Genomic DNA, 448474 nt, shown 5'->3' on the forward strand with positions numbered 1-448474 from the left:
TATGCTCAGGATACACCATGACCCAGTCTTATGCATTGCAGTTGTTGGGATTTCCCATATTATTTTATTAGTAAATAATGTTTGTGGTGTGTTTCCCCATTGCTCTCTGTGCTTTTCCTATGTCAATTGTGAGAAAACATTCCCAGTCTTGGGATCAATTCCCACTTTTCTAATCTATTTTCATGGAGTTATGCATGGACCTACGCTATTGAGACAGTCTTGTCTACATAACCATGCTTGTGGTTTGCCCTGTGGATTTAGATATTATCTGGAGAAACCTCAGATTCCTCAGAGCTTATTGATGATCCTCAATGCCAGGTCAATGATTCATAAGACCACTGCCATCCATGACTTGATCATGGATGGAGGACTTGACCTGGCATGTGTAACAGAGACTTGGTTGGATGAAGCAGATGGGCCTGTCCTTGCCACTGCTTGTCCACCAGGTTTCTCTTACGCACAGCAACCCAGGTCATGTGGGCGGGGAGGGGGGATTGCAGTGATTTTTAGGAAGTCATTAGTTTGCACCAGGCGTCCTATTGGGAAGACCCAGTTTTCCGAGTGCATGTTCTGGACGTTGGGCAATAGGGGCAGTACAGGATTCCTTTTGGTGTACCGACCTCCCCGCTGCACCAAGGATTCTCTGCCCGAGCTGCTTCAGGTCGTGGCGGATGTGATGTTCTCCTGGAGACACCTAGCTTGGTCGTCCTAGGGGATTTTAACATCCATGCTGACACAACCTTACAAGGGGCCGCTCGGGACTTCGTGGAAAGCATGGCCTCCATGGGGCTGTCCCTGAATAAATCTGGCCCAACCCATAGCCACGGACATGCCTTGGACCTGGTGTTTACCTCTATGGATGTTGGTGATCTGACACTAAGTAAAAGCGAAACGAAAGAAGTGCCATGGTCAGATCACTTCCTGGTGCAACTGGACTTCTCTGTGACCCATCCCCTCTGCAGGGAGATGGGACCAATTCGGATGGTCCGCCCCCGCCACTTAATGGATCCAAATGGTTTCCAGAGAGTGGTAGGGGATGCTTTATCCCATGTTGATGGCCTTTCAGCTGATTCCCTGGTGGCCCGCTGGAATGTGGAGTTAACCAGGGCTATCGACTGTCTGGCTCCGAAGCGCCCTCTCCGATTGCATGGAGCCCGGACAGCCCCGTGGTTTTCCGCGGATCTGAGGGCAATGAAACAATCGTTGAGACGGCTAGAGCGCCAGTGGCGGATAACTCATTCCAAATCTGACCGGACACAGGTTAGAGCTCAACGTCAAGCCTACCAAGTGGCGATAGCGACGGCGAAGAAGAATTTCTTCACCGCCTCTATTGCATCTGCAGAAAACAGCAGCAGGAGACTTTTTCAGGTGGTTCACAATTTAGCGGAACCACCTGCAACATCGGGGCCCAGTACGGGCCACATGTTCTCCTGCAATGATTTTGCAAAGTTTTTGCAGATAAAATCGCTCAGATTCGGGAAGAAGTAGACTCCACCGTGGGAGCAGGGCCGGGGCGGGAGAGTGCTAGAGTTCTGTCTAGTCAAGTTGAGTGGGATCAATTCCAATCTGTTACCTCCGAGGATGTGGACAGGCTGCTTGGACGAGTGAAACCAACCTCCTGTCTCCTGGATCCTTGCCCATCCTGGCTTATAAAAGCTAGCCGGGAAGGACTGGGCGATGGGCTTCGTGGGGTGGTGAATGCTTCCCTCCGTGAGGGAGCCTTCCCAGACCCGCTGAAAGAGGCAGTTATTAAACCGCTTCTTAAAAAACCATCTTTAGATGCGGCCACGATGGCCAACTATCGCCCAGTCTCAAATCTTCCATTCTTGGGCAAGGTGATTGAGCGAGCGGTTGCCGAACAACTCCAGGCACGCCTGGAAGAAGCGGACCATTTGGATCCCTTCCAGTCGGGATTCAGGCCTCATCATGGGACTGAAACTGCCTTGGTCGCACTGGTTGATGATCTCCGGCGGGCTAGGGACAAAGGTGAGAGCTGTTTCCTAGTTCTGCTGGATCTCTCAGCGGCGTTTGATACCATCGACCATAACATCCTTCTGGGACGTCTTGAGGGGCTGGGAGCTGGGGGCACTGTCATACAGTGGTTCCGCTCCTTCCTCCTGGGCCGTGTTCAGAAAGTGGGGGGGGGGATGAGTGTTCAGACCCCTGGGCTCTCACTTGTGGGGTGCCTCAGGGTTCTGTCCTCTCCCCCATGCTTTTCAACATTTACATGCAGCCGCTGGGAGAGATCATCAGGAGGTTTGGGCTGGGTGTTCATCAGTATGCGGATGATACCCAGCTCTACCTCTCTTTTAAATCAGAACCAGTGAAGGCGGTGAAGGTCCTGTGTGAGTGTCTGGAGGCGGTTGGAGGATGGATGGCGGCTAACAGATTGAGGTTGAATCCTGACAAGACAGAAGTACTGTTTTTGAGGGACAGGAGGTGGGCAGGTGTGGAGGATTCCCTGGTCCTGAATGGGGTAACTGTGCCCCTGAAGGACCAGGTGCGCAGCCTGGGAGTCATTTTGGACTCACAGCTGTCCATGGAGGCACAGGTCAAATCTGTGTCCAGGGCAGCTGTTTACCAGCTCCATCTGGTACATAGGCTGAGACCCTATCTGCCTGCGGACTGTCTCGCCAGAGTGGTGCATGCTCTGGTTATCTCCCGCTTGGACTACTGCAGTGCACTCTACGTGGGGCTACCTTTGAAGGTGACTCGGAAACTACAACTAATCCAGAATGTGGCAGCTAGACTGGTGACTGGGGGCGGCCGCCGAGACCATATAACACCGGTCTTGAAAGACCTACATTGGCTCCCAGTATGTTTCCGAGCACAATTCAAAGTGTTGGTGCTGACCTTTAAAGCCCTAAACGGCCTCGGTCCAGTACACCTGAAGGAGCGTCTCCACCCCCATCATTCTGCCCGGACACTGAGGTCCAGCGCCGAGGGCCTTCTGGCGGTTCCCTCATTGCGAGAAGCAAAGCTACAGGGAACCAGGCAGAGGGCCTTCTCGGTAGTGGCGCCCGCCCTGTGGAACGCCCTTCCAGCAGATGTCAAAGCAATAAACAACTACCTGACATTCAGAAGACATCTTAAGGCAGCCCTGTTCAGGGAAGTTTTTAACGTGTGATATTTTACTGTATTTTTGGTTTCTATGGAAGCCGCCCAGAGTGACTGGGGAGGCCCAGCCAGATGGGCGGGGTATAAATAATAAATTATTATTATTATTATTGTTATTATTATTATTATTATTATTATCAATGAGAAGATCCAAAATGGCAAAGAGTAATCATTCAAAAAATAAAAAGTTCTCACCACTATTCCACTCCCTCTGCAGTCAGTAGGGGAGTATCGCATGTGTTCAAGGGTATAAACTCAAGTGTGGCCAAAGCCCTCCTTGAGCTGAATTTCCTAGACTAGACACAGGTGGTGCTGTGGTCTAAACCACTGAACTTCTTGAGCTTGCCAGTCATAAGGTCGATGGTTTGAATCCCCATGACGGGGTGAGCTCCCGTTGCTCTGTCCCAGCTCCTGCCAACCTAGCAGTTCGAAAGCACGCCAGTGCAAGTAGATAAATAGGTACCCTGTGGCGGGAAGGTAAACGGCATTTCCATGTGCTCTAGTTTCCGTCACAGTGTTCTGTTGCACCAGAAGTGGTTTAGTAATGCTGGTCACATGACCCGGAAACTGTTTGTGGACAAATGCCAGCTCCCTTGGCCTGAAAGCGAATTGAGTGCCACAACCCCATAGTTGCCTTTGACTGGACTTAACCATCCAGGGGTCCTTTACCTTTTATCTTACCTAGACTAGAATAACACGTCCAGAACCTTCTTCAACATAATCAGGCTCCTCGTACACACCATCTTCAGTTGAACGGAAGGCATATGAGAGCATATGTCCTGTAGGTACATTTGAGGAGTTTGATCTTGGGGGGAAGTGGTTGGACTGAATTTCATATAAAGCATACAAATTCAACACAAATCACATATTGATTTGAACTAATTAGTCAGGTTTTGGGGGGGCTGCAGCCTTCTGGTATGGATTAAAAGCATGCCCCATATTTAATTAAATGTGATTTTTCAAAATGCAGCTTGGACATATGCTTGATGGTGAATGAAAGATGCATTATTCAAAATACACATTCCAAAGAAGTATCTTTGGAAAGCGATGGCACTACTCCTTACACAGTGAGCTGTCTGAGCTGTAATGTCAACTCTCTTGCTCCAGAGACATCAGAGCAAGTCTAGAAAAGATTTTATAGCCCTGGTCTAACTGAGGCACCCTCTGGCTGCCCTGTCAAAGGGGCTTCAGCAATGAAAAGCTCGCACATCATAACATTTGCTGCTAGTCACATGCCTAATGTTGGCGGATTGCATTTCTCTTCTCTGACTCAGTTACACACTGAGAACAAAATACTTGAAACAAATAAGACTTCCAGCTCCTCATTTTGTGCATATGGCGTACAGCTTTGCTTCCTTATATGGCTTGCTTTTTGTTACAGATCAAGCTTTGCAGGGAAAGTGCAATTGAAGCTTCCATTATGTTCAAAAAAATCAAGACTTTCAGTTATGAAACATAGAACATATAATTAACTTTATTGAGCAGAACAAAGCATTTTATAAAAACTCACTCAAACTGAATTAATATAAGGATACTTAGCATAATGTGTATAGTTTAAATTACTGCCTACTAATCATCAGGCAGTTGAGTGGTAAAGTTGTTAGACTTTCAATTTGCAAACAGTATCAAAGAAAAGCCCTGCTTTACTTGTTGATGATTTAATAGCAGATAGCACTGACTGGTCTGTCTGGCATCATTTTTGACCGAATGATATGCTTCTCTATCCTGTAGAATCACAGAATCATAGATCCAGTCCGGTATTCTGAGTGCAAACAAACATCCAAACCCAGGGTGAACATGCAGCAGCTTTGCCAAAATCCTAACAGTGCTGGATTCAATTTTCACTAATTTTTGTAATCTATGCCCTTAGGCCCAGGTTTCTGCCTGTGCTGTGTTATCAGAAACTACCAAGGCTATTTTTGTGAGTGCAGCAGCAGTGTGTCAATGGTTAGTGGATCACTCTACTACTTTGGAGAGGCCTGGATTCAAATCCCACTGACAGCAGTTAATTGGTTTCTCTTACTACCTCTACATTTTTCCATTTAAAGTGTTAAGTACTTAATTCAATTAACCCTTTAATTAATTCTTGTTACTTCTGACAGGAAAATGCATTGTAAAAGGCAGGCCAAGCTGAAGGGAGAGGGAATGACAATTTTTTTACAATTTGTCAGGATCAGAATTTGAGTACAGACCATACATTCATAATGCTATACTCCAGACTACTGACCTATTAGGACGGTGTTACAGAGGCCTATTGGCCATGGTCTGGAGGCAATGCAGGTGAACAAGGATAATTATTGATGCAACCCTACACCTACTCACTTGTAAGTAACTTCCATCAAAATTAATTGGACTTACAGTGGTACCTCGGGTTAAGAACTTAATTCATTCTGGAGGTCCGTTCTTAACCTGAAACTGTTCTTAACCTGAGGTACCACTTTAGCTAATGAGGCCTCCTGCTGCCGCCGCACTGCCAGTGCACGATTTCTGTTCTCATCCTGAAGCAAAGTTCTTAACCCAAGGTACTATTTCTGGGTTAGCAGAGTCTGTAACCTGAAGCGTCTGTAACCTGAAGTGTCTGTAACCCGAGGTACCACTGTGCTACCAAATAGACATGTATCGGATTGTGCTGGAAGTGTTGTGAGCAGCACTGCAGATGATTTAGATTCAAGAGACTATTGATCCATTTTACTGAAACTGCAACTGGAATCAACACTGGTAGTGACACATGCTGATTTTTTTCCTCGTGAGGTTATTTGGAAAAGTTGCACTTCTGCTACATAGCCTTTTGCATGAGTGCATCGCTAGTACTTTTTGCATTGTTGATGGAGCGCCATTAAAAAGAAGATTATTATGAGTTATTTGCATTGGGGCAAAACGAGGTTGAGTAGTGATGGATCACCCAATTGTAGTGATGGATCGCAGATGGATCACCCCGTTGGACTTCTGCAATTAGTTTCAGTTCCAAACTATCTGGAAGATATGTCTATGTTATTGGATTTTTTGGCCTTTAAAAATAAATAATGTATATGTACACACACACCCTAAAAAAATCCCATACAACGTTCACAGCATTGTTTAACTTTAAAGCATGGCTTTAAAAATTATGGAGTCAAGGCTGTCTGTTGTGATGTGCTGCTTACACATTTTAAGCAGCAGACAATGAGCACAGTTGCAATTCTTTTGTTGCTGTGGCAGTCATGGGGCAATGAATGTTCCATGTTATTTTGCTTGTTACATTTATGTAAGGAGCAATTTACATGGAGAACATTACTGTATCTGTCATGTTCCATCCAGAGGCACTGATGCAGAACCGCTTGGAGACAGGCCGCAAAGCACTATTGATGCCCATGGCAGAAGAGAATCAGATACCATGAAACGCTAATGGCGTTAACGACAGAATTCCTCACTTTACCTCAGTAAGAAGAGAGCGTTTAGAAGGATGACTTGTTAATAATGGGAGAGAGATTTCAGTGCTCTGAAATGGTGAGAGTGGTTATGGTAGCAATCATGACCTGTCTTTAGAAAGGTCTAAAGGTTTAGACCAAAGGTCAAATGGTTTAGACTACCGGAGGGTTAGGGTAGACAACATGGTGCCCTCCAGACATTGCCCTCCAGTGCAGCTAATGGTGAATGTAGGTGGGAGATGGACAGCTGGAGGACACCATGTTGACTACCCCTGGGCTAGACTGTCAAGGAGAAGGGCTCTATTATTATTATTATTATTATTATTATTATTATTATTATTTATTAAATTTGTATACCACTCTACATCCTTAGAACACAGGGCAGTTCACAACATAAAGATTCAAAATGAGAACACAAAATACATGATAAAGAACAAGAAGAACAAAACAAACCAACAACAAACCCTCTACTCCCACAAACACATATAAAAGGCCATAGAATGTTAATCAGCCAAAGGCCTGGTTATAGGGAAATGTTTTCACCTGACGCTTAAAGAGATGTAATGAAGGTGTCAGGTGAGCCTCCCTGGGAAGAGCATGCCACAAATGGGGAGCCACTGCAGAAAAGGCCTATTCTCGTCTTGCCACCTTCCGGACCTCTCATGAAGGGGGCACATGAAGAAGGGCCTCAGAGGATGATCACAGGATCTGGTTTGGTTCATATGGGGAGAGGCGGTCCTTGAGGTATTGTGTTTGTGAGCCATATAAGGCTTTATAGGTCAAAACCAGCACTTTTAATTGGGTCCAGAAGCTAATTGGCAGACAGTACATTCGGGCCAGGATCAGGGTAATATGCTCAAACCATCTTGCCCCAAGGAGCAAATTGGCTGCCAAATTCTGCACCACCTGAAGCTTCCAAACCGTCTTCACAGGCAGCCACACATAGAACGTGTTGAGGTAATCTAACCTAGAGGTTACCAGAGCATAGACAACAGAAGTTAGCCTATCCCTGTCCAGATACGGGTGCAGCTGGGCCACCAGCTGAAGCTGATGGAAGGCACTCTGTGCCATTGAGGGCAGCAGAACCTCAAGTGACAGCAACGGATCCAGAAGGTTCCCCAAGCTACACACCCACTCCTTCAGAGGGAGCGTAACCCTCTTCTGAAAGTTTCTGAGCTATGAATTCCTTACTGATATGTGCTACAGAAACTGCACCCCCCCCCGAAGAGGTTGGGTTACATGGAAAAATACACTTCCCTGCGAAATGGCTCTTGAGAAACCAGAACTTGAACAGCCCTTTCTCGATAATATAGGCGAGACAAGGAGCTTGTGCCAAGAACCTGACTGATTACTTTAAATCCATGCTATTAGTCACTATGGCTATGCTCTGCCTGTATAGTCAGAGGCAGTAATGTTTATGAATACCAGTTGTTAGAAACAGGAGGGGAGAGGGCTCTTGTTTCTGGGTCCTGTTTGAGAGTTTCCTACAGGCATCTGGGCGGCCACTGTGAGAACAGGGGAGAGCATTGTTTTGTCTATGTGTCATATATTTTTGTGTTTTGATATTGTCAACTGCCCTGTGAACCTTAGATGAAGCATAGTATAGACATTTAATTAATAATAAATTAATAAAGAATGATAATGCTGGGCTTGATGAGCCATTGGCTTGATCCCTCAGACTCTAATGTTACTATGTGGCCTTCCAGATGTTTCTGTGCTGCAGCTGCCATCATTGGCCACAGCCACATTTTGGTTCTGAAGCTGGAATGCTGCCTCAATGAAACAGCCTTGAGAAAAACTATTGTTTTGCATGTCTGGCCTTCTGTTTTGGGTTTTGTGGTTGTTTTTTTTTAGGTTTTACTTTACTTTTTCGAACGGGCAAGTTTTGATGGCAAAATCCAAACCCATGAAGCTTCTGCTCAGTCAAGATCCAAACGGCCTCTGGCAATTTGTGAAAACCCTAAAGCTCAGCATTGCTTTTTTTTTTTACTAGGCATGAGACAATAATTCTTCAGTGTCTTTCATTTGGTTATCAATCAACGCTATGTAGGGAGACTGATGTAATAATTAGCTCAACATAAACAGCGCTCGGTGGTGGTTGTTTTTTTGCTAGTCTTTGACTAACATTTTATATTTTATTACATTTGTTCAACGGCTAGCTCATGGGGGCCTGATCCCCCAGCTGAGACCTCTAGACACTAATGCAATTAAAGCAGAGTAGAGGAAGGAGGGGGGCTTTAATGTTTACACATCAAAGGGAAAATGAACTTCCAAGCCTGAACTGAATCAGAAAAGACAACTGTTCTATGGATCCTGTCCTTTCAGGTAATTGCCTCCTGCACTCCACAAAGACTTTGAATAAAATAAACATTTCTGCATTTAATATCAACATCTGTCTGAATATTTGTGACAAATCAGTATGTTGTAAACTTATGTCTTTTCTGGCATACGTTCTCAGCTGATTACCATATTTCCATGTTATTTCTGTGAGGATTTCAGTTCCTCTTTTACATTCTCTCGCATCGTATTTCTCACTGTAAACATATATTTTGATCTATTTAATTAGTCCATTATCAAATATCATATACAGTAGCTGCCCCTTGTAAACTTAGGGGATTGTGCTTAACCCATGTATATTTTCAAGAAGAGACCACTATAGCTTGGATATATATTCCTTTTCCTCTGAAAAAAGAAATTGTGGTTTTAACCACTAATCACCACTAATGGAAGATGCACTTTGCTATTCCTGACTACAATGACATGAAAAATTTCCAAGGGAAGTCAATATTAGATCAATTTAAGAAAGGCACTCAGGAGGGTGTAAAAGGCACCCAACAGGGTTTTATTGTGTAGTACTTTAAGTACCATGGTTGACCAGGGAGCATTTAAAGCTATTTTCCTTTGACCTATGAAGACTTTTAAGTGGAGAAAGAGAACTTTGCAACAGGTACAGTCTTTCTACATTAATTTTCTGATGCATCGTATCATTCCAGAGGACATCAGGACAAATGTTTAAAGTTAATGGAGGGCATGCTGTGGTGATGTGTATCACACTGGAAAGAAGCAGCCGAGGGATGGCACTTCCTAGAAATTACAGCAGTTAGGCAGATATATTCCACCTAGGTCTTATACAACCATAGAACATCCACAAGGGTGTGCAGAAATAGTCAGGGCAAACTTCAGGGACTAGCATCTATACAGAAGATAGGCCCTTTCATCTAATTGCAAAGTTTCCCTTCACTAAAAACAACTCTTTAAATATTTGCTTTGATGAACTCTTGAAAGACACAGTGCACGAGAAATGTGTATTTCTGTCTCCTCTTACTTATTTTGTATCTGACTTCACATTATATCATATGGAATGTGGGAAGGTGACTGGTCCTGACAGTTTTTCGTCTGGCTTGGAAAACTGTTTGGTGGGAAAATATAAAACCCCTTTCCAGTAGTGACCGGGGTGGTCAGGCAGAGCTGCCTTCCCAACACTGGCAGTGCTGCAGTTTGCCTAGCCAAGGCTGGGCTGGGAGAAGGCGGTTGTGTGGTTAGGGCATCACAGATGAACTCAGGCCAGTGTGTCTGCACGGCCCCAACCCTGGGACCACTCTTCACTGCCCCATTCAAATGCGCAGCACACTGGTCTCAGGAAAATGGCTGCTACTGCCCTCTCCAAGTGTGCTTGATGCAAGTTAAGTAACTATGTGAGGGAGGAAAGTGGGGACAAGTGCCCCACCTCCACACCCACCCTGTGACTCTTCTGGCCATGCTCCACATGTTGGCTGGGCAAACTTCTGAACCAGAGTGTCTGCTGTACTCATGGAAGCTTCCTATACATTTTAGGTCCTGGATTTTCCACTTCACAAGTTAAGACAGTGATAGGAGACAAACATGCTGGTCCATGCTACCCTCCCTAAGTCTTATTAAAAGAACTATAAAGTGCTGACAGTTCGTTCAACAACTTCAATCCTAAAACAAAGCTCAACAACTTTGCATGCATGTTCACTTCATCAAATCTGGAGCTCTTTGAAAAAAGTTTGGGTACCCTGGTTTAGCCTGTTGGAAGGAAACAGAGAGACAGAGCCTCAAGCACAAGAATGAAGGTCTCTTGTCCCAGTGCATTTCAAAAATTACTTCTTCCTCAGGGGCGCTTAGATGCCTCCAGGTTTAGTGCTACATGAACACCCCCTGGAATATATGATTCACCCATCGTCCCTTTCCTCATCTCTTCTGGAGAATCTCCAAGGAGAATAATGGAAGCATTTACTTCGCTTTGCAAATAGCTACAACATTTTTGCAATAGTAGTGTTTTGCAGTGTGATCATATGCGTGTCTATTCAGAAACAAGCCCAACCAGTTAAATAGTACAGTCGTACCTTGGAAGTCGAACAGAATCTGTTCCAGAAGTCCATTCAAGTTCCAAAACATTCAGAAACCAAAGTGCGGCTTCTGATTGGCCGCAGGAAGCTCCTGCAGCCAACTGGAAGCTGCGGAAGCTCTGCTGGACATTCGGGTTCCAAAGAACGTTCGCCAGCTGGAACACTCACTTCCAGGTTTGCGACATTCAGGAGCCAAAATGGCCGAGTACCAAGGCTTTCAGGATCCAAGGTACAATTGTACTTGCATGTAAATGTGTATGAGATTATAGCCTAAGAATGTTCATGGTCTTTGCAGTATTATTCCCACACAGTAGATGTAGAGCTATCCTCATTGCTAATCGTGACTTTTCTTTCTTCCTCAAAACAGGACTTGTAAGACACCTTTAAAGAGGATTTTTGTTCAGATTTTGCCTTGCCCTACAAACCCTATTTAAATCAAACAAATATTGTTTCTTTATATTGATTTTCCTCTTATAATAATTCTGCCCTGCTATGCTATTCTGGCTGCTTCTGAGTAGGTGCCATAAGCTCCACAGGTTTGCAGACAATATTAATTTCTCCCTCGGGGACGTTTGATTTGCATTAAGAGGAACAATGCTTACGTAGCTTTCTCTGGGGCTCTAAGTAAATGGGAGCATTTATGGCAGTGCATAGGATTGAAGAACAAACAAATGATGCCATCAGCTCAGTCTTTAAGTAGATCCACCTGTGCAGCAATGTTCACATAAGGGACAATGGCCTGTTAACAGCAGCAATAAGCCCATTCATTCACGCAGGCTGTGCGGAATGGAACTGTTGGCCGAGTGCATTCAGAAGAACATATTTTAAATAGGAGCAATATCAATAATTGCAGGTCAGGCATCACAAATCTGGTGTGGCAACAGGGCTCCCTCCATTAGCATGTCAGCACAGGTTGTTATTCATTAGCATATTTCATCGAGGGAAACAAGGAAGGGATGTAGACTGGCTCCATTGATTCTATGTGTTGCTGCTGGGGGTAAATTATTTCATTGGATAAATAATTGAAGGCTTTGTTCCTTGGGAGTTAAGTTCCATTGAGCTCCTTGGGACTGGATTCTGAGCCGATAGGCATAGGATGGTGCTATCTATGTCTGATAAATCCATGATATTTAACAGTAAACAAATACCCCAGCCAGTATAGTTTTTAAACAGAACAACCTGCTATATTGAAAAGAATGTGTTCCTTGCAGTCACTCTCACTGAAACCCAATGGATGGGCAAATGATTTAGCTGCAGCCAGAGAAATTGTGGGCCTCTGAGTTGACTGTGAAGAAGTGCAGGCCTTATTTTGCCCACAAGACAACAAGGTTATTTTTGAAATACCCCCTGCTGTATTATGACCTCTTAAAATGTCAGCAATGAACAGCAATTCTCTGACATCTGTTTTGATGAGGCATTTCTTCCTTTTAGGCAATGTGTATATGGCCACCTTATGCTTAGGTAAATTTCTCAAATAACTGAGAAGGAGCACGCCTAGAGCTCTTGGGGTGTTGGGGATGATAAGGTAAAGAAGATGAGTCAGAAATTAGAAGGAAGATGCTGCTGAGCACATTTCTAGGCCTGGGCGTGTATACTGGTTGCAAATGCACAGAAGGCTTGGGAAAGTTGAAGGCGTCTCTCACATTGCAATGAGCTTTGGATTCAGCAGAAATAGACCTTATCTAACCTGCATTGTGGGGTAAGATAACACCCCACCAAACCAATTCTGGGTCCTCTTGCTTATGCAGAGGATTTGGGAGTGGGTAAATGGTGACTACAAATAATTTCTGGCTCATAGATCCAAGTCAGTATTTGTGTATCCCGGTACATTTCAATTTGCATCTAGTTCTGAAATTGAATCAATGAAGATCCCCCCCCCCTTTTACAAACACCTTCTTGCTGTTTTTAGAAGTTAAGCTATTTTTTGCATGGCTTGAGTGTGAAGGATTTCCAGCTAACATATGGCAGCATAGCATTCCAGAGATATTTGTTATTCCCTTAATGCTCCAACAGAAAATCTCTTTTAAAGGCCTACACTAAGCACATGACATAACTATCACATGTTTAATGCAGGCAAAAGGCTTGAAGAGTACTATTGGGGAAAACCTACAACTCTCCATTTTATGTACATATTTCCATTTAAAGGAAATCTTATTATACACTCAAGGAGGCTAGACAAGCAATGAAAATGCACCAGCCGACATTACGCATCAATCGTACAAATTATTAAATTTTTTATTTAAAATCATCTCCTCCAACAACCTCAGGAGGGACTAAGCTTTCAGTGGTAAGTGTTTGATTTTGGATTTTTTTTTTCTCCCTTCAAAATATTATTCCTATTCAAACTAACTTCCGAATTTTTTTCTTCTAAAAATTGTAAGGAAAAGTATGATCCAAATAATGTGAGACAAACTGAGGGACTCTCTCACCTGAATGCAGTCGAGAGGTCAAACCAAAGCTGAAGAAGAACCAAGAAACGGTCTGAATTTTTATATTTTCATGAACTTGGAAAAAAACCTGAACAATCTTTGTTGATCCTGAACTTGAAACTTCTGGTCCATGGGAGTGGGGACTACTTGTTGTGTTCCCCAAGGTGATCTCAGTGATTGGCTGGAGACTTATGGAGTAAGGTAGTCCTTAAGGTGTCTTGGGCCTAAGTTGCTCAGGACTTTGTAAACTAATGGAATCTTGAACCTGGCCTAGCAGTAGATGGGAAGCAATTTCTTCAGTCTTCTGCTGCCTTCCTGACTGCCCACCTGGGAACACAGGGCGCTGCCCCTAAACTGACTCAGACCATTGGCCCATCTTCTTTTCCAGATCTACCTGGAGATGTCAGAGATTTTATCTGGGATCTTCTGCATGCAAAGCAGATGCTCTACCACTAAGCTATAACCCTTCCTCCTTTCCTGACTGGAAATATTCCTCATGGAAGGAGTTACCTGATGATGCCTTCCCCCTGGGTTTTCACTGAAGTGCAGGTACCCAGGAAGGATACAGCATGCAAACCACAGGTGATTTATAGAATGAAAGGAAACTCACAAATGCCCCATGACCTCCTTAAAAGCCAGTTGTGTAAGTGCAACTGAAACCCTGTGCCTATGAACATTTCATCATAACCCTTTGCCCTGCCAATAAACATTTCACCAATTTCCTCTTTCTCATTTGAAAGGTTTTGAATGCAATTTTTTTCTCTCAATGCTTTTCTCTTTCTACAGTCCTACAGAATCAGTGCAAGTTCACCCTGATTTGTACCTGCATTCATTTGCAAAAATATTGGGGGCTTCCACCGATTTGTCGAATCTTTAGTGAGTTCAGCGAGAGCAGCCAGATAGGATACATAAATGACAGGAATGAAGCTAGCTGTTACAGGCTTGCTGACAACTACGGTTGTTGAAAAAACTAAATAATTCAGAATGATCCCTATCATGTATTGATTGAGCATAAAAATTATTGCGAGCAAAAAGTGTTTTGTGAGGGGAGGGAGTATAATATGCATGGAGCAAAAAAAACAAAACCCAAAAGTTCTTTGTCATTCATTTTTTCCTCACCTCTAGCCCAAAGCTTTGTCTTCAGGCTTAGAGTGAGATTCATTCTCCTGCAGGTAAGTCTGCTGAAAATTCTAGCCTGGGGGTATACTTTTTTGCTTTGTATTTAATGCTGTTTGAAGCTACTTGAGTGAAACTTGTGAAATCCCTAGTATCACAGGAGAGGTTTGTGTTTTCCACTTAACCCCTGAGTTCTAACTGGTGTTCACAAATTGTCTGAAAGACCTGCTGTATGTATCTGTTCCCACATGCTAGGGAAGATCACTTCACCCACTGTAGACCTGAGGTACTCTCAGTTGCAAGCCGTCCTTCACTCTGAATATCTCTTTGGCCATATATAGAAAACTCAAAACTATGACCGACTTTTGTGGAAATTAAAGTCTGTTCAAGGAACTATTTTTTTCACACTTACTGTCAGGAAGGAAAGAAAGAAACAAGCTAACTGTGAATCAGCTATTAATGTCAAAGAGAAGAGTAAAAATTGCAAGGCAGGTTGCATTTTTAGCAGAGGGGCTTTTGGGCATGGGGAAGGGCCTTATTTACACAGACAAGACTAAGAGAGGGTCATCAACAATCAAGAAACGAACGTGATAGCTACATTCACCAAACGCTAAACCTGGAAGTTAATATATATTTTAGCACTCATAAAACAAATGTAATTTCCAAGATTACTCCGCACGCTGAATCTACTTGGCATTCTCTACAGCTTCTTTGCTGCTGTAAGATTCGCATCGTATAGCTTTTGGCAGTCCCAGCAGAGTAAGCTCTTTCCACTAACAAAATACAAAATGCAAAATTAATAAAAGGACCCTTTGAAACTGACAAATGTGCCTGAGGCAAACTATCTGCCCAGCAGCTGGTTAAATTTTAATCAGTTATTTTTTTTCTTCCCCCTAGTCCTGTATATCTTTTGTATAGAGCTCCCTCGCTTGAGTGTGGCCAAAGTTTGTTTTTAAAAAAACATTGGTGGGTGAATCCCAATGTCTCTCTCCCACACTCCTTTCTGTTATCTCTCCCTCCACTACGTACATGAGCTGAGAGCTATTATGATTATGATTCAAAATTAAACTATGACTTCAGACTACACAGAAGCAGTACAATTACTTATTACTTACAGTGGTACCTCGGGTTACAGACACTTCAGGTTACAGACTCCGCTAACCCAGAATTAGTACCTCGGGTTAAGAACTTTGCTTCAGGATGAGAACAGAAATTGTGTGGTGGCAGCGCGGCAGCAGCAGGAGGCCCCATTAGCTAAAGTGGTGCTTCAGGGTAAGAACAGTTTCAGGTTAAGAACAGACCTCAGAACGAATTAAGTTCTTAACCCGAGGTACGACTCTATTTGTTTTAACTTGAAGAAGGGGGCAAGTCCTTTTGTCCTGGCAGAGCCTGCTGGTGCCTGCTTGGCCCTCCCTGTCACCTGTTCTCCCACAAACAGGTTTACCTGGCAGCAGCATATGAAACTGGAAAACTGATCGCCATATTAGAATTCCAGATCCAGGCACCACCTTGGAGCATCCAGTGTCATTATGTCAGACTTTCTGGTTCATTTGTGGGCAATGCAACACGGCAGGAAAGTTTCCAGACCCAAACACTGCTACCAGGTAAACCTGTCAGTCAAGGAGGGCCCAGTCAGTGGTAGCACCCTCAAATATAGTGCTCTTGGAGAGGGGCCCTAAACTTGAAAAGGCAGGACTTTACAGATAAAGTAGAAAGGTAGGGGATAAATAAGAAGGCATGTAAGAAAGAATTGTTTTCCATTCCACCCTGTATTTGTCACACGCAGCATTGTTTCCATTCTGCTGCAGTTCATTTCCCACCAAGAACTGTGAAATTTGTCTAGCTTTTCACTGTGACTTAATTACGAAAGTTACATGGTCATTATGTTATTCTACCCCATTCATTTCCTGTGCAAAGGAAACACAAGGCAAATGGGGTAAGTAATCAATTACATATCGTTTTCAGACTGAAAGCAAGGGTGAATACCGAATCACTGCATTGATTTCTGTTTGTCATGGGACAAATAAGCAAACATTGGCAACTTCTGCTCCCATTTCTGTTTTTGTTGAAATTCTCTGACATCCCTAGGTATAATTATTTAAAGTAAAACAAAAAGTGTCACACCTTCTTTGTTCTTTGCACTTGTTCCTGTGTTTCTACTGGGCTTCTTTGGAAGAAAGGGCAGGTTAGAAATTTAATAAATAAAATAAATAATTATGACATGACTTCCTTATTACATAAAGGTACCAGAAACTTTTTAACATCAGCATCACCCTCTTATAACATGCTCTGTCTCACAGTTTAGACACATAAGAGCATTCATAAAGACATAAAATAGTACCTCAGGTTACAGATGCTTCAGTTTACAGACACTTCAGGTTACAGACACCGCTAACCCAGAAATAGTACCTCGGGTTGAGAACTTTGCTTCAGGATGAGAACAGAAATCGTGCGGCGGCGCGGCAGCAGCGGGAGGCCCCATTAGCTAAAGTGGTGCTTCAGGTTTCAGGTTAAGAACGGACCTCCAGAACGAATTAAGTTCTTAACCCGAGGTACCACAATACTTGAAATGTGAACACTTTCCGAATGAGCAATAGAACCTAATCTATAAGAAGAAGAAAAGCATTTTCTACGTGTCATTTCTTTGTTGCAATGAAATAGAATTTTTTTATTCTTATCAAGTCAGTATAACACAGTATTCTAATGATAAAAAGGAAGAAAACGCAAGGTATTTCAACATCTTCTTAAAAGTAGATTTTCTGTTGCCTTCCTAAGATGGTGGGGGGAGGGGGCGACATGTCAAGTTTAGAGTTCAATTGTACACATCATTACTCAGAAATAAACCTAATTCAGTTCAGTGGGGCTTACTCTCATGTAGGGATGAATGAATCAGTTTTTCTTAGTTTCCATTTTTCCCCCATATTAAGTTCAGCACGTCCCATTTCTGCATTAGTTTGTGATTTTTTTTAAAGTTCACATGAAAAATCATATACATTTATTTCTGCAAGCAAATTATTCATACCTAATGCATTTTTGTGCTATTTGCACTACTACCTGTATATACAATTTGTGATCACTTTCCCCCTATGGGCCTTTGCACTGGAGTCCTGCATCGCAAAATTCAGAGAAGAGTAAATAATGAACGATAGCTTCATTTCAGTTTGTGTACTGGTTACGGAAGAACAAATTAAGTAGGTTCGTATTAAAGTGTGAACCAAATGAATTTCTCCCCAGTCAGTATTCTCAGCTAAGTATGCAGGAGTGCCTTATAGTGTGATCATATGCAGCTTGGCTGAGAAGGAAGTCCCATTAACTTCAATGCTGTCTATTCCAAGGTAAGTGTGGTTAGATACCAAGTTTTTCTGACCCCACTTTCGAAGCTGAATGACAGTGTCTGAAGGAGAGGGGGCTGCATGCCATTGCTCCTAGGCCTATGTTGTATAGGACAAAAAAGCTAATAGTTCCTATGAACTTTGGTGTGTCAAATCTGAATTGCCCCAGGAACAGGTCCTTGAATCACCCAGACAAAAGTGTTTGACAGGGAGAAAGAGTAACTACCACCACCAACCTTTGTGACTTTAACCAATAATGCCAACACTTGCAAAGAGTGGATCCAGGTGGTGGAAGACATGGATGAAGTCATGTCTAGAGCAGAACTTTTGATCAGGAACAGGATACATCTGAAATTAGGAAAGCAAGCGAGAATTCCAATAAGTGAACACAAGCTGAAAGGTTTCACAAAAACTTGAACCCCACCTGGCCAGCACAAATGGTCCTATCTTTTTGCAGCAATCAGGAGCAGCCAAAGGGTACACCCAAACTGATCAAAACTACAAATTTAACCATGTTCACTGCTCTCACGTTGCTCACTGTCTGCTACTTTCTTGCAATTACGCATGGTATATTATTGTTGTTTCATTGGTTATGTGCCAACTACAAAAAAGTCTTGCAGCAACTTGCATTATAAAATTACTTTACATTTCAGGAATATGCAAGAGCTTTAAAACAAGCACTAAAACAACCACAGTCTAATTCTAATAGCAACAGACAGAAACCCCACCAACTTCCGGTCACAGTAACCAATAAATTTTATTTATTTACATTTATAAACCGTTTAATATTTTTTTAAAAATAAATAAATCTCTAAGACGTGTACAACATAAAAACAGTAAACAATATATCTGAAACAAAAATATAATATAAAACCAATGAAGCATCACTATAAAGGCATAGAGAACCCAAATAAGAACAGGAATTTGGGCATTTCCTGCAAATGACAATAGGGTCCAGCTAAAACACACATGGAGATAATGAAAGGTTCTAACAATCCAATGCTTGGGAGAAGGGGAAAGTCTTTGGCACTGAAAAGCAGTCAATGTCATGTGTACTAATAATTAATAATACACACAGAAACTAATTTATTTCCTCCTTGGGGTTGGGGGCAGGCCTGGCCCCTCAATCTGCTCCTAGGAGCTGTAGAGTCTGATGCTAGCAAAAAGGGTATTTTGTCTAACTTGATGAGGTACATTAAATTAACTGTGGCAGGGCCAGCTCTAGATTTAAGGACATACACAAACACATGGCAAAGTGCCATCTAATGCATCTATTTGCACGCCTCCTTTTTGCAGCACTCCAGGGTAAACTTAAAATGGTGGGCAATTCACAGCCACCTGTTGCAAGGTAAAGCTGAGCTGAGTGAATGGGCATGTAGGCCCAGTCCACAAGCACCACTAGCCCCTTGCACCTGCCTGAAGATGACCTGACCTGACCCCCTGGCATGCAGATCTAGGTTGGGGCAGGGCCAGATTTAGATTTGATGAGGCCCTTAAGCTACTGAAGGTAATGGGGCCCTTTAGATGTCCGGCTGTCCTTTGTCAACAACAAATTGTCACTTTTTTGTGTTGCATATATGCTATATGGTAATTTATGGACCTAATGGGCATCTAAGGCCATTTGCACATAACAAAATATGTCTTTTATCAAAGTAATTGTTGAACTGAAATACAATTAAGAAGAAGTATATTAATAGTGAACTTTTTGGAGGGGCCCCAAGAGAGTGGAGCCCTGAGCTACAGCTTGTTTAGCTTATACGTAAATCCAGCACTGGGTTGAGGGAGTTGTTGGTACATGCATTTTAGAATAAATAAAAGGATTGTCCTTTCTAAAAGCAACATATCTTTAAGTCTTTTTTATAATAATGAGTTTTATTAAGGTTTATAAAGAAAAATACAAAGCTTAATATCAAATATCTTTTTTATCCAAACTAAAACTAAACCAAACTAAAAATTAATCTAAATAAAACAAAAACAGAGAAGAGAGAGAGAGAGAGAGAGAGAGAGAGAGAGAGAGAGAAGATATTAAAAGAGAGGGGGGAAAGTTCAGGAACTAAAGAACTAAAGAACATCTCTCTAAGTCCTGAAGAATACCATCTTCTGAGTTCAGAAGAAGAATCGAGATGCTGTTGATCTATTATCTCCCTTTCCCATCCATGTGCTGGTTCAATTCTGTATCCAAGGAAGGAATGGTAAACCTGTAAGGATGGCAGTTTAGTGCAGGCTCCCTTTTTTTGTCTCAGAACAGTCACTTTGAAAGACAGATAGTATCTGGAATTACCCTGGTCATGGTATTTGTTCAGGCTCTGCTTACTGAAAATGTCCCATTTCCTTTGCTGTCTTATTCTACCACCCATTCATTCTCAAGAAGTTTTCTTATGGTATGATCATCTTATTAGTTGAGACCTCATGTCCCCTTGGAACTGGAGTGATATCGGTGCAGTTCCTTGCGATTCCGAGGGGTCATGAAGGTGTGCCATCTTTACTAGAGCAAAGGCTGCCTTTGCTTAATGTAATGACTTCATTATCCGAAAACCACATTTTGATTAGGAAGGGAGATATATCTGCAAGGATTCCGGAGCTGCCAATTTAGCTGAGCAGCCCCCAGCCCAATACAACAAATTCATGAGGAGACTTGGTACTGGTAATTGGTTTATTAGACTTGGCTGCCTTGTGTATGTTTACCCTAATGTTTTCACAGCAGCAATGAGCAAGCTTGTTTCAAAATAGGATATTTCTATATAATGCTGTGCCTGAGGCGTTACAATAAGCCCAGAACGCCCCAGGCAGGACACAACTACACCTCCACATATACACACATCCAGCTTCAGGTGGAAATACTTACTACTATTCGCCTTGAGTAATCACACGTCTTTGTCTAAATTACCCTAATAAGATGGCCCATAAAATCTCACTGTATAGTTTATTCACCAAGAAGAATGTTCTTAATGTCTGATCTTTATAGCTATAGTTCTGGGCTCACTTTCAATAAAAATTTTTATTAATTACAGATTGTAAACATCAACAATTAATTCCTTTAAGCTAGAGATTCAGGGAAATATGACTAATTCTTATTCACCATAATTACAATAGTAGAATGAGAATAAATCTAACCGATAAACTTTAGTGCTACGCCAAAAATGTCTTCCACACACTTTTTGTTATCATTCTCCATCAATTAATGATAAAAGGAACTGTATTATCAAAGAGAAGAGCAGATTATGGTGGAAATGTCATGGCCAAGGGGTTTTATGAGTAGGGATATTAGATAATTTAAATGGGAGTGGGAATTACCATTGTTCGCTTATTCATAATGGAAATCAGTCTCAAATTTCTCAAATTTGGGGTGGGGATGGCTTATGGCCTCAGTGGCACCCAGCCTTCAAACTTCTGCAAAGAGAACCTTAATTATGTGTCCCTGCTTCAATCTTGCCTTGCCGATTTGTGATCCTTAGGTTTTCTTGTCCAGTGCCCCCTGTGAGTGTTTCAGCAAAGCCTTCTGTTCAACCCAAATTCCCAGTTACAGTATTTTATGATTGCTTGCCTCCTGTCTTTCTGTCCTGTTTTTCCTGGCTTTTCCAAGACTTTGACCCTTAATCATGTAAATTTTGTAAATAGTACTTTTGTCCAGGCTGGTCCTGGCAGTGAGTAACTAGCCATCTGAATACTGCCATGCAATCAAGCACTTATCGCTCAACTCAACTATCTCCCCTCCCCAGAAAGGTGTTGGTTGCCATTTGTTCTGCACCTTGAAATGCTGATGGCTTTTGAAGAGCACTAATCCTTATGTCAAATGAATGGGAGCTTGTTTCAAAGGAATTAAATAATTTCAGAGAAGGGGATTGAAACGGCTTGAAAAGTATAATGATAGGCTTGATGGCTATGCGAATTATCCTGTATTATAACCAGAGGTTGAACAGCTACACACCAGACATCCCCTATGAGATCTGGAAGTTTTGTGATCAGATAATTATGCAAAAGATGGTTAGGTTAATGCATTCACTTAACCTAACTGATGATTTATCTGAGGCGTGTGGTGATCCTGAACACACACACAGGTGAATACAATAAATGAGTGTCTTGATTAAGCAAATGTATAAAAGGTAAAATTATAGAGAAAGTAAATACAGAGGTGCTGATAGGAGTGATCCCATGAGGGATCTATCAAGATGTTTTATGCTGCAAATCACAATAATTGTTTCTGAGCAAGTTCCTGGGGTGGGGGTGGGGAGTGGGGAGGGGGAAGCAAAGTGTCTCCTGGACTTCACAGACCCAGTACATGCTGCTTCTCTCATTTGCGAGTGAAAATTCGGCCAATTGCAGAAGTTGCTTTAATATCTTCATAAAAGGTGTCAGTATGAGAATCATTCTTATAGAGAAAGGAGTTTGTAGAAAATGATAACCTTGACTATAAACCTAAACTTGTAGAGGCCATAGTTAAATGGCAGGAGTCACAGGTATTACCCGTTAAAAGGCTATCGGGTAGCATATTCTGGCTAGTTTGGGCCTCCGCCTAGACACTGGATCCAAAAATCGACTTGGGGCACACCTGGCTTGCTTGGATGTGCTAAGTGGAATATTTTGCTTTCATTAATGGCACACACACACACACACACACCCCACCCATACCATGTTACAAATAGCTTTTGAAGCATAAAAATAGTGTCCATGGGCAGCAAGAGGCAAATCTGATATTCAAGAAATATAAACCCATAACAAGTCATTGGGAATATGGAATTAGTCACATAGTTCTTTGAGCATATCCCAGAATGCACTTACTGCATTTGAAAATATATACTGAATTGGCACCACACTGGATATATATGGTGGATTTTAGTACTTGTACTAACTGTGCCTTGAATAATGGGAGCCTTGTTGTATCTTAGCTTAGATTTGTTCTTAATTGTGTATGCATGGATAAGGCCTTGGTCTATCTAGCCCAGTGATGGCTCCTTAGAATGGCTCCATTGTTGTGGGTCGAGGTTGTTCCCAGGATTGCTGGCTTAGATTCTGTGGTCTTTGGGCTGAAGCACTGTCTGGTATTCAACTAAATCATTATGTGAACAGAATGACTCCTACTTATGCCATGGGACTTCCTCTCCACCACATACCCTGAGTTATCCCCAAATCAGCTCTAGAGCATTGGGGGGATGGACCCAGAACATATTTAGCAGGTGTGCAAAGTGAGGAGAGGGAGGGGAGTCTGGTTGTGCAAGCAGAAGTCATTCTGCTTGTGCATGGAGCTGGTTAGCGCTATGTTGAATACAACCCATTGTTTCTGAGATTAAATGCCTCAGAAGACCAGGACAGGCACAATTTGACCTTAAGTTACAATTGTGTTATAGCGAATTAAATGAAGTATCTGCTTTGACTCACCACACAAGACAAAGTAGGACAGCTTAACTGCCTATTTCTCCATATTTAATATTTTCCAAACTTAAATCCTCACTACAGTAATGCTGTTGTGTTTTTTTTAGCCTCATTACTCCCACCCCCACCCCCAAAATTACTCTACTCAATATTTTACTTTGCTTGCCTTTTACATCTTGTGTGTAAATAGTTCAGGCATAAATACCAATAGCAGATAAAATTAGTAATATAGTAATTTAAATGCAGGGAGCATTAAAAATGAAAATCAAAGAATACAGCACAGCCTTAATCTTTACACTGTAGTGGTTTTTATCCAAGTTTGCCTCTGTAGGCGCCGCGACAGTGCCTAAGAGATGTATATATTCACATTCAGCAAAGTACTGGAGGTTTTTAAATATATATATAATTTTGCCAGAAACCATAGACATTTATTTTTATTAGCATATCTGAGGTATACATCCCTTTAGTCACCAACTTTTGCCTGTAATGCAAAAGAGACAGGTATTTAAGGAACAATCTAAAAGTATAATTACGGAAAATTTGCATCCCTTTCATGCTTTTTCTTTTGTAAAATAAGGCAGCAACTGCCATGGCATGAATGACTGCCAGGAACCCAACTCTGCCCTGTCTCTCATTATATATATCTCAAGACTTGCATTCCAATACAGAGTGTAGCATGCTGAAGCCCACCAAACTCAATAGACTTCAGATGCTGAGTTCTGTGCTGGATTGTGGCCGGGCTGTGAGGTCAATTATAGCCCATGCTGTGAGTGTCTCCTAAGGGAGTTTTGTCTCCTGAGTTGCTGAAGAAAGATACAAGTGTGTGAAATTTACAACTAATCCAGAATGCGGCAGCGAGACTGGTGACTGGGAGTGGTCACCGAGACCATATAACACCGGTCCTGAAAGACCTACATAGGCTCCCAGTACGTTTCTGAGCACAATTCAAAGTGTTGGTGCTGATCTTCAAAGCCCTAAACAGCCTCAGCCCAGTATACCTAAAGGAGCATCTCCACCCCCATTGTTCAGCCCAGACACTGAGGTCCAGCTCTGAGGGCCTTCTGGCGCTTCCCTCCCTGCAAGAAGTAAAGCTACAGGGAACCAGTCAGAGGGCCTTTTTTGTAGTGGCACCCACCCTGTGGAACACCCTCCCATCAGATGTCAAGGAAATAAACAACTATCTGACTTTTAGAAGACGTCTGAATGGAGCCCTGATTCAGGAAGCTTTTAATGTTCCATGTTGTTGTTCTTTTTCCTGTATTTTTGTTGGAAGCCACCCAGAGTGGCTGGGAAAACCCAGTTAGATGGCTGGGGTATAAATTATTATAAATTATTATTATTATTATTATTATTATTATTATTATTATTATTATTAAAGCAGCAGCATTGTAGGGATCATTGGGGGAGTGTTTCATGGGTTATCCATCTAAGCCTCACCTCTGCTACACATATAAAGCAGAATCACACCACTTTTTAAAAAGTCATGGTTTTCCCCTAGAACCTTTAGGGTGCAGCTCTGTGAGGAGAAGATGGGCCTCAAAACAAGTCTCAGCACCCTTAATATGCTAAAGTTTCCAGGATACACAGGGCTTGAAATACTAAATGAAAATACAAACAAGTGTGAAAGAATAGCAGCCACCCTAACACATTTTCCAGAGTCCTAGATTTATGACAGGGTCGCTGCATCAGGGACACGTGACGTCCAAAAATATATATATAACCTCATTTCTCCCAATTAAAACAAGTGTACATTTTATCCCTTATATATACATACTTACAATATTAAAAATATAAATATATTTATATTAAAGGGGGCACTTTACAAAATGTAAGCATCGTTTTTCGATTTGTAAACCTCTGCTGCACCACGGGTCCTTTCCTTTGGGATCGCTTGTTTTTCCTCTAGTCTTTTGAATCTTTTAAAGCTTCTCTCATTATTTTTGTTGTCTGAAGTTGGGCAATAATGTTACTGTGATTAATTAAGCAAAAAGACATGGAAAGGGGGGTGGGGTAATCATCAGATAATAAAGCCCTTTGGGTTTTGCAATGCATGAGGTGCAACCAGGACCCTTTATCCCCAGAGGTCTGATTATCTCCAGGAAAACTACACCTCCCTGTACTTGCTGTACAGTTATTATGGAATATCTTTACACTTTATAAAGTAAATTACTTTAATCACTGAAAATTGCCAGTGTTGTGAGGTTTCAGCTGTGAGGTTCACAGAGCTTAATCTGCCCATTTCAAGTCTGAAATAACCAATAATTGTTCAAATAAAAGCAGGGATAAACCATTATTTAAATGGTGGGATCATCCCTTCAGAGTGGCAAGGACACCTTTTGAACATCTGGTGACATGGGACTCTGATTTAACAATAACTCCCAGAGTTACAAACCATACTGTTACCCTTCCAGGAAATCCTTTTCATGTTCATTTTTTATTAAGGCAACTCAACTCATGTTCATTCACCAATATTTGTTTAAGAGGACAATGAAGCATTTTTGATAGCTTGTAAGTAGAGGTGTGAAAACAATTTTAACTGGCAGAAAACGAAACATAGACTTCTGTGGACTGGGTCTGTCTTCCAACTGCACAATACATTAGCTATGTATGTGAATCAGGTTTGTGTGATGGAAAGGTTGACCTGATGGACTGATTCACAAATGCATGAAGATCCCTTCAGCTCTTGCTATTTGATGCCTGAACATTGGATTACTCTTAGCCAGATGTTCAGGTATCTCTATCAAAAAGTGTAGTGTCTCAGATGACCTCCAGTTATATGATAGCTCTATCTCTGGTGATTAATTCTGATGGATGATTCACCCATGCAAGCCTATAGTCTTTAAATTATGTACAGGCATACCAGGAATGGGTATATGTCTTTTAGATAAGAGGTCTGTTATGACATCTGTGGCTTGTGCTGTGCCCAGGGCTTTTTTCAGCTGGAACCTGCCGGAACTCAGTTCCGGCACCTTTCAGGTGGGCACCATTGCCATGATAAAAGAACAAGGGAGGAATTCATGGTCAGTTCTGGCTCCTCATTTCCTGACATGTTGTTTTTGTTTAGTCATGTCCGACTCTTCATGACCCCATGGACCAGAGCACACCAGGCACTCCTGTCTTCCACTGCCTCCCACAGTTTAGTCAAACTCATGCTGGTAGCTTCGAGAACACTGTCCAACCATCTCATCCTCTGTCGTCCCCTCCTTCTTGTGCCCTCCATCTTTCCCAACATCAGGGTCTTTTCCAGGGAGTCTTCTCTTCTCATGAGGTGGCCAAATATTTGAGCCTCAGCTTCACGATTTGTCCTTCCAGTGAGCACTCAGGGCTGATTTCCTTAAGAATCGATAGGTTTGATCTTCTTGCAGTCCATGGGACTCTTAAGAGTCTCCTCCAGCACCATAATTCAAAAGCATCAATTCTTCTATGATCAGCCTTCCTTATGGTCCAGCTCTCACTTCCATACATCACTACTGGGAAAACCATAACTTTAGCTATACGGGCCTTTGTTGGCAAGGTGAAACATTAAATAGGAAGAGGAGCGAGATCCAATATTTTCTCACCACGTCAGTTCATGGAGGAGCAAAGGGGATCAACCCCACCACCACCTTTGTTCAAGTCCAAAGTATTGGAAAGATCCATGTTGACGTGCTGGATGAGCTCTGTTCCCTCCAAGGACAGTACTTTGACCCAGAGTTGCCCTTCCACAAAGAGAATGGCTTCTTCCATTCATGGCAGTCCAGCAAAGACTCCCACAGGCTTTGTGTTGATTCTCCTTTCCTTTTAAAGCCCCTAGCACTACTTCTGGTGCTGTTCCAGAGAGGACACCAACCTTACAGAGCAGTTTTTCAGGGGGCTTTTCTGACATTGGGCTGGTTCAAAATGACCTGAAAATAGTTTGGGTCCAAAGTCCTTTCAGCCACTTAACATTTCTGCAGCCCAATGCCTGCACATGTGCGAAACAATATACCTGCATCTGACAGACAAGAAGAAAAATATGTGGGCCAGAATTTCTCCTGTGGCACAGTTCTAAAGCACTTCAGTTGGCTTAGACATCCTCTGGAACAGCTGTCTGGAAATTGTTGAACACTGCTTTCCTCACTTAAGCTTGTGCTCCTCAGGCAGGAGGGAAGCCCAAGCAAAAATAGCACACTGCAACCTTAGGAGGAAGCAATGAAACTTCCTCCGACCGCCAGCAGTAACTCTTTGTGCAGCTGCTACACCAACCCACCACACAAAGGGCATTGAAGCCACTCAATGCACATTCAAATTGGATAGAAATTTAGACCACCTCAAGAACTGGCCTAAATCCTTCCCAGTAATTTCCCTCTGATGGTTCCAAATGAGACAGAAACTATTTTAAAAGGGGTGTGAGGAGGGAAAAGGAAGGAGCAATGCAATACCTCTGCCCTGCTCTGCCAGGAAGACAACCTTTACAGCAGATACAATGAAGAGTTCAATAGAGAAAAGGGACTTGCACTTGGTTTAACTTGAACTTTAAGCAGGAGATTGGTTCAGGAGAGGTACAAGAACTCTGAATTGTGAAGATTTGGGAGAAAGGGAGGAGTGATGCACTTCACGTCACATCTCACAGAAGAAAAGAAAATGTGTGTATTTGGTTTGCATCACTGTAGTAACCATGTGAGCAAAGCCCATTAAGGGACTAATTGAGGGCCAAATGAGTTGTGATGTTAATGTGCAATTTTTAAAAAAGGTAAATACACCAGCTGGGGTGTGTGATAATCATCAGGATCACAGCAGAAACCCACCTACCCACCCCAAAAGCAAATAGCAACAGGGAAAGAAGGGGTTAATCCTCCATCCACAATGGCTGCCAGCACAGCAATGATGATCACACCCCTCAGCTAATGCTATTTGCAATTTTCAAAACTTGCATGTTAGATGTGAATATGCATTAATGTAGCATGTAGTTTGGCCCTGAATCAGTCACTCATGCCTCATATGCACCAGGAAAGAAATTGAAGTATAGAGGGTCAAAGGTAAGCTGGTTCTTTCTTATAAGAATGGAAGGCTGCTTTCTACACACACACACACACACACACACACACACACACACACGTGTACATCTGGAAATTAAACTCCTATAGCTCCACATGCGAGATGCAGTACTAAGATGCACAAAAGATTAGAACAAGATCCCCAAGACGGAAAATTAATAGCTTCATTTGAAAGGACAGTATTTAATGTATGTACCATTTTAACTGACATGTCAAAGTAGGAGAGTCCACTTAGTGACAGAAAAATTATACCCTGCAGAGAGGTGAAAAGCCAAATCTACTAGGAGGAGAAACATGGCGTGGGATGCCATCAATCCTACTTTTAAAAGAAATGTTTAAAATTGTTGCACCTTGCTTGAAGGATAAACTCTAAATATGGTTTTAGATAGAGTGTGCTATCAACAGTTCTCAGGAGAAATCTGAGTTATTGTGCCAGAGGCAATTAACCCTGAGTAATGTGAATTTGTAGCAACCTGAAATGACAACCTGATAGAGGAGGCGATGCTATTTTTCGGGAGGGGGGGGGGAGAAAAAGAAGATATCGTTTGCTACTGCTCAGGCTTTCAACCAAAGCTTGAAAGCTCCCCGCAGTAATTTGTTTACCAAGTTGACTAATGAGAAGAGTTAATCAAAAGAGTTTTCTTAGGAGAAATATGACCAGTAGCCTAAGCTCGAATAGTACTACATAGATCAGCCACAGCATATGTTTCTGGAAGGATTCCAAGCAGAAATATTGAATTTGATTACAAGGCAAAGGGTAACGATGTTCAGGGGCATTTTGTAGGAAGGTAAACATAGATTCTTCTTTTTAAAAAAGCAAATTATAAAAGTATTCTGTGGCATCCTTTCCAAACAAAATGAAAGATTAAATGAATCTTAGAAGGGTTGGACTCGGGCACTTCTGTTGATGTTATGTGGCACACAACTGAAAGAAATGAAAAAAACACCTGGGAAGTCGGGCTCTCAGGTGGAAGAGGGAAGGTGTCTTTTGATACGCAGCAAACAAATGCTTTTCAAAAGCTAATGGCATGATCTTACACATGTTTTGTGAGTCAAGGACCCACCACCCGCATAGGATTATAATAAGACACAAAGACACATTATTTTAGGTTAATGTGCAAAATTAGGCCACAACTTTATTGGTTACAGCATGTGAGTAGCATTGGCTTAGGCATTGGATAAAACAGTAATACAGTGGTACCTCGGGTTAAGAACTTAATTCGTTCTGGAGGTCCGCTCTTAACCTGAAGCACCACTTTAGCTAATGGGGCCTCCCACTGCTACTGCACCGCCACCGCCTGATTTTTGTTCTCATCCTGAAGCAAAGTTCTTAACCCGAGATACTATTTCTGGGTTAGTGGAGTCTGTAACCTGAAGCGTCTGTAACCTGAAGTGTCTGTAACCCAAGGTACCACTGTACATGACTCCACCCCGCTCAGCAGGGAGTCCTTTCAGGGTTAACAACCACTGGGAGGAGCTTGTTGGTGCAAATACAACTGGATGCTTCCCCATGATGTCACCAGGGGTCGTGCCATGGCCCTAGCCACCAGCAGGGCATCGGACAGGATCCACAACTGCCGGATTCCTTTAACGGAATACCAAAAGAGGAGGGGTAGTTGATGGCCCATACCCAATCCTCCAACACAGCACACATATTCCAATGGGGGACAAAGCGCTGCCGCGGCTGCTTAAATGCAGCTAACCCTGCCCACCAGCCGGCCCTATTGACTGGCTGAAAGGCTTGGCCGCGGCAGCAGAGGCAATCAGAAGCAGGGAGCCGAATATGCCTCCCTGCCGCTGCGGGAAGCTGCTCCCACTCACTACTTCTCTCCTCTGGGACGAGGAGAGGCCTTCTCAGACATAAATCCCTGTGTTTAGTGGGGCTTACTCACAGGTAAGTAGGATTAGGATTGCAGCCTAAATGACAAACAACACTAATAGCACAATCCTATATATGTCTACTCAGAAGAAAACCCCATAGAGTTCAATGGTACTTACTGCCATGGAAGTGAGCACAGGAATGAAGCCTTAGAAGGAAAAGTTCATAATTTTTTTGGTGAAGAGCTCAGATGAATTGGAGCTAAATCATATAAAGTAAGACTGGATCACAGAGAAAGGTGATCCCTGGTCCTAAATCATGTTACTTAATGTCATGCTAGAAAATAAGTTAAATGTATTACAGTGGTACCTTGGTTCTCGAACTTAATCCATTCCGGTAGTCTGTTCGATTCCTGAAACCGCTTGAAAACCAAGGCATGGCTTCCAATTGGCTGCAGGAGCTTCCTGCACTCAATCGGAAGCCGTGTCGGATGTTCAGCTTCCGAAAAACGTTCGCAGACTGGAACACGTACTTCTAGGTTTGTGGCATTCGGGAGCCGATTTGTTCGACAACTAAGGTACCACTGTAGTGGGAACAGGGAAGATTAGCCCTCCCGACGGGCAGCTCTTTTAAGAAGACATAAACACAGCCATTTCACATGTGCTCTGTCATTTTAGGAACAATTGATTGGATCCAGTGTCCATTCTGTGAACAGATGCAAAAGTGAGATGGAGAAGAGGCGCCCACTGGAGGGAGACAGCTTTTGCTGATTCCCCTTTCAGCTCCTCCTCTCAGAGTGTCCTTCCCCAGCCATCCAGAGCAGTTTTTTGGGGAGCCCTGGGGCTTGCAGGGGAAAGAAGGAATCTGCAAAAATCACCTTCCCACCCAATTCCTCTAGCAAAAGCATCCCATAAGCAGAACTCTGCTCACAGGAACTCTGGAACCAAGCCATGTGTCATGCTCAGAAGCAAGTATTCCAATATATTAAATTATGTGTGTGTGGGGGGGGAATGACTAATTAATATTACCGCTGAACAACCCCATAGCATGTTCTAAGGATGGCACAGAGAGAAGATAGTTAGTGACTTGGCAATAGCTACCAGGAAGACAGATTGATTAAACCATGATTTATATTTCTTATAGGAAATGACACATGTACTTTCTAGATATCAAATGAGCGGCACATCTGATGAAGAAACTGAACTCATATATCATTCATGCAGAGATATCTTAAACAGCTACAGTAAATATGATCAAAGTATTTAATTGTAAATTAGGTTAAATATCTTATGAAAGGGTTTGGGAGATAAGCAAAATCTATAAGCTAAATCTGTAGTTACCTAAAACGATGGAGATCTTTTGAGGTACCAAACTTTTAAAACCTCTTGTGCTTCAAAACCTACCATTTTCAAAAACGAAGCAGAGAGCTTTGAAGGCATAAAAATCTCGAGGCTTTCAGCATATTTTATTTCACGAAAGAATAAATTGCCTAAAATTATGAAAAGCGCAATGAACGGAATTACAGAACATAGGGCAAAATGCATCCATGTGTTTGTCCAGATATTGTAATAATTAATAATAATGGTGGATTTTATAGTTTTTGTTATTTCATTTTCTTAGTTTGTTCACTTTTGAAACAATAATCAGAAACAGAGACAATATTCCCATTTTGAAGTTTGGGAACTAAAGGGTGAAAAAGTAACTGAATATGCAGCCATTCGCATGCAGGGCTGGTATGAATGTTTTCCACTGAACATGTCCCCAAAAGGAGATGGAGGAATCTTCCTCAGACATTGAAAGGTAGTGTGGTGTAGCAGTTAGAGCATTGGACTAGCACTTGGGAGATGAGAGTTCAAACCCCCAACCTGCCATAAAGCTCAGTACTGTCCACATTCAACTGAGCTTGTATGGCTAATGAAGGCTTTGTTGTTTAGTCGTTTAGTTGTGTACGACTCTTTGTGACCCCGTGGACCAGAGCACGCCAGGCACTCCTGTCTTCCACTGCCTCCCGCAGTTTGGTCAAACTCATGCTGGTAGCTTCAAGAACACTTTTCAACCGTCTCGTCCTCTGTCGTCCCCTTCTCCTTGTGTCCTCCATCTTTCCCAACATCAGGGTCTTTTCCAGGGAGTCTTCTCTTCTCCTGAGGTGGCCAAAGTATTGGAGCCTCAGCTTCAGGATCTGTTCTTCCAGTGAGCACTCAGGGCTGATTTCCTTAAGAATGGATAGGTTTGATCTTCTTGCAGTTTATGGGACTCTCAAGAGTCTCCTCCAGCACCATAATTCAAAAGCATCAATTCTTCAGCTATCAGCCTTCTTTATGGTCCAGCTCTCGCTTCCATACATCACTACTGGGAAAACCATAGTTTTAACTATACAGACCTTTGTCAACCACGTCATTCCCATCATCCCATGGACCCTCCTTACAGATGTTCCTACAGGAAGTGGGCTCAGGGTAGAGACAGCTTGCTACCCAAAATGACACCAGAGCTAAAGCATATGAATGAACTTCAGTGGACTCCCTTGAGCCAGGAGGCAATTCGGCGATGATTTCCATTCTAGCCTGTGTTCATCAAACGCAGCACTGTCTCCATTCCTCTGCAGTTCAGCTTCCAACAAAAACTATGTTATTTGGCTCACTGTGGTAGAAATTTAAGTAATTAATTATCATTCTGCTATTTGCACCATTCATTTCAATGCAAAGGAAGTGCAATACAAAGTTTAAGAGTGTGTGTGTGTTTGTGTGTGTGTGTGTGTGTGTGTAATATCAATTACATATCATTTGCGGACTGAAAACACCACCACCAGTGATCATATTTTCTGGACTGATTTCTGTTCTGGACATGCAACAAATAAGCAAACAGCTGCGGTTTCATTCCCATTGCTTTTGGAATTCTCTGACAGTCTTATCCCCAAGGCAAGTTTACAACACCTGATAACATTCTTTCATAATGTTTTATCTATATCTCAGAGGGTTATTTTTCAATCCTGTTCCATTTCATAAAAACAAACTGTTCTTCCTTTATTTACTTATATGTTTTTAACCTGTTTTCAGAAAGGATTAACAGGGGAAATATATAGAAACCCCATTCCAACTGCTGGTGACCTCGGTCAGAATCTTTGCACTGATAATATCCGCTCACCTGGGACTTCAGGGGAGTGGGGGGTGGCCGTTGCTGCATGGCGCAGCTGTGGTGGGTTCAGGGAGGCTGCCATCTTTCCATGCACAGCCAGGGGAGGGGTGACTGGCACTGCCCACCTTGGGCCATGTCAGACCCACAGGTGAGGGCGGGCAGTGCCTGCTCAGCCAATCAGAGTCTGGGTCTTGGGGCTGTGAACAGCCCACACCCCAGCTTATTTAAGGGGGTGGCCAGGTGTCGGCTACCCTCTTAGACAATCATTGTGGGATTTTTCACCCAACCACTCAGTCTTCAGGGACCCATCCAGAGAGGGGAAGTGAGCATGTTGCTAATGGACCTTGCTATGATTAATTTGGTCACCGTATTTTCAGAGCTAGGGAGGAATTTTCTCCTCCAAGCAAAGTGGCCAGTTTGTACGTTTTTGCTCACCTCGTAGCAACTGTCACAACTTTGGCGGGTTAAGCATTGGGCTGTATCCTTCGTCACAGGGGTACCCCATTGGAGGGGTCCCAAAGAGGTGACTCTGTCCAGGAGTCCACTGGTGGACTAACGGGTGACTACATCTCTCCCAATGGCAGCCGTGTGTGTGGTTGTGGCATCTAATCCATTGTGGGGGCGACTCTCCAGCACAAGTTTGACCCCCACCAGGTTCCTATCAGGTAGCAGGCAAGCTGCTTGGTGCAGGCTGCATGCCCAATGCCTTAGCCAAAACCTACTCTTTCCTGTAATCAATAAAGTTGTGGCCTAATACAACCCAATACCAGTCTCCTGTGTCATTCTTGTGGCACTGCCTTCAGCTACCAAGGCCATTAAGCACCTGTGCCAGCAACAGTGGCGTAGCGTTGGTTGTCAGCACCCGGGGCAAGGCAAGTAATTTGCGCCCCCTAACCCATGGATTTGCGCCCCTAACCCTAACCCCCAGATGTTGCGCCCGGTGCGGCCGGCCCCCCCTGCACCCCCACGCTACGCCACTGGCCAGCAATCAGCTTTTTCAGTAAGGCCAGTAGCTGAAACATAGAGTGAAAAATGCAGTCCTACATGGGCTCATTATACATTTCACCATTCTGTTGTGGTCATATGTGGTGACATGACACATAACACAGGTTATGACACTTCTGAATACAGCCTACTTACCCACTCCTATTTCTGAGGAGTCATTATTGGAAAAGCGATTGATATAAATATCTGAAAATAAATTATAATTCAGGTTCCCCTGCTTGTAATTAATATTTTCACTACCAAAGCTTTTATAAATTGAAAGGCCATGGAACAAGAATTATTTTACATCTGTGGCTTATAAATGTTACTACCAATACATTATGTATATCATTCTTTAAATGCCATATCCAAATGCATTTTTGTGACTGATCTTAATTTTGCATATGCTTTTAAAGTAGCATTCATTAAAAAATAATCTTGGTAAATTGATGGCAGGACCATCTTTCATTTCATCAATCAACTATCCAAAACCTTTTGTGACAATTTCTTGCACATCACTTAACTACAGTGAGGAAATTATTGTTTTATTCTCTGTTGGAAACTACCCTAAAATACGAAAAACATTAAAAACTTATAAAATGGGATTTGCTGCGATGTCTCCCAAGCTGCCATTTAAAGTCACTGGAACAAAGTTTGAGAGGGAGTTTATTGTGGGAATTCAGTGGCTCTTCCCTTATGGTACAAGCATCATTTCTGATTTGAGCAGGATCTGGAAACTGAGAGTACAATGGATGAGATCAAATGCTACCATTCCCATCACATGACAGCTCTTGAAGCAGCAGATGCTTTAACTAATGGAAGAGGGGGGCATCCCCTTTCCCTTGAAGCCCTCTGAACCATAGCACTCCCAGAGCATTGTGGGAAAGGGGGAAACAGAGGAAGTTTGTGGAGGCATTATCAGTGGAACAATTGTGCATGTGGAATGGCAACACTGGGTTTTACTTTTTTAACAAAAAGGTTTTGTGGATAAGATGGCCTATACATATAAGAATAATACAAGGTTGTTATCATGCTGTAGTTCACATGGTTGCAGACAGATGGCGCTGTGAACTACAGCATGACAACAAGCAATGAATGGGCAGTCTAGGCGAGTCATGGAGAGATATTCAAAACAGGTCAGGACAACTTCATCGCAGCCCTCCCCACCAACCCCCCCCCCTTGCTGGCTTCTCTTTCTACCAGCCCTCAGGGCTCTGCTCTCAGGATCCAGATCCCCAGGCCAGCCATCACTGCTTATGGCTGTCTTCCTCTTTCCCACACTGCTTTTCCTTGCACCACCTTCCACAAACCAACTCTTCATCATTCTTTTAACTATTATATCAAATTAGTTAATCACTAATGGTTATATCTTTTAACTATTATATCAAATCAAATCAAAGTTGTCACTAACAAGACCAATTGTCCAAATACCTCCAACACTATTATCTGAGTAACCCAAGAATAGGATTTATTAATGGGTTCCCGAGTAGAGGCCTGCCCTTGAGGTGGGTGATAACACAATACATAAAAATGACAATCACTTTTGTTTACATGCCAAAAGAATGGAGACATTTCTACAAGGGCATTAATTTAGTTACAAACTAGTCTTGTTTCCATTATAAATTTCTGTTTGCCAAACCTGGTACACGAAGAACATGGTCTTTACACAGAACAAAGCTTTGTAGCTAGGAACATTGTTTTATGTTCTACTGGACAGAATGTATAAAGTGTACATGTTTAACAGACAATGTTCTCTACCTTTTGTTTAGCTGAAAATGTTGGATGAAATGCACTTTTTTTCTTAGCTTACAGCAACTATTACTTTATAGGCCAGTTCTTCCATACTGAAAGAAAATGCATTAGTGAAGCCGAATGATTTAATGCAAAACAGCAAATGTCCCATAACCTTTCACTTTCAAATGTGAATTAAGCTGAAATTCTATCATGCCACATAACTTACATTGTTTTATTGTCTAGTTTAGATATGAATTCTTGGATTTATAGCCTAAAAAAGGTTTCAGCTGCCAACTGCATGAAATATACAACACGCACACACACACACACACACACACACTTTTGCTTTTCAGTATTCAATGGATATGTGAACAATATTCCATATTCCAAGAATTTGCTAGTGCATCTAGAGCAGTGGCACCTTATACAAAGTTTTGGTTGGCTTTGCTTGTGACTTTATCAGACACATTTGTAGCCCTCTCCATTCCAACAACATTCATGATTTGTGCTCCTGTGGTTTGAGAACAATAAATCTTAATATAATGGAGTCAACTATATTACTTCTAATTGAAGACAATCTTGATTGCAGCCGAAGGGCACCATTAATACTCCGAAGAAATGACTAAGATTTTGGCATTTGAAAATTGTAACAGAAAATAGAACTAATTAGCACTAATTTGACTCGAAGATTAAAGACGATTCCTTTTTTAATTTTTAATTGAAGATAAACTCTCAGAACAAAGAAAGAATAATAAGTACTTTTTCCATCTGAAAGGCATTTAAAAAAACTTTTGCATTATCACATTAATATGGGACTATGGGAATCCTGACCCCATTAAAGATCAAATAATAAGCATTTAATTATTGACAGCAAATACATTTTTAATCATGATACATGGGTTTTGCTGTATAAAGAGACAGACAACAAAGTACCTCTGACCCAGAATTTCTTTCAGGAGCCCACGCCACTGTATAATCTATAGCCTAATTTTAAATGGAAAGGTTCACAAAGGGACATGTCATTTTTCTTTCTTCTGTACTACAGATTGAGATACCGTAAGTATAGTGTCTGTGAAAATGCTCCCAAGAAGTACCCCAGTTCTTTCTTAATCATGCACTTAAACTAAATAATACATTGAATGTGTCATAACCAGGAGGACAGTCATGATAAAAAGTGATTTAACCCCTTTTTACTCTACAAAATAATACTTTCTTTTCTTTACCTTGGGACTAGTTGTCATTTATAATTTCTGACCCAGGAAGACATAATGGATTTACAATGAAACCCTGATGCTTTTCCAAGGAACATGGAGATGCAGAAAATAAGCACCCATTACATTAGTAGACAAAAAAAGAAGTACTTTCCTCAGAACTCTGGAGCGTCATTCTGATGTTGGCAAATAAATGCAATGTTTGTATGGGTTCTGAAAGCATTTTGGGGAGGGGGAGGGCTAATCACAGTGATTGAAGATAAAAGAAGAAGAACTTATTCTGAACCTTCTGCTCGGTGACATGAAGACAATGGGGGGTGTTGTTGTTTATCCCAGAGAGAGAGAATTTTTCTGCCCTGTAGGGTGATGGACGGAACCACACAACTGTTAAATTCAGCAGTCACGACTAGACACAAGACTGGTCGAAAACATTTTGCTGCCTGAGACAAAATTCCATGTATAAAATCCAGCTGGACTGGCAGCTGACAGGACAGCATGCTCCAGCACACCTGAGCGTTATAGACTAACTTATGGGGTACACAATAAGTCACATGCCGTGCCCAGCTTTGTCCTTCAACACTTCACCACCATGCCCCCATCCTTAGTGTTTGCTGCCTGAGGCAGCTGCCTCACTCTGCCTAATAATCATGCTGGCCCTGTAGCCAAATAACTACTTTGTCCAGTGAATCAACAACTTCTGTTAGTGAAACCAACTTGGACCAACAGATCTTGGACCAACAAATCTCCCACAAGCTTTGAATTTAGGCTGAAAGAGGCAGAATGAGTGATATGCTTTGTGTTTCCTGCCCATACACTACCACATGATTCTCTGTTTCTCAGAACTACTACTTTTTAATGTATCCAATACTTTGGCCACCTGATGAGAAGAGAAGACTCCCTGGAAAAGACCCTGATGTTGGGAAAGATGGAGGGCACAAGGAGAAGGGGACAGCAGAGGACGAGATGGTTGGACACTGTTCTCGAAGCTACTAACATGAGTTTGACCAAACTGCGGGAGGCAGTGGAAGACAGGAGTGCCTGGCGTGCTCTGGTCCATGGGGTCACGAAGAGTCGGACATGACTAAACAACTAAACAACAACAATATATTAATGGGCTGCTTTTTTTAATAAAGGAGATCCCCTGTACCAAATATTAGATCCTACACAGTAAACATTCTCAAGTTATGGGAACAGGCAGAACTTAGCCTCAGACAAAACTCAGCAGTCCTGCAACCTGATTTCATTAGGGTTGGGGAAAAGTGGCCTCCCAAAATCCCACAAGCATTTTGTGGGGGAGGAATTTTGCCAAATATTTGGAGTGGAGGTCAAATTCTCCAACAGTCCCCCCTCCCAATAAATTATTGTTCTTCTTTGTCTTCTTCTTTTTAATTAGGAAACTTATCTTCTGAGAATTTCTCACTTAAGTTGAAGGGAAACCTGCTGTTCATTCATATTGGTAGATGAAGGAACAATGAGCTACAACAGGAAGATTAGGCCAAGGCCATATCTTCCTTTAATGTTGTTAAAATATTTAGCATTAAATAAAAATAAAACTGGATCCACAGTTTGGTCCAAAATTCATGGGTGGTGAAATTGTGGAGGCCATTACATCAAATATCTTTACGAAGAATGGAGGTTTTCTAGCAGGAAGAGCTCAAAAACGGAAAGATGGCCAGAAATTATATTTTCTGAGGAATTTTGGCTCAGCCCTTGTTTTCGTCATTTGAGTCCCTGCAACAATTAATAGTGCTAAGTCCAAATCCCTTCATCCAAACAATCCATTCCTCTTTGCTAGAATTCATCATTACATGAGCACAATTTGTTCATACAGTTTGTATACGATTTGGGTATACACAATTTGTGTATGCAGCTGTCAGAGTTATATTGCTGACAGTATGCTGAATTGCTATGGTACATGTCTGTTTCATCAGGTCATATTTCAACAGCAAACATGTGCAGTGTTTATAACATGAAAATTACTATTTTGATGTGCGCACACATATGCAAACCATGTGTTTTTAAAGCAGCACTGCATCATGGACTTCATCACAGAAATGCAAAATCAGCTTTGCTATAGCAAGAAAACAAAACTCCTCAGATAATCATGAAGCAGAAGCAACAAAAGAATGCAGATTTTGTATAGACTACTAAAATTTTCAAAGTAATGTTCAGGGGTGGGGGGTTATCCAGAAACAGAACTGCAATATTTGACCTAATTTCTGCTGTTGTCATATTTTGGTGAATGCAAAAGGCATAAATGCCTTTGCATAAAGATTCCTCCTAGTCCTATCTGTTCAAGCTGCTTCTACCCTTAGGGCATTTTTGTACAGATATTTTGTTTTGTTTTGTAGTTATGAAGTGCTGATTCAATACATTCAGTCCTTGCAAACCACACAGAAGTAGGCTTGAATTTCAGATTCTAGCCTCATAGAACTGGGTCTGGAGCTGGGAGGAGACTTACAAGGATCTTTGGCAGGTTTGGACTGGTTTTGTCAGCTTTCTCCAACCTAAAGCTAAACATCCTGGACTGGGATCTATGGGTAATAACAACATCAAACTGATAAAACCATATGCCCTTCCAGTATCCCCATAGGCTCCATAGTAATATTCTGTTGTCTGCAGGGTAATCCAGAAGGACATGCAAGGTCAGCGTGGATTGTAGAGGACAGATGGGAAAGATCAGGCAAAACCATGCACAACTTCTTCCCACACTGATCAAGGCAAGTCCCCCCATATGCTTAGGGTAAAGCTCAGAGAACCCTAAGGGCATAATATAACTCTTAAGTATATAGCACAAATGATCAAATCAATGTAAAAATTGTTTGCATTTTTTTCTGCCAGTGAAATAGAAGGCATCGCACTGTGTAAATGGCAGGAGTATTGTAAAGTCTGTCATATATTACAAAACACAATAAACATACATTGAAACTCTATAGACTTTCATTCAGGGTGACAGATGACATGAGCTAACCGAGTCCCTGTGGTAACTGACAAAATATTTTGACTTGACTTGCAGCCAGTATAAAAGTTTGTTCTACTACTGTGGAGAAGCTGCAGAAGGAATCATTTCTAAGAGAATATTGGAAAGAATTTTTCACTGTAGTGTAAAACTTGCACACAAAGCGAGAGAGAGAAAGAGAGAGAGATCTCAAATCGCACCTGGATTCTCATTTTGAAGCCCGTATTTGGTCCTAAATATCTTAGTTAAGGCATGAGTAAGTGCTCTAAAACCACACTAACTGTCTAAAGTGGTTCTCTCCTTGAATACTCGAAAATGAGGAAGCAGCCTTATTCTGAGTAAGACCTTTAGTCTATCTATCTCAGTCTTGTCTACAATGACTGGCAATGGTTCTCCCAGATTTCTGATGGTAGTTTGTCCCAGCTCTACCGGGAGATGTAGAGAACAGATATGTCTGGGTAGGTGAGTCATGGGCTGGCTCAAAACATGCCAGAGGCAAAGGGCTTTCCCCCACCCCATGTACAAAAGCCAATCAGACAAGGGTCTGGCCATATTTGGAGAGCACTAGACCTTCCAAGTATCCCTATTTCCATGGGACAGTCCTAGATTTTCTTTCTGGTTTCTGCTTTTCCTTGTTGTTGTTTAATCGTTTAGTCGTGTCCGACTCTTCGTGACCCCACACCAGAGCACACCAGGCACTTCTGTCTTCCACTGCCTCCCACAGCTTGGTCAAACTCATGTTCGTAGCTTCGAGAACACTGTCCAACCATCTCGTCCTCTGTCGTCCCCTTCTCCTTGTGCCCTCCATCTTTCCCAACATTAGGGTCTTTTCCAGGCAGTCTTCTCTTCTCTTCTCATGAGGTGGCCATAGTATTGGAGCCTCAGCTTCACAATCTGTCCTTCAAGTGAGCACTCAGTGCTGATTTCCTTAAGAATGGATAGGTTTGATCTTCTTGCAGCACCATAATTCAAAAGCATCAATTCTTCAGCGATCAGCCTTCTTTATGGCCCAGCTCTCACTTTTCCTGGTCCTGCTTTTCCTTAGGCCATCACTATTTTTATCGGTTGTTGGAGGGTATGGAATAGGGCATCCCTATTTTTATCAGAGAAATGTTGGAGGATGTGTCAGGTTGAGAAAGGCTGCTATACAATAAACCTGAGGGATATAGTCTATCTCTACTTTGCTTTGTGTAAAGCACCAAGCAGCAGACGTTAAGGAAAGCAGCAACAGTAACTGAGTGAGTTTGTTTAACTAAATAATCCCTTTTGACAGTGGTTTTCAGTAAGCAGTTTAGGAATCCATTTCCAGACATCCTCATACTGTATATTAAAGCACAAGTCTTTTTATATATACACTTCTGATTTCATGTATTCCAAGTAAATCAGTATTAATTTAAAGCATTTCAAGTAAATCAGAATTAAATTTAACATATAACCTGCCCATACCACCTCCATGGAAAGCCCAGTGGAATTAGAAAGTAGACTTTCATTTGGCCTATACTAAATAAAAGCCTTCACAGTGAGGTCTCCTCTTAGTTTGCTGTGCATTATCCTATCTCTGCTCTGTGTTTGGTGATGCCCTCTATTATTAAATGAGCAGAACCACCATTTTCTTCTGGTTAGTTAAAAGATTCACAGAAAGAGTTTCTTTGAGAAAACAAAGGAATAATTATTTAAGAATGTTCATTTAATAACACACTGCACCCTTTACTTCTGCCTGATGGTTTAATTATTACTAACTCAGTGCAGTTCATTAGGGACCTATTGTACTGCTGTTGGCAAAACAGTAATGTCACTGCATGTTAAATAATTTAAAAGAGTAAAAACAAACATTTTGTTTTGCACCCTGAATTTATAAATTGCTGCAGCTTGTGCATCCCTTTAATCAATAAGTGCTCATCTACTTTGTTTTGCAAAGACTACGTACAAACTATCATCTTCATATTTTTAAAAAATGTGGGTAGGTTTTACTTTTTTATGTAATTGCACTAGAAAGGGTTGCATTTTTGTTTTTTCTGTATATTTTTGTAAAATGAAAAACGATAGAAGGCTAAAGAAGCTGAAATAGGCTCTTCTATATTGGTGTTCCCCATCAGATCTAGAAGGGTAGAAGACAAATCTGGGTTTAGACCAACCTGATATTGAACCAAATCAAATAATACTTTCCACCCTCCCCTAGGGAAATGGTGTAGGGAGAGGTCAAATAGAAGGAAGAAGTACGGACAATACTGCATCCTAAAACTTGCTAAAAAATAATGTCTAAGCCTGCCCTTGGTGGTAGTCGTGGAATTCTACAGCACCCTACCTAAGGAGGAAGGTGTTTCTGTTGGTCCACTTAGCTCAGAGTACAGAGAGTCTCACTCAGTAAACAATAAAAGAGGCTGCAACTTGATCCGTTGGGATTCAGTTCAGTAGCTTTTTGATTTGAGGTATGTGGCCCTTAGTGATGAACCACTCCTGGTTACGATGGAAGAAGATTAGGTCAATTTTTCATAGCTTCATTATCCATTGAGGGATAATTACGCCTGGGACTGGTCATATTCTACCTTTGGACAATCTACCTCAACTGCTCCTGAAGTCAGCTCCAGTTCTCTTCTTTGGCAGGCTGCCTGCCCTGTTCTGCTCCAAACCTTTGCTTGTAACGACCTCTGTCTTGTAATGACTTCCTGTGAATTTGCACCAAAGCCCTCTCTTCTTGGTTCATGTTTCAGACCATTTGTTCTCAGTTCTCAATGACCCAGAGAGGCGAAGAAATGCTAAGCAAATACACTGAACAGCCCAACAAGTATTGAAAGTAACTTCAGAATTTCAGATTCAACGTTCCCCAAAGCTGCTGGATTTGGGCTCACCTGAACCCTCAATCCCACAGCGCCACTAAGCAGATATTTTTCTTTCTTTCTAGTTTCTTCTAGTTGAAGAAGGAAAGTAGTATAAATCATGGTCAGGGACCCTTAGGCCCAGGGGACATTACTCAGGTTACATTTTCTCCTCAGCCATACCCTTCTTTTCAGGCCACACCCCTCATTGGTCCTTACTTTGCACTCTCTTTGAGTGTTTTTGACGGGTTGAAATCTGTTGTTGAGCTCTGAAAATTATGTTTGTTTGCCTGGATACAGAGGGTGTGTGAACACTTGGGAACAAACCTGCTGAGCAACGGTACAACTTGCATTTCTTGATCCGACTACTTTTCCCTTTGGGCTCACACATCACTGGCATGTGGTCCTTGGGAGGATAGCTGAAAGGGAATGCCACCCTCAGATGAAAAAAGTTACGAGCGTGTGCTTAAACTTTTCCCATGGAAAAAATAAGCACATAAACACTGAAAGCACACAAACAATTCTTTACCTTGATTGGATGGCCATTCAGGGGCTTGGAAGAAGTCCCTTCAGTCAGCTACATTGGGAGGGGAGAAGGGAGATAAATGCAGTAACTGGTATCTGAATACGGTAACAAAACTTTTTAAAGTGTTGGCTCTAGAAGTGGCAGTGCCATTCAGGCTCTGCTTCAGGTGGCAATCTCTTGCTTCTTCAGCATATCTTTGCCGATTCACTCCTCCCGCCCCGCCCCCCGCCCCCAAAAAGAAAATGAGATGCTTTTGGAATTTTGATCAGTAATGCAGCTTATCACTAAAGTCAACACCAACACTCCTAACAGAGGCAAAATATAGCCTTTGATGTGCCCAGCCTATAACATGGTTATATAACACAGAGTAATTATGCAGTTGTACGGATGCTGTGCACAGAAGCTCACAGCTTGACCTGCATCTGGCAATTATTTTGCAAAGTTTTCCAACTCTACTGCATCATCTAAAGCAACATTAACACTCTTAAAAGAGAGAGAGATTTTGAAAGCCATCTGTTTTTTGCTAATGTGGCCTTAAGTCTTAATTTTGCTGCTGCAAAGTGGAGTTATGTCAGAAGTGTTTTATTAAAAGCCGTGGCTTGCTAAATCCTGCCCCTTGCTAATTAAAAGCATGAGTCTGAAGCATTCCTCTCATGTGCTGCCCACTGCAGAAGCAGCAAGCACTAACTTTGCAATTGTATGATACTGAGCGGATCTTTCATCTACAAAGGAATGAAGATTATTTTGTGGACACTGTTTTCCTTCTTTTTCTTTTTTCTTTTCAAATCCCATCTAGCCAGGAACATTGAAAAGGAATTTAAAAGTTCAGAAACGTCTGTTTATTCAGAAGTCAAAATGAGGCATCTAGAAGAATCCCTCCAAAGGCTGCAGAGGTCAGGCAAGTAATAATAACAATAATTTATTATTTATACCCCACCCATCTGGCTGGGTTTCCCCAGCCACTCTGGGCAGCTTTCAACAAAATATTAAAATACAGTAGTCCATCAAACATTAAAAGCTTCCCTAAACAGGGCTGCCTTCAGATGCCTTCTAAAAGTCTGGTAGTTGTTGTTCTCTTTGACATCTGGTGAGAGGGCGTTCCCCAGGATGGGTGCCACTACCGAGAAGGCCCTCTGCCTGGTTCCCTGTAACCTTACTTCTCGCAGTGAGGGAACCGCCAGAAGGCCCTCGGAGGTGGACCTCAGTGTCCAGGCAGAACGGTGGGGGTGGAGATGCTCCTTCAGGTATACTGGGCTGAGGCCATTTAGGGCTTTAAATGTCAGCACCGACACTTTGAATTGTGCTCGGAAACATACATAGTAACCAAAATGGGTAGGTGGAAGGAAGATGTTGAAACTTTCTTCCATCCAGACTTAGAGCAAACCTTTCTTCCAAGGAACCAAGAGAGGTTCCTCCACTGATTTTCATCATCATAGGAAGCCTTGGATGAAGGTTAGGCAGAGAGGTATCTGGCCCCAGGGCACCCAGTAAGATGCATGGCTGAGTCAACATTTAAGTCTTAACCGCCAAACCCCACAGGCTTTGTATTTTTTTCAGGATAGAATCCAAAATCAGAAGTGAGTGGCTTGGGAGTGGAGATAACAGCCTGGGGGAAAGGGCTGTAGATAGAAAGTAATGGGCAGAGGAAGACTAGGGCACAAGGGAAAGACAAAGCTGGAGATGGAGTGCAGACCTGTCAATCTGTTAGTGAAGAACTTCAAATTTTTGTTCTGCCTCCACTGACAGAAGACTCAGCTGTTTTGAAGGACTTCCATTTCCTGAGTAAAAGATTGCTCTCCCTTTGCTGTTGTGTTAAGATCTCTGTATATATACAGTATATAGGTTTTAATTGTGCTTTGCTGCTTATCTGACTGTTTAAGTTCACTATTAGTTGTTTTTAACTGTTGCTGGTCATTTTAACATTATGAGCTCCCCTGAGGGTGCATTTATTTTATTAAAGTAATTAATAATTTGAAGACACAGGCCACCATCATGCATACATCTGTGACACATATTCAGACAGTGGTAGACACTATAGACAATATTTAAAACCTAGCCTGCAATCCTAAAACAATTTAATCCTGAAAAATGTATTTGAACTAAAGAGTCCTGCTTGGAGAATTCCTCCAGCACATTTAGAAACTCTTTCACCTCTGAAAGTAGGATGATATGTCTATGTAGAGCAGACAGCAATTTATGGAGAACAATAGAAGTACGTTCAATTAGCAGTGATTTAAGATGTTTCAGAACCAGATTAAGAGTGTGAGACCTTTCATCACTATGATAAATTAAAACAATATTTCACTGCATGATAGTTAAAAGGCAATGTGTACAAATTTTTCACTGATTTCTAACTTCCAGTTCACGTGCACACATATTTCTGCCATTGATTTTCTCCATCAAGATAATCCTTGGGCACATATGTGTCTGCAACCACATGGCAAAAGTACACTTTTCTCAAGAATAGATTTTGCAGGATAAGGCACGGCAGTGCTTTTGGTGCAGCTGAAATTGCTGGTCATCACTGTAGAGCTTATCCGCTTTCCTCCTCTGTAATTGTGTACATACCATGAATTCAAACCACATAGCTTCCCCCAGAAGAATCCTGCGAACTGTAGTTTGGTAAGGGTGCTGGGAGTTATAGATCTGTGGGGGTTAAACTACAGTTCCTAAGAATCTTTGGGAACTTTAAATGTGCTTTCAATGAATGGTGGCCACACAGCCTCAATCCTATGGTATGTGGGTAGGTCCAGTTTACAAGGTGGCATTCTCTGTGTCATGGTGTGCTCAGGTAAGGTGTGCGTGTATGGGGTCCAAAACAACTGCATGAACTGGTCCTTTTTGAACAATAGTACAGTGGTATCTCAGGTGGCGCTGTGGTCTAAACCACAAAGCCTAGGGCTTGCCAATCAGAAGGTTGGTGGTTCGAATCCCCGCAACGGGGTGTGCTCCCGTTGCTCAGTCCCAGCTCCTGCCAACCTAGCAGTTCGAAAGCACGTCAAAGTGCTAGTAGATAAATATGTACTGCTTCGGAAGGAAGGTAAACGGCATTTCTGTGCACTGCTCTGGTTTGCCAGAAGCGGCTTAGTCATGCTGGCCACATGACCTGGAAAAACTGTCTGCAGACAAACGTTGGCTCCCTCGGCCAGTAAAGCGAGATGAGCGCCGCAACCCCAGAGTCGTCCGTGACTGGACTTAACTGTCAGGTGTCCTTTACCTTTACCTTTTTACCTTGGGTTACGAAGTTAATTCATTCCGGAGGTCCATTCTTAACCTGAAACTGTTCTTAACCTGAGCTATCAGGTACTCCTTAACCCGAGTTACTATTTCTGGGTTAGCAGAAGTGTTTGTAAGCCGAGGTGTTTGCAACCCGAGGTACCACTGTATATGCATAATACTTGCAACATTTTCACAGGTATCAGAAAAAAAGAGAGGGAAAGCATAAATTGAAGACATGCCAAAGTTTTAAAATAAAGCAATAATACTGATAAAGCAATCCCCTTTATTTGAAGTTAAAGAGCAGCAGCACCAATTTTTAAATGGTTGCATTTCCTGCTTCAGCTCATGTGTGAATAGATCAGCCTGAGCAGGTAAAAAGAGGTTTAAATCTGGCCTGATGAAGTAAAAGCAAGTTAAATGTCAATGAAGTCAAACTAGCCATAAGTATAAACATTGAACCCTTTAGCAAGGCATAGATCTTCTTTAGTTTATATTTATCATTCACAGGAGTGTTTTATAGTCCTGCATAGAGGTTGCCATAAAACAACGTTTTAAGGATCTCTCTCCCATATTTCAGCCATAAATGTCTTACCGATCTGAGAGGTAAAACTACCAAGGTTCAATATTAACAAGTTTATTACAGATGACCTCACCATTGTGTTCCCTATAAAGAAAAAATATTACAAAGCATTAACATATTTTGAGCCTTATATTAATGGAGATCATATCTGGATGTAAATTTCTTTACTTGCGCGTAATTATTTTTCTATGATAATTTGGTTGACAACGCCATTAGCGGACATCAGACCAAAAAAAATCGTCAATGACATGTAATGCCAAGAGAGTGAATTTTCCAGTCGGGCATGCTGTTTGCAAATATAAATCCATCTACTGCCAAGTTTGCAACCAGAAATTTTGCAGTGAATTTAGTATGTCCAGGAACTGGGAAATAAAGTAACACTTGTCAATGTGCAAAAAGCACAACACAATAAATCCCTCTAGTCCCAAAGGCCCTTTCTTATTATTAAATGGAAATCTTAAATTTAACCTGCATATCTGCGGGCCTATAAAAAAACCTTTTATTATGCAGATTTAGCATTAGTCTTAAAATTTTAAAGCTAATGCTAAATTTGCATATTTTTTTTCACTTTAGGAATTTTCTTAATGATTTCAAATTAAAAGAACTATTTTGTTTTTATCATGAGCATCGGCTGTCTTGAGCACCTGTTCTGACAGATAGAGCATCAAATTTAAAATTAAATGCAATCCATCAGCTCTAAGAGCTGCATCCAGATGCTGACCAGGGCTAGTCATAGGTAGCATGCAACTCCCTTGTTACAGCTCTGCTGGCTACTGGACTGTTTCCGGGCACAATTCAAAGTGCTGGCTATGACTTACCAAGCCTTACACAGCTTAGCTTCAAGCTATCTGAAAGACCATATTCCCTCATATGAACCTGCCTGGGTTTTGCAATCTTTGGGGGAAGATTTCCTCTCGGTTCTGCCAGCCTCACAGTCATGCTTGGTAGGGACATGGGAGAAGACCTTCTCAGTGGCTGCTCCCGGACTTTGGAACTCCTTCCCTAGAGAAGCTAGACTGTCTCCCTCCTTGATGCCCTTCTTTGGGCAGATGAAGACTTCCTTGTTCCAACCGGCTTCTGGGAACTGACTGCTTTCCAGGGTTGCCACTGTGCTGTTTTTATTGAACTTATTGATATGGCTTTAATAGATTTTGTATACGTACATAGTTTTAATAGTTGTTTTTTCTATGTTTTTAGCAGGTCTTATTTTTATCTGTATGCCACCTGAAGTCCTGTCAGGGGAATAGGTGGGGCATAAATATGTAAATGTATAAATATGTCTGTGCATATCTCTAGGTTAGATTACTGCAATCCGTTATACGTGGGGCTGTCTCTGAAGATGGTTCGGAAACTTCACCTGGTGCAGAATTCAGTGACCAGGTTGCTCAGTGGGGCAAGACTGTTTGAGCATATTACACCCATCCTGGCCCAACTGCACTGGCTGCCTATTAGTTTCTGGGCCGAATTCAGAGTGCTGGTTTTGACCTATAAGGCCTTAAATGGCTCAGGATCACAGCAGTGGCGTAGCGTGGGTTGTCAGCACCCGGGGCAAGGCAAGTAATTTGCGCCCCCTAACCCGTGGATTTGCGCCCCCTAACCCGTGGATTTGCCCTAACCCCAGATGTTGCGCCCGGTGCGGCCGGCCCCCCCTGCACCCCCCACGCTACGCCACTGGATCACAGTACCTCAAGGACCGCCTCTCCCCATATAAACCAACTTGGACCTTGCAATCATCATTTCAGGCCCTTCCTCGTGTGCCTCCTCCACAAGAAGTCCAGAGGTTGGCCACACAAGAACAGTCCTTTTCTCCCAATGAGGCTCGCATGATACATCTTTAGGCACCAGGCAAAAATGCTCCTCTTCAAACAGGTCTTGGGCTGATTAACATTCCACGTCCGTTTAAATATGTTTATGAGAGAGGGAGTTATGGGTTCATTTTGTTTTGTTTTTTCTTACTATGTATTTGGTGTTTTTATATTGAATTTTTATGCTATACAAAATAAATAATCAATCAATCAATGAGGACCTGAGTGCAGCAGCAGTCTCCCCACTTGTGCTTCCTAGCCTCCAACAATGGAATCGTTCTTTCCTTAGCAGGTAAATGGACCATTGGACACTAGGAATAGCTCAGAAACCTTTCCCCAGCCAACAAAGAATACAACCAAATCAACCTGTGTCCTGCTAAGCCCCCACATTTCATTAAGAACAGCCTCTCTCCTGGTAACATTTTCCACAGGGTCTCTCCCCCCCCCAAACAAGAGCTGACAGAAAGGCATTATTGGTCATTGCTTTGCCACTTGAGAACTCTAAAGAGCCTCTCCCAACCCCAACAAGCCAACACATTTCCCTAAAGCAGGAAATAGAAACTGCTATTTAATCCGATGTCAGGTTTCCCACCCAGCCATCCCCCTTCTCAAATATTCTAGGCCCTGTTTGCACAGATGAGGCAGGCCTCACAAGGTAAAAATTATGCTGTTCCCCCTTTTAGTCATTACTATAATTCAAACGAGGAATGCAGAAAATCATGTTTCAAGATGTTACATTTTTATGCTTGCGTGCATGAAAGACGTCCTGAAAAGATAGGCACGATACGGCGATGCTAGGCTCTTATTATTCACCTTCATAGAGGCTTCTTCTTCTTTTTTTCTTTTTGGGTACATTGTGCTCATCACAGCTCAATAGTACCTGACAAACATAATGCTAGTTTTCAGCGAGCACAAGCTTGTGATGTTAATAAGGAACTATGTGTGGATGTGCTTTTTAAACACTACCATGCAAAGAATGAGCTGTTTTCAGCTAACATTGAGCTGCTAATGATTTTAATGAGAGTGCCTTCTGGATTCATATTTTTTTCATAAAATACATCACACTAAAACAAAAATCAATGAGAAACATTAATTAGGGCCTTTTTAGACGCCTTCTGTGGCGTTGTTTCTCTTTTGAGAAGCACCAGATGAAGAATGCTGTGCTTTATTTAAGCTAAGTTGTTTGACATTTAGATGAGAGAGGAAAAAAAGGGGGGGAGAAATACTAACAAACACAGGAACAATTTTTGACAGCTCTTTGTCATGCAAGAAAGAAAAAAGGAGGCCGACTGCGAGATGCTACTTTGAAGCCCTGGAAATTTGTAATGAAAAATTTAAGATACAAGAGAGGAAGAAAGATGAGCTATTCATTTGGTTCTGCATATATTAACACTTGTAATTCAAACTAAAGGTTTGCTATGTGTTTTTGTAATTTTGACTCTAATAAATATCTTGGAGAATTGCTTTGATATTCCAAGTTCACGCATGTAGCTTGCATCCATTAAGAAAACGGGTAACAATCATCATCAGGCCTCTTAGTACTAATGAGAAGGTCATTGCTCTTTAATTATCACAGACATGAAGCTGAAATATTTCAAAGGCTTTGCGGATTACTCTGGCTATGGCAAGGCTGTGTATCTGTTTATAAGGCTCCCTCCTCCCTCCCTTGTGCCCTCCCTCTCTCAACTAACCTCCTCCTCTTCCCCAACACACAGAGTTCTTCCATTCCAAAGCCCTCTGCTCCTATGTACATTTCATTTTCAGGTTAAGTCTGTTGTTCCTTGCACGCTGGATTCATCGGGGAAATTTAGACGAGTGGTTGTTAGCAGGGGGCAGCACAGAGTGGAAGAAGGGTGAAAGGACAGAGAGGTAGAGGGGATGTGAGAATGGCAAAATGCTCCTCATCAGTGGGCGCTGGGAAATAAATATCACAAGGTTATGTGGTCTTATTTCCCTCAGCAGGAGTGTTATCCGAGAAACAGAGCGATGGTGTCTTGTAGGGAAATGCTTGCAAATTAAAATGTGGGTTCTCTTGCATCTAATCCCAATGTTTACAGCTCCATTAGGAGGAAGGGGGTTAATGCAGGCAGCGGGGAGAGGAGCTGGAAGTAGTAAGAGATGCTGCAAAACTCCTGGCTGATTTACCACACAGAAGCATGGAAATGTGTGGGGTGTTATATCGCAGGGAGCAAACTTTTTCTGGAAGTTACATGTTGCAAGTGGCAGGTTTAAATAATGTAGATTGCCTTTGTAGGCAAAAGGCCATTAAAAGTTTCACATCCAGACAGGTAGTGCTCCCCGCCCCCTGCAAAGCTGTAACAGTCACCATAACTTCTTCATGATATACCTAATTTGAGACAGAATTCAGAACATGGCTTTACTTTGAGTTTCAGTCTTGACCACTGGCCATGCTGATGAGGAATGATGGGAATTGTAGTCCAATAATATCTAGGAACCCTAGGTTGAGAATGGCTGGTCTATGTCATTGTGGTACTGACTTTTATCTTCCACAACGTAATGATTTCCAGCATTCATTCTGGGTGACTGTCTCTGTCAGCAGTTGGACTGTGAAAGCTCAGCATTTTCCAGCTTTCCTACTCTGCCACACTCCATGCTGCAGTCACAACAGATCAAGTCAGGGTTTTTTCCTTAATGCCTTTTGTAAAGGACATAGAATCATAGAATCTTAGAGTTGGAAGGGACCCCAAGGGTTATCTAGTCCAACCCCTGCAATGCAGGGATCTCAGCTAAAGCATCCATGACAAATGGCCATCTAACCTCTGTTTAAAGACTTCCAAGGAACGAGAGTCCAACACCTCCCATAGGAGTCTGTTCCACTGCTGAACAGCTCTTATTGACAGAAAGTTTTTCTGAATATTTAGTCAGTCTCCTTTCTTGCAACTTAAAGCCATTGGTTCAAGTCCTACCCTCCAGAGCAGGAGAAAATAAGCATGCTCCTTCCTCCATGTGACAGCTCTTAAGATATTTGAAGATGGCTATCATATCTCCTCTCAGTCTCCTCTTTTCCAAACTAAACATACCCAGCTCCTTCAAGCGCTTCTTCAAGCGCTTCAAGACCCTTGATCATCTTGGTTGTCCTCTTCTGCACTCATTCTAGCTTGTCAACATACTTCTTAAATTGTGGTGCCCAGAATCGGACACAGCATTCCAAGTGTGGTCTAAGGCAGAATAGAGTAGTACTATTACTTCCCTTGATCTGGACACTATACTTCTGTAGATGCAGCTTAAGATAGCATTAGCTTTTTTTTTTTTTTTTTTTTTTTTTGCTGCTGCTACTGCTGCATCACACTGTTGACTCATGTTAAGCTTGTGGTCCACCAAGACCCCTAGATCCTTTTAACATGTACTGCTAGTAAGCCAGGTGTCCCCCATCCTATATTTGTCCATCTGGTTCTTCCTGCCTAAGTGCAGAACCTTACATGTGTCCCTATTCATTTTGTTAGCTTGTACCCAGTTCTCCAATCCGTTAAGGTCATTTTGAATTCTGATTCTGTCTTCTGCGGCATTAGCTACCCCTCCCAGTTTGGTGTCATCTGCAAATTTGATGAGGATCCCCTCTATTCCTTCATCCAAGTCATTTACAAAGACATTGAACAACAACGTGGCAGAACCCTGCGTCACCCCTCTTGTCAATTTTTTCCAGGATGACAAGGAACCATTAATGAGTACTCTTTGGGTTTGGTCAGTCAACCAGCTACAAATCCACCTAACAGTTACCTCATTCAGCCCACATTTTGCCAGCTTCCTCACGAGAATGTCATGGGGGACTTTGTCAAAAGCCTTACTGAAATCAAGATACACTATTTCCACAGCATTTCCCTGATCCACCAAGTTTATAATTCCATCAAAAATAGAAATAAGATTGGTCTGGCATGACTTGTTTTTGAGAAACCCATGCTGGGTCTTAGTAATCACAGCATCCTTTTCTAAATGCTCACAGACCGACTGTTGAATTATCTGTTCTAGGACCTTCCCTGGTATCGGTGTCAAGCTCCTTCAGCTTTCTGAAATTGTCCTTCTTAAAGTCCAGAGTGTGTGTCCAACTACACTCAGTTTTCCCTTGCCTCTGTTATCCTGAAACCCAGGAGAACATGATCACGTCCTCTCAAGTTTTTGAACACTTCCACTTAGTCGATCAGTTCCTCCCTATTGGTAAGGACCAGGTCCAAGATAGGTGATCCCCTTGTTGGTTCTTCCACCTTCTGGGAAATGAAATTGTCAGCAATACAATGGAGGAATTTGTCAGATCTTACACTCTTGGCAGAGTTTGAGTCCCAACAGATGTCGGGGAAGTTGAAGTCCCCCATGATTACTATTTCACTCCTTTTTGAATGTTTGGTAATCTGCTCTAGTAAGGCATCATCCAAGTCTTCCATCTGGCTTGGAAGTTTATAGCAGACACCCACAATAAGGTCACTGTTGTTTCTGTCTCCTACAATTTTTACCCATATACTCTCAATCTGCTTTTCTTTTCTTTTTTTTAAAAACATATTTATTAACAGTTTAAAGACTACAAAAGAGAGAAAAAGAATTAAACAAAACAATACAATACAATACAAAAACAAAAACACTATATAACACTAACACTAAAACATTGAATTAACAAAACAAAACAAACACAATTTAAAACACATCCAATAATTTCAGTATCTTATCTTTCATTCACTTGTTTCCACGACCTCCTCACTCTCAATCTGCTTTTCATGCTCCAGGTAATGGATTTCTTCACAAGTGTACACATCCTTTATACACAATGCTACTCCTCCTCCCTTCCTGTTTGGCCTATTCCTTTTGAACATGTTATACTCCTCAGTTGCTACATTCTAGTCATGAGTCTTATCCCACCAGGTTTCATTAATGCATACCAGGTCATATTTGTCATCCTGTATTAAAAGCTCCAGTTCATCTTGTTTGTTTCCCATACTCTGTGCATTTGTGTAGAGACATGTCTATGCATGATGTACTCTTAGAAGATAATAATAATAATAATAATAATAATAATAATAATAATAATAATTTATACCCCGCCCATCTCGCTGGCCCATCCCCGCCCATCCTAACAGAATATTAAAAACACGATAAAACATCAGACATTAAAAACTTCCCTAAATGATCTTAATCTAGGTAATCTATTCCATCCATTTAGAATGGGGACTCCCTTCTTTGAACAGAGATTTTTATTTGATTGGCCAAAAACTAGAGCAGTTTCAGCTAACTGAAATGTGAATGAATAATTGCTTCCTTTGACATTGACATACTACGGGGGTGGGTGGGTAAAATAGAGTGATTATTATTATAAATAGGGTATTCCAATGTAACTAATAATTGAGAAAGATTCCCCTCTTATTAGGATTAAATAAATTACATAGAACCATCAGCACATTCCTGCCTGACACTTTTGCTCATAATACTCTGGCAAAGTTAATTGCTCTAAAGTAAACTTGCCTCTTTCTCACATTTTACATGTTCTTCATTGCCACCTCTTCTACCTAAAATATTCTCCTAGAACAAGCACCATCTTTCTTATTTCAAATCCTTATCAAATCATATTTTCTCCTCACACGAGTCTCTTACAGCTTCTTCCTGTAGACCTTCTACCCAAAAACATGTAGCTTTCTAGGAAGGAAGGGCAGGGGTTGTGAACTCAATGGGTTTTATGTAGGGCTGCCATTCAAAAATGTCTGGACACTGCAGATTGACCACTGACTGGAACCATTTATTAGGAGGTGACTCACTTGTTGCAACATCTTCAACAGCCTCCCAGTCTGTTTCTGGGCCCAATCCCAAGCCCTGTGAAGCCCCATACAGTTTGGGACTGGGATGCTCTCCCTTCTCACAAATGAATGTGACCATGTATTAAGAACTTTAACTGTGATTCCTGCATCACAAGGGGTGGGACTACAGTTCTATGACTCTATGAATCTCTCCCCTACAGAGGTTTTCTTATGTGTCTGTCCTGCAAACAAATGTGTTATGTTTGGGATGCATGGATATTTTTGCATGGCATGCTAAAAAATCTGATGGCCCTCCATTCCTGTATGAATCTTTTCTTTCCTTGCAGGCATTTGTCCTGCAGAATAGTTAATTCCAACCTCCCAGATGTGTTTGTTTAAAATGTGTAGTTTTAAAAGTTTTTTAAAAAAATAAAAAATTAATAATAATAATCCGGTGCTTCTGCCTCTTTTCTTTGATTTTAGATATTATTTTTAATTGCATGCTATTTCTTTACTGATTTATTGCATGCTATCTCTCACCCTCATCTTCCTTACAGAAGATGAAGATAAAATGAAGGGGGGAACTGTGTGTATCACATTGAACAACTTGGCAGAAAGCTGGGATATAAATGCAAAAACAAATAAATATTAAAGGGCAGCAGGGTTTTATTTTTTCTTTAATCCTCAAGCATTACATTGTAAGCAAAGACCAAATTTCTTGCCCAACTCTAATTCAGGGATGGCAAACATCTCTCAGCCCAAGGGCTGTAGGTTAAATAACAGTCACACAAAAGTCAAAGGGTTCTACAAACATTCACTCTCTCCATCTTCCATCCAGGAGAGCAAGAAGCATTACCCATCATAAGGACACACATCAATCAAGCAAATGCCCTCGGGGAGGGTACAGAACAGGGACAGTGAGAGGTGTGTTACAGGTGAGTCCTGAGGGCCAAATGGAGGGATCTAAGGGGTGCATTTGCTCTCTAGGCCCCAGGCTTCCCACATCTGCTGCAATTAATGCTATGAATCACTGAAATATTTGAGCGCTCTGTTGTTTTTCTAATTGAGCAGAGCCTGGGACTGAAGAAGCCATGCATTCTATGCAAACTAAAATATAGTTATATACCAAAAGAACAGCAAGAGGCAGCTAAGCAGATATTATGCTAAAACCTTTAGCATAAGGTTACCAGATTTTTTTCAATGAATCTGAGGACACTTTTCAACTTCAATGGATTTTGTATGGGGACTGATTTGTAAATCCGGGGACAGTCCCCAGGTAACGGGGACGTCTGGTAACCTTACTTTAGCATGACTAGAAATCATTATTAGTCTTCATACTCCATACTTATCGGACCCTTTTCTGCTGAAAGCCCTCAAAACAGTGTACAAAAGTAAAACACAAATCACGACAAATACTATGTAAAAAACCAATTAAAGAGCAACTGAGCTCAGGCTGTAACTCTTGGAGTTACGACTGACATGGAATAAAAATTTACTCCCATTTCCAGCAATTCTATGTGCGTCTCCAGTGGTGCTATTTAGAGAACTGCTGCTACTGCGTTTCTGTGTGTTTTTCCTTCTGTGGTGTTTTTTTTTCTTCTTTTCTTTACAAACTTTGGGGAAAAGATACAATGGGAGATAGTCTTCATTGCCTTGGACAGTTATTTACATATGCCTGTGCAAAGCTAAACACACAGAGAATGTGTCCAGTCTGTTCAAGGGAGTATAGGATAGTAATGAGGATAAAGAAATATTGTTCCACCCAGGAGATTAAGCTAACATATAAGAAAAATATCAATAAAGGCCGCATATTAAAGGAAGTGGTCTTAAAGTAGAGAGCTGCATCAAGAGATTCCAAAGGCTGCATTCACACAGCAGTTTTTATCTCCATTTCCCCAACATTTCTGAGCTTTCGGATGATGTAAAAACCACTTACATGGTACAATATAACAGAAGTTTAGCACTCATTTCTGTGTTACTTGCTTCCAGAAAAGAAAAAAAAATGCTTGCAAATAACAGGCATAAGCACTAAAACTCATGCTATTTTCCACTATATTTCTGGAAGTGGTTTCTTACATTTTGTGAAAGTTCAGATATAATGCAGAAATTAACAGGGAAACATCAGGGAAACAGTATAAAACTGCAGTGTGAATTCAGCCTAAGGCACCTAAGGACAAATCTGTGACCTTTGATTTGCCAGACTCAATTGGTTATCTTCTCTATTATTCACTATCCTCCTTCATTTGCTCAGTGTTGGCTGAATTTATGTGCTCCAGCTGGATATACTTGACAAACAAGATTACATGTGCATAAAACTGTTGCTGTGCATGTTCCTTAAGCTCATATTGGTTTTTAGCTGGAGGAATATGGACTTAAGCTGTTGTATATCAGGCCCTCCACCCCACCTCTGCCTTGTCCTTTTCAAGCTTAAAAATAAGTGGTTGGGCCGCTTGCCTTGGCATATCATTCTCAGCCAATTAGGTAGCACGTTCCTATAGGTGACATTGTGAATCAATAAATATTCATGGGGAAGACCAAGCAATGATAGGCACACTTACTTGTGAATAAAGTTCCAATGAACTCAGTGGGGCTTACTTTAGAGTAGACATGGAAGGTCTGGGGTTGCATGGAATGGCAACTGTAGCATGGTTTTCGCTTGAGAAATTAGTAGCAATTAGTATCATAAGATATATGTATCGGACATGTTTAAAATTCGAGATATGGTAGCCTTTATGAAGAATCTTGTTAAAATGTTTTCCTTTTCTCTTCAGCCCCTCATTGAAGTGTATTTTTAATTATGCATCATCACCCATACATAAATTCATTTACGTATATTAATTTTTGCTCCACTTAGCAGAGTGGTCACTTAATTAAATGTCTTCAGTTGTTTTAATGAAATGGGCTGGGCGGGGGAGAGGGAGGGAGGAAAGCTGAGTTTAAACAGACTCTTCTAATGTTGTACATTTAAGCATACTATTTGTTGCCTTTATTTCAGCCCATTTGTAACACTGATACCAGGACATTTGTGAGTGTGAAATTAAAAAGTAATATCCTTTTCTAAAGGCTCTAGACTGTTTAGCAGATTTTTAAATGAAATCAAAATTATACAGATTTTTCATTCTGATAATTTTACCAATTCACTAATTCTTTAATCTTTACAGGTCATTGAACACTTTCCCATTAATGAGAAGTAGTTAAGAAGGAATTTTACAGTTTTTCTTTCCCCCCCTTCTTCCCTTCTCTTATCCCCCCCTTCCTTTTTTGAAAAATGTTGCATATCATTTGCAAATTAGAAAGAACTTGTTCCATTTATGGTACATTTATTTAAAATAATCGAAAGCATGAGATCTGGCTGAACACTATGTGCAATGACGCTTTAAAACAAATTACCATTTATTTATAAGCAAGAAATAGAGTTTTTAAAAGCACACAGACTGCGTTTCATTATTAATGGTATTCTCCATGCAAAACTGATCTCTTTCACTGTGGTGACGCTAAGAAGAAAAATAAAAACATGTAGAAAGAGGAGGAAAGGCTGCCTTGGAGTGAGCAGGTTCTCCTTATAGAAAAAGTAACTAGAAGAAACCACAAGGATAACTTTCTGCACCTCCAAATGACAAAGTAAAGGGTTGGAAGCAGATGTTCCCTTACTCTGAAGAAAGAGTCCCGGCACTGATAGAATGTTCTACCACCGGAAGGTAAAATATCCATTCTATCAGGAAACTTTGAATCCAACTCAGTATGTATTTATTTAAAAACTACTCTTCAAAATTAATTCTAAAGTTGAATATATCAATGATAAGGCATAGTATTCAACAAAGTTTTCATTAGCATGACTAAGTTAGGGCCATTCGGTAACAAGGCTAAAACAGATTTGAAAAGGCTGTAACAATTTTTAAAGATCTGGAGAAGTATAATAGGTCTTCCCTTGTTCACCAAAAATTCTGAAAGAAAATTTTAGGCTGCCACGCAGAAAATAGAAAAACAGGACAGCCACTGTAACTTTCTTTACAATGCTACCAGTTCCACATGCAAGGCCAGCTAAACAGGCCTAGCTGAGAGGTCTCACATACATGGATAGACCTGATCCAGTAGACATCCTGTAACTGGACTTTGAAAGAACTCTTTACAGAGTCTCTCACCAAAGGCTCCTAAGAAAATGTAGGTGTCATAGGATTAAAGATTGTTTGAGTTAGTATGTTGCTTTTCCACAATGAGATTTGCCCAGAGTGGCTTACAATAAACATTGACTTATCAAAAGTAAAAAGCATTATAGAGGGTGAGGAAAATCAGTTTACAAAATATATCAATAGGTTCAAATAGCACAAAAAAGTAGCACAAAAAATTAGCAAGCATAGGATAAATTCAATATGGCAAAGAAGCAATCTATATTCATGAATACAAATAAAAAAGGAAATGAACACACAATACGGTTCTTCTTATGAATGGGCACCAGATTAAACATCAGGAAGCAGGGAGTAAGAATAATAATAATAATAATTTATTTCTTATACCCTGCCCATCTGACTGCCACTCTGGGCAGCTTCCAACAAAAATACAGGAAAAAGAACAACAACATGAAACATGAAAAGCTTCCTGAAGCAGGACTGCCTTCATATGTCTTCCAAAGGTTATATATTTACTCATCTCCTTGACATCTGATGGGAGGGCATGCCGCAAGGTCAGTGCCACTACTGAGAAGGCCTGGTTCCCGAGGGGCCACTAGGCTGACAATAACATCTCTCTGACCCACACGAGGTAATTTGGAGGCTGTGATGTGAGTAAATAGCCTCCCTACCCCCCCCAGGATTGTGGGGGGGACTGCCCTTGCCTGCTGTGCCCTATACCACCCCCGAATTTGTGGGGATGGGGGCACTAGGCACAATGCCCTCCTGTGGGATTTCGGCGCTCCTGGACGCCGTCTCTGATCCGCGCCACTAGCTGCAAGAACTTCAAAAGAAACAATTTGGATGAAGCGAATGCACATATTTCAAGGAAAGAGGGGGAGTAAAGATTGCTAACAGAAGAGATCTCTGATAAAACAAGACGAGTCGGAGGAACAAGTATAAATCATGAGAAGATACGCCAAGACTCGGTATGGCAAAGGGACTGATGGGGGAGGGGGGGAAACTTTCCTTTCTTTCCTTTATGTGATTAAACAAGAATCCCCCCTCCCTCACAAGTCAGAAATGTCGTTTTAAGGACTTAAGCTGTGGATTTAAGGCTGTGTGGAGATAAACTTTCGAACCAAAGCATGTTTTAAGAAGAGCGTGGAATGTATAAGGGCTTTGGAATGACGCAGTTAAAAATACCGTCGCCATATTGGGAAGTTCTGTCAGAGGACTTAAGTCTGGGAGGAGAAATAGAGAAATAGAGCTGTTTTTATATTGTGGGTGAAACTCCTCAGAGGGACTTAAGAACGACAGTTCTGTAATTAATGATGGAAAGAGCGATGTTATCTATGAAGGCGATGATATATGGAAACCATCTCGATTTGAGGATTGGAAGAACGGAAAAATTCACACAGGATTATTATTGGTGTTTATCGGCTTAAGGAGACTATCAGAAGAGATCATAAAGAAAAAAGAGAAAATATATGAACAAGATGTGATGTGGAAACAGCAAGATAAGACTGGATAGAATTATGAACTTTGTTTGGACTGATTTGGACATTAACGCAGTAGCAAGAAGATGATCAGAATTCCCCTTCGGATCTTGAAATATGGGTCCCCTCAACAAAATTTAAAATTCGGCTTTGTAATTCGGAATTTATGTGATGTGATTCGATTTGATTTGATTGGCCGGTTAATAAAAATTATTTAAAAGAGAAGGCCTGGTTCCCTGTAGTTTCATTTCTCGCAGTGAGGGAACCACCAGAAGGCCCTCCGAACTGGACCTCAGTGTCCAAGCTGAATGATAGGGATGGAAACACTCCTTCAAATATACAGGACCAAAGCCATGTAGGGCTTTAAAGGTCGGCACCAACACTTTGAATTGTGCTCAGAAACATTTACTGGGAGCCAATGTAAATGGACAGTTCTCATGAGGCAGGGATGAAAGAAGTGGTGTCTCCCAAGGATTTGTATTGCGACTGGAACTTGTTAACTTGTTCATGAATGATCCGGAGTTCAGGGTGAACAGTGAGTTGATCAGATCCACTGACACCAAACTATTCAGGGAAGTAGAAACAAAAAGATATTTCATTAAGCTCCAAAAGGATGTCTCTAAAGTGGATCATTGGGCAAATGCAATATAAGTGTAAAGGGATACACAGTGAGGTAAATAATGTTCTTAATTTCACATCGATGGTGATGGGGGTCTGAACTGGCAGTCACTGACAGGGAAAAATATTCTGAGGTTATGGGGAATAGCTCATTCAAAACGTCAAGCGTGCAGCAGATATAGAATGAGGTGAATCCCATGTTAGAGGTAATTAGGAAAAGGATCAAAAATAAAAGTGCCAATATCATAAGGTTGCCATAGAAATCAATGGTGTGACTACACTGGAATAGTTCTGTACAATTCTGGTTGCCATATCTCAAAAATGATATTTTAGATCCAGAAAATGGCAACCCAGACTGACCAAAGGGTTGGAGCAACTCCCCTATGCAGAAAGCTCACACTACCTGAGGCTTTTTACTTTAGAAAGGGGCAGCTACAGAGGTGTGCATGGTGTAGAACAAGGAGATGAGAAGCTTCACTCCCTCCCACATAAAACTAAAACCCAGTATAGACCCATTGGACCTGACCTAGTCATGTTCATTAATCTCAGTGGGTTACTTTAATTGAATGTGAGCTGGATGTAAATAAATAAATTAGAGAGGTGTCATGGGTTCCATGTTCTTGGTTCCAGGGTTGCACTCCCCTGCAGCTTGCAGGGTACTTCTGGACCCAACATTGGCACTTGAAGCCCAGGTGGCCTCAGTGGCCAGGAGTGCCTAATTCCAATTGCAGATGGTTTTCTAGCTTTTGGACAAAGATGACTTTGCCACACCACTCCATGCTCTGGTAACTTCCAGATTGGATGATCGTAATGTGCTCTACATGGGACTGTCCTTGAAGAGGACTCAAAAACTCCAACTGGTCCAAAATGCAGCGGCCATATATTACTGGCTGTCATTGCCTTTAGAGCTCATAAAACCCCTGTTCTAAAACAGCTGCATTGGTTGCCGATTTGTTTCCAGGCCCATTTCAAGGTGCTCACATTAGTGTTTAAAGCTCTCAATTACTTAAGCTCCAGATATCTGAGAGACTGCCTCCTTGCTTACAGAGCCTCTTGGATGCTAAGATCAGTAGAGGGAGGACTTTGGTAGTTCTGCTGCCCTCCAAAGTTTGGAGGGGTTGCCCAAGAGAGGACATTATCTGTGGTAGCCTTTACATTGCAGAATTCTCTCCCCACAGATATATGCCTTATACTTTCACTTTACAGTTTGTGGTGAATGCTGAAGATGCTCATGTTTAGCCTGACCTTGGGCACTTGAGATATATATATTTTAGGACACACAATACTTTTGTGATTGTAAGTTGTTTTAAATTGTTTTAATGCTCCTTTTAAACTGTGGTAATCCACCCTGGGATCTGCTTGTGAGGGGGATAATTAATTTATTAACATTAATAATAATAATCTTTATAAAGGACTCCAGCACCCAGGATAACTGTTTCCAGGATTCCTGATTGGTAGGCTCCTACTGTTGCCATATTCAAGCTGGCAGACGGGGGGAAGGAATCGGGGCATTACAAAACAACTTCCCAATTCTCCATTCTCACTCCCACCATCACCAAGTATCTTTTATGGGAAGAGGTAACTGTGATAGCAGGTGATAGCAGTGTGAAGCACACTAGCTGGACCCTAATATTCGGCTGAATTTGGGCTCAAGTAATAAAAAGTTGGAGATGGAGCTAAACCAGTTTGCCATTGTGAGCCCCTGCCGCTGCTGCCACCAATTATGAAGTTCAACACCTTCATTAGCATGCAGTCCCCTGGTGTTCACATCTGGTAAGTTGTGCCCTAGTTTTCATCATTTGCTAAGGTTTTGACCTTGGTTCACATCTCTTTGGCATTTGAAAATATCAAGATTTCATTTGAAGAATGTTGGAGCCACCTCTTTGTTGTATATACTTGCTGCTGTTTTACCTGCCATATAGGCTTATCCTTTTTAGCAAAGAAATATCTGTTGAACAGAAAAGACACAGATACAATGTGATTCTTTAGTTCATTTTAAAGTTAGCTCACGGCATTTGTAAAATAATAATATCAACAACAACAACACCATTTCTTTGAGGCATTTAAGGATCTTGTCATAACAGCTTCTGAAGGGTTTAGTCCAAAGCTTGTAGGTAGCATGCAAACTAAAGTCTCAGGAGTTCATACCAAATGTATCAGCTGAAATGGAAAGAACAAGGCAGTTGCTTTCTCTGTCCCAGTGAGCATGTTATCTGGAGGCCCTGTGAATATTATGTGTTCAACATTCTATGAAAGAATGAACAGGAAAAGCTTTCAAAATGAAGTCAGTTGTAAATGCATACCATTTCTCAAACTTAAACTGAACATTCCCATAAACTGAGCTTCTCCCTTACAAAAAGAAAATAATGCAGGAGAACTACAACTTTTCAAATACCAGGTGTGCACTTGTATTTGAATTGTTTTAAAGATGTATTACATTTTTGCTTTGTTTTGTTTTATCACTTGTTTGTCACCCTGGGCTCATTTGGGAGGAAGGACTAGATATAAATTTAATAAATAAATAGAGAGCTGTGTTAAAATCTAGAGTTGTGAAATGCACATTAAGGGGCATATCTATACCCCGACGCGGCGATTTGAACCGCCAACCTTCTGATTGGCAAGTCCTAGGCTCTGTGGTTTAACTAGTCTATTTCTTTGGCGATCACTCATAGCTGAGTAAGATTGTCTTCCATGAACATGGTCTTAATGGTGAGTCCATAAGTGACTGTGGAGACCAATTCTGCATCCACACACCCTTTCACAGTGGGGTTTTCAGGTGGGAGTTGATCATGGTGAGGGTTTGCCAAACATGCCTTCCTCTTAGCTCGTTTCTCCTTTTTGCCCTGAGTTCATGCTTCTTCAAAATCCATGACACCTTTGGTAAAGCCTGTTCTTTAGTTGGAGTGCTTGCAGGCCAGTGTTTCCCATTTGTCAGTGTTTATACTACATTTTTTAAGATTTGCCTTGAGAGAATTTTTAAACCTCTCTCTCTCTCTTTTTTTTTTTTACCACCGACATTATGCTTTCCATTTTTAAGTTGGGAATAGAGTAGTTGGTATGGAAGTTGACAATCAGATATCTGAACAACATGACCTGTCCATCAATATAGATATAGCACAACAGGCTTGTGAAGAGCTACTTGCTCAGTAACCTATGGTGAGCAAGAATTTTGCCTAGGAGACCATGTGTGGAAGTTATCAGGGGAGAGTTGGCTCCTTGTTCTTTGAGGCCATTAGTGTGTCACATGTAACTAGCACAGGTATGTGCAGGAAGACAGATGGCTAACTCTTCTGAACTTTTTTGCAAAATGATAGCCTGGACATTTCATCTTCTACCTAAAAGCTTCTAACTTTCAACCACAGGTAAATAATGAGTGAAAGGTGAGTTGTATGTCCCATACAATGCTGTAGTATTCCAAATAGCACCACGGTTTCACAAAGTGACAATAAAGCATCATACTCCAGCATACTTGCTGGTGGAGGAGAGAATATAAAAAACAAACATTACGCACATTCTTGCCCACATGGCCAACCATAAAGGCCAATTCAATGAACAAATAAATAAACAACTATCTGACTTTTAGAAGACATCTGAAGGCAGCCCTGTTTAGGGAAGTTTTTAATGTTTGATGTAAAGTTGTTTTTAATATTCTGTTGGGAGCCACCCAGAGTGGCTGGGGAAACTCAGTCAGATGGGCAGGGTAATAATAATAATAATAATAATAATAATAACAATAAGTAGTAGTAGTAGTAGTAGTAGTAGTAGTAGTAGTAAATTTTAGTCAATCAATCCTGCAAATATTTACTCAGCTGCTTCATTAAATTTCCATGTGAACAAAAACAATGCTAGCATTAAAATAAAGGCCATCATTATCTGTAAAATAAAGAAGTGTTGCAGCATTTAGCACGTATCCTGCAACCAGAATTTCCAGAGTCCTGTGTAGGGATCCTGAATACTATATTTATCAAGAAAGGACAGCACAATGCCCAGCACCTGCCCTCCTAATAGTAGCGTTGCTACCACTCCTTGAAGAGTGAGATGGTGGGGAGGTGGGTGCTGCTTGGATGTCCTCACAAGAGGGCTGGATTAGCTCCACTGGTGTGCCTGCACAGCGACAACCTTCCCACTGCCTCCCTCTCCTGATAAGCAGTAGTGATGTCACAGCCCACGGGGGGGGGGGGAGGCAGATGCACAGTGATGACCCTTCCCACCTGCTGCTTTTGGATGTCAGTTGTTTCCCAGGCAGTCTGTGCTTCCTAGTACAACTTCCTGCCCCTTCATTTGAGTATTTTGTCAGGAGAAAGTTCATAGTGAGGGTTAAAAGCGGAGGTTTCAGCTGGAAAAATTTAATTTATGTAACTCATTGCCACATTGACAGCCATGGGGCTTTAAAAAAAAAAGGTAAAGGACCCCAGTCATGAATGACTCTACGGTTGCGGCGCTCATCTCGCTTTACTGGCCGAGGGAATCGCCGCTTGTCCGCAGACAGTTTTTCCGGGTCATGTGGCCAGCATGACTAAGCCACTTCTGGTGAAAGCAGAGCAGCGCACGGAATCACCGTTTACCTTCCCGCCGGAGTGGTACCTATTTATCTACTTGCACTTTGACGGGCTTTCGAACTGCTAAGTTGGCAGGAGCAGGGACTGAGCAACGGGAGCTCACCCTGTCATGGGGATTCAAACCGCCGACCTTCTGATTGGCAAGCCACAGCACCAACCGTGTCCCCACCATGGGCCTTAGATGGTTCCAAAATGGCATTATAGAGGTTCATGGAGAACCAAGCCTGTACAACAGTGGTGCCTCGAAAACTGGACACATTATTGCCTTGAATACCATGCAGTGGAGAGAATGCTGTTGCCTCCGTGCCTCTTCCTGTGAGCTTTCCAAAAGCATCTGTATAGATACTGTTGTGGATAGAATGCTGGACTCTTGGTCTATTGATCATCCCGCAGGGCTCTTCTTAAGAAGATCAATGAAGAAAAACTGAATTGGATGGGAGGATGAGGCAACATTGGCTTTGACCCTGATGGTGATGTCAACAAGCCATGGAGAAGGAAATCTGTTTCATCACTCAGGTAGCAACAGGTGTCGTTTTAAAATCAAACTAGATGTGGCATTCAACATGCATGTTTAGGGTTCTGCTCTTTTTAAAAACGAACAGCAGCTGTGGGTGGACCAGATCTAGACCAGGGCTTCTGTATACAGGAAGTGAGTTAGCCCTTTCTCTCAGACCATTTCCCTCCCACCCCTCAGGCTGTTATTCTGCTCCTGAGGTGGCAATTTGCAGCATGGTATGGAGTCTCTGCTTTCAAAATTCTTCCTCAGAATAAGAGCTAAGTTTTTAAAAATGCACATGCTGTTTATGGCGTAAGATCCAGGTTTTCAGGGGACCTGCTATAGCTGAATTGTTTGAAAAGACATATGGTATCCCAAGTGTAACAGATAGTTGAATCTCAAGGGGGAACAATTGTTCATTCATCTGGACCAAGTGACATTCTTTATGCAAGAATAATTCCTGATTAAAGGGTGAGTTTTAATGGAAACTAATTAGGCAACCTCTTTAGCCTGGGCATAATGATCAAATGAGCTGTCACCCAGTACCTGATACAATGATCTCACTTGGTACAAGATTTTATTCCTTAGCAATTACACTCCCACATTGCACTCCATGTGTTTATTGCCTGGAGCACACATGTCAAATTAAAGAGCAGCTTATGCACCTGATATTTAATTATTGCCTAGCACTACAGACAACCGGGAAATGTCAAAGCGAGCAGTCCTCCATAGGAGCTTATAAAACTGATATCTTCTTTGGCAAATTAAAAAAAGAAACAGAGAGATAAAATATGTATAGGGCAATTCAGTTGTTGCACAATTTTGCCGTTACAAAATATGGCTCCCTAAATCTTAAATAATTTACTATTGCGATAAATACAGAAGGTTCTGTCGTGGCAGAGGAGCATGGCAAAATGAGCTCATCTATTTCTATTAAAAGGCAGCCATGCCTAGTTAAAGGCTTTTACAAAACACGGTCACATCCGAGTTATTTGTGTCTCGTTCATGAGACTAAAGAACAAGTAGGATCTGGGTTATTCGAACAGGTACAGAGTCATACGCAAGTGTTACAAGGAGCAGCTGCATGCCAGACAAAATACTTTGGCACTTCCGTTATGCTGCATTACCTTAAAAGCATCCTTAGCTAATTGGAAGTGGTCCTAAATTCCATCAAAATCAAATCACTGCTTTAATTCCAGTTATAATACACCTAAAATGAAAACCTACAGGGATTTTTTTTTTTAAAAAAAAAAAGCAATTCCAGAAAATGAAGGCATATTAATGGGAAAAGAAAGTTTTATAGCTAGGCAGAAATCGGAAAAAGTTGAGAAGGTGAGAAAAAAATCTTAAGCTAGCCAGTTTTGGAATGTCATCTGATTTTATTTTATTTTCATTTCTAAAAATGCATTCAGTGAAAGCATTCCTTTAAACTTACTGCTCAGCAAAAGAACACCCAAAGAGGAATCTGCTGGTGTCCTGAAAAAGGAAAAGTTGTGCGAGTGCATCTTGGACAAATCCTATTCCAAATAAAGGAATTTAATTACCCGTCATCTTAATTGCACAGTCTAATACTAAAAAGGCTTAATAAGAGTGCTTTTGTATTTACAAAACTGCACAGCTTGTGAAAGAACCCTCAAAACATTTGGCAGGAATCCCAGTCGAGGTATGACTGACTAGAACCTCTAATGACTACAACATGTAAACAAGTGTTTTGTTTCAACTGATAATCATTAACTTCCAGTGTCAGACTTATCCCACAAGGTTTTGTTCACTGTTTCACCAGACTGCTTTACAAAGGCATCTGGGGCTAGGGGAGAAAGCGGGGGGGGGGGGGCAGAGTGTCTCTCTCTCTCTCTCTCTCTCTCTCTCTCTCTCTCTCTCTCACACACACACACACACACACACACCTGCAGAGTGCTATGAAGTGTTGTCACCCTTAAACTAAAATGGCAGTAGGAAAAACGAAAAGGGTCATGAGGTAAAATTATTGTAACAAGGAACAAGATGCCTTGATGATTCCTGCAATTCTCCGATGGGTCCACTCGCTGCTTGATGTAGGCGATTGTGTAAATATACTAGCTCCCCTATACTAGCATTTTTTAAAACAGCAGCAGCAGCAAAACTGGTTTTTAGACACCCAGCCTTATGCGCATTTGTTGTTGAGCAATAGAAAGAGCCTGAAAAGCAAATTGTTTTCCCCAAAGTGGCAAGCACGTTGAAACAACTGACAGCTATGAAGACTATAAGAAGTCTCTAAACACTGCATTTAAAAAAGGAAAGGGACAGTCAGGGGCTATGAGAATGAGAGTGATACCGTAACAGCTTGTTAAGATGTTACTGACACACACACACACACACACACACACACACTATTTGTATGGTGTCTGACTAAAGGCATAAATTGAGCTACACTAATTTGTTATGATTGAGGATTGGGCCCAGAATTTAAAAACAGGGAGAGGGAGAATGGACATGAATTAAACACTAAAGAAAGAAAGAAAGAAAGAAAGAAAGAAAGAAAGAAAGAAAGAAGGAAGGAAGGAAGGAAGGAAGGAAGGAAGGAAGGAAGGAAGGAAATGCGGGTGAATTCACCATCATTGTAACAAGGGATAATACTCAAGGCATTTTCACAAAACAGGCTTAAAGCAGATTTTGCTTTAATCCAGTTTGTAATGTCAGCTGAATAACTTCATTGGCCAGAATGCTGATTAGACCTTAAGAGCCTGCAGAAACAGGCCAATGGCCCATTGAGTCCAGCATCCTGTTCTCACAGTGGCCCCCAGATACCAGTGGGAAGCACACAAGCAGAACCAGGGTGCAACAGCACTCTGCCCACCTGCCATTCCCAGCAGCCAGCATCCAGAGGCATTTTGACTCTGACAGTGGAGGTAGAATACAGCCGGTGTAGCTAGCAGCCATTGATTTGTATTACAGACCCCTCTCATCTGCTTTCTCTTCCACATGGCCAGATGTAAACATAAATATCACAAAAGTGGTTTGAAGACACACGATTTAAGGCTTGTGCATGGAAACATCCTAGTGGTAGATTCTTCCCCACAATCTAAAAATATTTCTCACTAAACCATCATTAAGGCTGTAACCTAAACATGCTTAATACTGTACTGTACTGTGAAAAAAACCCAATAGAACTTGCATCTGAGGAAACATGCAAATGATTACTCAGCAAGAAAATACATTTCCCCAGAATTATTGTTTTCTTTTCTATTGGTATGTAAATAGATGTTTCTCCAACAATGGCTCTTAGAAGTTCATCATTTCACTGAATTAGCCTCTTTCACGATCTGCAGCAGGTTGGATAATACATTTCGATACAGACAGATTTTAGTTGCACAGTAGCTAGCAACGAAGTTCAAAAAATCCCCAACTTTGTTAAACTATTCTGGGTCAGCTCTGACTTGGCTGAAGCACTGCTTTGAATTCTTACGTATAGAAAGGAGGTTTTGAAATAGGATAAATAAATAAGTAATGTGGCTTGTCCAATTTAATGGAATTGGCATTTCATCCCTACATAATAAGGTCAGTAATAAACTCAGCATGTTTACTTGTTAATGAAGTACACCAGATTTTAGTACCCAGTGTAAAAATCTATTTCATGCTTGGTGAGATTTGGTTGCTAAAATAAGTTGTTTTTTTTCCAGGTACCCAAATCAGGAAGATGAGTTCTAAAAGAATTCTCTGCAGTGACTTTTCTATTGCATGAAAGGGTTTATTCATGCTACTCATACTCTTTGATATAACTCCTTGGGACCGGGATAGCAGAGGAATGAAGAATGCTGGATCCATCATTTAAAATGCCTTTAAAAAAATTAAACAACTGATCTAACAAGTCTTCGATTGTTTAGTTTTATTTTAAGCAACTGCCACACTTTAGTAATTTCCGCCCAACTGTGCTGCATGTAAAATGGCATTTGTGTCTTTATGCAACATATAGGAAAGGTCAACAACTGACCACTATGCTGCACATAAATATCATGCTCTAACATTGTTCATAATCATTGACCATAAACATGGTCAATGATTATTAACAATGTTCCAACATGATGTAACACTGAGACATTTGCATGAAATAGTCAGATTGTAATTACACGGCGAAAAGGAAAATTCACTGAAAGAGTTCTACAGTGGCAAAATGCAAAGGGGAGGCAATTAAATTACTAAAGTTTTGTTTTCTTTTTTTAAGAGGAAGCAGGAGGAGGTTAGCTGTTTCTCGATGTTAGTAGCCTGGCTTCTGGTGACATCAGAGTATAAAGAGACAGGATAGATCTTGAAGAAAAAGCTTTTACCTTGCCGGCTGTCCTTGTAACAGAAGTTCTTATATTTGTATTAAATGTTTGGTTGCATGGTCTTGCTGGTTTTCAGTGTTCTGGAATGCATTGGAAGAGTATCCTTTGAATAAAAATGTGTAGATAGGCATGTTGGAATTATTTGTATCATGCAAAACAAAAACAAAAAAACACCACTTCAGCTGCAGTTCTAACCACACTTACTTAGGAGCAAGTCCCAATGAATTCAATGGGACTTGCATCTGAGGAAACCTGTTTAGGACTGCAGCTTTAAAATCAAAGTACAGTGGGTGGCAGAAGGCTAGACAGCAATCACTACCTGTATTGCTACAAATATTTATGTAGTTCTTGGCAAAGGTGCATCATTTTAGCTGCATAGGACTGGTCTGATCAAATTCAGTGGAAATGAGTAAGATGAGAAGTGTGAATTCACACTGTTTGGATGTGGTGAATCCCTTCATTTTCTGTCTTCTTTTTCACTTTTTTAAAAGGACTTGCGTATTTAGAGAAAAATCTTTACACGATGAATTTATTTAAAGCTGTAAAATTGCTTTAAAGGATCAGATAGAGAAGAAGGACCAAACGGCTAGACAGCATTTGACAGTTAAATAATTGCACCGAGGCAGGGCAAGAGGTAGCAAACCCAAACAAGTATGGCAAAAGTTTTCTTTGTATTAAACATTATCCATCGGTAGTCAGAATACACTTTGGTGGGGTTATTCCTATGAAGAACAAAAACTGGTGGCTATCTTTGTCTCTTTGTGATTAAAGTAATGATGTATATTCATTTTCTTAGATAACACATTTGTCCCAAAAGAAAATGTTATTCACACGGGTGCTGTTCCATACTTAGAATCAAAGTCTTTTAAATTATTTCAAGCTGTCAATATGCAATCAGAGCTGTTAGGACACATTTTTAATCCTCTTCTAACAGCATTATACAGATGACAAAATGGAGCATACATCCATCTCTCCCTCTTCCCTCTGAATTCCCTACAATTGGCTTTTCCAAGCAAGTAAATTTCGTAACTCCAATTTACAGCACTAGGACTGTCAGATTATTTCGAAAGATTTGTTTGATTAACAAAACATAATATATCAACAGATGATTCAGAGATGGTTTTAACTTTAAACTTTAAAATGTTGTCTTTCAACCTCTTTGCAGACTCATGAAAAAGTAACTGAATTTTAAAAGGATGCATTATTTCCTCTTAAATGTATCTGAGCTATTATTATTATTATTATTACTCAAAGCGGTAGCTGATTTTCAGTAAGCTTTGGCATTTAATGCATATACGTATACAATAAAAACCTACAGAACAAAAGTCCCTTTAACATTAGCACGGATGTTAAGTGGCCCAATTAATTAAGCTACTGTAGCACAACTTGATTTTATATATATATATTTTAAAGAGAGCCGTATCCTAGGGGCACAAAAACATTTTGGGTCAGGCTAATCACATTTAAAAAATAAGCCAAAATGAGACAGAGCCATTCTTTATCATAAGCACTACAAAATTATTTTTATATATAAAAAAGAATCACACAACTATTTGAACTAGTTACTGGGTCTATTTGCACTGCAAATTATTTCAGAACACATTAGAAATCTTATTTCATTCCCTATATAGAAAATGAAACCGTTATCTTCTGCTGAATACTCTGATTGCCTGGCACCACCCAATGGCAATAATCAGAAATGCAGATAGAAAGTGTTGCAAAACTAGAAAATTTATCTAACAAACTGGTAAGTAATGGCCTTTGAATCTGGAAGCATAATTCCTAATCTATATCAGTCAAGACCAACCACTTTTGGTTAGCTTTGTTTTTTCAGGTGACTTCGCACAGATTTCAGGGATCAGATAACAGATTATGACTGTGGCCCCAAGCAACTAGAAACTAATGTACATGTGGTCTGTGGTATGTCTGCAAAGATACAGTTAAAAATCGTACAATATCTAGCATAGTGCATTACAATTTCTGTAACTGGCGGAAAAATAATTAACAGGACTCTCAGCAATTTTCAAGTGGTCCATGGAAGAAAAAAGGCCAGAGAACCACTGTCCTATATGGGAAGAAGACCTGGTTTCCAAGACCATTGCAAGGAGAAAAAAAAAGCATGCGTATTACATCTCTTTACCCTAAGCAGCAATCACAAATTAATTAATAAGAATTACCTGGATATAAGGAGTGACTATGAAATCACTCATTTGGCAGTTTGCATTAGTATGCCTAAGAAGTGGATGGAAGGTAGAATTAAGGGTGGTGGGAAAACGAGACCATCTTATATTGCTCTGTGTACTTTTTACAAGGATGGTTCCCAAGGATAAGAACAGCACAAACAACCCAAGGGAGGGAATTGTAATGTATCCAGGGTTTTTGTTAATGTTAATGAAACTTGCCGCTCTGCAGTCTTAGCAACCAAGTCCTACAAAACCCCTTATACAGCACGCAACACTTCCTACCGAAGAACTGAGTGCATCCACTCGCATCACGTCGTGGTCCACACTGTGAATAAGACATTCTTTTTTCTTTTAATCTTTATTTCAATATGAGACTAATCTAACTCTACTGAGTAAAGCAGGGCACTGGGATACAAACCCTCAGTTGCTTTATTGAATGAACGGAAAGCAAAGCACATCTCAGTTCCCTTTAGCAGTGATCTCGAGAGGCATCTACGACCAATGTGAGTGCTTTTCTTGAAAGGGCACTAGCTAAGAGACGCAAATCAGTCACTGAACCTAACAAATTTAGCATGAACTAGGTCTGCATATATATATATGTATATATATATACGGTATATATACACGGTGTGTATATATATATATATATATATATATATATATATATATATATATATATGATGGATGAGTTGATCAGTGGCAGCAGATCCAGGTGAATCACAGAAACTGTGAGGGTGTGCTGCACTCAAGGCCATCTTTGCCATTCCTGCCCATACTTAGGTGTTGCCAAACTGTGTTTTTTTCCTGAGCAGGCAATGATTGTGTTTGCATAATAATAATAATAATAATAATAATAATAATAATAATAATAATAATAAATAATAATAATAATAATAATAATAATAATAATAATAATAATAATAATAATTTATTATTTATAACCCACCCATCTGGCTGGGTCTCCCCAGCCATTCTGGGCGGCTCCCAACAGAACTCAAAGCACAATAAAACATCAAACATTAAAAACGTCCCTAAACAGGGCTGCCTTCAGATATCTTCTAAAAGTCAGATAGTTGTTTACTGCCTTGACATCTGATGGGAGGACGTTCCACAGGGCGGGCACCACTACTGAGAAGGCCCTCTGCCTGGTTCCCTGCAACCTCACTTCTCGCAGGAAGGGAACCAGCAGAAGGCCCTCGGAGCTGGACCTCAGTGTCTGAGCTGAACGATGGAGGTGGAGACACTCCTTCAATTTTAGTGAGCTCCAGGCCCCACCCCTATCCTATCCTCTCTCTTCTATCCTCTCTGTTCTCTATTGTGGCTCCAAAGAGGAGCTTGGAAGTCATGGCTTCCGGTCTTTGCTTAACTTCAGTTTGTTGTGGCATCCGAACTAACAAAGTGTACTTAATGTTAACTATGGTTTGCTTACAACAAGCCACCTTGAACAAGCCATTGTCCCCTCCATATACTTTCTCCATGCCATGTATGATTTTATACATCTCTAACATACATTTCTGTTATACATCATTTGAACATCTTTGCTCCGGAGAGTAGGACTCAAACCAATGGATTCAAGTTACAAGAAAGGAGATGCCAACTAACTATCAGAAAGATTGTAAGAGCTGTTCAGTAGTGGAAAGGACTCCCTCAGGAAGTTGTGGACACTCCTTCACTGGAGGTTTTTAAGCAGAGGTTGAATAGCCATCTGTCATGGATGCTTTAGTTGAGACTCCTGCATTGCAGGGCCTTGAACTAGATGGCCATCCGGGTCCCTTGCAGCTCTACAATTCTATGATCTTATCATGTTCCCTTCATGTCTCCTTTTCCAAACTAAAAAGCCCCAAACATTGCGACTTCCCATCACAGGGGAATTTCTCCAATATGGTGCCAGTATGGTGTAGTGATTAAGAGCCGTAGTCTCGTAATCTGGTGAACTGGGTTCAATTCCCTGCTCCTCCACATGCAGCTGCTGGGTGACCTTGGGGTAGTCACACTTCTCTGAAGTCTCTCAGCCCCACTCACCTCACAGAGTGTTTGTTGTGGGGGAGGAAGGGAAAGGAGAACGTTAGCCGCTTTGAGACTCCTTCGGGTAGTGATAAAGCGGGATATCAAATCCAAACCCTTCTTCTTCTCCAGTCCAATGATGATGACAATGATGTTTAATCAATTTTAATTCCCACCATATATTACATACATTCATTAAATATACAAAGCAAGTAGTAGATTTAAAGAATACAGCGCATGTCATGTAAACAATTCATTAGTAACTAAAAATAAATCGTATTGGCATCTAATGAAGATGCTGATTTTCATAACTTTATCCTTCTTTCTAGTTCCTGTCACAGCTAGCATATTTCTAGTTATTTAAAATATTGTCTAACTGTTTGCTCATCAAAACATATCAAAGTTATACTGAGCATTAGGGAGATCATGGCTTCTTGAGCAATGTGATATAAAAGGACACCATATTTCCATGAATTTGTTCTGTTCAATACCTGTTTCTCTTGACCTTACCTAAAATGTTACATCTGAAATTAATGTTAGTTCCCAGAGCTTATTTATCCAGTCATTGGAGACTTGGGGAGTTTCAGTTTTTGAGCATAAAGCAATCGTGTTGCTGCTTTCATGCAAAATGTTAGTTCTGTATGGTCATTACTTGTTAAGTGAGACATATCATTCCATAACAAATTTCACTTCTATATCCTCTTGTACTATTTCAGATAGTGCTTTTGTGATTATATTCCAATATTGTTGTGCTAAAAGAACATGTTCACCACATATGGAAGTAAGTACCTCAATCCTTCCTGTATTGCCAGCACATTGCTGAGTAATTTTTCTTAATAGCATTAATTATATAACACCTTGGCATAACTTTATAACTGCTTTTGCTTATTGCTTGACTTTAAAATATATTATGCGCTGTCTCCCACAAATTCTCCCAGACTTCCATAGAAATATTGCTACCAATATTGTGAGCCAACTTTATCATATAATCTTTAACTTGTTCAGATTCACAGTTGCATTTTAATAGCAGGTGATACATTCTAAATAATCAGTACTTTCCTTTTTTATTATTACTTCTTTTATTTGGTTAATTTTCTTACACTTCTGTTTTCATTTAAATATTTAAAAGCCTCAAATAGCTGAAATATGATCTCTTATCTGAAAATATTCAAAGCAATTTACATTTTCCAGATATAACGTGTTCCTTAATGTTGCATTATTAAGCATTTTTCCATTTTCTGATGAATAAGTTACGGTTTCTTTGGTCAGTAATTAATAAATTGTACATAATTCAGGGGGGATGTTGATGGACTTAATAACCTTTATTGTGGCCCCATTTTTAAGACATTTGGGTACTTGAAAAATTGCTTTTTCATTGTTGCTTTTCTAAACCTCCTGTCTGCTCACAACATTTTGTGTACTGTTAGTTTGATAATTTAATTTCGATTTGTGAAATAGACAATGAGACTTCATCTAGGATCCATTCAACCAGAGGATTTGTGTACCTTGTTGCTCAGAATTATTTTAGATTAGGAGCAGAGAGACAACCTTTTACACTCTTGTTGTATAAAATGTTTGCTGTAATCCTTGTTTTTTATTATTTATTTTTATTTATTTATTAAATTTCTATACTGCCCTTCATTCGAGGATCACAATGTGCTTTACAATATAGCAGCACAAAAATGCATGGCATAGTAACAAACAAAAAACAACACACACAGTTGAACCAAATTTGCCATTTCCTTCCCTGCTTACTCATTTTGGGAACATGGTTCTGGAGAACTTCACAATCTCTTTTTGTTTTCACTACCCTGAGTAATTTTGCATTATCACCAACATACATGGCCATTTCATTGCTAATCCCCACATCCAGACTATTTATGGGCATCTTAAATAGGAAAGGTCCTGATACAGAACCTTCAGCTGCTCCCCTACTCTCTGCTTTCTTCTCTTTAACCACTCATGAGAGGAATTGCTCTCATTTCCTATGATTGCCAAACATATTCAGAAGTCCTGTTCAGAAGCCTTTTGAAATCCTAGTTCCACAATTGCACCACCTCTATTCACGAGTTCTTTGATACTCTCAAAGAACTCTAAAAGCTTAGTTAGATAGGACTTTCTTTAGTGGGAGCCATGCTGCATCTTCTGTATGCTTGTTCTCAGTGCTGGATTTACGTATAAGTTAAACAAGCTATAGTTTAGGGCCCCACTCTGTTGGGAGCCGTAAAAAAATGTAAAGGAAAAAACCAACTGGATGTACATTTCCAAAATATAAAAACAAATAAAATAGAACCTACATACAGCAACGGTGTTTTGTGTTGTGTAGGCCCCTATGATGTAAGTAATGGTAGCCTGCTCCCTAAAATATCACTGGTTTGCTCATTTCTATATATAGAGTGCCTACATCCTGCATGAACTGGTTGCATGGCAACATGTGCAAATGGCTTTAGATGTCTATTAGGTCCATAACTTACCATATAGCATATATTCAACACAAAAAACAGCAACAATTTGTTGTTCACAAAAGACAGCTGGACATATCAAGGGCCCCATTACCTTCAGAAGCTTAGGGCCTCATCAAACCTAAATCCAGCCCTGCTACTTCTCCTATATGCTTGGTAATTTTATGTTTAATAATATTTAATAATGGGAAACCCAACCAGATGGGTGGGGTATAAATTTATTATTATTATTATTATTATTATTATTATTATTATTATTATTCCCACCCATTTCCCCAGAACAGACGTTAAGCTGACCAGCCTGTAATTTACTAGATCTCCTCTAGATCGCTTAAAAAAAATTAGTGTTACGCTGGCCACTTTCCAGTCCTCAGTTATAGATGCTGATCGGAAACAAACATATTTTTCTCAGAATATGAACAATTCCACTCTTGGAGAGGTGGGTGCCAGCTGGACCTAGTAATTTTGTTTGCTTTTAATTTGCTCTTATCTTCAATAACGCTTTCCACCCATTTTCTCAGAGCAGATGACCTGGATTGTCCACCCCTATCCCTTTTAAAATATTGTACGTAGTTAGACTCTCAACTTTTCGATCCTCTTCTTGTTGTTGTTGTTTAGTCATTTAGTCGTGTCCGACTCTTCGTGACCCCATGGACCAGAGCACGCCAGGCACTCCTGTATTCCACTGGCTTCCGCAGTTTGGTCAAACTCATGTTAGTAGCTTCAAGAACACTGTCCAACCATCTTGTCCTCTGTCATCCCCTTCTCCTTGTGCCCTCAGTCTTTCCCAACATCAGGGTCTTTTCCAGGGAGTCTTCTCTTCTCATGAGGTGGCCAAAGTATTGGAGCCTCAGCTTCAGGATCTGTCTTTCCAGTGAGCACTCAGGGCTGATTTAGGGAGGCTCATATTAAAAATGACAGTGTAAGCATAGGTGAAAATATCTCTGAGCAGGTGCAGGGTGCACTTCACACGCCACCCTTGACTAACTACATATTCCCACACATCAGGGATTAGGGGGAAAGTCTGCCAGGCGAGTAGTTGTTTCAGATATGTTTGAGCTGTCATGTATCACAACTCATGTATTAAAAGAAGAAGAAGAAGAAGAAGAAGAAGAAGAAGAAGGAGAAGGAGAAGGAGAAGGAGAAGAAGAAGAAGCATCTTGTTTCCATTCAGTTATCACCGTATACAGGAGGGGTTGGCAGGGAGGCACAGCCATCCTAACCTGGCTTCCTGACACCACAGTCACTGTGGGAGGGTGAGGGATGAGACAGGGAGGTATATGCTGCTCAAGCGCACCAGCAGGCGCACCAGATGAGCTTAGTTGGTGCCTCCATGCTGCACCAACCTCTCTGCCACCTTGCACCTCTCTCTCTCTCTCTCTCTCTCTCTCTCTCTCTAATCTGCAGCCACACCAACACCAAGATTTCTGGTTGCCTTCTGTTGACACCATCCATACCTGTTTCTTTCCCAGTATATTCATAATGGGACATACCAGTACAGTGGTACCTTGGTTCTCAAACTTAATCCTATTGCGGAAGTCCTTTCCAAAAGCAAAGCGTTCCAAAACCAAGGTGCGCTTTCCCATGGAAAGTAATGCAGAATGGATTAATCCATTCCAGACTTTTAAAAACAACCCCTAAAACAGCAATTCAACATGAATTTTACTATCTAACAAGACCATTGATCCATAAAATGAAAGCAATAAACAATGTACTTCAGTCACACAATCAATCTATCTATCAGTAGCTGAACTGGGTTCCACACAGTCACAAAAACAAAACAAAAAAGAGCCACAAAAAAGCAAAACAAATATCAAAAACAAACAGACGTCAGTGTAACACTCAGAACGAAGCACATTCAGCTTCCAAAAAAAAGTTTGCAAACCAGAACACTTACTTCTGGGTTTACAGTGTTTGGGTTCCAAGTTGTTTGAGTTCCAAGACTTTTGAGAACCAAGGTACCACCGTAGTTTTCAAACTTAGTACTGCAGACTCTGATTTCCGATTAGTCACAAGCCACACCTTTCCTTTGCCTCTTTAAAGGCCTCCTTCTCCTTATGTCACATTGTTCCCTGTTTAGCCATGCAAACTACCCACAACCCACCAGTGAGATTTCATGCAACATCTGGAAGCCACTAAATGTATGAGGAAGATCATGTTACAATATGGGTTCCATTAATTCAACTAATTTCTTATTTAAGCATTCAGTTTCCAGCTACTGCAAAAACCTTTCAACTCTACATGTCTCCGAATGACTATTTAAAAGCTTTTTATTTACCCTCTATGGTGTGTTTTTTAAAAAATGTGTTAATTAAAGTAATCTCTTTTATACTTATTAAAAATAAATTACTGCACATTTTAACATTTTCCTCCCTGCAAATTTTCTTCTTAATTAGTTATTTAAACTGTGCTGAAAGTCCCAAGCCAATACATTTCAATATTCATTTTTCCATTTCAATTTTTTGAACAAGGGAACAGTTCCCCTCTTTTAGCCTGAAATTTTTATTTTGAAAAAAAGAAGAAGCAAATACCCACTATAAATGATGGAGGATGCACCAGAGTACCAATGAGTATCTGTGGTTGTTATTTTTTTACTTTCCCACTTTAGCTTTTAATGCAGGACAAAGCAAAGTTACAAATCAATGCAGAAAATGCCATTAGTCTGGGGAAAGAACATAACATTTTTTGATTTCCCCAAGCTACAGATTGTAATCACAGTTCAGAGGTATGGGCATCTATCCAGACATAAGTCACACTGAACTCAATAGGGCTTACTCCCAGGTAAGTATTATTAGTTTACTTTACTGACTTTTGTAAATCTCCATTTATAAAAAAAGAAAAAGAAAACTTTAGGCATATAACAGCAGATTTAAAAAAACACATTTTAAACAAGATAATGCTATGAAATAGTATTAAAATTTATTATTGTTATTGATTTGTTATTGTTATTATTTACCCACTCTTCACCCTAAGGTCCCAGCGTGCGTAAGTTAAAACTCAGTTACAAAAAATGCAACTGCAAAAAGAACATGCAACAAAAAGTAATAAAATTCAAAGAATTGCTGATATTATATTTAAATTTCCAGTCGTTCTCCATTAGAAATCTCCAAGGCCGCTTTCTAAAAAGAAATTTCCCATATAAAACTATACCGAACATGGGACAAAACATTAGGGTCAATCAACTTTTAAAAAGATATAGAAATGACCATCTCATCCTATCAAATGTCTGGAACTGCATCTTGACCTGGTGGTGAAAAGATGACAAAATTGACACCACACGAGCCCCACTGGGGGTGGAGGGGGGGGGACTACTGAAAAGGCCCTCTCCTTTGTCACCACCATCCAAATCTCACAACTCTGTTGTGCAAGCAGGATGCCAAACTGGATACCAACTTGTGAGTACGCAGGTACAAAATGTTTGCCTTGATATTACTCAAGATTATTGGAGAAAGAAGGAAGGTGTCATGAGGGGGGGGGGTGTACTGTTTTTAGCAGCAGTCACACATCTTCTATAATCTTTTGTTCAAGTGATGATGAATGTGATGATGACCTGTGATTTAGCCTTGTATATCCCAACAGGGAAAGATGAAGAGGTCTCACAAGACAGAAAGCTGGAATTAGAATCACAAAGAGAGCATAGAAATTGCTTTATACTGAGTTAGACTCATAGTCCATTGAGCTCAGCACTGCCTTCAATGACTAGCAGGGCTTCTCTGGGTTTTAAGCATAAGTTTTCTTTTCCAACCCTAGCTGGAAATACCAGGGATTGAACCTCAAACTTTTTGTATGCAAAGCACATGCTCTTCCATTGAGCACCAATAAGCCACAATCCGTTCCCCCTAGAGTCCCCTCCCCTGGCAATCACCCTCATCACATCTTACATCAACACAATTTATCCCGATTCACATTGTTTGGTTATTGGTCTGAATATGATACCTATGTCATAAGAATAGGATCATTATCAACTGTGTTGAATTAGGGGGTGATGTGCGACCCCTAATAATTGGAATCTAAGGCCTCTGTGCTGGAAATATGCTACGTGTGCATCCCAGAACCGAAAAGATGAAATGGGAAATCCCACGTTTATTTTAACTAATCCCCAATAGCTTGTTCTCAGATGTGATCTACTTTCTCATAATGTTACATGCTGATGTTGCATGCAAAAATTAGTATTAATTATTATACCCCCAGGATTCCCAAACATGGATATGGTCCCTCTTGCATGAGAGAAAGTACAAACAAATACAAAGTGCATACATTAAAGTATGCAAAGAGAAAAGGATTCATACACTATATACTCTATATGCAAATCCTCCGATTGCAGCTAATTATAGTGCTGGAAAGCAGGACCAAGAAATCTCTACAATCCTGCCCCTTCCCGGCGGGAATATGGAATAAAAAAAGGCATTTCTTTGTCAAAAGAATAAAAGTTTGAATTAATATTTTTGTGTAAATGAGCTTCACTTTTCATGTGTTATGTGTCTCTCCTTGGAATGAATATACACACATAACACCATATTTTATACGTCTCTGATTAAAATTAGATGACAGGCTGGGATGCACTTCCAAACATGTCACCCACGTACAAAAGAACAAAAGTTATCGCATGCTTTCCCTGTTCGTCTTCTCCTCCAGCAACTTTTGCAATAACAAAAGTGTTAATAAATTCAGTTCATTTTGTAAGAACTTCCAGGGCATTCAGAAACCGTCATAATTCAGGAGGCAGCTGCATAGAAACAAAGCCTTGACAATATTTAATTGAGGCTTTTTTAAACAAAAACAAAAACTGCTAATAATGGCGACTGTATTGTTGGGATACTGTACTATCTGTATGTATTTCATGGCTGAGATCCAAACAGTTCCGTGCACAAGCGGAAAACACTTCTCTGCATGCTCTGTGGGAGGAAGAATGCCAATTTTCTTCTCCAGCTGCATCCCCTCACCCTGTATTGAATGCTGCTCAGGAGAGTCCTACAACCTTAAGGAACAGCTGGGGGGGGGGACAAATGAGAGGCTGTGATGGGAATGGGTGGTAAAGCCATAGCATACATCCATGCGATGAATTGTGCCCTTTAGGTCCCATTCCTTGCTTTGAGGCTGCAGTGCTAGACATGCTTATACAAGAGCAAAATGGGACTTACTTCTGAGGAAAGATGCTTCAAATTGCTCTGTATTACCAAACACACCTGCTTGTTTCCATTTTCAATATACATATTTTTCTAAGTACTGTCTGCCCCAGCTGCAAAATAATGTCTCTCCCATATCAGTCTCTAGAGCCCCAGCAGGTGCGATAACTCTCCAACAGTTTGACTTTCCCCCCAAAGCTGCATTCCTCCATTGTCTCCCCAGACAGATGGGTGCCAACAAAGTGTACATCCCATGGATTTTAATCTAACTTTCTGGTAGCCCGTTATGTTTCTGTGATTGGGTGTGTTATAGAAGCCTAACTCATCTTATGGAATGATGTAAAACATTTTTATGTATAGTGGTACCTTAGTTTTTGAACGTAATTCGTTCTGGAAGACGGTTTGAATTCTGAAACTTTCAAAAACCGAAAACTCAATACGAAAAACTCAAAACGGAAACCACCTCGGGTTTCCGACATTCCAATTTCTGAAACATTCGTCAACAGAGACGTTCAAAAACCAAGGTACCACTGTACAGTAAATTAGTGATAAAACTAAAAGGACAGGGGGATCCTTAACCAAAGGGAGATAGTTGGAACCTTGGGTTACAAGGTAGTCAAAGATGCTCTAAAGGAGGATAAGGAGACTGTAGAGAAGCTGAATGAATTCTACACACCTGTCTTCACTAGGGTAGGTGAAGGCCAGATCCTTGTAACTGAACTAATGTTGCAGAACTTAGGCAAATGATGGTGACGGGAGACAAAGTTCTATGACTCAATGACAAATTAGCAATGAACAAAACTCCGGGTCCTGATTTTATCCACTGGCTAGTGCTGAAATGAACTCATATGTGAAATTGCTCGTCTTCTAACAAAAACACTTTAACTTGTTCCTAAGAACAGCCTCCATAAGGGAGGACTGGGAACTGGCCAAAGTAGCACACTTTTATTTAAAAAGGGATCCAGAAAGATTCCAGGAAATTACAGGGCAGTTAATATCTGTTCCAAAAAAAAAAAGTGGTGGGAAGCTTTATTAAAGATAGAGTTAACAAGGATATGGAAGAACAAGTCTTGCTGAAGAAGAAGCATGGCTCTGCAAATGTAAGTCCTATCTCACTTACCCTTTGAGAGTGTCAATCTGCATGTGGATAGGGGAGATGACATAGGCACTTTGTGTTTAGACATTCAAAAAGCTCTCAATAAAGTTTTTTCAGATTAAATTTAGCAGTCATGGGATGAGAGATAGTTCTTTAACCACCAATTGCTGAAGGTCAGAGATTAGGAATAAATGGATAGCTATCACAAGTGGGTCCCCCGAGCATCTGTTTGGGGACTAGGGATGGAGGAGAAATTTGATTCCATTCATATTTAAAGACAGACTTACTTAATGTGTACAAAAATGCTAATATAAATTGTGCATATAAAGGCATATATTAGTGAAGATAACATACAAAATGTTATATTAGGGGTAATTGCTTGCCAAAATACATATACTAATCAAACTGCATGAGGATTATTTAAACTAAAATTTGCAAATTGCTGCAGAAATATGGAGAGCTAAATTTAAAATTAGAAACTGAGGGAACTGAAATTTTGTTGTATCCCAGTAAATTCCAATCACAATAGATACCCTACATTTAACAGTCCTAAAGTCATCGTGTCCATTAGCTTCAACAGGACTACACGTAGAATGACTAAAATTGGTTCCAACTCCATTTATTTAAAAGATTTGGGATTGAATTGAATCGTGGCCTACCATTTGCAGGAGACCTTTGGATCCAGAAGATGCCTCTAATAAAGGAAAAGGAGAAGAGACAATGTCATTGGCACCCCTTTCCACTGTTGCCACCCAGAATCTCCACTATATTAGACTCTTCCATGACTACAAGAACTTCTTTTCATAGAAGGGGACCATTCAGTGGCAGTTGTTCGGGGCAGTGCAAGCAGGATACCGTTGCTCATTTGCCTGACAAACATTAAGTATTGTTGCCAGTTCCTGAGAAAGGGGAGAGCATGGAGATTGGTGTGGTGCGAGCATGGCAGCAGGACCATCGGATTGGTGTTGCTGGCAACTTTGCACCTGTCCTTCTCAGGGACCAGCAGTGATACCCCCTGCAGTGGCACAACAACTGCTACTGGGACCATTGCACATAATCTTTCATCCTTATAGTGGTCTAATCAAGATATAATAGTCTAACCTCTTTCAAAAGGAATGTTTTAACACATTTTTCTGGGTATGGATGAAATTTGGGAATGAAAACTTCACTGCTACTCTAAAATTCACAAACTCTTATTTTCTCCATCAGAATAAACTATAGCATTGGACATTACAATAATACACTGAACTGCCACCCAGAATTTTGAACTGAATTGCTCCAGAGCTTGTGAAATATGGCTACAGACAGCAGTAACAAATGTACAGGTTAGCATCCTCCTATATTGCTCGCGCCCAGAGTCTATGGCCAGACATGCTGGATATGAAAATGGATGTCCCATATAATTGGCAACATAATGCCCGTGGCATTCAATTCCATTTAGCCTGCAGGCTTCTAAAAGTATGGGGCAATGCTAGCTGATTATGGAAGACAGTATTAAGATATGAATTGCCAAAGAGAGAAAGGTTTTGACATGTATATTAGGTTTATTTTATGTGAACAAACTGATTTACTGGTCACAACATCACCTTGTGCCCAACAGACTGATTCATTAATGTTACTTTGGGTAACTATAGCTTAAAGTACCTTGTATGTCAGAGCTATGACAAGGGGCTGCATTCTAAAGGTCAGCTATTGTGCTGTGAAGAGGCTGGAGTACTAATTGGAAAGATGCCCTCCCTTTCTTCACCACTGGCTAAGATTCATTCCTGGAGTTTGTAACATGTTGCAAGCCTCTAGAAGCATCCTGGATTTCTTGGATAATTAAACCTGGAAGAAATAATGCACCCTAAAGTTGTTTTGAGAAACGGTCTTGTGTTTTAAAGCATCTCTGTTTTCTTTAGAGAGAACTCTACATTTCTATGATTCTATGTTCTCTAGTCTCTAGAGTAGATTCTATCCATATCTTCAGTTAAAGAGGTTTCACAATTAGCTTTCCTTACTTCTGGGTCACATTCTTTGGCATTTTAAAACCCTCATATCCATCAGACATATAATTTGCAAGCTCCTTATATTTTAAAGGTGAATTGCTGATACTGAAAAAAATATCTACTTTAAGCTGCTTTGAATCAGACTGTAAACATTGATTCGAACCATTTCTTGCATGCTTTTTTGGGTCCATTATTAAACCCAACCTTCACTCCAGCTTGGACCCAAGAAAAGGTGGGAGTTGGGGGAGGTTCTCCTTATATTCCAGTTTTCTTTTTTCACAGTGTCAATCTGAATCTGACTTAGACTAACAACCTTCTCTTGAGGCTGCTTGCATCAAGCTACTTGCCCCTTTGCTCTTGCCCTTCTTCTCATGCCTCCTGCAAGCTGTGGGGCTGAGACAGTGGCATAGCGTGAGTTGCTAGTGCCCGGGGTTGAATGGAGGGAGTGGGTGGGTGGGAGGGAATTGGATACAGTATGTATGCACATCCAACTGCCTAATGGTGTCAGCATCACCCAGGAGATCACAGCTGTAGAGATAAGCAAGGAAGAATCATTCCGTTCTCTGGAGAGGCCACTTCCTGGTTTGCATGGAGAAGCTGTATTCAACAGAGAAGCTGGGTGTTGACATTTCCTGCATCTAACAATTTTGTGCCTGGGCAATCGCCCTTGTGCCCCCTGCACACTACACCACTGGGCTGAGATACCTGTGAGAAACTGTACACTGTGTGAATAAGTACTTCCCTTTGTCTATCCTGCATCTGACAATTTTCATCAGATGACCCCAGAATCTAGTAATATAGAAAAGATCCTAAAAATGAGAAATCAAACTAGTCCCAAAGGTATGTAGTAGCTGGGGTGTAAGCCAAGTCAGAAAAGTGGAGGCTGTAAGATCACTAAAGTGAGGATTAATGAAAGCAAATGAATTATTTCTGACAGAATGGTTTGATGTTCAGAGTTTGGGGAAGAACTTATACAACTGATGCATGTGGTTTTCACTGCATGGATGCTCAGCTGGATTTGGGAGCAGATTTCTGTGGGTTCCATTTTTAGACATCCCTCCACTCTGCACAGGAACATCTGATCCTGGTTTATTTTTTGCTAGGAATCAGCCTCACACAACTCAACATTAGGCCCTATAGGAAACAGAGGCAAACAGCAAAGAAAGGCATATAGTGACAGAATGTCAGAATGTAGGACCAGAATGGCAAGATGCAAGTACCAGAACATAGTATCTATTTATGAAAAATAATAATATATTTAATAAAATCATTTATGTGTACCCTTTCTGCTTACAAAAACACCCGAGAAAGTTTACAAAGGGTTGGGGTGGGGAACCCTAGAAATGCAAACTTGTACTTAGGGATGCCTATTGAAAGTGAGACTATCAAGGTGTTTTTCTTCTGGTCCATGTAAGCCCCATCACAGACTCTTTCTATAAATGCTTTATAAATAGTGCTTCAGGTTAAGCACTTTGCTTCAGAATGAGAACAGAAATCGTGCTCGGGCGGCGCGGCAGCAGCAGGAGGCCCTATTAGCTAAAGTGGTGCTTCAGGTTAAGAACAGTTTCAGGTTAAGTACAGAACTCCGGAACGAATTAAGTACTTAACCTGAGGTACCACTGTACTATACTTTTGCAAGAAAAATGGTTGGCACACTGTAGTTTGCATGACTGCTGATAGATGGTCAATGCCAACTGCAGCAGATGATAACAGGAGGTGGGCAAGCAAGCAAATGGAGCAGTGTTGGGCAGCCCAGGTGAGCTGTTGACAATGGACTGATGTTTAAAGGAGATGGTTAAAAGGGATTTTAGAGACCAGTTTGGCACCCCACTCTCAGAAGCAACCCCCCTCCACTAAACATTGCTGGAGCAGTGTATAGAGGAGCACTTTGGCAAACCTGCTTTCTAAAGCTCCTCCTCCAAAAATCACTGGAGCAAGGTCAGGAAGCCGCTCTCTAAAGCACTCAGCCCTCCTGTTAAACATCTTCCTGGTAGGAAAGGGTCTGGGTGAGATGTGAGGAACACGGGGGGGGGGGGCAGAGCTGTGAAGGAAGCAGATTGGGGTTTGGTTGAGCTGAGGAAGGAGTTTGAGGCAGGCTGAGGGGAGAGGGTTGGGCCAAGCTGGGTAGGGTGGGGTAGGGATGGGGGTTTCATCAGATGTAAAGGAAGGGGTGGGGGTTTGGTGAGGTTGGTGAGCAGAACAAGCAGGTGCAGCAGCCCCTAGTACATTATAGATTTTTAACATGCACACATTATGCATAAATGGATATATCAATTGCTCTGCAGTGTATGTTATTTCCATATTCATTAATTCTCTAATTTCCTCTGCTCCAATAGGTGCCTTGTTGCTTTTCTTTTTTTCTGAAGTGTTGTTTGTTGATTTTGTAAAAGTTTTCTTATATAAGTTTTATAAGAGAGCCAGTGCAGTGTAATGGTTGAGCAGTGGATGCGTAATCTGGTGAACCAGGTTCGATTCCCTACTCCTCCACATGCAGCTGCTGGGTGACTTTGGGCCAGTCACACTTCTCTGAAGTCTCTCAGCCCCACTCACCTCACAGAGTGTTTGTTGTGGGGGAGGAAGGGAAAGGAGATTGTTAGCCGCTTTGAGACTCCCTAGGGTAGTGAAAAAGCGGGATATCAAATCCAAACTCCTCCTCCTTTTCCTCCTCTTTTTCTTTTTCTTGTTTTTCTGCAAAAGGCACGGGGGGGGGGGATCTACACACATATAAAAACTGTTTTGAAAATGCTTTTTTTAAAAAAACATTTTAAAAAATACATTGAATTTTCCGTAAGGCTCACCATCGCTATCTAGTGTCATATTGTATATTGAATTTAAAACACACTAAAAAAAGTTTTATTTGCAGCTGTATAGCTGAGTCTGGGGGCTGGAATCCTAACTATTTCCACTCAGAAGTATGTCCCATTTAATTCAAATAGGTTTATTCTGAAGTAAGTGGGATAGAATTGCAACCTTACTTCACTTCTTACAGTGAAATGTATAAACAAACCGAACGTATTGTTTAGTATTGTTCTTTTCACATGTAAAACAATGCAAAGAACCAATAACCAAAACTGCGAAACTGAACATTAGATCAAAATTACTGTAGATCATAGCATTAGCTCTCCTGATTTTTTTAAAAAAGAGAAGTATCTGCACTATCCAAATTTATCCATGAGTGGGTAAACCAAATATCTCTAGCTTGTGTGATCGGGCTAGGAAGACAAACTAGGGTGTGTGGGGGGTTTTTTGGGGGGGTGGAAATAGTGGAAAATGGAAAACAAAGTAAATGTTACATGAAATGAACAGCTATCCACAAAGAAAAGGCAAGCAACCACACTACCAAAAGTGCAGAGCAAATCAAGAGCACCAAATTATGGTACAAAAAATATCACCCTCATGGATTCAGTTCAAATGATCAAAGACCCTGTACAGATGTTACTTTCCATCGAGAAATTAAAAACCCTGTAACTGCCAGTTGCTTTCCTGAAAATTCTCAATGTTCTATGTGGTGTCTAAGTTTACAATAGAGGAGAGACCCTGAAAATTATTGAGGGCAGTGGCATGGGTCCCTGTGCCATCAAAGAACCATTAGTTTCATTTTGATATTGTAGTCAATCTTTGAATCAATCTCCAGACATTGAGACTCACATCCATGATTCATGATCTTGTGGAACTTATAGTTTGGTTTCTATAAATCATCGAGACTTTTTGCTCCGTGGGTATTTTTACCCAGCGAACCCCCTCTCGTTTTGTAAATCATTGTGGTCTGGATTGTATAAATTGATCTGAAGTGGGGATTGCGGGTACATGGATGTCTTGCAGCAAGCCACTTGTCTTGGTATCCTTTGTTCATTCAACCTAAATGATCCTATAGATATTATAGGTAAATGACTGTAGCACAATGATACAGCATGTGTCAGGGACCGTGCTGCGGAGGGCTGCACTGAGGAGGAATGGTGGGAGCCACCCCCTCCACTCCCCCTGCTCCTGCTCCTGAATCTTCCCAGGAGCAGGAGGACAGTATAGATTTGGAACAGTGGTTTGCAGAGGGACATAGTTCAGAAGGCAGAAGCTGGGATATATTGAATGGTGAACAGCTAGGAGAAGAAACACTGGAAGGAAGAAGGTCAACAGATTCACAATCTCTAGACAGCATTCCTCCACCGCCCTCCCCAAAGTCGAGAAGGGCTCAGAAAGTGGCAGAACAGAAAGCACAGAGGGGACAAGCTCAGAGTATGAAACGTAGAAGTGGCGTAGGTTCATAGGGACCGAAGGGGGTAGGGTCTTTAATTGGGATCACCACCATTACTAGGAGATGTGTTCTCTCTCTGTGATTATTAAAGTTTCTAACCGGTAAGAAGACTCCTTTTCCTTTGTTCTGCTTATCTACGGCCACGGGGGAGGAAGCCGATTCCCCAAAGCCTGACAACATGCTTTGTATCATTATCATCATCATTTGTTAGTCACTTGTTACATTTGTTCCTCCAAGCAGCTTACAACTTACCGGTATTTAAAAACATACACATAGATAAAATGCATTATAATATCGACCCATTCATACAAAAAGGCATGCAATTTATTTATTTATTTATTTATTTATTTATTAAAAATAATCCAAACACCCTTCCTCCCTAACATTCCCAGAAAACTTTGGCAGCACACTAACTGCAAAAACAACATCATCACACAGTCTACCCAAAGCTTAGAAAAAGATGTATGTTTTTACCTGGCACCGCAAAGGTGTCAGAAAAGGTGCCAGGTGGACCTCACTAGAGAGAGGACTCCACAGATGGGTAGCCACAACTGAATGCTGCTCTCCATGCAAAAAAAAAAAAAAAAATCCCAGGTTCAGTCCTCAGCATTTGCAGTTAGGCTGGGAAGATTCCTGCATCAATGTAGACAATCCTGAGCTACAAGGACTGGCGGTCTGACTAACTCACTTCCCTGTGTTCCTCTGCCCTGTGGGTACAAATTGAAATGCCACATACTTGTAATTTGAAGGGTGATGGAATAAAATCAAGGCGTCTTGAGGAAATACACTATGCTTTTTTAAAGTGGCAAATAAAGCAGAAATTTTCATTAAGATGCATAATGTAGTACATTCTGTAAATTAGAAAAATTAAGACTGGTGTATGGCTGGAGGCTTTAGAAAATGTACACCATTAATATTTTAAATTATGCAGTCGCTTCAAGGTCTTTCTCCATCTTTTCCTCTGTAAGCCTGATACAAAACTTTCATTAAAAATAAACTTCAACCAACATCTTTGCAAATAACTTGCAAGCTAGCTTTGTACAACACATGTCCCCCCCCCCTCCGAAAAGCTGCTCTGTTTGCTAACCAGATGAAGAGAAGTTTGGATATGACTAGCACTATAATGAGCTTGAATGAGCTTCCTTTCCAAAGGTGCAACTACTGGGTAAGACAGAAGAGAGCCATGATTGGATCACCTATTGTTCGTTTGTTTTTAAAATTATAAGCAGCCTCAGGAGATCCAGGTTGGATCAGGGCCACAGTACTGGGGGAAGGGGCTTAGCCCTTCTGTTGCACCATTTTCCCAACAGAAATTTCCGCCAAAGCTTCTGCTTCTGTTGTTGACTGCATGTGTAAATGCTGAAGAGACAAAAGAAAAGGTGGAAGTCCTTTATCCAACCAACGCATCCCTTGAACCAATCTGGTCTGAGGGTCCTGAAGGACATGTGGACACCCACCTACACCTACTATCAACAGGTCTGATAGAAGAAGAAGAGGAGGAGGAGGAGGAGTTTGGATTTGATATCCCACTTTATCACTACCCAAAGGAGTCTCAAAGTGGCTAACATTCTCCTTTCCCTTCCTCCCCCACAACAAATACTCTGTGAGGTGAGTGGGGCTGAGAGACTTCAGAGAAGTGTGACTGGTCCAAGGTCACCCAGCAGCTGCATGTGGAGGAGCGGAGACGCGAACCCAGTTCACCAGATTACGAGTCTACCGCTCTTAACAACTACACCACACTGGCTGGATTCTACATCACATTGGGAGCCCCTGCCAGTAGATCAGGCTCCCTGATGCAGAGGTTACCACTGCAATATCAGCAATGGCATGCATGGAGTGGGGTGGAACTGCCCTCCTGACACCAGCATCACTGCTGCTTTATCTACAAGCTCCACCCCAAGCTTGTTCAGGTAAGCAGCAGTGATGCTGGTGTTGGGAGTGTGATTCTGCTTCACCACATGCATTTCTGCTGTCCAACAGGTGAAGGGCAATGAAGGTGAGGGACAGGAGAATGGCAGAAGGGGTGGGGCCAATGAGTGTGACCTCACATGCCCTTCATGTGGTTCTAACTACATGGGTGAGGAGGTTAATGACTGAACAGGGCTATAATGTCAACATTATTATGAGACCAGGACCCCATCTGCACTATACATTTTAGGCTGTAAAGTACCACTTTAAACAGTCATGGCTTTTGCAATGAATCCTGAGAATGGTAGCTTATTAAGGGTGCAGAGTGACCTCCTACTCCCCTCACAGAGCTACATTTCTGAGTGGTCTAACAATCCTGCTCCCAGGGAACATTGGGAAATGTAGCTCTGTGAGGGGAAATATCAGTCTCCTAACAACTCTCAACGTACTTAACCAACTACATTTCCCAGTAGTCTTTGGATGAAACCATAACTATTTAAAGTGATATGCTAGTGCTTTAAACACATAGTACACTAGCGACTCAGCTAGACTGTTGAAGAAAAAGCCGTTTCTATGCGTTGTATATGCGATATAACATTGTGCCACAAGATGGTGACATGGAGTCCCGTTTTTCTCTACCTGTTTTCCCTGTTTAAATTTACAACCCTTTGAACAGAAACGCTTCTTTGATGTGTCTAGATCCAGCCTAGGTATGCTGTGGACTGCTAGATTTCCATAATACTTCTAAATATAGGTACAACCAGACCATGTTCTGTCAGATAACAATGTCCTTGCTAGTTGGTCACTCAAAATCTGTGCAGACAAGGCCTTAGTATTTACCTCCAGAATATGTTTCACCGCCTAGTGTTTTTGACTAAGTTACTAAAGGCTCTCTTTAAAGGAAGCCTATACTGGGCCTTTTACTTTCAGGGATATCCCTAATCTTCAATGCTTGCATTCCAAAGAGAACACCCAGAGCTACATCATGGCTATTCTTACCAAACGTTTCATTTGTAAGCCCTAATTTGCCTGGCAAACTCCCTCAGGTTTTCACTTTGTTTCTTTGCGGTGACTTTCTGAGCTATCATTTTTCAATTTTCTCTTTGGATGTTGGTTTCACTGGAGTTTTTCCTTCTCTCTGGCTTTTTTCCGGCGGAAAACATTGAGTGCTGCCATGCAAGAAATAAAAGAGAAATCACGCCCACCGTAACTATACTGGTATTGTAGCTGGATCCTGTTTTTATATTTAGACGCCACAGAATGTGACTGCCTCCTAAATCCACTTCATCAGAAGAACTCAGAACATTCTGTTCTCTTTCAGTGCCACTTAGAAAAGTCCCAGTTTGGAATAAGGTTACACTCCAGGAAAGCATTTCACCATTATGTCTGTCAACAAGAGGGTGGGGAAAACCAATTTTAAAAATCCAAGATGCATTCCTATTGTAGTTGGGTAGCATGTCCCAGAATCTCTAGGATAGGAGGGGGAGCCATGAAGAGGGGAATCTGGAAAGTTCTTTGGAAATGGACTCCACAAAGCCCTGCCTTAAAGGGGTAGTACAGAGCTGTTGCTTAGACCTTTGTGTCACCTCTGCAGGAAGGAGTTGTCCAATTCACACAACAATTTCTCAAAATGCCAAATGTGCTCATTGACCCAAAAAACTTGCTGACCCCTGTGCCAGGATATCGTTGCATTTGACTAATCTGTTGGGAGGCTGCCTTCCTGTCCAGTAGATGTGGCTGCTTTGTGTCTCTCATGGAGTTCCCACTTCCGTGCAAGGTCGCATGTAAAGTGGTCAAAAGAAAGCCTATAGCGGCTTACTTCAGAAATGTAAAATATAGATGAAATCTAATCTTATAATTTTGAAGTCCATACGGAATGCCTGAATAAGATTTTGTACTGCTCATTTTGTAGGCTGATGTCTTTACAGAGCTGGAAGTCTCCAGCCAAAGCTGCTTTTGCCCACCAAGGCCTAGAGATGGACACCAAAATTGTGGCATTCTCCCCTCCTTAAGGCTCTGCTAACTGCACACATATAGGCAAGTTGTTAAGACTTTTGTTGTCGCCCCGGCTGTGCTTAGTTCTTTGGAGACTACTGTGTTCTATTCTGCATTTCGTAGTTTTGGACTGCTTTGGTTAATGTTTTGTTTTACTATCACATACTTTCTGGTTTTAGCTAATTTATTTTATATAAACATGGGCACATTGTATAGAAATGCATTCTTTCATTTGAAAAATAAAGACAGAAAACTGCTAGAGAAGCAGGTGCATTGCAAGGCTCCTTTATGTTGCCCTGCAAATGTGGCAGGTTCATCCCTAGGGAACCCTCAGTGGGAATCAAAGGATAGTTCAATATTTATGCCCAATTAATCCCTGGATTCTTTCTTGAAATTGCCAGCAACTTAGATGAACAATTAGGAATATGTTTCCCCCTCCAGCAGGAAATGGCACCATTTAGACCCTGATCTCAGTGCTGGATCCTGCAGGGGTTTCCCATGTGAAAGTAATTCAGCAGTTCTCATTTCATCTGCATTATTATATGACAACTGCCATGTTTAGGCCACCATCAATTCTGGTAAACACCTACTTCAGCCAATGTAACCTTTTAGAGAGAAAGTTTGGACTTTTGTGTAGGTATGGATAGCTAAAATTGAGAACTAGAGCTGTAGCTCAGAGGCAGACCATCTGTTCTGCATGTGAATGGTTCTAGGTTCAATTCCAACAGAAAATTTAGTATGAGCACCAGGGATTAAATGACTGGCATACCTTTTGTGCATACCAAAAGTTGTAAAATAAACAAAATAGTGTATCTGAAAGCTTGGAAATTTAAAGTTAGTGTGGAGCTTGTTTTCTCAACAATTCAGTTTTAATCTTGTATCACAATACCATTAAAAAAAAATACAGGTTTAGAAACAGAGTAAGAATACTGAAGCTGAAAAACAGAGGAAAAGTCCAAATGTCTAACTCTAGTGCAAAACACAAAGTTATAATTTTTAACTGGTCATGTGTCATGTTGCTGTGCAGGCTGTGTTGATTTCCAGGATCACTTACACAATTGTGGGGTGACTGTGATAATTAAAAATCCACCCTCGTTCAAGGAAAGCAGACTTTCGTGGGCTTTTCCAGATGAAGCTTTTGTTGTTGTCAGCAACTATTCTGAGGAGGACTGCAGTGAGGAGGAATGGTGGGAGCCACCCGCTCCCCCGGATCCTGAATCTTCCCAGGAGCAGGAGGACAGTACAGATTTGGAACAGTGGTTTGCAGAGGGACATAGTTTAGAAGGCAGAAGCTGGGAAATACTGGATGGGGAACAGCTAGGAGAAGAAGCACTGGGAGAGAGAGAATTAACAGATTCACAGTCTCTGGACAGCATCCCCATCCCCACTCCCAAGGACATGGAGAGCTCAGTTTTAGAACAGAAAGCACAGAGGGTACAAGCTCAGATTACAAGATGTAGGAGTGATGTAGATTAATAGGGATGGAGGGAGGGTAAGCCTTAGTTAGGAGCACCTCCATTCTAGGGAGATGCTTTCTTTTGTCTCTCACTGTGTTTATTAAAGAAACTAACTGGTAAGACTTTCCTTATGTTTGATCTGCTCATTTACTGCCAAGGGGAAGGAAGTCGACCCCCCAAAGCCTGACAGTTGTGTACTTGTCCTGCATTATTCACTGGGTTTTTCAGTGGGTTGTATATTTAATTTTTTCTTGCTTTTAAAACAAGCAGTTAATCTTAAACAGGGGCTCTCATTGTCATGTCAAAAATTAAGATGACAATTTTGTTTTTGTTTTTTTAAAAAAAAATGTGGCGGATGCACCCATCTGCTGAACTTCGGCTTTTTACATTCTTGCAGGTGTACATTATTACCCAAAGAGAATCAATTATTGTTGGAATCCAGACCTGTGGTCTTAGTAATTGGTATTTTTATCTTGCAAAGATTCCATGTTTATTGCTTATGAAAGAACCCACATTTCATCTTTCTGAATGGGTTATATAGGTCAATCCATCATTTATTTATTTTTTTCAAAAAGAATTTATTAATTTTTAAAATTGTTACAAATCAAACCAAATCACTTAAATTTAATACAGTTTCTTAAAATCAGGTTTCCTGCTCCTGTTGCAAACATATATCCATCACTTCCTCCCATAGCTGCTGCATTTCTTATTTAGGGTCCAGTTGCCATCCCTCACTTGTCGCTACACCATTCTTGCAGCTAACCGCTTTTTCCTCCTTCCAAACAGAACCTATGTTACATTATCATATTTTATATTTATACATAAATATAAAATCCATTTCACGTGTGTGGTCTTTCATATACATTGTTGTTCCAGACCTGGTGTGCTGGGAGAATCAATTGCTATCTTCCATTGTTCAGTTCTTTGCTGTGTTTATCTGGATGGTACAAGGCAATCCATCATTTTTCATGTCATTGTTAACAACACTTGAAATACAGTTGCTCTCTGAACCTGCCTTGCCCTCTCACAACTTCCTCATGTTGTGCTGCATTGGAAAGGATTGTTTATGTGGAGGCTATTTGAAGCCTTTCAGAACACTGAAATGATTTTACAAATTCTATGCATCACTATGTATAATAATGCCTTGTGACATGGCAATCACCAACAGAAAGCAGCAGAAGTTTAAAGACAAATGCTTGAATACTCAGCTGATCATTGGACTTGTTTAAAACAATTTACACTAATGTAAGTGCACTGATGTCAAAGGCATATGGAGGGCATAAACCATGCATTAGCAATGTCAGCTCTACCATTACCTCAGTTGTGTGTCAAAATAAAATCCTGATATCTTAACAGTTACAGTTACAAGTGTTGCAGCTCCGAAATTTATTTGTGATATACTGGTTATATAAATTGCATTTGCACTTATGACCATCATTGTCTTTACAATAATTTGAGAGGTAAGTACCATGCATTCATTTCTAATGCACTTTACATTATCATGAAAGCACATAATGTCTGTGTTACTGAACCCTGTGACTGGATACCCTGTAGTGATTTAATGACTTCACATAAGATATAGCACATGATGGAAGAAGACATGTTTTTACCTCCCTTTCCATTATAGGTGATCTGCCTGAAGCAACTGAAAGTGTAACTCATTAACTCATGAACAACTGTAAACCAAATGGCCTTGCTCACACTAAGCAAGGCCTTGTGCAGACATAACTCTTACCATTGGGGCTGGTGGGGCAGAAGGCAAGGAGCCTAACAGAAGGTGGAGCAGAACCAACTGTGTTCAAACATATAACCTACCAATTATATGTTTTCCCCCACAACCTCCTCCTTGCTGAGCTCTACAAGGACAACCCAGTCACAAAGGAGAAGGAAGATGGCAGACAGTGCCAGCCCAAGGCTGGTTGTAACGAAGGAGGTAGACAAGTGAAAGCTGGCTGAGAGCAGATTGAGTTTGATGTGGCAATGCCCCATTTGTCCTAATGGACCAGCCTCCACTGCTCTTAGCCATTGTTAGCTCTAGCCATGGTTTAGTGCCTATACACTGGTTAAGATCCACAGTGTTCAGTGAAACCATGATTCACATTGTCAAGTAAGTTTTTGTTTCCTTGGAGGATCTGCATTAGGGATGTACATATGCCAGCTCTTTCTTGGGACTGAATAATAGAGCAAATCAGGGTAATTCAGTAGTTTCTGAACCCTGAACTGAATCATAACATCAATAATCTTCAGATAAATCAGATTGGGTCCCCTGCAAAGCTGTTTCTGGTCTTTTTAGTGCTAATATAGTTATGTGTTTTCCTATGTACTGTCTCTATGTTTCTCTAGATCCATGGGCTTTCCAAGAAGCGAAGCTGTCCAAAGGTTGCCTGCAGAGCACTGAAGAGTTATGGATTATTATTTTTTAATTAAAACACAGCAGTAGATGATTTTTTTAAAAGTTAAAAGCTTCATTTAATTTTTACCCACTCCAATGTTGCTTTGGTTTAATAACAAACAAACTCCAGTGCTCTTCAGAACTCCATGGGCAGCATTCTAGATACACTCACATTGCAAGTCCTGTCAGGTGCCTGTAAAGCCTTTGGAGCGCACAAACAGCCACCAGAAAGAAAAGCTGGTGTGAAGTTCCAAGGTTTGAAGAAATACAAGCAAAAATACACATGAATCAGCAGCCTCTGAATTATTATAAAACAAGAGACAATCTGCCACTCCCTCCCCCTTCAAAGTGAATTATAGAGGAAGGTGGATCCCTTTTACTTCCTTCACCCTGTGAAAGAAAAACCCTGGACCTATTTACCTGCAATCCGCCATGGAGCTGCTCCTGTGTCTTTAAATTTCATCCACTTTGGCCAAAAGTGGGGGGGGGGGTGGTTTTGGTTTTTTAAAAAAGTTGTTTATATATTCTGCATTACAGCGAATAGGGGAGCATGGCACTTTTGGTTTTAAACCAAGCGGATCAGGAGCCCAAATCACAGATGTAAGTGCAAAGAGCAACTCAGAAACAGATTAGAATTTTTGAAAACACACAGGTACAAAGTGATTCTTGGGGCCTGTGCACAGCTCTAGTTTTTATAGGGAGAGACCAGAGGCTCATTTCTCACTTTGCAAGCACAGAGACTGGAGAGCCTGAAAAAGTGCCTTACTCATCAAGATCAAAAGCAGAGCCAGTTGGGTCAGTCCAATGACCCATCTAGTTCAGCATCATGTTCTCATAGTGGCCAGGTAGACTGGTTTAATGTAACTATAATGCTTAACAACAGCTGGATTTAAACCCTGGATTTAAAACTCACTTCAAATCATGATTTCAGATTCTGATCTTTGGTCAATTGCTAGTCATGGTTTAGATATTTAATTCATATGTAATAATGATGTCTGCATATAGCCCAACTTGACATTTTACTTTTAGGTAAATGCTCCATTATAATGTAGTAATCAGGAGGACTTACTCCTAAGTAGCAGCATAGTCCTATGTATGTCATGCCACATTTACTCCCAGGTAAGTATGGATGGGATTACAGCCTAGCAGTGCAATTCTATACATGTCTATTCAAAAGAAAGCTTCGTTTAGTTCAATGAAGCTCTATATAGGATTGCTGCCTCAAAGTACAACTACTAGACATGGCAATATGACCAAAAAATACAGGTATAGCAGCAAGAACATAATATTATTACAGAACAATCCCACCTTTTCCATTCATATATCACCTACCCAGGTGGTATGCACCAGTAGCTATTGCCTTATCTCCTTGTTTTTGATATATTAGGCTTAGGAAGCAAACATATACCCCACACTTTCTAGAGTGTCAGGTGGGTGGAATAACCCATGGGAATCCGACAATAACTAAGTAGGGTTTTGAACATTGGTGCCAGCTGTTCCTTGCCAAAGGATGCATGCTGTGATTCTAAACAAGATGCATTTCTTCCACATCTGGCTAGGAAAAAGCTCTGTGGTGGTGGAGGGGGTTTGACATTATCAACCTTTTTAGTATGCAACAAAATATTTTAAGCATCTGACTTTTAATAAGTTAATCCATTCATTGTTTGGAGCTGTGCAAAGTGACATAAAAGCACAATGAAGCCTAATTAGACTTGTTCTGTGAAAGTTAATTTGTCAAACCCAGAAGCATAGTTCAGAGATAAATGCTAATATTTGAAAGTCAAATTAAAGTTGAAAAGGTTTGTAATAACAGTTAATTAACTCTTGTTTTGTTTTTGTCTCAAAAAACTTGAACCAACTGAAATACCGCTCGGTTCATCTTTAACATTTTGGATCACAAAGATAAAAATTCAAAGCTTTGAGAGAAGCCTTTGATGTCGGTATTCTCCACAGATTAGATATTATTTTAAGATCTCTTTGTTTAAAAATTCATTTTTATTATCCCTGCATGAAATGCATGGCAATTCCCCAAATAACTAACCATCAGGGCAATTAACATCTTCGATCGACACCATATTCCTGATAATTAATACAGACTTTGTACCTCCCCTGTGATAGCTGCAAGGGTTTGATTTTTCAGAGCAACTGTTCATTTACAGCATCAGTTTCATCCTAATGAAAATGGATTGTGAAACTTTAATGAACAAGACTTTGCTGTCATTATAATAAAGACTTTGAAACAACACGAAGACCTACATAGCAAGCATCTGACGACATGCATGCTGCTACTGTATATCAAGCCAATTAAGCCATACAATGAATATTTACACTGGTGTGCAGTCTTCTCTCACAATGTGACACAAGATAAACTCATAAAAGTGAGCATTCCATCCCACCCCGACAGTATCTGACATTAGGGTTTAATAAACTAGCGTCTGTAGAGCGATGGGACTTGATCTGCCCTTCTTTCTGAGGTAAACAATTTCCTTTCTTTTTTTAGCCAGAAAATCCAATTTACATACTGTACGTATGTTGCTTGTTATGAGAGGTTGGGGGGGGGAGCTCAACAACAATGGGGCGCTATACATCTACTGTTCAATGTCTGCCTCGAGTAGCAGGTATTTATAAAATCAAGTAATTACAAAAGACATCTGCCAAGGTTCATAAGCTTGTTACCAAAAGGGGTATTTATCCATTGGCATGGTGTAAAGTAAATAATTGATTTGTTCTGAGGCAGACAACTCCAGTGGGAAAGGCTTTGTTTTGTCAGTACTTCTGCACAAGCCGGCTGCAGAAAGTGGTTCTTTAAGCCCCGACTTCACAACGTCTTCGAGATATTTTGGTGGTGATATCATCAAAAAATAACACTCAAGAATCTCTCTCCACAATAAATGCTGCCGCACAGCCAGCTTAATTCCTTTAAAGATCTGAATCGGGGCTGCGGGGAGGACAGGACAGTGTGAAGACTCTAGGCCCGTCTCCTCTTACTTACTTTTTTGATACAAATGTCTTTAAGCCTCTCATTCACATAAAATATCGAGGCAATGTACAACAGGAATATGTACAGGTGCAACAAAACACAATAAAACCAATACAAAATCATTCTTTAAAAAAAATTTAAGCAATTGCATAGGCCTGTCAGCATAAAAACGTCTTGCTGGAAGTTAATAGTGAGGATGTCTGCTGAATCTCTGCTGGAAGATTATTGCACAGTATGGGACCAGTGATACTAAATGCCTGACTTCTTGTTGAAGGCAGTCGGGATTCTGAAACACTGAGACGGGGGAGCAAATAACAGTGATCCTCCAGATGATCTCAGTGACCAAGCTGGGATAGAAAGGGTCAGGCGATCCTTAAGATATCCTGGACCCAAGTTTTTCAGGGATCTATACAATACAATAACCTTGAACCTGGCCCAGTAGCATATGGGCAGTCAGTGCAGATGTTTTAGCAGAGGTGACACATGCTGTTGACCACCTTCCCCTATCAGCAGTCTAGCCACTGCATTCTGCACCAGTTAGACCTTCTAGACCAGGCCCAATGGCAGCCACACACAAAGCAGCAGTCCAGTCTAGAAGTGTCCAATGCATGGATTACAGTGGCCATATTCCTGATCCAAACATGGCCATTGGTGGCACACCAAACAAAGCTGGTAAAAAACAATCCATGCAGCCAGCAGGATTCTCCAACCTGTATGTTTATGTCGACATAAGGATATACCAATGAGAACTGTGAGAAATGTTAATTTACTTAACTAATTAACAAATTGTATGCTACTTAAAACATTTAAATTACTTCACTAATTTCTTCATATTAGTGGGACCTTGGGGTCCCTTTCAACTCTACAATTCTATGATTCTTTGATTCTGTGAAATGCATGTTACCCCCATATGTTTGCCTTTCAGTAAACATTATTTGGAGAACAGCATCGCAAAATTCAAATAAGTGTGAATTTTGAAAGATTGTTGTGTTTCAGTTTTTGTATTGTTTCAGAAAGGGCAAATTTGAGAGATTCAGTCTTAAACGTGAACTGGAATTCTGTCCTATCCCTGGTCTGCATATTGGAGAAGAAACAAATGCAAGTCAGGAATTGAGCTGGAAGTATTCAATTTTCCCCGGCATTTCCCCCCCCCCCCTTTTCCTTTTTGCTGAAAAATGCCCCCCTTTTCTTTAATCTGTTTTTAAAAAGAATATATATATATATATATATATATATATATATATATATATGGCACTCCTAACAAATATTTCAACCACATTGTGAATGGCACTTACTCTGTACAGATTTCAAGTTGTTTCCCTAGAAGGTCTCCACTTTAGGCAGTACATGTTAGCCTATAAGGTAAAAGGTAAAGGACCCCTGGACAGTTCAGTCCAGTCAAAGGCGACTATGGGGTTGTGGTGCTCATCTCGCTTTCAGGCTGAGGGAGCCGGCGTTTGTCCACAGACAGCTTTCTGGGTCATATGGCCAGCAGGACTAAACCACTTCTGGAGCAACGGAACGCCGTGACGGAAACCAGAGCGCACAGGAACGCTGTTTACCTTCCCGCCCACAAATTGCTAAGTTGGCGGAAGCTGGGAAAAGAGCAACAGGAGCTTACCCCATCACAGGGATTCGAACCACAAACCTTCCGATCGGCAAGCCCAAAAGTTTGGTTTAGACCACAGCGCCACCGTGTCCCCTATACACCCAATCAGTTTATACATGGTGGTAGAGCCCTACAGAAAACACCTCAGAAGGCACTACAGAAGACAATTCAATGCCCCTTTGATGTCCTGACTCTGTGGCTACTGATACTGGTACTTCTGACATGCTCTTTCTACTGCAAGCAGTTTTTCCTTCAGCATTTATTTTTATTATTAAATTTCTATACTGCCCTTCATGCAAAGATCATGGGGCAGTTTACTATGTAAAAACACAAAAATAAATTCATTCAGTAAAAGTTTGCTTGCATCATAGGCTGCAATAAGGTTATCCATGGCGTGTGAAAACACAGAACACTGAAGTTGTTATCCAGACAGATTTTGGGCTGGTTGTACTGAATAAATATATAAGCATGTTCACTCTAATCCCAGTCCCTAAACCACTGACATAAATGTTTAATAGATTTGTACCAAGGGTAGACTCTTGTACATGACTGAAGTGGCATGTATTAAGCTGCTAGGAGTCACACAGTTTGCAGTCCTCCAACTACTCACTCTTAAATAATCACATTGGCCTTATTCACAATACAGACACACCAAGTGTTAGCCAATGAGTTTACTTTGGCACCAACATTGCCCGTGAAATTTATGTTTAACAGATGCATAAAGTCCATTATACACATATTTTGGAACTGACATCAGCTTAGCCAGTGAGACTGGCTGACTCCCTGAAAATACAATTACATAATAAAAGAGTTCAGAATTTTGCTGATTGTATTTGCCATTTCTAGGAAATTACTGTGTGCCTAATAGAGTTTGTTGCCTCTGTTATTTAACATTTCATTTTGTTAATGTTATTAAAGTGTGCAAGTTAAACTATTAGAAAATGAGAACAATTTCCTTTCAGATTACAGCCAATGTTATGGCAAGCGCCATAATGGACTGGGGTGCTGTCAGATCAACACAGCTAAACATTCCACCTGCAAAAATGAGCTCATTGTCTGTGGGTTGCGATCCTCCCCACCCTTCACCAGACCAAGAAACCAGACGCCGAGGCTAGTCTTGAACCTCCTGGCCGCACTTCTGCTGCCAAGACTACAATCTTCAGTTTTGAAAAATTAAAGTGTGGGGAGTCTTTCCCTTATTTTTAGAACATATGCAGGATCAAGTCACTGAAAAATAACTGGGCCAAGAGGTCGGTGAAGCAAAAGGTGCTGGAATCAGGAGAATGAAGGAAGGAGTAACATTCACTTGCCTCTTGAGCTATAGCCCATCTTTGTGGCCTTTCCTAAAGGAGAATCGCTAGGGAATTTTGCAAATTAAAAATGCTATATGACCAGTGTTTTCAGCCTGTTTTGATTGATTGATTGACTTAATTCTGAGTTAGAGAGGCAAAGAATTGTGAGGCAGAAGGCCTGCTGAAATCAATAGGACCTTGAGCACTTTACATTGGCTACACCGTGCTCAGTGTTTCAGCACTGAGAACTACCAGGACTTTATGAAGAGCCAGCTTCTCAACATGCAAAGAGATAATGCAGAATGGAGGCGCATTGGTGTGTTGGTTTGTGATACTACAAAGGCATTCAGCTCTGCTTCCTTAGACCATATTGCTTGGGGTAGTTCTCTCTCTACATTCCTTAAGAGAAGACTTTTGGGGAGAGCTCTCTTTGAAACAAAAGGTGGGACAAGTTGCTCAGCAGATGTGCATGGAAACCAGGGCCAGCCTTCCCTGCACCAGGTAGGCTGTGAACTACCCTGCTGCCCTTAGGAACAACAGTGCAGGATGCTGTCTTACTGCCAGTGTCGAAATAAGATTCAATTGCCAGTCTGGTCAGCTTTTTATTTTACCTGGAATGAGGGTGAGGAGGCACCATCTTATCCTTTGCCTCAGGCAGTAAAATGTCTTGGGCCGGCCCTTATTGAAACATGGCTATATATGGCTATATGGCTATAAAGATGGGCCAACAAGTTCATAATAATAATAATAATAATAATAATAATAATAATAATAATAATAATTTATTATTTATACCCCACCCATCTGGCAGGGTTTCCCCAGCCACTCTGGGCGGCTTCCAACAAAGTATTAAAATACAGTGGTCTGTTAAATATTAAAAGCTTCCCTAAACAGGGCTGCCTTCAGATGCCTTCTAAAAGTCTGGTAGTTGTTGTTCTCTTTGACATCTGGTGGGAGGGCGTTCCACAGGGCGGGTCCCACTATCGAGAAGGCCCTCTGCCTGGTTCCCTGTAACTTGGCTTCTCACAGCGATGGAACCACCAGAAGGCCCTTTGTGCTGGACCTCAGTGTCTGGCAGAACGATGGGGGTGGAGATGCTCCTTCAGATATACTGGACGGAGGCTGTTTAGGGCTTTAAAGGTCAGCACCAACATTTTGAATTGTGCTTGGAAACGTACTGGGAGCCAATGTAGATATTTCTTTTCCCCTTTGGCCCTCTTGCTTCCATCTCCTCATTGTCCCCATTTCAGTATTTCTTTTCTTGGATCAATCCTTAGCTCAATCCTCTGCTTTAGGATGAGAGGGCTCAGATAGTTTGCAATGTGGGCATCGATCTGTATGAGGATGTGTGGCTCTTGGTCCACCTTTTCTGGGCTGTGAACAATCTGTGACAGCCGAAAAGAAGTTAAATGAAATTGATGGGTAGATGGAAACTGGTTAGCCCTGCCTGCAAATTTGAAACACAATGCTGCAATGGCTGGCTGGAGGAACAAAATTAGTTTGCAAGATTAAAACATATTAATACAACTCGGAAACTGTCATGTCAGAGATTCTAACTCTAATGCTGGATGACAGCCAAATAATTCCAGTTCTGAACAGAATGTAGCACATCATGCTTGCAGTCTGCTTCACATCACCCAGAATCCTCCTCTCAGGGTATAAAATACTAGAATCAGAATGGTTTTTTTTGTTTTGTTTTGCAAGACAAAAATGACTGAGTGCAAACAAAAAGGCTGGCATAAGTTATTGAACATATAAGGTAAAAGTAAAGGGACCCCTGACCATTAGGTCCAGTCGTGACCGACTCTGGGGTTGCGGCGCTCATCTCGCTTTATTGGCCGAGGGAGCCGGCGTACAGCTTCTGGGTCATGAGGCCAGCATGACTAAGCCGCTTCTGGTGAACCAGAGCAGCGCACGGAAACGCCGTTTACCTTCCCGCCAGAGCAGTACCTATTTATCTACTTGCACTTTGATGTGCTTTCAAACTGCTAGGTTGGCAGTGATATATAACTATTGTTAAGGGTTTCTGGACAATATAATATGACCAGTATGAAGAAGGACTGCAGCCCAGTCATAGGTCATGTGTTTTGCATACAGAAGATCCCAGGTACAATTCCTGCATCTCCAGGTAGGACTGGAAAACACTCCAATCTGAAGTGCTAGAAAATTGCCCCCAATCCATGTAGAGACTGTAGACAATAGTGAACTAGATGAACCAATGGTCTGACCTGGTATAAGGTAGCTTCCTATGACTGCATGGCAAGGGATTTAAATTATCCCAGAGGGCCAAACATGCAAGGAAAACAGAAGAGCACAAGATAGCATGGGAGGAGAGATGAAAACGATGATGTCCTTCCTATCCTCTTTCTGCTGAACCCTCTAAAAGTATAGAACTCCATCTTACCATAGGCTAACTAGTGTATTATGCTTGTATCAAGTATATAGATGTATACCATCGCTGTATCTTCCTCCTACCTTCTGCTCTCCCGTCCCTCCATTTAGATCAGAGGTAGTTAACCTGTGGCCTGCCAGATGTTGCTGGACTACAGCTCCCATCATGCTTGACCATGCTGGCTGGGGCTGATAAGAGTTGCCGTCCAACAACATCTGGAGTGATACAGGTTTGCCAGTCCTGATTTAATAGGCTTGCCTCTTTTACTGCACTTACCACTCCAAGTGCAAAGATTCCTCAAACTCTAGATGTCAGCCAAAAGACACTGAGCAAGCTGACTTGTAAATGCAAAGTGAAATGTTTTACATTTCCAGTAGATGTCAGCACATCTCCCTCAATGAGCACTTCCCTGCTTACATTGTGAAATTATAATTTTGGATTCTTTCTTTTTAAAAGACTGAAGCTGTGCAAATGAAAGCTTTCCTGTTTATCCAAATAAAGCCATTTTTAATAGGTGTCTTTATTGCCTAGAAAGATTTTTAAAGTCTTCATGCAGAACAGACTTCTTGAAACAAGGGAAGTGAGTGACCACGTTCTCATCTGAGCTCTTTGGAGACCCTTAAGTGGAAGACTGGAGTTAACCTGCAGTAACTTGGCTCAGCCTCACTTTACATTTGCAAAAATAGTAGGCTGAAGGAACTACAATGGTACCTTGGTTCTCAAACAACTTGGAACCCAAGCACTGAAAACTTGGAAATAAGTGTTCTGGTCTGTGAACTTTTTAAAGAAGCCGAACATGCTCTGTTTTGAGTGTTACACTTCCAATTTGAGTGCCACACTTCCGTTTTGAGTGTTACATTGAGGTCTGTCTGTTTTTGCTATTTATTTTGCGTTTTTGTTTTTGTGGCTCTTTTTTGTTTTGTTTTTGTGACAGTGTGGAACTCAGTTCAGCTATTGATTGATTGATTGATTGATTGTGTGACTGCAGTACATTGTTTATTACTTTCATTTTATGGATCAGTGGTCTCGTTAGACAGTAAAATCCACATTAAATTGTGGTTTTAGGGATTGTTTTTAAAAGTCTAAAACAGATTAATCCATTTTGCATTACTTTCTATGGGAAAGCGTGCCTTGGTTTTGGAACGCTTTGGTTTTGGAATGGACTTCCGGAATGGATTAAGTTTGAGAACCAAGGTACTATTGTATGCCACAATTAACTGGGTGCACATTAGTGCTTTTTTCCTAGACAAAAAGGGGCTGGTACTGTGTAGCGAACAGAGGCCTAGTCCGGCAATCTCTCTGGCAGGTGCACACTCCACCCAGTGGCCATTATTACCCACCAAAACTGTTTCACTACTGAGTCCTGAGTGGACAGAGCCATAACAAGACTTGGAAGGGAGAGGAGAGGAGCAGCTTATCTTCACAGCATGCCAGCTGCACCCGCCCGGGTTTGAAGTTACGAACACGGCACTAGCTGCCTTGGCAGGGTAGAAGTTGCTGCGCCATGGGACGCACCTTTGGTTTACCCAGCCAAGGTGCCCCAATGGACAGGCGAGCGCCAACCTGTCAGGGACTGGGCAGAGGAGGAATGGTGGAGACCACCTCCCTAGCCTGACCCTTCCAAAGAAAAAGACAGTTCAGAATTACAACAGGGCTTTGAGGGAGGTCACAGCTCAGAGGAAGATGAGGGGGAAAGCTGGGAGATAATGGGAGAGGCGGAAGAAGAAGCACCAGAGGGGGGACAGCTGATGGACACAGTGTCTTTAGAAAGCCTTCCAGACCCCCCTTCTTCCAGAACCCGGTGGGCATTGAAAGTAGGGCTATTGTCTGTAGGAATTGCTATGAATATTTCTCCCTCTACCATAAATTCTGTGGGTAATGGAAAGCTCCTTCATCCAGTCGAAAAATGGAAAACGAGCGAGGTCCCAATTAAAGAAGAATGGCAACTTAAGAATATGCACAACTCACAGACTTAACATATAGAATAAGAAAAAAAAAGACCATACATTTAAAGAATATTGGAAAACATTTATTGAATATATGGGAAATAATTGTGTACAGCTGAAAATGCTGGCAGCATTAAGATAAATTCAACAGTATAAACAAGTTTTGATGGAAGCAATAATGGAATACTGAATGGTATAGTTTTTATAAAATATGCAGGGATTTATGATATGGAAAATGAACCATGGAAAAAGAAGAAGGGAAGTCATTGATATCTTAAAGATGTAAAATGAGTATTTTAAATTTTAAAACAGAAAACTTAATAAAAATTATATACAAAAAAGAAAGAAAGCTCCTTCATCCAACGGACACTTCCACCAACAGAATGGGGAGGAAGTCGATTTTTGCCCGTTCCTCCTCCCTCAGCAGTCTCCTCCTACCACCTCTCATGCTGTTCTAAAACAGACCCCTAACCCTCTGGAGCAGATACAGGAAGCTGCAGAGAGTTTCTGCAGACAATCAGCAAAATCCCCTCCCTTCCTGTTCCACTGATAGAAGCCTCTCTCAGATCAGACACTTCCATCATCACAAGCGACATATTTGGATACAATCGGCAAACTCTTCCTCTAACTGTGCAGGGCTTCAGATTATTCCATGCATGTTAAGAGTGGTATTGCAACATCCAGAGCTAAAATGAGGCAGAAGATTAACCACGTTGCCTTTGAGGTATGGTGTGGATAGAGGCTCAAAGCTTGAAATGGACGGTCTAGGTTCAAATTCTTTGTCAGCCATGAAACTCGCCTGGCAGCTTGAGGTCAGTCAGTCTCTCAGATAACTTACCTCACGGGTTTGTCATGAGGTTAAAGTGTGAGGGGAACGATTGTATCCCACTTCAAAGAAGGCTAGGATAAAATGTAGCAATAAAACAGGAGGAATCAAGAACAGTTCTGATCAGGGCCACCGTGCTCAAAAGTTCACGTGAAGTAAAATAAAATTTAAAAAGCTTATATCTCAGCACCTTTAAATTAAAAATCATCTTCAAGTGCAGGTACAAAATTAAAGGTTGTTTCCTCCTTGAACTCTCCAGGCAGTTTATTAAATCAACTGAAAGGATGGCACACTAGGGAAACAATGAAAGCAGCCAGCCCTGAGAAAATTGGTTAATTATTCACCTGAAGGGTTCCCAGAGACATGCATGCAACATAGCTTTTGGTTTTGTTTTTGAAAGAAATAAGCTAATAACTCCGCTTTACCTGGAAGAGGGGGAAACCGTAATTCTTTGTCCAGCTTACCTGCTGTGCTGTGATTTTAAGTAAGGTGTCTACTATGAATAAACAGAAAGTAAAGAAGATGTCTGTCACAAAGGTCGAAGACACGATGGCTCTGAAATGGGCAAGAGCAGTAAATCGTGCAGAGGAGAAGAGGTATGCCGAGAAGATCAAAGTCCTCCAAAAAGCGGCGTGTCTAAGCTCCTACGAAATGGACCGAGAAAAAGCCACACTTCTGAAGTTTCTGGAAAAAGTTCAGATGACTACAGGGCACCTAAACAAAGACACTCCCTTATTAAATTCACACGCAGGAGCACGAAACAACCCGTCATCCAAATAACTCCAGACCTACTGGATACTGCAGCTTCTGCTGAAATTATTTCTTTGGTGATTGGAGAAGTTTCAACCAGATTATTTGCTGTGTAGAAATGCTAGACTGCATTCCTTGAAGAATATGGTTTTATTGAGATGGTGAATTCTGCCTTGGACATCAGCACCAATCTAAGTTTGAATAAACCATGGAACATCCTGGAAAAGGCGAAACATGAACTCTGCTTTAAAAGATCTGCCTGAAATTTGTAGTCTCTGCAAATCTGATGAATTATCTCAAATTCCTGAGCACATCACTAAAATCAAGGCTTTATTTCAACTAGAACTCACCGCAACTCAGTTCCAACACATCTTAGGTGGGCGCCATTACCATTATAAGAGAACAAGGGAGACTTTCATGGTGAGTTCCGGCACCTCTTTTTTCAAAAAAAAATAGCACCAACTAAAACCTTTTCAAAAGAACACTTCAAGTGCTTTGAGGGGGGAGAGATTTAAAAAGCAAAAGCAACAACAGCATTGTAAGTTTTTCTTTGCCTTTGAGAGTCATTTTGATCCTCCAAACAAGACTGCTGGTAGGATAAGCAAAAAAGTTTCCTGTTTCCAGTCACCAAAATTCAACAGAAATATTATCAGAATTCCGAATTTCTGGAAGATGACCAGGAAGAATTGGGACTATGCGAATTGCACCCATCAGGTGTTTCTCAATACAGAACTTGCTACCTTCTCAAGCTGTAACCCTATGATCGCTTACTAAGGAGTAAGGCCCATGTAACTCAATGCGACTTACTTCTGAGGATGCTCATACTATGAAGATATATCAAAGGAGTGTGACCGGGTCAGGAATTAAAAACAAAACTTCTAACTTATACTCTTCTGATTCAGCCCCCTTCTCCGGGCTGTCAATATTCTTAACTATGGATGTTTTGTGTGGGGTGGGGGTGGGGGTGGTGTGTGTGTGTGTGTGTGTGTGTGTAAGGGAAGTATCAAAGTAGAAAAACATTGCATTTGACTACAAGCTAAATCAGCAAGACCAAATGTTTGTACCAGATTATTGAAAACTCTCAAAATTCAAAAGCAGTTTTGATAAAACGAAAAACAAGTTTTAACAGTTTTCACTAGAACTGTATGTATTTTGCCAAGGCATACTAACCTGACAGAAACAGATGCTTACTGCTTTTTTTAAAGGGGGTATTATGCTGACGAAAGGGCAGAAACCTTGCCAAATTTCACCTAGATTTCGGGATAAGGGCAAATTACATTCAAATGCTAAATTATATGTAAACCTGTATCCATATCAACTCACGGTGTAGCCTTATTGGGTTTTCATGTTTTTTATCTGCAAAAAGGCAGTTTAAAGAATGATGATGATACAGTGGTACCTCAGGTTACATACGCTTCAGGTTACATATGCTTCAGGTTACACACTCCACTAACCCAGAAATAGTGCTTCAGGTTAAGAACAGAAATCGGGCTCCGGCAGCAGGAGGCCCCATTAGCTAAAGTGGTGCTTCAGGTTAAGAACAGTTTCAGGTTAAGAACGGACCTTTGGAACGAATTAAGTACTTAACCCGAGGTACCACTGTACTGATAACAAAAACAGTTTGTTAGAATGTGCATGCCACATTTCACTTAGAGAAAAAAAATACTAACGCAGTTCACAAACAACTAAAAGTCTGCAGCAGTTTAATTTTATTTATTCGGTTTAATTTCACTCTGACCCAAACTGGTATATCTGAACATATGTTTATCTGAGCCAGTTCCTTATGTGGATTCTTTTCATTTTCTTTTCACGACATGTTTCCATCTTTGGTTAATAGTTTCATTATTCCAGTTCTATATATAATCAGTTTCTTACATTTTCCTTTTCTAATCTAATAGAGTTTCCCATCAGTAGAACATAACCTTTTAGTGCCAAACACCTTGAGTGTTACAAAAAGATATAGCTAAAACTGTAGCAATTATTAAGGAGGCATTGAAATACTGAGCCAAAACACAAGGGTCTTGCCAGTAGGAGACATGATGCATCATGGAAGAGATAACTAGCTGGAAGCACAATATTCCCTGTACTGCTGTCAAAATATCTTTTAAAATCTCATGTCTTAGTGTCGTGTATACCCACACACACCAATTAATATCAAATGTAAGATGGGTGGGGACCAGAAAGAGATCATCCTTGGTTGCCCCCCCCCCCCGCCACCCACTCCATTTGTGGAATTCACTTCCCAGAGAGGCCTGTCTGGTGACTCCAGCAATATCCTTGAAGTGTAGGCAAAGATGCATTTTTGCTCTCAGACTTTTAAATATACAGTGGTACCTCGGTTTAAGAACAGCCCTGTTTATGAACTATTTGGTATAAGAACTCTGCAAAACCGGAAGTAGTGTTCCGATTAGCAAACCTCAGTCTATGAACGGAAGCCAAATGGTGGAAGGGCACTGACGGAAGGATGCTTCATTAGGGAAAGCGCACCTCAGTTTAAGAACGACTTTGGTTTAAGAACGGGCTTCCGGAACGGATTAAGTTTGTAAACCAAGGTACCACTGTATACCCACTTACCTCCATGGCTTTTTACTTCTGAGTAGACATGTATAGGATTGTGCTGCTAATGTATTTGTTTTTGTAATAGTCTATATGTCTATTTTAACTTGTGCTTATAAACCATTCGAGCAGCTTTGCTGACATCACAGAAACACGATCAGTCTCCAGTGAACCTCACCCCAAGGAAACTAAACCCAAGAGATGTGCAAGACCTGTGAAACCTCTCATTACTCAAAGACTGGAATGCGTTTAGCAATATATTCATTCCCTCTGTGTTGTGCATTAATATAATGGAAACAGCTTGGCTTGTGGAATAAAGCTCTTTTAAAACATTGAGACTTAACTCTAGACAAACCTGTTCAGGAACAAGAGAACATTTTACACTTATTTAAATCGCCGGAAGAGAGTCAGAATTGGACCACTGATGTACCATCTCCTGGATTCCACTTTGTATGTTAAAAAAGATTTACTTCATATGAGTATTTGACCAAGGATTCTCAATGCAAATAATCTTTAATAATATTGGAGACAAAAACAAATATAAATAGTAGAATTGGTGGATGCAAATACATGTCAGAGAAAATTATCATCATCATCATTTTTTGAAGTAAACGTGATTTTCCAATTCCCATATTCAGCACATAAGCCAGTGTGTGCAGAAGACTCTCTATCATACCTATAGTTTAGGCCAGGCTAGTTCAATGCTTAAATACATGCGTAAAGCATTACCCATAACCTGACAGGAAATCGCTGATATGAGAATGTTTCTGGCAAGTCTGCCACTCAGAAAACAAGAGCCTAACTAAGTGCCTGGCACTTTGCCACCAATTCTTCTAAACACTGAGGTTGCAATAGTTCTCCCACTTATGCATGCATAATTCCCACTGGCCTCAGTGATGCTGAATACAGGATAGGCATCTAAGGCCCCATCTGCACTACTTTAAAGCTGTATCGTGCCACTTGAAATGGTCATGGCTTCCCCCAAACAATCCTGGGAAGTCTAGTCGGTTAAGGATTCTGACATTTGCTGGGAGACCCCCTATTCCCTTCAAAGATCTACAACTCTCAGAGTGGTTTAACCATCAATCCCTTTCCCCAGGGAACTCTGGGAGTATAACTGTGAGGGGAATAGGAATCCTCTTAACAACTCTCAACATCCTTAAATACACTTCTCTTCTCAGGATTCTTTGCTGGAAGCCATGATTGTCTAAAGTGGTATTGCACTGCTTTAACTGTATAGCGCAGATGTGGCATTAGATTCGTAATTTAAGTCGACACACAGTTCTATACTGAAGTCAAAGTTTCTTTTCTTATTAAGTGATGGGGGAAAGGTTTAAAAGGGAAGTGGAAGAAATTTTCAGCATAGCACTTGTTCTCGCAAATAACTTTACCAGCATTTAGTCATCACTGCACTCAAAGAATCACATTTGTATACAGCATGACTGATCCTTCATTTTCTAACGAAATTTATGTTAACATTCACTTTTGGATATAAAGCTTTTCGTTTCCCATCACCACATTTTGCAACTGACTTAAATAGGAGCAGGATTGCACCCAATAGCTTACATTGTAGTCTTCTTTGTTTCCATTTCATATGTTAATATAGTTTGATAAATCAGCTAACACTGTCGATATATAAAATTGTGGTTGTTTTTTAAAAAAAGAAATGGTAAACATTTTAACCAGAAGCCACAGATTTTCTGCACAAATGTGTTATTGTGAAGATTCTACTCCAGTCTTAATATTAAAATATCATGATGAATATCTGGTCTTCTGCTTTGCGGTGTTACTCATATACAGAAACCCCAACTGACATGGTTTTAAATGAAAGGCAACTCTAGAACAGGTCACTTATGAGCAGATGCATTATTTAACCCTTTCTCCTGATGGTTTTCCCACTCCAAATCCACCCCCATACATTGCCTGTCATTGCTCACAGTCCAGTTTCCCACTTACGAGAATAAACACGCATATTGAACTGGGTGAAGGGGAATGTGGTTGGGTGGTAGAAAGAAAAACAGCTACTGTGGGGCAGTGGGGGGAGGAGAATCCTGACCTCCACTCTCAAAAGCACTCTGCTTTTCATTTCTGGAAGGTGGGAGGAAGGCTGTTGGGGCTTCCATACATGATTCTGTGCAATTAGTAGTTTGCCAGTTAGGGAAATATAAAATGGCTACTCACTACACATCAACAACTAACATAGATCACCCTGCATGTGTCTGTATACTTATCCAGCACTATGTGGTCCTCCTGTGGGCTTGCTTTCCATCCAGCCAAAGTTCAGATCATTAATAACTTGATGGCTAGGATCTCTTCTGGGAAGAGGAAACTGGCTGTGTATTGGAGGCATGCATTGACCCCCCTATTCTGTGCAATGACCTGCATACTGCTGTACAAATCAAAGGGGGGGGTGAGAAGAGCACTCTGTGCTGATCTCCTTCCCTGAGCAGAAATGGCAAAATCATGGAGGATAAGGCTAGCAGCCATGATGGCTATGTATTACCTCCGGTGTAAACTGAAAATGTGCCCGGTACAGCCCTTACTTGCCAAGGGACAATTGGGAGTGCCCTATAAGGCTGCCCCATTGCTACTTTGTGGTCATGCCTTTTCTGGTCTCATATATGACAGCAGTTGTGGGGCAGGTGAGCAATAAACTTGAGGAAAACAGGTTGGGGGGCCTAATCTGGTCCACGGCTGCTGATGTAGAAGGTGGAGAAAAGGGCAAGCAAATACCATATTTTTTGCTCTATAAGACTCACTTTTTCCCTCCTAAAAAGAAAGGGGAAATGTGTGTGCGTCTTATGGAGCGAATGCAGGCTGCGCTGCTATGACAGAAGCCAGAACAGGAAGAGGGATTGCTGCTTTCACTGCGCAGCGATCCCTCTTGCTGTTCTGGCTTCTGAGATTCAGAATATTTTTTTTTCTTGTTTTCCTCCTCCAAAAACTAGGTGTGTCTTGTGGTCTGGTGCGCCTTATAGAGCGAAAAATATGGTAATCAAGGAGCTGGAACAACTCCCCTATGACATAATTCAACATTTGGGGCCTTCTCAGTTGGGGGGGGTGAGTAAAGAGAGGCATGATAGGGGTGCGTTAAATTATGTGAGGTGTAGAGGAAGTAGATAGAGAGATGTTTCTTTTCCTCTCTCATAATACCTTGGCTTATCCAAGTAATGTGAATGGGGTAGCTAAAGTATGAAATGTGCTCCCACAAGAGGTGAGACAAATTTATGGAGCCTAAGGTTCTCAGTGGAACTTCCTCTGATATTGGAGGCAGGATGCCTTGGAATACCAGTTGACAAAGGGGGAGAGGGCTGTTGTACTTGTGTCTGCTTGCCGGCTTCTCACAGACATCTGGTTGGCCACTGCAAGAACAGGATACTGGACTAGGCAGATCTTTTGTCTGACCCAGCAGGTCTCTTTTTATGTGCCTAATGGCCTCATTTTTCCCCCTATGCTGATTTTTTAGCACTTGAAATAAATTAATCATAAATAACATTTTAGCTACATTGCCCTATGTGACACTATTTCCTATTTTGGGTTATATTTGTGGTTTGTTCATACAAAGCTTTCTTCCATGTTGGTACAGAGCAGGAAGGAATCCACAAGCCTGGGCTTGACCAACTGCTGGAAATCTGACTCTTGAAGGCCATCAGGGCTGATAACAGCAAGTCGCCGCAAGGCTGCCTGAAAGAAAAATGTGACAATATGGTTTTAGAATAAAAATCTGGCTTCATGCAATGCTAGAGAAACATCACTTATTCAGAATGACTATTGAACTGAGGTTCGGCAGACATCCCCTTGACCATTAACTGACTGACACTATCATAGTGATGTTATTGATTCAATACAGCTACTTATTTGTATACTTGAAAAGCAGTTGAGACTCATACATTGTGTGTGTGTGTGTGTGTGTGTGTGTGTGGCCACATACCTCAAATAGCAAATCAACATTCTAGAATTGATTTACATGTTTAGATATACAGGTATCAGAATGGGCAACATTATTAAACGACAGCATTCCTGTCGACAAAAGTTTCATCATTTATGTTCCCATGTTAGTTTGTGTGTGAGTAATTAAGCTGATGCTTCTGGATGCTCCCATCCTAAGGATATCTACAATCTGTAACATTTAGGTTGTGATGTCATGTACTTCTGTGGGAGTAATCCCCATCAAACTCAGAATAGGCATGTATAGGACTGTGGTATTAAAAACACATACTTTTTTCTCTTTTTTGTAAAAGCCATGCTTCTGAGATTTCAGCACAGCTGTAATATGGGTGCTTGAAAAGAAAGCTAGGTCTCTGCTAAATTTCTTATTTAAACCAAACTAAACTAAAAACTAAACTAAACCAGGAGTGGACTTTGGTAATATGGTGCCCTGAGCAAGGACAAAATTTGTCCAACCCCGCCCCCTCAAAATATTTCTTATTTTCTCAATAATTCCTTCTGGTGCAGTTGTGTTTTTTTTTAATGGATCTTCTCAATGGGCTCTCCAGTGCACTATGTCATAGTTGCGGCAACTCACTTGCCCATCTGACCGTGGCCTAACTTTGAGTAGGTGCCTATATAAATATAGGTATCAACATCATCATTTTGTGCCTGCCTCGGTTCAGTGCCCTGTGTGGGGAGACTGTCCACACGGCCCAAATACGTTGCTGAACCAACCTCGCTAACAAATTGCTTTTGGTGGTGCATGGAACAACATTAGATGAAGTCCCATTCAAGCTTCTATTGAGTGAGGTTGTGCATACTGACCCTGACCCTTTGTCCCTTGCTTTGATTTTGTGGCTTAATTTTGGTAGGGGAATCTGCTAGTTTCCACCGAATAAACTAAACTGAATCTATTCTTTAAAAGGACTGCTTAAAACAAAGCTCTCTGAAAGCATCCCTTCCTGAAGACCCTGAAATCCCTTTGCTGGCAAAAGGCACATTCATTTCTATGGGGTTTGTGCCAGTGAAGCACTTTGAGGGTCAGTCTTCATTTTGCTCTCAAGTCCTGCAGAGATTTATAGTGTGACCTCAGGCAAGCCACTTCATCTCCCTACTTAAAACTGCTCAGACTTAAAATTGACATAGGAATTGTCTCTGCCCAGTACTTAGCATACAGCTGCTTCCACCCCGATTGGTGTCTGTAAGCATTACCATTGGTTCAAAGAGTAAATCACATGATTTCCAACCATTTGGGGACAGAAATATGAGTGCAAAGCTCAGTTGCACAAAGAAATATTGTCCACTTATCAACATTAAAAAAAAATGTGCCTATTGTGGGAATTATTTTATTGTGTCATCAGATGGGAGATCACAAAATTCTGAGCATTGCTTATGGCAACATCATAATCCTTCTATAAAAAAAATTCTTATAAGCTAACTGCCCATGCAATGAAAATAAAAAATGGTTCCAGACTAACAGGCCTCAGTACATTGAAATCCCTATTTCTGGTAACATCCTGGAGGCAAATTTGTACACAACACAGTGGTATCAGGAACAGAAGAGACCTAGATCATAGTAAAGCTTGTATACACTTGCTTGTTTGCTGGCAAGAGTGTGCCTATTAGAGTGTCGTGAGTTGCAGTGGGGCAGCAGGCTGCTTACTGAGACCCTTCTAAACCCTGGGCCCAGAAAGTGTTAAAATATAGGGAGATGTTTGCCTGGGTGATGGGCCATTAAGGAGAACAATTCTTTAAAAACAATTAAACAGTTCTTTTAAAAAAGTTCCCATTGCCACTAACCTGTAAAAAGTGCATATTAACAGCATTCAAAAGAATAAATACATTGCCTAAACTTGCAGCAAATCAGTAAACAGACCCCAAAAGCACAAACCCCCATCACCATACAGTTGCCTGCCTGGTTCTTTGTTCTTGGGTTTCACAAAGTTCTCAGTTCAAGTAAATCAACAGCTACAACGGAAGGGTTCACAGCATTAACACTCCAAGAGGGTCTTGCTTCTACCATAGCCACAGCTGGTGGAGTGTTAATGTTTGCTCACTGTTTAAGCACATACTTTGCAAATTAAATAAATAATAATAATGAAGAATTTTGTACACCACCCTTTCTCCGTAGATCTCACAATCACAGGATGGTTCACAAATCTGCAAAGCCAGATTTACTTTATCTCATACAATGCTATGCAGGTTATCTACTTTAGCGGTCTTTAGTGGTAGCACCCCTTAAATAAAACTAAATAACCAAACCAGATGAACCCTTAAGGGCACAGGACCTCTGAAGGTCTCCTGCCAAAAGAGGCTTCTCCACTTCAACAAAGGAAGCAACACTTGAAAAGGAAAGTGTGTTTGGGGCAGCCTCTTTCATATAGATGAACTGGGGAAAACATAAATTTAGTATTCTATGTATATCAACTCACGAGGTGTGGATTTTGGCATGGAACAAGAGGATTTTGAAGCAATATTTCTCTAGAAATTTATACTAACCAGCAACAAAAGGAAGCTCTAATATGCTCTTTAGATATGAGAGAGACTACAAAACACATCCTACTGTGCTGAATATATTTTCAGTGTATAGAAAGCCCATGGGAAAGCTAAAGGCAAATAATTAGATGCACTTACCAAACATGCAACAAGAACAGAATCACTGTTATTTCTTTTGGTAGGAGACCTGCAAAGTTCTATGAGGCGTGGAATACCTATATATTTTGAAAAGAACATTGAAAAGTGAGTAATTTCAAATCTCCACAATTCTCAACATTGCATCAGTGTGATATACTTTCCAGATTTATCCGTTTCAGTGAAAATGATGATGAATTCAGTAAAAGTGATACTAGAAAACAAGAAAGGAACTTCTCTTGTGTGTATTATAAAGAGCTGAAATATGATCTATCAGTTTACCAGCGAACTGTAGAAGCATCACTCAAAAAGCACTCACAGTTCTGTTTTCACAACCAGGGAGTCTCTGTAATTTTGGGGATGTCCCCTTAGTTCTCTCTATCATTATTCTATTAGAAAAGGTATAGAATCACCCCCCTGCCCTCTCCATTTTCCCACATCTGGAAGACCCCACTGGTGTCACTGAATGACTGTAGAGCAAGGGTAGTAATTTCTGCCTGAGAGTCAAATGTGGCCTCCACCATCTCTATATGGCCCTCAGGACTCTGAACAGGACACACCCCTCCATAAACCACACCATTTTTGGCACCCAGCACGTTCCTCTGGTGTTTTTACCAGGCCAGAATGTGTCCTTGAACTGAGATATCTCTTGCTTTTCTGGATGGAAGATGGAGAGCGGTGTGGGCAAACCCACTTTCACAACACCCACCATTGCTATGGAGCCTCCAGAAGAAAACATGGTCCTTGGATTGAAAAAGATTTCCCATTTTCCCTGCCTCTTACTTTTTTCTGATAAATACTGTAAAAATAATCACCTGTGTTTTGAAAACTAACAAAGTCCCATAAAAGGTGTTTTGTTTGGAAAGCTGAAAATGCTTTAAAAGGAAATGCTGTCATAGTAAGAGATTCAAAAATGAAGAAAAATTGATATATGCACCAGCTGTGATCATGGATATCATTTAACAGTTGTGCACATGTCAGGTCCCTGCTCAGGGCCAATTGAAGATGTGCAACTTTCACTGTCTGCAGGATTAAGCTTTTTGAACAGTGTTGAAACCTGTTTTGTTCATTTGGGTTAGCAGGCAAAAAAAAAAACTAATTCTGCAACAGTTGTGTGAATTGCCCTTCGCACACCCATTTGTCTTCTTTTTGCCTTCACAACCAGACTTTTTTCCATGCAAACTAAACATCCATTGAAGTACAGTAGTACATTGGTTTGCATATGTCCTGGTCTGCATACGTTTTGGATTACAAACACGTCAAACCCGGAAGTGAGTGTCCCAGTTTGCAACCTTTTTTTGGATTACAACCCATTTTTTTTTTGGATTATGAACAAAAAAAATTTGGAGGCCCCATTGGTGAAAGCACCCCTTGGGTTACAACCTGTTTTGGTTTACAAACAGACCTCTAGAACGGATTCTGGTTATAAACCAAGGTACCACTGTAGTCAGGTAAACTGACCCCCGCAGTTGTAATGCAATGAGCAACATGGAAGGGGAAATCTGTACAGTACTGCTGAAGACATACAAGTGGTGTAGACTAGTTCAGAATTGAGTCCATACAGAAGGATGGAAATTCTGCATGGATGGTGGGGAAAGAAGCCTAAACAGTAGCAAATGGACTGGCCCTCTGATGTAGCACAGCTGATAAGAGGGTATACGGAGAGCAGATAAGTGAGACCACTTTGACAATCAAAGCAGCTGCTTCCTCACTTTGACGGATGCAGCATTTTGCATATTTTATACAGTGCCAGCATGTTAAGCATTAAAATTCTTACAACTAAGGTTTATGGCTGCATGTGCCACTTCGGGATCACGACTCAGCCGGGCGAGTGTAACCGCGGCTTTTTGCTGAACTCGTTCGCAAGCAGCTACTTCTGGTGAATTCCCAGACGACGATTTCTCAAACAGCATTTCCATTAAAACTTGAACACCTACAAAGGAGTGAAACACTGTTGATCAGCATCCCAGGTTATAGTGAGAATATTCAGGACAAAAAGCAGAATTAAAAAGGATGCAGCATGGTTTGCATACCATTTCCTTGGATTATTTCTGAGGCACACTGGTCCAGGACAGACATGTTTGCTAATATCGTCACAACCTAAATTAAAGAGAAACAACCACTTGAAATATTACATTTCACAATTCTTACCATCGCCATGCATTTAAGACATGTCCTTCTAAGCTGCCAATTAAGTATCAGCACCTTCGATTTTCTGAGGTATCTTTTATTGCCACCTTTTCACAGTAGCTCAAGGGAAGCCAGATCATTATTTCTGCCTCCCAACAGTGCTCTGTATTAGCTGAAGCTTCCATAGCAAACCCCACAGAGAGCACATTGTAGTAATCCAGCCTAAAGAAACCAGTGCTTGAACTGCTGTGACCAAGCACTCCAGTTCAGAAATGGTTGTAGCTGTTATACCAGTTGCAGTTGGTAAAAGATGTTTCTAGCCACTGAGACAACCTGGGCCTCCAGTAACAGAACTGCAACAGAAGCACTTCCTGGCTGCAATCCTGCTCCTTTACAGGGAGTGCAACCCCATTCAGGGTAGGCAACTGACAAGCTTCTTGGACATGTGGACCATTCTGTCTTGCCAGGATTCAAGATCAGCTTGTTTTTCCTCAACCATCTCATCATTGTGTCTAGGCACTGGTCCAAGGCCTGCACAGCCTCTCCCAATTTAAGTATTATGGAGAAACAGAGCTGAGTGTTATCAGCATACTGATAGCACCTTATACTACATTGTATAATGTAGTATAAACACTGACAACTGGGAAGCACTGGCCTGCGAGTGCTCCAATTGGAGAACAGCCTTTACCAAAGGTGTCATGGGTTTTGAAGACACTCAAACTCAGGATGAAAGGGAGAAAGCATGCTTGGCAAATCCTCACCATGATCAACTCCCCCTGTGGAAGGACGTGTGGATCCAGAATTAGCCTCCACAGTCACTTACGGACTCACTGTTAAAACCGTGTTTATGGAAGACAATCTTACTTGGCTACAAGTGATAGCCAAAGAAGAAGAAGAAGAAAGAAGAAGATAGCACCTTGCCCAAATGCCTGATGACCTGTGCATTAAATGTTAAATAGCATTGGAGATAAGATAGTGTTCTGTGGTACCCATAGTGTAACTGTCAGGGGTCTGAAAAATGCCCTCCAAATGCTACTCTGTGGACATGATCCTGGAGGTAGGACTGGGACCACTGTAATGCAGTGCCCCCGATTCCCATTCCTTGAAGCCAGTCCAAGAGGACAGCATGGTCAATGGTATCAAAAGCCAAAGAGAGATCAAGAAGCAGGAGCAAGGTTGCACTTCCCATGTCCTGCTCTCTGCAAAGGTCATTCGTCCATGCAATCAAGGTGACTCAGTCCCATGGCCACTGCTGAACCCACACTGGAATGGATCTAAATAATCGGTGTCATCCAAGACATGGCAGTCTCACCACAACTCTCTCCACCACTTCGCCCCAAAAGTATTTGTTGCTGGCTGATAGTTGCTTCAACTCAAGGGGTCCATGGCTGCACCACCACCTCTTTCAAGGCAGCAAGAACCTTCCACTAACACAATGAAACATTAACCATGCTCTGGACTTAACCATTCAGATACCCTCTGCGTGATTTGATAAGTAGGAGAGACTGGAGTCAAGATGGCATGTGGTCAGATGCGTGGCTACAAGCCTCTTGTCCACATCAGTTGATTCTGTCAGCTGATACCAATCCCACACTACACCATATTCGAGGCACTGGGCATTTTGGCTGGAGTTGTAGCAACTGCAGAGTCAATATAACTCCAAAGTTATCCTCAAAGTGTATAGGCAGCAAGTTACACCAGGTCTTCAAAAGCTCCAGAGGTTCCTAACCCATAGTGGGAGTCAGTAACCTAACTCGTGATTCCATTGCTAGCATGAGTACCATGAGTTGTGGTTGTGCAGGTCTCCAGGGGAGCAGGAGTACAACTAATGGGTAAAAATGGTAGAAAAGCTTATTTTGAAAACACCAGGGAGGAGAATCCTAATGGTAAGAGCTGTTAACCAAGGGAGGTATTGCCCCACCACCACTGGAAGATAACCTTCTGCCAGGGATGCTGCAGTTCCATCCTGCATTGCAGATCCTGTACTGAACACAGAGCTGAACCAGATGATCACTGAGGCATCTTCTATGAGTTGTATTCAAATAACTCATACTCACAGTAGACCCCTTGAGATCAATGGCTAACTATGTTCCTTGGTTTCAGTGAGTCCAGCATGAGTATGAGTTAATTGGACGCCACATCAACCGATGCCTTGCATCACAGATACAGAACTATGAACCAAACTTTGATCATCACCTCTTGACACAAAAGCCCAGCAAGAAGGAATGTGGCACTTCTGTGTTTTATGCAGTGCACTGCTGCGCTAAAAAATAAATAAATGCTAAACTAAGGAGGTGGCTTGCAAACTAGAAAGTGTGAGAATTGTACATAATGAAATGTACAGAAACACAAGAGCATTTGTTGGGGCTCAGGAGATGCTATTGTAGGGAAATGCACATGTCTGGATAACATAGCTTGAGGCCCTACCCTGTGTATTCAAACAAACAAACCTCACTGATAGAGTTAAGGAAGCCAAGTTGCCATCAATTTGGCTCTCACTAGGTCATTATAGTAACAAAGGATATTTGTTTTGGGTTGTGTGTCACAAAGGTCTCCTGCTTCCTTCAGCAGTGCCACAGTGTCATCTCTCTGAATAAACAGGCCCACTTAGGATGCAAATGACTTGATGAAATGCCAATAGTGACAGGCAGAAAAAATGGGAACTCAAGACACATCTATGTGTTGATTCAATGTTAATTATTAACAGTGTTTCAGGCATGTGTCCCTTCGTTCTAAATGATATCCTGTTAATGAAAATTACTTGCTCCATGGAGAGGCTGCACCCCATTCAGCTTTCTAAGCAAAAGATGAAGAATTCAATTAAGGACAATTTGAATACATGCCAATTATTCCACTCCTTCAAGTTATTTGATTGAATCTTAGAAGTGTGTGTGTGTGTGTGTGTGTGTGTGTGTGTGTGTGTGTTTGTATTTGTGTCTTTTGACTGATGAATTTATATCAGCTCAGTGACTCCAGTTGCCCCTTATCCAATTATCCCAAACTATTTCTTTATATGTGGAATACAAGCAGTGACTATCATGGTGCTGGGAGTTTTATTCAATACCAAAAATATTTAAATGTTAAGAAGACTACCATAATGTATAGATTGGGCAAATTACCCCTACATACATGAGACTTATTCAGTACAAAACCTCATTTAATTAAAACTACAGACCTAAGACTTAGCATATTCAATCAAACCAGTGGTCTGTAACCCCCAGAATCCCATGTCCAAACATAACAGTCATGAGTTACCAGGTTGAGGCAATCCTAGACTTGCCTAATATTCATAATGCCTGGAAATCAGTAACTTGCAACGTAGGTTCCAGCTTTACAGTCTAATAGCTCCTTAGAATTCCTTATCTGGTTGGAACATTTTAACTGCATTGTGCTTAACAACCATTAGTAGTTTTGCCAGTGACAGCAGACACAGTACATACAGTGAGAAACAGAGGCAGGCAGGCAGGGATAAGATAAGATAAAATAAGATAAGAGGCAATACAAACTGGCAGAAAAACAAATAGGCAAGTGCTTTGATTCATCTTCATGGAATGACTTGTAATAATTGCACAATAGTTGTGTGATAAACAGAAGTGCAAAAATTCCAGCAATCTGGTATCCTCAGACAACCATATTATTAAGTCCAGGGTGCGGGACAGTGAAAAGAACAAAATGTTCTTCCTTCCATGCTGCAGCATTTTTTAAACAACAGCAGCGTAGGAAGCTAGTTTCTACTGAGCCTCAGACCATCTAGATCAGTATTGTCTACACTGAGTAGCAGCAGCTCTCCAAGGGTCAGGTGGGAATCTCTGCCGGCCCCACCTGAAAATGCTGGGGACTCAACTTGAGACATTCCACATGCAGGGTAGCTGCTCAACCACTGAGCTACGGACTTTCCCTGCAAATAACCACTTCAAAGAGGTGATCTGCAAATACTACCTTTGCTTGCACTGTGCACATTTAGCTCTCTTTTGTGTTATCTTTGTTAGCATTTGCAGAAAGGGGAGGAGCAAACTGAAGGGGCGGCCCTTGGGGAATATGCTGCCCTGCGCAGAGCCAACATTTGATGCCTTCTCCCAGACCTCACAGTGCTGGCTTAAGCCAGACTTTGGGAAGGAAGCAAGAGGCTCTGCGATCCTAAATGCACACATGGGAGCAAGTCCCAATGAACTCAATGGGACTTACATTGAGTAGACACATAGAGGATTGCACTATAATACCATCTTGGAGAGTCTGGGGGAAGAAAGCTTAATTTTGTAGAGAAGAAAATTTGGCAATGACATATAATGGAATTTCCCCCCTCGCTATGCTCTCACCTTTTTAAGAATTAGTGCCCTCGTTTTCTGATGGTCAGCATCTCATACAGCAGAGCTGGGAGTCATTATGCTAATTAAATCTTTAATAGTCATAAGAAAACAGCTTTTCACAAGCTTTATTACTGTCACTAATAAGGATGGGGGGAAATGAATCTTAAAACAAAAGTTCCTGTGTTCATTTCACTAGGTGGCAAAGTACATAAATATGGAAGTGCTAAAATGAGTGGTTAATTATCATCTAGCTAAGCAAAATTGCTTCCCGCTATGTTTTATTTCACTTCAGTTCCAGTTATGCATAAAGTTCCAGTTAAGGAAGACATGCAATGTTTTGTCCAACCTTCCTATCATAGATACGAGGGTTTGGGGAGATTGGGAAAGCAGTTACTGATCTTAACATGTAAATTATAGAAAGACAAAGCGTTCCATCTGAGACAGGAAAAAGGCTTCTATGCGCTATGTGGTCCTTGACTCCAGGTGGTGACCCAATCAAGTCAGCAAAATTAGTTCAGAGGCTTCCATTATGCAATGTTGATATGCATCCTTCAAAAAACAAATAAATAGGAAAATATATCATAGATTATAAAAAACCCTTAATGCATCCTTTTTGCATCATCAACGTTTGACTTCAGTTATCATGTTTGAATATAATGCAGGATTCTGACAAGGTTTTTGATAGGTTGTGTCTTTTTTAGCAGATTCTAAAGGGAGCACACTGGAAGCAAAGTAAAACATTTACTTTACCTGAAAAATGTGTCAAAGATGAAAAACCCTATTCCAAAGCTTTCTGGTGCCCTAATCCTATAATTCACTCTGAACAACTCCAAATGTCAGCCTGTATGATTTATATTGATTGAACTGTGGTTGTAAGTTATTTTTAATGTGTTAGTGTGCAGCTACCTTTCTGGTTTCCTTTATTTCATGACAGGAGGGGAGGGCAATTGTTACTGGGACTGCAGTATGCAGGAAAGTTTATTTCTTTCTTCCCAGTTGACATCAGGATGAAAATCCCATTCCCACACCTCCAAGGGAAAGACAAAAGTGTCCCCCATACCAGTAAATTATTAAAGAAAAGTGTACGCTCTGCAGTCAGCGCAACATTTAGCTAGGTCTTGAGAGTAACACTTTTTCTATGCTGCTCCTGCACATCTGGAGTGGGTATTTGATACCATGGGATACTCAGAAGGATGCTTCCTCTGCATTGGTTGACATGCATGTTTTGCAGCTGTCTAAAGGTTCTTTCAGAAGTTACTCTCCAGGCATTCCAAGAATGAATGGGAGAAGGAGGAGAGGAGCTGCATGCTCTGGCCACGCCAGCCCTACCACCAGACTTTTGTGCACCAAGAAGAAAGTCTGGAGGGGAAATATGCACATTCACTTCACCCATCTACCAGGAATTCCAGTCGTGCAGGGTTCTGAATCCCATGGATTCATGCATCCCATCAAATCTGTGTAGCCACCACCTTTAGATCTTCTTCCCCCTATGCAAAGGTCTGGGAGTAGAAGCAACAGAGGAAGGGAAATTGGGACTGGGCCAGCATGTAGGGGGGCCTTACCCCCCCCATACCCATTCTTGGAGCACAAGAAGAATAACTTCTGCCATTTGTCTTGACTCAATTCTTATGTCCTAAAAACACTTAAATTCTTGTAAACAAAACAGGGATGTATATAGCATAGATCAACACTTTTATTTAAAATATGGAAATAAATTATTATGGATTCACAGACAAAAGTCATTAGATAGCTCCACCCTAACTATGTTGCTAGAGTTCATGAAAGCCCAGCTCCAAAACTCTGCCCTGCTCTTATTTTTATACCCATTACTGGCAATTGTGCCACTTGTTTAATTTCCTAAGTATTTTGAGAAATTTAATTATTGCAATTCATCATATTCAGCTTTGTTAAGAGAGACAAAACGATTACCTCACCTCTTGCTATATAAGCAAGGCTTCCAAAGTTGTTTTCTAAATGTGTGCTCAGTCACTTCGTAAATGACTGTGTCACACATGCCAGGATGTATTGTGCAAAAGGCTCCAGAGAAACAAAGACGACGTTAGCCAATAGATATGCTGTGATGTAGGCAGAAAAGAAAGAAAAGAAAAAAGAATCTGCTTCTGGGCCCCATTCAAGCTGCTGGTGTGTTGTCCCAGAAAGCCATAAATTGATTGAGCCCTAAATAAATATCAGGCTTGGAACCCACTTTGTAAAGGGGGGCGCTTTGGTTTGGAGCCACGGAACGGCATTGCGATACCTCACTTCATTTCTGACGCTTTGGATGCCTCCCCATTAACTATAATGGAAAACTCAACAAACAGCTATAACTTCTTTTTTTAGTTTTGGCAAGCACCAAGTGCCTATAACTTCTCCAATTTTTTCCCCCAAAACTGGATGACGTCTGGGGTAGCGGGAGATGAAGCTTGCCAAATTTCAGATAGATAGGTGCAGCAGGGTGGTTTATGCAAGGACAGCCTTTTAAAGTTTACTTTTTTCTTTTTTTTTAAAGGAACATCTTCCCTTTTACACCAGTTGCTGGGAATGACAAGAGGCCCTGCCTGTGGGCTACCCATGGGCATCTGATGGACCACTGTGAGAAGAGGATGCTGGACTAGATGGGCTTTGACTTGATGCAGCTGGTTTCTTCCTATGTTCTCCCACCCCTTGCTTTTCTGGACAATCTGTTGTGTATTTTTTGGGAGCAATGCTTGGTGCACACTTTACCTTGATGCTGGTAAAGCCCTCAGAGAACCAGTGCCCTTCTCTTTTGGGCAGAAAGGGTGTTTCACTCCTACTTGCTCTTTGTTTCAGAGAGAAACTTGGCTCAGCCCTGAGGCTTTCTTTTAAGAGCCATTGTGCTTTGAGCTATCAGCGGCAATAGGCAACAGCAGCAGTCTTCCACTGGTACAGGTGTCACCCTCCTATTCTACTCTCTGCTCCAAACTGAGGTGCCCAAAGGCACCCAAATCTGCCCTCATTAAGTACTGGTGTGCTTTCTGGTGGAACAGGTAGGAGATGTGTCCTGCATCCCTTGGCCTACAAGGGAGTCCATGGCCAGGTTTGCCCGGACAGGTCCTACATTACCTGGGAACACTTAGATTGTTGCAACCCAGTCATTACCCTATAAATAACTGTGTGTGTGTGTGTGTGTGTGTGTGTGTGTGTGTGTGTGTGTTCAACCATCATGTATTAACTGGCTCAAAATGACTGGATATAGAAGATGGGAGATCAGTCTTCAAAAATCTACCAAAAGTACTTACTTCACAATGAGCATTTCAATTCTATATAACAGAAGGCATATAGCAGTGAATGGTGTGGCAAGACCCAATGTTTTGGCATTGATGGAGTTCAAGGGATGTGAGGCTAATCAGTGCCAGGTTGGGAAATCCCAGGGAGCCTTGTGTAAGCAGCTCAGACATTGTTAAAGATATATTTATTGTTAAAATGTGTATGCCACCATATACCTATAGATCTCAGGGTGATTCACAACATAACAATATACAGCTAGGGAGGTAGAGGTGTTCTCAATGCCTTTTCCATGACTTGCAAACATTGGGACATTTTTAAAGAAGCGTTGTAATACCTTCCTTTTCAGGCAGGAGCAGCCAGGCATGGGGAAAGGATGGGGGATCACCATAGAGTCTGCCTCCCCACAGCAGAGTCATTGCTACTCATTGGGAGGGTGCAAAGCAGAGTGGTGTTGGGTTGGTGCAGGCCCACCAGCAGGCTGCAGCAGTACTGCTTAGGCCTGCTGAAGGACAACATGAAGAGGCACATGAGAAGAAAAGTGAATTGAAACGGACTTAAATCCATGTGTCCTTATTTGTGGCACAGGCTGTGAAGCACTAGACCGACTGACCTAGTCCACCCGCCACCTGGATGCCTGCTGAAGTGAACAACTTGCATGTGTCAGAGAAAATTATCTTACAACAGCCGGCAATGATGCCACAAAAAAGAAAGAAAACACAAATTGCAGTACATTTTCTATTAGGAAAATTGCTTTATTTAAATTTATCATCTTTGTAGAAGCCATCATTGCTGTGTTTGAGGAAATACTGGATAACATTTGATCTCAATTAAATTATCTCTCTTCCATTTTTGGCAAGATGACTCACTGGATAAAAACGTCATTTCTATCCATTTGCTCTTTTAATCATTCTAACTTACAATATATTTGGAGTCTGGCATGGCTAATCCATCCATTTTACTGAATGGAGCGATTTGGTATTTCAAAGAGAATGCTTATTCGTGTGGTATATATATATATATATATATATATATATATATATATATATATTTGTGGGAATAAAGAATCACATTCTTAGCAAATAGGGGTCATATAGGTGACTGAACATATTTCCTACACCATACTGGAGGACTCTACAGAGAACCCATAGAGGTGATCAAATTATTCCAGGACCAGTTCTCGTCCCAAGCTAGCTGGGTTCTTTGAAGGCCAAACCAGGCAAGATTTCTCCCATGCAATTAGCAGTTGCATGGATAGCTTTAAAAAAGCAAATAGCAGCTGCAAGACAGCAGCAGTCAAGTCAAATGCTTTAACCCTTTGGCGCCTGCTGAGGTTCCACCTTGGATAAGGTGCTGCCCCCTCAACTATTTTCATTGAAAGAAAAGCTCCCATTTGCACCAATGGAAGCAAATTGCAGGTGAGGAGGAGAATGATCTCAATCAGGCCTACAGCAAGGACAGAGAGTTAAACCCCTTCTTTCCCTCCCACCAGCATCCCAGTCTGGATTGGGGGCTCCGTGCCTGCTGTATATTTTTACAAACCATTCACATAGTTGCCACCACATATGTGGTAGAATGAGTATTTCGAGCTACCCAGGACCCGACCCTGCAAATTACCTCCTTTCTTGCAAAACACATCAGCATTACATAAGAACAAAAGGAGAGCCTGCTGGATCAGGCCAATTGCCCGTGTGAAACCTGCAAGCAAGCCTGGAACGCCAGAGAATTCTCCCCGCCTGCATTTCTCAGTAACTATTCAGAAGCATCACTACCTCTGACCGTGGAGGCAGATCAGAGATATTATGACCAGTAGCCACTGAAAGGCTTATTCTTCATGAATTCCTATAATCCTCTTTTAAAGCCATCTAAGTTGGTGGCCATCAGTGTCGTGAACCACTTGTTCTAACTCAAAATATCTCTAGATTTCTGTGGCCCTTGAGAAATTCCCAGATTCCAGCTCCCATCGGCCCCAGCCAGCATGGAAACCACAGGGTGGCAGAGTGCTCTAATGCTCAGGTCCTGCCTATGGGCTTCTCATGGGCATCTGATTGACCACTATGAGAACAGACTGGGCCTGATCCAGCAGACCCGTCTTATACTATGTTCTTCTGGCCATTGGTTGGGCATGAAGGCAGTTCCGGGCCAAAACAAGGGCCTCAGGTTCTCTATCCCTGATCTAAAGGATAGTTTGCACTGTGGAAGTGTAATATTTCACACACAGTGTCATGGAGCTTTATAGCAGCAGGGCAGACCACTGCTCAAAAGAAACATGGATGCTGTTTTACTTTATACCAGCTATACCTGGTACCTCGGGTTACATACGCTTCAGGTTACATACGCTTCAGGTTATAGACTCCGCTAATCCAGAAATAGTACCTCGGGTTAAGAACTTTGCTTCAGGATTAGAACAGAAATCGTGCTCCGGCGGCGCATCAGCAGCAGGAGGCCCCATTAGCTAAAGTGATGCTTCAGGTTAAGAACAGTTTCAGGTTAAGAACAGACCTCCGGAATGAATTAACTACTTAACCCGAGGTACCACTGTACAGCCATAATAATTTCTCTCATTCCATTTACAGTGCTTCATTTAAAAAAAGAAAGAAGTGGGGCCTTTAAGGAAGAGAATAATTCCAGAGCTGCTGGCTTGATGATTGCCAGCAGAGATTGTAAACTGCCGGCTTCTTGAGCCAGAGTGCAATGATAGTTGTTAATTAAGCTTCCGTAGCATTGACGTCAATGACAGTCATTCATTAAGCTTCAGTGGGGTTTTGAATCAGCTTTGTTCAGACTTGTGGGGTTTTGCTGGAACTCGCTGGTACTCATTTGAGCTACTCTTTAAGCCCAGATCTATATGCTCTAACACAGGCAGATGAGTTGCCAGAACCATTTGCATCAAAACTTTTAAAGGATTATAAAGACTTGCAGATAATGTATAACAGGTCAGAAAAAGAGAACTGTATACATCCTAAATATACAAGTTGGAATGGAAGCTTAGAGGAAGGTCCTATCCACTCCCAAACTATCACAGTTTTGCTAGAGCAAACCCATATCCCCATTTTTTAAAGAAAGGCTGTTTCAAGGAGTATTTTTACATGGTGTCTGAAATCTTTGCAGAGTTACAGCTGATTGTCACATGTTCTCTAAACCTGCCATGTGGGATGTTATTACACAAAAGTGGGATTTGGTGGCATCCATCAAGGAGTTGCACTATAGTAGACATATCACTTAGCCATGGCCCTGAAAACATTGCTCAGAAGAAAATGTGAACCTCGAGTTGAAAAGGGTTTCCCCACCCCTGTTCTATAGCAACATATAAATGTGTATTCACTTACCTGGTCTCGGGAATAGGGACTATCCACTCTCTGTTTGTCACCACAAGCTGCTATGAGAATATTCATTGCATCCAGCTGAAGCAACATCTCACATGCTATTGTATCAAAAAAAGTAATGTTGGCAAGTGCAGCTGAAGCCAGCAGGAAAACCTCTCCAGAGGTGGCCTCTTGGCACAGTTCTAGATATATACAAAACAAGGTGATGAAAATATTAAATGAGAACCACTGGATTATCCAAACAAACTTCTGCTAATGTTTATTAAACTAGCTAGGAGGATCAGGTCCGGATTTTCTTTTAGCTTTGCTTTGCATTCCCCTAACCTTTTAGTTTCCACCTTGCTAACCTGGTTTACCCTCTGGTGAAACCCAAAGCATCCCTATTTGTACAGCTAACCACTTCATTCAGTTTACTTTGTGTGTTTGAAATTGAAACTGGCCACTCAGCTTTCGTGCAATACTGGTAAGGGTGAAATCAAGAGAAAGTTAAATCAAAATGCACTTAAATCAGGAGTAGCCTAAGTGGTGCTTTCTAGATGTTGCTAGACTAGTGGACTACAACTCCCATCATCCCTGACTGTTGGCCATGCCGGCTGGGCTGATGGAAGTTGCAATTCAATACCACCTAGAACAGAGTTTCCCAAACTTGCATCTGCCTCTGTTGTTGGACTACAACTCCCAACATCCCTAGCTAGCAGAACCAGTGGTCAGGGATGATGGGAATTGTAGTCCAAAAACATCTGGAGCCCCAAGTTTAGAAACCCTGATCTAGAAGGTACCACATTCCCTACCCCTGCTTTAAATGGTTGTCTGTGCCTGTAAGTTGCACCGGTTTCTGTGGAACTTACCTTTACCTGTGTATTGCATCCTTACACTTCAGTCCAATGAGGGTTTCTTTTATGGCTACAGAGTTTCCCTTCAACAATTATCTTTTTCAATAGAGAGGCCTGATCTATGTCCACAAAATGTGCAAGGTGATGGAGTCCCCCAATTAAAACAAATGGAAAAGCCTGAATAGTCAGGAGCTCCATGCTTGTTATCAGAGCATGCAGCAAACTCTCAGGACACGATTAAGTCTCTTAAGTGCCACAGTCTACTTTCTCTTCCCCCATATCCATCCCTAAAATTATCATGGTCACTTGATTAAAATAAATCACATGCTTGTCCAGCGTTGAAAGCTTTTTGCTCTAAAAATCTGCCCTGCAGATTTCCTTTTGTTTAACATAACACTTATCACTAAAAGATTACAACATCACCCCAGAAATCACCCACTATTTAGCAAACACATTGCATTATCATTTTCTGAATTGCTTATTAATATTTATTCTAGAAGCATTTCTATTTGTATTGCCACAGATAGGAAGATAAATCATGAGCTAAAGTCTCTGTGAGCAGACTTCATTAGTGGCCCTGGGTTACTACACTTAGCAGCCTGCATTGGATGTTGTTCAAGATGATGTTATAATACTAAATAAAATGTGATTGTATGGGCAGATGGGTAAAACTAATTGGTCTGTAAGAGTGTAATTCTGCAATTTATCTTGCTATCACTACAGCCGTGCATTTGGGATCTAATCCTTTCCCCTACCCTCCCTGGAAGTTCTCTTAAAAATGCTGCAGACACAGCTATTATTGTTATCCTAACCTTCTAAGTGCCTTTTAATTCCTGTTGCACATTTATTTTAACTCACCCAGCAATTGGATTTAACCACAGTTTAAAGATTGAATATATGAGTAAAGTAATTTAATTGTTCAAGCTATAAATATGATAGAGAAACCAGTGATTGATTGGTAGAAATGTTTATCCACCCCACCTCCAGATAAATTGCAGCCTTTTCTGTCTATCTTGCCTCATCTGTCTAAATCAGGTGTTGCTTGGATAGGAACAGGGCTGGATTTAGGTTTGATGAGGCCCTAAGCTACTGAAGGTAATGGGGCCTTTTAGATGTCCAGCTGTCCTTTGTTAACAACAATTGTTAATTGTTAATTAACAATTGTCACTGTTTTCTGTGTTGAATATATGCTATATGGTAATTTATGGGCCTAATAGGTATATAAAGTCATTTGCACATAACAAAATATGTATTTTATCAAAGTAATTGTTGAACAGAAATACAATTAAGAAGTTGCTGTATGTAGGTTTTATTTTATTTGTTTTTTATCTTATATTTTGGAAATGTACATCCAGGTTTCTTTTCCTTTAAATTTTTTAGGGCCCCCCAAGAGAGTGGGCCCTAAGCTATAGCTTGTTTAGCTTATACGTAAATCTGACACTGGGTGGGAACAACAGAAAAATATCTAAATCTCTCCATCATAATCCTGCCTGCAATACCTCATCCTCCAGCATGGCTGCAACTGACATATTTAAACTATGTGTTCTTGATAGCCAGCAACATCTCTGGTTGGAAATTCTGAGGTTAAGGGAAACATAGGGAGTATGCCTGTTGTGCTATCTGAGCATTATATGCCCACAAATCCTCAGACACAAAACTCTACGAATTCGATGATATACAAGATGCTGCCTTATATACTTTTGACATAGTCACTACCTAATGCCCAGTTTCAAAGCGTTCAAACGTGATGAGTGCATAACACCCCCTTTTTATCTTGCACTACAATAAACCTGCTGTTGTTACTAGTGAATTTGTAATTTCTACAAAAGCACACAATACAGGGTGGGGAAAAAGAAGACGAAAAGAGTGCAGCCTAAGGAGAAAACAAACTAACAAGCAAAACGACAGTAGTTAGTTAGGGCACTACTTGAGAGAAAATGACATTAATGAGATTAACAGAGTAATTATCTATTCACAGGGAGTCTGGCTGAGGGGCCCTGGGTATCAACGTAAGTGCTGATCTGCCAGTGAAGAGGACCTTTTTTGCTGGGAAAGCACACATGGCCTGTAGACTACTGGAAAGCACTGCATGCATAGATACTGCCAGGGGGCAGGGCCCAGAATGAGTTGCATACTAGGGAGCAGGGTGGATAAAAATCAATGGAGGTTTAAAAAAAAATCAAATAAATCAGATTTTTTAAAATTTAAATCAGATTTTTTTTTAATTTAAAAATTGTTTAACCACATCAGGTAACAAACATGGATATATAGGCTTAGTGTTTGTTTTTTTTCTGGGGGGGGACGCAGGGGTACACATGCCCCTAAATATTTTGTGAATCTTTGTATTTTTGTCCATTTACTGTATTTATTTTTCCCAATTTGAACTATAAAATGGTGGTTTTCTTGAGTCAAAATGAGAGTACCCTTAAACATTTTTTTTAGAAAAAAAGCACTGTGTATACTATAATGTTATTATTTTAGGTAAATAAATTGTTTAAATTGTATTAAGGAAATATTTTTTTTTCTCCTTCCAATACAGTACAACAGATAAGTTGTCCAAATACAAACAGTTAACTACCTCACAATAATTTCATAATTATCTGTCTATGCATATCTAATAGTATAACCAAATCAGTCATTTCTGATGTAACTGTAAAAACTACTCTGAAACTTTCTTATTCCAAAAATGAAATTCATCTGGTTGTAAATATTAAGATTATACCAGCAAGAATGTAAAAAAAAATTTTAATTTGTAAAATTTGTAAAAAAAAAAAAAAGATTTAAATCACTAGTGACTAGTGATTTAAATTGTGATTTAACTCGATTTGATTTAAATCGATTTGCTTTAAATCTAATCCACCCTGCAAGGGAGTGGTGCCTTATAGGGTTTCACCACTCACCACACATTTAAAGCACACACAAGAATAATGTAGTTTACCTTTCACATAGGTACATTTCCCAGCACTCTTAACAATCTAAAGTTCTCAGGATTCCTTGGGTGGGGGTCTGCTTTAAAAGTATGGTGCGTACGCAACCATACATATCTAAGAGCGTCCTGTATACACCTAGGAGCAAGTCCCATTGGACCCAGTGAGACTTGCTTCTGAGTAGAGGTACAGAGGATTGTGCTCTTAATACAGGGCTAGCCCACCCATTAGGCAGACGGAAGCAGCCGCCTCAGGTGGCAGAATCCAATGGGGCAGCATTCTCTTGAATGCTCCACCCATCCTGCCACTGCTGCAAAATCTCGCCAGGAGATCTCTTGAGATCTCGCCGAAAGCCACCTCCAGGGACAGCAGGCAAGTGGGGGCAGCATCTTTCCATTTTGCCTCTGTTAAGAGTTTAAATTACAAACAGATAAGCCTGCCCTGCCTGGCGGAATAAGCCAGTACTTTCATTCTTTAAAATTGCAGAAGCAGCAGGCTAGAAAACAATAGTTGAGTCAAATCCAAAGGTCTCTATTTTTCTGACAGCCTGGACTTGAGGGAGCCTTGCTAGCTAGCTCCTGCTAAAGACTGGAAAATTGAAGTAGTCCACATTCCTTAGCCAAAAGTCTAGATTATCTATTTATAGGAATTTGAAACTGATACAATACCAAGCCCCAATTCAAGATACAATAGTAGGAAGGTGAAACAAAGGGCAATGTGCACCATGGCATCTTCAGGGAGTAAGACAAAAAAGAACACTGATGCCTGATAAAACTTGCACATTTATATGCATTCCCCACAATTTAACCCTTAACTGCCTAACCCTCCATGGCAGCATCATGGAATTGAATTCTGATAATCAGGTTCAAAAGCAACATCCCTTAAGTTTGCTGCTTTCTTTTCCAAAAATATTACATTTGATCTCTGACACTCGACTTACGATTGAAATTACCGAAGCAAATGGTAAAATTGCAAATAAGGTCTATGGAAGCAGGTTCCTTTTCCCTAGTTGCTCATAACCAGCTTGTACAGAGTAATGTGAAGCAGTCTGGTATACATACTAAGAAGGGCTGTGACAATCTCTTCCATGTTCTCCAGGAAACTGCTGAGATGATGAGTGATGGTGAGTTGAGGAGATGTAATCTGAGCTATTACTGCTGCCGCCTCTGCATGGGTAGCTTGGGAATGGGTATTGTCCGTAAGGATGTCAGCTAAGCATAATATTCCATCAACCTAGGAAGAGGAAAAGGTAACAAAGCTACGCACAGTATGTTTTAACAACAAAAATAAGCGCCACATTTCTTTGGGGAAAGCCTCCTTCCTTCCTGAAAGCATACGAAATGCGTCATGAGAGAAATCTGTCAGAAACAATGTTTTCAACATTAAGAGCACACCTTGAGAGGGCAAGCGGTATACAATAATTGTGAATAAAAGGTCATAACATCACTTTGGTAGCAGGCAAGTACACCAGTCAAATCTCCCATTTATCCCTCTGAACACAAACTGCACACAGCTAAGACATCAAAGGGACCAGGTGTCTGTACAGGTAAGAATCAGGTCTATCCCAACTACTATTCTGAGCTTGCTGCTTAATTGGGGCTGGAAAGAGATATATCAGACCAATACTAGCTCATTCTACTTACCCACCCAGTTCTGAGGAAGGCATTCTCTCCACACACAAACCAAAGAGAAAAGAGTAATCTTATTTACTAGCAAGAATTTTCCACATCAACCAGCAGCCAGGTTGATAAGGAAGAATCTGGCAAGATCAGGAATGCCCTTCAAGTCCTATTCAGGCATTCAACGCACATAAGGATTGCAGAGATGAGGACCACACTTCATTACACTATGCCCACTCCTACACCCCACACTGGCCCTTCTTTAACACTGCAGGTTCAGAAACAGTTTATCAAACATGAAGTCTCAGGGCAGGGCTGTCCCAGCCATTAGGACTCACAATTGCATTTCACAGGAACTGCCTATGCATGTTGGCAGGCCGCCCCTCTTCCAAACACGCTTGAGAAGGGGCCTGAATGGAATGGGACAGTGGGTGGGTGTATAAGTAAGGAGAGCCCCACTCTCCTGTTTCAGGTGCTGAACACTTGAATAGGCCTTCAGTAATACATTTAACTAAAAATGGATGAGCTCTTCAAAACGTTGCCGTGCAGTAACTTGAAAATACTTGGGATAATTTATCCTTTTTTTCCCCCCTTTCTTTCTTTTTGGAGGATCTCAGATAATTTCTGAGGCCTCTGAAAATATGTACTTATGGTGTCCATCTCCCACATTCTTGGACTTTGCCCCTATAAAAATCTCACCCCACCCTAGGGGCCATTAGAAAACTCCCAGGGTGTGGGAGGGACCTATTCCCCACCCGCCCTTAGCAAGCCATGTGCCCCCCTCCCCTTACCCTCAGGGATCCTGCAGGGCTTTCTTCCTGAAGCAAGGTAACAGAGCTGCTTCATGTATTTGAATGAAATCCAATGAGGAGTGAGTGGGAACCTACTTAGCCTTTTGCACCTGAGATTTCACCTATGCAGTCTCCACCCTACCCAAATGCAAACTAATGCCACTCCGTTAAATTTCCCTTGGAATGTGGGGAAGACATCAATTCAGATTGTATCAATTCAGATTCTAATCTAATAGCGGAGAAGAATTTGGGAGATGTCAAAGCCCATTTCACCTGTGAGGTGGCTTTAACAAGCCCTCAAAAGTTTTGAACTGGCTCAGGAGAACTTCACCTGCATCTCTATTCTCAACACTGATTTTCCCCTCCCCCACCCACCGCATCTCCATCTTCCTTTGGCACAAAGTTCCGTTATGAGCTCTTCATCACACAGCATTCAGTGCGTATGTTCAAAGTGTCTCCTCAGTCCTTGTCAATATTTAATGTTCTGTCATTCATCTCCTTAAATTGTTTGTTTAAAGCTTTTGTTGCTCTCATTTCAGTTATTTATTAATACACAATGCCAAGTTATCTTAATTAAATGTCCCTAGCCGGACATAAATTAAAGCATTCAGTTTCTGCTGTCAATAAGAACATGGTATAAGAAACACTATCAGGCTTATGAAAGGAAGTGTTTTTATCTTGGAGATAGTTATGAATACACGGAAGATAAATATATCACTGTGATATTTATTTTACAGAATACAAATAATGTTCAGCATGGGGTGTTCAGAAATGAAAAAGAAAGGATGTTTCCAGCATTCATTTTTGGAGGGACAAGATTTCAACATCCATCTACTTACCACATTTCTCTAGTCATGGCAAGACTGGAGGTCAAAGCTAGCCTTTCACATAATTCATTTTGCTCCAATGTATATTTAAAAAATTCTGACATTACAAAATATTGTGTCCTCGCAGGCTGATTTATGATCAGCAAATATACGCGCTTAGATACTATAATCATAAAAAGGGCCTGGTTTTGTCACCTTGGAGTCACCTTTGAAGTGCCAAAACCGATTCTGGGCCTAAAATGGATGCTCAAGGGCAAGTCAATAACTTGTATTTTTAAAAGGGTGCCAAATAAATTGTACTGTTTGTCAACTGGGAAAACTATAGTTGTTGGGTAGCATGCATGTTTCATTAATTGTGAATCTCCAGGCCTCGCCACTCATCCCTCGAGACTTGCCCAAGGCTGCTTCCCTCACCAGCACTGCTCCATGCTCTTCTTGCTTTTGCCTTACTAAAATGTGTCCTTTTTCCTTTCCATTTTCAAAACTTTATAATAAAGTTGAAATAACAGTCCAATAAGAACTGTGATAATGACTCTGGCTTTCCAGCTGGAGGATGGAGAAGTGTGTGTATATACTTCCAACTGGAATGTAGCCTACTGTACAAAGGTAAAAGCCATACCTATTGTCCCAGCCACTTTTATCTTGGGGCCCCTCCCCTACCCCTGACATGTGGCCTCCTATGAGGTTTGTCACAAAGGAATGTGGCCCTTGGACTGAAAAGGGTTCTCTACTCTGATGTAGACAGTGCTGAGCTAGATGGACAAATGTTGTGCCACAATATAAGGCAACTTCCTTTATTCCTAGGGAAGACATGCCATTGTGGACTAGGACAAAATACAGTTGTAGAACTAGGTCAGCCCTGTATAATTTAAGACCCAACAAACTGTAGATCAGTCCACCAGACATGCCTTGCAGCCCACTAGCAACTTGAGAATCTCCCTACTTTTGTAGTTCTAGGCAGATTGCAAATACAGGCAATCTACTGAAGCCTAGTGGACTACCATACATGCCGTATAGAGACGGATGAGTCAATCTGTTGATGATCTGGGCCACTTTTGCATGCATTCGCCTGTAGGTCCATTGTTGCATTTCATTTCTGTGTTAGAATGAACCATTTTATGAATATGTGAACCAAAATGGAGCAGAGACATAAGCAGTGGAGGTGCAGGACTAAACCAAGGCATCTTGCCTCCTGAGGCAGAGCAGCAAACAGCACGTCCTTCAAATCAAGATACCTAGTACAGGTGTGCAGTGACCAGAAGGTTCTGTTCAAACCCCAATTCAGAGTTCAGAAAATAGGCCATCTAAGTTTGAGGCACTTTATACAATTCCTAATTCAGCTCAGGGTCTGTCCAAAGACAATTAATTTCTCTTCTCCCTCCCCTACCCCATTCACTATTGCAAAACCAACTTTTTCCCTTCTGAAGCCCATATATATATATTGCTTTTGACAGAAGTGGATGAAATATGCAGACATGCTAACTCCTTGAGTGGTTAACACCTGCCAAATTAGTTCTATTAGCTTTTGTGCTGGACACTTTAAAAAAGATTCACTTTCTGAGTAAAATTATTCCCTCTGATTACAAGATTGTTCTGTCAGGAAGCGATGGAGCTTCCTCTCCCCTTCTCCACTCCCTGGTGTTTTGTGTTGTGTTGTGTTGTGAAAACATCTATAACTTTTTAATTTTGGAGCAGAAACAGATGGAATCTGTAGGGGAAGTTTTCCCTTCTAAGAGCATGATTTCTTCCACATTTCAGAAGGATCACTGCAGGGTTTTCCCTGCAAGGGCAACTGTTGCCCTTTTGGTTGAGTAAGAAAGGGGATCATTTAAGTGTTTTGTGAGCAATTAGTCTGAAAATTGCAGACATCGGGGAGCTGCCCCCAGGTAAGGGACCTGCAACTTTCATTCCCTCTAATTACAAACTTGATGTCTCAGACACGGCAGAGCTTTCCCTCTACCTTCTCACTCTACTGTTTGCTTTCCATTTCCATCCCATCCTACCCTGGTATTATGGAGTTATGATAAGCTTAGAGACATTATTTTTGCTTTCAGTACATGCTTGTCTACAATATTTTTCAAAATGTCTGGATTGCCAAAGTGCCACAAAGCACTTCAGGGATCCCTGCTTCAACATGTGCCACTCATACAGAATCCCTGCTTCAACTTGTGCCACTCATACAAATCTCATGTTGCCATTGCTAAGCAAAATGTTAGCCCACTTAGCCTTGATGTTTGTGATCTGTTGTGATCCAATGTACATTGTACTCAAGGCTAGCCAAGCTATACTGGCCCCTGAGGCAGAGAATCCCACAAGTACCAGTATCCCTCCCTACTTAAATAACTATTAAAATTACTAATAATTTCCTGCCCTTTCACAACACCAAAAACATACTGGGCAACTGCCTCACTCTGCCTAATGGTAGAGATGGTCCTGGCAAGAAGCAACAAATAGCAACAGGGGCCAACACCTCCAAAACCCTCCTGCACTCTTCAGACACAAATTCCTGCCTTTATCTAGTCTGATTGCTCCACCTCAAGATGCAGGTAGTGTCACCATTGCAGGGGCTGGCCCAGCAATAAGAAAAAGGGGAGAAATAGTAGAGAAATGACAGCACGCCCTTAGAACCAAATGGATCAGTGGCTGTTCAAATCATGGATGAATAAAGTAGTGCAAAGGCTGCCAAGAAACAAATTAGTCTCAGAATAAATGGGTTTATCCTGGATACCCAGGGGATACTGTTGAAGGCTCTGGCTCGCAGGTAAAGAGGCACACTGGGGGAAATAATCATTTAGGAGAAATGTCTATGTATTCTATGCCATTAAAAATGAAGACAAGAGAACAGTATCTTTTATGCAGGGGAAACTGATAAAACAACGATTTCACTGGTGATGTTTCAGGATTTTATTGCAGAGGCAAAACCCCTTAATACTTGCTAACGTCACCCCTGGGAAGGTCAATTTTGTGGGTAGGGGGGCTGGTCATAGCCTAGGAACCCTGACTTGAAACATGCACAATTGCTAATGTTGCTGATAGAGCAATGGCAATTCTTATGGTGCTTATTTGTATGATGTCTTATTGTGATCGACAACTGCAAGGAAACCTGATCAAGTAACAGAAGAAAATAGATTGGACCCTTCTCCTCCTCCTCTGTCACACACCCCATTTTCAACTTCTGGGTATGCTATATCGCAAGTTCAAAAAATGGGAAGTCTAATGTGGTATTACATAAGGAGGAGCATTTAAAGCATCACCAGCAACCTTACAACTAGAATACTTCACTACAGACAGAGGAGCTACTAGAATACAGTGAATACCAGAAGCAAGAGGATATATTCACATTCTGGACACTCCAGGAATTTGAGGATGGAAAACACACCTTTATTCAAGGCTGGCTCTACCATGTACTTCCATCATCCACACAGGGCAACAAGTATTGTACAAATTCTGTGTCCATCTACTGTACCTTTGGCCTCTCTATTATATGGAGAAGACCAACTACACACTCTGAACAGCTACCTCACACAGCACATAGTTAAAGTACGGCTCTCACTCCCACAGGAGGCTGTGATGGCTGCCAATTTTTATGGCTTTAAAAGAGGATTCCATGATTTCATGGAAGATCAGGCTATTGGGGCAGTATGTGTCTAAATACCAGTCACTGGAAACCACAGGAAGAGGGAACGCTCTTGTGTACAAGTCCTGCTTGCAGGTTTTCAGCAGGCATCTGGTCAGCCTCTGTGAGAACAGAATGTTGGACTAGATTGGTCCTTGGCCTGATCCAGGGGGGCACTTCTTATGTTCTTATGCCCATTTTTGCATGTGGCCCCAGGAGGATGCCCAGAAAGTCAGTCTGAAAAAGGTCCCCCATTCCTGTTATACATCAATAGTAAGATTGAAAGATACACCCCTGAACTACAATTTGGACTCATCACAATTTAGAAGTAGCTATGCCCTACTTCCCAGTGTTATAGATATCACTCCTTCACCAGTCATTTCAGATACATTTTTTATGTTCTTAGGAGTCTAGTTTATTGTAAGAATTAGATCTCTTTATTCAACATTCCTGGCTGTTTTACATATCAGTAGATATCAATAACACAGCAATCTCTTTCAATCATTCGGGGAGATCTCCTTTGAGGTGACAGATTTGCTGACATGCTGCATTTGGAAATTAGGACTTTGTTTAATAGTAAGAATGAATCTAAGAGAATGGACCTTCACTTGGCTACCCAGCAATAAATCAATGCTTCAAGTCCATCCATAACAACTTGCTTTAGGATGCTTTCCCTCTTCCTTATTACAATGATGCAATAAACTAAGGTGTACTTTATACTATTTTGGCCTGATCCTGAAGTGGTGAGGGGGGGAGGAACTCTACTAGGCCACAACCATTTATAAGTGTCCAATAATAAATTTAAAGAGGACAGGAGAACAATCTAATAAAAGCACTTTAACATCCAAAAAGAAATTGCTGTTCAAAGCATTTATATAATTAGCTTTCACACTGAAAGGGACTTTGGACCGCTGCCCTGCTTTCTGTTTAATTCTGGGGAAGTAATCAGCTAAAATGTCAAGCGTGTCCAGTGCTTTGGCAAGACGAGAGAATGGGTCAGCTGGATAATACAAACAAAAGAACTCTATGAATTCAACAGGATGGTACAGAGACTCTGCATTTGAGGAATATGATGTAGGCAAAAACCTTGACTGTAATGCTAGTAATGTTGGTGATTGGAAAATACCAAAAGCTTCCAGTTAAGAGGGCCCTCTCTGATGCAGTGGAGTGACAGGTACGAGGTTTGGAACATGATCCAACCCACATCAGCCCTGTGTGACTTTGCCTCCCCAGCATCTCTGACAGAAATGCCCCCTCCCCCCGGTAGCCACCCAACTTACACCAATGTTGCTGCAGCTAACTCAGATGAGGATGAGGCCAGGCAGAGTTGATGAGTTCAGGGCTGTTGGCATAGTGAGCCATGCAATGGGATTGTATTGTAAAGAGGACTGATGCACAGTAGGGTGGCATTGAGGTCGGGGCTGCTTGGGTACACCAGCAGAACCAATCTGTCATTCCTACCAGTGCCCCTGTTTATCTGTGACCTAAAAAGGAAGTCCTGGCCCACACCCGCCCAGCTGAGCTTCTGCATTGTCAATTTGAAAACAGGTGTCTGTCTTACATCGTTTGCAATGAAGATATATGCAAATATTTTATCTATCCTTGAGCAGGGGTGGAGGAAGGGGGTGCGGTGGGGGCGGACCACCACAGGTGTCATCACTGAGGGGAGTGACAAAATGCCAGGCGGCACTCACCGCGGGGCCTGCAGCACGCCCAAGCCACGCGTCTCTCCTGGAAGTGACATGGTGGCTTGGCTGCCCGCAGGATCCGCGCTGCCCCAAACGGTCCACCTGCCGGCTCCCTCTCAGCTGTAGGGCGGCTAAGTAGGCAGGCAGATTCCTCGGAGGCCCCATGGAGTATCCTGCCCCAGCTCGCCCCGCCCCATGGCGGCTGACCCCGCCCCTGGGCGCAGGGCACACACGCCGCCCCAGGCGCCCAATTGGCTTGCTCCGCCACTGTCACACACACACAGAGAGAGAGAGAGAGAGAGAGAGAGAGAGAGAGAGAGAGAGCTTGTGTTCCTTTTTGTTCTCTTCCTTTGGACAAGCCTTCCATTTTTCTGAAGGAAGCCTTTTTGCTTATTATAGCTTCCTTAACTCTGCTCATTAACCATGCTGACATCATCACGGCCTTGGTGGTATCCTTCCTGTTATGTGGTTTATATTCTAGCTGAGAATCTATTGTTTAGATTATGAAAAACCTACACACAGACTGGAGAGATTTGAATGCCTTTCCACTCAACCCTTTCCACTCAATTTCTGAGAAATTTCCTCTTTGGAAGAGGATTAAAATATATTCATGGAGGATAATTCAATCAATGGTAAGTAGAAATGACACCTAATGGAATCTCCAGGTTCAGAGGCATATATTCATCAATAGCAGTTGCTGGAAGGAAAGAGCAGGTCCAGTCTTTTGCCTTCATGTACTATGTATCAACTATCCAGAAGCATCTTGCTAGTAACCATAGAACCCTGGATGCTGAACATTTGATCTAGCCTAGCAAAATATACTTTTGCAGAGCTTTGTGTTGTTTTAAAACTTTGCAAATCCTGCTTAACCGAAGTCAACAAATGCACAAGTGCATATACAGAGCCACACTGGTCTTATGTCACTTTCAACTCTCTTGAGAAACCATTGTCTGACAGCCTTGTGGGTGACTGATGTACACTGCATTGTCCTGTATTAATATGACAACTTGCTCACAAATATGTCTAATAGTTAAATCTGTGAGTACCACATTTGGGGTCCTACAGGCTAGAGGGTGTGAGTCTTTTTAAATAATAAATAAGGCTTTGCTTTATATTCCACGTCTGAATTCAAAACATGATGGTACACCACAAATCAACAGAGGAAGCCGCAATCAGAAAAAAAAACCTGTCAGGTAACCCATAATAATGATGGACCTAAAACCTGGGACTCAACAAAAGTCAAACAGTAGCACTTCCCACGTAGTTCTCATTTTTATTTACCCTGAGGGATGACAGTCAGGTTAGGCTTATGTATAGCATGGTACCCTTAAAAATGAATTGTGCTCACTAAAAATATATATTCTGATCTTGTAGTTTTAAATAAATAATGTCACCAGCACTCAGTAGCATGAGGCTGTATCATCCAACACCTGGCACTTAAGTCTTTCCAAAGATGGTTATTATTTCAATGCAGGTGATTGTATTTATTTTGTGAGATTTAACTTTGAAACCCTTTGAGTAAAATACCACATTTCATACTCAATGAGTGCCTTTTGCTGTGTCCCTTGTCAAGAATGGGAAGAGGGGGGAATACACACTCAAACTAACAGAGGACTCTCTTGGCAAATTATGATTAATGAGAATAGAGAGGAAACCAACTATGCTACAACTGAAGAAGAAAACATGAATGATCAACAGGTGAAAAAGTGTTCCCATTTGGCACCTGGGGAAAGCAACTACATTTTCTCCAGAAACCCAGAACATAACTTCATCCTTCAGAAACCCAGAACATAACGGCATTCCAGATTTTGAGAGTAAAGGTATTCAATTTATGTTTAGATCTGTAACACATAATTTGACCTCTGTGAATTGTTTTCATGTACGCTGACCTGTGACAGGTGCTTCCCCAGTTGTGGGCTGCCCTATACAGTGAGGTGTGGCTGTGTCCTCATTATTAACTTTCAGAAGAGAGTTAAAAACTCTGTGAGGCATTTGATGGCAGAAATATACTATCCCTGGCAATCTGAAAATTATTAACTGTGAGGATTTTATGGATGACCCTTCCTTCTCTTCCCTCCCAACTGCAGTCAAGTAAGTGGGTGGGATGGAGAGGGAGTTGGACAAATTGTGTGCAGTTGCATGGCTAGAGAAGGGAAAAGTGAAATTCTTCTCTGGCTCAGATTTTAAAGTGAGTCAGGGGAGAATGTGGAGGTTGCCATGTTTACCATATATTGAGCTGAACATTATGAGCCTCCAAGTCTTGTATTTCCAAGCCAGAAAATATGAGCCCCAACAATCTCTCAAAAGGGAGAGACATAAGGAGCTAACTCAACTTTAAACCAGGCAGTCATAACACACTCAAAGAATCATGGAAACTGTAGTTTGTTAAAAGTGCAATAAATTATAGTTCTGTGAAGGGGAAAATACAGTTCTTTGGGGGAAATCACATGCTTTGGATGTATGTCAAATATATGGTGTGATTCTGCACAAAGTCTCTAGTTCTACATTGGTACAGTTTTCGTGCTTAATTGGGGGAGGGGGTTAATGCCACAGCATGCAATGGTTAAAGAGTGATTGGTTATTTGCTTATTTTTCACCTGTGTCACTTTTTAGTTATCAACTGCATCTCTTGACCATTATCCTACAAATACATGCATTGATCTCTGGATATGTATCCCTAACCCTCAACAGATCACTGCAGATGGTGACAGCAGCCACGAAATTAAAAGACGCCTGCTTCTTGGGAAGAAGGCAATGGCAAACCTAGACAGCGTCTTAAAAAGCAGAGACATCACCTTGCCAACAAAGGTGCGTATAGTAAAAGCTATGGTTTTCCCAGTAGTGATGTATAGAAGTGAAAGCTGGACCATAAAGAAGGCTGATCGCCGAAGAATTGATGCTTTTGAATTATGGTGCTGGAGGAGACTCTTGAGAGTCCCATGGACTGCAAGAAGATCCAACCTCTCCATTCTGAAGGAAATCAGCCCTGAGTGCTCACTGGAAGGACAGATCCTGAAGCTGAGACTCCAATACTTTGGCCACCTCATGAGAAGAGAAGACTCCCTGAAAAAGACTCTGATGTTGGGAAAGATGGAGGGCACAAGGAGAAGGGGACGACAGAGGACAAGATGGTTGGATAGTGTTCTCGAAGCTACCAGCATGAGTTTGACTAAACTGCAGGAGGCAGTGGAAGACAGAAGTGCCTGGCGTGCTCTGGTCCATGGGGTCACGAAGAGTCGGACATGACTAAACGACTAAACAACAACAACAAATCCTCAACAACTCTCAGTTTAGTCTAGTTAAAGGAATTCAGTACCCAAACATCAATTATGCAAGGTAACAAAATATTTGATAAGAATTAGTTTCAAAAGAAAACTACCTAAAGTAATTTAGGAAAACAGTTAATACAGTATACTAGACTGTATTCCTGCAACACTTAAATGGCTTGGGTAAACAATACTGGCCTATATGAACAAATAAGTCAGGCCTAGCATAAAGCAACTCCCTAACAGTCAAAGTCAGGCAGCACAACTCTGTGTAGGCCTATATATATATATATATATATATATATATATATATACACATGAAGAATAGCTGTTGAAGTCCACATATCCACTGGATGTCACTGTTACACAGTCCTGTAATTTGGATGCTACAAGAAATAATTGGCAGGCACAAGAGTCTGAATTTTAAGTTGAGGTTTTTCTACTGGATTTTCAATCACTGTTCTGAGAGCTTCATTTCATAGCCCCATCTATTAGCAAGAGTTCCTTGAATGGAATTAATGGCATTGTGAAATTTGTTGCAGAGATTTGGTTTGCAGCTTTTAGCCTCCTCTGTTCATCTTCCTCCTCCTCCTCCCAGATGTTCTGATGAGAGGGTGAAAATAATTGGATATACTAGCAGTTGCCCCAGATCCCATCTTACTAGCAGGTTGGTTTATTTCTTCAGAGACTCCAGATAAAACAGCCTCTCTCCTGGATTGAGACATGTGGAAATGTATTTTACAAATGCTTTGACCTCCCTGAACAGATTTAACAGAAAATCCTTAGAGCAATTTTGGATGTCCCATTGGTTCTCTTTGGTTCTGAAATAGGAATGCTTCTTGTAGTTATGGGAGACCATTATTTTACTTGAATCAGTGAACTAGAAGAGAGGTGGCCAACATGGTACTCCACAGATGTTGCCAGTCCCCATCAGCCACAACCAGCATGACCAAGGCTGATGGGACTTGTAGTCCAAGAGTGCAACATCGTCTTAAAGATAACACATTGGCTGCTCCTGGGAAAGAATTCTAAACATGAAAGTTTCTGCCACGTGTAAATATGATAGAAATGCATTAGAAACAGAAAAACTGCCTAATCTCTGTCTAAAGGCAGTATTCTCTGTCTACTGAAGTAGAGGCCTCCTGGCTTTGTAAAACTGTTGCTCTTGTGTCTTGCAGTCTAAACAAATTTTCTATATATTAATACTGAGGAAGGGAGGTGATGAGTGTACACGTCTTAACTTTCTTTCAAATGGACTTTTGGTTTTGAAAGCGTGGGGAGGGTGATGTGTAACAAAAGGGCAGCTAAAATTCCCCAAAGATTCCAGATCTTCCCTTACATTGACAGTGGCAGCATCCTTTATTTCTTACAATACTTTAACAACAACAACAACACCACATGGGGGCTGCTGTCTTTCCCCATAGAGGCCACCTCAGAATTAGGCTACATCACAATGTAGCAGCATTCCAGCAGCATTATGGGGCAGGGGATGGTGGCTGCAGGCCTGTAGCTACCAGCACAGGAACCTGCCTTATACTGAGTCAGACTACTGGCAATGGTTCTCTGGGATTTCAGAAGGAGTTTTTCCCAGCCCTACCTGGAGATGCTGGAAATTGAACCTGGGTCCTTCTGTTTTTTTTTTTTTTTTAATTAAATTTTTATTAAAGTTTTACAAGAGAAAAAAGTAGAGATTTACAGAATAAAAAAGAAAAACCACAGATAAAAATAAACAATACAAAAAATGTAGGCGTACAAAACACACAAAAAACAGCTAGTTAAGAAAAAAGAGAAATTAAAAAAGTAAAACAAATCCATTTTTCTCAACATCCTCAGAGTCATTTGCTTGTATCCTTGACCTCCTCACACCTCCCCCCTTTTGTATTCCCATTTACATACTTAATTCAGCAAATTCTTACCCTTTTTCAGATATCTTAACTTTGTATCATAACATATTATACCCAAATATTTTCAACCGTTTATCAATACATTTTTTACATAATCTTGTTAACTTTGGTCACTAGTTACCACTTATTGCCAATCCAAGCATAATTTTAACCTTCATTAATTTTACAGTATTTCCAAAGATAGTCTTTAAATTTCTTCCAGTCTTCTTCCACCAACTCTTCTCCCAGGTCTCGGATTCTGCCAGTCATTTCCGCCAATTCCATATAGTCCATCAACTTCATCTGCCACTCTTCCAGGGTGGGTAGCTCTTGTGTCTTCCAATACTTTGCGATGAGAATTCTTGCTGCTGTTGTTGCATACATAAAGAAAGTTCTGTCCTTCTTTGGCACCAATTGGCCGACCATGCCCAAGAGAAAGGCCTCTGGCTTCTTAAGGAATGTATATTTAAATACTTTTTTCATTTCTCTATAAATCATCTCCCAGAAAGCCTTAATCTTTGGGCACGTCCACCAAAGGTGAAAGAATGTTCCTTCATTTTCTTTACACTTCCAACATTTATTATCGGGCAAATGATAGATTTTTGCAAGCTTGACTGGTGTCATGTACCACCTGTATATCATTTTCATTATATTCTCTCTTAGGGCATTACATGCCGTAAATTTCATACCTGTGGTCCACAACTGTTCCCAGTCAGCAAACATAATGTTATGACCAACATCTTGTGCCCATTTAATCATAGCAGATTTAACTGTTTCATCCTGCGTGTTCCATTTTAGCAGCAAGTTATACATTCTTGAAAGTGTTTTGGTTTTGGGTTCTAACAATTCAGTTTCCAATTTTGATTTTTCCACCTGGAAACCTATTTTTTTATCCAGGTTATAGGCCTCTCTTATTTGAAAATAATGCAGCCAATCTCGCACCTTGTCTTTTAATTTCTCAAAACTCTGCAATTTCAATTTATCTCCTTCTTGTTCCAATATTTCCCAATATTTCGGCCATTTGGCCTCCATATTGGACTTTTTCAGTGCCTTTGCTTCCATTGGTGACAGCCACCTTGGGGAATCTGGGTCCTTCTGTATGCCAAGCAGATTGATGGTCTACCACTGAGTTCTGCTGCCGCCTTTCGCAAGCACCAGTGACTGCGTGTAGAATATGCACAGAAGCAAAACATATGAGAGAAGATCATGTGTGACCAAACTCAAGAAAGGGGATACATTTGTGTAAGCTGTTAGGTTTCAGTTGCCCCTCTGTGGCTGAAGATTTTTCTGATAAATCACCAAGTCAGCAGTATGCTTTGTAGTGAGAGACAAAGCCAGCATGTCAGCAAGTCTACTTCATTATAGTAGTGTGTTTGGCTCCAGTACAGAATATGCTTTGGCAAGGATATTTTGTGCCAACTGAGACTGCTTTTTCTTTATGAACTATTTCAATCAGTCCTGAAACACGACGACTGCTATTGGCCAGTGCCTCTAAATGTGGAGAAGCCAGATTCATAAGCCTTCACAAGCTCTGCATACCTTCCTCGTAACCCTGTGTGCAAATGCGTGCACCATTCTTGTGTGCTGCTTAAACCAGTAAAGCAGCTTTGCTAATACACTCACTGCAGCCCTTTTTGCTGCTTATTAGGCACATCCTGATCTTAAAAGAATGCACACCTGGCAGGGGTATCTGGCTAGGCCCACTCACCATATATGCATTCTGTCTCATGCGTGCAACACATAGGGTAGAAATCACCTAACAAACCCGGTCAGTGGAAACACTATGCAAAGGCTTCTGCTTGCTCAATGGAGCTTTCCACCCTCCTTTTTCTCTGAACCCCTTAAACTGGCTCAGGGGGAAAGCTCCCAGAATGATGCATGGAGAATGATGCATGGAGAAGAGAGGGCAGGTGGTTCCTTCTGGTAAGCTGATAATTCTCATGCAGATGCAATGTTTGAAATAGCATGAGGCTGAAGTTCATCTACTACATATATGAAGCCCACATATATGAAGAGGGCGCCAGTTAGGGTCATGTGTGATGTTGGGGAAGCGGGGTTGGGTGTGTGTGTAGTGCTTAGCCTTATCTTGGATACATGTTAAGTTTAAGTCATAGGTATGGATCTTTTAAGTCAGCCAAAGTTTTTTTGGTCGAGAGTGCTTTGTGTTCCAGGTTGCGGTGACTTCCAGAAGATTTTGGAAGGCTAATCCACATAGTAATCTCAGGATGGCTGCTCTGTGCTTTAAAATACAGTCGTACCTCGGAAGTCAAACGGAATCTGTTCCGGAAGTCCATTCAAATTCCAAAACGTTCAGAAACCAAAGTGCGGCTTTTGAATGGCTGCAGGAAGCATTCGGCATTCGGGAGCCAAAATGTTCAACTCGCAAGGCGTTCAGGATCCAAGGTACAACTGCAATAATGATATTATTTCAGCTCACGTATTAGAGCTGAAATCTTTCAGGCAGTTGAAGGCCATCTGGGGTGTTTTAGAGAGCCATGTTAGTGCTGCTCCACATGCAGAGAGAAAGAACCATGAGCCAAACAACATGTGTATCTGTGGAGGATTCTTCGGTACATCTATGGAAAACTTTGCTGGTGTAGATGTCCTATGGGTATGTTGGGGACAGGTGTGAATCTGCAGGATCCCAAGCTCCCTTGTTCATTAGACATGTGGACAAAAGTGGCCCCATACTATGTCTGCCCTGGGTCCAACATTGAGTCAACAGGAGACAAAAAGAAAAATTCTGCCCCCACATCTCCTGCACTGGCCACAGCAGAGCCATAGATATGGTGGTTACATTGCTACAAAATCTCTCTCCTTACCACCTTATCCCAATGACAGGAGTGTTCTGCCTATGATACATCCCCCCCTTCTTTTTTAGGGTGGCAGGATATAAATATAATAATAAAAATTGTAATTGTTTTGCTGATTACTCTTAGTTGTGATTAATATTTTTAGGGTTATATATATTTTTATTATGAAAAATGTAACAGATGTCCTGTTGAGCTGGGTCTCTCACCTAACTGGCACTAAGAAAAAGAAATGAATAGAATATTCTTAAAAATAAAAAAGATATATTTTCCTTCTTGTCTTATTCTCTCTGAGCTTCCAGCACTGTCTGTCTGAAGGGGGAAGGCAGCATTTAAGCCTTACTTTTCTAAATCTCATCACTGATTTTCATTAAGCACTGCCCTGAGTTTAAAAGCTGATCAAGCTTTTCCTCTCTCTTCAGAAAAGTCAGCTTGCTTGCCAAGTGGGTTTCCCAGAGCTATAATAAAGCAAAGTTAGTCACATTGGAGATGATTTCTCACATGCTGATTATGGACCATTGTCAGTCCTGGTTATTGCCTCAACTTACAAATCCCTAAATAAAATCAAAAGCATCATCAGGTGACCATAGACTATTTTTCATTCACAGTAGTCAGTTCTCATTGTCTTGTAATGGTGGGCTTTTCAGCCATAAATCTAGTACTAATTCCAATTCTTCAAAATGAAATATTTAGCTGAGGTCTAAATGCTAAAGTCTTTCATATAGCACCAGTGGATTTTGGATTCCTTCCCTTCACCATCACTGAAATACAGTTTCCCAAACAGGATTTAGGGAAAACACAGTTCCGCAAAAGATCACTCCTTAAGACTTTGTTTCTATTCTCTTAAACACAATAGTTCATACAAAAAAATTTTTTCCCTTCCAGTAGCACCTTAAAGACCAACTAAGTTAGTTCTTGGTATGAGCTTTCGTGTGCATGCACACTTCTTCAGATACACTGAAACAGAAGTTGCCAGATCCTTCTATATAGTGAGAAGGTGGGGAGGGGTATTACTCAGAAGGGTGGTGGGAATGGGTGATTGGCAGATAGCTGTGATGAGCCTGTTGACGACTCTTAACGACTGCAATAGGTCTTACAGGAAAAAGCAAGGGGTGAGAAGGTGAAAAATGGCTTTGTCATGTATAATGAGATAAGAATCCAATGTCTTTGTTCAGACCAGGTCTCTCCATGGTTTTAAGTTTGGTAATGAGTTGCAATTCAGCAGCTTCTCTTTCCAGTGTATTTCTGAAATTCCTTTGTAGTAATACAGCTACTTTGAGATCTTGTATAGAATGTCCTGGGAGATTGAAGTGTTCTCCTACTGGTTTCTCTGTCTTGTGATTCTTGATGTCCGATTTATGTCCGTTTATTCTTTGGCGGACACTGGCACCAGAGCCTGCAATAAACCCAGATGCCAACTTTGCTGCCACATACACCCGGACAACACCATTACTGGCCCCAACAACATCACACATACCATCTCGGGACTATTTAATTGCTCATCGTCTAACATTGTATATGCCATCAAATGCCAACAGTGTCCTTCAGCTCTCTATATTGGACAAACAGGCCAAACCTTACGCCAAAGAATAAACGGACATAAATCGGACATCAAGTTTGTCCCTTCCGCATAGGAACTTCCCGTTGGGCTCCAAAAGAACCCCCTCCCCAAAAGTAGATCCAGGTCAGGAAAACTTTATTTGTACCTCGTTCTTCAAAAAGATTATCAGCTTTCCAGCAAATTTCCATGTCAGAAACTTGTATTCAAAGTTGCAGTAGACCTGGTTTTGATCTTAACAGGCTACCTGTCGCACAGTGAATGTAGCCCTTGAGCAACATGATTCATTCAGTGGCCAACCTTGGTAATATGGCACTCTGAAAAAGTCCAAAATTTGGTCCTTCATCCATCCCTACCCCATGTCTTATTTTCACACTGATTCATAGAATCATAGAATCATAGAGTTGGAAGAGACCACAAGGGCCATCGAGTCCAACCCCCTGCCAAGCAGGAAACACCATCAGAGCACTCCTGACATATGGTTGTCAAGCCTCTGCTTAAAGACCTCCAAAGAAGGAGACTCCACCACACTCCTTGGCAGCAAATTCCACTGTTGAACAGCTCTTACTGTCAGGAAGTTCTTCCTAATGTACAGGAAGTTCTTCCTTTTGGTACAGTTGCTTTTATATGGATCTTCTCAGCAGGTGCCTGTATAAATTTAGGTATTAGTAGTAGTTGTAGTAGGAGTAATATTTTGTGTCCCCTCAGCTTGGTGCCCTATGAGGAAGAACTGTCAGCACTGCCCAAAATCTGGTGCTGATTCAGGCCCTGTGAAGAGAATGCTTGGTTTAGATTCAGTAGACAAAGTTAAACAGTACACTCCATTATCTCTTGCTGTCTTTTACTGGTGGTTGATAGATGAGTTTTAGAGAATGTGATCTTTTCAAATGGATTGATTCAGACAGGTGCACAAGCCACCAGGCTAGCAGGTAAATGCCTCAAACAAGTTCAAGTTCACCTTGGAGGTGGTACTGAAGCCTTTAGATGCTTAAGGATCTCAACATAGCCTTTCCTTTTAGAACAGAAACATAATAAAGAGCAGCAATGGTCTTGGAGCCTCACCAGGCCTCCACCTCTGCAGACTACACCTTCAGTAGCACTTTAACCAAAACTCGTATCAAAATACTGCAATCGCAAATAATACAAGCTCTGCAGTTTGGTCGATTTAGATATTATTCCAGACCTTTGTGTACCCTTGTAAATCTGTAGTGCTTTTTTGAACTCTGCTGTGTGTTCATACTGGTGATTTACAGTGAGGCCACACAAATTGTGCTGGAGCCCCAAAGCAAGAACTCACATACACTTTGATCCTCCCCAATACTTGCAGCTCACAGTGGCTTGGCAAGTAAGCCAGGGTTTAGCTTAGAATGGCATTCCTCAGGAGCCTAAACATTCATTCTGAACCCCTACTGTGGCACAGCATTATGTGCAAATGCAGCCTCTGTGTGCAGGTGGATTTGCTTTCAGGGCTCCTGGCTGCACATTTAGTTCTGCACCTTGAAAATCTGTGATGGTTTTATCAAGTCTGCTATGTGTTCTTCTTGGAAGCTCTCATTGTGCCTGGTATTTCAGTGTTTAACCATGACCTTTGCATATTTTCCGTGACATTTTAAGCCTTCCTCACCAAACCATCTCTGGTAAATTCACTTAAGCCCATATATTTGTTTTATTTAATATATTTATGGACACAGAATTAACCTGTGCTTCCATGGACAGCTGTGAGTCCAAAATGACCATAAGGCTGTGCACCTGGTCCTTCAGGAGCACAATTGCCCCATTCAGGACCAGGGAGTCCCTCACACCAGCCTGCCCCCTGTGCCCCCCCCAAAAAAAATAATACTTCTGTTTTGTCAGGATTCATCCTCAATCCATTAACTGCCATCCATTTTTTAACCACCTCCAGACACTCACACAGGACATTCACCACCCTCACTGGTTCTGATTTAATGTGCCAAAACACAGCATATTTTCCACTACTAGTTAACTGAAGAAGCCTCTGGGCCCTTTAACATTATCTGATTGTGCCACATCATCCAGTTCTGAAACAAACAGCTTTCAGAAGGAACAAAAACCATAGCCATCATCCTCAAATCTTAAATGCCTCAATATGTTTTGGTCATTTGGGATCCTTCAGTCCCATTCTTCATTTGCAGTTATCACCCACATAATACTGAACAAAGGAGACTGTGAGATTCGTTCACCAGCTGTAGATGGTAATCAGTGTCTGATGATCAACTAAGATGGCCCAGGCTTGGTTAATGATACCACCATGAAAGAAAATAATGACCTTAGTTGTAATTTAATGGCTGTTATGTCACCTCTTACTGTTATTTATAACAGCCCCAGCTTGAATATTTGATAGTGAGGAAGATCCTCAGTAATTCTATATGCAGTTATGTGTAATGACTAATGATCATCAGTACCAACTGTTCAAGCAAAAAAAACCAAACAGTCAGAGGTGACATTTTACCAAACACACAGAATTTTTAAGAATCATCTATTGATGTCTCTTTTGTCTTCAATATTTTGTATGAGTGGAAATGTTCAATATACTTGGTACAGGAGCAAATGAATTCTGTCTTTCTGACAGCCTTGTGGGAATGCAAAGAAAGAGAAATTGATTTTCCTAGTCCAGCTTTATATATTTTCCTGCTATAAAGAGAAGTTTCTTTATTAAGAAGGTTCGTCAGAATAATTCTTATGGCTTTTAGCTCTCTCACCATCACTGCATACTTTTTCCATCTTTTCTGCCTTCTCAAGAGCAATCCGTTCCCAGCTCCTCCAACCAGAAGTGCGCCCAACCAGAGTTTTTTTTTACTCTTGGCCTCCCATCCAAAATGTCTCGCCTCCTGAAAATCATTGTCATAATGCCCTCAGAAACTATCCCTACACTTAATCCATTTAAAACAAACAATAGACAGTTCCCTCCCATAACAAACTGTGTCCTACCACCCCAAAATGGCTGGACAACCTAAGAAGATTCACAGCATAAATAATTCGCTGTTCCTCTTCTCTAATCGCAGTCTGTATTAATGAACCTAGATCTGAACAGATGCAGGAGCAACTAATGCCATTATCAGCCTTTCTGCAGCACACACAATACCTCCTATCCATTTCTATACAAATTAATAGGTTCTAGCTATTTGGCTCCTCATGACATTTCAAAACAAATATGTTTTGTTCAATGGCAATACCTGCATCGCTAGCTGAATAATGATTTCCACGGTGGCATGCTGCAGCTTCTTTAATTATTGAAAAGACCATGGTCAGGGGTCAGGGTGATGGGAATTGTAGCCCCAACAACATCTGTAGGGCACCATGTTGGCCCTCCCTGGTTAAATGCATTGTCTCCTGTCCTATAAAGTATAGCTGCTAATTTATATTGCAGCAACTGGTATTCATTACTGCCTTGGTACTGCATTCCTCTTAAACTAATTAGATATTATTTCTGACTTAAGAAATTGTCAGTTAAGCCCTACTGGCACCATCCAGGCTCTGTCATGGGTCTATAATTCTCTGGAGAGTTGCCCTAATTTTAGTAATAGGCTTATTGCTTATCTTGATCTCACCTGTCAAAGAGTATTAGAAGACCACATCCTTTATTCAAAAATAGCTGCTTTCTTAGAATATGAAAAGACACGGGACAGGATTCTGTGTGGTAATCAGTTCTTAGCTAATCCATTTAGGGCTGGCCTCTGGTGCTCTCCGGTTCAGCACTAAGCTAGAAAACAGGGCAACTTTGCTCAACAGCAATGCAGACATTTGTGGCTTGCTATTCACACACAAGTTAGCCAGCGTGGTGTAATAATAATAATAATAATTTATTATTTGTACCACGCCCATCTGGCTGGGTTTCCCCAGCCACTCTGGGCGGCTTCCATAGAAAACCAAAAATACACTAAAATATCACAGATTAAAAACTTCCCTGAACAGGGCTGCCTTAAGATGTCTTCTGAATGTCAGGTAGTTATTTATCGCTTTGACATCCGATGGGAGGGCGTTCCAGAGGGCAGGCGCCACTACCGAGAAGGCCCTCTGCCTGGTTCCCTGTAGCTTTGCTTCTCGCAATGAGGGAACCGCCAGAAGGCCCTCGGCGCTGGACCTCAGCATCCGGGCAGAACGATGGGGGTGGAGACGCTCCTTCAGGTATACTGGGCCGAGGCCGTTTAGGGCTTTAAAGGTCAACACCAGCACTTTGAATTGTGCTCGGAAACGTACTGGGAGCCAATGTAGGTCTTTCAAGACCGGTGTTATGTGGTCTCGGCGGCCGCCCCCAGTCACCAGTCTAGCTGCCGCATTCTGGATTAGTTGTAGTTTCCGAGTCACCTTCAAAGGTAGCCCCACGTAGAGCGCATTGCAGTAGTCCAAGCGGGAGATAACCAGAGCATGCACCACTCTGGCAAGACAGTCCGCGGGCAGGTAGGGTCTCAGCCTGCGTACCAGGTGGAGTTGGTAGACAGCTGCCCTGGACACAGAATTGACCTGCGCCTCCATGGACAGCTGTGAGTCCAAAATGACTCCCAGGCTGCGCACCTGGTCCTTCAGGGGCACAGTTACCCTATTCAGGACCAGGGAGTCCTCCACACCAGCCCGCCCCCTGTCCCCCAAAAACAGTACTTCTGTCTTGTCAGGATTCAACCTCAATCCATTAGCCGCCATCCATCCTCCAACTGCCTCCAGGCACTCACACAGGACCTTCACCGCCTTCACTGGTTCTGATTTGAAAGAGAGGTAGAGCTGGGTATCATCTGCATATTGATGGACACCCAGTCCAGTGGTTAAAAGCAGTGGACTCATAATCTGGTGAACCAGGTTCGCTTCCCCGCTCCTCCACATGCAGCTGCTGGGTGACTTTGGGCTAGTCATACTTTTCTGAAGTCTCTCAGCCTCACTCACCTCACAGAGTGTTTGTTGTGGGGGAGGAAGGGAAAGGAGATTTTTAGCCACTTTGAGACTCCTTAGGGTAGTGATAAAGCGGGATATCAAATCCAAACTCTTCTTCTTAGGGACGTGGGTGGCACTGTGGGTTAAACCACAGAGCCTAGGACTTGCCGATCAGAAGGTCGCAGTTCGAATCCCCACAACGGGGTGAGCTCCCATTGCTCGGTCCCTGCTCCTGCCCACCTAGCAGTTTGAAAGCATGTCAAAGTGCAAGTAGATAAATAGGTATCGCTCCGGCGGGAAGGTAAACAGCGTTTCCGTGCGCTGCTCTGGTTCGCCAGAAGTGGCTGAGTCATGCTGGCCACATGACCCGGAAGCTGTACGCCGGCTCCCTCGGCCAATAAAGCGAGATGAGCGCTGCAACCCCAGAGTCGGCCACGACTGGACCTAATGGTCAGGGGTCCCTTTACCTTTACCTTTATTCACAAACAACCCAAGGCAACTAGTGGCAGCTCTGTGAGGAGTGAGCACATGGCTTAAGGCAGTCCTGAGTGTGGTGTATTAGCATACTCAAACTATGACTGAAAGAATATGTTAAGCATCTCAAGATTGGAACCACCTTTCTTATGTATCTGCTTTCTACAGGGATTAAAACAATGGGAGCTTTAGTATGGTATAGTGGATCTAATGCTGGTCGTTGACCAGAGACAGTCTTGAGGTCAGGCTCCTGTTAAACCATGTTTTAGGCACAAACTACATGTAGTGTTAACTACTGCATGTGGTTTGCCCAGGTTCTACCAATAACGGTGAAATCCTTAAGAGCAGAAGAACTAAGAGGTCGCTCTCCTGCCATTCTTCCACTTTAAGTTTCTGCTCAATAGCTAACATCCAGTGATGAATACAGGACCAGCATGAGTCCACATTGCCAGCTTTCCATGCTCAGTGCTGGGCTGTCCCAGGAAATTATGCCTGCTATTCCTAGGACAAATCTCACATTTTCATTATGGCCCACAGTGCCCAATTTGCACTGCAGGGAGTTGCAGTCTAGTTACTATCTATTACCTACAGACCAAACTCTTTCTTTCTGTTACATTTGTGCTTATTGTTAGCATATTTTCAAAGAACATTTGGAAGTTCCTCCTTGAACAGAGCATCTGAATCATAGAGGGGACACCAACAAAAAATGTTTTGACCAAACTAGTGACATTTGTCAGTCAGAGATGGGGAGGATAAGGTCTGTTAAAGTTCTCAAGGGGTGTGTGCTGACACTCCTTTTAATTTCTCTTGCTACAGGAAGTTGACGAACACTATATTTACAATAAAAAGCCCACAAAATCTTTCATTATTGGAAGCATTTCTGTTGGCTCAAGCACATTGGTGTTCTTCCACTTGAGGAACTTGCACAGGATGTTTCTGTTATCTGTTGAAATTGTAATCTCTTCAGGGAGTGTGCCACACCAAGTTACCACAGCACAGCACTAAATATTCCATTAAGTGATGCAGCCTGTTTTATCATTTTGAATGGACTTGTAGAAACATTAGTGGCTTAGAAAACCAAAAAGGTCATTTTGACCAGTGTGAGCTTAATTTCATTGCTTTGTCCCCAACTCTAATTTCACAAATCTGTTTGCCATTTAAAGTGATGTTTCTGAAGTCTAATGCACCATTAGGTTTCATATAATGTACTGGGGAACAAATTAACACAGCATAATTATACAAAGGAAAGATACAACAGCTGCCTTTTTAAAAAGTAGGAAGGGAGGTGGCTGCTAATCTCTTCCCGAAAGATGGTCACTTGTATTCAGTTTATGCTTCTGAGAATTTTCACAAGGTTGTTCTACAATGAGTGAAAATAGCAGGCAAAAGTGTATTGTATTAGGGGAAACTGCTGTATGAGAACTGCTGTATGCATATTAACAGAATTTGACATTAAGATGCTGGTAAATGTTCGTGATGACTTTAAAAAACAACAACAACCCACAAACTGATATGGAATTGAGGAGAAATGAACTTAAGGCCTGAAAAAATGAGAAATGGAGAGAAAGCAAAATTGACATATCCCCTAATACAGCACAAGACGCCATGCCTCTCTGCACCATTTGTATATTTTAACTTTTTGTCTCCTTTATGACATTGCACTTAGATGTGATTCTACACAAAGCAGACACACAACACCCCTGTTCTCCCATTTCCCTTTTTGAAAAAGAACAAGTTTGTGGAATAGCGGAAAGGGTTGTTCCGCCATTATTGCTGCAGAGAGAAAGCCAGATAGCACCAAAGGTTCATATTGGTTCACCTCAAACAACCTTTACTGTATGCAAGAATGCAGAAACTACAGCCAACCAATTGCAAAAGCACTGATAGAAACCACCTACATGGTTAACACAAGATGCATCTCCATAGGATTCGTGCCACAGATACCTGCCAACAGTATCCCCAGTATTGATAATCTGCTTTTCCAGGGAAATGCTGCTCAAGAAGATCTTATAAATTCCTTCCATTTAAAAATATTGCCATCCTAAGCTTATTACAAACGTAGCAGAGAAACACTTGGGATCTCTTTGCATGAACCCAGCTACAATATGAAAGAAAGAAAAAATATCTTCATGGACAATTGGCTTACAGTTCTCACTTACGCTGCAGATGTCCCACCATTATTTGCTTCCTTTCAGGACACTCAATTACAAGACATGTCATTGTAAAGTACAAATGAAATCATTTATCATTAAGCTGAAGAGGCGCATTATTCAAACGTGCAAGATGTGCTTTATGAAATGTGATGTATGAGGTCATGATTTAGTGACTGTAATAGTGCTCATTTTCCCAAGTTTAAAAATGGGAAGGGAGGCTATGAGCAATTCAAATCGTAAGTGGTGGCATTTTCATGTTTACTGCAAGGGTTTGTCGAATAGCTACCTTTGAGAGTTAAAATTAGCCTGTGTAGTACATTGCTGAAAACCTCTTTCAGATCTTCAGCTGTTATATTTGTCTCGGAACCGGTGCTAATTTACCCCTTATGTGTCACCATCCCTGAAGTGTTGACAGGAAAAATGACTCGAATCTATTCAGAACTCTCCACATTTCAGTGAATTGGGGGAGGTACTGGACGGAGCACAAATTTATAAACCAAGTCATATAACCAATTCAGAGAGAATTGCTTCATGTACTTCTTTCCAGGCAACTCTATATTTACTTTCCCTATGCAAAACTGTATATACTTAGGGTGGAATTCAAGGTTGCACTAATGCAATTGTCGCACAAGCATAGACATTTCTACTTGCCAAATAGAGCAATATCTTCTCTGCTCCTTCTACTGGTTCTCCTGACCGTGCTGAGTATTCATAGCAATTTTCATACATTGTGAGAGCCAGCATATGGAGTGGTTAGAACAGCCATGGAGAACCTCCAGCCTGCTAGATCTCGCCTGTCCCTGACAGTGTTAGAAACTCAGATATATAAGCTAGGTGCCATGTGGCTCCTTAAACCAGGGTTACAATCACCAAAACAGAATGTCTAGTTGTCCTTTTGGGGCCAGACAGCTCAAAAGTCATATTTTTCAATACATATTTTTCTTCCTGAAATTCATTCTGATTGTGCAGATAATATATCACAGATAGTGTGTGGAATCAAGCAAGATCCAAGGATTCACAGGCATGCACCTCGAGATGGTGGAGACGTCAGACACCATCCTGGTACATGGGCATCTTCACTTGGTCGCAAGTGGCCAAGAGCACCTGACAATTTTGAATACTGGACACGCTACACTCACTGCCTCTGTATGCTGAGAAAGGATGTAGAGATGAAATGTAGTGATCTAGACAATGGGGGGTGAGTGGATGGGCTTTGGCCCCACCCACTTTCGATATTGGCCCTGCCTGGGACATTTTCCCTTGGGGGACTGGGGACCAGGGAGATCCATGTTCAAATCTCCACTAAGCCTTGAAGCTCACCTTCGGCTAGTCATCACATGCTTATTGCAAGTGTAAAATGGGTGGAGAAAGAGCCAATTTACCACCCCTGAGCTCTTTGGAGAAAAGCCAGGAAAAATATGTGATAGGTATGTATTATCTTAGCAATTCTTGGAAGTACTCTGTAGGGTAGATCAGATTCATAATTAAGGCAAGATTTAATCCAAAAGCTTCCCAATTCATAGCCCAGTTTTGCTTAGATGCTACGCTACAGTGTTCTACTACAAACGAAAGGAAGGGAGTATCCAAAAACATCCAGCAGAGGCTGTTTGCTACTCTCAGGATTGACAGGCAAAACTGGTCACTTAATAAAAGTGCTATCTGCATCCATTAAAATAAATGGGTGCAATATTTGCAACCAGTACATCGAGCAAAAGTTCCTTTCTGGAAAGAATAAATACTTTCCCTGGCCTGGATTATACAAAGTCCTAAGAAGACTACTTTCTTTAGCACAGACAGACTGCTTAGATAATCATACCTTTTCCAGCTGTTGGATTCCTTCCTCCACACAGCAGACAGATGCCAATGTCCTGAGTGTCTGAGGATATAGGCACCTGAAGCAATCCTGACGACAGATCTTAAAAAGAGCAACAATGCCCCCTTCCTGTTGAAAAAAAATCAGGAAACCAGTTGGAATAAATTACCATGCAGTCCAATGCAGTCTTATTTCAGGACAAACTATTACTCTTTTCATAATTTCTTTTATGTACATATCAGCAGCTCAGCAGAAACAAGCTTCTGTTGAGAGCACATATCTTTTAAATTTAAATTTGTTGCACATATGGTGAGTTACCATTAGAATTTCCAATTTCAAGAGCACTATATTCTCCTGAAATATTAAAATGAAAACTGTTCGTTTTGCACTTCAACTAAAAGTAAGAACACACACACAAATTATGCATAATTATCCACATTTCTGCTTCCCTGTCTGTAATTACTATTTTCAAATAGGTGTAAATCCTACCCCCCAAGACAATGTTAGCTTTTCTGAGTGTCTTGAATTAGTTCGTTAGCAATGTGTTTGCTTTCACAGGCTCCTTGCCAGAATCCAGACCCAAGTTCAGAGGCAATTGCCCCAGGACCACAGTATCTAATGGAATAATAAAATGACAGGCCAATGCAGAAATAAACTTAGTTCTGTTTAGTCTTGCTGAAATCCTGGACACCACAAATTTCAATACTGATTCGAGTGAAAATTATCTGCAGATAAGTTTGCTTAAAATCCTCGGCTTGAGTGGTTTTGCAGTTTCATGAAATTCTTCCTTTTCCCTATTACATTTGCATTACACAGCAATAATACAATTCAGAAAGCTTTACTGGCAATAGAGCAGCCCAAGGAAAGCAAATGAAATTCCATTGATTTATGGAATGAAAATGAAAGGCAAAAGCTGCTCTTGAATAGTCCTATTATCTCCCTGGGAGCTAATGCAGAACAGTGGCCCAAGGGTTGCCATCAACCTTTTCTTTGATTCTACATAAAAAGAATATAGTCCAAGAGTTTAATTTAACGTAGGAAAATATACTTATTCGTTAAATTTGCATTCTGCCTTTTCATCAAGCGGTTCTCCAACATTGCACTTAGTAAGTAAATGGATATGAATGTGTATTTAACCTGGTGGTAAGTAGGAACTGTATCCACTTTTTCATAACAAAACCTGACTATATCTTACTCCATTTGCACACCATGGAAAATGCTAATGTTCCAGAAGTGATACAGACTTCTGCTGCATGCATTTGAATGAGCCTTGCATTCACCATCAGATGTCCTCCTTGAAGGAGGGCTCTCTCAGTGGTTGTTCACACACCTTCAGGAAGGCTAGCCTGGTGCCTGTGGTCTTCCAGGCACCAGACGAAGAACCTTTAATCACCCAAGGCCACAGGCATGTTGCTATTGCTTGATTTCACTAATAGTATTAATCTAGTCTGCTGTGTTCTGCTTACAATTGACAGGAGATACTTGAGCTTCTCCCTGACATTTCCCAGATTCTTCTTGAGGAGGGGAGACATCAGCACGCCTAGCTGCTCATCACCACTGTGGAAGGTCAGTGGGACAATCATCTGTCATCAAAATCCTGCTACACAGGCAATGTGTGCCACATCTTGCATCACACAAGGGCCATAGCATATAGGGCTGGGAAAGACTTCTGCCTGAAACCCTGGAGGACTGTTGCCATTCATTGTAGACTTTAAAAAAGAGAGCAGGTGGCATTGTGGTCACTGCTGACAATGTGCATGTGTTGCCCTCGTGCTGCTTTGAAATGTCGGCAGTAGAAAGCAGCATCCAGGGCCAAGCCTTCACCCAGCGAAGGTGGAGAGTTAGGTTGCCTCCTCTGAACACAATTTCTCCAAAATTTAATTGTCAGAGGAATTGCCGTTCCCTCAAAGACCAATTATTTCCCCACTACCGCCACTCCTCTGCAAGTTTATTTAAACTTTCCTTCGCTATTTAAATAGAGCTGGCTCGAATCATCCCTCACCACTGGCTGATGTGAGTTGCAATCAAACAACTTCCTAAGGGCCACATGTTAGCCACCCATCATTGGAAGCGAGAAAATTGGCCTCGGAATCACACTTCTTCAGAGGCCCATTCTACCACTTCATCTGTGGTATATATTTTTACCTCAGAGTGGCCCTCATTGGACATGCAATTTTGGGGCATGTCCCCTAAGCTTTTCGGCTACACTAATATCAGCTTTCCACAAGCAGGAAACCCAAGCTGTGTGTGTCTGTGTGTGAAAGCAAAGAAATGAAATATCGGAATGTGACATAGTTTTATAAATGTTTGCACACATGACTAAAAAACAATTACACTGCACTTATCCTAAATCAAAGGCAATATGTACTGTGCAGAGTTTGTCATTGCACGTTTAAAAGCCAGTGCAGTTGATCAGTTTACAGAATGGCAGCAGGACCATCAGGCTTTACTGAAGGGCTATCTTTCTTCTCTACAGCCTTATTAAGTGGGAACTTTAAATGGATGACCCTGCTAAGTCCCCACTGACACTAGTGCATTAGCTGGAAACAACTGTGTGACAAAAAGGCTGCACGGCCGCATGCTTTCATCTATCGCTGACAGAAAGTGAACTATCAGCGTACTTTCAACAAAAAGCAAAATATATTAACTGCATAATATCATTTGCAGCTTAACGCATCCACTGAGAGAGGAGATGCCAGGCTAAGCACCAAATGGCCCCAGCATCTTCAGTTGCCTTAGTCCGCAAGGGAGACCAGAATGCCTCCATGGAATAGGAAACATTTAGTTTAGAAAAAAGTAAGGGAGAACATGAGAAAGAGGTGCAAAATTATGCACAGTGCGTAAAGATAATAGACAAAGGTTTTGCTCCCTCTTTCATAATACTAGAACTCGGGGTCATCTAGTGAAGCTGAGTGAATTAAGTATTTATTCAGACAGTTCATAGTTAAACTGTAGCATCTACTGCCACATAATGAAGTGATGGCCACCAACTTGGATGGCTTTAAAAGGGGACTGGACAAATTCCTGGGGGATAACAACAACAACAACAACAACAACAACAACAACAACAACAACAACAACAACAACAACAACTTATATTCCATCCATCTGGCTGGGTTTCCCCAGCCACTCTGGGCGGCTCCCAACAGAATATTAAAAACACAATAAAACATCAAACATTAAAAACTTCCCTTAACAGGGTTGCCTTCAGATGTCAGATAGTTGTTTATTCCCTTGACATCTGATGGGAGGGTGTTCCACAGGGCAGGTGCCACTACCGAGAAGGCGCTCTGCCTGGTTCCCTGTAACCTCACTTCTCGCAGTAGAGGAACCGGCAGAAGGCCCTCGGCGCTGGATCTCAGTGTCAGGGCTGAACAATGGGGATGGAGACACTCCTTCAGGATATCAATGGCTATTAGTCATGAGAGCTACATGACATGCAGTATTAGAGGCAGAATGTCTCTGAGTAGCAGTTGATGGGTATCACAAGTGGGAGGGTGCTACTGCACTCATGTCCCACCTGAGAGCTTCCCAGAGGCATCAACTTGGCCACTGTGGGAAAGAAAATGTTGGTCTGGTCCAGTAGGGCCTTTCTTGTTCTTGTGTTTCAGGAAGAGCATGCAAGCCGATGTGATGTAGAACCTAGGATTAGAATTGACAGCTGGAGCTCTGCACTCTACAGTAACGCCTCTTTGCCTTTCGTTTATCTCTCTCTCCCTGGTAGAAGGTAAAGCCAGTTTATCATAAAACAGCTGGTTCAAAGAGAAAGCTATTTGGGTACAGTGGATTGCCATGCAGCTTGGGCAATTTTCTGCACAGGTCACACATTGCATAGGCAGCTGAAGGGGGAGACTGGAAGAGGTTCAAAGGAGCCTGGCAATGTGGTTTGTTTTTTAAAAATAAAGAAACAAATAAATGAAAAATAAAGGTTGCGGGAGGCAAAGCAGATGGTTTAACAACTTCAAGAAACTGAACATGTTTAATCTGAGAGGGAAAAGATTAAAGGAAGGAGGCTGCAGGAGCTTTTCAAACATTCTTGCTCCTGAGCGTTAAATGCTGGACTCAACCCTTTATTTACCACAGGATGAAAAACCTGGTGTGATCGAAGGGCATTCTAAATATCAGAGCTATAGGGCTGAGAAACATTTTAATGGAAATCCACTTTATTAAAACAGCATTGATTTTCATGGTGTAGCCTGTAATAATAAAAGGATGAATCTGTTCCGTGGAGGTGTGTGCAAGAAAGAGAGATGAGTAAACTGCCTAATTTAAGGTCCCCCTTCTACATCCTCCAGCCATGTGAAAACTGATGCTTTATTTTATTTTTATTTAAAAAAAACAACCCTAATAGTTATCCAGTTCTTAAGTCTTGACTCCAATGTCACTGGTATGGTGAGCAAGTCGTAAATCATGCCCTCACTGCCTCTTTGGTGGGCTCAGTAGATCCCCTTTGGAGAAAACTGTTTACAGGAATCTTAACTATGTTTCTGTGTTTGTTTATTTGTTTGTTTGTTTGTCTGTCTGTCTGTTTGGTCTTGCCTTATTCTTAACTGTGACAAACACTGAAATAATTTAGAAATAATTTGCTTTAATAGAGCCCATTTTCTACAAGTCCAACAAACCATCCTTAAGATTAATAACCCCGCTTAACTGAGGTCTTATTGTGATGGCAAAGCTTTAAAAAGACAGATTGTTTTTGCAAACGCGGTAAGATTTATGGGTCTGGAAGCTGACAGTCCAAAAGGCAGAGCCTAACAGATAAACCATGATAGAGAATTTTCTCTTCAAATCTTCTGGTCAATATGTACAATTTAATGTATTCAAGTATTATATGTATGCCCTGCTTTTCTTTTCCCACACAAAATGAGAGAAATATAAAATACAGATGGGTAAGAGGAGTCCAATGGAAGGGGCTTTGATTTCCTTTGCCATGTGGCTCTACAGATGAAAGACTAGAACTCTGGGTTATTGAGTAATGGACCAAATGAAGTACTTTGTTACACAACCCACAAGACACTTAATTGTCAGGATACCAGAATGGCCAATGACTTGCCCTCATGGGTTCCTCAGAGCATTTAGCTGCCTACATGGACAGGAGCACCTCTGGTTTGGGCAGATTATCTCCATGCCTTCATTAACTATGGCTTCTCTTGTGTGGTTATTTGCTTGGATCATACAGCTTCTGTTCACACAAGTACCAAGCTAACATGGAAAGATACCCATCAATTTTCGGATCATAATGGTAGGCACGCTTCCAAAGCAGCTTGTAATTTGGGTTTTAGGTGAATTACTTTTTTAGGGTTAGAATAACTTCAGAAAGGACTATTGTGGCCACAGTTATTAGCTGTAGTAACTTAATGGAAACTCCAGGTTTGGGGAGTAATATATCTGATGAGGAGTTTGGTGTTTCCTGCTTGGCAGGGGGTTGGACTCGATGGCCCTTGTGGTCTCTTCCAACTCTATGATTCTATGATTCTATGAGGATGATGAAGTAGTCAAACAACAAGTGATGGCTCTCAGCATTATGCTTGTGAGCCTGATCCATATCAGAGACAGAATGCTGGGCTAAATGAAATGTTGACCTAAGCCAAAGAGACCATTCTTATGCTTGTAGGCTGAGAACACAATCCTAGAGGCTAAATAGCTCTTAGCCATTTATTTGCTGCTCTTAAAGCTGCTTCTTATTTTTGACTGTTCTTGGCATTCTCTTTTATCTTATTTTGCACTGTATTGATTTTGTGTGAGCTGCCTTGTGTACTTGTTGTAGAAAAGTAGGATGTGAATTCAGCAACAATAACCAAAATAATATACAGCATTAATTCAAGGAACTCACAGTGTTATTCCATACAAATTTATTCAAATGGCAATTCCACAGTGCTCTGTGGGGCTTATTTTCACATAAATGCACATAGGATTTCAGTCTGTTTCATCTAACAGATTGGCTATGTCAAATATAGTATATTATATTTACTTCTCTTTGTTACCACTCCATGAAATCTTGTATAAGTATGAAGAACCCCAACACAATGCCTAAGCATAAAGTTCATTTTTTCATTGAAACCATTCAGTCAAGGTGACTGACAGCCTAAACAACTTCTTGTCAACTGACCTTTTGAAATCAAAAGGATGTGAAGAGGCAATCGATTGAAGTAATAGAAAGTTCAAATGATTTTTTAATTTTATTTTTATAGAAAAAACTTGTTTTGAAAGAACCTTGTATCTCTGTGAAATTAAGACCACATCTTCTGGTGACAAATGATTCTGTCATTTATTTATTTATTAATTATTCCATCACAATTTTTCCCCATCTTTCCTCTGTAGCTCAAAGCAGAATACATGGCCCATATTCCATTTTGTCTTAACAACAACCCTACAATGTAGTTGAAATATACAAAAAAAAAAAGAAGTCCAGTAGCACCTTAGAGACCAACTAAGTTTGTTCTTGGTATAAGCTTTCATGTGCATGCACATTTCTTCAGATACCTTAATGTTGGTTAGGTTGAGAGCTGGCGGTTCTTGCCTATGGAACTCTCATTCTAGTGAAGCCCATCTGAGTGCTTCACTGAGTTCATTCTGCAAAGCAGCAACTACCTTCCTCTGCAAGGCAGAATAATGGGTAGTGCCTTGGGCTCCTGCTACTGTTACATTGCTAGGCTGGCTTGCTAAACAGCTGCTTTGGTTATTGTGGTTTTAATATTGCAACTGTTTTACAATTGTTTTGACAATATTTATCTTGGCAAATATGAGAGCCCATTTGGACTGACTTGTGGACATTTTTTTTTTTTTTTAGATAGAGCATGAATAGATAGATTGAGATAGAGCTTCAGAAACACTGATTTCCTCTTAGAATACAGAATAGCTTTCCTGGTCATTTCATGTTACAATACACCTACAAAAGAACACATGTGCCAACAAAGATCCTCAGAAGTTTTCAGATTGCCTGAGTACAAGGGGGGGCTTACCTTAGCAATGATGCGGCACAGGTGAGAGCCTTCCTGGGTAAGACTGAACAAGTTGCTGGTAGCTGACTCAGCAGAATACAGATTATCTGATGTGTCTATTTCTCTCACCAGGTTCTGGGCAACAAAGACAAGCATAAATTTCATTTACTTCCACATATATGTGCAAACAGAGTGATGTCTAGGGCTTGGCTTCTTGGTTTCTTGTGAATTTAGTTAGCTTAAAGCTTTGTGTTGAAACTGCAGAGTTTTTGTTTAGGGGAAAGCGCCCTTACAGTGGTACCTTGGTTCTCAAATGCCTTGGTACTCAAACAGCTTGGAATCCAAACACTGCAAACCCGGAAGTAAGTAAGTAACCCGGTTTGCAAACTTTTTTCAGAAGCTGAATGTGCTCCGTTTCAAGTGTTATGCTTCTGTTTTGAGTGCAACACTTCCGTTTTGATGTTACACTGAGGTCTATCTGTTTTTGCTATTTATTTTGCTCTTTTTGTTTTGTTTTTGTGACTGTGTGGAACCCAGTTCAGCTATTGATTGATTGATTGATTGATTGATTGATTATTGTGTGACTGCAGTACATTGTTTATTGCTTTCATTTTATAGATCCATGGTCATGTTAGATAGTAAAATTCATGTGAAATTGCTGTTTTAGGAGTTGTTTTTAAAAGTCTGGCACCTCTTTTTCTAGAAAAATGGCCCTGGGAAAAGCCAAACTGCATTTCCAAACCCCCAAAATGAGAACATCAGTGATGAATCCCAGGAGACCTCAGAGGCTGCATGATACATTCATGGGATGAAAACCAAGCAAATATTTTAATACTTCCAAACATTTTCCTTATTGTTACATATAGTTAAGAATATTTACTAACCTTTATTTCATGTGTTAAAGCTAGTTCTATCAACTGGCCAAAATACTGTGCAACTGTGGTTAGAGCATCATTAATACAAGATTTCATAGACTTTAATATCTGCTCATCTTCAATCTGGATGCACCTGAAAGGAAAGGTAAGAAAAACAGTGCAATTGTCCCTGTGGTGCTTCAGCCATCATGTGAACAGAAGCTAAGCCTTAATCAAGATGTGAGACCAAACAGTAGCTCTTAATATTAAGGCACCAATTTAAGATGATGACCCAAAGCGCCAGTTCACTTCTGTTAAGAAATAGGCTAAAACACAGAAATGTTGAACCCCGCTATGTAGAACCGCCATTCCTCTACTAACAGAAAAAAATATTGCCTGCATCAGAGCCAACAGATTACAAGCACTAATTGAGAGTATAAAGTGATCCATTTATTTCAAACCAATTATAGCACTGGGCAAAACAAATATTTTATATTACCTTTCAGTAACTGTTGTAAGTTCAGAACATTTTTCCACTAGCATTTTTTCATACTGCAGATGAAAGAGAACAGAGATGTGTTGTTTTAGTGTTATAGTTTGTCTTTGCATTATGGGAAATGATAGAATTACATTGCTTTAAACAGAACCAAAGGATGAATTTTAATTTAAAGTATTTTTAAAGTAAATTTAATTGATTGTGGCTTAGAGGGGCAATTTAGAGCAGGAAATCAATGGGGAAAGAAGTTTTAAGGACTTTCCTCCCACCAACCCCCCGTTTCTCTGCTCTAAGCACCCTCATTTCAAATCTGTGGCTTTCTAGATGCTTCTGGAGGGCATCTTCCATCATCCCTGTCCATAGGCCATACTGGTCAAGAACGATGGGATTTGGAGTCCGACAGTATATGGAGGGCCACAGACTTCCCCTCCCCTGCTCTCAAAAAGAGGTTGTTTAAGCATGTGCATGTAACATTAGTCTGGCATTTAAAGATGCTAACTTGAGAACAATTCTAAGAGGTGGAAACTGAGCTGTACCCAATCAGCTGGGTTTTGAAGAGAGTACATAGAGTGTGTTTTGAATGCAGAAGGTTCCAGGTTCAGTCCTTGACATTGCCAAACTAAAACATTCAACTAATGAGCCCTACAAGCAGAAGCCCATGTAACGACTTCGAGCAATTGGGTTTGCCCCCTTTCTCTTCCCCCTGTGTGTCCCCTATAGCCCCCCCCCTTTGGCTCTGGGAGACTCAGGGAAACCCCTGGAACAGCAGGGAGGGGGGACAAGGAGAAGGCAGGCCATTCCATTCGGCAAACAGAAATGCTTGTGGGAGCCAGTGTGGTGTAGTGATTAAGAGTGGTAGTCTCGTAATCTGGTGAACCGGGTTCGATTCCCTGCTCCTCCACATGCAGCTGCTGGGTGACCTTGGGCTAGTCACACTTCTCTGAATTCTCTCAGCCCTGCTCACCTCACAGAGTGTTTGTTGTGGGGGAGGAAGGGAAAGGAGAATGTTAGCCGCTTAGAGACTCCTTTGGGTAGTGATAAAGAAGAAGAAGAAGAAGAAGAAGAAGAAGAAGAAGAAGAAGAAGAAGAAGAAGAAGCAGCAGCAGCAGCGGAGTTTGGATTTGATATCCCGCCTTTCACTCCCCTTCAGGAGTCTAAAGCGGTTGATATAAAGCGGTATATCAAATCCAAACTCTTCTTCTCTTCTCTTGTGCTGATGAAGCTATCTGTTCAACACTACACTGAATTCCTCCCATAGGTAGGAAGTGATGTCAAGGGCCCCTGGCTGTTACCTTGGAAAGCAAGATGCCTGTCAGAGCTATTGAGCTAGATGGGGAAACAGTCTGAGCTAGTATAGGCAGCTTGATAGGTTTCCCATTATTACATGATGTCTCTATTTCCAAAACCCAAGAGGATGAATTGGTAATATGTTTAGAATAAGTTTTATTCAAAACGAAACAAAAACATGCATGTAAAGTTTTCTATGGGGTCTTTCCTTTAAAAACAAACAACAGTTATATCAGCATTCTGGATGCTGTCATTTCACAGTAATCCTACCTGATGCATTTCTTCCCAAGAATTCCTCTTGAATGTATTGTATTCATTTATCATTGAACGGACATGGCAGTTGACTCTTACTGTCATGCTGTGGACCCTCTCCCACCTGTTCTTCTCTAGTTTTTGAACGATCCTGGTTAGCTCAGTGCTTATAATCCAAGCTCTTTTCAACAACAACTGCAAGTTATCACAAGCGCTGTGTTCCGATGACAGAGAAAATTCACTTTGGGCATCTTCTTCTAGGCTGATTGGTTTCGACTGAAGAATACACATGCATTCACAATCAGTCATGAGCTTCAAGTCTTCCATCCACCGTTGAACAGAGTCTACCTGGATTAAATGCATACTGAAAAGAAGGGTGGGGGAAGATGAAAATACTACATATTAGTATACTAGCTTCTATCTAGTAAATCTGGCGCAGAGCTTCTACATTTCAGGCACAAGATTCAGGCACAAAAAGTATACTGAAGTTCCATTGGGCATATGAAAATGAATACCGGCTGAATGCTAGACATTTTAAGGTTGATTCCATAAGCATTAATTTTCCGGATTCTATCAAATATCCACGTTTCTAACAGTGGACAGGCAGATGTATTGGCGAGTCAAAATTTAGGGTCTGATAGAGACAGCCATTTCCTGTTTTTTGTCCCCAAGATACTATATACTGCCTCCATTTAGAGATTATATTTTATCCATAATCATGGCTAATAGCCATGATTATGGATAAATAGACCATTTATCTCAGTTTGAGAAAAAGGCAACAGAATCTGCTTTGTTCCAGCTAATCCACTTTATGAACTACAGCTACACATGGTTTATAATTTGTCTGCATGCATAAACTGCACAGTAATGTCCATTCCTGCAATAGCTGACATTTGGCTGAATCATATGTGCCTGTTTAACACAAAATACCCACAAAATTCCTGAGATTATGTTACATATGCACATAAGATATGCACATTAGCCATAGATTTCCCATTCATGGTGGCATATGCAACTCTGCTTAAAGGTTTGGTCTTGAGTACCTGCTCCCCATTCCACTCCCCAGCAAGTTAGTAGCTTGTTTTCACTGTGATTATTTAACATGCCAGTCACAGTTTTATATAAGACTGGTGTCAGATTCTAAACATTTATTTGAATGTCAGTCACAATGTTTTAAGTTGCTTGCAAGTCTAAGTATTCATAACCAGCATTAGAACCCCAGAGCTATTTCATATCACGATTTCCCATGCAGCAACTCAAATTGACTTGTTCAGTAATTTGGGGGTGTTGAACTAATCTTGTGAACATTGGACACATGTCCAGACCTTATTGTTTACAGATGACACAAGAATAAGCACACTGCCAGTTATGCTCAACTGAGAGGTGCTGCATCGTCTGTCACTACAGAGGAGCCATACAGAGAAGTGTACTGACCTTGCTGTGAGGGGATTATTCGCAAATTTAATCTGAATGAACCTTTGATCTGCAGGCCAAAATTTTGACTCTAGGAGGATTCATTGAGGTATCCAGCAACTTTCCTGAGCTAGCTCCAAAAGTCACAAGAGTTACCTTAAACTCAATCTATGACCAATATTCTTCCTTATTATGGGTTGTAGTTTTCATGTGCTGTAGTCTTCAAAGCTGTAATTTGATTAGTTATGTTTTGTGCCTGTTGTATTTTCATACTGTAATAACTTCTTTCATTCATACTCTTGTTCTCAAGATTCTGATTTGTTTTAGTGGATTCACTTATTTTTCCTGGGTTGCATCCAATGGTGGTTTTGCCTTGGCAGGAAACATTTCAACTTGCACAAGTCATTTTGCCATTCCCTCTCTAACCAGTTTGACCCTGAGTTGCTCCTGAGGATTACTGGGCCTTCTAGAATAGAATGGGGTATGGCCGAGAGGGCTGCAGTAGTCTGGTGAGGTTGGCAGCATTTGGGTGCCCCGGGGTGCACAAGTAAAAACATTTCCCCCTAAAGCAAAGCCATTATTTGATGCAACCCTTTATTTGAATATATATATATATATATATATATATATATATATATATATATATATATAATCATGGAACATAAAATCCAGTCCTCATAATAGATTTCATAAATGCATTTTGTATTCAGTACTGTGGTACGTCGGGTTACTAACTTAATTCGTTCCGGAGGTCTGTTCTTAACCTCAAACCGTTCTTAACCTGAGGTACCACTTTAGCTAATGGAGCCTCCCAGTGGCACGCAATTTCTGTCCTCATCCTGAGGTAAAGTTCTTAACTCAAGGTACTACTTCCAGGTTAGCGGAGTCTGTAACCCGAAGTGTTTCTAACCCGAGGTGTTTTTAACCCAAGATACCACTGTATTAGCCTGGCTACATATAAAACAACCATACTAGGTGTATTTTATAGTCCAGAGTGGAATCTTAAGAACAGCAGCTACTTTGCCTTTCAAGGTGCACAACATCTCCAAACAAGCTGCAAATATATAGCTCTAAGCACCACTATATTACTTCTTTATTATTCTACATTTATTCCCTGGTTTCAGTTAAAATTAAAATCAATAACTGAACCAGCAGAGAGAAACCTTTACAGGCAGGGAAACAGCTTAACTGGTTTTCCTGAGATTAATAGAAGTATTAGAATGGCAATCATTCTGAGCCCCCACTAACAGCTATAGAAATGGCACTGCCTTTACCGTTCCTCTTACAGATGCTCTTGGTTCAGACCCTAATTGGATTTCAGGAATCGATGCTGGGAGTGTTGCAAAAAAAGGGGGGGGGGATATTTTCTGACCTGTACCATGAACATTCATGCTGAATGTTTTGGGTATATGTTCGGTAGTTCTAGAACTTGAATGAAAACTATAGTTACAGGCCATTTGTCTTAAGCTTGAATTGTTGCTGGGCATGCATCTTTCAGCAAATGTAATTATTGTGATCCAAACATCTAAAGGAGTCTCAGGGTTCTATAGTAAGAGTTGTGTGTGTCGGAAATAAGAACTGCCTTGTAGGGCAGGGGGCAAGAGAATTAGATTGTGAGCTTTCACCTTTCACTTACAAGGTTTAATTCATCTAATAGATTTTATCCTGCCTTTCAGTGTATCTCCACTATCCAATCGTCCAAGGCAGTTCATGAGTAGGATCCTGGGTTTGAAATACAAATGCACATTTATGCAAAAATTAGAGCACAAGCTTTGAAAGTAGAAGGTTCTGGGTTTAATGCTCAGCTTTTTCAGATAGGGATGGGAAAGACTCCTGCCTGAAGAGCAACTATATACAGTACCAAGCAACATGGGCAATTGATCGGATTCAGTATAGGACAGCTTCATAAGCTGATATGAATTCACATGTCTTCAATATTATGTTTTCCAATATTCTATAATGCTGTGGGGTTTGTGTCAAAATATTTCTCTAAAATACATGAAGAACAGCATTATAAAAAAGCTATGAGAATTATAAATATCTTAGCACTGTAAGTGTTTTGGACCTATAGATAGATGATAGATATAGATAGATGATAGATAGATGATAGATATAGATAGATGATAGATAGATAGATAGATAGATAGATAGATAGATAGATGGACATTTGTGTAACTGTCTAGAGATGAGCTGTTCGTGTGTATCAAACCCTGCACAGACCTAACAGCAGGTTGAACATGTCAATCTCTGACAAAACTGATCATCTCTTTAGTGGGAAGAAAAACTTTCAGAAGAGCAGATGGCTGGTGCTATTAAAGCTGACATTTCGTTGCTGGCAGTGTCAGAAACAATTCTGCTCATCCCCCAGTGGCAAATGCAGAGAGACATCTTCAACGTGTGCAGTTACTGGTCCAGCCAGGCACACACCATCCTTTCTAGAGACAGATGCATTGTATTGTAAAGCCTTCAAAATTTGAGAGTTTCCCGTTTATGCCAAGGAGTCCGGTCCAAAACACTTTAGATAATAAAGTAAAATACATGGCTAAACAAAGTCAGTCACATTTCAGGTGAAGTAAAGTACTATTGATTTTCAATGTGATGAGCTCCTAAGTATTGTCATTTCTTAGAATGATTTAGGCTAAGACTCTGAACTCCCATATACTTACAATATATACAGTAGAGTACAAATGAAATAACTGAGAATAATCCACGTGAATGGCTTGAGGACTTGCATTTTTCTTCTATATCGCTTTTACAGAAATTCAGAAAAATACATGAAAAACATAGACAGAGTCACTACATTTAAGGCACCCACAGAAAACCAGCTACTTTATCAAAAGCCAAACAGAACAGCTAGGATTAGATTTCAATCATTAATCCAGTTGTGTACACAGTCACATTGAAGGTGACTTGAGCAAATGTAATTAGGTACACAACATCCATCTTGGACTCATGAAGACCTGATTCATAAACCATAATGCTTGCAATTAAGCCTGATCTCTTCCATTAAAGACAGCAAGGCTTAGTTGGCTTGTGGGTAATAGCTCAGGTTTAATTGGTATGAATCTTGTGCCATAAATTACTTAGAATATGCATGTGATGCATAAGCCAAAACTGACTTCGCTTCTGTCCTTGGTTACAACCCTACAGTTATGAAAATCACTGTTCTGAAAATCTAAGATTCTACATTATTTTGAATGGATCTATGCCAGCGCTAGTCACACATTAGTTGTATTTAGATGTCACAATAAACCATGGTTATAATGAAGGTTGCAAGCATTGCCTCCCCCAGGCTTGCACTTATTTCACCTCTCCTGGCTTGTCTACAAGGAATTTGGAAGTTTGGAGTTCCATTTTTCATTAGCAAGAGCTTGTCATCTCTTTCCAGTGAAACAAACTATGTTTATTCTTAATGTGTTTGAAAGAAGCCAACTTCAAACAATGGCTTGTTTCAATGAACCAGAGTTAAGATTAACCAAAGTTTAAGGTTTGACAAACATGTGAGAAGTGAACGTTTCTGATCTCCTCACAACTTTACTAGAGGAGGGTGGGGAGCATAGTAGCCTGGGAGTGGGGGAGAGGCTAAACTAATTCCCATCACAATAAACCATAATTTATCATGATATCCAAACACAGCCATTCTGTACAGCTAAAGGTGAATCTAGGGTCCTTTCTCGGGTGTGTTCATTCTTTTCAAACCATAATGTTGGGGAATCACAGGGCTCCTATCCAGCTCATAGAAAAAAGTATGAAAACTTACGTAAAGAGAGCTCTGCATACTCTCTCTCTCTCTCTCTCTCTCTCTCTCTCTCTCTCTCTCTCTCTCTTTCTCTCTCTCTCAGCTAAATTAACTATGCAGAACCTGAGAAACACACATGGTTCAAATTGAAAAACACTCTCTACTTCCTTCATTTGGGCCTTTATATTCTTGACTTTTTTTTAAAAGCCACAAATATCTGTGACAAACATGGTTTAATCACATTTGACCATATGCCCTAACCAAAATTACATGCTTTCCCAACAGTCTAAAATAATGCTTACAGAGCGCTACAGGAGCCAGTGGGAAAGTCTTCCAAATCTGGGGTGAGTAATAGACAGCCCAAACCTACATTAATTCACAGTATGGACCCTCTTAAATGTGTCTACACATTTACCTTTCCATTTCAACTATACACACACATCAATAATTATTTGCATAGCAGGCAACTAATTAAAGAAATTGTAGTCATCCTGTCCAGCAGAAATTATAGAAAATGAATTGCCTTGAGACAGGTCGTTTAAACAAAACAAAACAAATCCCTTCTGATTATTCAATCCATTTTTTTATATATGCTACCATAACCCCATTTCAGTTGAGGACCACTTTATGCTACACATGCTCTGCTTCATTTGCCTTTTATAACCCATAAGCATCCTATACTAGAGTATTTTATGAGTAGAATTTATGCTAGCGATCAGAATTTAGCAGGTGCTCACCACCTGCATCCAAACTGTGCTCCAAAAATGTTTGTATAAGAGCATAGTTGTGCTGTCTCCTTCATGTGGTATCCTGCAATTCAGCATAGGATTCAGATAAAAGGGAGAAAGCAGCCATTTCCCACCCTAGAAAAGGGTGGAGGTCCATGGAGATGGGGCACACAGCAATTACTTGTGGGGAAAGCAAATTTCCGCCATAAGGCACTGGATCCACTTTCCTACTGCAGTTAAGAGCAGTATAAATGCCATAGTCCACAACACCTGTCAACAATGGTAGATAAGGTAGATTGGTGAGCCACAGGTGATATTTAATGCTGTTAGAAGAAGTGTGTGCTAGCTTTGAAAGAATTAGGTGCAAGATGGGTAGAAGTTATATCTGAAACACGTATTCTAAGACATTTCAGCTCATCATTACAAACTAGAAGAGAATGTGGATTCATTTCAGTGACATGTTAAATGTCATTTCAGCTGGGGTCATTTTTTACCCTCAAAAAGTCATATAAAAGAATGCATAACAAATAAATGAAAATGAGGGCTAATGGATTGTTGCTAGCATGACACAGAAAAGCAATATTTTTAGAAGGAATATGAAGGAGTAAGCACTCGCCAGAGAACATGTAGTCATTCTGATAAGTGTCCTTAGTTTTTCATGAGCATTCATCCCAATTGGTGTTTGGGGAGGTCATGTGACAAACAGCATTCATCCCAATCTGCAATGTTTATACATTTTCCTGCCAAAATAATTTCTTCATCCCACACTTTTCAGTACAGATTGGTGCAGTGTAGATCAGAGCTTTTTTTCCCAGCTGATGCTCAACGGAGCTCAACTCCAGCACCTCTCAGGTAGGCGCCATTGCCATTCCAAGAGAATAAGAGAGACGTTCATTGTGAACTCCAGCACCTCTTTTTCTAGAAAAATAGCACTGGTGTAGATGCACTAGCAAAACCAATCCAGCAGTCCAGTCAGTGCATCCGCGCCATGTCATTTTCCGCATCAACTTGCCCTTGCCCCTCTTGTCCCATAAGCAGCAGCAACAACACACCTGCCACAAAGCCAGTGTTGGGGCTCCACTCCACTTCTGGAGATATGGGGGGGAAGAGTGGGGAAGGGAAGGCAAAGCCATGGAAGGCTTTGAAGGTAAATACGAGGAGTCTGTGCTCCATTCAGGATCAGACAGAAAACTAATGTGGGGATTTCAGAAAGGATGCCGTTGTCTGCGTGATGAGAATGGTAAGGCATTAACCTTGGAGCTTTGTCAGTTTGTGCTAATTCTATTAAAAGCATAACACATTAAAGTTACCACTGTTAGAATATCAGAACATATACAACGGTATGGCATATTGACAAAAAGGCCATTTATCCCGACGTAACAATGGGGGGAAATAGCTACATATAAAAGCAGCAGTAAAAATAATTCAGGAGAAAAGCCCATATCCTTCTGCCAGCCAAAGGTATTCTAGCTTAGGTAATTGAAAAAATATATATCTGCCCTACCTATGAATAACTGTGACTGGCCACACAGTAGCTTGTGGCTGCACCCTTTGCCAAGCCAGCTTTGCAATGTGTGTTTTCTGCAATCCTGATATTAAAAATCAACTAAATATTAAGTGCATGGATGGAATAATGCCCATGAATTAATGTCACCAGCAGCAACAAATGCTAAATTGGTTGTGCTAAGTTGCATCAAAAGAGTGTTTTTCACTAACCCACTTTGTGCTCAGCCATCTGGACACAACGACAATTCCTGTGGAAGCCTACTACAACCTACAGTTTGCAGTCACAACAGCATCCTACCCACCGAGCCGGTCTGGAGCAGCGCAAGACTTAACCATCTTTTCTGACCAAGCCTCACCCACCTGCCACACACACTACAGGTGTGGTGCAGGTAAGGGTGTGGCAGTGCCAGAAAGCAAAGACATGGAGGACAGTGGTGAACATTTTGAGGGATTGCAGTTGTGAGGGGATTGTTACTCAAGCCAACCTACTCAGGTTGGTGGACTAGGGATCTCCTCTTTGGCCCTGATGGCCTAATTGCCTCTTTTCTTCTTTCCGGGGTCTGAGGTGCCCAATGGCTCTGTGGTGGTAAAAATGGCATTTGACTCCAGAAACTCACCTATATTTCCAAAAATGTTACTAGTGTGTCTGTAAATTTATGCAAAAGGTTAACTGATGGCATTGGGCAATTTTCTCAGTGTCTCGTTTTTCCAGTCTTCAGTTCAATTGTATGAATTCAAAAAAACTGAAAATTAAAATTCATCAGAATTTTAGTGCAAATTTTCCTAATATTTCACCTGATATAAACATTTTAAGCAAATATACCAAATGTAATGCACATATATATTTCACATTTACATCCATTTTTATCCACACTTTTTGGAGAACTATATCAAAAATTTCAGAGTTTTATTGGTGCCTGAAGCACATCATTGTTAGAAGAAAGTCTGTCTCACCGTGTAATTCCTTATAACTGACATAGGTGGCTATAAAAATTAAGTTTTTCAGGAAATTATTGTTGATTTCACTCCACCGGCATCGATTGTATTGATCATTATAATTGTACAGATGTAGGTTAGATGCAGCAGTACAGAGTTAATTTTTCTTGAATAAATCATCTTCATTGTCACCAGTGGTGACAAATTTATAAGTTATGAATATGCACTTATTATTACAAAGCCTGGATATCTACATGGTTAATGAAGTGTTGCAGCAACACTTCGGAGTATCTGATGATTAAGAAGTCCAGAGTTGTTGACAGAATATTTATTCAGTTGATTGGTATATATCATCTAAAAACATGGCCAAAACCAAAAAAAAGAAGCAATTAAAAGGCATGCATGAGGGGCACCAATTCCACAATGAAACCCATCTGGAAGCATCCAAAAGAGAATAAGGTTTAGACTGCATTGTGATTAAAGCAATGTTTTCACCCAATAGTTTGATCCTGTTGAGTATCTTCTACCTGCTTCCAGTACCTGTGCAATCATACAGAACCATTTCATTTATAGGAGCAATACTTTCACATACTTCCATCATGAATACTTGTGTAAATGTTGGTACAGCTGTTTTACTGGGATTTCTTTTCAAAGGAAAAGAATACAAATAGTCTTGCATGATACGCTTGTTGCAAACCAGTTTTTCTAAACATGGAGCATAGTATACAGGAATAGCCCGGAAGTCTTTTATTTATTTATTTTTAAAAGTGTGATTTTCCAAATCTGCCGTGGAGAGGCTTACGTCAGAGAGAAGCTACAAGTCAGAGTCAGCAGTTCAGCAGGTTCATCTCTGAATTCTTTCAGCACTCTTGGGTGAATGCCAAGCAGTCCTGGTGACTTATTGCTGTTTAATCTATTAGCTACACTGAAACATTTCTTCCACCGAAATGTTAATGTGTGACAGCTTTTCGGATATGCTACCACAAGACAATAAATAATTCAGGGCTGGGTATTTCTCCAGTATCCTCTGTCCAAGGAGGATAGACAGATGTGGAAAATTCATTAACCTTTTACACAGCAGTTTTCATGATCCAAGAGCTTGTCACTTATAGTGGCCCAGTTATCCTTCAGAATACCTGAGAAGCTACACTGTCCTTATACCTGAAATACTGATATTGTAGTAGCACAACTTGTCTAAACGGTTCTGCAAATAAAGCTCTGGACCCCCTCCTTTGGGAGGGTATATTTTCCCTTTACGATGTCCTTTCTTTGTTTCTTGATGTCATCATTCACAGAAATACAAGGTAGAATCCAACAGAAGACCAGAATTGGGGGGAACAGGGAACTATGGGAATGAGGAATCATGAGAAGCCCGAGACATTTTGGCACCTGAGACAAGCCACCAGTTGGTGCTCACCCCAATCTCACCCTGCCGGGGAAGAAGGGATAAGTGAATATCTACCTCAGAAACAAGAGAAGAATAAAGATCTACATTGGAATTTGCTGCCTCTGTGGATCCTGCCACCTAAGGTGGTCCTGCCCTTTTTTGCTAATGGATGCCTTTTTGTCAATGGAACAAAGACTACTAAATTCTACCTACAAGACCAATTATTCCTCTCCAACATTCACTAACCAGGTGCCTTCACTGACTGATATATCCACCTAACTACGTACGCAATGTAAGCCATATAACACCAGAGAACTAGTCTCACGAAATCCTGCAGCTTAACTTCTGCTAGCAGGATTCATTTTGCAAGTCACCTGGCTCCATAGCTGTATGAATAAGCTAATCACATAAGTTTTGAAATGCATGAATCAGCCAAAAAAACAACCACCCCACCCAAAACACCAATACTTTGCTAACCCTGATCTTACCAACACTTGCAATTTTATCCAGTCTGTGTTGACATCATGTTTTGAAAGGTTAAATCTCAAAAGGAATCAAAATTATGGAAACTCAGAGAATGAGAGGAGGTGTCTAAAGAGGTAATTAAGTGATTCAAGAATATGAAGTCACCCTACTCTTTTCTTGTCACTGAATGAGAATGGAGCTCATTCACTTCCCAGTGAATTTCTAAATGCAAATTAGGCACTCAGTATGCCAAGGCATTATTAAAAAAATGAACAATTTTTTCCAGAAAGAGAACACACAGAACAAAAATAAGCCAATTGTCCTCCGATGATTGTTGCTTTGGGCTCAAATAAAGTTCCATATTATTATACATGAAAACAACCATTGGAATTAGAAAACTGAAACAGCAGTGGATGCTATTGTCTTTGCCACAATAGCAATATCATCCTCTCAGGCTTGAGGATGTAACACCTGACACTAAATATTAACAAGCAGATAGTTTTACTTCAGGAGCCAATTTGCAATAGAAAATAAATATTAGAATAAAAATATTGTTCCAAATATATATGTCTCCCAGTTTTACTCTAAGTAAATATGCACATTTTAAATATCTAGATTTTTTTCCCCTAGAGTATAAAAATTTCTGTATTATCTTGCCCTTTTTGTAGAAACAAAGAGAGAGACTTCCTGGCCCATTTAATTGTAAATTAGAAGTTTATAGGCCTGCAGACAAATAAATAAGCAAATAAACTGGCTGGGGTTACGATTAATGTGTGAAACTCAGGAGCTTTACACCTCAGATGTGAACATAATAGCAGCAAAAATCCAGCCTTTAAAACTCAAATTATCAAACTAAAAACAGCAGCAAAACCAACAATCATCTCTTCATGCTCTGTTTCTTCCTGTGAGATATTATAGTTGGCTAATGTTTTCTAATATTGCTTCCTGTCCTGAACCCTGCGGGTAGAATGCACACACATAGCTGTATTAATGAGTAAAAAGATCTAACCATTTAAAGAGCTTGGAAGAGCTGGTTTTCACATCTAACAATCTGAAAAGTGAACTAGCCCAGCCAGCTTCCAGAAAAGAAAATGTCTGTACTGTTGTCCTTTCTGCTCTCTAGCCCCTTAAGTGAACCAGCTTCCCCTGACCAAGTGACACATTGTGCAAGATTTGCTTCCAATTTGTCTTAACACCTTAGCTTAAAATGATGGTGGGTCCAAATGTTTAGACTCAAAACCACAGAAGTACATATTCTCATTCAGTCACAACATCCTGCTATCAGAATATAATACATAGGCTGTCAGGATACGCAGAACTGATTGTTTTGCCTGGACTTCAGTGTTTCCTGACAGACTTTGTCTTGCGAGGATGTATTTTTAATGAGAGCAGGAAGCTACTTTTGAAAGGTGAGCACCTTCTGGAGAAAAGCAATAACAAGAATCCAAAAGAACCCAGGACTCCAGACACCTGCCATTTTTGGCACCCTCACTTTACAAGCAGTTTTACTTAAAGTCTGTGGAAGCAGTGAGAAAGAAGGCTGGTATGTAGAAAAACTTTGGGGCTTGACTATTGTAACAGGGATTCTCTTCAGCGGCAGAAAAAGAGCAGGAGAGGAGATCTGTAGTTTAGGGTCTTCCATAAGTTTTGTTTTGCTAATAATTAGCTCCAGTGAGCTGCTCCAAAGATGATAGAGGTGTTGGTTTGGGATACCTGTCCTCTCATGTCAATTCCCTGATGTAACGCAAGCCCCTACCCTGACATTGAGAAAAACAGCATCAGAGTGGCACACAAACTCAGATTCTGTGTGGTTATAGCAGTGGCAGGGCAGCAAGGTGGGATGGTTAGGCTAGACTCCATTATGTCTTCGTGATCAGAAGTGGAAAGGTTAAGCTTCTGACATTTCAACCTTGATCATAACAGGTAAATCCACAAATGAGTATAACTTTTTACATTGTTGAAGGAAATGTGCTGATTTGCATGCCAAGAGCCCGTGACCCGCAGTTCCCTAGTGGCTAACAAACACACAGACATGAGCATTTAGGTTTATGGGTTCAAATAGGCCACAACTTTATTGGTTACAGATGTGAGCAGTTTGGCTTAGGCATTGGGTGAAGCCAAGCTATATCTCGACTCCCACCCATCTGCAGGGAGTCCACCTAAGGGTAAACCACCAATAGGGGGAGCCCTATGATTTACATCAAATAGGGGCAACCCAAGAGGACTCCGTTGGGATTGTGGCATGGCCCTAGCCTACGCCTGGGCATAGGACAGGATCCACACCCATGGATCCCTTTAACAGAATATCCTTAATGAGGAAGGGCAGGCAGAAGTTACAGCCTCCTCTCCATCCAAACAAAGGCTTACCCAATGCTTAACCTCACAAAGTTGTGCCGATTGCTACAAGGTAGGCAAAAACCAAATGGCTGGTACCAATTTGCCATGTGGAAAAATATCCTACCTGGCCCCAACAATATGGCAGCAAACATTTGTCCACAGCAAGGTTGTGTCAGAGCAAAGCATGAAAAACAGGGCAGGTGGGTTGGGAGATCTGGCAAAAGGGCAAGAGAAGGGGGCCCTCCAGAAATATTCCTGTATGCCACAGTAGCTGCAAGAATATTAATTGCTATGAATTGGAAAGGAGAGAAAATTCTGACTAAACTGGAGTTCCAAAGTAAACTGTTAGAATACGCCGAGTTGGCAAAAATGTCAAAGAAACTGAGAGGTCATACTGATCAAACATTTATTGGAAAATGGGACATGTACAAAAAATACCTTAAGGACTATTGTAATAATATGGCATCAGTGGCAGGCCTCATATGACTTCTGTGGCATGATGGATAATTATAAGAGAATATATTACTGATGAAAATTAACAAAAAGAAAAAAGAAAACAAACTGTAAGCTAGATAGATTAAGTGGTGGATGCATGATGGGGTGACAGGAAGTCATTAGAAATGCAAGAAGAACATATTGTGATATGATGTACCAAATATTACGATTTTCTGGATAAACCTTTTGTTTGTTGTTTCCTTTTAATTTCAATGAAGCATTAATAAAAAATTAAAAAGGAGGAGGGCCCTCTGGCCACACCACAGTTTAATTTCCTGTAGCCATACCCCCTACCAGTGCTGATTGGCCATTGGGGCCACACTGGGCATGGCCCCACCCACTGCTGATGGTGCAGTCAGGATGGCCACAAGATTGCCCACTGAAAAAGGTGAACGGACATAGCAGCACCTTCAGGTGGGAAGAATCTTGCCAAAGTCCAGAGAACAGTGTGAACAGGTTTCTGTGCTAGGTGCCTTTAAAGCCAGCATTTAAGGGAGAGGGAGAGGGGGAGAGACAGAGAGACAGAGAGAGAGGGTGAAGCAGGTGTTTTGTTTCATTTTGGAAATTCGCATGAACATCGCATACAGGATCATAGCTGTCAACGTTTCCCTTTTTTTAAGGGAAATTCCCTTATTCTGAATAGTATTCCTCACAAGAAAAGGGAAAATCCTGATAGCTATCTACAGGATAGAGGAAAGTTACACACAAAATTTCAGCAAGATAATTGCAGCGGTTAGGAGTTAAGAGAATGGGGGGGGGAATAGTATCTGAGACTCCCTTTGTTTATCTTCTGCTCAAAATGGGCACTAAATTCACAGAAAGTGCAAAGCTGATTAGAACGGAAATAGGTAAAGATAAAGGTAAAGGGCCCCTGGATGGTTAAGTCCAGTCAAAGGCGACCACAGGGTGCAGCACTCATCTTGTTTCAAGCCAAGGGAGTCGTCGTTTGTCCACAGACAGCTTTCCGGGTCATGTGGCCAGCATGACTAAACCACTTCTTGCACAACGGGACACTGTGACGAGTGCCAGAGTGCACGGAAATGCCCTTTACCTAGCTTTCGAACTGCTAAATTGGCAGAAGCTGGGACAGAGCAATGGGAGCTCACCCCATCACACGGATTCAAATTGCTGACCTTCTGATCAGCAAGCCCAAGAGGCTCAGTGGTTTAGACCACGGCACCACCCATTCCTAGAACAGAAATGAATATGGCCGTGCGGCAGAGTGATTTGAGCCATCCTGTTCCATCGCAGGAGAACAGGATATTCAGTGGTTATATTTGTAAGTATATCAGTACAGGTTTCTCTGCTTAAAGGTCTACATCTATGCAAAAACAGAAGACAAAAAGCATTTCTTTGTCATTACAAAATCCTATGCATTTCTTGCTACACCACTCCTCTTCATATAGGCTAATATACACAACAGAAACGACAGTGTAATCTTGTGCCTCATTAAGTTAATAGGAGAAAACATGCATAGGATCGCAGTCTGAAAGACTTAACAGACACCAAATACTTAACAGACCTAACAGATACCAAATAATTTGCTGAGGCAAAAAAAATTGGGTCAGTAACATACTAGGCCACTAGCCTGTTTGTCAGAAGCTAAGAGCAAATTCACTGACAGAGCTGTGAAGTCGTTCTGCCAGTTCTCTTTTTATCTTGCTTGTTAGATGTGACTGAACAATTGGTTTTTAAGACCTGCTCCCCCATCTCTAGACAGCAGAGAAGCAAATTAAGGCAATTAAATGAGGAGGTAAATTGGAATGAAGGACAACAAATAAGACAGAAATCTGTGGTGACAAGCAGCTTCAGAATAAGTAATTTTCTAGGAAGAAGTTATTTGCAAAGAAAGAGTGCACACATTGAAAATATATATAATATGAACAATTTTCCACTGATTTGACAGATTAAATGGTGAAAAGAAGCTCCGTGAGCTAGCTAGGTGATGGGGAGAAGGATGTAGTCAATAATAAGGCACGGATCATGGATTAAAACGGCCCAGACATTATATTTTTCACACTTAGCTCAGATTCTGGTCAGATTCACCCTCTCTAACTAACTTTGTAAAAAAAAAAATCAAAAAACAAGATTATTATAAACATTTCAATATATTATTTATTTATTTCATAAACTCTATACACCACTTGATTGTAAAAACAACAACAACTTCAAAGTGGTTTACAAAAAATGAAAAAATGAAATTATCAATAATAATAATTAAAAACAATAACTTAAAACTTTCCAAAAATTAAAATCAACAATAAACTAAAAACAGATTAAAACTTGCCTCAGTGTTCTAAGTATCTGGGTGTGCATATCTAAACAAAACTGTATATTATTGCACACAAATAACAATATTCCACATCTGGGAACTTCTTCAATGTGACAAATGGTCAATGCTGCAGGGAGGCACGGTAGCTCATCTAAAACCATCCAGTGACATAAGCAAAAGTACAATTAGATTCCCATTAAAAAACAATTTCATCAACCCACGAGGCTACCAGGAATATGTAGCCAAGGAGTTGCTCTTCAGAGGTAAGCTTCCCATCCACAAATGGAAAAATTCTCATCTCATGACATCTAGATATCAGCTTAAAACATTTCTGGCTACCAGGACACTTAAGGACTTCAATTTGTACTTCTGTTTTAATGAGGGTGGTGGTTTTAATGTGTATCATTTTAAGCTTCCAGCATAAAGCTCTTCAAGAATCTGTACTGAAAAGCAGATATAGATCTCTTCAATAAGTCAATAAGGTACACAGGCATATAAAAATGCTTCAGGGTTTTAATAGCAAATAAGAAGATGAAGCACAATAGGAGTCTTTGCTAGAATTTGTATTCATGACCAAACAGTCCCAAACAAAGCATTTAATAGACAACAAAGCCAGAAGCATCTGTGTCAGGTAAGTGCGTCACCATCAATATTCAACACAAACCAATAATGAAAAATCCCACGCAAAGCACAACCCCATGCAAATGGGATAATAACTCAGTGGCAAAACACTGCTCTTAAAATAGCACTCAGAGGAAGAAAACAAATAAGGGTGTTCACATTTAAACACCTGTTCAACTTCCAGAGACTTCCGGAAAGATGTCAACAACCTGAAGCAGACCTGAAAGAAATTTGAAGCAAGGAGAAATTATACGCAACATAAAAATAGTTACCAGGGTCAGTTTGAAACTGATGGGGTGCTTCCAGACAAGGGCTTAATTTGTCAGTGGGTCATTGAGATATTGCAAGTGAGTTGTTGACAACGGTGTTGGGTTCGGTTGTCTTTGTATACTGCCAGATTCCCCACACACACACAAAAAGGGAAATCAAATTAAATTTGGAGAGCGGAAATACAAGCTGGCATTTTGATGCTAATGATGTTGTGCAAAAACTTGCAGGCAGGTAAAAGGTAAAGGACCCCTGGACGGCAAAGTCCAGTCAGATTCCATTATGGGGTGTGGTGCTCATCTCTGCATTCAGGCCAAGGGAGCCAGCATTTGTCCACAGACAGCTTTCCGGGTCATGTGGCCAGCATGACTAAACTGCTTCAGGCGCACAGAGGACTGTGATGAGTGCCAAAGGGCATGGAAACGCCATTTACCTTCCCATCGTACCTATGTATCTACTTATTCATATTTTTAAAGAATACAATTGTCTAAATTACAGATAAATTATTGAAGCTGAAAAACTGTTGCATTAGTCACATCTCATAAAACACAACAAAAGAAGTGTTTAAACTACCTGTGGCAATACTTTTTGGTTGTTTTTGTACGGAAGATCAATACAGTTAAAACACAAATAGTTCAATATTAATTGGAATTTAAGTAACACTAGCTAAATCATATGACGTAAATAAAACTAGTTAAAAGTATGTTGTAAAGAAGCTTACAAATGATTTAGCCCCCTTTGCTGCTCCCTTTTTGGGACTCCCCGATGACTGCTGACCCTTACTTCAATTTGTGTCCATTTAAGGAGCCAGTTCCATTGAAAAAGGCATAACTATTAATTATTTGAGGGATTTATCCCCCAGCTCTTCGATAAAAATTCCCTGGGCAGATGAAATGCACTGCAATGAAAAGGAAGGGTTAATTCAAGTTCTCGACTTGGCTTCAGTGAGTTTTAGGAACCAAATGTGCATTTGCAGGGTGAGGGGAATATGTCTTTGAAGAACTTGATCAAAAGAAATGTGGAATTATGTACATACTTGGACAGGTTGTACCAAAACACAGTAAATCATACCAAGTGTTCCATAATCGTTTGGGTATCGAGTCTGCTCTGCGCATCTGGTCTGCATCTCTCTTCCTGACAGTCCTGTGTCTGTTTTCCCACTGCATCTGCCTGCCAGCTCACTGTGTCTGTTCTGCTTAGTATGTCTACTCATTCTGTCTGTGTTCCAGTCCAGCGTCTATATCGTCTATCTACTTTTGACTGCCCTGTGTCCCCCTGCCCTGCATGTGGGTATTTGTCTTCTTGAATCTGTCCGATTCTCTGTCTCCCTGTCCAACCCGTATCCGCATGCACTACCCTCGCCTGCCCACTCACTCACTCTGTCTATCTGCCTGCACATTGGATGTCTCCAGCCGGGGTTAGACTTTGGAAAAATGGCACCCTGAGTGAGGGCAGTATTTGGAGTACATACCCCATTTCTTCCTTGCCGACAAAGGTCCGTATAGTTAAAGCTATGGTTTTCCCAGTAGTGATGTATGGGAGTGAGAGTTGGACCATAAAGAAGGCTGATCGCAGAAGAATTGATGCTTTTGAATTATGGTGCTGGAGGAGACTCTTGAGAGTCCCATGGACTGCAAGAAGATCAAACCTATCCATTCTGAAGGAAATCAGCCCTGAGTGCTCACTGGAAGGACAGATCGTGAAGCTGAGGCTCCAATACTTTGGCCACCTCATGAGATGAGAAGACTCCCTGGAAAAGACCCTGATGCTGGGAAAGATGGAGGGCACAAGGAGAAGGGGACGACAGAGGATGAGATGGCTGGACAGTGTTCTCGAAGCTACCAGCATGAGTTTGACCAAACTGCGGGAGGCAGTGGAAGACTGGTCCATGGGGTAACGAAGAGTAGGACACGACTAAACGACTAAACAACAACAACACCCCATTTCTTATTTTCACAGGAATTTCTTTTGGAACACTTGGTACTGATTACTAAATACTTCTTTCCAAGTCGTGACTTGCCATGTGCTGCCCCAAGACCCACTTATCAAATGCCCCTCAGTTCAGCGCCCTGTATGGGGGACCTTGACTGCACTGCCCTAAATCTGGCACTGATCCTGCCTGCCTGCCTGTGCATCCCACCTGCATGCTGCATTTGTCTTTCCAGTATATCTTACTGAAAATTGTCTCCTTCTTGCTGCAGTTTGGGGTGGTGCGCTGCTTGCACATTGTGGAAAATATGTCTCGATTGGAGGCCTGGAAAAACTGCCTGCACTGGCATCCTATTCACTGTGCCTGCCTGTCTTCCTTCTGTCTGCTCATTGCCTCTGTGTAAGTCTGCTAACTGTTCAACATGTCTGTCTGGCCATTGTCTGTCCTGTACACCTTCCCACTTTATGCCTGCTTGCCTGCCTGTCTTTACCATGTCTTTCCAATCTGCTCTGTGCAGCCTTCTTAGAGTATCTGTCTGCCTACAGGACTGCTCACTGTTTTTGCCTACTGCCCAAATTGTCCTGAGTCTATCCTGTGCCTGCCCTGTATCTGTCTGCCCTGTGGTCTGCCCACTCTGCCTCTGCTGGTTGTGACTGCTCTCCCACTTACTGTATATCTGCTTTCCTGCCAGCTCCTGCGTAACATGGCTGGATCTACACTGACCTGTTAAACTTTATTAGAACGATATTAACAATGGCATACTTGTAAATTAAAGCATTTCTTACCTTTTTTTTCTGTCAGAATGCTGTCTCCCTACTGCTGGTTACACCTTCTGGTGTCACATTTTAATAATGCATTATTAACGTTAAAAGTGGGGCATCATGTGTCCTTATATGTTATGAAAACCATTCCTTAACGTCAAAAACCCTGAGTGTAGATCCGCCCAATGTGTCATTGCCTGCTCTGCATCCACTGGCCCACCTCCTGGCTGGGTCTGGGTCTCTCCTCTGGGTCTGTCTGCCTCCCCCTTGCATTTGCCCATGAAGAGACACCAAATTTCAATAAGCTCAACTTTCACATTAGGATTTTCTGCACATTTAAACAGATGGGGGTGAAGGAGCAAGACTTTCTAAGTCTTGAGAGGGTTCTGGATTCTCTCCAATGCCTGATATGTGCAGAACCTATTAGTCTAAAGGCAGCCCCAGTTACAAAGCAGAAAGATTCCTTTAGAAAGAAAGGGCATTAAGTGAATTTATCAGTGCATGAAGCCATACAACTGCCAGAAAAAGGCCATACATCTTCCTCACAAACACTAAAAATGCGCAAACATGCACACATGGAAGACACATTGAATCACAAGAGAAGTTTTGTTACCTGCAACAAATACTGGGGTTTGTTTTTTTAATAAAAAAAGAACTATTTCTCTCCCTGTACTAATGAGGCTGAATACAGCTCTGGCCCACGATGACCTCCTTTGCAGTTTTATTTCATTACAGAAAGTGTTGCCATCCAGTGCATCAGAAGAGAGTGATACAAGGGGCAAGCTATTCAACCGTCTTGGTTCCTTCCTATCTCAAAAGGTCCAATTATATTCGGACCTCTGAAGAATGAAAGGAAGGAGAGCCAAGGCGTGGGAAAGAGAAAGAGCTCCTTTTGAAGAGCTTTGACTGCAGGAAGGCAACCTCCCATGTTCTTTTTATAGATCGACTGTTCCCTGCTAGTTGCAGGTCTATTGTACAGCAGTGCTCCACACCTCTGTCTGGTGGGTAAAGAACCTTAACTCGGCGCATCCTTCCTGAGTCTCTGTTATTCTGTGGTCATTGGGTAACATTTTGTAAATATCTGTAACAAGTTATGGAGAAGCTTTGAGATTCTCCATAAAGGAACAATGAAGGCCGCTATTATAGAAACCAGCCAAATATCCCTGGGCTGAAAGGGACAGAAGGGTATTGAACTCCTTTGTTGTCTGACACTATGCAGTTTGCTGCATGGAGTTCCCTCCGTATGGAATGCAGATAGGAAGGCACATCTACACACACACCATGATTCCAGATGGCCTACATGCTTGGTCCCCTTTATTCAGATGTTATGTTGCAGACAAAACACAACACACACTTCTGCATGTTCCTTGCATGAACTTCTATCTCAGTTTGAAACTCACGTCAGCATTCTGGTTACATATTAAAGTTCCTGTAACCTGCCCTACACTTGTCCTTTCTCAGGGACAGCCTTCATTCACCATTAACTATTAAACTACCATTATGTTATACTTCATCAAACAAAACTTCACACTTCCGGAAAAGCTCTGATCTGACCACCCTCAAATATCTATCCTGCTATTCAGACTCTGACCCAGAGTTATGTGCACTATGCTCTTGTGTATTTTGCTAAGTGTTCCAGTTTGAGGGCCAGCTCTACTCAAGAGACATCAACCTGCCCTCTGGAAGAACAGAGTTACTGTCAGAAAATGTTCCCTTACAACAGGAATGGGCTGTTCTCCAGAAGCTACTAGGAGCTGCCCAAGGGAGGTAACAGCAGCCATGGAGAGGCCATGGAATGCTCCCTCACTGCCACTGCTGCTCGCGACAAGCACCGGCTCATCCCCCTCCCTGAGCTCAGCGGCAGCAGCAGTGGCAGGGGAAATAGGGACATTCCGGAATCAAATCAGAAGCTGGGTTGCCTTTTGTAATTCTGGGACTCTCCCTGGAAAATCGGGGCACTTGGAGGGTATGAGCTACTGTATATGTGCTAAGCAGCCTGGTCTGCACCACTAGCCTGATGCCGTCCGGTGTAGTAGAGAACGACTCTGTTCCATTTCCAATGTTTAAAAAAGATTCAGCTTCCAGTTCAGTTAGTTCTTATATGTGGCATGGAAGAGAGGATGGTGTCATCTTGTCCTTAGCCTCAAGCAGCAAAATGTCTTTGCTTTTAGCATCAGTAAGGATAATAAAAATACTTCCAAAGTGTTGTACTCCAAAAGACCCATTACTCTTTACTCCAAGAGCCATACTACAACTGCTGTAACATCTGCCAGCAGTAATTTATGCACTTAGAGTGAACATTAACACGTTCATGTTTACAGTATAAATCTGAGGTAACAATAAAAACCTAGATGGGCACTAAAAAGAAATATTAACAGGATCAAGTACTCGTTCCTAAAAACAATGTGAAACAATACGTAGATCTTTCAGTATTAACCCAGAGAAACGAAAGCTTTCTTAAATATGGTTTTCTTAGAACCAGGGGTCAAATAGATGTTAATTTATAGGGCAAAGGGTTTAAACAGCTTCCTTACATAGATAAATTATCAGACCATTCCAAGCAGTATTCTGGAAAGCTGTACCAGGCTATAAATATGCATGAGGTGACCTTATGTGGATTGTTCCTTCTGATAACTTACGGGTTTGGTTGAAGCTAACAAAGTAAAGGAAAACAGTAGAACAAAGGGAGGAAAGGTTGCAATGTGTTTAAGGCACACGGAATCAGGAAACGAGCATTTATTTCAGGAATTGAGATAGATTTGCCCTCTGGTTTCTATCAGCTCACAAATAGCCATTGATTTTGAACTTGAAGGACTTCATTCTGGGCTGGGAGACCTATTGTCCTCCAAATATTTTAGGGACTCCAGCTTCCACCAGCCTCTGCCAGCAGGCTCATGGGAGTTGTAATCCAGCAACGTCAGGAGGGCACCACATTCCCCACCCCTTGACTGGCAGGGGTAGCTCGTTAACATTCTCTGATGAAGCCCTTCTCCAGCTTCTTTGGCTTGCTGAGATTCAGGAAGTGGGGAAGAATTGACATTTCTGTGGTGGCATCAGTTTAATGTGGTGACACCCTCCCTAGTTCTGGGTCCCTTGCACCAACACTTAATGCCACTCTGCCCCTGAGTAAAGAAACTTTTTATTTTCCCAGGCTTTTAATTAAAAATCAGTCTGTTCATATACTCATGCTTTAATGTTGCCAATCTTATTTTCTAGTGTTTATTGAAACTTTACCCGGATCTCTGTTTCTGCTACGGCTGCAGTGGTCTAGCTCCTTCTTAAGTGTGTGGTTGCCTATTGTGCATATTTTATGCTTTCTTTTTGCCTGCTATTGCCAACATTTTTTTTTTTAAAGGGTAGGCACAAATCTGTTAGATATATAAATAAGGTTAGACAGACACAACCACTGAAATAATACAAGTGATTTTGAAGAGTTTGCCGTTTCATGAAAAGTCTTCTATTTAAAAAGCAAAGGTCTGGATTCATCAAACCTGGCAAACTAGCCAAAAGCAAGGCAAGGGCTCCTGCTGGCACAACAGGGAACTCCGCCCCTCCTCCTCCATCATTGCCCACGGGCCTCCCCCAAACCTACTCTGGTGGGTCAGGAGAACCCAAAAACAGGGCAAGGTAGAGGGGAGGGAGGATTGTTCCATCTGGTGAGCAGACATGTGTGTCCTGATTGAATTATCAGAAGCGTGTAACATTGAATTCCTCCTACAATCTAGATAGGCTTGGCTCAACGAAAATGTTTTAAGCAAGTGCCAAAAAGAGTACAGTAAAGGATCCTGTCAACAGGCAGGGATTTCCAAAGCGTAGGTGTTGTCATACTACAATACCAATTTCTTACAAATGTGGAATAGGTATTATGTGGCACCTGTTAACAGTGCCACTTCCACAGATCCAAATGGTCAAGTGGAGATACACGGGGTAACGCGGTCTCATAAGTAAATGGGCCCCAAATGGTTAAGGGCTTTATCTACTTGAACTTGGCCCTCACTCCTGTCAGCCATTGTGCTGCAGCATTCTGCACTAACTGCAGTTTCTGGATCAAGCACAAGGGAAGACCCACTGAGTGCATCGAAGCAAGCCAATCTTGAAGTCAACAGTGCCTGAACTACAGTGGTCAAACTCTCCTAGAGCAAACAGAATTTTTCCATCACCATGGAGAAATCAGCAGAAGCTCTTCCTATTGCCAAATCATTCCTGCTTAAGGATGATCTGAGGTCCTCCTGTCTCAGCTTTGTTGTTCAATGTGTGCTAACCATATCAACCCGAAAGCAGGACCATATGCTATGCCTTCTAATGTTTGTGCAGCCAGATTTTCCAGAAATGTGGAGTCATGGGCAATTGAAACACAACTTCAATGCAACCATCCCATTCTACTTATTTCCCATGGTAGGGAAATATTTTTCCAAAGTCACTAATTTGATAAAGCTGCATATTAAAGTTATTCCACTACAGTACTGAGATAATGGCATCTATCCATTTTTCTTTGTTCACATAAAGGTATTTCAAGATTAAATCAGATTTTACAAGAGAGCTCTGCGATCTCATTGTTCCTTACAATCAGGTTGTACAGCGAGACACTACAAATATAATGAAATTACATGGGCTTAAGTATAGCAAAGTGAGCAGCATACATAATAGGGCTCCTGTCATTCAGACCATCCATTATCGGGAATTCCTAATTTTAATTTTAAAGCAGGGGTGGGAGAATCCTAATTTTGATAATTTATTATGTTCCTCCTGTAGTACAATGTAACTTGTGTTCACACACGTATTTATCGCTGGTACAAAAAACTTATTTCTTGATTGTGTTGTTACAAAGGAGTGCTGTGTCTCTTGTATACTGATTAACATCAACACCAACGCCCCTGCCCTGCTGTCAAACTGCAGCTCCCGTCACAGATTCCCCCCCCCCCTTTCTGGAAATTCCATAGATTTTCCATTCTGGACAAAAGCCATATTGCAAATTAATCAAGAGTAAAAATAAAGAAGGGGGGAGTTCATGTGCACTTTCATTTCAAAATGCTTATTGGCCCAGTCACATGTATCACTTGCATTGTTATAAGTCAGAAATGCAAAGTGAGGTTTTGCCACAATACGTTCTTCCCCCGACCCCACCCCTGGCTCACTCGCTTCCCCCCCCCCTTTCAGCCATATGTCAATTACAGTTCATAGGTCTGACAGTACAGTACAAAGCCAGCACTAGGCAGAAATACCCAAGGGACTCACTGCACAACAGCGTAGAGGGAAAGGGAAAACAGATCCATGATACACGATAAAAATAACAGCTATTAATTCTTATGCATGTAAACCATAGCTGTGTTGGGAGAAAGGGCCTTCATCCATTGAAGAAGGTCATCTCAGTAACAAAACACACATTTTGCAAGCAAAAGGCCCTGAGTTCAACTCCTGACATTCCCAGAAATGATCTTTGAAATCTTGGAGAGCCATTGCTAGTCAGTGAACACAACACTTCATTTTATTTTATTTCATTTCATTTCATTTTACCTTACGGTTTGCAGAATAAAGAGTTATTTCAAATGAAATAAAATAGGCCAAAGGCCAAATATAGTTTCTAGAGTGGGAGGGACATTCTTAGAATTTCTTTTTTGCAAGTTGGCAATCATTATGTGTGGGGCTTAGGGGAACAGATGCTAAGCGCCATAACGGTAATGCCTTATTTTATACTCAGTCCCTGAATCAGGAGTAACAAGCATGCTCGGATTGTATGAGGTTCAAATGATGGGGAAGGAGGGGGGGGTCATTCAGTTGGAGAGACTGGTGACCTCCAAGTCTCCAGCTATGCAAAATCTAAAGTTTCACTCAGCTTCTGTTCCTTTGTGAAGAGGATCTTCATGACAAATTGTGAAGTATGTACATAAAAAGGGTGCTTCCTGCCATGCCTAAGCCTTTTAGAAGACATAGGACTCTCCAAATTGTATGTATGTTCTGTTTTGCTAATTCAGCCTTTTCTGACTAATTTGAATAATAGGTGGACCAATCTTTGAATAAGAACAGGGTTTTCTTTTTATTCAGGAACCAACATGACCTCTTTAAAGAAAAACATTACATTTTTTTCCATCAATGCTATATGACTCTACGCAGACTGAGTAAAATTTACACCATCTGTGGTGCAAAGTGTTGGAGATGTGGACATTTGAAGGCAAATAAGGAACATATTTGGTGAACCTGTCCAATAACTAAAATGTTTTGGGAAGAGGTAGTGAAGATAATATCATTAATAACATCTTACACTTCCCCACACTTAGACCCAGAAATAAAACATGAGGAGTTAATATCAAATATAATAGTAGGTGCTCACATGCTTTTTACACAAAAACAGAAAAAATAGGCCACCACAAACTCTTGAACATATACTCCATAGAGAAGCCACCTTTCAGAAAGATAACTTTTCCATGTTTTGATGCTTGTATCAAATATATTTTTAACATGTAGTACCTGTCAGGAGGTCCTACACACGAGTAGGAGTCCAGCAGAGACACATGCCCAATTGGCATGTTCTCTCCCTCCTGGTGGGTCATTTGAGAGATTCAGAAGCTTTCTCTAGCCCAAACATCACAGCGACTAATACCAAGAGGCACCAGCACACTTCAGGATCAGCAGAGTATAGGCAGTCAGCGTATAGACTCAGTAGCGCAGCTTTTGACTATACTACATTTATTTACATATACACACTCAGAGCATCTTGACTCAGCTCCTTCCTCTTCAGCATCAGACAGCAAAGAGAGAGAGAGCAAAGGACAAAAATCCTACATCATGGAAACACAGTAATAAAAACATCCTGTCTCCATCACCTCCCACAATGTGGAATGAAAGCATACACCGTCATGTGATAAAAACAATCCCATGACTGCAACACGGGAAAAGAATCCTAACAGTACTTACCGCTGAACTGGGTAAGCTAGGAAAGCCATACTCATCTCAACTCATCTGCATGCTTCTCCACAGTCCCAAATCTAAAAAGGAAGGGAAAAAATATTTTTCAAAGAAGTTTGAAAACAGGCTAAATTTCTCCAGGAAAAAATTGCTGGATTTTATTTTAGGAATTTCTCAACAAGTTCTCAGGCCACCTTCCAAAAAATTAAAAGTAAATTAATCAAAGATACAGATGTGAATTCGAGAGTAATTTTTAAATAATGTTGGAAGAAACTCTCAGTAACCGTTTCTGGAACAGCAAAGGACACAGCCCCCCAAATCTTTATTCATTTGCAATGCTATAGGAAACCTAATCTGGAGACAAATCATCACCTCTGGAATCCAAAGCTCTACTCTAACAACTTTCTATGCCACTTTATATATTCTAACCCACAAATGCTTCTGCCCCATTAATTTGTTATCTCTCAAGGGTATCACTGGCTCTTTGCAACCGTCTATGGGACCAATTGCATGTCACAGTGGGCAAGTAAATGGGCATAAGCCACTTTGATGCCAATTTATAATCTAAAACAAAGGAGGGTAGATGGTGACTTAAAAGAAGGATGGACAGGTTGGTGGAAGAAAATCCTATCCAATTTATTTATATGGTTATAGGCTCATTATAAAATGCAACTGGAGCAATAGGCCCCAAACATGGAATTTAGAACACAGTATGAAGTATAATACAAACAAAAACATAAACAACTTTATATCCATGCAAAACTTTTTCTGAAATAATCTGAGCTCTCATCTTGACGGCTAAACTTTTAAAAAGGTCTACCATTCTAGCAATACACTCATCCTCTCCCTTCATACTGAATTCTAACAACCATAGGCACCATCTATGTGGGACCATGGGGGCCTGGACACTCACAAATTTTCAATTAACCCCCCCCCCCAGTTTTATGCTACAGGGCATGTACATGTCATGTCAAAACGCCCCCACAATGTGTGAGAGTGGTGTCAGCACACCGGGGAACCTGCCAACATCATGTGCACATGCTGCGGTGACAGTGGCATGCCCCAGGTACGGTCTGTCGTGGGGTCAAGGTGACACACCTGCTAAGACCCATCATTCTAGCAGGTGAGTGCTTTTAAAATGGGAAGATAAAGTCGTTCCTAACTTCATTATAATATCTGCAATACAGCAGGACAGGGTAAAGGTTCCTGACAGCCCTCATCAGAAAGGGCATATTCTTTCTTCCAGTTGAGTATGGCACATGATTGACCATACCCTCCAACATTTTCAGCCCCAAAAGGGGTGTGCCTTCTGGTCTGGCACTCTGGCACTCATCAGCAGGGCTGCACCAAAGCTCTGGCTCGCCCCTGCTAACTTGCGCCAGAGTGAATGTCCCAAAGGATGTACTGGGATCCAGACAGAAGCCATAGTTGGCTTCTGTGATCTGGGATGTCCCACTTAAAATGGGACACTTGGGGGGCATGGATTGACTCTGCAATCATTCTCCTGTTACACCAAGAACCCATTAGTTCGAGAGCATACCAGTGCAGGTAGATAAGTAGGCACTGCTGCAGTGGAAAGGTGAACGGCGTTTCTGTGGGCTCTGGCACTCATCACAGTGTTCTATGCACCAGAAGCTGTTTAGTCATGCTGGCCACATGACCTGGAAAGCTGTCTGTGGACAAACACCAGGTCCCTCAGCCTGAAAGCGAGATGAATGCCACACCCCATAGTCGCCTTTGACGGGACCTAACCGTCCAGGGGTCCTTTACTTTTAGCTTTATTGCACCAAGATCTCCACCACCTAGCACCTTCCCCTTTGATAACCAGCAGCAACACTTGAAGCTGGGAAACAGTTGAGCAATGCTACTCTACTAACCACTACTGTCTCTGGATTTCACTTGAAATGTCTCCTATATTGCTGTGATGGTTGCCTCTACTTAGGAAACATTGCTTAAGTCCATGTATTTCAGTGGATATACTCCAAGTAGGACTAATGTTGGATATCACACCTTATCCAGAAAAAAAGACAGAAATGTAGAGACAAGAGGAGTGTATTAATGCTTATGACTGCAGAAACAATGTCTAATTTTCTTCTGAGATGTTGAGAGAAGAGTAATGGGAGTCTTCTAACAGAAATATGCCCCCTGTACCTCTTGACATCATAATAATGGTCACTAGTTTAGACCAGTTTACATTATATAAAGTTGGCATGTAAAATTGCTCCAAATGTGGCCCCCAACACAATGACCTTGTTGTTAATATTTTCCTTCCTTTATTCCAATTCTGCATATGAGAACCCACAAATGTTCTCTAAATGTGACCATTCTACTTACTCATTTAGCCACTCATTCATATAATAACATGGTTTGTTTGGAAATGTTCTCTTTTTTCCTGGAAGCAATATGCCTACTTATAAAAGATGCATCTCTAACAAAGAAATAAACTGAAAATTGAATGTAATAGTGCCGTCTGAACAGCTCTTGTGGTTTAAAATTACATCAAGGGACACTTTGCCAGTCAGGGAGTGTCCCATTTCATAGTTCGACATTTCAGAAAGTGTTCAAGTTTTGTCCAGCTTTTTTTTTTTAAATGAATCTGTCTTCTAAAGTCATTTGTTAAGCAGGAAACTGAAATAGCTAAGACTTCTATCATTTATCACTTTGCTCCCTCCAGAATGTGTGTGTGTCAGAAACCAAATTCGTTCATCGAGGTAAGGCTCCACTGTTGGAGGGAGTACACCTGCTTGCAAGTTTCCAGTGGGCATCTAGTTGCCCAGAGTAAGAACAGGATGTTGGACTAGATCCAGCAGGGATTTTCTTATGTTCTTAAATCAGGGAGGAAAGGAAGTGCAAGGAGGGCGGCAGCTGATGGTATTATTCAATTGCATTGTGATTTAGTTGACTACTTTTTAGTATGGGTTTTTTTTTTCATTTTGATAAGCCATTGCAAATGTTTGATTGCTCTAAACTTCTTGTGTTATCAAACATGCTCTGAATTGTATACTTCAGAGAATCCAGCGTTTCTTTACACCCATCCTATTTTTTTTAATGACCAAAATGACTAGGGGGCAAAAAATCATTATGAAATTGCTAGGAGAAGTGGACATCTCATTCTGCATAATTAACCACAAAGTAGCAAATTGCCCAAGTAGCAAACAGCTTGCTTTTAAAACACAGGAACTTGCATTTTCAAAGGAGCATTTCATCTTTTTATTGGTTGTTCAATAATCACTATAAACTGCTAATGTAGTCGGTCATAAGGAAACCTGAATATGACACTTTTTTCTGCCTACACATCCATTAGACAACAGCCTAATGATTTTTCCTCTTTCTAGCAAGTTTCACATAGACTCTCTCAGTAATATGAGTTCTCAGTTTAAAAGCAGCTTCCCCTCAACCCAAATTTATTATTTTCAAATATGCTTCTATTTTGTCAAGAATGTATGTTTATCTGGGTGACCTTCATATGCAAACATTATTCTTATGGTAACAGCTGCTCCCACCTTAAGAAGGGAGAAAGACCTTGGTTCCCATGCCCATATGTGATTAATCACTTCATGAGAAAGGTGTCCTTTCCACCTTGGACCAGTAGACGTCAGTGGGACAGGGCAGGGTGATGTGGCATTGCTCACCTGGCTTGCCAAAACAGAGGTTACTGCCAGTAACCAAGAGGGAGAGAGGCAAGGAGGTTGGCACTATTCCATTGGTACCAATTAAATAAAATTCAGCTTTCGGTCAGGTTGTTTTCTGCATCTGGCATTGGGGAGAACACCATCTTTTCCTTCATCCTAGGCAGCAAAATGCTTTGGTCCAACCCAGCTTAGAATGGTACAGACCTATGAGGTCCTGACACTGAGGTCCAGTTCAGAGGGCCTTCTGGCGGTTCCCTCTCTGCGAGAAGCAAGGTTACAGGGAACCAGGCAGAGGGCCTTCTCGGTAGTGGCACCCGCCCTGTGGAACACCCTCCCATCAGATATCAAGGAAATAAACAACAATCTGACTTTTAGAAGACATCTGAAGGCAGCCCTGTTTAGGGAAGTTTTTACTGCTTGGTGTTTTGCTGTATTTTAAATATTTTGTTGGAAGCTGCCCAGAGTGGCTGGGGAAACCCAGCCAGATGGGTGGCGTACAAATAAATTTGTTGTTGTTGTTGTTGTTGTTGTTGTTGTTGTTGTTGTTGTTGTTGTTGTTGTTGTTGTTGTGAGACTACTATCAAGTGAGTTAGTTAGCATCCAAAGCTTACAACTCAACAAGCATTTTTTGTATGAATTAATCTGAAAGGTTTTCTCACAATCAAGCAGTATGTAAATTTTGTTACATAAACCATTAAGAATCATGGGATAATCAAGGCTAGTAGTACCATCATTGTGTTTTATAAACTGCAACTAAAACATGAATGTATATTAAGCATTATGGATTGACAAAAAACCTATGACTGTGTAGTAAATGAAACACATTTCCTGAATGCCACGGTCCCTCTTCCAATACATCATCACATTCTCCACATGGAGGGAGCTAAAAACCCATCTACATCCCAGGTCTCCTAATACCTGGAAGCGGTTTCCCACTTTGGCTGTCCTAATTGCATGTTAACAATGTCATCGCTTACAGCCCCCAGAACTCTGTGGTGCTGACATGCAGGCTGTCCACTTAGCTTGAGGTCAGAGCTGAGGTAAATAGATTACAAGTATCATGCGCGCACACACAAACACACACACTTTCTCAGTGCCTCCACTGGGCAATGTAATGTTTGAATCTGTAGGTGTCAGGACATACTGTTAAAAACCTGGTGGAAAGCAATAGCCGTCTGTCTCATTCACTGGCGTAGCGTGGGGGGTGCAGGGGGGGCCGGCCGCACCGGGCGCAACATCTGGGGGTTAGGGGGCGCAAATCCACGGGTTAGGGGGCGCAAATTACTTGCCTTGCCCCAGGTGCTGACAACCCACGCTACGCCACTGGTCTCATTAAAACTGGGGCTTGCAGTGATAATTTGGTATCAACCGAGCTACAGTTATATAAATGCATCACTGTCTATTTATTTATTTATTTATCTATCTATCTACACACACACACACACAAACACACACACACACACAAAACTATACTTTGTTCAACATTCTTAAAAACAAACCCCTAACTAGGCTATAGTCAGCATCCTCTAAAAATCTCATATTAAAAGGTAGTTTGTTCAGGGCTTTTCGAAAGAGGTGATAAATGCTAGTTCAGTTCAATGCACAGCTTGCAGATACTGGAAACATCGCAAAGTGTGTCCCAATAAACAATGGTGGCATTTCACATTATTTGCAAGCTGTCACTAGTATTTCTCATCCCACAGATGATTAAACCCGATTACTGCTTTTGACATTAACCTGAACATTTCAAAACCAGCACTGAAGTGATCAGAAAACATCTTCACTGCTGAAAAAAGTAGCATGGGAAAACAGACAAATAGAAAAGTCTTAGAGCAATTATCTCTCACAAAAGAGTAAACAGGATGGGGTTTATTATTATTATTCCATAATAATCTTGCATGGCCTTTGCTTTTATTTTCTCATGCTCTTTCCCCTGAAGAAGAAAGTAAGAGAACTTGGCCAACAGGCAGTACTTGTACATTAACAGGAAAAGATTTAAGCAATAGGTGGAGAAAATCACAGACCTCTGCTAACTATTCAACATCTGAGCTTAATACAAAGGAGCCACCATTTAGAGAAGCAGATTTAATGACAAATTCAGGACAGCTTTACCAAGAAGCCCCAGTGAAAGCCTGGGACTCTCTCAAAGTGAGAGGCTCACAATCTCAAAACCCTACTCCATTTCCTAGAAAGTGAAAATGACATCTCTCCTCATCAACAGTTTTCCCCATCTGCCAATCCTTTATGAGAGCTTATCACATGTTACTAAAATGTAATTAAGAGGCACAGAGGAGGGTTGTACATGATTAAGAAATCTCTTCTCTTCTCTCATATCAGGTAATCTCTGCTATGTGACACCTTAAAGCAGCCCCTGGTCTCTTGTTGATTCCTCATAAATTCTCATAAAAGCAGTCCTGGAATCTGCTGCCTTCACTTTTAGTCCCTTTTAGGGTTGTCAACCAATCAAAGTGGTCAACCAATCAAAGAACGTCTAGCTGATTAACCAATGACTGATTCATTTAAAAAAAAAAACAAGCATGGCTGTTGTGGTTGTTTAAACTCAGTACAAATGCCATCCTCAAATACTGAAGAGAACCAAAATTGCCACTGATTGTTAAAAGGAAAGCCCAACATTCGTTTTCTTTTCCACTCCTTTAAGTTTACACCTGAACTTAAATAACCTCAAATTATAAAGCAAGTGTGTTCTTAAATTGCGTTCCATCAATTAAAATTGGCAACAGCCAACTAAAATGTATTTTGTTTCTGGAATACATTTCTATTCTACCCTTCATCAAAACAGATTTCAGATTAGGGTACAATGTTATGGATTATAAATTAATTAAAACCTAATACAATGCAATAAAGTACTAAGATTAGCAATTATAACAAGAGACAGTAGACAAAATAGTAAAACAGACTAATTATACAAATTAAAATGCTTTAAGCTAAATAAAAATGTCTTAACTTTAGGTTATTGGTACAGTAAGGTCTGTATAGTTAAAGCTATGGTTTTCCCAGTAGTGATGTATGGAAGTGAGAGCCGGACCATAAAGAAGGCTGATCGCCAAAGAATTGATGCTTTTGAATTATGGTGTTGGAGGAGACTCTTGAGAGTCCCATGGATTGCAAGAAGATCAAACCTATCCATTCTTAAGGAAATCAGCCCTGAGTGCTCACTGGAAGGACAGATCCTGAAGCTGAGGCTCCAATACTTTGGCCACCACATGAGAAGAGAAGACTCCCTGAAAAAGACCATGATGCTGGGAAAGATTGAGGGCGGGGACGACAGAGGACGAGATGGTTGGACAGTGTTCTCGAAGCTACCAGCATGAGTTTGACCAAACTGCAGGAGGCAGTGGAAGACAGGAGTGCCTGGCGTGCTCTGATCCATGGGGTCACAAAGAGTTGGACACGACTAAGCAACAACAACAACAGTAATGTGTGGCAGGTAGCTTTCTTGGATAAAGTTTTGGACAAACTAAAGATCGAAAGAGTCAGTGGATTAAATCACACCTCAAAATTGCCAGATAAATGACCCTCTCTCTCAGCTGTCTAAATGTTGCTAAATAGCATATGATTCCATGCAGGTTTCTAGAGTAAAGCTATGATTATATACATCCCAGTTAACATCTGTGGCCCCATGTTTAAGCACCAGAATGAAACTTCTGGGATAGAAAAAGAAAAAGAAGCTGTGATATTAAAAAAAAAATGAGAGAAAAACACTAATCACTACTGGTACCACTAACAAGCTGCTACAACACAAAATGGATGAGTTTGGGGGGGGGACCAGTAGTTTTATTATCTATCTCTGCATAGATAACTTCATAATCTTGCTCCAAGGCATGCAGAACTCCCGGAGTCTTGTCCTGGTCAAGGTACTTGGGATGTGCATTTGTAGAGCGCCAGCTACTCAGGCAAGGCTTTTCTCAATGCAGCTACAAGTATGCTCAAAGCCTGGAGAAGGCAGGGCAGGGAAGAGGCAACACTAAGGTCCTGCACAGATGACAAATCTGTGTGTGATCAACATGGAGTGACAGACGTTCAGTGCAGGTCAAAGGCGTTTAGCTGCCTGAAGCAGAGCCCAAACAGCTCCTGCGTTCTTGCTAGGACCAACACTGTAAAATGTATTCCTGCATCATATACACACCGACTCCTGACCATATATCCTGATTGCAGTTAGGGGAGCCTTGGCCAAGTCAGTTTCACAATAACAGTTATAAATGAAAGTATCTGCTTTGCCACTTCAAACCATGCCACCTATCCTATGGTGATCCTTTCCCAACGATGCTACAAAGTTACTCTAACCAACCAAGTCATTCTAGCTACTTGGAGCCTCTCCAGCTTGATTTATAATTGGTATAAAAGCAGTCACCAGACTTTTTCTACTCCTGAAGAAGGGCAACCAAAAACTTGCATTTACTTTTTGTGTTTTAATATTAGGATTAGATCAATAGCACCCAAATTGTTGCTGTTCTCTGTGCAAAGAAATTGCATAGCATTTTATTGATTCCAGGGAGGTGGGGGGGGGAGGAAGTGATGGCTGCAAGAAAAGCAGACTGCGTCCTTACTGCAGTGATAAATATAAATCAGTTGAAATACTCAGCCACCTAGCTGTCCATTAAGACAGCAGAAAACGAGAAAATTCTTCCTTTAATTAAAATGTCCAGAGAACATAACAAAATAGTAAGCATTACTCATGGTAGAACTTCAGGATTGACTCATCCAATCAATGCAAGAGCAGCATATAAGAAGAATCTCAAAAGTTTTAAAGGACAAATAAAATTCACCCAGTCTTGAATTTCAGGGCATCTCTTGGCCATACTATATTTCATTTTCAGTCATATTGCATTTCCCTTTTGTGCATCCACAATCTTGCTACAAGTAGCCATGTATCTTATATCTAGATTTATTACCTTTCTGCATTTACTCCATTAATTCATCATTATTTTTTTTTTAAAAAAGTTCATTTTACTACTTCTGCAGAGCCTGATATTTAGTAGATGTTTCTGCGTCTCAGTGACACTAGAAATACATGAACAACTCTTCTCAATAAATTTGACATAGGAGGTTTTTCTATTAAAAATGAATCAATACCAGGGCAGTTCAGACTTCTAAGCAGCCATTTGCCTTATGGTGAGAAAAAATAATATTCAGCCAACTGAAAGCCTTTTTTCCACAAAGGCACAAAGGTAGATACAGACAACTTAACAGGTTAAGGGAGGCTACTAAAAATATTTGTAGACTTTACCTGCTGATACAGTGTGCTCCTCTTTTGGCAGATACATGAGCCTTAGCCCGACTTGTAGGAGGTGGATGGTCTAAGCCAGGAGTAGCAAATGTGGTGTCCTAAAGATGTGCTGGACTACAGATTTCATATTTATTGTCCAGTCTCCATGTTGGCTAGCGTGGATGCAACCACAGTCCACAACATCCCAAGGGACCACGTTGACTACTCCTCTTATAAGCAGTAGCCCATTATTGCCGCCTGATTGCTCAGCTGTGCCCACAGAATTCAAGCAGGGTCAAAAACATTCTCCATCTCAAGCCTCCTCTCTAGAATTACAGCTATAGGGAAGTCAACAGGAAGCCTTTGGAGAGATGTTAGCAGGTACTGAATGATGCCCTCAATGGAAAACCATTTCACACTGAGTGTCCCTTTAAATCTACTTCTGGAGGTGGTGAATGAGAAGCTTTTTATTTATTTACTTAAGCCTCGAGCTGAACTTCCAAGCAGAAGTTTCCTTGGTCCCAAACTGTGCTTGCAATTTTGAAAAGGTAAGTAAATTGGCTAGTGCTTTGCGCTGAGCTAATATATAAGCCTTCGTTAATACAAGGCAGCCTCTCTGCCATATACAAATGCAGGCCGAAATTGGGCAATTTAGCAAGGCCAGATGTCCAGGCTATTTTATTACCTGCTCATCTCCACTTTTCCCCCCAGAGAATTCAGCCAATATTACTCAGCACAAGCACTGCTTGCAGGCACTCCAGGGAGGGCTGGCTAATTAAATGAGGGGGATCCGAAACACAGCTACACCTATCAATTGTATTATTATATTCATTAAAAACAAAGCTTGGGATAGAAATGCCATATTTTATGTGAATTCTTGATTCTTTTTTCCCCCTTGCAGACTGAATATGTAATTTACAAGAAAGGGGACTTGAAGCCTTAAGTGCTTATGGGCTTTATTCAGCTTGCTGTATTGATGGTCCCATTAAGATGATTCCATTTTAGACCCTCAAACGCATTAAAGCCATGACTTACTCACATCCATTTGGCTAATGATACCCTACTCCTCTGAAAGTAAATGACAGCTATTTACAGTAAATTATTCAATTAGATAGGGAGAGAAGTGCTGTGTTCATTTTATATTGTTTGACGTGGCAAAAATAGAAGTGTGCAAGCATGTAGGTGGGGCGTTTTAATCTTACAGAATCAATTGTTTAATCTACAGCCAGAGAGTAAATAAAGATACTTCCACATGTGGCTGTCAGCATCCAATTACCATAGCAAATATTGTGTTAGATGCTGAAGTGTTATAGGGTCCGTTTGTTTGTCCTTTAATTCTAACCACACAACCCCACAACATGGTGAACAAAATAAAAGAGGTTTTCGTAGCTTTCGCCAGCTATTACTTAATTAAAAACACATTTTCGAATCCTGTAGCGCATGTCAAATGAAAAGGCCAGGGCATGTTGGAGAAAACGGTGGAAGTTTTATTTGGCTCATGAACCAGAGATCAGAGAAAGTTATTCCAAAGCCATTAGATCAAGGTAGGAAAGTCATGGAGGAGGGGGTTAGAATCAAATTACAAGAGTGATTCTTTAAACTGCGGCCTGCTGATGACCACAGGTCATGGGCTTGCTTTCAGAAAGTCTGCGAGAGAACAAATCAAGATAACGGGGAAATGCTGAAGCAATAGCTCCCCTTAGTAGGTAATATGATATTGGGTGAAATTAAAGCTTCAGAACTCAGGCCACAAAGCAAATCTATGGTGATATTATAAATACCAAGGCCACCATTAGCCATATGCTCATATGCATCAGTAATCAAGTTAAAGGTGGGGTACCAATGACTTTCTGATGAAATTACAACCATCCTAGCTACCATGGGTGTTGAGGCTCTCTGCACTAACATTCTCCACAAAGGTGGATCTCAAGCCATCAGGGATATCATGAGCCCAACAGCACATCTAGTCACAAATTTTTGTCACTTTGTACTTAACCACAAGTCATTAGGAGGTTCAATGTTACCAGTTGTGAACGCAGTTGGGACAAAGGATGTTTATGATGTTATGTGCATTAATTGGCTCACCAATGCCAGAATATCTGTATTATCATGAGCAACTGAAATGCAGTTATTAACTATCTGTACTTGCAGTATTTCATATCCCCCTGACCTCACTGCTTATAACCCCACCCAAAGAAACCGTGTGTGTGTGTGTGTGTGTGTGTGTGTGTGTGTGTGTTATTTGTGACTCAGGATAAGACTTCATGCATGCAAAAGAGTAAACTCTAGTCCATGAAAGCTTATGCTCTAATAAATTTCTTAGTCTTCAAGGTGACACAAACTCTTCATTTGTTTTGGTGAAACATAGCAACACAGCTAAACCTCTGTAAAATGATACTATTGTCACACTTGGGCCTCTCTTCATTGGCTTCACACTGGTTTAACCAGCATGCATTTCCCTAGGCAACCCTAGGAATTGTAAATTTTACAAAGGCATTGACAATTTTTAGAGCTCACACCACCACCACCTTCTCAGAACTCCCAGCTAATGTTGTCTGGACAGAAGGAAATACTTCTAAAACCAATTCAGGTCTATACTGTATGTTGTAAGCAGCTGTACCTGGTGCTGATCCTAAGGAAGGCACAGTTATAGCCTAGGAAATCCTTGTTTCTGCTATCTGGAATATGCTTCATTTAGTAGACATATGACTAAATATTGTGAAGACATATCTTTTTGTCACATCTTTCACTGAGCACCTTGTTATTTCTGATATCCCATTTTTACCTGTCCCATCTCTCTCTCTCTCTCTCTCTCTCTCTCTCTATATATATATATATATATATATATAATGATAATTGGGGGGTGTTTTTATACCACTTACAGACATTTAAATACTAAATGGTTTAGAAATGTTTTTAAATAAATAAATATCTCAATGTATTCAGCCTTGGGACACTTTCTCAATGAGTTGGAACATTTCAATGCTCCACTGCTTTCAGCTATATATATTTGCTAAGAATCTAGCCCTTTTTCTAAGAAGTTTAAGAAGTAAACTTTCTTGTTTCAAGAGTTATTTGACTAGACCTTTGTGGAATGGACTGTTTTCTTTCAGTCTCTTTAAAACAGATTTTCCCCTCAGCTTTTCTCTTCGTACAATATCTTCCTTGTTCTCTTTACCGTCATCAGATTAACCATATCCAATATCTGCTGACCTTTCTTTAGCTTAGTAGGAAGTGGCTCACTGTTAGCTTTCTGATATTTGATGATCTTCTAAAACTCCCTTCAGCTTACATTTTACATCAAGCTACCTGCCAGCAAAAATTGCATTGGCTCTGGACCAAATTAGAAAACCACTCTACATCTAGTAGCATTTTCACATCAATGAATGTGTTTGGAGTGCTATAGAGGAAACGCTAACTGGGATGGGTGGAATGACTAAATGAAATTCAGACTGGTACTCAAACTCATATTTCATTAATTTAAAATGCAGCAAACAATTGGCATCTTGTATTTAAATCATGACATTAAAATGAGAGCTACTGAGGACAACATAAGATCTACACCATAGGCTTAGAGCTCAGCCAGTGCACATTTAAGTTACGTTGCTTTCCTCAAAGAATCCTGGGAACTGTTGTTCATTAAGGGTGATGGGAACTGCAGTTTTGTGGGGAGAATACTAATTCCTAAGATTCATTGGAGGAAGTGAGTTGAATGTGCTTCAAATGTATGGCGGGGACTGGCATATAATATTTGCTTCTGCTGAAATAGGATCCTAGGGTTGGCTTTGTACATTACACACAACATGTACAAAAGAGCCTTGGCCAAACTAGCTAGATAAAAAATGGGACCAAGCTTTGATAGTTCTGTAGAAGAGGGGATTTCTGCAGATATAATCTGTCATGCAAGCTGCACCTGCTGAAATTCCCTCTTCTACACACCCATTAAAAGTGCAGACATCCTGAGTTTCTGGAACATATACTTGCTCTGTCATTCCAAAGAACACAGATGTGGCTCTGTGAAAAGGGATTAAGAGTCTGCCTTAAGCTTTGACTTTATTGAGTGTGAATCTGTTATTGTCCGTTTAAGAGAAGTCAAAGGGAACTCTGAGGAAAGGAGAGGAACACAGGTTCCAGGATATGTTAAGAGTTCAGAAAGCGTCTGGCAGATTGTGTAGGCCTTTTCTGAGTTTGATAATGTTTTTAACATTAAAAGTTCGATTCTCTCCATCTCTCTGCTCTGGTGTGTAGCGCAGACATGTACATGTTGCAGGTTTATTGGACTCTGTAAGATCCTCTGCATGCATCCATAAAAATGCAAAGTCTATAAAGCCTTAAGAAGAGTGCTTTTTCCTCAGCTAATTTAAGATCCTTCCAAGGCTAATACTTCCATTATACCTATGTTTGGCAGTTTCCACTTCTCCATGGCGAGATTAGTTTTTTCGTAATAGCTTATCAACTTCTGCATTAGGCAGTTCTAAAGTATAAATAGAAATAGAGAGATATTTTAACTAACATACTCAAAAAATGTAGAAGATGGGGGAGAAATCCTAAACACACACTTAAGTGGCATTAAACACACTGGGACTTGCATCTGAGTAAGCATGCAGATGATTTGCATTGTCACTTTCTATATCACCTTTAAAAATTTTTGAAAGGCTCTATTCCTGTTCATGATTTCTCAGAAATTGCATTGTTCCAATATCATTCTCTTCCAAGATTATCCCTGGTGGCAAGATAAAGGAATTTTCCAGCCTCATGGGATATCAATGGCATGAGGTTTCTTCCACATATTGAAACAGTATGAATCTGGTATAAGAGAGTAGACTTTACCTGTTACAATCATGGAGGTGCTTACTAAGAAGAGGAACAAAGTCATTTATTAGAGGAAGTACATAACTTAGATAGACAAGTTTCAAGTTCTAAGCTAAACTAACTAAACTAGAGATAGCAAAGGTGGTCATGCTTGTCCCTTTTGTTTTTTTGTATGTGTCTCAAGAAGACCTCACTGCTCTGAAAGAGAAGCGTGGAAGGGAGGCAGAAGTTGGAGAGAGGATGCAGCCTGGCAATCAGTTTAAGATCAAAGGATATAGAGGCAAGCACAGAGAGCAGAGGTACAGAGGTAGTCTAGGGATCCGGTGATCCCTTACTCTGTCTGTTCTAACCCCATGCAAACCCCTTTCTGCAAGCTGAGTTGCACCTAAACTTCCAAACCCACAGTGTTTCTTTTATTTAAAAAAATGCATATTTTTTTGCTGCAAGCAAGAGGTGATGTACAAAAATATAGCTTCCTCTCTTTTTTGTTACTGCATTCAAAATATTCCCAAGTAGTCAGGGTGTGTGACCTTCCCTTATTATGTTCCCTGTTACATAACATTACTTAGAATGGATCTCATCCTTGGACATTTCCACTTGGACCTTGGACATGTCCATCCTTGGACATTTCCTCTGTCCTGAATTAGTCAGGACTATGCCGCAGATAACATCACATTACTACTCTCTTACAGAAAGCTTCACACCAAGCAGCACAGGAAGAAAAATATAGATTTATAATTTCTAAACAGACTTCACTCATTGGAGCTTTAGGAGTCAAACTAATAATTACATTAGCTATGTTTCTGTGCCTTCAAGTGCAGTGGCTTTAAAAAAAAAAAAATTGCCAAGAAGGGGGAATGCTATCTGGGTTGACACACACACACACCACTGCCCCTACAATTTTCATTAGAGAAAAACTCCCTTTTGTTTCAGTGTCTCATTCCAATCTAGATTGGGACGATCACCGGGGGGAGTGTAAACACCCCTACTAAGACTAGAGTACCAATCAGGATTGGAGTCCGCACACTAGCAATTTGCGTGGGGTTTTTTAAGGCAAACACCAAAATCCTGCACTTAAAAGCAGTCAATGTAACAACTAGTTTGGCCCCAAGTCTCTTTCCTGTTGTTGAATGTAGTTAAAGTTTAAAGTTTTGTTTTTCATGAGGCATTAATAAATTGTTCCTTTGCAGTGAATTAATGGAGGAAAAAATGGCAAGGTTCCTATTTCTACATAGTGAGAGGTCCCTGAGCCCATCGCACTGACTGTCTCTACTGAGGTCATTACTCTCATTTGCAAAATAGCTCATTTTTGCTGTTCTTGGTTGCCAAATAAAATGCAGACAAAATACCATCAATGTGGGGAAGAGAGACAAGGAGGAAGAGAATCTGGATACAGAATGGACCAAAATGTAAGTAGCTCTCCTCACTGAAAAGAACGTACTTCACAGAGACTTGCTGTCCTCTACACATGTACCTGAGCCACTTTCAGAAACTGGAGTAGTGCCTACAAAGTGTCAGCCACAGCTCCTTAGTAGGCAGATGACAGCTAGTACAACTAGGCACATTTTGTTTTTTCATTTTACTCTTCTCTCAGAGTGCCTGACAAATATCCTTTCCTGATACATAAAACATAGAGCATGCATCAGTGTTTTTATATATGCTGGAAGCCACCCAGAGTGGCTGGGGCAGCCCAGTCAGATGGGCAGGGTACAAGTAAATTTTTGTTGTTGTTTGTTTGTTGTTGTTGTTGTTTTACTCACAGACATCAACACTCAGCCCGGAAGCTGCCAACAATTTCTACACACACTGAAAATTCTGGTCAGTAGGCATGAGGAAATGGCAAGGGTGTGTGTGTTTATTTTTAAAAAAATCAGTCAGAGAAGGTCTGATTATTAAGAGAGAGACTGAAATCAGGAGAGATGGAGGAAGAGACGCTATATTGTCCTGAAATTGCAAAGGTGCTGGGAAATGTTTCCTTCCTCTTCCCTACATTCTTTGCTTACTTAGTTACTTCCTGGTTTGAAGCAAGCCATAGCTTGCCAATCAATGCGTCTCAACCAACAAGTTGTGGTTTGCACTTGTCCTCTAGGATCAAACCCTAGTTTGCAATCTTGGTTTGAGGTTAAGCACCAAACATCATCTGCTGGTTGGGATGCAATAACAAACTATGGTTTAAAGGTAAAGGTAAAGGGACCCCTGACCATTAGGTCCAGTCATGGCCAACTCTGGGGCTGCGGCGCTCATCTCGTTTTATTGGCCAAGGGAGCCGGCGTACAGCTTCTGGGTCATGTGGCTAGCATGACTAAGCCACTTCTGGTGAACCAGAGCAGCACATGGAAACACCGTTTACCTTCCCACTGGAGCGGTACCTATTTATCTACTTGCACTTTGATGTGCTTTCGAACTGCTAGGTTGGCAGGAGCAGGGACCGAGCAACGGGAGCTCACCCCGTCGCGGGGATTCCAACTGCCGACCTTCTGATCGGCAAGTCCTAGGCTCTGTGGTTTAACCCACAGCGCCACCCAAATCAGGTGGGAAGGGCGGGAATCACTAATTCTCAATACACAAGGAGTCTTGGTTGACCACAAACTTGACATGAGCCAACAGTGTGACGCGGCAGCTAAAAAAGCCAATACAATTCTGGGCTGCATCAATAGGAGTATAGCATCTAGATCAAGGGAAGTAATAGTGCCACTGTATTCTGCTCTGGTCAGACCTCACCTGGAGTACTGTGTCCAGTTCTGGGCACCACAGTTCAAGAAGGACACTGACAAACTGGAACGTGTCCAGAGGAGGGCAACTAAAATGGTCAAAGGCCTGGAATCAATGCCTTATGAGGAACGGCTAAGGGAGCTGGGCATGTTTAGCCTGGAGAAGAGGAGGTTAAGGGGTGATATGATAGCCATGTTCAAATATATAAAAGGATGTCACATAGAGGAGGGAGAAAGGTTGTTTTCTGCTGCTCCAGAGAAGTGGACACAGAGCAATGGTTCCAAACTACAAGAAAGAAGATTCCACCTAAACATTAGGAAGAACTTCCTGACAGTAAGAGCTGTTTGACAGTGGAATTTGCTGCCAAGGAGTGTGGTGGAGTCTCCTTCTTTGGAGGTCTTTAAGCAGAGGCTTGACAACCATATGTCAAGAGTGCTCTGATGGTGTTTCCTGCTTGGCAGGGGGTTGGACTCGATGGCCCTTGTGGTCTCTTCCAACTCTATGATTCTATGATTCTACAAGAGAAAGGAGTATATAAGCATGAGTTTTATTCCAGGCATGTTTACACAGTGGCAAACCATAGTTTGGCACTACATCTGGACCAAGCCTGAGTGTTTTTGATCACTAGTTTCTTTAAAATAAAATACAAGAAGCAGTGTGTAAAAAAGTGTTTTTCAAAACCTTTTTAAGCCCATTAACTTATTAACATTTAAAAACCAGTAATGGAAAACATCAAGAGTTCCAAGAACTAATACTATACATTTTTTTCTGAAAATTAGTTACTTTGTTTTTAACTTATACAGTAATTTAACTCTCACTATGTACATTCTACAATCTAAGCTATTCCGACATTTCTGCCAACTCCCTAGAAAGCATCTGCTTCTACCCTTCCTTTCACTGGAACATACATCCTCAGGCTTGTGTACATCCATGAATTCAAGTACAATTGTTTGTATCAGTGACTATTTAGCCAAACAATTACTGTACTACAAAGCAGGGAAGGAAGTTATGAAGGCTTTCATATGGTTACCATTTCCAAGGAAACCACTTCCTTATACTAAATTGCTCCATGTACTTGTCTAATTTTGCACTGGGCATAGGAAACTGTTAATGGGCAGAAAGGGAATTGACTCAGACCAGGAGCAAAGCTTCCATATTTATTTATTTATTTTACATTTTTATTGACATGTTAGACGCTACTCCTAAAACTGGGTTTCAAATATATACCAGTGTTTTTTTAACACCTGTGTGGCAAAAACATTTAGAAAGTGAAGCTTCTGGGAAAAGCTTCACCTGATATAATGCTATTAAGGTTACAGAGTCCCACATCATACCACTGGAAGATACAACCTAAGGGGTATATTATAAAGAACAATTAGACAGTTTCCTTTTGTATGTCTAGCTGGCCAGTAAATAGAGGAGCACATAAGAGAGTATTACTGGAAAGAGCTGTGCATGTAAGCATCTTTGGCACATGATTTTAAGTGCCACAACAGCAGCAGGACCACAGCTGTCGTAAAAAGGGCTTCACAGCCAAAGAACATAATTATGCTGATCAATTTATTCAGAATGATTAAGGTTCTTATTAATGCAATTTTTCATGACGGGACGTTCGCTTGCCATAATGGACTGAGCAAGACTGTTCCAGACCTTAAGAAACCATTAAAGTAGGAACATCTTGTCTGCTCAAGAAATCACAAAAGCAAGTGTCCATGTGTGGGTAGGTTTCAACAGCAGTTACATTTTCTGGTAAAGTGCGGACATTTTGACGTGAGAGAAAATTTGAAACTAGGCATAAGTTCCCAAGGAAAGGAACTGAGTTTACATTACACTTGAGAGACAGTCATGAAAACAAGGACTCTGTAAAGAAGAGTTAACAAAGAGACAATGATGAAATGGAATGTGATCATCTCAAAGCAATATTGGACCATGATAATCAGTCAGCAGGTGTCACTCATTGTGTTGGGGTAAAGGATGTCCCAAACCAGGTCAGATTTATTAATATGGGACCTCAGCAAAGAAGTCAGTTTCTAGAGACATTAGACATATTGAGAGGTGACACCTTAGTCATCTGGTCCACATGTCACATTCAACCAAAACAAAGGAGAATAAAACCCAACCTCCAGAATGCAATATAAGCAATCAATTGCAACACAAGCAAACCAAGCAGAAATGGTGTGAGCCACTACTGCTAAAATATTCTGAAACAATACTATGGCACTTTAAGACAAGGACTGAATTCAGACTGTATGTCCATATACGGTACATAATGTATCAGTAAACGCATGTGACAAACAATGGTCTATACCACTTCCCACTGAAGTTTCCCAAAAAGCACAAGAGATCGGAAGGAATTCAACACCACACTCAGATGACTGTTCTGTCACATCAAGTAGTTTTACTTGCCAGATGGAACAATTCCCCTCTCCTCCCAGCACCCCCCTCAACTGTTCCAGGAGTTCTCCTGGCCCCCACCCCCCAGGTAATTTCAAGGGATGTAGGAGGGTTGAGCGTGGGCAAATCCCATTGTACAAGCAGAAGTCCTTGTGCAGGACTTCCATTCATTAGCTGAATTCTGCCCTTGTTTTATTAAGTTTTGTCTTTTTTAAAAATGCAAAGAGTATCAGTTGTGGCTGATAATTATCAATACTGCAGCAGAAAAATTGGGAAAACTTAACTCTTTCATTCCCTGCTGAGTTCCTGGGGAAAATCACTTCTTGGAAAGTGCAGTTTTTACTGGAAGGAAATTCTTCATTGGCACCAACAGAGGATTTCTCTTAAAGTGCCAGCATTCAGGATCTCAGCAGCAAAAAAAAAATGTTTAACTCCCTTCCACCACCTCCAGTTCCAATAGCACATTTTATATCCTATCTAGTTTGGCCCCAATCTCCATCTTTGGTCAAAACTGATAAGTCCCACATGCCAAAACCTTTGCTTCTAGCCTCCCTCTCTGTCATTACAGCTTTATTGTTGGCTGCCTCAAACATGACGATTTCCAAACACAACTAGTATTTCAGTGCAGTAGAATCTACGCTAGGATAATCATGGGACAATTGCAAATCACAGACATGCTTCCTCACTCCCCACTACACTGAAGTACTGCTCACTTTTCCTAAAACTTCATTCTGTCCATTTCCATATTGCATTAGGAGGGGGATGATTCATGACTACAATGAAAAGGGCAGATGCCATATCATTTGCTAAACCTCTCCAGAGTGTTCTGTGGATCTATATGGGCATTTATGCCTTCCCAGCATCCCAAAGGCAAGCATATGTCAGTCTTGTGTTACACAGCAGATTTTAATATTTCGTCCTCACAGGTCACGCGAATAACAAAGGCCTTCTGAAATATTCATTTTGTATGGTGCCTGGCATGTAGATCCCTTCTTCAATAATGTATGTCATGAGAAAAGTTTACAAAAGGAATAAAGAGTGGAGGAGTAGATTAGACAAATATGACTGGCAACTGCTGACAGGATAGAAAAGCACAGCCACATACTTTTCCTGGCACAATTATACATCCTTTATTAAGGTCTGTGGTTTGTCACAACACTCTATTTGAGTACCTATTGTTTCAAAGAAAGAGAATTGGTCGGGGGGGGGGGCATTCAATGCTAATTGCACTTTCCTTCAGCACTTGAAGTATGAAGACTGGGTTTTACAGCCAAGTTTAAAACTTGTATCTTCTGCCTCTCCAATTGACCTTAATCTTAGAACTGCTTTTCAAAATAATACTAGCTACAGCAGCAGCATAACATATATACATTGCATTTCATATTTTCTGCACAAAAAACACTTAAGCCAAAGTACCTGCATAGAGGAAATGCACATGGGGTAACATATAACGGCAACGCTAACATTAAAAAGTAGAGAGCAACACAATGTGGAGAAACAGAGCAAAGAAAAAATCAATCCCCCCACACATTGACAAATCTCAGAGGAAGGGGATATGCAATGCCTATGGCATTCAAAATAATTGAGTGCATCTGACATGTCAGAAAAAATTTCCACCACCTCAACAGGATCAACCCACAGAGAAGAGGAAATGAGATCCTGGCAAGCAAGTTGGAACTGCTTTTGGTATGTTGCATTTTTTTTGCCGGGGTTCTGTTGTTTTCACATGACATATAAAAATACCCACATATTCCCTGAACTTCTCACTAGAAGGAAACAGTTGACAGCGGAGGATTGCACAGGAGTCTATGTACAAAAGTGTCAGCGTTGTATGAAAAAGTGGGAGTGACACGACAACTAACAAACACTTGCTTGCACACTGCACTGCACAAGACATTGGGGAGAGAGGTGATTTTTTTTTTCAGTATACAAGCTGTTTGGCAAACAGGTCTCTTGACAGTTAGGCATAATAGAACTGAGCATGCAAAAAGATGCAATATGTAAAACATTTATTATATTTCTTTCTTCCTTGAGCTGTGGGAAGAGGTGGAACAGGTAACGGCATGCAAGGAATCTGTGCCATTAGTATATCCTTTAGAGGAGGGGTCGGCAACTGTTTTGGGCCTGGGGGTAAATTTGCAAATGGGAGAAGCTAGCATGGGCCCCATATGTGCATTGCAGCTCTTCCACAACCACTCCAGAATAGCTCCCACATTATAATTAGGCTTGAAAAAAAGCTTGCTATCATCTAAAGTTGGCTCCAAGCCTAATTTCAGAAGGGCGTGGGGTGGGTTTGGGACCCCCATGAGCACTAGGGAAGGCCTCTTTGAGTGTGTGTGTGTGTGCCCACCAGCACTATATTGTTGATCCATTCTTTAGTGGAAGCAGGGGAGGAAAGTATGCATTTTTCTGTGCCAAGGTCACAGATTCCCCTGAGTGGATTTGTCATTTATATGTAATAAACTGCTATAGGAGTGACAGTGGAACATAATAGCAGGTGCAAAGTTTATTGCAACTGGAATGGATGGTGGAAATATCCCATCTTCATGTCTAGTCAGCTCAGTACATCGTGGACATGGGATAAAGCCAAGCTACTCATCACTGACCAACTCACCACAGGCTGCTGGAGTTTTGAATGGGCAGTAAGTCCTAGGAGAAGCTGGAATGTGTAGCTCCACCTACATTCCAAAGGGGGAATAGTATGGAATGGCATGTTAGAGATATTGAATGGAATCTTTGATATGGAGCTTGTGTAGAAATAAATTCTCTCCATCCCAAGAATGTTTTACTGCAGAACAGTCTTAAATACTACTTCCAAAAAGATAAATGCTACAAAATAGTAAAGTAACATTTCAAGCAAGCAAATGCAATGGGGTCCAGTCCTTTATGTAGTTCAGTAAACGTTCCCCTCTCTGGTCCCAAGATCCTAGGCTTGTTTATCACTGCAGAACTTGTATGCAACTGCTGCTGCTAGCCAGCTAACTCCAACACACACACAGGCTTCTCAAGTTTCAGCTTCCTGCTGTGAGAGCTCTGCAGCTCCTTTTTCCAGAGATGAGTCATCAGGTAGCTTATCTCAGTGTAATGGGAAAATACCAGCCTTCTCTGACGCTTTTGCCAGAGTGGAACCTTTTGGCCTAAGGTAAATTTCTCATTACAATATTTTGAATACAGTGCATTTGTAGCACCCTGCTTGTGGTTAACGCTTAGCTGGAATGAAATATTCAACGAAGCAATAGAGAAATTAAAATAATAATTTATTTGTCAGACAAATAAATGTGAGGCACAGTGGTATAAGGTTACCAAGCTCTGGCCTGCCCTCCTGCCATTATGGCCAGCACTTATATTCCCTCAGCTCAGCCCCCTTGCTCCTCCTTTGGCTGCCTCTGTCCAATCAGCCTGGTTAAAATTCCTATTGGCTGTTCGCTAGAACCAATCATAAAAGATACACCCATTTCCTATTGCCTTTTATGGGAGACAAAGAGCTATATTTCCTTCTATTTATAATTGGCAAACAGCCATTAACCTCTACAAGGCACCTTAATTACCAGATAACCTTTTGCCCTAGACTAGGCGCCTTAACTAACATTTCATCTTTCCACACATTATCAATGAAAGATCTCCTTCTTTGGAGGTCATTAAGCAGAGACTTGACAACCATATGTCAGGAGTGCTCCAATGGCGTCTCTCTGTCTGGCAGGGGTCCGGACCCAATGGCCCTCGTGGTCTATTCCAACTCTTCTATGATTCTATAATTTCTTACTTTCTAAATCCTTTGCATAATTACATTTAAGCCAATATTTCATACATAACATATATAGATTTTTAGAAGCAAAGACCTTTTCTTAAGTAAAAAGGAACCCAGAGAACTTAGCTTTTACTAAGTTCTCTAAATTCTCCGAAGCTTCAAAGCAGCTTCAGAGAGAGAGAGAGGCCTCTTCCCTAGCCAGCTGCTGTTTGTATTAGCTCTTGCCTTTTTAACCTTAGGAAGATGTGGCTCAAGTTTAATGGGAGGCACAGTGTTTTTGCAACCTTGATTGATTGTATTCTATAATTTGTATGGTCAGTGTGACCTTTTGCTCCCAGCCTGTTTTATGACCGCAATAAACCAAAGGGGCCTCTGACAAAGACCTTGCCTGCGACAAAGACCTTGCCTGCTGGTTTCCCATCTCGAAAGAAACATGTGAATTTAAGCTCATTTTTGGAATACAGGAATCTGATCAAAATATAAGCCTTGATAAAAATGCAGGCTATGATCAGATGCCTCACATTCAAACACAACATTTTATGTACATATAGCTTTAACAATGTAAACCACTGCCACACGGATCACAGAAACACCACCGAAATTTTCCTAGCCCCACAAATCTTTGCGAAATCACACTGTCAACATCCTCTCTTAACTGAGTAAAACGGGAAGCCTTTTAAATGGCACCCCTGTCTGAATGTTGGCCTCTTTGTTTTTTTAAGTCAGCCGGAACTAATGACACATTTCACATTAGGCTTCAGTGGCTTTAGGACAGTAGACAAAAACAAACAATTAGCAATGAATAATTTACTTGGAGCTTATCTTTGTTTGTGTATTCCTTCCTTTCAGGTGTTGAGTACCATGGCTCTCAGTTGAGGTTTGAAGAGTGGCTTAGATTGGGGCACTCATTTATATATGGCTATTGGTGGCACTGTGGTCTCTAAACCACAGAGCCTAGGGCAGGGGTAGGCAACCTAAGGCCCGGGGGCCGGATGCGGCCCAATCGCCTTCTCAATCCGGCCCACAGACTGTCTGGGAATCAGCGTGTTTTTACATGAGTAGAATGTGTCTTTTTATTTAAAATGCATCTCTGGGTTATTTGTGGGGCCTGCCTGGTGTTTTTTACATGAGTAGAATGTGTGCTTTTATTTAAAATGCATCTCTGGGTTATTTGTGGGGCATAGGAATTTGTTCTTTTTTTCTCTCCAAAATACAGCCCGGCCCACCACATGGTCTGAGGGATGGTGGACTGGCCCACAGCTGAAAAAGGTTGCTGACCCCTGGCGTAGGGCTTGCCGATCAGAAGGTCGGCGGTTCGAATTCCCGTGACAGGGTGAGCTCCCATTGCTCGGTTCTTGCTCCTGCCAAACTAGTAGTTCGAAAGCACATCTAAGTGCAAGTAAATAAATAGGTACCACTCCTACGGGAAGGTAAACGGTGTTTCCGTGCGCTGCTCTGGTTCACCAGAAGCGGCTTAGTCATGCTGGCCACATGACCCGGAAGCTGTACACTGGCTCCCTCGGCCAGTAAAGCGAGATGAGCACCACAACCCCAGAGTCTGCCACAACTGGACCTAATGGTCAGGGGTCCCTTTACCTTTACCTTTATTGGTAAGCAAAGGCTCAGTTCTGAAGGCACAGGCCAGGATATACTGTCACCTTGACCAAGCACTTCCACATCTGCACCAGAGCATTATGTTTGAAGTCATTTTTGGAACCACTGGTTCCTTATCTCACTGCAGCTGCTCACTGAAAATTATTGAATCCTTCAAGAACATAGGAAGCTGCATGCAAAAGTATGCTGGCATGCCTCCATCATCTGAGCTGTGATTTTATTTTGGGTCTCTGTGTATTTCACCATCCATTCTGGTTTTAAAAAACCAAGCAAATCCCACATCATAGTTGGATATTTACTCTGAGAGCTGAACTAACTTGGGCACTCAGAAATAACTCCACAACTCACATTTATACCTGCTAAAATATCTCCTTTTTCTCAGTCTGACAGCTTACAATAGGATATGGTTAATACTAGTTCTCAACACAATGGGAGGCTGGGAGAGCAAGGTATTGAGAGTGAGCAGCCAAATTGCAAAGGATGGATGTTGGGAATATGATAGCACTTCGAAGTGTGTGTCTGCATGTGCAAATGAGCACACACAAAACCACCAATAACAGACCTATTGGTATATCATGAACACTAAAACATTATTGGGGGTGGGGGGATAAGAACTATTGTAGCATCCACTATGATGGAGAACATGCTGCCATTGTTGAAGCATTGGATCCCAGCCTAAAAGCAATTTAAAAGCTTGGTTATGCCCAATAGGATGTTTGTCCTTTGTTCTTTGAAAGGCACACACGCCATATAACAAACAACTTTCAAAACGTCCCTCTGTTTCAAAACGAACCAGCTGTGCAGCTTAAATTGGAGGGTTGTGGGGTTTACTGTTTGGAAAAAAAACATACACCTAATATAATACTTTTGTGGTTCTTTAAATCCAAGACATAATAAGTTTCCAGTTAACTAAAAACTTTTTCAACGCAAGCACGTATTTATGTAACTTGTTCGTGGGAAATGAGATGCTTTATCTTCCCAACAGGACAAACTATTGAGAAGATAGTCTTACTGAGAAGATACAGCACATTATCTAACACATAGAGGCAGGATCATTAGCTGCTGAAAGTCAACATCTCTCCACCCATTTGACAGGCATCAAATGAGTATCTGGTCCCTTATTATGTAATGGCCAAGTTATCATAAATGTGCAAGCATAAGTAGAATCTGTATGACTTACTATATCAGTAACACAAGGTTAATTAAGAGACGCACATGCAGGCAGTAAAAATTGAATCTAATCTAAAAATAGCTGAGCTATTGACATGAAATCACTTTAAATCATCCATTTAAAAAGAGCCTGCTGTGCAAATGCAAAACATGCTTGTATCAGAAAACAGCCAGAAATGCCCCAGATCAAGGCCCAGACTGAACACATAGTTCAAGGAAGAAACCAGATGGATGAATCCAAGCAATTATTCTGCTTATTGAAAGTGGACATGGGATCAGCCAGGGTCAGTCAGGATCAAAAGCTGGAATATTAAGTTAGAGCAGAAGAACTCAGGGGTCAAGGATCAAAGATCTAGCGCAGAGCAGCTGAGAACAATATACCCAGATGGCATACATGAATTTGCGATATAGCATACTCAATCTGTTTAGTCCAATGCAACAGAACGATCAAAACTACCGTATTTTTCACTCTATAAGACACACCCGACCATAAGACGCACCTAATTTTAGAGGAGAACAAGAAAAAAAAAATCTCTCCCTCTCTGTGCAGTGCCCCTTCAGTGAAGCGGGAGGAGAAACGGAGCCCCTTCCATTCCTCCTCCCGCTTCGCTGAAGGGGCACTGCGCAGAGAGGGAAAGCTACGCAGCACCTCTCCAGCGAAGTGAAGCCAGGAGAGCAAGAGGGATCAGTGCGCACCGATCCCCCTTGCTCTCCTGGCTTCAGCGAAAGCTGCGCAGCCTACATTCGCTCCATAAGACGCACACACATTTCCCCTTACTTTTTAGGAGGGGAAAAGTGTGTCTTATAGAGCAAAAAATAGGTAAAGAAAAAAATTATTCAACAAAGGCAATGGATACTGCCCCTAACATTGGACTCAAATAATGCATGGGTGGCTATGAAGGCCATTGAAAGTAGTTCTCTTTATGTGGACATATGCCACTCAGATGTTTGATGCAACAAGTGGATTCCGAGGGTCTCTAAGATGATTTGGAGAAAGATCCTACAGACCTGCGGGTTTTGAGGAGCACCGGGGAACAAGACCTCCAGCAAAGGATTGAAGACTTAGAGTGGAACAAAGTTTGGGGTTGTTAATGGGTTAATGTTGCTCTCCATGCATGGACAGGAAATGATGTTAAAAACTATATTGTTGGCATTCTGCTCTAGTGAAATTGTCTTGCACCTAAAAGAGCCTGTCTCTGGTTCTGCCAGAGCATGCCACAAAGCATGTTAGCACTTTTGATGGAAATGTCCTTGTGTGGTAAGCTCCTGGTAGGAAATATTCTCAGAAATTAACACTATGTAACTAAACAAGCTGTTTTGCCTAATCCCACCCTGACTTTGCTAAATATCTGAAATGAACCCAACAGAAATCTTAAAAAGTAAGGAGTTCCTTAGTGTCCTGTGGAAGGCACCAAGACTTGTAATCATGCATTTTGGAAAAAATCTTTGAAGGGGCAATGATACAGACATGGCACAATAAACTCTGATTTCTTGCCATTTCTGAAAACACAACACATGAGGTTCAGCTAGCTAGCAGGCAAACCAAATAAGACCCATTCTATGGTGAATGTATAGGTTTTACTATGCATGTAAACCACAAAGGCACAGGAAGAACAGCCCTGACAAAATATTTGAAACTTGTGAAACACTTGAAAGTCCCCTCCTCCCCTTTTCTCCCACTTGTGCATCTTTCGTACTAAAGAAACCACTTAAATGAAGCAATTGTTTTAAATGTACAGTGTACTATTGTTCTGTCATTGTAATTTGAGTTATGTTGATATTTATAGGCATGTCTACCATCCCCTGTTTTTAAAAAAATAAAATAAAATTTAGCTCCATATATTTGATTACACAAGCTCTAACCTCATTCGTCCATGTTGTAAACGCTGGTTTCAAAACACCAATATAAATGTAACCTGATCCAAGACTCAAAAATCTATTTTATCAATGCTTTTTAAGCCATCTATATTTACAAGAAATTCATTGCAAAATTTAAGCTGGAATCTTACTGCTGAAGTTAATGTATAGTCTCTAAAGGTAAAGGGACCCCTGACCATTAGGTCCAGTCGTGACCGACTCTGGGGTTGCGGCGCTCATCTCGCTTTATTGGCCGAGGGAGCCGGCGTACAGCTTCCGGGTCATGTGGCCAGCATGACTAAGCCACTTCTGGCGAACCAGAGCAGCGCACGGAAACTCCGTTTACCTTCCCGCCGGAGCGGTACCTATTTATCTACTTGCACTTTGACGTGCTTTTGAACTGCTAGGTTGGCAGGAGCAGGGACCAAGCAACGGGAGCTCACCCCGTCGTGGGGATTTGAACCGCCTACCTTCTGATCGGCAAGTCCTAGGCTCTGTGGTTTAACCCACAGCGCCACCCGTGTCTGTGTAGTCTCTACTTTGGCCTCTCTTTTTTTGTGGTATTCTGAAAGATTTTTAGGCCAAAGCATAGTCTCTACTTTGGCCTAAAAATCTTTCAGAATACCACAAAAAAACCTTTGCCTCCAGTTACTGAGAATGGAAGAGAGTTGTTGTCTGTCAAACTTATTCTTGGCTTTAAGGCATATAGCCATGAGTGTTTGAGAATCTGGAACTAGCAATAATGTTATTACCAACAGAATGGCTGAAAGACAAATACTATGTCAGCTGTTGTGAGCCTGCATAAGGTTAAGCAAACTGATGACTCGGAGGGATTGAGAATGACAAGTTATTAGCAAAGCTGTACTTTATAATCAAGAGTGGAAGAGAAAATTACTTCTAAGCACACATCATACACATAGCAGTTTGGTGGGGAGGGCTTGTTGCTAAACCATATTTAACAAAAGAGGCAACATGGCTTCAAAATCAGCCTTCCCCCTCCTCCTAATTAAATGGACCAAGCCTACATCAAAGCTCAGGAAATCTTCTTATGCCCTTCCTTGCACAACTGCCTAGTAGAGTTGGCCAGCTGTATCTTAACTAACCAGTCTCTCCTGCCACAACTTCCCTCCCCAGAGATCACAGCACTAATACGCCCACAGCGTGAACCCAAGCGACCAAGAAAATGAGAGATTTCAAGAATCAGTGAGATTGGCAAACACACACTTCAGACCCCAGGAACCAAATTAAGGCATTTTATTAAGAATAGAAGGATGAAGGCAAATGGGCAGAGCAGGTTAAGAATAAAAAGAGCTTTCTAGGCCAAGTCTATCAGCTCTTAAGCTATTTACTTACAACAAAGCATTTAAAAATAAAGCTGCAAGGATGGTCAGTTGTCAGTTTTCTGCTGGTCAGAAAAGGATGAAAGGAACCTGAGGGTGGGTGGGACAGGTAAAAAGGCTGCATACAGCAGCTCATTTTTAAGGGCTCCCTCTCCCACATTGATTTGAGTGACACCAAGCTCCTTTGGGCCAATCGAAGTCCAGAACTTGTTTGGCAGGTAAAGGAGATTGACACCTTTTGGGGAGTGGGCTGATGCTAGATGCTTTGTGGAAAACATCACTGGGAGTTTTCCAGATTGCACCTTTCCTGTGGTTTGTGGCTTCAGGCACTGACTGGGTACACGTCAGTCTCATTCAATGAAAATGGAGGGCAAGTAAACATTCTTTTTTATTTACAAGCCTTACAGTGCACGTTGAAATACACATCCACACATAACATGACCAGAAAAAAACCAACGTCCATTTTTCTGTCAACTCTTATTAAATCTACTTGGCTTGAAATCCCCATGTTTCACAGAGTCATCATCTTCCCCAGGTAGCTTCTCACAAAGATTGATGTGACTTTTGTACATTCCTTTCTAAATCTCTCAGCAAAAGGCACAGGGATTTGCAAACCCCTGGACATTTTATATGACATCTATGTTTTGTTCCAGATCTCCCACATCTAAATCCACCTGTAAATATCCCAAGTTCTCCGCCGTACAGAAACCGCTAGAAAAATAGCATGTCAAAAGCCAAAGGATGGCAAAACACCTTACTTTGTATGCTAAGCACCATATGCAGATTTCTTGCCGTTTAAGAAATTAAAGAGCAAAGTCGTGACCTAATGAAAAGGAAGGGATTATTCTTCAAATGCTTTCAGGTGCCAGCATTTTTGCAATTTTATGCTTTGCAAGTTCCCTGAAGTCACGCTGTGAGTGGAGAGGGCAGTCGTGAAACAGAACACGACACAATCATGCATCTTGTCAATATTGTGCAAAAGGAGAATTACCACAAATAAGCCCAAATTCTGTATGGGTGCATGCTGTTAAATTGAAGCAAGGGAAATGGAGATGTTTCTCTCTAAAAATGAGACTCCAATATTCTGGCAAACTCAAATTGTCTTCAAAAGAAATAAATCCAAAGTTGACCTGAAGATGAAGGGTACTTCCACACAGCAGTTTACTGTGGACTCAGTGCAGCACATGCTTGGAAGGTTTGTGCCATATCCACATAATGGGATTAACACGTCTCTCTGCTGTGAGAGGACTGCTGAAGTTGTATTGTGTTGAGGCAGGAGCCACAGGCGTCAACAACCATCTCTGTTGCTTTAGGTGCTTGGACACAGTGGCGGAACAAGCCGGTTGGGTGCTTGGAGCGGTGTGTGTGCCCTGCGCCCAGGGGTGGGGCCAGCCGGGGCAGGACGCTCCGCGGGGCCTCAAAGGAGTCTGCCTGCCTCCTCCCGCTCAGCCACTTACAGCTGAGGGGGAGGCAGTGGGCAGACTGTCTGAGGCAGTGCAGAGCCTGCCGGCACTCAAGCCACCACGTCACTCCCAGGAGAGGCATGTGGCTTGGGCGCGCTGCAGGCCCCACAGTGAGTGCCGCCCGGCATTTTGTCACCCCCCTCTGTGGTGATGCCTGGGGCAGACCACCCCCACCACCACCCTACCTCTGCCCCTGCTTTGGCGAATCCCACCCTTAGCCCAGAAACAACTGTCTTTCACATGTGCTTTCATGGGAGATCTTTTAAAATCAAAACCTAAACTAGAGTAGACTAAACTGGTAGCGGATCCAGATTTCTTTGTTCTTTGTAATTCAGAACTGAAACATAGCTGCCCTTTGAAATTCTCACTCCTCCAAATTTTGCAATGCTGTCGTCCAGCCGAGTGATGTACAACAAAATGCATATACTGAATTGTGAATAAAAATTTATAAAGTAGTGAAAATAGCAATCAAAATAAATAATGTATGGGGAAATTGCTTTACAAAGATATGTATATTAAGAGATTTACATACAAAAATGCGGAATTTCCATTACTGTTGGTTTTTTAACAAATAAAATTGCAAACAGCTGTGGAAATGTGGAGAACTGAGAGTAATATTGGAAAAATGAGTGACTGAAATTGACCTGCTTTTCCACCGGAAGGCGTTCGGAATTTGACAGACAAAACCCGGGGGCTGCAGGCGCAATCCCAGATTCCTCCCTCACACGATTAATAAATATCTTATATATATAAAAAAAACAACAGATTTCTCCCTCACACGACTGGCATCACGTAAGCATAACACATGAACAAGGCTAATGAGAAACTGAGTTCTACTTAGAAAATCTCTACTTACGGGAATGGAGAGAGGAAAAGAGAAAAAAAAATGTACCAATTACCCAGGTGGATGTATGTCTAGTGAGGAAGAGCACAGACAAAGCCCTCTTCAGCACTTGCCTTTTAACAGAATTTTCATCTAGGCTACAGATCTCACAGTTCCTCATTTGCATTGTTAAGAACGTGAGGTGGTTTTTTAAATTTTTTATTTTAGAGCCCTGAACTTTAATCTTTTCCAAAAAAATCGTATTAGGTTTGAACAGAAGAGCAGGATATCTTATTCTCACTTATTTCAATGCCTCTTTAGTCCCAGATAATTGAAGAGTGGATCTGAGGTGGAAAATAGTTTTGCAGCGTTTAAAACTAGAAAGTGTTGTGTGCTCATAGAACCCCTTTCATCTATGTGATTACATAAACGGATGCTCAAATCCACAAAGATGCAGAACAATTTATTTATATAGCGTCAATTGCTTCATCCCCCTGCCACTGCCACTGCCGCCGCCACGAATATAGATTAAAGAAATCCAGTGTTTCTATTTTCAAATGCAATTGGCTGGAGTCTACCTTTGCTAAATAGGACATCAATGCATGGGCTAATATTTACATTATTTTAACTCTGTAGGCTGTTACTTTGCCACACAGTTTATGAACCTGGCTTTTAACAAGAGATTTGTGGAGAAAGGAAAATAATCCAGAGGCATCTGATTGGCCACTGTGAGAACAGGATGCTGGACTTGATGGGCCAATCAGATGCCTCTGGATTTTTTTCCTTTCTCCACAAATTCTAGGACATTTTCACATGCCAAGCTTGTACTCTACAACTCCCATCATATTGTCATAACAATCACTTCCTCCACATAATGGATACCTGGCTCTTTAGTTAGAGTTACACATCTTACAAACCTAGAAATCAATTCTATGTTTCATTTTGCTAGAACAAGTATGATACTTAAACTTTGAATGCTAGAATCGGTAAAATATATAAACTTTGAATTTATTTCACCAGTGTTTCTATTATATTTAGTGTTTCCGAATATCTTGAAAGAAATTGCTTTGATGCTACAGTTATCAATGCAAAAGAGATCTATTGCATAGTGTATTAGGAAATGAATAAACTATCTTGCAGAGACTCGCATGAGTATTATGAATTGAGCCACTTTTTCATTTGATGTGTTCCAGAATCCATCAGAACTAGCATTCTGCTGACTCCTTTTGCCTGAAGTTAATCATCATAAAGAAGAGTTGCATCTAGATACAGTTAATGGCCAAATTAACATAATATAATCGAATCAAATTTACTAAAGCGTTCCAAAGATATGTTGACTTCCCAAGCAGCCAAGGTGAGATTGGATTCTTCTAGTTAAAAACGAAATTTAACCTTAATCCAGTACAGATTTAACCAAAGGGCTTAATTGTTGAAGAAAGGGTACAGAAAATTAATCCATAATTTTATATTGCATTCCTTATTTTTTCTCCAGATCAACAGTATCTACTTTTTTTGTATCCAGGATGGTCAACATGCATCCCATGGGCTCTTTTCAAGAGCAGCCACAGCTCAATGGTAGAGCAAACAATTTGTATGCAGAAGGGTGGACCATTGGTCCAACTCAATAAAAGGCAGCTTTCCATTTCCTAGTTGCAAAGAATCAGCTGACTCTGTTCATAGATATAATGAAGTCCCATTGATGTGCAAGACTATATTCATACTATCTCTACCATATCTCTCTAATCTAGCCTATTTGCATGGTTTGGTAGCTTATTGACAAATTCAGAAGGTGGTGCTTTATTATATTCCCATTAAATCCTTAATCAAATTTTCACAAATTTTATTTTAAATCCCGTACCAAATAAGAGAGGGTGGGTGGAAGACTACACACACACACACACACACACACACACACACACCCTTCGTGTTTTAAATCATTGTTTCTCAGAAGCACCTATGTCTCTGATTATTAAGGTATAAGGAAAGTATTGACAAGAAATGGTCTTGGTACATCCTGCCTTTTTGGCCATTTATTTTAGAATATATCACTTTGCCCCTCCTGTGCTGAAACTGACACCCTGTTTATACCATGAAAGAGCTTCCTTTTATACTTTATAATCCTGAAAAAGAACGTTTAACTAAGTGAAACCAGTGAAATGTAGTCAGATGTATGAAGCACATTAAAAAATAAGAAATAAACAGAAACCCAAACAGAAACCACTAATGTCTGCCGGCACTGTTGCCAGTTAAAAACAATGCATTCAATAGCAGTATTGAGCCCCAAACTAACAAAGAGAAGAACCGAGACCTAAATGAACAAACAGTCTGGAGTTACATGTTCTTGCATTGTTCATAACAGGCTATTTTCCCCCCAGGACTTGAATTCACAGCAAGCTTCTTATGTGCTGCAGTCAAGGTCTTATAGCTCTAAGAATTTCACAGCCTGCAACCGGCATTTCAAGTGGACCATGCAGTGTTCATCTGATCACATTTCAGTGCAAACAGCTAAATAAAGAATGAGAAGTCTTATATAAGTCAGTGTTCACCGAAGACACTTACGTCCATAGCTTTGAATCCATTTTATCTGCTCTCAGTCGCATCAAAGCAAAAAATACTTTTCTATTGTCCTCATTCTTCTGGGGGGGGGGAACATTTTCTATTTGCCAATTTAACAGATGAAACATTTATTTTCCAGTTGGTGTAAAGTAACAGCAAGCTTATTAGACCCGATACTGATCCTCCCTGGAGAGTTCCAGTGAGCCAGTCACAAAAGGTGCAGGTCAGAGAAACGAAGGAATTAAAAGACGGCAGGCAGGAAAGAGAGAGAAAGTGGTTAAACCAAGCCACACACGCTTATCCTTTTGTTTGATGGGCTTGTAAAGGGAAAATATCAGTGGTTCTTATTGATTCCTTTCCCAGTTTTTAGCTGTTTTGTACAAATTTATTATGTGCTCATCTGAAGGCACACATTGCAAACCACATAAGCTTTTGCAAGTTTACATCTTGTGGTTTTGCCCCTTCCTAAATTTTGAAAGTGGTTTATAAGAAGAAATAAGGGGTATGTGTTGTTATCTTTTGTTGAAACGGGGGTTAAACATCTTTTTTGCCATTTTTCTTTCATTCTTTCCTATTCACACAGTTTGGAGACCTTCACAGACTGCTTGGGTTTTCATCATCCTGAATACTATTATATCCCCTGCAAACTTGGGCACCCCACTCCTGATTCCAATTCATTTATGAACAGATCTTTGGGAGACCTCACTGCTTATCACCTAGCAACTATGCCATGATGGGCATATTTATAAAATTTAGGCTACAATCCTTTATCCATGACAGTATGCTTCATATCTAAGTAGACATGTAAGAACATAAGACTACAAGGTGAGCATGCTGGATCTAGCCCAGCATCCTCTTCTCACAGTGACCAACCAGATGCCTGTAAGCTGGGCATGAACCCAACAGCACTCTGCCTACCTGCAAGTCCCAGAAACTGGGATTCAGAGGTTTGATGCCTCTGATGATGGAGATAGAAAATAGCCATTGTGGCTAGTATCTACTGAATTTGTCGAATCCTTTTTTAAAGTCAACCCAAGTTGGTGGCTCTCACTGTCTCCAGTGGGAGCGAGCTTTAAAGGTAAAGGTAAAGGGACCCCTGACCATTAGGTTCAGTCGTGGCCGACTCTGCGGTTGCGGTGCTCATCTCGCTTTATTGGCCGAGGGAGCCGGAGTACAGCTTCCGGGTCATGTGGCCAGCATGACTAAGCCGCTTCTGGCAAACTAGAGCAGCACACGGAAACGCCATTTACCTTCCCGCCGGAGCGGTACCTATTTATCTACTTGCACTTTGACATGCTTTCGAACTGCTAGGTTGGCAGGAGCAGAGACCGAGCAATGGGAGCTCACCCCATCGCGGGGATTCGAACCACCAACCTTCTGATCGGCAAGTCCTAGGCTCTGTTTAACACACAGCACCACCCACGTCCCTATGGGAGCAAGCTTTAGGTTTTATTAAATTATTTTGTTACTAACATCCTTTCAGTGGTCAAGCCCAGGATACGGTACATGTTGTTCCCAGGTGGTCACTCATCGAGGCCCTAACTAGATTGTGCTATTACAGTAGAACTCCCTCCCAGGTAAGCATGGCTGGGAACGGCTCACCTTTCTATCCTCTGGCACAGCAGATCAATAATCCGCTTCCTTTCCAGTCTGTCGCAGTGTGTCTGTGCCACAGTAATTTGAGGGGAGAAGTGAAAGGGTCAACCAGAAGGGAAGGGTCAGGTCAGAAAAGGCAGCCGATGAAGGATGCTTGCTTCTTGTGGAATCTAGAGCAAAGGTCACTCAAAGCAGGCAAGCTGTAATTCACAAGCAAGTAGCTTGCTGCTGACACCAAATTGTTCAGGGTCATTAGAACAAAAAAGGAACTGTAAAAGGATCACTCCAAACTAGGTGAATGGGCTGTGAAATGGCAAAGGCAATTCAGGGCTGATCCACACTTCCTTTCGCCCTGCCACTTTCCCCTGGGAAAACCCAACGGTTTAGCACTGAATTGGAACAAACAGCAACTGGGTTTTCTGCAGATTGCCATTTGTTCTGATTTAGTGCCAAAGAGCAGATTTTCCAGGAGAAAGCAGCAGGACAAAGGCAAAACCACTCAGACCCATGCCTAGAAAGTGTGGGGCAGCATGCTCTTCTGTTGTTTAGGGAATTTAAGTGTTGCATTATGTCTACCCACAGTGTACACACCACTTACCATTCTTTATTGCTGTAGATTATCTTACATAATACTATACATTTTGAGTAAAAATTTGCCTTTAAAAGTAAGTCATTCCAAAAAATAAAATGCTTCATAGTTTTTTCACTTCATTCCACAGGTTCTTGATTTTTCTCTTAATATTTTTTTTTATTCCTTGGGGAGAAATGGAGGGAACTTTCCCCACAAACCTTCCCAAGTCCCACCTCCCTAGGCCTTCATATGTCTTCTTACCTTCAGTTCACATCAATATTCATATCTGACCTGAGGCTTCTATGTGGTGGAGAACTGGCACTCTCCAATCCAATGTACCAATATACCCTAGAAGTGAAAACATATGACCGGGGCAGAGCCAGCCCAAGACATTTTGACATCTGAGGTGAACTACAAAATGGTGCCTCCCTCCCTGCCAGGGAAGAAGGGGTGAATGAAGATCTACAATGGGGAGGGGGTCAATATCTGCATTGGCATCGGCTGCCTCTGAGGTTTTTGCCGCGTGAGGTGGTAACCCAACCTTGCCTCATAGGTGGCCCAGCCCTGACGGGTGACCTTCAGACAAGTGTCTGATAATGTGGAGGCCTGTTCATATGATATCTCTCTGAAAGAGAGGGAAGGAATTGCTAATGGGTCCTTTGTGGAACTAGCTATTCTGTGAAGACTAGCTCATACGTCATTATATCAAGGCCCGGGAACCTGTGGCCCTTCAGATGTTGCTGGACCCCAACTGCCATCAGCCCTGACCACTAGCACTGCTGGAAGCTAAAGTTCCCCATCCCTGCATTGCATCACCACTGTTCCATTACCACAGAAATTCCCTAAGTATCATACGAACAAGAGCTCTGTAAAGACATGGTCTTCACTTAGGGCAGACAGCAAGTCAAGCTCTCAATGACTTTTCTCATTTATGTATCACTCTTTGTTTCTTTCCATAATTATAAGGAATGGAGGAACAGTTTTCCTGAACAGAGGACAGGCTGTATCAATCAATGCCCATGGCTTGTTATTGTACAGGTTGCCATATGTAGCCATGGAAACATACAATGGAATGTTTTCAGCTCAAATCTCAATTTCACTTTTGTTACCAAAAACAAAACTCTCCACACAATTCAACACCAAAGACTCCATTAGGATTTTTTTGTTTACTGCCATATTTAGATTTTATACCACGACTCATTTCTATTCTTTTGCAACCTATTCTCTAGGCACTCCAAAACAATACAGTGATTATTTCTCATTTAAATTTGAGCTGTCTAGTAACAAATTAAATTATGCACTCATGATAGATGCACACTAAAGTCATGATGGTTTCTAGGTCATGACAAGTGTACGAGGCTCAGAGTTGTTAATTTCAGCATCTGGATTTTATACTGAAGTAGATGTGTTAGTACCACTCAATCTTCACTCTGAATAATAGAAAGGTGTTGAATGGAGTTCATTGCCTGCTAAATGTGCATAGGATTCTTGCACAATGCAGAGACAGAATGTATCAGTCCTGGGAATGAAAAGGTTTAAAGCAGCTGGCCCTCCAGATGTTGCTGTCCTACAACTCCCATTGTTCTGGTCACTGGGCATGTTGACTGGGGCTGATGGGAGCTGAAGTCCTGGAGTATCTGGAAAGAGGACTACACATTCCCATCCCTAGTTTAAAACACTAAAGCCCTCATGAAGTCTTTGGTGGACTCCATATAGCCTTGCGCCTTTCTGCTTTGGAAGAGAGGTCTTCAGCAAACCATCTTGTTTATGTCAGTGTCAGGGGAGCTTTACTTGAAATGTCAGCTTGGGGAACTGGTAAAAGAGCTTGAGTAGAATCCAGTGCTGTGCTAATAGGGGGCGCAGGTGGGTATGTGGGTGGGTGGGTGGGTGGTGGCCTGCAGTCGAAGGCAAAACCAGGTGAGTAGAAGACAGCAAAGGAGGTGTGTGTATACAAGTCAGGTTGGATAAGACTTGTTTTGTTGAAGAGGAGGAGCGCTTATAGGATTAAGGGCCAATGCCAAGGGAGTCCCAGTGATACACTGCATTCCCATGCCTAGATATGCATGCACAATAAGCATGGGCAAATCTGTTGGTTGTGGTTTGTCTCTGCTTCTCATTTTCCCAATCAATTATTTTTTTCCACATTTCCACATCAGCTGGCGATTATTATTTATTATTATTATTATTATTATTTTAAGCAAGTCCTCATGAAAAGTCATCAGCATTTCAGTGCAAATTTCTCCTGCTATTTATAGTCTCCTGCAATTTTGCACTTTTTCGCAGTGCAATTCTGCCTAATATCACACATGGAGTTATGGTAGATCACGGAGGAGAAGGCTAACAGTGACTATGAGTCATGATGGCTATGCTCTGCCTCCACAATTACAGGCAGTAATGCTTTGAATACCAGTTGCTGAAAACTACAGAGGTGTGTGCTCTTGTGCTTGGATCCTGCTTGTGGGTTTCCCAGAGTCATCTGGTTGGCCACTGTGAGGACAGCATGCTGGATTAGATGGGACATCAGCCTGATTCAGCAGGCTCTTATGTTCTTACATGTTTGTATGCTCTTTTTGCTAATATACATTTTATCCATGTTTCTAGATTCAGGTAGGTAGCCATGTTGGTCTGACGCAGTCAAAATATATAAAAATTTTAAAATTTTAAAAATTGTTGGTCTCTAAGGTGCTGGACATTTTTAAATTTTTCTATATATTTAGATTTTATCCATGTGTATACATTTTTGTACACATTGCCTAGCTGGAGAAATGTTCTGCAGAATTTGTGCAAATTGTGAAGGGTCTGTCTTATAATTCACACATAGGTTTGAGAAGTGTGGATTATGTAGTTTCTTGTTAAAACACAAACAAGATTGAACTCTCCTCCCCACCTCCACACACACATTCCTAATTCACATAGGTAAAAAAGGTAAGGTAGGTAAAGGATCCCTAGAAGGTTCAGTCAAAGGCGACTATGAGGTGCGGCACTCATCTCACTGAGAGACACATTTACAACTTATTCATACTGAGAAGTTATGCTATGTATAAATTATCTGAACAGCTCTAAAGAAATTGTAATAAGGAAGAGATAGAGGTTTTCGAAAGTATGGTAGTGCTTACTGATGGTCCCTAGGCAAACCAAGTAAAGTCACTGTCCCAGATCACATGCAACACTCAGTCAAACCATTACAGTGGTACCTCAGGTTAAGTACTTAATTCGTTCCGAAGGTCCGTACTTAACCTGAAACTGTTCTTAACCTGAAGCACCACTTTAGCTAATGGGGCCTCCTGCTGCTGCCGCACTGCCGGAGCCCAATTTCTGTTCTCATCCTGAAGCAAAGTTCTTAACCTGAAGCACTATTTCTGGGTTAGCGGAGTCTTTAACCTGAAGCGTATGTAACCTGAAGCGTATGTAACCTGAGGTACCACTGTACTTAACATGAATTCCCAGACATGCAGCTTCCCAGTGAGAAGATCATGGCTGTTTTGCACCTTCTCCAATCCTACTGCTGCCACATTGCTGTGAGATAAAGCCATGGTTTGGCATTACATTTGAGCCTGGAGCAAGATAAACCATGAGTTCATACATAAACCATGACTTGGATCACACCCACGTGAAGTTGTAGTAGGAGCAGAGATGGTAAAAGCAGCCACGATCTCTCCAGTGACCCGAGCATTTGTTTGCTTGCCCTAGTGTTATATCCAAACTTGGTCTAACTAACTTTTTATCTGCTAAGAATTCCTCAAAGGAATGGTAGTTATATATGGCCCACATGTAGATTCAAAGGGCTCCTCATGCCACTCTTGGCATCTGGTTTGCTGCTAAACTTGGCTAAGGAATAAAGAACTGGAAAGATATAGCACCACTGTAGATATTACAAAGAGAGCTCCACAAAAATTTATAGATGTGGGTGTTTTGTGTTATTTGTAATAACTTTTCTACACAACCATGTCTCATTTTCACACATAGCCATTCAACCGTCTTTAACACACGCACAAACTGCTCATCCCTCCCGGTCACAAACTACTGGAGCCTATTGCACGATAGGTGCTCCTCATGCATGTACACTTTTTTGCAGCATCGACACCATGTTGTCAGCATCTAAATGCCAGTCCACTTCTCCCCCACTGCCCCATTTTAATTCAGATTTACCCATTCCACAGAAAATCCAATAAGCAAAAAACACCCCACCTGTTACAAATGACCCATTTGCAATACCTGAATGACCCATCAATAGTAGTAAGGATTATTAGGCCTATTAATAGCAGTAAGACTTAGTATTAAAGTATTAACTGTACAAAAAAACAACCTGACACACACACACTCTTCACAAATATACACACCCCATACACACACGGCTTGTTTACTTCTTTAAGACCACAGAGAAAGGGGAGGGCCCTCTGAAAACTACCAGGGGTGAGAGGGAAACATGTTTGGGAGCCAGACATTTTGCCACATGAGAAGAACGGCATTCTTCTATCCAAGCAACCAAACTGGAACTTGGCTTTTTCTTCAGTACTAGCAACAACACAGTGTCCTCTGAGGACAATAGGATAACTTTAGGAGTGCAGAGCAGGCTATGTGGCAGACGTACATCTTTTCCTCAACATCTCAATTACTGCCCGCTCCCCTGGCAAGATTCTGGTGGTAGATACAGCTGCTTCACTCTGTCCTTTTCCTCTGCTCCCTTTAGGCCAGCTGTGGGGAACCTGTGAGTTTCCAGGGGTTGCTGGACTACAACTCTCATCACTCCTGATCCTTGGTCATGCCGGCTGGAGCTGCTGGAAGTTGAAGTCCAATAACATCTGGAGAGTCACAGGTAACTCATCCCAGCTCTGGGCCATAGTCACCATTCCACAATTGCAACACTGCGAAGTGGAGACACAATCTTGATTCCTATTAATACGTATAGGACTGAACTCATTATCCTTTTTCTCTTTCGCACGAATAATCAGTACTACTCTTCTGATTCATTCAAGGAATCCCCTGGCTTGTTTAAATCATAAAACACCAGCAGCTTCTGGAATATGGCATAGATACAACTTCAAAAATCTTTCCCCCTCAACAACGGAATGTGGTTGTTTTCTTTCCAGTAACATTACACCGAAATAAATGAAGAAGCAACCATATATGCAAACATCAATACTGTATAGATAAATCGCCTACAAAAGTTTTAAGAAACCTCATGACCATATATACAAGATAGACAGGACATAATGCTCAACAGCATTCAGAAATGATTGTCAGAGTTAACTCAACCTATTCAGTAAAATGAAGCAAATTTACCCGAAGGATTGATATCCTGGTGGGTATTAATGCAGTCTCACAGGCACATTAGAAGACTGTGAATGTTGATGCATCACTGTAATATTCTTTTGTTTTCATTTTTCATTCTATAACTCACCAGTGAATATCATTTTTATTTTTATTTTTGCTTTGTTATCTTCATTTACCAACTAGTTTTGTAATTCTTCTTATGCATACAATTTCTGGCTAAAACGCAGGCAGATGCAGAAAGTAAACGGAATCGCTGTAAAGTAGAAGACTCCAGGGAATGCACATTCAAAACTTTTTCATAACTATTTTCTGTGCTTCTTTCTGCTGCTTGCTTGCATATAAAGCAGAGTTATCATTGAAATGGTCTAAAGAACAATTGAGAGGTCTGTTTTTATGACAACTGTTAGAGAGTGAACAATTTTAGTGCCAAGATCAGTAGTGGTATTTGATATTCTATCCAGCTGCATATAAAATAATAACTTTAAGGAACTAGTCACTCCACTCAAAACCAAAGAAGTAAATACTCACCCGTTCATATGACAATGTGCTCCAAGAATATGGGGAAGCCAAGAAGAAAATCTGACCGAATGATGATAAGTCACAGAAAGTTAGACAAAAGTAACAGTCAACATCAGAGGCTAACCAGTATAAATCCTCTCTTCCTCCCCTTGCTTGTATACTCTTAAAAACTAAATGCAGTGCATTGAAGAAGGGAAACCTACTTTTCAGCAAAGACTACAGCCTTCTGTCAGTCAAACGCTGCATAGTTTCAACTAGGCATCTATCCAAAAAGACATGGAATTATTCTATTTTTGTCTCCCATTGCAGTAGAAACATTTTTACAGATTTGTGGCAAGGGCTTGAAGTTTTATGGTGGTCAGCTGGAGGAGGAGAAGCATAATTAAAGGCCCTGGTGAGGTTAAACTAGCCCAGAGAAAAGGAGCTGAGCACATTCAAAGAGCAAGATAAACATAGATCCTTTTTTTCCCAGGGGCCTGTAATGGAGGAAGCATCACACACAAATAAAAATGCCAGATGCACTATACAGGAAAAATCTGTAAATGCGGTTTAATCACAAAAATGTTTAAAAACTGTCAAGATTCTTTTTTTCCCCTGAAATGAAATTTTGGACTTTTTATATTTAAAAAAAAGATATAGCACAAATATATTTACCATCTGGAGAATGTCACAGGTGTTTCCTTCAAAAGCAAATCTTATTTTGCTCAATTGCTTAAGATAACTAAAGCACATCTTTCGGCACTACAGCCCTATACCCACCTGCTAAGAAGTTTCACTGAACACAATGGGACTTATTTCTGAGTAGATATGTATAGGATTGCACTTTCAATAGTCTTCTCCAAATGTATTGTTATGTGAACAAGCAGCATGCTGTCACATCCTGCTGAAAAGTTCCCAGTTCACTCTTCCCTTGCTTCTGCTCTTGACTACTGCTCATGGTTTGCTGGGAGAGCATGTCTGCATGTCACACGCAGTCAGCCTCCAGGTGCTTTCTTCCTCAGCATAGCAGCAGCAGGCTTGGCAGAGGAGTTAATTCCTAGAACCACTGAGTCGGAAAGGGACCTGAGGATCATCTAGTCCAACCCCCTGCAGTGCAGGAATATGGAGCTGTCCCATATGGGGATCAAACCTGCAACCTTGGCATTCTCAGCACCACGCTCCAACCAACTGAGCCATCCAACTGGGAGTTTTTGAAAGCAGTGTATAGATGTTGCTGGACTCCAACTCCCATCAGACCCAACCGGCATGACCAATGGTCAGTGATGGCAGGAGTTGAAGTCCAACAACATCGGCAAGACCACAGGTTCCCCATCCCTTCCTTAAAGCATGGAAGCAGGCCCTTAGGCACTTAGAAGGCGAGAAACCAGGTCACGAGCAAAGCAGGGTAACCTATCATCTAAGTTTCTCTGTTTTTCCAGGAACGGTTCCCATTTTAATAATTATTAATAATAATAATAATTTATTATTTATACCCCACCCATCTGGCTGGGTTTCCCCAGCCACTCTGGGGAGCTTCCAACAGAATATTAAAATACAATAGTCTATTAAACATTAAAAGCTTCCCTAAACAGGGCTGCCTTCTGTTCCATATCCTTCCCCCCCCCCCAAAAAAAACCCCTTTTGTTTCTACAGTGGTACCTCAGGTTAAGTACTTAGTTCGTTCTGGAGGTCCATTCTTAACCTGAAACTGTTCTTAACCTGAAGCACCACTTTAGCTAATGGGGCCTCCTGCTGCCGCTGCGCCGCCAGAGCACGATTTCTGTTCTCATCCTGAAGCAAAGTTGTTAACCTGAAGCACTATTTCTGGGTTAGCGGAGTCTGTAACCTGAAGCGTATGTAACCTGAAGCATATGTAACCCGAGGTACCACTGTATTTGGTCTTTTAAACTAGTCTCTTTTATTCTCGTTCCTCTCTGGAGTCTACTTGGTCTGCTTGGTTGCTTTTCTGCTAGGGGACGTTGCTTGCATTTTTACTCCTTAGTGCTATTCTACCTCCCTGCTGGAATAGGCCAATGGCCCATCGAGTCCAGCCCCCTGTTCTCACAGGAGCCTACCAGATAACTATGGGAAGCCTGCAAGCAAGACCTGAGTGCAACAGCATTCTCCATACTTGTGAGTATCAGCAACTAGTATTCAGAGGCTGACTACCTCTGACAGTATAGACAAAATATAGCCATTGTGGCTAGTCTTGAAAAAAGGTAAAGGTAAAGGTAAAGGACCCCTGACAGTTAAGTCCAGTCGCAAACAACTCTGGGGTTACGGCACTCATCTCGCTTTACTGGCCGAGGGAGCTGACGTTTGTCCACAGACAGTTTTTCCGGGTCATGTGGTCAGCATGACTAAGCTGCTTCTTGATAAACCAGAGCAGCACACGGAAACTCCGTTTACCTTCCCGCCAGAGCAGTACCTATTTATCTACTTGCACTTTGACGTGCTTTCGAACTGCTATGTTGGCAGGAGAAGGAACCGAGCAATAGGAGCTCACCCCGTCGTGGGGATTCGAACTGCCGACCTTTCTATTGGCAAGCCCAAGGCTCAGTGGTTTTACACCACAGCGCCACCCACGTCCCTGGCTCGCTTTATTGCCCATTAATTTGTACAATCCATCCAAGTTATTCCAGTTTCTTCGTGGACGAAATCAGGCCAGTTCTAAGTTCAGCCTAAGTGAGCAGGGAAATGTTTAAGCATCTGCAAAAACAAATGTACATACCATATTTACTCCATATTCAGTAAATACTTGGGTTATGCCACCAGGCAACCCAAAGCAAGCCATATGCAGCCACTGCTTCCACTGTTCCTTCATACTCCTCCGATATATATAGTTTAGCCCCCATTAATATCCTCTCATTGCACACCATTTGAGAAGTCTGAAAAGGCAGCCTTGGGATATGATCACAGTTTGCACTGCATGTATCTCACTAGACTAGCGGCACTGAAGAGAACATTGTCCGTTGAAAAGAATTGTCAGCAAAAGAGATCATATCTTTTTCAGACAGCAGAGTTTTCCCTCCCCAATACTTTTCCCCCTCTTTATTTCTCAGCTCAGATCTTTGCATATCTTTCTTGATGCCCAAGAAAACAGCATAATGGGAAACCCACACAGGAAATATCCCAAAAATATGCATGCGAGGAAGCCACGAGAAACTGAGATGCACATTCAACTCTCTGCGCTAGAAAGGTGTGCCTCTGTTTCTTTATCTGGAACAAGATATATTTTCAATTGGATTCAAAACTACGTTTGTTTTTTGCTGCTTTTGAAAGAAGTAAATGATCCCACATGTGGAAATTCTATGCTTCCAACATGAAATGCAGACGGGGCACACCCAATGTTGGTTTTTTCCCCCTAAAAGCAAGAAAAACCTACGCTTAAGAAAAGTGAACGGTATATATAATTAAGCAAGCCAATACGAATGCATCAAACAGCATTTTCTTTTCTTAGCTTAGTAATTGTCCCTTAAAAACTAAACTATCTCTCTACAGGATGTTAGTCTGGTAAATTACAGGTTTTGGCTGAAGTCTCTCTATTTCTCAGAGAACAGAAGGATTCGTTGCAAGATCCCAGCAAAGACAGAGTAGACTACACAGCTGACCCTGCTGCTTAAAGTTTCATCTTTTGAAAAACTCTATATACTTACAGTTTCTCACTTTCTTAGATTTCTGAAGAACAAACAGCTCAGTTATGTTTTCTCTAAACTAACCTGAGGGAATAAATCACCACTGCAATCCCTTTTGTAACCGCTTGGATCTATTCTTTGTCTCCCCCCCTCACGTGGCTTTTCCAGAAACTTCTGCTCTTTCCTGGATGGGAGCATTTACTAGAAGTTGATTTAAAGAAACAGTCCCCCTAGGCAGAAAGCAAAGGACTTCTTCTATCCACCTCCCATGCTCAGATTCATTAAAAGAGAATTGGGAGAAAGGCCTTAAGGATCAAGGCAAACAATAAGAGTGAATGAGTGAGTGAGTGAGTGAGGAGTACATGGAAGAAGAACAGGTGTCCTGACTTGAATTAAACTGATTTCAAAGAAGTCTTTTCTAGAAGCTGGAAACAGGGACTGGACCTGCAAAAAAAGGAAGGAAGGAAAGAAAGAAAGAAAGAAAGAAAGAAAGAAAGAAAGAAAGAAAGAAAGATCTGTGCAGCAACAGATTGATTCTTGATCTCTTTTTCACAGAACTATTCCCTGAAAGGATCCTACAGACAGAATGGGAAATTTCACAAGGAGGAGAGCCTACATAGTGGCCTACTTTGCTGCCTCCATTGCATCTGTTAAGTTGTGGGTGAACATATCAGACAACACAGCGATTTCTTCAAAGCAGCTCTTTATTTGTAAGCTGGAACAGAACTGAACAGAGGAGCTCAGTCAGCCTGCTTATATAGAGCTCCAGAACAACGTAACTGTAGCAACTTTCTAAAACTATCCAATCACTGAAAGTCACTTTCCATCCTTCATTTGCATACAAACTATCCAATCACTGAACATCACTTTCGATCCTTCATTTGCATAACTATCTACAGTATCCCCCTGCTGGCCCAGGGTGAGAATTTCAGTACATAACAGCATCCTTATTGTGCCATCCAGCAGAACTTTTCTGGGCAATGCAGGGTCTTTTTCCGTCTGGCCGGAAGGAGGGGCAGAACCTATAGTATCTCACTGTGACTCCACTGTTACAGCTGTTGAATCTCAAGGGGTGTCCAGAACACTGTCTAGTCTTGTTATGTTGGATGAGTTTCCGTTGGTAAGGCTTGAGGACCTAGGTGTTCCCTAACAACCTCTTTTCCTATCCTGGGCTGCAGCTCCTTCACTGCATCATTCATTCTATTATCATCAGGTTAAGCACTGTTTCCCTTTTGGGAGAAAATAGAGGCAGAGTAGGTGTTGAAGTAGTTCCACCATCTCTCTATCACTCAATAGCATGTCTCCACCTTCTCCACACAGGGGACCTACCACTTCCTGGTTCTTCCTCTTGCTTTGAACATAGCCAAAGAACCTTTTGTTATTATTTGTAACCTCTCTTGCAAGCCTCAGCTCATTCTGAGCTGGCCTTCTCCCTGCAAGTAGTGGCTGCTCATTTATACTCTCCCTTTGTGATTTGCCCGTTCTTCCATTTCTTATACATGCCCCTTTTAAATTAGAAAGCTCCTTATGCAGCCACCTCAGTTTCTTTAGATGCCTCCCACTTTCCTTCCTTTCTGGAATTGTTTGCCTTTGTGCCTTCAATATCTCTCCTTTGAGAAACTCCCATCCATCATGAAAGCCCTTCTCTTTGAGTATTTCTGGCCATGGGATCTCACCCAGTAGTTTGTTTCACTTCTCCCGCACCCAGAAACTACACTGACTGCTCTATGGTTTCAAGTGCAACAGTTGGGGGATGGGGGAATGGAAGTAGCTATAACACGAATGAGCTTTCTTTCAGGCTCTTTCCTTTGACTTGTAAAAAGAAGGCATTGTTACTGGTGATCAGGCTCATATCTATTTGTCTGAGATACTGATAATGCCTCCAAGGGCTTCTCATAAGTCTAGACATGTGTCTCAGTATGAATGTTGTGCAGAATATTAAGGTTCCGGGGTCCATCCATCTGCTCAAAGATATAATGAACTCTTCACTCAGCAAACCCTGTAATTATTCTCAGGATAGCTCTGAGGGCACCAGGCATGTATCATGAAGAAAAGGTTTCATTATCTCCTTAGCTTGTGAATAGGATCATTTTACGAGCATCCTCTGGGGAACGATTTCTTATATTGTTCATAGCCCCTTGGGGCAATTCATTTAAAAAAAAAAATTATCTAGGATTGCAAGCTGACCAAGGCTTGGCCTGCTCCAGTGACTTTTCAGCATTATCTATCAGCATTATCTAAGCTGAACTATGTGTAAAGATCAAGCTGTTGTCAAAGGCACAGCAGCAAAGGTCTGTAAAAAAGCAAGTTGCCAACCTAACCTTTTTACAAACCCTATAAAGCAGGACTGCTAATGACAGCCTCCCTCTCTGAGTACAAGAGGTGTTCCAACTGCTGCTACTACCTTTGCTGAGCCTTGGCAGAACAGGCTGGACTATATATATATTGTTTTAAAATGAAGGGTGATATCCAAAGACTTGCAAGGGGTCCGTGAAAGAGATATGCACTAACCCAGTTATTTTATCTTATGTTGTGTTTGTGCTCTTTCTGCTCTTTTTTCACACCCTGAAAGTCAGCATATAAAGTATGTGTGCAAGTGTGTCTCATCTAAAGATACATTTTAATGCTTCAGAAGCACTGTGTTATTCAAAATTATGTAGATTTGATAGATTAATTGGTCAAACAATGAAACTAGTATGTTTGATCAGTTACTGTTTCTTTAATGGCATGACAGCCCTGCTGTTCATGTGGTAATAATGATATATTATTATTTCTGAAGTGCTTCTCAAACAAAGCACATTATAATGAATAAAATTAAAGACAAGCCCTCTCAATTTCTAGTCTAATAATTGCTGCATGTAAGTGTGCTTGGGAACAGGTAGAGATCTAATGCGATCAGAATATTTTGTGTTGCATTACTGTTGCCATCAAGTGTATTCAACAGAACTTATTTCCTAGCCATTACTGCATAATTTAGAAGCAAATGAATTATTCAATAAAACAATACACTATTTAGTCTGGCATTATTTGCTGTCAACATCACACATTAGATTCTGCTGATAGCTTCTCCTTTTCTCACATAAACAATATTTGGACATCATTGCAGCAACTAAGGAGAAGGCTAGGGTTAGCAAGTGCTTCTAATATTAGAACTGAAGTTTAGAAGCTGCCTGTCACAGCTGTAGACTAGATAGAAATTCATCAGGGGAAACTTCCCTCCTCCTTGTTTTGCCATAGTGGGGAACATGTGATCCTTCAGATGTACTGAGATCCCATCAGCCTCAGCCATCACCGCTAATGGTCAGAAATAATAGGAGTTGCCATCAAAAAGCAGCATGTATCTCCAGGCCAAAGAGAAACTAACCTGTTGAATTTCTGAAAGCAGCACAGCTTTGAAGGCAGATTTCTTTTTTAAAACCTATGCAAGAGCAGTGAAAATATCCAGGCTCGTCATGGGATTCCATGTTTTTTCTGGTTTATTTCAGCAGAAAAATACTCTGCTTGTACAATTTTTTGAAACTACATCTGGGTATACATTTGCATCTTACTTGCCCAATTTGTACTATGTTTGTGAAGTAAATCTCTGTCTTGTGGGGGAAATAGTTCTTCACAGAAGAAAGCTCTGTTATCCAAGGGATAAGGAACATCAGTGCTATTTTTCTAGAAAAAGAGGTGCCGGAACACACCATGAACGCCTCCCTCGTTCTCTTAGAATGACAATGGTGCCCCCTCTGGGAGGTGCTAGAACTGAGTTCCAGTTGGAAAAAAAGCCCTGAGGAACATCAATGCCATGGGATGCATTTAGTCCTCTGGAATTCCATGACTGGTCATCAGAACTCTTCCCAGGCCACACCAATAACCACCCCTGATTTTGCACCCTCCTTGAATGCTTTTCACTGGCTGGGCTGTGTCATTGAACTCTGACAATGCTTCTGAACTGGGTGGAGGATAGCCCTTAGAACTAAACCAATGAAACATTTCCAGTGTAACAATGAAACAGACCCCCAAACGTACACTCTTGAGAAGATCAGTCTGGTCAAAAACGTTTTCCATGAATACTTCCAAGAGCAATTGCCCTCCCCTTCCAAAAATCCCAAGATCCCAGTTGGCTAGGCCGCTGCACCCTCAGTTCCCTGATGGACCTATCTGAGCATAGCTGTCAACTATTTAAAGGGAAATTCCCTTATTCCGAATAGGATTCCTCGCAAGAAAAGGGAAAAGTTGACAGCTATGTATCTGAGAAGGGCGGAAAATGTCTATTAGACCAGGTGTGGGGGAAGTTTGGCATTCCGGATGTTGCCGAATTAGAGCTCCCATCCTTGCTGGCCACTGGCCATGCTTGCTAGGACTGATGGGGGTTGTATTTCAGCAACATTCAGTGGGCCAAAGTTTCCCACCTGTATGAGACTAAGAAAAAAAACAGGTGACCTGGTGCTGCTTCTCCTTTCTAGAGTGCTTTTTTTTTAAAAAAGTCCCATGCTAAGGGGTGGGGGGGACAGATGGACTGCTGGCTGCTTCTCTCTGACTTGCAAGCCTCCTATTTGTCCCTGGACCGTTGGCTCCCCCATTCAGCCCTGAAAAAAGCTGAACAGATTGGTAGCAACTGCAACCCCCTCCATGCAAGCTATTCCCATTAAGGCAACCCACAGAGGGAGGGGCTTTGTAGGGAAGGGTCATGATGGCTCAGTGGTAGAGCAACTGCTTTGCATGTACCCATGTTCAATTCCTGGCATCTCCAGGTAGGGCTGGGGGAGACCCTGGTCTGAAATCCTGGAGAGCCGCTGCCAATCAGTGTAGACAATATTGCACTAAATGGACCAATGGGTTTGACCTAAAGCAAGCTCAGCTGTGAGGGATCCATGCTGGGGCAGAAGAAGGGCACAAGGTAGGATTTGGCATCTTCTTCCTCCAATTGCACCACTCAAACCCCACATTGTGAATAACTATATGTCTGTACTTGTAATTTAGAATCTCTATTATATTCATGGACCACATCAAAACATTGCTGCTGCCGTTACTTTCACCAATTGCATATGAAAAGCTCGTTAAGATTCTGGAAAGGATTTCAATGCCTTCTTCTATGGAAAAGGATATAATCAGTCTGAACAGTGCCCTATTGTGTTACAGCATGAATGACGTATTGTATAAGATGAGAAAACGACTGTAAACAGCCATCTCATATTTTTAAGTGGTAAATGCTGCACTCGTACATTCTATGTCTCCTATGCCCTCTAGCTTCAAAAACTTGCATTTTTCACTCCTTAACTTGAAAGTGTTTACAGTACTTCACTGCTATTTTTCAGTTTTATGGGATTGTTGTCTAGAGATACAGAGCAGGGAAATTGTCTCACTTTGCTTCCATGTACAGTTATAGAACTGCAAGTAATTCAAACATGCATCAGTTGAAGTGGTATAGCCCTCTCAGGAGATGGTTACTATTGGTCTGGAGGAAGATCTGATGCAAAGTGCCCATGTCAAAAACTCCCTCTGGATGGGAAACTTGAGCGTCAAGGAAAAAACTCCTTTGTTATAAAGAGAGAGAGAGGGTAGCTTCCAGTGTAAAATTGGACCATGTCAGCTAACACAATTTTTAATTAGCTCTATCTGTGATTTACAGTATTGTTTTTATATCTTCCAACTCTTTTTGTCAGGGAGATAAAGGTAAAGGTAAAGGGACCCCTGACCATTAGGTCCAGTCGTGACCAACTCTGGGGTTGCGGCGCTCATCTCGCTTTATTGGCCGAGGAAGCCGGCGTACAGCTTCCGGGTCATGTGGCCAGGATAACTAAGCCGCTTCTGGCAAACCAGAGCAGCGCACAGAAACACCGTTTACCTTCCCGCCGGAGCGGTACCTATTTATCTACTTGCACTTTGACATGCTTTCGAACTGCTAGGTTGGCAGGAGCAGGGACCGAGCAATGGGAGCTCACCCTGTCGTGGGGATTCGAACCGCGACCTTCTGATCGGCAAGTCCTAGGCTCTGTGACATTTTTCACAATTGGGGAGTTGCTTTGGTATTGATTATAAATCAGAATTTCTTCTATTATATTTGAATCAATGAATTGTATCTAAGGGAGTCGATGGATCTATGGTCCATTGTTAACGTATAATTCACCAACCTTCCATAGTGTAAAGATGAAGTGTGACACCAAAGTGGGGAAGTGTCTTTGATATATACACAATTTTGTTTGGCTTCTGGGATCAACAACTGTATAATGCATGTATTAGCTATTTGATTACATGTGATTGGTTTCATGAGTGTTTTGTATATTTGAGGTGTTTTTGCAGATGCATACTATTCCCTAAAATAACGACACTTGAATTTTATTTATATATTTTATTTAAAATATTTCTATCCCACCTATTAATTTATTATGTCTGACTAATCCTATTTTTTAACTGTTTTTGCATAGTCATCTCTCTAAAGCCTCCCCCCTCCCCATGAATTAATGAGGCTTAAGTGGATCTATACTGCTTTTTAATCCTATCTTCTGCACTATCTAGAAAAGAGTACATTATGAATAGTTACACTGCTCCACTAACATGAAAGTTAATGTATTAGTAAGTATTTATAAAGGATATGCATTGCAAAAGGTTTGGAAACAAAACAAAAGATCAGAACATTATTTAATTTCATTAGGATCCCAATTTCTTCAAAAGGGTTCAAGGCAGATAAGAACTGTGCAACTCTTTGGCATTAAAAAGAAACAAGATAACAATTAAATGTCAATTGCAATCAGTCTGGATTGACACAAACAATTCAATTCCCCTGTAAATTTGGTTAAAAAAGAAAGATAGGCACAGCACTATCTTCACAGAAATGGAATCTGGTCCAAAAGATTAAACAAAGGCTTAATCAATTTAAACAATTAGGAGTGTCCTTGTTTGAAAATGCTTAATAGTTACATACAATAACTTCACTGTTCGCAAACTATTTTTGTTTGATCACAGGAGATAACAGGAATCCAAATATGTTATGCTGTGGCGGGGGGATATCGTGAGGGAGGGAAACTGCTTCATGGACCATCATTCACTGAAATATTGAAAGGAAACATCAAGGTGCATGCAGAATATCTGCTGAGATGCTCAGAAGGTCCACCTCCAGGTATATGCAACATATGGAAAGAGAAGGGAAGATATGGAGGGGAAAATAGGAGCCACACACCTTCCATCTCTGGCCTCCTCACACTTCCAGGTCCCACCTCCAATGTCCACACATTCAGTGCAACATCTGAAAGGGAGAAACAGTACACACAGAGATGTGGTCTCATACCCCATAATATGATTGGGAATCCTGCACAATCAGGGTTTCCGACTGCATGGAAAACCTATACATATACAACTGCATTTGTATGCACTCCCTTTCAGACATCACACCAAATATGCAGAGATGATGATCTGAGGCAAGGCTGAGAGGCACATGTGCATTAGGGGCTGGGTCACAGGGCTACTTGCCTCTCCACACAGCGGATATGTGAGTGGTCAGAAATATTCTGAACATCCATGAAACAGTACTGACCTTGGGGTAGTGAAGCCTATGATACTGAGAGACTGAGCTGACATCACCGCATGAAACATGTCTGAACATTCCAAGTTTTCAGGAAGCAACCCCACTTTTGTGAGGGAAGGGAAAGTCGTCAGTTTGGCTGGGATTAAATTTCATACAGGTCATACAGCTTTGTAGGGCAGCCAGAAGAAAAATATCTGATGAGGGAGATAATGGGAGGGAAGATAAAATAGAATGCCAAGGGTAAGTGAATAAGGGGTGGGGGAAAGCAGTGTTTTGAGATATATCACCAGGCAAAAGGCCTTCTCAGCAGTGGCGCCTGCCGTGTAAAATGCCCTTCCATCAGATGTCAAAGAGATAAATAATTATATGACCTTCTGTAGAAATCTGATGGTAGCCCTGTATCGGGAAGCTTTTAATGTGTGATGTTCTGTTGTGTTTTTGTATATTCTGTTAGAAGCCACCCAGAATGACTGGGGTAACCCAACCAGATGGTGGGGTACAGAAAATAAACTCTTGTTGTTGTTATTGTTGTTGTTGATGATGATGATGATGATGATGATGATGATGATTTTGGCAGAAACTGTACTCCACATATGAGTTCTTTATTCTCCGGTGAGAGCCAGGACAACAGGCTTCCTTCACTTAGTGAAGAGGTGGATGGGCCACAGCTGGGCATCCTGCATTGTCAGGGCATGACTCCTTCTCAGAATCATAGAATTGTAGAGTTTGAAGGGACCCCCCAGCAATGTAGGAATATGCAGCTGTCCAATATGGGGATCAACCTGCAATCTTGGTGTTATCAACACCACACTCTAACCAACTGAGCTATCCTACTTTGCATTCCTGCTGATCCAGCCATGTCTTCTAATAAGCAGAACCCGGATAGAACTTAAGGAGTCACGGAGCAATGTGCTATGGCCAAAGCACACCTCCCTACTCTCTCTCCCACATTGTATTGCCATCAGGGCAGGATGCTGTGTTAATGCCCTCCTAACACACCAGTCGGGGCACATGCCCTCCCCTTACCCCCTCCCTCGATCTGGGCCTGGTTTTGCAGAAGTGCTACTAATACTTACAGCTCAAACAAAAATAAATGTGAGCCACTGGAGAGCTGCCTTTCTGAAATCCAGGTCAGTAATATATTCTCAGCAAAATCTGCCACCCTGTAAGTGAAACCCTGACCCCATTAAGGCAAAACATCCATGGATTTCAGAGAGCTGCAATTTTCACCTTGTGGCCATGGTAATTATCTATGTTCATGCAGGAAAGAATAAAAAGTATACATAGCCTTACATTATCTAAATAGTTTTTTTTTAAATATATATATATAAATTACCCACTCCACATGCAGACATTCCATCTGCTAATTATACATGGCCGTGTTGGATGTGATCGCTAAAACCAGAATATACTGCTGTCTGCTAAATTTTGCTTTTGGCAAGGTTCTGTGACAGAAACAATAGCATTAGCCCTGCTTAGTTCTTGCATAGAAAGCTAGGAAGGCTTTCACAAAGATAAGTTCAATTCATCCAATGAGAGATAAGCAAAGAGATGCAAATAATGAAAATTACCGGACAAAGTGGATGAAGGTGGGTCCTTGAGTTAATTATGTGAGCAGCATCATATTGCATAACAGAAGCTAGCTTCTCTCCCACATCTGCTTTACCGTCAGAGCGCTACACTAAGACCATCTGGTGTGATTCTGTGAGTCAAAACATGCTTAAATTTACATCAGTTGTCCTACATAATGAGGGGTGTTTGGGTGCTGCATATTAGAATCACCTAGAACAGCCTTCCTCAACCTGGTGCCCTAAAATATGTTGAGGGACTACAACTCCCATCAGCCCCAGCCAGCATGGCCAATAGTTAAGGATGCTGGGACAGGATATGCTGGACTAGATGGGCTGCTGGCCAGATCTGGCAGGCTTTTCTTCTGTTGTGTGAAGGTCTACTATGTGCGCACTTGTGAAGGAGCCCATGGTCTGGAGCATGGAAGGCAGGTTGAGAGTATAGGAGTAAAAATTGTAGGAGAGGAAAACAACAGTGACCTTACTGTGGGTGTCTGCCATAGGCCTCCAAGCCAGATGGAAGTCTTGGATGATGCCTTCCTAGAGCAGATTAGCAAACATTAAAAAAAAAGGAAAGATATAGTAGTCATGGGAATCTTCAACTTCCCCAATATCTGTTGGAACACAAACTCTGCCAAGAATGTAAAGTCCAACAAATTCCTCAGTTGCCTCACTGACAATTTCATTTCCCAGAAGGTGGAGGGGGGAATAAGTGGGTCATCTATCTTGGATCTGGACCTCACCAACAGGGAGGAACTGACTGATGAAGTGGGAGAACTGGGAACCTTGAGAGGAAGTTATCATGTCTTCCTGGGTTTCATGATAGAGAGGCAAGGGAAATCTGAGTGCAGTTGGACATGCACTCTGGTCTTTAAGAAGGCTGATTTCAAAAAACTTAAGGATTATGGGTGAGATCCCATGGTCAGAAATACTCAATGAGAAGTGAGTCCAAGATGGATAGGAGTTTCTGAAAGGTGAAAAGGTACAAATACAGGTGATTCCAACAAGAAAGAAAAGTAGGAGGCAAAGTGTGGCTGCATAAGTTGCTTACAGATGAGTGGAGGTTTAGGAAGGGCATGTATAAGAAATGGAAGAAAGGGGAAATCGCATTGGAGGGGTATACACAAGAAGCCAACAGCTGCAGGGAGAAGGTCAGGTGGGCCAAAGCTCAGAATGAGCTCAGACTTGCAAAAGAGGTTACAAATAATAATAAAGGTTTCTTCAGCTGTGTTCAAAGCAAGAGGACGAACAAAAAAGTAGTAGGACCTCTGAGTGGAGAAGATGGAGAAATGCTGTTGGGTGACAGAGAGAAGGCAGAACTGCTCAACATCTACTTTGCCTCTGTCTTCACCCAAAATGAAAGCAGTGTCCAACCTGGTGATAACAGAATAATAGATGTAAGGAGGGAGCTGCAGCCCAAGATAGGAAAAGAGATGGTAAGGGAACACCTAGCTACTTTAAATGAATTCAAATCTCCAGGGCCTGATGAGCTGCATCCAAGGGTTCTAAAGGAGCTCACAGGTGTAATTTCAGAGCCTTTGTCTATTATCTTTGAGAATTCTTGGAGAACAGGTGAAGTCCCTACAGACTAGAGGTGGGCAAATGTTGTCCCCATCTTCAATATGGGGGGAAAAGAAGACCCGGGTAATTACCGACTGGTGGGCTTGACATCTATACCAGGGAAGGTCCTAGAGCAGATAATTAAATGGCTGGTCTATGAGCACTAACAAAATGATTCTTTACCAAGACCCAGCATGTGTTTCTCAAAAACAAAGAAGAGTCTCATGCTGTGGACATAGTGTACAGTATCTTGATTTCAGTTGGCATTTGACAAAGTCCCCCATTACATTCTTGCAGAGAAGCTGGTAAAATGTTGGCTGGACGAGGTAACTGTTTGGTGCATTTGTAGCTGGTTGACTGACCAAACCCAAGGAGTGCTCACTAATGGTGCCTGACTATCATGGGGGGAAATGACAAGTGGGGTGCAGCAGGACTCTGTCCTGGCCCTGTTATTTTGTTCAATGTTTTTATAAATAACTTGAATTAAGGAACTGAGAGGATCCTCATCAAATTGGAGGTTGTAAGCAGAGGTTGCATGGCCATCTGTCATGGATGCTTTAGCTGAGACTCCTGCATTGCAGGAAGTTGGACTAGAGTCACTCGATGACCATTGAGGTCCCTTCCAACTCTACAGTTATATGATTCTATGATTCCATAATGGTCTGCCCTGAGTTGATGGAGCTGGCTTTAGAATCAGCTTTCATTTGCGGTGAACTACACATCATTCATCTGACATTCAGTATTTTTAAAAGCAGGGGGTTCATTTTCTTTCTATTATTATTATTATTATTATTATTATTATTTATATCCCGCCCTCCCCAGCCGAAGCTGGGCTCAGGGCAGCTAACAAAAACAAAATAGTACAACAATCTAAAATCATTTCATTGTAAAATTAATTCAACTCAAAATGATGACAACCATTAGGCTAAAGTTCTGTGAAGATTGCCAAAGGAGGGAGTCAGGCTGTGCCCTGACCAAAGGCCTGGTGGAACAGCTCTGTCTTGCAGGCCCTGCGGAAAGATGTCAAGTCCCGCAGAGCCCTAGTCTCTTGTGACACTTCGTTTTAAATATAGCTTTAGCCAAGTTTTCTGGTGATCATTTTCCCAGTTTCCCACTCCTAAGCAGAAAACCTCTTTCCAGGAAAAGACAAAGTGACAGCCTGGTCAAATTGATTTCAAAGGAGACTGGTATTTCAGAGCCTTACAGTCTGAAATAGCTTCTCTGTGTATTCAGCATCTTTGTTACACCAGATGCAGAGCTGGCCCACCTATGGGGCAAGGTGAGGTTGCTGCCTCTGGCAGCAGGATCCAAAGGGGCAATGGAATCTGGCCTACAAGGAATGTGTTACCCGCTGCTGTTGCCATGCTGGCACCAATGGTTGAGGTGAGCTCTTTAGAGGCCAGACCAGCTGCCTCCTCAGCACCTCCCCTGGATGCCACCTCTACAGCAGCCTCTCTGCAAATAGGTGGTGTTGCTGGTTTCCTCCCACCCTTACTCCCAGTGTAGATCTTTATCCCCCACCCCTTTGTTCCTGATTTAGATCTTCATTCATTCTTTCTTCCCTGGCTGGGAGGCATCATTTTGGGGTTTGCCTCAGATGCCAGCCCTGAGCAGATGGATGTCTTCTGTTTTGTGCTTCCTTATGATACCCTCGCAGCATCTTTACTCACAAATCTCTTTTGCCAAGTTCACTGTGTGCTAAGGACTGAAGTTTAAATATACTTAGAGCTCAGTCCTATACACGTCTACATGGAATTCACTGAATTGAGTGGATTTGCATCCTGGTAAGCATGCCTAGGATTGTAGCCTAAAACTACCCAACAGCTAGGAATGTATGTTTTCTGCAATCCTTGATAAGCCGGCAGGTTCTCCATCTACATCAATCAGCGTTTGTGAACCTGGTGCTGCCACCCCCAAGTTTTGGACTACAGGCTACAGCATGGAGACTGATGAGGCCTGTAATCCAAAACATCTAGAAAGCAGCTGATATACATTGTCACACTCAGTAACAAAGGGAAATACTGCGTGGAGAGAAAAACATTAATTTCTCCGTCTTATCCATAAGAAGGTACATTCTTACTTGCTGTAGCACACAATGGCCATAGCCGTGACTAGGGTTCCATTGTGCTGGGAGCAGACACGGAACCAAAAAAAAATTGGCTTTACATATGAGGGTGTCTGCAAACAAGGGATTTATTGGTTTTGAACATTCAAATTGTTGCTTTCTGTTAATATTCTATAGCATCAGACATTAGATAGAACATCCAAGTGCCGTGCTGAAATTTAGCAAAGCTCTGTTGAATCTGATATCCAACAGTGACCACTGCCAAGAGTTTCAAATATCTGCATAGTAAATTAGCAATAAAGAAAATGTTTAAATGAAAGATCAGTTTCTCAATCCATGTGTATCTAAAATACTTTTTTTAATCTTGCATAAATTCACAAATGATACAATATTGTAAGTGTATTTTTTTAAACATACTGTACAATCATGTCAGTTAACTGTTTTACATCAAGGCACAGCACACCATATCTTACAGATATACCTTGATAGGCAGCAGTTTAGTGTAATCCCCGAGATTTGGCAGTATTGCCAAGATAAATAGCATGGGTCATATTTCACAGATATGCTAGAAGATAAATAAGTAAATAAATAGATGCTGTCACATTTTATTTGAAATAGAACTGCATATAAAAAGAATATACAATAATTTAATCTGAATAATTATCTTGAGATATATATATCTCTTATATATATAACAGAAGTGCTTCAATTTAATTTCAAAACAAAAACATTTCTTCAATATTAGAAGGATGCAAAAATGAGTCTTTTATTCGGCCATCTTGATTTATGGAAGAAAGTTGCTTTCAAGAGAAATTAAAAGGCGTTTGCTGCTCAGTTTCATGGCAATCTGAAAGAAATCAAATTAGATGTTACACAAATTTGATAGAGCAATCCTATGGAGAGGAGGGTGATCTTTGATGGAGCTACCTACTCCCTACCATGTAGCTTTTCTATTCCTGCTATTTCTTGGGGGGGGGGGGTTGGGGAGAGAATGACGGGCTTCAAGGTGAAAGCCTTTCTTGGCAAACACGCCAAACACCCTGTGCCAGGCCCCAATACCAGTACAGCAACATTGGTGGTGGCACTTTTTTCCACTGCATCAGGTAGACCTCTGGCAGTGCTGGGAATTCCAGGAAAGTCCATGGCATCTTGGCCCTCTTCTCAGGGAGCATTGGGCTGCTTTCCCCAAAAATATATTTTCAGTTACCTGAACATTAGATGGAAGACAGGACAAGCTTATCCATATGTCTCAGAAATGACCCACTGAGTAATTAGGAGACTTTGGTAACTGATTGCCACGCCTCATACAAAAACCATCAAAGGTGTTTGTTTTAGGGAGCCTTTGCTGGAAGGATATTGGGGCAGTTATGATATGCCTAAGGATGACCAGATTCATTTTTCAGCATTTAAATTAGAAAAAAATACATTAAAAATGTACTATCTCACAAGTCATCTATTCAGATTGGTGAGATATTAGAACCTCAGGCAACCTAAATGATGCAGAAAACAAGGTGATCCACTTCTACAATATCTGAGCCATCTCAGGAGCAGCCTTGACAAAAGTGAGTCGAAGGACAGGAAGAAGAAGAACTCAGAAATTGTTTGGGTGGCCTGAGAGCAACACCGTATTCTTACTACTTTTCTGCACTGATGCCAACTCACCCCATGCTATTATGCTAGAGGAGAATCTTAAGCCAAGGCCAGGGATCTAGAGTGCCCATTCCTCACCCTTCAACTTGGAAGGAAAATCTGGAAGCATTCCAGGAGAAACACAGCTAGCAGGCAGTGCCAGTTCAACATCCATTTCAACCCAGTGGGAAAATCTCCATGCAGAAATATACAATGCTGTGGTAACAGCACAAGGAGGCAGCACCTTAAACACTGGTTTAGGAAAGCAAATCTAGACATACAGAAGTAACAGGTGCTTTCTCTCTTTTCTTAGCTATTGCTGATTTTAATTCCTATTTTGAATGCTTTTATAGACTTGTTTTTAACTGTTTTTAAGCAAGAATTTTAATGTTCCATATTTATATTTTTTAAACTGCTTACAGATTGTTTTAACAAACAAGTGGTATGCACTTTTTGTTAAATAAATAAAATAAAATAAGGGGAAAGTGGTGGGAGCCTGAAGCTTTCTCCCAAACCTAACTCTAACTCCAGAGGTATGTGGAAAGACTAGAGTACAGGGAAGTGAGACAAGAGTATGGAGTCTCACCACCATCTTCACCTCTAAAAGAAAATCCTACCGCTCCCATGACATTTCACACATTTCATTCACTAAACATTAAATGGCAGTAGTTGGGCAGACTAAATGCATGGCAAGTAACACAAGGATTCTAAACGCAACCCCAGAATGCCTACATTGCATGTTAAGATGTACATGTCAATAAACAAATAATTCATTCTGTTTTATGATTGGTAATTTTGGCTTCCATGAAACATCCATTACTTGGCCAAATAATTTCAGTTCTTGTAGCTAAACCATTTCAGCTCCAATCCTAACCCCCACTGTATACAGTGAGGCTTACTTTTGAATAGGAATGCATATTAATATCAAACACAACTATGAAGATCTAATTCTGCTATGTTTATTCCAACTAAATATTAAGGTGGAAAAATGACCATCTACATACTTTCTCCCTAATATCCTCCTGAATTTGTTAAAAAACAACAACCCACAAGTAATTTATTGATGAGAGGGGATGGTTTTTTTTAAGCCAAGATGGAGAACCTGTAGTCTTTCAGAAGTTGTTAAACTACAGCTTTGATCATCCCCAGCTAGCATGGCCAATAGTCAAGGGGTTACAGGAGCTGGAGACCGACAAAATTTAGAGGGACACAGGCTTCCTATCCACAGGTGAAATCCTGCTCCTGATTTGAGATTTTGCTTTTCATACTCAATGAGGTCCAGAAGTCATATGACATCCAGCCAAGCACTGAAATTTATATAAATCAGTAAGACATTGATATTGCTGAAATATGTCTGTAATGCACTTACCATATTCCAGGGGTCATTCAGCAGATTACATCTGGACATTTCTTCTTCGCCTGCCAAAACCTTTTGATCCAACGTTGGTGGGTACAAAGTTGTTCTTGCCCACTCCTCCTGACCTACTCAGGAAGTCTGCCAAACGATGGGTCACACAGGTGGCTGTGTTGCATGCCCTCTTCTGAGTTGTCACGCTGTTTTCCGAAAGAAAGAATTCAGATCTGAGAAACAGAGCACATCTTTCAACAACACCACGTTTTATAAGCAAAATCCTGGAAAATGCCTGAGAAGATAAAATTGTGCTGGTACTTCATATCCATATTTAAAAGATTTCTATATTCGGTTTGCTCAGGCTTGAAGTAATGGACTTCTGAGGTGCTATAATGACAGACTGCATTTCAAAGAGTCCTTGACATTTGCTCTATGGCTTCCCAGATATTTCTAACCATCAGAGATATTACAATCCTCAGCCTGATCGCTCAGAAGTAATGCTTTTGGATTCAACAGATGTTGTCTGTAGTCAGGCAATGCAGTGGGCAGATGACTGCCTCTGAAAATGCGGTTAGACCTGCTTAAACAGAAGTGAAGCACATTATCTCAGTGCTAACCAGGAAGCAAGTATGGCTAGCCTTGCAGTCCTTATAATGGAATCCTATGCACAACTGGTCAGAAGGAGGCCCCTCTGACTACAGTGGGTCTTATGAGTATAAGCTTGCTGCCTTGGTGCCCTGGAATTCAGCCAAAAGGCAAATCATAGCATACTGGCACAATGGCACAAATGCCATCTGTTGGGAGAGTAAGGGTGTGAGAAAGATGCCTTCACTTCCTGTTTGTGGGCTTCCCAGAGACATCTGATTGGCCACAACAGGAAACAGGATGCTAAGCTAGATGGGCTGTTCTCATGTTCTCAACCTTTCAAAACCAATCACTTTTAAATTCCGCTGGTTTCAGTGGAAAAATAAGTACTACCAGGGCTTAACTTTGTCTGGATTACACTCGGTACAATAAAAAATACTTGGGATGTTTAAATTACAAGCAGACACACCTTGTAAATCAAGGCAGTCTGTACAATGTAGCCACAAGGGATATTGAAGAAGGCCCCATTCTCCACATGTTGTTAGCCAATATAAATTACTCCTGCACCTTACATAGCTTCATGCAAGATCAATGAACAATGAAATAGAAATAAAGTATTAAAGTTCTTACCTGGATGATTTCAATCAGAATATAACTTTGGTAACTGGCTAACATTTCTAATATTTGCAAACTATGTATTGTACTGCTACAAAGAGTATAATGGGTGACTGATTATATATATATATATATATATATATATATATATATATATATATAGTCAGTGTGAAGTTTCCCACTGACTTCACTGGAGAAAAATTGTCACCCTGCGTATTCATCCTGCACTGAGCAAATACCTTGCATTTTAAAATACTTATTTAAGCATGACTCCAAAGCAGTCACCCTGAGCTGAACACCATTAAAACCATGCCTAGAAAAGCCATCTTTTTATTTTTATTTTTATTTTTAACTGATTTCCACCATTCATAATTAGAAAATAGACCTAATCCTTATAGAAAAATAGGTTTATTGAACAGTTGCATGGTCAGGCATGAAAGAAACATTTATTTATTTATTTTACAATGCGTAGCCAGAAATCAAAGGATTGTTATTTGTAAAATAAACATCTAAGAAAATCAATTGAAAATTCGAGGCAATGCTAGTCCTTACTCATTTTAATTTGGCATGTGCTATTCCCCAGTTTCAGCCAAGTCCCACCCCCCCACCCCAATATATGTGTTATATTCTTAACAGCTGCAACCCTAAGGATGTCTACTCAGAAGTCAGTCCTATTTGACTAAATGGGATTAACTCTGGGGGGGGGGTGTATGTATGTGTGTGTGTGTGTAGGATTGCAGCCTGAATTTCCTAACTTGAAGTTGTTTCACTCCACATTCTCACTCAAAAATAGATTCAAAAGAACATAGCAAAATTAGCAATCAAGGTTAGATCCACATGCATCAAAAAAAGAGGAGGAAAAAATATAAGAGGAAGAGGAGATGAGAGCCAATCTAGTTGTTTCCGAAGGCTTCCTCATAGTTTGCATAGCGTTCGTTTTCCAGGTCATTCAGCACATTCCTTTTCTTGCCAGGAGTTCCAGCCCCGACGTCAGTACGAGGGTAAGTTTGCAATTTGTGCAATTCTTGAGACAGTTTGCCCAACACACAAGTGCTCAGGTTGGCACAGCGTTTGGAAATAGGTCTATCCAAGCTGCAGGGGGGAAAAACATGCCGAACAAAGTAACAGAAAACCATGCGCAGTCATCATGCCTTGTTATATCCCATCCCCACCCCTAGCCCAGACTCAACGAAAACCACAGCAGGAGACCAAACGACCAACAAATAGGCATTTAAAAACAACACAAGACAATCTCGACGCAGTGCCGGCGCAACAAGGTCCATGCAAAAGGGCTCTGTCGGAAGGAGGATCGGGCTGTAGTAAATGGCGAGTGATTAATCGCTCGCTTGCTTGGGATGCTGACAGCGATCCCGGCGGGACGCGGGGAGGGACAGTACAAGATCATCCGGCATGCATGGTGAGTCTCATTCATCAGCATGCTTTGCAACCGGAGCTCATTAGGGAAGTGCAGGTGCAATTGCAAGACTCGGCCTGGAGAGGGAAGGGGGCGCTGCGTGCACTTGGAAGGCCGCCTCGCCTCTTCTCGACGGCATGCACTGACTCGGGCGCGCGCACAAGCTTGAGTTGTGATAAGAAGAACTCTGTGCATTTCTAACGGGGGGTGGAATAAAACCAGACGTACCTCTTGCTGCCCCACTTTACTCTAACCCCCTCTCTTTCAACTTGCAAGGCCTCTCTTTTTTACGGGAAGAAAAAGTAACTCAAGAGGAAGTAACCCAAAAGAGAGCAAGTTAAGAAAAGAGCAATCTGAAATCCCAGTTCATGGCTATCAGAGTGGGATCATCAGGATGGCGGGACCCGTCTCGCAGGAGCTGGGTCTGCACATCCCAGGGAGGAAAATAGGTCCCATCAGCTGATCTGCCAGGAAAGAGCCCGCACTCCCAGAGAGGAGAGTCTCCAGCCCCCCGCCCCGATCCCCGCTGCGACCACCCCTTCCTACCTCCCCGTCGACCTGTCGCTCTCCTTACCTGTTCCCTTCGCTCGCCCGCTCCAGCTCTTCCCCCAGGTATTCCTTCACCAGCGCGCTTAACAACCGCCGGGCTTCGTAGTCGCCAATGCTCCCTCGGTCTGTGACAGGCTCCAAGCCAGGTCTGTGGGGAGGGAGCGAGGGGGGAGAGCTCAAGGCCAGCGCCGCTCTCTCAAAGGGAGGGGTGCTCAAGGGGGAGGGGGCGGGAGGGTCCTTTTTCCAACCCAACTCATCGATCTGCTTGGGGGGGGAGGGATCAGAGCACCGCACACGTGTAACTCGTCCATACACACGAGACCACGCTCGCTGAGCTTGTTAACTGGGCGTAGATTGCCCTCCCGTTTTCTTCCTTAACGAACACAGACGAGTGCCCCTGTTTCACCACGCGCTGAAAGGCGTGGGAGGTGGGGGAAGCCTTTTTCCTTCCCTGCATCACCCCCACCCACTCCACTAGGCTAATCCGTTTCAAGGGATCTCGCCCAAGCGGGCAATCGCGCGCACTCGCGTCCCTCGGCGCCAAACCTTCTGTTGCCCGCCCCCTCTGCAGAACCGGCCGCGTTTTCTTTCCAAATGCCGCCCCAGTCGCTTTTCTGGCGATAGCCAAGCCAAAGAGGCGTTCAAGAGAAGTCTCTGCATGCAGACCCTTGTCTTCCCGCTCGCTGCCTCTTACCTTAGCGGGACTGCGCGGGAGCTGTCCATCAGGCACACCACCAAAGCATAGACAGCCAGGAAGGAGCACATCTTCACCATGGCCATAGCGTTGTATCTGCAAAATCAACAGGACTGGCGTTCAGAGAGGGGCCATTTCCCACGCTTTGCATCCCATCCATAGCTGTCAACTTTTCCCTTTTCTTGAGAGGAATCCTATTCGGAATAAGGGAATTTCCCTTTTAAAAAAGGGAAAACGTTGACAGCTATGATCCCAGCCTAACGCTGGAATCCTGCGCAAACTCACTTGGGAAGAAGCCCCCCACTGGATTACGGCCAGCTCTGCGTTAGCATGCCTAATAGGATCGAGGTTCTAAGGATGCTTTAATTTCCTAGGTTTTTTTAAAGGGGGGAGGGTCATGGGACCATCTATTTGCATCGAGGTCCCCACCCCACAATTTGGTAGGATTTGTGTGTGTTTTATTTTTGGAAGTGTGATCTACAAAGAATGTATACGTCGCCAATGCGTAGAAAATTGGGAAGTTTCGCAGAGTTGATATGTAACTGGAGGACAGAAGGCATCCAGGTCAACTTCATCAACAGATGGGGACCAGTACTATGAAATCGTTGATAATATTCACGCAATGCTGGGAATCGTGTCGAGCGCGAAAGATCAAGGGAAACGAATAAAATGCGGCCAGATCCGCATTTATAACTGCATGTAGAAATTTTGTGTATTTTGTTTTAAATTGAAAAGAAGGGTGGGGAGACATAATCCTTTGCGCTGAAATAAATGATTACTTGAAAAATGGGGGGGGGGAGTTGTCCTCATTTAAATAAATAGCCCTGTTACGGAAATGAGGATTTAAAAATTGTTTCTGAAAAACAAAATCCAGAAATTATATGGAATATAATAAGCCCGGCTCCTCACATTTGCATGGCTCTTCAGAACAGACATTTGCATATGCAATACTTTTGTTTAAAGAGCTCTGTGGCACCTTAAAGGAAACTAATATATTATGCCAGGAGTCGTGTCTCTAGTGTCCAGATGAGTTCATTACGGTGAAATCCTATATATAGCTACTCCCATTGAATTCAATGGAGACATCTTCCTAGTAAATGGGTATAGAGATGCAGCCCTACTCATTTTGTAAAACGGTTCATTTCCCCCTCCCTGCCACGCCTCTGTGTCCAACACCTTCCTGCACCTGATGGAAGCAGGCAGTTCCCTTTTATTGCTCAGACTGCAATAAAATAGTTTGAAGGTGCTACGAGATTCTTCTTTGCTGCAGCAGTTACTCTCGGGGGCGGTCACACCCAGAGGAGCATTCCCAATTACACGAAATTAGGTTTCTTGAAGGCATCTCCCACGTGCCATTTTTGCACGACTCTTATTGAACAGACGTGATAAAATACTCAGAATTAAACGGGCAGCCTCTAGTCTACACGAACGAAAGGGAGATTTTCCCCTTGCAGAATGGGAAATGGTTTTAAACTGCCGTTCTGCAACCTAGACGTTTCTCTGCGCTCACGCCTTTTCCAAAGCAAGTGACTAATAAATAATACCTGTCAAAGCATATCTGGGAAAAGTCGTTCTGCTCAAGAATCCAAGGAGAGAAGCACGAAGACGCCACAAGACCCAGCATCAGCCTAACATCCTCCAAACTTGAGGAGTTGCAAGTTCTCCGCCACTGAGAAGCCTTTTCAGCACTCCCTGGACTGGAAAGTCAATAAAAGGAGAACGCACTTACCTTCAGATGCAAAGCTTGTTGAGGAAAGCGTAGTGCAGGTGGCGGCCTCGGTGTGCGTTTCCCAGTCGTGATGGTCTTCCGTGTCCAACGACCCCCTTTTATATCTACCGCCAGGGCAAAAGTGTGTAGGCGTTCGACGAGCTGCCCGCCAGCCAATCAGCACCTCGGTTATCAACTATAAAACCAATCCACGCTTGACCACGAAACCCCAGCTCCCGAATTACGTCATCCTCCAGTCACTGAGTATTCCATTCACAAAAAAAATTGCCAGTCATTTAGGCACATCTGATAGGTTTATTTGCATTGAGGTCATCGGACGAAGAGAGAGAGAGAGAAAGGGGGGGACGCGGGGAGGGGGGAGCGGGACATATCAGACGATTAATGAAATGTAAGGGAAATCGTCTCGAGTCATTAATAATATCCAGGCCACCCCATACTCTCATCCCTACAAAATCTACCGTATCTTTTTAATGAACAAACCCAAAGGGCAGGTTATTTACTTATTAGAGGCGACATCTACTGCAAAAAATGCTGCATTGCAGAAAATGGAAGTTGGCAGCTTTCCTTTTTAAAAACTTCTTTGTATATTACAATGGCCATAGTGGTGCTAGTGGATGTGTAGAGAATTCGGCTCTTGACGTTTATTACGGAGTTGGCATCCATCCCTGAATAAGCGCAAGGCTCTCTCTTCACCAAAACCCAGCGAGCATTTCTCTGGGAAACACTTTTACAATTCACAGTCCTTTTTATTCCACACATTAAACAATGTACATCTCTATCCTATGCATGTTTACTCGGAAGTAAGTCTCTCAGTGCTCAACGGATCTCACCCCCAGCTAAGTGTACATAGGATTGCAAACCTTATTTGCAATTGCGATCCGAAGCACAGGGAGGGGATATTTAGGATTACACATAAAGGCCACACCGTTCCTATACCTGTGAACGTGACAGTGACATATCGCCTAACCTGCTTCGCAGAATACCCTAGAGAGCCTTTATAAACCCTTTATAAAGGTTGACATCCCATGTGAAGCTACTTGAGAGTAAGACCTCAACAGTGACTTACTTCCGAGGAAGCATCGGTAGAATCCTGCTGCCCCGGTATATTTCCCCGAGACACCGAATTTAACAAAGCTGCGTTTCCTGTGTAAAATGCTTAAGGTCTGGTCACTTTAGTAAGGGCGGGGGGCCCTAACGAAGAAGCCTGCGGGTCGATGGGAAGGATCAACGAAACTCCATTCAAACACCAAGTCAGGAGAGTCACTCGTGTTGCCCTCAGGTTAATTTTTGCACAAGCATCAAAGGAAGCTGAGGTGCTGAAACCTTTGAACACCCTGCCCCCGGCATCTAAATCACACTAGGCAGAAAACCAGAGGCAGCCTGATGATCCATAACCCCACTCCAACCATTGAATAAATGGGGATTGAATCAATGGGGGGGTGCCCTGGTGTAAAAGCAGACCCTTTACCTGTTTCTCACGGGGAAGATAGCGGCTATTCTCCGTATTTCTGAATAAGGATAGTGATAAGTGCATGTATTGAGTTATACAGTGGTACCTCGGGTTAAGTACTTAATTCGTTTCGGAGGTCCGTTCTTAACCTGAAACTGTTCTTAACCTAAAGCACCACTTTAGCTAATGTGGCCTCCCGCTGCTCCCACGCCGCGGGAGCACGATTTCTGTTCTCATCCTGAAGCAAAGTTCTTAACCCGAGGTACTATTTCTGGGTTAGTGGAGTCTGTAACCTGAAGCGTATGTAACCTGAAGCGTATGTAACCCGAGGTACCACTGTATATTTAAGATCTCTGCATTGTGGAGATCCGCCGCCAACACTTCGAGCGCGTTTGCCTTGCTCGCTGCAGCAGGTCCCCCTGGAGAGGGGGGTGCAGTGCGGACCGGAGGCGCCCCCGAGGGCAGCGCTGCCCCGCGCAGGGACGGGCTCAGGGCGTCCCGAGCCAGTCAGCCCGGAGTCTGCCGGAGAGGACCGACCGCCGCTCGCCTGCTCTCTCTGCCCAACGCAGAGTGCCAAGAAAGAGCCCCCGGTGGGGCATCGGGGGGGGCGCAGCTCCCCGCGCCTCTTGCTGCAGGAGGTGGCAGCGGACAGGCCGTCGGACCACACGCACGCCAACCCCCCTCCTCCCGCCCGCCGGGGTGCGTGCCTGTTCCCGGCTTGAAGTGGTCACGTTCCGCCCGGCAGGCCTCCAGCTGCTCGGCGGAGCCGCGGGCACTTGGAGCGCCAAGCGCCGCGTCCGCAGCGGAGGTGGAGGAGGAGCGGCGGGGGGCGAGGAGCGACAAGGGGCGAATCCATCACTCTCCAGGGGACTCTTAGTCATGGCCTGGCCGCCGCCGAGTCGTGCCTGGCGCGGGGACACCTGCTCCTCCCGGCAGGATGTTTGGGTTCCCGGGAGGCGCTAGACATAACAATAACAAGCCACCTTCGCGAGGAAGCCGGAGGGGGAGGGTGTGTGTACTTTTCCCCCTTCGAGGGGCGTCCTTTTTTTCTCGAGAGGGAAATCTCGTAATCCGCGGGAGATCCGTCTCTCATCGGAAGCCGGATAGTTACAGATCGCCTCGTCTCCTCTTTGCGCCTACACAGCGTGGCATCTTCACTTGAGAATCAAACTGCGTTTCCTCCCCCCGCCCCCGCTCAATCCCCTGTAGGATTAAGAGGATTCCTGGTTTATCAATCTTCCTTTGGCAACCGGAGAAGTCCCGGCTCCGTCTCGAATTTGCTACGGGCACGTGGGGGCGGGGCCAAAAGAGGGCGGGGGAGGGGAGGTTGTTGGCGAGCTTGTTTGCAATAGCTAAAGTCCAGAACACGTCCGATTTCTCTCTCCCTCGTCTTTCCTAAAAACTTAGCAGGGGCTCCCCGGTGCCCTCGGGGCCAGCGCGGGTCTCTCTCTGCTTGGCGCCTGGATGATCCCACGTGCAGGTGAACCTGGGATCGGGGAAAGGGGGGGGGGGCGCAGGCGGCTTTAGAGGCGCCAGGGAAGCGGCTGTTGCTCAAACAGCCCGGTGTCTGGTTAGATTCCTGAGCTCTAGAAACCTTTCCCTGCCTTTCAACGGTTCTCATTTGTGGCTGGGGGAGCCGATACAGGCTGGGCAGCAGCAGGTAGCTAAGGTGTGGGGGCAAGGATCGTCCCTGAGCATCATTCTAAAATAGGGTGGGGGCGGGGGGGGAGACTTTCTCCACAGCCACCCGGGCCTCCTGCCACGCTATTTCTCTCCTCCCAGTCCAGACCCAGCCAGACAATTTCTTTTCCAGAGGGTGATGACCAGAAGGACATTCAAAGAGTAATGCTGGATCCGGCCAGCGGCCCATCTAGTTCTGCATCCTGGTCTCCCAGTGGCCAAGCTCGATGCCCATGGGAAAGCCGTGTGCCGGACCCCAGAGCGCTCTCCCCTCCTGGGGGCCAAGGGATGGATGGGGAAAGGCAAATGGCGACCGCGAAAAAATCTGTGGCCGTCACAGCCCTGCCAAGGAGGATGTGGAAATGCCCTCCTGGATAAAGCGGAGGGCTGAGCGCCCGTTCCCCGCTCTGCCGCTATTCAGACGTGTTTCCAAAGCGAGTGCCACTCTTAACAGGAGAGCGGATCCTATTCTCCTGTTAATTTTATCACCGGCGGTCGATACGAAACCAGCCGTAAAAAAGCAAAGAAATTCCACTGGATATATTTTTATTTTAAAAGAAAAGAATGCTTTTAGGTTTAGAGCAAGACCAGATTGGGGGTGGGAAGGATGAAACATCACACCTGTAACGTTATGGTCCTGAACATTTCCTTCTCTGCAATGTATGGCACCGAGTAGGCGCTCAGTCCTCTGCTTGGGAACAAATTAGTGAAGCGGTTTCTAGCGGAAATTGCTAGATGTCCAGCCGTTAGAATAAAGAAGAGCGCGCTCCGTATTTACTCCTGAGTAGTCTCATTGGATAGATGGGTTATGATCGTCGAAGGCTGCGAGTACAATTTCTTGGGAGTTAAGTCCTGCTGAACCGATTACTGTGCAGTATTAGCAACTTCTGAACAAATGCACATAGGATCGCGCTGCCCATTATGTAGGCGACCGCTTGAGGCACGCTTTTTTGAGAGAAGTCTCATTGAGCAGTGAGGTCTATCTCTGAGCAAACACGCGCGTTTCCCAATTCATTGGATTTGGAAATAGGAAGGAAACAAACATTTGGCACCTGTGTGGTCAGCCTGGAAAGACTAATAAAACAGAAGTCTCCAGTTGGCAAAATGTAAACAGAGAATATTTTAAAAGCTCTGTATGAGAGCCCCCAATTTCCCCTTACCCTTTCGGGGGCTCCGGTGCCTTTAAAACTTGATTGACAAACAGAAACCCAGCAGGTTAATACCATTTCATGTGCTCAGCTTCAATATGCAAACTTCCCTGGCTGTTTCTGGCCAAAGGAAATCGGTCCTTTGATCTCTTACGTCACAGCGCAACCCTAGCCCTGTTTACTCAGAAGCGTGTCCTATTGAATCCAGTGCGGGATTACTCTCCAGGCGTGTGGGGCTAGGACTACAGCCTAAACTGGCAAAGTAAATATGGTGAAGGATCGCAGCTCAGTGGCACAGCATTTGATTGGCATGCAGAAGGTCCCGGGTTCAGCCCACAGCGGCAGCCTGAAACGCTGCTGCATGTCCGTGTAGAGAAAACTGTGCTGAATGGACCGTTGTGCTGCTGTGTGCAATCGTCTGGCAGTTCCCCCGTTGAAGGTCTGGGGGCTGCAGGCACAGCAGAATCACAGGAAACTTTAACTCACATATATCCATTTCCTCTCTTAAAGGAGATTTATTTCTTCTTCCATTCATTCATTCATCCGTCTCGTCTGAATCAACAAACACCCTCTGTTTAGACACGGGATTCGATATCCCCGGACGAAGCTCAGAGCAAGCAGAAAGTAGTCGGGTGCTGACCAATCCAGGACCTGCCTGATTTCCTATAATGTTAGTATTTGATTTTCAGGCACCGGGTCGACAGCCTGGACGTGGGTAAAGCTACTGTTTAGTACCCCACATAAAATGTCCAAAGGAGCGTCAAATTTGATCTCAAGGAGTGGTTGGGAGGTGAAGGGGTCCAGAGACAGCCCCCTAAATCTCTGACGTGCACAGGGATTGGGTCAAAGCAGTAGTAAGGAGTTGCAGTTGTCTTGGGGGGGACACAGGATTGCTGGGTCTGAAAGAAACGTTAAAGCAATCTCGCAGGAAGAGTTAGTTGCCCTTTTCACAGAACCATAAAACTGGAAGGAATTCCCCAGGGTCATCTAGTCCAACCCCCTGCAATGCAGGAATTTTGACACACACACACACACACACACACACACACACACACACTTTAAGGAAGGAGGGTGGGGAAATTGGGGAAAGAACAAATTGTGTGCTTGCTTTTGAAAGAATCTGTGGAATCTGTGAAAGAATCTGTGAAAGAATCCTCAAACCAAGATGCTCTTGAGCCACAAGGGTTGAGAACTGCTGGGTCCTTGCGAGGGTGACCAGTCCTCAGAAAGGAGCAACAATGCCTAGTGGTTTGATGGGATGGGGATGTTACAGATGCCCTGGTACTGTAGCTAGTTGTTCAGCAAGTGATGGACCTGGGGGCTGAGGTCTAGGTCCTCACAGCCCAAGGGACCACCCAGACAGTGGGATATGATGGAAGCAGCTGCAAAGAGGCCCTGCTCACCACAGCATCTTTCCTTTCCCCTTTTTCTTTTAAACTTGCAGGGAAGACATGGCCAACTGGACATGTATGTGGCCCTCCTCCAGATGTTGCTGAACTACAAAAACAAATTTAGGCAAGACTTATAAAATACATTGAAATAAACAGGGTTTGGAGTATTTCAAAACTTGGTTCAGAATGTCTCACCAAAAAATGAATTCCCCCATGATTCACAGCCATTAAGAAAATTAGTGTCACTGTGGGCTCATTCTAGCTTAATACCTCTGGGACAAGTGAACTGTTCCTTCAGCCAAGACTTTTTTTCCTAAAAACTGAAAGAGTTAAAGAAGCCAGCTGTCTTTTATAGCAACTGGCTGCTTTGCAATCAAAATGAGTCAAGGAGCATGCGAATGCTCTGGGTTAATCCCAATTTCCTGCTCAGCCGCAGCCAACAAATGTTTTGGGCCAACTCTGATGACATCAGTTAGGGCAGATCTACTCCACAAATTTAAAGCGTATCTAATGCATATTTAAAGCGTGTGCCTTATCCCAAATAAACCTGGTAACTGTAGTTTGTTAAGGGCTCTGTGAACTGTAGTTATGTGAGTTGGAAACTACAGTTCCCAAGATCCTTGGGGTGGGGGGTCATGTGCTTTAAATGTATGGTGTGGATCTGTGTTGCGTTCGCAAAGTAAAGGAAGGATTGGACCCTGATTAAAAATCAAGACACGAGGCTTTGACCAGCAAGGCTCTCAGAGAAAAGTGCGTAAACCACACTCCTCACCAGGCCATTTTATTAGCAAAAGAATCTTTTACACAGTGCTCGTAAGAACCAATCATATTTCCTCTGAGCATCTCATCAAACCCCACGTGGGGAAAAAGTAACACTACAACACTAATTAGCATGCATATATTTTGGGGTAAATATGTTGAGAACTACAAGCGGGTAGTAAATAACTTGAAAACTACAAAGGGGTAGTAAATAAGTTGAGAACTACAAAGGGGTGCATCTGGCAACCCCAGAGCTGAAAAATAAACATGATAAGAAGGATGGCCAGAAAGACCAGATCACTACCACCTTCATGTGAGATCTGTTTCCTAGCCCTAAGATTAACATCCTAAGATTAATATCAGAAAACTACAAAGACGAAACTGCCCAGTCTTTGAGGACACAGGACGCCTGCCTGTCTAAGTGTGTACATGATTCGTGAAGAGCAAGGAGAAATGGGCAGCAGAGGCAAAAGGGCATGAAAAGGGCATGAATGTTGAATCTTATGGGATTTAATCAGAAATTATCGTCAATATATCAAACCCAGTCAACACAATGTCTTCATCGTGGACACGATGGCTTGATGTATATTTTATAATTCCTCATGGTAATCCCATCTGACCCCAACAGATCTGCCCTTAGTCTGTTGAGATTAGCAACCCACAAATTGCTGGATTAAAACTCCCATTATTCCTTTCCATTGGCCATGCTGGCTGGCGTGGATGGGAATTTGAGTTCCAACAGCATCTAGAGGACCATAGGTTGACCTGATGGAAGAGTTTACATATGGACTACATCTCAAGGGGTGCCTCTGACCCAAAAGCCTTAGGGTTCCTAGACATATTCAGGTGTACAGTTTGACCCATCTCATCACTAATGTGACAACTTTTTGCTCCGAGTTATGATTTGTTGACAATGAGTTAGAGTGATAATCTACCCACATAAGTCCAGGTAAGGAGAGGAGAGTTATTTCTGATCTAGGAGTATCATCAAGGTAACAAGCCAGAGAATTCAGATGGGAGAAGTGAGAAGTTTGTTCTGTCTCCTCCCCCTCAGTCACCATGATCCCTTCTGCTATTCTGTTGGGCTCACCTGGAGCTCCCGCCACTCACCTCATTTTCTGCACCCATCTTTGTTTCCTGACTTCACCAGAGCAGGTGGAAGTGCCAGGTGGATTTGTGTTTACGAGAATAAAAAAAAAATGCATTTCTGGAAAAAATGTGTTGACTATATTATATCTGTTAAGCAATGAATTATTCTGTCTCTAAGCACAGTAACTGTAAACACAGTAATTTAGCCATAAATGTAGATAAATACAGGTAGGCATCCTTGTCCATAAGAATAAATCCAACAGTAAAAAAAGCAAAGTGCATTTTATTAGGACCAGAACACTGTCACGAAGTAGTGAGCAAGCTTCCCCAGAATCTTCTTCAGTCTGGAAAATGTAATTATAAATATAATAATGACTTATTACGACACAGTAAAATTAAGCAACATGGTTGTCTGAACTGACTCAGCTTACAGGATCATTTCCCTTTCTTTTTTTGTTTTGCTTGAAAAGGGGTGGTTGTTTTCCCTTTAGTAGTTGAGAAATTTAAGATGAGCAATTTTGGTGAGCAATATTTGTTGAATCCTCTTTCCCTCCTCTATCACTGTGGCTATAGATAGTGTATCTGTTACAATACAAAAAACAACAACCCCTAAAGTTGTGTTCTATCTGCCTCACCTAAATCACCCTGAAATCAGCTGAGATATGGCCCAGTTATCTAGTTGTCCCTTTATTTATTATTACAGTTCTATCCTGCATTTCCTCCAAGCAGCTCAGGTTTGTATACATAGTTCTCCCCTCCCTATTTTATACTCACAACAACCCTGTGAGGTAAGTAAGGTTGAAAGACTATGAATGGCCCAGGATCACCCAGTGACTTTCATGGCTGACTGGGGATTTGAACCCTCCTAGTCTCCTAGACTACCATCCAACCACTACACCAAACTGGAACTTCTCCTGCTACTTGTACAATGTTGCCTAAGCTGTCACTGTGCCATAAATGCCTTAAACCTACCAACAGCTATTTAATTTCCTACATTTTTATTCTTCACTTTGCCCAACATTTCCTCCATGGGCATGTGGACAGTGTTGTCAACACAGTCCCTGACTCATTGCCACAGGCTGTGCTTCTGGTCTTTCTGTCATTTTAATGAGGTGTTTTTTTCTATTTCTCCCCCCTTGACCTGAGCACATATAGGAAACAGTAGCCATTCTCCTGGTGTTGTGTTGAAGTACCTCCCCACTGGTAGAAGGTCGAGTATAGAATTGTTCTGTTCAAAAAGTAAACCCTCCTTGAAAGATTATCTCATTTAATGTACATTTGGCTCTTTGTTTACTTAATATAAAAGTCACACAGTTTTAAAGGATTTGAAAAAAATGCTCCCCTGGAAGGGGGTGGGCTCATGACAGCACAAGACTCTAGCCAATCAGTGCATTGGGAAGATCTATGCAATGGACTCCAACAGGTGGGTGAGACAACCTGTCAACCATCTAATGCAGGCACCCCCAAACTCAGCCCTCCAGCTGTTTTGGGACTACAACTCCCATCATCCCTAGCTAACAGGACCAGTGGTCAGGGATTATGGGAACTGTAGTCCCAAAACAGCTGGAGGGTCGAGATTGGGGATGCCTGATCTAATGTCATGCTGACACCAGGTGGCTGACAAGTGAATTGTCCCACCACCCGTCAAAGTTGACCCATGGTGGGGGGAAAGGCCAAGAAGGTCCAACAATGTTTCTTCTTTTATGCTGCTATGTAAAATGGTAGGGATGGCACTGTGGGTTAAACCAGAGCCTAGGACTTGCCAATCAGAAGGTCGGTGGTTCGAATCCCCGCAACGGGGTGAGCTCCTGTTGCTTGGTCCCTGCTCCTGCCCACCTAGCAGTTTGAAAGCACGTCAAAGTGCAAGTAGATAAATAGGTACCGCTCCGGCAGGAAGGTAAACGGCGTTTCCGTGCGCTGCTCTGGTTTGCCAGAAGCGGCTTAGTCATGCTGGCCACATGACCCGGAAGCTGTATGCCGGCTCCCTCGGCCAATAAAGCAAGATGAACACAGCAACCCCAGAGTCAGTCATGACTGGACCTAGTGGTCAGGGGTCCCTTTACCTTTTTAAAATGGTAGAAGGAGGTGATGGATCCAGCACCACAATCAGTTCCCTGGCACTGGTTGTTCCTGTATAGAACACCATGTCTGTATTTCTTCAGTAGAAATTTATAACCTCACTGAAAATGTACTAACTTTCCTAACATAAATTTAGATAAGCATCTCATGATACACCCATGAATTCATAGATGCCTTCATAATTTCTCATTTAGATTTATTTGCAGATGGAAGAGGATGTTCCCTCATTTGAACCATCTCAATTGCTTCACACTACCATGGAAATATTTTCCCATCAGTTATTTTCAAAGCATATAAAAGGAACTCGTGTTTGTAGGTTTGTGTGGGCACACAAATTTAATAGGATGTTAAATGGAGGCTGTCCTTAAATTCAGTAGAATACCCTGCCTGTCATGCAGATGTGACATGATTTGGTGAACAGACGGTCAAGCCAGTCTAAACCATACATGAAAGCTGTTCAAATTACATAGTCTTTCAAATTACAGAATCTGGAGTGGAAGCATTGTAAGTGGACTGCACTATAAATGATTTGGAAGCACAATGTTCCTGCTTTGACCATGAGGCTCAATTATCATGAGATAGATTTAGATCCCCATATCTTTTGTACACCAGCTGGAAAAGGCTGTGCTATGGAAGATAGCATGCATCTCTCTCTCTCTCTCTCTCTGTGTGTGTGTGTGTGTGTGTGTGTGTGTGTGCGCGCGCGCGCGCGTATGTGTGTGTGTATTTGTATATGGGGAAATTTTGCTCCAATATACATTACTTTACATTTGCTTGCATTGAATTGCGTTTCCCATTTTACTACTCGTTCATTTACTACCCATTTGGAGAGGTCCTTTTTTTTAATGACCCTGAAAAAATTGGTCCCATCAGGAAACTTGGGACCTCACTGCCCACCCCTAACTCCAGATCAGTTATGAACAAGTTAAAAAGCACAGGTCTCAAAAATAATATACATAAATAATAATAACAAAAAGGTTAAAAAGTAATAAAAAGAAAGTATGACAAAAACTGATTCCAAGATTTTTGCATGTACCGTTCAGAAATTTCCAAGGGGATTGCCATGTTGCAGCAAAAAGTTCTTGCCACCAAAACATTTTAATTAAGATAATAGTAAGTATTTCTGATAGTATCAACATGACTTATGATTAATCTTCCAGATAAAATCTTCTTGGCACCTCATCTACTGAAAGTCTTATGAAACAGAGTCTCATACTCCAAATGAAAAATTAGCATGCTTATTCAACATGTTTTTCCTTAAAGAGGAAAAGGGAAAGAAGTTTCTCTAAAGTTTATTTTTTTTAATTGCAGATTTATGTAATATTTTGATATGGCTGTTCTAAACTAACTAGTACTGTGCTGAAAGCTGTCCTCCAGTTTCCTGAACATTTTCTTTCACTATAAAAGAGGCATTTTAATTGATTGATTGATTTTGCCTCATTTTCAAGGCACTTGAGATTTTTTTTTTCATTATTCCTTTAGTTTTGTACTTAATTGATTTATAAAAAAAACAAAAACAAACCTGGGCAGTGGTGATGGTAGGAATGCTCTGGAGGAATTTATCTTGAAGTCAGCAAAGCTTTTCCAAAATATTTTGATTAGCAAACTGGTTAAGTGCATGCTAATGATGATATCACCTGGTGGTGGATTCATAAATGGTTAGAAAACTGTACACAAAGAGTGCACATCAAACCGGAACAAGGTAAGGAGTGAGATGCTGCAAGGCTCTGTCCAAGGACCAGTACTCTTCAACCTTTTGTATCAATAACTTTGATGAAGGGGTGGAAGGAATCCTTATCAAATTTGTTGATGATGCAAAACTGGGAGGGATAGTAAATGCCTTAGAAGACAGGAATTGTATTCAAAATTACCTGAAGAGCATGGGAAACGGGGCTGCCAATAAAATAAATTCAGCAGAAACGCCAAAGTTCTGCATTTAGGACTAAAAATAAAATGCATAGGTATAGGATGGAGGGCCGGCCCCAGATATTGGCACCTGAGGCAAATAAAAAATTGGCATTCTCCCAACTGTAGCTTGTGAAGGGTGCTTTTAAAAGTACAGCTGGGGCTCCTCACCCCCGCATCCCAATGCTGATCTTTTCTCTCCCCTTATTTCCCCTCAATGCTGATCTTCACTCCTTGCTTGTTTCTGATCCTGATCTTCACTCCTCTCTCATCTCTGAATGTCCCTCTCCCTGAGAGAGAAAAACATGCTGGCTGTGAACCAATTCCCTTGAGCGCCTTTTCCATCACCCACCTCTCTCTTGCAGCAGCACACAGTGGGGGGTGGCAGGTACAGACATGCCACCCATCACAGCTCTCCAGAGTCTGCTACCTAAGGCGGTTGCCTCACCTTGCCTCATGAGCAGGCCGGCCCTGGCTTGGCAATAGTACACGTGGAAACAAAACAAAAGCAAGCCGAACATGAGCCAAAGAAGTGTGATGTGGCTGTGAGGAAGAGGAAGAAGATATTATTTTAGGTTGTAGCAATAAAGGCTTCCAAGCTGCAGGAAACAATAGTTCCACTTTATGTTGCACTAGTCAGACGTCATCAGTACAATCTCCAATTCTGGGTAGACAAATTGGAATGAGTTCAAAAGACACCAAAGATAATTGGAGATGTGGATCATAATCCCTATGAGGTTGTAGGAACTGTGTGTGTTTAGGCTAGAGAAGACTGGAGGGAAGAACATGACAGCACTCCTCAAAGACCTGAAGAGCTGTCACTTAGGCAAAAGACATAATCTCTGATCCTCAGGGCAGTTCACAACAGTAGTGTAACTAGGGTGGTGCAAGTGATGTCTGAACACCAAGTGCAAGATGGGTGGGAGGAGATTCACCACTGCCTACAGAACGCAACTTAAAATCATTATTATAGCATGAAATCTCACACATTCAAAGATGATTTTCACATTTATTTAGTTATCTGAAAATCAAAATTACCCACATGTAATTATTAAAACCATTATAAACAGTTAAGATTAGTTTCGATCATCCCTTGTGACAAATTTAATTTTTTTATAACAAAATATGAAAACTTTATATATGAAATGTGTTCAATTATTGTTCAGTTATGGAGGGCAGGGCTAAATCTAATGAGCTTAAGTTACAGGAGGGTAGATTGATGAGTCAGCCTAAGGAGATGCTTGTTGACAGAAAGAGCAGTTGTACAATGGAAGGGCTCTCTCTATCTGCAAACATTCAGTCAGATGCTGGACAGCCTTCTGTTGGCCACAGGAAGCTGCAGGGGATCGCTCAAAATCAGACAGAGGAACCTTCATTTATCTTAGGATCCAAGCCAATGTTCTTCATTGGGGTCTGTTCACACATTCTGTTGTTTATGATCAAGCCTACAGTAAACTGAAGAAGTACATTTATATGTGAAACAGCCCTTTTCATACCAACTGGTTTTGGTGTCGATTCTACCACAAGGTAGTAGCAACCATGATTCAGGTGGTGAGCCACTACTTGCAAATAACTCACCACATACTGGGAACTGCTTATCATCATCATCATCATTTTTAATTTGTATACCGTCTTTCTATCTTACAATACTGAAGGCGGTTTACAAGCTGAAGAAACAAAAACTGTACATCTTACAATAATCTAATGCAATACAAAAATGTGATAATAAAGCATAACTTTAAAATAGGTAACCTGTATCAAAAAAGTAACATTCAACAATCATTAGGATAGTATTAAATAATAATAACATATAAAAGTTAAACAGAAATCCACTCAGCAGATACAATAAATAATTTCTAAACTATAATAAATAAAACAACAGCAAGCCACAGTACATAAAATAATACAATACAAATTGAGAAGCAGAGACTAGAGGGTGGAGCAAGGCAGATGGAAGGAGGCCTTGGCTGATGGAGTCTCTGCCCTCACAGTTCTTCCTTCAGGAACAGCTTAAAATGCTCTCCAAGTGACAGCCACTGCTTTGTTGTGGCATCAACTACACACACACTGAAAACTGAAAGAACAAGGGAGTTTCAGGTTTGACAACTGGAAATGCTACAAAATTATTTTTTAAAAAAGAGCATAGAAATGAGTTGCTCTTTTAACCTTTGCTGTGAGGATGGGGCAGCCAGCGGAAAGAGCTTAGCGCTGAAAGGACGGGCTTTTGCCGGGAATTCTCAGGCTTTCAGAAACGGGGAAATCCCTGCCTCTTTCCGAATGCCCCCCCCCCTGCTGCTGCCCCCGACCTGAATTTGCTATCAGGTGAGCCTTCCCCGCCCCTATTCAAATCAGTTTGCAGCAATTGCTGCCTGTTATGCAAGGAAGAGCCGCTGCTTGTGATGAAGCAAGCTTGTGTGGGGAGATAAACGCGAGTCTTGGCGGAGTGGGTGGGGAAGCCGCGGCGGGAGTTGCAGCTGCACCCGTGGGAACTCCCGACCCCCCAGCATCCCACTCGCGAACTGTCCCCAGGCGCAACTCCAGAACAAGCGCGGCGCGAGAGGAGGGGCCGGGGGGAAAAGAGCGCGAGGTGGCGCGGAGGCTCCACCAATCAGGCTCGGCTTCGCCTGACGAGCGCTGCCGACGTCCTATAAGAAGACGCGGCAAGCGGGCCGAGGGATGTTGTTGTTTCTGCGTGTTTGGAGAAAGAGGAGAAAGGGAGCGCGAGAGCAGAGCCGGCGACTGGCTGGCTGGCTGGGGCCGGCAGGAGCGGGAAATGTGGTCCGGAGTCCCGGGGGTGGGCTCGGTCGCCGCGGCGGCTGTGGGCGCCGGGGTCCTCGTGCTGCTGTTGCTGCCGCTGGTGGTGAGGCAGCTGCTGAAGCAGAGGCGGCCGGTGGGCTTCCCGCCCGGCCCGCCGAGGCTGCCCCTCATCGGCAACATCCACTCGCTGGCCTCGGAGCAGCCGCACGTCTACATGAAGAGGCAGAGCCAGCTCTACGGGCAGGTACTGCAGCCCCGGGGGCGGGGCGGGGGGTCCCGAGGAGAAGCTGTCCCTGGGGAGACCAAGCGCCCCTCGGTCTAATTCTGAGACATTTGCCACTTCCAAGACCCCTCCGTTAAGTTGTAAGACGAGGCTTTTGCGATTCATGTGAATAACTTCAAGCCCCGATCTGAACTCTTTCCACAGCTTCACTTTCAGATCTGGGTTCAAGTTTCGCTTCCTCTCTGCCCAAGGCTGTGCTTTTCTGCCCCTGCAAGACAACCGTATCAATGTCTACTCTAGAGTTGGAAGGGGCATGTAATCTCATGGCTGAGACCTGGAGGGTCATCTAGTCCAACCCCCTGCAGTGCAGGAATCTCAACCCCGGCCCCATCCCATTTGAAACCATACCGGACCCTGCTTAACTTTGCAAATGTATTAGTTGTTTTATTGCTAGAAGTTGAGCCCCATTCAGTTAAATGAGCTTCCTCTCGGGCAAGAGAATGCAGTTCTACACCCACTTAATTTAAGAGTAAATCCTGTTAAGCCTAAAGCCAAGTAGATGTGTATAGGATTTCACTGTTAGCCTAGTGGCCAACTTGCAAGAGCTGTTGTTGGAGGCAGACCTCAGTTAGGAAAGCACTTTACAAACAAAAGAATTATATAAGACTCACCTTGCAAGTGAGGAAGTCGTAAAGGCTTCGTTGCATTGACCAGCTTTTATGTCAGGAAGGTTTAGGAGGCTATTCTGAACTTAGTTACTTGGGATTAAGTATCGCTGAAATCAACGGGACTTTATTTTAAAGTCACTTTACGTTTTGGCTGTTGCATATTTGAACTGCAGTAACAGGATGTGGTTTATTTGCCATTTTGTATTGAGTCTTGTTGTGTTTGGCACAGAATTCTTAAAATGTATAAAGTTTGCAGTACTGTACAATCATGAAACTTGGTTGCATCACAGTTATTATTAAATACTATTTTGTAAAGGTGTGTACCCGCTTTTTTCAGAAAGCTGCCTAACTTGTCAACCAAGCATACCAGTGCAGTATGTTGCTAATACTGTCTGTTAATACGACTCCAAGTTCAACATTTTTAAAAAAACAAACTTGCTTTACATAAACCCTGTGACCCTTGTCAAAGTGGACTGCACTTTGTGTCTCAACTCTGCTAGATATTTAAGATGCCACAGGAATCTTTGTTTCTATTTTACATGTTGGATTATATACCAAACTAACTCCACCTCAAAACTGCTTAGGTTTGAGATGTGAGTTAGAGGGCTTTCTTATTTAAATTTCTAAGAGAATGTGGCAAGTTTTTAAAAACTGTTAGAGAACAGAGGAAGGAAGTCATCAGTAAAATGAACATGTCTTCCCTTTGCGGGGTAACACTGAACTTGGGGCACCCTCAATTTAAGCCTCATCCTGCATGCCATCCAGATTACTAAGCACACCGCCAACATACACCATGAAGCTGCAGCCAATGAGGACTCTTAACGTAGGTTCCTGATGCTAGGGGACTTAAGCCTGTTTGCCTTTCATATTTATCAAGCGGAGCACCGCACAGCCACAACTCAGAGTTAAATATACTTTCACAAGAAATGGCAAAGTCGTTACTTTAGTTGTCTGCTGCTGCATACTGATGACATGCTTGTCTGTATACAGAATAGCACCCCACACTGCTGCTCCATGAATGGAACTTTCTCCTCCTTTTCCTGGCAACACCCTGCATGCCCTCAAAATCAGCTTCAGAGGTTGGAAAACTCCACTGATGCTGCTTTGGAGACAACCAATAATCTCCCACCTTTTTGTCTTTAAAAATTCTCTCCAGGACAGCTAGAAAATCTTGATAAAACATTTTAATTTGTTGCAAATGTTTATCAACAGCTGCTAGAAGCATAAACTCAGTTGGAATGTTGACAGTTTACTATCCTACAGGCTCATTGCCAATTGCTGTAAAGAAAGGACATGTTTTTAATACTCTTTGGAATACAGGATGTTTTCTACTGCAGGGATGCAAAGAGGACAGTCACAGTGCCTTGAGTTTCTTGTGAAGAAATATCATTGCTCATAGGAACAGGAAAAGGAGTGACCACTAGGACATTTCTCCTTGAAAGTTTCCCTTTAATTGTTTGTTTGTTTGTTTGTTTGTTTGTTTGTTTGTTTAGTGATCACATCAATCATGAGTCACAAATAGAAACATTTGCTGACAAAAACTGGAAACCGAAATCAGAATTTTAAGCCTTATGCAATTTTTTATTGCAAAAATAATGATTCCATATTCAGCTATTTGATCAGTACAGAAAAATGATAAAATATACTTTCTTGTATGGTATACAATTAAACCATGGTTTCCCACTATGTGAATAAGCCTGCATAAGCCTTCTCCTTCACATACCACAGAACTAACCACAGTTCCCTGTGGCGTCTTAAATGTGGCTTGTCTGGACCAGCCAAGTATTTAACAACTTGCCTGGTAACCTTAAGTGAGCAGGAATTCCAAGCAAGCTAGAGGTTTGGCTCACTGTTAATCTCAGGGTCGTGGGTTTGAGCCTCACATTGAACAGAAGATTCCTGCACTGCAGCGTGTTGGACTAGATGACCCTTGTGGTCCCTTCTTACTCTAGATCTGTGATTTTATGATTCTAAGTCTGACAGAGGCAGGACAGATTGCTCCATGCCTCCTCCAATAATCTACTGTAGGCATAGGCAAACTCAGCCCTCCAGATGTTTTGGGACTACAGTTCCCAACATCCCTGACCACTGGTCCTGTTAGCTAGGCATTGTGGGAGTTGTAGTCCCAAAACATCTGGAGGGCCGAGTTTGCCTATGCCTGGTCTACTGCTAGCAATGAAGGAAGGAGCAAGGATCAACCTGTCCTCCCTGCTTATAGAAGAATTTTTTTAAAAGTAGCTAGTATGGAAACGTGGACTAGGTGTGCATGCTAGTAATTTCTGAACTTATTTACAAAACTGCTTTAAACTCTGGTTAGTGAAAGCAAGTTTGGATAAAAATGTGGTTTCAGACCCTTGCTTGCTCACTACAGTGGAACCTTGTGTTACGTACTGTCCTCCTTGCGAACGCTGCGGGTTACGAGCTCCGCTAACCCGGAAGTAGATGCCCCTTGTTGCGAACTTTGCCCTGGGATGTGAGCAGAAGTCACATGGCGACTGCAGGAAGCGCCATTAGCAAAAGCGTGCCTCATGTTACGAGCGGTTGCGGCTTAAGAACAGATCTCCAGAACGAATTAAGTTTGTAAGCGGAGGTACCACTGTATAGCTTAAATTAAACAATTGTTTTCTAGTTTGGATGTCTTCTAAAGATAGTGAGGCACCTGTTGCGTAATCTTAACAGTCAGAAGCATGCCTCTTACTGCAGAGTTTTTTTCATCTGCTGCTCAGGGACACTTTGTTCGTGACGTGTCATTCCTGCTGCCACAGAAACATATTGCCCATTTATGTTTATCTCTTGTGACAGGTAATGCATTCACTTTAAGAATGATGCAGACAATGTTCCTCCTGCAAAGTGAAGCAATAAGTAGGAAGCTCATGTGTCCGACAGTAAGCCTAGCCAACATGTTGGACTGGAAAGAGATATTATTGATGTTGTATGATAGTTCCAGAGATGTATTTTGACCTATAACCGTCTGGGAATGAAGGCAAACTGTGATATTGTTATGCAACTGTAATCTTTCTACATAGCACATGTAGCATATTTGTGAGCATCATGTGGTGTTAGAAGCATACCTGTTGTGCTGCCCAGGGACCAAACAAGAACATTTCTAAAGAAAAAGAAACTAGTATTTCTCTCTCTGCCCACCCCCCACCCCGATTCTTGAAAGTGACATGTAATCTTTTTTTAAAAGGTATTTAGCCTTGATCTTGGAGGGATATCAACTATTGTCCTGAATGGCTATGATGCAGTAAAAGAATGTCTTGTTCAGCAGAGTGAGATTTTTGCAGACAGGCCATCTCTTCCTTTGTTCAAGAAGCTGACAAAAATGGGAGGTATGTGTTGTTGTTGTTGTTGTTGTTGTTTTAATAGAGACTTATTAGTGTACTGGGTATATGCTTTTTAAAAATGTGCCTGCATTTCTGTCTTCTTACTAACTTTAAAGAAACAACCCTGAGAGCATTTTTCATTTGTATGTGCTTTCTGACTTGGTCTGCAAAATTCCTCAAGCTCTGTTCCAAAGGGCAACGTTGGGAAATCAAACTTGAAGCTGGCTGTTGATGTGCACTGTTGGAAATGTTGTCCTTTAGCCAGGAAGAATAAGATGGCTTCATACTTAGGCAGGCTATATTTCAAATCATTCCATCCCTAGAAGCCCGCCCCCCCCCCATCCAACTCTACCCACCTCATAGGCTCTTTCAGTAAACATTACAGCAAGTGTGCACTGGAGGCAGCAACAATAACCCTCCTGCAATCCCTTTCTCTTACACAGTACTACTCCTGACAATCAAATGTGGGGAGGAACAAGGGGGTGGCCTGAGGTACTTGAGTAACGCCCATTCATTCCTGTGCCAAGGTTAATGCACACATAGGAAGCACTGCAACATTTTGGTATTTGTGTATTTCACGAAGGTGTGTTTAATACACAATTCTTTTTTAAGTGTAGCTTTGCTCCCTTTGCTTTTATCGTTGTGAGAGATCCATTGTAGAAGTAGCAGGTTGCCATTGTTTAGGAACCCTTACTACAGTGGTTCAGCACCTGTTTTTATTATTAATATTTATTGAATACTGCCCTATACCTGGAGGTCTCAGGGCAGTTCTAAGAACAAAGACGTGCCCCACCCCCTGCAGCAGTATAACAGAAAGCTAAATCTGCCACAATCTAGTAGAAAACATGTAAAAAATGTAAGAATATGCTAAACTGTTTCATTTAAATTGACTGGACTTTATAAAAGTGCTTAACTTGTGCCCTAGACTTGTCCCTCTCTGCCCCTACTCACTGATTGCAGAATTTGGAGCACATTATTAATCTCATGGGTTGTTTTTTCTTTCATTTTTCATTTGTACATTCCTTAAATGTTCCTTAAAAGATACTGCTGAATTGCATTTAATACCTTTTATAAATGCCTTTCATCAATTAAAAACAAACCTATTCTGTAATGTTTATGCAACAGTGATTTGCAGTTGACTTAAGCTAGTAATATCAAAATGGGTGGGCTCAAATTTGTGTGGCATCCTAGTAAATTGGCATCCAGAACTCCATGTGGGAAAACACAGGTGACATTGAGCAGAAAAACCAATGGGAAGTGTTCTCTTCCATGACACTCCTCCACTTAGAATTGTATCTTCCTAAGACTGCTTATTAGCTTATGACACTCTGTTTACATGTATTTGCATGTAATGGTTAGTGTACTCTGCAAACTAGATTGGGAGACCAAGATACATAGCTAAGTAATACAGTGGTACCTCTAGTTGCGTCCCGCTCTTGTTATGGACTTTCAGCTTACGAACACAGCAAACCCAGAAGTGTTTACTTCTGGGTTCGCCGCATGCACAGAAGTGATCTGCAAACTTTGCACATGTGCAGAAGCACTCGATCGCACATGCATGGAAGAGGCGCTCTAGTTGCGGACATTTCGGGGTGCGAACGGCACCCTGAAATGGATTAAGTCTGCAACTAGAGGTACCACTGTACTCTGATGACAAAGAAGCACCTTCATGTGGTAGCATGCAGTTACGGCAGTTGTGTTTGAAAATCATTGCTTGTACATGTTCAGTGCTGTAGACAGTGTTAAGAGCTGAAAACATACCCTTTAAAAAGCAAAAATGAAATATATCTTGGACACTAAAATGAAAAGCACCCCAAATTACTAAGTGCTTGAAACGCTTCAAGGTGATGAAAGCTCCAGAGATTGAGTTTAGTTTCTTCTGGGCATGAGAGCATTGGAGAATTAATGTGTCCTTGTAAAACCTTATTTACAATCAGAGTTGGAAGGGACCCTGAGGATCATCTACTCCAAACCCCTGAAATGCAGGAATATGCAGCTGTCTCTTATGGGGATCAAACCTGCAACCTTGGCATTGTTAGCACCGCACTCTAACCAACTGAGCTATCCAGCTAGCAGGCAACTTAGTCACTAGTCCTGCATCAAGTTCTCAAAGATACTAACTGCACCCTAAGGGATACATAAGTTTTAGCCAACCCTATTAATAAATATATATATATAAATTAAAAGATTTTATTAAAAAAGGTTTTGGAAGATTTTAAAAATTGCATGTAAATCTATTTATCTGTCTTCTGTAATTTTACACCAATTCAGTTTCTCAAGCATAATCTAAATTAAAAATGTCTTTAAACAAGTTTTGACACTCTAACTCAAGCTGCTTTTCTACGTCAAACTCTGTTTCAAAAGCTGTTTACCTTGTGGGATAGGTGAGAAGGTATACTGGTTTGCTGTTAAGAAACACTCTCCTCCCACACACACACAAAATCATGGATGTACAGAAATAGTTGGTTGATCTTTATATCTTTGCCTAGCACTACCTGTCTTGGTGCCTGCCTCCCCCCCCCCCCCCGCACCCCCGCTTGACTTTTTGTATTTGTAAATAAGCATCTATTACATAAATCACCAGTATACACTTTACAAGGAAACTGGCTTAGCAAAAGGCTACCTTGAAACTTCAGGGAAGTGGAAAAGGCAAATTGGCATTAAAACAACATTTTTTATGCATGCAGTTCCCAAAATGCTATAAACAGGTTGCATTTTGTGTAGGTATCATGTTGCATGCACTTAAAACATAGGACATAATTCTGAAGTCATTAACTCTAGAAAGATAACAGTAAAACTAATTCAGTATGATGAGGATACCATTTTTGTTTGTACGTGTGTGTAACTGTGTGTATGTAGCTGCAGATCATAGAAATATCTGGATGAAAGAGGAAGTAAGATCTTGGGTTAAGCATATTGACACTCGTATCTTTCAGGTTTATTGAACTCAAGTTATGGCAGAGGTTGGACAGAGCATCGCAAGCTGGCTGTAACAAGCTTCCGTATTTTTGGATATGGTCAAAAGTCCTTCGAAAGCAAAATATCAGAAGAATCAGTTATTTTCCTTGAGGCCATTGATACCTATAAGGGCAAGCCTTTTGATCTGAAATACTTGATAACAAATGCAGTTTCAAATATTACTAACTTGATTCTTTTCGGAGAACGGTTTACATATGAAGACACTGAATTTCAGCATATGATGGACATATTTAGTGAAAACATTGAACTGGCAGCTAGTTCTTCTGCATTTTTGTACAATGCTTTTCCATGGATTGGTGCCTTGCCCTTTGGAAAGCATCAGCAACTCTTTAAAAATGCATCTGAAGTCTATACTTTTCTACTCCACCTTATTGAGCGTTTCTCACAAAATAGGAAACCTCAGTCACCAAGGCATTTTATTGATGCATATTTTGATGAGATGGACAAAAATAAAAATGACCCCGAGTCTACATTTACAACAGAAAACTTAATTTTCTCTGCTGGAGAAATAATAATTGCTGGAACAGAAACTACAACAAATGTTCTAAGATGGGCAGTGTTGTTCATGGCTCTTTATCCTAATATTCAAGGTAAGTTATGCCATATGCCATGATGTGTTTTGTTTTTATGATTAAGAATGTGCAGTCCAAGCAGGGTATTAACAGCACTTGTTAAATCTTTACCCGATCTGAATACATTAGGTTGAAACTAGAGTTTGGTCCCACTGGAAGTTATATCCCTTGAGCAGAGTTTGTTCAGGATGTGTCTGCTGGTGGAAAAGGGACATATTTCCCAACTTATCCTTTCCAATTACTGATGTCCTAGAGGGTTCCGCAAGACTCCAGAGTAGATTTTAGCGGGGAAAGTAGGGGAGAGAAACTGACAAAAAAAATGCTGCGTCATCTATTCAGCTAGCTGTATTGAAGTACAGTCGTACCTTGGAAGTCAAACGGAATCCATTCCAGAAATCTGTTCGACTTCCAAAACGTTCAAAAACCAAAACCAATCAGAAGCCACGGAAGCCCTGTCGGACATTCAGATTCCAAAAGAACATTCAGAAACTAGAACAATCACCTCAGGGTTTGTGATGTTCAGGAGCCAAAACATCTGAGTTCCAGGGCATTCAGGATCCAAGGTACAACTGTATTTGGTTCAAAGGTCACATCTGACACCATAAAGTATTCTTATACCACTTCAACAGTCATGATTTCCCCCAAAGAATCCTGGGAATTGTAGTTACCCCTCACAGACCTACAGTTCACAGCACCCTTAACAAACTACAATTTCCAGGATTCTCCATGACTAGTGGATGTGGCTAATGTACACAAAATCAGTGGGGCTACAAATATATTTAAAGGTTTCATAGTTAAATGTAGAATGAACATGTCTACTTATTTTTGCTGAACCGTTAATAAACTAAAAGTTTTTTCTCCAACAGGGCAAGTTCATAAAGAAATTGATTTAATTATTGGGCCGAACAAAACACCTTGCCTTGAAGAAAAGTGTAAAATGCCATACACTGAGGCAGTACTGCATGAAACTTTAAGATTCTGTAACGTAGCTCCACTAGGTATTTTCCATGCAACTTCTAAGGATACAGTTGTACGTGGCTATTCTATCCCTCAAGGCACTACAGTCATTACAAATCTCTACTCTGTACACTTTGATGAAAAGTACTGGAGTAACCCTGAAATGTTTTGTCCTGAGAGGTTTTTGGACAGCTCTGGACAATTTGTCAAGAAAGAAGCATTCATTCCATTTTCGCTAGGTAAGTGTACGTACTTAACCAAAAATCTAGAAGCAACAAATTTGTGACTAGAGCCAAAATGGTTAGCATGCTATATCTACCAACCAAATATTCCAAAGGCTTTGACTTCATAAACTAATTCATTTTAAACTTCAGTTGTTAATCATCAACTAAGCCAACTATTTTAATACAAAGGTTGTAATGAAACCAAAGCAGCGAAATCATGAGCTTAGACTCAGTGTCATAACAGTTCTTGTCTGATTACTGTACATGAAACAACCCACTTCCAGTTTAGAAAGATTTTTAAAAATGGTATAGGCTAGTGGAATCTTGGCAACAGCAGCCTTATCAGGCTCTAAAGATTTCACTATCCTGCTTATCTGAGGGGGAAATAACATGTGGATCTTGCACTGTGCTGGTAGGACAGTGTGTTCTTAACAGGAAAGAACTGCTCTCTGGAATGTTTGGACATCAGCCATTAGTTTACTTGGGCTTATATGTAGTTTATGCAGAACTGGTTTATGAAAATCATATGTTCAAAAGAATTAAATGATGCCATCAGGTTTTAAACAGATTGGTAGTAAAGTAACTTGAGAACCATGTTTTTCCAAATTCCAAATTGTCCCTCTTTCACTGCCTTAATTTTAGAATGGTGCCTAAACCTTTAACAGCATGGATTGATTAATGGCTTACCAGAATAGGATTTGATTTTTAAGAGATGCAGTACTTTATTATCATAATGGCACCTGTACTTTTTGATAAACGAGAAAAAACCCACAGCTATTTCCTTTTAAAGTACTATTTTCCTTTCTTTCTTTTTTCCCTTCAGGGCGAAGGCACTGTTTAGGCGAACAGTTGGCCAGAATGGAAATGTTTTTATTTTTCACCTCATTACTTCAACAATTTCATCTGCATTTTCCTAGTGGTTGGACTCCCAACCTTAAGCCAAAATTAGGCATGACTCTGCAACCCCATCCATACCTTATTTGTGCAGAAAGGCGCTACTGAAGACACACCTAGTGCCAACAGTTCGAAGTGTGAGGCCTTGGGACCAGAGGCATGGAAATATCATGAGAAGTAATGTTTTTGTTCCACGCTTTCCTGACTCAAATGCCCAAATCGTTCCCTGTGTTGTTGTTTTTTTAAATGCCTGTTGTCCATCTTAAAAATCCTTCAATGGTGTGTAAGGACATTGAGAGAGATGGTTTTTGAGGGCAGGTGATGGAGAATGAGTAGAAGGTGCTCCACCGTATTCAAATGTGTGGTGAATGGGATACAAGTGTAAGAATGGCCTGCTGGATCAGGCCAATGGCTCATCTAGTCCGGCATCCTGTTCACACAGCGGCCAACCAGATGCCTGTGGGAAACCAGGGAGAAGACGCAAGAGCCGTCTCCTCTCCCATGGCTTCCAGTAACTGCTGTTCAGAAGCATTGCTGCCTCCAACTGCAGAGGCAGCAGCCATTGACAGCTCCCTCCTCCATGAATTTGTCAATCCTCTTTTGACGCCATCCAGGTTGATGGTCATCACTGCCTCTGGAGGGAGCAAGTTCCATAGTTTGACTGTCTTAAATATTCCAACAGTTATCTTCATAGGGTGTCCACAAGTTCTAGTGTTATGAGAGAGGGAGAAAAACTATAATTTTCCTTCTGGGTAGCAGTTATAGCATGGGACACGGGTGGTGCTGTGGGTTAAACCACTGAGCCTAGGACTTGCCGCTCAGAAGGTCGGCGGTTCGAATCCCCGCAACAGGGTGAGCTCCCATTGCTTGGTCCCTGCTCCTGCCAACCTAGCAGTTCGAAAGCACGTCAAAGTGCAAGTAGATAAATAGGTACCGCTCCGGCAGGAAGGTAAACGGCGTTTCCGTGCGCTGCTCTGGTTCGCCAGAAGCAGCTTAGTCATGCTGGCCACGTGACCCGGAAGCTGTACGCCGGCTCCCTCGGCCAATAAAGCGAGATGAGCGCCGCAACCCCAGAGTCGGTCACGACTGGACCTAATGGTCAGGGGTCCCTTTACCTTTACCTTTATAAGTTATAGCCTAGCAAAAACTTTTCTGTACGTCAAGCTCACCCAATTTTTTTTAAAAAAAGGCTTTCAAGCCACTTTTTCACTCCACCATCTCATTAGTACTTGCCCTCCAACTTGTACATAAGGCCACACAACAGTCGTCCGTAGCACAGAGTATTCCATGAGTCTGGGATTCTTGTTGGCTCAAAGGAGGACGGTGGGGAAGATGCATGTACACAAAACCCTAGGAAAATGCCACCTGCGTGAGGCACTCCATTCTGAAGCTCTGGCAAAAGCCTTAAAGCGACTTTGCCTACGCTACCTAGTGGCGCCTAGAGCACTGATGCATTACAGAATGTAAATCCCTAGCTATAAGCTGGGTAATTTCTGGTTCAGGTATCCTTTCAGCGATTTCTTTAGTGCTGAAACAGTTGTATCACTTTTTATTTAAAACACACTGGTTTGGCAATGAAGGGTGGAGTTTAGAGTTTAATTACACTAAGGCAGACATGTCCAAATTCTGTTTCGGGGGCCTAATCCAGCCCGCCGGTCAGTTTAATCTGGCCCCTGTGGCAGTTTATTTCCTGGGGTAAAATCCTAAAAAGAACCCTCAAAAACTCAGCCCTTTGGTCGGCCCTCACAGCCCTTCACTTCATCAAATCTGGCCCTCTTTGAAAAAAGTTTGGACACCACTGCACTAAAGGCATGCAGGGGAGGAGACCCTTGAAGGCAGCCTTTTAGTAGCAGACACAGGATAGAAGGGAAAAACACACACCAAAGCAACAGAATGTGAGATGAGGAAGTGGAGATTCACTGCATTCCCCACATGCCCTTTTAAGTGTAACCCATCTTAACAGGTGAACATCCATTTAGTCAATATGCAGGTAACTAGTTTGGCCCTAAACGAACCACTACCCTATCTGCTACACTTTTATTTGTATTTCACCCTCCAATATAGGGCAAATAATGCTTGCTCTGCCTTTTACATGGCTGTTGAAAAGATTGCTGAGGCAATAGAAATGAAGTGTTGTATTATATAAGTGCTTTAATTGAGAGCGGGTGTGGTGTAGTCATGGCTGAGAGAGTAAACTAACAAGAAGCTTGTTCCTACAGCCGTGAAGAAAATAATTCTGACCTACTTTCATAGTTGTACAGTTTATTAAGATATTATATGTGATTACAGATGCTGTTGGTAGAGCCTAAAACGATGCCTTTTGAACTACTGTATCAAGTTGTCCACACTTATAATAGGATTCTTTCCTCTTCTTTTTAAAAAACTTGTAAATACTTTGCAGGTCCAATTTACTTAAGGGTGTCTTGCCACATACCTGCTTATTTGCACTTCTGCAAATGCTACCTGAGGTCCTTTCCTCAGTTGTGGGGAACTGTTCAGTTAGTGTGGCAGCACCTGTGTTTTTAGAGGCCTGCTGAAAGCTTTGTTTTGGCAAAACAACACAGCAATTCAATTACTATTCAGTTGCCTATATTTGTTTTTATACGGGGTTTTTTTTTACATATTTTATCTCTCGATGGTTTTGTGGCATTTTTAAAAAATTATATTGTGGATTTTAGCTGAGTTACCTACAATTTTATTGTACACAGCTTGGACCTCCTTAAGTGTTTTTTTTTTAGGTTTTTTAAAGTATATTCTAAATAAATATTTATTTGTAGATTGGCCTGGCCATTAGTCAGTATGGTAACTTTTTGGTTTGCTTATTATATTTGTTATTTTAAGCAGCTGGGTAGCACAGACACAGGATTTATTTTTTATTTTTTAAAAGAAAGTCACTTTCAGCCTGCAGAGCCTCCAAGGAGAGGGAAACGGAGAGAGATTCCACTGTTAAACAGAGTACATGTTCATACTTAACCCCACCCCACCCTCACTGAGAAGAGAAAGAACAGAAGCAGCAGACATTTTTATGTCTACATCTCTATTAATCTGCAAAATGTCCTTGCTTCCACAAAAGCCTCCAGGTCTAGTTCATTCAGAACAATAACTATTAAACATATCTGAAAGATGCCATATGTCCAACTTAACAGCTTCTTGGAAGACAGCCATCGCAGAGAGAGGGCACGAGAACTTGGAATGTTCTTTACTACACTATTTCCTCCAAAACACAAAATGAAAGCTTTTTATTATGTTCATTGTGACAGTCGGGATTTGAAAAAACCAGGCTCCTGTCCTGGATAAACAAGCACCCTTTGCAAAAAGGTGAAATGGACTGGGGGCTAGAACAGGTTGAGCTGCTCAGCTGCTTAAGCACTGTGAGAGGAAACAACCGATGAGTCCGTTAATTCCTATGAAGAATCTGGTGGCAAAAGGTAAGAACCAAGGGGGGCATTATGCTATCCTTTCCCTTGGTATTTCCCCTCGTTTTGTAAGCAGAATTTCAGAAGCAGTGGCTTCTGGATTTCTGTAGCACAGACTCAGCTTTTAAAAGGCAGGCCTTGTGACAAGAAGAAACATTTTGGCTAGCTTCCACGCAATAGCTTTACCGTGCCAGCACTTTCCCCTGAGCAAGTTGGACCCATTAAAATAATGGATCACATTAATAGAACAAACATTAATGTTCAGATAACTATTCTCATGACCAACGCAAAGAGCCTCTTAGATATAACTGCCCCCCTTCATACACTCGACACGATCATTTATGAAAGGTAATGGAAAGCAAGTCACCATGTTCACAATTTCACATGTTGCTATAAATAAAGTTAAATGTTTATCCCCACATGACTCAGTAAGGACAATATATAATAGCTGACTACTGGCTTTCTGCCAGAAAGAAATGTCGACTCCTTAAAAGTAGGACTGAAGAACTGACCATGTGTATGTAACACAATTAACTGTTCATTGCATCCAAGAGATGTCACCCTCCCCATCCGTCCAACTTCCCGTGCCACGTACAATAATTGTGGTTAAAAATGCACCTACAATAATATTGACATTAAAAAAGAAAGGTGTTCTTACATTATGATTACCTGATGGGCCAAGCTATTCAAAAGTCAAATAGACTGCTTCACACAGTGTTGGGGTCTCCTCCTTAGAGGTTTTTAAGCAGGGCCAATTGGGTGGTGTGTGTGTGTTTGTGTCAGAACAGTCATTTGGTTCAGGCCCTCAAGCTCGAAGGATGGCTCAAATTTAGACACTTGTTAATTTTTCGGCATTTGATAAGCTTTACAACTTCAGACCAAAATGTGTCACACTCAGCTAGAAAAGCCGACCTTTTTTTTGTTAAATTAAAAATAAAATTGTGTCTCGCTGTGTTTTTGGTGCCTTGTTTTGTTCATTGGTATTGCCAGCCTGAGGACCTGGCTGGATGGCCACCTCTCAAGGTCGTATTTTCTGCATTGGCAGCTGGTAGGACCAGATGACCTTTGAGGCCCCTTCTAACACTATGATTCTGTGTCCTTTCCCCACCCCAAGAAGAGTTACAAAGAACATAGCAGTTGTGCCACCAACAGGGACGCATAGTGAGATTTCACACTGAATTGCTTATGCTCAAAGCTGTGCGAGCTTTATTCACTTCAGCAAGACGGATTATGCCTCTGCAGTACTTTGCTGTGAGTCACGCTAGTCATTTACCTACCCTGTACCTAACAATGAGTCATAAGAGAGCAAGGTAATTTTTATTTCATACCATCAATATTTCAGATCAGCAACCTATTCAAACTGGAGTAAAGAAGATTTACAAACAAACGGGAAGGCATTACCAGAATCTGTAGAACTGTAAGGTGGCTACAAAAAGTGACAAGAGTGGCCATCCATATAACAAACGGCGATGGAAATTGGGAAAACCATTGGCGTCAGTATTTTTCCCAAGCAAAAGCAAAGTCTGAACATGACTGTCATTTTTCTCTTTCACAGCCCAATTTTCCTCCTGACTGACATTCAAGTAATCAAAGGGTTTTAAGAAACCAGGCTCTGTTCATGTTAAAAATGCACTACTCCAAAACTAGCGTTATGACATTACTACAGGATCTTAGAGTATGAAAAAAGCAGATCCTACTTGACAGGAAGTAATCTATAATAATAATAGTATTAATAAATTTATATGCCGCCCATCTGACTGGCTTCCAACAAATTAAAACACTCTGTGACATCAAACATGAAAAACTTCCCTCAACAGGGCTGCCTTCATATGTTTTCTAAAAGTCAGTTGTTTATTTCCTTGACATCTGATGGGAGGGCATTCCACAGGACGAAAAGGCCCTTTATAACATCCTTTATAACACAACTTCTGATTAAATCCAAAGCTTTCCCCCCCTGGATTTCTACATTGGAACTGCAAATGTTCTTAGGAGTAATACCAGGTGGTACTCTTGGTACCTTGAGCCACTGAAGAATGGCAAGAGAAGCAGGGCCTTTTCAGTGGTAGCACTCTTGTGGTATTTCCTGTCCAGAAAAGCTCACTGAGATCCTTTCCTGCTAGCCTTCAGGAGACTGATGAAAACAAAGTTTGTATTTTAAATATAGAATGCTGAATGATTTGGATGCTCTTTTTACTGGTTTTGTATTTTAGCTTTTGCTGTTCATCTTCATTTTTCTTCTTTACCTGGGTTTTCTTATTTAGATGGCTATGTTAAGTGGCTTTTTATAGCTTCGATAGCCATATTATTATTATTATTAATTGAATTTCTATACTCCCCTTTATCCGAAGATTGCAGGGCAGTTTACAATCTAAAATTACAAAAATGCAAATCAAAATAACAAACAAAAATGATGTAAGAGATAAGAGATGAAATAATACTTCAAAACAATTGAGCAGGTATTCAGAACAGGGTGTGTGAAAAAAGATCACTGGTGAGAATGGGAAGTTTTAGGGGGGTACATATTCAAGAGCTATGCATGTAAATTAAAAGAGCGAGTATTGTGTGTTTATAGTTACTTGATTATACCTTAAATAGCCAGCTATGTGCACATCTTACTTTTCTTTTAAGTTTGGAGCAATCTGGGGAAACTTGGTTGATCGCTCAATGGACGAAGTTCTGTTTCCTTCAAACTGAAGCACGTGCTTCTCCAGCCCACAAAATAGAAGACAAAGCAGCCTGGTGATTCTAGTTTAAGATTTTGGTACAATGCACACGGATTCATCAGCTGCAAGACATACCTTGGGATCCACCTTGTTTTTTTATGATAATGAAGCAAAGTAAATGTTCTTCCTGATCTCTAGCACAGCAAGTGATTCTGAGGATAGTGCTGATCAGCGGGGATGAGTCAAATGTCTGAGTCATTCTGTCTCTTGGCTGAATCCCTAGAACACAGGGAAATCACAAGGTGAGCGGTAGGGGGACTGTCTAAAACATTATATACTGGGCTGTGGAACTGCTGGTTTTTTGTTTTTGTTTTTTAAAGCTTATTGGGCCCAATGGTTCTTGTATTTGTTCCTGCATAAGTTAAAGATTCTTCCCTCATGGTGGTTTTTTTTTTCCTTGAGGAAGATTAGTCAGAGTAAAACCTTGCCTGAGAAATACCTGAATTTGAAATATGATTTCTTATGTGCTCTATTAACAAAGCACAGTAATAGGGGAAATGACTCTCATTTTCATTTTTCAATTTTTATGCCCTGTAATTTTTCTAGATGGTAGGGGGGAAATTCCAGGAACAAACACCTTATTTTGCTAGCAGATCATCAGAAATGGTTGCACATGTAGCAACCAGTACACCCTACAATGATGCTACCATATTTAAACAGATCTGGAAGCGAACACTTAGGAACGAATGTGGATGTACAGCAGTGAGCAGCAGCCAACATTACTACTGTCTCAAAGCACATTTGAGTGGCATCATTGTGCTGAGGAAGTTAGGAACACACATTTTCAATGGTGAGCTTCAAAAACACTGCTCATTCTGCAAGTGCTCTTCTATCTACATACCACCGTTTTGTGAACATCTTGCTAACATATCCGCAGCTACAGCAGAAATAAATTTTTGGAAAAGACATTGAAATTCCAAAACTTGAAGTTCAAAACAATGTAAATTTCAATGTCATTTTAGAAAGCAAATTATCTAAATGTGTAATCAGGTGGGATTCAATTGATGCCCTTGTGCTCTGTGGCAAGAGATGGGGATTACTTACTTTGCAATAAGAAAACCCAATGCCTGCTTCAATGGTACTCCTAAACCTTGCATACACTGTGGCATATTTTAGAAATGATCTTTTCACAAGATACGAGCAGAATTGGGACAGGTTCTATGTGTTTTGGGGGGCTTCTAATCATTAACTCATTCATGGTTGTTGTTTTTAATAAGCAAACAGATAACTTCAATACAGATTTTTAAAAAAATGACTTTCAAAATAAAACGAAATCTAAAGCAAGAACATAAGGAGACCCCTGCTGGATCAGACTGAAGGCCTGCCTAATGCAGTATTCTGTTTCTGGCAATGGGCACGCAGGGGCCTATGGGAAACCTGCAAGCAGGACTTTAAGACAACAGTACTGTTGTTCTTTAAACAATGGGTATTCAGAGGCATGGAAATAGTGTAGGAGATTCCCTATCACTATCCCTGTGATCATTCATAGCCTGAGGCAGGTCCTTCTTCAAAGGGAACAAATCTCCCTTCTCTTGATACCTTGCGGCTCTATGGAAGAGATTGATGGATGCACCTTCTCCTCAGAGGTCTTCTGCTCTGTCACAAGAGGGCTTGGCCTCTAACCCTTCCTCATCCTCCACTGTCTGGGAAGGGTTTCCTGCTTCGTCAAGTCTGGGCACATCTGGGGGAAAGGAAGGGGACTTCCTCAAGCAGCCTCTTATGCATAGCCTCCTCCCCTTCAGAGTCCTCATTCCCATCTTCTGGTGCCCTCTGGCAGCCCGCCATTTCCCCAGGTCAACTTGGCATCTGCCACCTGCCAAGCTGCTTCTGCAAAGAGGTCACTTAAAGGGCCTACCTGAGAAATGTGATGAAAAAGAACCAAGGCTCCCTGTGGCAATCACACAGGGTCACCAGATGTTTGATCCCTGTGCCACCACTGTGATTGCTTCCCCGCTGCCACCAACCCATTTCTCTCAGGTACACACGGAGTCCAGACAGTTGTTAACATTAAATCAAATAAGCAAGTTTATTTTATAAGCATTAACAAGGTTATGGTTTCAGATAATTTTTCTTGTTAGTTTCTTTACCGGCCTATACCTTCCTAACAACTTCTAACTGATTATCCCAACTGTCTATCTGACTCCTAACAGTTTGTCTCACTCTCCAACCCACAGACTTATCCTCCCTCTTCCTTCTTCAACTCCCAACTGACTCCCAACAACTCCAACTCTAACTCCTCCCCTTGGGTTCCCACTGGCCAATCACTTCACACTCATTTAACCCTTTCCTTATGGCCCACCTAGGAGGGCAAATGCCACACTCCCCACCTCTCATAATAAGCAGGGAAAGAGCCTTTAAAAAGCTGAGCTGACAGATGCCAACACCAGCAAGCTTCTTGCAACTTGTCCCCCTTCCAAGAGCAGGGGATCCAGTTCCTTTTCCAGCACCAGTGTTCCAAGATGGGATCTTCTGTGAAGCTGCCCAGCCTTGTCGATTCTTTGTGAGTAAATGTGAAGGAGGAGTGTAAAGAATAGGCTACGGTAAGTTCAGTTTTAGAGCTACAGGGTTCGGTTTTATTTTTGTATTCTGTTTGTACCTCTGCCAGCTTTTCTCCTACCTTTATTCTGAATAATTTGGCTGTTTGCCAGCCTCAGGGTTTTAGAATCCCCATGTGCCGAAATGGTTGGCATTTGGGCTATTGGGAGTTTAGGATTGGACTGTGAGTAACCAGCGTACTCTTCTGAGGTCTGGGAAAGTGTGGGCTGCTGCTACTAAACCACAAAGGTGCAGGTTGAATGGAGGAACGCTGGGGCACTTTTCATAAGTTATTGCGTTAATGTACCTCAGCAGCAACTACAGGAGAGTAAGACCGACTGGTAGCACTGCAGGTCTGTTGTGCTGCATATATCACCCTCTTCTCACTGCCAACACACTCCTAGGGCTCAGGAGGAACCATGGTATGAAATAAAGTAATAAAATAATAAATAAAATAAAATTTTCCATCTGCGATGTTCAGAAGCTTTTCAGCACTAAGGAACATCCAGAGGTGTTACCCGCATTTTGACTACATGTATTGATTATATTAAAAGCCCTCCTTATAACAAATGTCCAGATATAAAATCTGCTTGAGTATGGTGTACATATTTGGTTATTATTCTAATTAATCTTTTAGCAAGGGAGGCAGCAATGATATTAGAAACCTGCTTCAGAAGAGAGATCAGTCAGCACAAAGTAGTCTTATATATCAAAGTAATGTTAGCATCATTCAGTGAATCGTAAAGTTAAGAAGGCCATCAGCATTTATTAAAGAAAGGTAACAGTGGGATGAAAAGTGACTAAAATTTGAAAGTGTCTTGCTAAATACTGTGAGGTCACCATCCGAACATGGTAGTTTATAAAGTTTCTGTTTTTGAGAAATATGTTGTTAAACATGTCTAAGGGTGTTTAATAATGGTCCATCTTCCTGAGTGGCACCTGATCCAGTGCTCAGAATTGCTCTGATCTGATCCTAGGTGATCCAGAGCCACCCTGACCCAGATTCGCACTTCAAACCTATTTGAAGCCTGCACATTCATGTGTCCTCCTCCCCACCAACTGTTTAATCAGGGGTTTAAACCCTAATTAGAAATGGTCAGTGGCAGGAGAGGCTGGTCTCTTCCTCTTTCCTCGTTGCCAGACAAACACTGCCCTTGCGACAGTCCCAGATCACTCTGGGTGGACCCACCCTGGGGCTGCCGCAACCTGATCTGACCAACTCCCAGATTGAACCAAATGTGGTTTGATGTCCAAGCCTCAGACAGATCCAGTTCACAGCTGTAATATCTAACATTCTAATTTATCAAAAGCTTTTTTAATTGTGCGGGACAAACCTATTCAGTCTCAGAAGCAGGTCCCACTATGTTAACAAAAGAAAGGGCCAGTGGGAAGCATGCCAGGCTGGGCGCAGCTGCTTGAAAGGGACCCTATGTTTTCTGGATGCTTGAGACCACCCTGAGCATCTTCAAGGAAAGGCTGCTCCCAGTTTGGCTCTGAATGCCCAAGGCTCTTCCGGGGCTTTAAGCATGCAGCTATCAATCCCCAATGTTCCACCCACCTTTGGAGCTGGGGTGGTGGCAGGGATTGCCACACAACTGCCAGGGCATGTCTGCCCACCTCTGTAGCTCCACACAACTGCCAGGGCATGTCTGCCCACCTCTGTAGCTCCAGAGGTGGGATGCAGGCTGGCTTTTTCACACAACTGATGAAAGCCTCCAATTTCTTTTTCCAAGCACACACCCTTGATATTTTTAAACCCTTCTTTCCTTTTTTGCTTTTTAAGAAAAGGATAAAAATCCTAATGATACTTACAGCCCTCTTGCCATACCCCTAGATAGCAAGTCCAAATGTTCTTTTTATTTATATCATACACTTTATATAGAATTACATAAAAAGTTTTTGATCATTAATCTGTTTTATTGGAGGAGTTTGCACTGTTTTAAAACCTGCCCTTTTCCAGCATGGTGCTCTAGGAATTCACTAAAGCTGGCTTTCATTTTGACTGAGCTCAGCTCTGAAAAACAGAAATGATTATAAATGCAGGTTGAGCTATATTAATTGTTATTAGAGGGTGAGCTGGCATTATATTTCAATAGTTTGGAAAGGCTGAGCAAAATCTATCTAGAGTGCAATTCAGTTATCACTTACACTTAAGTGTTCTGACAATTTTTGTCTTCCAATATAAAGACCTGAAAGTTTATGTTGGTGTTAAGGTATTATTATTACATGGTTGGTCTTGCCCTTAGAGAAGGCAGAGAAACATATTCACACTTTGGGGGGGGGGGGAATGCAATGGGTCTTGCACTGATTTTGAATCTGATTAACAGAATTAAGGCAGGGTGTGCAGGGCCACTAATGTTAGAGAGTTTTGCTAGTGATTTTTAATAGATGCAGAATTTTAGTAAACATAATTATTGTTATTTATTAGATTTATATACTGCCCTTCATCATTAAATCTCAGGGTGGTTCACAGAATCTTGTTTGGATATGAAATTTAAGATTTCAAATAGCGCTATTGCCCAGCCAACAGTAAAGTTAGTTGATTGGCAGCGTAATGCAAGCCCCGCCCTCTTGCCCTGGGCTGCAGGGGGTGGGGCTGGATTGGACAGAGCAGCCCTTCCGGCCATTGCCTGCATAGTGCTGTCATCACTCCGATATGTGGATTCCACTTCCAACTGCTGAACAGGTGGGGTAGATGTGGTAGTGGCAGGCTTGCCACCAGCAAAAAGCCACAACATTGGTTTTTTTCCTGATGGCAGGAAGAGGCTGAGCTGCCCCAGAACCCAGGCCCAATCTGGGCTTGAGCACTGTACCAACTCCAGGCTTTTAGTGACCTGTAATCTGCCCACCCACCCACTGGTGGTTGTTCCAATCCAGGCAGCAAGGATTGCGACCTAAACATCTGAGTTTTAATTGAGTAATTCACTCTGCATAGATTTGCTTGTAAGCAAAACCAATTATTTTGAGATAGATATTATATGGTTTGCTTCTAGACACACAGCAGGCAAAGGAACATCAAATCTCATATTGTGTACTCTGGCTGACAGAAGCTCTCCTGGTTCTCAGGTAGACATCTCTCTGCTTCACCTGTTCCTTTTTATGTGAAAGTGCCAAAGCTAGAACCATTTGTATAGAAAAGAATGTGCTTTATGGCTGAGCTACTGTCCCTCCCCATCATTTCAGAAGAATGTTAATGTTTCTTCCAAAAAGAGTACAAGCTAAGTGGGCTTTAATCAGGCACACAGTTCAAGGACTTACTGCCCAATGCAATATGGGCTGTATGTAAAGTGAAACTAAAATGAGCAGACAACAGATAACCTGGGCATGTGACTGGACTTCAATTACTATTGTATTTTCATTATTTTTTAAATCTAATGTGTGGTTACTGCAAGCAGGAATATTTACCATGTGCTTGTTATTTTGCAAAGTGAAGAACAACAATTGTTTATAGAAAACCATCTTTTAATTCTTCAAAGGTTTACATACAAAGAAAAAGTAGACTCTCTTTTTTTTAAATGAACACCTAGCATTAGCACAATATTGTAAATATAAAATCTGTTGTGTCACGTTTCTAAACATGAATCCTGAGTAAGAGTGGAACATATTTATAATATTATTGACTAAAAGAATACAGTCCCTTCATTATCAAAAGTGAGATAGCTTTTGTGTTCTATTACAGAACAATGAAAACAAGGCAACAGGTGTTTATTTAGCAAACTAGCCTGGATATTCACTGCAAACCTGAACATTTTCAAAATAAAATAAAATGGCAGGTTGTGCACCACAGTAAAAAGCATCAAATTGATGCACATGGGATTAAATTTTAACCACAAAATCCAGAATTAATCTATTCTGGTTGCAGTCATCTAATGGTTAAATCAATCCAAGAAAACTTAATTAATAAAACAATTGCAAATCAAACAGGTGTAAACTGTAACATTCATACTGACAGATAAGAAACAGTGATTTTTGAATCCACATTAAAAATAAAATACAAATTCCAAAACATGTATTGGTATTAAGCCCAATTACTGGTAGGTCCTATAAACAAAATACTTCTGGTGACTTTGTAAAATAAGGCAGCTAAATTTTTTTCCTCAAAAATGGTATATACTTTAATATTAAGAAGCTGTTTTCAGCAAGACAGCAAAACAAGGTATTTGAACACCAACTTGGGCATAAGATCTTTGCATTATGGAATGCAATATTCAACCTTTGAATAAAGTTTTCAAATTCCATGTGGTAAAAGTGCATAGGAGTGGGATACTGTTAAGAGAAAATATGTCCTTTCACAGTATTCAAATCTCTCTTACAGTTATGTTCACTGTGTCAGTCTAAAGTCAGCATTATGCGAAATAATACATTATTTCTGGAGCAGTACTGTACATCATTCTGAAGGCTTCTTAAAATGTTTTTTCTGCTCCTTGATGTCGTTCCTCTTCTTCATCTGCTTCTTCAATAACCTGAATTTCATCTGCTTGACATAAGGATGTGTTCTCTGACTGTTTACTCTCTTCTGATTTATTTAGTTCTTCTTCTTCAACTACTTTCTTCCATACTTTATGATTTTCATTCAAATGGTGTATCAGCTGACAAAATATTCGCTGCCTGCTTTTTCTTCTCTGTAGTTCTGCAAAAGAGGGAAATGCCACTTTTCAAAAGAGAGCTAAACAAGTATGAAACACTTTCCTTATGCTTAGGAAAGTGGTGATACTGAACCAACCTGAATGGCTATGAATACGCCTTTGTCAGGCATTCTAGCTGATTAAACAGGGAACAGGATGCCCTTAAAGGAGAATGGTCTGTGTGCTCAGAATGATGATGAAAGATGAGCTTTGTGAGATGGCAGGAAGAAAGGACCTGGGGGGTAAAGGGAACTTGTAATTGGAAATGGGAATATGAAGGAATTTGGTGCAATGTTTGAATGAGCAGCACAGATCCAAGGGAATTCTGCTGGTGAAATGGGGCTTTCCCTCTCACCTGCAGCCTCACGTGCACCCCCAAGATATGTTCCACAGGGTCAGGGGACTCTATCAAACAGATTGCTGGTGTTCAGGGAGGAAGAGAAGATGGGGAAAGTTCACTCAACCAGCTTTGAACTTTACCCTTTATAGATACTTGTAATGGTGATATTTTACTATGATATCTGGATCATACAACAACAATTTATTTATATGCCTCCCATCTGCTACTCTAGGCAGCTTCCAACAAATGTACAAAGTTAACTAGATCCAAATCCATTTAAAATTCCATATGTAGTTTAAGTAAGTCTTTAGACTTACTTGTGCTTAAATCTTCCATCTCATCGTCTTCACTGTCCAACTCTTCTTCATCATAATCTTCAGAGCTTTCCATATCATCATCTTTTTGATCAATCCACTGGCCTGGAAGCAAGCCAGCTGCATCGTAAGAGTTACAGAGAGGACCAACAATATGAGTAATAAAAGATTCTTGTAGTTTTGCAAGTTGAGGAGAACGTCTATCCATAAAAGGGCTAATGGGTAATCCCAGACTTGCCTCTTCATCTCCCTGTAAATTCATAAATACAAACACTTAGAAAAGATTGGGTATCAGTGCAAAGTTTGGTAACTGGAGCACATAAAACAAAAATGAACAGCCAATATTTCAATAAGGAGTTGTATTACATTTGTTCTAGTCTTATAGAGCATCACAAAGAACACATTATCAGCAGATATTTCCTTATGAAACTACACTGTAATCACACTTTCTAAGCAGCAGTCATGGAATATATAAAGCTGATTTGTGCCATGCCCAGCATGTAAATACAATATTTAAATAAGTATTGCTACAATCTACAGCTGCCATATGCTGATAGCCAGTAATCATTGGTCATGAAAACAGACTTTTGCATGATGATACAACTGGATACAGTTGCACTTTTCCTACTAAGCTATAGTTATGCCAATAGCCAGTGTTAGAAGCTAAGATATGAAAGCTAGGAGCTAAATGGCACCTTAAACCTTGGTTATGGGCGCAACAATGGAAAGTCTAGGCATGCTGTTTTATAACAATACAAAGCTGAAAATGAATGAACAGCAGCTAAAATATTATGTTCATTTTCCACATGGTTTAGTCCTTCCCCTGCCCACCCCCCTAATAATCTTAAGAGGGTCTCCAGTTTTCAAAGAGTAGGTGGAAGTGCGGAGGCAGAAAAAGGTCCTCCTTTCCTTCCATTCTGCAGTTTTAATCTGAAATCTTAGGTGCAGTACTGCACCCAGAGCTCAGAAACTGCTCTCCCTAATGAAATTCCGTTGCAAAATGCACCTAAAACAATGGGAGTTTCAAACACTGCCGATAGCCCCTAGTTGGATGAGTAGTAAATCCAACTACTTAGTTCAAAAGGACACTTAAAACAGTTTTATACACACACGTATTAACTTAAATTAAGAAAATTATCTAGGAACCAACAGTTAATCTGTGATAAAGCTGTGATAGTTTTCCAGAACTTTTATGAAAGATACACTGTGCAGATCTTTTTGCATAATTAAACCAATTAAACAATGTCCTGAGTGATAAAAACCACTGGGTGCCCCTTGTTTGTTGTTTGACAGGTGATCAGTTATGACCAAGTGGAAGAACATGGTATTCTCCAGGTGCTATACAGAGGCATTTGCAGCAATTATTAAAAAGATTACCAAGGAAAGTGAGAAGGGTTCACAATCCATTTTCTCTCAACAAAGATAACTCATCAATTAACTTCAGGTGCTAGAAAATTCCCAACAGCCTAATGCAGCTGCTTGGAAAGGAGGAAAGCAGGAATGTATTTTGTCTTAAAACCATCAGCATCCCACCAAACATAGTGGCCTTGTCCACACATTAATGCTAAGTCAAATTTTGTTTAGGCAAAGTGCAAATTGTTTGAATATCTGACTGGTCCAACCCAGCAGACTAACCACAGTTTGCTTTCTGGCAGCAAACTATGATGTGAAGCTATGGGGTAGTATCCAACACTGCATGCAGAGTATTCCACTCATGCACTGTGACTTCCCTTTCCTCTCCCCGCAAATTTCCTCCCTAACCCCCTGGATGACATTTTGAGGGTACAAGTGGGGCTGCAGGGAAGAGGAGGGGGACACTGCATTGCACAAGTGGAATCCTGTTGCAGTAGCAAAACAGCAGAGTTGGAAACAAAGCAATGCTGCTTATTGGCTTATGACTTGTTTTCATTCTGGTTTGGCACTATGTCTGAACTCAACAGCCTAGCTAAACCACGATTTGACTGGCCCACCAACTCAGATGCTCATCAAGTAACAGAAGCACAAGGCAAGAGCAGCTGGGAAACAAACAAGGGCTTTGGAGAAACAAGCTATGGCTTGCTTGCTCATCTGTGAGATTACTTGTGGTTTCTTGAAACACCACATGGTTAGAAAAGGCCATGGTCTAGCCACTGTTTTTGACAAGTATTGAGTGACTCCTCTGCCTGTCTGTGGAATTCACTGAAAGAGTACAGAATTATTAGCACATTTTCATATGCACATATCTATAGAGATAACTAAAACATATGAATAGAATTCTTTAAACTATACAAATCTTTCAAAAATTCTGATTTCCCAGGCCTACCTGCTCATAAAATTCATTGACAATGCCCTCTGTCCATTTCAAGTGCAGATCTCTAACTTTTGCTGGACCATTGATATCTGCAAGCTTGATGCATATCTGACACACTAATAAACGGTCACTCTCATTACTCCATTCTATACCATGACTGTTTACATCATTAGCCTGTTTGGAAGAAAAAACAGTTTTTAGTATTTTGGTTTACTAACGTCCACAGTCTATTTCTTTCATTAGATTCAGTGGACTTGGCATTCATCATATAAGGAAGAGCATTATTTATTTTATACATTGTGCAGCACAATCAATACTATTCATGACTCCCAGTTCAATGGGTCTCCCTCTCCAGTAAGTGTATGGAAAATAGCAGCTTTAGGCTGCTGTTGTAGACACACTTGCCTGGGAGAATAATCTTCCCTCATGTACCTACCTGACTGCTTGATCTGCAGTTTTACAAGTGCCATATAATGTTTGTTCCATATCTATGAGGAATTAATATTTCAGTATGGCATCCATGCTTTGGAATTTCTGGCCTACGAATACTATTGTTATAGTACTGCATGCTTGCTAAAAAAAATTTATTTCAGCAAATGAATGCAAATGTAAATTCTGTTAAGCTTATCTGCATGTTGTTGATAATTATTATAATTCTGTACATCACTTAAAAAGATTTTTTTGACTTAGTGGTTAAAAAAACTTACCGCATTTTTCCGTGTATGAGACACCCCCATGTATAAGACGCCCCCTATTTTGGGGGACTCAAAATTAAGAAAACATCCCCCCAGCATTACCCGTGTATAAGACGAGCCCCAATTTTAAACCTATTGTTTTTTGGGGGGAAACCCTATACACGAAAAAATACGGTAGCTAAATACGTAAAGTTTTAATCATTATGGTATATAGCCTGCATGCAGGCATAAACTTGGGCTACAAACCTTGGCATTAAATTCAGCAAGAAAATCGAAATGTTTCTTAAGATCTGTAGCAAGAATTGCTTCAATCACTAAAAATCGCAATCGCTTGAATTGTACATGATCAAGATTAGGCAAAAAGTTATATTCTGGCAGAGATAAGAAGAGGCTCCATGCAGACGCAGCATGATGATTTTCCAGAACTGATCTGTCGTTGTACAGCACAGCCTGCAAAATTAATACACATCCTTTAAAGATTGACATTTCACAAAAATGTATAGACCAAATAAAATTTCTGACTCCAGAGATAATTCAGAGCAAAGATAATGTACAAGCAGGTCCATGTTTTACAATTAATCTGCTGGCAGTTTGTTGTACCTGAAAATATTGGGAAGAACTGTGGTTGTGATATTTCCTCCAAATGTTTTTAAAATATTTAAACAGTCAAACTAAATAACCAAAGGATGGCCCTATAAATCAGTTATATTTAATCCAGTATTACAAAATCAAATCCTAGCCAGGTATTTCCAAAAGCTGATATGATGAGGTTTCCTGCCTCAAGCAACAGGAGGAACAATATTACGCACTTGGTAGTGTCCTGGTGCCCACTGGGGAAAATCCCATTCCAGGCAATCAAAAGCTTTCTTGAGCAAAACTACCGTATTTTTCGCCCTATAGGACGCACCGTCCCATAAGGCGCACCTAGTTTTTTTGGGGGGGGAAATAAAGGGAAAAAAAATTATTTCCCCCCCCAGGTGCGGGGCTGGAGCGGGGGAAGCCCGAGCTTCCCCCGACCCCAGCCCCCAGAACAGGCAACTCTCCGCAAGCCGTGGGAGCCCGGCGCTGGTCTCCCGCGCCTTGCGGAGAGCCGTGCAAAGTCTGGGCGAGCTGAGCTCAGCGCGCCCAGCCTTCGGCATGCAGGCAACTCTCCGCAAGCCACGGGAGCCCAGCGCTCCCATGGCTTGCAGAGATCTGCGCACCGACCCCTCTCACTCTCCAGGCTTCAGCGAATGCCTGCATTCGTCCCATAGGACGCACACACATTTCCCCTTCATTTTTGGAGGGGGAAAAGTGTGTCTTATGGGGCAAAAAATACGGTATATTGTAGGGTTTATCAGTTTTATTTATGTTATGTATTACATTTATAACTTTTCTTATGTTTGAATACAATATTCAATTATGAAGCCTGCTTGGCTATTCAGAATGGAATTTCCTATTACAATGTTTAACTTTGTTGCTATTACATCCAGCTATGTTTTAAAATCCTGTTATAAAAGTGCAGTAAGACTATATAATTGGAACACTGATGAGGTATGTGTATTACTATTAATCTTGTTTGTTCTGATGTGTTTGGAAATATATGATTTTGCATGATTTCCTTTAGCACAGTACCCATATATCAAACACATTTAAAAGCCAGCAAATATTAATGCATGTGTCTGCTAAATTTCAGGAATTGAATTGAATACCAGAAACATTCCAGAAGACAAAACATCCTACCTGAGGAGCATTTGTAGCTACCAGAAAAGCATTTGTACGGCCAGGATGATCATAATCATGCATAGCTGCTGCAATATAAAGAGCCATTAATTCTAAGGCTGGAATATTTGAGGCCAAGCATCCATAATTTTCATCAACCATAGCACAACTCCTGGAGGAAATAAAGGCAACTCGGTCAGCTGAAATATCATCTTCTGTATCTGGGGAAAAAACAGACATGAACTTACATTTTAAGAATATTCAGCGATAGCATCTTCATAAATATTTATGCTAAACCCATCAATGAACAGATTTCACTGTGTTGAGTTTAAATTTTAAAATATAATCTTTAAAAAGTAAAAAAACCAGAAAGTTGGTAATGACTATTCTTCAAGAGAAAGAAATCACGTGTTACATATTTCTGGATTTGGAAGCCCTTGAAAGTGAAGTCTACCACTCAATAGCCAGAGAAATCATATTTAAAGAGGACAAATTGTAATGAATATTTATATATGTCAACAAAAATTGTATTGTACAGTTGTCATTTAAAATGCGTTAAAATGCCTAGTGAACAAAATCAGATGATGATATTATAAGCAGGGTGTGGCAAATGCCTAATTCATGCATATCATTCACTATTAACTATCTTAACTTCAGGCGTACATTTACAAAAATGAAATGGTATTTTTCTGAATGATTTTTTTAAAATGTTATTTCCAAAAATCATTTTCTCTGTTTATAAATAAAATACTTCTCAATTCCACTATTCCACTGCACAAAAAGAATGACTTCATTTTCTGTTCAATGTTAGTGAAATCTGTACAAATTTCAAGCAGCTACAATGAAGATTCAAGCTGTATTTCTTGCATCTGAATGATCCCGTGTAATTGCGATGCATCAGAAATAGATACTTCCTTCTAAGACACACATGCGATTCAAGTTCCCCCCACCCCAAAGATATTATGATGCTTTTATTATATAAAGAATACATAATTTTTTTAAAAATTGCCTTACTATCACTATCTCTATTGTGTAAAACGAAAGCTAAACAATTTCCTTTAAGTCATACTGGGTTAAACTTAACAGAACATTTTAAGATGAGTATATATTAATTAAAGTAAGACCTTGAATGTTCAGGACTATTTCATTTTTACATTGGAATAATTAGGAAAAGCTCTAATTAAGTTAAATAGTTTAGCCTTAGATATTTTTAGTCTGAGATGTTTCATTTCTTAATTAAATAAAGAAATATTAGCCTAATGTATTTTAGTTGCTAGAAACATGCTGACCACTGCAGGAAGATATAGGTCTCATTCTGGATAAGAGATCTAAGTGAAACAGTTTCCTTGGCTAGGAAGCAAAGCATGTCAGCAATTATTCAATCAATTATCCTAAAACCAGACACACAGTGCTTGTAAATGACATAGACTGTTAGTTCTATCTTTCAACCATGAAATCTACAAGTAATAAGAGAAAGAAATAGGAGACATTTCCTCCACTTCAAATATATTCATTTTATATTATGGTGGGGGGGTCTCTGTGGAAGACCAAACGAAGTCACATACCAATGTCCGCTCCAGTTATAGAATCACTATATAGTTGCTGAAATCCAGGAATTGGTCTTGTTGTAAGATACCAAACAGCATGAAGAACATCTGTTGCATGTATTCGATTGTGATCTAAAATAAGATTTTTTAATTAAATCCAAATGTTATCATAATATAAACTAAACATACCATCTGTAACCTGCTAGCAGTGAAGCACTTGGAACACAGGATGGAAGAGGGGGAAAATGCCTTAGGAATTTAGACTGAACAGCTTCTGTAGATCAAAGATGCAAATCTGAGCCCCATATAATAACTGTGCTAGGGGTTTAGATTTAAACATTTTAAGTGCTGATGGTATTTTCCTTTCGTATGGAAAAAGCGTGTCAGAATCTTGGCACTCTGAGATGCTTTTTCCTTTGCATATTTCTGATCTGCTCCCCATGACCCTGTTGACTGAAAAATAAGGCCAAGGTATTTAAAGACATTTAACTTGTTAGATCAACTTGATTATCCATATAGCATCTATGGACCCTATAGTTTCTTGAAAACACTATGACTTTAGTTTTCTTGTAATTCACAGCCAGCTCATACACTTCCTTACTGGTGGGGTAAAAAATCTGGCCCTTTGACAGCATTGCCTGCACACAGGACTTCTTCCTTTTATATGGGGCTTTCAGACATCCTCCCCACCCCCCGCCCCATTTGAGGCAACTGGGACAGATGATTGACAGACTGATGGCCCCATGCACCCTCCCCCAGGGGAGATAAGGATCTGGCCTACTGGCCAGAAAGGTCCCCCACCCTCTAATGACAGTACGGGGGGGGGGGGAGTGACAAATGTGTCAACATTATAAAGGTACTCAAACCCCACAATTAAGTACCAAAAAAAGCTCAGCATGGAGTGTATTAGCTGCTACAAAACAGCTATTTGAGCTAAGTATCTCAAAGTATCTTCCACACAAGTTTTTCAATAATATTTCAACAATGTTGCAGACAAGCATAATGGCATGGGAGAGTAAAGGAAGGGTTAAAGAAGAAGGTAAGAGTTGTTTCAAAATTAAAGTTTGTCTGCAATAAGAGAAATAGATATGTGAATGCTTAAGGTGGCTGTTGATAATTCTGTCAGAAATCCCCCAGCATTCTACCACCAAGAAAACTAAAATTCCTAAAATTCCTTGAATGGGAGGACAGTGTTTGAAACTCCCATTGTTCTAGGCACATTTGCGGCAGGGAATTTCATTAGGGTGAGCAGTTTTTGAGCTCTGGGCACAGTACTGTGCCTAAGATTTCAGATTAAAACTGCAGAGTGGAAGAAAAGGAGGACCTTTTTCTGCTTCCCCACTTCCAGCTACTCTCTGAAGACTGAAGAAGAGACCCTCTTAAGAATATTAAGGGGGTGGGCAGGGGAAAGTCTAGACCATGTGGAAAATGTACATAATATTTTAGCTGCAGTTCATTCATTTTCAGATTTGTACTCCTATTATAAAATAGCGCACCTAGACATTCTATTGTTGCACCCATAAGGTACCATTTAGCTTCTAGCTGTCATATCTTGGTTTCTAACACTGTGGGAGGGGGGAGTTTATTTAGATGGGTTTGAATACTGATGGTGCATGTGAGAAAGAATAAAGGATAAAAATTAAAAGATAGTCCAAGTTATTTAAAAGTTTCAGCATTAAACTTTGTACAAGACTGATTAATATCTCCTTGTATTTGCGAAGCTAGCAAATGATTTACACGCATACAGTTCATTTTATCCATTTTTGTTATCACAGTATTAGCAATTTAAATCTATTTATTGTTATTATTCCATAACGTATGAAAAACATTAAGAAAAGAAACCCAGCCTTCATTATCATAGTATTACATCGCAGCATTAGATATTTGAAAATAGGACTAACATGATAAACTACGCAGTGTGGCTTAAAGGAAAAAAATAATAATCCTAATGTTGTAAGGTATTACTTACAGGGAATGTCTCGATAACCATCTTCTAGTGCCTGAAAGTAGTTCATGAATTGCCGAGTTGGAATTTTGAAAATTTCGAATAAACCAGTGTCTTGAAACAATGTGAATGCAACCTGAATGCAGAATATAATTATTTTCATTGTAAGGAAAGTTAATGTACAGTTATTTATGCTTCATTTTTTAGGTTTTACATTTTGTCTTTTAAAAGAAAACTAGATTTTTAAAATTAATAATTAAATATGAGGCTCAAATATATTGAATACTAAGAACGTTAGGATGTATAATATAAATAAACAATGAAGTGGGTAAAGCTGTTAGGTCTGAATCCCAAAAAGTATAAGCACTAGCAGAGCAGGTTTTCTCATTCACTCCTCAACATAGCAAACCCCTCTTCCTCAAAAGCTGCTCCTGAGGGTGAAGAGCCTCTTTAAAATATGGGATGTGGTATAGGGAAAGGATCAGTGGTTCACCTTATGCAAGCAGATCAAGCTATGGATATCTTAAGTTAAAACCTAATGCATTTTACTAACCAATTATTGAGGTTTCCTAACCAAAGAGGTTTAGTTATTAATTAGTAAAAACCATCTAATTCCTGCTCTCTAAAAGAATTCTGTGTATAATTCACAAGAATGTGTGATATTTATTAGGCTTACATGCAACTATTTATATTTTAAACATTGCGCTGAATCTCCTCTGGCAGCTCCCACTCCATTTTCTAAGCTGCTGACTACAGTATGGCACAACATCTACATGAACATTAATGAAGTTCACTGCTGACCAGAGCTCTCTTAAGGCAATCTGGAGCTGTGACTAGGAAGTATATGGTGAGGGGAGAAAAGCAGAGATGAATCTGTTTGCTCTGCCATCCCCTTGTTTCATTCTGCATCCACTACATCGTTGGTAAAAGTTTCAGTGATGCAGAGTGCTTTCGATCAGCTTGGGCTGGGGGCCTAGCTATGCCCCTATCTCAGTGGTGTCCAAACTTTTTTCAAAGATTCGATGAAGTGAAGGGCTGTGGGGACCGACCAAAGGGCCAACTGAAGTTGTTGACTTTTTTTAGGAATGAAGTTATTGAGCTTTTTTTAGGATTTTACCCCAGAAAACAAACTGCCACAGGGGCCGGATTAAACCGATCGGCAGGCCAGATTAGGCCCCCGAAACGGACTTTGGACATGCCTGCCCTATCTGGACAGGCTAGCCTAACTTCTGTTAACTATGCTCTGGTAACCTTTAGATTCCTCCACATGTGATTTCTTCCTTGTATGTTCTTTCTTCTTGTATGTTGCTTTGATGTAATTTTTTGAAAACAGTGCCAAACAAACAAATAAATAAATTTCGTCTTCACAAGTATAGGAAGCTGAATGTTTACTATACACAGTTACAGAATGCATGAAGAGGGCTCTCTACTTTCTTTTTTAATCAAGGCTTAAAAGTAGGGTTGCTACGGGACAGGTTTGTCCCTCCCCGCTTTGGGGTATTCCAAAGTTCTCTAACTGCAAAACAACATTTCCTACATTGAACATGTAAGCTTAGAAAAATAGCATAATTCTATAATAGCACATACAAAGCCTAGAAAGTGTTCGTGTGTAACATATGACATATATCTAGGAACAACCAACCTGACTAAGGATTCTTCCAGATTTGTCTCCCATTTTTTCAACAAGATCAAATATTTGGAAATTCCAATTGTTCATCTTCTCCATTAATGAATCATGGTCTTCTGTTAGAATCAGTTCTAATGAAGGAGCTGTCTCCATCTGTATAAGAAAAGTATAACATATAAAAATACTAATTTATTATATGTATTTAGTTTTATATTTAAATAAGTCCACAATCTTCTGAGGCTAGTTAATGTAATCACTTTGCATATGATTGGACATTGCTAAACTTGATCAGACTAGGTAAGATAGTGTATACAAAATAGGATTTATTTAGCAACTTGTATATCCCACCTATCTTCCATCATCCAAGGGAGAATACATGTGGTGCCCATATGAACAACCATGCAGGCACTGACCAAATCCAGACCAGCCTAGATTCAGCAAGGTGGTTGCCTCCTGATACTCTGGGACAAATTTATGTAATCTGAAGCACTGGGTTTTTAACAACCACAGAATGATTACTTGCTGTGCAGGAGCAACTGCCCAAGATCTCTGGCTCAAAAAAACACTTAACGTCACATCAGAATAATGAACATGAGCCAAATCTGTGGTATCTAAAATAATTTCAGGAATTGCTCTATTATCATAATGCATAAAACTCTGTTAGCCTTACTTTCCCAGCAGAATCCCTAAAATATTCGCTAGTCTGCCCCATTCATTCAAGCAGATATTCTGACTGCCAAATTGGGCTTAGAGGAGACTTTAGCACAACACAAAACTGTAGTAACTCTTGAGCACTATTTGGCAGCTAACATCTACTCTTGGCTGTTCAAGAACCTGTGGATCTAGTACTTTATATTTTTATTTGGCTTCTCTCTTGTTTCGTTTTCTATACCCTCATGCTCATATCCATGATTCAGACACCACTGCCAAATGAGGACTAACTGTCCAACAGTGATCTTTGCCTATGTTAGCAATGCTAGGGCAAAGACTAATATGTTACAAGAACTAGTACTTCTTTGCAGATACTGATATTTGTGTAAAACAACATCATTAATGATTTTATGGGAAGATAACTATCATATAATTAAAAGGAAATTGTACTTCTTGATCATGTTGACTTCTGGTATGAGTGTATCTCTATTTCCACTCGCCTCTGCTTAAACTGGAAGGTGAGATGGATGTGGAGCTAAGTCTTCCCTTTTCACTTGCTACACACAATCCTCCCTAATGGGCACAGATTAGAAAGGGGGGGGTCTGTACCACAGCAGGCCCAATAGGAACCTCATGAACACAGCTGTCTTCCTGTCACCATCCTGGGTTTCTGCTGGAGCAGAACTGTGGAGAAGGGCCAAAAAAGAAGTATTTGCTCCATCAACAAAACATAAGCAGATAATATACTATTGCTGTAGAAAAGTGCCTATACGGGGCATCAATGATATAATATGTGTAGAGTTTGGAAGAGCTCAGAGATCTAACAATAATTGTTGATGAAATCAGGAGGAGGAGGAGGAGGAGGAGAAGCAGAAGCAGAAGCAGAAGCAGAAGCAGAAGCAGAAGAAGAAGAAGAAGAAGAAGAAGAAGAAGAAGAAGAAGATTTTATATCCCACCTATCCCCCTAACGGGACTCAAGTCAGCTTACATATGAAAACAAGAATCAATTAAAACATAGAAAAACCAACCATTAAATTACAGTTAAACACTGGCAGAATTAACACTATACAGAATCAAAGAATTGTAGAGTTGAAAGGGACTGCACGGGTAATCTACTCCAACCCCTTGCAGTGCAGGAATCTCAACACACAGTCCCCCATCCAATGTGAAACCATACTGGACCCTGGTTAGCAGTTTTATTGCTGCATAAAACATGTTTAAAACAAACCAAGTATTATAATAAAAACAGCAGGTCTCAACCATGATTTAGGTTGTGCCTGGTGATCACTTGGAGAAGTCATATCTCCACCTGTTGGGTATTGGAATGTAGAAAATAAAAAGCTACCGTATTTTTCGCTCTATAACATGCACCTGACCATAACACGCACATAGTTTTTAGAGGAGGAAAATCCGTAGGCATGCCACCCGTAGGCATACCCTCCATAACACGCACAAACATTTCCCCTTACTTTCTAGGAGGAAAAAAGTGAGTGTTATGGTGCAAAAAATACGGTACTTTATGTTCTGAATCCTATATTTATCATGCACTTAACCCATGTTTTTACGAAGTTTTCACATTTTGAAAGTTAATTCTAGACCTGTTCAGAATATTGTATGTGAAGCATTGATGTTATAAAACAAATTAAATATAGCACGTTGCAATAAAATAGTACGTCTCTATTAAAAACATGAATTGCATCACGGTATTACTGCAATGATATGCTTACATTAGTTTGATCCATTTGATGACTGTGATTTTCTGTATCATCCTGCTTTTTCTCTATAAGGTGAGCAGAGTCTTTTGAAATATAATTATTTGCATCTTCACCTTAAGAAATGTAAACAATACAGTGAGTTTAATGTAAGTAAATTTAACAACAAAAATTTCGTAATGCTTTATTTGATTTTTTTTATGGGAAGCAGCTCATAGATGGGATCAAATGAATTTTAAAAATTGTTCTTATTAAGTCTCAGCCACAGTTTAAAGACCAGCTTCATCAGTTCCTCCCTGAACTCCCAGCTATAGGAGCTATTCAATTAGCCTGTAGGAGAGAGTGAGAGAGCCGCTCTATGTGCTCTGCTGAAAGACTGGCAACTTTAGGCTCCTGCACTCCTTGGAATACTTCCATTCCAGCTTTTCATTACAAATATTCTATAGCTAAGTTTGCTTTTCTCTTCATCCTTCCCAATGCCATTCCCTTTAGTTTCATGCTTTTAGATTGTAAGCATGCTACAAGCACTTGGATTGCCATTCCTTTTTTTATATAATTATTATTAATTATGTCATAACAATATATAGCAAACACCATTATATGTCAAACATCCTTGCTTCTGATACAAGAAAACAAGTGAAATAAAAAAGAAAAGAAAGGATATGACAAATGAAAACGGGAGAGGGACAACATAACAAAAACTCTGTAATACCATGAATAAATCAAAAGGAAAAATATAATCATTTACTTTGTCATTCCAGAAATGTGAAAATAATGACATTTGAAAGTTGCTCTGGGAACTTCTTTTGGCTAAAGAGCAAGATAAAAATGCTTTGAAGAACTACATAAAATAGTTGTCTTACTTCAGACATGTATAGTTGTATTTTTTTAAGTAAAAAGCTAAAGTTGTGGCAAAACAGATAAGAATATTTGCACACAATTTTCATACCTGATTGAAGTCAAGTTCACTATTTCAACAGATCTGGAATATTTACTCTTATTACAAGTTCATTGGGCGGGGGGAAATGAAACAAAGACTATATAGTTGTAATTCATAATCCCACCTGATTTTTTACTCTGATGTTCTGTAGCAGATTCAGATAATGAGGCTGCAACAGACTTGAATATCTGTCGTCCGCAACTTAAGAAAAATAAAAGTTATTCATAATTTCTATTAACAATTTTTTAATACTTTTCTTAAGTCTTGTGTGCATCCATTAAACCACTGATAGAATATAACTGAAGCAGCTTTTATACAGTGTTCACAATCATGCAATTTTAGCTGTATCCAAGAAGAAGGCTTAGAGGTCCAAGACTCTTTTCTACTATATTTTTTGTCAAGTGTCAGTGTCCCACAGAGATTCACAAATGTAGGTACAAATGTCTACAAAACAGGAAGTTTCATAAACAGCAGTCATGCAATCTTTCCTCTTACAGCTGGCTGCTAATATATAGATCACCAGGGTGGAATGATTATTTAAGAAGGAGGAAAAACAGCCCAAAAATGCAAAATATTGAGAGTGGTGAGAGCACAACTCAAGTATTGAGATAAAAGTGTACTTAAGAAGCAATTAGGAAATAATGGCCCCTCTCAGTCTTCTACCAAAGAAATATCCAAGACAGTATATGATAAGAAATTTTATGCTGATGACACATGAATCACTGATTAAATAAAAAGAGAACATTACCTACTACATGTATAATGTGAAGATGTTCTAAGTTGTTGCTGATAATCTGAAGAACTAACTGTGCATCCCACAGATTTATGCATATTAACACTTGACTTAGAAAGGAAATCAGCAGTATCAGGAAATTCTACAGGTGACCGGTGGTACACACTTGACAGAAATCCATTACTTGATGAGGCCACAGGACTTAGATTTGGAGAAGTTCCTAAAGGAAACAGAGGCATAAAATGTTGGAAGTCATAAATATATCTTAAAGTGCAACTTATGCATATTTAAGAACAGTGCCTTAAATTTTCTAGAAAATAAAAGATGACAGACAAAAATGAAAATGTATCTTATCTCATAGCTCTTGCAGATAGCATTATCACACATACACTGGAAGTAATATGCTGCAGAATCTCTCCGTTGGCTATTGCTTAACCAAAAAACTTAGCTTCGCTTCTTATAGGGGTCAAGCAGATGTCTATGAGAAGCCCAAATGCAGGACACGTTTCCTGCTTCTAATCACCAGCAACTGGTATTCAAAGCCTTATCCTCCATGAATCAGACTACCGTAATTCACCTTTAAAGCTGCTCAAGCTGGTGGCCATCACATCTTGCGGTAAAAAAGTTTGTAGCTGAATTGTGCACTGTGTAAAATAGCATGTATTTAGTCTGCACTGCATCTTCCGACATTCATTCAATAACCCCTGGTTCTAGTACAGTAAGAGAGAAAACTTACACCAGGCATAATTTATACACTTCTATCATGTCTTCTCTTACTAGCCCTTCTTGCTAAACTAAAAATGCACAAACACTGCAACCTTCTTTCTTAGATGGATTGCTCAAGTTCCTTGATAATTTTGATTGCAGTTTTCTGCACCTTTTCCAGCTCTACAATATAATTTTTGAGGTGTGGTAACCAGAACGGTGAGCAGAATTTCAACTTTGGCTGCTCTATTGATTTGTAGTTGCTTGCTACACAATGTGGGTCAACCCTACTCCAGCCTGGTATGCAATTGGTAACATAGGTTTCTGGATAACTGTCATTATTTGTAATATGCAGGACAGATAGTATACAAGTGAGACCTTCAACAAAATGTTGCAGTGTGAAGTCTTCTTGTTCAGAGTTCCAGCCAATCGGCCATGCCCTTTTCTCTAGTACTACATTCCACTCCCCACTCTCATCCAATGTTTTGCCCTCTCACCTTCCCAACACAATCAGCATTCCATGTTGACTGCTAATTCCTAACTTTGCTGTTGGAGGGGCTGTTTTCCCATTCACGGTATTTTGCATACTTCTGCAAACCTTGGGGTTTTACCAAACATGCTGATACCTCCCTCTTGTTCATGAACAGTGACATTTGGCTACACAAGAATGGGCACTTGGATAATTTTATCTATTGATATTTATTTATTAAATTTCTATACCACTCTTCATCTGAGGATCACAAGGCGGTTTATAATATTATGAGTTTGCTATTAGTTTAGATGATGATATCCGGTGTCTCCAAGTCATTTGTAAAACATGCAATATCATATATGAACAAGCAACTAGGTAGATGCTTAATGATAGCATGCTTATGAAAATCTTAACAAAATGAAATAATCTTATATGAGATATATAGTGCTGTTATTTTTTAAAAATCAAATTGCTCCAGATACACTTTCACAAATTATCTATCACAAAATATAAATAATTCTAAAGTAGTAATATGCTTTTATCCTACCAGCTCGTCTGGAGCCTGTATTGTGAGTCAGGGTCACTGAAGATGATCTTTGTTTTGGTATTGTCAACAGGTTCATGTTGAATGGCCCATTTGGATAAGATCCTTGGCTAATTCAAAACAGAAAAAAGTATTATTATACTCAATAAAAGGTAGGTACACATATTTTAATCTTCTAATTAAAATGTAAACAATCAAAGCAAAATTAGAGTTAAATGCACCCTGTGAACAAGGATCTCTAGATGCAAGTACATAATCAACAGCTATAATAAAGAGCACTTAAAATTAGGAGGAAGCCTTCAAAAAATTAGTGATCTTAACCTGCATAAGTCTTCTTTAAAAACATACTTAAAATTTTGAACAGAAAGATTGCCAAGTATCTAAGATGGCAATCACATAAACCTGAAATGTCAGATACACTGAAAACATTGTCATCCAGCTCTCCAGAGTTACCAGGAGTGATATTCTGGTAACAGAATGCTCCAACTAGAATAAACTTTTATCTAAAGGATTTAACATGAGCAACACCAGAACTTAATGCCACTTTTAGCAGGTCATCCCAGAAAAATGTGAAATATGACATTAACGTATTTGCATCAGCTTCCTCCTGCTAAAGATTATTTTAATCTGCAGTAGCACTCTTTCAGAAAAGAAATGGGCAGAACAGTCCACACACCAGATCTACTGTTTTGGAAGGAGTTTAGATGGAGCAGAAATGTCATTGAGAGTACTCAGTGGAAACCCCAAGATGGAACACTTTGGGGACAGGGCTGGCACAGCATCTACTGGACCCTGAGTCAGCCCTGCTACCTACATGATGGCAACAGGCCTAATCCAGTAAATGGCTATTTCCCCCCTCCCATTTCAACCCTGCACCTTCCTCCCTGGGCAATGCTAGCAGTGCTGCTGTGGATGTGGCACTCCATCAAGCCCCTCCAGCGCCAACCAGGGTTTAGAACTACAGTCTAAATTGTTCTTTCAGTTGAAAAATCTTGTGAATAGGTCATTCCATTGCATATTTAGCAAGATCTTGATCAATGCTATTGGTGCTTTATTCAAATGTAATGCTACATAGCATTAAGGAAATATACTTTTAATTTCTATGCTCAGTACTTTTCACCTTTGATAACTGACTATAAACTGACACTTATGTTGCTAAAGCATGCCATCTGCTGTTTGAAAGCTTGAAGATACATACACAGCACAATATTTAATATCCATGATGTCTAATCCCGGAAGCATTCAGAGCCTGCTATTTTATTTTCTGGGTGGAGAAAGCAATTTTTAAATACATTTTGCATAAACCTCAAACAGCAATTTCCTTCCCTTAATTTTTTTATTTATAAAAATATTTATAGACCATCCCTCATATAAAATACCAGGGTGGTGTAGAACAAAATTTGTAAGTGCAAAAAACAAAACAAAACAAAAAACCATAAAAATAATACAGAATGATCAATGAAGAAAAGAACTTCTCCTATACAGTATATTTGGTTCTCAAGGTTAGGAACAAATTATTATCTGCTGTAATATTTGAAAAAAGTGTAAAAACTGATCTAGTTACTAACTACAATACCAAACAAGCAGAAAACCAATAAATCTGTGATGATTAATAAACATAGAGCAGTGTGTTATTGTCAGCCACTCCTGTTATATTACTTTCCTATGTTTCAGCCCAAGAGAGAGATGGATGGGTGGATCTTCTTTCACTATCTCATAAATGGTGACTATACAGAATGTTACAATTTATCTTTCATCGTAATTTCCTTTAGAATCTTAAGTTCAGAATTAGTGGTTGTCATCAAATATTAACTGCATATCCAAGTGCCATACTTCAAATATCCTGGATGAACAAAGCTATACAAGCATACTTTATTAGTTTTAAACATTTGATTGCAGCACTTACGGAAGATTAATTCAATTCAAAATATCTTGTCTGTCCTTCTTCCGATCCCAACTCAACTTTTAATTTCAGCACTTAAGAAATACCTCATAATACTGTGAATTCTATAGTGATAAAATATTTACCTTGAAGAATTATACTCATGATGCAATCTTTTGCCATTATTGCGTTCCCACCTAGAAGATGGTTCCATGGGCAGTGAGACCAAAGTTCCTGAACTCCGCCTTAACTGTGGTGTTGGTAAGCTATTTCGGCTGTTTAGCCCCTGTTGAACAAGTTGATAAAGTTTACATTTTTCTGATAAAATAGCTCTCTTCCACACTTCTGTGGTAATATACACTTTTACTAAATATAAGTATTGCTCAGTTTAAATTAAGTGTATTAAGCTATATTATAACTGGCTGAACTGATTTAACTTTAAACAGCTATATAGAAAAATAACAGCTGAATCCTTGATAAGTGTCTAGATCTTTTGTACCATTTGTATTGCTACCTATGTTTCCTAAAGGAACGGTTCACAATAATAATAATAATTCTATAGCATAATGAACTTTTGGTAGTGAAGCCTCTGACACTGCTTGGCTGAGCTGGAAGAATACATAATATTGTTCAGTGTCTCAATAAATTAATTTTTTTGTAACCTAGCATCTAAAAGGAATAGAAATTTGTCAGTTTGGATAGAATTAACTATAATTCACACTAGAAGAATAGGAAAATTACCATATGGGGGAAATTGCACTTAGAGGTATTCTGATATATATATATTGACCTTATGCAGTTTACGGTCCCCTCTTTCAGATGAGTCTTCCATTTCTGGGCAGGGATAAAAGCCCGGAAAGGGGGTAAACATGTTAGCCTTTGGCCTGCATGAGCCTGCAAAAGCGCTTATCAAGCTGTTGATGTTTCGGAGGGAAGAAATCACATGTGGAGGAAGGACTGGATCATTCAGAAGGTCAGTCATCATGTTGCGAGTCTCATTTAGTACAGAAAAATCAACTCCGGTTCCACTGCAAGCATTCTAAAACAGAGAATCATGCTGTTAGCTATCAACAACAAAAGGCTTTTGTTATTGTAAGGTCAATCAAAATATTAAAAGAAATTGAGATGTGGATTTCAGTAAGATGCACATTAAATAATGCTCATCTAAGTATTCTGTAATATTAAATTAATTAATACAGACCATTTGATGTAAGGTCATTTATTTACAATTTAGCAGAAAAATAATTTCAAATTGTACCATTTATTCCTTTCTCCACACATAGATTGAAGAAAGGGTGAATAACCTACAGTTTCCATGCAATACATGCAGACTTATTACTTAAAAGAGTTAACAAATCTCCTGCTGCTCTTTGTTGAAATAATACCAGACTCTGAGCCTTCTTTCCTTGGGGGCTCCCCAACTGGTTCTTCCCACCATTCCTCTGAGTCCAACCAGTCTGTGACAAGGGGGTACTACCTCTAGCACTGAACTGTCTGTGCAGTTCTACTTGGAGTCTCTCTTTCGCCTTTTCAAACTGAGTCTTTATGTCTAGGAGGAAAAAAGAGCCCAAGCCTGATGCTTCCATAGTGTCTCTCTGGTGCAAAATAGCAAAACTGCATTACAGAGGGAGAGTGAAAGAGAAAGAACAAGAGCAGGCAAGCCAAGCACAACTGCCTCTACAAAGTCCATCAAGCCTAGAGTACAGCTTTCAGAAGTGCAGAATACAGAAGTGTTTCCTTCCTATTTCTGAAAAAGAAAGGGGTAGAAGAGAGGCAGCCCCACCGCGTAGCCTTTCAAAAAGAGCCATTTTAAAGCCGGGCTCTATGCAGAAGGCAGAGTACATAGCGGTTTCACTTTCTGGAGGGGAAGGCTCAACCTTTCTAAATGCTATGACTGAGTTGGTTAGAGGGACAGAATACAGGAAGGAAACAGCTAGTATAGCAAACACAGAGCGGCTAGCTTGATTTGCATTCTTTCTCATCTCTTCTTCAACCTAATCCACACCACAGGTGTCTAGAATAAAGTCAGAAAAACACACTCAAATCCAGCCAGCCTTCAAGACAGCAGAGCAGAGATCATCTCCTTTCCAGAATAAAGAGAGGAAAGCCACAAATAACTATGGTAGCCAAAAGAGGTAGGGCTCCTCTTTTGTGTAAAAGAGGGAATTGGGGTGCATCAGGTGTTAGGGGAGAGGTAGTACCTCTGGTGGGGGACACATTATTCCTTCTGGGATAGTTTGTCCACCTTTGGTCCCCACTCTGCACTCAGCTCTCACCTGTGGCTCCTGTGTACACGTCACAAGATTTATGTTAAGCCTACTGTAGTTTTTAAATTTCTACAATTACTTTCAATATATGTCACAAATTTACTCCATTCTTCAATAAACTTTGTACCTTCTATTTCTAAATGTCTTGCTTTCCTTTCCTTTGGACCACATCAACAAGGCCTTTTCGTCTGAGCAGCCCAGGACCTCCATACACACTGCCCAGGCTTGTGCCCAAGGGAGGTCACTTTGGTCCTGCTAACTCAGAGGTTTTACTTCACCCCCAGAGGCGCACTCCACTGTCTCTTGAGACAGATAGTTGCAAGAAGAGCATGAAGAGGGAATTTCAACATTTGTTCTGGGTTGTCCTTCCTTCTATTCCAGGGAGGGAGGAAGAATCAGCCCCATGCCCTAATCTGGGGGGGGGGGGTGAAATTATTTTAGGTAAAGTTCTACTCTGAAGGATGTATATTGGGATCCTCTCTCTCCCTTCTAAGAAGGCAAGTGTTCACAAAAATGAGTTGTCTGGCTGGTTGCCCAGAGGGAATTTTCATTCACCCCAGGCTCCCAGATGAATGGTTATTTGCTAGCCTGGTCTAAGGCCCTCCAACTCTCTATATTCCTTTTGTTGTTCATTATGTTCTCCTGAATGGAGAAGATGCAGATAGCACTCAATATTCCCTTTTTCTAATGTACGATTATGCCCATTGTAGGCCTGCCTATGTGCATCCCTACATGATCCTGAAACTACAAACTAATGATTGCCTTGACGTTTGCTTCGGGGGGAAACAAAAGATACAGACTGATTTTTCTTTTAAATCTTAGTACAGTACTAGTTCTGCCTCTTTAAACATTTTAAACACTACATAATTATTATGGTGAAACAGCTGGCCTACGTACATCACCTTAATGCCCTGCCTTATGAGTGTGGGATGACAGTTCTTAATTCAACTGTTCTTCAGGTCTCTGATCAGGATCAAAGGTTGCAGCCAAACCCTGGAATTAGGGACTAATTAACAAGTAAGTTTACCTTATTCTGGGCCTATAGTCTATAAATATTCACTCCCATCTTTGTGTTCGAAGCAGGGGGAAAGTAAAACGACACACCAGATATGTGCATGGATCTCTCAACACACACACACACACACACACACGGGGTTGGAGACAATTTATTGGATCAGAGATGTGGTCCTGGGTGAGAGGAGTGTAATAACTTCTATAACTTAACATATTTTATTCCTAGTACATTAATTCCTTGTGAGTTAAATGTAATATCTCTATTGGACAGATGAAAAGCCCACCTGCGTCAAATGTTGTGAGAGGCAAGAGAGCATTACCATCTCACACCAGACACTGAATGTAAATAGGCTAGGACAAACCCAGACCTGCCCTGGGAAGCCCAGACTTATCTGGCTATATATCATATACGAATAACCATTTCTAAATCAGTTTATGCCATCACATCTATTTCATAGCCAAGTTTCCTACAGCATACAGCCAAGTCCTGTGTCAGGGGCCTTTAGTACAATTTGCAGAAGCTCTACTCTACTGCCAAGTTAGAAGAGAGACTTTGATTTCTGAGTCAAAACTACTGGTTTTTTTGGCATGGATCTTATGCACCTCCTTAAAATATAGCTTACCTGCTTATTGCTTGGGCAAGTATATGACAAAAGAACTCTCCTGCTCTTTTTATTTGAATGCAAATCTATGCTGCTTTCATGAAAAGCTGCACCTGCTGAAATCCTGCTCAGCAATTAGAGATGTAGGAACCCTGTTCTCTTTTGCATTTGGTAATCCTAGGGGAGATTATAACTTCTCCCATCCCAGATTAATGTCTGCTCTGGATGGGTTTACACACCCTCTGAAGGAGCAAGCACAAAGCTTAGGGGTACTTCTGTATCCATTATTCTCTCTTGAGGCTTGAGTGGCCTCAGTGGCATGGAGTACCTTCCATCAGCTGCACACCTAGCTAAACGCTTATCTGGACTGGAACAGCCTTGCTTCTGTTGTCTATGTTCTGGTAACCTCTAGGAGAGATAGCTAATGGATGCCAAGTGCAACTGCCAGCTTCCAGTCTCTAACCACTTAGATCTTTGAGGCTGGATGCTAGGCCTAGGTGAAAAAGGGAAGGACCAACACATTTTCTGGATTGTCAGAAATGTCTGCACATTCTGGAAGAGAGAGAGACTGTAATGGTCAATGTACTTAGAAGAATAATAACAGAAGAAAGAGATAAGAGAGTTTTATGAGGATGAGTGCCTGGAAGAGTTGACATAAATAAATCACAAAATGCTTCTACATGAAATAGCAGAGGTGAGAACAGATAAAATGAGAATGCAGAGCAAATTCAGAGATGCAGTTCAAGCAGCCTTGCCAGAGAAAGTGCAGGAACTATAGCAGTTCAGTTTAGAGGCTCCAGCTACACCTAAGAACCAATGTGAAACTTTTGAAAGTCAGTGTAAAATCACTGTTTAGAGAATCACCAAACCAGTTTCTTGGTTTGGATGGAGCAGTAAATTATGGCTTGCTCAATCCAGGAAGTTATTAATTAATTGGAACACATGAGGGGGGAGAGAGGGGAGGGGAGAGGTATGCTACCCAAAGACTTGATTGTGCAATATCATATACTGGTTATATTTAGATATACTGACCTGATAATGAGGTTTATACCACTGCTTTAAGTCCCAGTCCCAAAGGATCATCTGTAAGACAACGAAACAGGAAGTTATAAACAAACAATAAATATTTTGCAAATAGAACACTTGTTACTATCTATCTATTATTTATTTCAAAATGACTAGATTAACAGTATAGCATTCAGTTGCTGTAGTTACATTCCAATAAGCATACCAAGTGAAAAAGGAACTGTACGTAATGCACTTAAATCTGCTTAGCAGTTATTGAAACTTAATTATGTACTATAGCAGTATTATTATTCCTCTTCTTGTGAGTTTCCCTATTTAATGTGCCAAACCAAGCTTTCAAGTATTAGAATACAAATTGTAGCTATAATTAAGATACTTCTAACCCATCAAAAGATACAGGCCCCAATTTAGCAAGAGGCAATCACCTTAGGACACTTCCAAGAAGCTGCTGCATGAGGGAGGGAAATCCCCTGCATCCTGCAGCCCTGGGAAGAGAATCCAAGCACTGTGCTCATAAAGTTCCCTCATCTATTTGCCCATACTGAAGGAAACAATCCAGAATGTCTTCCTCAAACCGGATAAAGGAAAACTACCTAAATCGACCTACACAGCTCCTTTCAAACTTCTGCTGCATGGATTATTTGATTTCATATAATACTTAATTACTTAAAATTCCAAACTATATTAAAAATTACAGTATAAATTGTTGACAAAAATGTCAACATTAGTACACTTGGATTTAAAAAAAATATTTAGTGCTAATAATCACTAGTCAGGTGAAGAGAATATATCTCACTTTAAGATACAAGTCATTCCACTATGATTTAGCCTAGACAAGTTAAGAGACGACTCAAATCCAAATGAAGGAAAACTCTAGTTGAATGTAACTGAACACTGGTGAGGGCTCATCATCATGCCTACCTAGTGGCAGTGAAGGCAGCAAATAAGGCATACTTTGCTGCCTCCAATGCATTCTCATTTGAGCTGTCCAACAGAGCCTTTCCAGGTATTGTGGAACCTTTTATAGTCTGGCCTGAAGGAGATGACAGAACAGATGGTAGCTCCCTGTGACTTGTTTGCAAAGCTTTTTGAGGATCAAATTGCTTGCATCCACTGGGACCCTGACTCCACTGTTACAGCAGATGAATCTTGAGAGGTGCCCAGAGCACTGTCTAGTCCTGTTATGTTGGATGAGTTTCAATTAGTAAGGCTCAAGGATGTGTTCAGAAATATTCTTTTAACATTTTACAACATTCCACAAGGTGGCACTCAAATCTAAAATCTTAAGAGAAGCATTTTTTAATGCAGAGCAGCAGAGGCAAATTGCAGATTCAATGCACAGTACTGAGTATCATTCACTATTGTAAGATTAGTAAAGGAACCCCCTAAAGTCCAGTCAAAGGTGACTATGGGGTTGCGGTGCTCATCTAGCTTTCAGGCCAAGGGAGCCGGTGTTTGTCCACAGACAGCTTTCCGGGTCATGTGGCCAGCATGACTAAACCACTTTTGGCCCAATGGAACACCGTGACGGAAACCAGAGCGCATGGAAACGCCATTTACCTTCCCACCACAGCGGTACCTATTCATTTACTTGCACTGGTGTGCTTTTGAACTGCTAGGTAGGCAGGAGCTGGGCCAGAGCAACAGGAGCTCACCCCATTGTGCGGATTTGAACCTTCAACCTTCTGATCGGCAAGTCCAAGAGACTGCCTTTGACTGTATGGAAAGCATTTTTTAATTTTTTTTTGTTATAGATACTAAGCAAGATACAAATAGGTCCAGCAATGTTGCATGCCATTCAGCAAAATTTTTGCTCCTTCTACTTCCTTCATACAAATTAATAATATGGACTCCATGCCAATGAAGATTACACGGGAACAAAGCCCTGAGATATTTTGATGAAGGGTGGTGTATCATTCTAATAAATTAAATAAATAAATAAAAGCAAGGTCCCTTGTCACCATTACTGTTTGTTGGAATCCATACCAGAGGCATTAAGATCCAATCCACTTCATGTGGCAGACCTGCAAAAGTCTTGCAGAAGAACATTTAAAGAAAAGATGCCGAGGCTGCTGCTGACCTGAGTGAGCTGAAATACTAATAGGCGGAGTAAAATGCAAACATGCATAGATTAATGAAATATAGGCTTTAAGCCATCAAGCTGACTTTGGAACCTTTTTCCCTAAGGAGAAAGGGTGGAAAGGAAGTGTGTTATGGAGAGCCACTTTAACTGAATGTTGACCAGTGATTTTGCCTTCCATTGCTGGAGGATGCTACAACCCATCTGAGGACATCTCTCTGACATCAGTGAACTTCATTATCAAAGGCACTTGGTACAAGTGTGAAGTTGTAGCACTCTAGATCAGTGAAATGTCAGAGATGAGACCTCAGCCCTCTGTAAGATCTTCCATGTGTGCTAGATTACTTGGGGAAAGGGGAAGGCTAGCAGCAACCACAAATAATGGGGACTCTCCCACAGACAATTTTTTGGGGGAGAGGGGACACTGGGAGGCACACCCTGTTTGCACAAATGCAAACACTTGCACAGGGCTTGCACTGACAGAACTCAACAGGGTCACAATTTAAGAAAATAAAATGGTCTGGGAGATAAAAGGGACAATGACAATTACATTATAAACTTCTTTAAACCTAAAAATAAGTCTAAATGCCTACTTCTTAAGTGCTACTGCAAAGGAGGCTGAGCTGGGCAGAGAGCAGAGCTCTCAGGTGTGGTGGTATCTCTGGAGCTCTGCCCAAGAGGTAGATGAATTTCTCACTCTTAGGTCCTGGAATGCCTCTCTCTAGCAGCCAAGGTAAAGGTAAAGAGACCCCTGACGGTTATGTCCAGCCGTGAACGACTCTGGGGTTGCGGCGCTCATCTTGCTTTACAGGCCGAGGGAACCAGAGTTTGTCTGCTCCGCAGACAGTTTTTCTGGGTCATGTGGCTAGCATGGCTAAGCTGCTGATGGTGCAACAGAACACCAACACCAGAGCAGTGCACAAAAACGCTGTTTACCTTCCCGCTGGAGCGGTACCTATTAATCTACTTGCACTTTTTGGTGTGCTTTCGAACTGCTAGGTTGGCAGGAGCTGGAACCGAGCAACGGGAGCTCACCCGGTCGCGGGGATTCGAACTGCCGACCCTTTGATTGGCAAGCCTCAGTGGTTTAGACCACAGCGCCACACGTGTACCACCAACTATTTCCCTATTTTGTTCTCCCTGACCTCTTAGCACACCAATTAGTAGTCATTTGTTCCTAATTTAATTTGTATTCTCTTCTGAATTTCACTGGTGTAGGATATGTATTCTGAATGTTACAGAGGGTCTTTTTAAAAAAAAATTAGTATATACGAGTAGTTATGTATGAGGAGGCATGTGACAGGGAAGAGAGGCAAAAACTTTAAAACTGTTCTATGTATAGTTACTCAAAATGAGGGATGGGGGAAGAATTTGCTTTTTCCACTTTTCACAAAAAGTACAACCCAATCAGATGCTCCCAAACTTTCTTGAAGATTGGAATGCAACTCCCAGTTGGATGAAACACTTTTCTAGATTTTAACAGTTTTGGTGCACACATAAATTTTTATTTTACATAAAATATACGCATAAAATTCCTATTTTTGGATTAATGCACTGAAAGCATATTTTATGTTAACAGTACAATCAAAATGCATACAATACAATTAAGGAACCCTTGAGTATTTACAAGAATGAAGTGCGACAGAATTAGGCTGCTCAGTTCATCCCTACTCAAAGGTGACATGTAGTTTAGATGTGTTACCCAATAACTATAATTCCTCAAGGCTGCTGTCTACATACAACTAAATATTTGGAAATGGTTCACATCTGAAATACTCAACTAAAGATTTGATCAGCATTTGCTCCACTGAGATAAATCACATTCTAAATTAGAGTAAAAATGTCATCTAAAATGTGGTATAGCTGACTTACCGTATTTTTCGCCCTATAGGGCGCACCGGCCCATAGGGCGCACTTATTTTTTTTTGGGGGGGGGGAATAAAGAAAAAATATATATTTCCCCCCCCCCCCCGAGCCCCAAAGAGCAAAGAAGCCATGACAGCGAGCGTTTTTAGCCTCGGGGCTGGGGGTCCGGGAGCGAAGGTGATGTTGTGCTGAACCTCAACATCGCTCCCAGAGCTTGCTGCTATCCGAAGCCTGGGGAGCGCGGCGCTGTAGCCCGCTGTGCACCCCGGGCTTAGGGCAACTCCCGCCGGGCGCCACAGGCTTGCGGATAGCTGCCCTAAGCCGTGCACAGTGCCGCGCTCCCCGGGCTTCGGGCTGCAGGCAGCTATCCGCAAGGCTTCGGAGCCCGCGGGAGTTGCACCGACCCCTCTCGCTCTCCAGGCTTCAGTGAAAGCCTGCATTCGCCCCATAGGACGCACACACATTTTCCCTTCATTTTTGGAGGGGAAAAAGTGCGTCCTATAGGGCGAAAAATACGGTAAGTATGTTTGAAAATAGGTACTAAAACCAGAGACATGAAGTTATGGTGAATGTATCTAGTAAAATAACAGATGGATCATATACACTTTTTCACAAATAAGGCAACACCTGCAAGATAAGAATGAGTTTGTAACATTAACAATGTGGAACCCTAATAATAACCTGATTGTTATTAGCAGATCAAATAAGCTAGCATTTTAATGTAAAAAGTATGTGCTATGAAAAACACAAATAAAAGTATTTTGCTACATTATTTTTTCCATCTTCAAGACTAGGAATAGTTTGGGTATTTTATTGGTTAAAACATGATTTGTACTTGCTAGCAGCATCTGTTTGACACTGGTTAGGCACTAACTCAGTAAATAAATATTTCCATAGCAACTTAGCACAAAATTAACTAAACAAAGATACTAACACCATAGCAACTTGAAATCTTTTTCAATATTCTTTTGAGAAGAAGAGAGGCAACAAGAAGATTGTTTTATTGTTACCCATATTTTATGAAGAATTTCTACCTTTTAAAGACACAAAGCTTTTAAGCTACTATGAAATATTTCCTTCTCTAGCTTTTATGCCATGCATAGTTGCAAAGGAAAAAGGTACAGTGTTGGGTCTGACAGTTGTCCCGCCATTTCTGCAAAGACAAACTATATGTTGGGCAATTCCAGAAACTGGCAAAAATTATTTTAATTGTCTGACCTATTGTAAGTAAGTAAGACTGGCTGGTAAACTGGTATTTTATGAACTGGAACACTACTTCCATTTGTTCTAGAAACAAAAGGATGGGAATCAATAGCAAAGAAGTAGCATTGTTTTCAGATAAAGTTACCCTGAGATAGAGGAAATAAGCTCAAATGTGTCTATGATGGATTTTAGAAACAGTAAATACCTTCATGCATTGTGTAGACAGGGAAATTGGGGAGGGGGGACTGTAAGGAAAACCTTTATATTTGCAGAAATGAAGGCTCAGCCTTTGTGTTTTTCTCCTTCTCTGGAGGCTTGTTTGCAATCAGAAACTTGCTAAACAGGTGAAAGAGGGTCACTTGAACATCTGCTAACTCCTCCCACATTCCATCTACCAGTTGTAGGCAAGGATGGATGGCTTCCTTCCCTCTGCACATTTTACCGTCTAGCTTGATAAAGAGTTCTGGGAACTCAAAAGCTTACATTCCATTTTGTAACATTTTGGTTGGCCTAATAAAGAAGATACTGCTTCAGTAAGGATTTTGGAATTTCTAACAGAAACGGCTGCCTCCTAGTGCTCAGAAGCAGGAAAGCATACAGACTGATTATAGCTCCTGAAAGGGTTCTAAATGTAACTAAGTGTATGTTAAGTGATTCTGTCACTACCATTAATGAAATGCAGATTCAAAATTCTTTTTAAAAAGCATTGCTGAAACAGTAGCAATGTTTATGTTTACAGATTTTTTAAATTTTTAACAGAAGCAGGTCGTCTAAGCAAAAGAGATGCCAATGGTGCAGTCTGGGAAAGAAGCCAGTCTGGCTCATATACAATGGTATATCCAAAGAAGCATTAATAAATCTCCCAGCAATACCCAAATTATGCAAACATTTTAGGTCTGGGGCTCCAGACAGGATCTGGATATTATGACACTATCTGAAGAGACTCTGTATACAAAAATGAACTGGAGACAGATAAAAAGACTGTTCTTCTAGAAATAACACTTATAAAAATAACAGCTGAAAGGGAGTCTCAAGAAAATTGATTAAATAATTAAATAAAATTAGAAACTTAGAAAGCATACATACTTCCTTTTCTCTAACATTCACAGACACAACATATAGATATCACCCTCCCTCCATTACACACATACCACAAACACACCTCTCCTTTTCTTACACAAATCACACATGCATACCTCTCTCAATCAATCAATCAATCAATCAATCGCACACACTACTTTAGGAACTTCACCCCCAATTTAGAAAAGCTCCTCCCTGGGGCACCCACCACAAGGTCCACCTTGCTGGTTAACAATAGTATCCTAAGTGTACAGGATGCTGTTCCTTCCTTCCCCCACTTTTTTTTAAAGTAAGCCTCAGAATAGGGAAGAAGAGGTGGCTTGGCAGAGATGCCTGTACTGCATTCGGGAGAGGTCTACCAGAAAAAATGCCCTGGATTTGACAATGTTTACGCATTATGCATTTGACAAAGTCATGCATAGATACAATACCTTGTATACCTATTAACCTAAACATATATATTTTCTACACATTTTTTGTTGTTGTTTAGTCATTTAGTCGTGTCCAACTCTTCGTGACCCTATGGACCAGAGCACGCCAGGCACTCCTGTCTTCCACTGCCTCCCGCAGCTTGGTCAAACTCATGCTGGTAGCTTTGAGAACACTGTCCAACCATCCTCTGTTGTCCCCTTCTCCTTGTGCCCTCAGTCTTTCCCAACATCAGGGTCTTTTCTCCAGGGAGTCTTCTCTTCTCATGAGGTGGCCAAAGTATTGGAGCCTCAGCTTCAGGATCTGTTCTTCCAGTGAGCATTCAGGGCTGATTTCCTTAAGAATGGATAGGTTTGATCATCTTGCAGTCCACGGGACTCTCAAAAGTCTCCTCCAGCTGTTCATCTAAACACTTTGCTTTATGGGACATCACAAGAACCCTGCTGAATCAGACCACAGGTCTATCAAGTTCAGCATCTTGTTTCTAACAGGGCCAGAAAGCCTACAAGCAAGACACAAAACAGTAGCCCTTCCCTCTACACCCAGCAATTGATATTTAGAGGCAGTATTTTTCTGAACCTGGAGGTTCCATTTAGCTACTGCAGGTAATGGCTACCGATAAATTATCTATGAATGATAGGGCACTGAATGTTAAAACCACAACACTTGGGAGCCTGCATCACTTACTCCATGTGTCAAAGCCTGCATCACTTACTCCAAGTGGCATTGACTAGTAGTCCACCAATACAGAAAAAAATCAAACATGTTAATTTCCCCTGGAATTGAAAATTTCAAGCAGTCTCCACAGCTGTGTGCTGAAGGCATTTCTCCCATTGCTTGCCCTCTCAATAACAATCTTAAAACCACAGTAATTTTCTGTCACTATCTCACCAAGAGTGAAAACTATTTTCATATTTAAAGTGGACAATTCTCTGATTCTCTGACCCATACACTGAAGGAAAAGGTACTGAATGTAAAATTACAAATACCCACAGATGAAAACATAACTGTCAGCGGACAGATTGATTCACACACATTATAAAGCACAAATGAATTCTTCCTTTCCCAACCTCCTGAGAAGTTGCTTTGCAATAATGTAAAAAAAATCTGGGTGGAAAAAGATTTAATTTCAACCAGACCCTTCTGTAAATTTCATAACTGGTTCCAATAAAAATGTGGAATAACAATATTGGTGGTGATGAGAAGGGAATTTATGGAATGGTACAGAAATAGGAGAGCATGAGAAAGTAGGAGGGTGGCAGAAAAAAGGAAAAGAGAGCTGGGAAACGCAGAAAAATATAGAATGACAAACAGCAGTCAATTTAAGGCTGCTATTCTATGAACCTCTCAGGTTGCAATTCTATACCTGGAAGTAAGTCCCACTGAATTTAAAGGTGCTAATTTCTGAGTATATATGTGCAGAATTGCAATGTAAGGAAGCGTGTATTTCATTTAAAATATTATAACTGCTGGTATATTTTTTAAAACAAACAAACATGAAATGTCATGTGTTGAAAAAAAGTAAAGCTACTGCAGAAATCTTTTACAATGACATCAGAGATGAGCTACAATTTAATAAATGAAGACCATGTTTTAACAACAGAGAGCCGATGATGGTCAAATGCTGGTTGGCTCACAATTAGAATCCTTAGGATACAGTCCCATGACTCCATGATGAAGAAATCTATTGAGACAGAAGCTTTGTCTGAAATGCTCATGTTACAAAGATTTTTAATGGATAAGTTTTTTTAAAAGGACTACATTCTTTCCTAATGTCATACAATAGCCAAATGTGAAACTTGTAATACTTTTGTCTCTTTCCAGATTAATTAGATTTCTGAATTTATTTACATAACCCTAACAGCTCTACTAAAAAAAACACAGAGTCTAAGCATTTACCGGACTCATTTGCTTGATCAGGTGACATTAATCAGCTCTAGACAAATCACAGGACCATGTAAAGAATGAAGTTTCGCATTTCAAAAGGCTATCTGGAACAAGAGGTGAACTGAAACCAGATCTGTAGTAGCTAGCCATTTACTGAATGATGTGGCTTCATAATGATTAAAACCTATCGGAATTAGCTCACTAAGCCTACTGAAAATGCAACTGAAAGCAAGGAAAGACAATGTTTGAAAGACAGCAAGTTTTTTCAGATGTCAAGTTATAATGTATGATATTTCTTTCCTGGTTTCACTCATAACAGTTTTGGTATTTGTCTAAGATTCTTTTTTTTTTTAATGTGACAAGCATGTTTAAAAATTCCATACAACTGCAGAAGTGTTTCTGTAGTAAAGGAAGTGGCCTTTTCAGTATCATTATAAAGACAGAACATGGTTTCATCACAAAAAAGCAGCAGCACCATGTAAAGATCAAAGAGCAGTAACGCGGGAGAAGGCTTTCTCTGCAGTGGCTCCAAGTTGTGGAAGGTTCTCCCTTTCGAGGAGCATCTGGCACATCTTTCAATGCTTTTCCACAGCGGATCAAGACACATTTTTGGTCAATGTCTTTGAAGGGGGAGGATGAGATCTGGAAGTCTCTGATTGCCCACTCAAAGTGTATCTCAAATTCCTCTTTGTCAGTTTATAGTACAGTAAGCCCGCAACCGTGCACATTTAACTTGTGTGCATTCAGCTTTACACACATGGCAATCAATCAATCAATCGGGGGTGGAAAGGGGGCAGGGTTTTGGGGGAAATGACTTTGGCAATCCTACCCGTCATTGAACCCTATGGGTTTTGACTATACAAGCTTTTGTATATTATAGGTATTTACAATGTGCATGCACTTAGTTATTTGGTGTATTTACTGTGCGCTCTTGAGATTTAATAATGCTTAATTTAAATCAATAAATAAAGTTGAACTAGCAAAAAATGTTTGTTTCCAAAATTCTATTTCATTTAACAATGAGAGACTGAGAGAGAAACATACTCAAATATTATCCCCCCCCCAAAAAAGTAGAAAGTGTCACTACTCAGCATGACAAGTTGCAGGAGCAGATCTAGTCAGTCTCCACAGATAATCACCCAAGCTTTCTGGTGCACCTCCAGCTGACACCAGCAGTTTCTTAGAAACTTTCAATGCAAAATTTCTATTTGTACAAATGAAAGAAGAGTAAGTTTTATTAAAAAAATACAAAAACATGAATACTTTAAAAGCTTTTTCCTAAGTAGTTAAACTGTGTTTAAATGTTTCACAGCAACTTTTCTAATATTAATAATACAAAGAACTAGGTCTCCATTTTCTAAGTCTTTTTTTAAAAATCAAAAAACAAAAACCAGCCTTTTTTTTTAGCTCCTCATTTACCATTTATTGAAAAACCAGCAATACTTGTTATAGTGATGGGTCTGAACAACTTCCGCATATATACACTTTTCCTCCAACAAAGACTGGTTCTGTAGAGTGAAGTAACTACTACATCAGCCCAGTAGCCATTAGCCAAGCCAGCTTCAGTAGAACACACCAGAGAGAACCAGCTGTTGAAACTCTCCTGTCCCAACACTGATTCAGCAAGGTAAGAAACTTAAGTAGCTTGGGAAACATACATCAAAGTAGCACAAGTGCACCACAGATAGTGGAGGCTTATGGCTACTTCTTCACACAGCACACAGTTAAAGTATGAAACTTGCTTCCACAGGAGGTATTGATGTCACCAACTGGGATGGCTTTAAAAGAGGACTGGAGGAAAAGGGTATCAATGGCAACTAGCCATGATAGCTATGCTCTGTCTCCACAATCAGCACAGTAATGCTTCTAAATACCAGATGCTGGAAACCAAAGAGCAGTGTGTTCTTGTGCACAGGTCCAGCTTGCGTTTCCTTACAGGTTTCTGGTTGGTCACTGTGAGAACAGGCTGCTAGACTAGATAGGCTACTGGCCTGATCTAGCAGACTCATCTTATGGCAAAATTCTATTTTATAGCAGGGACCTTGAATCTGGATCCATCAGTTCCATTATTAATATAAGCAGAGTGCTTCCTAGATAGGCCATCTTTAGTTTCTTCCATCATTCTGAACATAGGATGTGCTGGTAGAAAAAGAAGTCCTGTTTCTATACTTACTACTTCTGTACCTACGCAAAACCGATTAGTTTTTCAGTTGTAACATTTGCCCACGTGCTACAGTACAGCTGGGTGGTTCAGACAAATTCAAACTTAAGCTACATGCAACCTTATAAGTTCAAATAAGTAGATATTTATGTCAAGACTGCAATCCTAGACACATTTACTAGGCAATAAGCACCTCGCTACACAGTGGGACATTAATTTTGCATAAAGATATATGTAATTGCACCATCAGACTATGAATTTGCATTTTAAAAATGCAAATATGGACTTTCCCATTTTCATACCACAGCAATGTATGATTTATTTCAACATGAAAAATGTATCAAACTATATGCAAATTAGAACTAGTAACAATATGTATTTTCAATATAGTATTTTAAACTGCTTTTTAATTTTTTTATGGTTTCAACAAAAAGTCTTAATAATTTATCTAAAAACGGATCAGAAAAAACCTTTTCGTTAATAAAATAATAACTTAGTTTTCATTATCAATGGATATAAAATTCTATTATGTTTTTAATATTTATTTTATTACCATTTCCCACAAAAGCTATATCTTCAGAACTGCAACAGTACCACCAGCCTTTTCTTTGTTACAGTCAAGTTCAGCTTACTACACTATCAAAAATAAAAGCACTGTAAGCTAATTGCTGGGAGGAATGACGCAAACAGTTTCCTAAACAACAGCCCATACTGGAGTGCCAGCCCTAGCATTTCCTCATCTGTTTGCACTCACACCAGCAGTCTGACAGTAAAGTCACTACATCCTGTTTTACTCAAAAGACACTGAAATGCAGAATTTAACCCCTGACTATCATTTTAAAAGTTCTCATAGATTCTTTCATACCAGTATTTTGATGTTCCTATTTATTTTTTCATTACATCAAATTAAAACCTTTCTTCAAAACATAACTAAACAAAACTATGCATATATTTGAAAAGACATCTCTAACCACAAGAACAAGTGTGAAAATATGGAAAAGAAATATCTACTGGGAGACAAAGAAAATTAAATAATTTTAAAGTTAACACAAACCAATGACTACAAATTTGCTCTAAATTATAAATAAAACTTCCTCTAAAGGAAATAATTGCTATTGCTAGAAGAGGGGTCTTTCCCTCACATTGTAATGGCTCATACCCCTAACCTCCTCTTTTCAGTTTTTACCTAGTACCTCTTGCATGCACATCTAAGTTTAATAAATAACAAAATGAGTCACATTTTAGTGAAAATAAGCATAAAAATCAAATATATATGTGATACCCAGCTGATGCCATTTGAAGTCATTAATAAACAGTTTGCCTGCAAGAAATGACTCCAGGTAACCAGAAAGTCAAGCATTCACAAAAGTGTGTTCTTTCTGTTTTGCAAATCAAAACTGACTAACATAGGTACTGGAGAGCAAGCAAGTTTTTTAAAAAATCAAGCCCATACATACATACATACATACATACCTCACTATCTACAAGAGGTAAGACTTGTTAAACATCTATGAGTGCTAACTGAGTTGTAAGGCAGCAGGGGCTTGAAAAATACACAATATGACACTGAAGAGTAGCAATTTCAGTTGTAGCACTATCCAGTTTCACAGGATTGTAAAATTTACTGATCAGAGTAAGCATAAACCTGCTACCTGCTTTTCACATATGTGCATGTCCTGATACACTTGGAGAATATATTCTCTCTTCCATGTGACAGCCCTTGAGAAATTTGTAAATGGCTATCATATCTCCTCTCAGTCTCCTCTTTTCCAAGCTAAACATACCCAGCTCCTTCAACGGCTCCTCATAATACTTGGTTTCCAGACCCTTGATCATCTTGGTTGCCCTCTTCTGCACACGTTCCAGTTTTTCAACATCCTTCCTAAACTGTGGTGCCCAGAATTGGACACAGTATTTCAGGTGTGGTCTTTCCAAGGCAGAATAAGCGTGGTACTATTACTTCCCTTGATCTGGACACTATACTATGCAGCCTTGAATAGCCTAGAATTGGCCTTTTTTGCATTAGCCACTCTTAAACTGAGAATGTCCCACTTCTGCCTAACTGAATAATTTTTTTTAGCATTAGCCTTTTTTGCCCCAGGCCACCCTACTCCTGCTCCATGCTTTCCCTGAGTGCTTCTGCTTGACTGAAAGGTGTTCTTGACTGTAATAATGTCTTTTGCTTCCCTGGATAGAGGATTAAGTAATTGTATGGGTGGGACAGTGTATAAACCTATAACGGTTGCAATGCTACAATACATTCTACGGTATGGAGGAAAGAGTTACATTCATTTATTCACCTATTTTTGCCTCTTGTCCCCTACATATCGCTTGCATGTGGGCTGTGAAAGGCTCCCCCTGAGGGAATGCGGACCTTGGGTTGAAAAAGAATAGCTTTTTGTACAGGATAGCTCTACAAACCAAAATGACATAGGCAATTTTCAGACCACCATTCTTTCAGACAGCAGTAGTGCATATGGGCCTTTATAGCAACGGCTGCTACAGTAAGGATGCAATCCAAGATTGAAGTAGGGATATCCCAGGATGCACCGTACCCACTTTTTCCTCTAGCTCAAATGAGCCCTAATGGGAGTGAGAAAAACCCAATCTATTAGCTATTCTGTGGAATGGGCAAATAATTCAAACAGAAGAGTCCTGTTGGTTCAGACCAAATCCCTATCTAGTCCACCATACTGTTCTCACAGTGGCCAACGAAATGCTTATTGGAGGCTTGCAAGACAAGCTCCATCAGGCTCTTCCCTCAACTGTCATCTACAGTAGCCATTCCATCAGGCTACAGAGATAAGACTGCAAGGCCTCTCCATCTGCTCTACTAAAAGACCAACAACATTTGGCTTCTGTCCTTGAATATTTCCATTCCAGCTGGTCATTAAAAGAATTCTGTAAGTAAGAATTAGTGTTTCAATTTGCTTTTTTCTTCCTCCCTGACAAACTCTTTTCCTTTTGTGTTATGTCTTTTAGATTATGAATCTGAGGAGAGACTGTCTTATCACTGACATTTTTCAGCCACTCTAGGAACATTTTTTCAAAAGAGTGGGATAAAAATGCGGTAAATAAATAAATAATTTTCAATCTTTGGGTTAGTGCCATACTTCTAAAGAGCATTAGCATGATGCTGAGTCATTGGAGAAAGCAGCATTCTGTTTTCACCTTGCTGATTGTAAAAGATATAAACATTAACTGAGAACATTTCTGCAGGGGCGGAGGAAGGGGTGTGTGATGGGTGCAGTCCACCCCGGGTGTCACCGCTGAGGGGGGTGACAAAATGTCGGGCGACACTCACCACAGGGCCTGCAGCGCGCCAGAACCACGCATCTCTCCTGGGAGAGAAGCAGTGGCTTGGGCACACGCAGGCTCTGCAATGCCCAAACAGTCCACCCACTGCCTCCCCACCAGCTGTACGGTGGCTGAGTTGGAGGAGGCAGGCAAACTTTGGAAGCCCTGCAGTGTGCCCCGCCCCTGGATACGCCGCCCCAGGCGCCTGAGCGGCTTCCTCCGCTGCTGCACTTTTGTACATTTCTGGCTTGTGGGAAACTAATTTGTTTCAGCATGGAGAGAGAAAAGTTTAGTATGGGATTAAAAGTATGGGATTAATTCAAAGGAAAACTGTGAATATTGGATAGCACATGCTGCTTTACGTAAGCCATAATCCACACACTATTTAAAATGTAAAATACTGTTGCAGTGTTACATCTAGGACTCCTTTTAGAAAGGTTCAGTTAATTTCACAATGATCCAGTTAGCTTGTACAATGCCACAATTCCTTTTTATTGACAACAGAGCAACACCACTCATCTTTTGGAATTTTAGGGGTGGGGGGCAGAGCAAATATAAGCCCCAGCTACAGAGCAGGAGGGCAGAGGGAAGCAGAAGAGCAGCCACATTGTCCCACATCCTGCTGCTTGCACCAGCCAGGGCAGAAGATGGAGGTATTTTCTTTTATTCCCACCCCCACCACCTCACTCCACTTGTATCAGCTACAGGGGAACGGCAAGGCTTTGAACCCACCAGCACCAAAGCCACATGCCCTGTGCTGTAATATCCTGTCAGGGCCCTTTTGGGAAGAGAACAGTGGCAATGGAAAGGTTCTGAGGGTTCTGCAGAGCCATCCCCGCTGGTGGAGTTCTGGTGGAGAGTTACCTTTACCTTATCCTCAGTCCCTCCAGTGGCAAGATAAAGGGTTAGTATTGCACTTTAAGTTATTAGCAAGCAATAAATACAGGCTACAAACACGAACTATGTCTTCTATTTAGACAGCAAAAGGCTGGCATTTCAAGTTCAAGATACTTAAACAAACAAATTGTTGTACATCGTGGTAACTAGCATCGGTCCAGGACCTGGGAGACCAGGGTTCAAATCTGCACTCTGTCATGAAGCTCACTGGGTGACCATGAGCACACACACACATATATATTTATATATGTTTATAGGGGATGCGGGTGGCGCTGTGGGTAAAACCTAGGACTTGCCGATCGCATGGTCGGCGGTTCGAATCCCCGCGGCGGGGTGCGCTCCCGTCGTTCGGTCCCAGCGCCTGCCAACCTAGCAGTTCGAAAGCACCCCCGGGTGCAAGTAGATAAATAGGGACTGCTTACCAGCGGGAAGGTAAACGGCGTTCCGTGTGCTGCGCTGGCTCGCTGGCCACGTGACCCGGAAGTGTCTGTGGACAGCGCTGGCTCCCGGCCTATAGAGTGAGATGAGCGCACAACCCTAGAGTCTGTCAAGACTGGCCCGTACGGGCAGGGGTACCTTTACCTATATATGTTTATAAATACATACATATATATATTTATAAAGTAGTACCTCAGTTTATGAACTTAATCCGTTCCGATTCCATTCTTAGACTGAGGTAAAGTTTGCAAACTGGGACACTACTTCTGGTTTTGCGGAGTTCGTAAACCGAATCGTCCGTAAACAGGACTGTTCTTAAACCGAGGCACCACTGTATGTTTATAAATACATACTTACAGATGCAGGCTTCAGTAACACAAGAGTTTGTGAAGCTACCATCAACCAGATGTATATTGTCCCTGTCCATTGACTAAAGGAAGCTAATCAGTCTTCAGAGAGGAGTTACCGTATTTTTCGCTACATGAGGCACACGGGACCATAAGGCGCACCTAGTTTTTAGGGGGGGGGGAATCAAGAAAAAAAATCTTATCCATCCCGCTTGCTGTCTTGGCTTCATTTTTAGCTGCGCACAACCTCTTCCGGGTGGAGAGGTTGCGCGCGGCTTTGGCAGAAGCCAAGACAGCGAGCGGGATGGATCCCGCTTGCTGTCTTGGCTTTGCTTTTAGCCTCGGGGCTGGGGCAGTGGAAGCCCGAGCTTCCCCCGACCCCAGCCCCCAGAACAGGTCCAGGAGCGGCAGCAAGGTTGCGCGCAACCTTGCCCTGGCTCCCGGAGCTTGCGGGGCTGGGGGCAGGGGGAGCCCAAGCTTCCCCCGACCCCAGCCCCCAGAACAGGTCCGGGAGCGGCGGCAAGGTTGTGAAGCCTTTGGAGCGCAGTGCGAGGTCCCGCTGCGCTCCAAAGGCTTCAGGTGGCTATCCCTGAAGCCTGGAGAGCGAGAGCACCGACCCCTCTCGCTCCCCAGGCTTCAGCGAAAGCAACACATAACCTCCAGAGCATGGAGGGAGCACTCCCTCTGCACTTTGGAGGCTTTGCGTTGATATCGCTGAATCCAAGGAGCCTGCATTCGCTCCATAGGACACACACACATTTCCCCTTAATTTTTGGAGGGGGAAAAGTGCGTCCTATAGAGCGAAAAATACAGTAAATATAAACTCTTCTGTGGCCCTTGAGGCCTTTTTGGGCATCCCGTGGCAACATTTGATGCCTCCTCCAGCCCTTGCCTGCCTTCCCAAAGTTAGGCACTGGCTTTGAGGAGGTGTGAGGGCTCTGACAGGGTCCTAGAGTCCTCCCAACACCTTCCTAAAGCCTAATTAGTGCTTTCCCAGCTTTGGAAAGTAATAATAATAATAATATTTTTTTATTTATACCCCGCCCTCCCCAGCCAAGGCCGGGCTCAGAGCGGCTTACAAGCAATAATAAAAACAAGTTGAATGATTACAACTTAAAACAAAATTAAAATATTGAAACATTAAATTATTAAAATGTAGCCTCCTCGCAGGAAGAGAAGGAAAGAAGAAAGAAAGAAAGAAAGAAAGAAAGAAAGAAAGAAAGAGAGGGAGGGAATCAAATTGGCTCCAAGCCAAAGGCCAGGCGGAACAACTCTGTCTTACAGGCCCTGCGGAAAGAAATCAGATCCTGCAGGGCCCTGGTCTCATGAGGCAGAGCGTTCCACCAGGCCGGAGCCAGTGTTGAAAAGGCCCTGGCTCTGGTTGAAGCTAATCTAGGTAGGAGGGCTCTAGGACCCTGTCAGAGCCTGTCATGACAAAGACCAGTGCAGCTTTGGGATGGCAGGAGGGCTTGGGGGAATTCCAATTTTGGCCTCGCTCCCCCCCCCCCCCCGCACAGTGCACGACAAGGCAGTGTGCAGGCCCGTGCTGAAATACACTTGCAGCCTACTTGGTATGAAAAGTTGGACCGCCCTGCGCTAGAATCTTTAACTGAAATGCACTTCATTGCTAAGCGGAAGTTTCCCCAAGCTTAGGTGTGTGAACTGCCTTTCATATCTTTTCTAGCCCTGATTAGGTTTCACATGCCCTGCCTCTGCAATATTGATCAGCTATATTTCTAAAGGGGTGTGGACACCTTGGTAAATGATGGATGATTTTCCTATTAAAGGGTGGGACACAAATCTCCTGGGAAATTAAATTCACTCTCTTCTAGAATAATCTCACTTCCTAATGCTTACCCGAACTACATCTGTAGCCGAAACTGTTCCCAGCCAGGGAAAGCCAGCCCAGGCAGCATGAGTCTGACGGTGTATGAAAGTTATGAAAAAGGCTTGAACAAAGACTCAAAAAAACACTAGAACTAAGAAAGTATTTTGTATCTTGTCCCTTCTGTATCCTAGATACCAGCAGGGGGTGGCGTGTTAACATTTTTTTGAAACAGGTTATTTCCTTTTATACTTGAAAGATCGTATTATTCTGATTTCCTTACAATAAATGTTTATTTAACAGAAATATTGTGGCATTGATTTAACTCAATGTCTAACCAGACTGTGGATAAGATGTAGATATTCAGAGCCTGCCCTTTATAAAGAAACCACTGTGTCTGCCTAAAAAGGATCCCATCTCCATCGTGCAGAAGTTGACAAGGCAGATAATCCCTTCCTTGCCTATAAATTCAGAAGAAAAAGTGCTGCCCGGATGCAAAAATATCTCCAAATTCACGCCTCTTCCATTCCCCACTTTTCTGTATTGACAAGTGTTAGGTGCCCCTTAGCAGCCATGGGGAGGTGATGATTGCAGGGTCCAGGTCAGTTCAGGAGGTCCTTCAGGTATTATGGTCCTGAGCTATTTAAGGCTTTATAGGTCAAAACTAGCACTTTGAATTGGGCTCCAAAACTAATTGGCAGCCAGTGCAGTTGAGCCAGGATTGGTGCAATACGCTCAAACAGTCTTGCTCCAGGGAACAACCTGGCGCTGAATTCTGCACCAGCTGAAATACATTGAAGTTATCTAATCTGGAGGTTACCAGAGCATAGATGACAGAAGTTAGGCTATCCCTGTCAAGACAGCAGCACAGTGAGGCCCCACCAAGCTGAAGCTAATGGAAGGCACTCCTTGCCAACGAGGCCACTTGCACCTCAAGAGAAAGCGAAGAATCCAGAAGTGCCTCCAAGCTATGTACCTGCTCCTTCAGAGGAAGTGTAACCCCATCGAGCAGGCCACTCTACTCTAGGGAACCACCCACTAATAGTGCCTCAATCTTATCTGGATTGAGCTTCAGTTTGTTGGCTCTCACTCAATCCATTACTGAGGCAAAACAATATAAAAGAGAAGTAGAGCTGGGTATCATCAGCATATTGCTCACAACATACTCCAAAACTCGGAATAACCCCACTCAGAGGTTTCATGTAGATATTAAACAGCACAGGAAATAAAAATGAGCCCTGATGAGCCCCACACTGAAGGCTCCACAGGGCTGAAGAACACTCCCCAAGCATCACCGTCTGGAAACGATAATCCAAGTAGAACCAGACCACTGCAAACCAGTGCCAAGCACCTCTAACTCAGGAAGCCACTCCAGAATGATGCCATGGTTAATGGTTTGGAAAGCTGCTGAGACATTGGGGACAATTAACAAGGACATGTTTCCCCTGTCTCTTCCCAAACAGAAGTCATCATACAAGGTGACCAAAGCAGCTTCTGTGCCAAAACTGGGCCTAAACCCTGATTGAAATGGATCTAGAAAATCAGTTTCTTTCAGAAGCACCTGGATCTGGTCAGTGACCACCCACTCAAGAACTTTCCCCAAGAAGGGGAGACTGGAATAATTACAGCAAATTACAAATGCTACATGTTCTTTTGATGTGAGAGAAGAAGCACAATTCATGAATGAGATGTGCTTCCTGTTTTGCCACGATTAGTGTGACATTAAAAAAGGAACTTGCACTGGGGAGATAAACAAGTAATTTCCTCATCTGAAACTTGCACACCTCTTCCATACAGGTTCCTTTCCAAACATTACACCATTTCTGTATCAGGGAAATGTACACGGTTGCTCTTACCACATCATGTATCTACAGTGGTACCTTGGTTCCAGAATGGCTTAGTTGTTGAACAAATCAGCTCCTGAATGCCGCAAACCCGGAAGTACTGTATTTTTCCATGTATAAGACGATGCTTTTTGCTAAAAAAAAAATTAGGCAAAAATTGGGTGTCATCTTATACATGGATAGTGAATGAAGAGGGGAGACGTGTGATTAATGGCAGCAGCAAGCAGGATATTGGCAGCAGCGATTGGGTCGGTGATTGGTGGCTGTGGCTGTGGTAACTGGGCAGGTGATTGGCAGCTGTGACGAGGCAGGTGATTGGCGGCTGCAACAAGTGGGTGAGTGTGCTGTTGGTGGTGGCAAGCGGGCAGACAATTGGTGGCTGCGGACAGATGTGCAATTGGTAGTGGCTGTGGCAAGCGATCAGCAGTGGCAGGCAGGCGGGGAGCGACTGGCAGAAGTGACCTCCCCCACCCTCCCAAAAAGCTAAACAACTTAATTTCTTAATTTCGGGTTTTAAAAAAATAAGGGTCGTCTTATACATGGAAAAATACGGTAAGTGTTCCGGTTTGCAAATGTTTTTCGGAAGCTGAACGTGCGACATGGCTTCCGCTTGAGTGCAGGAAGCTCCTGCAGCCAATCGGAATCTGCGCCTTGGTTTTTGAACGGTTTTGGGAGTCAAATGAGAACCAAGGTTCCACTGTAGTCTAATACGGCAAACAAATACTTTTTAGTGCAAGCTTCCAGTGTTCAAGAAACTTACAAATAATTTAATGGGCACATTCGTGCCCAAATTCGTGTATATAATATGTGTTTGTTTCCATCTTGTTTGATCTGTGCTTTGGAACTGGCACCACAGAATTACACCATAATAATGTACCAATTGTGCAATTTTAAAGTAAGTTTCTAGATCTAAAATTGTACTGAGGGACAGACTGACTTTCTTGCATTTCGACCACACTCCCTCAATGAAAGAATTTGATTTGTTTTGTGTTTTCTGAAAGTGAAATTTCAAGTGCTATATGTATGAAACAAATTATTTAAATGCTCAAATAAATTAACTCTTAGACAGCAGCTCCTTGCCCATTTATTTGACAGTAAGCCCCAATGAACTTAATGTGATTTATTCTGTGCAGATACGTACAGGATTAAACACACAGTGTACTGCTTAAAAAAATAGAATAATAATAATTTATTATTTATACCCCGCCCATCTGGCTGGGTTTCCCCAGCCGCTCTAGGTGGCTTCCAACCAAATATTAAAAACACAATACAGCATTAAACATTAAAAACTTCCCCAAACAGGGCTGCCTTCAGATTTCTTTTAAAAGTAAGATAGTTGTTTATTTCCTTTGACATCTGATGAGAGGGCGTTCCACAGGGCAGGCACCACTACTGAGAAGGCCCTATGCCTGGTTCCCTGTAACCTCACTTCTTGCAGTGAGGGAACAAACAGAAGGCCCTCAGGGCTGGACCTCAGTGTCCGGGCTGAATGATGGGAGTGGTATACAGGACCGAGGCCGTTTAGGGCTTTAAAGGTCAGCACCAACGCTTTAAATTATGCTCCGAAACGTACTCGGAGCCAATGCAGGTCTCTCAGGACCAGTGTTATATGGTCTCGGCTAGAAAGCTAGGAAGAGATATTTGCACCATTAAGATTGATCATATGTATATAATATAATATACTGTATTATTAAATGGATTTTTTAAACTTGCTTGAATCTCCCTGCAGAAAGAAGGGAGTGTACTTTAAAAAACTACATAAAATTAGTTTGGTACAAACTTCTGGCATAATAAGGCCATGATCTGAATACTAAGGTAATTGGCTACATTAAGAGTTACTAACTGATATACAACACCTATTAACTCCTTTTGAGCAATATGAATTGGCTTTTTAATGTTTAAAGAAAAAAGCTAAAGAAAAAGGTGTGGAAATTAAAATATTCATGTTCCTCTATTTGCAATGTTTTACGCTAAAAAAGCCCTATATACAAAGGGCATTTACTATTATTTATACCGTATACATTACATTATTTACTCTATTTATTACTAGGCTACTTCAAACATCTGACTACAAAACTATTTCTGAAGGCCTACTAATAATCCTATGCTCTATAACAAAGATGATACTTTCAGTTAATTTCTACTTTATTTAAAATAAAAATGCAATGTAAATTTCCTTTATCATAGTAAATATGAACAAAAAGTTTTAGAAAACTAAGCAATAAATCTTAGACTGTGTTCAAGAACAGCTTGCTGGAGACACACAGAACTTAAGATTTTAATCAAAAAATACAATCACATTACAATAAAACAAACTAAGCAGCCATACAGTACATTTCTAAGTTCCAGCATATCCATATGCTTTTTCACTTCACACAAAACCTCAGTACTGTATAGAAAAGCTTGGTGTCTGAGAACTAGACTGCCCAACCATATATTGTATATGTTTACTCAGAAACCAGTCCTACTGATTTCAATAGGGCTTACTCCCACTACTGTATTTGTGCATAGAATTGCAGCCTTAGGATACACATTAATAATAAGTTTCTTGATGCAACATAAGGTGGAGCCAGTTCAATAGAAACTCCTCAAATGCTTTCTTAATTTGTTACTGGCCAATTTTTGTGTGATAGTCAATTTTTCCAGTTAGGAGGAAATCCCATACTAGCTGTCAGCTCTAAAGTTTTTCCAGTATCTGACTATTTCTATTTGGTGTATTCACTTTGCTGACGCAAGATAATGTATTATGCACAAGGTAAATTACAGAAGAATAGAAAAAAATGTGCCCACTAAAAATCCCTTCAAGCACAATTCCTGCTGACAAAGATGGCTTGATTCAATCACACATACACACTACATATGCCAGTTGTTTCCTATGACAGTACAGCCAGTAAATGCTTTGTCTCACTTCAGAGCTGAATTTCAGCTTTTCATACAACAAATGCTACTAGCTTAACATACTGAAACCCTATTCTCTAATGTTGATACAGGATTCGCAGTATTCTTTCCTCAGCCTTGTTTCTTGGCACCACATGAAACCGTTATTAGTCCTCTATGTTTTCAAAGCATAACAGGTTGCCTCTCAAATTCTGTTAAAATGCTCCTTTGTTTTTTTAGCAAGTGAAGCTTGCCCAGTTTGCTGGATTTCAATGGATCAAATGATAAGCAATGCTGCACGAAAAACTGTGAACAAACATCCTCTTCACTGGCAAAAGAATTCTGTTTGCATGTTCACACTTTCCCCCATCCTTCTCCATGGCACTACCTGGCTAATTCCAAAAGCTCCATGGTTGCGTGGAAATTCAGTCTGGAAATTCATACTAACTTTGCAACTGAAAAGTCTTTCTTGCTGTAGAAGTTACTGACCCAAAATACATCACTTCACCATTTTTGCTGTCCTGTTACAAAGTCCTAATAAGGTTTCATTTTTATGTTCCTATGTAACTGAGCATGGAGCATGCAAGTTTTCAAAAGGGGTAGAATATCAGGAAGCAGAACAAATAGTCATGTAGCACCTCAAAAGCCAATAATATCAGAGCATACAAGACTCTTGTTGTTTTTTCTTCAGCAGCTCCCTCTCTGGAAGTTTATACCAGGAGACTAGAGTTCTAAGTACAGACCAAATCGGAATGTTCAGTTTCACCCCGGATTTAAGATAAACCCAAAGCATCAAAATTAGTGGCCTGAGCGCCTAGCAAGCAAACTGCGATCTTCTTTCTCCAGCGTCCCTGGCTGAGGCCAAAGTTTTCTGTAAGAGAAAAGTTACCCTTCACCTCCCTGCCGGAGGAAGGCTTACCTGTTCTCTGGAAATGCAAGGCAACGAGGGTCTCCTGAACATTTTGCAGCTCCCATAGTAACTGGTGGACGTCTCCCCCAAAGACACGCAGCTGGATCTCCTCCGGGGTCGGATCACGGGCACTTTTTCCTCTGCTGCGCCGCTCGGCGACTTGGGGTAAGGAGACTGGCGGTGGTCGTGCGGCGGCGGCTGGGGCTCCCGCCCGGGCGAGCAACAGCAGCAGGAGGCGAAGGCGCAGCGCGGTCCGCCCAGCAGCGCCAGCAGGCACCCCGCCACTCCGACGGCGCCGGACAGCAGGGGCCTAAGGGCCGGGGCCAGAGAGCCCAGGCTGGAGAGCGACAGCAGCCACACGAGGGCGGAGAAAGCCAGGAGCAGGAGTCTCCTGCGGTGCCCGAGGCTGCGCTGCGCGAGGGTCAGCCCGGCCACTGTGCTCAGCGTGGCCAGCAGCCGGCCCGCCAGCACCTGCAGTTGGGCCGTCGGGGGGTCGGGGGCCGCCTCCTCTCGGCAGGGGAAGAGCAGCGCCGCCAAGTCCCCCGCTTGGCAGCACAGCGGCAGCGCCAGGAGCCACCGGGGGCCGCCGGGCTCGTCCCGGGCCAGGTAGCAGGTGAGGAAGAAGAAAGCGCAGGCGAGGGTGAAGAGCGGGCTCAGGCACTGGCCCAGTCCCGCCAGCGGCAACAGCAGCGCCCCCGGAGCCGCGGCCGCCGCCTTCCTCTCGCCCTCGCTCCAGGCGAGCCAGCACGAGAGCAGCAGCGCCGCCGAAGCGGCAGCCAGGGCGCCCAGCCCCACGGAGAGGGAGCCCCGCGGGCAAGCGGCCCGGAGCAGCGAGACAGAGGCGAGCGGCGGGCTCTGCGGCAGCGGGTTGGCGTGGCCCTTCACGTAGCCGTTCCTCAGGCTGGGCTCCGCGCCGGCCGGGGCAGAAGGAGGCGGGCTGGCAAGTTTGTTGTTATGCCTGTGAGGAGCGAGGGGGGAGCAGGAGGGGGAGGCTTCTTTCTCTTCCCTCATGGTGGTCGCGCGGGAAAAGCTGGGAGGCCGTCAGCTTCTCTTCCCTCCCGGCTTTGCCTCGCTCATCTTCGTCGAAAGAAAGGCACGCGGAGCGAGGCGGCGGCGGCGAGCGGAGCCCAAACGGCGGCGACGGCAGAGGCTGAGAGTCCGGACTCGGAGCATGGTGGGTAAAAGGGGGGAGGAGGGAGAGAGAGAGAGGGAAAGGTAAAAGTATCTCTTTCTCCCTCGCTCGCTGCGCTCCCTCAGAGGGAACTCGCGGTCGCCTCCCAGAGCTCAACGGCTGCAACGGTCCGTTCGCGCGCGCTTCCACGCTCTGAGAAATAACGACTTTCAGGAGGGTCCGGTGTGGCGAACGAAGTTTTGCCCCGCCGCCTCATGAAGTCACGTGGCAGTAGGCGCCGAAAGCACCGACGAAGTAGAAAATCCTCCACGCGCCCCCCCGCCCCCCCCCAGGACAATTGGATCCTAACGGTCGGAGGTGGAGGGCGGCGGGAGGCCGAACAGCGCACGAACTCGGACCATATCGGCAGTAAAGCTGCAGTTCTCGCCCTGCTTACTGGGGAGTAAGCCCCGCTGATTTCCGTAGGACTGGCTTCTGGGTAGCAGGGCCAGCATGAGGCAAAGTGAGGCCACCGCAGGTTCCACGGGAACAGCAGACCCAGGAGGGAATGGCAGGAGCTGCCCTCTGGGGTCTCCTGGTCTATCTGCACCCACCTGGCATGGTTCAGAATGGGACCCTTCTCCCTCCCTGCCCCATGACAGCCTTTGATTCCCTTTCAACTGACTGGTGGGGTTGATATGATTTTCCACCTTGGTTCCTGATGTAGATCTTCACTCAAACCCCTTCTTTCCTGGTCTGGTGGGCGGTGGGCACCATTCTGTGGTTCATCTCAGATGCCAAAAAGATTTGGGCTGGCCGTGCTGAGTAGAAATGGATAGGCATGTGCAGTTCATCCCACTGAGTTCAGTGGGGCATAGATCCAGGGTAAATGAGTACAGAATTGCAGTTCAAATGTCAGGGATGTAACACTTTTCGTCTCAAACCTTCACATTGGATGCTTCTCTGTTTCACCTTTCTTTTTTAACATGCAACTTTTATTAGCTTAATATTTTTGTCTCTTAAAGTGTTGGCAGTGGAACAAATAGAAGTTCTTACTATGAAAAACAATTGATTAAAATGGATTTTAGATTAGGCCCCCATTAAAACAGCATTTTAGACACAGCCGGTAAAAGGTCATTTTCACCATTTCATTCCATCTTCAGGTCTAATCTAAAGCCCAATAAATTATCAGGATTCAAGAATGGGTAGGGCTATGCAACAAGTCTAGGGGTCATTCACCATAAAAATAATTTCCATCTAATTGTAATGATACATGCACCTTACACGTTCCATATGTTATCCTCCCATTTTATGGATTCTGCGCTTTCCCTTGTAGGAAATTAGTGCTGTGCATTTCACAGCGCTGTGCAATCCCCCTGCACAAGAACCACCAGGTGGGCCTTATCCATTCAGCTTAAGACTTAGACAAGTTGGTATGTGAGGAGGTGTTTTTTTTTAAGGTTTGGGGGTCCCTGGCCATTCATGACTTTAAGCAGAAATGTAAGCTCCTTGAATTGGGCCTAGAAAAATAATTGTTAACCAGTGTAATCATTTTGGAATGGGAATTGTGTGTTCAGACTGCTCCTCAATAGCACTGTGGCTGCCATATTTTGCATTAGTCTGTTTTTCAGGATCAGCACCAAGAACAAGCCCTCAAATGCTGTTACAAAGGGGATCGGCTTCCTGATGAGGACAGTGAAAGATATATGAATGATGGTGACACACACCCTCTCTCCAATCTGTGCTGATGCTGGATTGAGTACCCTTGGGTGCAAAGCTGGGTCAAAGGTAAATCACCCAGGTCTCTGCAAGTCATACCAGGCTGGTCCTTTATTGATGTTTTCTTCAGGACTAACCCGGTATTTATCAACAACACTGTCAGAGAACGAGTAACTAACATGGCTACTCCATATCTGTGAGCTGGGGATCAGCTGACACTGGATAATGGCTTTATAATAGCTAGCAGAGGCAGATTTAGGGCAGCGTGACTGGTTACTCCACAAAGGGGCGCCTTCCCTTCTTCCCAAAGCTCTGGACTTTAGGAAGAAGGTGTGAGGGCTCCTAGAGTCTTCTTCCCTCCTTCCCAAAGCCTTGTTAGCACTTGACCAACTTTGGGAAGGAGGTGTCAGGGCTCTATGACCTGCCAGAGCCTCACGACTCCTTCCCAAAGACCTGCAGGTCCCTTATATGCATTGGCAGGGGGCAGGTGTTACATTTTGGCCTTGCACAGGGCGCCATATTACTAAGGTAAACTCCAGTAGCTAGAAGATTACTAAGGTCAACCCTTTTTTACAAGATCTGAATAGTTTCTCCCCAGACCATATCTGCCCATACTCACAGAGATTATAGCTCCTTGTTCCACCCAGCTACTTCCCTTCCCTAGGCACATAAACCAACATGTTCTAAAGATGGGGACTCAAAAGACCATTATCTTAATGCTCTTAATGATATTCCCAATTTGAACAAGATGTTATTTTCACTTCTGCAGGTAAATTGACCCTACCAGGGAGCTCAGCTACACTACCTTCTCACAAAGACAAAAATGAGACAATGTTAAAAACAAAAACACCCTCAATATCCACCTAGCAACAAATTTTGCAGTTCCACCCCTATGGGTATAAAATACAAACTACAAACATTTTAGTAGCACAACTCATCTTCTCTCATGCTGTAGCTGTAAAATACAGCCTATGTGCCATTTAACAGCAGTGTTAAAAGTTGAAATACATAGATTTTTTGGGTTTTTATGAAGTTCAATGACAGTATTCCTAAAGAACATAAACAGTGCATAAAAAGTGCCTATATTTCTCTGTCTGCAAAATAATTCTTCCCCCAAACTGCCCATGCTTAAAACTTGATTCTGTTGATACACACCCCATTTGTAAAGCAACCCAGAATTCCTGCAATTTTAGCATCCAAGGTCTGCCAAAGCATAGACATAACTCTTCTATTTGGTGTCCATAGTATACTGCAAGAAATCCTCTCCTAAACTCACCTCTGTGTGTCAATTTGAGACTGGACACAGTGCCATTATCCCAGTTACGAAAACAATCCTGATCATTTGGTGTCAGTCACCCAAGTCACACATCTAGCTGGCACTCATGATATTCAGCTGAAAATGTCTCCAGAATCAACAGCCATACAAGGTTTCAGGAAGGGCACTGTGCCAATCTCTTTATGTAAACTGCCTGGTACACCTAGTACCCAGGCAGCCATGGTGAAACACATAGAATATAACTGTTTGAAGGCACAAAATCTTTTCGAACCCCTCCTACAAATGCCCATTCCAGAGAGGACACTCTGGCCCCCTTTCCATTTGTAAAGGTAGCTCAGAATATCTTGCTCCTGGACTATCTTTGAGTGGCCACTATTGGGAAATGTTAGTTTTGATTTATATAACCATTCAATGCTTAATCTCAGCCGGGGGGGGGGGGCCCTCGAGCAGCATTCAGACAGTCCTGGGAAATAGGTGACATGGTGTGGGGGGTTATTTCATACTTATCTGCTTTCCATTTTATAACCCCACTTCTTCCACCAGCTCTATATTCACTTTGGGTGAGAATGATAATCCAAGGCTGCAAATTTAGATGGTGGTGCCTTCAGGCCATTAGCTTTTATGTATATACAAAAGCCATCAGACAAGTGGTTCTCACCTTACTCTGAATTTTCTGCAACCCCCCCCCCTTTATCTCTAGCCCTTGCCTGAAGATAGCATGAATCCCAAGGGGATTATTCTTACAAGGTGGCCTTTTATTTACACACACACACACACACACACACTAAACTACCTTTTAAAAGGAACTCTCTCAAAACTTTAATCTAGTCAAAACTGTTAAAAACAAGTCAATAGTTACAAACAGTAGGAACTAATATATTGAACCAGTACAATCTTCATTACAATACATGGCAGGAAAATAATGTTCTTAAGGTTGAAGAAAGAACAATGAGAAGACTATGAACACCTCCCAAGTAACAGGATTCCACGACTGATGGACCACTGCTAAAAAGATTGTGGATATATTGTATTGCCTATTTTTTCATCTTTTTAATAGCTTAATGTATATATTTCTATATGTCTTAGCCCATCCTGAACATTTGGGGTGGAATAGGCTTGAAATGTAAGTAAAAATTGAATAATGTTTGCATTATATATATTATTATTTCACCACTTTTATATACTGCTTGATTGTAAAGTGTTTCACAAAAAGAGTAAGACAATAAAACTATAAAACTGACAGAATATGCATGTGCATTCAACTGTCTAATGGTATTTGATCACCCAGGAGATTGCAGCTGCAGAGATAAGAAAAGAAGAGTCATTGCATTGTCAGGAGAGGTCACTTCCTGGTTCTCATGGAGAAGCCGTTTTCAACAGAGCCCATCAATGGAAGCGCGCAGTTGTATTGAGGAAGCATCAGGTGTTAAAATTTTGTATCCCTAACAATTTTGCGCCCAGGGCAACTGCCCCTGTGAGCCCACCCTGCCACGCTACACCACTGCTTCCAACTCTACAATTATTTGATTCTATGAAATTGTATATCATCTATGAGCTATGAATGGTGACTTACCGAAGGCTCAGTACTGTAACACTATTTCTGTTGCAGGTCTGGGACTACAAATGCAGAGGAATTGTCAATCACTAGTATTCCCCACTAGTGGGGTCTGGTTGCCTTGAGGGGTCTCAAGTTCTACAGGACTGTTGTAGTCATTTTACCATTGCCTACATGTAACCAATGTTCCATGGACATAGACAAAAATCAAATACACTGTTTTCAGAAATGTCTTTACACCAGTGAAATCTCTAATAATGTAGGCATCATGCATTATGTACTGTCTGAAGTCAGGAATCTGTCAAAACAATTGCAGAGGAAGGATGTTTCATTGCCAGAAGCTGTCTCGCTGTTGTCAAGGCAGGATCATATTTCTGCTTCCAAAGCAGATGGTCTTGGAGCAGAGGTGACTAAGATGGCGCTGCCAAAGAAAATGTTTGCTGTACATAATGTTGAATTGAATTAACACAAAGCGGTTGCAGCCAATGCATTATTCGGCAGGTTGGCAAACTGTAAATAAATGTGAACGATGTCAACAGGACTCCCAAAACTAAAATTCACTCTGAAAAATATTATGAAATACAATAACTTGGCTGGGTATATTGTACCAAAGTCATTTCCTATATTGTAAATCAGAAGTTAAGTAGTACCACAGACTTCATACATCTACAGCTATCATCTTATGCATATAGCTGTTTCTTATCAATGGCAGATACATTTTAATCATCATCCAAACAGTCTCCCAGGTGCCTTCTCCAGTGTTTTAAAATGTCATTCTTTAGTGGATGATGGTATACAAAAATTCAGAACTGTAGCCAGATAAGCTAGGATGATTAAATTTTCTATACTTAACATTTTATCTACAATTATATTTGCTGGGCAACATGAGAGTGGGGAGAGGGCTGTTGCACTCATGCCATGCTTGCGTGCATCCCATAGGCATCTGAGAACAGGATGCTGAACTAGATAGCCCTTTAATCTGATCCAATGCAGCTTGTTTTAAATTCCCAAGGCAGATAAGAAAAACACTGACTTTACTGCAGTCTTTGTAAAAATGTTTTTTTCATGGCCCATGCTCTTCTTCTATTTGCACTACACCTTGGCTTGGATCCTACAAACATTTCTGCTTACCATTTTCATTTATTTGAAGTGCATTGATGTGTTTCAGAGAACTGCTACAAGGAACTGAGCTATGCATACTCCACTGTAGAAGCATAACTGAAATATCGATGGGCCTCATAAATCTATATCTTGGGAAGAAAAATAGAATTATTGATCATGATCCAGGCATGCTTCCATGCTAAAAACGTATTTTGTGCATGTAGTTCCATAAGAGCCTGCTGAATGAGGCCAATGGCCCATCTAGTCCAGCATCCTGTTCTCACAGTGGCCAACCAGAAGCTGCTGGGAAACCACAAGCAGAATTTAAGTACAAGACCTTTATCTAGCTATCTGAGCTAGATTTGCAAAATGAGCTTCGAAAAGCTGCTCTGCTCCCATTCCTTTCACAGCAACATGATCTGAAGAAATCAGGTGAGGTTTTTCACAGCAGGGTGGTTGCTAAATTAAAATCGGCAACACTTTTTCTGAGCATTAGTTCAATTTTCATAATAGGCAGATGTTTCAAAGTGAAAACCAATACCATAATTATACAAAAAACACCAAAATGAAGCCATAAGATAGTTTGAGAAATGCTTATTGGTATTTCAGTAATAAGTATATTCTTGGAAACAATATAAAGTTCTAAGAAATGGCTTTTCACATTTCATGCAATGGCAAGTTTTCAACTTACTGTAGAGTAAAATCTAGATGTATTAAATCATTTGGGTTTTTTGAATGTGACATACTGTGCATACTTTATCATTATGTAAGTTTAACCACAACCTTTTCAGTTTGTTTTTGTAAATTAGCCCAATCCTATGCATGTTTTTATTGATGGGTCTTGAATCTGAACCTGTTTTCTTCTGAGTTTAAGACAAAGTAAAAGCATATTATTGCTTCCATCAGTGCAGTCATATTCCTGTTTACCTAGCAGAAAGACCCATTGAGTTCAAGAAGGCTTAAGGTAAGAATGTATAGGATTGCCCCCTAACTCCCTTTTCCCTTGAAAAAGGTTGCAATCCTATACATATCTAGATATAAGCATCACTGAACCCAGTGGGCCTTCTGCTGCAAGGCTACAGCCTAGATTAATTGATTTCACTGGGACTTATTTCCAAGTTAAACCACAGAGGGTTGGGCTTTATAGTTCTGATCACCTGATGCTGACAAGCCTGTTCAGGTCTAATGCGTATTGTGATAAATCACAGAAGGACTCCAAGGCAGAGGGGGAGAGAGATCTTGGCAGCAATAACATTTTAAAAGTAAAAAAGGACTTTAATGTTATTTGACTTTTTAAATGGTTGCTAAAGAACAACATGAAAAGAACATTATTTACATTTTGATCTTTGCAAAGGTCAAATGTTCTATTACAGAGTTACCAAATGAAAAGAGCTGAGGAAACAAATTTAAGAATGAAAGCAACTCTTTGTTTCACAGCAGCTAGACCATCTGCTGGGCTTCCTTAGATGGCTTTTGGTACAGAGGATGCAGTTTGGGTGGTTGCTGCTTGACAACTAAAGAGAAAAATGGATGAGTAAACACAACTGGCAAACAAGATATGAAAGACAGAAAAGATTATTTGCTGAACAAGGCTGCCAACTCTGAGATTGAATATACAAAGGCATAATGAAAATAATAGATTAAATAAATAGCAATTGAAGCAGTAGTTCCCATCTAGTCATATAGTAGGGAATTACAAGGGTAAAAAGACACAAGCCTCACATATAGCAAAAGAGACTCCAGACAAATTTGTATTAATGATAAGTTTCCATATCAGAACTTTTCTTTTGCGTTGGCAGTCAAAATATATTGTAAACCGCCTTATGATCCTCAGCTGAAGGGAAGTATGGGAATTTAATAAATAAACAAAACAAATAAATAATTTAATAAATAAACAAAACAAATATGGCAATGAGCTAATAATATCCTTGATCACAACAGCCAAAAATGTAGCAAAAATGTAACAAAAATGCTTATACTTAGGGACATAGCTTATGACAACTAGGGTCTGTTACTATTCTGTGAAGATGAGCAAGAATAATACTTGTGCAGAAGAGAGGATTTCAGCAAGTGTAACTTGCATAACAAGGTACCTTTTCTACTCAGACTATTTAATAGGGCAGGAATCCTGTCCTCTTTCAACAGGTCTCCTACCCTGAAGTGATGAGATAGTACCTTTCAAACGTGAGAGCACAGAAAAAAAGAATGATGTGCCCATTCTTCCTCATACCCCCAAAAGAGTGACTGTGCTACGGCAAAAAGGAAGGATATAACAGATGTATGTATCTTTCTTCACAAGAAGACCTTGAGAAGGGTGCGCAGACAGGAGGTAGGAATGAGGGATGTGCACACATCCCAGGGCCCATATTTTCTCTCATTAGATATGATTCAGACTGTTATTGGTAAGATAGTAGTAGTAGAAAAATCCTGATGTCCAGGTGTAAAAATGTTGTTGGGTGAATTTTGGTGAATCAGGATGTAACAATCATCAATCCTTACAGATGATCAACACAGACCAATAGCATGATTTATTCACTACACTGGCATACTACTTAGAATGAGGCATGTGCAACTTCTTTCTGGGAAGTTACTTCAGTGTAGCAACAGAAGGGGTAACTGAGATGCATACAGCAGAATTAAAGTATGATGTCCTGTATGTGACCTTGATGTAATTTCAGTGCCAGGCAAAGGCCTCGATATTTTCCCTGGGCTGCTTAAGCTTCTGTAAATTGCTTTGACTTGAACTTGTTGCCCCTTCTCATTTGTTTGGGCCCCACCCATCAACAGAGTGCACTTGCCTTCCTGCAAGGTTGGCCTAATGCAGGTACCCCCAAACTCGGCCCTCCAGATGTTTTGGGACTACAATTCCCAACATCCCTGACCATTGGTGCTGTTAGCTAGGGATGATGGGAGTTGTAGTCCCAAAACATCTAGAGGGCCACGTTTGGGGGTGCCTGGCCTAATGCCTTGCTCTGGACTCTCTGTGCTGCCAAGAGTGCCACCTGATTGCCTCTATAATTCCACAGCTTTTTATGTATACCAGTCTTTACCAACCTGGTGCCCTCCAGACATTTTGGATTACAATTCCCACCAACTCGCCCAGTTGTGTCAATCTAGGTTGCAGTCCCACACTAATTTACCTGGGACTAAATCTCATTAAGGGATGAGCGGGTGGCGCTGTGGGTTAAACCACAGAGCCTAGGACTTGCCGATCATAAGGTCGGTGGTTCAAATCCCCGCGAGTCCCTGCTCCTGCCAACCTAGCAGTTCAAAAGCACATCAAAGTGCAAGTAGATAAATAGGTACCGCTCCGGTGGAAAGGTAAACGGCGTTTCTGTGCGCTGCTCTGGTTCGCCAGAAGCGGCTTAGTCATGCTGGCCACATGACCCGGAAGCTGTACGCCGGCTCCCTCGACCAATAAAGCGAGTTGAGCGCCGCAACCCCAGAGTCGGTCACGACTGGATCTAACAGTCAGGGGTCCCTTTACCTTTACTAAATCTCATTAAATTCAAGGGGACTTACTTTTGAGGAGACTCATATAGTACTGCATTGTTAGTATTTTAAAAGGGGGGAAACAACAATAGCTAAAGGATGGGGCAGGTCCCTATTATTATTATTACGTATACTTTCATTAAATGTGTATACCGCCCTGCATCCGAAGATCTCAGGTCGGCTCACAGCGCGAAGCGGCGAGTACCCAGTGCGCACGCGCCGACCTTCCGCCGTTCCAGAGGGAGGAGCCGTCCTGGCGAGGCGCCTTTGGATCGGGGGTTTAGCGATCGGCTGCGATTCCTCGCCAGAGACGGAAGGAAGTCCCGAAGCCCGCACTCGACGCTCGCCGAGCTATCGATCTCCTTTTTTTCCAAAGCCACCCTCGCCGGTGCAGCCGCTCGTGGTGGTGTTCGGGAAGTAGCCGACATGGTGAGACGGGTGGGGATCGGGAGCCGGCGGGTGGGAGGGAGGGAGAGCCAGAAGGAGCCCGGGGAGAGATCGCGGGGAGGCTGCGTCTCCCTCGTCCGAGTACGTGGGTGAGTCAGCACATCGGAGTGGTGGTTGTGTCTGGGCCCAGGTTGTGCCTCTTCTCCTGCTGCCTTCAGGAGCCTGAAGCCTCCCAGCGCTGCCTCCGCAACTCTTTGGCTGATCCCTCCGCTTTCTCCCTAAATCAAACTTTCCTGCGATCCCAAATCTTATTTTCGCGCCTCTAAGTCCCTTCCGCAAGAAAGGGGCAGCAGCAGCATCAATCCCTCCCGCACCGTTTGTTCAGATTTTTTTTTCCATAAAAGAAGAAGATAATCCACCTTTCTCTAAAATGCAGGGACTATTATGGCTTCCCCAACGCCTCAACCCGATAATAATCTCAAATTCTCTCCTCCTTAACCGAAAGCGAAACTCCTTTCTCATCCCTTCGAAATCGCAGGCTTGTCAGGCAAGATAAAATGTCTGACAAGAAACTGTTTGCCGTCCAGTTTTTCTCTATAACCTCCAGAGGAAGCATATGTCCAGTTTGCACAAAGAGCGAATCATTCACCATTGCTCAATGATGCAGCATTTTATTCTGCTTCATGACTCCATTGTTTTCCTCTGACTTTGAGGTGGCGGGGGAGGACTTTTCTCAGGGTGAAAGTTGAGCAGGTATGTGGCTGTATCAAATATCATAGAGCCCCGGTGGTGCCAGTCTCCAGTTTTACTTCTTCCGGGTATTCTATGAGCAAGAGACATGTACTTCGGCATGATTTCTTGAATTAATATAGGCCTTCATGTAGCCCTCACACGCACCTTCATATTATCAAATTTTAATCTGCAAATTTCTTGTTTAGAACACATCTTAGAATTTTCTTGATCCCCACTAAAATAGCAGAAAAGTGTTCTGTTAAAACTTCATTCAAGTAGGAGTTTTGAATTTTGTTTAAAAAGTGTTTCAATGTCTTGTAGACCCTGAATGCAGCCCTTCAAAGAGAAGTGAAACCATTTGATTCAACATGGCTAGTGTGGGGCAGTTAATGCTGTAGAAAGCTGTTATTCTGCAGTTGTCTAGTAGTGTGTTGATTCATCCTCTGATCAGCTGAAAAAGGCATGATGCTGCTCTTATTGTAATCTAAAGCAAAACTTACCTTGATTTTAAGGAAGCAGGATTGTAGTGTTAGACTTCAGTATTTATGTCAGACTTGTTTCTGTGCAACATGTTCAGGATTGGGTTGCTGATGACGAATAATTTTTTTAAAGCTCCTCTCCTTAAAAATGTTCTTTCTTACCCCTAATCCATGATAACATGATTAGGCCATGTGCCTATGCTACTTACTGCACTGTTTGCAATAACTTTGAGTAATTCTAATCTCTTCCTTTCCCATACCTTACCTTACTTCTCCCTTCCTCCCTATGCCTAGCTTTGCATTCTGAGCTTCTTAGCAAACCTTAATAATTGTGAAGTGCCACATTTAAACAAACAAACCTTTTTCAGTCTTATCTTGAAATTAAAATTTGTCCCTGCCTGTATATTTTTGTGGCTACTGGCTGTACCATCACTGCCCTAGGTAATATGTCTTTGAACAGTTTCTGGGCATCACAAGTGGGCAGAGTGCTGTTGCACTCAGGTGTTGCATGTGTGCTTCCCGTAGATATCAGGTTGGCCACCGTGAGAACAGGATGCTACAGTAGATGGGCCTTTGGCCTGAACCAACAGGGCTGTTCTTATGTCTTACTTTAAAATGATTTAAAGCATAATGTACCTTTGTAGCTGATAATGCTACTCATGTTAATAGATTCTATTTTGTGCACTTTAGTTTCGCAACCAGTATGACAATGATGTCACCGTTTGGAGCCCTCAGGTATTATTATTATTATTATTATTATTATTATTATTATTATTATTTTGTTTTATTTTATTATTTTTCTCAACTCATTGCAGTGATTTGTACCTAACTTTAATAGCCAAAGGAATATGCTAGTAAACAGTTTTCCATATGAATTTGATTGATTGCCATTGTTTGCCATTGTGGAAAGTTCAATCTTTTTTTTTAAAGGGAAAGTTGTAGGAACTAGTGTGTACACAGTTATGCCAATTCTTGTTTTGTGTGTATGCATGTGCTGTTTGTGAATGAACAACAGAGATCCTTGCCAAATGGATGGTAATTCTTCAGGTATTTTATGTTTAACTTGGTGTGAAAAGTATTTAGGGTTGCTTGGTCAGAACATAATTGTATCAATGTGCCAAACACTGTCTTGTGAAGCCATTAACTCCACTTGAACATAAAAAGGCATTTGTTATATTCCATTGGTTGGTAAACTATGGAATTACAAAAGGCATATATATATATTTGGAATGAAATATATCTGGCAGCCCAAAGTAAAAAGACGAAGGAAGGTTTGGTGCTGGGAGAGAATGCACATACAAGCCAAGTTGCAGCGCTTAACTATGTTAGTTCAGAAGTTCCTTGTTACTGTAACTTGGTGTGTATTTTCTCTCTATCTCTTTCACCTTCCCAGTTGCAATGGTGCCAGAAGGTTGCTTATTGGAGTATGCAATATGATCAATGTACTTCTGGAGTCAGCACATTTTAAAAGAGGAACATTTTAATCTGTGTTTTCTTCTTTAGGGGCGAATTCACCAAATTGAATATGCAATGGAGGCTGTGAAGCAAGGCTCTGCAACTGTTGGACTAAAATCAAAGAACCATGCTGTTCTAGTTGCTTTAAAGGTAAACATTAGGGTAAAGCTTGTAATTAATCCCTCACCCTCTTTAAAATCAGAAGAGGATGCATGCAATTCTTTCCTACTATAATAATATGTCAGTGGTAAGAGGGACTATTGTATAGGGCAAGTATCTCTGGAAGTGTGGGTTTGAATCCCACCGCTGCCAAGCATCCTTGTAACTGGTAGAGCTCAGTTGGTAGAGCAAGAGACTCTTAATTTCATGGTCGTGGGTTTGAGCCCCACGTTGGGGAAAAGATTCCTGCATTGCAGAGGGTTGGACTAGATGACTCTTGTGGTCCTGTCCAACTCTACAATGCTATGATTCTATAATATATCTGAACTCCTCTATTATACAATTGTAAGCCTAACTACCATGAAGTAAAGTACTGCATTCTAAATGCTCTGGAAATAATAGAACATAATGGTGCTTTTTCCTTTCTAAATACATTACCCGCCATTAATCATTGCTGAGCTGCTGCCAGATAGACAGTACAAGCAGCGATGGTTTTAGGCGTGTCTGATATGTGCACGACTGCGCCAAACCTGGAAGTGATTAGAAAACGTCACAAAAGTGGGGCGGGGGCAGAATGGTATGTTTGCAGACTTTTTCAGTCATGCTTCAAATATACATGATTTCACTAAAATGTGCTGTGCCTCACAATGTAACCCCAACATAAATGGGGAGTTGCCTATACTGAGCTACCTAGAAGAGTGGTTCCCAGTTGGCGAAGTACTGCAGATCCCGTTTTTCAAAAGCCAAGCCATGGACCCACTACTTTTGAAAATTTTGATATGTCTATGGTAATTTTTGTTATGTGAATGGTGCAACAGACCCCCTGGGTGGGTTATGCAGACCTGGGGTCCGTGGACCACCAATTGGGAACCACTGGTCTGGACCAATCATCTGGCAGTGTACCGCATCTTCATGTGTTCATAAGAAGGGATGGATAAAAGACTCTCCACTCAGTTGTTACTATAACCATACTTGTCATTGTCAAAATGTTTGTGTGACTCACCACTATTTTTTCTGTGTTTAGAGGGCACAGTCTGAGCTGGCAGCTCATCAGAAAAAAATCTTATATGTTGACAACCATATCGGTATTTCAATTGCTGGTCTTACTGCTGATGCAAGACTTCTATGGTAATTTTGCAAATTGGTTTATTTCATATATAGGGCACAGAGATAAAATTACACATATTTTAGTGCATTTCAAATATTTATATGCCTCCTTTTAAGAGTACATAAAATTGCATATAAACCCCAGTGGTACCATTGACTGGAATTAAAGCAAATTTATAAACACATTGTCTGGGATTCAGCTAAGAGGTAGCCAGTATTGTGAGGGTGCAGGGGAAGGGGCTGAAATGGGCAGAACAGTGACTTGCCAGGCAATGTTGTGCATGTCTACTCAGAAGTAAGTGCCATTGAGTTCAGTGGTGTTTGTTCCCAAGTAAGTGAATATAGGATTGCAGCCTGAATAAACACTATTTCTTATTATTCATTGCTTTTCACATGCAGAAGAATGTCCCAAAGTGATTTGCAGCATAACTAACATTAAAACCTCGTATAAAACACAATGGCCAAACACACTCTGTCCAGTAACTTCTTGGAGAGGTGAGATTTGAGCACTGCTTGCTGCTGTGACCCCCAAGCAATATAATTGTAGCTGAACGGCTTGCCTAAGCTGATGCCCTCTAGATGGGGCTACTGCAGGGCACTCCAGTAATCATAACAAGGATCAAAGCTACACCTAGAATGAAACCTGTGCATCACAAGCCATCTACTGGTGTATTTTTGTTTCTCTCTTTGAATCTTGCAGCAATTTCATGCGCCAGGAGTGTCTGGATTCTAGATTTGTATTTGACAGACCTCTTCCAGTGTCTCGACTAGTATCTCTGATTGGAAGCAGTATCCTTTTTTTGTGATTGTTATCGTGAGACGCTCATAGTTGTCAAGATTATGCTCTGCTCTTGACCAATGTTCTTACTACTTCAATAAGTGTATTGATCAATGTATTGACTTGTGTAAGAACTAAACTAGTGCAGGTCATTGAAGACCTTTTGCTTTAATATTAAAGGTGCTGGATCCACTGATCCCTGGAAAATTTCAGCCACAGATGGTAGTGGTAAAAACCAAATGATAAAGTTGAAGAGTTGTATTCAACAGTGTTACTCAGCTGATGGTAAGGCTTCTATCACCAAAACTGGGAGGGAAGTAATTTTCTGCAGCTCCAGCCCACCCATAACCCCCAAATTCTGCTCTAGAGGATTGGGAGGTCCTCCAGAGCAGATGAGGGAGGGAGAATATATCTGAAAATTGATTATCTTCTGCTATCAGAGGTCTTAATATCCACTGAGTGACACCCTTGAGTATAACTCGGAATGTTTGATTGGTTCTGCACGTTCATGTTACTTGAGCAGTAAGTGATAACTTGTGTGTAGTTGCCACAATGAATCAGGTGCATATAACTTGAATGTTTGTGTTGAGTATTCACAGGCATTTGGTTTAGTGGGGGGCTTCTCTGCTCAGCTGTTTTGTGGGCTGTGTTTAATTGAAATGTGTGTTGCTGATGGTTTTAATAGCTTTCATTTTAAATGCGATCTGCTTTTAGCATTACTTGTCTTTCTATTCTCTCTATTTATAAGCCTTAGGGCCCCCTTGAGGGTGGAAAAGTGGGATAGAAATGTTTTTATAACTGAAACGTACATGCCGTTTGAGACACATTCCTCAGCTTGTCCAAGAAACGCAGATACCAACACAACGGTATGGCAGAAGGCCATATGGTGTCGGACTTCTCATTGCAGGCTATGATGTAAGGCTGCTTTTCATACTTGTCTATCACATATTCCTTGGATGATGCATTATTCTAAAGTATAATGAGAGTTTTTTATGCTAGAAGAAGCATGATACTATATTAGCAACATGGCAGTAAACAGTGGGTTCTGTCCAAGGGCTGTCCTCCTGTGAGCACAAGACCTTTTGATCTAGTGGAGGTGTCCACTAATGGGAAGTGATTTTTGCTGATTGCCCCTCTCTCCCCCCCCCCCCCATTCTATACTGTCACAGGCCATAATCTCCAGAATACGTTTTGGGGGGATGGAGGAGGGGGAATAGGCAAAACCCACTTCTTCACCGCTTGTGGAATGCTCTCCCCCAGGAGGTTCACCTGGTGCCTTCATTATACACCTTTAGGCACCAGGTGAAAACGTTTCTCTTTAACCAGGTCTTTGGCCGGTTGACATTCAATGCCCTTTTAATTGTGTCGTGGAAGGGAGGATTATCGGTTTGCTTTTGTTCTTGTTTTTATTCTGCTTTTTATACAGTTGTACCTTGGACCCCAAACGCCTCGGTGCTTAGACGTTTTGGTTCCTGAACACCACAAACCTGGAAGTGAGTGCTTCGGTTTGTGAACGTTCTTTGGAACCCGAACGTCCGACGGGGCTTCTGAACGCTTTGGTTTTTGAACATTTTGGAAGTCAAACAGACTTCCGGAACAGATTCCGTTCGACTTCCAAGGTATGACTGTATTGTAATTTTATGTTGTGAACCACCCTGTGATCTACAGGTATAGGGTGGTATACAAATTTATTTAAGAATAAGAATAAGAAGAGTCCACTGCTGCAGTAACAATACAAGGAGAATCACTTGTATTTCATCCTATATGCAAGGCATGAAACATATGGTATAGTATTAGCACCATATTATTTTAGGCCTTTGGTCAGGAAACCTGAAAATTGAAAATTGTATATGTACCCATATATGTTAATTACAGATTTTATATGTTGCATTCTTTTGAAATAAAATAGAATGGAAATATCTTTATGCTATTTCATGGTAAATAAATAATGTCCCTTTGTTTTACTAGGATATGGGTCCCCATATCTTCCAGACCTGTCCTTCTGCAAATTATTTTGACTGCAAAGCAATGTCCATTGGAGCTAGGTCCCAGTCAGCTCGAACTTACTTGGAGCGACACATGACCGAATTTGCTGACTGTAAGTGTTTGGTCTCCTCTATCTGATTTGTAGTACAGTGGTACCTTGGGTTATATACGCTTCAGGTTACATGCGCTTCAGGTTACAGACTCCGCTAACCCAGAAATAGTACCTCGGGTTAAGAACTTTGCTTCAGGATGAGAACAGAAATTGTGCTCCGGTGGCACGGCAGCAGTAGGAGGTCCCATTAGCTAAAGTGGTGCTTCAGGTTAAGAACAGTTTCAGGTTAAGAACAGACCTACAGAACAAATTAAGTACTTAACCCGAGGTACCACTCTACAGTCAAACCTAGGCTCCCAAATGCCTCCGTTATTGTACATTTTGGCTCCTGAACACCAAAAACCCGGAAGTGTTTCAGTTTTTGAACGTTTTTCAGAAGCTGAAGGTCCAATGCGGCTTCTGCTTGAGTGCAGGAAGCTCCTGCAGCCAATCAGAAGCCGCGCCTCTGTTGTTGAACATTTCGGAAGCCGAACGGGCTTCTGGAATGGATATAGTCCGACAACCGAGGTTTGACTGTATGATGTTTTGCACATATTGCTCTCCCCCTTTCTCATGTACATGTTGTGTTCCTGGTTTATTGCTGAGCAGACTGACTGGTAATCACAGGCATGGGGAGGGAGACATGCTTTGAAACTTCTCCTTCCTTGCCGGAGAAATATAGTGGTACCTCCGGTTGCGAACAGGATCCGTTCTGGAGGTGCAGCCACATCCTGAGTAATTCACAACTGGAGGGCTGCTTCTGCACATGCATGCAGCACATAGAGCGCTTCTGCGCATGCGCACGTGACAAAACCCGGAAAAATACTTCAGGTTTGCCACATTTGCATCCTGAAGATTACGTATCCAGAGGGATACGTAAGCGGAGGTACGACTGTACTGATCTTCTGAACTGGTCATAACTGAAAACATATTTTACAGGTAATCTGAATGAGCTAGTTAAGCATGGTCTGCGTGCCTTGAGAGAGACTCTTCCTGCAGAACAGGATCTGACTACTAAGGCAAGTGCTGGAACCTTTTTTTATTTGTGGTCTAGCAAAGCACAGTACAGAAGGGGGATCAATCCTATCATTTGTGTAAGTGGAAGCCAAAATTCACAACTGAAGAGTTGTATGTAGTGAAGATTATTCAGGTAAAAAGATACAAAATAACCCTTTTACCAGTGCACCCAGAACTCCTGAACTGTATCATTAGCTTAAGCAACTCTGCTACATTTGAACAGCACTTGCATGCATCACTTTTATACATGTTTGTGCAAACACTGGAAATGTGCTTACCTACTTATAAATAGCAGGTGATAGCCAAGTAAGTCATTTGCCAGTGATTCAAGTGGATCTGCTCTGAATATGGCTAATATTGGATACTGACCAGCACTAGCAAGGAGACACTTGTATGCATAATAACACTAGTTCTGATTATCTGGATAGCTTGAATAACAGCAGGTCTATGTGAAATTCTGGGGTTTGGGGCCAAAGTAATAAAGGCAATGTTTGAGCTGCTGCAGGAATTCTTGGATGAGCAGGTTTTTCTGGACCTATTCCAGTCAAATACATACGTATGTGATCAAAGGCTTATGTATACTGGGGACTGTCCTGTATGTACCTGCCACTTTTGTATCTACTCCATGGCGGTGTTCCATATCCTGTCATTTTACTGATTTGTGAGGCCACAAGGGTACAGGACTGCTCCTTCATAGCAATTCATACATTGTGAGATGCTTTGCCATCTAAGGTGCACCTTGTTTCACCTATGCTGGCTTGTCATCATGATTAAAATCAGGCACCCCCAAACTCGGCCCTCTAGATGTTTTGGGACTACAACTCCCACCATCCCTGGCTAACACGACCAGTGGTCAGGGATGATGGGAATTGTAGTCCCAAAACAGCTGGAGGGCTGAGTATGGGGATGCCTGATTAAAATGAACAGGAGATGTTGCTTGGTGTCTATCATGGAGGTGGCTAATCTTTTGCTTTAATGTTGGGAAAGAATGGTCTAAATCCTCCTGACTTCCCTTTGAACAGATGTACATAATCTGTGCTGCAGAAAGACAGTGGCGCCTTGCTTAGTTTTACAATTATCATTTAACAGAATGTTTCCATTGGGATTGTTGGTAAAGACATGGAGTTCACTATTTATGATGATGATGATGTAGCACCATTCCTAGAAGGACTTGAAGAAAGACCCCAGAGAAAGGTACGCAAATTTAATACAACACATTGAATTTACTTATACAGTAACATTTTGTAAAATACCTGATTTTAGTGTTCTATAAGCTATGGTTTTGCTACTACTATTTTCTTTTATCTCAAAAGGTTTTTGGGGCTACCCACCCCACCCCACCTCAATTGTAATGAACCTCTCCACATTCTGCAATCTTCCGCTGAGGCATTTCTCTAGTTTCCCTGTCTTTGAAGGAGTAGCGATTGGAGAGAGGACCTTTCGGGGTTGTGAAACCCCTTCTGTGGAAAGCTGTCCCCAGTGTAGTTCTCTTGAGATCTGCTTTTTGTCCTTTTGGCACTAGAAAAAGGCATTATTTTAAATTAACAAGCCTGGTCCAATATTTAACCTCTGGAGAAATGAGACTCCTATACTTTGCTAACGTTTAACTGTCTTAATTGTCCTAATTATATTAGTAATTATTAATAGGTAAATATTTTATTGGTCCTGCAGGAGACATCTGCTAATGAAAGGCAACAACTTTTGCTGATTTCTCCTCCCCATCTACCACCCCAGCAGCCCTCAAAATCTGTTCTGAACAGATTCTAACTCTCTAGAATACATTTTCTGACGGATGCAGGAGGGGGAATCAACAAAAATAGCCCCTTCAGATGCCATGGCACTAAAGATAAGCTGGATATCACAAAGTATTTTTAAGGAAGTTGTCCTGTAAATGGGGACAATGAGAGGACACTTAATAGGCTCCAGTATGAAATTATTTCGTACAACCCTTATTGGGTTTTTCAGTCACAGAATCATGTTTATCGAAAAAGTTTTTTATGTTGGACACTCTTATCTATATTGGAACTTCAGAACCATTTTTTAAATAAGAGGAACAAATTACAGCTAAAGCAGGCATGTATAGTATGGCTGCTGTCAGGCTTGGGAACTAAAGTTGCAAAGATTTGATTAAAAAAGATATATCATGGCCTAATTTGATTTTGATTCTATGCAATTATTTAGTGCAGAATTGTGGAATATTGAAAATCAGAATTGACTTGGCCTCTAAAATTAAATATTGGTGGGGTTTTATATTTGTAAGATTTTGTTCTATAATTTGCTACCAGTGACACTTAAAACTGACATAATTTTAATTATATTTAATATTTTTATTTTACCTTTTCCAGACTGCTCAACCTGCTGAAGAAACTGCAGAAAAGGCTGAAGAACCAATGGAGCACTAATCATTGTGCATGCACTTCAGACACAGGAATGCCAGAGCATGCATTTGTATTCTGTTAACATAACTCTGAGATAAATGCATATTGTAGTGATACATTCTATGGAGTTGGTCTACAAAAATGTATTGCCAAAAATCCTAAACTGGCAGCAAAGAATTAATAACTGACCACTGCTCTTGAGATGTCATTTTCTAGAAACTATGGAATATTGTTTTATATGAAAAAGCTTGTTTTCCTGTCATAAAGGCATTGATTAAATAAACCTGTTTCTTGAAACAACTTGCTCTGGTTTTTATTTTTTAATTCATTAAATCAGGAAAAGCAAAATCATTATCACTGCTTCTTGAGGGAGAAAGTTCCATAGTTCAACTATGCACTGTGTGAAGAAGTACTTTCTTTTCTCCAACATTCAGTTTCATTGGATGGCCCTGAGTTCTAGTGTTATGAGGCAGGGAAGTACTTTTTTCTATCCTCTGTCTACATGCCTGAGACCTGCGGGTATAGGGCGGTATATAAAATCAATAAATAATAATAATAATAATAATAATAATAATAATAATAATAATGCTGCTATGCATAATCACCTCGATACTGCAACCTTTCCTCAGAGGAGTTGCAAACCCCCTTGATAGTTTTCGTTGCCCTTTTCTGACCTTTGAGATGTGATCAGAACCAGGGGTCGGCAACCTAAGACCCATGCGCCACAAGCGGCCCACCACCCGCTCGGGGACCCCGCTGCCCGTTTGGTTGGCTCCTGTCCTGTTCCGCGCTAAACTGGCCTTCCACTATGCTGGCTGGCTTTCTATTGGCTGCAGGAAGCTCCTGCAGCCAATGGGAAGCTGTGCACGCCTTCTCCGCGCCGGAAGGAGAGATGGAAATAGTGTTTGTGCATGCACACGTGCGTGCACTCTGGCCCACTGTGGCATCCTCGGGACCGTGAACCGGCCCAAGCCATAAAAACTTTGCCAACTCCTGAAACACAGTATATGTACCAAATGCAGTCACACCAAAGATTTGAATAATTGCATTATGATATTGGCAGTTTATTGTCAAATCCTTTCCTAATGATCTCTAGCTTGGAATTTGCCTTCTTCACAGCTGCCACACGCTGGGCCATTCATGGAACTATTCACTTTGACTCCAAGGTCTTAACTGCTTGTCAGTCACCACCAGTTCAGACTCCATGAGCATATATAAGAAATTAAGATGGTGTTTGACGCACATCACTTTAAATTTGTTTACACTGAATTTCACTTGTCCATTTACCGCCCAGTCACTCAGTTCAGAGAGGTCTTTTTGGAGCTTTTCACAATGTCTTTAACAGTATCATTGGGAAACTTGACCACCACACTACTCACCCTTAACTCTAGATAATTTATGAACCATTCTATGATTCTACAAAAATAAAAAGCACAGGTTTTGAATAGGATACTAGATGCGTGTCTGTCTGGAAGTAATCCTACTGAATTGAATGTGGCCTATGCTAGCAAGCATTTTAGGATTGCAACCTAAGGCTATTGTCAGGTATTTTTTTCAGTTCAAATGCAGCACCCCCTCCCTGAGCCAGCATGCCAGTGTTGGATGGGACAACTGATGTGAATTTTGCCTTTGTACCCTAGCTTAGTTTCCACACCCTCACACAACCTGTCAGGCAAGCAAGAAGCACAGTCAAGAGTTCAGGGACCCATTCCAGCTACCACAAACAAGGCTGAGCAAAGACTGATAAGGGGCGTTCCTTGGGGTGAAGGATACACGCAGGGCCGGATTTAGGTGTGAGGAGGCCCTAAGCTACTGAAGGTAATGGGGCCCTTTAGATGTCCAGCTGTCCTTTGTCAACAACAAATTGCTGCTGTTTTTTTCTGTTGAATATACGCTATATGGTAATTTATGGACCTAATAGGTATCTAAAACCATTTGCACATAACGAATAGGAGCCTACACAACACAACCCACTGTTGCTGTATGTAGGTTTTATTTTATTTGTTTTTTATCTTATATTTTGGAAATGTACATACAGTCCCCCCCTTTAATTTTTTTGGCCCCCCCAAGAGAGTGGGACCCTAAGTTATAGCTTGTTTAGCTTATACGTAAATCCGGCACTGGTACACGGCCTGGGAAAGAGGCCCACGGCCGAGATGGAGAGGCGCTGCATTTGACCCCTGGTCCTGAAGTTCCCCATCCGTGGCTTAGAAAGAAACGGGCGCCTGAAACCCGAAAGCCCTATCGCGGGGCCACTGAATGCCACGCAGTGTAATGGCCCCTCCGCCACTGGTGCGGACGGCGCCCACGTCTTGCTCCCAGGAGCGGGTGGGGAAGCAGCCTCGGCCCTCGCAGGCTGGACTCCAACCCGGACACGGCGACCCGGCGTGAGGCGGAAGAGGCCGCGCTTCAGCTCTCCGCCTCCGGCGAACGCGCGTTTCGGCGAGCGGCGGAGGCGTGTCCCGTCCGGGCCGCCGTACTATCGATGTGGCCCTGCGCGCCGAGTGCTTCCACGTCAGCTGCAGGAGGCAGCGGCAGCGCCGGGAGGAGCCAGGAAGGCGGGGAGGACCCGCTACGGCCAGCTACCGAAGCGACGAGACGGCGGCCGCGCAGCCTCAGCGCCCGTTTTCCGAGGCCGCAGCGGGAACCGCCAGCGAGGGGAAGCGACCCGGAGCCGCGGGAGGTTAGTAGCAGCGGGGCACCCGAGCGGGCGCGGAAAGGGATGCCGGGGAGGCGCGGAGCGTCGGGGCCCGCCGAGTTTCCTGAGGGGCTTCAGCGTCGCCGTGAGGCGGAGAAGGACCTTTCCTGCCGTCTCCAGCCTCCCGCTGGAACAACGTGCGCCCTCACGGGAGGCTCGGGCGCCAAATCCCTCGACTGGGCCTAATGCCGAGCGGGCGTCGTCGCCGAGCCAAGATGGGGGAGGCAGAAGGGCGCCTCTTTGTCACTCGGGGGTCGGTCAGGAGCCTCAGGTCGCGAGTCTGGCTCTGCCTTCCCAGGGCGGAGGAGGCGGTGGGATTTCTCCCTGGATTGCACGGGCGCAAGAGGGGCGCATCGTTGCTGCTGGGTCGGAGGGCGGCGAGTGATTTGGAAACACTCGGTTTCAGTTCTTTGCCAGGTAGCTTAGTCCGGAGATTAAAAAAAAAACCGGGGGAACGGGAGAAGTTGGAAGTTTGATTTCAACTTGAAAAAAGAGAATCTTGGCCCCGAAAGCTGTTTCGTTGGCTCTGGTGTGCTCAGGCGTCCTCCTTCCTTGGATCAGTCAGGCATAGGCAAACTCGGCCCTCCAGATGTTTTGGCACTACAACTCCGATCATCCCTAGCTAACAGGGCCCAGTGGTCAGGGATGATGGGAATTGTAGTCTCAAAACATCTGGAGGGCCGAGTTTGCCTATGCCTGGATTAGATCAAGGACCTGCCGCTAGTCCAACATCCTGTTTTTCCTAGTGTCCAGCTAGGTGCCTCTAAGAAGCCCACAAACAGGACATGAGGGCACCAGCCCTCTCCCGTTGTGGTTTGCCAGGAGCTGGCATTGAGCGGCACGCTGCCCTTGAACATGGAGGCTCCATTTGTTGGCCCTGGGTGAGAACTACTGATTGACCTATCCATGTATATTTATGGAGTCGTGAGTTTCATAGAAGAGGGTCTGTGTTTCTTGGTTAAAATATGAGGACAATTTTCTACAATAACACGTTTGTGTGTTTGTTTTTAATTATCTGACTCAGTGATTTCACTTGCAGGAGTCATTTGTTTTTTCACCAATTGGTCACTCTAAGTCCTTTCCTTTTAAAATTCTGAATCCACTACCAATCAATTTCACCGAGTGAGTCTTTGTTATAGGAAAAGGCGTAAAAATAAAAAAGTTTCCATTCTTTTTATGCCTTGCATAATCTTATAAGTCTCTGTCATATGCCACCCTATTAATTTCTTTTGTTTTTAAGTTAAAACCTAATCTTGTAGGGAAATTGCTTAAATTCCCTGATAGCCTTGTTTCCCCCTTTCTGCACCTTTTCTAGCTCTGTGAGGACCACTTTTCAAGTGGGTGCGATGGGGGATGACCAGAACTGAATACAGTATTCTGGAGATGGCTACACTGTGGATTTATTGCACAGATCACTTTGTCATCAGTTCCTTACCTAATAATTCCTAGCATGGAATTCTCCCTTACTGATGTGGTGCACATAATCAATGTTTTCATTAGCGATTCACCATGATTTCATGCTCCCCTGTCTGGTTGCTTCCCATCAATGTATGCTGTATTGGTGTATATATGAATCTAGATCCCCCCCCCCTAATGTATATCACCTTAAATCTATTTACACTAAATCTCATTTGCCATCTTGTGCAAATGCATTCACAGCATTTGGAGAAGTTCTTTTGCTACACCTCAAAACTTGTTTGAGCTACCACCATGTGGAATCATTTGGTGTCAACTGCAAACTTGGCTACTTTTCCTGCTAGCCCTGGTCTCCAGATTGTTTATGAACAAATATCACAATACAGAACCTTGTGTGTTTTCATACTGCATTTCATTTTGAGAACAATCTGTACCTATCCTACACTTACTATTTTTGAAGGAGTTACCCATCCGCAAGGGTACCTTTTCTCCAATTCCATGACTGCTAAGTTTATTTATGAGCTTTTGACTTTGTCAAAAGGTTGTTTTCCCACTGGCTATAACTTGGGGTTTGGCATTTGACTGCTCAATGAATAATATCTCAGTGCGGATGAACCCATCAAAGGTTAAGCATGAATTTTATTCTAGCACTGAAATTTATAAAGCACTTGGTGCTTTATTTTGATGATACAGTATCCACTTATTTTAGTGACTATACAGCCAGCTATGTTTTCTTAGGACATTATTGTGTATGTATTCTTTACTAGAAGGGTTTGTAATAATGTAGTTAAGCGTCTGGAATGTCTAAATAACAATTGAGAACTGGATAACTGGATACTGTATATTGCTACTGCTTTTTTAAAAAGCACTTTCTACTCAGATGTTCTATTGCATTTTGGCTCCAATCTCATACACACCTGGAAGTACATCCCTCTGAATCTAATGGGGCAGTATTACTGCTGAATAGACATATATGAGACTGCAGCTTTGGTACATGTGAGCATTCTGATGAGGTTAGTCTAGATTTGTAAATCAGCCCACAAAAGTTACTAGCCTCACCTGTATGGCATTCCTGGATTAATGTGGCCAGCAGGAGAGTTGTTAAATACAAGCAGGCATAGGCAAACTTTGCCCTCCAGATGTTTTGAAACTACAACTCCCATAATCCCTAGCTAACAGGACCAGTGGTCAGGGATGATGGGAGTTGTAATCCCAAAACATCTGGAGGGCTGAGTTTGCCTATGCCTGAATATAAGGCTGCACTGTTCCCCTTGAAATATGGTTGCATATATTTGCACATTTGTTGCATTATTTTCAATAGAGTACATTGTCCTGCAGCCCTCAGTCCAGTAGACAAAATACAGACTTGAAGATATTTGGGGATTTTTTATGACAACGCATGGACTACAGTAGAAGCATAGTTATCAATTAACTGCATTATTGGAATTCTTTTCCAGAGTTTGTGAGACATCTTTAAAAAAAATCTTGCATTGAGAGAACTTTGATAAAGAGACAAAATGACGGCTGCAGAAAATGTGTGCTATACATTAATCATTGTTCCAATGGACTCGGAGCCACCATCTGAAATGAGCTTAAAGAATGACTTGGGTATGTTATGCTTTCTGGACCATACTTTTATAGTTGTATGTGAATTTATTTCAAATATTCTATTGCCTGTTCTGCTGCCATGGCAATCAGAGAAGTGGTGGGAAAGAAAAAAATGAAATGAAAATATTTTAAACATTAAATGTTGTAAAACAGCCTTTAAAAAGTGAAACAAACTAATTTAAGCATATTGTAGCAGCTAAAATGGTTAACAGACCACACATTAGTGTGAGGAAATACATATGATCTCACGGGCAAAACATGGGAAATGGAGTAAGCATGTTGCAGAGCAAACAGTGATGAATGGCAAGTTAAATTTCAGTTCCTTCTGCACTCTGTGGCAGCTCTACTGAAAAAGTAGAGTGCAGCAAAAGTGCAGGCATTGCTGAGTAAGTGTGCGTGTGTGCTCTATTGCATGCAACTCTTGTGCATTACAGCCACTGCATAGAGGAGCCACCATATGGGAGCTTTTCAAGCATTCTTTTGTGTGGTGGTTGTATGTAAGAATTTGGCCTAAATTGAATTGTCAGTAATGTGAGGCACATGTAAACCCAATAGTGTCTACCCAGAAATGCTTCCCCTTCTCCTTTACTTGTGTGTTCTTTTGGTTGGAGTAGTACACAGTAAGATAGCCGTCACCAAATTGTTGCCTTCCAGGTATTTTGGATTCCAGCTCCAGTCAGCACCAGCCAGCATGGGTCATACTGGCTAGGGCTTACATCTGGGGGGCACCAGGTTGGCAAAGGCTACGGTTTACTATGCCAAAGTGTAGAAGCCTCCTCTATAGTGTTTATCATGTAACAAAATGTAGCAGTAGCAGGATAAAGAACAAGAAATTCAGAATGATAGTATGTAATGCAACAACATTTAAAAAATGTTCTGCTATCGTAGTTTGTGGTTAATGTAACTTACGCAGCTTCTTTTGTCTAACAGAAAAAGGAGATGTGAAATCTAAGACAGAGGCCTTGAAGAAAGTAATCATAATGATTTTAAATGGTGAAAAGCTGCCAGGACTTTTGATGACTATTATTCGGTTTGTGCTGCCACTTCAGGACCACACCATCAAAAAACTGCTTTTAGTATTTTGGGAGATTGTTCCCAAGACCACTCCAGATGGTAGACTGTTGCAAGAAATGATCCTTGTTTGTGATGCCTACAGAAAGGTTAATCTTTTATTTATTCTACTTGTAGCATAGAATCGTAATATGTAATCAACATAATTTATAATCAACCATCCTAATGCTATAGCATATATCCAAATATCCTGCCTTGTAAGTGGAATACAGTGGTACCTTGGGTTACATACGCTTCAGGTTACAGACTCCGCTAACCCAGAAATAGTACCTCGGGTTAAGAACTTTGCTTCAGGCTGAGAACAGAAATCGGGGTCCGGCGGCAGCGAGAGGCCCCATTATCTAAAGTGGTGCTTCAGGTTAAGAACAGTTTCAGGTTAAGAACGGACCTCCGGAACGAATTAAGTACTTAACCCGAGGTACCACTGTATGTTTTTGTCTTGTTCTTTTGGACCAAGATGTGGTTTTATTGTAAAAATGACTTCAAGTTTTGGATTATTTTTGCCTTTGTCCAGATTTAGTTGATTTTTATTTTGTCCAGATTTAGTGGACTTAGTTGATGTAAGGAGAAAAGAATGCAATTGTACTTTGTTTCCAAATACATATATCGTCTTGATTTTGATGTTTCAGGATCTTCAACATCCAAACGAGTTCATCAGAGGATCCACCCTCCGTTTCCTTTGCAAGCTTAAAGAAGCAGAATTGCTGGAACCATTGATGCCAGCTATTCGTGCATGTCTGGAACATCGTCATAGCTATGTGCGCAGGAATGCAGTCCTTGCAATCTACACTATTTACAGGTAAATTTTGCAAATTTACTGAAGTCCCAGCTGTCAGACTAGGAACATAGCTATGCTGTATCTTTGGGGGCGGGGGGAGGTGACAACCTAAAATGATGCTCATCATTTTAACACTTCATATTTCCCCCTTCTTAATGCATTAAAGCTATTTAGTAATTATATAATGCTCAAATTATAAAATTAAGCTTGATCATCACCTGTTAAAAACACCGACTTAAAATCTTATTTCAATAAATGCTTGAAGAATTCATAATTTGTATCTGCTGTGGTTTTTATATTATTGTGGATTCTACATCCCAATTCAGTTGCTACTTCTAGCAGAGAAATATTTCTAAATACTTTTTGGTTTGGTTTATTTTGCCTTTACTAAACTGTTCACACATGCTGCATGGGAGTGTTACTTATGAAAGGACTTTATCAGTTTTGTGTGCGCTGAAATTAAATCAAGTATGGAAAGTAGTCCTGTTTCTTTGACTCTAATGGATGAAATACAGTGTTGCACCAATGAATGCGGTGTGATCTCTCCTCCTCCCTGTAGCTATCAGCAGATTTTGGAGGAACACAGGAGGGAGGAGAGGAAGGGAAAGTAATGTTTGCATGAGTGGAGGTCCATTGCACAAGCGAGATGCTACAGTTGTCTTCCAATCTGTCCAGAAGCCCCTTTACATGTACACACAGACCTGCAGAGCTAGGGTTATAGCACACTGGGTTATGGTGAAAAACAGTTAATGACCATAATTTTGATAGCTTTTTATGCGGGATGCTTGTGAGCCAGTCTACCATTCAAATTAATTAAGAAATGGCATTGAGCCATTGTGAGAAAGTGGGAGCATTTAACTTCATTTTCATAAATACTTATTTTAAGTTTACTTTTTGGTCCAAGCTAATGTAAACCAGGCTAAAATAAAATCATAAGACTTAACACAACTGTTCGTAGCTTGTTAAATAAACTGAGGCTGCAATCCATGGAACTCCTTTCTATGTGGCTTTTTTCTTTGCAGCAGATTATAGTTTTGAAACTCTTCAAATTGGTTTGTCAAGCAGTGCATAAGGAAAGGTTTGAAGCCATCGTGATTGTTAGGAGTTTGGTGTGTAGCCCAGGAATTGCAGCCAAGTTACAATTACAATGTTACAGATTTACCCTGTTAGTAGTCTTCTGTATTTACAAGCTCACAGGAAAGGTAAAATAATTGTAACCCTGCAGAAATGGCATCGGATAAAAGAATTGAAAGAACTTTACCTATTTTGCTGTTTTTTGAATATAAAGATTGAGCACAGAACAATTGTTCTTTAACTTTTCTTCAAAAGGCTACATCTACATTTTGTATTAATCCAATTGCATTATTGAGCGTTGCATTTGTAATCTTTATCTCTGTTCTTTTAAAAGAAACTTTGAGCATCTTATACCTGATGCCCCTGAACTGATCCATGATTTTCTGGTGAATGAGAAAGATGCAAGTTGCAAAAGAAATGCCTTCATGATGCTTATTCATGCTGATCAGGTAAAAATAAATGTCCCTCCATCCTTCTTGGTTTTGAATTAATAATAATAATAATAATAATAATAATAATAATAATAATAATAATTTATTTGTACCCTTTCCATCTGGCTGGGTTTCCCCAGCCACTCTGGGCGGCTTCCAACAAAATATTAAAATACAATAGTATGTCAAACATTAAAAGCTTCCTTAAACAGGGCTCCATTCAGATGTCTTCTAAAAGTCTGGTAGTTGTTTTTCTCTTTGACATCTGGTGGGAGGGTGTTCCATAGGGCGGGTGCCACTACCAAGAAGGCCCTCTGCCTGGTTCCCTGTAACTTGGCTTCTTGCAGCGAGGGAACCTCCAGAAGGCCCTTGGTGCTGGACCTCAGTGTCTGGGTAGAACGATGGGGGTGGAGACGCTCCTTCAGGTATATTGGACCAAGGCCATTTAGGGCTTTAAAGGTCAGCAACAACACTTTGAATTTGTGTTTTAATTTAAGAGGCATATCCCTGCCTTGCCTTCACTCATCCAGCTTTATCACCCGAAGCTGTCTAAATGTTTCCTGCTTCATCAAACAACTGCAACCTTTCTCCCTTCCTGCCCCTTATGCTTGGAAACATCTCCCAGAATGCCTTTTGTGATGCCATCTCTCTCTTTTTCTTCAAATTCCTCTTCAAAACACAGGTTTTCAATGATCCCTTTGGCACTGTCTCCTACTCCCAGTATGCCCATGTATGTGTAACTTCAATATACGCATTATCTTCCAGGCCTGCCCACCTCCATTTCCTTCTGTTGTCTCCCTTTTGTCTTTTTCTAGATTGTAAGCCTCTTGAGCCTATTATTTTATTAAAGTGTCATCCATGTACAAAGATGGCAACATATGACTAAAAATAAAACTACCTGCTGTAATTTGGAGTGTCCCTGGTAAACTGAAAGGATATAAAATGTAAAAATGAATACATACTACTTAGATTATAATGAGAAATGGCAAAACTCAAATGTGAAAATTATTTTGTTTATTTCTGAAGGATCGTGCTTTGGATTACTTGAGTACCTGTATTGACCAAGTCCAGACATTTGGTGATATTCTACAACTTGTTATTGTGGAACTGATCTATAAGGTACAGGAAAGAAATAATTTTCAACTTTCATTGGGAAAGAAATTGTTTCTAAAAAAATTTAAATGAGCCTCAGCTCGTTCGTTGCAAACACTGGGAAATAGAAGTTAAGGTCTAACAAATGTGTTAGTAACTGAGAGTTGTCTCCAGCTAGCTTTTGCTCTGAGTAGATCCATTGAAACTAATGAATCTAAGTTAGTTATGCCCATTCATTTTAGTAGGTCTACAATGGACCTTTACAACCTTCACAGTTTTGTGTGCCAGATTCCACATCATCAGATGGAAAGATGATGGGCTGGATGCAAGTGCAATCAGAAGGCACTTGCACCGACACAATAGGATTCTGTGATTTCTGATAAAACTCATTTCCATCTGTAGTCACCCAGGCTGAATACGAGGGTCTCCCAACTCACAGAAGCGATTTTTGGAAGCTGTAGCAAGGAGAGGACAAAAAAGCAATGTTCCAAAATCAGAGTTATTGTAGTTTGTCAGATTCAAACTGGTGTATTTTTAGAAACAAATGTTGTTTGAATAAGACTTCTGTATCAGTGATATTCTTCATTTTGGTACTGCTAATGTTTGTATGGTTAGTACGTTCGTTCAGGTTTTCCCTGGTGTTTGACAACCAGCTGTAGTGTAGTAATAAGAGAACTAAGCAGTTGGGGGGGGGTTGTTTTTTAAAAAAGAGATAATCCATTCCTCCTTCAGCAAGAGAACATTGCTTCTGCATCTTTCATTTCCAAATCTAGGTTTGCCATGCTAATCCATCAGAAAGAGCTCGGTTTATTCGTTGTATCTACAATTTACTGCAATCGTCGAGCCCTGCAGTAAAATATGAAGCAGCAGGAACATTAGTTACACTTTCCAGTGCACCAACAGCAATCAAGGTACTGCATCATATTGTGACACATCAAAACATTTTTAAAGTGTCTTGGACATCAGTATACATTTGGTACTAAGGCATTTTAAGGCTTGTGAATTGGAACAGCAGGTAAAGTTTAGGAGTGTCTCACCAAGGTACTGCTTTGTTCATTGATTATTGGCACATGAATATGAACATCGGATGAACCATTATCCAATTTATAATTTAAAGAAAGCATTTTGAGCATACTGTGTGATCAGACACGAAGTGACCATTTTGCAATTCCATGATGTTGTACTAAGTCAGGAACAGGCCAAGTTAGAAGGACTTCAAACTGTATGTTGTCCAAAAGTACCATGGTAATAGAACACTCCAGTATCTTATTCTTCAGCTGAGAGATAGTATAGCATCGTATTTGCATCCTGCCCACCCCCAGAAATGGATGCAAAGGTTGAGCTGCATTTTGCACTTGAAATATACATACAATTGTTTTCTGAATGTGTACACCATATTTCATCCTGATGCCTAAGATTTAATGGAAAATATAGTGCCACAAATATCCGTGCAAACTACCAGAGAAAGTCAAACAGGCAAATCAATTCAAGTGCTCAGAATTATTGTGCAGGCTTGCCCATCTTCCTTAGTTTGTAAAATTTCCTGTTGATTTAGAAAAACTTGTGTTCTTGCACCTAATTTGTATGTCAACTTCTTTTCCTATATCACAAATTGGAATGTTTTAAGCATTTACATTTGTTTTTTTTTTTTACTGAAGGCAGCAGCTCAGTGCTATATTGACCTGATTATTAAAGAAAGTGACAACAATGTGAAGCTCATTGTGTTGGACCGCTTGATTGAACTCAAGGATCACCCAGCCCATGAAAGAGTACTGCAGGTAGGCATAGTTTTCCCAAATTCAAAGCTATACAACCAAATGTATGTTGTATGTTAAAACTGTGTTATGCATTTTTGGTTTCTTAATCCTCCCTGTGATCCTTGGATGAAGGGTGGTATAGAAATTAAATAAATAAAGTAAAATATAAATAAATATAAACAGCGCATTGCACAGAAATGAAATAGCCCATGCCTACAAACAAAGTGTACTTTATTTCAGGATCTAGTAATGGACATACTAAGAGTTCTGAGTACACCAGACTTGGAAGTGCGCAAGAAGACCTTACAGTTGGCTCTCGATCTTGTATCTTCCAGAAATGTAGAAGAGGTAAAACACATGTTCCTTTCCCCCCACAGCTGAATCCTATACCTGTTAATGTTTGAGTAAATTCTCTCTTAATTCAGCTTAGCTTACTTTTGAGTAACTACACAATACTTTAGCTTTAATCTTTTGACCTGTTTAAAAAAATGTAATTGTTGTTTTGTGTTTTGCTTTTGTCTAGCTGGTGATTGTTTTGAAGAAAGAAGTAATTAAAACAAATAATGTGACAGAGCATGAAGATACTGATAAATACAGACAGTTGCTTGTTCGGACATTACATTCCTGTAGCGTTCGGTTCCCTGATATGGCTGCAAATGTCATTCCTGTGGTAAGCAACTCATTCAACATTTTGCTTCCTGTTCCACAAATTTTGTTACACTTAACTTGCAATAATTGTTTAATATTTAATAGTTGCTTACCTTCTCAGCTACTTTTCTTGTAGCCCTGATTGGTCCCCCCCCCTTTTATAAGTTTATTCTTGTTCCCAGTTTGTTGTTTTCTATTAATTAAAGCACACACTTTGTTATAAATTCTCATAATTTTGTTATGTGAGAAGAGGTTCTTATTTTTATGGAATTGTAGTTGGAAGAACAAACTATATTACTGCCAGAAAGTAACAAGACAACATTGTAGATGTTTAAACAAGAATTTGTCATCTTTATTTTGAATTATAAAAGCTTCAGAACAACTTTATTGAGTTAGAAAGCACTGAGTTCCCTAGGATTTCTGGCCAAAGTTTACTAAAGTTTTTAGAAAGAATTCAATATCATGCTGTTCTGATAGTTCTGTCAGTGCAAGCAATATGGCTTGCCAGATGAAATTATCCCCCTTTTCTCCCACCATGTTGTTCCAAGGGTTCCCTGACCCCAATCCCTGAGCCAGTTGCGTGGGGAGGAATTGGGGGGGGGGGCGGGAGCCCATTGCACAAGCAGACGTCTTTGCACAGGGCTTCTGCTGAAGGGACTCATTTGTTGAATATCACTCCATATGATATGGGCAGCTATTGGCCTCTATGCATGCAAAGCGGCTGTTAAATTGTACCTAACTGCCACCTTGTTCCGTGCACTGTCTCTTACAGAAATAGTTGAGCCTAAAGCACTCTTGTACATGTACAGTCAGTCCAAATCCTGTTAACTTCTAGTTCTTGATCTGGCTAATGGAGTGCTGATGCCTTTCAAGTTGTGTGACTTGTTCACTCTCATCCTAGTTGATGGAGTTCCTCAGTGATTATAATGAAGCTGCAGCTGCTGATGTCTTGGAGTTTGTGCGTGAAGCCATCCAGCGTTTTGATAATCTCAGACTACTTATTGTGGAGAAGATGCTGGAAGTGTTCCACTGTATTAAATCTGTCAAGTAAGTTTAACTTACGTCTCAAGTAGACACTGCTCACCACCTGGATTTAAACATTTTAGGTGCTCTAAGTCAGGGGTCAGCAACCTAAGGCCCATGGGCTACAAGCAGCCCACGGGGGTTGTTTAACCGACCCACGAGCCGCCCGCTCAGTGAGTCCCCACGCGCTGCACTAGACTAACACGGCACAGGGACTCGCTTCCATGGTGCCAAAAATCACGTCTGCGCAGACGCTGATGCCAGAAATCGTGGGCATGCACGCTCGCAATCTGGCCCATGGAGGGAACTCTGCTGGAGTGAACCAGCCCAGGCGAGGTAAACCTTGCTGACCCTTGCTTTAAGTTGTTAAAATAGAAGCGAGTTAAGGAAACGGATGTGGGCGCATATGATTTTGGCTAAAATGCTTAATAAGGATTCATTTTATTGCCTTCAAATTTTGGTGTGCCTCTGAACAGATGTGAAAATAAATCATATGTCTACTAGACTGCCAAAAAGGCAGTGTTCTTACTCTCACGAGACTTACTTGTGTTGCCTTTATAAATCTGAAGTGATTGGGCAGTTAAATTAATCTGTTTCCATTACATACATCTGCAGCAGCATGTGATTGTTTCTAAATAAATTATTGGGTGAGATTGACACATAACAAGCCGCATCAGTAGCAGCCTTGTGTGAGGACTTATGCTAGCACAACAGGGATTTTCTCCTCCTACTTCCACCACACCTCCCAACCGTGGCTTGGAGTGGGGGGCAGGAGAGCCCCCAGGGACAGGGAGTACCATTCTATATGGGAAGCTGCAATGCCTGTGCAGATGGAAATCTGTCCAAAATTTACCTTACTGATGCGGTTTGTGAACGTTCTTTTGGAACCCGAACATCCGACGGGGCTTCTGAAGCTTCTGATTAGCTGCAGGAGCTTCCTGCAGCCAATCAGAAGCCACAATTTGGTTTTCGAAAGTTTTGGAAGTCGAACGGACTTCCGGAATGGATTCCGTTCGACTTCCAAGGTACAACTGCACTCGGTAATCCTGCCTCTCAAATTTCAAAAGCAGCTTGGGTTGCTGGGAGAGAAACCTCATTAGGTTAATTGTTTTAGTACGTGTTTTCTCAGCATGCAGGGGAAGTGATATTAAAAGGTTACTCATGCTGCAGTCCGGCTCACACGTTCATTGTGTTCAGTAGACCAGTGTAACTTAATAGTGAGTAAATATATATAGTTTTGTGCCAACATTTCATCTTCCTGGCCTTTCTGGCAGCCCATTCACATGTCTTTTGTTTTCCCACTTCCTCTCACCTTCCTGCCTCCTCCATGAGTGGATGCCTTCTGCCAGTTAAAAGCCCTTACATTCACAATAGTGCCCCGAAAGACAGGTGATTAGACTTTTGCCTTTGTTAGCAGTGGCTTATATCCCATGAGTTTTACTGTTCCTGCAATATTTTTCTGCCACTGGAACTGGGCTCAAACAAACAAGATGAATTTTAACAGGGAGAAATGTAAAGTATTGCACTTGGGCAAAAAAAATGAGAGGCACAAATACAAGATGGGTGACATCTGGCTTAAGAGCAGTACATGTGAAAAGGATCTAGGAGTCTTGGTTGACCACAAACTTGTCATGAGCCAACAGTGTGACGCGGCAGCTAAAAAAGCCAATGCAATTCTGGGCTGCATCAATAGGAGTATAGCATCTAGATCAAGGGAAGTAATAGTGCCACTGTATTCTGCTCTGGTCAGACCTCACCTGGAGTACTGTGTCCAGTTCTGGGCACCACAGTTCAAGAAAGACACTGACAAACTGGAACGTGTCCAGAGGAGGGCAACCAAAATGGTCAAAGGCCTGGAAACGATGCCTTATGAGGAACGGCTAAGGGAGCTGGGCATGTTTAGCCTGGAGAAGAGGAGGTTAAGGGGTGATATGATAGCCATGTTCAAATATATAAAAGGATGTCACATAGAGGAGGGAGAAAGGTTGTTTTCTGCTGCTCCAGAGAAGCGGACACAGAGCAATGGTTCCAAACTACAAGAAAGAAGATTCCACCTAAACATTAGGAAGAACTTCCTGACAGTAAGAGCTGTTTGACAGTGGAATTTGCTGCCAAGGAGTGTGGTGGAGTCTCCTTCTTTGGAGGTCTTTAAGCAGAGGCTTGACAACCATATGTCAGGAGTGCTCTGATGGTGTTTCCTGCTTGGCAGGGGGTTGGACTCGATGGCCCTTGTGGTCTCTTCCAACTCTGTGATTCTATGATTCTATGAATAAATCTAGAGTGGTAACTGAAAGAGTGAAGGAGGGAGGAGGATGCTCTTCCACTCGTCTCCTTTACCTTTGGCAGTTCATATATCTGGTAAGCAGATCAATAGACAACTGAGCCTCTGCTAAGCAAATACTAATAATTTTTGTAGGCTACTTAATCCTTTTGAGCCGGAATGACTGATGTGCCCATGAAATGTATGAGGGTGCAGTTTGAATCGATTATCTGTATAAAATTGCATGGCTGATTTATTTATTTATTTGTGCTTTATAGAATTTATCGCGGAGCCCTCTGGATCCTTGGAGAATACTGTAGCACAAAGGAAGATATACAGAGCGTAATGACAGAAGTTCGTAGATCACTGGGAGAGGTAGGTGTCTGTATTGTTAATCAAAACACATTTTTCTGTTTTTATACATTTCAGGAGGGAAATAAGCCTTTGAAAACCAGAGGATTTTAAAATTGGTTACATTTGGTGGTTTCTTGAGGATGTACTGTACAAATGAAAAACAATACTGTGCTAATACTAACTTGTAGTTTCTGCTGAACAAATTAATCAAAGATTAATCGTATTGAAATAATTCATCATTTCATTAATAGTTAATGGAACAAAGAGTACTCTAATGGAAGGAGAGAAATTAATATATGGAGATGCGTACAGCAGGAGATTGGTTAAATTTATTTTCTTTGGGGCATCTGAGAGAATATAGCCCCATCTTCCAGGCTGAAGTTTATGCTGTTAATTTTTTTATCAGTCACATTGTTAATCTTTCAGATCCCAATAGTAGAATCTGAAATCAAGAAAGAAGCTGGTGAGATGAAGCCTGAGGAGGAAATTACTGTGGGTCCAGCCCAAAAACTGGTTACTGAAATGGGAACGTATGCTACACAGAGTGCTCTTAGCAGTTCCAGACCTGCCAAAAAAGAAGAAGACAGGTGATTTGGCTTTTGCCTTTGTTAGTAGTGGATGATTTACAACTGGTGCTATTGTGTGAGTGCAAGGGCTTCAGATCTGGCAGGAGGTGTCCACTCACGTAAGATGTGTGGAGCTGATTTCCCCTGATTTCCCCATTAACTCCACAGCTGCCACCCCCAACTTTTTTAGATGGGAGATGGGGTCCAAGGAACTTTGTGAGGAGAGAGAATTGAAGGAAATCCCCACTACTTCTGTGCTTAGATGGTGCAACAGCAACAGGAGCACTAGTGGGATTTAAATATTTATATATATAAACCTATCTTTAAAAATAAATAAATCAATGTTTACACAAGTATGCCAATGTGATACATTTTATTTATACAAAAATGTATACCTTTTTTCTCCCTTCCAGAAAGGAGTTGCTCGTAATGACTTGTCAAATATGAAAATATGTATAAAAATGACAATAACCTGTCAATAAAACGCAGTTGCCAGACTAAAGCCGCCTTAAAGGGCAAGAACACAAAGAATCCAAATGATATATAATGCTTGATGCAATTCTTTCTGTTCCTGTAATCTCTCTAATCGTCTCAACTTTCCAGTAATGACGCTTGAACAGACTGCAGCAGTTATTGTCTGTGAATATTGGACAGAAGAGGGCGGTGTGCCTTTACTGCCATTTGGTCAGAGCCAAGTATATTGTTTCAAGTTTTTAAGAAACAAAGCTCAATACAAAATTCCTTGGATATTTTTTCTCTCTCTTAGCAAGCAGCCAGGAGTTGGAAAGCACATCATTGGCAGGAGACACTGAGTTCAGATGGGATATCTGCACGTTGGCAGTGAGTCCTGCTGAGTCATTAGAGAGGAGAATCTTGTTGCTGTGGCCCAGGGCATAGACACAAAGCAAAGAGTTGTTTGCAGCTTGGGTAAAGCTGCTTACAAAAAAATAACCACCCTCCCCCCCCCAAAAAAAACAGCCCACCAAGTACTTACAGTCCCAGCCAGTAATGTGGGGCGGAATTTTTATCCAACATGGAACATTATTGGCCGTTCTGCTCTTCTGTACGGAAGGAAAAAATTGAAAATGCATCATTTCATAAAATTAATTAGTAACTTAATAGAGGAGTATGTATCAGTCAACCTGCTTGGCTCACTCCCCCCATTCCCCCCCCTTTTCTGTGTACTTGTGTATTTTGAGGGTTTATTATGGGTGGGATGATAGGTAGTCTGTTACATCAGTGTAACAGCCAGTGTAGCAGCCAGTGTAACAGTCACATCACCCCTGATCAGTGACCTTGCTGGCAGGGGCTGATGGGAGTTGTAGCCCAGCATCTCAAGGGTACCACAGTACAGTGGTACCTCGGGTTACATACGCTTCAGATTACAGACTCCGCTAACCCAGAAATAATACCTCAGGTTAAGAACTTTGCTTCAGGATGAGAACAGAAATTGTGCTCCAGCGGCGCGGCAGCAGCAGGAGGCCCCATTAGCTAAAGTGGTGCTTCAGGTTAAGAACAGTTTCAGGTTAAGAATGGACCTCCAGAACGAATTAAGTACTTAACCTGAGGTACCACTGTAACTTTCCTTTCTTTTATATTGATTTGTATAAAAAAGTATTGTAAACATTTGAACATATATAGCTTACAAGCCCACAGGGCACTTTGATTTAGATGTGCAGGCTATCTTTTCTGCTTTTCTTACGTAGCCTCCTGATTTCCAAACATTTAGGCACAGTAAGATCAGTTCTTTTATTCCTGAAGTCTGTCATATAGGTCACATGGCTAAGCAATATGTTGGGTGCTGTTTCCCTAAATTTCTAGATTGCCCTTTTCTCTTTTTTGGTAGGCCTCCACTGAGAGGGTTTTTGCTGGATGGGGATTTCTTTGTCGCAGCCTCCCTCGCCACAACTCTGACCAAGATTGCGTTACGTTATGTGATGCTGGTTCAAGAAAAAAAGAAGCAAAATGTACGTTATATTTCTTTGAATTGTGCTTAAGGGATTCCTGCCTCTGAAACTTGGTGAGAGAACAGCCATCTCTCTTAGTTACTTGAAGGTCACACCTTTTGGACAGTCTCTTTACACTCAAGGCACCTTCACTGCTTTTACAGCTTGCTTTGTGTGAAGGTGTACTACTTAGTTTCAAGGTAACAAATTGCTGCTGTCAGCTTCAGATATAATCTGCGTCCCCCATTTTTGATTGGGTTTTGCATGTTATTTTTAAGAGGGAGTGTTGAGTTTTTGGAATTCAAAAGGAAATGCACATCCTCATAGTCTCCTCTTTCCCCCTCCTTCAGTCTTTTGTAGCTGAGGCGATGTTGCTCATGGCTACTATCCTCCATTTGGGAAAGTCATCTCTTCCCAAGAAACCAATAACGGATGATGACGTGGATCGGATTTCTCTCTGCCTGAAGGTCCTCTCCGAATGTTCCCCGCTAATGAATGACATCTTCAACAAGGAGTGCAGGCAGTCCCTTTCTCACATGTTGTCTGCTAAGCTGGAAGAGGAGAAGCTCTCGCAGAAGGTGAGAGCTCAAAATTGCCCGTGTAACAGTAACATTTTGTAGGCCTCTGACTCTTGACAAAAAGCCCAGGTAACAGAGGGTTGTTCCTTGTGTGTATGTTATATCTCAACTCATCCCTATTCCTCTTTACCACAGAAAGAGTCTGAGAAGAGAAGTGTGACAGTTCAGCCAGATGATCCCATTTCCTTTATGCAACTCACTGCTAAAAATGAAATGAGCTCAAAGGAAGATCAGTTTCAGCTGAGTCTTCTAGCAGCTATGGGGAACACACAAAGGAAAGAAGCTGCAGATCCACTGGCATCCAAGCTCAACAAGGTGATGTCAAATATCCGTCTTCCCAGGCGGTCCTTAGGACTGAAGCAAAAGAAATCCTTTCACTTTCCATGTTGTTGTTTTTTAATTATTAAAAAATGGGCAGGATTCAGCTTTTGACTCTCATAATCGGAAGCCCGCACAAAGGCTTCCACTTGAGCCAACAGTGCTTTCCCCCAGTATTCGCTTGGGGGGTTGTCAGGTGAACCTTCAGAATAGGGCACAGCTGAAATGCATGCCCTGGTGGAACAAATAACAAAGTGCAGCACTGAATTAGTCCCATAATTACAATTGACACAGTGCTGGCATACTCTTGTCACTTTCCCCTGCAGCAAACCAATTAGGCAGTTAATGCTTCAGTTACCCTTGCATTGGCTTGTGCTATTAGAAAATGTATTGAAAAGTCTTGTAAGTTGCATTCTTACAGCAGTCAGTCCTGTAGGGATTCTTGCTGCCTTTTTAAACAAGCGGAGGAAAGTCTTGAGAAAAATCTGTTCAACTCGGGGGCCTTGCTGTGGTTGAAGAGAATGAAACAGACAAGATAAGTTGTTTTTACTGGGCAAAACACAGAAATGACATTAGTTCATTAGAGTGTCTTACTTAACATATCTCCCAAGTGTACAGTTTACAGAAAGATATGGATGCCAGAGAGGGTAGCTGTGTTCTGGTATTAATAATCGGAAATGGTTTGGGATGTGGAAGATCTTAAATCTCCTTATGGACCTAAATGGAAGAGAATAGTGTAAGGGAATAATGCAGTTTTCAGTAGTGATGCTTCATTTTCAATAATGTATGCCAGCTTTTTGTTAAGACGCTGACCGCACAATCCTATACCTCTCTGATCAGAAGTGAGTCAAATTGAATTTCAACAGGGCTTCCTCCCATTTAAGTGAGGATAGGATTGCAGCCTAACTCTCTATTTATGTTTGGCAGGTGACTCAGTTGACAGGATTCTCAGATCCAGTCTATGCAGAGGCGTATGTTCATGTCAACCAATATGATATTGTATTGGATGTGCTCGTGGTAAACCAGACCAGTGATACTTTGCAGAACTGCACACTAGAATTAGCTACATTAGGTAAACAATTACAGATATAACAATTATGTAAAATGCTTTACTGGTAACAGTTTTTCCCCTGGATAACTTCTATGCATCCTCTCTTTAAACAGGTGATCTGAAGCTTGTGGAAAAACCATCTCCTCTGACACTTGCTCCGCATGATTTTGCCAATATTAAGGCCAATGTGAAAGTCGCTTCCACCGAGAATGGAATAATTTTTGGTAATATCGGTAAGTATTCTGTATTATCAGCTATATATTTTGGAATATTGTTTGTCTTGTCTGTCTCTTCTCTATTCATTTGGACACCTTTTAAGATACTGTGACCAAATTTTGCATGATGTTTTCTGAGATCAAGGAACAGATTTTTGGATACGACTGAACCCCATTTTGAATCAAGATGGTGGACCTTACCTTTCAAAGCTGCACTGATTGTTTGCTTAGAATTACTGAGCAATACTGGGTACAAGTCTGATAGTATACAGTAACTAAGGAGTCTTAAAAGTGTGTTGCTTTGATTCTATTTTATAAGAATGTGACTGTATTTATTTTACAAACTTAGCTTTAGGAAAACGCTATTTTGAAAGAGATGTCTCCATTCTGAATTGGAAGGAGTATGAGTTTCATTCAACCTTTAAATCTGTTGCAAGTTATGTAATGGTCTCCATTCTCCTAATCCCTCTCTCTTTTAGTGTATGATGTTTCTGGAGCAGCTAGTGACAGAAACTGTGTTGTCCTCAGTGACATCCATATTGACATCATGGATTACATCCAGCCTGCTACTTGTACTGATGCTGAGTTCCGTCAGATGTGGGCAGAATTTGAATGGGAAAACAAAGTAAGCTCTCACTACCCTTTGTTTATCCACATTTTAAAATAGAATATTATTAAGAAACCATACAGGTGTTCATGTGGTTTTGTTTGTTTTCGTCCCTTGGAAGCAGCTTTCTAGGGAACATATGCAGCTATTTGCAGGAGCATAAGAGCCCAAGTATACATGCAGAACACCGCATGCCGGTCTTTGCATCTGAGCTACTGTACTGCTTTCAGAAAAACTACCACTCTGGCTCAGGTGCACCTCCCATGGCAATACACTTTTTATTGGGCTGAAATTTGTTTCAAATACAGGCTTTTGAGTTGTGCAGGACCCTTTCAGATATAAGGCTATTTTGTTTTGTTTGATCACATTAAATAGAATAGAACTTGTTACGAGGTAGAACAGCCCCTGTTTCCATGTTAGATTAACAGCCTTCCACATAGATCTTATCAGCCTTGAGTGAATTTAGCTTCTGCAGGTTCTTGGTACGATGATTGTCATTGTATTTATTTATTTTTCAAGGTCACTGTGAATACGAATATAATAGATCTGAATGAATATTTGCAACATATATTAAAGTCAACTAATATGAAGTGCCTTACTCCAGAAAAGGTAATACCTTTTGCTAATAAATTATAACTTTGATCTCAAATCACAAATAAAACCACTTTCATTGAATTTAAATCTGTTCTGTTACCTAACTTCCCTTCTGTGAATGAATCGAGTTACATTCATGGAGTGGGGCTTTCCCACCTCCCTTTCCATCAGCGGCCCTCTGTAACCCCCCCCCCCCCCGGAGAATTTTCTTCTGAGGTTTGGGAGACGTTTGGGTTATGTTGCTAAGAGCTACAAATGAAAGGACATTTGGTACAAATGGAAGAGCAACTTAGGATCCAAGCGATTATATGATTCTCTTTGTCTTTTGGGTTTAGAAACTGAAGGGTTTTTTCAAGTGTAATTTAGCTCCACATTGAGTCCATGCATTTATTATTATTGAATTATTATAATAATCACCATCTGCCTTTAATCCCTTATGGGGTGCAGGGTGTGTGTGTGTGTGTGTGTGTGCGCGTGCCTGTGAGTAAATATGTAGTTTAAGACGCTGTGTAGTGATGAGTTAATTTCAAAAAAGAAATAAATAAAATGCCCTTGTAAAAGGTGTATAAAATATTGTCTTTCTAGGCACTTTCTGGTTACTGTGGCTTCATGGCAGCCAATCTATATGCACGGTCCATATTCGGAGAAGATGCCCTTGCAAATGTCAGCATTGAAAAGCCCATTCATCTTGGGCCTGATGCTCCAGTCACCGGACACATAAGAATTCGTGCAAAAAGTCAGGTAATTATATTTTATATGTCTCTTCAAATAGTCAACTCGCAAACTGACGTTGCAAGTTTGAAATTTACAAATTAATATTATCTAATTGGTAAACGGGTTAATGTCTTTCTGTGTTAGGCTATCTAGGTAGAGTGGGCAACTGTGTCCTGGAATAGAGTTACAGATGAATTTCCAAGTAAACATTTGAGACATAAATCTCTATGTAGCAGGATGGTGTCTGAAATAGTTGGTTGTAAATTATGCTTTTCCAGGTGTGTGACAAATTCTTGGACCTGTAAATACCATCGCAGTCTACTGGAAAATGTGCTCATGAAACTGAGGCGACTCTCAGAAGTGCAATGCAAGGAGCACCAGACTTGGCTGACATTCTAGTATGTATCCAGGCCCTTCATGGACATACTAGAATGTCAACAAAGTCCACTTCTAACAATGGCTCCTTGCATTGCACCAGAAGCTATTTTTGATAGAAACTGCATTTTCCACAGAAAAAAGTTCCTCTGTGTCTCAACTATGTATGGAAGAAGCAGTGTCAGAGACAGAAGTGGCGCTTTTTTGCCTCCAGCACATACTATTTAGTTCTTTGGGGGGATTTGAGTTTGAGCATCTTAACGCTAAGAAATCTCAGAATGAGATGAAACGCTCAAGATTGCATCCAAAACTTAGGCAAGCAGAAGAACACTTATGCAATAAAGTTTCCTCACTGCAGTTCCCCATGCCACTGCCACCTCCCCTCAAAAAAAGAAAAGGAAAAAAAAAAGAGGTTTCTGCTGGGGAGTTGTGAAATGAGGAAGGAATCCAGAAAAAAAGATAAAAGCAGTTTGCAGGAGGATTCACATGCATGTTGCAGGGATGGAGAACCCCTGGCCCTCCAGATGGTCCTGGACACCTGGACACCTGGACACAATTCATTGTCTGTTCCAGGCAGAATGGCCAATGGTCAGAGCCGATGGGAGCAGTAGTCCAACATGGAAATCTGCCTTCTACTTTGGCTCAGTATTGTTTACATTGATGGCAGTGGCTCCCCAGGGATTGAGGCAGGAGTCTCTCTGAGCCCCGCTTGGAAATGCTTCAGGGCTGAGGTTTTCTGCATTCAAAGCAGATGCTCTTCCACCAAGCTCTCTTCCTTTTCCAAGGACCACGTCTTCCTGGGGAGCACAGTTTCCCCATCTCTGCCTTAATGCATACAGTGGTATTAAAAGCAGTGATGGAAAACTATCTGCCCACACTGCATGATGAAAATGACCACCACTTTACAATAATCTTTTGTAGTTTGCAAAATATGAGCCAGAATGGGATAGGAAACTTCTTTTCCAGAGCCAAAGGCTGTCTTCCCTTCTCACTTCAGGAGCAGAATAGAATATTGTATCAATATCACTTTTTTGTAAAACTTTAATAAAAATCTTATAAAAAAAAAATAGAATATTGTATCAATATCACAACGCTCTGCCCATCTCACTCTTCATGATGTTATAATGCCTGACATATAGGAGGGAATCTGCCGAATAATATGGTCCTTACTGGAAGGGAATGGAAATGTGGGTATTTGCTCTCAATCAAAATATAGGAATTGAATTATTACTGGGTATTTCTCCACTAAACTTGCCTTTGAGAGCCCCTCCCCCCTTCCCTCCAGTAAAGCTTCTCCATGTAACACATTCCTCCTTTAATTATGACACTCTCTGCTGCTGTCCTGGCAGCATTTAATTTGATGAAAGATTGAAGTAGCCAATGCTGATTTAGGTTTCCCTCTGTATCAAGGGTTGCCTGCAATATAGCTATTTCAGCATTCTATTAGAAAACAGACCTAACCTTAGAAACCCTGCTTTGAACTGTGAATGACAGCTATTTCTGGTTGGATATATAAATAGAGAGAAAATTGTTTCTTTTGCATGTTAATAATTAATTTAGACATGTACCCATTAATCTCTCATCTCTTTTGCAGGGAATGGCTCTCAGTCTCGGTGACAAAATCAATCTCTCTCAGAAGAAAACTAATCTATAAATGTAAGATTCTTTTGATTATTTGCAGTTAAATGCTTGGAATTTCGCTTGTTGGATTCAGAACATCTTGTATTCTTCTATGTTCTTTGGTTGTAGAAGCTGATCTTCTTGTGCTGAATGCATTCCAGCAAATAATTTGTAGGTTTTACTTATCACTCCAAGATCATTGTTGATAAAACTCTAAATCTACATTTTCTCTCTCTCAAATGTCTAGAAGTAATGTTGTCTTCTCTATGTACTATTTCAAATAAAATAAACAAATTCTCTGCTAGTCTGGCTCTTCTAGTGTGTACTTTAATCTGCATTGTTTTTCTCAGAGATGGGGAATATTTTTTTGACCTGAGAACCATATTCCCTCTCAGTCAACCTTCCAGGAGCCACATGTCAGCAGTGCACTGGCCAAGGTATGGCGGATATGTACTATAGCCTCTCAGTTAACTAAAAAGTACTCAGAAGGCAAACATATGCTGGTATCTTTTAGAGTCCTAAGTGGTCCACACTGTGGTGAGCTTACTTAAGTCAACAACGTGCTGTTATCAGATGCATGCAGCGAGCTGAGAAGGAATACATGAAAAGTGTGGGGGGGGGATGATCAAGATTGTTCCCTACTTAAGGGCAGTTGCTTCCTTCCTTCCTGGGACATGTTGGTTTACTGATGCAATATCAAGCTGTGATCAATGTGATTATTGGGTGCTGATAACAGAGACAGTAATTTGTGCAGAACATTTTGGGCTCCACATGTTTTGAATTCAGTGTGTTGCCTTTGAGCAGAAAGAGGATGGAGGGGGCCAGCGCCACACGAGGTGCTAACAAGTCTAATGCAGCAGGTTTTCGGGGCAACGGACTTAGTCCAAGCACTGCACCAGATTATTTATTTTAATTGATTTAAAAATTGTCTTTTAAAATTGTTGTAGCCTGCTGAAGGGCAGGTAAGAAATTAATAAAAATCACCAACACTCTGCTTCAAAGCATCTTAATCTGGCTAATAGAAGCCTTGTACCCAGTATTAGATTCTAAGAGACAAAAAAATTCAAGGCAGTTTTGAAATCTGTACTTGAGGCCAAAATGTCAGTATGAGGTATTTCTTTAGGTTCTTAATTCTAGGTGTACATTCCTTGAAGGTACTTCCTGTGCAGCCTTATCTGGTTCCCATTGGAATCTATGCCTTGTCTCAGTGTTAGGCTCTTACAACATTTTGTCAGATCACTTCCAACATATTAAAAACAAACTGATAAACACTCTCCTGCAAGTGCATACCAGAAATTTATTGTGTTCCTCCAGATATGCCGGGACATCTCACATTATAGACAAGTGCACCTGGCTTTTTATGCCACCTCCTTCATAAGTGACAGCTCAGAATTTTCCTCCCCCCCCCCCCGTACTCTTCCTTACACATATTCTCACTTTGGAATGTTCGTGAGATCTTAAATACTAAAATGCAAATGTTGCCATAGGAACGTTGTCGCTTTTAGAAAGGATAATTATGATGTGTCGGAGTACCAAATAAATCTGTTCTGTCAGCAGGCTGGCATGAGGAGCAGATGAAGGCATTCATCTGTGAGTCAGTAAGGTCCATTTATTTATGGAAACGAATGCATCAACAGTGTGAGATGTGATTTGTAATTTAAGGAAGGAATGAAGAATTGCCTCTGAACTAATCAGTGCCTTGCCACCTGTAGAGATTGGGGGGGGCTCACCAAGTGTTGTCGTTAAGGGTTCTTTGCAGGATCAAAGAACCCAGTATGCCAGTAAAATAAAGAGAGGTGGAAGATTAGATAAGATACCTGGGTGTTGTTCATATTGATGTTCTCTGTTTCCAAATAATTGACATCACCAGTGGTTATTAATTTTTGTTCTGTAACAAAAACAACTGTTCTGACTTGCTTGTTCTTGGTGAACTATACAGAAACTTTGCAAGTCTATTTATGTATTTATTGTTCAAAAGGTTTATGTTAAACTGCTTTATGTTTACAATCCTCCCCCAGAAAAAAAACCCCAGAGGTTGAATCCAGTGAAATGCTAACCTCTAAGAGCACCAGTTATAGGGTGGAATGCATTTCATGCCTGTTACAACCAGTTGTTTTATTAAGGATGTCTAAGAATGGAATGGATCACTGAAGAATTGATGCTTTTGAATTATGGTGCTGGGGGAGACTCTTGAGAGTCCCATGGACTGCAAGAAGATCAAACATATCCATTCTTAAGGAAATCAGCCCTGAGTGCTCACTGGAAGGACAGATCCTGAAGCTGAGGCTCCAATACTTTGGCCACCTCATGAGAAGAGAAGACTCCCTGGAAAAGACCCTGATGTTGGGAGAGATGGAGGGCACAAGGAGAAGGGGACAACAGAGGACGAGATGGCTGGACAGTGTTCTCGAAGCTACTAACATGAGTTTGACGAAACTGTGGGAGGCAGTGGAAGACAGGAGTGCCTGGCGTGCTCTGGTCCATGGGGTCATGAAGAGTCAGACACGACTAAACGACTAAACAACAACGAAGAATGGAATCCTTCCTTTCACTGAGATTTATATGATGGCCCACAACACAAGGTTCACCATGTTGTTGTCCTGCTTCATCAAGAATGAGTCCTGCTTGATGAACCCAAAGGTCCATCTTCTCCAGGAGTTTTTTTCCAACAACGGCCAATCAAATGACTCCAGGAAGCTCACAAGGAAGGCATGATGGCAATAACCCATTCTACTAGCTCAATATACTAGAGCTAGCACATTGCATCATACATGGCATGGGGGTCTGTGAGCACAATTATAATAAAAATATGCATTTGGGGGGCTTTTATCATTTTTGGCAATTTTAAATGGCTTAAGAACATATAAGCAAGCTGCATTTTTATTAGGATTATGTTTACAGCTCTGCATACCCTACATGATGCAATACTAGCTCCAATGAAATTAGAATTTGGGGACTTTTAAAAGAGTGTCCAATATAAATGCCTGATTCCAACAAAGAACCTCACTTGCTAGCATCAAAACACACAAGTTAAGTAACTCTCTGAAGCTTCAGCTCCTAAATGGCATGAGCATTCATTAACAGAGCTCCAGCTTCCTCTTGTCCTAATGCTCTCATTCATTAATGAATGCTATGGTTCTCTTAATTGTGTTTGTGCTGTCTTGGATCATTATAGGGTCACTCAATTGAATTCTTCCCATGAGCATATCCGAGCTATTGTAGCTCATTCCACAACATGGTCATTACTGGAGGAAGCAGAACGTGTCATTTCTGAGAACAACGTCCTTTAATTTAGATTAATTTTCAGCTATCCAAGGGAAGAGCTTGAATATGTGTCTTCTATACTGCACTGATTTTCATCTATTATTCTACAAGGAAGAGAATTAATATATTTTTGTGTGCCTCCCTACCTAAATATCATCATGGAAAATTATCCCTGCTGACTTACTGAAATGTAGCATGTTTGGCACTAGCTCAGAGATTCCCAGTGACCACAACAACCTAAATCATGAATAAAGGATCTGTGGCCCTCCACAACTCCCAGCGTTCCTCACTACTGGCCATGCTCTCTGGGACTGATGGGAGTTGGAGGGCCATTCATTCTCCAATAGTGACCTAAATCTTGGCTTCAGAGTCAGGATAGTGGTGTAAATGTTGGGGTGTAAGAAGTTGATGAGGGATGCGGGTGGCACTGTGGGTTAAACCACAGAGCCTAGGACTTGCTGATCAGAAGGTCGGTGGTTTGAATCCCCACGACGGGGTGAGCTCCCGTTGCTCGGTCCCTGCTCCTGCCAACCTAGCACTTCGAAAGCACGTCAGAGTGCAAGTAGATCAATAGGTACCACTCCAGCAGGAAGGTAAACGGCATTTCCGTGCGCTGCTCTGGTTCGCCAGAAGTGGCTTAGTCATGCTGGCCACATGACCCGGAAGCTGTACACCGGCTCCCTCGGCCAATAAAGCGAGATGAGCACCCCAACCCCAGAGTTGGCCACGACTGGACCTAATGGTCAGGGATACCTTTACCTTTAAGAAGTTGACGAGCCATAGGGATGCTTGCACATTCCCATCTGCTTTGGATTTGTTAAGTCCTGCGCTGTGTTGACTTTTGCACACATTTTCCACACACACTACAGTTAATTTTTACTATTACCTCTACTTCCACTCATAAACAAGGACAGCTCCGATGGTGGTGGTTGTAGCCCCTAAGGTTCATCCCAAATGCTCTGCCATTTCCTGAGATACCTAACCTACTTCTGCCCATCCACACCTGCCTCCTGCATTTAGAGCTGCTCACACAAGTCTGGGTGATCAACCGGTGTTGGTGGTTTGTGAGAAGAGCTCAAGACATCTGGATGGGACCCTCTACCAAAATATCTAACGTTAACAGCTTTTTGATTTCAGTAGTGGAGGGTTTGGCTTTGAGTCATGACATATCATGGGTACTTGAGCGAAAAGTCCCTGATCAGTCATTTCGACCACCCTTTCAGTTGCTCCCAGCTTCATAGTTTGGTGACATCTAAAAAGAGAAGACGAGGGAGCTCTTATTCAGGGGTCAGCAAACTTTTTCAGCAGGGGGCCGGTCCACTATCCCTCAGAACCTTGGGGGGGGCAGACTATATTTTGAAGAAGAAAAAAATGAACACATTCCTATGCCCCACAAATAACCCAGAGATGCATTTTAAATAAAAACACATTCTACTCATGTAAAAACACGCTGATTCATGGACCGTCTGCGGGCCGGATTTAGAAGGCGATTGGGCCGGATCCAGCCCCTGGGCCTTAGTTTGCCTACCCATGCTCTTATTGTTTGAAATCACCAAAGTGCAGCTCTAGGATTTTCAGTTCCTTTATGTTCATTGGACACTCTCTTGCTCTCTTCTTTTTTCAAATTTAAGATTGAGTAATTATTTTGGTCTAACCAGAAACGGGGAATGTTTTTTACTGCCCCTCCAATGAAACACCTTCCTGCAATTGAGTGATTTTTTCAGGGAACATCCAAGTGGCAAAGGATTTAACCACTGGGGCCTTAGTTCAGGGGTAGAACATTTGCTTTGCATGTAGAAGCTCCCAAGTTTGATCAATGGCATCCCCAAGTAGGGCTGTAATGTTCCCAATCTGAGACCTTGATCTAGACCAGGGGTAGTCAACCTTTTTATACCTACCGCCCACTAATGCATCTTTCTTGATGGTAAAATTTCCTTACCGCCCAGCAGTGTTCGATAGAAGGAGGATTCAGCTTGTGCCGTAGAACCCCCTATCACCCACCTGGAATCCGGAAACGCCCACTAGTGGGCGGTAGGGACCAGGTTGACAACCCCCGATCTCGATGGACCAATAGTCTTGCTTGGTATAAGGCTCCTGAGTTGCCAAGACAACTGGGCAATGTTGTGCCTTCCCATACTGTGCTGCAAGGGAAGTTTCATTGCCTCTTGTAGTGTCATGTTGGAGAACAGGGAACACATACCCCTCAACTGTCCCGCTTTTGAGTGGAGTATGCTGGAATTATAGAAACCATCCCTGCTTCTAATTGGATCTTGGGATGTCCCATTTTATCTCCCGCAAGAGCATGGCCCCAGAAAATGCTATCATATGAGTCACCTGACTCCCGCAAGGACCCAGCCCCCAAAGATGCATGTTTTCGGGGATCACATACTTGCTGTGATTCACACAGGAGTGTGGCCACAAAAGATGCACATTTGAGGGGGTCACGCTCTTGTGCGAGTCACATGACTTGTGTGGGAGTGCAGCTATGAACGACGCACGTCCCAATTTTCCTTTGTGGCATGTTGGAGGGTATGGGAACATCATGTGATCACTGCAGCAGCGCTAAGACATATTCTCTGTATTGTCATTTTATGCTGAAAGAGACTATTGAACTACTCTCACAGCATAGGATGGGACAACAGGAAAGGTGGCTGTTCCTTGTATGACCATGGTTTTGAGGTTCTTTTGCTGTCTTCCTGAAAATTTACCGTTTCCCCCTTTCGTAATTGTTTCAGCATTGCTTATGAATGAATATTATTAAAATAAAAATATGAAGGCTTTCAAATAATGAGACTATGTGGACACTGTACCTTTAAAGCACATTTGAAGCCTCAAATAATTCTGGGTACTGTAGTTTGCTAAGGGTTGCTGGGAATTGGAACTCTGTGAGGGGTAAACGACAGTGCCCAGAATTCTTTGAAAACAGTGAGTTCTGGACATTTCTCCTGCACAAAGTCCCATGGGAGCCCTTTGATTTCAACTAGCCTTCCATATAAGAAATTCCCACTGGTGCATTAATATTTTTTTCTTTTATTTTATCTTCTGAAATTTTTATAGCACTTAATCAACAAAATTTAACCTCCAAGCGGTTTATATAGAAGAATCTAAAATATTTATTTAAAAACACTGATGGAAGCAAACATCAAAAATAGATTTCTGAGTTTTCCCAGAAGAAAAGTTGCTTCTGTGGTTACTCACCTTTCCGAGATCTCACCTGATCATGACTCAGAAGCCCAGATTGTAAAAAGTATTTCATTTCATTAAATGAAGCTCCCGGTTTAAACCTTAACAACATTAAGCTCTGGCTTGACATTTATAGGGATTCTGACTCACTAGATGAATTTCCTTTTTAAAAAGGAAAGCATATACACTGTAAGGCAGTATGGTAAAAAACTACCCTGAAGCAGTGATGGCTGACAATGATCAAGGAAAACAAGTAGATAAATCTGCTCAGTGTGAGCCGTTTGCTTTGTAGGAGTCCCATAGATTTCAGTTGTGTCTTTTGGCAGCTACACAAAACAGATCCAAACAGATTCTGTTAACCTAATTTTTGTTTTATTTTTTAAATGAGAATGTACTGTGATTATAGGTTGCCTTGAACATTTTTTAAAAAAATGCAAAAGCAGCTGGTAAATGCTTTAACTAAATAAGCGTGCAAGCATGCATGCATTTCAGGGTGGAAACAAACGCACCAATTATACAAGAGTGACACTCCTGATGAGATTTTAGGTGAAGGGAGATTCAAAATCTCTCAGAATTCCTGCTGCTTATATAATATCAGTTGTCTCAGCTGCATTATTGTTATGATTTGCCTTATTATTTCCATTGGTTTTTATAGAAATTTAAGATTTGTGGCTGGGACGACGGAAGATGCTCATGAAACTCATGCACTGAAACTGTCTTAGATTCTGAGTCAGACCTTTATTGACACAGACTAGCATGTTTCAGATGAAGGTTTTCCCCAGGCCCAGCTGGGACACAAGGGGTTGAACCTGGAATCTCTTGCCAAGAGGGTGCTCTACCACTGAGCTATGGACCTTATTCTCTCCAGGCATAAGGCACAAATAAACAAATCGATAAAGTCTCGTGAACGAAGTACAATGTGAATCTATTCAGTGACATAAACCAGCTCTCTGCTAGTTGAGGAGATGCTCAACTAACTGGTGTTACAAAGGGAAAAGAAAGACCCCAGGAATACCACTCGAGAAGTTGCAGATGTTGTCAACAAAATGTTAGTTTGAAAGGTTAGTGTCCTAGCATCAGAGAGCTGGGAAGGATCAAACCTAGTGATCAAACCTGACCATGTTTTCTCATTATAGGTTCATATGGTCAACATGGCATGATGAGGCAGTGTGGCCAGATAAATTTATAGCACATTGTGAAGATCATTCCTCCCCACTCCGCCTCCATTCACTTCCTGCTGCAATTCATAGGATTCATTCTTAATGGAAACAAGTGACCATTTTATAGGGAAACGAGGATGCCAAAAAGCCTAATGCCATGCTTAGGGTTTGCTTAGAAACCTGATACATGGAATGCAGGTGCAGCCTGGAGGGCAGTAAATAAGTAGTTTTTAAGTGGTGGTTCTAGAGGCTGGTGACAGAGCCTTGGCAGAGGTGCCCTGCTAAGCTCTCAGACTGTATGTTCTGAAGGAATTCTCTCTTGCTACTGGTACTTCCCATGCCTGCTGCTGAATCCTAAACCTCCCTTCACAATATACCGTATTTTTCCATGTATAAGAATCCCCCATGTATATGACGACCCCTATTTTTTTAAACCCAAAATTAAGAAATTAAGTTGTTTAGCTTTGGGGGGTGTGTGTGGGAGAGGTCACTTCCGCCAATCGCTCACCCGCCTGCCGCCACTGCTGATCGCTTGCCACAGCCACTGCTGATCGCACACCTCGCCACAGCTGCCAATTGTCTGCCCTATCGCCGCCACCAACAGCCCACTCACCCACTTGACACAGCCACCAATCACCTGCCCAATTGCCGCAGCCACAGCCAATCGCCAGCAGGCCTTGCCGCAGCCACCAATCACCCACCCAGTTGCTGCTGCCAATCTCCTGCTTGCTGCTGCCGTTAATCGCACGTCCCCCCTGTGCATTCACTATCCGTGTATAAGACGACACCCAATTTTTGCCCTTTTTTTAAATAGCAAAAAGCATCGTCTTCTACATGGAAAAATACAGTATAGGTGTGCAAATGCAAACATTTTTACAAAATCACTGAGAGTGCTCTATTTCCTCCCCAGAAAACAGATCCTTCAGAGGATGTGTGGAAGAGTCCAGTGCTTGGGAAAAAGAGAGGGAACTTATCCATAAAGGGGCAACCTTAGCCTTCTCACTGTGCAGATGAAATCCAGCTAAAAGGGGCAAGGGCTAGAAGCTGAAAACAGCAGGGGGTGGATCCTTAGATTGGTGCTCAAAAGTAGTTGCTTATAAGGAACACAGGAAGCTGTCAGACTCTTGATTCTTTGGGCTTGGTCCTTTGTCTACTAAGACTGGGTGCCACTCTCCAGAATTCAAGGATCTCCCCAATCCCTTCCTAGAGAAGATGGGGATTGAACCTTGAACCTGAAACCTGGAGGCAAGCTCTTTTGCTATGGCCTTTCCCCAATTTTATTGTTGCAACAAAATTGCCCGAAGCGTTTCAATCATGTTTCAGCAATAATCTTCCTTGTGGCCCTGTAAATAACTAATGTAGGTGGGATAGACATGAAAAGGAATGCAAAATATGAAAACAAATCAGTAAATGTCTATACTCTGATCAGAAGATGTACCTGATTCTGCAAAGGTAAAAAACAACAACACAATATCCAGCCACTCTCCTTTGCACATGCACACCCAATCCACTGGTATCTTTGATATTTCTTGGCATGATGCATCCAGAATGTCACGGGACTTCTCAAGAGTGTCTGTGTGCAATGCACTGTTGTTTGTGTGTGCAAGGGTCATGTTCTTGGCATCATTATGCCCCTCTTTCCATCCTGGTACCAGAGAAGCATGCATGATGCAGTCAAGGCACTTTTAAAGAGATACAGTGTTTTGGTACTTGTCAAACAGAGCTCCTCCATTAATTGTGCCTCCATTTACAGCCTGAAGCTGAGGCTTCACCCTGCCTTCTGGCAGGGCTGCTCTTGGCAGTGTCTCCTGTGCTTCCCTGTACTTGTGTCTGCCATCTGAAGATGAACTCCATTTAAATTTCATTTTGCGGGGATAAGAGCTCAAGCACGCTCTCCAAATGAAGAGAAATGATCAATTAAAGCAATTACACTAACATATGCCATCTCGTGCTATTTCTGTAACAACACGAACTGGGAGACATTCTGCCAGTTGTGGGGGAGAGATTTAGAAATGGAAGGAAGAATTAATCACGCTGAAAATATTATTTCTGATGAGCAAGCTCTGCAGGGAACTGGGAAGCCACCTCTGCTGTGGGGCTTCATGGGGATAAGAGGGGGTGCAGACGATGGAATCGGGTGGAGTTGAAGCAGCAGCCGGCAGCCAGGTCAATGACACCCTGGGTCTTCTTCGCCGCCTCTATTGCATCTACAGAAAACAGAAGCAGGAGACTCTTTCAGGTGGTTCGCAATTTGGTGGAACCACCTGCTCCATCGGGGCCCAGTACAGGCCACATGATCTCCTGCAATGATTATGCAAAGTTTTTTGCAGATAAAGTTGCTCAGATTCGGGAAGAGTTAGACTCCACCGTGGGAGCAGGGCCAGGGCAGGAGAGTGCTAGAGCATAGCAGTCAACGTTTCCCCTTTTTAAAGGGAAATTCTCTTATTCCGAATAGGATTCCTTGCAAGAAAACGGAAAAGTTGACAGCTATGGTGCTAGAGTCCTGTCTAGTCAAGTTGTGTGGGATCAGTTCCAATCTGTTACCTCTGAGGATGGGGACAGGCTGCTTGGACAAGTGAAACCAACCTCCTGTCTCATTGATCCTTCTCCATCCTGGCTTATAAAAGCTAGCTGGGAAGGGCTGGGCAATGGGCTTCGCGGGGTGGTGAATGCTTCTCTGTGTGAGGGAGCCTTCCCAGACCCGCTGAAAGAGGCGGTTATCAAACCACTTCTTAAAAAACCATCTTTAGATGCGGCCAATATGGCCAATTATCACTCAATGCTGACCTTTAAAGCCGTAAACGGCCTTGGCCCAGTATACCTGAAGGAGCGTCTCCACTCCCATTGTTCAGCCCGGGCACTGAAGTTCAGCACTGAGGGCCTTCTGGTGGTTCCCTCACTGCCAGAAGTGAGGTTACAGGGAACCAGGCGGAGGGCCTTCTCAATAGTAGCACCTGCCCTGTGGAACGCCCTCCCACCAGATGTCAAAGAGAAAAACAACTACTAGACTTTTAGAAGACATCTGAAGACAGCCCTGTTTAGGGAAGCTTTTAATGTTTGACAGACTATTGTATTTTAATATTTAATATTTTGTTGGAAGATGCCCAGAGTGGCTGGGGAAATCCAGCCAGATGGGTAGGGTATAAATAATAAATTATTATAATATTATTATTATGAAACAAACCCCAAATGACTGGGCACTCTGCACTCCAGAAGAACACAGACTCTTTCAGCTTGAAATGTCTCATTGGCTTGTATCATCGGAGAGGAATCATCAAAAAATTCCTGCATTGCTAAATGGGATAAGGGATGAAGAGCAACAAATAATGGCTGCATATGGAAAGGAGCTTTGTTTGATACTGGTGTTATAAAACTTTTAGTCTGCAAAACTGTTAGTAATGGAAAACCTACCCCTTTGCATGAATATTTTTCAAATGTTGATGCCAAGAATAAGAGCACAAGAACAGTAATGGCGAAAAGAAGCCTCAAATTCCTTATTAAGATATATCAATGGTCTTTTTGTGGGACTCAGCATTAGTTTCATATTTTAGAGTTCAGGGAATCACCTGATTTTCTTGGATTTATCTGTAGCAGGCCTAATTTTAGAAGGAAATATGTAAAGCAGCTGACATTTTTCAACATCATTACCATTACCAAAATCACCATTACACAAGAAGGAAGATTCACAGACTTGTCAACGCCCCATCTTGGGGTAAAATCCTTTCTTGTCTATGACCTGTGGTCCTAGTTTAGATTTCACTTTTCTCACATCCTGCCACAGGCCTGGAGGCTACTTTGGATTTCCCCGCACTCTTGTGGCATTCTCACAAGCAAGTCTGGGTTGCCCTGTTCTCCCCGCCCCCCCCCCCCCGGACCTAGTTCAGGTAGCTGTTACCACCTCTTTCTTTCTTTCTTTCTTTCTTTCTTTCTTTCTTTCTTTCTTTCTTTCTTTCTTTTTTTCTGGGGGATGGCCCCCACAAAAGCCAATAATAATTCTGGCATAAGCACGTGGCCACCTTCTTCCTCCCAACACTTCTCTGTAAATGTATCATATGTGTTACAGATAGGTAGCCGTGTTGGTCTGCCATAGTCAAAACAAAAAAAATTTTTTTCTTCCAGTAGCACCTTAAAGACCAACTAAGTTAGTTCTTGGTATGAGCTTTCGTGTGCATGCACACTTCTTCAGATACACATATGTATCATATGTGTGTCATGCTTTGAGGAGTTACACAACTTACAGCCAGAAAGCTTTACACAGCCTAAGGAAAAAGAAATAAGATTTTTTAGAGTGCAAGCAGTAACTCTTCAGACTTGCTCTGCTTATTGTCCCAGACTTCCCTCCCTTTCAATAGAGATGGGCTGGTCCATTTGTGCCCCACCCATGTTCTTTCCTGAGGTGTTGCTGTTGAAAACAGAGTACAGTGGTACCTTGGTTCCCGAACGGCTTAGTTGTCAAACAAATTGTCTCCCAAAAGCTGCAAACCCGGAAATAAGTGTTCTGGTTTGTGAACATTTTTCGGAAGCCGAACATCCGACGCAGCTTCCGCTTGAGTGCAGGAAGTTCCTGCAGCCAATCGGAAGCTGTGCCTTCCTTTCAAATGGTTTCAGGAGTCGAACAGACTCATGGAACAGATTAAGTTCAAGAACCAAAGTACCACTGTACTGGATTACATGGTCTACTCCAGGCGTTCTGTTTGTACCATCTGGTATTCAAATGTGCCCTGACAACCAGAGGCAATGAGGCATAACCGGATTGGGTCCCTGTTGCCTTGTGCACTTCAGCCTCCCAGCAAACCCCAGCAGAAGGAAGGAGGAAGAGGCTGCTGATAAATCTGAGGCTATCAGATTTACTCAGAAGTTCAGAACAACCACGTTGCACCTTACTGTGAGCCCTCCCTCCCTCCCTCCCTCCAACTGCTTTGAGGGCTTCTTTTCTTCCATTTTTTCCTACCATGCACCCTTTGTGAACATGTCCTTCCACCTGCTGCCTGTCTTGAATTCTTGCCTCTTAGCTTCTTTTGGCTGCCATAGGCTTCATTCCACCTAGAATTTAAGCTGACCCATGCATCCATGTATGCATCACTTGTCACCTCTTATTTGCTTAGCATTTAGCAACTCTCAACCAATTGCATGTACTCCCTCTACTAAATAATATTAAGTTTGACTTGACATTGGCCAGGGGTGGTCCTACCACTGGGTAGAGTGAGGCAAGTGCCTCAGGTGGCAGCAGTTGACAACCTCCCAGCCATTCTTCTTGAGACCACTGGCCATTCCCCTCTGCTGGGGAGCAAATCTATGTACACCACAGGCCCATCACATACTGCCTGGCTGTCAAGTGCACTGGAAATCCCACTGCCAGTGTTGAAGTAAGATTCAACTGCCTGTCCAGTCATGTAATGGGAGAGGGGGCATGGTCCATTGTCCCAGGCTCTTTCATTAGAGGGTTGAGAGACCACAGGCCAAATCCTCACACAGGCATGAAGTTTGACCTTGGCTCAGTCACTGTTTCCCATCCTAATCTACCTTACAGGGTTGTTGCAAGGATAACATGTGGTTGTGGAGAACCATGTATACTATCTTAAGTTCCTTGGAGGATAAAGGTGAGACGGAAATGAAATACAACATGTTAAGACAAGCTGTATTTTTTTTAATCCCAAACCTACGTCTGCTGAACAGCTTGCTACTTTTTTTTAAAAAGCATTTGCCTGGTTTTTATATAAAGTTGAACACATGGAGTGTTGTGGGGGAGCAAAATCTGCTTCGCCTCATCGTACTCAGATCCTTTAAGCCGGTATCAGAGTAGGACTGGGGAATGGGGGTGGTGGCTTTTTATGGCACTGAAGTATAGTGAGCTTTGTCTCTGAATACCAGTTGCTGGGAATCACACATGGAGAGAGCACTGTTGCACTCATGGCCTACTTGTAGGCTTTCTACAGAATTCTGATTGGCCACTCTAAGAATAAGATGCTGGACCAGATAAGCCATTGGCTCAGTGGCAGACTTGGGGCTCTCAAATTTCAGTGACACCATGTGCAATGCTAAAATTTGGTGCCCCCCATCTCTCACACGCTGTTCTACAGCTGTCAAGGACTGGACTGAGGAGGAATGGTGGAAACCCCACCCCTGCACCTCCCAGAGAAGAAGACAGTTTGATTTACAACAGTGGTTTGCAGAAGGTCGTGGCTCTGAGACAGAAGAGGGGCAAAGCTGGGAGAGAAGGGGAGAAGGGGGGGCAGCAGGCTGACACGTTATCATTAGAAAGCATTCCAGACCCTGCTGTTCCCAGAACCTGGAGAACAGTGAAAGTGGTGGAGCAGAAAACTAAAAGGCAAATGGCCTTAAGCAGCCACTGGAGGGGTGTTTTGACAACTGGGGGGGGGGAGATTACTCAGAGCAATGCCATTACCTGAGAGGTGACATTTCTAAGCTTCTCGCTGTGAACATTGAATAAAAGGCATTGGTAAGAGCTTCTTGTCTCTCTATTACTGGCAGCCTGCCATGAGGGGGAGGGATCAGATTTCCTGAAGCCTGACAACAGCACTGTTGTGGCACCCCCTGCAGCGCGGAGTCCAGTGTGGCCAAACTGGTTGTGCTACCCTAAAACTGTCTCTGATTGGCTGGATTCAGCAGGGATGGGAGGGAGCAGATTTTGCTCTCCTCACCTGCATCCTTCTTTGAGATAAAAAGGACCGACATTTCTGTTTGATAGTTAAACAGACGGGCAGATGCTGAATACACACACATGCCTAGTTGGCCTGCTTAGAGTCCCTTCTTTCTGGGGATGAATGTGAAGATGTACCTCCCTGATCTGAAGTCAGCATACCCAGCACAACATTGATCCGTCATTTGTCATTTCCTCAATAAAGTATGGTTTTAGCTCATTGTCAGTTGCTTACAAAAACAAGGATGAAACAGCTTGTATTTTCACGAGCAACTGTTGCTCTCTGCGGAGACCGATATGGATGCCAACCAACCAATAAGTTGCTCTCTTTATAAAATGCCTTTAAAAACTAACCATGAACGTTATATAAGGAGTTGTTCATGTCACCAGGCACCACAACATTGTTGTCAGTGTGTGTATTTATTTATTTATTTTATTTGTAGCTATTAATTTTCAGGGCTCAAGTCACTCCATTGCGAAGAGAGAGACAGAAAGTAACATACATATCCATTAAAGAGCTCTCAAAAGAAACCTCCCAGAAATAAATGTACATGGCTAATGGGGAGGTGGACAAAAATAAGATGGTGGGGCAGGGGAGGGAAATGAAGAAGATAAATCAACAACCCCACATGTCAATAACTCTTTGTATCCTGCCCCATCTTTGTCCTTTGGGGGAAGTTATGCCAGGAAGATCTCCAGCAGGTGTGGTTTTGCCTGGTGGGCTTCTGCCAGAAGGTGATATTTGCCCTGAGGAGGCTCTTCTCAGCTGGTGGGAAGATGTACCACATCTTAACACCTTCCAGCCCACTGGATTTGGGGTTTGGACCAGACCTTAAGAAAATAAACCAGCAAACCACATCCATGACCCCCAGAGAAACTCTGTGGATTATTATCCTGCTTGAATATGATAAAGTGTAGTTTCATAAAGGTGTTGAGCCCAGGAATTAAAAAAAGAAAAAACAGAAAAGAACGACCTGAGGTGTGTTTTTCTAAGTAACCATCAATCACTGAGATAGGATCTACTGCTGGAAAAGCTGGCGGTGTCACTAGTATACACTGAAGAATTCATTGCTAATGATGAGTTGATTTCCCATTATTGTGGTAACATCAAAGGTGACAACTGATTCATTTGTTATGCTGCTGACATCAGTGTGTAAAAATTCAGTTGTGCTGCAGAGTTACCAGTGGCTGCGCATGCTGTGCTTTGCATGCTGTTGCAGTTACCAAGCCTCTGACATTCCTGTCTAAGCCAGATATGACTCTCCCTGAAGTAAATGCACTTTTAATAAGAGTGATGATTGTGGAGTTGGGGAGAGGGACCCGGGATGCTGGTTTGTTGTGCCAGGAGCTTTTTTAAGGAGAAGCCTGCTTTAGCACAAGTATGTAAAAATACAATTTAAAATCATGCAGCCCCTAGCATCACACAATAGAAGAGGCAGAAAAATCATTGTCAGCAATTTTCAAGTGGTCCATGAGTGAAACAGTTTAGGAGCCACTGTGCTAAAGGGTTGTCACCTTATGTGTGGTTCTATGCAGCAGCAGTCCTACCATGAAGGAGAGTGAGGTGGTCACTGCAAGTAGCTGATTCTGGGTGTCATGAAACAGCAATGAAATATTATTATTGTATGTTTTACGTTGGGGAGGGAGGGAAAGGTGCTTGTGGGATTTCCTACCTCAGATGCCAAAATAACTCAGCTGGCCTTGCGTCTTGTAACGGTGTGCTGTGCATTGTTATTACCACAGCAGTTATGCAGTGTCAGGCAAGAAGGGCTGCATGTCCAATCATGCTTTATGAATTACAGTGGTACCTCAGGTTACATACGCTTCAGGTTACAGACTTCGCTAACCCAGAAATAGTGCTTCAGGTTAAGAACTTTGCTTCAGGATGAGAACAGAAATCGTGCTGCAGCGGCGCAGCGGCAGCAGGGGGCCCCATTAGCTAAAGTGGTGCTTCAGGTTAAGAACAGTTTCAGGTTAAGTACGGGCCTCCGGAACGAATTACTTAACCTGAGGTACCACTGTACTAGATCACCAACATAGAGAGGTTTGTGAGAATACATGGAATTACTGTACAGTAGATCAAATGCCCTTTGAATGCTGCAGAAAGGGGTTGTCTTTGGTCTTTTCCCCATGTCATAGCACCCTTTCTAGTGAAACACCTTTGCTAATATTGTATGAAATTCACAGATGGCTGGAAGGGAAAGGAGAAGTGAGGTTCTTGCTTCCCCTTAAGAAGTGCTCTGTACCAGCTGAGATGATCACACTGGCCATCTGTTCAGGGGCATGGGCTGCCGGAGCACAGCACACTCACCTCTGGGTGCAAGATGGGGAGTCCAAGAGAGAAGCCAAACCCATTTTTAATCAAGGAAGATCTGGAAGCCTGTCTCTGTTGGATTTCAAGAGTAGGTGCCAGAGGGGCAGACAAGTGTAAGGGAACAGCTAGGGGGAGCTGTGAAGGTTCAGTTGGGGGAGCCAATGGATGGAGAGGGAATGGGGAAAGCTGCACTGGGGGCATGGTGGAGGCAAGCAGCTGGGTGGGAGAGAGGCAGCGTGAATGGAAGGGGGTTGCCATACAGTCTGTCTCATTTTGCCACCTGAGGTTTCCAGGTTCGGCCAAAGTCTTGCAAGAGGCATGTGAGAGCCAGGGTTCTCACCAGAAGCCACTGCCGCCATTTTGTCTCACTTCTCCAGTGGTGGTGGGGCGCCTGTGGCAATGCTGGAGAAGTGTTTGTGGTGACAGCTTCCAGTGAGATCTTGCAAAAGCCCCACAAGATCTCGCCGGAACCTGGAAGCTGCCCCTTCTCCTTGCTTCTCTGGCAGTAGCAGCGGGGGATCCATTGGGGGGTTGAATCTGCTGTCCATGTGGATCTTGCCGCCTGAAGCAGACTGCTTCATGTTGCTTCATTCAAAGGCCAGCTCTGTTGCCATAGGTGCATGGTGCCAGAGAGATATCTATGGTGAGTGGCTATGGGGGGCGAGCATGCCAATGGCTGAAGTGGTCAAGTGGGCTGGCAGGAATCGGAGCCTGAAGAACTCCTTGGCTATGCGGCTCCAAGCAGTGATGCCCTGGGGGTCCTGACCCTCATGCACTGCCAGGACCATCATTGCCCCGCTCCTTGAGTTTCGTGACACTGTAGAGCAGACTTAAATCCATTTCTCCCAAGGGGCTCAAACACTTCTTGCGTTTGCGTGGCCGAGGCTTGCAAACGGAATCTCTGCTGACTGACGCCAGGCTTGCCGCCGACTTCAACGCATCCGAAAAACCGGAGTGTTTTCCTTGACCGAAACGATGTGCAAAGCGGCTCTCACAGCAAAACATGGAAGTTCCGCGCACGTCTCTCTTTGCAACAGCAACTTCTTTAAAAAAACCCGAAATATAAAAAAAATGCAAGTCCCTTCAGCAAAAAACTCACGGTGGGAATTTGAGGCGCGGGGGAGGCGGAGACTGAGAAAGGGGACGCGCGCGTGCGAGGGCCACCCCCCGCCCCGGCTGCCTCGGTGTGTAAGCAAGACCGCGCTCGCCAGGCTGCCCCGCTTGGCGAAGGGAGAAGCCCCCGCCCAGCTCATGCATATTCATAAATCTATTTGCATGCCGGCGCCCACCTCCTGACGGCCATTTGTAGCCGGAGCGGGGCTGCTGCCGCTTTCACTCTGCTCGCAGCTGCCGCGCCGAAAAGGAGGAGCCTGCAGCTGGCAGCTGCCTCCGAGCCGCCGCCGCCTGCGCTCCTCGCTCGCGCCTCCCTTGGCCGGAGTCCCCCCTCGCTGGGCCTGTGGCGGTGGCAGCCCCCGGAGCGGTGAGGCGGCGGCCGCGGCCAGCGACCCCCTAGCCCGGGCCGGGAGGTGCCCGCGGCGCCCCTTGCTCGCCTTCGCCTGGCCTGGGCTCCTCCTCGATGGCCGCTGGCTGCCGGGACGGCCCGGGGCAGGAAAAGTACCGTCTGGTGGTGGTGGGCGGCGGCGGAGTGGGCAAGTCCGCGCTCACCATCCAGTTCATCCAGGTGAGGGGCCTGCGAGGGGGCGGCGGCGGCGGCGGCGCCTCTTGCTGTGCTTCGCCAGGGTGGGGCGGCGGCGGCGGCCCCGCCAGGCGGCCGAAGCCCCCTCCCCTTCCTCCGCGGGGCTGCCTGCAGGGTGGGGGCCCCCTTGGGGCGTGTGGGGAGCCTGCGCGCGCCTGGACGGGAGACGCTGCTGGGAGGGGCGAAGCTCCTCTCGCCTCCTGCCCGGGGAGGCCTGTAGCGCTGATCGGGGCCAGAGGAGCCTGGAGCTTTTTGCCTGGACGGGGTGGCTGGGGCCGAAGGAAGGGGTTGCCCGCTGGCTTGGCGGCGACGCTGCTCCTGGGGGCCTGGGAGCGGGGTGTGTGTGTGTGTCGCTGGTTGGGTCCTGCTCCCCGCGCCAACTTCGACGGGGCGGTCGCGTTCTGCGAGACGTTTTTCGGCCCGTTGCTTCCGCGCGGCTGGGCGATCTCGGACTGGATGTGGGTCCGTCCCCTGGGCGCTGCCGCGTGCCCCTTCCTTGGATAAGTGCCCCCCAAACTCGGCGGGGTTTACTTCCGAGGAAGCCCGCCGGCCGCCGAGGCTGCTTCCCGTAGCTTCAGGCTCTGTCGGCGCGAAATCTCTGCTCTCGGATGCCTTTCCAGGAATTTGCTTTGCAACAGGTATGTTCCTTTAAGCGCTGTCTGGGAACCGGCCGCGTTGGCAGCCAATGAGCTTTGGCGTGTGTTCAAAGATGTTTTGACTTTTTGCTTACATCATACTTGATGGAACAAAATCCTTCCAAGCAAAGGCGATGCGTTAAGAATCTCTCTTCCTTCTTAATCCCGCTTCTGGCAGGTGACGGGCTTGTTACCTCTGCCCAGGTAACCTCTCCTAAAGAGGTAATGCTTATTGAGCTAGGTACGTATTATTTGCGTAGGAGAGTATTGGCATCTGCCTGAGGGCATATAAGTAGGAAAATACTTTGTGATAAAGTGGAAGCGGCTGCTTAAAAGGAAACGGAGAAAAAAGGCTGAACACTTATATAAAAAAAGCCCTTGATGCAATGTTTATTTAAGGTTTTCAGCCTTGATGTAATGTTTGCTTAAGGCTTTGAATGGATGAGGAGATTGACTGCTCTTGTTCAGTGTATCCAAGCCCTGTAGGGCACGAGGACCTTGAACTGAAGTGTGCCTTCCACGTTTATGCGTCGAAGTGGGAGGAAAATGGTTTCTTACCAAAGTAACAATTTCAGGATGTCTTTTGTGTGTATTTTATTTTTATTATTTATTTCAGAACATTTATATGCTCCTTGGTTGCAGTAAAACCTCAAAGGAGCTTGCAAAATATCGGTGTGCATATGTAAACTAGGGACAGGAAATAAAATTCTTGTTATATAGGCAGTATAAGGCGGCTGAGGTTATGTTGCCGTAGAGGGGATGGGAAGGAGGGTGGTGGTCTGTTGGTTGTGCACAGAAAAGTTGAGTGTTTCAGCTAAGGTGATCTGGCATTGTTGGGAATTGTTAATGCTTGGGAAGCATGATTTTTATCTGCTTGGAAGAAGTAGTAGAAATATTAGATTCTGTATCATATTTAGGTCATTTTGCAATAGATGGATATGGAAAAGACAGGTTGATTCTGTGCAGCTTTGCACTTGGAGCACAAAATTTGTGACTGCTAGTTCAGGGCAGCCATCAGGCACTTCATACTATTTGCATATGTCTTTCACTGTCTCTAACTCAACTGGCATATTAATGAAGAATTCCACAGCCCCATTGAAAGATAAATTGAAGCCTATTGCTTGCACGGCCACATTCTGAAGACAGGAAAACTGTTAGATTACTTTATGGAATGTATAAAATGCACCCCCGAACTTATCTTTATCTAGGATTTGAAATAATGAACTCCTGTTTAAGCCTGCAAGGGTATGCAAATTTTACTGGGTCAATTCCATTGAACACAGTGGTACTTACTTTTGAGTAAGCACGCTCAGAATTGAAATGTATCTGATGGTTGCTGTGTTCTGACTCTCTTCTGATTTCATTTTGACTGACGGAGAAAAAAATGGAAGCCAAAGTGCAACCATAAAAGTATCCATTTACAGCCCTGCTTTGAGTTAAAGGGCTGTTTATGGTCATCTACACATAATGTTGGGTTTGTTCATCAGTTTGAATGTCTGCTGTCTTCTACTGCTGTTGCATGGTAGCAAAGACCTGAATAGCTTGCCTTTTCTGAAATGCTGGGTTTAGAATAATTGTAATCCCATTTTGTGCGGCTTATTGGTGGATATTTGCCAGTGGATGGAGATAATTAGTTTATCCCTGCATGGCTGAAGCTACAGTTGACAGATTACCATTCAGACTTTGTATAGTTTCCATAGATAGTACTGTCTGGATGCTGACTATGGCTATATATCCCCCTGTGTAGTTTTACATTCCAGAGGGGTGGGTATGTCAGTCTGCTGTGGCCAAAACAACTTTGGTTTTATGACACCATAAAGGCTAGCAGGGATGCAAGCTTTTGTGGGCTAGATGCATCACTTGGTTTCCAAAGTTGGTTTTTGACACAGTGAGGCCAAAAGAGTACACAGAATCATACTTCAAAATTTAGTGCAGTAAGCCTCCACTGTTGTGCCATTAAAATATCTAAATCTACATACCTGCATTTATCAAAGTACATGTGACTTTAGATGAGATCAGAGCAGCTGGATTTAACGATTGACTTTAAATTCCTTACGCTGATGAGCTAATACTGCTCATTAGATTTCACTCAGGCAACACAGCATCAAAAGCAATCTGAGTTGCTTTCTAGATAGAAATGAGGAATAAGTGAGCTACTCTGTTTCTTATTTTTTTTAATGGTGAGCTAAAATATGTGTATTGAGTTTCCGAATATGCTCCAATCAGCTATGTGCTGATTTCCTGAAAGTTTTGTTCAGGCAAACATCTTAATTGACTTCAAATAAGTTTTGCTCACCATAGCCAATTAAAGTACTCTAAGCTCAGTTTGCTTTGTCTAGGCTTGAGGCGAAGTAGAACATTTCTAGTTCTAATTTTGATGTAACTTGTATAGCACTTAGTGCAAGTTGACGTGTGATTTCATGTTGCTGTGGTACAAGGGGAACATACACAGTGGCAAAATGTTCTACTTTGCTCTTGGGCAATGCTTAGTAAGGCTGCTGCTTTCATTGCATGTGAAACCCTGTGAGTAATGATAAAGGTCTGATATAACGCGCTAGTGAATCCTCAGATGTACTTGCACAACCTTTGCCAGATAACACAGCCCATTTACAGTGGGATTTGGGGGGCTTAACCTAGGTGCTTGGCTGCAGGAGTATCATGGCTTTCCTAAAGCCCTGTGCCTTGAAATTGCTTTGCAGTGCATACAGAATTCTCTTCTGAAAGCTGGCTGCTGTGAAAGTGCTTGCTTTGGTGGCAATCTTTGTCCACACTGCATAGTAATAGCACAACTGTACCTGTCAGCAGCAACTGCCTTTAATAGCAATGCATCACTATGGACTAAAGCTACACAAGCTGAGTGTTGTATTGCGACTACTCAGCCAAGGTTATTTTACAAACGCCTTCACCCTCTTTTGCAGCAATCAAAACTGACTTTCTTAAATGTTGTAAGGTTAGTTAGCCTGGACAGTGGCTTCATAGTAACAGCAGAGAAATCTAGATCATTTTTTTGGGGGGGGGCATTCATGGTACCCTTAATCATGCCAAGCATTTCACAATGCATTCATTGTCCAAGTAGCAAGTCTCTTCATAATTGATGCTGTAACCACTATAAACATTCATTTAGTTCTTCTAACTGTAAGCCAGGGTCTCTCCAGGGCTAGATAAAGTTATCACTACTGTACAAACTAACCCCAGTTCCTTTCTGTAGCAAGAGCTGGGAAGGGAGGGAGGAAAGGGACACTGTCATCTTTCTGGCAGGGAAGACAAGAATGAACTAATTGTGTGAAACATCCCAGGAGTGTATAAAACTTGGCACTTGCTGAGCGGTGTCCAGATCCACAGTGTGACCTCTTAACAGTGCAAAGAGTGTCTTGCCATTGGGAGTAGATGTAGCTTGCTGCTGGATTCAGAGGCAGGTGTTGTTTTAGGTTTTAATATATGAAACTTTGCGTCGACTGCAGATTTTCATTTCTGCCATGCCCCTGTGCAGCATTCCACTACGAGTGTATCAGTGCCACATCCTCATCTTCTAGCCTGTCCTGGTCATGCTAGACTGAAGTTCTTGTTCTCGTTCATTTTTTGTTATGGATTTAAGCAGCAAGAAGATGAAATGTGAAGATATGAAATTCATATAGTCATAGCTGCAACAAACAGCAGCTTCCATTGTTTTATGTATTTATTTATTAAAATAATTATATTTCACTATTCGTTTAAAAGTGTCAGTGGCTTTCAGCAATTGTGCATGGCACCATACAATAACTATATGAGAAGTTAAAATCAGAAATCAGGTAACTTATTGTGGAAAGAATTCCTGCATGAGCCTGATGAAATAGAAAAGTTTTCAGCAGGCATTTAAAACTTGGCTCAGAACGCACCCACTGAATCTCTTTTGGCAGGGTATTCTATAGGACTGGGCTGATGACACCACTAATGGTTTGGTTTCTTGTTGTTGTCAAATGAGCCTTGCCAACTCTTGGAGCAACTAACAATGCTCCTGCAGGATAATCTCAGTGATTGATTACTGCTTAATTGTTGGAGCAGTAAGGAAAAGTACTAGCAGCATCACTTGGCTTAGCTTTATCTGTTTAAAGTTAATATAGCACTTAGTTCATAGCATGCTCTTTCGGCATGCAGGAGATCTCTACACCCTCCAGATTCAACTCACATCATTCCTGACTATTGCTCATACTGGCTGGGAGTTGTAGTTCAAAGCATTTGAAGGGCACCTTGTTGGGGAAGGCTTCTGTAGGCGTAGGTCATTGATCATATTCAGTTCCACAGGTGCAGTAATCGATTGCACTTGAGACTTTGGGCACTCCCACTGGATCTGCATAACATTTCTCATAAGAGGTCCAGCTACTTCTGCAGTAAGTGGTATAGATCCTTTGAACTCTGTAATTTTCAAATTGGTTACACCACTGACATACTGTAAGAAATTAAGCCTGGAATTCAATGCACTCTTACTTGGGAGGCAAGCTTTACTGAGTGAAGTAGGATTTATGTCTGAGTAAATGTGCTTTTCTTCTGAGTTCAAAATACCTCACCCAAAAAGGAAATTGTGCTCTTTGTGGCTGCAAAGATCCCGACTGGAATAAGGGATGAAACTGACCTAAAGCAATGACTTAGAAGGAAATCCAGGAAATAGATTTCTCTGAAGGCCAATACTTCCAAGAGAGACAGATATCTGCAATGGGGAGGCAGTTTCCTTCAGAAAAGGCCAGCCAAAATGATAAGGGGGTGGAGCAACCCCACTTTGAGGAAAGGGTGCAGCATTTGGGGCTTTTCAGTTTAGACAGAAGTGTACAGTGGTACCTCGGGTTAAGAACTTAATTCATTCCGGAGGTCCATTCTTAACCTGAAGCACCACTTTAGCTAATGGGGCCTCCTCCTGCCGCTGTGCAGCTGCTGTGCGATTTCTGTTCTCAGCCTGAAGCAAAGTTCTTAACCCGAGGTACTATTTCTGGATTAGCAGAGTCTGTAACCTGAAGCGTCTGTAACCCGAGGTACCACTGTACAGAATTCTGCATCGCATGAAGAAGCTTTTCTCCCTCTCTCCTAACAGTAGAACTCATGGGGGGCATCCAGTGAAGCTGAATGTCGAAAGATTCAGGGCAGGTAGAAGAAAGTACTTCTTCACACAGCACATAGTTAAACTGTGGAACTCACTTCCACAGGATGCAGTGGTGGCCACCAATATGGATGGCTTTAAAAGAAGACTGGACAAATTCGTGGAGGATAAGGCTATCAGTGGTTACTAGCTATACTTTGGAGGCTGCAATGCTTCTGAATACCATTTGCTGGAAACCACAGCAGGGGAGAGTGCACTTGTGCTCAGGTCCTGCTTGTGCATTTCCATAGGCATCGTGTTGGCCAGGATGCTGGGCCAGATGGACTGTTGGCCTGCATTTATTTCATAGAAATCCCCCCCACCCAAGATTTAAAATTGTCCTGCTAGTGCCAATGCAGATAAAGTCCATCTTTATTATACCCATATTGCAGAAGGTGGGGCTTTGCCTTCTGCAAAGTAACCAAAAGCCATGTCCATATTCACAACAACCCTGAAGTGTAGTTCAGCATTACCCTGTCTTGTGTGTGTTCTAGAGAAATGCTGTTGGAGGGGCAGTAACATTGATTGCAGCAGCAGTGCACTTAAGGGCAGGGAAGGAGGGTGCAGGGAGCCTGGGGAACAAAATAATAATAATAATAATAATAATAATAATAATAATAATAATGATAATAATAAAATAGCAGCAGGTGGAAATATATAATCTGGATGCCCATGCATAGACAGCAGGTCTGCCTGCTGAGAAACAATGGAGGAATAGACCAGGCAATAACCAGTTTCTCAAGAGGCAGGTCTGTTCACACCTCACTGCCCCACAGTCACCAGGTCTACCAGAAATGGAAGAAGTGTTCTTGGATGCTTCTTCTGTAATAGGCACATCTATGTTCTTGTTTATTTTCTTGGGAATATTTTCTTTGGAAAAATTCCTGTGACCACTAGGCGGTCTGCAGCTAAGACATGCTCTGAGCAAAACCATCGATATAACAAGTCGCTTAAGTTTGTTTCTTTCGTAGATTCCGAAGGATCTACTCCTGAGTATGGCTGACTTTGGATATCCCCTGTCAAATCTGCAAGAGCAGAGCGCACCTCCAATTTGATCCAAGGGGAGGAAGTGTTCCTCCATTCCCAGAACATCCTGAATTAAGCACAACTGAGATCAGGGTAGCTATTTCAATCTGAGGGGCTGAGTTCAAAGCTGCCTAAGATGCAATTAGCCACTGGTGTTCTGGAGTATCCAAATCCTAGCAAATTGCTTGGAAAAGCAACCTGAATAGACTCTTTGCTTTAGCCTGGGATAACGTAGGGATAAGTTGCTTTGTGGTGTTGGTTATGCTATAGAATGCATGCAGCTGCTGCAGAGCTTTCCCCCAGCTGTCGTGCACCGGTTTGTCACAATATACCCTGCATTTTCTTCCCACTTAACCCTCTTAACTTTCTGAGTTTCTGTGCCCAAAGGAATAGGGGTTAGTGGATCCTCAACTGTTCTTTTTTTTAAAAAAAGGGAAACTGCAAACAGTTGCTTGCTTCCTAGTTCATTTAGGCTTAAGTTGAACAGTCTGTAGCTATTAATTAGAAGAAATATTCCAAAAGTACACTGTGTATACAAAATGTTAGAAATGTGTTGCTTCATATTCGATTTTTCTTTAAATTGCATGTGTAGAACAGCAGTTAAAGAAAAGTTTTTTAACTTGTTTTGATTTTTTAAACTTTATGTAACCTGCCCTGAGACCTTGCAGCAAAGGGTGGGAAATAAATAAATAAATAATAAAAGCTCATTGTTGTAGACTCTGCTGATTAGCTCTAGTTAATTTAATATCCCCAGTGATAGTGAATCTGAATCTGTCTTTATTTGTTGTTGTTTAGTCGTTTAGTCATGTCCAACTCTTTGTTACCCCATGGACCAGAGCATGCCAGGCACTCCTGTCTTCCGCTGCCTCCTGCAGTTTGGTCAAACTCATGCTGGTAGCTTCGAGAACACTATCCAACCATCTCGTCCTCTGTTGTCCCCTTCTCCTTGTGCCCTCCATCTTTCCCAACATCAGGGTCTTTCCCAGGGAGTCTTCTCTTCTCATGAGGTGGCAAACCAACAAATCCTAAATAAGTAAAATTCCTCTTTTATAAAACATGTGTTTGTTTTGACACACTGTTTTGACCAGAGTCACTGTTACTGGTGTTCCAAATTAGACTATCCAGATAAGATACAACTTATTTCTATTTCTGAAGCAGGTGGTAATGTATATTGGGGCTGGGCGATATCTTGATATATTGTCCAAAACTGGTTTGAAGTCCCTATTGTGATATCAGTTGCATAATTGTTGACCTTGCAACATATCACAAATCATAATGTGTGTGTGTGTGTGCGCGCGCGCACTTTGCAAAAATCACGATGCGGGAAAAACTATGAAACCAGTCAATGTCTCTATACAACTCCATTCTTATTTCACACATTGTGATATATTGGTATATCACGGTGCCACGTGACTAGACTAAAAGCCAAAAGGGGTCAGAATATTGTGTGTGTCCCCAAACCAGAGGCTCTTCTGGTTAAGCAATAGCCACAAGTCATCGTGGATTTCTTGATTAGAGAATGGCAGTTAACACCTACCATACTTTCACACTGTATATTGCCTGATTCCAAGGGATAGCCATGTTTCTTGGCTATCACAATCATACTGTTACATCCGTTGCAGAACTGATTCTGGGAGCCTCATATTCCAGGTGAACTATCTGGAACACACAGGCTCTGTCTGTGTAGGAGGCTCCAGGTTCTTGGACAGCTGGGCTGCATGAGAGCTGTTTCAAGATGGACCCATGTTTAAATAAGGTAGCTTAATATATTCATCAATTTAAGAGCTCCTGGTTTGCCAGCTTCAGTAATGATGTTCAATCAGAAGTGGAATCTGTCTATTGATCTTGCCATGTTTATATATTTCCTTCAAGGAGCACAAGATGCCCTCGTGTCTTGCAGAAGTAGTGACCTCTTCTTTAAGGGGCCTTCTAAAAAGCAGGCAGTTTTGAAACTTTGCATTGTTTTTTGAACAGGTTTGTTGCGATGGGGTAAAGGAAGTGGTTAAAGCTTGTTAAAACTTAGCTAAAAATATCAGTGGAGGTTTTTGGTTGCAATCCATGCCTCTTGAAAGGAAGCTTTAACACCCTGTATCAGAAGGACTGAGTGATTGTCATTTAAACAAACAAAACACAAGTTTGGATTGCAACTTACGCAGTTAACTGCAACAGCACCAAATAACGATGTGGTAATGCTTGGGGGAGAGTTTGCTAACTAGATAGAACCAGAGGGCTCAGAGTTCAAAAGAGATCCATGTTTACTGCTACAGACTGTGCCACTTGAAAGATTGGAGAATATTTTTCTTGTATGTAGGGGGCGGCACCAGCCTTATATTTACAGCAAATTATAACAATCATGGAGTGAATTGTGTGTGAGGCAACTTTCAATTGAGGTATTTTCTGCACAGAAATGGATAATACTCATTTCATACACCCACTCAGGGCTTTTTTTTCAGCCGGAACTTGCTGGAACTCAGGTGGGTGCCCCTGCTATTCTAAGAGAGCAAGGGAGGTGTTCGTGGTGAGTTCCGGCACCTCTGCACTGCATCCACTAATTATATTTATGTGTCTTGCTTTTAAGTGAATTTCTTATTGTGTAATGGCGATGAGTTTCAATTGTATTATGTCTCAGTGAAATCAGTTATGATGAAGGGTAAATTAGAAATGTTCTAAAGATGAATGGATGAGGTGTAGCCTTATTCCCAGTTGGAGATGGGCAGTGAAGTGGTGGATTGCCGCTGAATTTTCACACTGCTTCTGAGGAACGTGGAGCCTCTATAACTGGGGCCCCCAAACTAAGGCCTGCGGGCCGGATAAGGCCCAAGGGACTTGTTTATCTGATCCGCGGTAACCCCCGCGGCCCGTTGCCACCACCTGCTCTTACCAGCGCTGCGCGACTGCCCGCTTCTGGGTCGGAGGAGTACTGGAAATGGCTTGGGCGCATGTGCAAGCATTATTTCTGGTGCACATCGGGTCAGAGGAGGTCTGTGCACATGCACACAAGCTATTTCTGGTGCTCCTCTGACCTGGAAGTACACTGGAAATAGTGTGTGCACACGCGCTCCCCCGCGCGATCGGTGCTGGAAACACCGGCCTGAGGTGTGGTACGTTTGCTGACCTCTGCTCTATAAAGAGTACTGGGAGCATTCCCCTTTCCGGCTGCAAAGAGACCTGGAACTCACCAAAGGCAGGAAGGGATGCTTAGAACAATGAGTGGTAGAAAGCAAATCTGTTGACTCTTTGTTTTTTTAATGACAACTAAATCCCCTTTGTAGAGCCTATGAGCCTCTGGCAAGTGATGGCTGTAAATTCACGTGCGAACACCACGTTAGCTCTATAAACAGGTATGTGTTGTAATGGGTATTGCCAGTGACATGTCTGTGCATCAATTTCAAAAGTTTGTAGCTATATTAAGATAGTTTCAGTTTTTCAGTATGAAAACACAAATTTTTCTAGCGAGTCAGGGTAGTAAAATGGCACTATATAGTCAGACCACTTCCCTTTGGGGTTAATCTGGTAACTCCCTGGCATGCTGCATTCCATTCATTTTGTAGTTAACTCAAGCATGTCCTTCCACTACTACTTTAGGCTGCAACCCAAGAGGTTTGGAGATCCTGCCTTCTTGAAAAGGGTCTTTTGTTTGTTAGATGGGAATTGATAAAGAGCGATAACAAGAGAATGCCATTTTTGTCTACAGAACTGCACATTGGGCTTTTTTGGCCGATCCTCACCAGTTTGGGAGGTAAATCTGTAGGGGTGAGGGTTAGAGCTTGGATGAGCAACATAGCTTTAAATAGGTGTCCTGATGAGCTCTCAAAGCTAAGTTTGACTTTGCAGTGATATTTTAAACAGTTTTATGAATTTGAGAAAGCTCGAGCTATTTCAAAACATGTAAGAGTTTGTTATATAACCCTTTCTGAAAGGATACTTTGGAATTGATTTTCTGCTAGCAAAGCTTGGAAGCTGTGAAGGGAGTGAGTTGAGCATGCCATCTTTGTGCAAATGGGATAATTTGCACCAAACGACTGAACAAATAACAGAGAGAGAGCAAGCACCCAAAATATGATTGGCTGCCACTCAACTAAATGGGACCTCAGTGCACATACCTGTGTGCTGGATGGGCCAAGCACTCGATTGTAGACTTCCTTCATACAGATAGCAGTGTTTATCCTTTATGCACAGCCACAGTACTCCTCCAACTACAGGGTGACAGCTGTCAGTGCTTTAATAGTTTGGTTTCGTGCCCTATAATTACAGCAAACCTGCTGTTGGAGAGAAGGGAGCAGGAAAAACAATCCTCCTCTTCTTCCCCACTTCTTCTTGGTATACTTAAGGAAGATCAAGCTGTCAAGAGGCTTGCCTTCCACTGACCTTTATTAAGCAAGGGGATAATACTCTGTACCTTCTCCCATCTGGAATGTCACAGTATGGAAGGAGCTGAATTTGCCTCTTGGTTAACAATGTGTTGAAACAGCCTTTTAAAAAGTGCAGCGTGTGTGGAGAAAATCAGTGTGCTTGGATAGCAGTTGCTGTCCTTACTGCGTGTCCTGGATGCATAGGAGTATGCGTTTGAGAGATGTGCTATAATGAGTTCCTTATCCTAGACAACAAACCTCTTGCAGGAATTTTCCAGTGGTGATTTGGAAGGTGAAGTAGAAGTGAGTGAGGAAGGGGGAGGGGGAATTGTCGAAAGGGGGAGGGGTAGAGGGTAAAGGCTAAACATTGTGACAGCTGCACAAATGGCAGAAATCAACAGGTAAATTTGTACCTTATGGAAAGTACAGCGATGGAGAAAGCTGCTGTTGTTTTTCTGCCTGCTGTGCGATTGTTAAAAAGGCTCAAAAGCATCTACCCCTTTCAAAAATTGGCAACTCTAGAAGTGCTCAAATTGCAACATGTTGCAATGCAGGATTAACTTCTAGCTCTCCATTCCAAATTGGTAATAAGTGGGCTACACACATTAGCGATCTGATTTTGGGTTTGATCATTAAAGAGGCCAATAGGCAAAGCTGGAGTGTGTACACTTTTGGGTAGCTTCTCCAAAAAGACAGCAAAGCTCCATCCAGTGTTGGGTGAAGCAAGGAATGTGACCCTTACCATTGGACAACCGACTCCATTCTAGTCATAAGTTTCTATACCCCTCATCCCTTCATCCTTCATCCAGGGAAGAGGCACAGCTATAGTTCAAGAACAGGTTAAACCCAGGCAAAAACACTTAAGGAGGGTGCAGAGCACTTAAGGAGGGGCATGGCATGGGGAGAGGCCTGAGGGCCACAGGTAGAATTGCCTGGAAGGCCACACTCAGGCCAAGAGTCTACTCCCCTGCAATACAGCACTTTCATAGATGCTAACTTTGTGTTCTTTCATTTACCAAAAGCAAAGAAAGTGCCAAACAACAACTCTCAGAGCTAGTTCTGTGGCACAAGTGCACAGCTGGCAGCTCACCATGTGTCTCAACAGAAATAGTACTTGCTTACACACACACACACACACACACACACACACACACACTATTTTAAACTGATAACTTTTATAGAAAGTGAACATAATAACCAGTGTGCATTTGGGATTCTCTTCTGTTTGATATTCTGTAGAAGCTTCTCTTAAAATACTTCTAAGTAGTTTAATTTGGAGCTCAGAGGCACCAATACCCAGTTGTATGGCTGCCACAGGCAAGCTTTCATTTGACCAACAAATACATGTTAAGCTTGGGAGCATTTATTATATGTTAAGCATTGCTTCTCCTTTGCTCATGGAAATTGGGCTGCCTGCAGTAGCAAACAAATGCATTATCTCCTCCTGTCTCAGTTCCTATGAGTTCTTGCTGTAGAAACCTCTCATGTGCTAACGGTCCACACCGGGTCTGGAAAGTGGTGCTCATTCTGGGCAGCAAGCCTAGTCCAACTGGGAAATGATCTCTTTGTAGATTTAACAATTATAGTTTTATATCTGGCTAGGTGCAAGTGTGTATGTATGTATGTATAATTAAAAGATGTATGTGTAATTAAAAGGGGCATTCCTGGAAGTGGTGATCCAGAAGACAATGCACTATGACAGGCATAGGCAAACTGGGCCCTCCAGATGTCTTGGGACCACAACTCCCATCATCCCTGACCACTGGTCCTGTTAGCTAGGGATGGTGGGAGTTGTAGTCTCAAAACATCTGCAGGGCCCAGTTTGCCTATGCCTGCACTATGCAGTATGAAATAAGTACTTGCTAGCAGTTGACTGGCATTTTATATTTCAAAGAAATCCAAAATTTAGAAGCTCCAGATGCCTTGTTTTTTTTAATTACATGATCTGGGTTTATCACTATTATTATAAGCTCCAATATTCAGCAGGGCATTTTTGTGAGATGACTTGGCAACCTTATGACCCTGGAGCTGTATTGAAGTAAAGAGCCCCTTTGAAAGCCATTCTAGTATTCAGAAGCTTGTGTGTCTATGCATTGCATTCTCTTCTCCATTCATTCTTCTACTTTTAGATCTTCAGCAAGGCTTTCACACAGGTTATCTGTAACCTGAGAACAACTCACATGTGGGAACTTACTCATGCAAATAACAAGAAATGAAAATAAGTTGGGGCAGGAGCCCTCAAGGGGAAGTACCTTTCTGGAAAGCCCCCAGCAGTAACTATCTTAATAAACATCTGTTGCTATTAAAGGGGCTGAATTTTCTCCTGATTATCTGACTGATTCCCCTCATGTGCCCTGAACTCTTAAAGTAGGAATGTCTTTAGTGGAGTTTTGTAATGCAAGCTTCACATCTGGCTTACTCCTGGAGTCTAGACTTAATGGTCTATGGCTCTGAAATCAGTGGGCATGGTGAGCCACTCTCACTTTTTGTAACTACAAACTACTTTGCATAGATCTATATTGATTGCGGAGCTGTGGATAAAAACAAAGCTGAGCGGTCAACGTTTATAGTTTTAAACTTTCAAGATAAAATTTCCCTACATGCATCAACACTGAACACCATCCAATCAGCACTAGAACTTTACTTAATATAGTTATGGAGGGGAAGCCCACCCAGCACCAATATTTCCAAAAAATCCCAAGCCCATGCCATGCGCAGTGCTCAAACATCCCTATAGTGGCTACTTGTAGACATCTGGTTCTCCGATACATTTATGGTTCTTGGAAATCTTGTGTGTGTGTATAAGTGTGTGAGTTTTGTTTGTTTTTGAAGTTCCTAGTATTACTCCTTTTATTCTGGAATTTGATAGATAACAGTGGTTACATCTGACTTTCTAGAGCTTTTTCGTGCAGATACTTCCAAATTTCATAGGTTTACTCTTCATCTGGAGACTGTCCAGTTGTAACACTTCATTAGCCCAACCAAACGTGTTTATTTGTATTATGTTAACTTCGTAGTAACTGCAAAGTGATTGGCTGTGAATTGCAGGTATTTACATTCCCATCTGGAATGGTACCAGACACACTTGGCTAAGGAAGTCTTGAGTTTCTGCTCAGGGAGTAGGGCATTGGTTAATACAAAGCCATAGTGGGCTCCTGAACTTTAACAGCAGCAATGTGTGTTGTTAACTTCTTGCAGTCTTTTGGAAAAAAGTGGTTAAGGTATTTTTGACTGTTGTGTGGCTTACAGTAGATAAAGGTTTTTACACAATTTCTTACTGAGCCGTTGTTCATTCTGTTAATGGCAGCGTATAATTTGTGGCTCAGCATGGGGAGAGGGAACCATTCAGTAAAGAGAATAAAGCTGCTTGTCAACTCTCATTCCCAGTGTATACTTCTAGTCACTATGATGTTAGAGTAATCTCTCTGATTTGTGTATTTATCTCTAGTGTCATCAGACATTGTACTAATACCTTTTGTTAACTTAATCTCAGTGGTTCTGATCATTTTAGCAAAGTCTGATCCAGCAAACAATGGCATAGGGAACTAACCACACTCTGTTGAGGCAGAGTCTTTATAAATATTAATTTCTCCACTAATGCTTAGTCATTAAAAAACAACAACCTGTTCTTCAGGAATGTAAAGCATAAAAGAAGCAAGGGTCAACAGTAACTAATCTGTTCTGGTTGGAGCATAAAGAGTCAATGATCTTTCTGTTCGATTCATCTATTCATGGTATCCAGTGCACTTGTCCCAATTAGAGCAAGGATTTATGCTTGAGCAATGGAACTTTCCCCCTTATGTTCTCCCTGCCCTCACCAGATCTGCTCTGGAGAGTTGGGGGAACCCCTGTAACAGATTAAGGGGCTGCAAAGTAGGAGAAGAGGGGGAACGTTCCCTTTCACATGCATAAATCTTTCAATGGAACAAGTTCTGTAGTGCTACATTCAAAGCATGCATTTGGCACAAATAGTTTGATAGAGTGCAGAAGATGCACCAGCCAAAACAGGTTTTCAAAGGATGGCTATGTTGTGAGAACAGACACTATGGCAGAAGTATGGAATGTCCATCTGATGGGTTTCCAGGTAGTCCTTCCACAATATGCTTCATCGCGACTGGTTCTTGGTAGGCAAGAATAAATATCTGAAGGCAGATGCTTTCATCAGAGTGTCATAAATTTTATGTTACCACCAGTTGCTAAACATTTATTCTAAGCTTCCGCTGTCCTGCAGAAAACAATTTTGGTACAACTCTCCCCAACAGTCCTGGGACTCTTTTTGGAAGGAAGGAAATGGAAAGTGACAATGGAGGAAAGAGGGAGGAGGGGTAAGCAACAGGGAAAGAAGGGGAAAGTGGCCTGGAGAAGATGTATAAGTAAGGGTGCCGCGGGGAGGACTTGACACAGTACAAAATTCTTCACTTTTTACTTCTTATAATTTTCTCACCCACCTCATGTTTTATTAAACCTCATGTCCAGCTACACAAAAATGTAGTTCCTACTGAACAGTCCTCACCCACCCAACTGTAAAAAAAAAATTAAAAAAATGCCTCTCTGCATGTTAGAATAAACTCTGACCTGACTGGCATTTTTGAAATTCCATTCAGACTAACAATAATGCTGAAATAAAGGATTATTGAAATAAAGGTCCTGCCACTTGTAGCTGAAAAGCAGTAGCACCACAAGAAAAATGTCAGGTCTGCTTCGGTGGTAGATGTAGAAGCAGCAAGGAGTGACAGAAAGAGCTTTTAAACACTTGCATGAATGAAATATGGGGTGAGGAAGACGGTTGCCGGCTTCTGTTAGCACCCTCATCCCTAAGCGTGTGTGTTTGTGTGGGTCTAAAATAAAGAAGATTTGAAGGGGGGAAGCCTCTGAATCTTAGCCTACAGACTGGCAGAGTGTTCTTGACTACAGGCATCTCCCCACTTGCACATGGTCAGCATGTGACATATGTGGGCCCACTGACACACACGCCAAAAACAGCGCTGCAGGGTGGGTGGGGCAGAATGGACTGGGGCAGGGTTGGAATGGGGGAATCCCCACTTGTGTGCGAACCAGAATGGACCCCCCACATAAGTGAGGATTCTCCTGTACTTACACATGCACAAGCATGGTTGCTCACAGTAGGTAGAAGTTGCTCCCATCTTGGCAGAGGTGGATTTAGGGGAGTGCTGCTGGTTTGGTCACATTGGGCATGGAGCCTTGAGGATGCTGCAGGGGATGCCGCAACCATGATTCAGAATGGAGCACCAGACGCGAGGAGGCAAATTTTGGTGTCGCACAGGGCGCCACTGCAATGTGAGATCCCAAAGTCCACTGATGTGATGAAAGTGATGTGTGCTGGAATGAAATTAGTTCCTGGTTTCTTGGTTTCTCCTCCTCTTTTCATAGGTTGGTGATGCACTTTGAGTTATTGGGCAAAATGCACATGGGCAAGTGGTCTGTTAAAATGTTGTTTCCTAGTGACTTTGTGGACTTAACTTTTGGAATAGCCTTGCAAGTATTTGAAAAATAAAATGCTGGTTCCAGTTGTTTAGATTTAATCAAACACAGAATTATACGCCCATAAATATGTATTGGAAACCAAGGATAAGACATCCATATAAAATGAACTTGAATCTGCCCATGTGTGCTCTGGAGCTATTCTCCTTAAGGTAGGTAGACTTGGGCTTAACACTATGCTTCTGATTTGGACATGGAAGCATACCCAGGAAAGTAAAGCCATGGGGGGCATTTTGCTTATCCAGGTATTTGCAGAAAAGAGGCCTGGATCCCTCTTCAGTATCTGCAGTGCTTGCCTGCCTTTATTGAGAGGATAAGAACAGTCATAGATAGCTGCATGCAGATAGCTGATGTTACAACTAGCCATGGGTTACAATCGTTAGCAGGTAGGGTAAGTGTCTGGGTATTCTTGACGGTATCCCAACCCACAGGGGTTCTCATTCCCAATGTTTGCCACATTGGCTGTCCTCAACCTGCTGCTGCTTCAGTTCTGCAAGGTATCCCAGTGCTAATTGCAACCGTAAGGATAGTATTAGTTGTTTTCTGTCTATGTGAATTGGTTGTACTTTACAAATTGTTCCCTAGATAGTAAAAGCTTTGCAAGAATCTCTCTCTCTGTGTGTTTAGAGCTGAGAAATAATTGACCTGTGACTTTGGCATGCTTATGAAAGGATGTGGGACGTGAGGCATAGACACTGATTTTGTTTCACTGGTATCCTATTTTTATAAATATTATGAATCTAATCCAGTGTTCTTTTTTTATCCTGAGTTCTTTTAGGTGAATTATTATCAATAGCAGGGATGATCTTTATGAGCAACATGTAATTGAATGCATAGTCTCAGGGGAGAAAGTCCATAATGAACCCTAGTCAGAGGATTGATCAATAGTAAGAACCAGCCATTAATCAACTACTTTAATTAGACTTGCTATTCTGAAATGCTTCATTTCTGTACAAGTACCACTGTTTCTGGGACAAAGCATTTTTCTTTTCATTGGGGGTGGAGGGGGGAATCCAAGAGTGACTTGAAACCAGATGCTATATGGCTATAGACCATGTGATTGGTGGCTCAAATAAATGTGTTCAGGTAGCCTTTGACCTCATATCTTTTGTATGCCCTCACATTATATTTACTTAATGGATTTTGCTGGGCAGAAGATATAAAAGCAATTAGAACCTAGATGCAGCCTTTTATATGTAAGCAATTTGTGACATCTGAATTAGTCTCCCCCCCCTTTCTTTGCAGGAGTTACACCTGCCAAAAAACCAGCAGCCTTGTGCTGCTTTTCTATAGGCCCCCACCCCAAAATAGAAGCTTGAGAGCTTCTTGCCATTCTAAAACTTGGGTTAGGGAAACTGAGTCAATATGAGCGGTCTTTGTTCCAGTGTTTAATGACTAGGGTGCCCGAAACAGTAGCCTTAAATTGATATTTTTTCAATGCACAAAGCCAATTATGGCTTTTTGCTCCTTACATGTATTTTTAAACTGTCCTTGAAACACGCAAAATGGGAGGAATGTGATCTTGAGGTAAGACACAATTGTAGTTGTTGCTGCAGAATGAGCCTGACTTCCTAGAACTCAAGTGCCAATTCAGGGTAGTTTTTCTCTTACCCTCCCTTTATGCTGATCTAAAAAACAAAATGCATACATTGTGAGGCCTCTCTTTTTTGGCAGACAACTCGCTCTTTGAAATACTGTAACTTTGAAGTTGCATTAGAATATCAAAGGCAGCTTGTTGTGCTTACTAATTCTAAAAATACAGTTTCTCCTGCCACTTACGAGGTTTATACTTTAAACAGGGGAATTTCTGCCTGAACAGATACACACCAAATCTTTGCTCTCTGTGTCTTTCTAACTGTCTATGTAGCTTTGCCTTCTGCTTTGACTCCAGGAAAATAGGTACTCATGTTTTCTGGTTGCATGCCACCATGGCAGTGACTTTGCATGAATGTGAAACATGTATTGCTTTGTAGGAAAGCCATTGGGTGGAGAAGTGAACCTTTAAAATATTGAGAATAAAGTGTTTTTTTTAACATGGACTTTGATCTGAGTAGGAGAGTTATGGTAATGCAACCACCCATTGTGTTGAAACTGAGGCATCTCCCTAAAGGTCTTAATTATCCCAAGTAGGCAGCATGTTTAAAACCTGAGCATTAGTGTGGTTGGTGTAGGATCATTTCTAGTTAAAATGGCCTGAGGATGTGGATAGGATACTTGCAGTGCTGTGCCGGTTCAGTCACCCTACCCTGGTTAGCTTTAATAAGCTAGGATGGACAGGGCTCTAATGTGGTTGGGCACATCAGCTAGAAGGCCTCAGGTAGATACTGAAACTAAAATTCTGGAAATAACTCATTGTAGGTATATGACATTGCTGCCGCCATGAGGGCTGCTCCCTGCTGCAAGGCTCATTTATTATATTGTCCAGTGATATCTCCTTTTCGGTCTGAAATTGCTGTCCCTATGAATATTGTACTTGCAAAATCATTGATATTTGCAGGTGTTAGTGTCCTTTTAAATTCTATCCCTGCAGGATGGGGACGAATGGCAGGACAACAATGGATTTTATGAGCCTATATGGTTGCTAAGTGACTTTGAGCTTAGAAGGGTAAATGCTCACCATCAATGGTCTAAATACCATAATGCCCTTGCTACAACTGAGCATATTTGGTTTGAATGCATACACAGACATTTGGATGGCATAGATCAATCTGTATGTGCAAATTAGGTTGAATGTATTGGTGTTGATTGTCGTGTGAATGTGAGGATGATTTTGTGTTTGCTTTTCCTTTTGTGTGTGGTTGTGCGTGTGTGTCTCTTGTGTTCTCTTTTTTAAAACATAAATTTTCAATGAGCCTCTCTTAACAACACCTGCCAGCTATAACAAGGATTCTTTGGGAGAAGCTATGATTGTTTAAACGGGTATGATACTACTTTAAATGTGTAGTGCATATGTGGCCCTAAAGTCACACCTTCTATTGCAGAGATGTCATTGGTGCCCCCATGTTTTCACTGTTAATGGGCTGAAGATAGCTAGTCTTCCTTATTTAGTCTGTTGCTTTGTCTTGGGGATTTGCATAAGTAATGAACATGTGTTAACTATTCAATAATTGGGTGCTATAACTCAGTAAGGTGTATAGTGTGATTGTGCAAACCTGAGGTCAGTGAGGGTTAAAGATTCTTCTTGAAAAGACAGAAGTAAAAGCAGTTAAGGATTTGGAGTTACGTTTGGCCAGGGCTGCATTTCCCCTTAAAAATCAAGTTTTCCGTGTATGACTCCTTTTGTAATTGAGTGCCACTATGGGATGTCAAAGTGGCAGCAGTGGTCAGGGTCTCTCTTCAGTTGATTATGTCAGCTGCTTCCCTTTCTGGAAAAAACAGACCTGGCCATGGTTATTCATACTCTATACTCTACTTACACCCAAATTATATTGTGTACTGTGCCCTAGTTGTGGCTGCCTTTGAGTAGTGTTCAGAAGCTTCAGTTGACTCAGAATATGGCAATGAGATTGTTTTTCTGACGGAAGGCAGACAGTAGTTCTGATCATACCACCCCAATGCTGTTCCAACTACATTGATTGACAACATGGTACTGGGTCCAGTTCATTGTGGTGGTCATCATGGGGGATTGCTTTGTTCCACATCCACTCTACACATTTCAGGGGAAGCCCTGTTGATTTGGCTTCTTGTAATCAGAAATGTGGTTGGTGGGAGCATGTGAAAACAACACAGTACCCAGTCTCAGAGAGCCAATGTGATGTAGTGGTTAGGAGCGGTAGACTCGTAATCTGGTGAACCGGATTTGCGTCCCTGCTCCTCCCCATGCAGCTGCTGGGTGACCTTGGGCTAGTCACACTTCTCTGAAGTGTCTCAGCCTCACTCATCTCACAGAGAGTTTGTTGTGGGGGAGGAAGGGAAAGGAGATTGTTAGCCACTTTGAGACTTCTTAGGGTAGTTATAAAGCGGGATATCAAATCCAAACTACTTCTACTTCTTCTTCTTCTTCTTCTTCTTCTTCTTCTTCTTCTTCTTCTTCTTCTTCCCTCCCCAAAGAGGTCTGTTTGTCTACCTTGCTGCTCTCGTCAACAAGTGGCTAAAGCTAAATTCTAAGAGAGCTTTTGTTCAGAAAGCCATTTCATACTCGGAGGGAATACAGAAAGTTAAAAAAAAAAATGAAGCTGAGAGAGTGATGATGGCTGCTTTTTGCCAGTTCATACCTGGTTACAAGACTGCAACCTATATTTTGGGGTTTTGCTCTGTTTTTATAAAGCATCTAAAATTGCTAGGTGCTTTACAAAAGCAAACATAGCATGGGCCCTGCTTGTATGCTTATACCATAACAGCTAGCTATTTATTTAATGTATTTATATCCCACCTCTTCAAGGAGACTTGAATCCTGACTTTGGAGAAAGTTAAATTAAAAGATATCGGGGAGGTAAGGGGATCCATCAAGGGTTGAGAAGCCAATGAGATGTCTTATAGAGATTCTAAAATGGATGTCACTGGGTATTCCAAAGTAGCTGTGTGGGGTGGGGTGGGGTGGAAACACAGGTAAGGGATCAACAGCGAGTTGGGTTAGAATATTGGTACCTTGAAAGTTGTAGAGTTCAGGGAGGAGTTTATAGGAAGAAAAGAGCAGATAGATATTTAGGAGGAAACTGTGGAGACATTTCAAGCAAGTACAATAACTTTTAAAGTCAGGGGATCCAGTGAAGAAACTGGTGCAAAGGAATAATATGAGCTGAAAATAGCAAGCAGCAGGATTGAAGTCGGAGTGGAAAGGCTAAGAGAGAAAGAGAACCAACAAGAAGAATGTTCCATTCAGTGCAGGAAACAGAAGAATAAATTAAAATGTTAATAAAGTCAAGTATCCAAGTTCTTTAAAGATTCTGAACTTGGTGAACAAACATCAATATTATCAAGAACAACTGAAAGTGATGGTAAGGGGTAGGAGGAAAAAGTTCTCAGTTTTGGTAGAGTCAAGCTTTAAGAAAACTGACTAGTTCAGCTATCGTTTTGTCAGCATATTGTTGAGGCTGAACTTCTGTGATGCTGCTTGGAAGGTCTGCTACAGAGTGGTACACCTCCAGCGTCTCCAGTACTTTATAGTATCTCCAGTGTTTCTGTTTTGTCCGCTGGCCATAAAAGCGTACAAAAGTTTCAAAGGCCCCAAATGTTTGAGTGTATGTTGCCTTATGCTCTGCTAACGACTGCTGAGGGCAAGCCTGTGTAGCTGTTTTATACCTGAGTCAGGCTGCTCTATTTGAAGGCCTGTCCACAACTTGCAGCATCTTGCTGAAACTCTGTAGAGGTTACCTTCCTGGGCTCACCTATGAGCAAAGAAGCCAGGCCCTTAATGGTTGTCAAAATGGTTGCCTTCATGTTACATGAATTGGAAGAAGAGTGGGAGGTAGGGAACGACTGACAGACAGCCACACCAGGAAAGTCCCTTTGTAATAACTTGAGCTTTGAACTAAATTCTGTGAATAATCCTAACATCTGTTCTGACAGGTTTAGTCAAACAATTTTGATTAAATGACTCATTCACAGCTTGTGGAGTCATGAATATGAAGCTATAGAAAGACTTCATAGTTACAGCCCTTTTGGTCAGAGAGGGACTGTTGCATTGTCATCTTTGTCATGATTGCATTGACCGTTCCCTACTTCCCACCCTCTGTTTGCGAGCTCTTGCCAGGTCTGTTTGTTGCTTCTCTTTCATCTCGATGAAATGCCCTTTTTCCTCCCTTCATTTACAGCTGTCAAGTCGTGTTCCCTCCTGGGGTAGGAGTGCTTCCATATATGATCATCCTTAGAAGTATTTTTATGATGGCTTCCTTGCAGGGTGGCTGTTGAATTACTTGTTTCCTTGGTATGTGTAGCAATCTTAAAGCACATGATTCAAAGCAAGCTTTTTACTCCCTAACTTGCATTCTGAGTTTAATTTAGAACAACTCGACTTCCTTCAGAGGGGAACTGTAAGCTATACTGCCCTTTCTTGACTGTAGTTTTGGCCTTGGACACTTTCACACCCGAAGCACAGACTACACAGTACTGGTGCTCATTTCTAGGACACATATTTCCTGACTGTAAGGAGGTTTCTTCTCTCGAGTGCCAGAAGTTCCAAGAAGCTGGATGCTGGGCTCTGACTGGACTTTACTTTCACATAGATGTGCAGGCATTGCACCCAGGGTTCATATCATCTGTCTAAATGTGTACATGGGATGATCTGTATGCATATATAAGTGTTCATATGGGGGGTGGTTATTGGATTGTTCTTTTTATTTTGATTATGTATTTTGTGGTTTTCTATTTTTTTATTTTGTGAAATGCCCTGAGACCTCCAGGTATAGGGCAGTATATAAATTCTATTACTATTACTATCATCATCATTATTTATTATTTATTTCATATTGATGTGGCATTAACAACAGGTTTTTGCCATTTAAAAAAATGTACTGAACTTAAAATAATAATAATAATAATAATAATAATAATAATAATAATAATAGTAGTAGTAGTAGTAGTAATAATAATAATAATAATTTATGTATTTATACCCAACCCATCTAGCTGAGTTTCCCCAGCCACTCTGGGCGGCTCCCAATCAAGTGCTAAAAACAATATAGCATTAAATATTAAAAACTTCCCTAAACTTAAATATTCAAATGTTTTCTTTCATTGCATAATTGCTTAAATATAAAAATATTTATAATATCAGAAAGCAGTACTAAACTCTCTCATATATTTATATATATAGAGAGAGGATTAATATGCTAGGGTCTGTGCCCCTGATTGCATTGCTTATCACTCTGCATAAACTCACCCCCTCACAGCTTACACTCAGCAGTGGTGGTTGGCGAGATGGTATGTGTGTGGTTCTGTTGCTTTCCTGGCTTCTTGAGCTCTATCTTTTTAATGCTTGTGGGTGACTGCAAGTTATGTTGTCTTAAAGCACCTGACAAATGAATGCGAATCCAATGCAGCAGTGATTGCTTCCCATCATTTTGTTCTCACCAGCAGACAGGCCGCCAAATTTTCAAGTACTTAAAACTTTGCTACTGCCAACAAGAATGTATTGGTCTTACCTAGAGAACACCAAAAGGTTGTCAAACTGGAATATGTACAAAGTGATCCTAGTCACACTGCTGTATCAAAACTTCAGAACTCAAGAGCTCCCTGGAACTTGGAGCCTGAGCAGTCAAAGAACCTAATCATGGCAGTGTGTCCATATCTTCCTTTCTTGCTCTCCAGTCCCCTGGGCCTGCTAAAAGTCATTGCTTTAGTCCGGACTTGGTTTCTGCTGGCTCACCTACAATTCCAAGTCAAATCCTGGATATGCAGGACCTTGGTTGTGAAAAGTGAAGAGACAGGTGGTGGTAGTGCTTGGAACCAAGCTCAGCATCTTTATGTAACCCACATAGTTGCATTGCAATGTTAGAGAAGCAAGACTGCTGCCTATAGGAACCCACTTGGCTGGTTATAATTCAGCCATTCCTGGGTAGCAGTGATACAAACATTCTGGAATGTAACCCTCTGAAATTTTTTGGTTATCTAAATCGGATTTCTCCACAAATTATTCCAGATTAATCTTGCATTGTCAGTTACATCTATATAGCTAGACTATAGTAGTATCACCATTCTTAGTGTAACCCTGGAACCATTTCTTTTTCACAATCTTGCTGCTCACCCTGGGGGTGGGTATATGATCACATTGTTGTTTGTTTTTGTTTTTTATTAAAGATTTTCTTGTTTTACGGAAGTATGTGTAATGTCTCTCGTATTTTTTCCATGTAACATTTTAAAAATCAGTTTCATTTGTTGAGACATTTGGGGGGAGGGGGGAGATGGGGGGTTGGGGTTGGGTGGTGATGTTTCTATTTTGCTTAATGTATGTAGGGTTTGGTGTCAGCGTTGCTCGTGCAGGTTCTCTGCTGTTCATTTGTGTTTTTTTGGTGGTGAGAGGTTGGGGTTGGCCTAGGGTGTGGTTGGTTGTTTGTGATTGGCTGTGGTGATCTTTGTTTTTGTGTGTGAGTGGGGTGGGTGGGTGTTTTGGATCAGGTTAGCCATATTGATTTGTATGCTATTGGTGGATTATTGTCATTGTCTTGTTGGGCTGTGTATGTGGTAATGGGAGCCACATAGGCGTCCACAAAGGCATCTTCTTCTGTTTGTCCCCGTGTCAGTTTCAGTTTATTAGTTAATTTTTCTAGTAGGGCTGTTTCCCATACTATTTGGTACCATTGGTCCATGCTTACTCCTGATAGGTCTCTCCAGTGTCTGGTTATGGTGTTTCTGGCTGCTGAAAGTAGGTAGGTTATGAGTTCTTTGTGGTGTAAATGGCATTGTTGTCTTGGAAGATGTTTAGTAGGGCCAATTCTGGGGTGATGTCTAATACCTGCTTAGTTATTTTACATATTTCTCGTATGGCTGTTGTCCAGAATAGTTGGATTTTGGGGCACTCCCACCACTTGTGGAGGTATGTGCCTGCGGAGGTGCACCCTCTCCAGCATTTTGGTGAGGTTCCTGGGTGTATTAGCGCTAGTTTTCACATTGTTTATGGCTATATCAGTCCCCAGGAAACAACTTGCCAGGCGTCAGCAAAGGTTGCATTCATTCTCTATGCAGATGGACGGGTGCTATGGGCTTAAAAGTAACTCTGTTTTTTCTTTTCTCTCTGCAGTCCTACTTCGTTACAGATTATGATCCAACAATTGAAGATTCTTACACAAAACAATGTGTGATAGATGAGAGGGCAGCAAGATTGGATAGTAAGTTGTTGTTGATGATGATGATTGACCCTCTACAGAATTTGCACTGGCCTATAGAATGTATGTTTGCTCTCTTGTTGATACAGGTACTAAAACTGATTTTCCTTAACTTTGTATAGAGACTGTAATAACTTTGTGATCTAGCTGTTTACTAGGCCAAGCCTTTCTCCCTTTCTTTTGTGGTACAGTTTTCAACCTCTTAATATAGAAGCTAGAGGCTTAACCAGATGTAGGTATCTGTATATTAAATTGCTGGCTTGCCAACACTAGGCTGTGGTGTAGGGTTAATTTATAAGGTTAAACAGGGCAGGCATGGGATGGGAACAACATCTGCCCCTTCCTGAGCTCTGCTGCTTTAAGGCACATCGCCCCCCCCTCTCTCACACACTACCTCGCTAGCCTGTAAAATTAACTAGCTTCTTGATTTGCTTAGTCCTAGATACAGCAGGCCAAGAGGAGTTTGGAGCTATGCGGGAACAGTACATGCGGACAGGAGAAGGCTTTCTGCTTGTTTTCTCAGTCACAGATAGAGGAAGGTAAGGCAAAAAACAAAATTGCTGCAAAACGTGCATCAATACCTAGATTGTGTAGGGGCAGAGCTAGAATAACACTGAAATGGGGTTGTGGCTTGCAACATCCTGAATTAACTTTAGGGTCAGAATCCAGAGTTCTTCCTGCTCAAGAGAATTGCAGACTTGTGATTTGAAAAACAGTCCCCCTGCCACATGATAAATCAAACCACTTTTTTGGGGAGTGGGGGTGGGGGTGGAACTCAAGAGTTTTTCAAAATCATGTTGGCATTTTAAAGGAAGGTAACACAATTCTAGTGGGTGAATACAAGGTCTTGGGATACCTGCTGGGCTGGTGGGTCTGTATGTGTTATCTTCAGTTTGCATCTCATCTCTGCAGCAAATACTTGTTAGATGGCCTTAGGCAATCCTTAACTGTGAAGCTGTGGATTCTTAGCATGCTGCTGCTGTTTATTTATTATTATTATTATTATTATTCCAGCTTTGAAGAAATCTATAAGTTTCAAAGGCAGATTCTTCGAGTAAAAGATCGTGATGAATTCCCTATGATTCTAGTTGGCAACAAAGCAGACCTGGACCATCAGAGACAGGTAACCTATTAGCAATAGTCAGAGTTTGAAAAAGGGCTCTCCCTTTTTCGAGGGAACTTCCATAACTCGGTGGCATAACTTTTGCATGCAAGTCCCCAAGTTGGCATCTTTGCACTGGGGAAAACCTCCTGTTTCAAACCTTGGAGAGCCACTATTAAACAGGGCAGGTTGGAATTGTAGAACATTTTCTCTCTCTTGAGAGCCACATTCCTTCTGGGATAATTGGCCATGGAACCCAGGCCAGCAATAGTTGGTGGGATCAGAGCCAAACGTTGGCAGAGATGGAACCAAATGCAGTCAGGGCACCCCTTCTCTTTCTGCTCTTCCCATTTCACCCCTCATTGACATCAGCATGAAATAAGATTAATGGCCATATAGGATGAGGTTGATGCCATGTGGAATTGGGTTGAAGCCATATGCCTATCTCTAATCTAGACATTCCTGAGCTAGATAAAGTGGTCTGACTTAGTATAAGGCAGTTTTCTTATACCAGTAATAGCAAGAAGATGATTGTGACAATAAATTCCACAGTCAGCTGGATTAGGCCACAGGATATGCTCTCATGAAATTGGTAGGCCAAGCCATTATTGTGAATTATCCCTTTCCATATGACTGATCTGTAGTTTTTTTGGAGGAGACACTCTGGTGATGAACAAATCCCTTTTGTCAATGACATTTAGCATCAAGCGGCTATAAAGGAGATCTGACAGTACTTGTTTGGGGGAATGGGTGCTAAGATAAGGGCATCTGTAGTGGATACATGCATGTTCCCATAAAGAGGCTTGACACTTAGGAACTGGCTTAGGAAACTGGTCTTCCTGATTATAATGTTGCACTTTCTACGTTAACTCAGCTTGTTCCCTGAGTAATTGCCATATGAATGATTCAGGTCAAAATCTATGAGGATGAGACAATGATCCATGACATCATTATCAAGGCATGAGTCTTTCTTCAATTATGTTTACAACACTTGCCATACCAACAATTACTCATCCCATGAGAGTGTGCCCAGGAGGACCATCTCTTAATAGCTAGTGTAGCCTCTAGTAAAAGGGGGGTTTCCATTCTGAATGCAAGAAGTCAAGTTGTCGCTTTTATGAACAAGTATGTATTCTTATTTCCCATCTGTTTGGATCTTGCAAACTATTCAAGCACTATCTACAACTTGAAAAGTACTTTGAGAGCTGGCACATTATCAAGACTATTCCAGAACCCTAAACAAATGTCTGTGTGCTGTGCTCAGCTCCGAGGTAGCTGAATCCTATGGCATATATCTTGCCATACAATGAATACACTGAACACAGTGAGTGGCATTCACTTAACTTGTTTGGTCAATGCAAGGATTTCTGCTTGTGCAACATACCTCCTCCCCTTGCACTGTCACACTGAGTTAGTTGGATACCACCAATGACATTATGTGGAAATTCATGCACATCAAGGCAAATTTATTTAGGGAAGCTGCAGTACTGGAATAGTAACTAATGTGGGTCAGGTGGAGTGGCTTGCCATACCTTCCTTTTTAATTTATGAATGGTTTTATGTATTTTCTAATTGCAATAGCTTGTAAGCACACTTTCTGTTGTTTTAACCCCGCCTGGGACCTTATGGAAAAGTGTTGGTAAGAAATCTTTTAAGTATATAGTCCCCGCCCCCTTCCATACCTTCTTAAGGAGAGACGTGTGTGTTACAAATGTCCCCAGCATGAAGCAAGGAGGTCACTTAATTATGTGCTGAGAGAAATGTTGCCTAATAAAGGCACTGCTTTCCCTGTAGGATCCAGTAACTGCAGGATCCAATAGTTCAAATTTTCCTAATAGTTTTAATATTCCAATTTTTTAGCATAGTGACTTGGGCTGCAAAAGTAGAAGATAGGCATTATTGGAGGAAGTGGTGCAAGAACTCAATTGAGACCCAGTGTTCAAGTTTCAGTTCCACAGTGCATTGTCTACTACAGTGGTAAAGGTAAAGGTACCCCTGCCCGTACGGGCCAGTCGGGTCCGACTCTAGGGTTGTGCGCCCATCTCACTTAAGAGGCCGGGGGCCAGCGCTGTCTGGAGACACTTCCGGGTCACGTGGCCAGCGTGACAAAGCTGCTCTGGCGAGCCAGGACCAGCGCAGCACACGGAAACGCCATTTACCTTGAAAGCGGTCCCTATTTATCTACTTGCACTTAAGGGTGCTTTCGAACTGCTAGGTGGGCAGGAGCTGGGACCGAAAGACGGGAGCTCACCCCGCCGTGGGGATTCGAACCGCCAACCATGCGATCGGCAAGTCCTAGGCACTGAGGTTTTACCCACAGCGCCACCCGCGTCCCACTACAGTGGTACCTTGGGTTAAGAACTTAATTTATTCTGGAGGTCTGTTCTTAACCTGAAACTGTTCTTAACCTGAGGTACCACTTTAGCTAATGGGGCCTCCCACCACCACCACACAATTTCTGTTCTCATTCTGAAGCAAAGTTCTTAACCTAAGGTACTATTTCTGGGTTAGCGGAATCTGTATCCTGAAGCGTCTGTAACCTGAAGCATCTGTAACCTGAAGCATCTGTAACCCTAGGTACCACTGTACTCATGATGACCTATCAATTACCTCCAGCTTCAGAGGCAGTATGCTACTGGACACCACCTGCTGGGGACTAAAGCCCAGGAGAGAGCCATTATTTTCATGCCCTGCTAATGGTGTTTTTCAAAACAGCTAGTTGGCTGCTATGGAGAAGCAGGATGCTGGGCTAGATGGACCATTGGTCTGATCTGGCCGGGCTCCTCACATTTTTTGTTATCTTCTTAGTCACTGCAACATTCAGGCTACTGATCTGAGGCCAGTGTTTAGTTGCAACACTTCAGTGTATAAATTCTACATTCAAAGTTTATATGGAAACAATTTGATTCTAAGCCTTCTTAGGCTCTGTCTTCACATTTTTAAACATACAGAGCTTTGGGCTCTAGATTTTAAAAATGTATTTGTATTCAAATAACATATTGACAAAGACCAGAGTTGAAGAAGCCTTTGCACAGGACTGCAGTGCCAATAATATGCAAAAAATTGCTGTAGGTGATGAAAGTATTCATTAGGTAAGTCAGCCAATTGGAAAGCACCAGTAGATTGCTGAATGCGTATCCTATCTTGGCTTGTTTTCAGGTAACGCAAGAGGAAGGTCAACAACTAGCAAGGCAGCTGAAGGTAACATATATGGAAGCATCAGCAAAAATACGACTGAATGTAGACCAAGCTTTTCATGAGCTTGTCAGAGTTATAAGGTAAGCCCATGTATTGTAAACATATTGAAATGCACTTTTACAAAAATAAAGGAAGAAAGAAAAGAAACACAGCTTCCCTTTGATATTTCTGTATAGGGAAAGTGCCTGAATACTGTAACAAAATGTAAACTACTATGTTTTTGTAACACTAGAATTAATGTGAGTCACATAGGAACACACACTTTTTCTTTTTTCTTTTGGCAGATGTGTAGCAATTTCACTTGCGTCTTGTTTAAATGTCTCCACCTTGACACTGTTGTCACAGTATGACAGGGTCATTTAACAGTATCATGTAATGGGGAATGTTAATGTTGCCAAGAGTTCCGGCGTGAATTGTCCTATATAATATCTTTACCCCTGTGTTGTTATAGACAATGTATTGTGGAACTGCAACATTGACACTGGGCACTGACTCAGCTTGTTCTTGTACAGTACTACCCTCTTCCTTCAGGACAACACTGTGTTCAGTTCACCTTCCAAAAATCTCCTTAATGAGGATATGTAGTTTTTCTGTTAGCCTGACATTGCCAGGAAAGCGTAAAGTGAGCCCTTCTCTTGTTCATAGTCTATCAGGGCAGATGGAAAGCCTTTCTCTATCTCAAGCTCCCTGTCTTTAATAACAAAAAGACAAGTGTTATAAGCAGGAACACTTGCTGTTTAATGTAAAATATCTTGAAAAGCTACACACATCAGACTCCGTTACTTTAACTTGAGCACATTTTAATTCAGTAATACTCCTGTTGGGATGTGTTGCCTATGTTGCTGTTTTGAGTTCTAGCAATCAACAACATTATACAATCAAGCTGCACCTACACCAAGTGTGTATTAGGATACTCCAGGGACTTCTATGCCATGGGACAGCTGCTGCTGTGCATCTGGCCTCTAGAAGGGGTGAAGCCTTCAACCTAGGCTGTTTCTACAGTCCTTTCCAAGCAAGCGTTGGCAGAAGACACCATGCTGTGGGACAAGAGGCTAGGATGAGACATTTCAAGTATTGCCAACAGTGAATGCTCCACAAAACCTGATCGGATCTCCACAAAACACATCAGTCTGGGAGCTAAAAGGGTCTCTTTATTCCCTCGAATACCTCGGCTGCTTGCTGCATTGCTGCAGTAATATCACACATATTCCTAAAAGATGAAATCTGCTTTCATCTTCAGACCTACGTATATTAAGAGAAATGGACAATGGCCTGTATTGACAATGCAGCTGTATTTTTTTAGCAGAGGAATCTAGGGTCAGTTAAAAAGCAAAGTTAATGCCCCTTTTATATATGGAATTGCATTGGACTGGAGTGTATTGTTTCTATGGGCATTTTTTGCTTCATTCACAGGAAATTTCAAGAGCAAGAATGCCCTCCTTCCCCAGAGCCGACAAGGAAGGAAAAGGACAAGAAAGGATGTCATTGTGTCATCTTCTAAGAATCCTCTGAACCAAGCTGTCAACTGCCAGATTAATTCTACCTTTCTGCCTACCTTTCTATGTGTCTCGGTGTTTTGTCTAGCCTTATATGTGCATGTCGTATAAATGGTCACCAAAGTAGCCTTAGGCTAAAAGAACAAGGCTGACCCAGTCTAGAAGACATCTTAGTCATCTCAGGGCAGATGTCAAAACACTAAGGCTTCTTTTAATACTTCCCGGTTTCTTTCTCCTCTTGTGTAAAGAAGCTTGCACCTTGTGGAGTTTTATTCACAAAGGAAACAAAACAATATTAAACAAGGTATTGAAGTCAAGCTTAAGCATTGCTGGTATGGGTATTTTTTCCACTTGTGACATCTGTATTAATCACACTTGAGAGGGAATCCTCTGATCAAAATGTAGAGTATTTTTTTAAAAAGTGGATTTGAAGGTTTTACCCTTTAGTAGGTTAGACTTCAAAATTCAGCTTGCCTTACAGGAAGCCAATACACTGAATTTCATTGTCAGTAAAGATTTTTTGTGTGTTTCAGCTCTTGTTTATGCTGCAGCTTTTTCAGTGGTCAACAGTCTACTGTATTTATTTTATGGCTCCAGTAACAGCTACAGGATTTATTATTATTACAACTATGTGGCCAAAAACCTGTGCTCACTCTGGACTTGGGCATTTGTTTCAGTTTTAGAAGATTTTACATCATGGTTTGGAATAAATTGTGTCTTCCTTTTGTATTTTCCAGGTAAGGGATTCAAGAAAACTAAACCTGTAGCTGTTGTTTTGTTTTTTGTTTTGATGTAAGATAAAAAAAAGATGAATTTTCTCTTTTCATTGTCAGATGATTAAATGTTTTTTGCTATATACTTTTATACATTATTTTCTTATCAAACTAGTTAACAAGTATTTTTATATGTTTGTAAGCAAATATGCTTTCAAGGCATAACGTGTAAATGTAAAGATGAGTATTTAATTCTCACAGTACACTTTTAACTGACAAAATTAATGCAAGATCTGCAGAACTGTGGTAGAACCTGTTTTCTGTTCCAGTTGTATACACCAGTGGCCAATTATGTGCCTGCCCGATGTATCTGTTAAACTGTCATGTTTTTCAAATTGCCTTCCATACCCTTTACAAATGACTGACCATTATGTGACTATTAAACTGTACAAACCTTTACATGATTGTTCAGTTGTGAATGCTGTTCAACTTTGAATGACGCAAAATGTAGCCAAATAATTCAGGCTTATTCTGTGACATTAAATACTGGGTTGTATCTGCAGTTTTTGTCACCTCACCAAAAGTATAAAGCAGGTTATTAAACATACCCTTGCATAAGTTCAGGTGCTAGAATTAAATAGGATATATAGTCAGGGCTTTTTTTCAGCAGGAGCTCAGTTCTGGCAGCTCTCAGGTGGGCGCTATTGCCATTCTAAGAGAAGAAGGAAGAAGTTCATGGTGAGCTCCGGCATCTCTTTTTCTAGAAAATAGCACTGGATATAGTCATTTATGGGAAGAGAAATTCCACTGTCTATTTCCATTTTCTTTTAAGCGCTGGATCAAGCTTTGGAGAGACCAGTTTCTGAAACAGTAATATGGGCTTACACATTTTCAGGCTAAAATAACTCAAGAGCTGTCTGATTAAAAGATGACAACCCATCCTGGTGTAAAACAGTGCTCTGTTAAATTGTTGCAAGCAGATATTTCATGGCTGTTGAAATGTAACTTGAATGTAGAACACGTTTAAATTGCTCACAAGCAGAGGTTGCATAAAGGGTTCTTTCCAGTTCAGTTGGAGCCTCTGCTGCACTAGTAAATCTTGTGCAGAAAACCTGTAATCACACCACCAACTCTTTGGGAAAGAGAGTAAGGAACTAGATTTAGCCCCAACCCCACTGACCTTTTCCTTGGGCGGAAAAAAGTAGTTGGTACACAGGCACATGCCAATTACATTGGAATCTTCTGTTCAGTTTGTTTTAGGAGAAAGCCCATTGTGAAACCAGTCATCTTTCTGAGGTGGTAGAATATGTAATAGTTGTATCAACCAAGGTGTTTCTTAACTTTCACCTTATGAGCAGTTTCAAGGCACAAGTTCTGATGAGGATTCAGCCCTCTTCATGTGCAGAGTTAATTATGTCCTTTGTTCCTCTCCCACCCTTCCAAAAGCACAGATCACCTTATCCAGAGCCAGATAAGTTGGGACCAACTTCACAAGCGCTCTTGGCTAATGAGCGTGTCACTATGTAAGTAAATCATGGGAGAATTGGCAAGGTAGTGCATGTACAAGCAGAGTAGGCTTGGAGATTGTCTTCCCTTATTTGTCTTGAATCTTCATTGAAGAGGATTAGGAACAGATCTTAGGCTCATGTACTCAGTCCTTGATCTTCCCAGACCTTATTTGTGGTCCCTTCACTCACCTGTATTGGTATTTACTTTATTATCTCCAGAAGATAACTTTCGTAGTTCCTTTCCAACCACCAGTGGGAGGAGAGTAATGCATGAGCCTAAAGCCCACTTCCCAAATCTTCCTGAAGAATCTGAATAGTCATTTTTGAGATTACCTTTTGCTTGCCTGGGCTATAGATAGGGGTGTGAATGTGAGGGGAAGAGAGAACCTCTAACCTTGTGTGGTTGGAATGTAGCTGTCAACCACTGGTCTGCAACACCTGGAAGGTTGTTCACTAGAAAATGCAGGCCTCAGTTTGGAAAAGATCCATAACGGGCAGAAGCCAAACTCCTTCACCACTTTGGATCAACAACTAGGTACGCACTGCACAAGATGGCTCTGTTTTGTGTTCCTGGGATAGGTAAAAATAAATAAAAATGGTCCCATGAACAGTTGAATCCAGTCAAAGACGACTGGGGTGTGACGCTCATTTCACTTTCAGGCCAAGGGAGCCAGTGTTTGTCCACAGACAGCTTTCCGGGTCATGTGGCCAGTATGACTAAACCACTTCTGGTGCAACGGAGCCCCATGACAGAAGCCAGAGCACACGGAAACACTGTTTACCTTCCCCCTGCTGCAGTACCTGTTTTATCTACTTGCACTAGTATGCTTTTGTACTGCTAGGCTGGCAGAAGCTGGGACAGAGCAATGAGAGCTCACTCCGTCGTGGGGATTCGAACCACCTACCTTTGGATTGACAAGCCCAAGAGGCTCAGTGGTTTAGACCACAGCGCCACTGCATCCCTTAACTTACCTCCTGGGATAGTAACCAACTAAACAGTTGGGTCTGCAACAGGACTTGCCTTCCCTCATCTCCCTGATCCCCACCCCAAATATGGGAGGAAACTCACAACAGATTTAGGGGCACATAGGGCAAGGAGGGGAAGTTATGTTGGATAGCCAAAGGTGCTTAATGCATTTGGAAATTGTCCTGGTTTTTGATATCCACTTGTGGCAACTTATTGTACAAACCCCATTTTCAACCAGCGCGCTCTCTCTCTCTCTCTCTCTCTCTCTCTCTCGTATCAGACCTACACCTTTTTAGTTATCTGGTGGAAAATGAGATACTTCCAGAGTTGGGAATTGTGTGGGTACATGGGAAAGAAAAAACAATTGGAAGCTTTGGGTTGAATCCGGCTGCCTGTCTCCTTTCTCTTGCTTAGCCCTTGATGCAGTACATGCCTTCTGCTGTTCAGGTTGCTCAATGAAGGGCAGAGAGAGAGAGAGACAGATGTCTAGCAGTGCTGCATCCAGTGCCCCTTCAGCTGGCCAGAAAGAGCAACTGGTGTCCCAGTTGTGTGCCTTTCTCAGCAACCACAGAAACTGGCTCTGGCTCCACTCAGTCGCTTCATACAGGATAGGAGAGGATGCAGCCAATATCCCAGCTGTTCATGCAGGGCAACTGCAGCAGCAGCACAATACGTAAACTGGATTTGACTGTCTCCTGCATTTAGTCTGAGTTCCCATGTCTGTCTGTCTGTCTGTCTGTCTGTCTGTCTGTCTGTCTGTCAAGGGGCAAATGACCTCATTTCAGTATGCATGCCCAATAAGAATTGTGAAGATTGAAAGCATTCTGTAAAACAAAACAAAGCAAAAAGCAAAAACACACAACTATTTCCTGTACACCTGTCTTTATTTTTCAGTTTTGGCATTGGGCCAGAATTCACATCTCTCACTGAAGCACCAGTTGCTGCCCACTCTCTGGTTATTAGTGCAGACCAAAGCTGCAAAATACTTTTGGTATAAATGGCACCAAATGGCTCTGAAGCGGCACACTGATTGTTGGGAATAATAGCAGAAGAGACATCAAGAGGCATGGGGAATTTGTTCTAGCATCTAAATCCCACCAGCTCTCCAACAAAGGTGTAGACCTGACCATGATTCCATCAAGTAGGATAGGACTCAACTTTACTCAGAGTATGGCCTGTTGTCTTCTAACTTCACTGCAATCTTTTTTTTTTATGCATGCAAACTTTGCTCATTCAATGCAATAAGCACAACGGCATTCTCTTTCTGGAGTAAGAGCTGCAGCTGTCCTTAACAGCATGGTGTCAACTGTGCACTTCAATTCTAGAGGAGTGAAAGAAGGCAGGGACAGTTTGCTCTAGATGTTAGTCAATCTAGTGCTGTGCTCTGCTAATGCAACCAACACAGTGATGTCTTAGAGTGTGTGTGTGTGTGTGTGTGTGTGTGTGTGTGTGAGAGAGAGAGAGAGAGAGAGAGAGAGAGAGAGATTTCAAATGTCAAAAAATTCAGTGACATTCTAGGGCTTGGACATTGGATTGTATTAGATGCTACAAGATCTTCTTCCTCGTAATGTCTGGTGTGGCACAAATTGTGCCATGATGTTACCACATTGTCATCTGGTGCAAATGTTACCCATTAGTCACTCCCCCATATTAGATTTCAGTATCTGCAAAGTACATAAGGATTAGCATTTGTAGTGGCAATCTCAGAATAGCAGCGCATGGTCAGCAGCCCTGGCTGTTCAAAGCAAATGATGGAAACAAAGGATTGGTACAAAATTATTGGATAAGATGTTTGGGAAAGAACCATTCAATACAGAACGATTTGATCAACGCAGCAAAAGATGGCATTTGAGAACTCAATACTAAAACTGACAAGCATGAACAAACCTCAAGAGGCAGTAAATAGAATGGCTATTCTCCTCCCCCTCACCCCTGTGTTATCTCAGTTCTTCCATGTGGAAAGGAAGAATTCTTTTTTTGTTTTATGTAGAATGATTTCTTGTTTTTGGAGTGATTGGTCTCAAAATTGTTAGCGTTTCAACGTGTTATCAAACTGGCATTCCCCCCTCCACTTGCACAAATGGGATCTCTTAACCCTTTTTTGTGTAGCGTTTTTTTGTTCTGTACCCAAATTGTTGAACAGGTGCCTGTGTTTTAAAATTATTATGTAAATTCAAAAGCTTAATCCTTGGGTGTCCTATTAGATCTATTTCCCTTTTGTCTTTTTCTTAACAAGATGAGCTACATCTAAAATGGATTCACTTATCTGACAAATTAATAGATATAGTTAGGGCAAATAAGCCTTGGATTTTAAGGGTGCGGTTTATATGCGGGTGCGGCTTATATTTGGGCCAATACGGTAGCAGGGAAACTTAACAAAATCATCTGAAAAGCAGCAGTCTGCACAACAGAAGCTTAAAGTTAGAATGCAATCAAAAGCTGTATTCTGAGCGGAGGTTTAGATATAAACCTGACAGATTATATATAATTTCTGGTAAATCAATCAATCTTCCTCTCCACAAAGAAACCTCAAACCCTGGTATCAGCACTTTGTATGTCAAATAATCTCATATTGGAACTAAATGATGAAAACTCCCTGTGGTTTGTTTTTGTTTTTTTAATTAACACCCCAGGAATGTAGGGAAAATGTCTGAAATCTGAAGAATTAAATCATTGACTGAGGAATGTTTTTGTCTTA

General features: G+C 41.7%; 7 protein-coding genes and 2 long non-coding RNA genes across 13 annotated transcripts; 6 read left to right on the forward strand and 3 right to left on the reverse strand.

Moving 5' to 3' along the window:
- Window positions 1–13094: 13094 nt before the first annotated feature.
- On the forward strand, window positions 13095–368636 carry PSMA1 (proteasome 20S subunit alpha 1). Of its 2 annotated transcripts, none has more exons than XM_083590383.1 (10): window positions 13095–13098; window positions 360055–360100; window positions 360869–360970; window positions 362004–362107; window positions 362787–362875; window positions 363709–363779; window positions 364833–364962; window positions 365881–365960; window positions 367048–367152; window positions 368304–368636. In XM_083590383.1, coding segments are annotated over exons 1-10 (786 nt in total). In that variant the 5' UTR covers window positions 13095–13096; the 3' UTR covers window positions 368361–368636. The 2 variants fall into 2 exon arrangements, with proteins under 2 accessions (XP_083446509.1, XP_083446508.1); XM_083590382.1 differs by lacking the exon at window positions 13095–13098 and adding an exon at window positions 357705–358196 and having other exon boundaries at window positions 360056–360100.
- LOC310751315 lies at window positions 108544–111808 on the forward strand. The gene is made up of 2 exons (XR_014542456.1): window positions 108544–109336; window positions 111605–111808. It is a non-coding gene; the product is annotated as an uncharacterized lncRNA (long non-coding RNA).
- On the reverse strand, window positions 114372–242734 carry INSC (INSC spindle orientation adaptor protein). Its single transcript, XM_083590161.1, has 13 exons — window positions 242718–242734; window positions 197784–197854; window positions 172033–172378; window positions 170479–170531; window positions 170010–170133; window positions 169147–169260; window positions 162188–162313; window positions 135864–136035; window positions 131046–131224; window positions 120067–120133; window positions 119811–119966; window positions 118037–118113; window positions 114372–115156 (listed from the first exon to the last, which is right to left on the reverse strand). The coding sequence occupies exons 2-13, from the start codon at window positions 197816–197818 to the stop codon at window positions 115028–115030; spliced, it is 1578 nt and encodes a 525-aa protein (XP_083446287.1). The 5' UTR covers window positions 197819–197854; window positions 242718–242734; the 3' UTR covers window positions 114372–115027.
- Window positions 255731–264040, reverse strand: CALCB (calcitonin related polypeptide beta). 2 transcript variants are annotated; one of them, XM_083574889.1, is made up of 5 exons: window positions 263966–264040; window positions 262237–262332; window positions 261568–261690; window positions 258398–258582; window positions 255731–256246 (listed from the first exon to the last, which is right to left on the reverse strand). In XM_083574889.1, exons 2-4 carry the CDS (start codon window positions 262320–262322, stop codon window positions 258423–258425), a joined length of 369 nt encoding a protein of 122 aa, XP_083431015.1. In that variant the 5' UTR covers window positions 262323–262332; window positions 263966–264040; the 3' UTR covers window positions 255731–256246; window positions 258398–258422. The 2 variants fall into 2 exon arrangements, with proteins under 2 accessions (XP_083431015.1, XP_083431014.1); XM_083574888.1 differs by having other exon boundaries at window positions 258398–260671.
- On the forward strand, window positions 278125–292436 carry CYP2R1 (cytochrome P450 family 2 subfamily R member 1). Of its 2 annotated transcripts, XR_014542417.1 has the most exons (6): window positions 278145–278467; window positions 282305–282446; window positions 285377–286009; window positions 286858–287187; window positions 287996–288824; window positions 289197–292436. XR_014542417.1 is itself a non-coding variant. In XM_083590270.1 (5 exons), exons 1-5 carry the CDS (start codon window positions 278240–278242, stop codon window positions 288172–288174), a joined length of 1512 nt encoding a protein of 503 aa, XP_083446396.1. In that variant the 5' UTR covers window positions 278125–278239; the 3' UTR covers window positions 288175–292436. The 2 variants fall into 2 exon arrangements, 1 of the variants encoding a protein (XP_083446396.1); XM_083590270.1 differs by having other exon boundaries at window positions 278125–278467; window positions 287996–292436.
- PDE3B (phosphodiesterase 3B) lies at window positions 300185–348524 on the reverse strand (the record flags this gene model as incomplete). Its single annotated transcript, XM_083589446.1, has 16 exons — window positions 300185–301370; window positions 302023–302269; window positions 304322–304483; window positions 305251–305454; window positions 306727–306926; window positions 308271–308384; window positions 310222–310333; window positions 311840–311977; window positions 314203–314303; window positions 315252–315328; window positions 315876–316080; window positions 317585–317691; window positions 319610–319749; window positions 320254–320502; window positions 324379–324429; window positions 347523–348524. The coding sequence occupies 16 exons, from the start codon at window positions 348522–348524 to the stop codon at window positions 301144–301146; spliced, it is 3336 nt and encodes a 1111-aa protein (XP_083445572.1). The 3' UTR covers window positions 300185–301143.
- Window positions 350337–352077, forward strand: LOC310751307. The gene is made up of 2 exons (XR_014542452.1): window positions 350337–350412; window positions 351113–352077. It is a non-coding gene; the product is annotated as an uncharacterized lncRNA (long non-coding RNA).
- A 2099-nt stretch (window positions 368637–370735) lies between the features above and the next one.
- Window positions 370736–393434, forward strand: COPB1 (COPI coat complex subunit beta 1). The gene is made up of 22 exons (XM_083589498.1): window positions 370736–371019; window positions 373908–374058; window positions 374989–375218; window positions 375759–375928; window positions 377316–377430; window positions 378439–378531; window positions 379278–379415; window positions 380163–380282; window positions 380502–380609; window positions 380785–380931; window positions 381811–381956; window positions 384471–384567; window positions 384973–385133; window positions 386959–387079; window positions 387409–387636; window positions 387772–387951; window positions 388882–389026; window positions 389119–389238; window positions 389700–389845; window positions 390347–390436; window positions 391007–391162; window positions 393105–393434. Exons 2-22 carry the CDS (start codon window positions 373968–373970, stop codon window positions 393162–393164), a joined length of 2862 nt encoding a protein of 953 aa, XP_083445624.1. The 5' UTR covers window positions 370736–371019; window positions 373908–373967; the 3' UTR covers window positions 393165–393434.
- A 17553-nt stretch (window positions 393435–410987) lies between these two features.
- RRAS2 (RAS related 2) lies at window positions 410988–443760 on the forward strand. Of its 2 annotated transcripts, none has more exons than XM_083590410.1 (6): window positions 410988–411393; window positions 436708–436795; window positions 437229–437331; window positions 437807–437915; window positions 441054–441172; window positions 442506–443760. In XM_083590410.1, the coding sequence occupies exons 1-6, from the start codon at window positions 411289–411291 to the stop codon at window positions 442591–442593; spliced, it is 612 nt and encodes a 203-aa protein (XP_083446536.1). In that variant the 5' UTR covers window positions 410988–411288; the 3' UTR covers window positions 442594–443760. The 2 variants fall into 2 exon arrangements, with proteins under 2 accessions (XP_083446536.1, XP_083446537.1); XM_083590411.1 differs by lacking the exon at window positions 410988–411393 and adding an exon at window positions 411585–412046.
- Window positions 443761–448474: the final 4714 nt, after the last annotated feature.

This window comes from Podarcis filfolensis (genome assembly GCF_964270895.1).
Source record: "Podarcis filfolensis genome assembly, chromosome: 1".
NCBI lineage: Eukaryota > Metazoa > Chordata > Lepidosauria > Squamata > Lacertidae > Podarcis > Podarcis filfolensis.

Bases quoted from the DNA above. Each gene is read 5' to 3' on its own strand.
- CALCB (XM_083574888.1), bottom strand. From the start codon at position 262,322: ATGGCCATGGTGAAGATGTGCTCCTTCCTGGCTGTCTATGCTTTGGTG. The intron at 261,691-262,236 runs GTAAGAGGCAGC...CCCTCCCCACAG, and splicing joins TCCCGCGCAGTCCCGCTAAG to ACCTGGCTTGGAGCCTGTCA. The intron at 260,672-261,567 runs GTAAGGAGAGCG...TCCCCCCTGCAG, and splicing joins CGGGCGAGCGAAGGGAACAG to CTTGGATAGACCTATTTCCA.
- PSMA1 (XM_083590382.1), top strand. From the start codon at position 357,867: ATGGGGCAGGTCCCTATTATTATTATTACGTATACTTTCATTAAATGT. The intron at 360,971-362,003 runs GTAAACATTAGG...TTCTGTGTTTAG, and splicing joins CTGTTCTAGTTGCTTTAAAG to AGGGCACAGTCTGAGCTGGC. The intron at 363,780-364,832 runs GTAAGGCTGCTT...TTGTTTTACTAG, and splicing joins TTCTCATTGCAGGCTATGAT to GATATGGGTCCCCATATCTT.
- INSC (XM_083590161.1), bottom strand. From the start codon at position 197,818: ATGAGTATGGCTTTCCTAGCTTACCCAGTTCAGCG. The intron at 170,532-172,032 runs GTAGGATTACTG...TTTCATCTGCAG, and splicing joins CTTGGGAAGAAATGCATCAG to TATGAAAAAATGCTAGTGGA. The intron at 170,134-170,478 runs GTAATATAAAAT...CTTTCCTTTCAG, and splicing joins CTTACAACAGTTACTGAAAG to GTGCATCCAGATTGAAGATG.
- CYP2R1 (XM_083590270.1), top strand. From the start codon at position 278,240: ATGTGGTCCGGAGTCCCGGGGGTGGGCTCGGTCGCCGCGGCGGCTGTG. The intron at 278,468-282,304 runs GTACTGCAGCCC...TTTTTTTAAAAG, and splicing joins AGAGCCAGCTCTACGGGCAG to GTATTTAGCCTTGATCTTGG. The intron at 282,447-285,376 runs GTATGTGTTGTT...CGTATCTTTCAG, and splicing joins GAAGCTGACAAAAATGGGAG to GTTTATTGAACTCAAGTTAT.
- COPB1 (XM_083589498.1), top strand. From the start codon at position 373,968: ATGACGGCTGCAGAAAATGTGTGCTATACATTAATCATTGTTCCAATG. The intron at 377,431-378,438 runs GTAAAAATAAAT...TTATTTCTGAAG, and splicing joins TGCTTATTCATGCTGATCAG to GATCGTGCTTTGGATTACTT. The intron at 384,568-384,972 runs GTAGGTGTCTGT...TTAATCTTTCAG, and splicing joins TTCGTAGATCACTGGGAGAG to ATCCCAATAGTAGAATCTGA.
- RRAS2 (XM_083590410.1), top strand. From the start codon at position 411,289: ATGGCCGCTGGCTGCCGGGACGGCCCGGGGCAGGAAAAGTACCGTCTG. The intron at 411,394-436,707 runs GTGAGGGGCCTG...TTCTCTCTGCAG, and splicing joins TCACCATCCAGTTCATCCAG to TCCTACTTCGTTACAGATTA. The intron at 441,173-442,505 runs GTAAGCCCATGT...CTTCATTCACAG, and splicing joins GAGCTTGTCAGAGTTATAAG to GAAATTTCAAGAGCAAGAAT.